The sequence below is a fragment of the Stenella coeruleoalba genome, assembly GCF_951394435.1.
Source record: "Stenella coeruleoalba genome assembly, chromosome: 9".
NCBI lineage: Eukaryota > Metazoa > Chordata > Mammalia > Artiodactyla > Delphinidae > Stenella > Stenella coeruleoalba.
In genome coordinates, this window is record NC_137155.1 from 36422790 (window position 1) to 36886393 (window position 463604).

Here is a 463604-nt window from a genome sequence, read left to right on the forward strand (position 1 = left end):
ATTATATATAAAACAATCAGAAGAAGGCAGATTGGCTAGGCCCTGCAGGATCCAGGCAATGACCCTTTGTTTTTTTCTCTGGGCTTTTTCTTTGCCTCATATATAGCAGATTTGAGGCGGAAGAAGCCAGCAACATGGAAACACCAACAACTACAGACAAAAATAAGCTCCAGCAGACAAATGCCTGCTCCGTGGATTTGGGACTCAAAACTGAAACATCACATCATACTTAAATTTCAAGTCTACACCAGCCTGCCCTACAAATTTTGGACTTGCCAGCCTCCACGATGCCATGAGGCAATTCCTTAAAATAACTTGCTCTCTCTATATATGCATGCACCCAATTGATTCTGTTCCTCTGAAGAACCCTAACAGACTAGGTGCCCTAGTTTGAGCTGCTAAAACAAATTACCATAGATTAGGGTGGTTGAAACAGGAAACATTTATTTCTCACAGTTCTGGAGGCTGGAAGTTCGAGATCTGGGTACCAGCACGGTCAAGTTCTTGGTGAGTGTCCTGTTCCTGGTTTACAGAGGGCCACCTTGCTGTGTCCTCATATGTCAGAAAAGGCAGGCTAGCTCTCTGGCCTCTTAGAAGCATGCTAATCCCATTCATGAGACTCCGCCCTTATGACCTGATTACCTCCCCAAGACCTTACCTCCAAGTACTACTACATTGGGAATTAGATTTCAATGTAAAAATTTTGAGGGGACACAAACATTCAGTCTATGATGGTAGGTATAGTTCCTAAGGGGCACAACTGCTCTTTAACAACACAGAGGTTAGGGGTGCCCACTCTCCTCGATATCCAAGTATAACTTCCCCATCAGTCCTCCATATTGTCAGTTTCACATCTGTGGATTCAACCAGCTGTGGAGCGTGTAGTACTGTGCTACATATTTATTTTTAAAAATCTGCATATGAGTGGACCCGAGTAGTTCAAACCCAAGTTGTTCAAGGGTCACCTCTAACAGCCGACATGTATTGAGCACTTTCTTTGAGAAAGCCACTCTACCTGTTACATACATGATCTAACTTAATCCTTGAGACTCTATGAAGTTAACTATTATTATTATTTTGAATAAGAGGAAATCAAAGCCTAGAGATTAACTAACTTGTCCAAGTAACATAACTGGTAAGTGGAAGAGCTAAGCTAGATGTGTCTGATTCCAGAGCCTCAGCTTGAAACCACAACCCTCCACAAATCTATGTATCAGTGTTTTCTGTTTCTTAGCTATAAGATCATCTGATGGATCCTGAAATAAATGTGCTTTCTCTTGAGCCCATTTGAATGGGTCTTTGTTGTTTAAAACTAAGAACTTAATTAAAAACACCCTCTCAATTGTGTGTTCAATTTTGGTAGAGTTTTAGATTACTTAAGTAAGGACCATGTCTTCTGTTTTGTGCTCTTCTGCAAATGGTATTTAATATAATGTTTTCCAATCATGACCACTAGTAGCCCTTCTTTCTTGAACAAAAAGTGCCTAGTATTGAGGAGCGCATTTTAAAGCAAATCTTTTTCTTTGTACAAATGAGATATATTTCCATTAGTTCTCTAAAAAGGAGATTAAGTAAAATTTGTTAGCCATATTTTTGTAATTGGAATAAATTGTTCATCCTTTTCAGTAATTGTGGGATTAAAAATAAAATATCAGGGCTTCCCTGGTGGCACAGTGGTTGAGAATCCGCCTGCCAATGCAGGGGACACGGTTTTGATCCTCGTTCAGGAAGATCCCACATGCCGCGGAGCAACCAAGCCCGTGAGCCACAACTACTGAGCCTGCGTGCCACAACTACTGAAGCCTGTGTGCCACAACTACTGAAGCCCGCGCGCCTAGAGCCCATCCTCCGCAACAAGAGAAGCCACTGCAATGAGAAGCCCGTGCACCGCAACAAAGAGTAGCCCCTGCTCACCACAACTAGAGGAAGCCCACACGCAGCAACGAAGACCCAACTCAGCCAAAAATAAATGAATAAAATAAATAAATTTATAAAATAAAATATAAGACTACACATTCTTTTTCTATTCTTTTAGTGGTTAACCTGGAGATTACAATATCGCATCCTCAATTTACTGCAATCTAATTAAAAATTAATACTGCTTATGCAGTTTATGAGCCACCTTAAATCTGAGCCAACATATACCATTTCCATCATGAAATGGATTGTTGCTTTACCTGCCCAACATTATTGCTTGGTGGGTCTAATGGTACTCAGTTCATGATGAGTTCAATTCAGGCTCCCAGTTCTATAATGCAGTAGCATGCCTAGAAACTACTATTTGACCAGTAACTAGCTCTCTGCTTCCGTAGGACCCTTGAAGACTTCACTGTGATACCTCTCAGCTTGACAGGGGCTTCACAAGGCATCCTTGCTTACAACAAACACTTCCAGCACCATGGATTAGGCTGGGTTATTGTATTACTAATCTATTACTACGTAGTAAATTACCCCAAAATTTATCAGCTTGAAGCATCAATAAGCATTATCTCATACAGCTTCTGCAGCCAGAAATAGAAGCAGCTTAATGGGGTGGTTCTGGCTTGGGGTTTCTCAGGAGGGTGCTGTGAAGCTTGCAGCCAGGGCTGCAATCATCTGTGGCTTAAACTGGATCTAGAAGATCTGCTTGAAAGGTAGTTAACTGGGTCTGGAGGATGGCTTGCAACTCACTTGGTTGTTGGCAGAAGACTTAGTTCCTTATTTGCTTCTGGAGGTAGGCCTCAGTTCCTCACCACATGGGTCTCTCCAGAGGACTGTGTAAGTGTCCTCATGACGTGGCAGCTGGCTTCCTGCAGAGTAAGTGATAAGGAGAGACAGGAAGAGAAGACTTTGATTCTTTCTATGACCTAATCTTGGAAGCAACACACCATCATTTTTCCTTAATATCAGCCACTCACCTACATCAATACCTAACTTTTTCTTCTCCTCAGCTGCAACCTTCTGCCAGGGACCATACCGGACTTTGCAGATTCTGGCTGTGCACAGAATCACAAGTGCCCACAGGGGGAAGGAGATCACTGATTCTCAGTGACCGTTCACTACTCCCTCTAGGGTTTTCATCTCTTGCTTCTTTTGATTTCAGCCCCACTTCTCCAGTGTGTCTGTGGTACAGTGTGATAGTGTCTAGGCACCAACAGATAAGGGGAAATGTCCCTCTGCTTTTTTTTTTTTTTTTTTGAGGTACACGGGCCTCTCACTGTTGTGGCCTCTCCCGTTGCGGAGCACAGGCTCTGGACGCACAGGCTCAGCGGCCATGGCTCACGGGCCCAGCCGCTCCACGGCATGTGGGATCTTCCCGGACTGGGGCACGAACCCGTGTCCCCTGCATCGGCAGGCGGACTCTCAACCACTGCGCGACCAGGGAAGCCCCCTTCTGCTTTTTATAAGCTTTAGATCTAGCGCTTTAGCTTAGCTGGTGAAGATCAGCAATGCGTTTTGGGTTACCTTACATGTCCGGTTTTGTGTCTCAGCACAAGGCAACTGCTGAAAGCTTTTCTGTTTTCCCTTCCCTCTAGCAGAGTGCTTTGGTGTAGGCCAACCACAGATCATAAACCCACACCCAGAACTGGCATGTGCCTCCAAAGGTGAGAGTGAAAGTCATACAATATGGTGTAGTCATACAATGGAATACTATATAGCAATGAGAACAACGGAATTATTGCTGTTGGCAACAACATGGTCAATTTTACAATTTTATAATGTTGAGTACAAGAAGCCAGAAAAAAATAATTCAACTTCTATGATTCCATTTATATGCCTTTCAAAAACAGACACAATAAATATATGGTTTAGAAATCAGGAGGATGGGTGGATAGTAATAGGTCATTGGACTGGTAACAGGAATGAGGAGGTTTTTTGAGTGCTGGTAAGGTTCCATTTCTTGATCTAGGGTGCCTGTTACATGAGCATGTTCATTTTTGGAAATTTTTTTGAGCAAAACACTTATGACTTGTATACATTTCTATATACATGTTTTACTTCAAAAGAAACAAAATGTAGGAATTATTTTTCCTTGGTGTTTCTGTTTACATTCAAATGTTTCAAATAATACCACAATAAATATATAATATGCTAATCACAGAAAAGTTTAATGTATAACTGAAAACTACTAGGATTTCTAGAAACCCCAAGGATTATCTCAGTGTAACTGTGAGCATTTGGACAGGTTCTGTGTCTTTCTCTTCAAGGTATTTTTCCTCTCGTGTTGGAACTGTGTCCCAGTTCAGAGAGGTAATAGCCATTGCCGATCGCTTCAAGGACCTTACAAAAACAGCATCTTCTGGGTCATCAAACATAGTTCTGAAAAAATGGCAATTATGTCAGAAAAAAAATCAGTTAGACCAATGTTTAATTTAAGTGAATCAGTGCCATATTTTTCGTTTATCTGTAGTGTAGTACCACTGACAAATAACTTTTGGGCCCTACTGACAAATGACTTTCAGGACAAGTAACACCATATTATATTGTATATATTGTTTATTTTAAAAATAGAGTGAATATATTTGGGATCAGCTATAATAGGTCTCACATATTCAAGCATTCATATTTCAAATCAGTGGTTAAATGAAATGATTAAAAAATATATATAGATATCATATGCATATTAGTATCTTATGTACATTTTATTGAAAAGTTATTATAACTTTTAATTATAATTATTATTAATAATAGTTAATTATTATATAACTCTATATTATACTATATTTTGTAAAAGTGCTTGGAGATACTGTTTTTCAAGACTGAATCCAAAGAAAAAATTCCTAAGTGCAATATTAAAACAGAATGATGATTTTAAAATTCATCAATATTCATAAATTTAATGTTTTTCATAGTTTATGAACTATTTCTTTTGAAAATGTAAATTCCAGTGAATATAAAATGTTAATAATTGCTCTCACTGAACATATTTAGGGGAACAGTAAACAAAGAAGTAAAGACCTTCATTTACAATATCAGGTAATTCTTAAGGTTTTTTTTCTATGCTTACTTTCAAGATTTTGTCTTTTTCTTTTTTAACTTTTTTGTCTAACTTCTCCCTCCACCTCACCCCACATTTTCATTTATTTTAGGTTATAATAATAATATTAAAAAATCTAAATATGTCAAATATGAATACATAGTTTGAACTCATATATCACAGGAAGACAGCAATTTTTCTGATCTATTGAAGAGTTAGTCATTTTTTTAACCCATTAAAATCCATTTTGGGAAATGGGAATAATCTAGGGAATCAACACGATTATGAAATAATCTGGTAAGAAAAGTAAAGTTTAAAAATCACTTACTTGTCTACATTATTCGCAAATGCAAAGTCTAAAAGAAAAATTCTAAATTAGTATTTTTCAAATGTTTAGTCAACATTTTAAAACAATGAAATAATGCTATAAAGGAAAAAGTCTAGAGCATAGCTCTCTGGTTTTTGAGCAATCATTTAGATAAATAGTTCAATCGGTCAAAATTGCCGTGATACCTAACCTCAAACTCAAATTTTCTTTCAGATATAGTGCCTTAGGTGTGTCTAAGGTTTTAAGGCAAATTCTTTAATACAATACACGTCTCAAAACTCTGAGAACAAAATGCTCAATCAATTTAGTTACCAACGGAATCCAAATGGAAATTTTTATAATTAAGATACTCAGTCTCATGTGCGGAAACGGATCCGTTTTCTTTTTTCAGATAGGCACATGCATCTGTAAATGGACTAATAGACCAAATGAGGAAAAAATATTTAGGGCAGTTTAAACCTCTTGGATTCTTGGCATTAACTTCAAAGACACAAAATAAACAAATCCTAGATCACAAGAATCTACATCTTACCTAGCTTTGGAGCTCAAAGGCTAGTCCTCAAAGCTTGGATTTCTTATGGTATCTTCTAGAGACTGTCATTACTTTGTTTATTCCTCTCCAGAAGGCCCAGTGCCAGGCTAGTGATGGAATGTACCAGCACCTGTTGGGCCAGCAAAGCCCACAGTCTGAGCTCTTGCCAACTCACAGGCAGCAGGGAGCACACAGCCTCTGCCTTAGGAGAGGGGTTCAAGGCATCGTTCCCTTCACAAGTGGCTAACCCAAGTCTCCCATGTCTTTTTTCATCTCCCCAGATTCTTTCTACATTTTTAATTACAAAAAGCTCACATTTTACTTTTGATGAATATAAACAAGAAAATAGTAAAAAGTGAAATCTCCCTTTGACCTGTCCAATTCCTTATATCAGAAGTATCACCATTAAGAGTTTTGTATGTATGCTTCCAGCCCCCTATGTGCGTATGCACGTGCACTCACGCACATACATATACACAAAGATTTGTTTGCTGACGAAATTCTAATTTTGTCATTATTCTGCATTATATTACTCCACAACATATTTTTTTGTGCTCAAAATATACCACGGAATGATTCTAAATCCAATTGTTCATATTGTATGGATGTGCCATAAGCTAACATTCTATGAGTGACCATTTAGATTTTCTGTTTTTCTATTACAAAAAGTTTCAATTAGCACTTTACACATATATTTTTGTTCATGTGTGCAAATACTTCTGTAGGAGACAGATTTCAAATTTAATTGCTGTGTTGAATGTGTTGCACATTTTATATACGGGTGGATACTGTCATATGCCATATGACCTTCCAAGAAAGTTGAACCAGTTTACCCTGGTTCAACTTTCTTGGAAGAGTATGAGTTGTGCTCTTTTCTCCCCTCAACTTCACCAACCTTTTCAGTGTTTGCCTACCTGCAGGATGAAAATGGTATCTCATTGTTTTAATTTGCACTTACTTGCTCACTAGTGAGGCTGATTGTTAGACATCACATTTTTTTCCTTCTATAAATGTCCGTATCTTTTGTGACTAGTTTTCAAATTGATTTATAGGAGTCCTTCGAGATAATGGGCATTAACTTTTCCTATTGTATGTATTGCAAATATTTCTTCCAATTGTGTCTTTTAATTTTGTTCCTGAAATTTGAAGAAACTTCAAGTTGTCCTTGCTTCTCAATCTATTTGGAATACAATTGATTTCTTTCTCATTTTAGGGTTAAGAATAATAAAATCAAAATGTGGTGTTACAATTGCTTTATAAACATTTTCAAGAATAGTTTATTTCCAATAAAAGAATTTAGAGTCCTAAATGTGCATGTCACAGTAAGAACAAATATAGAAACTATAAAAACTATAAGGCACAAGTTTTAAAAACTTACATAGTGAGTTTTATTAATTTTATTATATATGTTTGGTTTGTAGAAAATGAGGAGATTGATTACGGTCATGCTGCCAATTTGGGGGAGGCTTATAGTCAGCCTTTCTATGAATTAAGAATGTGAATTAAGAAGAAAAAATTTCAAATGCAATGAAATACTCTCCCTATCCTTTCTTCCCTAATTTTGTTTTTGGAGGTTTGATATGAAAGAAATGTAAAGCACTAAAGGTAGCAATCAGCTATCCTCCTCACACCTGAAAAACTCTCTAGCCCTGAAAAACAGATGGGAGTTACCATATATTGCTTGTTACTGGGTGTATTAGCTATTTTTAAGAGTGGAGATTTTCTATCCCGAGATTCCTTTCCTACCACAGCATGGCTTACCCCCACTAATCCAGTAAACATTCAGTTTGAGCATTAGCTTTTACATGAACTAAAAGAAAAAACAAGGAAGTGGCTGACCAAGAGAACAGTCCAACTTATCATGCAGTTGATATGTGTCAGATCAGGTGTTGCAATGGTTTGCATATTAAGCATCCTAACAGCCAAAGGAAGATATTACCCCCATTTTAAAAAACAGAAAGGTGAAGCAAATTCATGTCCAAAATAAAAATTGTAATTACTAGCAGAGCTGGTGTTCAAATCCAGGAGAATCTGATCTAAACCTTGCGTTCTTGCCTCTACATTGGTTGTTCTCTGGTGGGAGTACGCATCAGAATCACCTGAAAGGCTTGTTAAAACATAGCTTTCTGGGTCCACCCTGAGTTTCTAATTCAGTAGATGTTGTTTGGGGCAAGAATGTGCATCTGTAGCAAATTACTAACTGATGCTGCTGCTGCTGCTGATTTGGGGACCACACTTCGACAACCACTGCTCTACGCTATAGCCTTCTGCATCCAAAACGTGTCCTCCAGACATTACTTCTATTCTATAGGACATATAGGGGATAAAGGGACACGTTGAATTATACTTTGTGGAAACAATCATACAAATTGAGGCATTCCATAATGTAACTGGCCTGGTCCCTACAAAAAGTCATGGAAAAAATTTAAGACTATTTTATTTTTATTTATTTATTTTTTTGCGGTACGCGGGCCTCTCACCGCTGTGGCCTCTCCCATTGCGGAGCACAGGCTTCGAATGCGCAGGCTCAGCGGCCATGGCTCACGGGCCCAGCCGCTTCGCGGCATGTGGGATCTTCCCGGACCGGGGCACGAGCCCGCGTCCCCTGCATCGGCAGGCGGACTCTCAACCACTGCGCCACCAGGGAAGCCCAAGACTATTTTAAAAGAGAAATCTGCCAGAACAACCAAATGTAATCGTGAACCTTGACTGGATTCTTGTTTGAAAAAGCAGCTGAGAGACCTTCAAGATGGCGGAAGAGTAAGACGTGGAGATCACCTTCCTCCCCACAAATACAGCAGAAATACATCTACATGTGGAACAGCTCCTACAGAACACCTACTCATCGCTGGCAGAAGACCTTAGACCTCCCAAAAGGCAAGAAACTCCCCACATACCTGGGTAGGGCAAAAGAAAAAACAGAGACAAAAGAATAGGGACGGACCTGCACCAGTGGGAGGGAGCTGTGAAGGAGGAAAGGTGTCCACACACTAGGAAGCCCCTTCGTGGGCGGAGACGGCGGGTGGCGGAGTGGGGGGGCCCTTCGGAGCCGCGGAGGAGAGCGCAGCCACAGGGGTGCAGAGGGCAAAGCGAAGAGATTCCCGCACAGAGGATCGGTGGCGACCAGCACTCACCAGCCCGAGAGGCTTGTCTGCTCACCTGCTGGGGCGGGCGGGGATTGGGAGCTGAGGCTCGGGCTTCGGAGGGCGGATCCCAGGGAGAGGACTGGGTTTGGCTGCGTGAACACAGCCTGAAGGGGCTAGTTCGCCGCAGCTAGCCGGCAGGGGGTCCGGGAAGACTCTGGAGCTGCCGAAGAGGCGAGAGACTTTTTCTTGCCTCCTTGTTTCCTGGTGCGCGAGGGGAGGGGATTCAGAGAGCCGCTTAAAGGAGCCCAGACACCAGAGATGGGCATGAGACGGTAAGGCTGCTGCTGTAGCTACTAAGAAGCCTGTGTGCGAGCACAGGTCACTCTCCACACCCCCCTCCCGGGAGCCTATGCAGCCCGCCACCGCCAGGGTCCCGGGATCCAGGGACAACTTCCCCGGGAGAACGCACGGCGCACCTCAGGCTGGTGCAACGTCACACCGGCCTCTGCTGCTGCAGGCACACCCCCCATCCGTACCCCTCCTTCCCCTCGGCCTGAGTGACCCAGAGTCCCCGAAGCAGCTGCTCCTTTAACCCCGTCCTGTCTGGGGAGGGAAGAAACGCCTTAAGGCAACCTACACGCAGAGGCGGGGCCATATCGAAAGCTGAACCCCAGGTGCTGTGTGAACAAAGAAGAGAAAGGGAAATTTCTCCCAGCAGCCTCAGGAGCAGCGGATTAAATCTCCACAATCAACTTGATGTACCCTGCATCTGTGGAATACCTGAGTAGACAACAAATCGTCCCAAAATTGAGGTGGTGGACTTAGGGAGCAACAATATATATATTATTTTCTTTCTTTCTTTTTGTGAGTGTGTATGTGTATGCTTCCGTGTGTGATTTTGTCTGTATAGCTTTGCATTTACCATTTGTCCTAGGGTTCTGTCTGTCCGTTTTGGGATTTTTTTTTTTTTTTTAGTATAATTTTTAGCACTTGTTATCATTGGGGGATTTGTTTTTTGGTATGGTTGCTCTCTTCTTTCTTTTTTTTTTCTTTTTTTTAATAATTATTTTTTATTCAATAACTTTATTTTATTATTACTTTTTTTCTTCCTTTTTTTTTTTTCTCCCTTTCCTTCTGAGCCGTATGGCTGACAGGGTCTTGGTGCTCCAGTTGGGTGTCAGGCCTGTGCCTCTGAGGTGGGAGAGCCGAGTTCAGGACATTGGTCCACCAGAGACCTCCCAGCTCCACGAATATCAAATGGCAAAAGCTCTCCCAGAGATCTTCATCTCAACGCTAAGACCCAGCTCCACTCAACAACCAGCAAGCTACACTGCTGGACACCCTATGCCAAACAACCAGCAAGAAAGGAACGCAACCCCACCCATTAGCAAAGAGGCTGCCTAAAATCATAATAAGGTCACAGACACACCAAAACACACCACTGGACATGGTCCTGCCCACCAGAAAGACAAGATCCAGCCTCATCCACCAGAACACAGGCACTAGTCCCCTCCACCAGGAAGCCTACACAACCCACTGAACCAACCTTAGACACTGGGGGCAGACACCAAAAACAATGGGAACTACAAACCTGCAGGCTGCGAAAAGGAGACCCCAAACACAGTAAGTTAAGCAAAATGAGAAGACAGAAAAACACACAGCAGATGAAGGAGCAAGATAAAAACCCACCAGACCTAACAAATGAACAGGAAATAGGCAGTCTACCTGAAAAACAATTCAGAGTAATGATAGTAAAGATGACCCCAAATCTTGGAAATAGAATGGAGAAAATACAAGAAACGTTTAACAAGGACCTAGAAGAACTAAAGAACAAATAAACAATGATGAACAACAATAAATGAAATTTTAAATTCTCTAGAAGGAATCAATAGCAGAATAACTGAGGCAGAAGAACAGATAAGTGACCTGGAAAATAAAATAGTGGAAATAACTACTGCTGAGCAGAATAAAGAAAAAAGAATGAAAAGAATTGAGGACAGTCTCAGAGACCTCTGGGACAACATTAAGTGCACCAACATTTGAACTATCGGGGTCCGAGAAGAAGAAGAGAAAAAGAACGGGACTGAGAAAATATTTGAAGAGATTATACTTGGAAACTTCCCTAATATGGGAAAGGAAATAGTTAATTAAGTCCAGGAAGTGCAGAGAGTCCCATACAGGATAAATCTAAGGAGAAACACACCAAGACACATATTAATCAAACTATGAAAAAGTAAACACAAAGAAAAAATTATTAAAAGCTGCAGGGAAAAACAAATAACATACAAGGGAATCCCCATAACGTTAACAGCTGATCTTTCATCGAAAACTCTGCAAGCCAGAAGGGAGTGGCAGGACATATTTAAAGTGATGAAAGGGAAAAACCTACAACCAAAATGACCCTACCCAGCAAGCATCTCATTCAGATTTGACACAGAAATTAAAATGTTTACAGACAAGAGAAAGCTAAGAGAACTCAGTACCAGCAAACCAGCTTTACAACAAATTCTAAAGGAACTTCTCTAGGCAGGAAACACAAGAGAAGGAAAAGACCTACAATAATAAACCAAAACTATTAAGAAAACGGTAATACGAACATACATATCAATAAGAACCTTGAATATAAATGGATTAAATGCTCAAACCAAAAGACATAGACTGGCTAAATGGATAAAAACCAAGACCCGTATATATGCTGTCTACAAGAGACCCACTTCTGAGTTAGGGACACATACAGACTGAAAGTGAGGGGATGGAGAAAGATAATCCATGCAAATGGATATCAGAAGAAAGCTGGGGTAGCAATTCTCATATCAGACAAAATAGACTGTAAAATAAAGACTATTAAAAGAAACAAAGAAGGACACTACATAATGATCAAGGGATCAATCCAAGAAGAAGATACAACAATTGTAAATATTTAGGCACCCAACATAGGAGCACCTCAGTACATAAGGCAAATGGTAACAGCCATAAAAGGGGAAATTGACAGTAACAGAACAATCATAGCAGGGGACTTTAACACCCCACTTTCACCAATGGACAGATCATCCAAAATGAAAATAAATAAGGAAACACAAACGTTAAATGATACACTAAACAAGATGGACTTAACTGATATTTATAGGACATTCCATCCATAAACAACAGAATACATTTTCTTCTCAAGTGCTCATGGAACATTCTTCAGGATAGATCATGTCTTGGGTCACAAATCAAGCCTTGGTAAATTTAAGAAAATTGAAATCCTATCAAGTATCTTTTCCGACCACAACGTTATGAGACTAGATATCAATTACAGGAAAAAATCTGTAAAAAATACAAACACATGGAGGCTAACAATACACTACTTAATAACCAAGAGATCACTGTAGAAATCAAAGAGGAAATCAAAAAATACCTAGGAACAAATGACAATGAAAACACGACAACCCAAAACCTATGGGTTGCAACAAAAGCAGTTCTAAGAGAGAAGATTATAGCAATACAATCCTACCTCAAGAAACAAACAACTCAGATAAACAAACTAACCTTACACCTAAAGCAATTAGAGAAAGAAGAACAAAAAAACCCAAAGTTAGCAGAAAGAAATTATAAAGATCAGATCAGAAATAAATGAAAAAGAAATGAAGGAAACAATAGCAAAGATCAATAAAACCAAAAGCTGGTTCCCTGAGAAGATAAACAAAATTGATAAACCACTGGCCAGTCTCATCAAGAAAAAAAGGGAGAATACTCAATAGAATTAGAAATGAAAAAGGAGAAGTAACAACTGACACTGCAGATATACAAAGAATCATGAGAGATTACTACAGCAACTATATGCCAATAAAATGGACAACCTAGAAGGAATGGATAAATTCTTAGAAAAGCACAACCTTCTGAGACTTAATGAGGAAGAAATGGAAAATATAAACAGACCAATCACAAGCACTGAAATTGAGACTGTGATTAAAAATCTTCCAGCAAACAAAAGCCCAGGACCAGATGGCTTCACAGGCGAATTCTATCAAACATTTAGAGAAGAGCTAACACCTATCCTTCTCAAACTCTTCCAAAATATAGCAGAGGGAGGAACAGTCCCAAGCTCATTCTACGAGACCACCATCACCACGATATCAAAACCAGACAAAGATGTCACAAAGAAAGAAAACTACAGACCAATATCACTGATGAACATAGATGCAAAAATCCTCAACAGAATACTAGCGAACAGAATCCAACAGCACATTAAAAGGATCATACACCATGATCAAGTGGGGTTTATCCCAGCAATGCAAGGATTCTTCAATATATGCAAATCAATCAATGTGATACACCATATTAACAAACTGAAAGAATAAAACCATATGATCATCTCAGTAGATGCAGAAAAAGCTTTTGACAAAATTTAACACCCATTTATGATAAAAACCCTCCAGAAAGTAGGCACAGAGGGAACTTACCTCAACATAATAAAGGCCATATATGACAAACCCACAGCCAACATCATTCTCAATGCTGAAAAGCTGAAACCATTTCCACTAATATCAGGAACAAGACAAGGTTGCCCATTCTCACTACTATTATTCAACATAGTTTTGGAAGTTTTAGCCACAACAATCAGAAAAGAAAAAGAAATAAAAGGAATACAAATTGGAAAAGAAGTAAAGCTGTCACTGTTTGCAGATGACATGATACTATACATAGAGAATCCTAAAGATACTACCAGAAAACTATGAGAGCTAATCAATGAATTTGGTAAAGTAGCAGGATACAAAATTAATGCACAGAAATCTCTTGCATTCCTATACAATAATGATGAAAAATCTGAAAGAGAAATTAAGGAAACACTCCCATTTACCACTGCAACAAAAGGTACCTAAGGAGACAAAAGACGAGTATGCAGAAAACTGTAAGACACTGATGAAAGAAATTAAAGATGATACAAACAGATGGAGAGATATACCATGTTCTTGGATTGGAAGAATGAACATTATGAAAATGATTATACTACCTAAAGCAATCTACAGATTCAATGCAATCCCTATCAAACTACCACTGGCATTTTTCACAGAACTAGAACAAAAAATTTCACAATTTGTATGGAAACACAAAAGACCCCAAATAGCCAAAGCAATCTTGAGAAAGAAAAACAGAGCTGGAGGAATCTGCCTCCCTGACTTCAGACTATACTACAAAGTTATAGTCATCAAGACGGTATGGTACTGGCACAAGAACAGAAATATAGATCAATGGAACAAGATACAAAACCCAGAGACAAACCCACAAACATATGGTCACCTTGTGTTTGATAAAGGAGGCAAGAATATACAATGGAGAAAAGACAGCCTCTTCAATAAGTGGTGCCGGGAAAATTGGACAGCTACATGGAAAAGAATGAAATTAGAACACTCCCTAACACTATACACAAAAATAAATTCAAAATGGATTAAAGACATAAATGTAAGGCCAGACACTCTAAAACTCTTAGAGGAAAACATAGGCAGAATACTCTATGACATAAATCACAGCAAGATCCTTTTTGACCCACCTCCTAGAGAAATGGAAATAAAAACAAAAAGAAACAAATGGGACCTACTGAAACTTAAAAGCTTTTTCACAGCAAAGGAAACCATAAACAAGGCAAAAAGACAACCCTCACAATGGGAGAAAATATTTGCAAATGAAACAACTGACAAAGGATTAATCTCCAAAATTTATAAGCAGCTCATGCAGCTCAATATCAAAAAAACAAACAACCCAGTCCAAAAATGGGCAGAAGACCTAAATAGACATTTCTCCAAAGAAGATATACAGATCGCCAACAAACACATGAAAGGATGCTCAACATCATTAATCATTAGAGAAATGAAAATCAAAACTACAATGAGATATCATCTCACACTGGTCAGAATGGCCATCATCAAAAAATCTACAAACAATAAATGCTGGAGAGGGTGTGGAGAAAAGGGAACCCTCTTGCACTGTGGGTGGGAATGTAAATTGATACAGCCACTATGGAGAACAGTATGGAGGTTCCTTAAAAAACTAAAAATAGAACTACCATATGACCCAGCAATCCCACTACTGGGCATATACCCTGAGAAAACCGTAATTCAAAAAGAGTCATGTACCAAAATGTTCATTGCAGCTCTATTTACAATAGCCAGGACATGGAAGCAACTGAAGTGTCCATCAACAGATGATAAAGAAGATGTGGCACATATATACAATGGAATATTACTCAGCCATAAAAAGAAACGAAATTGAGTTATTTGTAGTGAGGTGGTTGGACCTAGAGTCTGTCAAACAGAGTGAAGTAAGTCAGAAAGAGAAAAACAAATACCGTATGCTAACATATGTATGGAATCTAAGAAAGGAAAAAGAAAAAAAAAAGGTCATGAAGAACCTAGGGGCAAGACGGGAATAAAGACACAGACTTACTAGAGAATGGACTTGAGCATATGGGGAGGGGGAAGGGTAAGCTGTGAGAAGGTGAGAGAGTGGCATGGACATATATACACTACCAAACGTAAAATCGATAGCTAGTGGGAAGCAGCCGCATAGCACAGGGAGTTCAGCTCGGTGCTTTGTGACCACCTAGAGGGGTGGGATAGGGAGGGTGGGAGGAAGGGAGACGCAAGAGGGAAGAGATATGGGAACATATGTATATGTATAACTGATTCACTTTGTTCTAAAGCAGAAACTAACACACCATTGTAAAGCAATTATACTCCAATAAGGATGTTAAAAAATAAATAAATAAAATAAAATTTATAGAATACAGGATCCTAAATGGGTCAAAAATCTAAATTCACTAGGGCATGTTACTAAACCTAATAGCAGGTTTAGCTGTTGTGACCAAATAAACATATTTCTTTAAAAAGAATTGCAGAACAAAAGATAGATGTATTCTCGAACACTGAAAATATCATTGAACCTTACACTAACCTTGGACACTGTATACTCTTTGTTGTGTGAGAAAAGTTAACCTCTTTTTACTTAAGTCACTGTAGTTGGATTTCTGTTACATACAAGAAATTAAATTCCATCTAATGAAACATTACTGAAGATATTCAGGTTATACTTGCATATGATCACCGTCTATGAGAGTACAACAAAATAATAGTGCTTATTTCTGAATGGAGGAATTGCAGATGATCTTTATTTCTTCTTTATATTTTTCTATATTATCAAAAACTTATAGCCTTAATTGTTGAAATTATCCAGTGTCAATCGTAATAATAGCAATTGCAGCTTATTCATTGAGCCCATTATGCTGTGCTAGATACTGGGGTAAGGACTTCAATGTATTATCTCGTTATAACATTACCTTATTTAATACACACAAATGAAGATGAAAGTTATATATTTAGGTAGGCTAACAAAATTGGAAAATATTTATTTCACTACATAACTTTAGCTTATTGTAAATTGAAGTTATTATTATAACTAAATTAACCAAAAGTTTCAGGAGTTTTCATTTCATTTTTTTCATTTTTTCTAAATACCTGAAGGTACTCTCTGGGCTGGTTTTTGCTTAAGTGGTGATCTTGGATTCCATGAGGCATCTACTTTTCCTCTGAATGCTATTGATTGAACAATATGAGACTTTTTATGGTTAAAAATCGTAATCATTGATCTTCTTTCTTTTTCTGTAACTTCTGATAAATGCAAAAAGTAATGTTATTATATAACATTATAAATAGATATGCAGAGTGATTCAAAATAGAATTACTTTTAAAAATGGATTTATCCCATGTTGTATGTGAACATCCTGTCAAAATTAATTTGTAAAAAGTTATTTCCATAGTCTTACAAGTGCTCAATATATGTCCCTCATGTCACAAGGCACAAATCAATCCTATCGCATCACATTCTAACACATCACCATGGATGATTGAAATTGCAGCTGTGCTACATCCCTTCTTTTCCTCATGGCTATGAGGAAGAAGAGGAATAAACATAAGGTTTTAATATATTCTCATTTAGAAGTTACTCAATTATAAGTTATTAAGAATGTTCAAAGCTGTAGAAAGGTAAGTAGATAGGTGATAAAGAACTTCTGGGTAAAATAGACCTCAAAAAATGTAAAATGTAATGCACTGAGGTTGATTTTTCTTTTTTGTGGCTTATATAAATCAGACATACTAGTTTATGTACAATGTCTAAAAATATATCACATAGAAGTTATTATATATGTTTTAGTATATATATACATACATATTTACAGAATTTCAAAGAATATGACTTTTAGAACTTAAATAGGCCTATGAGGCTTAGTCCAATTGTCTCATTTTTGAAATAAAAAATTAAGGGTGCCGGGGGGTCAGTGAATTGGCATTCAACACATTACTGTCAAAACTAGAATCAAAAGGAGACATTTCCTCATGCTCAGTTAGATGGCCTTTCCTATAAAGTGGTCAACAGACATGAATTCCTAAACTATAGCAAATTTCATACAGCAAAAATTTCAAAAATAAATAATTGAAAAACTTTACAAAGACAATTATTTCCAAAAAACATCAGCAGTTTAAACCACTGAGTTATAAGACTGACTCTCAAATATTTCTCTGCAAGAAGAGGTGTTCTTACGATTTCCGTCAAGCAACTCTACTCCTGGAAGGTGGTAGATTGTGTATAAACGGTACAAGTTATATTGGCATAAAGGGTTTTGGTAGAGAGCTGCAAAGAAAGAATCCAAATTAAGATGTCAGGTTTCGAAATCAGTTACATTTATCACTTGATAAAATATGAGAAATTGCAAGATTAATATAAAACATAACAGTATGTAAAGCTCTGCTTCACAGACCAATGGTTTCACCAAACCCTTACTTATTCATCGCAGGACTTACTTTTCCTATCTGTTAAATTCATTCATTCAACAAATATTTTCGGAGTGCTTACTATCTACTAGGAACTGTGCTAGGTGCTGAGGACATATCTTTGACCCAAATCTGTCACAAATGAGGAAACGTTTAACATGTCCGTAAATTAATCAGTAAAGAAAGAACTCAATATCAGCTCTAGAGGGTTCTTGATGCTGCTCTTTATTAAAGTATTTGTTCATTAGTTCTCTTCTTCCAGTCTCAAAGGTCACATGGGTACCTGCGTGGAGATGGGCAGAGTTGTGGCACACTGTTCTATTATAATTTTCTTCCTCGGCTTCACACCATTGCACCTAGTTCAGAACATATAAATGCCAGTAGCAGCTTCAGATCTCAACAGGAGTAGAGGTGAAGAGATGCGGGTTTTACATCTCATCTACCTCTGGCCAGGCACAGGGGACTCGGATTTCCTTGTGCGCAGGTGCTAGGATACTTAATGAACCAGGCTGGAGGTGGGAGGCATGCTGATGCGGAAGAGCTCCAGGCGCTTCTGACATGACATCCCTTAGGCATCAGCACGTAGGTATATTTTTTAAAATCTTCAGCTAGAAGTTGTATTTTATTTCCATGGAAAAGGTACTTTCCCTATTCTTCTTTAGATAATATTAAACAGGGTTATTGCAATACAATTTGAAATAAAACTCTTATAATTTCCACTTGGATATCTTTAGCTATTGTATTCCACCTACACGTAATTTCTAGAAAATACTCCTGGAAAAGAGGAGAACCACTAGATGGCAGTAGCAGAAAGAGCTCCAGCTTGTGTACAAAAACATCACTCAACAACATGAGGCTCATTTAACGTACATTTAAATCTAGGAGTACTGCTGTAGCATTTGACTAGTTATAAAATACAAAGAGGTTTGATAAAAGCATGAAAGTATTAAGCATTAGAAAGCCAGAAAAAACTGATGAATATTTATAAAGAAGAGCTTGCAACATAAAGAAGAGGGGGTCAAGGGGGATGCTTGAAAGACAACAAACTAGATAAAAACTGAAGAAGTTAATCACCTGAATGTTTTCTCTGCAGGCAATAAAATATTCTGATATTTGTTGTATAAGCACAAACTTTTCTGGCTAATAAAATCGTTATAGGTAGCTATTCGCTGTGGAAAACATGAGCTTTAGAGGGACTTAAAGCAGGCAATGGAAGACACCTGGTGCATAAGAAACAAAAGTTATAAGAGGAAAGGCAAAAAAGAAAATGTAGAGCCAGGGGCAACAAGAAAATTTAAAAGAAAGGAAATATGTATGTATTGGGGGAAATGAGAGGAAAAATGAAATGGATATTTTTCAAGATTTCTTAAGTGACAAAACTGGTTTGAATTTTAATCTCAAAAGAGAAGGAATTTAAAGTGGTAGCAAATAATTATAACTACAGGACAGGGAATAGAACGGATGTATACTAAACCAGTAATAAGGACAGATTTTAAAAGATCCACAGGGATCATACCTTGTAGTTTGAGCCAGACAAAGAAGAAAAAAGGTCACCCTTCAAGGGTATAAAAGCAAAACACGGCCTTCCCTGGTGGCGCAGTGGTTGAGAGTCCACCCGCCGATGCAGGGGACACGGGTTTGTGCCCCGGTCCGGGAGGATCCCACGTGCCGCGGAGCGGCTGGGCCCGTGAGCCACGGCCGCTGAGTCTGCGCGTCCGGAGCCTGTGATCCGCAACGGGAGAGGCCACAACAGAGAGAGGCCCGTGTACCGCAAAAAAAAAAGCCAAACGCAATTGTTTCTTGCAGTGGCTTTTCCCGCTGCAGAGCACAGGTTCTGGACGCGCAGGCTCAGCGGCCATGGCTCCCGGGCCCAGCTGCTCCGCGGCACGTGGGATCTTCCTGTACCTGGGCACGAACCCGCGTCCCCTGCATCGGCAGACGGACTCTCAACCACCACGCCACCAGGGAAGCCCATCAAAACACAATTCTTTTTAATGAGAGTTCAGGAGGGAGAAAAATTCACAGATGCTTTAGTGCAGAAGTCTGCTCTGTGGTTACTGTCTTGGAGAATAACATCTGACACCTCATAACACTATCCTACATTATAGCAGCTGGGAGTAGAGTCTGCCTTTGCATATGATGTTAATGGAAAATGTACCAACATCTTTCAATGATGTTTACTTTTAGGATACACTTCATATTCTCTTTTCCCTCTGAGAACACTACTATTTAATTTCTTTTCTTGGTTTTTCTTCCTAGTGCTTAGTTAAATAACTGCTTTACATAAATTTTAAAACTTCTGGCTTCAGCTAAACAAATCACCAAGTTTGGATTTACTACTATTACATTACTTATTAAAAAGTTGTCATAATACTAAAAACTTGATGCACTTATTGTGGTTCAACATTCATCTCATCATAAAATAAAATCTAAATGACAGCAAGTCAGAAAACTGGGCTATTAAGCCTAGTCTCTGACTAAATTAACTTAAAAACATAATTAGAATTAAATAATTTAAAAAGAATTTCATTTTTATTATTCTTCACTTTTTTTCTTACTCTTAAATGTTAGAAGGAAGCAATCTTATTTTTAATTATCTTTTTCCCCTCTATACTATTAAGCATTTAACATTTTGGATTTATGAGTTTTGGATTGATGCTACTAAAATTACCATAAATAAAGTTTCTAAGATATGATATTCGTTTCCTGTGTCTGAAAGTTCTGAAAACCTTCTATGATGTATGGGTACATTCCTTTAGAAACTATGAAGCGAAATTGTTTACACTTTCACTTTCAATAGGTTAATACTATTTAATCCACCTTCCCTCTAGGCTACTTATAGAGTACACCTTGGTGGCGCCAGCACTGTCTTGCTTATCTTAATTTGGGATTCTGAGTCTAAGCAATTTACATTTACCCAATAATATAGCAAAATGTTTCTACTACCTTACTGCACAAGCTTGAGTTACATGAGTCACATGTGTGAAGCTACTTCTTATTGAAAGAGAAGAGGGAAAAAAAGTCATCTAAATAATTGGCTCCAGTTAATTTTTTTTTAACTTTTAAGGCAAAATTTAAAAATCACCATTTAAATGAACCTGGATGTTTTTTAGACCACCTTTGAAGAAAGTTGATGTAATTAATAATGTACCAACATATCCATTTTAATAGATAGGAAAACGATGTAGAGAAGTTAAAAGCAGCTCCATCTGTGCCCACACAGAACAGCCTGTGGAAAGAAGCTCAACTGTCAATGATCAGACAGAGGTTCTGGCTCAAGGTTACTTAGTAAGGTCAGCATCTCCATTGTCACCATCTCATTTTAACTAAAATCTCTGGGCCACCGCATACCACATGATTGTACTGAATATGGAAATGATCCCTGATTTTTAAAAGGCAAACTTGGACTAAAGCAAGGGTTAGGAGAGTGAGGGATGCTGTTTCAAGACAAACAGCAGTGAAAGACCCAGTTGGCTCTTTTTATTGAGTGGACTGTTCTCTTGTGTTGTTTGGGAGGAGTGGTCCCACCTTGAGGGGCATTTCAGGGTAAAGAGTCTCAGATGAACAGACCACTGAGACCATAGTCCCACACTGACCTCTCAGCATCCCTCTTCACTCCCTGGCTATTTGCCATCAGCAGTGGACTGCGGCCAAATGAGGAAAGGCAGGACGTGCTTAAGAGCAGAATCTGTAAAAAATGGAGACCTTCTCTTTGAAAGGGGCACTTCCTGTTTCCAAGGGTGAATCCTCAAGTCTCTGCTAGGAAGCAAGTCTTAACAATTACGGAATGTAGGAGTTCAAGCATACTTTCCAATACTGGAGCTTAATGCAACATAGAGAAAATTTGAGAAAAATGAGGAGACTAAAGATTTAGGAACAGGAGAATGGGTTAAGTATTTTGTTGCTGTCGTCGGTGGTGTTTTTTCTCTCTGCGCTGGGAAAGAGGCAGGGAGACTGAAGGTTAGTGAAAGTCCGCAGCCACAAGCAAATCTTTGACACATGCAGATTTAGAAAGAGTTTGGAGGAGGGAAGGGAAGAGGAAAATGGAGCCAGAGGGGGAGGGTGTGGAAAGGTAGACTGCCTGGAGAGAAAAGGTGTGGCCCTCCTGACTCAGCCTGGAAGTCAGGAATTCCAGTTTGTAGGACCTCACACTCTGCAGCTGGTTTTAGGCCTCCCTGAAGCTCCCAGCCATGTGTATACTGGGTAATCTCTTGGCAGTTCTCCTCATTGCCAGTGGAGGGTGCAATGCTGAAATGGGTTAGAGGTTTACCCTCCAGGCTATTTTCTCACCCTACGAAGAACTGTAATTGAAGTGGAATAATAATAATAATATTTTAGCATTTTAAACAGTCTCATAACTTGAAAAGAAAAGTTTTAACACTTGAAAATACATGGGGGACTTCCCTGGTGGCGCAGTGGTTAAGAACCCGCCTGCCAATGCAGGGGACAGGGTTCGAGCCCTGGTCTGGGAAGATCCCATATGCCACGGAGCAACTAAGCCTGTGAGCCACAACTACTGAGCCCGCGTGCCACAACTACTGAAGCCTGCGCACCTACAGCCCGTGTTCCACAACAAGAGAAGCCACTGCAATGAATAGCCCACGTACCGTAACAAAGAGTAGCCCCCACTCTTCGCAACTAGAGAAAGCCCACGTGCAGCAACGAAGACCCAACACACCCAAAATTAAATAAATAAATAAATAAATTTATATATTTTTTAAATACATGGATTTCTTATTGTAGTTAATGAGCTGAATCTAATCTGTGATTGCAAAGGAGGTTCATAGGAACTCAATCAGGTGACATTACTGCACAATATAATTAGTAGCTAGTAAATGCCAACATTTTTTTCTTAATTTTTTTAAATTTATTTTTGGCTGTGTTGGGTCTTCGTTGCTGCGCACAGACTTTCTCTAGTTGCAGCGAGCAGGGGCTACTCTTTGTTGTGGTGCCCAGGCTTCTCACTGTGGTGGCTTCTCTTTGTGGAGCACGGGCTCTAGGCGTGCGGGCTTCAGTATTTGTGGCACATGGGCTCAGTAGTTGTGGCTCGTGGGCTTAGTTGCTCCGCAGCATGTGGGATCTTCCTGGACCAGGGCTCGAACCCGTGTCCCCTGCATTGGCAGGTGGATTCCCAACCACTGCACCACCAGGGAAGTCCACCAACATTTTTTTGTATAATATCTTTAACCAAAATAGGGCAAGCGTTCAAACTGTGCATATTTGTTACCAAAAATTTTCAGAAAATGCATTTTTGTGTAACCTGACGCAGCATTTTCTCCATTTCAAAAAATAATCCCTCTACAAGATTCTCAGTTGGAACAATTTATAGTCACTATGATTTTAAGTAGAGGTCATTTAAAATGTTGTGACAGGCAATGATATGGACCTTACACTACCAGGCTGACCTAACAGCCTTTCAGAGAACTAGAAAAGGCACTCCTGCACCCCACCTCAGGGCTGACACCATTCTGCGCCCACATACATGGCTGGTAAGGCAGGCAAGGGCTGAATTTCAGACTCCATTTACCCCCCTTGCCGCCAGGCACTTTTGTTTAAGGCATAACACTATTGACTATGATGGGGCAACCTTGATTGCTAACCGCCAAATCTTACATTGTAAAATAAACTTGCTTAAATTATTCAGTTCTTACATTTAGCAAATTGTCCAATCAGTTTTGCATCGAGCCCCCTCAGTTCTGTAAGAAATATTTAGGCTGAGAGTTACAAAACTATAAGCTCCATAAAGGTCTAGATAGGGTCTTTCTTGTTTACTTTTGTATCTCCATCTAATAGTGTCCTTAGTGAATGCATGATAAATATTTATTGAATGAATGAATGATAAACAAAAGAAACAAGGCATGAGTTTAAGTTTCAACATTCCTTAGTAGTCTGGTTAAAGCTCTGAGCCCTGCATTTCTACCATTAAAGAGGGAATAATTCTAATCACATCATTGGATTGCTATGAAGATTTAAATGAGAATATAATAAGAAAGCATTTTCTCAACATTCAAACATGTTATTATAATTATTATTCAAAATGTCAGTTTTTTAAAAATCTATTTACCAATCAGCAGAATTTCTAGACTGTGTGCATCTTAATTCATTATCTAATTTACATAAACCATAATAAAACAATTTTTTGTTGTTACTCCTTCAAACCAATTAATGCTTTACAGAGTTAGCTTAATATTTGAAGCAATCCTGAGAGGTAGTTATTAGCCCATTTTACAGAAAAATGAAGGTAAGAGAGAGTTCAAGATCTAGTATAACCAGTCTTTTAATCATTTAAAGACATTTTAAGCATTTGTTCAGCACAGAAAGGCCAGGTAATTCAAATATGCAGGCCAATCCTGATAAGTCTTTCACAGACCTTATCACGTCTCAAAAATGAGCATTGAATTCCTTAGAACTTGGGGTACTTTTAATAGTTGGGTTTAAAGAATCTTACCTATAAGAACTTAAATCATTTCTCCTTAATATAGTAGGTATAACTGATTAACACTCAAAATATTTGAAAATTTTAATAACTATGTATTGAGCTGATTAGAAGCTCCACCATCAACACCACTTTACACATATTCAAAACACTATCTTTGGCAATTCTGAGAAATGAATAGAAAATAAATAGGAAAAAACCATCTATTTTATGACCTTGTATAAAGAAGTCTACAAACTCTGAAGTTTGAAAACCCATTCACTGCTCTGAGTCTTTTCCCTTGGTCCACCTAGAACCATTTGTTCTGAATTGCAATCGTGTACCAGTTTATTTACCCTTTGACACTATAAGCTTAAAAACAAACAAACAAACCAAACAACTATAAGCTTATTGAGAGTAGGAACTGTGTATTATCTATTTTTCCAACCCACCTCACACCTTCTTCAAATACTGAGGTCAGTTCCTTGCTGGGTGCGATTCAATATATATGAATTGTTTGCTGTTCACCCAATAGGAAGATTACATTAAAACGTGCTCTTTTTTTTAGTGTGGGGGGAGGGAGTGTCAGTTTTGCTAATATAATTCACATATCACACGGTTCACTAATTTTAAGTATACAATTCATGGTTTTTAGTATATTCATAGAATTGTGCAACCGTCACCACGTTCAATTTTAGAACATTTTCATCACCCTGAAAAGAAACCCCAGACTGTCACTCCCCAGACCCTCATCCCCCCAGCACTGGGCAGCCACTATTTAAAAACAGTTACCTCTCAGTGTTGCTGTCTCGATAGATGTGCCCATTCTGGACATTTGTATAAATAAATGGAATCATATAATATGTGCTAAAACTGCCTTTAGAGGTAAAACCAAAAACACAGATTTAAACATGTGCCTCCTTCTCTTTTTGCTTTCATCATTTCCATTTGGCATGCCATATCATTTCACAAAAACTGTTTTTCTACCTGTTGTTCTTTCAAAAATGTATTTTTAAAAAGAAAAAGATCTAGTCTTGTTTTCAGGAAACTATCTAAGTGGTTTTGTTATAAACACTGATCTAATTTAAATTCAAAAAATGAAAAAATGTCCTGTGTTATCACTATTTTAAGTTATGGCTATATAAAAGTGCAAATTAATACTTAGGGTCTTCAGATTTAGCATTCCCTTTAATTCCTTTACTGTTGCCTCAATGTTTGTTAACTCATTGTGGTGCAGCCGGAGTATATGCAACGAATGCAAAGAGTGCAGGCCTAAAAGAAATTAAAATAGTTGTATAAGATTTTAAACATTTTTAATGCTAATTAAACATGCTACCTAAGCAAAAGCAAAGAATACATTACATCTGGTGAAGGGAGGAATTATTAATAATATGATGAATTATCATTAAGAATACAACAAAGCATAACAATTCAAATAAGTGACTGTAATTTGGGAATATAGAGCCAATTTCTTTCCACTGTTTTTTTTTTTTCTGTAGCAATGATTTTGTTTGATTCTGAAGGGGTTATTTTCGTTATCCTTATTTTGTTGGTTTTGTTTTGCCAATGTTGCTTAGTTTATGGTGCCAATCCAGGAAATGGTTATTCAAATCAGTATCTCCCCCAAACTGCTCAACTAAATATTTTCTTTACACAATGGGAAGCCAAATATTCCTATCATCTTATTGATTCTAAATTGCACATTTTCCCACATTTTTAACATAAGTGAAAGTGTGTTGTATCTTTGCGATAACGACATCGTAGTTGAATTGGCAAGGTTTCCTTTCTTCATGGAACAAGGAATCATACTGGATCTCAAAATTTATGATATTTCAATTCTGCAGCATGTAATACAGAAGAAAAATGTTTTGTACCATACTTCTTTGTATCTCATGATCCTAGTATATCATGTACTTTTATACCAGGCTTGAAATTGTCAGTTTAGAGATTGTTGCAGGTACAAAATTAACTCAGAGTGAAACAGAAATTTGGCTAGGAAAAATTACAGCCTGTAAAAATATTTAAAACTATTTATGAAGTCATTATTTTTTATTAATGCTCCCAAACATTAAAATTTGCTTCCATAATATCTAGTTTGTGTCCAACTGTGCAGTAGAATGGCAAAATTTCTATGCTAAAGAAAGATTCTTTTACGTCTTGAATAAGATACATGACAATATTGAGCTAAAACCATAATCAAACAGCACATCTTAAAATGAAATGTACACAAGAACATTAAAAAATAACAGCTTCCATCGTATATTTTCAACAGAAATGTTAAAACAGATTATTGCATGCCATGAGCAATACCATAGTTGAAAGTTATTATTTAATTGAAAATCAATTCAATCAAAAGACAAAATTTAAGACATACCTTGTATATCAAATATTGCATTGTTGTTTAGGTATAGTTCTGCCAGACAATAGTTTCTAGTTATAAATGTTATTCCATGGAGCTGAAAATGAGAGTTAGAGAACAATATTCTTTCTACAATAATTACATGTAATTACATACAGATATAAAAATTTAGTAAGAACCACAGAAGTTCAGCATTTGCTGTTTTTATTAATTATGTGCAACCTTTTGATCTGGGCCATGAGTTTATGTCTGGATTGCCTTTGAAGATACGTATGATAAAAAGGGTGCTTTTAGCTAACTTAATACTCAAACTTCTCTTACCACGTCTCCACCAAACTCCCTGAAAGGTTTTCAAAGCCTCTGGAATCTGGCCTATCCTTTTGCTCTCACAACCTTCCCTACATTTCTCTGCCCTATAGTCACATTGGATTTGGCTCCATATATCCACTAATTCACCATCACATATTATTAAGTGCCTATTATGTGCCAAGGGCTCTCTCCTCCGATAATGCTGAATCGTTTCTGCATCTGTGTATGAGTCACGATTTCTCTTTGCCTGCATGGCTTTTCCTCCTGGTACATTTCTGATTATTCTTAAGGAACTGCCCTAGGCTGGCAAGGCCTATCCAACCATGCCTGAGCAGGCTGCCACAAGAAGTTTCCACTGCTCCAGGGATTTGTTGAGACCGTTCTTTGATCTCTTTGCATCTCACTGTTGTCTTCTTGCTCTGTTTTGACCCACTTTTTGTTTCTCTAAACTTCCACCTGCTCCAGCATTTTAAGTCAGATCTCCTGAGAGATGGTCTAATTCTGCAGTCAATGCTCTACCTCCCCTCCCCAAGCTCTACCTCCGAGATTGTCTAATTCTGAATTCCCTTTCTTTATGCCCCAGTCTATGAACCATCTCCTCTTCTCAGGCTCACTGTCCTTTGGGTCAACAGATCTCAGCTTAGCCGAGGACTCTGTAATCTGACCACACAGGAGGTCAGTGCTAACAGCTCAACCGGCCACCATCCCCAAGGAGAAGACAAGGCACAGAATAATCCTGTTACTTTACAGCTCATCTTTTTTTAAATAAGGCCTTTCCTGACAACCCCCATGCCCATGAATCTTCCTTTTCTTGTCCACATCCAACACCTCCTATGACTTGTGCAATTACTTGATCACTAGTTTTGTGTCTTCCTTGAGGAAAGAAACGATGTTTCTTCAGTCTGTTATCCTTCCCACCTCTCCATTCTCCTAATGATATGGTGAAGCTGCATCTTACTTTTAAGATTAGATTAGAAATTCGGTGTACTGTAAGAATTGAAAATAGTCAAAACACTCTTGAAAATTCCTCAAATGCACCATTAAAGTACATGATAGGAGTATTTAAACTGAATTCAGAAATGTTTCTGTTACCCTGCAAGGAGAATCCCACTACTTTTTTAAAAATATTGACTTTATAACCTCAATAGAAATTGACAGATTTGTTTGAGTTATGAGGATGAGGCATGGTAGAGTCTTAACGTGGGGCTGGTATGTTCTAAAAGCAGCCCTTAAGTTAAATGTAACAAGGCTAAATTTACGGCTTAATACAGGATCTAGCAGGGAGAAGAATCATATGAAATAGTTATTGATCAAGTGCTTCCTAATTTATATATACAGAAATATATGCTTATGATTGTAAATTAGTTTTACATGTTTATTAAAGCCTATCACAGTAACTAGTGTCGTCAGTTAAACAGAACTGTTTTGACCTTTGATTGGTTGATTCAGATAGACAGATGCCAACCTGTCTGATTTAGTGAGGATTTATTGGAAATTTTACTCATGCCCTCTTGTATCTCAGAAAAGCTATTTTAGATTTGTAATCAAAGTTTGAAAATGGGTTTCTTTAATGAATTTTCTTTAATTTTTTCTTATATTTGTAACAGTCACAAATTATGAAGCTATAAAAGGCACATGTGCTGCTCATCTCATTGTCTCACAGTCTCATCTGTACCTAATTACGTGAGCACTCATGCAGGAGAACCACCAGTAACTGCACTTCAGCTTTGTTAAGTCACAAAAGGAGCCATGTTTCCCCCAGGTAGGAGAGACCCTTCAACACAGTGAGGGGTGGGTCCCAGTTGGCTTCATATCCCTTTCTACTCTTCCTGCTGGCCTCCTGACAGCAACTCACTACCTTCCATCCACTCCCTGATCTAACGAGAGCCACACCTAACATCAGCCTAGAAAGAGAACACCAGGGCAAACCACGACTTTTTCTTCTCTCTTTTTTCCCAGTTGCCTGCTCAACCGCACATTAACAGAACATTCTAATTAGTTGAGGTTTTAATTTCTCTTGCGTTACACATTAATTCAAGAATGCTAATAAACTCAACCATTTCATCTTGACTATAGAATAATAATTTTCCCAAGAGCATTAACATCTTTGGACCATGATTATTGGAATTTTAAGATTGTACCTTTTGTTGGGGCGAAATGAATGGGAGGAATGTAGTGAAAAGAGATAAGGCCAGATCATGAGAATCTTGGGGAACTAATAAAAGATTTTGTGCAGAGGAGTGTTATTGCCCAGTTTTATTTTGGAAAAAAAAAAATGACAGGGAAGAGTACTATTTAGAGGGGATAGTAAGTATAACAGCAAGAGATGAACAAAAATGGTGTTATGCTAATTCCAAAGAATATATGGGTCCCAGAGTAGAGTAATAACAGTGGGAGAAGAGCAAAGTAGAGGGAATTGAGAGATAATTCCAAGGCAGAATTCACAGGACTTAAATAGACATTGCAATGTACCACGTTGTTGAAGTCAAGATGTAGGAATGGGAGTTGGAAGACATGCTGATTGTTCTGACACTCAAACCATTGTTAAAGTAAAATGTTATTATAATTATCATTTAGGAAAATCTGTACTACTGAGTCTAAGGACTGCCATAGGATTTATGCTGAATGTGACATTCCACAAATCATGTATCTTACCTCAGGGCTTAGCACATAGCAAGGGCTCAATAAACGATAGCTTTTATTATTTACTATTTAACCATTATTATTTTTCATAGAGCTGAGAGCACTTACATTCAAGGTAAAGCTCTTACACGTAACTGCTGAGGTACTAGTGGGGAAAATTTTACACCAGCATGAATTTAAAATTAAGGAGGCATTCTTTTCGAGCAGGATTTCTCAACCTTTACAGCTATTGACATTTGGGGCCAGATAATTCTTTGTTGGGGGGCTGGGGAAGCCGCCCTGTGGATTGTAGTATGGTTGGCAGCATCCCTAGCCTCTACCCACTAGATGCTAGGAACACACACACCCCAGTTGTGAAAATCAAAAAGGTCTCCAGACATTGCCAAATGTTCTCCTTGTGTGTGGGAGGTGTGGCAGGGGTTGCAAAGTCGCTCCTAGTTGAGAACTGCTGGTTCAGAGTCAAGGGGACAAGCATATCTTTTTTTTCTTTTTTTTGCGGTACGCGGGCCTCTCACTGTTGTGGCCTCTCCTGTTGCGGAGCACAGGCTCCAGACGCGCAGGCTCAGCGGTCATGGCTCACGGGCCCAGCCGCTCCGCAGCATGTGGGATCTTCCCGGACCAGGGCACGATCCCGTGTCCCCTGCATCGGCAGGCAGACTCTCAACCAGTGCGCCACCAGGGAAGCCCTCTTTTAAGTGCTTATTATGACCCAAGCACTAAGCTAGATGTTTTCACCATTATCTAATATGATCCTTCCAATAGCCCATGTTGTTTCGTTCCCTTATTTACCTAGGAGGAAACTGAGGCTAAAAGAAGTTAAAAAACAACTTTCTCAAGACAACAGAGCAAGGGTTCAAACTCAAGGCTATATGACTTGGATCAAAAGTTGGTGTATAGGGCTTCCCTGGTGGTGCAGTGGTTGAGAGTCTACCTGCCGATTCAGGGGACACGGGTTCGTGCCCCGGTCTGGGAGGATCCCACATGCTGCAGAGCGGCTAGGCCCGTGAGCCATGGCCGCTGAGCCTGCGCGTCCGGAGCCTGTACTCCACAACGGGAGAGGCCTCAACAGTGAGAGGCCAGCGTACCGAAAAAAGAAAAAAAAAAAAGTTGGTGTATAGTACACCATACATTATTGTACATTATTTTAGTGTGGAAAATGTTATTATAAATAAGTATTTTGATTATGTTTTAGATGAAGACGTTTATAAACAATGACCTTGCCAGAATAGGTATTTTTATTTAAATTTAGTTTGTAAAAGTTGTCAACTGTTCAGTTTTTGCTACATGGTAGAAACTCAGATTCCATTTTGGACAGTTGCTTGGTGAGGCGTTATATACAGGTTTCTCATCAAATGCTTACTCTAATCTGTGACACATGAAATATACCCAAGTAACGCTAGGTCTTCCAGAAATAGAAGGATACCAGCATTGTGACAACAATATTATGAGCTCACTACTAAACGTCTGTAAAAGAAAAATTTTGAGGTAATGACCCAAAACACAAACAGATCAAATGTCTATATACCTTTGAAACTGTAGTATAAAATGCAAATCACTTAGATCACTCGTCTGAGCAGACCCAGCTTCTTTTCTTAGGAAAGCTGGAGAAGATGAACTGACCTAAAATTCCCTCAGTCAGCCTTGCTAAAAGATGAGACAAGGCAGGGAGTCTTCAGAAGGCCTCAGTTAATACGCACCTAAGAGCAGCTGCCTCCCACTAATTACATCAGCGGAGATTAGAAACAGATGACCCAGAAAGAGAGGAGCTGCAGGACTAGTACATATCTATGCAGTACAAGGAGAAAGCAAATCCTCGGAGAGCATAATGAAGGAAGCAGGGCAGCCTGAGCAAACCTAGGAAGGCTGGGGCATTGCACGTCCTCAGAAACAACTTGTACCTATCTAATTTGCTGGTTCCAGGTCAGACCAGAAGCTCCAGTTTTATCATCCACTACATAATAATGGGGAGAAGTGTGCACCCTTCAAGCATGTTAGGCTCCAAGCACACCAAACTACATTCATCCTTTGTCTCCCCAAACCACTGCTTTCTCTCATTCCATTCCAGGCAGTTTGCAACCACAGTTTCCTCACCAGGAGTACAGCCACACCTTCTGCCCTTCCTAATTCTATCACTAGAGCAGGCACCATCACATTTATTTTTATATTCTATCAGTAGCCTACAAGTACAGAATAAACCATATTACAGAGGATGCTTTGGGCTCCAAGTAACTCCTAAGCTCAACTCAAACTGGCACATAAATTAGAACACTTATTATCTCACATATCAAGGAGTCCAGAGGTTGTGAGAGCTTCAGTCTGAATATCTCAATGCTTCTCTGAGCTCTGCTTTTCTCACAATGTTGGACACATCCACAAGTTGACAGGATGGTTCCTGGCTTACTGGCCAGGCAAGAAAACATCCAGAGGGAACAAGGGACCTCTCTTCTAGTGCTCTTTTTCAGGAATAAGGAAACCTTTCACAGAAGCCTCCCAGTAGCTACCTCCAATATATCTATTACGACAGCCGGGTTATGAGCCAATTCATTGACTAGCCACTCACAAGGAAGATGGGATTATCCTGATTGGTTTAAACAGTTCAGGCTCCACCTCTTGGAACTGGGAATGGAGCCACCTACCTGACTAAAAAGAAGTATGTACCAATACCTTAACCCAGATTCTGCTGTATAGGTAAAAGAATAGAATGGATAATGAATGGACAACCAATAATGGTCAGTACATACATCTCAACAAAGTTGTTGATTGAATAAATGAATAAACAAAAAAAGGTGTGTTCATTTTATTTTACTATTTTGTGCCTTACTTGTTCCTAAATAAAGGGTAGCCTAATATAATGTAAGAACAATGCTGGTCACAAATTCAGATCATTGTTAACAAAACATTACAATTCTAAATATTTGTATTCCTTTGTCGATGTTGATGATTTTCACCATGATTCTTCATACCATTTCTATTCTGGCAAAGTAACTTCTTAGTGGTCCACCTAATATAATCTAGATATTAAAGAAAAGTAATAACCAAAATCTTCCATGTGAATTTTGATGAAGTACTATCATAGGTAATATGCCCATTAGAGTTTTGGATCCTGAATAAGATTTTAATTTTTCATAGTGTGAATACTCAGGTAACTTAGCAACCAGTCAATTATTGATCAATAGAAAAACTCACGTTAGCTTACTCACTCACCTCCTGACCACTTAAAACTTATTTCAAATATGATATCCTTTCAGGATTATATGGAATAAATGTCTATTTTTAAAAAACAAAGTTAAGTGATGGTTATTTTGGAAATAATATAGTATGTTGAGCATAAATAACCAAACACAAGAAGAGAATTTAGCCCTTTGTTGCACCTTTCCCCCCCCCACCCCTTCCAAAACAAAAGAAAGTAAAATAGTTGACAGTGTATGCAATCCCTTCCTATGTACGTAATGTATCTGTAATTCAACTGTGTGAAAATTCAATGACTGGCTGAAGGTGGGACGGTGTCCACTACAAGAAAGCCAAAAAATATTACAAAATCCCTAATTATACCTCTCCCTTTAGAAATATTGCCAACATTTGTACATTCTTTCCTTCAAAACTGAATACTGAACTCCACAAGGAACACACATGAAAAGCAAAGATTAGTCACTTTTGCCATGCTTGATGAGTTCCATCTTTTTCTAATCAGAGGTCACACACTGTGACCCAGGATAATTTTTGGCAGGGTATTTAAAAGAGTTTTGAACTTGTATGCCCTTAAGTAGTGTGTGCACTTTCCATTTCAGTTGTTAGCTGCCTGGGCCTTGAATGTATTTGTGTTTGTTCTCCTAGAAATTATTTTAAGCTTATGAAACTTATGCTTGCACTTAATACTAGAAAAACTTTCATTTTCCATTTTCCACTTGGTTAAAAGAACGGACTGAAAATGCAATGTAATATTGAAATACTTTCATAAACATGGATGCTTAAAGATTCAATGCTGTGAATCTGGACTATTGCTTGACAAGCAGACTACTACTGAAAACTCAAATCATTATTTTTTAATCAGCTGGTGTTTGAAAGTTTAAATTTAAAATGCTAAGATTGGGTCATCAATTTATAATGAACAAAATACAAGCTGTTGGAAAGTCCAACTTTAGAAATTTGAGAATGACTAACTGTAATGATTGTTTTGGCCTGAATTGTAGTTCAGTCCTGCTCTATGACTTGAAGAGAGCTTGGAGCCCCACTCAGGACCCCACTACAGAGGAGGCACTGCCAGCTAAACCCTAGCCTCGAAGAAAAGCTTCAAGGGCCACACTCAGTGCCCTTGAAAAGCATTCCCTGCAGTTGGGGACACGTTGGCTTAGTGCCTGGCACTTCCTGAAGAAGCTGGATCAGTCTGGGTGGCAACTGGGAGGTAATCAATCCTTCTGACAGCAGGACAAAGGTGTGTGAGTTCTGGGAAATACATGCAGGACCATTGGAGGAATGCTGATCTAGGGCACTTTACAAAGGATCCTGCCCAAATGGGCAGTTTGCCAAGGCCAGGAGATGCTCAGTTGTAAGTACCACTGGGATACAAGGTGAAAGGGAGGTCAGGAGTGGCCAGCGAAGAGGAATTAGAGTTGGAGGAACCTAGCAGGGGAGCTTCTGAATAACCCATCAAGAGAAGTAAACTCTGAACATGTTGACACCAGAGGGTGCAAATCAAATAGAAACTTTGTTTTTCCTTTGCCTTTCCTCTGCCTCCACTCCTCCCCATTCCATACCAACCCTGGAGAAGGCTAGGGTGGAGGTGAGAGGCAAGGGAAACAACCAACCACACCCCCCTTGCTAATGAAGCAGGCAGGTGGCCATCTGCAGTCAGCCCTAGCTGGATAAGGGAGGGGAGATAGAGGGATGTCTCATTTATGAATTAACATATTCACCTCCACATTCTCATTTCTGAACTGAGAGTATGACTATGTCTCAAAATGGACTGTAAGCTTTTGAACTACGTAAGAGAGATAAGAAAGGTCATGAGACTGCCCAAGTTTTCTTCCGGGAAACTGGGAAGCAATAGCTTCCACTGAGCAGTTTTGAAAGCACATGGGAGAAAAAAGTAAAGTTCCAGTCTGATAACATTTCACAAATCGTGCTATTCAATATACCTGTTTATATATATAAAGTTTCTTACCTAAATTAAAATTAGGAGTATAAAGTATTAATACTTTTCATGATCAGTTCTATTAAAAACATGAAATTAAGATAGCAATTTAATTATAGAACCATTTAAGATCAAATATCATATTACCTTGTTATGATGTAGCCATAAGTATTTTAATTTTTTAAACCTAGAAAGATCAATGACCTCTGTCAGTTCCCTGGAAACGAAAACAAAAAACGAACATTAGCAATGATTAATTCATTCATGGGTAAGGTGGCTTATGTAGTATGACTCTGGGGGAACTGGAAAGGCCTCTCTGTCCTTTCAAAATTACTGGCACTCTTATATGTGCTAACTTCCTAAATTCCGTCTTCAAAACTTCATGCACTTGGGTTAAGATTTTTGTCAGCTAGTAAAATGAATACTAAAAGAGAATTTTATGACATTAGTAGAAATTTATACCTCATTATGACTGAATTTTGGGGGACCTTAATTTTAAAAGATTTCACTGAGGAGAGAGCAGAGGAAGAAAAGTGCAGAAGACATGGGACTTAAGGTAAATATGGGAAACAGCCTTGACTCCTGCTTCAACAGTGCCTGCAGGGTCCTTACTTTGAGGTTGTCCAGATCTTGGCCAAACCGGATTTAAGACATGGAAATTGTAGGACACCAAGAGACAGAGACTGGGTTAAGTGTTTTATTCTCCCTTTGTTGTTTATTAAATATGGGGTCAAAAATGTTACCCATCTTTCTTGAACTGTGCAGGACTCCAGCTGCCCAAGTGGTCATGAGTCTTTTTGGTGATGCAGCTCACTCAGCGAAGGGGCAGACGTAGGGTGTGGTGGAGGAGCTGTCAGCAAAGAGAGCATAGCCTCTGCAGATAGTTGGCCCTTTGACTGCTGTGGGCTGGAGTATTCTGATCTCTTTTATTTCTTAGGACAGAAATCGTGAGCCCAGGCCAGGTATATACACATATATGTCTCTATACACTTATAGAGCACACTCTGTGTGCAAGGCACTTTTCTAAACACTTTAAAAAATACTAATGTTAATTAATATTACATTTATTAACTTGTTGTAGCAACATCCTTTCACAATTATATTTAACCTTGGGACACTGAGGGACTAATTTTTTTAAATGTTTATGAAAACATTTTTTGTCATGCAAACAACATTTTTAAACAAAAGAAACCCTTTTCGCCAACTTTTTATATTGGAAAATTCCAAACCTAAGAAAAGTTGAAGGAATAGTACAGTGCATGCCTTCATAGTTTTTAATATTTTGCCACATTTATGCTCACTCTCTTATCTATATATACAATATATCTATTTGTGCGTTGATAATTTTCTTGGTGAATCATTTGAAAATAAGTTGCAGACTCTGATTCGTAAATACTTCAGCACACACATCCCTCAAATAAGGACGCTGTCCTGCATAACCCCCATACCATTATCACACTTAGGAAAATTAAAATTGAATTCAGTGATATCATCTAATACACTACTATTAATATTCAGATTGTTCCTGTTGCTCCTACATTTCTTTTATAGATTTTTTCTTTGTTTAAACCCAGAATCCCATCAACATTCATGCCTTGCATTTTCAGTTGGTATAACCCCTTAGTCTTCTTAAATTTAGAATAGTCACCTTCTCTTCTTTGTTGACTTTAACATTTACTTTCTTTTTTTTTTTTTTTTTTGCGATACGCGGGCCTCTCACTGTTGTGGCCTCTCCCGTTGCGGAGCACAGGCTCTGCAGCCTCCACGGCATGTGGGATCTCCCCGGACCGGGGCACGAACCCGTGTCCCCTGCATCAGCAGGCGGACTCTCAACCACTGCGCCACCAGAGAAGCCCTTAACGTTTACTTCCTGAAGAGTCCGGGACAGTTGTCTGATAGATGTCTCACATTCCTGATTTGTCTGATTGCTTCCTCATGATTAAATTCAAGGTAGATCATTTTTCAGTTACAAAGGTGGTAGTTACTGCATCACACCGGGAGGCAAAATGATGCCACTTTGTCCCATTCTTGGTGAAGCTAAGTTCAGTCATTTGGTTAAGGCGGAATCTGCCAGTACTCTCCGTTGTGAAAGTACAAATTTTATCATTGAAAAGTAATATCTGGGGCAAAACTCTGAGTGATTTGACATTGTATATACTGCAAAATGATCACCAGAGGAAATCCAGTTACTGAAACCGTACAAAGTTAATATAATACTATTGACCGTATTCGTCATGCTGTACATTACATCCCCAAGACTTATTTTACAACTGGAAGTTTGTACCTCTTGATCCCGTTCACATATATCATGCCCCACCCCCAAATCCCTCTCCCCTCTGTAACCGCCAATCTGCAGAGAACAGATTAGTGGTCCCCAATAACTATTTATTTAATGGCTTTAGCTTTGATTAATAACCTTTACCTGAATCAGTAGATTTGGTATTATGAAATGGTAATTTTTCTAATGCTCTCATTCTTTTTACATTTATTAGCTGGTATTCTATAAAAAAGATCTTCCCCTCCCCTTTATTTCTCTCATTCCTTCTCATCTCCACCTTTCTTATTTGAATAGTTTTTTCTTAATCTTTTCTTACTTTTTTTTTTTTTTATTCTCAAATTATCCCAAACAAAAGACTTTTCAAGCAGCCCACCTTGTCCTTTTGACATGTACCGTTAGTCTTCGAGCACTTCCCTGGCACAACAAAATATTCTAGGCTTCTTCAAAGCAACTTCTAATAGATTTACACACAAAATGCATTCTCCTCTTTCACTGTAGATGTGTAGCTAATTTCTGGGAGGGGAATTTGGACCCTGACACATTTAAACTATTGCATTGGACAACAATGATATTATGTTAGCTTCATTATTTCCTACGAAAAATAAAGCAATCACTACATGGTAGCAGAGAAACTCAAGCCCCACTAAGAGTATCTCTCCAAGAATTCCCAGGAAAGTTATTTTAATATATTAATGCTTAAAAATATCAACTGTGCCAAATAAGTGTCATTAATTTTCTTGTATTAGTAGTACTGGTGCTGAACTTCCTGCTATTAGATAATGTAATAAAGTGGCTTACTGTTGAGGGGAATTTAACTCAAGTCAGAAGGGTTTATTCTGCATATAAACCCATCCTAAATCAATAATGCGCTGTTACATTTTAAGGTGAGGCCAATGGAAGAAAATGATAGGAAATTCTACTACTAATGCTGGCAATGACTCGTGCTGACAATAATACGTCAACTCTGTTGTTACAGTATATGTGCTGCATGATTTCTCAAGGAAACACTGACAGGATATTTTCCAAGGGCAACAAAGACTTAGGCAAATAACCCAGTTTACCCAGTTTATTGGCATCTGGACTGCGAAACATTTCTTGTACCCAAGTGGATTAAATGATGACTTAGTATTCTTAGGATTCAAAACGTATTGTCCTCTAATTGAGAAGACCACCAATTACCACTGTCAGAAGATCAATATTTCTATTTTTTCCTAGTGTTTTAAAGCTTTTCTTATTGTTATCTACTTATCTTAGTGATCAAGAGTGTACAGTTTTTAAAATCATGAAAGGCTTAGAGATGCAATCTTTTGAAGACAAGAAAAATATTTATTGTTATTATAAAACTAACTGATCTATAGGAAGGTTCAAAGCATGACCTTAAGTTTGTCAGAATTACCCACCATACGTGTTCCAATATACATTTAAGATGTATATTTTAAAAAATCTTATATTTGTCAGCTATATATTCCCTTACTACCAAGAGATTCAGGGCCATTACAGAAATAAATATTATTCTAAATATTATTCACCACACTAATAAACTAAAACATATTAATATAAAACAAAATAAATATGTTTATTAATAAAGGATTTCCTCAAATCACTAGAGATAAAGTGATTAACTTCATTGATAAAGTAGGACATTTTCTTTAAAAAGCAGCTAAGTTCCGAATATTACGTACATGTAGAAATATGTTAAGTCTATTTAAAAATAATACATGGAATTCACAGAGATCAGAAAGTATGAAGAAGGGAAAGAAGAGTAGGAATACAGTCATTACGATGAAAATGCTAACTGTGACTACACAGGTGTCACTTGTTGGCTAGTAAAACCTGTGCTGTCTGCATCTAACGGAACACATACTTCCTCTTCCACCTGGGCTCTATCTCAGGCACCGTGATTTCTCTGTAGAAGAAGAACCCAACTTTGCTGTCTGCCACCTTGGGGAGTTGGAGTGGAAACAAAGAAATCGATATAAAGAAGTTATATAAGGGAGAAGTTTCATACTTACCAGTAAAATTAGTATAAAGGTTGTTAGGTAGAGATTATAGTATAATAGGGGTTATTATTATAGTATAGTGGTATAATGAGTCATTATTCTCTAATAGTAGTAGTAACATTAACTGCACTAATGCTGATTGAGCACTTACTGTGTACCAGACCCTTCTCTACCTTCTACTAACTCACCTAATCTTCACAACAACCCTGTGAAGCAGATAGTACTGTTATATGCAGGCAGTAGGTTTGCCATATAAAACACAGGATACACAGTTATATGTGAATTTCAAAGAAACAACAAATGTCCCAATGCAGTGTGGGACATACTTATACTAAAAAAATTATATTCATTTGTTTCTCTGAAATTCACATGTAACTGGATGTTCTATATTTTTATTGGCTAAACCTGACAACCCTAACAGAGAGGCTTGTGACCCACCCACGGTCACCCAGCTGGAAGAGAGAGAACTGGGATTCAAACTCAGCCTGACTCCATAATCTTCGTTTTTATCCATTTCAGGATCCTGCATCTCCAATAGAGACTCTGGTTGCCAACGAGCGTGTGCTACTTGCCTATCCACAGAAGGGGAAAACAATGGAAGAGAACATTTGAATCTATGAAACATAACATGATGCTCTTCTATTTCACATATAAAGCACACTTACTTTTGAGAAAGAAACAGCTCAAAGACATCAGCATCCCTCTTGTGGCCACATATCTTTAGTTGATCTTCAACTGCCTGATAACATATAATTAATCTGTCAAGCCACATTCCACTGAGCAAAAATACTGAGACATTTACAGTCAATAACAATAATGTCTACAAGAAGATCAAAAGAAAGGTGAATATGGAGGCAACCACTCTAAACTGATAAATTCCAACGCTACAATTATACATTACTTAATCATTTTTGTGGTTGAATTTCATTATCCTTAATCTCGGGCACAGATGTGTAAATATCAGTCCTTCAAGCATGGAGGACTGATATTTGGTAGGTTTTCCATATTTGCAGAAGACACAGTATCCAGGTTGGAGGTGGAGGGAGTAGAGTATAATGTACATTATCATATAGGGGCTTGGCACCCTGTAAATTCTCAATACATGTCAGACAAATGAATGAATGAGTGAATAAATGTTTTCTTTTCTCTGCAAAGAAAGTGTCTTCATGTTTCAAGAGTTACTGACACACTTGCACAATGGGAATTTTTGGTGGAGAAGTAGCGATTTTTATTCCCATAGGTTATTTTTGGAAAACACACATCCAACAACAGCTATTTAACTGCTTTGCTCTTTCTTCTTAAGGTCCTTTACTAAACTACAGACTAACATGTATAGGCCACATGGCCTAAGATGATATGGAAAAATTAAAGCCCATCTATAATTTGTCAATGAGGAAGTAAAGCTAACAAGACACAACAAAAGTGGAAAGTATAATCATTGCACTTCTGGAAGCTGACAAACATTGTAATTACCAGAGTCAAAACAATCACCAAATTTCAGCTGGGATTCATTGTGGGTGGTGAGGTAGTAATGTCAGTAAGGGATTTATGAAATTTTGACAATGGTTTTATTATTTAGTAGAGGACATTAGAAGAGCTAGATTTAATGGGATGAACAAATATCTGAAGAAGTGAAAAAGACAGATACCCCAGGGATGGAGAGCAGCTGCTAATTTATATCCCAAACTTCCTTTGCGACCCTGCTACACAACCTGAATCTTGGGGCTTAGAGAATTTATTGGCTCAGGTGTAGGCATTTCCATCAGGGTATTTTTGTGACCATGATAAGTGAGCTGAATCTGGGGCTTAGAAAAACCCAATGGATCAGTCTTAGGCATCCACATCTGGGAATTTTAATTTAACATCCAAACCATCAGCTTCTACTGTACACAGTCAATCTCAATTTCACCAAAGTGTTTGGAATGTTAAAGCCTGGTCAAATTAGAATTAAAATTTTGCAGCTATCTATTAAAATTACAAACTTGCTTTTAACTTACTCCCACAATTTCACATCTAGCACTCAGAAATACACCAGTACATACACACACATGCAAAATGTGAATACCACTGCTCATCTCATACATACATTGTAGTTGTGAAATATGCCCCATTAATTGGAATATGGGTTAAATTAAAATGTAACTTCTTTCTGGGCTTCCCTGGTGGCGCAGTGGTTGAGAGTCCGCCTGCCGATGCAGGGGACACGGGTTCGTGCCCCGGTCCGGGAGGATCCCACATGCCGCGTGAGCGGCTGGGCCCCTGAGCCATGGCCGCTGAGCCTGTGCGTCCGAGCCTGGGCTCCGCAACGGGAGAAGCCACAGCAGAGGGAGGCCCGCGTGCCGAAAAAAAAAAAAATGTAACTTCTCAATAGAACGTTGTGCAGTAGCTTAAAAATGTAGACAGATGGATATCTAGACCTATAAAGATATCCAAAATATATTTTTAAGTTAAAATGTCATAGGCAGTTTTGTTACCAATGATATTTATATGCACACAAGATGCACACACTCCAAGTTACTAACAAGTTATCACTTGAGATCATGAGGGATTGTCATTTTTTAAGCAATCCACTTTTCAATAATGTTTGAATATTTTATGATAAACACATATTAACTTAGTAATCAGAAATTAATACACATTTTGAACATTTTAGCCATGGAATGAGTATTTTAGGATTTAAATCAAATTTTGAAAATAAAAACATGAAAAGGAAAATTGAAACTATCGTCATAATATGTGAATCACTGATGTAATTAATTATTTATTTACACAGCTCTTTATCATGGCATGTTTCCTTCCAACTGAAAACTTCATACGAATCTGGTAACAAGAAAGTGTCAGAATGCCAAAGAACTCAAAAATGTGCCAAGAAGTTTCAACTTTCAGTGAATCCGTGGTGGAGCAGTTCCAGTTCCCAAACAACAAACAACTGCACTAGTAGCATATTCCTTTCATCTAAAGAAGCACAAGAATTCTCTCCCTGGACTATTTTTTTCATTGTGGTAAAATATACATAATATAGAATTTACTGTTATAACTGTACAGTTTTGTAGCATTAAGTGCACTCACATTGCTGCTCAGCCATTACCACCATCCATTTTCAGAAGTTTTTCATCTTCCTCAAATGAAACTCCGTACCCATTATACACTAACTCCTCATTTCTTCCCCTGTTGCTGACACCCACCCTTCTACTTTCAATCTATAAATTTGACTACCCTAAGTACCTCAAATAAATGGAGTCAGGCAGTATTTGTCTTTTTGCGACTGGCTTATTTCCCTTAGCATAATGTCTCCAAGAATCATCTATGTTGTGATGTATGCCAGGATTTCCTTCCTTTTTAAGGCTGAATAATATTCCATTGTATGTATATACCACATTTTGTTTTTCCATTTAACTATCAATGGACACTTGGGTTGTTTCCACTTTTTGGCTTTTGTGAATAATGTTGCTATGAACATGGGTATACAAATATCTGAGTCCCTGCTTACACTTGGTTTGAGTATATATTCAGAAGTGGAATTGCTGGATCACATGGTAATTGTATATTTAGTCTTTTAAGGAATTGCGATACTATTTTTCACAACAGCTGCACACAACAGCACTCTTTAATATGAACATTTTTTAAGTCGTAGGTCCAAACAGATCATTCAGCCATTTATTGAACCACAAACTACTTTGTCTTAGTTCAGGCTATGACTAGTTTAGTCTGAGACTAGCTAGTAAATGTAGCAATGAATCAGGAAAGGTGCCTACTCTCTATGACTAAACTATTAGTAAGAGAAGGAAGTATACACAATGTTGCAAAAGAAGGTTGCAAATATTAAGGGCTAAGAGAAAAGGAAAATATGCTCTGGTGAATTCAGAGGAAGAAGAAAATACTGTCAACCCTGGGAACTTTGAGAGGATTTTAGGGCAGCACTGACAATTGGGCTGGGTCTGAAACGGTGAGGAGAAATGAGACACAGATATCGATGGATGGGCATTTTAGACACAGGGGAGTAAGTACACAAAGGAGAAAAAGCAGGGGAAGAACGTGTGAGGCGTTAGGGTTGTACAGCCTTTGGCTGCAGGGAAAGGCACAGGGAAGGCAATTGTGAGGAATCAATTTTAAAAGGTGGATTAGGGTCATATTATTTGTGCTAACTTTGAAATTTAGGCTCAGAAGTGTGCACCCACTGCTCAAACAAAACTTTTATAGGTCCTAAGAATGCTAACCTAAAATCACATATTTTATGTAATCTGAAATTTAAATTTAATTTAATTTTATACGAGATATATATACATATACATGAAATATATATACTAACTGCATGGTAAAATCAGTGTAAGGAATTCCAATAAAGTTCTGATTTTTCCCATGACAACTACATCAATGCTTTTAAGTAATATGCAATATCAAGTTATTTCAAAATCATTTTTCCTCCTTTTTTTGTGCCCTTGTTTTGTCGGGCTGTAAAAGAATGGGCTTAATAACTATTGGGTAATTCATCACTGCACTCAATTCTGGGGCAATAGAGAAGTCTTATAGGATTTTTAAACTGGAGAAAAGATGTGACAAAGCTAAATCTCAGGAAGATGACTGTAGCAGCACCATATATGATGGCCTGGGGTGAAGACAGAACTGCAGATAGGAAGCAAGGCTGCCTCTGGAAAATCAAGTCAAGAGCTGATGAGCCTGCCCCAGGACAGTAGCAACGGAGAATAAGCAGGGAACAGATATGACATGTGATGTACAAAGAGAACTGATGGGATCTGGCAAGTAACTAGAGGCCGAGAATAAGGGCAAGAGAAGTCACAGGTGATGACGATTGTGTGATGACATGATGATGAGACAGGTGACTGGGAGGGAAGATGCTTGCAGTTGAGAAATGCTGAAACTGAGGCACTGGTGGAACATACAAGTCAAGCCGTCCACCAGGAAGCTGCAAGTGGGAGAGCGGATCTCACCAGAGATGTCAGGGTGGGTGTGTACAGACTGGCCGGTCGGCCAGCACAGAGGAGAGTGGGACACAGGTAAGATCATCGTAAACTGTCTATATTTAGAAAGAGGAGGGGAGAACCAAGCTGGATAAGGAGAAAGACGGGGGATTTTTATAAAGCGAGGAAGAGAAACAAAAAGACAGTGGGAGCTGAGAGGGAGGATTTCAAGAAGGTAGAATTTGAATCTGCAGTGTTGCATAGGGTGGTAGAGGATACCACTCAGAAAAGGTATTCAGGGGTTTCCCTGGTGGCGCAGTGGTTGAGAGTCCGCCTGCCGATGCAGTGGACACGGGTTCGTGCCCCGGTCCGGGAGGATCCCACATGCCGCGGAGCGGCTGGGCCCGTGAGCCATGGCCCCTGAGCCTGCGCGTCCGGAGCCTGTGCTCCGCAACGGGAGAGGCCACAACAGTGAGAGGCCCGCGTACCGAAAAAAAAAAAAAAAAAATTTTTTCAGCAACCTGATGAGGAGGAAATGTTAGCTTTCAAATTAAGTGATTGACAAAACAGGAAAATAAAAACAATCCAACACAGAACTTGGGTGTAGACAGTTCTAGCATGGAAAGAATAAAAGCAACTTCTTCCACGGCAGATGCCTTGGAATCTGGATAAAGGAGAAAAATGTTTGAAAATTGTGGGATTATTAAATCCTAGAAGAATCAAGACTGTATTAAAAACTATAGAAGGAAATATCCTTGCTTTGACGATTTACATACTGTAATGATAGATAAATTCCTATACCTACATGCAATACACAGGCACCACAAGTTAGTTAAGATTTAGTGTGAAGTTTTCAGTTCATTACAGAACTTTCAGCCTTGATTAATCATCATAGCCCCCAGCCTTTCTAGACAAGTGTGAGAACTCAAGAACACCTTGCTAGGTCCTAAGTGGCATAACACAATTTTGACATTTTTTTTCCACTCAAATATTCTTTTAGCCATTATCTTAACTGCCCTCAATTCTGCTTGTATTGTCCTCAAAGAACTTTTCCTCCCCGGTGTGTCGATCTGCACTTTAGGGAAACATTTCAGTGTTATATATATGTGTATATATATATATCTCCTTTGGAGAGTCAAGACTCCAAATTTATGGCCTTATTACCTAATCTCTAAACTGCCATAATTATATATTCAGGAGATATTAAGTGGGAAAAAGTCAGTATATATCAGTTAGTGTGGATCGGGGCAGTCCCCAACCCCCACCCAGGTGATTACAGGCCTCTAGCCCCAGTGGAGGGTTTGGCTGAGGTCCGCCGTTGCTCCATCCCTCCACCCTGGATCCCAGGGGTGGCTTCCAGAAGACTAGGGCATCTGACAGGCCCCCTCCTCACCGCCCCCGCCCCTGCCCCCGCCCCGAAATGCTCCGTGATCTGGGGAAGGGGGAGATGCTTACTCTACGGCTGATTTCCAGGGCGGCATCTGCCGCCTTCGCTTGGCTTGTCGTGTGTTGGAAGGCACAGGGCAGATGTTCGAGGTACCCAGTCATCAGGACACAGGGGGACTCAGCAGCACCTATGATCAACCCAGCCTGGCCTGCGGCTGATTGTTCTGACGGTTACCAACAGTTACCGGAACCTTGTTGACTAACAGCCAATCCAAAGTAGGGAAGATCTGAAGCCAAATCCTGACTTCTGTGACGTTCCCGCGTGTGACCCTGCAAGACCCCACGTCGTACCTCAGATACACTAGTGTTTCCCCTGCGCCGGGTACTGCGTGCCATACATGCCGGAAAGACAGCATATGCCAGAGACCATGAGTGTGTCAGAGGACCCCAACTGCAGTCACCGAGTAATAATAATTTTATTGAGATCTAAATATCAGAAAATTTACGTTTCTGAAAATTAGATGGGTCTGGAAAACACTGGCCGTCCCGGAGGGTAGGGGTGAAGCAGTGCCTGACAGAGTCCTAGTGGAGCTTAAGGCAAAAGGAAAAAAAATCAATACTGCTGACCCTCTCTTTATTTGAAAATTTGACATTTTGTTCGTCATGTATGTCTTGCATTAATTTTGATTTTCTAAAAACATTGCATTAAGGTTTATTTTGCTAAGTTGAGTCACTATTTGGCCAGTCTCTTCCAATCTTGAAGACTTCAAGACTATCTTATGATCTTATTTATGAGTTTGGTTCTCCTCTAGCTTGGGAAACTTCAGAGGCAGGATTCTGTCTGTGCCATCACTGTTTTTTGCCAGGACCTAACACACTGCATTTAATAAATGTTGATTCAACTGAATGGGTTGGTTTCTTGGCTCCAAATTTGAACTTGAAATCTAGGAATTAAATGTAATTTTTTGAAATGCGTCAAGCTACTTGCATTAAAAAATGCTGGTATTGGAATAGAGCGTTTAAAAAAGTCTCAGTGAAGAAATCAAACACACTTTTTTTTTTGAGAAAAAGAAATATTTTACTTTGACATAATTTCAGGATTGCGGAAAAGCTGCAAGAATAATACAAGAATTCCTGAATACCCATCACCAAGATTCCAAATGTAAATATATTACTACATTTTTTTTCTTGCTCTCTCTCTCATTTAAAAGTAATTTGTGGATATATTGCCTTTCTACACCTAAATTCTTCAGTGTGTTTCCCCAAAAGCAAGGAATTCTCTTTTAAAAACACAGTCCCATTATTGAAATCAGAAATTAATATTGCTATAATAATATTATATAATCTACAGAACTTATTCATATCTCTCTGATTATTTCAATAATGTACTTGGTAGCAAAAAAAAAAAAAAAAAAAATCCAAGATCATGCATTGCATTTCATCTTGTCTCTCTTTAGTTTCCTTTAATCTGGAGCAGTTTCTGAGTCTGTCTTTATATTTCATGACCTTGACAATTTTTAGGAGTACAAGCCGGTTATTTTGTAGCACGGCTCTCAGTTTGGGTTTGATGTCTCCTCGTGACTAGATCCAGGTTATGGACTTTTTGCTGGGATACTGCAGAGGTGATGTTGAGTGCTTTTCAGTGCATCACTTCAGGAGGCAGTTGCTGTCAATTAATCCCGTTACTGGTAGTGTTACATTTGATTATTCAATTAAGGTCATACCTGCCACGTTTCTCCAGTCAAATAGTAAAGTTACTATTTTATCTTTGTAATGTATAGGTTTCTTGTGGGGAGATACTTTGAAACTATGTAATATCATTATTCCTCAAATCAAACACACTATTTTTAGTACTTCTAAAAATTATTTGAGCCTTTTGGGGTAGGTGGGTGGGTAAAAGTCTTCCCAGTTATCATTGAGAGAGTAATCATCTGAAAACTATTGTTTAAATAGCTTTTATCCCAGAAATAAAAATCAGATGAGAAGAATGGTCCACTGAGAAAAGGTATAAAATAATTTACTAGCCTCTTGTCTCCCACATTTGCTGTTAATATGCGTTACAACATTTCAGATATCATTCATGAATATTCTACATGGAAAAATGGAAATGCATACTACTTGGTCAATTTTGTACATTACACAAATGTCAGTTTTAGAACCATATGCAAGCAATCAGAGAAGAAAAGGAAATAAAAGGAATCCAAATCGGAAAAGAAGTAAAGCTGTCACTGTTTGCAGATGACATGATACTATACATAGAGAATCCTAAAGATGCTACCAAAAAACTCCTACAGCTAATCAATGAATTTGGTAAAGTAGCAGGATACAAAATTAATGCACAGAAATCTCTGGCATTCCTATACACTAATGATGAAAAATCTGAAAGTGAAATCAAGAAAACACTCCCATTTACCACTGCAACAAAAAGAATAAAATATCTAGGAATAAACCTACCTAAGGAGACAAAAGACCTGTATGCAGAAAATTATAAGATACTGATGAAAGAAATTAAAGATGATACAAATAGATGGAGAGATATACCATGTGCTTGGATTGGAAGAATCAACATTGTGAAAATGACTCTACTACCCAAAGCAATCTACAGATTCAATGCAATCCCTATCAAACTACCACTGGCATTTTTCACAGAACTAGAACAAAAAATTTCACAATTTGTATGGAAACACAAAAGACCCCGAATAACCAAAGCAATCTTGAGAAAGGAAATCGGAGCTGGAGGAATCGGGCTCCCTGACTTCAGACTATACTACAAAGTTACAGTAATCAAGACAGTATGGTACTGGCACAAAAACAGAAAGATAGATCAATGGAACAGGATAGAAAGCCCAGAGATAAACCCATGCACATATGGTCACCTTATCTTTGATAAAGGAGGCAGGAAAGGACAGCCTCTTCAATAAGTGGTGCTGGGAAAACTGGACAGCTACATGTAAAAGTATGAGATTAGATCACTCCCTAACACCATACACAAAAATAAGCTCAAAGTGGATTAAAGACCTAAATGTAAGGCCAGAAACGATCAAACTCTTAGAGGAAAACATAGGCAGAACACTCTATGACATAAATCACAGCAAGATCCTTTTTGACCCACCTCCTAGAGAAATGGAAATAAAAACAAAAAGAAACAAATGGGACCTAATGAAACTTCAAAGCTTTTGCACAGCAAAGGAAACCATAAACAAGACCAAAACACAACCCTCAGAATGGGAGAAAATATTTGCAAATGAAGCAATTGACAAAGGATTAATCTCCAAAATTGACAGGCAGCTCATGCAGGTCAATAACAAAAAAACAAACAACCCAATCCAAAAATGGGCAGAAGACCTAAATAGACATTTCTCCAAAGAAGATATACAGACTGCCAACAAATACATGAAAGAATGCTCAACATCATTAATCATTAGAGAAATGAAAATCAAAACTACAATGAGATATCATCTCACACCAGTCAGAATGGCCATCATCAAAAAATCTAGAAACAATAAATGTTGGAGAGGGCGTGGAGAAAAGGGAACACTCTTGCACTGCTGGTGGGAATGTGAATTGGTACAGTCACTATGCAAAACAGTATGGAGGTTCCTTAAAAAACTACAAATAGAATTACCATATGACCCAGCAATCCCACTACTGGGCATATACCCTGAGAAAACCATAATTCAAAAAGAGTCATGTACCAAAATATTCATTGCAGCTCTATTTACAATAGCCCGGAGATGGAAACAACCTAAGTGTTCATCATCGGATGAATGGATAAAGAAGATGTGGCACATATATACAATGGAATATTACTCAGCCATAAAAAAGAAACGAAATTGAGCTATCTGTAATGAGGTGGATAGACCTAGTGTCTGTCATACAGAGTGAAGTAAGTCAGAAAGAGAAAGACAAATACCGTATGCTAACACATATATATGGAATTTAAGAAAAAAAAATGTCATGAAGAACCTAGGGGTAAGACAGGAATAAAGACACAGACCTACTAGAGAATGGACTTGAGGATATGGGGAGGGGGAAGTGTAAGCTGTGACAAAGCCAGAGAGAGGCATGACATATATAAACTACCAAACGTAAGGTAAATAGCTAGTGGGAAGCAGCCGCATAGCACAGGGAGATCAGCTCGGTGCTTTGTGACCCCCTAGAGGGGTGGGATAGGGAAGGTGGGAGGGAGGGAGACACAAGAGGGAAGAAACATGGGAACATATGTATATGTATAACTGATTCACTTTGTTATAAAGCAGAAACTAACACACCATTGTAAAGCAATTATACCCCAATAAAGATGTTAAAAAAAACACACACACACCATTGTAAAGCAATTATACTCTAATAAAGATGTTAAAAAAAAAACAGTTCAATTAAAAACAAATACTTTCAGAGAGCATCTTACAGAAGTAAACTACTAACAAGTTAATTTCTATTAGAATCACATTTAAAGATTATATTGTTGATTAATTTTTTAATCTTTTTACCTTATACCGATTAAGAAGAGGAAAATAAATTTTAAAAAGAACAGCTCTGTTCTTAGGAAAGGAATTCAGAAACTCATTTATTATAAGGTCTTCACGTGTTCCCTCTTCAAGAAAAATTTACAATTTAAGTGATCACAAGGAATAAAATAATGGAAATTTAAAATGGAATGTGAAAGCTGGCGGTTAGTGAAGGCACTTCTTGGATAAAAGGTTCTCCCTAGACGTCCTCACATGGCTGATCTACAAAAGAAGTATCCCTAGCAGAGTGAGCAGAGAGAACTTTTACCTCCATTTGGTGGGATTATAGCTGAGCAATCCAGCCTGAAATTTTAAAAATTTGTGTAAAATGTACATTCTCCTTTATAATCAATCTTGTTTTAATATAAAAATAAAGTGGCTCCCCCCAACCCCTCTCAAATCTTTGAGTAATATTTACATTGAAGCAAGACATCCTGTGTTTACCCTGTGGCTTTACCTCCCTGGCATGCTGCCATTGCCTGCAGGCGTATGCATAACCCAGTTTGAAAGCTCTATCATACCACGTATGTGGATTTGGATAAGAAAAAAGAGGCTTGCACTCCAAGTCAGGGCATGTGGGATTTAGTCTCAGCTCTGACGTTAACTAGTTGTTGGCCACCTTCAAGGCACTTAATGGCTCTGAGCCTCAGTGTCTTCAACAGTAAAATGAAGGAGTTGGAAGTTTAGCTCAAAAAATCCATTATTTAATTACACTCTCCCAGACAGGTAGTATGTATTGTTCACAGAGTAAAAGATTCTTATGGAGTTGTTGACATGTAATTGTTTTTCAAGAACAATTTTCTAGTTAAAAAAAAAAAAAGTGTAAGAAAAAATTATGCATGTAATGGCTATCATTAAAGCTAAATAATTTTTTTTAAATTCTCTTCTTAATTTTGTCTTGAATAATTCCAGTCTGGATGTTATTTTTCTAAGTGAGTAAAAAATATTTATGAAATAAAATAATCATTATCACCCATTTCTACTGTGTAGAATAAGCATAGAATGAGTCATATATCAGTTACAATCAAATCACATTCTTATATGTATAAAAAGATATATCTTTTTATGATATATAATGACCAGAGCATCAACATTTTCACTGTTATACCTTTAGGTAAAATAACATATCATTTTAATTGACAGCTACAGTATTCTGTATGTTTCCAGATTTTCCAAAATGAAAAGTACAATAGAATGTTGGGAATTCTTGGAATTCTACATGAGTCTTTCATGTTACTGCACATCTTATGAAAACAGGCACTGACTGCCTCTGTTCAGGACCACATTGTAAAGCATTGTAAAGGATATTTGGCCTTGGGAGATAGAGACAGTGTCTACCTCCAGAGCAAAGGGTGGGTGTTTTGTTTGTTACTGTGCAGCATCATAAAGATCATGTCTCCCTTCTTTATAATAACGATAAGGTCAGGCGGGCTTACTACCCAATATAAAAGATTTGGGTTCCCTAAGCTCAGAGTTCCTCTCCTATAACACAAGCCACTGTATGTGACCACATCACCTGGACTAGGAATTGTGGCTAAGGGAATTAGTGCAAATATCCAAACTCTGGCTATGCTGTTACTGTGAGTAATAAACTGTCCTTAGTCTCTGACCCAAAAGTCTCTATTTTCTGCCAGCATCTGTCACACTGCGGCTGGCTAGCTTTTTCTTCTGCTTGTGCAGGTTTTTGGTTTTGTTCTTGTTTTTTTTTAATGGAATGCATCCATGTAATGTGTTTTTCAGCATTTATATTTCTCCTTACCGTCTCATGAACCTCTATCTTTTAAAGTCAGCTACTGGATTAAATTGTTGCATCATGTTCCACCGCAACGTATTTTATAGTTTATTTACTCATTACTCTATTGATGGACATTTACACTGTCCAGTTTTTTGCTATGATAAACAATGCTGTATTAAATGCTTTTGTGCTCTTGGGTTAGTATTCCATTAGCTGAAATCCCTTGATGATATTAATGAATCATACATGAGTGTCCTTTTCTTTGTAGGATGATATCAATCTTGTTGAAATTTGCCAATCTAATTAGAGTAAAATTTTATCTCAATGTTTTCATTTGTATTTATTTAGTGAAGTTGTGTCTTTTCAAATGTTTATTGGTCATTTTTATTTTTTCTGTGAATTGTTGTTTCATATTAATTGCTTAATTTTTACCGTGCAAATGCCAGTGACTGAAGCTTTACAAGCTAGATCTGTAAAGAATTTTCCAGATATTTCCTGAAGTCAACAGTGAGTTGCCTCAAGTCATCTTGTAGCATCCTGCAAAGCTGTCTTCCTTTGCTCTCTTCTCCCTGGCTAATGCCTGTTGCCCTTTGGACTGCTTAAATAAACTTCATCTATCTCCAAAAGTACCCCTTCACTGATCTCCAGGGTCCATGCCCAGGATGCTATCCTCCGATGCTCTAAGTGTTGCATTTTTTGAGTTATCAGAATGGTGGTGGATTGTGAGCTAATGGAGGAAGTATCAGTCTCTCCTCATCCTTATGGCATGCTTAGTTATTGGGGTTCTGAAGGAATATTGCCCACATGTAATATTTCTTAAACTCTCAGGAAAGCAGCCATTTCCACTTCATCCTTACATACCTGTTTTCTCTCAAAATTCACACACGATCCTCTAAATGCCTCCCTGTATAGGAACAGGAAGTGTTTCAGGTTTGGAAATATACTATACTGTCTGGGAAAGCTAGGAACCTCTAGACAGAACCCCAGCTTAACCAAATAATAAATTTTCAATTCCAAACCTGAGTTTGCTTCAGTGTGATTTCACATCTTCTCCCAAGAACTCCATGTCTAAGCTCTGTCTATCTCACCAAATAGCTATCCTTTGACTATTCCTTGCACCTAGGGAATCACATGTCCATCAAGGTCCTAGGTATACAGTGTGAAAAAGATGAGGGGGCAAGAACTCCAGGTGGGTTCATCCACTTTTCCCACAGTGGAGTGGGTGGGAGTGGTAGGGAAAGAGTCCAGTGGAAGAACTGAGCAGGGCCCTCTAAGTCGTGGAGCCTAGGTCAGAAGCCCCCTTGCCTGAAATTAGAGATGGTACTGGGTGGAAAAGTCATACAAGTCACAAATATTAATTTCCATATAGGACTTCATTGTGTGATGTCATTGAAAATACTAACCCTTCCCTCACTTTGCTCAGTTTAGGCTTGATGAGTTATTGATGGTTTATCTTGAGCTAGCAGAGAAGTCTTGTTAGTGCTGTTAAGAATGCTGAATTTTTTCACACATATGATGTAACAATCAGGCATTTCAAGCATAAATTCTCTCTATATATAAATGTGGGGTATGTATATGTTTGTACATATATGTGTATATATGTGTGCATACATGTATAAATACATGTGTGTGCATGTATGTATTCATATATATGTACACATGCACACACATATAGCAGGCACACTGTACAATGCCCCCTGTGATCCCCACTGGTTTTCACATCCTGTATGATTAGTCCTCTCTCCTTGCAAGTGGGCTGGACTTTGGTCTCACTTCTAATGAATGGAATACAGCAGAAGGATGGGCTATCAATCACTTCTGAGAGCAGCTTACAAAAAGACTGTGGCTTCTGTCTGGGGCACCCTCTTTTGTTCTCTGGCCCACTCTAAGGTAAACCAGCTGCTGTGTTGTGAGCTGACCTATGGGGAGGCCCATATGGCAAGGTACTGATGTCTCTGGCCAAAAGTCAGAGAGGACCTGAAGCCTGCAATGGTCATGTGAGCCAGCTTGGAAGTAGGTCCCCCCAAAGGAGGCTTGAGATGGCCACAGCCCTGCAGCCTTGTGGGAGACTCAGTCTGAGTCACCTAGCTGAGGCACACCCAGATTCCTGACACTCAGAAATGGAGATAATGTGGGTTTTTTTGTTTTAATACGAAAAAGATTTTCTTGACATATGTACATATATATATATATGTACATAAAGCTGGGAAAGAGAAGGGACCATTGAGGCAAATGCATAGGGAGAGAGGAAGCATCTGAAAACAGCTGTGGGCATCCTGACATTTCCAAGTCTAGGGAAAATTGGCCAGGAGCTTGGGTGGCCAAGTTAACAGTCAAGCCAGGGATGGCACAGTGGATGATACATGCAGCTCTCTTCCATTCTCCTAACTGGAACTTCTCAAGTCTGGTGTAATTTCTGAACTGGGCTCATATGCTCCTCACCCTCCAACACAAACACACACACACTCCTGCACACCCCTGAGGTGTGGTCCTCCGGCTTGCTGTAGGCAGAGAGGAGGTTAAGTTTCACTTAAAGGGGCCGAGCCACTTTCCAGTGACACAAAGTCCATTGCAAAGCTCACAGTTTGCAGAATAAGATCTGTTCTTCATTTGTTGAGTTTCTTCATAGAAGAAAGGAATTAGCTGGTGGCTCCCATGAAGCCCTGGGCAGGTTATGAGGCTGCCAGGCTCAGATGAGCACAGGCACAGCTGCCCTGACCAGGAGCCTCCAAACACAATGCTGCCTCCTCTAAGTCAGAGGGGTGTCCTGACTTGGGGGCCCCAGTGTTCTTACTGAGAGTAGAGGTTCCTCCCTAAATATGGATGGTGCTGTCCCCCATGGCACCACCTGGGTTTTGGCCAGGTGCTTTGTATGAATGCAGCACCCGAAGTGTATCCATCACAGCAGGTGTGGTGCTGTCCCCCATCGCCCCCCCGTTCTCTGTTTGTTCCTTTAATATTGAGCTGTTTATATATTTTGGAGATTAATCCTTTGTCCACTGATCCGTTTGCAAATATTTTCTCTCATTCTGAGGGTTGTCTTTTCATCTTGTTTGTAGTTCCCTTTGCTTTGCAAAAGTTTTTAAGTTTCATTAGGTCCCATTTTTTTATTTTTGTTTTTATTTCCATTACTCTAGGAGGTGGATCAAAAAAGATCTTGCTGTGATTTATGTCAAAGAGTGTTCTTCCTATGTTTTCCTCTAAGAATTTTATAGTGTCTGGTCTTACATTTAGGTCTCTAATCCATTTTGAGTTTATTTTTGTGTATGGTGTTAGGGAGTGTTCTAATTTCATTCTTTTCCATGTAGCTGTCCAGTTTTCCCAGCACCACTTATTGAAGAGACTGTCTTTTCTCCATTGTATATCCTTGCCTCCTTTGTCATAGATTAGTTGACCATAAGTACATGGGTTTATCTCTGGGCTTTCTATCCTGTTCCATTGATCTATATTTCTGTTTTTGTGCCAGTACCATATTGTCTTGATTACTGTAACTTTGTAGTATAGTCTGAAGTCAGGGAGTCTGATTCCTCAAGCTCCGTTTTCTTCCCTCAAGACTGCTTTGGCTAATCGGGGTCTTTTGTGTCTCCATACAAATTTTAAGATTTTTTCTTCTAGTTCTATAAAAAATGCCATTGGTAATTTGATAGGGATTGCATTTAATCTGTAGATTGCTTTGGGTAGTATAATCATTTTCACAATATTAATTCTACTAATCCCAGAACATGGTATATCTCTCCATCTGTTTATATCATCTTTGATTTCTTTCATCAGTGTCTTATAGTTTTCTGCATACTCGTCTTTTGTCTCCTTAGGTAGGTTTATTCCTAGGTATTTTATTCTTTTTGTTGCAATGGTGAACGGGATTGTTTCCTTAATTTCTCTTTCTGATATTTCATTGTTAGTGTATAGGAATGCAAGAGATTTCTGTGCATTAATTTTGTATCCTGCTACTTTACCAAATTCATTGATTAGCTCTAGTAGTTTTCTGGTGGCATCTTTAGGATTCTCTGTGTGTAGTATCATGTCATCTGCAAACAATGACAGTTTTACTTCTTCTTCTCTAATTTGTATTCCTTTTATTTCTTTTTCTTCTCTGACTGCTGTGGCTAGGACTTCCAAAACTATGTTGAATAATAGTGGCAAGAGTGGACATCCTTGTCTTGTTCCTGATCTTAGAGGAAATGCTTTCAGTTTTTCACCATTGAGAATGATGTTTGCTGTGGGTTTGTTGTATATGGCCTTTAATATGTTGAGGTAGGCTCCCTCTATGCCCACTTTCTGGAGAGTTTTTATCATAAATGGATGTTGAATTTTGTCAAAAGCTTTTTCTGCATCTATTGAGATGATCATATGGTTTTTTTCTGCCACAGTTTTTGGTCTAAAGGTGGGGATTTAAGCTTATCCAGACCTCACAACTCTAGCCACAATTATTGGTCAATCACACAAGCCAGGCCAATCAGAATCCTTCTCTCGAATCTTTTCACTATCTTTAAGCTCTTACTGTATGAGCCTAGAGACTGCCATCAGCCATGTTTCTTTCTATATAGAAACTGGAGCTACAGTAGAGAAAAATAAAACTAACACACAGAGCAAGAGAAGATCAAGTCTAATGGCATTTGAGTTCTTGGTTCTAGCTTGCTCCATGCGTGCTTCCACTGCAGTTTGGTTATGCAGGTCAACGTATACTTTCTTTTTGGTTTAAGCTGGTTTGCATTAGATTTCTCTACGTTAAATCAAGAGTGTGACCAAGGTAGTTGATGTGGTAATGTTATCTTGAGCGTGTACCGCATAATATCACGGCATTTTCACATATACATGTTGTTTCTTGGATCTACATCCTGCCGACACTGACTCAAATTTTTATTGCAACACTTGCCCAGAGTTTGCATCTATTGATCTCCCTGCCCCACCCGTCCCCCAAATTAGGAACTAATAAGAAAAATTTGAAATAATTCCTGTTCTCTCCCTCTCTATATATAAATTTACATTAAAACTATTGGACAGTTGCCAAGAGTTTGAAATACAGCTGCATTTTGTGAATTAGTTAAATATCATAACCCTGTTTGCAGTTTCTATCAGTAACTGGAATGAATGTTATAAAAAGAGCATTTACTAAAAAGAATGTGTTGTGTAATTTAATGTATGCTAAATGTAGGTGGTCTAAAAATATTTTACTGCATTCCTACCTTTACTAATCAACTTTTTAAATACTGTCACTAAAGTGTGAATACCATTCGACAAAGGAAGTCAACCAAGCCCTTTATATGACATTATTTTAAATAATCTTTTCTATATTTTCTAAGTCAGATTGTATAAGTAGTTAATCCATCTACCTATAGTAATGTTAGTTAGTGGAAAATGTCATGCATCCTGCCTTTGGTGTGATTACATACATTCCTTTTCAACTTCCTTTTGTTGACTTTTGTTATATTTTGTATCATAGCTTTAGCAACTAGGATGTCTTTGGGGTGAAGAAAACCCTTACTTCCGATTCTTGTCATTTACAAATTAATGACTCAAAGTATTACAAGTGCACTCCCATAACTGTTTATCTTGCTGTGGCCAATGCTGAAAGTGACATCTACTATCAAAATTATTCAGTTCTTTGATATGATCTCTTGCTATTTTTTGGTTCTGTTTTCTGTAAAAGTTCAGGAATTCCATCAGAAGTCCTTTGACAAGAGAAGTTACCAAGAATATTATTGGATTGGTAAACTTGACAGTTTCTTTGCTAAGAAAGTCTAGCTTCCATATCTTAACTTCTTACCCTACAGCTATTTTGTTCCCTCTTGACACATTTTTTCCTGTACGATTCTTGTTTGAATAAACTATTTTTTATTAACTTTATCTTGTAACTTAGATATGGCTCACACCTAAACTGTAGGTAGCTATGGTAACATAACAAGTTCACACTTTGTATTAATTAGGAACTTTTAAGAAGCTTCATTTAACTGGTGGAATGACCCCAAGGCTCTTGTCTGGAGATCCACATGAGACCCATTGGAAAATCATAAAGTCTGGCTGTGGCTTTTTCCCAGGGCAGCTTCTAAGCCCTGGATCTTATATTGTTTATCTATAAATGATCCTGGTTGTTGCTTCCAAGTCCTTCTGGTTTGTCATGCACAGAGCCACTAGCAGACTCGTTGGCAGTGATAGGTGCTAACCTTGGAGGAAAGGTGTAGTTATCAGTGAGGATGTCTTTCATTATAGTATCAGGACACTAGGCTCTACTTGTTTCAACAGTAAAGAAATGCCTTGCCTCCCTAACAAGAAGTCCAAAGGAAATCTGGGCTCCATACAGTCAGGAACGGGGCTCCAGAACTCTGCTAGTTTTAAAGGCTACACTCCTCTAAGGCAACTTTCTTTTCAGGTTGCCTCCCCCCAACACAGGTCAGCAGTAGCAGTTCCAGGTTTCACAGTTTGACATGGCACTATTGAGAGAAATAAGAGGGGCGACTTTCCATTTTCACCTTCCAAGAGTGAAAACCTTTTAGGGAGTCTTTCTTTCCCTGAATGCTTCCCTTCAGGTACCCTGGGCCAGAATGGCATCACATGCCCTCCTAAACATTGGCAAGGGGAGTGGTATTGCTATCATTGGTAGACAGTCAATCATTGGTGAACTCCTACATCACCCACTGGGCTCCTCCTTCCACAAGGACATGCTTCTCCCCTGGCCTGAACTCTGATATTGCACCCACCTACCACCCCGTGGGGCTTCTCCGACAATGAGCAGAGGCTCTGAATCCTCAGTATGGGCCCACTCCATGCATCGACGGGTTCTTCACCCAGCCCAGGCTCTGACACCCGTGTGCTCTGTCACACCACTGAGACTGCTTACCCAGCAACGGTCTGTTCCAACAAGAGTTAAAACCTTGCTCAGATGCAATTTTTATAGCAGTCTGTTTAAAGAAGCAAGTTGATATGGAAAACAGCAATGTAAAAAGTAAAAAAGAAAAAGCTATGAGATTTTTCCACTTGCAGGAAAAAATAAATGGGAGTGGTCAGACTAGAAAGCTTTGATGGTACATGCACACTGTTGCTATAGTACCTACAGTTAACAAATGTGGTTTTCATAAATTAAAAAATATATATAACTATTCCCCCATCTCATCAGCAGTATCTCAAGTTACAGAAACAGAGAATAGCAATTTCAAATGACATTTTAACTTTTAAAACTATGTAGTGGTATTTGTCAATTGGAAATATAAAAATAAGAATCTGACCCTGTTTTGCCAGAAATGAATTTAAAACAGAACAATTGATTTTTAAGAGTTAATGTGATGGTACTTATGATTGGTCCTGACCATAATTTCATCATTCTTGTCACTAGAAGGGAACTTAGAGTGGCAATAAACCTTTTATGTTGCTATATTACCTGCAAGATTTCCACAGCAGGCTCATTTTACAGATGTGAAGACTGAGGCACAGTGAGTTAAGTAACTGATCCAGGGTCACACAGCTGTAAGAGGGACAGGCAGGACCCACCCCATGCAGCCTGGCTCCCTTGCCCTTATAGTTCCTAGTGTGTGCTCATCTGAGGAAAAAATACATGGCTGTGGTACTATCTTTACTAGAAGAAAATTAAGAAATAACCAGAGAGGGGAAAGGATTTATGAATCATCTGTCCTGTGGAAATTAAACAGCTGTAAAAGAATGATACAATAGAGTTACATTTAACAGTGAGGAAAGATGTTTAGTTTATCACACAATGTTTGCTGTAAAAACTGAATCAGGACCATCTACAGATTATAAAGCGAGTGTTTGTATAAACCTATAAATGCCCCAAGCAGGACTGGAAGGATTCTAGGCAAAGTGTCCACAGTGTCATTCTGGGAGAGCAGACTTGGGATATGAATTTGGAGTACGAGAGGACAGCAGAATTTGGGTTATGAAATGAGGAATCTCAGGGGATAGAGGTGAGTCAACACAGCTCAGAAAGGAAAGGTCAAGCAGGCCACCTGAGAGACAGGAACACCTAGGAGGTCCATGCTACCCAATGAGTGGGGTGGATCCCACAGGCCAAAAACTGGGGGCTCCCCTGTCTCAGCTCCATGCCGGGAGGCCAGCTGCCCAGACCAACTCCAGAGTGATATCAGGCATACCTGGGCCAGGTGTGCTCTCCTGGGTCCCTCACCTTTTCAGGGTTAAAAGACACGCCGTGACCAGCAGCCAATGCCAGGTAGATAAATGCTGGACAGAGCTCAAGCCCATGGTTGGTCCCTCACTAGACAGAAAAGCTCAAAGGTGTGTAGGAGAAACAAAAGTCCCTTTCGGAACCTCTGTTGTGGTTAACCAGCCCTTTGTCATGACCGGTCTACTCAGAACATCCTGACCTGCTTTCTGTTTAACTCCTTTCAGGAGAAGTTCAGGAACCTCCACCATGTTTCAGGAAGGCAGCTGATACTGGGGGTGAACACAGGAATGAGACTCAGTTCTTGTCCTGATTTGGTGAGTGGCCAGGGTTAATCTGCCAGTCAGCTACCTTTGAACCTTGTGTCACTCCATTTGAGAGGCCACATTTTCTTTCTGACTGTGAGTAAAGACCACCATCCAGAATGCAGAGCCATCTGGGTAAGGCCAGGAGGCTTGAACCCCTCCTGTCGTGATGGCTTCTTCTACTTTCATACCAGTCACCATATGATGTTACTTGTCACCATATGAGTAACGTTGGGCTTCCCTGTTGGACTCAAACTGCAAAATGGTCAGATTCTGTCCCCACGCATCCGAGACCCCGGGCCCAGGATCAGAGGGAAGTCTCAGCCTGGCTTCTCTAGGCAGCTCCGTCTAACTGTTCATAAGGTCCAGAGCAAGGTTGGGAGAATCTGGGGTCTGGGAAAGGGGGAACGACCCCATGCTTAGTCTCCATTGCTACACTCTGCGGGTGGCCCCAGAGTGGGAGAGGACAGGGCCCCAGGGCTTCTCCCAAGATGACAGGATGGTTATCTTCATATGGTTTTATTTCTTAGCAAATTCACCAGAGAGTTTCAGTGGCCTTAAGCATTCTCCTAAACCAATCCAGCTGTTTTGCAAATGTCAAAGGCATTTTGGGTGAAATTTGGTGACTTATGGAAGTTAGGAACTTGATGAAATTAAAATGGAAATAATTTTATGGAGAAAAAAGCCTGACTAGAATTTTGAATGGTTTTCACTAAATTTATAGATTAATTTAGGGAAAATCCAGATCAATATAAATGATTGACTTCCCATGCAGGTGCAGGAGTATGGAATGTTATTCTATTTGTTGAGATCAGTATCTCAGAGGACAAGGCCATCTCTTTGCCCATCCTCTTTCAAAAAATTTTTTTAAAGACTGACTTGGCTATTTGTGGTTAAATATGTGGTGTTGGGCATAGTCTATGATGGGATTTGTACTTGATCTTAACTGGGGTAAGGCTTCTGAGCAATTTAATAAAGTGGTGACAGAATCATTTCAATACAGTTGGTGAATCATTTGACTATGGAAATTTCTTGGTGATTGTGAAATAATTAATAGCAAGTTAGTGATAGTCACTCTGAAAAATGATAACATTACTCTTAGCTCTCTCTGCCTATTCTTACTTCTCACAAGAGTTTTATTTATCCAAAAATATTTGTTTAAACTCTCTCATGTTACAGGAACTGTTTTAGGCCCTAGGGACACATCAGATAAAAACAAAATTTCTTTCCCTCATTACATTTTAGTGGGTACAACCGAGTTATATAACATAACATATCTTTATACATAGCTGTTTCCATGAGAAACAAGAAAAACAAGAAAAGGTTGACTGTTTCACCATGAAAATGGTGGTACCATTTGAACTGCTTGTCATATTTCTGGTCCTCTGCTCTTCTCAGCACATGGTTAGATTACACTTCCTTGATCCCTTCTCATTGCATGGGGCCAGGTGACTAGTTATAGCCAGTGAGTTATAAATAGAAATAATTTGGGTCACTTCTGAATGGGAGCATTTAAATGCCAGTGCAAGATTTTCCGTGACATTTCTTTTGGTCTGACATGAGGATGGCAACATCTGCGAAAGTGGCTGCTTCGTCCGTCTGGGCTCCTGAATGACTACTACCTCCTCCTAAGGGACATGGTGTGTGACTGAGACATTTAGTGGTATTGATCCTTTGAGATTTTGTAGGGGAGACATTATTTGTTACTGCAGCATAGCTCAGCTTATACAGACTAATACAATGTGTTTAAAGGAAAACAAAATGAAGCATTTTTGTTAGGACCTGTGAGCAATCAGGTGTCAGGTTATACTTGCACAGCACAATTTGGCAAATATTGACCAGGCTTTGTACAGTATTCCTTCCACTGCAACTAACTGGAATCAATTAGTAAATGTCTCTTGTTGCCTTTTCTGTTTTCCTTTTCCTAATCATTGGTCCCATGTCCCATGGCTGCAGCTCTGGTTCATTTTCTCTTAAGTGCTTGGCACCTTCTCCTCATACACTCCGTAAACCTCTTGAATTGTATCTGGCTTTGACTGTCTATTATGAATACCACATATTTCTGGTTTCATTCTTCCTATACTCCACATTGCACCAAGTGCAACATGAACATCTTCCTTGCATTTAGTCTAGATGACATGTTAATTTATTTTAGTGGGCTAAGGTAATGCTACAGCATTCCAATGCATATTGATACACTTGGATTGGCTCTATCATTTTCAGAATTATTACCTTATTAGTAAATGATACTTCAGTTATCATATATTCAGTCCCCTTTCCTCCCCAATTTAAATAAATAGGGATTGGTCAGATTGGAATCACTTAGGCAACCAGAACTCTGGGGTATGTTTCTAGGGCAGTGTTTTTTATCATTGGCTCTATGATAACATTACGTGAGGAGATCTGAAAGATCCCAGAGCCCAACCAGCACCCCACGCTGATTGCAATGAAATCACGGAGGCTAGGACCTTGGCATCAGTATTTGCTAAAGTCCCCTAGTTGACTCTAACATGCAGTTGAAGTTGACAATCACTCTTTTAGACATTAGTGCTAGATCAAGTGAAGGCGGGAAACCAAGGTAGCCAACAGCAGGAGGACAGAAAGGAGAATGAAGCCTAGTTTTGCAGGGCCTCCCAGCAAGGATTCACATGCTATAAATGCTATTCTTGGCATCCATCAAAGTTGTACTTAGACACACCTGAAGGCTGCCAGTACTCTATTACTTGTGCCAGCTTCTCCTTCTCTCTTCCACTCTAGCCAGAGCATGAAAAGCTACTCCTAGGCTAGCAAGTATTTAAAAGTCAAAGCCAGGTAATAGAATCATATTGTTGAGTCAAATAATGGAGGGGCAAAGGCTAAAGTATCAAAGACTAGGAAATAGTGGAATGGAATTGGGGAAGAGCAAAGGTGAGAGGGCAGGATGAAATGGCACACACATTGGTACAAGTAGGCTGGAGAGATCCATCTCCTTTGTTGGGGCAGCCACCTTCAAAGTGCATGGTGAGCCTGGGCAGGGAAGAAATAGGAGATGGCTTGTGACATACTTTGAAACAGAAACCAATACTTGAGCAAGTAATAAAAATAAACTTCTAGCAAAATTGCTTCTGTATTTATTCTTCTTGAACAGTAGATGAGAGCTACATTACAATTTATTTAGGCAAAGAATATGGTTTATTTATGAGAAAAAATCCAAACAGTTGAACGTCTAATAAATATGGCACATGTTAAGAAGACGGTAATCTGAGTTAACCATGATATTCTACCTCGATATTCTTCTTCCATGGTATGTTGGGGTAAATGTGTTATACCTTAAAGATGTATAAAGATTCTCTAGGCTGGTTCAGTATCCACTTTTTCTTTCTTTTTTTTTCTTTTAATTATTATTTTTGGCTGCGTTTGGGTGTTGGTTGCTGCATGCGGGCTTTCTCTAGCTGCAGCCAGGGGGGGCTACTCTTTGTTGTGGTGCGCAGGCTTCTCATTGTGGTGGCTTGTCTTGTTGCAGAGCACGGGCTCTAGGTGTGTGGGCTTCAGTAGCTGCAGCACGCAGTCTCAGTAGTTGTGGCACGTGGGCCCAAGAGCACACTGGCTTCAGTAGTTGTGGCATGTAGGCTCAGCAGTTGTGGCTCATGGGCTCTAGAGTACAGGCTCAGTAGTTGTGGTATACTGGCTTAGTTGCTACATGGCACGTGGGATTTTCCCAGACCAGGGATCGAACCTGTGTCCCCTGCATTGGCAGGTGGATTCTTAACCACTGCGCCACCAGGTAAGTCCCTCAGTATCCACTTTCATGCTTGCTTGCTTTTCCTTTCTCCCCCTAATTTCTTCCCCACCCCTACATTCTGTTTTCTTCTCATTCTTTTCTTGCTTTCTGCATTTTTTAGGTTCCCAACCTGTCATGGTGACTCTCACCACCAGATAAACACATTGGGCATGCTTGCCCTACCCCTATTCATTTCTTCCCTTTCATCAATACCACTCTTTCTTGCCACTTGTATCTGTTCTCTAATCTTGAATCCTTGCCTCTGTCAGGAGATTTTTCCTACACTGTGCGACCTCATTTCTCTGCTGCCTCTGCCAGCTCCCTATGAAGCCTAAAGCTGCTGCCAAATCTCTCCAGGACTCCTTGCAGTGACTTACCCAGAGAAGCTTTGTTTAGTGTTCCCACGAAAGGAGTCACTTGAGCCGTCCGTGTTTAGGGAAAACTCCTGCTTGCCTAAGGAGGTTGACAGAGTGGCTGAATGCTCCCTGAACTTGAAGTCTGCAAACCCTAATTGAGAGTTGCATTACTCCACTCCTTGATCTTCTTGCTTTGGATCCAATAGACCGTCTCCTTCTATCTGTTCCAGCTGAAGGCAAAGTCTTCCAGAAATCTGTCTGGGCATGATTTCCTTGGTGCTTCATTTCTATATCGTGTAGTGGGGGAAATGGCAAGGTTTCAGGTAGTAGAGGTTGGCGTCAGCTCCCACAATTCATTCTGCCTCTGTTTCTCACCCTTTGATGCCCTAGGACCTCTTGTTTCTCTGCCCTCTGTCTGCTACCTGCCCCACTGCACATACACATATTAAACGGAAATTCTCAACTTCACGATGGGGTGTGGGTGGGAAGGAGAGAATACAGAGCATCTCAGAATTTTAGGAGGTAGAAAATGGTTTAAAAACAACTTTTCACTATTATAAGATTATTGTATATTTTTTAAATGGATGAACAGAAAAGCTTTTTTAAAAATAAGTGATGCTCAAGTGATTTCATATTGGTTAAATGCAAAAAAATTTAAAGGTAACGTATTATTTTTTCAAAACAAGGTAATTACAGTTCAGTGTAAAGTTCCTTACTGGGTTTATATTTATTACAATATAGATAATTAAATTCTTAATGTGGTATTAAAGGACTACCACCCGCACACCCCCACATATACAACCTCAGCATAATTTTTCAACACATTCCTATTTATTGACTTAATTTTCTAAACATAACATATTTTAAAGCTAATGAACCATGGGTAACTCTATTCTTTCTCCCTCATGTGCCTTCCTGTATCATTACCACTCCTGATGACATTTTTTTTTCTATTCTTTCTTAACCTCTTTTAATAAAAGCATCCAAACATCATATGTGTAGAGAGAATATCTTGTTAATCTCGCTTTATCTATATTTCCATAATTTTTTAGAGTATTTTAAAGCAAATCCCCAAAATTACAGCATTTCACCTTTGGTACTTAACTGTAAGATCTAGGACATTTTAAATATAATCACAATGCTATTAAAGCAACTAAATAATTTTATAACTGCTTAATGTCATCTACTATTCATTTCATATCCAAATTTCCTCAACTATCTTAAAAATGTCTGTTTACACTCAATTTGTTTCAATTAGGATGTAAGCAAGGTCCTCAATTATTATTTGGTTAATGTGTTTCTTAAGTTTCTTTAATCTACTTCCACTTATTACCCTCCTTCATTTTAATATCCTTCAGCTGTTGAATAAAGCAGCTCATTGGTCCTGGATAATGTCCTGTTTTTCTGCATTTGTTTGCTGGCTTCCTCATGGTACTATTTACCTTGTGCTTCCAGTGCTTCCATTGCCTGTATTTTTTTTTTTTTTTTTTGTAACTGGGAGGTAGAGCTATTCAGAGTCTTGACTTAGGTTCCAGTGCAATTTTTTTTTTTTAAAGAAAGAAACACTTTATAGATGGTATTGTGTACTCTTTATTACATCATTCAGGAGACCCACAATGTCTTCTGTCCTTCAGTTAGTGATGCTAAGATTGATTGGTAGATTCAGGAGTTGTCAGCCAGATTACCCCATTATAATATTCCCTCTCCACCTTTTCCTAAAGGTTTTAGTAGCCTTTGATGTTTGTCTAGTTCCTTTATTTCATTAAGGGATGCAAAAGGTAACTTTTCTTCCAGTCTCTCTGCATTTATTAGCTGTAATTCTTCTATAAATAATTTTCTCTTGTTGAAGATTTAGTTACCCAGAAATACAGTTTGTACAGGGAAAACAGAACAAATGCTTTATCTTTTCAATTTATTAATTCATTTTCAGAGTGGTGAATTGGTACCAGAAACCTGCAAAGATGACCAATGAATTTTTGTTCAAGTTTTATTATGAACTCTTGAATTCTTTTCAATCCACTGTAGTCATTATTATTTTTTAAACTGCTATCATTATAATTCAAAACAAACAATATAAAGCTTAAAAAAATTTTTTTGTCTGGTGGGGATACACAGATGACAGCAGAAATTCTTAAGATAACCTGTGCATCAGACTGTGGGGAGTAGGGGATGACAGTTGTTTTATGTTTATCAAAAGTGTACCTGGGTATGGTAAAAGACGAGTAGTAAGGTATAGTAAAAAGTGATTCATATGTGGGTGTTCACTATAAAATTCTTTCAACTTTGCTGTAAGTTTGAAATTTTTCAAAATTAAAAACAGGGACTTGGATTTTAAAAGTTAAGACTGACTGAAATAAACAAGTGCGACTACATCAAAATAAAAATTCCTGCATAGCAAAGGAAACCACCAACAAAATGAAAAGGCAACCTATGGAATGGAAGAAAATGTTTGCAAATCATATATCTGATAAGGATTTAATATGCAAACATTTTAAAGAATTCACACAGCAAAAATCCCCCAAACAACTCTATTTTAAAAATGGGCAGAGGAACTGAATAGACACTTTTCCAAAGAGGACACAGAGATGGCCAAGAGGTACATGAGAAGGTGCTCAATATCACTAATCATCAGGGAAATGCAAATCCAAACCACAATGAGATTTCACCTCACACCTATTACAATGGCTATCATCAAACAGACAAGAGATAGCAAGTGTTGGCGAGGATGTGGAGAAAAGGGAACCCTTCTGCACTGTTGGCGAATGTAAACTGATGCAGCCACTGTGGAAAACAGTAGGGATTCTCCTCAAAAAGTTAAAAGTAGAGCTACCATATGATCCAGCAATCTCACTTCTAAGTATATATCCACAGGAAATGAAAACAGGATATCAAAGGGTATCGGCACCCCCATATCCATTGCAGCATTATTCACAGTAGCCAAGACTTGTATCTAAATATGTAATAGAATATTATTCAGCCACGAGAAAGAAGGAAATTCTGCCATTTGTGACAACTTGGATTGACCTTGAGGGCATTGTGTTAAGTGAAATAAGCCAGACAGAGAAAAACAAAGATTGCATGGTATCATTTATACGCAGAATTTTTTAAAAAGTCAAGTTCATAGGAACAAAGTAGAAAAGTAGGCTCCAGGGAATAGATGGTGGAGGAAATACGGAGAGGTTGGTAAAAAGGGTACAAACTTTCAGCTCTAAGATGAATGAAGTCTAAAGATACAAATGTATAACATGGTGTCTATAGTTGATAACACTGTATTGAATAATTGAATTTTGTTAAGGCAGTAGAACTTAAATGTTCTCTCTCTCTCTCTCTCTCTCTCTCACACACACACACACACATACACACACACACACACAAAGGTAAATATATGAGGGGATGGATATGTTAATTAACTTGATGGGGAGAATCCTTCCAAAATGTATATGTATATCAAATCATCATCAAATACACTTTAAATATCTTACAATTTTATTTGTCAATTATACCTCAATAAAGGTACAAAAAAAGTTCACTGAGTGAACACAGGGATAAAAAGAGTTAAGAAGTTTCTAAATTTTGAGCATAAAAGGTGATGTATATTATATCTTTTCAATCTTTTTAAGTGCAATGAAAATTTTAACAGTGGCACTCAGCTACAATTTCTGTTGACCTCTGATATGTGAAATTTCTGTCAAATTAAATCAAGACTATCTAGCTATATAGGGATAAAAGAATCTTGATTTGTTTGAGAAACACATTTGGAAAAGTTATGATGAACTTTAATGGGAAACACACTTGTATAGAAGCCTGGGCATAAGGTTGAAATTGATCATCACATTGTTTGTTTAGAAAAGAAAACATAACATTCAAAGAATACGTTGGAAGCATTGGATTTCTTCACATGAGAACACACACATTGAAAATTTTGGGGCTTGGGATAAAGCGTAAATTACAGACTACTTTGTTCTTTAGTTGAAAGTGTTGAGCTTTAAAGATATGCATATATTATTGGATATACTAAAAATCAGAATATTTTTGCATGGGGAATACTTTTAGGAAAAAAGGAAACAAAATAATAGAAACTTTTGAAATTAATAGTGCTAATGACCAGACTTTGAAAATAATTCTACAAATGGAAGAGTGAAATGACAGACAATTTGCGGCAAGCCAGATATGTAAATTTTAGGGGACAGCCTATCATTGTTCGCCTGGGTGGTCTCCCATTTCCTAGAAGAGGGAATTGCTGAGCTTCATGATACAGTCATGACGTACTCTGCACTTAAGGGGACTCTGTGTGTGGGGAGAGTGGAGGGAGAAGGAATAACTTTTTAAAAAATCATAGAAGGGGGTCAAAAAATCATAGAAGAAACTTTGTAAGTTATATAAACCAACCCATTTATCCCCAAGAAAAACCACACCTAAATTCTTCCAGACAGATTAGAATCTTTCCTCTTTCTAAAGACCTCCGGAGAAGGAGTTTCCATTTCCGTACTTTCGTATTGAACAGACTCCACTCTCAAGAGCACTGTTCTCTTGCCTATGTTAAATCGTTCATGATACTGCCAAGATATTCATTTGTTCTTATAATATCCTCTGCATGGAGGAGGACAGCTGAGTGAGCTTGCTCAGGAACTCTCTGTCTATTCCTCTTTCCCCCTTGGCCCTCTTTTCTCTACACTTAGAATTTCCACTTCTTTAAGGTAGGGATTGCTGGGACCTTTCAGGGGTCGAGCAGATAATATATAACTTGATTTAAGATTGTAGGGAGTGGTGGCAAAGTGGAGAACAAATGCTTCTCTAAAGGTATTTAATTGCATATTCATTATACACACTGGTTAGGCCAAGCCAAACACTGTATGACTTTGGGGTGAATTCTGCTTGAAAGCTGCCCACTTACATCCTTGCTTTAGGCCTTTCCTAAAAGGGTAGGATATGGTAGTCATGTTGCATTTGCCTATGTCTACAAATGAAACACCAAGGCTTAGTTTAGCTCTGGTGAAAAATGATTCTTTTCTATAGTCTCCAGTATTAGAAGCACTCTTATTAAAGGTAATTTTTCCTGGACACATATATTCTGCAGGAGATTTTAATAAACATATTAGCTCCAAGATGATTCCCAATAATCCTTGTGTTCAGTATTCATACCCTTGTGCGCTAGCCCTGTGTGAGCAGTTGTGTGGAGGGTATGGTGTGTGACTTGGTCATGTAAGCATCGCAGCTTTCACCTTTGTCTCTGGAGGAAGCCAGCGCCATGCTGTGAGGACGCTCAAACAACCCTGTGTAGAGGACCTGAGGCTTCCAACCAACAGCCAGCACCATCTTGCCAGTCTAATGAAAGTCATGTTGGAAATGGATCCTCCAAACCCAATCGTGCCTTCAGATGATTTCAGGACCAGCCAATATCTGACTACAACTAAATGAGAAACTCCAAATGAGAACTGCCCATAAGACCCCTTCCTGAATTCTTGACCAAGGGAAACTTGAGATGTAATAAATGCTTATGTATTGTTTCAAGCCACTAAGTTTTAGTGGTGATTTTTTAGGCAGCAGTAGATGACATGACAAATAAAGTTGGTAGATTTTGAGTTGTTCATCCACAATTGCAGGCATCTATCCCTAAAAACAAGTAAAAGAATCAATCTTCGTGACCCATTCCTCAGTTACTTTGTTTTTTAAATTTTCCAGCTTTATTTGGATATAGTTGACATAAAACATTGTGCACCATGAAGGCATACAATGTGATGATCTGATATATGTATATACTGTGAAATGATTCCCGCGATAAGGTTCGTTAACACATACATCACCTCGCATATCTTCTCAGTTTCTTTGGCAATGGGAGGAGAGATGTTGTGTTCTTCCTCAGGAATGTGGAGCTAGGAATAATATAAGAAGCAAGGCAATTTTACATGGATACATGTCACATTTTTTCCCATGCCACATTGGTTTTTAATAATTATTCACCAATAGCTAACATTAATTGAACTTTTACCATGTGGCAGTGATATGCTAAGGGTTCTATTAGAGTTGTCTTCATACTGTCCTTACAATAGCCTTAATAAGTAGCTACTATTACTATATTTCGCCAGTTTACTGCAAGACATCTCTAAGGAGCTGATGAAGTAAGCTGTTGTCTAAAAAGCTATGATGAGAAAAAATGCTACAAAATTTCACTGCCCTAAAATATCTCTACAAATGCAATATCACAGTTACTTCAGCTTCATGGATAGGAGTATTAACTTAAGTATTTTTCAAAACTATCTCTAAAGAGGGTACTCAGTCAATGAGTACCTTTAGCAGGTGTATTTTGTACCTCTTCCTATGAAACTGTGAAGCAACTGCACATGAAAGTGAGCAGTTGAGCCCAACTGACAAGGGCACCAGATACTGTGCTCTGACGTCCATTTGTGTCCACACCAAGGCCACGCTCCCCAGGAGTTGTTCCTGGTCGGTGACTGAGTGTGGCAGGGTCAACAAGGCAGCCCTGCTCCCGCAGGACACAGGACTCCTCTGAAGGATGACTGCCCAATGGCCCTGCCCAGATCTCTTAAAACTGTACTACAGTCTAAGACTCTTCTACCCATCCTTTTTCCTTGCCTCTCTCATTCACTGCGGTCAAACCTCGTCATAGTCCTCTCACAGGTGTTGTTGCCCCTCGTAAATCTCTCGCATGGCTGGTCCTGTCTTTCCATGTGCTTCTCAGAAGGCCCAGTCTAACATTTACTGGCATCATATGAAGCATCTATGATCACAATGTGACAAGAAACTGGCATGAGCAAGCCTAGGAGGACTTGAGAAGATTCAGGAGATAAGTAATCTGTTGTATAATTTTGGTTAAGCAAACTTGTGCTGTACAGAGTCAAGTAAAAGATTACTTATGAGGACGTTAAGTGGATATCTATTTGTAGCAAAAAAAAAAAAGTGTCAATCAGAAAAATGAAAACACATAGGATGAGTGTATGTGGTATTCTGTTTGGTGAAGTTAGGTAGATTTATTCTTTATCTAAGTTACACTTTTGGTGCCCTGCTTCACCTGCCCTCAGCCCACCTCTGACTTTAGCTGCAGCAGAGATAGACAGTTCTGGGCAAGTTCAGACTCAGGCCAACAGCAGCCCATCACAAGCACTTTGCCAGTGGTAGGGCTGCCAGATTTAGAAGAGAAAAAAAAGAATATAGGATGCCTAGTTACATTTAGATTTTAAATAAATAAGGAATATAAGGAATAATTTTTAACATAAGTCTATCTCACATACTATTTATAATTTAAAAAGTATTCACTGTTTGTCTGACATCCTAATTTAACTGGGCATCTTGTATTTTACTGCTCCTCTAGGCAGGAGGGTCTCCACTTTTCCATCACAGAGCTTTTTCTGAAGCCACTGGAGCATCCTCAGCCTGGGTATATGAGCCCAGCAGTGGGAGGGAGTTCATGTCCCCAGGAGTAACCCTCAACCAATGGAGGATGGTAGCTGGGGACCGGCACGTAGCACCTGTCCTTCCAGTGGAGGGAGGGCGAGTATTCTGTTTCTCACAGTTTCCTGCACTACTGAGTCCCTGTTCCCTCCAGCAGCAGGTCTCAGTAATGCACACCTGTAATGGCCTCTCCTTCCTTTCTCTTTCTTCCTGCCCCTTCACTCCTGCTTCCTATGTTGCCCTTCAAATAAATCTAATTCCATGTCTTGGAATTCACATTTGGGGGACTCTACATTAAGACAACATTCTTATGGATAGAAGTAAGTATAAGCAATTCCTTTCCCCTCAAATAATTTCAAGTAGCCATAAATTTGAAAAATGAGTTTGCAGTAATGAATGATCACCAAATTATATGAAGATATAATTTTAGATTCTAAGTAAATAAAAAATTATACCATTTACGTTTCAGAAAGGGACATTTTCCTTATCTGACTGTGAATAAAATAAATCACTTGCTCATATTCACTTATGGTAAAAAATTTTTCTCATGAAAGCAGTAACCCTCCGGTATGTATGAAGTGAGTAACTAAAGCTAATCAAATCTATTTTCTAGTATATGTACTTTAAAGGCAGTAAGAGTTTTTATTTAAAGAAGTAATAGAAACATAGTTTATATAAGCAAATCTGTAGTGGATTTGGGAAGTTTGTGATTTTTAGTCCTCAAGTACTTCTGGTCATCAGTATTAATACTGTGATACTATTGAAGAGTTACCTTCATTTTTGGCAGTGTTTCCCGTTTGGTGAACCACAGGTTGCAAGTACCTTTCGACTGTGCGAGGTTCTGCACGAAACAATCAATCATCCCCTTCTGGCTGTTTGGCTGAGGCAGCCAATGACTTGTTCTATCATGAACTGAATTCGTATATATTCATGAGGCACAGAGAAACACTTCATTGTTTCAGATTGTTTTGTTATTTCAGAATAAATCATTAAGACATTGTCCCACCCATAGCTGGTAAAGAAATACTTGTCCTATGATCCTCACCTTTGTGGTTTGTAGTGTTTCAACCTGCATAGTTTAGCCCACATTACATGGGGGTTTTTTGTTTTGGTTTGTTTTGGTTTTTGGTTTTTTTTTTTACAGTACACTGCAGACTTTTTTAAAAAGCACCGTGTTTCTGTTACCTTGTAACAGCAAAAATTGGAAACATCTAAAAACTGCAATGATGTGTGTCCTAAATTAGAGTGATTTAATTTTCACAGAGTGCGGGACTCATGGCAGAATGGTAAACTTTGTACAGGTAGGTGTGGTCCGAGCTTCCAAACTCCATCAATCTCAACCTTTTTTGTCCCTCGTTTATTTATACAGAACTTTCCAAGAATCTGTTGTAATTGCAAAATTTTGTATCCTGCCAAGTTATCTGTGTGAACTTCAGTAAGAAAAACAATAGCAGAAGCAGCATGAAAACAACTTGCTGAGAAAGCTATTTTAACACCTCTGATAAACAGAAAGAGAGGTATTTGTATGATGTTTAAAGCCATCCAAATTCCTCACTTTGTCTGCCTTTGCTAATCAGTGTAATCCTATGCTGGTAAAATCTTGTAAAATCTAGGGAAATAAAATCCAGAAACAATGAATCCCAGAGACATAAAAACCATTGAACATTCTTGATCACCACCAACGTGGTTCTCAGAAAAGACAGTTCATTGGGTCTTCCCTAAGAATTATGTTTTCAGCAACAAGCCGATTCAAACATTTATTGTCTCAGATTCTAACAATGGCTATTTGCTTAGGTGGCACAGTGCCTATTTAGAACTTAGTCAAATTCTTCCCATAGGGATCAACAAAGTTTAAAAGGACAAATGACAATAAATGTGGCTCCACACAGGACTGGAATCAGACACTTGGGTTTGAATCCTGGCCCTGGATGTATTAGCTAGTGAACTCAATTTATTTGATTTTTAACCCTATATTTTCTCATCTGGATAATACAGCTGATCGTATTTATCACACTATTATAAGAATATGTACTAGGCATAGAGTAAGAATCTATAAATTTTAGTTATTATTATCATTATCAGTCACTATGCTTGGCTGCAAAAGACAGAACCCACCCAGCTAGAGTAAGCAGAAAAGGAATTTGTTAAAGGACCCTGGGTGGCTCTTAGATTCTTGAGGTAGGAGTAGCAGAGAGTCAGACTTGGAAGTAACTTAAAAAGGACAATGCCTAAATCAGATGGTAGAGGCTGCTGAGGGATACACACACTGAGCTCACACAGGAGCGACATAAATTGCGGAGCCCAGTGCAAAGTGAAAATATGGGGCCACTTTTTCAAAAAATAGGAACATTTCCATTAAAGACACTAAAATGTAGAGCTCTTTCCTTTTTCCTGCAGTCTCTTAACCTGTCATGGTGTTTTTTATTTATTTCGTGTTGTTCTAAGTATGGAAAAAACTAAAATTAAAAATTTGTAGTATGAATTTCATCACTCATCCTGGTGTACAATGGCAGTCTTAAATGAAAATATAAGACCATTTCGTTTTTATGTAAAATTACTGAAATCACCACAATTCATGTGTCATAGCCTATACATGCATATGTATTTTGTCCTTACTAGAAGAATAGAAACTCTGCACAAAACTATCTCAACTGTTTTTTCTAACTTCTTGATACATAGGCATTCTACCAACACTCTCTACCTTTGGCATGCTAATGAGTAGGGAAGAACTGAAAAGAAAGGAGATATGAATTGTCCTAACTTCCCCTTCTCTTCTATGTCATCATTTTCAGTGTAAGAGATTGCTACTACAGAGTACTAACAGAAGTAGGAAGAGGATTCCTCGGTTGTTCAGGTTTCTTAGAACGACATTACCTTTCTTTGTGTTCTGGTTCAAATGGGAAAGTGTGGCCTCTCAGGGCTGTAGATTCCCCCCAATACCTCCCTCCCGCCACACACACACACACACACACACACACACACACACACACACAATACTCCATAGTAGACATTAATATGTTCACTTTGAGCTTCGCTGAACTTCCACACATAGTGGGGCTACTGCAGTGCTGTGCTCATGGGTCAGTAAATGCTACCTGCGAATTGGCAGTAAGGGACTGGAGCAGACATGTATAACTATGGACAAATGGTTATATTTAGTATAATCTGGTTAGGGTATTCCTTGGAAGATTTTATTTTTAACCTAAAAAGGCATATACTTTACTATCTGGATATTCTTTTCTAAGAAACTAAATGCTAGTGTCAGAAAATGAATCTACGTAAAGAAACACATGTATAGGCTGCAAGAGACTGAGCAAAAGATCGTGTATATAAATTCATCCCTGTCCTGTTAGGCGCCAGGATCTTAAGGGCAAAAGTCATCTGACATATTATGTTGCATTATCATGATCCAGAAGTAAAAAGTCCCTACTGGAAAAATTTTCTGGAGCTTAAAGCATCTGTGTTAAACTACAAAGTCAATTTGATAGAGAGATACAGTACTTTGTCACTCAGTTCCCAGGGACTTTTTCTAGTGACCTGTCATCAATATACACCCTCAAAATACAGATAAGCCGAACTAGTATCAAGAAATGCCTCTCTTCAGATAACTGGGTTGATAGACAGTTACCAGCTGGCTGTCCTGTATTCTTGAAGTTCATTTTCAAACTCAGTTTGAAAATGAGTTCTATTTTAACCTCATATTATTCTTTCAAGTAAAATTTCAAGTAAAAGACAGGTTAATTTTGATGAGTAACATATTTCACTTCATCAGATACATTACTCAAATAAATGTGAAGAATTTCTTGGCTATAAGATGGTTGGAACACTAATCTTCCTTTTTGTTTTATTTCACTATTGTAAAAGTAAAGACCTTACATTCTGAATCCTACAACAAAATGCTAAATTAAGTCAGAAATATACAATTCTTTTTTTTATGATAGAAATAACATGGGTAAACTGTCTTCTATTTCTTCACTAATATTTACCAATGCAGATGCTATGGATGGAATTATATGATACAGATAAACACACAATGGGGGCCATCTTTGTTACTTTATTTCTGGTATGTTTTTCAGGACTGATGTAAGAACTTATTGCTCAATAAACATTTGTTAGGATGAATGACTCTATAAGTAAGTTACTATGACCATTCTGATGACGATGTTGGCCCACTCATAATAGTTAATAGATTTAGGTAAAGAAACTTCACAAAACTAGATTTGCTGTTTTGAGTTACTAGCATTTTCAATTCAATTTTAACAAGTTTTTCAAAAGGGATTAGATCAAGCATTTAAAGAAAAAATAAAGTAAAGCTTCCCTGGAAAAGTGGTTGTTTGGGTACTTTTCTAAACTGATTCATGAAGTTATCGAGCACAGCCTGTAACAATCTACTAGTTCTCCCCTTCATGCTTAGCAAAAAAATATTCAGCTGGTGGCTCAGATTAAATTTCCCAGACACTTGAAGCTAGAGGTGGCCACGTGACTAGATTTGAAGACCAAGAGATATGAGTAGAAGTGATGCGTATAATTTAGATTGTGTTGTTAAGAGCAGGAGAATAAATATCCATCTTATACAAGTCACTGTGATTTTGGATTTATAGTACATACAGCCAAATCTTTATTCTAAATAATGCAATACCTGAGAAAATGTTATTGGTGACAAAAATATGGTAAGAACCTGTTAAGTTTTCAGTGAACTAAATTAACGTAAGAAGGGAATATTTGGCTTATACATACATATGTATATATGTATGTATGCATGTGTATGTATTTATGTATTAGTTATTTAAAGATCTGTCTTCAAAATAATTTCCCCCAATTCTCTACTTGGTTTTGGAGCTCCAATTTTCCTCAGGTATCAAGCCCTTGCCTAATCCGGCTTTGGACTTTTATGGGGCTTGAGTGATAGTCAGGTGGTCCTGAAGAGCTTAAAGAGAAAAAGTTGACTTTCCATACTGACATGGAAAGACTTAAGGACATTGTTAAGTAAGAAAAGCAAATTACAAGATAATGCATAAAGTATAAACCCAATAAATTAACAAACACAAAAATAAATTTATATATACTAGCTTGGTATGCACATATGCAAACTCATATGAGTGTACGTGTGTGCATGTGAATGCATAACTTAATAGAAAATGTAAAGATATATGGAAAATTGTTAATAGTAGTTTCCTCTGGAGAAGGGCAAGCATTTGGAAGGGAGTCAGGTGAAGGTGAAATTTAGCTTTTTAGTCTATATGCTTCTTTACATTTGAATGTTACATAAAGACTGCACTTAGAAATTACTCATGGGGTTTATATGTGTGTGTTATGAAGTTGAAATGTATATATTATCAAAATTGAAATATATATTATTTATACTTATTAAATATTTGTATGTGACAAAAATAAAAATGAACTTAGGAAGGCATGGTTTGGTTATGTTGCCTGGGAAAAAAGTCTTTATATTTTTTTACTTTAGAGTTAAATTTTCCAGGGTTTGACTCCTGGTTCAATAACTTGCAAGCAATAGCTAATGGGTGAGTTATATGTATTCTTTGAAAAGCATAGGTTATAATGTATCCTTGTAGGGTGGCTGCTCAAAATAACACCAAACCATTCCCGTACCAACACCTGATACGTTAAGGGCACTCAATAGATGCTATCACTATTGAGATTACTCTTAAAATGCAGAAAACTGAAATCTTTTTGATATATCAGGGTTATAATTCATTAAGCCAGGTAAAAATTATAATGAAGGAAGAGAGGAAGCTTGACAGGAAAAATGTAGACAATGTTTTAAATAAGCATACTCTGCAAGTGAACTCAGTAAAGTTACAATTAAAAAAATGTTTTATAACATCTATAGCATTATTTATAAATAAATTTATAACATTATAGGTCACATAAAAGATATAATGAAAGAGCTTTATTCAATACAGAAATCAATAATAGCCACAAATATAAGACAACCATGGAAAACCTTAAAAAGGAATCTGTAAACTCTATATGAAGAGAGGTTTGCTAAGAAATATATAAGAAGACTTGAATAAATTTAGAGACATCTCCTATTCCTAAATGAGAAAACTGAGTTAAAAGAAAGTCAGTTTTCCACAATTAATTGATAAGTTTGGCACTATTCCAATTAAATTTGCTGCAGGTTGAGCTCTCCAGAGAAAAAGATTGAGATGGAATTTAGAGTATAAGACATTTATTAGGAATTGACATGTGGGAAAAGGAGGGGGAAAGTAGCAGAATTGCTCAGCAAGTATTGTTAGGATGAGTCACTCTATGAGTAAGTTATTATGGCCATTCTCATAAAGATGTTGGCCCATCTCATAATAGCTAATAGAATTATTAATAGCAGGAGAAGTAGACTAAGATATAGATGCAAAAATCCTCAGCTAACCAACTGAGGGCTGGTTGCCCCATGGAGTCATCCCAGGCCAGCTGAAATGACTGATTTTATTACCACTTCTCCCAGGTACCTGATGGAAGTGGCCTCTGGAAGGGCAAGACCTTGAAGGAGCTGACAGCTGGAAGGTATCTACGTAGTCCTCACAGCTGGGCAACAAGCCCTTCCTTGAAGGAGTTCTGGGCTGTGCATCTTGGTGTCTGCCACATTTTGGGAAGAAGGTGACAAAGTGATTTTAAAGGTCAACTGGGAATTCCCTGGTGGTCCAGTGGTTAGGATTCCGAGCTTTCACTGCTGAGGGCGTGGGTTCAATCCCTGGTCAGGGAACTAACATCCCTCAAGCCCTGTGGCACGGCCAAAAAAGAAAAAGTTCAACTGGAAGAATAAGCACACAAGAAGAGCCAATAAATTTTTGAAAAAGGAAAATAAGAGAAAGGATTTGCTCTGTCAGTCATTAAAACATATTTGAAAAGCCTCAGAACTCCCTGGTAGTCCTGTAATAAGAATAGACTGAAAGTTCAATGACAAGGATCTGAAGGCCAAAAACAGTCTCCTGTACACATAAATATTTAGTGCATGATTGTGGGGGAACAGTTTGCTTTTTGTTTTGTTTTGTTTTTTGAGATACTCAGAAGATTAAGGCAATGATATCATTCATGAATACTAGAGTGCTGTTTCGTACAGCCCACCCTCATGTGGCTGTGGCCTTGTGGATAATTAGGTTTGTTTAAAAAAAAATCTGGATAATTTCATGTTCATAAAAGTGTACATAAATGGAAGTAATTAGGTTGTTGATGTAAGTTCTCCTGGAATGAGGATATAAGCCCTAAATATTTAAGGCTTAGGGCACAGTTAGTGTTCGGCTGTTTACTCTGCTGTGACAAGCCTCTATGCGGAGTGTCACCAGCAGCTGTGAGTCCAGCTAGGAAGTGGAGAAAAAGCGTCTTGATATAATGCATCTGCTCCTCCTCTGTGGATATTTATATGTATCTATCTTTGGCTAATTAAATCATAATTATGTGTGAAGAAGAGTAGGAATATGAGGATTAGTCTATTCTTGTTAATCTGTAATTCCCCTGAAACCCCGAAAAGTTAAGCATCAAAATCAGTGAGAAAAAGCTAGACGTTCAGTCAACTTTATTTAAAAATTAATTTTGTAAAAACTTATCTGGGACAAAAAAAATCACTACTTTGCACAAATAAACTTTTTTTTTGCCTTTGAATAATTTAATAGCTATGTTTAAAAAAAAAAGATCTCTTAACCCAAGATGTACTGTGGTACTCTATATATGCAGGCAACATTAGCCAAGCATCACTAAACATACAGGAAAATAAATTTAGAAAGAACACACTTTGAAATATTAAGCACTTTATATTTGAAAAACGTGGCCGATAATGTACGTTATAAAAGATAGAAGTAAATGATGTGTTTTTTACTTAGCAAATAGACTTTATGTAATAAAGAAAAATGAGAAAATGAATCATAAAGAACTAAAATGTACACAAATACCTTTATCTGACCCTGGTGATAGAGAAAGCCTTTATAAGCATGAAGAAATAGATAGAAACCATAAAATACATGAAGTATATACGTGGTCATACCTACCCACACCAACACACAGACATAGACAAAGCTTATATGTAAAAGCATATAGGACCTGGTCTGAAAGCAGAGTCTAAGACAAAGATCCATGTGTGGGTAGTTTATTTGGGAACATGATGCCAGAGAGCAGGAATGAGTGACAGAAGGAGGGAGACAGGTTAGCAGAAAGAGTCAATACAAAGATACATGATGCTGTTGGCCACCCTCTGTGTGCCGGTTTACCCTATCCCTAGGGATGTTCTGAGATAACTCAGAAGGTCCACTTGAAGGATTAAAGAAGCAGCTCCATTTCCCCCAGACCTCATTAGTTAGAGGTAGCAGTAACCAGAGATTCTTGATTCCTCTATATTTTTAGGATGCAAAAATGGGTACACGTGGGTGTATGCTACTGAGAGGTCAGGAAGCAAGAGGACTGGAACAAAGGATTCAAGTAAATGCTCTCAGCCTGCACCCAGGAGAAGTTAGGTGAAGCCAGCAGGGAAATGAACTCTGCAACAGTGGCTGGAATAAGACGTGAGGCTAGAGGACTTAAGATGGGGCAAAAGACACACTCAGTACAGCAAATAAATAAGAACCATCAGCACAATTAAATGGCAAATCAAATTAAAAAATACTTCCTATTTATAGAAATAACTTCATAGGTAAAGACCTCTCATAAATACGTAGAAAGAATAAAGTAAATACAATTTAAAGACAAGAACAAATAATGCAGGAAGAAAAAAATCTGATGAGAAACATGAAAAATGGTCCTATTTATTAACAGTCTTAGATATGAAAGTGAAATGTTTAAAATATGCAATTTTTGCCTATTGGCAATTTAGTTAAAAAAGTTATTCTTCTCGGGTTTGGGGTGGGTAGAAAGAAATGGGCACTTTCACATATGGCTGAAGATTATCCAAGAGAATATTTTTGAAAAGTAACTTGGCATTATTCACAAATGTGCTAAAATGAGCAATACAAAAATCAAGGAATCATTCTCTTTATTATATTTTCAGAACTCACAACTAAATAAAACTATGGAATAAATAATTTTCAGAATAAATACAAATGGCCAATTAAGAAATGAAAAAAGAACCAAATGCAATAATGAGCAAAGAAATTAAGACATATAGTATTTCTTACTTATTAGATTAAAAATATTCTTTATCAATTAAATTGCTGGGATTTTTAAATTGGCAATACTAAATGCTGATAAGAGTGGGACTTATATACTGCAGATAAGTTTGTACATGAAGCTCTGGAAACAATTTGGCATCATGAGATCCATTTTAGGAAATAATAAAAAAATACAAATATTTATGTACAAAGATATTTGCTTCAGTGTATTTAAATTATCAAGGCAAACTACCACTGGCATTTTTCACAGAACTAGAACAAAAAATTTCACAATTTGTATGGAAACACAAAAGACCCCGAATAGCCAAAGCAATCTTGAGAATGAAAAACGGAGCTGGAGGAATCAGGCTCCCTGACTTCAGACTATACTACAAAGCTACGGTAGTCAAGACAGTATGGTACTGGCACAAAAACAGAAATATAGATCAATGGAACAGGATAGAAGGCCCAGAGATAAACCCATGCACATATGGTCACCTTATCTTTGATAAAGGAGGCAGGAATGTACAGTGGAGAAAGGACAGCCTCTTCAATAAGTGGTGCTGGGAATACTGGACAGCTACATGTAAAAGTATGAGATTAGATCACTCCCTAACACCATACACAAAAATAAGCTCAAAATGGATTAAAGACCTAAATGTAAGACCGGACACTATAAAACTCTTAGAGGAAAACATAGGCAGAACACTCTATGACATAAATCACAGCAAGATCCTTTTTGACCCACCTCCTAGAGAAATGGAAATAAAAACAAAAAGAAACAAATGGGACCTAATGAAACTTCAAAGCTTTTGCACAGCAAAGGAAACCATAAACAAGACCAAAACACAACCCTCAGAATGGGAGAAAATATTTGCAAATGAAGCAACTGACAAAGGATTAATCTCCAAAATTTACAAGCAGTTCTTCCAGCTCAATATTAGAAAAACAAACAACTCAATCCAAAAATGGGCAGAAGACTTAAATAGACATTTCTCCAAAGAAGATATACAGACTGCCAACAAATACATGAAAGAATGCTCAACATCATTAATCATTAGAGAAATGAAAATCACAACTACAATGAGATATCATCTCACACCAGTCAGAATGGCCATCATCAGAAAATCTACAAACAATAAATGCTGGAGAGGGTGTGGAGAAAAAGGAACACTCTTGCACTGCTGGTGGGAATGTAAATTGGTACAGCCACTATGGAGAACAGTATGGAGGTTCCTTAAAAAACTACAAATAGAACTACCATATGACCCAGCAATCCCACTACTGGGCATATACCCTGAGAAAACCATAATTCAAAAAGAGTCGTGTACCACAATGCTCATTGCAGCTCTATTTACAATAGCCAGGACATGGAAGCAACCTAAGTGTCCATCAACAGATGAATGGATAAAGAAGATGTGGCACATATATACAATGGAATATTACTCAGCCATAAAATGAAACGAAATTGAGTTATTTGTAGTGAGGTGGATGGACCTAGAGTCTGTCCTACAGAGTGAAGTAAGTCAGAAAGAGAAAGACAAATACCGTATGCTAACACATATATATAGAATTTAAGAAAAAAAATGTCATGAAGAACCTAGGGGTAAGACAGCAATAAAGACACAGACCTACTAAAGAGTGGACTTGACGATATGGGGAGGGGGAATGGTAAGCTATGACTAAGTGAGAGAGAGGCATGGACATATATACACTACCAAACGTAAGGTAGATAGCTAGTGGGAAGCAGCTGCATAGCACAGGGAAATCAGCTCGGTGCTTTGTGACCACCTAAAGGGGTGGGATAGGGAGGGTGGGAGGGAGGAATATGCAAGAGGGAAGAGATATGGGAACATATGTATATGTATAACTGATTCACTTTGTAGTGAAGCAGAAGCTAACACACTATTGTAAAGCAATTATACTCCAATAAAGATGTAAAAAAAAAAAATTATCAAGGAATTAGAGACACCTAAAAAGTTTCTATTCAAAACACAACTATCAATACCCAAAGTTAAAGATGAAATATTAAATGCATTCCTAGTTAAGTCAGGAACAATACAAGATTGCCCATCATCGCTGACAGAAATTAAGATTAGTGGAAAGTTTTAACCAGAAGAATAAATAGCAATATATGATGGAAACAAAAATATAAAACACTGAAAAGGGAAGAATAAAGTTATCATTATTGATAGATGGTGTGATTACCAGGAAATACTGAGATCAACTAAAAAAGTATTAAACAGTATTAGTACTGAAGTCAGATATAAGATCAATTATCTAATTCTGTAGTTTTTCAATATATATTTAGAAAATGATGTAAGAAAATCCCATTCCAAAAGCAGTCTAAAATATAAAATACCTATGATTAAATTTAAGAAATGTATAGACAGATATAAATGAACTACAAAACTTGACTAAGGACAAAAATAAATGGAATATATAAACAAAAATATTGCATAGAGAGTAAATATTGTAAAGATTTCAGTTAAACACTCTTCCTAATTAATCCATCAATTCAATGCCATATCAATCAAATTATCAACGATGCACCTACGTGATATACTTCTGAGTTGCCCCATCACCAAGATGTTATTTCCTTTGAAACATTGCCATTTTGAGTGGAACAGAACTTTGGCCCATTCTCAGATTACTTGGAAATCCTGAAAAGATGTTAAATTCTGGTTCTAAAACCACTGCTGAGTAACTGGCATTTTCATTTCCATGCTAAAGTTGTTTACCCTCCAGGATTCTGGCAATGTTGTAATACCTATCTGTAGAGAAGGGACTGAGTTTTCTACCACAACTCTCTTATAAATAATAATGCTTACTGTGCGTCACATAAAGCAAAAAAAGTACTATTCAGGGGACAATTATATACTGATTGGTTTATCAATTTGGTCAAGAAATACTGAGCACCAACTTTGTTCCAGATATAAGCATATGGGACCCAACAGTGAACAAAATAAAGTCCTTCCTCTCCAGGAGTTTACATTCTGCTGGTGGCAGTGGGGAGAGAAAAACAAAGTAAACAACACAAAATGTGAATGGTAATGAGTGTGCTATTTTAACTTAAGGTGATGGTGAAAACCTTTCAATTACGGAGATATCCGAACAAAAGATATCTGGGGGAGAAATGTCCCAGGCAGAGGGGTACCACTAATGCAAATGCCCTGGGACAAATAGTGCATTTGAGACAAAAAGTCTCAGTGTAGCTGGATCAGAGACAGAAGATGGGAAAGCAGGAGGAGATGGGGACAAACAGGTAACAAGGGACCAGATCATTCACAGTCTCCGGATCATTATAAGGTGATGGAAAACCACTGGAGAGTTAGCAGCTTCTAGGATGTCAGTAGGTAGAGGAGGCTTAGTAATTGTCCAGGATAGAGGTTGGGTCAAGGTTGTCGTAGTTGAGATGGTGAGAAGTGGTTGGACTCTGGATATAATTTAAGGAAAGAGCGGGTATTATTTGTTGGTAGATTTGAAATACATGGGATAGAAAGAGAGCCATTAAAGAGTTTTTGACCAAATCAATTGGATATGATATTCAATTTATAATCATGAAAGGTTTATAGAAATTTCATGAATTTTTTTGTATTATTTTCAGAACAGGCCAGATTACCATGAATTACTGATGTTGGTTGCCCGGACATCAAGATGAAAAAGAAAATAATTTGTTAAAACCTTTAAAGAAAAAGAGGCAGGAGGAAACATTTGGAGGTGATGGATAAGTTTATGGCCCTGATTGTGCTGATGGTTTCATGGGTATATAGTTATCCTCAAACTTATCAAGTTGTATATATTACATATGTACAGCTTTTTATATGTGAATCACATCTCAATAAAGTGGTTTTTTTTAAAGAAAGAAAATAATTTGTGTCTTTTTTAAAGAAGTAGAATGCTATTGACACATATTTTGACTTTCTCCTCCCTGCTCCTTTTCAACCCTGACTGGAGAGCTAGGATTTAAGCAGCAAGTGTTGCTTCCAAATCACCTCCACTCCTTTCCCGTCTTTTCCCTCCAGCTTTCATTTCCCCTTATTTTTTTCTTCACTTTCCTTTTTAGTTTTTTCCTCTTTAGTTGTTCTTTCTTTATGATAGTCCTGACCCACAGGAGTGACGGTTCAGTCTTTTTTTGTCCAGCACTGTCCTCAGGACCAGATCCTCTCCTCAGTCCTCCAACAATTTGATTTGAGATATGCTCACTATATGCTAAATACTTCTGAATTGAACTTTCTTCTACAATCCCTCAGAGTCATCCATCCAAAACTCCAAACTGGTCAAGTCACCTTCTTGCTCACAATTCTTCTAAAAGTCCACACTGACTTTAGAGTAAAATTCAAACTCCTCAGGAGGGCAAAAAAATGGTTATTCAAATTCCTGGCATGCTTTTCTCCCACCTCTTTTCTAGCTACTCCATGGGAGGCATTCCAAGGCAAGCAAAACATTTTTAGCTTCTAAACTTTGCCATTTCTCTTGCTGCCAGACCTTGTACGCACACCATCTCTTCTCTCTAGAATCCTCCCACCCACTTGCTTTTATCATCTGCCTACTTTAATTTTTCTTCAATGCTCCACTCAGAATTACCTCCACTGGGACTCTTTTTGACCTCCACCAGTGGCTTTGAGCCCAAAGTCTGTCCTCCTACTCTACCCTGCCCTGACTTAGAGTGTTTTTTGGTAATTATCTGTTAACTGATTGCCGCTACCTTATGCAGTGAATTTAGGGGAGGTAGCTTAGTTCTAAACTACAGGATAAACCACAATCTCTGGTACATAAGCACTCAATAAATGTTAGCTAAAACGGTGACTAAATGAATGGGGACCAAGAAAGCATATTATAAATCCCACAAAGAAAAAACTTACTCCTTTGGCATTGATACGGAAAAAAATCAGTTTTTAGGTTCAACCTGGGGAGGTTGGCCGATGCAGATGAGGACTTAAGATGTGACTTCTTGAAAGGCTCTAGGCCTTGTTTTGAATCATATGATGATTTCACTGGATCAAAGAGCGGTTTGGCAAGCAGTTGTTAAGGAACCCTGAAACTGTGCCAACATTTCTGAGCTGATCTGCTTGAGAGTGCATAAATTTTAAGGAACTGTAATTATCATGTGCATTAGCCACCTTTATAATTGGAAAGGTAAAATAGTGCTGAAACAGTGCCGTAAATGACAACATTTATGTGCTTAAGGGTTGTCTTTAAAGGCTCAATCTGATGAAGATTTGATCTGCAGAGATACAAGCCTTTCAAGTGCTTCAGCCTTGGACTTGTATGGTATTTGGAGACAGTCACCCTAGGGCGTGGCTGTGCACAGTTGTATTTTGTTTTGCTCAACTTCTGAGACTAGCCAGATTCCCAGGACTACCAAGTATGGCAACAAAACTAGCAGAACATCTAGATGGTCACTAAACAGCTTGCAGTGTCCTGGCAGGAGTGGGCCTTCCCCGGTCTGTCTCAAGTTCTTCTTTGGCTGTTTTTCAGAGGAGCCTCTCCTCCCCAGGCACTGTCAGGTCAACAGCCCCCAACTGCTATATAAACACACTAGAGAATTAGGCCTGAAGACAATATAAACTGCTAGTTGACATAATAAAGTTCTAAGCCGTAAGGCATTTTCAGGATTTTTTTCCGTCTTTCCTTCTAAAAGCAACTTTAATCAGTGCTTCTTAATCAGAGAATAACTGTTAAATTGTTTCCATGAGATTTTTAATTGACTTAATCTTTGGCCAACCTTAAACCAGGCTAAAGCCTTCAATAAAGACTGCAAAAGTACCAATTAAAGGTAAAAGCAATGGCAAACAAAAATGCAATGGTCATAGTAAAAGCATGACTTTTCCATAAATAAATTTTTTTTTCTGCTCTTCAAAATAGACTATTAAGTTTTATCATTTCATATTATGTGTTCTAAACCATGCTTGATGTAAGTATGACATCCAAATGATATAATAAATCCTTAACAACTTGAGACTATAATAAAAGCATGGTTTATTTTTGTTGGAATTACGTTTTGAAAGAACAAATGGATATCACAAAATTCCACATGTAATGATGTCAAGATTAAAAAAAACATTATTTCAAATGGGAATTTTTTCTGTAATCAATGAAGAATTGTTCTCTATGGATAAAAAGCCTCCAAAATTAAAGTGCAACTTTAAATATATCAAGATATAGCTAAATGTTTACGAAGATGGTTATGAATTCTGGCCTAGAAGCTTAGATGTGCAAAAAATATATATATTGTATTTCTTTATATTTTAAAATCAATTTTAGAACTCTGACCCTCATTTTCCTTTCATCCCTGCCCCTCGCCCACCAGCCCCCTAACAAGAACTTTGCAAAGTTTCCTCCATATGGCCAAGGCACTGGTGAGGTTCCTCTAGGCTCTGTTCATTAGCAATCATTTCCCGTTGGTCACTACTGGGCTCTTCAAGTCCAGTCTACATGCTTCCTTCAGGTCCAGAGGCTCTGCAATTACATTTCCTGCTGGAATCTTTAACGAACGTGGTTACCCTGCCTTTCTGTAGGCTAGCCACCTGTCTGGCATGCTGTCAGGGAGTAAGGCTTGGCATCTGGTCTTCCATGGAGTACACATAACCAACCTTACACTTCCATTCCCAATTCTACCCCCTCCTCAACTATCTGAATGAAGGCAAAGGGGAAAACTTGGGGCTAAAAACAATAATTGTACACAACAAATATCCCGCCACAATTATAAAGGAGGTAATCTAAACATAATTTAAATAGCCATCAACAGAGAACGGGATGAATAGTTTGTGTCACATCCATACAACTCATTCAATGCAAGGCTTAAAAAGAATGAGGTAAATCTGTACATTCTGATATAAAAAATGTACAAGATAGGTCATTAAGTACAAAATGTAATTTGAGAAATCATATGAATATCATGATCCAGTCTATGTAAAACAATTTTAAACATACTTGTATGAACACACATATACATGTATAACTAAATGTTCTTGTAAGTGCAGAAAATGTTGGAAGACGTCACAAGAAACTCTTAACTGTGATTATCTCTGGAGAACAGCAATGGAGGAGGGATGGGAAGAGGTGAATTTTATCCTAGTTAATGAACTGTTGACATTTTTTACAACATGCATATGTTATAGTCACTATTTTATAACCCCAGTTTTTAAAAGAGTAGAAATCTGATGATGTGAATATTTTCCATAATACAATAATTTTTGTATTTGTTCAATACATTTTAAAATGAGTTTAAGTATTATTAAGTAATCATGTTAATTTTCTTGTTAATGGCATGAGAGCATTAAAAAGGATATGCATTCAGAAAATTTGAAAATTTAAAGCAGTATTCTTTCAACCTTCATGAATTAAGTAAATATTGCATACTGAAATCTACATGTACTCTTTTTTCTAATATTTTAATACTTCATACTATTATATTTTAAATTATTTTACTGATCTTAAATGTGTTCTGCAGTATTTTAGGGCTGGAAATGTAAAACACACAATTTTACTGAAATTAAAATAAATGTCCTTATATTATTTTAAATTGTAGTACATAATTCCAGAGATCCATCTCCTGAATGTTCAGAAAAGCTTCCTTTGCCTCAATTGTCCTTTTCCTTGTTTCTCATTGTTTGATTAAATTATATATTCAAGGAAGACTGTAAAGAGCAGAGTTTTGAATTATGAAAGTAACACTTACAGGAATGAACGGCCTAAAGTGTTAAATTGAATGATGAGCATGAGAAACTACTACCAAAGCATAAAAGATAAGTAAGAGGGTGGCATGAAATGAGGGCAGCTGGTTTATGAAGGTGTTTGTTCTGCAAGTAAAAGGAGCAAATGACACTTTTACATGAGATGTTTAGACTCCCCTTTTTTAAAGGTAATTCTGGATCTCACTGTGGAGAGTGCATTTTAGGGTGATGAGAAGACAAGAGATCTGTTAAAAAGTTATGGAAAGAGTAGTTCAGGAAAATAACGATGGAAACTTGAACTAGGCCAGTGGTTTTGTGGGGGAAACAAAAGAAGAAATCTTGAAAAATGTTTATTATTTATGGCTTCACATAAAACACAGGGCATTCATCTGATAAGCCTATACAAATGTCACTGGCAAAGGCCACTAACAATTCTCAGGAAATAAAAGTAGAATCTAGGTAATAAAATAAAGTCTAACCTTTTTTCTTTTCCTTTGTGCTCAGTCTAGTTTCACTCGCTTACAGGATACTGCGGGCAGAGGACTCTCACCCGGCACTTCAGGCCAGAGTTCGGAGCGTAAAACGCTGCAGCCAACACCTCAGGGAACCCGGTGCAGAGGCGCGGCGCACGACCCCGCAATTCAAGATGGTGGCCGCGGGCCGTGTGCAGAGTCGCTGCACCCGACACTGTGATCTGGAGCGAGCAGCACAGCTGCGACCGCCAAGCGATAACTCCGCCCCCTGCGCCTGACGGGACTCTATAAAGCAGCTCCGTCCAGGACCTATTGGGAGAATGTGTGCTCTAGAGCGGAAGCCTGAACGTCTCCATTCTCTGACCAAAGAATAATACTTTCCTTTGCTTCTGAATTGAGCTCAGTCTCATTCTGTTGCCTCAAAGGACACTGGCCAGGAGAACACCTGTTGGAGACCGACTTGGGAGGCGTGGTAACACGAATATATCTATACAATATTTCATCCTCCTTGGGAATTACAGAAAGTAGGGAGTTAGATTTTAAAAGCCTAGGGGCATGATTAGATGGCAGTAGATATATAAATGAAAGTCCTGGTGTTATTTGACAAAGTGTTTCTAAACCAAGTTCTATTATGCTAATATTACAGGAAAGCATCCTAGTGAAACTGATGTCAGCCGCTAGACAGATTTCTTGAGCTCTGATTCCAGTTGTCTCTTAGACACTTCCTTCTGGATTCCTTTTTTTTTTTAAATTTATTTATTTTTGGCTGCATTGGGTCTTTGTTGTTGTGCACAGGCTTTTCTCTAGTTGTGGTGAGCGGGGGCTACTCTTAGCTGTGGTGCGCGGGCTTCTCATTGTGGTGGCTTCTCTTGTTGCAGAGCACGGGCTCTAGGCGCGCGGGCTTCAGTAGTTGTGGCTCGCGGGCTGTAGAGCACAGGCTCAGCAGTTGTTGCGCACGGGCTTAGTTGATCCACGGCATGTGGAATCTTCCCGGACCTGGGCTCGAACTCCATGTCCCCTACATTGGCAGGCGGATTCTTAACTACTGCGCCAGCAGGGAAGTCCCTCTTATGAATTCCTATCAGCACCCTAACCTCGTTCTAACTCAGCCCAAACTCATTATTCAACTCTAAACTCTGCCAACCCTGGTTCTCCTGACACCTCAGTCTCTCCATGACCCAGCTTTTTTTTTTTTTTTTTTTGCAGTACGCGAGCCTCTTACTGTTGTGGCCTCTCCCGTTGCGGAGCGCAGGCTCCGGACGTGCAGGCCCAGTGGCCATGGCTCACGGGCCCAGCCACTCCAAGGCGTGTGGGACCTTTCCGGACCGGGGCACGAACACGTGTCCCCTGCATCGGCAGGCGGACTCTCAACCACTACGCCACCAGGGAAGCCCTTCCTTTTAGAGAGGAAGGAAGTGGTTACAAGGAAAGGACAGGAAGGGAACTTCTGGGTACTGGAAACGTTCTATCACTTTACCTAGGTATAAGTTACACAGCATTTTCACTTTGTGAAAATAAAAATAAACACACCCACACAAACACACCACACATCCTTCAATGGCTCTCCATTGTCCACCAGATAATGTCCAGACTTCTAAACCTACAAAACAGGGTTGTAGTCCATGATCTGCTCCAATCTACCTTTCCAATCAATGTGGTCAAACTTTTTTCCCATATTCCCTATCACATTCCCTTCACTCCAGCTACATTGTTGCTGTGGAATCCTCTACACCACAGCTTCCATCTGTACATAACTTAGAGGCAAATTACTTCATTAAAAATATCAGAGGGACTTCCCTGGCGGTCCAGTGGTTAAGACTGCGCACTTCCAATGCAGGGGGCATGGGTTCGATCGCTGGTCGTGGAACTAAGATCCCACATACCATGCAGCATGACCAAAAAGAAAAAAAAATCGGAATTGAAATTAGAAGTGTCTATAACAACTTTATTTCCCAGAAAAGACGGTGTCATTGTTGGGCCAAATGCTCTGCTGAATTCTTTTTGTTCTCCAATTTTCTGACATACCAGGGAACTACCAACTGTTAAGTCTCTATTGGTGATGTAAGTTATTACCATCTTTGGCTTGGTCGTGACACCCGCTGGTATTTGAGTAAGAGATCCCTCAGGAAACAGTGAAGCCAGACTGCATGTTGCCCAGTCTAGGAGCCTGTTGTGGCTATGGTATGTTCCGGGGGCTGGTGGAAAACAATCAAAATCACAGTGGTCGAAGTATTTTGCCTAAATCTGGGTTCACAGTGATATCTGAATCAGATATGACTGCCAAAATTTCTAGTGAGCAATGACATCACTGTAAGTAGTAACTGTTGTGACCAACTCTGTGGAACAAAGCATTAATCAGTCACTGGGGGACACTGAGAGCATCCAGTCTGTGGGGAGAAATAAATGCAGGAAGAGAAAAGGGGGTCGGGTTTTGGTCAGCAGGGCTGCGCTTTAGGGCAGGACTTCCATCTGACTGTGCAAACTGGAAGACTCTGAGGTAGAGGCCCAGTTAAAATAGATGAGGTGACTGTGATGGAGACCATGGGGACAGGCCACAGTTAGGAGGGCACATGTGATTTGAGAACAGTTTGTCTCAAATTTTAGCACGCATAAGAATGACTTGCAGAGCTTGTTAAAACACAGGTTCCTGGGTTCCACCCCTAGGGATTCTGATTCTGGCCTGAGATCAGGCCTAGAAGTTGCATATCTAGCAAACACCCAGGGAAAACGTGGCTTTAGAACAACTATTAGGCTTGTGGAACAAAACTAGTTCTAGCTCCCAGGCACCACTGTGGGCAGGATATTTAATATGAGAAAGACAAATATCGTATGATATTGCTTATATGCGGAATCTTAAAAAAATCGCACAAATGAACTTATTTACAAAACAGAAACAGACTCAGAGACTTAGAGAACGAACTTATGGTTACCAGGGGGAGGGATATATTGGCAGTGTGGGATTGACAGGTACATACCGCTATATTTAAAATAAAATGCCTTTCCATGAGAAAGAAAAAAAGGATATTTAATATGCTGCCAGCCTTGGTCAAATTGAGTTTAGGTACTTGTGTGAGCTAAGTGTACAGAATGAGGGCATCAATTCCTACGGAGCAAGGTAGCAAATGCCAATAAAAAGGACAACTTCCTACTCGCCCTAGTTTGTACCATCAGATGGAAACCCTAACCCTACTGTCCTAATTTGCTCCCTAGAGCTTGCATGTGAGGTTTTCCTTAAGAGCAGGGTGCTGCCATTTTTAGGAAATTTACTGGAGGATTTGCCTAGACCAGTAGTTTATAACCTGGGATGATTTTGCACACCAGAGGACTGTTTTTGATTGTCACAACTGGGTGAGGGAGGTGCTATTAACATCTAGTGGGTAGAGCCCAAGGATGCTGCTAAACGTCCTAGAACATAGGGGGTAGCTCCAACAACAATGATCCAGCCGAAAATGTCACTAGTACCAAGACTGAGAAGTTCTACCTAGAAATATATCCACCAGGTTTGGAATTTCCACTTGGGTTTTACATCAGGTTACACTGGATTATAAGCAGTATTATCTAAATTAATATTATCTCTGTTGAGACAGCTTATAGGAAAAGGAATATTTACATATTAAACCGAAAGCATTTAAACGAAATAAAAATAAAGAGACAACTGAGAAAGGTGGTGAAGAAGGAAGACAGTGATACAGGAAGATGAGGCCAAGGGAGCTCCTTTAGTGGAATTCTAAAGGGGAACTTTTGGGAGAGGGAAGAGGGCAGGCTCCACACCTCATTCAGCTCTGCAGTCCCTGGACTACAGCACCTATGATAAACACTGCTTTCAACACATGTTGATATGAAATAAATGCAAGATGTTAGCCCACCCTCTTTTTAAGGATTTTTATGAATGAAGAGTCTGTAAGTAGTTTTTATTTTCTTCTCAACTAATGATGGCTACTTTTCCAGTTTACAAGTTCTACCTTATTAATTGGAGCTCTCTGAAAATAGTTTAAATCCATAGAGGACCAGATGTAGCTCACCAGATATTGCATTCAATAAATATGTTTTGTGTATATTTATTCTGATTCTTCTCTTGTCAAAGATAAAAAGTCAGGCTAATTGTTTTCTTAATCAAATAATATTTACTCATTATTTCATATTTAGTCTTTTCTCATGACTTTTTGTTCCCCTCCTTAAACAGGATAATTGCATGTATTTGAGACTTTTCTATTTTTTCCAAGGTCATTTTTAAGTTCAAAGACTCTCATGAGAAACAGTAGGCTTAGACTCATATTCAGTGACTATTTTTTCCACATTTCTTCCCGGCCAGGTTTTGTTCTGGACATGTTCACATTTTCTTACCCCTCTGTGAGGTAGGTAAGCTTGGTCATGTTTTGCAGTTGAAGGAACTGACTTAGAGAGTTTCAGGAAATACGTCCAAGTTCATACACATTATAAATGGCAGAAATAAGATTCAAATTCAGATTTTCTGATTCCAGTGCCAAGAGTCACATAATAAACAATACTATTTTAGAGTACTAAAATTACTTTCAAGCTTTTGCATATCAGGCCAATAATAGTAATTCTGATATCATTATTTGATTATTAATAATGACATCAGGCTTCCCTGGTGGCGCAGTGTTGGGAGTCCACCTGCCGATGCAGGGGACACGGGTTCGTGCCCCGGTCAGGGAAGATCCCACATTCCGCGGAGTGGCTGGGCCCATGAGCCATGGCCGATGAGCCTGCGCGTCCGGAGCCTGTGCTCCGCAACGGGAGAGGCCACAACAGTGAGAGGCCCGTGTACCGCAAAAAACAAAATAATAATAATAATGGCATCACATTGATGACTCAGCTGAGACCTGGAAAATAAGTTTTAAAGCTTGCCCAAAGAATGAACGTTACTCAGTCACCATATTAAATGATTCCATGCTTTTGAGGTCCTAGCATTCTTCACAAAATGAATGGCTTAATTACTATTTCTTCATTTTTAAGCAGATAATATTGTGTTAATTATTTATGGCTATGTAACAAATTACCCCAACTTATTTAAAACTTTTATTATTTCATAGTTCCTGTGGGTGCTTCTGACTTAAAATCTCTTATAAGATTGCAGTTAGGGTGTAGGCCAGGGCTACAGTCTCATGTGAAGGGCTGGCTGTGGAGAGATTTGCTTTCAAACTCACTCATGTGGTTGTTGATAGAATTCAGTTCCTCATGGGTTGTTTGGCTCAGGGCCTCTGCTCCATGTTGGTGAGAGACATCAGTTCCGTGCCCCTTAGGCTTCTCCGTGTGAAAGCTTACATTATGGGAGCTGACTTCCATAGAAGCAAGTGAGATGGCTAGAGCAGGCAAGCAAGACTGAAAGTCACAGTATTTTGCTAACCTAATCATAGAAGTTAACCTAATCATAGAAGTCACTGTCTGAATGCTGAAGTTTCCCTGTCCACGTGTATCAAACCACATTACCTTCATTCCTAATTTTACTCCTGCCCGAGGGGATATCCTAAGGCTGCGCCTGCAGAATACTAGGTACAGAGCAGATTTAACAATTATGAGTTAATTTGATTAGCCCAACCTAATAATTAAACTGCAGATTAAATTATCTTGTCCTCCTCCAGTGGTTAGGACTCCACACCCAGCCTGGGTTCAATCCCTGGTTGGGGAACTAAGATCCTGCAAGCTGCGCAGTGCAGCCAGACAAACAAACAAACAAACAAACAAACAAATCTCCTCCTGATACAAAAAAGAGTAAGGGGGAAGAGATTAGATATCTCGATGCTCCTACTTCCTTTAGGCGTTGGGTCTACCAGTCAATGGTTAATATTAACACACTTCACGTATTTAATATGAAGTCCCCTGATAAGCAGGATAAGAAATCTTTCATAGTTACTATTTTAGAAGGATGTCTGATCTATAATCTCTATGTGCACAGAATAAACTGATATATTATTTTCCAGGAAGGATGTTAGAATAAATGACTACGTACAATCCTAAGATAGAGATCAGATTGGCAGTACCGTAAGTCCCCTACGTACGAACCTTCAAGTTGTGAACTTTCAAAGATTCGAACATGCGTTCCATCAACATCAGGCGTGAGTGAAATTGCAGCTTGCCCTCTGTCTCCTATTGCTGGCGATCCTTCAGCTCTACTACCTCCTACCTCCAGTAGGTAACTCTTCTTGCCTGTTCACTCGATGGCAGCCCCCGTATGCCAGCTGTTGTACTGTACTACTGTACTTTTCAAGGTACTGTACAGTAAGATTAAAAATGTTTTCTTTATTTTGTGTTTGTTTTTTATGTATTATTTGTGTGAAAACTATTATAAACCTACTACAGTACAGTACTGTATAGCCGATTGTGTTAGTTGGGTCCCTAGGCTAACTTTGTTGGACTTATGAACATGCTCTGGGAACGAACTCGTTCATATGTAGGGGACTTGTATGTATATATTGATTTTTTTGAATTTAGTTTTTTAAAAATTTTTGATTATGTAGAATTTTGCACATATACAAGAGTAAACAGAATAGAATATCCGGAAGCGTGCCCCAACAGCCATCAAATCATGCCCCATCCACACACCTAACTACCCCCCTCCCATGTTGTTTTGGAAGTTTATTCCAGGCATCATATTATTTCATCTAGGAATATTTCAGTATATACCTCTAAAAGAGAAGCTGTTGTTGTTTTTAAGTAAAACCACAGTACCATTTTTCTCCTAATTATTCCTTAGTATTATTAAATAATTAGTCTTTTGTTCTTAATTGTACTTTCTTTTGTAGTGAGATAGAGATAGATAACAAGTAGTTCTCAAGTGGAGTCATTTTAGCTCACAGGGGACGTTTGGCAATGTCTGGAGACATTTTTGGTTATAACTGGGGGTGCTACTGGCATCTAGTGGGTAGAAGCCAGGTATGCTACTAAACTCACAGAATGCCACCCCCCCATAACAAAGAAGTATCTATTCCAAAATGCCGATAGTGCCGCTGTGGAAAAACCCAGATAACTGATGATAGATAGATAGATAGACAGATAGATATGAACAGCAGTTACAATAGGAAAAAGTTTATAAAGAGATGTATCCATGCCATAGGGTGAGTTTAATAGCCACACGAAGCGCAAAAAAAATGGATTTAAAACTGAAAAGAGATTCAGAATTTTGATTCCAATCAAAATGTCCCACCAATCAGTTGGAATTTCATAATTGTTTTAAGGATAGAGATTAGTGGCCTAGTAGTAATTAATGGAACATCTGTGCCTTGTGTGGATAAACAGAAAACTACCATGTTTCTTATGTGAGCAGCAGAGCCAAAGGAAGTAATGAACAAAATGTTCAGTAAATGCAGGTAGGACATGTGTTCTGAAGCAAATGAAAAACCTTGTAAAAATTATCTTGAATTTAATTTGCTAAACAATAATCTGTCAGAAATGGCTTTCTTTCACGTAAAATGAGGCAATGAATGTTAACGCTTGTGTCACATTTTTAAGATGAAAATTGATATTAGTTACTTTAACGCAGACAGAGCTATGCTCATTATTCTCCACACAGAACCCCTGGCAATAATTTACCTAGGAGCGCAGCAGTTCATGCAGATCAAAGCTGCATTATTTAAGTGTGTCCAGGGGGGAGATTTTTAGCTCTGTGCCTATACATTTAAGAAAAAAATATGGTGGTTTGCGTCTTGAGAAACAAGATATGTTTAACTAATTAGGTGCTTCATGCAAGCCCTACAATATTTAACTCCTGAATTCCTCTTATTATCTGGGATGAACCCTCTCCCTATCGCAAATACAGAACAACTGTGGGAATGTAAATCTCTTCAAATGAACAGCAGCATATTTTCTTTTAAATTAAACCCGAATGTGAACTAGATTTAGGAAAGGAAATGGCAGAGAGACAGAGACAGAGAGACAGAGACAGAGAGAGAGAGAAAGAGGGGGGCTGTAGTTACTATAGAGTATGCTTGGCTGCTTCAGCTCACAGACAACTGATGAAGTCCAACTCTGAAATTTCAGGCAATTTGTATACCAAGCTCCTCCTTTTCTGTAGTCTTCTCTTCCATTGGTAAAATTCTTTTGCAGGGTCATGTAGGGATCCCACCCCTTCTCTGTGTTTTCACTCTGAAGCTTTACACAACTTTACACCTGAATGAACGCCAAACCTCAGTGGATATATAAAGGGAACCTTGAGGAGGAATTTCACAGTTACAGTGCAGAAGCAGAGGGAAAGGAATTAACCAGCTCTCCAGCCAAGCAAATCCTCTACTCACCATGCTTCCTCCTGCCATTCATTTCTATCTCATTCCCCTTGCATGCATCCTAATGAAAAGCTGTTTGGCTTTTAAAAATGATGCCACAGAAATCCTTTATTCACATGTGGTTAAACCTGTTCCAGCACAGCCCAGCAACAACAGCACGATGAATCAAGCCAGAAATGGAGGCAGGCATTTCAGTGACACTGGACTGGATCGGAACAGTAAGTGTGTTTTACTTCCATGGATTTGGTTTTTTCTTATTTGGTAGCATTAGCTCACATTCCTGTAGAACTGTTTCATTGCTAACTAACCTGAACCATATACGTTTTGCTAAACAATCTGGGAAAATCTGCTGCACGTGTATATTGGCATTCTTCCCTACAAAGTTAACATTACCAAAACAGTGATTTGATAATGTAGGCGCAGACTTAAGTTTCTAAACATTCCAAAAGAAAATGTTTCCAGGAATTAGACTGTTGCTTCTTTAAAATCATGCAAGATGAGAATTTTTACAAAGTGTTGTTCTAGTTAAATTCAGATTGTTTTCTGTTTATTTCAGGACATGTGCAATTCTAGTAAAGTGTATAAAGGTAATTAACCAAAGCATGTATGGGAAATCACAAGGGAAAAAAAAGAAGCTTTTTTGGGGAAAAAAAAATGGCTCACACTGATTTCTAAAACATGTCTAGTGAAAAAGTTGAAGTTTGGATGATGATATTTGAGAAAGAGGGATAAAACTAAAAACATTGGAGAATCATATTCTCCAAAATAATTCCTCATTAACCAGATCAAAATTTAGGTAACTGTATATTTCTGGGAGAGACTGGGGAAACTTTCATGACTTTAGAGATATAAAATAATGACAGTACAATAATACTTTGTATAGAAAATATTTTTCTTCTTTTCTGTTTGCTTAATTGACAGACTCATTGACCATTAGTTAGAGGGATTCAAATTTCTTCTTTTACTTCACTCCTTTCCTTTAGAAGAGTTCATATGCTAGTAATAGGGTTTTAAAAGAGACACAGAGAAACAGTGCACAAGAAATCTTACACAAATCTTTAGCTCGTCCTCAAGCACTCGTCGTTCAAGTGCTAAAAGGAGTTTCAACCTCTGAAAAGTCAAAGCAAATGTGACTGTTAGTGTCTTTCTAAGAAAACCAAGGTGTTTTAATTTTCATGAGGATGGTTGCTTTTAGGTACACAGGAACTACTTTATTATTATTAGATTACCGAGCAATGTGGTGGGTATTCATTGTCAATGAACTGTCACTGTAAAAATGCCAAATCTCTATATGAACAGGAACAAAAAGCTAGACAGGTCAAAATCATCTCCAGCTGTTTCCAGGTGCATTCCTAAGGCAGCTGCAGGAAGGTGAACTGGAATCAGAATCAGACAGGCAGAGCACCCAGACCAGCCAGCTAGTTTACACTTTAATTTCAGTCTCATGCTCTGTACCCGCATGGATGTATGTGCATGTACCTTAAATTTTTTCACAATTATCACATCCCTTTAGCCTATATCTCTCACCTTACTAGTACTGCGGTACAGAGCTGACGTAAAACTCCGAATTTAGTATCTACTTCATACTAGCTTTCAATATTCTATGCAAGACCACTTCAATGTCCCTTATAATTTATATTTTTTAAATTTCAGCAGTCTGTACTTTGAAATATATATATATTTCTGGTTAACAAGGCTCGATTTTTTCCCCCAAGCTTGTTACAGGCAATTCTCCTCAAGTTTAGATAACAAAGCAATGGAAAGGAAAACTCAAATATTTCAAGATTAATTTTTGCTTTAATTATGTAAGGCATGTAATGAGAAACAGTCAATTAGAGAACATGCTTATCAAATTCAAATGACTAAACAAAAAGTTTGCCATGACCAATACTCAGGAAACGAACACCGTAGTTCCTTTTGCAGTTGTAAATCAGACATGTTAGGCATTTTTCTGCCATAAAATTCATGGAAATGTAGCCAAGTTGTTATGGCAACCATACGTTCCTGATTTAGGGGGTTTTATATTCTTTAAATATTGAGTTGTAGTGACATTTTGCATTTAAACATTTTAATATTTGTGTTTTTAAAAGTCAGCTTGGGGATTTATGCTTAAAATGCAGTTATTAAGTTTGATATGCAAAATGTCAAACGTACACATATGTATATATGATTCTCTGCAGCTGAATTTTATAAGTGAAACAAAATATTATGGATTGCATTGTACACAATATTTAAATATTTTCTGCATTTTCTCAATAGATTTTTTTTAAAAAACCTAATTAAAAGCACTTGCAGACATTAACTAATATGACCCATGAGTAAAAGAACATTAAAGTATACTCCTTCTTACCTCATTAAAGAATGAATATTTACACAGAAATGTAAGACCTGCTTAATACTTATTGGGGAGTAAGACTAAGAAAATGGGATTTTCATATACTCCAGTAAGCTATTAGCTAATGTTATACATGAAAAAAAAATCAGGCCCAGTTTATTTTATTCCATAAATTGTAGCCATATAAGCTGATAATTTTCATGAAAGCTTTCTCTACAACCATCCAGGCAGTGTTTTGCATTGTGAAAATAAAATAGGTGTTCGCTTCCTATTTGGCCATTTGCTATCATTTGGACATTATTTTTGTCATTGCAGATTACTTTTTTAAAAAAACTGTCCGTTTGTTTTTTGCCTCTGATGCACATTTTTTTCCTGTTTTCTGCAGCTCGAGTTCAAGTAGGTTGCCGGGAACTGCGTTCCACCAAATACATCTCTGACGGCCAGTGCACTAGCATCAGCCCCCTGAAGGAGCTGGTGTGCGCTGGCGAATGCTTGCCCCTGCCTGTGCTCCCCAATTGGATCGGAGGAGGCTATGGAACAAAGTACTGGAGCAGAAGGAGCTCCCAGGAGTGGAGGTGTGTCAATGACAAAACGCGTACTCAGAGAATCCAGCTGCAGTGCCAAGATGGCAGCACGCGCACCTACAAAATCACGGTGGTCACCGCCTGCAAGTGCAAGAGGTACACGCGGCAGCACAATGAGTCCAGTCATAACTTCGAGAGCATGTCTCCTGCCAAGCCAGCCCAGCATCACAGAGAGCGGAAAAGAGCCAGCAAATCCAGCAAGCACAGCATGAGTTAGAATTCAGGCTCTCCAAACTGGACTGACTGGTAACCATCTGCTTTACAGATTTGATTGCTCAGAAGACTCAAGCCTGCCACTGCTCTTTTCTTACTTGAAAATATATGCTTTCTGCTTTGATCAAACCCAGCAAGCTGTCCTAAGTATCAGGAGCTTCTTTGGAAATAGCTTTTTCTTTTCAAGTTTTTCAAGACGTACGCACATCCATGAGTGGGATTTGCATTTAAATTCCACACATCCTGTAGTATTAATTCCACACATCCTGTAGTATTAGTTCTTGAAAGACTGGTGATACTATACACATCACTGAATCATTACATTTTAAAAAGGAAAAGGGCTTCTCAGTTACCCTTCATTTCCCAATCCATCTCCCCCACCCCCCAACAAAACCTCTTCAGAATTGAAAAGTTAAAAAAAAAAAAAATTGTTGCCACGAATCTTCAGGTTAACACTTCAGGAAGGTGCTTTTTTGGTAATCTTCATGGGAACAGTTTAGCAGCCAAGAGTGATCGCCCTTTGAAAGAGTGAAAGACTTCGTGACATTTCACTTCAAAAATAAGCCCTGTAGCTTTTTACAGTCTCATAGTATGAAATTATACCCTGCATGCTGACCCTCGCTTGGAATGGAATGCCAGAAATGCATGGCAGCAGCTAATAAGTAAAGCTGATTAACTATTTATTTGTCAATGTTATTATTTAATGAGCTTTCACAAGTGATTTTTTTCAAAATGTTAATTTTTTATGTTCTGAAGCTTTTTCATGTATCTAAATATTTTCTTGTGTAATTTGTGGTTGATCTAGAAATAGGACAATACATACTGTAGATATGTAAAATAAATATTTTAGTCTCCTTATTACTTATATGTTTCATCATGAACTTTATCAATAGTATGGATCTTTTTAAATCAATAAGATGCTTTGTAAAGATGAAATATGTAATACTTTCTTGTTTAATCTGTGCAATCGGAAGGTGATTTAACCTTCAATTCCATCAGTTTCTTTTAACAAAAATAAACACTGCTAAAAGTTATTGTCCTTGTCTCTAACATGTATAAAAAAGTACGTGTTTACAAAAACTACAGAATAAACGTATCAGAGTAATTGCTTTTTTTTTTTTAACTTATTTTATTTATTTATTTTTGCTGCGTTGGGTCTTCGTTGCTGTGCGCGGACCTTCTCTAATTGCGATAAGCAGGGGCTACTCTTCATTGCGGTGTGCAGGCTTCTCATTGCGGTGGCTTCTCTTGTTGCAGGGCACGGGAATCTAGGTGCCCGGGCTTCAGGAGATGTGGCTCGAGGGCTCTAGAGCACAGGCTCAGTAGTTGTAGCACACGGGCTTAGGTGCTCCGCGGCATGTGGGATCTTCCCGGACCGGGGCTTGAACCCGTGTCCCCTGTATAAGAAGGCGGATTCTTAACCACTGTGCCACCAGGGAAGTCCCTGTTTTTTTTGTTTTTAATTAATTAATTTATTTATTTATTTTGGGGTCTTTGCTTCTGTACGAGGGCTTTCTCTAGTTGCGGCGAGCGGGGGCCACTCTTCAACGCGGTGCGCGGGCCCCTCACTATCACAGGCTCTCTTCTTGAGGAGCACAAGCTCCAGACGCGCAGGCTCAGTAGTTGTGGCTCACAGGCCCAGTTGCTCCGCGGCATGTGGGATCTTCCCAGACCAGGGCTCGAACTCGTGTCCCCTGCATTGGCAGGCAGATTCTCAACCACAGCGCCACCAGGGAAGCCCCCCTGCTTTTTTTTAATATAAGGCACATTCAAGTTTTGATAGAAAATTCTATATTAAGAAAAAAGAGAGGGATAGGGAGACCATCGATTCAGTAAATAAGACATTTGAAAAAGTTGGGTGGCAATCCAGCAGTGAGTTGTGATAAGAATATGATATTTAAATATACCAAGTCTACTGCTCATTATAATCACCTGGGGGAGATACAAGACCCAATGCCCAGGCTGCCATCCAAATGACATCATAGTTTCTGAAGATGGAACTCAGATATCAGCAGTTTTTAAAGTTTTCCAGGTGATTCTAATATGCAGTTAAGTTTGAGAAAGGAATTGTGGAAAAATCACTACCATATGTTGGGAAACTTTGAATATTTGAATAATATTGCAGGGTCCCAAAACCAAAAACTAAAACAAAACAAAAACTAGTTTTTCACTGTTTTCAAGTTTGACATGCCATTTATTAACCAATGTAATGAGTCTTGAACAAGATTATACAGTTAAATAACTGTTTTGTCAATTCAATCAATGATTGATCCCATCACTCCAAGTGAAGAAAGCCAAAGAGGCTTCATTATGTATTGACAAGATCTTGGTTTTCAGTTTTTGGCTCCTGAGCATGAAGGAGTCCTTAGTGCTTTTTTGTGGTAGATTGTTCTTTTTGTAATTATGTCTAAAAGTCACATGTATACGACATAAATCATACTAAGCTAAATAAGGACATTAATGTTGTCCCTTCCCTATGAGAGGTAGGAGAGTCTCAACATACATAAAGACGAGAAAACATCTCTCGATTTTGTAATAATGCCAACTATTGTATCATTAAATAAAATAATGATTCATAGTCCACTATTGACTTATTTTCTAGTCTTACTAACTAGACCTTAAACTACTTCATATCATTATATCAATGCATGGAACATTCATAATAATTATATCATAGGTTGAATATACCAAAAATGTATTATTTCATATGTCTATTTTACTTGCTCATCATTGCCCAATATGGGATATTTAACATAACAGAAGACTTAAGACACTTTGGCCATTTCTTCCTTCTCAACATCAAAGCACCTTGTATAGAAGGCCTTGGAGATGGTCTTAAAATTAGTGTGTCCTAAGGCCTGAGGCATAAAAAGGAGTTGACTGGACAACGGCTTCACAATCAAGAAGGCTATGTGGTTGCCTTTTACTAATAAAACATTGAAACAAAGGTTTTGGTGATAAAATACTAAAATCATCACTAATTTGATTGTTAATAGTATTTAGTAAGTGAATGTACTAAGAAAAATGAAATGGAATAAAGCAAACTTATAAATAAGATTAGTCTCTGCTAAGTCAAGGATTGGATCCATTTCTTATGGTCACATTCAACTTACTGATCCATTTCAGGCCATGTTACATTGTGATGCATTCAATGCATGGTATTTAACATCAAATGACAGGAAAAGGTCAGCAATCAATAAGAAAAGCCTAGGATACAATCAGTCACTCAGTGAAGTAAAAATTTAAACAGAAAGAGTAGCTTTGTAGTTATTATTTTAAAATGCTAAAAAGCACTTGCATCTTAATTGCTGATTATATTTCAGCTTTTGTTTTTTTCCAGTTAATTCACACATTCCAGTCTGATTAAACTGCATAATTGTATTCTCGCCTTAGTGACTCTCATTTCAGAATGGTGACTGATCATTTTGGCAGAGTCTGACCTCTAGTTTACATCATAATATTTATCAATTAAAGATTTGTTTATCAAATTTATTTTGCCCAATATGGATAAAGAGCTTTTACTCAAGTGGCTTGATAGATAGAAGAGAGTTTGATAGATAGATAGGTAGATAGATAGATATTGATATTTATAGTTATATTAGATATATATAGATAGGTGTTTTTATCAATAACAAGAATAGAAGAAAAATTAATAGTACATATACAAATAAATAATACATATAGTGTGCTACACCTAAGCTAAATATGGACATGGAGCCTTCAGAAATATCTATTTGCAAAAAAATTAATATTTTAACTACAAATGGTTTATATTTATTCATTTATGCTAGTTACAAATAACCACTAATTGGCAGTACTCTGTTAGCCATGTTTATTTTACTGTATATTTTTTGAAAAACAATGAAAATTAGGGTGTGTTTTTTTTAATTTAAAAAAGACTGAATTTTAATCCATTCCTGGCTTGTATAAAATTAGTAAGTTTGTTGTTTTTTGTTTTTTTATGGTACGCGGGACTCTCACTGTTGTGGCCTCTCTCGTTGCAGAGCACAGGCTCCGGACGGCAGGCTCAGCAGCCACGGCTCACGCGCCCAGCCGCTCCGCGGCATATGGGATCTTCCAGGACCAGGGCACGTACCCGTGTCCCCTGCATCGGCAGGCGGACTCTCAACCACTGCGCCACCAGGGAAGCCCCAATTAGTAAGTTTTTCCCAGAAGATCATGCTGTATCATTCACCCTACGTTACTAGAATGATTTTTAAAAATTGTATAACCTGATCTATTTTGCATCATATTTAATAGATATTCAGTAGGTTATACTAGGCAGCTATGAATGGAAAGAATAGTATTTAGCCAAAGCAAAACCAGGAAAGTTCCAAATTGCTGAGTAAAATTGAAGCCTTTGAGAGTTTAAATTTAGTATGTTGGATTTTTTTTTTGCAACCATCATGAAATTTAAGTATCAAAATCTAATTCATTACATTTGAAATTAAAGTGTGGTTTGGATTAGACTTAACTCTTGAAAATGGTTTTTAGCACTAAAGTGGCAATTCACTGCATACCATAAATTCAGCATTTATACACTTTCTGTAGTCACATATTCTAATGAAAAATAAAATGCATGGCAAGCCTTTGATGAAATCCTGTAGACACTCAGGAGTTCACTGGGAAAATGACTTGGGATTCTCAGTGCTACAGTGTACTATCTTGTTAGAATGTTTCCTTCCCTCAAGGACAGATAGTGATGACTCGCATTTGGTTTAATTGGAACCTACTAAAATATAGCTCTATGTTGAATTAAAATGAGTTTAGATTTGTGAACTGAGTATACATTTGGCCACTAGAAATCTTTGTTACATCCACTAAGAGAGACTTACTAGAATAGATATTCCATTGTATTGGTCTGTCCATCATTTCTGATTCCATAGCTAACAACCCATTTGGTGCCTTTACCTGCATATTTTGCAAATTGTCTCAAAGAGCTACTGGGTAACAACCACTGCAAAAATCCCAGTGGGAAGATGTTTCAACTTCCAGTTTCAAGAACTGATTAAAATGATTTAATGCCAAGCTGACTGCATAATTATTTCCAGTGCAAATTAGACTGAGTGATAGTTTATCATCTGCATTGGCAGACCTGCTAAAGGATTTATTTTCTGTTACAAATGAAGAGTAAAACAGTTTGGGAGATTTAAGAAGGAACTTAAATATTTCCTTTTGAATTTTAGTAACTGCAAACCAAGGGTTACCTTGTATTCTTGATTTAATTTCTTAGTGGTGGGATTAGATGTATGAATTGAGACAGAATGTCTAAAGTGAATGACATTGTCAGTGACACAGACATATTCAGCTAAAGTTCATTGTTAGTAAAACCGATCAAGAGCCTGATAGGCAGGGCTTCCCTGGTGGCGCAGGGGTTGAGAGTCCGCCCCGATGCAGGGGAAACGGGTTCGTGCCCCGGTCCAGGAAGATCCCACATGCCGCGGAGCGGCTGGGCCCGTGAGCGGCTGGGCCCGTGAGCCATGGCCACTGAGCCTGCGCGTCCAGAGCCTGTGCTCCGCAACGGGAGAGGCCACAGCAGTGAGAGGCCCGCATAGCAGGAAAAAAAAAAATGGTACTTTCTAATCTGCTCCCATATAGAGTAATAAAACTCCACCAAAAATCTAAATATTTTATATGAATTTTCCTAATTTATAAACGCGAGCAGTAGATTTAAAAAATCTTGTATTTGAAAAAGTATGCATACTGGCCCTTTTGTTGTGTCAGTTTAAGCTGGTCTATGGGCCATATGGGGCACTTAAATGATATCTCAGTTTAGAGTTAGGAGAATTTAATTCTAATCCCCAATATGCCACTTCTGAATGGCCTTGGGAAATTCAGCTAAAGTGTAAACTTCCTGAGATCTGAGTTGGCATCTCTGTATTAGTTAGCATCCCAAAAGGAAACAGACAACATATTCAGAATAAGTTAAGGAGGATTTATTTACAAGGGGACTAATAATAAAAGTCTGGGGGGGAATAGGGAAAGTACAGGGCCTAGTGCAGGAGCCCAGGCCAGCAACAGCAAAGCTGTCACAAGACCAGGCCCTGAGAAAAGAGGGAAGGATGAGGCTATTGGAGACTGGAAGGTGAGGGGACACATGGAGAGGAGCAGTGGGCTATTGTCAAGCTGAGCAGTCAGTCAGAGGAAACTGCAAAGTCCAGGGGAATAATACCCTTGTCACTCTACTTTCCCCCCCATCCTTCTGATTAATCTTATGCCATGGCTCCCCACTAGCTGACCCCCTCAGAGGTCATGGGCTTGAGAGCTGGTGAACGTAATCCGTACAGGTCAGCCTTGGGGCAGAGGGCAGCATGAAGAGTAGAGGATGGATATGGAAAGTCAAACATATCTGCCTCACACAATCTCTTGGGCAGCCTTTTCTTTACAACTGGAAAACTGGAACAGTGTATTGCATTTAGTAGGCACTGAATTATTATAGAATCTCTCTCTCTTTTTTTTTTTTCATTTCTAAAATGTAGAAATTAAGTTGTAAGGATTAAGATCCAAGGTCTCTTCTAGCATTAATCTTCCTCTTTCATGCTTGAGATAAGAATCTAAAAGAGACATTTGGGAGAAATTCTGAGAGCTTTGGATGGCCTACCTTAAGGTTAGATATCATGTACCTCGAGAAACAAGTCAGCCTATTTAAAGCCAAAACCTATTTAAAACACGAAAACCGAGATAACATTTTTTTGACCAATATCTCATGCAGCACATGAAAAGCAGGGGCATGTTTACTATAGATTCCTATACCTTTGAGAAGTTTTCACTATTTACATTCTATGGATAGAGTGAGGGATAGGAACTGGGTGTTTATTTTTGCTATTATTGTTGTTATGTGTTTTTAATAACAACCATGTCATTAGAACATGCAGTCATAGGTGAATGATTAACTACAGATCAGTTTCTATTTTGGTTTTTTTCATGAAAGCCATTCAAATTTTGAAATAGTATATTAGTTGGAAAAAGAAACTATCTATTCCATAAATCCATTACACATTAACTAAGAACTACTCACGAAATATGATAATTTTCACCAAAAGGCATTATCTAGAAAATAAATATATGTCCTATGTTAAGCTTATTCCTCAACCTCAGAAAAGGAAGCATTTGAATGGCAGTGTTTAAGCTTGGCTGCCCTATTATGAAAATAAAACTTCAGAACTAAAACCCTAAGGCTGAAGGTCTATGGATTAAAAGGAAGATCGCTACATACTCCTACCTGATCTCAAAACATGTAACTCTTACCCATTCACATTGTACTCCTCAGCAGTCATCACTGTAATCCATGAACAACCCGAAGTTGCAGAAGGACATCATCATGGTTCCACATGCAGCTGGTCTCTTCACTTGGGACAGTGATAATCATATCACAGTTTCACAGAGTGGGACTGATCCAGGGAATGATGACCGTAGGATGCCAAGCCATTTTAAATACACATCAAAGCCAATTTAGAAACTTGGCTTAGGTGTGGAATGATGGGAAATGAAGCACTTGGCTTTCAGAATTTCAAGGACTCACATTAACGGGAAAGCACTGCATAGATAAAAGGCAATGAGAAAGAATGAACAGCTGTGCCAGGCTTTGCTTAGTTGTTACACTGCCGAGCACAGCCTTTAGATGTACAAAGGATAAGAAGCACTGCCAACTTTGCAATTTCTTTTTCACCTGTGTCCGAATGCATAGAAATAACATCTGTAACTGGAATAGTTCCCCTTTCCTCTTATTCCACTCTCTTATACTTGAACTGCTGGACGTTGGGCTTAATCCACTAATAGTAATATTACTTGATCTAAATAAAGGTTTTAGAATGTTGAGGTCCTAGAAATGAGAATACAAAGAAAAGATTATATGGGGAATCCATTCAAAATTAACTTATTTGGTATATTGTTAGATAGTATTGAAGCGTAGTCAAGAGTATAGATATTGGAGCCAAAAGTACATGGGTTTGAATCCTGACCTTGCCCTTACTAACGGACTACTTTGAGCATTATATGCCTCAATTTCCTCATCTGTAATATAGGGTAGTTATCTCTACCTTAGAAGAATTCCTGAATGTATGGGCTCATAATATTAGTTGTTACTGATATTACTGTTGTTGTTTTTTATTTCTTAAGCTGAGACCAGCTATTTGAGCAGAGGAGAATATAGGCTTGGGTAAGGACTTCATCTTCTCCAAGCCCTTGGTCAAGAAAGTAGACCATGAGTGGGTCAGAGAGAAGCAGAGGAAAGAAGCAAGTGTTAGCAAGGTAGGGGAATGCAAGGTGGAGGGCAGACACTTCTTTGGAAGATATTCTGGACAGATCTTAGTTAATTTTAAATAAAAATAAATAACTTTGGCATTTTGGTAGTTTTCAAAGAGGGAGTTTCTCTCTCTTTCTCTCTCTCTCTCTTTTACTATGTCAATGCCTTTATCCATTCCCATTTGAATCACCCCAGGTTTGCTTTCCTTGGCTATGTTGTCATTTCCCATTCATTTCATATATTTGTGTGACACAAAAACTGATGTAGGAAACATTTTCACACATTTATCCTCCTTTCGCCCCTACGCTCAGTCTTGACTGCTATTGTATTTGCTTACTTTACCAATATGTCACTTCAGGGCTCACCCTCTCATTCATTTCTTCAACAAAAGGAACAGAGCAGTTTTTCTTTTACTTCATTCCTGCTTTTTCATAATTCCAATACAATATGTCAATCTACTCCTAAATGTTCAGGCTACTGTTTTCTTCTGTTTTTTCTTTTTATAGTTTATATTAACTGATGGCTTAGAAGTAAGTCATCCTCTAAATTTTGGGACATGTTTCCACAGGAAAAATAGAATTTGGGGCACTTTTCTCCAAAACACATTTATTTACTTATAAATTATATATATATATATATAATCATATTAATGTATTGTGTACATTATGCAACACATTTAAAAACAGAAATAGAATAAAATGAGATAAAACTGAAAACAGATTTTCTTCCTGTAGTCCAATGGATCATTAAAACTTAAAAAATAATAATGCAAAAAAAGAAAAACAAGAGCAAGTAAACTTGACTGTATTCTCTGAAAATAATAAATGCCATATAATTTTGGAAAACTTGAGCAAATTTTATACTGTTTATTTAAAGTATACCTCTAAGCATTTCTTACACATTTCTCAACCCTATATTACTACCCTTTAAAATGTTCTGTTATCAATAATTGTGTATTACAAATTATAGTCTCCTTTGAGATCACAACTTGTTAATTGTTCCCTTATTTACTAATTTCTTTGTCATATATATCTTCTTGTATATGTCAAGAGGGTTTAATGAGGGGAAAGCCAGAAGACAGTAACATAAACGGAAATAAAATATTTAACACCATTCTAAAAAGCAATGGCAAAATTCCAGGGAAACATGCCTGCTGTATCTGGAAGTACATTTTATCCTTGGCTTCACAAGAAGATATTTAGAAGAATTATAAATAGAGGTTTTGTTGCTAAAGATTGTTTCAACATAGTTTACTGGCATAAAAAAAGTGATGAAACTTTCTTATATCAGGGTACCCTTAGTATGCTTGGCAAATTTGTTTTATATCCTTTAGAAACATTAAATTCCTAATTAATGCCTGCATTTAATATGAATATTAACTCTCCATTTGTGTATTTTTTTAATATTAGAAAAGGAAGGTTCACTAGAAACATTACAACTTTCATTTCTATAGATGAAAAAAACTTTGTTTTACTATTTTATGCTAGAAACGAGATATGATTTGGTAATTTTGAAAGAGTTAGCTATTAACCCCCCTTTTTCTCCCAAACCCCACATTTGTTTATTTATTTATTTTTGGCTGTGTTGGGTCTTCGTTTCAGTGCGAGGGCTTTCTCTAGTTGTGGCAGGCGGGGGGCCACTTTTCATCGCAGTGCGTGGGCCTCTCACTATCGCAGCCTCTCTTGTTGCAGAGCACAGGCTACAGACGCACAGGCTCAGTAGTTGTGGCTCACGGGCCTAGTTGCTCTGCGGCATGTGGGATCCTCCCAGACCAGGGCTCGAACCTGTGTCCCCTGCATTAGCAGGCAGATTCTCAACCACTGCGCCACTAGGGAAGCCCTCTCCCCCTGTTTTTTTGCTTGCTTTTCACAGGTGAAACTACTGTCACATACAAGTTAAAGCGGCTCTGATTAGTCAGCTGTTTCTATTACAACAGCAGCACATAAACCTTGGATTAACAATCAAACTCTTTTGGAATGAAAATAGATACTATTACCGAATGCTGATCTAATCTATTGCCTTTATAATCTGAAACCTAATTGACCACTTAATTGCTCTAGTTTTGTGTACATTTTTTTCTTCAATTAGAGTGAAATTTCTCGGAGAGGTAAACCATGTTTTGTACCATCTGTATAACTCTTGTATAATAGCTTGGTACCCTCTTAATGAGGAATTCATCTTGTTTTTCCAAACCAGAGAATTTCTTTGTGGGGGACGGAGTTGGGGTTGACCATTGCTATGAGACAGGCAGAGGCTGTTGAGACCCTTAGATATCAAGATGGCCAGAGTGCTGCCTCTTACTCTTCCCAAGCCATGGCAAAGAGGCATGGTTGCCACTCCACCGTCCTCCTGATGGTGGGTCTCACACAATCCCTGATTCCTGGCTGCTTAGGATCCTGTTGTAGCAGATGAGTGCTAATAGACAGTTGTAAAGTAATTAACAGAAAAACGAAAAGTATTGCTGAGGTTGGCTGAAAGAGGCATTTCAATACAAAGAGTGGATTCGGCATTCCTCAGGGATTTATAGTCTATTTCATGTAGATGGTGTTTTCCCTGATGATTCTTATTTTTTTCTGACTTTTTTTTCAGGCTCATTATTTCAACTCAATGTCTCACTCTCAGTTTTTTACTATATTTCTCGATTCTGTAATTCAGTCCTTGAGGGAGGTGAAATCAGCATGCCAACCAGTTTTTGAAGCTCAGAGAGATGACTAGTTGGTATATACGCTCTGCCCTTAAAACTAAGAATCGTTGTCTAATAAAATAGAAAAATCTCAAGAATGTGGATGAAACAAATTAGGTTTTTGTGCAAATCTAATTGATGCGTGCTCTCTTTGATACGGTGTTTTACGTCAAAATAGGGTTTGTTGAGTCAGGCTGTAATGATTGTTTTATTTCTTCTCGCTGGTCCTAAGCTCCTTTTAAAGATGTTCATAGTAAAAATTGTTTTCAAGCCATATCCAAAAAGGTGTTAATATTGACATATTCTTTTAACTTGATGAAACTTGAGAGAGCTGACAGCACTTCGTTTTAGCCTTACCTCCTACAATTTGTTATTTCTTGAAGTTGTCTTTTCCCACTATAGATGAGACTTGAAGTTTAATAAGCCTTAGCAATAGCCTACGGTGAGTAATAGTTTACTCTGATGCAAGATCTAGCATATTTCTGGAAAGACAAAACATGGCACATAAATATGTGTTAGTAATAACATTCAGTGGGTAGAGACGATTCCAAAGGTGGATTCCCAAGCCCACATCTGAACTATAAGACATTATAAAAGTTACTTTGGGGCCAGTGGTTTGTCCTTTGACCTCATTTCTCTGATAGGTGTAAGAAGAGTTGTTGATTTTTCAGTTTGTTTAGCTTTTCACTTGTTGTTAGGACAGAGTGTAACTTCTAAGCTCTTTATTTGCAGAACAGCAGTCCTTCTTTTAAGACTTTCTCTACTGGGCTTCCCTGGTGGCGCAGTAGTTAAGAATCTGCCTGCCAATGCAGGGGACACTGGTTCAATCCTTGGTCTGGGAAGATCCCACATGCCGCAGAACACCTAAGCCCGTGTGCCACAACTACTGAAGCCCATGCGCCTAGAGCCTGTGCTCCACAACAGGAGAAGCCACTGCAGTGAGAAGCCTGAGCACCTCAACAAAGAGTAGCCCCTACTCGCCACAACTAGAGAAAGCCCACACGCAGCAACGAAGACCCAACATAGCCAAAGATAAACAAATAAAATAAATACATTTATAAAAAAAAAGACTCTACCTGTAACTTGAATTCGCCTCTTAGCTATGGACAAGTTGCCCTTGCTGTGGCACCTGTTCCTTTTACCATCCTCTGGTAAACATGGTCATTATCCACCCGTGCTTATCTGATGATACCTGTAACCCTTAATTATGCCTTCAATACCACTGCATTACAACCACCACAAAATTTCAATGACATACAATAATAAGAAGGCACTTATTTAGATCACACATCTAAGGGTTTTCTGGGTGGGGGTCAGTTGATCTAGATAGGGTTTGGATGAGCCTGTTGATTTCAGCTGGACTCATTTATGTATCTGGAGGTCAACTGGAGTCAACCAATCTAGGCTCAGCTGGGGCAGATGGGTTTTGTTCTACATTACTCTCAGCTTCCTGCAGGAATTGGTCTACTAGCTAGGGTATCTCATTATCATAGGAGAGGCTCAAGAGAAAAAGCCTAAATGCATTGGTACTTTTCAAGCCTTTGTCACTCATGTCCCCTAACATTCCATTTACCAAAAAAGTCACATAACTAATTTAAAGTCAAAGAGTGGGGCAGTATACTCCATCTCTTTATTAGAACTGTGAAGTAACACATCAAAGGGTGTTGATACTCAAGAAGGGGTAAAGGTTTGAAGCCATTAGTAGAATCTAGTACATGTATCTTCATCCAAATCCAGTCTATGTCCCAGACCTTGGAACACTGCAGTGATTCAGCCTCCTCAGAGTATTTGTAATTATTGTGTAGAAACATATTAAATGTTGAATTTCTCTCCATTTTCATTGTATTCACAATAAAGTACTTATTCTTTGGATGAAAGACTTAAAGCTTTATTATTCTTCCACATGGTTTTATTTGTTAGATGCATTTGGTAAAAACACATGAACAAATAAAAGGTACATCCTAAAAAAACCACTGAACCTCAGGACTGACTGTGATCACACCATGCAAAAAATAGAGTAAATCTCATCCCAAAGACAAAATCTAAGCAATTTTGCATAATGACAAAGGTAATTTGTTCTGTTTAAGTAATGAAAAGAAAAAAGTGTTTTAAGGGATGGTCACAGTAAAAACATGAGTTTTACCAATGAAATAAAAATCCTAATCTGTTCTTGGCAAAACACATTATTGTATACAAATAAAATAATCTTTCACTACAAAGTTTTAAGAAGAAAACAAAGAATATGTCCACTTATGAATCCTTTCTTACCCTAAGGGCACCTAATTTGATTTCTTTAGGCCTCTGTGTCCTTAACTGTATAAAGAGCAGCTGGGAAAGTTGACACTAAAATGTCTTCTTCTGCTAACATATCTAAACTCATTATGTTGTCAGATTGATACTGTTTATTCCATTGAGTCAGCCATCTGTCCTAGAAAATAGCATTCAGTGAAGAGGTGTTTATTTCAGGGACCGATTACCTAGGGATGGCTCTTAGCAAAATTGTGAAGGGGCCAGAAACTCGTTTCGGTTTCTTATAAATTTGAAAAGATTGATGAAATGCTAATAGTCATTTAGACGTTTCTAACATATATCAATTTAATTTATTCAGCCAAGACTTCTTGAGTACTTACTTGGTGCTAAGTGCTGTGACACGTGCAGGAGATAAAATGGTGAACAAACCAGATATGATTCCTCACTCACACACTGATGGTAAAAGTGGAAACTGGTTTAAATGCTTTGGAAAACTGTCTGCCATGTCTACTGAAACTGAACATATGCATACCCTATGACCCCAAAATTATACTACTATGTATATATACCACAAAGATATGTACATATATTTACCAGAGATATATACTTTTTGTGAACATATATTTAGAGCAGCATTATTTGGAATAAAGTCCAAGAAAAGGCAAAAGAAATCACAGTTTTTAAGAGTTAGGAAATGTTTACCTTTGGAGTATAACAACCTAAACATAGTACCAGGAGTCTTCTGGGGTGCTGCTGGTCTTCTGCTTCTTTTTTTTTTTTTTTTTTGCGGTACGCGGGCCTCTCATTGCTGTGGCCTCTCCCGTTGCGGAGCAGAGGCTCCGGACGCGCAGGCTCAGCAGCCATGGCTCACGGGCCCAGCCGCTCCACGGCATGTGGGATCTTCCTGGACCGGGGCATGAACCCGCATCCGCTGCATCGGCAGGCGGACTATCAACCACTGAGTCACCAGGGAAGCCCCTGGTCTTCTGCTTCTTAATTTGGATACTTGCTATACAGTTGTGTTTAATTTGTGAAAATTCGTTGACCTCTACACTAAGGATATATGTACTTTACTGCATGAATATTATAGTTTGATAAAAAGTTACCTCCCTCCCTAAGAAAAATGACCATGGGTAGTTTACAGTTTAGAATGGGAGACAAATAAGCAAACAAGAAAACAGATAAATGGCAAAAGGTGCAATGAAAGAAAAGAAGAGAGTGTAGCAAATATTAACCAAGTATCTCCAATGGAGAAAGCACCCTGAAAAAGAGGATCCTTTGTTTGACAATCACAGTCAACATATGCAAAACAGTTGGCTATTCAGTACTGCCATTTGCCTTCGGGTATTGCAGGTACTTGTGGAAAAGGAGGTGCCCCTTTCTAGTGGAGGATGTTGCAGGATGTTGACACTGGTCAGGTGATCATTGTGATTTTTTGGTAATGCGTGATTATGCACTGCTCTTTGAATATGCTTGCTTTAACAGCTATAATTATTCTGACCAACATGCCTATGGTTGTACTCCTCCGTCCTGCTGGCATCTGTTCTCTTGTATAATTCCCCTATCCCAAAGGAGGTACTGTTGGCATTTGAGGAATTATAATGGGATCAGTGACATTAAGAACATCTGGGAAGCTGGTACTTTGGCTGCATTATGGACAGACATAATTTAGACCTATTAATTAATTAATTTTTGTTAGTTGAGATCCAGAGAGTGCATGAATCTTTTTTCAATCTTCAAAAGAATTTTTTCCCTTGGTTATATTCTGAGGCATCCTGGAAATTTACTGCATGTATTTAATAATGAGTTAGAGCTGTCACTTAAAAAAGAGCCCCACTGTATTATAGTAAATGAATATTTATAGATCAAACTCTAAGTTAAGTTCTCCTTGAGCCCAATTTAGTCACTATCCAAAGAAAGTTGAATTATGCCAATCTGCCTGTGAAATATCCTTGGCATTCTAGGATATGAACATGAGTCAATAACTACCCTTTCATCATCACTTTTTCCTGTAATTAATTTGTGAGCAGAAAAAATCCATTTTTTAAATTATAACAATTTTAAAAGCACAGAATGTGTCTAAAATATGCTGTTAATGTGTAACAGGCTAAACAACCTCTAAGAAACGTAATCCTTATTGATTAGAAAAAGATTCATCTCCACTTACTCTGTGCTACCAAATTTCTTGGCTTGGTTACCAGACCCCTACATGTTGCTAGCTGTCAGGTTACATCATCTGCACGAGAATCAACTCATCCTGACAAATTGGATTCTCCAGTCTGGTAAGGAGACAGCAATTTGAAGTCTCCTTTTAAAAGAGCTGTTTTAAGTCAACTCTTCACTATCCAGCGTTTAATTATCTAGTTCTCTTTATCCAGGACTTTGCCTCTCATCCCCCACTCCTTGCCTTTTGGCCAATTCATTCTTCATCAATTGACCCACCGGGAGGTGGGCAGAGTGAGAAAAGAGAAAGGAACTTAACTGGTCAATTGAGCAACTGGACACATCTCTGGGCCCTCAGTATTCTTACTCTATAAACCTTGTAGAGGTAATATACAACTGCTTCAGAAAAGTGCTATATAGGAGGGTGAGAAAAATTGCATTTAAATTTTGAGTCTTAGGGAAAGCACACTTAAATAGCACTGAAAATGTGATTATTTCCTAATCTTCAAATTCATGATGCTATTTCTGAAAGAAATAGAATGGTATCTTGAAGGGTTAAATTTAAAAATTCATTCTGTAACCTCTTTGGTTTGTGTGTAAAATAATTTCTTGGGTTATATATTTGGGAAAAAAAATGTGTCATTAGCCCAATGAAAGACATCTCCTTGAGAATGGTTGTATTTATGTTCAAACATGTTGGTTATTTTTGCTTCTCCTCAAACATGAAATTATGGTCCTCAGAAAAAATAGGAGCTACATAGGACTAGGTTTAAATCAAAAAGATGCCCATTATTTATATGTATTTAAAACAAATATGCATACACATAAGCACAGGAGAGAAATTGCAATGTAATTTGACTATCGGGGGAGCTTAACACTGAAAAAGAATTCAGCACAAACTCTAGTTTTTTCAGTCTTTTCTATAATGATGGAAATTGGGGAAAACTTTTACTGAATTAAATCAAATCAATGTTTGGGTAAATACTTCAAAACCTTGAGTATACATATTCTTCATTTCCATGAGTCATTTAGCTTATTCATCCAACAAGTATTTATTGAGCACCAGGATACACCAGGCACTCTTCTGGCACTGTTCTCCAGCACTGTTCTGGAGGTCCTGTGGAGATACAGACAAAGTCCTTATTCACAGAGATTTTATTATGGGACAAAATGACTAAGGAACACCGTTATGGAACAAACTCAAAGGATCATCAACGGAGAATAGAGCAAAAAAAATTGCCTTGCTGATTAACTGCCAAACTTCCAACATTTCTGTGGGTGGCAGGTTGATTGCCTAGACAGGTATAAATCAAGCATTCTCTCCAGTACATGCTTTGCCTTTCTACTGATAAAAAGTGCTTGGGGGGACACAAGTTGGTACTGGTTTGGAACCCCTCAAACACCACCAGCTTTTTGCTCAAAAGCATGGGCAGGTTTGAAAACAGAAGGTCACCATTGCTTAAAAAGCCTCCTTTATTTTTTTTTTAAATAAAGAATTTATTATGGGTAAAGCATTGTGTGAGGCACAGAAGGGAATGCAACAAAAGCATAAGGCAGGGAGGAAATTTTCCTGCTAGTCAAGTGCAATTTAGCAGGAGATGATCGAACCATAAGAAATCAACACCAATGTTAGCCTAGAATTTTCATAAGAGTTCATGACAAACTTTCACATATATAATTCACATAAATTTTATTCTAAAAACAGCTCTGTGAAGTAGGGTGGGATAATTATCTTATTATGCCTAATTTGTAGAGGAAAAAACTGAGCTCAGCAAAAATGAATGACTTGTTTTTTAAAAAAATCACACTGCTAAGGATAGAGCAAGATAATTTGATTTTTCTCATTTATGATCATTAATGTTTTCCACCACATCTTGCTCTCCTGGAAATACAAAAATGAACTATTGTCTGCTCTCAAGGTATTCATACACGTTTGAGTAGCACTTTATCTCTTATAAAACTGTTCTCATAAAAATGATACAATCAGAACTACATCCACTGCAACGTATCATTTTTATTTCTATTTTGCACATAGAGGAATTTAATAACTGAGCTAAGATCATAAAGACAGTAGGGGCCCAGGAAGATTCAGTCATTACTTAAGTGTTAAAATAAGTATAGAACAACAGAACATTAGCTTTCCAAACTTCAACGACAAAGACCATCAAAAATTGAGTTACTATGCCATTTGGGGAGAATACTTCATCACCAATAGGGGGCTCAATTTCAATTTATTTACTTACATTACTCTTCTATTCGAGAAGAATTGTGGTGGTCAGAATATTTTTGAAATGGAAAAATGTGTGGTCAGAAAATTTTTGACATGAAAAATTTAAAATAATAGAATATGCTGAAGTTGGGTAATAAAATGAGGAAGTAGGAATATTTAAGAAAAAATTTAATTTGTATTATAGGATGATGATATAAGAGCCATCATTCAAGATAAGAAGAAATTCTGGGGGGCTTCCCTGGTGGCGCAGTGGTTGAGAGTCCGCCTGCCGATGCAGGGGACACGGGTTCGTGCTCCGGTCCGGGAAGATCCCACATGCCGCAGAGCGGCTGGGCTCGTGAGCCATGGTCGCTGGGCCTGCGCGTCCGGAGCCTGTGCTCTGCAACGGGAGAGGCCACAACAGTGAGAGGCCCACGTATCGGAAAAAAAAAAGATAAGAAGAAATTTTAATTTCTATGGCATGTTATAGTTTTCAATGCCTTCTTCATTTCGTTCATCTCAGTTTCATCCAGGAAATTTTGCTGTAGGAGATAATGCTCACTGTTCACTGAATAATAATTTATTGTAATATTTTGTCAAGATGGGCATTAAAGAGCTGAACCTTACTCTAAAGAGTACTGAAAACAAATTGGAAACACTGTCCTCTCCTTCGGAGGATAGTATTGTTTAGACAGACCTGGCATCACAGCCCATTGCTTCCCTTGGCAAGTCACTAGTTTCAGGTTCCACATCAGTAAAAAGGGAGCAATGATAACCTTTGTCTCACAAAAGCAGTTGTGAGACCTGAAAGAATTATTGATATATGCATGTAATACTGAGCCTGACATGCAATAGAGTACTGTAATAGAGTGAAAGTGGCCCTACTCCTTGATTCAGTGACCCACCCCATCAGGCAATAACTCCTTTGTTCACCCTGGTCAATCACAAGTTGTTAAACTAGGCCAGGTTTCCATCTTTGTGTATGATCTAGTAAAGTGACTAGAAATGTAGGTGCTCATCAGAATAAGCACTTCCAAGGTCTCACCTCAGATTCTGACTCAGATTTTGCACCTGATGCAATCTGCACCCACAAATGATTGTGATGCGTAGCCTGGCTGAGAACTATTAATTTAGGTTATGTGCTGAGAGGGAGCTGGACATGCTTTTTACCTGCCACACCTCCAGTGTATCAGGACAAAGCTGCCTTTGCCTTTATTACTACGTGGGCTCTCTTTGCTTCTACTTGCAGTGGAATCAAGCTGGACTATGCTGGGCAATGGCAAAGGTCAAAGTCCCCTTCCCTTCCCCACTCTGTCTGATTTTCCCCACCTGTTGGTAGTTTTGTCCACTGTTTTCTGGCCTGACATTTACTTATGTTCGTCAGAGGATTTGAAAATGGAGCGCAGTTGCCCACAAGACAGGACTCTTAGTTCAGTTCCTGTCCCAAGATATGAAGAAGCAATTTATTGCTCAAATGTGGCACAGATGATTTCAAAAGAGAGGCCTAATTCACACCAACGAGGTTGTTGAAGCAGGACCCCACGTCCATATGAACAAAATCCGGCAAAATACGTCTCCACTAGTGTTACCACTCGGGGTGTGGTTTGTTTATTAAAAACTGACACCTAGGTAGTCATTTGGTTGAAACAAGTTTGTGCATCTCTAGTTGATATTGGGCCCTTTGGCTCCATTTCCAAGATAGTGGTAGGTTTAATGTTCAGAAATTCCCAGTTGACCAAGTCTATAGCCGTAGGTAGAGGAAAGAGCCCAAATCATTTTGTAGACATGGCTCTTTAATAGAATAAATGGCCATAACAAATATTAATACTTGGAGCTTCCAATTTTCAGTTTGGGGGTAATAGAAGACACCTTCCAAATCGTTCATAGACTTTCAAAGGAGTTGTGCTGGTCCTCTCCATTATTGCAAATACTGTATTTTCTCATATTTTTAGTTTTACTGAATTTTTTTTTTTTTAGTTTTACTGAATTTTAAATTAAGACTATCATGTGAAATAGTTTTAACTCTGATTAAAGTTAAATAAATTTAATGCTTATGATTACAATTAAAAAATTGAAAGAATATTCAGATAATGAAGACCCCCTCATCACCAACATTTTGCTCTCTAATAAAGTGCTAGTCCAAACAGTATGATTACAAGTGACACTAAAGGATTGTCACCTTTTGGAAATCAGTTCTTGGCCTATCACTTGGGGTATCTACAACAGTAGGGGCTTCAGTAACAGAAATAATTTCTTAGGTATATATTCACTTTGCTAATATTTCAGCCCTAGTTTTGGCTTTTATGATGGCAAAAAAGAGGGTCTGGATAGTTATTGATAACTTCTAGTGAATAACTTGTAGAAACAAATGATCTGAAAGAGCAAAGAGGGCTGTACAAATCACGCTGTATTTCTTCAGTCTCTTCCTCTTTTGGCAGGAAAGCAAGGGAATGACCCTTTGAATCCTTTGCCCTGACCTGGCCAGGAATCTATGAAATCTGTATTGTTTGAGTAGATGTTCTGATCCAAAGACATGCAAATCTCCACAAGTGGGTGATTGGTGGCTGCAGAAGACTCTGCAAAGATGGGCCATTAATAATTCCTCCATGCCCCATAAGTACACGCCACTTCTCGCATAAAAAGGTGTGGAGCCATTTTCCCTCCTCTTGAGCTGGACTTTGGGCTGGACTTGTGACTTCTTTTGGCCAATATAGTGAGACAGAAGTATTGCTGTGCCAATTCTGGGCATAGAACTTAAGAGGCCTGGTAGAATCTACTTTTGCTCTTTTGGAACCCATTCACTATATAAAGAAGGCCAGGCTATCTTGTTGGAGAAAGATCATGTGGAAGTTAACTGAGATACCTCAGCCAATAGCCAAGCACCAAGACCCTAGATGTATGAATGAGTCCATCTTGGATTCATTTCCAGGTCCAGTTGAACTACCCTGGTCAACCTCAAATGAAAGAGAGATGAGCGGTCTTCATTCAGTACTGCCCAAATTCCTGATCTATAGAATTGTGAGCAATAAAATGGTATTATTTTAAGACACTAAATTTTGGAATGGTTTGTTATACACAATAGACAACCGAGAAAAATTGTAAAACGATACAGTTCTTGTTCTTTAGAGCTTATTGTGGTTTAGCAATTACATAGCACACCTATCTTTGACCATCCATTCAAAAATAAAGAATAGTAAGTGGATTGTTTTTAAGGTTAGACTCGCGCTGGCCTCGTGTACGGTGACTTCTTGCTATTATCTCTGGCCTTAGGAATTTTTAAGGTTAGAATATCGTGCCTTTAAATCATGATTCTGATATTTACTTAAATGGAAATGCCTGAAACAACTGTTATTAGTTGTTATTTCCCAGGATAAATGAGACAGTTGTATTTTCATCACTTTGAGAGCCAGGTTTAATAGGGGCAGGAAGGCCTTAGTCATATAACTTGACCAAACCCAGACCTAGCAGGAGCAGCCAGTGGGCATGGGAAGTAATTCAAGGCCAGGTTATAGAACATCCTAGTGAGACCCAGGTATCATAATTCACAGGACTGACATTTAAAACCAGTTAAGTGGTGACATGGTTTTTTGTGATTAATCCTTTCAGAGAAGTTATCCAGCCAATTAATCAGAGAACAGCCCTCTGGTGATACAAGTCTAGCCAGTCAAACTGGGATCCTGTTCTACTTTACGCCAAAGACATGTGGAATTCCAAGCAGGAGACAATCGTAAGACCTGGGTCAATGGGAGTAGAGTTCAGGAGGAAGGTTGCCAGGAGGTGAGTACACCCCATGAATGGTAAAGCAGTTCTTCTAGGCAATGAGACAAATTCAAGGTGCAGCCCTCTCACAGGATGGAGCTACCTGTCCTGGTCAAGGCTGAAAGGGTTAAGCCCATCGGTGAAAGCCACAGATGAACTTGTGGTAAGCAGAGCTGAGAGTGAGATGCCCAACTCAGGAGATAGCAGGGAGAAAGGAAAAAGGACCAGAAGGCGAGAAGCCAGGAGAGCCAAAGAGAAACATAATGAAATTTGAAATTTTGCCCAGGACCAGTGTTGGTTAATTTTGTGCATATTTTTGCTATCGTACTATAGTAGTTAATAATCAGATTTTTTAAGAAGTTAAGAGAAAAAAATAACTACTAAGGAAAGATTTGACAAAAGGGAAAGTTTTTTTTCTTTTTTATCTTTTGTCAAGGTCTTGAGTTCTTTTAAGGAATAATGATAGGAGAAGAGGAAGAAAGAGGATAGTCTGTGCAACTTTAAATCAAAACAATTTTTTCTTTTGGGAATAGTTTTCAGCATTCTAATTTTTCTGAAGACTAAGTGTAAATTGGTCTTCATGCATTTAGGTTTATATTCATTGGCACATTGAACATGCTTAATTCATTCATTCTTTCACTTATGTCTTATGCTAGTTAGTGGTAGCCGTGGTCACAAATGGAATTAATTTCTAGTTAACTTATTTCTATTCACATACAGCATAAACAACACAGTGACCTTATTTCTTCCTCTCTGCAATCTACCACAATTTACTTCTCCATGAAACATGGTCTTTCTGTCACTACTAAGTGCTTCCTGTCCAAACCAGTTTAGCTTATTGTTCTCCTAACTAGATATTACAGCATCTGCCCAAACTGCTCTGTGTTTTCTTCTTCTTCTTTCTTTCTTTTTTTTTGTTTTTTTGGCTACTGAAGTAAGTGTCCCATGCTAAAAAGCAGTGAAGCACTTTTTTTTTTAAACAAAAATTAAAAGTTGTTTATATCTTCATATCCTTTGGATATCACTGAAGAGACTGTATCATCATTGTCTCAGTCTTCTCTCTCTGCTTCATCCATGTCAATTCTTTGCCTCTCTGTACCCTACCCCACCAGAGTCCCTTTTGATCTGCTTAAGATCAAGACTTGGTACCCTCTTAGGTGAGGCATTATAAGGCAATGATGTCCCACATTCAGACTCTATTGCACAGCTCATATCCTATATTTACTCCGTGCTTGGCAGGGAAGGGGGTGGTGGTTGTGGTAATAATGCCACATTCAAATGTCCACATTCTTCTTTTCTTATTCCTTAGTAAACAGATATGACTTTGAATTCTCAGGGAGCATTTTCTTCTTAAAGTCTAGGTGTTTTTTTTTTTCTTTTCTTTTCTTTAAATCTTGTTTAAAATATATAAATATATAGGAATAACTGCTGGCAAGATCTTTCCTGGCAGAAATGGCAAATCTTCCTTTTCTAGCTGTTGCTCTTCACTGATGATTCTGTATGCTCTTCTCTTCCACAGATTATGAAAACTGGCTACCACCAATTCTAGACTAGTCATTTGTTTCCTAAACAAACCCATCAAAGATATCACCTCTCCCACATTTCTTACGCACAGAGGGCATTCCCCTCTTTTAGTTTCTGGAGGTATGTGTCATCCCTCAGTTGAATCGCACCCTTGAGTTCCATGCTCAGGACAGAGTTCCAGGCAACAATTTCAATTCTGCTTAAGCTGTGGACAAGGACATGGCCTTTGGTGGCTGTCAGAGGTGATGTGTTTTTTAATGACAGGTCTGTAGAAAGATCTCGGGGATAATTCGGTTCTCCAGGTCTCTATCATCTTTTTTTTTTAATTCCTGGCATTTAAACATTTTCCCCTCCTGTTTTCTTCTTTATAAATTAACAAGGAAATAAAACAGACATTTTAATGGATTTCTTATGCAATTTTTATATGGCATGTTTAATATATTACATGCATTTTGCGTTAGGTCTTGAAATTAAATGCATTGGATATAAAGTGAATTGGGGTGTCATTCTTTTGTAATTCAGTGTTTAAGTCTGGTCCAAACTTACATTAGGATCACCTAAGGAAGCCTATTAAAAAATGCAGATTTCTGGGCCTACTCCAGATCTACTGAGGCAAACTTTCTGTCAGAAGGTGTTAGGGGACCATTGATTGAAACCATCCACCTTGGCCAGGAACGATGATGACCACCTGCCTGAGTTGTGTCACAACAGGAGGTCCCAATAGGAACATGGTGTGCCACTGAAAACTAACCAGGAGAATTCGGGAGGGGCCAAAAGAGGGAGGAGATGACCAACCTCCCAGAATTCTTCGCACTGGAATCCACCTTGGCTGAGAGATGCGTGCACCACCAGGAAGGACCCTGAGTCAGACTATGGGCTAAGCAAGATGATTGGCCAGAGACAACCTGGAAACTAACCCCATTACCATAAAATCTGAGACTGAGAGCCACTTGGCAGTGTGGCAGAGCAGTTCTCTTGGGTTCCCTTACTCTGCTGCTCTCCACCCGGCTGCCCCTTTCCAATAAAGTCTTTTGCTTTGGCAGCATGTCTGTCTCCTCGGACAATTCATTTCCAGGTGTTAGACAAAAGCCCACTCTTGGGCCCTGGAAGGGGTCTTCCTTCCTGAAACAAAGGTGCCAATAATATATCTTCTAAGATTAATATATATTATGTAAATGATTATATTATATAACTATATAAGAACTACTATGTATCTTAACAATGGTCCCCAAATGATTCTTATGAAAAGTTAAACTTTGGTAGCATTAATGAAGTCAAATTTATCATTCAGTCCTAAGGCTATTCACCACTATTTCCCTTTTTAGCTATACAGGAAAAACAAGGTGGACAGTTGAGATGGTTGATAATTAACTTTATAAGAAATACTGAGAGAAAAAAAGATAATATTCTCGTTGCCATGTGGTGTTTAGTTTGAATTATCCACAGAAAAACCTCAATTCGGAGCATTACCTTTCTTATGTATAAAAATGAGTTAAAGGTCAGAGGTTAATAGACTGTCTCACTTACAAAAGATACACAAGAGCAAAACAGGAATTAGAATTCATAGGCTGACAGAAATGCTGGGGCTGGCCCCTGTGGAACCATAATTTATTTTGTTTGGCTCTGAATTGAAGAGTTAAAGGGTAAACCATTAAGCTGTTCATTAGCATTTGAGAGCAACACCCCAACTAACCTCCAGAGATGCTATTAAAACAGTAAGTGTGGTTGGGGAGGAGGAGAGTGATTGACAGTGCTAATTATACTTGAATTAACCCTTGAAAAATGAACCCAATTTGATCTAAAATTCTCTAATAATGATAATAATAATAAAATCCCCAAGATAAATCTTCCACGGTACACTGACATGTAGAAACAAACCAAACACAGGAATTTTAGGCCTTTCAGATACAAAGACAAGAGCCACTTCCATTTAATGGGTATTTCTATATGCATTAAAAAGTAAAGACTTCCCTGGTGGCGCAGTGGTTAAGAATCCACCTGCCAATACAGGGGACATGGGTTCGAGTCCTGGTCTGGGAAGATCCCACATGCCGCATTGCAACTAAGCTCGTGCACCACAACTACTGAGCCCATCTGCCGCAACTACTGAAGTCCGAGCACCTAGAGCCCATGCTCCGCAACAAGAGAAGCCACCTTAATGAGAGGCTTGCACACCACAACGAAGAGTAGCCCCCGCTCGCTGCAAATAAAAAGAAAGCCTGCACACAGCAACTGAAGACCCAACGTAGCCATAAATTAAAAAAAAAAAGTAACATGGAAACTACATACTTTACCCAAAGTATGCATAATAAGGAATTACTTACGTCCATATAAAAAGGCTCAGAAAAAACCTTTGCTTCTCATATTATGATATCCAAATACTTTGCTTCTCATATTATGATATATAAATAAAGTCTGTCCTTTTTTTCAATACAAGTCTATATATTAAACATGTTTAACATACGCTATGTAAGATCTACGGGTTCATAGTGAACAAAGTTAATATATTTGTTCTAAGAACAAAACTAAATCAATATAATAAGATTCTGGCTAAATTTTCAAAGTTTAATTATATTAATGATTATATAGAAATTAATATAACAAGACCTTTATTACTATGCTATTTTTGCTCAAGAATAAGGAAATGAAGAATAACTTTAGCTCCACAAGCGAGGTTTAAAGATCAATATTAATAGAAACAATTATTTGACTGCTTTTCTGCCTCTGTAGGTAGACTCATTTATTCATTTATCCACCAATTAGTCAACATGTATTAATAGAATGCATACTATAGGTTAGATACGGGTGGTGGTGCTACAAAGTGAAATGTATTACAATGCCTACTTTTCAACTGAGTCAGTGATCTGACAAATTTCAAGTAGAATGGAGCTAAACGTTGATTATAATATAAAAGGAACAAAAATAAAACTGATAGTGATTTTAATAATAAGATCAAATCAAAAGACAATAAAAGTAGAAAATTTAAATCTTAATTTTGTATGCTTCATTCTAAACTGGGAAAATGGCTAAAAATACTAAATTGGAATATTATAATCTGATAATATTTTCAGTGCTTAAAGACTCCTATTTTATGAATCTTATATTTACTACTGATGGGTGAAGATTGATAAATTAGCAAATATTTAATTATATGTACTTCGATTGTCATTCATTCATTCAATCAGTAGCTTATTCAATGAATATTTATTAAACTTCCCTTATAGTCCAGGACCTGGGGACACAACCCAAACCAAAAAAGTAAGGACCCTGCTCTCAAGGAGTTTACATTCCAGGGGCCTAATACAATCTGCTCTGACACTCCAAATACTTTAGTACATTTTCATGGGAAGCACTCACAGCAAAGACAGTAGTAAACAAGGGCATGATACGCTTCAGGCCTGGAATTTTTCAACTTTGGCTGTACTTCTGTGCAAAGGCCATTAGGTGTGCAATCTTACACAAGTTACTTAAACATTTTAACCTTATTTCCGCCTCTGTAAAAGAGGAACAGTAATAGCTGGGTTCTCCTGGAGATCAAATGAGATAATGTGCGCCGACTATTCAGCAATTATTAGTATTATCGCTTTGGCTCCATGGTTCCAAAAAAAAGTGCCTGCTCATTAGAATCACCTGGGGATATCTTTAAACTCTCAGACCACACACCAGGCCAATTAAACCCAATCTCTGAGGGTGGGACATAGGCGTCAGCATTTTTTGAGCTCCCCAGGTGTTTCCAATTTGCAGAAATTTGGGAACGGCTGCAGTTTGGCTTACTGATATGTCATAATAACATTTGCCCATCCACCTATCTTTACCAGAGATGGAACCAGGATGCCTCATGAGCGAATGAAAGCCAGATAACTAAGGTGCACATTTTTCTGTCTCATCTCGTGGCTCGCATCCAAATCTCTTCAAATCTCTTCAAGGGGAGAGGGATGGGAGGGAGTCCTGACCCCTACTGCCTGCGCACAGCTGTTAAGGTTTAAGGAGACCCTTAGGTATATAGGGAGGGCTGACACTTCCACCTGCGGCGACTGCTGGGCCTGCCAGAGGAGAAGCCGAGAGTCGGGAAAACCAGCCCTTCCGGGGCGCTGGGCTCGGGACAGAGGCCGAAGACGCGCCGGGAGGAAGACCGGCAGCTGGATCGTCCCCTGGGGCCGTACAACGGCCTGGCCCGCGCGGCTCGGGTGGGCGCTGTCTGTGCGCCCTTGCCCGCCCTCCCCGCTGCGACCCCAGCCTAGGGCAGGAGCAGCGCTCAGGCGCAGTGGCCCGGGGCGAGGAGGGCCCGCCCCGCCGCTCGCCGCCATGGAGTCGTGGCCGCCTGGCGCCTCTGGGCCCACGGAGGCCGGGCGTCGCCTGCGCGGCTTGCGCGGCGCCGACTTGGCGGCCTCGGCCTCCTTGCTGAGCGGGGCCGGGGCCGAAGCCGGGTGCAGCGCGCCGGCCGTGGCGGCCGTTTTGCCGGCGGGGGGGAGCGGGGAGAGGATGGGCGTCCCCACCCCGAAGCAGTTCTGCCCCATCCTGGAGAGGCCGCTCATCAGCTACACCCTGCAGGCCCTGGAGAGGTAATGCGGCGCCAAGCGCGCTTTGCGGTCCCCGGCCCCCTGCTCCCCGCCCTCAAGCCCAGGGCAGCCCGCGCGCGGCACCTGCTCCAGTAGCTGTGCTCGCGCTGACACCCGCTCTCGGCGGACCGCGGGGCCGGACTCCACCCGCTCGGTCATTCCAGTTCGGGCTCCATTCCCGCTAGCCCTTCACGGAAGGGGAGCTCTGGCCCTTTAACAGACAGGCGCGGAGCCTGGGGCTGCCCCACGGAGCCCTTTACTGCTCCAGCCGCCGGCCTGTGGAGCTGCCCTCAAGACTGACTGGGTTAGCGCGGGGGACGTTTAGTCCTAACCCCGGGGCCTGTGGGGACTAATGTGAAGCTGGTTTAGGAGTCTCCCTGTCCCATATTCTCTCTCACGCTCATTCTTCACTCTCAGCGGCTATCTCCGCGCATGCGTGGGGATGAGTTGCAAATTAGATTAAAATCTAGTTGCAAACTAGATTTTACTTGCCAAGATAGTTTTATGGGCCTTTGGTCATTCTTTTTATCAACTGTTAACAAATATTAACTGAGTATCTGATATGAGACATACTGTGCTAATTACTAGGTACTGAAGGTGGACTGAGAAGCAGGATTTAATCCAAACCTTTCCATGGTGGAAACGGATTTAAGGGCGCTAACTACATGCTGTATCTTCGAAAACGGACTAGCTGGGGAAATGGAAAAGGAATGGGATAAGGAGGACCAGGGGAGTAGTAGTGAGGATCGAAGGAGGTGAAAAGGAAGGGTATGTTATTTTAGCTTGCTTTTAGCCGTGTGTAATGGCTGGAGGGATGGGAAGCGGGGGGAGTACAAAGGTCCACATAGGTGGTGTTATGGTGTTGAAACTTATAGAAGCCAATGTGGAGCTGTGGGAATATGTTTTAACGTGGATTGACATGAACCATTTGCTTTAGGAGGCTTTAATGAAGATGAAGCTAATGAGGTTCTAGTCAAAGGACAGTAGCATGTTATCCAGAAAACAGACCCCTACCTCCCACGCTTTCACACACCCCAGAAGCCAAAGGCCCCAGTTGCTTTGCATATGGTAATTTTTCCAAATGACACTATTCAGAAAGTAAGTGGAAGTGTAAAGACCCATAATCACCTTTGATTCGTGGCTGGTGGTTACATGTGAAACTCATACAAACATTGAAAGAGTTCCAGGTGCTTCTTTCGCTTCTGTAGGTTTCCATTTCTCTGAGTAGTTGATTCATGCTACTCCAATATTCCAGTGTCACAGATATTGTGACAACGTAGCTCATTTATGCAGGTAATATTAGGGGACACAATAGAGCTTGGCCAGCAGGATCTTTATTAAGCATTTAGATGTAAGGGAGTGCAGACGTTTCTACGTTGAGTTTTCCTTCGTATGGAAAAAAACGCCACAAAACTTATGTATTTGCAGTTTTGCCTCTTCTGAGGCAGTAGGAGATAGGTGGATATTAAAAAATATCAATTTTAAAGTACAAGAATGTTCTGGAAAGGCCTTGTTGATGTAAAATAAGATGGAACACTTCTGTTTTTACTTAATTTGATCACAGCTGTAATAAAATCCTAATAGCAGTAGTAACTAATCAAAACCTCCATTTCGAAATACTTCCGGGATCATTCTTTGTAAACTATTACAATGCCTGAAGAATTTATGGAATATGGTTATTTTGGAGGATGTCTCAGGAAATCCTTGGAAACCTTGTATCACAGGGATGTATATACGGGTGCTTCTTAGCCATTTGCCAAATGTAAGCCCTTCTATTGGTAAAAGATGAGCTCCGTAGACTGCTGATAGTTTTCCTAGAGTGTGGTGCTAAAAGGCCTAGGTCATTTCATCCCGAAAGATAAATTATGGAAGTTCCTGTCTTTTGGAACTGAGAGTCAATGTAAAGAACTAATGAGGATTTAGAAGGAGGTTACCCCTGAAGTTTGGCCCCCAAATGGGATAGGGAAATGCAAAAAAACATGACTAGTTTGGTTTTCAGTTAATGCCATGTGAACATTTATTTCTACTCATTGACTTACCTACGCAAAGCAAGTAAAAATGTATAGCCATACAAAGGAAACATGAAAGCAAAAGGAGGTGGGGCAGATAAGAGAACAATAAAGCTCTAGCAGAAAGGAGGTAGGGGAGTGGTAACCAGTCAGTTTTAACAGGCTCAAGGAAGCAGAAACGTGAGCCTTGAGGTAGAAGAGCTGTGATGGAAGCAAGTTGATTGCAGTCGTAGAACCTTGGAAAGGCTCAGGAGTTAAAAGTACTAATTAAGGTAGGGTAGACAGAGAACAACTGTCTACAGCTGTAAAGGCAACTAGTTGAAACCTTCAAAAAAAAAACAGGCTCCCAGATCCCTGTCAGAACACTGGAGGCTTAGCCTCAGGCTCAGAACCAGCACAGCCAATGGCCGAGTGAAGTGCTCCATGGCCATAGAGAAATGAAGAGGCACATTCTCATTTTCGAATGAGATGCTTAGCACTTCAGGTAGACTCAAGGAAGTACTTTACTTTTCAAATGTGCTATGCATTAAAGCACCTGTCTTTGCATAACTGAGAAGTTGGAGGAGACATTGAGAGGTTTGTCTTGTGAATTGTCTGGGACTTCATATTGTTTTTCTGCTTTAGTTGAAATTGGAAAAATACACGTTTTTCTAGTTTAGCCCCAGTTTACTTGTGTGCCCTTGAAAGTTCTTAAACTAATTATCAGATGAAATGAGATTTAAAAGAATCTCTGAACCCTCAAATCTTAAACATGTTGGCTAAAGGCTTTCGCTGGACCAATGGAGGCTCAAAGTCCATCTGAACTAGTTGTGTGTGGGTATATATTACAATTAGCTTTTATATGTGTAGAAAAATATATATGTTTATATGTTCACAAAGTATATTGAGAATATGCACTTTGTTCAGATCTGTGCATTACAGGCGTTATACTAAAAGGATCAAGTGTGACTAATTTGTAGGTTGTAGTAAGAACAGGTCTTCAGAAGATGACTAAAAACATTTCTAGGAGTTTTAAAGTTTCATTTTGGCCTTTTAGGGGGAATTAAAATATAAATTGAACCACAGATTATAACTTGAAGAGAACTTTGATTTTTCTTATTTTGTTAACAAGGAACTGAGGTCAAGGGTATTAATCCTTCTCATAACGATTTATGACCTGAGTTTGCAAAAGGAAGCGTTGCTCTAAGAAATCATGTGGCAGTGGTATTATTGGCAGGGGCCTAAAGCTCTGACAGTTCGGTTGTAAGATCTACTCGCAGTCGATCAACTGATATCTAAATTTTACTGGTTAAAAAAAAAAATGTATTCCCAGGTCTGAAATAGGAAGTAAAAATTCCTGCTGGCAGTCTAATTTCTGGCTTCAAATTTCTAGGGAAAGCAAGTGTTATTAAGGAGAGCTGGTTACCCTGGAATAGCTAAATAGACTCAAATGACAGCTACAATGAAAGCAAGTCACAGAGCCACACTTTGGCCATGCTTATTCAGACTCCTGGTGGCTGTGGACTAGGTGGGAATTTCCCTGACAATAGATTTGAACAAAGTCAGGCACAGCCCTCTCCATAGCTCTGGAGGCTTCTTGAGTTCTTGAGGACACTGCTTAAGATGTTTCTTGATAAGGTTCCATGCTCATCAAAACCTGTTATTATAAATTGGCTTCCCATAGAAATCTTTTATAGGAAGAAAATATGCTGTTGCATTGGTAAAGAACTTTGTGGACGTTGTGATAGTAATGTGTATCGTTGTATATTAATATGTTGGCATTCAAATTCATGTTTCGGAGCCTTTTTAGTTTGGTTAATGTGAGTTAGGCTCCTCGAGTCTGATAAATCCAGATGAAAAATTCATTTTGTCAATTTGTATGTTCTGGAAACCATGGATTTTGTGGTTGAGACTGGGTGGCTTTCTTATTATTTGGAAAAATCGATGAAAGTCCATTTTTAGTAACTGTTAAAGACTCCATGGTGTTTTTCAGTGGATTAACTTCCGGCTTATTTGATCTTCTGAAAGTTTTCTTTTAATATTTTTTGTGTACTTAAAATTGTTCTGTCCTACTGTGTTTCTGAAAACCACTGCAAATTCTGTTAGAACAAGAGAATAGAAAGCATAAATGTTAATCGAAATGAGCAATATTGATTGCTTGAATTAAGCTGAAAGTAGGAATAGAGTAGGGAAGACAGGAGAAATATTTAGAAGATAGGAATTGGCAGTTTTTAGTGATTAATTATACTAAGGATTCAGAAAAAGAGATGAATTTAGGATGCTTTTGAGTGATTGCTTAGATATATGAATTTGACTTAAACATTTTGTCTGGATGCTTCATTAATAAAAGGGTTAAGTCTGAGTCAAGGGAAGGAAGAGGCCTGTATTGTAGAAGAAATAGAGTGGGACTGTGTTTTGCACAGGTCAGATGATTGGAGATTTCAGTTCCCATTGGCACCCCTGTGGCTACTGTGAGACAAGAGAGAAGACCAGGACTGGTAGTCTGGGCTTGACCAGTGGAAGCCTTCATGGGCCATATTAAAGAGACTTGACATTGTCAAGGCAGTCAGGGGCCAGCCCCTTCACACCAATTCGGTATTTTCCTTCTAAAATATCAGGGTGTTTATGGAGAAGGAGGGATCTATAAATTATGGCCACAGTACAATCCCGAGGCCTAATTTCCATGACAACTGTCATGTAAGTGAGCCATAGCTGTCACTGTCTCTTGGGGCCAAACTTCTGCAGCCTGGGTGAGAGCAGTTAAGGAGTGTTAACAGCGCCTGATTTTTCCATCTGTTTTTATTTATTTATTTTAAATATTTATTTATTTGGCTGCGCCGGATCTGTAGTTGCGGCGTGCGGGATCTAGTTTCCTGACCAGGGATCGAACCCGGGCCCCCTGCATTGGGAGTGTGGAGTCTTAACCGCTGGACCACCAGGGAAGTCCCTGCATCTGTTTTTTAAAAGCATTTGTTTAAATCTACTTTCAACTGATCTTGTTAAACTGAGCACAATATACCTGTAAGTAATGTTTATTTTTTAAATATAATGCACATATTAATAGAAATATATTTAAACATAATCTTAAAATATTCTGGGAGAAGATTACATCTAAGATACTGTATTTTTTCCTCAAATTGTCGGTAGGTGTAATGGAGCTTGAGGTTAGGTTTGTATTTGCCTATGGAATGTGCTAGGAAGGAAATACTCAGAACTTGATAAAATCCAGCTACAGGGGGTTCAGTGTGGACTTGCCTTCAGCTAAGGAGGTCGACCAGATTCATTTATTCAGCAAATATTTGTTCACTAGGCACTGTGTGAGGTACTTAAGGCCTTTCTTAGTGCCATGATTCTACATATTAAATGTTAATACCGTAAAAGGCTTTTAATTCTATAACTAGAAAAGTATGTGACTAAATCCTTCGAAACACAAACAGTACTTAAAAAGGCTTGCAAGTGCTGAATGTATGCTTGGTTACTGAACAAAATAGCATAACAAGCCCATTATCTCTTAAGAGTTGTGTAAGACAGCTTTCCGAACTTTTTTATTGTGACCTGTTATGAGAATTAGATTTTGCTCATGACTCAGTGACACATACTTAACTACATCCGACATATTTGAAAGAGAATTTCATGAAAACAATCTGTCCTTACTATTTGCTATACATTAGAATTTTACTATTGTATTAATTTCTATTGACTCAACACTGTTAATCTTAACTTACAAAATTGATTTGATGATACTCTAATGGGTCCTGAAATCTGCAGTTTGAGAAACACTTGTTTAAATCATTTTTCTATTTAGAGCCTCATAAAATTGTTTGAGAAGTCTTAGGCCACGAGTATATCTGTCTAATCTATATCTACATTTTTGGACTGCTTTCTGTTTGATGGAACATAGGTAATCATTTTGTAGATATTTTAAGGCATTCCAGTAAAATTGGGATTGACCTTTGAGAGTTCATTAACTCAGATGTTTGAATGACTACTGTCAAGCAATGTCCTATCTTTCTCCCTCTTCATTATTCTATATTTTAACATTTAATTTCATGTAAGTTTTGGTCAAAAAAGCAACATGTCTTTAAAAGTTGCTTTTAGCTTATTTTTTCTGATAGAATAGACTGTGGAAAGTAAAAGGTGATAGGTTAGGGCACAGGTAAAGCTCTTGCCTTAGAAAAAAATCCTGTCCACTTCCACTGATATAGTTGAACATGTACTTGAAACTTCTCTATTTAAAAAAAAGCAAACTTAGTGTGATGTCCTATTAATAAAGTGTGATGTCCTATTAATAAACTAAATAGATTTGATTACTTTTACACTTTCCTATAAACTCAAGAGCACATTTTATTTCTAATTGTTTAAGCTTCCTCTTATCTATTCACTGATTTATTTAACAGATTCTTCTTTTTTTAAAATTTATTTTTATTTATTTATTTATTGGCTACGTTGGGTCTTCGTTGTTCTGCGCGGGCTTTCTCTAGTTGCGGTGAGCAGGGGCCACTCTTCATTGCCGTGTGCGGCCTTCTCATTGCAGTGGCTTCTTTTGTTGCGGATCATGAGCTCTAGGTGCACGGGCTTCAGTAGTTGTGGCACGTGGACTCAGTAGTTGTGGCTCACAAGCGCTAGAGCTTAGGCTTAGTAGTTGTGGCACACGGGCTTAGTTGCTCCGTGGCATGTGGGATCTTCCCGGACCAGGGCTCGAACCCGTGTCCCCTGCATTGGCAGGCGGATTCTTAACCACTGCGGCACCAGGAAAGTCCAACAGATACTTCTTGATACATAGTCTGCTGGTGTTTGTTATTGGATTACCAGTGACTAGTATAATGTCTGGCAAATGACAGATGCTTACTGGATGTTTTCTGAATGACTAAATGAACCCATGAATGAAGGAATACTTATGCTTAAATTGTAAGAAATAAACTTGACCATGTTTTGACCACAAATGCAGCATTATTGTTCAAAATAAATGGATTGCTGGGGACATGATGATCCAGACGTGATTTTTTTTTCTCATGGATTTTATGACCTCTCAGTGTTAGTGCTTTTACAGAGGTTTATAGTGTGAGCTCCAAAGTCAGAGTGGGGTATACCCAGGTCCTTTCGTTTCCTAGCTGTATAATCATGGGCAGGTCACTGCCTCTGTGCCATCTGTGAAATGGAGATAATAGTGATTTCTTTCAGGGCCGATATGACTATTAAGTGAAATATTACAGACACATGCTCCAAACAGTACATGGCACTTAGCCAACAATTAATACATCTTAGTTACTATTGCTACTATTAATATTACTGAAAGCTTAGTATATGCCAAGCCCTGGGATATAGTCTTTGCTTTTTGTGGGTTGGCATGCTAGTGATGGAGGTAAAAATGAAACAGTACAATGCTTGATAAGACTCTCTAGCGATAAGAGTGCTCTGGGAGCTGAGAGCAGAGATGCCTCACCCAGAATGTCAAGGAAAGCTTGCTGGAGGAAGCCACATCTGAACTGACAGCTGAAGAACAGTAGGACTCAGCCAGGAGTGGGTGGGGGTGGAGGAATTATGAGGATGGGGGATAATGTTGAGAGGCAGAGGAAGCAGCATAAGCGGAGACCTGGATGTGAGACAATGTGGCGATCACAGAAAGAGGGGCATGGCAGAGACCAAGTGGTGCAGGGAGAGGAAGGCCGAGATCAGGTCCTGCTCAAGAGGCAGCAGGGGATGGCCTAAGGTTTACACTTGAGGGAAGTCATCTAGAAGTGGTAGGGTGGATTGCGTTGATTAAGTGAGAAGGAGGAGACGAGCTGAGAGGCTATTGCAGAAATAATGGGAGAGATGGCTGCCTGGGTCACAGCTGTGCCAGTGGAGACAGAACCTTGGGAAACCTTACATCTAGGGGGCACTGAGGAACTGTCACTTGCTAAGGACTTGGTTAAGCACAGTATACGTTTTAAACCATGTAAATAGAGTAAGTTCTAGCAGTGTTAAATTTGCAATGATAGAAGTGGGGGATGGATGGATTTTACAAAGCAAAGAGCAACCTACACTTAGTCATCTTCCAGAATCCTTATTGCCTCTTCACATAACTACATATTTTCTGGTCTGGTATTCTGTGAGTGGTGTTGCTTTGCTTTGCTTACGATGAATATTCCCCCAAGATGTCAGACAAAACATAAGTAATCCCAGTCATCCTTGGAGGCTTAGAATCTAGAAATCAGAGTAAAGAGTCAAACTCATTGAAACAAAACAGTCAGCAAACAATATATTGCAGAGGGAAGGCATTTTCATTGATTTTCATTCTCTCTTCAGGTTGATGAGGAGAGCTTTCTGTTTTCATAATCCTTCAAACTTTGCTATGTTGTAAGATCCTGGTAGATGAGACAGACCAAAATCATTTATTGATAAAACAAATAATTATCGAGTACCTACTAGGCGTAAAGCAATGGGCAAAACTGATACTGTCCTTGCCATCATGGAGCCTACATTCTAGAAGATGGAATGTTGTATTTTGATGAAAAATGGTAAAAATATTTTTTTCAAGTATTTTTTGGCATCAGATGACAGTATAGGAAGATAAAGTACGATGTATTTGGGTATCATATCCTTCTGATGTTTCCCATATGAGATAGTATAGAGTGTGAGGATTACATGAGTTAGAATATGACTAATGCTTAAGACTTAGTAAGTTAATCGATGTTAGCTGTTTCATATTAAGTGATACATTATTTATTTTGCCAGTTTTTTCTTACTGACTCAGGAGGATTATTACCTCTGACTCAGGAAGATTACCATCTCTTAAATCTTATCCACAAGCACCATCTGATAGACAGGCTACCATCATTGTCTCGCTCGGACTTCAGCAGCAGCTTCCTACCTGGTCTGTCTGCGTGCTTTCTCTGCCCAATCTGTTCTCCATCTTGCACCAGAGTAAAGTTTATGCTCTAAAATTAGAAGCTGCAATCACTCCTGTAAACATTTCCATGGAACTAAGTAGCTTAAAGCAACATAAATACATTCTTAAGCTTTTTGATGTCAGAAGTCAAAAAATCATTTTCACTAGGCGAAAATAAAGGTGTTAGCAGTGCTGTGTTCCTTTTGGAGGCTCTTGGGACAATCCATTTACTTGCCAGATGGCAATCCATTTACTCTCTCAGGTTCTGGAGGTCACCTGCATTCTGGGACTTATGGTCCTGTGTCATAATGAGTGCTGCATTTGTTACCACTCTTCCCCCTCGACTCACTTGCTTTTCTTTCACTGTTAAGGGCTCTTGTGATTATATTGGACCGACCCAGATAGCCCAGGATGATCTCCAACTCAAGATCCTTAACTTAATTATATATAGAAAATTCTTTTGATAGGTAGGGTTACATACATATTCACAGGTTTTGGGAATTAGGTGATGGACATCATTTGGGGGTTATTATTCTGCCTACCACACTTCCCCTTATGTCATTGAACAGCGTAGAATACTGGGGGAGGTGAGTATTAATTTGAGTGTAAATGTCCTGCATAAAGCTTTTCTCTAGATTCCTTCTATTTATTTATTTATTTTGCGGTACGCGGGCCTCTCCGTGCTGTGGCCTCTCCCGTTGCGGAGCACAGGCTCCGGACGCGCACGCTCAGCGGCCATGGCTCACGGGCCCAGCTGTTCCACGGCATGTGGAATCTTCCCGGACCAGGGCATGAACCCGTGTCCCCTGCATCGGCAGGCGGACTCTCAACCACTGCGCCACCAGGGGAAGCCCTAGATTCCTATTTTTTCAGATTAAAGACTAGAACCCCTAATATGGCCTTGGAGGTCTCCATGGCCTAGCCCAGCCCATCACTTGTCTGGTCCTCCAGCCTCTTCCTGGGCTCTTCTCTGTGCTTAAAGAACTCCCCTCCATTTCCTCCTAGTTTCTCAGAACCTTGCTACGGCCTCTGCTTAAACCATCCCTTTCTCTCTCCCTCCAAAGCCTTTTGCCTATTTTCCTGCCTTCTGCCACTTGAAGAGAAAACTCTGCTTCCTTGGGGAACATTATCTTGGCCTTCTCTGTGCTGGTCAGATATTGTGCTGCATGCGATCCTGGAGCCTGGACCTCTCCTTCACAGCACTTTATTGCAGCTTGGAGTTGTTGGTGTTCTCTTTTTTATCTGTAAGCTCTGTGAAAGCAGTAACTATTTCCATTGTATACTCAATTCTGATCATTTATTCAGTGCTCAATAAATATTTGTTAGAGGAATGGACTTAAAATGAAAGGAGGGTGTGCCCTCAAGTTTTGGTTGTGTGCCTCAGTGTAGTGCTGTCGTAGCCACAGGCAGAATGGGGTTTTGGGTTATAGGAAGGGTTTGTTCAATAGCAGAAGGTAGGAGGTGGTTAATTATTGAGTGAAGCAACCCAGTGGTTTTCATTTATCGATAGTTAATTTCATTATACAGTAATTTTCGGACCCTTCTTTCATCTCTTTAAAAGTGAGTACAAGACTTAACTGTCTAGCATGAACATGTAGGATCTCAGAGGCTAAGAATGCCATTAAATTTTAAAGTGGCCTTTAATCAGAGTTTATATCATGGGCCAGAGGCTGTTTTCCTGGCTTGGGCCCATCAGCTGAGGAACTTTGAGTGTATAATCATGTTAGCCTCTGTTAACACTGGTCTTCAAGAGAATTCTCAACTTTACTGCAGCCACTGCCACTCAGCGCTGTGGACTGTTAGCATCTGTATGTCAGTAGGTCTAAGAGTGTTTCAGAACAGTGAAGAATTGCTTTGTTTTGTATCTGACTCAACAGATGAATTCCTTTAATTTTATATTTCATTAAAATATGAGTTTTCTCTTTTGTTTGAGCCTGATTTATACTTATACAAACTTAATTAGCATAATTTCCCTATTTAAGCTGAAACATTTCACCTTGATGTAGGCAAAGTTTAGTTCAGCTATCCAGCTTTGTTGCCAAATCAATGGATTTCTTGAAAGAGACAGAACTTGTGGAATTCATAAGTGCTTTGGGTTGTTCCTATTTAACGGAGAGAATTATTTGGGGAAAAAAAAGCAATTTAAAAGCATAATCTTAAATTTTTTCTCTCAGTCTACTGATGAATATACTGATTATTTAAATTTAAGAAATCTGTGATACATATCTATACCTAATCTATGCTTTGCAATATAGGTACTTTCACACTATGTATTGAAAAATACTACTTCTATTTATATTCATGTTTCTATAGTATGAGAAATTCAAATTCTTAATCAACCCCTTTACTAGACATGATTTAAAATGCATAACATTGACTTAGTTCGTAGCTTTCCATTTTTAATGTCCCTATGAAGATGTATTAGTAGTAATTAGTAACTCAGTTTTGTTACTAGATTAACTTTAGTTGTTTAAGAATCAATTGATACGAAATGTGTACATACTTTCCTTATAGAGTATCTTGGATAAAGGACATTGTTGTGGCAGTAACTGGAGAGAACATGGAAGCAATGAAGTGTATTATTCAGAGGTACCAGCATAAAGGCATCTCTCTGGTTGAATCTGGAGTGACCCGCCACAGGTCAATTTTCAATGGACTAAAAGCACTGGCAGAGGATCAGCCCAACTGTAGACTCTCAAAGCCGGAAGTAGTGATTATCCATGATGCTGTGAGACCATTTGTGGAGGAAGATGTCCTCCTTAAAGTTGTCACAGCTGCTAAGGAACATGGGGTAAGTATTGAAATACTTCTGAGAATGGATAAAAGGGGCAAACGCTATAGCACATATTCATTTGCTGGATTTTGATGGAATTGTATTCAGTATTTAAATGTCAAGTTAATTAAAAAGGGCAAGATGACAAAACGTTATGCTAATTTGTTTTAGGAAGTTTATATTATTATAGATTGTGAGACTGTTCTGGAATTTCTTTTGCTAGGTAGTCATTTATCATAATGTAATATGAGCTATTTGGAGAAGAATGCAGTAATGCCATTAGAGTATGGATATGAATGGATGGACCTTAGCTGCATATTTAATTTCATTCCTTTACCTAAAAATGCTGAAGAGGGACTTCCCTGACAGTCCAGTGGTTGGGACTCCGCGCTTCCAGTGCAGGGGGTGCAGGTTCGATCCCTGGTCGGGGAAGTAGGATCCCACATGCTGCGGCATGACAAAAAAAGAAAAAAAAGCCTAAGAATCTTGTAAGAGTCTAGGAGCTATGTGACTTAAAGCAAAAAAACCCAAACAAACCTGGCTCATTTCACCCAATTTTTGTTTTAATTTTTTAGAAGTGGTTTATTTTTTTAGCACAAACAGCCAGGCAAGATTTTCACACCCCTTAAAGTGAGTAATCTTAGGATGACAGAATTCTGTGTTCACTTCTCTTTCACCAAAATAAACACAGGATAGCAAAAGATCTGTTGTAATCTTTGGAACATATTTGTGTTTTTTTAAATTACTGAGTAAAATCCTGTAAATGACATAATAGATACTAAACTGAAGTTTGCAGTTTAAATTTGAGACTTAGTGAAAATTTATGGCCCAGACTTAGTATAGTATAATAGAAATAGGTTGTAGGGACTTCCCTGGTGGCGCAGTGGTTGAGAGTCCGCCTGCCGATGCAGGGGACACGTGTTCGTGCCCCGGTCCGGGAAGATCCCACATGCCGCGGAGCGGCTGGGCCCGTGAGCTATGGCCGCTGAGCCTGCGCATTCGGAGCCTGTGCTCTGCAACGGGAGAGGCCCCAACAGTGAGAGGCCCGCGTACCGCAAAAAAAAAAAAAAAAAAAAAAAAAAGAGGCTGTAGAGTTGGACAGACTGAGGCCCAATTCTGTTTTTCTAATTATTAGTAGTATAATATGTTCAACTTTCTCAACTTCTTTGAGCTTATTTTCCTTTTAAAAATATAGATGCTAACTTGTAAGGTTGTTTTTAGGATTGGAAATTGTATATATGTTAACTACATAGTAAAGTGCTAAGTATTTAAAGTGGTATTACTGTAAGAATAATTATAATACCTCAGATAATATTTTGTTTCAAAGATTGTAGACCAATGGAAGGAGTCATCTAAGCCTTCCTAGCCATCTGGGTTTCCAGGAAGTTATAAAATACTCAACTGGGAAAGATAGCCTGATTTCTATTTAGTTATCTGTATGTATTTGGAGTTTCACGTTCAGGAAATTGCTCCTAATTTCATCTCTCTACAACATGAATTTCTTTTACATTTAGACCTATGTAAGAATTCCACAGATAAAATGAAACATTCTTCTTACTTTTAATATAACTTCTAAGTGGTATTTTGATATAGTGAAAATTATGGCTCAGGAACACTAGTGACCACAAAACTTTCTCAAGGCTCCTGTGTTTTTTGTGACATCTTCCTCTTTTCTAGGCTCCTAGATTGTGGAAGAGACAATGTGGCCAGGTGCAAGGGTGATGAGGAGGAATAAAAGAAGAAAGGATTTATAACTTTTAAGAATTTGAGTAAAACGTTACAAGTTTGAAAGTTCTTAGGGAAGACTATATAATTTGGGCAGTTAGAAAGTCTAGGCACATACCATAGCACAAATAAATTATGGCTCTTTGCCTATGTTACCTTTTGGGAAAATAGCACTTAAAACTCATTGTGAAAATCAAACATTTGGGTTTTTTGAGTATTCAGAGAATTTCTAAGATTGTTTGTAAAGTGATTCTTTTGGTAGTATGTCTGAAAGGCAAAAGGTTAATTTGCACCAATTAATAGGCTGAGAATATCATTTAACAGGTGACTAATAAAACATAAACATGTATAGCAGTTCAGTGGTTTTTTGTTGCAGATTTGTCGGAATTGCTTTTAGACTCTAATTTTCTTAAGTTGTTAATCAGAATATAATTTGTAAGATTCAGTCTCATTATGCCTTCTAAATAAAACAAATTATGTTTTAATAAAATCTGAAACTTTCCAGATACATTGAAAAGCTGGTTTAAAGCAAAATCTTTACAACTAATTTAAGAAAACTTCAGAAATTTGGTGTCTAAGAAATACTGCCTTGTTTTTGATGGTGTTAAGGGATAATTTTCATAAGTGTAAAATCATTATTAGTTTCATGCAGTTATAAGGAGCATGCTAAGGAGTTTATTGCCCTCATTAATGAGGGAACCAGACAGATGTTACAACTGAGAGGAGAACAAATTTATATGGAATAAAGGAATGTTGAAATTAATTCCCAAATAGACAAAACTTTTTTTCCCCACGGGACGAGGGGTGCCAGTTGAACCTTCACTGGGCAGAATCTATTGGCACGTTTATAGGCAAGAATGATTTTTCCATTTACTATCAGTTATCTATAATTTTTGAGAGTTGTATAAAAGCTCAAGGGCAATGAAAAGCTGGTTTCCGCTAATCAGGAAGGGTTTGCTCTAAACAATACAGTTTTCAATTGGGGACACTTATTTTGCTTATTCTCATTTCCTTAGAATGTTGAGGATAGTGACCCAGTAGCCTCAGAAAATTCAGGCACTACTTGCTGCCACCTCTCCTACCCTGTTCTAAATTTTAATCCTAAAAACAAAAACACAACTAATTGAGATGTACTACTAGTAGTTGAAGTTCTTGAATTGGTGGGAAGTATTGGCATCGTTTTAACCTCAGGTCAAATTGCAGAAAACTGGTCTGAATTAAGTTCTATAAAGAAAGTAGTGAAGATTTTTGCTTAGAGCTACCAGGCAGTTAGTTGTTTGCCTGGGAGTCCTTTGAACTCATTCTCCTTTGTTATTTTAAATTGTGTTTTATAGACTCTCAACTGATTGTCCTGTTTTCTTACCTCTTTTCAAACCCTACCTAAAAAGGTCCCTTTCAGATAAATCATTTCCTGAATAAATGAGACACTGTGACAGCCCCCTGGTGGGTATGCAGGCTTAAGATAACGTTGATATTTTAACTTACATTACATTTTGGTTAAAAAATCCAAATTAATGATGATGTACTACTTCAAGAGACTAAGATGCCCCAAAATTAAGGCTGACATTAGGTTGTCTGCATATAGGGGCTCAAAAGTGTTGCCCGGACCCCAGTTCTTTTCTCTTCTCTGTGTATGCTCCATTCTTGGGTTTCACAGAGGCAAGATGACTTCAGTAGGGCAGTTTTTATCATTTCTTTTACTTTTCATTTATTTTCTTTTATTTCTTATTTCTTTTACTTTTGGTAGGGTTGGTCAGAGTATAAAATTCTAAGTGTACAGTTATTTTTTCCCCAGTACCTTGAAAATATATTATGCCATTGTCTCCTGACTTTAATATACCTTTGAGAAGTCTACTAACCAGTCTAATTGTATTCCTTGAAAGTAATCTGCCTTTTCTGTCTGGTTGCATGTAAGAATTTTTCAGGTTTTGGGCAGTGTCTCTGGTATTTCAATATATGAATCTTTCTTCCCTTGGATTTTTTGCCCTTTATGAATTTTATGGTCTTTAAAAATCAATTCTAAAAAATCCTAAGCTATTGTCTTATTGAATATTGACCTTGTCGCATTTCCCAACTGACAGCTTTTTTTCTTCTTTATCCATATGCATCTATATACGATAAACCTTATCCTGTCCTCATGTCTCAACTTTAATATTTTCTACTTGTTCTCGTGGACTGCGTCATGGGTAATTTCAGTTTTCTATTTCATTCTTTAGTTCTAATCTTTTGCTTAAGGAGTTTTACAGTTGTAATAATTCTCAATTTCTAGTTCTGTTTGGTCCATTTCAAATGTGACTGGTCTTTTTCTATTTTGCTTTTCTGTTTTGTCTTTCAATATTTAAACATTTTATACATTGTAGCTAATAGTAATTCTTGGTAGTTTAATTCTCCAGCTCTTCAATTCTGTTCACTTTTGCTCATGATGATTGGTGTCCTCCTTTGCAATTTGGATTGTAAGCCCATGTTTGGCAGGACTCGATCAGCAGGAATCCTCTGGGCATGGGACGAAGGTATGTTTCTGAAACATGAATTTGTGTTCCCTCTGCCAGGGATCCCAAGGGCTTTTCCAACCTGCAGCAACTTTTGTGAGTTCTTGGGTTGAAGTTTTGTAGATCCTATGGTGGTGTTAAAACAAATTTCTAACACACGTATAAAGTATAGATGATCATTACCACTTCTCAGAGAAGAGTACTCCCACCCCCAGCTCACCCTCCTGCTCACCCCGCCCCAAATCCCAAGCCAGGACAGACAATTTTGCTTTGTCTTTCCTCACTGAGGGCACTTTTTTCTACTCTACTCTTTAAATGAGTATATAGCTTCTCATGTATCTTTGAGGGCTACAGTTCTCACCAACCAAGTAGCACAGGCTCAAGATCTAATTCCTCATTCCTTCTCATTTGTTAAAACTAAAGCCTCTTGTTAACCCAAAGATCTCTGCCATCTTACTTCCTTGGTTTCTGGCTATCATGTTAGTTCTAGGGAGTTTTCTTGAGAGTCATACTTTTAAAGTTCTTTTTTAAAAAGGCACTTTTAAAAGTTACTTTTAGAAGCTGTTTATGAATTCTTCTGCATTTAAAAAAATTGTAATAGGTTTTTCCAAGGTATGTGGTCTGCCATATTGCAAAATAGGAGTCCTTTACGAGTATGAAGTACTTGTATATTTCCGCATAATTATAAGTCAAGAGATGTAGTTATAAGGACATTGTTATAAGGGATATGTTGGAGCACTGAAAAATAAAGATGTAGAGAGAATCCTTTTTAGAAGGATTAATAAGCTATTGCATATACTCTAAGAACTGCCAGTAGGGTCTCATTTTCAGTTCATGCTATCAGTAGAGCAGCCTCCTAAAGACTTGCTCCTGAGGGAAGACGTTTAGTTTAGTTACTTGCATATGTTTCTTTCCTGAGCTCTCTGTTTTTGCATCTCTAAGGATGTTTTATCGTCTTCTCCCTAATCAACTTCTTACAGTAACAGGTTATATTTATTGCTTCTGCTTCTTCATCTCCAATTTATTGCTCAATGCACTGCAATCAACCTGGCCTCTTTCCCCTCTGACTCTTCTGCCTGAAAATCACCTGTAACTTTCCAATTCCCAATCAAACACATTTTTAGTCTTTTGTATAACAAGGAGTTTGACTGGCTTTTGTCCCTGGTTCCTTGCAGGGAGAATAAGTCCTTGAAATTTGTCAAGGGTCTTCATTTTTCATGAGCCCATTGGATCTCATTTGAGCTTACGCTAGTAAGATGAGATGACTCAGGATAGGGGCTGGTTACCAGCAAGACCAATGGAGCTTTGAACCAGCTGGATTTTTGGGGTGAGAGGAATGGTGCTGGAGATCGAACTCAGTCACATGCTCAATGGTTTAATTAATCATGCTTAAGAAGTGAAATCCCAATAAACTCTGGACAATGAAGCACAGTGGGGAGCTACTTGGTTGGTGAACAAAGAGGTGCTGAAAACATGCTGCTCCCTGATTGCTTGGGGGGAGGCCACCATAGAAGCTGTGTGTTCTGGTCTCCCCTGAGATCTCACCCCATGTGTCTCTTCATTTATTTATCTAGTCTGATTTGTATCCTTTGTCATAAATAACGTAATGTAAGTAATCATAATCATATAATCATAATGTGATAAGCATTCTTCCTGAGCTCTGAGTCATACTAGTGAATTACTGAACTTGAATAGAGGTTGTGGGAACCTCTTGAATTTGGAGTCAGTTGGTCAGAAGTGTCGGTGGCCTGGGGAACCCCACTTCTCTCTGGTGTCTGAAGTAATGGCAGTCTGGTTATGAACCATGGGTTTATGCTAACTCTAGGTGGCTGACATCAGGATTGAGTTTTAGAGTACACCAGTGTGTATAGAATGCCTTAAGTTTGATAGTGTTAACCAGCTCTTCCTTGGAACTCTTGCCTCTACCTTGGCTTCTGTGACTTTATTCATTCCTCTAACTTTTTTGACCACTCACTTTTCAGATACTTCTTCCCATCCTTTAAATGAGGTTCCTTTAACTATTATCACCAAACAAAGTATTTCTGAGCAATCTAAATCATGCCCACAATACTTAATATTGTTTAAATCTACATACCATAAAACGCACTTTGGGGGAATGTACAATCTGAGTGTTTACACCTGTAAAGATTCTTGTAATCACCACCACAGGTAGGACACAGAACTGTTCTAACACTCTGAAGAATTTCCTCCTGTTGCCCTTAGTATTCAGACCCTCGTTCCTCTAACCCCTGTCAACCACTGATGTGTTCTCCGTTCCTGTATTTTTGTCTTTTCCAGAATCCATAAATTGAAGCATACAACATGTAACTTTTTAAGACTATTATTTCACTGGGCGCAACACGTTTGTGTGCACCTATTTTAACTCTCACTGACACACTGTCCCAAATCTCTCTCATTCTCAGGCTTCTCACTTCTGAATTCCAGGCCTACTGTGTTCAACTTCCGGCTAGATAGAACCACTTAAATTTGCCTTTTTCAGTGTCTATGGAATCATGTGCAGATTGGAAGTCATTAATCTTCCCTGATATCTTTCCTTGAATTTCATCCATAGGTAAGAGGGAACCACTGATTTTTGAGGAGGGAATAATAAGACTTGAACTCTACAAAGATGACTGTCTGCCTTGTTTGGTAGGTTGACTAAAGGAAGACTTTGAGGGAAGTGAAGTTAGTTGGGATCTGCAGTAATGATGCAGCTGAGTGATGACGAACCCTATATAAGCCAAATGAAATGGAGAGGGAAGTAGATAGTACTAAAATGTTCAGGGCACTGGACTGCCTGGACTTGAGTAACGGTGTGGTATGTGAGCCATAGGAAATAAGGGACATGTATTTTGTGTGCTTTTAATTTTTCTTTTCCCTGAGGTAGTCTCATCTCTTCTCTCTAAATCCCTGTGTTCCTGCCCTCCCCACCCTTGCCTCCAAGTTTCTGTGAAATTAGGGTTTAGGCACTGATTTTTTGCTTGCCACATCTTTGCAGACCTATTTACATTTGCCTAAGGGTTATGACTGCCTGGGACCTTTTCCGCACTGGTTCATGATTTATCTTATCTTTTCTCATAAAACAAGGTCTCCTATACTTCCTGTATTGGATTTTTGCAATGTGTAAAACAGGGACTTTTTGTATCTGAAAGCAGGCTCCAGGACTTTGTTTCTTCCTATATTTGAATATCAGCTTGGCACAAGGTTTCTCAACATTGGCACGATAGACCTTTTGGGTAAGGTAATTGTTTATTCTTGCGGGGGGTGCCTATCCCATGTGCTATAGCATAGTTAGCAGGATTAGTTTTTGTTGGAAAATTGTTAATCTGAAGAGAAACAGTGGAATTTATATAATGAGAAATTTTGACATGGGGTGTGTGTGGGATCTCTTAGGACTGTGCAGCATGACTAGCAATGATGAACAATGCTTTGGAAATTCTGCTGAAGTTAATGTGTGTGTATGCATCAAGAATATACTTTCACTACCCAGTTTTATAACTTTTTGCAATGTATTCTGGACTGTTTTTATAAATTTTTATTTCATATTGGAATATAGTTGATTTACAATGTTGTGTTAGTTTCAGGTGTATAGCAAAGTGACTCAGTTATACGTATACATATATCTATTTTTCAGATTCTTTTCCCATATAGGTTATTACAGAGTAGTGAGTAGAGTTCCCTGTGCTATACAGTAGGTCCTTGTTGATTATCTATTTTCTATACAATAGTGTGTATATTGTTAATCCCAACCTCATAATTTATCCCTCCCCCCCGCCGACTTTTCCCCTTTGGTAACCATAAGTTTGTTTTCGGTTTCTGTTTTGTAAATAAGCTCATTTGTATCATTTTTTTAGATTCCACATATAAGTGATATCATATATTTGTCTTTCTCTGTCTGACTTCACTTAGTATGATCATCTCTAGGTCCATCCATGTTGCTGCAAATGGCATTATTTCATTCTTTTGTATGGCTGAGTAATGGTCCATTGTATATATGTACCACATCTTCTTTATCCATTCATCTGTCAATGGACATTTAAGTTGCTTCCATGTCTTCGCTCTTCTAAATAGTGCTGCAAAGAACATTGGGGTGCGTGTATCTTTTTGAATTATGGTTTTCTCTGGATATATGCCCAGGAGTGGGATTGCTGGATCATATGGTAGCTCTGTTTTTGTTTTTTAAGGAACCTCTACACTGTTTTCCATAGTGGTACAACCATAGGTGTGTGGGTTTATTTTTGGGCTTTCTATCCTGTTCCATTGATCTATTATTTCTCTTTTTGTGCCGGTACCATACTGTTGTGATTATTGTAGCTTTGTAGTTTAGTCTGAAGTAGCCAATTCCTCCAGCTCCGTCCTTCTTTCTCATGATTGCTTTGGTTATTCAGAGTCTTTCGTGTTTCCATACAAATTTTAAGATTTTTTTGTTCTAGATCTGCAAAAAATCCCATTGGTAATTTGATAGGGATTGCATTGAATCTGTAGATTGCTTTGAGTAGCATAGTAATTTTGACAACATTGATTCTTCCAATCCAAGAACATGGCATATCTTTCCATCTCTTTGTGACATCTTTGATTTCTTTCATCAGTATCTTACAGTTTTCAGAGTGAGCTCATCAATGAATTCAGTAAAGTTGCAGGATACAAAATTAATACACAGAAATCTATTGCATTTCTATACACTAAAAACTAAAGATCAGAAAGAGAAATTAAGGAAACAATTACATTTACCATTGCATCAAAAAGAATAAAATACCTAGGAATGGATTGTTTTAAAATAGAGATGAAAAACTCACTTAACAGATATTTGACTCTGTATTTGGAAATTTGACATAAAGTAGAATTGACCATGGCTAGTAATTGCTTGATCTCTGGGTGGTTGTGGTCATGATGATCCATACTGAAGGTCAGAGTTCAGTCCTGGGTGGGGGTCAGGTAATAAGCTTTCCTGGGCCAAATGGATCCTTTATCTACTCAAGAGAAAGTTTGGTATTGATTTAAGTCCTATGTCTAAAGAATGAGTGAGTTCTGGAAGAAAACAGTGAGTTCTGATTATTTCTTGGGAAATGTTGACAAAGGTTTAAATTAAGTCCAGGGCAGGTGGTGAACTACTTATTCCCTGACTGCCATGGTCTGAGGTGAAACTTGATCTGTTTCTGATGCTAGAGAAGCTGCTATGTGGAAGGCTTTTGTTTTGCTTAATTACCTGAAACTATCTGCCCTTGCAAATCTGTTCAATTAATTACTTTAAAATGAAGTTTGAAAGGGTAGATTAAGGAAAGATGAGTATACCTAGGAATTAAAGTTTAGTACATATCCAAGTTTATCTCTGATCATATTAGGTTTCAGATAAATGGTATCACTCTAATTGTCCAGAATTAAAGTTTTGTGTAGAGCGGGGGCTCCTTATGCCTTAGTGCTGCATATTCAGGTTTAGGGATACTTTGTAGTGATAGCACAGTTTGGACAGGTTTTTCGAAAAGCTATATTTCTATACTGAATAAACCATAGATTCTTTCCTCATAAAAGGAGATGGGAAGTATTCTATAAAAATGTGAAATAGTCAAAATCTCATAATTGGCAATGATTAGCTTTGAAGACGTTATTCTGTAAACATTAAGTAGTCTCTGAATAAAGATAACTCAGCTAACTGAAATTGTAATTACCTAGTCAGAGGATTTCTGTTGTAGAGTGTCATAATTAGCTTGAATGCAGATGCCTGAGGAGGGATGCATGTTAGGACCTGCTGTGTTGATGGATGATAAGCATTGTTCAATTTTGCTTTTAAAAGTAAACAGTAGAGGTGGGGTTCTTTACTCGTATTGTATGATTTGTATCTATGATGTTTTCCATGCATTGATATGTGGAAATATTTGATACATTACCCTGAGGGGCACGTAATCACTGTGGTGTTGAGCTGTTAAGCTTCCATTCAGAGCTCATTATGCTAATTCCCATGGAAACAGTGTGTTTGATAACTTGGGAATTACATTTTCTAAAATAAACTTCTCAGGTAGCTGTACTTTAGAGGCAACTCACTTTGTCCATACTTGGACAGCAGAGGTATTTTCACTTGTGACTCTTTTCTTCGGCTTTTTGTGTAGTGAGACTTAGGAAGCTGGTAGCCACCTTGTGCTTTGAATTGTCTTTATGTTGTGTTACTTTCCAACTGATGTTTTAGCTTCCATAGGAAAGAACCTAGTAATTTCTGCAATATACTAATCCTATAATGACATCTCAAAAATGAATGATCTCTGCTCTTGAAGTTAGTTTTCAGTAATCAAAATGAGGGTCCATAAATACACATCTTAGAAATTCTGTTTTTAAAAATACCAAAAACAGTCAGAGAGAACTTCGGACGCTTGCAGATCTACCACATGGTATAATAAATAGAACATTACTGGTCACTGTGAAACTCTGTCCCTGCCTTGATCGTGTTTACTCCTCCCAGGTGGATAAACATTATTTTGAACTTTGTTTTCTTGCCCTTGTCTTCAGTTTTGTAGCGTGTATCCCTAAAGAACATACTTGTTAGATTTTATTTTTTTGTTGAGGTATAATTCACACGTTCATATGATTTTTAACTGTTTTGTATATATATTTTTTGCCCAGTGTATTGGGGGAAATGTATTCACATTAATCGGTGCATTATAATTCCTTCATGAGCACTACTTCATATGTCACAATTTATCTGTTTACAGTTAGTGGACATTTGTTTTTAATTTATGCTAATATGAACATTGCTAGCATGAACAGTGCTACTCATGTCTTCTGGTGCACATGTGCAAGGATTTCTCTAGTCAAGATGTGTGAGTGTTACCAGCCTTACCAGATGATGCTGACTTATTTTGTAAATTTGTATCAATTTACAGTCACCAATAGTGTATTAACAACAGCTTGTTGCCCCACATTCTCACCATCACTTGACGCTGTTAGACTTATTTTTTTCTAATCCAGATAGTGGAAAGCGCTTTCTCTTTGTGGTTTAAATTGGCATCTTATAAGTAGGTTGGGTATTCTTCATATATTTATTGGCTTTATGTGTTCTTATTGAATTGCACACGTACATCTTTTGCCCCTGTTTCTAGTTCTCAAACAACCACTGGTTTGTTGGGGTTATTCTGGAAACGAATACTTTGCAAAGTATATGCTTTGTAACTGTTATCTCCCTTTTAAAAATTTCTTTTTAAAATACTGTTTTGTGATGAGCAAGCATTTTTATTTCAATATAGCCAAAATTACTAATGTCTTTATGGCTCTTGATTTGTGTGGGATCTGAGAGAGTGAATATGGGTGCCTTGGGTTCAGATTGGGGCGGTAGAAACAAGGAAAAGTGGGCAGATTTGGGATGTTTTGAAGCTGATGTCTTGCTGATGGTTTGGATAGGAAATATGAGAGGAGGAGAAATCAATGACCTTCAATGTTTTTGGTAAGAACGACTAAAAGAATAGAATAGACGTTTCTGTAGATGGGAACATCTGTAGAGGAGCCAGTTAGGGGTGTGTGCTATAGGTGAAACCAGAACTTGGATATTTATAGTCTGGTTGTGTGTTTTGATCTGAATGGAGATGTTAAATAGGTATTTGGATGTACAGCTCCAGATTTAAGGAGAAATATCTGGGCTGGATTTATAGATTTGCGAAGTCTTGTATAAGATAGTATTTGAAACCCTGGGACTTGAAGAGGTCACCTATGGAATGAATGTAGGGAAGTCTGAGGTCCGAGTTCTGGAAATGCTTTCCACTTAGAAGGAGGATATAAGGATCTAGGATTTAAAGTGTGAGAAGATGAGAGAGTTTGCTTGGTGATAATGGTTTCTGAAAACCAAGTGAACAAATGTCCTCAAGAAGATAAAGAGCTATCCACTGGATTTAGCAATGTGAGGGTCATTGTGAGCTTGAAAAATTTATTTTGTGGAGTTGTGGAGATGAAATCGTAATAAAAGTAGACTACAGAGCACACGGGAGGAGAGAAAAATTACAGATAAGGAATAGTATAGTATGGACAATTGTTTGAAAGAGTCTTATTTTAAACTGATACTAACTGGCAGATGTATGATCAATGGAAGACTGACTTAATGATGGGAGATGTCACAAAATGCATGTACTCTAATGGAGACAGTTCAGTAAAAGAATACAAACTTGAGGCAGGACAGAAGACTATTGCTATAGAGACCTACATGAGAAGGAATGGATGCCAGTAAGTATGTGGAGATGTTGGATCTTAGAAAAGAGGTGGAAATTTTTTGTAGTTCTTAGAATGTTTTGCACTTACTGAGTATATTTAAATATATTGCACTTTTGTTAAATATATTCCTAAGGATTCTTTTTGAAGTTACTATAAAGGAATTACTTTTGGATTGTTCCTTGCAAATATATAGAAATACAGTTAACTTTTATATATTAATCTTGTCCTCTGCATTCTTACTAAACTAGTTTATTAGTTCTAATAGTATTTTTAGTGGATTCATTAGAATTATCTGTGTATAAGATTGTGTCATCTGCAAGTGAAGATAGTTTACTTTTCTTGGATGCCTTTATTAGATGTTCCTGCATAACTGCCCAGACGAGAACTTCCAGTACTTTTCTTAAAAGTGGCAACAGTGGACGTCCTTGTTCCTGATGTTGAAGGGAAAACATTAAGTCATCACATCATTAAGTATGATGTCAGCTGTGGATTTTTTTTTGTAGATGCCCTTGATCAGATTGAGCAAGTTCTCTTCTGTTAGTTTGTTGCATGCTTTTTTCATGAAGTGTTGGATATTGTCAGATAATTTTTCTGAGTCTATTGAGATGTTCATGTGTTTCTGTTATTTATTCTATTAATATGGTGTATTACATTGATTTTTTTCTGGAATGTTAAATTAATTTTGCTTTCTTGGGATAAATCCCACTTGGTCATGGTGCACAATACTACTTACGTGTTGCCAAATTTGGTTTGTTATCTTGAAGATTTTTGTGTTTATGTCTTTCAGAGTATTGATCTGTATTTTGGTTTTTTGTGATGTCTCTGGTTTTGGTAATATTGGTCTTAAAGAGTGAGTTGGGAAGTGTTCCCTCCTATGTTTTTTGAAATGGTGTGAGGAACTGGTATTGAAAAAAATACTTTCATTACAATTAAGCAGCGAAGCCATCTGGGCCTGGGCTTTTCTTCGTGGGAAATTAAAAAATGCCTTATTTTCTTAAAGGTCTATTCAGATTTTCTATCTTTGAATTAGTTTTGGTTGTGTCTTTCTAGAAAAATGTGATTTTATCTGTTACCTAATTTGTTAAAATACGCTTGCAGTTTTCTTTCTCCTTATTTCTATAAGGTTAGTGGAAATGTCACCACTTTCACTCCTGATATTACTTATTTGAGTCTTATAAACCTTTAGCTAAACCAGAAAAAAAACTGTTTAAACTTCTTCAAAGACCTAACTTTTGGTTTTGGTTTTTCTCTATTCTATTTTCTGCTCTTATGTTTATTATTATGCCTGCATTAGCTTAAGTCTTTCTCTTTTTTCAGTATCTTGAGGTGGAAGGTTAGGGTTTTGATTTTGAAAATGTCCTTTTATATATACACAATTACAGCTACAAATCTCTCTTAGGACTGCTTTAACTGCATTCTCCAGTTACTTTACATTGTGTATGTTACTGATCTCAAAGTATCATTTCCATAGTGATTTCTTCTTGGATTCATTTACTAGTGTGTTGTTCAATTGCTATGTTTTTTTTTGTTTGTTTGTTTTTTGCTTTTTAAAATTTATTTTGGGCTGCGTTTTGGGTCTTCATTGCTGTGCATGGGCTCTCTCTAGTTGAGGCAAGCGGGGGCTACTCTTAGCTGAGGTGTGCGGGCTTCTCATTGCGGTGGCCTCTCTTGTGGCGGAGCACGGGCTCTAGGCATGCGGGCTTCAGTAGTTGTGGCCTGTGGGCTCAGTAGTTGTGGCTCGCAGGCTGTAGAGCGCAGGCTCAGTAGTAGTAGTGCACGGGCCTAGTTGACCCGAGGCATGTGGGATCCTCCCGGACCAGGGCTGGAAACCGTGTCCCTTGCATTGGCAGGCGGTTTCTTTTTTTTTTTTTTTTTTTTTTTGTGGTACGCGGGCCTCTCACTGTTGTGGCCTCTCTCGTTGTGGAGCACAGGCTCCGGACGCACAGGCTCAGCGGCCACGGTTCACGGGCCCAGCTGCTCCGTGGCATGTGGGATCTTCCCGGAGCGGGGCACGAACCTGTGTCCCCTGCATCGTCAGGCGGACTCTCAACCACTGCGCCACCAGGGAAGCCCCTGGAAGGCGGTTTCTTAACCAGTGCACCACCAGGGAAGCCCGGCAGGCGGACTCTCAACCACTGCGCCACCAGGGAAGCCCCAATTGCTATGTTCTTAATTCTCACATTTCTTTTTGTTTCTCTAAAACATTTTTTGAGGTATAATTGACATACAACATACTGGATTCAGGTGTACAACATGTTTCAACATTTGTATACATTGAGAAATTACCACAATAAGTCTGTATCTGTCACCATACATAGTTACAGAATTTCTTCTGAAGAGACTTAAGATCTATTCTGTCAGCAACTTTCAAATATGCAATATAGTATTAACTATATTACATCCCCATGATGTATTTCATAACTGGAAATTTGTACCTTTTAACTTCCTTCACACATTTTACCCATGTCCCCCATCAAGCTGTTCTCTGTATCTATGAGCTATTTCTGTCTTTTGTTTAAGTTCCAGGTAAGTGGGATCATACAGTATTTGTCTTTCTGATTAATTTCACTTAGCATAATGCCAGTGAGGTCTTCACATGTCCTGAAGATGGCCATTTAGGTTTCCATGTTTTGGCTGTTGTAAATAATGCTGCAGTGAATATGGAGGTGGGTATCTTTGAGTTCGTGTTTTTGTTTGCTTCAGATAAATAACCGGAAGTAGAATCTCTGCGTCATTTTGTAGCTCTGTCTTTAACTTTCTGAGGAGCCTCCATACTGTGATCCATAGTGGCTGCACCACTGTTTTCTAATTTCACTCTTAAGATCAGAGAACATACTTAGTATGACTTTAATCCTTTAAAATTTATTGTGTCTTGTTTTATGGCCAAACATATGGTCTGATCTGGAGAACTCTCCATGTGTACTTGAGGAGAACATAGACTTTTGCTGGTGGAGTATTCAATAGATATGTTAGATATAGTTGGTTTATAGTGCTTTTCAAGTCTTATTTCCATGGTCATCTTCTGCCTAGTTGTTGTACTCATTATTGAAAGTGGGGTGTTGATATCTCCAACTGCTGGATTATTTATTTCTCCTTTAAATCCTACCAATTTCTGCTTCATGTATTTGGGGATCTGTTAGATAAATTTTTATATCTTGTTGAATTGACCTTTTTTAAATTTTAAGATGGGTTTATCTTTAACATTTTTGGATTTTTTCTGGTATAGCTACTCCAGCTTTCTTACAGGTTGCTGTTAGTTTGATATGTATCCTTTTTCATCCTTCTGTAGTCAGTATATTTGGATCTTTGAGTCTCAGATGTGTGTCTCCTGCAGACAGCATACAGTTGGGTTTTTAATCCAATTTGACAATGTGAGTTTGGATTGTTTAATCGACTGAAAATTAATGTTATTGATATACATTGACCACTTTATTTTCTGTTTCGTGTGTGTCTCTTTTCTCATTACTTCTTGCTTTTGTATCAAATGAATATTTTCTATGGAACATTAATTTGTTTATTTTCTCACTTTAACTTTTTATTTTCTTAGTGGCTACTCTAGGGCTTACAGTATACATCTTAACATAATTCAGATATATGCTAACTAAAATCTAGGGAGGTACAGAAATGTTACTCTTAAATAGGTCTATTCCCTTTTCTGCCTTTTTGTGCTATTAGTGTTAGGTGCATGTATGTTAGAAACCCAATAATCCATTGTTGTTATCACTTCATCTTATTTTACACCAGTTATAGAAGTTGAGAAGAAAGGTGAGCTGTATTTATACGGAATGTCATATTAAGTTTTTTGTTTTCCATTTTCAGTTTTCATTTGTTACTGTAGATTCAAGTTATCATCTGTTAGTTTTTTCCTGTGATACAGCTTTACTCATCTTTTCCTTGTCACAATATGCTGTTTTTGTCAAATATATATTTCAATATTATAGGTTGATCAATTAACTTATATATTTATTTTATACATTCCTTTTTAAACCTCTTAACATAAGAAAGGAGAAAAAGGCATTTATAACTTTTTAATTTTTTTTAAAATGATTTGTGCTCTTTTTGCATGTGGATTTGAATTATTGTCTAGGGTTGCTTTCTTTGAGCTTAAAGATTTTCAGTGTTCGTAGGGTGAATCAGCTAGCCACAAATTCTGCTTGTTTGCTCAGAATCTTTATTTTGATCTGATGTTTGTAAATGCTCATTTTACTGGACTTAACCTTTAACAGGTTTTTATTATGAGCAGTTACCATATCACCCACTTGCCTTCTGGCTTCCATTGTTTCTGATTAGATTCAGTTGTTAATCTTATTGGTGTTCCCTTGTTAATGATAAAACATTTTTCTTTGGCTGCTTTCAAGTTTTTTTCCTGTGATTTTAGCTTTCGCGTTTTTACTATGATGTGTCTGGATATGAATTTCTTTGTGTGTATTCTGCTTTGGGTATACTGAGCTCCCTGAGTGTGCAGATTGCTTTTCTTGGGAAATTTTCAGTCATAATTTTTTGAATATTTTTTCTGCTCCTTTCTTGCCTTCATTTTCCCTCTGGTACTCCTATTACAAAAATGTCTGTAATGATGTCCTACATTTCTCTGTGACTCTGTTCATTTTTCTTTGTGTAATCTGTTGATCTGACTTGAAGTTCAGTTATTCTCCTGTTCAAATCTACTGTTGAACCCCTCTAGTGAATTTTTCATTTTAGCTATTTTGCAATTCTAAAATTGCTACTCAGTTTTTAAAAATAGGTATTCCTAATATTGATAATACTAATGATCATCATACTTTATTTCTTTATGCATGATATCCTTTCTTTCTTTGAACATATTTATAATACCTAATTTGAAGGCTTACCTGATAAGTGTGACACTTGGGCCCTCTCACAGGCAGATTCTGTTGCCTGCCTTTTTTTTTTTTTTTCTTTGTATAGATCACACCTTCCTGTTTGGATGCATGTCTTTACATTTTTTGGTTGTTGTTGAAAAATGCATATTTTGGATAATGTATTTTGTCAGTTCCAGTTACCTCCTACCTACCTACCCTAGGCTTATTATTTTCTTGGCTACTAAAATAGACCAGCAAAGTCACAGTCTTATTCCTGTACAGGGCAAAACCTCTAAAGTCACTTCAGAGGGTGCAGTTCTAGACAAGTGTTGAGTCACCACGGAATGACAGTCGTTTTAGCAGGGTTCGCTTCATCTGTATTTCCCCGATCTCTGTTATACTGTCTGCCTTTGACGCCCAACTGATAAGCTCCATTCATTGCCTGCTGACTGCTCTTTTTTCGGAACAATGCCCAATACATAAAGTACCCTACAGTTTGATCCAAGTAAACTCTGGTCCGTTAGCCAGGGGTAGTTTGTAAAGCCGGTGTTGGAGGTTTGCTCTGATTCTGGGGGTGGGTGGGTGGGTGATTCTTGTTAGCTGTCTCTTGTTCTGGTTGTCTCTGGTAAACTAGCTTACCTATGGTTCAGCTTTTTGCTCTCATGAAGCTCTCACCTTCCTCTTAATTGCTTACCATGATCTCCGTTTCTTTTGAGAGCGTGCTTACCCTTAAACTTCCTCACACTTCCAATTAAGCAAGTTCCCTTGGGGAGAGCTTAGTAGCTGTCTCTTCTTAGAGCCTGTCTTTCTCCCTGTGAAAAATCTCCATGCCACTGCTTTGGAGCTACAGTTGGGCATGTTGTTTGAGTGACACCACTACTTCGTGAGCAGGGTGCTGCCTGGAGACATTAGACTCATCTTCTTTTTGCCTCTCCTGGCACAGAACCTCTGTCCTGTGTGTGACTGGGCCAAGTGTGATCAGGGCCCCAGTATTCCCTACCTACCATGCCTGGGGTGGGTCTTGGACTCTATTGGGTGGAGGCTATGTGGGTGAAGGGAGTCTACAACCTCTTGGCCATACTTGCTGGTAACTGAGCCTTTGTGACATGGAATTGAGTGGGATGGGAAATGCTGGCACTCTGCACCTCCCACTGGGAGCTGGTGGGAGAGGGAACCCTTTCTTTTTGGCCATACCTACTCTGAGCGGAACTTAAGTCACATTGAGCTGGGTGTTGTGGAATGAAGGAAAAAAAACAGATGACGGTTCCAGTACCACAGACTCTGTTCTTTCCAAGGTTTAAGAGAGATTCTTAAATGTTAATTTATTGAATGCCCGTAGTACAATTTTCAAAGGCTTTAAATGGTTGTTTTTTTAAAAATGCTTTTCTCTAGTTGCAGAGAGTCTGCACAGCTCTTCATGGAGACATTTTGTATGTCTCATGTTCTTCTAAATTTTTATGTCATTGTCTGGCATAGAATTAACCGTAAGTAGTTAGTTAATTATAAGTAATAGAACTATATTTTTTTCCTTAAAAAGCACTATGACGTATGTGCATGTGTGTTCCTTTTCTGTCTTCTAACCTCTGCTGATAGGTGCTAGGCTTGACAAGTCAGGCTTGCTCTTTTTTTTTTAATTGGAGTATAGTTGATTTACAATGTTGTGTTAGTTTCAGGTGTACACCAAAGTGAATCAGTTATACATATACATATATCCACTCTTTTTTAGATTCTTTTCCCATATCGGCCATTACAGAGTACTGAGTATTGAGTAGAGTTCCCTGTGCTCTACGGTAGGTCCTTACTAGTTATCTATTTTATATACAGTAGTGTGTATATGTTAATCCCAACCTCCCAATTTATCCCTCCCCCCTGGTAACCATAGGTTTGTTTTCTACATCTGTAACTCTATTTCTGTTTTGTAGATAAGTTCACTTGTACCCTTATTTTTAGATTCCACATATAAGTGATACTATCTGATATTTGTCTTTCTCTGTCTGACTTAACTTCACTCACTATGACAATCTCTAGGTCCATCCATGTTGCTGCAAATGGCATTATTTCATTCTTTGTTATGGCTGAGTAATATTCCATTGTATATATGTGCCACATCTTATTTATCCATTCCTCTGTTGATGGACATTTAGGTTGCTTCCATGTTCTGGCTATTGTAAATAGTGCTACAATGAACATTGGGGTGCATGTATCTTTTTGAATTATGGTTTTCTCTGGATATATGCCCAGGAGTGGGATTGCTGGATCCCCTAATCAATGACAAAGGAGGCAAGGAGATACAATGGAGAAAAGACAGCCTCTTCAATAAGTGGTGCTGGGAAAACTGGACAGCTACATGTAAAAGAATGAAATTTGAACACTCTTTAACACCATACACAAAAATAACCTCAAAATGGATTAAAGACCTAAATGTAAGGCCAGCAACTGTAAAACTTTTTGAGGAAAACATAGGCAGATCACTCTATGACCTAAATCACAGCAAAATCCTCTTTGACCCACCCCCTAGAGAAATGGAAATAAAAACAAAAAGAAACAAATGGGACCTAATGAAATTTAAAAGCTTTTGCACAGCAAAGGAAACCATAAATAAGACGAAAAGACAACCCTCAAAATGGGATAAAATATTTGCAAATGAAGCAACTGACAAAGGATTAATCTCCAAACTATACAACTCATGCAGCTCAATATCAAAAAATCAAATAGACATTTCTCCAAAAAAGACATACAGGTGGCCAAAAGGCACATGAAAAATGCTCAACATTACTAATCATTAGAGAAATGCAAATAAAAACTATAATGAGGTATCACCTCACACTGGTCAGAATGGCCATCATCAAAAAATCTACAAACAGGGCTTCCCTGGTGGTGCAGTCGTTAAGAATCTGCCTGCCAATGCAGGGGACACGGGTTTGTGCCCCGGTCCGGGAAGATCCCACATGCCGTGGAGTGGCTTTGCCTGTGAGCCATGGACGCTGAGCCTGCGCGTCTGGAGCCTCTGCTCCGCAACGGGAGAGGCCGCAACAGTGAGAGGCCCGCGTACCCCCCCCCCCAAAAAAAAGAAACAAACCTACAAACAATAATGCTGGAGTGGGTGCGGAGAAAAGGGAACCCTCCTGCACTGTTGGTGGGAATGTAAACTGGTATAGCCACTATGGAGAACAGTATGGGGGTTCCTTAAACAACTAAAACTAGAACTACCATAAGGGCTTGCTCTTTATCTACCTTTCACCTACTTGGACTTTACTCCTTCCCTATCACCCCTGGCTGTCTCTTCACTTTTGCTATTATGCCTAGGCTCCAAATCTCTGCTTGAGTCACTGGAAGTGGCCACACAATTTGTACAGCCTGCTTGGCTCTCACATTAGCTTTGATTTTCAGCCAGTCCCTTGGCTTTTGTAAACTAGTTTATGGACTGTCCTTCTCAGATGTTGGTCTCCTTGAGACCAAATTTGTTCTTAGGTATTAATGTTATATGCTGCAATTACATGCAAGATAGGACATATTATAGTCAATATAAGACAGCTGGGTTAAGGCCTACCCTAGGAAGTTTAAGGCTACTTCACCAAGGTAGCTGTCTGGTAATGACCTTCAAGACTATATTACAGTGAAACTTATTAAAGGTAAAGGGAAAAGCTGTCAGATAAGGTGTCTTTTTAAAGATTAGATGCATCTATTAATGAGACAGAGCTTTCATAGGAGCAATTGAAATCAATGGATATTAGCCTCAGGGAGCGTTGCATCGATGCTATATTTGAATGGAGCTGTTTTTTTGCAGGAGTTAGAGCAAGACATATATTCATTGTCACTTGGCTGGTGGCTGAGCTCATTTTGGGGATCTTAGGGAATATGTCTTGTTCCTTAATGATGTAATGTGTACATTAAATACTTGAAGGCACACTAACAAGTAAATATTCACGTATAATCCGTTTCAGTTCTTTGACAGTAGTCTCCGTCCCATCTTCAGGGAATACTCAATTGTATCTTAGCATCCTTTGTTCGTATTTGACTTCAGTGGCCTGTGATGAAGAGGATTTTGGATCCATAATGAAAAATTATTTCTGTCTCTAATATATGGAACTGTAGTGGTATGAGATTGGTTTTTGACTGGAAATGATTTGATTTATGAACGAAATTAAGACTTAAGTATGTTCTTGAGGTAGCTTGTTGAAGGTGTAAGATCTGTTTCAAAACAAAGATACCGAGTTCAGAATTTGACTTTCAGATATTTTCTGACTGAAATAACTGTGTCATTTGTCTCTCTGTTTATGCTTTAGGCTGCAGGAGCAATCCGACCTCTCGTATCTACTGTCATCAGTCCATCTGTAGATGGCTGCTTAGACCACTCACTGGAACGTGCGAGACACAGGGCAAGTGAAATGCCACAGGCCTTCCTATTTGATGTGATCTATGAAGCATATCAGCAGGTAAGAATCTTCGCTTTTTGACAGTCTACTGTGTTGAGGGTCTCTAAGAACCACCCCTATATTTGGCGATTAGCTAGAAGAAGTCAAGGAACTGAGTACATAGTTGGACTCAAGGCTAAAATTGATTAGAGTGAAGTTGGATGGTAAGAGAAAAAGACCCAGGCAGAGTCTGGAGGAATCCATGTGTAATCTTCCTCATGATCTCTTTCCTTCAGTGTCGCACAAAGTACACCTTCCGTCCAGCAGTGAGAAGGCAGCAGTTTGGGTGTGATGTTTCTTTTCAGGGAAGCCCATTAGAGATTTGATGTCTATGGTATTGTGTTGGTCACATAGATACCCTCTGCCTTGCACACAAACTTCAGACTCCCAGGAGAAAAGCCGGTGTTCAACATAAAGCATATTGTAAACCATATTGTTTATGTGAACATCAAGGCACAGTGAGCCACTCTTACCAGTTAACTGTTCACTGGAAACACTCCGAGAGCCAAGTTCCCAGACACTGGCTGAGGGCCCACCTGGTGAGCAGGTCTACTGCTCAGGCCTGCAATCTCAGGCCTAATGTAGTAAACATTTTGCACAGCTGTATAGATATTTTGTTAAAATTTTAAAGGTAAGTGATTTCAAAATATCAAATCATTCATGTTTAGATTATACTGGATTGTCTTTGTTTTCATGTTTTGGAAACATTTTTGTACCTGTAAATTTTACTACTATTCATTTCTGTGTTTATTTATTAAACAGTTATTAAATATCAGGTAAAGTGCTTGTCAGAAACTTCCCAATGAAATAAGATCACTTACAACAACTAAGGCAGTGCTTGGCTGATGTTAGACAATCAGTAAATAGAGAAAGATGGACTTTAAAGAATATGAGATAATGGTAACATAAATATTGACATTTTATAATAAAAGAATACCGCATTTTGGATAGAAAGTTAATCACAATGAATCAATCTTGACTATCAGTTACTGTTTTAAATATTGAGAATGTAAATCGTAATCAGTTTTCATGGTATGAATAGTCGTCAGTGGTTTGTTTTGTTTTCTTAAAACTCGTTATACAGAAATTTACCTGTATTTGATCATTAATCAAATATTACCCTATCGATAATCCTATAAAGCCTAAATCTTGCTAAATCTTTCTAATACTTTTTAAGATTAATGAAAGAATTTGTTCATCTTTATATAAGCATTTACATTAAGAAGAATAAATATGTTAGCTCTGTCTTAGAAAATTTAATATAACCTTATGATCCTCACACTAGAGTAGCATGTTTCAACGGTTTTTAGTAGAGAACTAAGCCCTAATACTCTGAGGCAATAGTTGTCAAATTATGGTTCCCAGACCAGCAGCATAAGCATGTTTTGGAACTTGTTAAAATGCAAATTCTGCGCCTCCACCTCAGACTTAGTTACTTAGAAACTCGGGGAATAAGACCCATCCATTTGTGTCTTAACAAGCAAGCTGGCCACGTGATCCTGACTGACACTGAATTTTGGGAGCCAACACCCTAAGGTATCCGTTGTATGTGATAAATTCTCTTCTGTTGTGTTCTTGGGAGAATGAGAACGTAGTCACACAAAAATAACTGTTCTGTGGCTCAGATGAGGAATTCTCAAGCCATTTTAGAGGTTTTGATACAAGTTCTTATGAGAATTATTTTTGATCATAAAGGCGTTCATAAGGAAATTTGTGTAAAAGATGTCTCTCATCTATATGATTTGTGTATATATATATGTTTGCTTTTAATGAATAGAGAAGAGTAAGATGTGACAGAGTTCCAAGGGTGGGAAGTTGTTTTCTATAGAGTGGTCAGAAGTACTCTGTGAAAATGTAAAGTTTAAACCAACATCGGGAAGTAATTGAGGCGATAAGTCATGCAGGTAACTGACAGAACATTATTTTACGCACAGGACGCAGAATCTAAGAAGGTGGAGCAAGGCTGGAAGAGAATGACATCATGGGGGGAAGTAGGAGGTGTACGTGGGTCCAGTATCTTGTTGAGCCTTAAAGGCAATGTTATGGGCTTTAGATTTTACCCTGAATGAGAAGGGAAGACTTTGGATGGTGCTATGTGAAACCTCGCTTCTGTGGGGTCACCTGTCAGTTGTGGGGATGGTACCTTACAGAAGGGAAAGAAGTAAGCTATAGTGATGATCAAGGCAAAGATGATGACAATTAGGGCAATTTGGATAGCAGAGTATTTGGTGTGAAGTGTTTGTTCTGAATATATTTAAAAATAAAATGAGGATAAGCCAATTGGTCTCGTATGGGATATCAGAATGGGAAGAATCATGGGTCCAAGAATTTGCTCTGAATAACTAGAATGTAGTTGCCCCTTTTTTTCTTTTTTATTTATTTTTTTTGGAGTATAGTTGCTTTAAAATGTTGTGTTTCTACTGTACAGCAAAATGAATCAGCTATAAGTATACATATATCCCCTCTTTTTTGGATTTTCTTCCCATTTAGGCCACCACAGAGCATTAAGTAGAGTTCCCTATGCTATACAGTAGGTACTTATTAGTTATCTATTTTATACATAGTATCAATAGTGTATGTATGTCAATTCCAATCTCCCAATTGCAGTTGCCCTTTATTGGGATGGAGAATGCGAGAGGAAGAGATGGTTTTGTGTGATCAGATCAAAAGTTTGGTTCCGAAAGACTAAGTTTGAGATTTCCTTTAGACATACTCAACTGTATCCCTTAACCTTTTTGACTATATGGAACTAGAATTCTGTGGAAAGATCCAGATAATGATAGGCACTTGAGAATTGCCATCATGCAAGGCATTTAATGCCTTGGAGTTAACTGACCTAACTAGAAAAACAGGTACAGAGAAAGTAAGAGCTACAAAGGCTGAACCCTGGGGCAAAGATTGAGTTTGTGAAGATGTATTAGTTTCCTATTACTGTTGAAACAAATTACCACAGACTTACAGAATTAAAAAAAAATACTTTAAAATTCTAGAGATCAGAAATCTAAAATCAAGGTGGTAGGGCTGTGTTTCTTGAGACTACAGGGGAGACTATCTCCTTGACTGTTCCAGTTTCTAGAGGCCACCTGCATTCCTTGGCTTCTGGCCTATCCCTCATACCATTACAAGCTCTTGATTTCAATGTCACATCTAATCCTAGTGATGACATCAGACACATCTAGATAGTCCCAGATAATCTCCCCATCTCAAAATCTCTAATCTTATCTTCAAAGTCCCTTTGCCATCTAAACGACTTATTCAGATTCTGGGCATTAGGACATGGATATCTTGGGAAGGGGCATTATTCAGAAGAGGAGTGGCCAAAGAGTAAGAGGGTAATGTCCCAGACGCCTAGTGAAGAAAGGGGCTCAGGAGTGATGAGCAGTTGTTAAATGCTGCATAGTGGTTTAAAAAAGGACCGAGAACTGACCATAATAAGCCTTAGCAGTGTGAGATCGCCAGTGTCGGGGTGGTGGTGGTGTTAGTTATGGAAACCTCGTTGCAATTGATTGACTAGAGAATAGGAGGGCCGCTTTTTATAGGAACTTCCATGCATATGGAGCAGAAAAATGGGGTGGCCGAAGGGGGTTCTAAACTGAGAAATTTTTTATTAAGGTGGATGGCATGACAACATATTGAAAAAATGATGGAGTGATTTAGTAGAAAGGAAAAGACTGATACTGTATTGAGAGGGGATGGACAGTTCATCCACAGGGATAGGAGGAAAGGCCATATTTGGGTACAGATGTAGATTAATAGATGTAGTGGGAAGATTTGTTGGAGTTTGTTGTCCGATTTTTATTAGTGATGCGGGGTGCAGATCATCAGCTGAGACACAGGGAGGGGGGAGGTATCTAGGCTTTAGGATAGAAAAGGATACCTCTAGTCCATAGTAAATACTGACTTGTATTCTTAAATTCTTACACTTAAGCTAAAAATACACAAAATCATCCCAAAGAAAAAATCTATCTATTTTCCAAGGCTATTTTCTGGACATTTAAATATTTGATCAAAAAAACTGCAAAACCATCAAATGGGTCAATCACTAATGTGGCCTTGAAATGTGGACTTGACATGTGAACTTTTTATATTTTATCAAGGGTGTAACTTTGCTTTGTGGTACTCACGTAGAAAATACATAATAGTGTTGATCATTTACTGAGTTGAGCAGAAATCGGGCAGTTGTAAGTAAGGTCATATGAGATTGTATTATACATAGAAGAAACACATCTTAATCTGATCCAAAGCCATATGGCCTGGCCAAAAAGGTGGGTTTTTCTTGTTTTCTTTTTGTTGTTGTTTTTCCCGAGTTTGAGGTTATGGATGACTTTTCCTCATCAAATTGGGTGCTGGGCAGTTATAGATGTCAAGCTGCAGTTCTGTCTATGAATCTGCTGGATTGTTTCCCCCACCATTTCTTGTCTCATGTCATTCATCCTCTTGTTCTGTGTGCTCTAGTTATGCTTACTTTATTTTCTCAAATATAAGTTTGGTCCTTTCTGGAACTTTACTTCCTATCTTGCTGTATATCCTTTAGATAGTAAGTAAATTATCATTTAGGGAAGCCTTTACTGTCCACCCCCACCCCCACTAGGTTAGTCTAACCCACTACACATTTTCCTAGTGTCCTGTTTTTTCTGCCCAGCATCAAAATTAGAATGGAATGATTACTTGGGAAATCACTTACGAAATGTCCAGCTCCCCTGCTAGACCATGAGCCCTGTGAAAGTAGGCACGGTACCTGTCTTAGCAACTTGCCTGATATTTTATTAGTACCGAGTGCGTATTTGTTCAATGGATGAGCATCGAAGTGTATGCATATAAATATGAAAAATATCCAATGTACTGCTTCTTTTGGGCCACTTTTTCAAGATATTAACACTGTTTCCACTCTGCATTTAGGTCCCTATGCAAATGTCACCTTCTCAGAGAAGCTTTCCACTGATAACTTATATATAAAAATGTTCTCTGTCATGTATTGCTTAATTCTGCTTTTAGTTTCATTAGATATCACTAATGTGTTTTTGGTAGATTTTTCTCTTTCCTGCATGACCGCTCCATTAGAGCAGGAATTTTATCTTATTTGTTGCACCTGGAAGAGTTCATGGCTTACATGATGTTCTTAACATTTTCAAATGTAAGAATTTTATCCATACGTGGGTATATGTAGATACATGTTTATGTGTTAACACTTAGGTCAGTTATTATGTAAAAAGCTTTGCATGGGGTAATATATATGTTATGTACATACTGCAATTTTTTTCTAAAACCTTCAAGAAATTCATCTGAGAAATTAGAAGTATAGGCAAACATTTGTGTATAAAGCTAGTGATTTGCAGCATTTTTGTAAATGTGAGAAATTCTATTCGGCCTCTATTTCTAGAGATTAGTTTTGAATGAATTTAAAGAGCCACTTAATGAATGGATAAAGAAGATGTGGCACATATATACAATGGAATGTTACTCAGCCATTAAAAGAAACGAAATTGAGTTATTTGTAGTGAGGTGGATGGACCTAGAGTCTGTCATACAGAGTGAAGTAAGTCAGAAAGAGAAAAACAAATACCGTATGCTAATATATATATATGGAATCTAAGAAATAAAAAAAAAGGTCATGAAGAACCTAGGGGTAAGACGGGAATAAAGACACAGACCTACTAGCGCATGGACTTGAGGATATGGGGAGGGGGAAGGGTAAGCTGTGACAAAGTGAGAGAGTGGCATGGACATATATACACTACCAAAGGTAAAATAGATAGCTAGTGGGAAGCAGCCGCATAGCACAGGGAGATCAGCTGGGTGGTTTGTGACCGCCTGGAGGGGTGGGATAAGGAGGGTGGGAGGGAGTGAGGGAAGAGATATGGGGACATATGTGTATGTGTAGCTGATTCACTTTGTTGTAGGGCGGAGGCTGGCGCACCATTGTAGAGCAGTTATACTCCGATAAAGATGTTAAAAAAAAAAAAAAGAGTCAAAGTTGTTTTGGGGGAATCTTTATGGAGCATGAAAATGCTCATGATATTAATATAACTCGTTATGTTAACTATATATAATATGTATTTATGCTTACATGTACACATGTGTGTGTATGAGTACACATACAAAACAGAAAAACTAGTTGGATGTGTGAATACTGACATGTGACTGGGTTGATAGTAATTGAAGTCATTAAAAATCTGCAGATGTGATACACATTTAAAATATATAAATACTTCAGGATTTGGTTTTGATTGGTTTTGGACTTTTGCACGTACTTGCTTTTGTTGCTTAAAAACGATTTGAAAAACTTTCATTCCTTGAATTTTTAATGACACATTAAGCAGCTGCTAAAGGAAAAGATGGCTAAATTTAAAGAGTAACAAATTCAGTAGTGAAATTACTCAGTCTATAGAAACATGAGGAAAACACCAGATTGGTCCAGAGGATTATTATTGAGTATTCAAATACATAATCATGTTCTGTACTGTTTTAGAAAAATTTTGTACAAAAGCTTTTTAAATTACATGAATCAATTTCTTGAGGAAAATTGGTATGATGGGCACAGATGGTATTCTAAACTTTATTGAGACCTGGCCTCATTTCTAACAAGTTTTTAAGTTCTCAATGAGAATTTCAGAAGATAACTTGTTAAATTTTCATGAAAATGCACATGCCTGGAAGACAGAGCAGGACTCAGCCAGTGACAGAATTGTTCTCTGCAGTGTTAATGATGTACCTTTTGGTTTGATATACTAGACTTCACTGCAGAGATTAATACGTAGGAGTTAAATTTTCTCAATCTCCATTAAGAGTATTTTAATGAAACTGGCTGTTTAACCTGAAAGGGGAAAAACACCTTTCAAAAACATGCCTAAAACAGCCCTTGGATTCTTAAAGATTCCTGTCACTGAAGTCTCTAGATCCAAGAATACAATTATAAAATTAAAGGAATATAATAGGAATTTCCTTTTGTCCTACGTACCCTGCTCACACCCCACATGCATTAGAATAAAATAGGACTTGTATCTTGTACTGAGTGCTAACACGTTGGGCTTTAAATGCCAAGTTAACAAGAAACCAGTCAAAAGCATTGAACTTTATGAAGAGTCTTTCCTTTATATCCACAAGCATTACAGTTCTCGGAGGTTTTATTGCTGTTTTTACAGAGTGTACTTGCCCATTCCTTCTGCCTCCTTCTCTGTTTAGTTAGGCCTGGATTGAATTTGGAGGTGATGAGGAAGAGCCTCAGGATAGAGTTTCAGAAGAAACCTCACATCACATGGGGTTTTGAAAAGGAGAAGTAGGAAAGAGAGGAGGGCAGTAATCATTTTTATAAATGAAGAATTGAGAAAGGGATAGAAATGAAAAGATATGTAGTGGGATGAATAAGTGAAAGATGGAAGAAACTGTGAAGAAAATGAGTGAAAACCAAATGAGGGCTCTTATGGTAAAGCTTTGAGTTGGAAATGAGCGACTTGTTGAATTAGTGGAAGTATCTGCAAAACACTATTTTTGCCCCTCAGATGTCAGGCACAAACTATGGTAGCAAGTTGCACATCTCATAAATAAAACCATGATCTATAGATTTATACTTTGAGAAAATAAATTCACAACTTGATAGTATGTTTGAATTTATTAAACACGTCCCAAAGTCATGCTTTTCTCTATTGGTCATATTTCTCAAGATGGTATCCTTCTCTCTTCTACCTTTATTTTTCTTCCAGTTACCCTACTTATATATATTCAGGTAACCAGATGAGTTCTGGTTCTATTTTGGAGAAATTCGAAAGTGCTATAGGAAAAAACGATTCTGTGACAGTGGCTGGGATCTCCTTTGAGAATATTTTTACCTTCAGAAGTTTCTTAACCATAGCCTAGAACAGTACTTTGTCTCTTATTTACTTCATGTATATGGAGAAAACCTTATAAATTATTGCTTCACAAACTTGCTTTTTTTCTGAATCTTCCCTTACATTGATAAGCTTTGATGGTACAGTTTAAAAACTAATCACTTGATTATCTTTTGATACAGCCCTCATCCTTCATGTGGACTTGGGTGGGGGGTGGGGGGAGGATCTCTCTTGATGATGTTCCTCCTGCCATCCTTGTCCATCTTTAATGTTCCACACCACTGATCCCTGCAAATGATCCTTTTAACATGCAAATCTGTCAGTGTTCATCCACAGCTTTAGGACTTTAGGTTGTCCTCTGTGGTTCATAGGATAAAGTACCAGCTCCTAAGCATGGCATACAGTTACTGTCCATTGCTCAAAACTCCAGTCTACAGACTTCATGACTTAGTTTCCTTACCACATCTTTTATCCGATTATGTCTACTTTGGGTATATACCGTTCCTTTCATGTTTCATTAAAAATAGGCAGACAACAAAAAAACAAATGGACCTAATTAAACTTAAAAGGTTTTGTACAGCAAAAGAAAGCATCGACAGAATGAAAAGACAGTCTACTGAATGGGAGGAAATAATTGCAGATGATATCACTGGTAAAGGGTAAATATCTAAAATATATGAACAGTTCATATAATGTCCAAAATAACCTGCAAAAATGGGCAGAAGACCTGAATACAAATTTTTCCAAAGAAGACATACAGGTGGCCAATGGGCGCGTCAAAAGATGTTCAACATCATTACATTGGAGAAATGTGAATGAAAGCTACAGTAAGATATCACCTCACACTAGTGAGAATGGCTATCATCAAAAATCCCACAAATAACAAGTGTTGGTGAGGATGAGAAGAAAGGGAGAACCTTTATACACTGATGGTGGCAATGTAAATTGGTACAACTATTATGGAAAAGAGCATGGAGGTTCCTCAATATACAAAGGATCTAGAGGTTCAACTCCTGGGTATATATCTGAAGAAAACAAAAACATTAATTTGAAGAGCGATATGCACTCCCATGTTCATAGTACCATTACTTAAAATAGTTATGATATAGAAGCAATTGAAGTGTCCAAAAAGTGAATGGATGAAGATGTGGTATATATACACAATGGGATAGTATTCAACCATAAAAAGAATGAAATTTTACCATTTGCAGCAACATGGATTGACTTGGAGGTATTATATTTAGTGAAATAAGTCAGACAACATATGGTATCACTTATTTGTGAAATCTAAGAAGCTAATGAAAACAGCAAACGAAGAGACTCAGAGATATAGAACAAACTAGTGGTTACCAGTGGGGAGGGGGAAGGTAAGAAGGGCAAGATAGGGTAGGGGATTAATAGGTACAACCTACTAGGTATAAAATAAGTTTAAAAAAGTAAAACATCTACTTCACTATCATTTATTGGTCACCTTAATTCCTGGTGATTTTTTCCCCTTTATTTAAACTTTTGAAATCTGTTGCCTTATACCCTAAAGCGTCTTACCATCAAAGTTTTTAACGTGTATATACAGATACATTACAGTGCAAACTTGTCAGTTCCCTTCCTGTTTTGTTTTGGATCTTACGTGTTTAGAACTGACTTGATGTTCTTTCTTGGTTTATCGTTGGTTACTGCAGTTTATCTGTGCTAGCCACCTCTTTTTTAAAAATTTTATTTTTTCTCTCCGTTTTCCAAGATCTTACTCTTCTGCTTCCTGAAGAACCTCTTCTGTTACATTTAATGCTTTTCTTAGTCAACTTTCATATGTATCTAAATACATGTCTTACTCAGGTGAAGTTTTTTTTTTTAACATCTTAATTGGAGTATAATTGCTTTACAGTGGTGTGTTAGTTTCTGCTTTTTAACAAAGTGAATCAGTTATACATATACATATGTTCCCATATCTCTTCCCTCTTGCCTCTCCCTCCCTCCCACCCTCCCTATACCACCCCTCTAGGTGGTCACAAAGCACCCAGCTGATTTCCCTGTGATATGCGGCTGCTTCCCACTAGCTATCTACTTTACCTTTGGTAGTGTATATATGTCCATGCCACTGTCTCACTTTGTCACAGCTTACCCTTCCCCCTCCCCATATCCTCAAGTCCATTCTCTGGTAGGTCTTGTGTCTTTATTCCTGTCTTACCCCTAGGGTTTTCATGACATTTTTTTTTTCTTAAATTCCATATATATGTGTTAGCATATGGTATTTGTCTTTCTCTTTCTGACTTACTTCACTCTGTATGACAGACTCTAGGTCCATCCACCTCATTACAAATAGCTCAATTTCGTTTCTTTTTATTGCTGAATAATATTCCATTGTATATATTGCCACATCTTCTTTATCCATTCATCCGATGATGGACACTTAGGTTGTTTCCATCTCCGGGCTATTGTAAATAGAGCTGCAATGAACATTTTGGTACATGACTCTTTTTGAATTACGGTTTTCTCAGGGTATGTGTCCAATAGTGGGATTGCCAGGTCATATGGTAGTTCTATTTGTAGTTTTTTAAGGAACCTCCATACTGTTCTCCATAGTGGCTGTACCAATTTACATTCCCACCAGCAGTGCAAGAGTGTTCCCTTTTCTCCACAGCCTCTCCAGCATTTATTGTTTCTAGATTTTTTGACGATGGCCATTCTGACTGGTGTGAGATGATATCTCATTGTAGTTTTGATTTGCATTTCTCTAATGATTAATGACGTTGAGCATTCTTTCATGTATTTGTTGGCAGTCTGTATATCTTCTTTGGAGAAATGTCTATTTAGGTCTTCTCCCCATTTTTGGATTGGGTTGTTTGTTTTTTTGTTATTGACCTGCATGAGCTGCTTGTAAATTTTGGAGATTAATCCTTTGTCAGTTGCTTCATTGAAAATATTTTCACCCATTCTGAGGGTTGTCTTTTGGTCTTGTTTATGGTTTCCTTTGCTGTGCAAAAGCTTTGAAGTTTCATTAGGTCCCATTTGTTTCTTTTTGTTTTTATTTCCATTTCTCTAGGAGGTGGGTCAAAAAGGATCTTGCTGTGATTTATGTCATAGAGCGTTCTGCCTATGTTTTCCTTTAAGTGTTTGATAGTTTCTGGCCTTACATTTAGGTCTTTAATCCATTTTGAGCTTATTTTTGTGTATGGTGTTAGGGAGTGATCTAATCTCATACTTTTACATGTAGCTGTCCAGTTTTCCCAGCACCACTTACTGAAGAGGCTGTCCTTTTTCCACTGTACATTCCTGCCTCCTTTATCAAAGATAAGATGACCATATGTGTGTGGGTTTATCTCTGGGCTTTCTCTCCTGTTCCATTGATCTATATTTCTGTTTTTGTGCCAGTACCATACTTTCTTGACGACTGTAGCTTTGTAGTATAGTCTGAAGTCAGGGAGCCTGATTCCTCCAGCGGTGTTTTTCTTTCTCAAGATTGCTTTGGCTATTCGGGTCTTTTGTGTTTCCATACAAATTGTGAAATTTTTTATTCTAGTTCTGTGAAAAATGCCAGTGGTAGTTTGATAGGGATTGCATTGAATCTGTAGATTGCTTTGGGTAGTAGAGTCATTTTCACAATGTTGATTCTTCCAATCCAAGAGCATCGTATATCTTTCCATCTATTTGTATCATCTTTAATTTCTTTCATCAGTGTCTTATAATTTTCTGCATACAGGTCTTTTGCCTCCTTAGGTAGGTTTATTCCTAGATATTTTATTCTTTTTGTTGCATTGGTAAATGGGAGCGTTTTCTTGATTTCACTTTCAGATTTTTCATCATTAGTGTATAGGAATGCCAGAGATTCCTGTGCATTAATTTTGTGTCCTGCTACTTTACCAAATTCATTGATTTAGCTCTAGTAGTTTTCTGGTGGCATGTTTAGGATTCTCTATGTATAGTATCATGTCATCTGCAAACAGCGACAGCTTTACTTCTTCTTCTCTGATTTGGATTCCTTTTATTTCCTTTTCTTCTCTGATTGCTGTGGCTAAAACTTCCAAAACTATGTTGAATGAGAGTGGTGAGAGTGGGCAACCTTGTGTTGTTCCTGATCTTAGTGGAATGGTTTCAGTTTTTCACCATTGAGGACGATGCTGGCTGTGGGTTTGTCATATATGGCCTTTATTACGTTGAGGTAGGTTCCCTCTATGCCTACTTTCTGGAGGGTTTTTATCATAAATGGGTGTTGAATTTTGTCAAAAGGTTTCTTTGCATCTATTGAGATGACCATATGGTTTTTCTCCTTCAGTTTGTTAATATGGTGTATCACGTTGATTGATTTGCGTACATTGAAGAATCCTTGCATTCCTGGAATCAACCCCACCTGATCATAGTGTATGATCCTTTTAATGTGCTGTTGGATTCTGTTCGCTAGTATTTTGTTGAGGATTTTTGCATCTATGTTCATCAGTGATATTGGCCTGTAGTTTTCTTTCTTTGTGACATCCTTGTCTGGTTTTGGTATCAGGGTGATGGTGGCCTCATAGAATGAGTTTGGGAGTGTTCCTCCTTCAGCTATATTTTGGAAGAGCTTGAGAAGGATAGGCGTTAGCTCTTCTCTAAATGTTTGATAGAATTTGCCTGTGAAGCCATCTGGTCCTGGGCTTTTGTTTGTTTGAAGATTTTAAATCACAGTTTCAATTTCAGTGCTTGTGATTGGTCTGTTCATATTTTCTATTTCTTCCTGATTCAGTCTTAGCAGGTTGTACATTTCTAAGACTTTGTCCATTTCTTCCAGGTTGTCCATTTTATTGACAAAGAGTTGCTTGTAGTAAGCTCTCATGATCTTTTGTATTTCTGCAGTGTTAGTTGTTACTTCTCCTTTTTCATTTCTAATTCTATTGATTTGAGTCTTCTCCCTTGTTTTCTTGATGAGTCTGGCTAATGGTTTATCAATGTTGTTTATCTTCTCAAAGAACCAGATTTTAGTTTTATTGATCTTTGCTATCGTTTCCTTCATTTCTTTTTCATTTATTTCTGATCTGATTTTTATGATTTCTTTCCTTCTGCTAACTTTGGGGTTTCTTTGTTCTTCTTTCTCCAGTTGCTCTAGGTGCAAGATTAGGTTGTTTATTTGAGATCTTTCCTGTTTCTTAAGGTAGGATTGTATTGCTATAAACTTCCCTCTTAGAACTGCTTTTGCTGCATCGCATAGGTTTTGGGTCTTCGTGTCTCCATTGTCATTTGTTCCTAGGTATTTATTTTTTTCGTGGTATGCGGGCCTCTGACTGCTGTGGCCTTTCCCGCTGTGGAGCACAGGCTCTGGACGCGCAGGCCCAGTGGCCATGGCTCATGGGCCCAGCCGCTCCGTGGCATGCGGGATCCTCCCAGACCGGGGCACAAACCCGTGTCCCCTGCATCGGCAGGGGGACTCTCAACCACTGCGCCACCAGGGAAGCCCTGTTTCTAGGTATTTTTTGATTTCCTCTTTTATTTCTTCAGTGATCACTTGGTTATTAAGTAGTGTATTGTTTAGCCTCCATGTGTTTGTATGTTTTACAGATCGTTTCCTGTAATTGATATCTAGTCTCATAGCATTGTGGTCAGATACTTGATACAATTTCAATTTTCTTAGATTTACCAAGGCTTGATTTGTGACCCAAGATATGAGCTATCCTGGAGAATGTTCCATGAGCACTTGAGAAAAATGTGTATTCTGTTGTTTTTGGATGGAATGTCCTACAAATGTCAATTAAGTCCGTCTTATTTAATGTAAAATTTAAAGCTTGTGTTTCCTTATTTATTTTCATTTTGGTTGAATTGTCCATTGATGAAAGTGGGATGTTAAAACTCCCCTACTATTATTGTGTTATTTTCAATTTCCTCTTTATGGCTGTTAGCATTTGCCTTGCCTTATGTATTGAGGTGCTCCTATGTTGGGTGCATAAATATGTACAATTGTTATATCTTCTTCTTGGATCGATCCCTTGATCATTATGTAGTGTCCTTCTTTGTCTCTTCTAATAGTCTTTATTTTAAAGTCTATTTTGTCTGATATGAGAATTGCTACTCCAGCTTTCTTTTGGTTTCCATTTGCATGGAATATCTTTTTCCATCCCCTTACTTTCAGTCTGTATGTGTCTCTAGGTCTGAAGTGGGTCTCTTGTAGACAGCATATATATGGGTCTTGTTTTTGTATCCATTCAGCCAATCTGTCTTTTGGTGGGAGCATTTAATCCATTTACATTTAAGGTAATTATCGATATGTATGTTCCTATTCCCATTTTCTTAATTGTTTTGGGTTTGTTATTATAGGTCTTTTCCTTCTCTTGTGTTTCTTGCCTAGAGAAGATCCTTTAGCATTTGTTGTAAAGCTGGTTTGGTGGTGCTGAACTCTCTCAGCTTTTGCTTTTCTGTAAAGGTTTTAATTTCTCTATCAAATCTGAATGAGATCCCTGCTGGGTAGAGTAATCTTGGTTGCAGGTTTTTCTCCTTCATCACTTTAAATATGTCCTGCCACTCCCTTCTGGCTTGCAGAGTTTCTGCTGAAAGATCAGCTGTTAACCTTACGAGGATTCCCTTGTGTGGTATTTGTTGTTTTTCCCTTGCTGCTTTTACTATGTTTTCTTTGCATTTAATTTTTGACAGTTTGATTAATATGTGTCTTGGCATGTTTCTCCTTTGATTTATCCTGTATGGGACACTCTGTGCTTCCTGGACTTGATTAACTATTTCCTTTCCCATATTAGGGAAGTTTTCAACTATAATCTCTTCAAATATTTTCTCAGTCCCTTTCTTTTTCTCTTCTTTTGGGACCCCTATAATTCCAATGTTGGTGTGTTTAATGTTGTCCCAGAGGTATCTGAGACTGTCCTCAGTTCTTTTCATTCTTTATTCTTCTCTGCAGTAGTTATTTCCAGTATTTTATCTTCCAGGTCACTTATCCGTTCTTCTGCCTCAGATATTCTGCTGTTGATCCCTTCTAGAGTAGTTTTAATTTCCTTTATTGTGTTCTTCATCGTTACTTGTTTCATCTTTAGTTCTTCTAGGTCCTTGTTAAATGTTTCTTGTATTTTGTCTGTTCTATTTCCAAGATTTTGGATCATCTTTATTATCATTATTCTGAATTCTTTTTCAGGTAGACTGCCTATTTCCTCTTCATTTGTTAGGTCTGGTGGGTTTTTACCTTGCTCCTTCATCTGCTATGTGTTTTTTTTGTTTTCTCATTTTGCTTAACTTACTGTGTTTGGGGTCTCCTTTTTGCAGGCTGCAGGTTCGTAGTTCCCATTGTGTTTGGTGTCTGTACCCAGTGGCTAATGTTGGTTCAGTGGGTTGTGTAGGCTTCCTGGAGGAGGGGACTAGTGCCTGTGTTCTGGTGGATGAGGCTGGATCTTGTCTTTTTGGTGGATAGGTCCACGTCTGGTGGTGTGTTTTGGGGTGTCTATGGTGTTATGATTTTACGCAGCCTCTCTGCTAATGGGTAGGGTTATGTTCCTGTCTTGCTAGTTGTTTGGCATAGGGTGTCCAGCACTGTAGCTTGCTGGTCGTTGAGTGAACCTGGGTGCTGGCGTTGAGATGGAGATCTCTGGGAGATTTTCGCTGTTTGATATTATGTGGAGCTGGGAGGTCTCTTGTGGACCCGTGTCCTGAAGTTGGCTCTCCCACCTCAGAGGCACAGCACTGACTCCTGGCTGCAGCACCAAGAGCCTTTCATCCACACGGCTCAGAATAAAAGGGAGAAAAAGTAGAAAGAAAGAAAGAGGATAAAATAAAATAAAATAAAGTAAGATAAAATAAAGTTATTAAAATAAAAAAATTATTAAGAAAGAAATTTTTTTAAGAAGTAAAAACAAAAAAAACGGATGGATAGAATTCTAGGACAAATGGTGAAAGCAAAGCTATACAGACAAAATCTCACACAGAAGCATACACATACACACTCACAAAAAGAGGAAAAGGGGAAAAAATAATAAATCTTGCTCTCAAAGTCCACCTCCTCAATTTGGGATGATTCGTTGTCTGTTCAGGTATTCCACAGATGCAGGGTACATCAAGTTGATTCTGGAGATTTAATCCGCTGCTCCTGATGCTGCTGGGAGAGATTTCCTTTTCTCTTCTTCGTTCGCACAGCTCCCGGGGTTCAGCTTTGGATTTGGCCCCGCCTCTGCGTGTAGGTCACCGGAGTGCGTTTGTTCTTCGCTCAGACAGGTTGGGGTTAAAGGAGACGCTGATTCAGGGGCTCTGGCTCACTCAGGCCGGGGGGAGGGAGGGGCATGGAGTGCAGGGTGAGCCTGCGGCGGCAGAGGCCGGCGGGACGTTGCATCAGCCTGAGGTGCGCCGTGCGTTCTCCCGGGGAAGTTATCCCTGGATCCCGGGAGCCTGGCAGTGGCGGGCTGCACAGGCTCCCCGGAAGGGAGGTGGCAGTAGTGACCTGTGCTCGCACACAGGCTTTTTGGTGGCGGCAGCAGCAGCCTTAGCGTCTCACGCCCGTCTCTGGAGCTCCTTTAAGCAGCGCTTTTAATCCCCCCTCCTCATGCACTAGGAAACAAAACCCAGGTTTTGCTTTTACCAGAGCTGAAAGTGTTCCTCTTTCTTTTTATTCCTCTTTTGGACTAAAAAAAAGAATCTGTTGCCTTGTTTAGTCTCTAGGCCACTAGTTGGATCAGGATCAACCCAACAGGGGCCAAATAGGCAGCTCGCACCAGCAGCTCACGAAATGGGAAAGTCCTGCTAGTGTTGGAGGGTCTCCTGCAGAGGTGGCGGTTTGCTGTGCCTCACTGTGAGGACAAGGACACTGGCAGCAGAAGTTCTGGGAAGTACTCCTTGGCGTGAGCCAAGAGCTCAGGTTAAGTTTTTAAAACTTAAACAGATATTGATTTTTATTCACTATGATGTCATCCATGTTGAAGAATCTAGAGCTCATTCCCTGTTGTGGATTAGATTACTTCATAGTTTTTAATTATGTGCCTAGACTACATTCTACTTGTCTGTCTCTTTGGAGACCTACATTGTTTGTTCCCCAAAATGCAGTAATGGTAGTCCCCATATTTGTCACTGTAAGCACAGTGCAACAGTTTTTCTGGAGTACATATCAAGGAGTGGAATGGCTAGGTCATGGAGTGCATGCATTCTTAATTTCATTCTTCTACTTGGTTGCTCTCCAAGTGGCTGCACCAGTTTGAGATTCCACTAGCAATGAAGTGGAGGGTGGGGAAGTTCTAGTTTCAGCCTCATCTATAGTTTTGAAGTGCTGTAGCTTTCTATTTTTTGTCAATGTAATAGGCATGTTATATATTGATTTCTGTTTTAATTTGAATTTTATTGCCACCATTCTACATATATTTTTACTTTTCTGTGTTGCTTATCTTATTAATGTGCATTAATATCGTTTGTCCATTTTCTTGACTTTCTTCTGTCTTTATTTGGTGGAGTTTCTTCTGTATCCTGGATGTATTCCTTTCTTAGTTGTACACATTACAAATATTTTCTCTTAGTCTCTAACTTCTCTGCTTATGTTATCTTTAATGTTCTTCATTTATATGCAGCCAAATTGTGTGCATTTAAGGTCTTAAATTTGTTCCTATGTTGTGATTATACTCTATTGGTGTTAGTTTTTTCAGTTCACACTTAAGACTTTAATATTTTTGGAGGGCATTAGAAAATACTCTGCAATATAATTCTAGTTTTTTAATCTTTATAAAGCTAGTTTTTCCAACATCATTTACTAAATCATCAATTTTTTTCTAATTTGTGAAACAGCCTGTTATATTGACAATTTTCAATATACATAGATTTATTTCTGAGTTTTTCACTGATGTACTTGTTTCCTGTGAAAACTACCCCATTGTTTTGAATTCATTAATTATTTCAAAAATTGCCTGTTTTTTGCACAGGTGCCCTAGCATATAGAGCCTTAGGGGCTTAAATACTGATGGGAGGTATGTGTACCAGTCTGGCCACTGCTTCACAAATGCAGCTGGTCACTTTATTACATAGGACATGTCCAGACGGGCTTATAAGAAACTATTTTTTCCTGCTAACAGACCATTCTAAGGGACAGAATTCATCGGCCATCTCTTCAACCGAAACTTCAACTTTTGGTTGAAGTTTCTCCCACAGGGAATGAACTCTGTAGCACTCTGAATGTACTTGTACCACTCAGTCCCAAGGGAAGCCATATCCCTTGACTTACAACATGGCAGCCGTAACTGTCCAGAGGTAGCTACAGGGAGAAACCAGAGACTGGTTTGTGGCCTGTAGGACCATGTGGGCCCACATGTGGTTAGTCACTTCAGTGGCATAGCGTGTATGAGACCAAGAGAGTCTGAGGCAGAGCATAACATGTGACTGATTAAACTATTGACCTTTATTACTTTGATAAAAAATTTGAAACCTGATAAATTCCCACCAGTTGGAAGCTTTTATTGGAATGTTTTGGAGTTATAAACTAAGGGATCAAGTGGATGTCTTTAGTAAGTTGTCCCATTTATGAACACAGTATGGCTCATTCATTCAGGTCTTCTAAATTTTTGAAGGATTTTTACTTTGTGTTACATATTCTTTATCAGTAATTTCTTAGATTATGCGTTAGCTGTTGTAATTTATTTTGTACTTTCTAACTTATGTTTGCTGTTATGTTCCCTCACATCCTCTTTGGCGGATTGAACTTGTAATAGGCAGATTCATTGAACTCTGGTTTTAAGCTTATTCTTGAATTCTCTTTTCCCATAAATGATTATACTGTATGCAGATAATGACAAATTTGTCTTTTTCCTTTGAATCCTTATTTATTCATTTTTGGTCTGGCCAGGACCTCTGGTATCATGTTGCAGAAGAGCAAAGTGGAGTATGTTCTTCTGGATTTTCTTTACAGGGACTGTATCTAACTTGAGTCTATTTGTTGTAGGTGTTATTTTGATAGAAAGTCTTCAACAAGTTGAACTAATCTTTAACTCATTTCCAAAAAAGTTGATCTCTTTTACAGAATCACAAGTATGCTTTTTGAAATTTTGATTTTCTATACCTAGCAAGATCATCATGTGACTTTTTCTCATTTTGTCGAATGGGATGAATTAACTTGAAACTCACTGATGTTGAACCATCTTTGACTCGTTGATAAACACTACTTGATGTAATTTTTTATACTATTGGATTTAGCTACCTGATATTTAGAATTTTTCCTCTGTGTTTATACGTGGAAAAGCTCCTTTTGATTTCTTGTGCTGTCCTTGTTTGAGTTCTATAGCAATGCTGTATTATTTTTATAAAATGAGGTGGGTAATTATTCTTGAACAATTTTTATGAGAAATATACTATTGCTGAAATTCTTTCCAGTAAAACTATGTAAGTTTGGAGATTTTTTCAAAGGAGAATGGGGTTAGAAGACAGTTTTTTCCTCTATTTTTAGCTTGTTCAGGACCCTCTATTCAGTTTTCCATAGTGGCTGTACCATTTTACATTCCCACCAACAGTGTAGAAGTGTTACAATTTCTCCAACATCCTTGCCAGCACTTCCCTTTCCCCAAACTAGTTGATAGCCATTCTAACTGTTGTGAGGTGATACCTCATTTTAGTTTCGATTTGTGATCCCCTGTTGACCAGTGATGTTGAGTATCTTTTCAGATACCTGCTGGCCATTATGTCTTTTTTGGAGAAATGAATGGATAAGTACTTTGCCCATTTTAAAATTGGGTTGTTTTGCTGTTGAGTTTTACGAGTTTCTCACAGATATTGAATATTAACCTCATGTTAAAAGTTCTCATCACAAGAAAAAAATTTATAACTATGTTAGGTGACAGATGTTAACTAGACTTAACATGGTAATCATTTTGCAATGTATACAAATACTGAATTGTTGTATACCTGAAACTAATATAGTATGAAGTCAGTTATACCTCTTACAGTATTAAAAAACCCCTTATCAGATACACGGTTTAGCAAATAATATCTCCTATTCCTTAGTTTAGCTGTTTCATTCTGTTGTTTCCTTTGGCTCTGCAGAAGATTTTTAGTTTCATGCAGTTCCATATGTCTATTTACTTTTGTTTCTCATGTTTTTGGTACCATATCCAAGAAATCATTGCCAAAAGCAATGTCAAGAAGCGTTTTCTCTGTTCTAGGAGTTTTACAGTTTTAGGTCTTAACGTTTAAGACTTCACTTTGAGTTTAACTTTGTGTATGATGTTAGATAGGGGTCCAGTTTTATTAATTTGTATCTGGACATCTAGTTTCCCCAACACTATTTGTTGAAGAGATGATCTTTTCCCCATTCTTACTTTCAGAACCCTTGGCAAAGGTCAGTGGAGTGTGTATATGTGGGTTTATCTCTAGGCTCTCTATTCTATTCTGTTGGTCTATGTCTCTCACTTTATTCCAGTACCATGCTATTCTGAGTACTTAATATTGTAATTTACTTTTAAATCAGGAAGTGTAGTATCTCCAACTTTGTTCTCATTTCTTAAAATTGTTTTAGCTATACTAGGTGTTTGGCGGTTCTTTGAATTTCAAGATTTTTTTCCTAAATCTATAAAAAAAAAAGTCACTAGGATTTTGGGGGAAGCATTGAAAGTGCACATTGCATTGGTAAGTATAGCTACTTGAACAATATGAAATCTTCCCATCTGTGAACACTGGGCGTCTTTGCATTTATTTGTGTATAAACTTTTTTCACTGTTTTATAAACAAGCTTTTGATTGTTACTGTTTTTTCTTTTTCATTGAAGTATAATTGACTTTACATTAGTTTCAGGTGTACAACATAGTGATTTGATATTTTAATATGTTATGAATGATCACCATATAAATCCAATTACTATCTGTCACCATGCTAAGTTATTACAGTATTATTACTATATGCCTTATGCTGTACATTACATTCCTGTGACTTATTTATTTTGTAACTGAAAATTTGTACGTCTTAATCTTCACCTCTTTTGCCCATCCCCCCACCTTCCTCCCCCTCTAGCAACCAGCACTTTGTTCTCCCTATGAATGTTGGTTTTATTTGTTTTGTTTTATAGATTCCACATGAGTGAAATCATAGAGTATTTGATTTTCTCTGTCTGACTTATTTCACTTGGTGTAAAGCACTCCAGGTCCATCCATGTTGTCACAAAGAGCAACGTTTTATTCTTTTTTATGGCTGAGAAATATTCTCTTATATACACACACACACACATATATAAACACGCACCGCATCTTTATCTATTCATCTATCAGTGGTCACTTAGGTTATTTCTACATCTTGTCTATTTTATTGATAATGCTTCTACATGGGGTGTGTATATCTTTTCAAATGAGTGTTTTTGTTTTCTTCAGGTAACTAGCCAGAAGTGGAATCACTAGGTCCTATGGTAGTTCTGTTTTTAGGTTTTTGAGGACCCTCCATACTGTTTACCATAGTGGCTGTATGAATTTGCTTTCCCATCAGCAGTGCACAAGGGTTCCCCTTCACATTCTCACCAACTCATGTTATTTGTCCTTTTTATGATAGCCATTCTGACAGGAGTGAGGTGACACCTCATTGAGGCTTTGATTTAAATTCCCCTGTTAGTAAATGAATTGAAGACATCAATGTAAGACTAGATACTATAAAACTCCTAGAGGAAAATGTAGGCAGAGCACTCTGACATAAGCTGGAGCAATGTCTTTTTGGATCCACCTCCTAGAGTAATGGAAAAAGAAACAAAAATAAGCAAATGGGACCTTATTAAACTTAAAAGCTTTTACACATCAAAGGAAACTATAAACAAAATGAAAAGACAACCCTCAGAATGGGAGAAAATATTTGCAAGCAGTGCGACTGACAAGGGATTAGTCTCTAAAATATACAAACAGCTCATACAGCTCAATATCAAAAAAACCCCCAAACAACCCAGTCAACAAATGGACAGAAGACCTAAATAGACATTTCTCCAAAGAAGACCTACAGATTGCCAAAAGGCACTTGAAAAAATACTCAACATCGGTAATTATTAGAGAAATACAAATGAAAACTATAATGAGATATCACCTCACACTGGTCAGAATGGCTATCATTAAAAAGTCTACACATAATAAATGCTACAGAGGGTGTGGAGAAAAAGCAACCCTCCTACACTGTTGATAGGAATGTAAATTGGTAAAGTCACTAAGGAGAACAGTAAGGAATTTTCTTAAAAGACTAGAAACAGAGCTACCGTAAGATCCAGCAATCCCACTCCTGGGCATATATCTGGAGAAAACCATAATTTGAAAAGATACATGCATCCCAATGTTTATCGCGGCACTATTTACAATAGCCGTGACATGGAAGCAGCCTAAGTGTCCATTGACAGATGAATGGATAAAGGAGATGTAGTGTGTGTGTACACACACACATACACACACACAGTGGAATATTATTCAGCCGCAAAAAAGAATGCAATAATGCCATTTGTAGCAACATGGATGGATCTAGAGATTATCATACTAAGTGAAATAAGCCAGACCGAGAAAGACAAATATCATATGATAACGCTTATATGTGGAATCTAAAAGAAAGAAACACAAATAAACTTATTTCCAAAACAGAAGGAGACCTAGACACAGAAAACAAACTTATGGTTACCATAAGGGGAATGGAGGGTGGAGGGAGCGATAAATTAGGAGGCTGGGATTAACATATACACACTACTATGTATAAAATAGATTACCAACAAGGACCTACTGTATAGCAAAGGGAACTATACTCAATATTATGGAAAGGAAAGGAATCTGAAAAAGAATATATACACACACACACACACACACACACACACACATATAACTGAATTGCTATGCTATACACCTGAAACTTACATGATATTTTAAACCAACTATAGTTCAATGAAAAAAAATTCCCTGATTAGTGATGTTGAGTGTGCCTTCATGTGTCTTTTGGCCATGCATATGTCATTTTTGGAAAGATGTCTATTCAGGTCTTCTGCCCATTTTTTTATTCCAGTTTTGAGATATAATTGACATAAGCACTGTATAAACTTAAGGTGTACAGCATAGTGATTTGATTTACATACATTATTAAATGATTATCACAGTAAGTTTAATCGACATCCATCATCATGTACAGATATAACATTAATGAAATAGAAGAAAATATTCTTCCTGTGATGAGAACTTAGGGTTTACTCTATTAACCTATATGTAACATACAGCAGTGTTAGTTATATTGATCGTATTGTACATTACAGCCCTAGTACTTATTTATCTTATAACCGGAAGTTTATACCTTTTGACTGCCTTCATTCAATTCCCCTTCCCACCCCCTCCTCTGGTGAACACAAATTTATTTTTCTAAGTTTTAGTGTTGTAGGTCAATTATACTGCAAAAACATTGTTTCTGTTATACAACATAGTGATTTGATGTTTTTGTGTGTTTCAAAATGATCACAAGTGAGGTTACGATATGTCACCACACAGATATTGCATAATTATTGACTATATTTCCCACAGTGTACATTTTATATCCATGATTCATTTGTCTTATAACTGGAAGTTTATACTTCTTAATCACCCTCACCTATTTCTTTCCTTCCCCCCTTCCCTCTGGCGACCACCTGTTTGTTATCTGTATCGGTAATTCTATTTGTTTTATGTTCGTTCATTTGTTTTTTAGATAGATATGTAAGTGAAATCACACAATATTTGTCTTTCTCTTTCTGAATTATTTTACTTAGAATAATACCCTCTAGCTCCATCCATACTTTTTATGGCTAATAGTTCATTTTATACATATCACATCTTCTTTATCCTTTCATCTACTGATGGACGTATTGCTTCCGTATCTTGCTATTGTAAATAATGCTGCAATGAACATAGGCGTGCCTATTTCTTTTTGGATTAGTGTTTCTGTTTTCTTTGAATAGATAACCAGGAGTGGAAATGCTGGATCTTATGGTATTTCTAGTTTTAATTTTTTGAGAAATTTCCATACTGTTTTCCACAGCGGTCACACCAGTTGACACTTCCACCAACACTGTGCGAAGGTTCCCTTTTCTCCATATCCTTGCTAACACTTGTTTTATGTTGTCTATTTGAATAGCAGCCATTCTGACAGGTGTGAGGTGGTATCTTGTTGTGTTTTTGATTTGCATTTCCCTGATGGCTAGTGATGTTGAGCATCGTTTTATGTGCCTGTTCGCCATTTGTGTGTCTTCCTTGGAAAAATGTCTATTCAGATCCTCTGTCCATTTTTAAACCAGGTTGTTTGTTTTTCTGAGTTTTATGAGCTGGTTATATATCTTGGATATTAGCCCTTTATTGGATACATCATTTGAAAATATCTTCTCCTTTTTGTTTTGTTGATAGTTTGCTTCACTGAGCAAAAGCTTTTTAGTTTGGTGCAGTTCCATTTGTTTGGTTTTGCTTTTGCTTTCATTGCCTGAGGAGACATATACAAAAAAATATTGTTAAAGCCAACCAATGTCAAAGAGCTTACTGCCTATGTATCCTTCTAGGAGTTTCATGGCTTCCAACTTACATTTGAATCTTTGATCGTTTTGAATTTATTTTTGTGCATTCTATGAGAGTAATCCATAGTCCAGTTGGATTATTTTGAATGTAGCTGTCCAGTTTCCCTAACACCATTTATTGAAGAAGTAGTCTTTTCCCCTTTGTATATTCTTGCCTCCTTTGTCATAAATGAATTGTCCCTACAAGTGTGGGTCTGTTTCTGGGCTCTTTATTCTGGTCACTTAATCCATGTGTCTGTTTTTGTGTCAGTACCATATTATTTTGATGAGTATAGCTTTCTAGTAGAGTTTGAAATCAGGCCGTGTGATACCTCCAGCTTTGTTCTTCTTTTTAAGGATTGTTTTGGCTATTCAAGATCTTTCACTTTTCTGGACGAATTTTAGGATTACTTGTTCTAGTTCTGTGAAAAATGTCAGGGATATTTTAATTGAGATTGCACTGAATCTGTAGATTGCCTTGGGTAGTATGGTCCTTTTAACCGTATTCTTCCAATCCATGAACGCAGTGTATCTTTCCATCTGTTTGTGTCATCTTTGATTTCTTTTATCAGTGTCTTAATAGTTTCCCTGAGTACGGGTAAACCTCCTTGGTTAGATTTATTTCTAGGTATTTTACTCTCTTTGATGGGATTGTTTTCTTAACTTCTCTTTTATAGCTTGTTATTAGTGTATAGAAATGTCTACAGATTTCTGTATATTAATTTTATATTCTGCAACTTTATCAAATTCATTGTTAGTAGTTTTTTTGGTGGAATCTTTAGGGTTTTCTATGTACAGTATCCCATTATCTGCAAACACTGATATTTTAACTTCTTCCTTTCCATTTTGGATTTCTTTTATTTCTATTTAATTTCTCTGTTGAATCTGAATGAGATCCTTGCTATGTAGAGTGATCTTGTTTGAAGGCTTTTCTCTTTCATCACTTTAAATATGTCCTGCCACTCCCTTCTGGCTTGCACAGTTTCTGCTGAAAGATCAGCTGTTAACCTTATGGGGATTCCCTTGTAATTTGTTGCTTTTCCCTTGCTGATTCTAATATTTTTTCTTTGTATTTATTTTTGATAGTTTGATTAATATGTGTCTTGGTGTGTTTCTCCTTGGATTTATCCTGTATGGGACTCTGTGCTACCTGGACTTGACTGTTTCCTTTCCCGTATTAGGGAAGTTTTCAACTATAATATCTTCAAATATTTCCTCAGTTCCTTTCTTTTTCTCTTCTTCTTCTGGGACCCGTATAATTCGAATGTTGGTGCGTTTAATTTTGTCCCAGGGGTCTCTGAGACTGTCCTCAATTCTTTTCATTCTTTTTTTTTTATTCTGCTCTGTGGTAGATATTTTCACTATTTTATCTTCCAGGTCATTTATGTGTTCTTCTGCCTCGGTTATTCTGCCTTTGATTTCTTCTAGAGAATTTTTCATTTCATTTATTGTGTTGTTCATCTTTTTTTTTTTTTTTTTTTGCGTTATGTGGGCCTCTCACTGTTGGGGTTTCTCCCGTTGCAGAGCACAGGCTCTGGACGCACAGGCTCAGCGGTCATGGCTCATGGGCCTAGCTGCTCTGCGGCATGTGGGATCTTCACGGACCAGGGCACGAACCCGTGTCCCCTGCATCGGCAGGTGGACTCTCAACCACTGTGCCACCAGGGAAGCCCTGTGTTGTTCATCATTGTTTGTTTGCTCTTTAGTTCTTCTAGGCCCTTGTGAAATATTTCTTGTATTTTCCCCATTCTATTTCCAAGATTTTGGATCATCTTTACTATCATTACTTTGAATTGTTTTTCAGGTAGACTGCCTATTTCCTCTTCATTTGTTAGGTCTGGTGGGTTTTTACCTTGCTCCTTCATCTGCTGCATATTTCTCTGTCTTCTCATTTTGCTTAACTTACTGTGTTTGGGGTCTCCTTTTCACAGCCTGCAGGTTTATAGTTCCCGTTGTTTTTGGTGTCTGCCCCCAGTGGCTAAGGTTGGTTCAGTGGGTTGTGTAGGCTTCCTGGTGGAGGGGACTAGTGCCTGTGTTCTTGTGGATGAGGCTGGATCTTGTCTTTCTGGTGGGCAGGACTGCATCTGGTGGTGTGTTTTGGTGTGTCTGTGAACTTATTATGATTTTAGGCAGCGTCTCTGCTAATGGATGGGGTTGTGTTCCTGTCTTGCTAGTCTTTTGACATAGGGTGTCCAGCACTGTAGCTTGCTGGTCGTTGAGTGGAGCTGGGTCTTAGTGTTGAGACGGAGATCTCTGAGAGAGCTTTTGCCGCTTGATGTTACGTGGTGCCGGAGGTCTCTGATGGACCGGTGTCCTGAACTCAGCTCTCCCACTTAAGAGGCTCAGGCCTGACACCCAGCTGGAGCACCAAGACTCTGTCAGCCACACGGCCCAGAAGAAAAGGGAGGAAAAAAAAGGAAAGAAAAAAAAAGTTATTAAAATATATTATTAAAAAATAAAAATAAAAAATAATAAAAAAGACAGCAACCAAACCGAAAAACAAATCCACCAATGATAACAAGTGCTAAAAACTATACAAAAAAACAAAAAGAAAAAGAAAAAAAAAGGACAGACAGAACCCTAGGACAAATGGTAAAAGCAAAGCTATACAGAAAAAAATCACACAAGAAGCGCATACACATACACACTCACAAAAACAGAAAAAGGAAAAAAATATATATATAAAAAGGAAGAGGACAACCAAATCAGTAAACAAATCCACCAATGATAATCTCTAAATACTAAACTAAGATAAACATAAAACCAGAAACAAATTAGATGTAGAAAGCAAACCCCAAGTCTACAGTTTCTCCCAAAGTCCACTGCCTCAATTTTGGCATGATTTGTTGTCTCTTCAGGTATTCCACAGATGCAGGGTATATCAAGTTGACTGTGGAGATTTAATCTGCTGCTCCTGAGGCTGCTGGGAGAGGTTTCCCTTTCTCTTCTTTGTTTGCACAGTTCCTGGGGTTCAGCATTGAATTTGGCCCCGCCTCTGCATGTAGGTCACCTGAGGGTGTCTGTTCTTTGCTCAGACAGGACGGGGTTAAAGGAGCAGCTGATTCAGGGCCTCTGGCTCACTCAGGCGGGGGGGGGGGGGGGTATGGAATGCAGGGCGAGCCTGTAGTGGCAGAGGCCAGCGTGACGTTGCAACAGCCTGCGTCATGCTGTGCGTTCTCCTGGGGAAGTTGTCCCTGGATCACGGGAGCCTGGCAATGGTGGGCTGCACAGGCTCCCGGGAGGGGTGGTGTGGAGAGTGACCTGTGCTCGCACACAGGCTTCTTGGTGGCTGCAGCAGCAGCCTTAGCGTCTCATGCCCGTCTCTGGGGTGCGCGCTGATAGCCGCGGCTCGCACTCATCTTTGGAGCTCGTTTAGGTGGTGCTCTGAATCCCCTCTCCTCATGTACCCGAAAACAATGGTCCCTTGCCTGTTAGTTCCAGACATTTTCCTCGATTCCCTCCCAGTTAGCTGTGGCGCACTAGCCCCTTTCAGGCTGTGTTCACACAGCCAACCCCAGTCCTCTCCCTGGGATCTGACCTCTGAAGCCCGAGTCTCAGCTCCCAGCCCCCGCCCGCCCCGGTGGGTGAGCGGACAAGCCTCTCGGGCTAGTGAGTGCTGGTCGGCACCGATCCTCTGTGCGGGAATCTCTCCGCTTTGCCCTCCGCACCCCTGTTGCTGCACTCTCCTCCGGGGCTCCGAAGCTTCCCCCTTCCGCCACCCGCAGTCTCCGCCCGTGAAGCGGCTTTCTAGTGTATGGAAACTTCCTCCTTCACAGTTCCCGCCCACTGGTGCAGGTCCCGTCCCTATTCTTTTGTCTCTGTTTATTCTTTTTTCTTTTGCCCTACGCAGGTACGTGGGGAGTTTCTTGCCTTTTGGGAGGTCTGAGGTCTTCTGCCAGCGTTCAGTAGGTGTTCTGTAGGAGTTGTTCCACATGTAGATGTATTTTTGATGTATTTGTAGAGAGGAAGGTGATCTCCACATCTTAACTCCTCCACCACCTTGAAGGTATCCCCTCCTCAAGGTATTTTAATTTCCTCTTTGGGTTCCTTGATCCATTGATTATTTAGTAGCATGTTGTCTAGTTTCCACATGTCTGTTTTTTCCAGTTTTCTACTTGGAATTAATCTCTAGTTTCATGTTTGGAAAAGAATGCTTCATTTGATTTCAGTCCTCTTAAATTTATTTAGACTTGTTTTGTGCCCTAACATGTCATCTATCCTAGAGAATGTTTCATGTGCACTTGAAAATAATGTGTATTCTGTAGAATACAGAATCTGACATGAGTCTCTTATAGGCAGCATATAGACAGGTGTCATTTTTTTTGTCCATTCAGCCGCTCTGTCTTTTGATGGGAGCATTTAGTTTATTTACATCAAAAATGATTGATAATATTGATAGGTATTGTTTGGGTGATTTCCACTATTTTGTCTTCCAGATTGCCGATATATTTTTCTGTATCATCTAATGTGCTATTGATTCCATCTAGTGTAGTTTTCATTTCAGTTATTGTATTCTTCAGTTCTGATTGGTTCTTTTTTACAGTTTCTCTTTGTCAATAGTCTTTTTCTCCATTTTTATCCTGAGTTGGGTGAGCATGTTTATGAGTGTTACTTTTAACTCTGTATCGGGTAAATTATCTCTATTTTAGTAGGTTTTGGGTGGGGGTTATCCTGTTCTTTCATTTGGAACATACCCTTGCCTTCTCATTCTGGTAGTCTTTCTGTGTTTCTGTGAATTAGGCAGAACACCTATGTCTCTTGGTCTTAAAGGCCTGGCCTTGTTTAGGAATATACCTTGTGTAGACTCTGTGGACCAGGTGACTGTGACAGGTGGGCTGGCGTGGGCTTGGGCCAGTGGGGGTCTTGGGGTGCACTGTGTTCGGGCCACCTTGGAAGGACTGCTGGAGTTTGAATGGGCACTAGCTGTGGGGTCCTGGTGTGCACTGTAGGAGAGCTAACTTGGCAAGATGCTTGGAGCTGGTGTGGTCCAGTGGGCTGGGGTACACCGTGGCAGCACTGGCAGGCCAGCTTGAGTGCCTGGACTGTGTTCTCACTTGTACTATCAAGATGGAGGGTGAATGCAAAAAATGGCACTCCGTGGTGCCTCTGATCCCAGAGTTTCAGCTATTTCCCACTATCCCTACCCCACCCATTTGGCAGATGCTCTATGGTTAGTAAATGGATTTCCTTCATGTAGTATAGATGCTCTTTAAACTACTGTTTATTTTCCATGATGCCCCAGGGCAGGCAAACCTGTGTACAGGCCCCTTGGTGATGTCCCTCCTTACTGTAGGTTGCCATGTTCTGGGGTGGGGTTCCCATTGGTACTATCTCTCCTACCCATCTCTTTGTGGTCCTTTTATTATTCGTTGTGCAGAAGCTGTTCAGTAAGCCCTCAGTTCTTCAGGAGAAGTTGCTCTGTGTGTAGGTGTAGATTCAGTGTGTCCATGAGAGGAGGTTAGTTCAGGGTCGTCTTATGCTGCCATATTGGACTGGAACCTGATATTGTTCATTAACATTTCAGTTTCTGTAATGCTTATTGAATTATCAAGGCTTTGTCATGTTCCCTGTGCCAATTTTGACACATTATATTTTTCTGGAAATTTATCTGTTTTATTTATATGTTCAAATTTATTGGCATATTATTTTTAATCAAGTTTTATCTGTAGGAAGAGTCTATTTGTGTAAAAATAGGCCATTTATATATCTTCTTTGAAGACATGTCTATTCAAGTCCTTTGTTCCTTTCAAAAATTGGGTTGTGTTTTTGTTGAGTTGTACAAGTTCTTTATATAGTCTGGATATTAATGCCTCATCAGATACGATATGCAGATATTTTCTCCCATTCTATGGATTGCCTTTTCACCCTGTTGATAGTGCCCTCTGAAACATAAGTCTTTTAATTTTGATATACTCTAATTTATCTATTAAATTTTGTCTATGTTTTTGGTGTCATATCCAAGAAATCATTGCAAAAGTCAGTGTTGTGAAGCTTTCTCCTATGTTTTCTTCTAAGAGTTTTATAATTTTAGTTTTTACACTTAAGTCTTTGTTTCATTTTGAGTTAGTTTTTGTGTATGGTGCTAGGTAAGAGCACCATAACTTCTTTTGCACATTGGTATCCATTTTTCCCAGCACTATTTGTTGAAAAGACTGTCCTTTTCCCATTGAATACTCTTTGCACCAAATAATTTGACCAAAAATGTAAGGGTTTATTTCTGGGCTCTCTATTCTATTCCACTGTTCTATATGTCTGTCTTTATTCTAGTAGCGCACTGATCTGATTACTGTAGTTTTATAATTTTTGAAATCAAGGATTGTTTTGGGTATTTGGGGTGATACTGTACTCTTTAGTATAATTGACGCTAACCATATTTTACTCTAAACCTTTCTTTTGTGTTGATTATCTGGAATAGTGTCTCAAATCTAGTAGATGTTTACTACATGTTATTGTCAGAATTCTGAAAATTGTGAGGACTTTTTGTAGTATAAAATATATAATGCTTTTATAGAAACTATGAGTTTATACTCTATATACCATGGAGTAGAAAACTGGACAACTGTAGAAACCTTAGAGAACATATATCAATTTTTTTCCTGCTCTTACCCTGGTTCACACTTGTTCTTTAGGAACTGTGTCTTAATAAGATATGAACATCTGTCTTTACCTGTGTTAGACAATTTTTTTAAAAAATGCACTGTGATGCAGTCCAATTGCAAGTGTCTGTAAGAACAACAAAAGACAGGCAAAAGATGAGGCAAACAGGACACAGAATCAGACTGGAGAGAGGATAACAAAAATAATAGGGTCGTTACTTTCTTCCTGTAGTTTGTCCTGCATTCATGGCATTGTAATGGAAAAATAAGATCCTGGGGAAAAAATTTCCATTCTGGGAGATTACTGGAAATCTTTGGTATGTTTGTGGTTTTCTGGTGAGAAAGTTAAAGGTGGGGAATGGAATGTATGGGAAGAAGCATCCAGTGGAAATACGTACTCTGTTTTAAGCAGTAGGCAGAAAGGCCTCTTGGAGCTGTCAAAGCCTTTTTGTTTTATCTCTAAAATCCTCATCTCTGGCTTACAGAATTTGGCAAGAGAAGCTGCTTTTTAAAATAAATAGAAATGAACTCAGAGATACAGTATTTTCTCTTGATATTTTACTGCAGCTCAAAGTAGGTGCGGACTTCTGGAGGACAGTTGGGAGAGGGCAGGATTTATAAGGAGGCTTGAGAAATTACATGGACGCTGAAGAATTACACATAACTGGCAGTCCAATTCCACACTTTGTATGTGACAAGAGCCGACAGACTCTAGCACACAGGCAGCCCTTCTAATTTATGCTCTTCCAAAAATGACAGAGCTCCAGACTACCAGGCAATTCCGTGATCATATCATGAACTGTACTGTGTACTAGCAAAGAGATGCTATTATTTAGGTGGAAGAAATAAGGTTCAAAATGAAAAACTTCTTGGTTCCCTTGGCTGTAAAAGGAAATCTTGTAAGGTTTGGGTTCATCCAGAATCAGATGATGAAATAAATTTTGATCTCATTTAGTTCTTGGGCTTCTTATATTAATTTGTGTAGTATATGTATTAACATCTGCATGGTAGCTTACCAGTTCCTGGCCAAAAAAAGTTTTGCAGGCAGATTTAAGAACTTAAACTCCCATGTGAGGTTCTTTTATTTTAGAAAAATTGGAGAGTGATGGAAAAAGTATGGTGAGGAGATACTTTATCATGAAGGCATATAAATTTTAAAATTCATAAAATTTTATTTAGACCTGTCAAACTGTTCTGTTAAGCGGGTGAATTAATGACAGTTCTGTGCATCTCTGAATTATGTCCTATGGTAGTGGATATCTGAATTACACCCATCTGTGGTAGGCATTGCTGTGTCAATTTGGCTATTTGGGAACTATTTTTCTTTGTTAGATTGGCCAAAAGAACAATATGAATGAGTTTTGGAAGGCTGAAGTGAAGCAGAAGCCATTTTTCTCTGAAGGTCTTTTTGTTGTTAGATGGTGTGACCGACAGGCACAAAGATGCGTGGTAGTTTCACCCTGTCCTCACTGCCTCACTCCGTCTGCCTTGTCTACCTGACTATTAGAGCCATTGACTGTTACCCCAGTTCACCACCAGACAGACACTGGTCTGGGGACCAATTGAGGCAGTAGCTGCACAGACCTCTCCATGACTTCCCCTCACCTTCTGCCTTTGGTGGTGGGATGTGCTTGTCTAGTGAGATTGACTAATCAGTGAAGCCTTCTCTGATCCTTGAACCTACCTTTCCAGTGCACAGCTTCCCTAGCAACACACATCCTGAAGTCTAATTCCTATAATCCCTTGTCATATATTACTCCCCAGACTGATACATCTAATTCAACTGTGGAGTTTTGTCCATACTGTGTCCACTTACAATGTCGTACAAGCAGCTCTTACTGTTTTTTGCCGTTGCTAAATTATTTTCTTAGCATTTTTAAAAGATACACATGTCTCTTATCAAGTAACAATTTTCCATGCTGTTTGATGCCAGAGTTGTTTGAGTTTGTAACATAGCTTTCTTCTTGGGTGTTTCACAAAGTGTTGCCAAAAGAACCAGAAAGAAAGTTTTGCTTTTAAGTGGTTCCGGCAGGGTTTTGTGTTATTGGGCTGTTGCCTAGAACATTGAAAAGTCATATATAGAGACATAAAAAAGATTATTAACTCTATACTATATTACATCTGGCATGTTTAGGAACCACCTTTGTTGTAGAGATTAGTCATATCTGAAATAGTTGTGTGTGGGCCAACCCTTCAAACTGTGTGCCCTTCAACACGTTCTGAGGTATTGTGGACTTACAACAAATAAAACTTTAATCTCTGCCCTGCACATGATTTCAAAGTTTGTCATTATTTTATGGACGTTGTTATATGTGGGCATTAATATCTTGAGAAAGAGTTTGATGTTTCAAAATACGAGCTTGAGATGTAGTTTAGCATTATCTGGACCATTAAAGGAGACATTTTCATAGGTTTTTGAATGAACTCAATTTCTTGTAGAGTGAGTGGAATCCTTTTTTTTTTTTTTTTTTTTACTGAGAATATTTTGGACAAGGGTTTATTTTTAGTGAAACTTAGGAGCACTGTGAATGCCAAGATGGCCGTATACCTCATAAACCTCACAGTGGGTAGTCTGAAACAAAATAGTGGTAGTTCTCTGCTTTTGGTATTCTCTAGGTTCTGTGTCAAATCATTTCCCAGGGCTTTTGGCTCCTTGTAAGGACAGAAGTGCTTGAGCAGCCAATTGTTCAGTGGATAAAAATGATAAACTCCAGAATCTCTCTCTCTTGAGAGAGACAGAGACATGAATACAGAAAGAGAGATGAGATATGTATGTATATATTTGTATTTGTATAACAGCAATGAGGACCAAAAGTGTGCAAAAGTTGGAAAGAATTCAACCCTTGAAAGAAGGGGATCACAGTAGGTAAGATCCACACATGTATGGTGTGCCACTCAGCTCTAAATCCACTCTTCACTGCGTTCCTGGATCCCGTGGACATCTCTCCTTTGCAACGGAGGGTGCGAAAGGAAGGGGATTTTCGTTCCAAGTCTGGTGTGCTTCCATTCCTGCTGGCTCCGCAGCTGCCAGCAGCGTGTGTGTGTGGCATTCAGTGCCACTCACTCTTGAATGAGTTTTTGATGCGAGTTCTGGCCTGCCATTCTCTGCCTGCCAGCTCCTGCCTGCTGACAGGCCGGTGGAGGATTTCCCGTTTGCAGTCCTGGACCACAGTTGTGTGTGTGCCAGCCTTGGTTTCGTGGCATTCCAGCAGGAGGCTTTGGGCTTGTCAGTCCCTGTCTGCAGTTCCTTGTTCATCCGTCTCAGGCTCCGGGCCATCCAGAGGGGCTCCCAGCTTACCAGTCTTCCTCACTCCTGTTTCCTGAAATGCCAGCCTTGGCTGGCTGACTGTGTACCATCCTGGCCCAGGTCAAGCTGCTAAACTCCTCCACCATCCAGTGGGCTACAGCCATACCTTCTCCAATGAGATTTGAATCTCAGCCTTGGATAGAGGCCCCACACCCTCTTCTTTCCAAGTTGTTCCTTCCTTGGGTGTTTTCCCTCAGAGTTGGTATGCTTTTTAGAGTTCTGTTTTATTAATTCTTAGTGTAGCTATTGTACATAGTTAATAATACTGTACATTAAATCTCTCCTGTTGAAATTTTTGTGTAGTTTACAACTCCTGACTGAACATAGAATGATGCATGGAGTGCTTTTCCCTGAGGTGACTTCTCAGTCCCTGTAGTGGCAAGGCAGAAAGATTTTTTTTTTTCTTTTTTTTAATCCTGAGAAACCAGAGGATGGAGTTTGGAGCTGCCAGGGAAGTTGGCCATTGAGGGAGCTCTTCCAGCACATAAGGAGCCACAGAGGAGGGAGACCTGATATATGCATATAAAATTTCCTCAAGCCTTTGCTGACTCCTGGGCTGTTCATGTGTGGGGCAATATTCCAAGAGCCCCAGGGAAAAACATCAACTGGAAGCCTGAAGAAGATGAGCAGAGACTTGAGCTGCTCACCCCAAAGGAAGACAGGGTTTGGAGTTGGAGTCTTGTTATGCAAAGGGCATTGGTAAACACCTTGGGCTTTTCATCAGTATTCTAAGAGGACCACATTTTAGGAGTACCACTTCCCAGGAAACACCATGGAAAACAGCAATCTATAGTTAGTAAAATATATCCTCTACAGTGTTTAGTATGTATTTAAAAACTATTAAACATTAAAAAGGTAAGAGTGACTCATGTTAAGAGGTAAATAGAAAAAGACCCCAAGGTTGGAAGCAGCAGTATAAGACTTTGAAATAACTATGACAAATAGGTTGAAGAAAAAATATGTTGAGACTTCCCTGGTGGGGCACTGGTTGAGAGTCCGCCTGCCATTTCAGGGACACGGGTTCGTGCCCCGGTCCAGGAAGATCCCACATGCTGCGGTGTGGCTGGACCCGTGAGCCATGGCCGCTGAGCCTGCGCGTCCGGAGCCTGTGCTCTGCAACAGGAGAGGCCACAACAGTGAGAGGCCCGCGTACTGCAAAAAAAAAAAAAAAAAAAAAAAGTTGAAGAATTTACAAGACATAAATTGATATACAAGGTTGATAGAATGGATGAGTGATGAGGAATTTCAAGACAAATATGGAAAGAGTGAGAAATCAAATGAAAATCTGAGAATGGAAATATATCCTGGATTAAAAAACCTATAGTGAATCTATTCACTGTAATCAACAGTGAATCGAAGAATGGGACAGTGAACTTGAAGATAGCCTGGGTTCCAAGAGATCAAGGTGGAAGTTGCCGGTTTTGTTACAGCTTGTGCCCAGAGCTGGAACTCCGCCAGTTCTGTCCTTCTCTATAGGTCAGAGCAGTTAGAGTCCAGCCCGTATATTTAAGGAGAGGGAAAACAAACACCCCCTCCCCACAAGGAATTTGTGGCTCTCTTTAATCTACCACATTCATCATGCTGTACAAGTAAGAAATGTGGAATCACACAGGTCTGGGTTTGTGTTTGGTTTCTGCTACTTTTTTTTTTTTTTTTTTTTTTTTTGCGGTACGCGGGCCTCTCACTGTTGTGGCCTCTCCCGTTGCGGAGCACAGGCTCCGGACGCGCAGGCTCAGCGGCCATAGCTCACGGGCCCAGCCGTTCCGCGGCACGTGGGATCTTCCCGGACCGGGGCACGAACCCGTGTCCCCTGCATCGGCAGGCGGACTCGCAACCACTGCGCCACCAGGGAAGCCCACTGCTACTTTTATGTTCAGTAATTTGCTATACTTTTCTGAGTCTTGGTATTTTTGACCAGGAAAGGGGTTAATATGTTTGCTGGGTTATTGAGAAGGAAATAACTGGAAATAGCAGCAATTAATGGAAGTTATTACACATTATTGTAAGTCCATTGTTGGCTTCAATTTGTTATGTCCCTAGTAAAGTGTTCACATGTAAAAACTTACAGCTAATGCTTTAAACTTAATTTCTTTAAGTTTCATAATGTTGAGAGTGGTAATTAACCTAAGATTTTTTTCCCTGAAATTTTGTTCTTGTTCAAATTATACTTTGTTATTGAGCATGGATGGGATATATAAGTTGTCAAGCCAGTGAGATGAGTAGAGATGGAAAGGACCATCCAGTGGTCATTTGGTTGGTTACATGAGCATAAATGGGCATGAGATATTAATGCAGCCCAAGCAAACTAAGCTGCTAGCAGGATGGAGTTAAACATATGAGGAGTTAGTGGTAAATGCATTTACCAGATGAATCACCACAGGGATATTTTACACTGTGTTAGAGAAGAAACAGTTGCTTTGAAAGAGATTTCAGGCTTAACTTAGTGGGGGAAAAAACCAGGTTTGTTTCAGTGGGGAAAAGTACTGGCCTTTGTATGCAGAACTCCAGTAATAATTGATTCTTTAGCAAACAGAACTAAACCAGGTTTAACCACATCACATTTTTAGTCAGTGATAATTTCTTCTTTTAAAATTTCTACGTAACAGATGTTAGAATGTATTCATTGAACAAGTGATGAATCCCCATTGGTTTAGAGCTACGTGCCCTTTGCTTTGACAGTTCTTATTTAGGTGCCTGTTGGTCTAAGCATCCACTTTGGGCAGGCGTTTACATCTGTTCCTGAGAGCTGTGTGAGTTTGAAGTGTGTTTATTTTTTTAATCATCTTTTTAAAGAATTAATTAACTTATTTATTTGGCCGCACCAGGTCTTAGTCGCGGCACGTGGGATTTTTAGTTGCCAGGATCTTTAATTGCGGCATGCCGGCTGTAGTTCACGGACCAGGGATTGAACCCAGGACCACTGCATTGGGAGAGCAGAGTCTTAACCGCTGTACCACCAGGAAAGTCACAGGAAGTGTGTTTAGAATGGGGATTGACCGGGCAGGAGTGTATGTGTCTTTAAGACTATTCGATTCTTCGAAACTGATTTAAAATGTCCTCTTTGGCCTCATCTAGGAGTTTTGTTAAATTAGCATCGAATTTTTGATTCACACAGAGCGAAAGGGAAACTAGTTCACTGAGTGGGATATCGAAGGAAGAATAACTGGTAGGTGATCTTCCCATTGGTAGTTAAGAAGTCAAGGTACTTATAAAGGTCAATATGTATTAAATGGCAGAAACAAGATAAAAATTACAGCCTGATTACCTGTTATGTTTCCTGTAACTGATTCTTAAAACAACAACATGCTTTATTTTAATACATTTTGATAATAATTGCCCATAAAAAGGTATAATTGCTTTTGCAAATACCTTTTTTTTTTTTTTTTTTTTTTTGCGGTACACGGGCCTCTCACTGTTGTGGCCTCTCCCGGACGCGCAGGCTCAGCGGCCATGGGCTACGGGCCCAGCCGCTCCGCGGCACGTGGGATCCTCCCGGACTGGGGCACGAACTCGTGTCCCCTGCATCGGCAGGCAGACTCCCAACAACTGCGCCACCAGGGAAGCCCGCAAATACCTTTTAATAAAGTTTGATAACATTGGATGAAAAGACTGGAGACTATGTCCTTAGCTGGTTAGTTGAAAAGACTGGAGACTTGTGTCCTTAGCTGGTTAGTTGTGAATATATTCAGCAGTGCATTTTTATTAGCATGTTGTCTGTCTTTACCTGTGTGGTTTTCATCTTTGTGGTTTCACTTTGAGATCTGGTTCTAATGTTGAATATTTTTTGATATACATGCCATAGGGGAATGAGTGTATTTGAAATAGTAGCAATAAATAGGATGACTGACTGTTAATTTCTGATGGCTGTAGTTCAGTGTGGAGGTTCAGGAAACATTCTATTAAACTTACGTGTTTAATGACACTAAATTCCTTTCTTGGAAACACCCTTTTCTTACCTATTATTGTCTTTAGGATAATAAGAAAACTGCAAGGAAAAATTTTGTATCCTCCATTTCTAAGAAAAACTAAAAATTCTAAGATGCTTTAGCCAGACTTTTTTTTTCTTTCCCTTAAAGATCTCAAGTTTATTTATAAGTTAGAAAAGAAAAAAAAAAAAAGGGTAAATGTCCGAAGCTTCCTTAGGCTGTTAACGATAGGTTATATCCTTTCGTGCAGTCTGTGTGTTTCCTACCACAAAATACTAAATGGAATTAGCATCAGGAAGTCACAGACTTCCTGTCATTAGAAGTAGGCTAGTCTACTTCATACCTGATTCTGATGGATTATGGAAAGCATAAATGCCCTTTGTTTTCAACCATAGTACAAATCATCATGTTATATCATGTCCTGGTGGTATATAAAGCAGTATAATATTACGTGAAAAAATGAACTGTACATTGAGTGCTGCATTTTAAATAAATTTCACTTTCTATGCTTACCCTGGCTTTCTTGATTCAGATGAAGGAATTTACTAATTTTAGTTTATTCCTAAAAGGAACATTCTTGCCATTATATATTTTTTTCCAGGAGAACGTTGTCACTATCAAATTGTATACTTACGATGTCATCTGGAAATAATATTATTTTCAGTAAGACATTTTTGTAAAAACTGAATTTAATTAAAAATTTTTTAATAATCTAATTTAAATGATAAATAGTAAAATTCATTTTGCCGGTGTAACTTCTTCTGTTTTCTGGAAGATAAAACAGTGTAATCATTTAAATGGTATCAAAGCTTGGTAGCACTGTCTAGTTTGCACCCAGGTAAAGGAGCTCATAAGGTGGCAAGAACAAGAAAAGTAAATCTGGAAGCACCAGTTTGAGGTTGTAGTATATTTTCTATAATCTACATCCATGAGTGCTAGAAAAGAAATAGGGTAAGGATGTCAGCAGACTGAAGTCAACTTAGGAGAAGGGGCACAATCAAAGTAATAAAGAGCCAGAGGACTTTAAAATTAGACCAGTTGGGTTTGATTCTTGGTTCTCACACTTATTGACAGTGTGACTGTAAGCAGGTTATTCAACCTGTCATTCTCAATTTCCTTATTGGTTAAATAGGGCTAAAAATATTATCTATCTCAAAGGATCAGTGAGAAGTTTGGATGAGGTAACACATGGAAAGCTCCTAGTACAGTGCCTGATGTTGCAAGTGCTGGTCAGCTGTCATTATGCACAAATATCCCCAAGGCTCCACAGCATGCAACAACTCTTCTCCCTTACTTGGTTTGCAGGTTGGCTGGGTGTTGGTTGATATAAGCTGGGCTTGACTGGGTGGCTGTCATTATGGTCAGTCTTGTTACTGATTGTAATCTGTAATTATCTATTTGGTCTGGTTTACATGTCTCTAATCTTTATTCCCCTATAAGTTATAAGTTGTAGTCCAAGAGGGTAGGGACTTTGTCTTGTTCACTACGTTACCCTCAGTGCTGAGCCCAATGCCTAGCATGTAATAGCCACTCAGTAAAAAAAAAAAAAAAAAAAAAAAAAATATATATATATATATATATACATATCCCTTATAAAAACTAAAAACTTGGAAGATACAGGTTTATATTTTTAGTTGAAATTGATTATGTTCTCTAGTGTATTTTATTTTGGTGTGGCAGTTCACTACAAGCATTTTTAAAATACCACATTAGGACACTTACCTATACAATAAAAGACTTTATGTGAGAATAAATAATAGTGTTATTATAGGGAAGTTAGCTTAGCAATGAGTAAACAAAACCTTTACACATTATGTATCTTAATTTATATATTAATGATGCAGAGGACTAAAGGAAATCATTTGGGTTCTGGTGAAAATAACCCGAGTAAATGTTTCAGCTTTAATGACAGCTTTGCTGTCATTAAAGTGTAAGCTTTGCTTACACTTGGGGAGTGAATTTCCTATATAAAAAGTGGGATAATTGTACATATTTCATAAGTTTTATAGTACTGAGAGTGACATTACAGCAGAGTCCCAAGACTGGTGAGTTGATGGTTGAGTACTGCCTACAGATATGTTTGTCTGTCCTTCATAATTTTTCTTAAAATAATTGTTTTTCATGAAATTAAAAAAAAATTATTTATTTATTTTTGGCTGCGTTGGGTCTTCGTTGCTGTGCGTGGGCTTTCTCTAATTGCGGCGAGTGGGGGCTGCTCTTTGTTGCAGTGCGTGGGCTTCTCATTGCTGTGGCTCTCTTGTTGTGGAGCATGGGCTGTAGGCGCGTAGGCTTCAGTAGTTGTGGCGTGCGGACTCAGTAGTTGTGGTGCACAGGCTTAGTTGCTCCGCGGCATGTGGGATCTTCCCAGACCAGGACTTGAACCTGTGTCCCCTGCATTGGCAGGCGGATTCTTAACCACTGTGCCACCAGGGAAGCCCCAGTCCTACAAAATTTTTTTAATTGAAATTTTTCTGGCATTAAAAGAATCAACATGATTTCCTCCTTAAACAATGTAAGAGTCAGCAATACTCTCCCATTCTGTACTTTGTATACACTAATTTGTGCTATAATGTCATATAAATTGCATTTTTATACATTGCATGCCCTTCAATACTCATAGTTATTGCTCTTTGCAATTGTCTTTTAAGAAGGAGAAAAAGTTAAACCAAAAATGTTTACCGTGTAATGTATACATGTAACAAAAATGTTTACATGTATATTATCATTTATGTTTACCTATGTATGTAGTTATTTTTACTGATACTCTTTATGTAGATTCGGGTTGCTATCTAGTGTCCTTTCATTTCAGCCTCAAGAACTCCCTTTGGTATTTCTTGTAGACCATTCTGTCTACAAATTCTATCACTTTTTGCTTACCTGGGAATGTCTTAATTTCTACATCATTTTTGAAAGATTGTTTCGTTGAATATAGAATTCTTGGTTGGCAATCTTTTTCTTTCAGCACTTTGAATATGTTTTCCCACTGCCTTCTGTCCTCCATGGTTTCTGTTAAGAAATTGTTAACTTTAATAGTGAATCTTATGCATAAGTTACTTGTTACTTTCAGAATTCTTCTTGGTTTTTTGACAATTTGACTGTCATGCATCCAGACATGTATCTCTTCCTGTCTGTTTTTTTGGAGTTCATTGAGCTTAAATTTAGTTAAATTTGTAAATCATTTTTCATCAAATTTAAGAAGTAGTCAGGCATTACTTCTTTGCAAATTCTTTTTGCCCCTTTTCCTCCTTTCCTTCTAGGTGAGACATCATCAAGCATACCAAAACAGGAGACCTATCTTCAGTGTGCCAGTTGTTTCTTCTGACTACTCAACCATATTGTGTCTGTCTAGTGAATTTTTCATTTCTTTTATAGTTTACAATTGCAGAATTTCGATCGGGTTCTTATTAGTAATTTCTACGTTACTAATATCTAATAGATGAGGCAACTTTCTCATACTTTGGTTCTTTAGATATGGTTTCCTTCAGTTCACTGAACTTATTTTTTAAAAACTTGTTTGAAGTCTTCATTTAGTGAATCCGAAGTCTAGGCTTCTTCAGGACAGTTTCTCTCCCATGATTATTCTCTACTTATGTTTCATTTTCTTTGCATATCTGAATTTTTTTTTGTTAAACTGGATATTTTTACTAATATGGCAACTATGAAAATCAGAACCCATCCCCTTAGCATTTACTGTTGTAAATATTGCTTGTTTCTACCGTTTAATAACTTTCCTGAACTCATTCTGGAATATCTATATCCTTAGTCATATGTAGCCATTGAAGTCTGCTAAGTTAGCTTGTAGCAGTTGGCTAATGGTTAGAGATTTCCTTAAATGTCTGGAACTAACAATTTTCCCAGCTTTGCCTAAGGGCTGTCTGTGTGTGTAGGGGCACACTTCCTATACTCAGAAAAGCAGTTACAACTCTGCCGTAGTTCTCGCTCCCAACTTGTGAAGATGCAAAATGTCAGCCAGAAATGAGAGCATAGGGCATTTTCAGGTCTTTCCTTGTTATGTGCACAGCCCTATGCATGTATGTGGCTTTTTCTAGATTCCTAGGAATAGTTGGAGCTTTTCAAAGTCCCCTGTGGACATCTCATTTTCCAGCTTTTCCTTTTAATTGTTTGGTCAGCTTATTTTCAATTGTTAAAACCACATTAGGCAGCTGCACTAATAAACAATTAGCATTGATAGTATGTAGCTAATGCTCCCAGGGAAACACTGCATTGGAAAGCTCTGACTCAAGTCAAATAAAGACAAACCTTTGGATTTGGACTTTTCAGGGAACTTCTGGACAGGTCAAGTTATGGCAGTTACCTGGGAATTGGGATTTGAGAAGCTCCAGCCTTGTTTTACCTTATCCAGGGGCTGCCAGGCTTCTGGTTTTCATTGTGGTTGTAGGCAATTGGTTTTCAGGGCTGTCATGCTCAGAAGAGAATGTGTGGCAGAAACAGGGTAAATTAAAATTCTACAACATTAACTATTTTTACCAAGATTTAGTGCTATATGTTTGAACAATTCCACAGATCGTCACATGCCTTTGTTTACTTTGCAGAGTTCTTAGAAAGCTGATTTTCATAATATCTGCCAATGTTCTTCTTGTTGTTATGGAAGAAAGCATTTTTGGAATACTTAGCTCTTTTTGCTTAGTCCACTCAACAAGTAACTTATTATTATTATTATTTTTTGGCTGTGTTGCGCAGCATGTGGGATCTTAGTTCCCGACCAGGGATCGAACCCATGACCCTTGCAGTGGAAGCACAGAGTCTTAACCACTGGACCGCCAGGGGAGTCCCAACAAGTAATTTGATTACTTGATTTTTCACATGATTTTTGTAAGTCAGTTACTCCTGAGTTTAGGAGTATTAATGTCAGATATGAAAGAACCAAATATGCAAAAGTTGATACTATGTATACTATTTATATACATGTTATATCCACCATGTTATTTTAAATTATATTTTAGTACTAAATAAATATCTTCTAAATGTCTTGTTCTTTAAATTGGAAATATCTTTCTCTAAAATGTGCTTGTGTCTGCTTTGATGTTTTAATTACAATTAAGTAGATATGCTAAATTAGCAGATCAGGCATATTTTCTCCTATTAGACTAGTGTCCTGTTAGACTACTAGTAGTAGACTAGTAGACTAGTAATTTCCACATTAGATAGAATTAGTGGCTTAATGCCCTTTGTGATTAAATAGGCAAAGTATTTAAGCTTTTACTTAAGAGATGTTTCTGGAAACAAGAATATCAGTGTCTAATACAAAGCACATGCCTACACTGAACTAGTGAGTTGAAACTCAATTCTTAGGGTATATAATCAAAATCTCACTTGTTAAATACAGGCTCATTATTAATATATAGATGCTATGGTTGGCATGAAACCAGTCGTTAGACTTTTCTGAAAGAGGTGCTGTGTGTGTGTGTGTGTGAGAGAGAGAGAGAGAGAGGAAAAGAGGGAGGAAGTGAGGGGACAGAGGGAGACTAAAAAGGATGAGAAAGAAATAGATACAGAGATGAGGGCGGGAGGAGAGGAGAAATAGAGAAAGAGAAAAAGAGAAAGACAAAAGAAAACAGAGGGAGAGACAATAGAAGAGGGACATAGACTGTGAGCATATTCTTGGAAAAGTTGAAGTAGGAAGGGTTAAATCATAATTTTTCAAGCTGTGTTCCATGGAACATTGTTCTTGAAGAGAGTAAGTTTTGGAAAAAGATCTCTTGGTGAAATATACTTGGGAAATGCTAGACATGATGTTCCCCATTCGAATATTCAAAATGCATATTAGTAAACTGAAGTCTCTGAAATGGAAGTTGCTGAACTATGTTGAAGTTAGCATTTCCTGAACTTATTTGCATAAGGAACATTTGCTGTGGATCACAGCTAATAACACTCAGAAAATAGTGTACTTCTGCACAAAACTGATGGACTTGGAGATAATTTTCATGTATTTTAACTTTTCAGTTACAGCTAAAGGGGAGATAAGGGCAAGTGAGGAGCAGTGGCAAGAAAAGGTGAAGGCAATCTTGTTTTACGTATTTTTCTGGGGAATAGAAATCTACTTATTTTTGCTAAGCTGTATCATAAAAATAGTGTGGGTAATAATGAGGCTTTTAAAAATTGACAAAATTTAAAAATTCCTATTTGTGCCATAGAACTTTAAGAATGCAATGAATTGGTTCTTATTGCTTTGCAGAATTCCTGACATATGGTAGTTGTTAGTTTGTGGGTATGTGTGTAATGGATGAGTGCATTTTATTGTGATCTTTAAGATGTTACAGTTTCATGGAATTTATTACTTAAAGAAAGCTAGAAGAAAATGAAAGTTATTTTCAGCTTCTGATCCTTGATGACTGAGCTTTACCTTTTCTAGATTGGTAAATTGAGGGAAAGCTATTGAAAACTGCTGAAACAAGCAGGTACATTTGCTGGTTTAACCTGATCTAAAAATCCCTCAGAGTTGAATGCAGTATTTCTTTTACTTGTGGCTAACTAATATCATGGTTTCTAGGAAGTTGTCCTTTTTATGTCCTTTGCAACCACAGGAGAATTAGATTTTATTTAGGCCTTTTGTTTTTTTTGACTAAAGAGATTCCTTATGAAAGTACATAATTTAGGGCTTAATCTGACTGTGAAATCTTTGGCTTTTTACGAATGCTGGCTTTTTGTGTGTGCATACATGTACTCGTGTGGGATTGTTTATACTATTACTATGAAGTTTACAGTTGAGAAAAAAAGGTTGGTCACAGGATAAGGCAGTATCTCTCAGGAGTTAATTTTTCACATGTATACTTTAATACTTTCAGATTGAAGTCCATGTTCCTTAATCGTTAATCAAATACTATTTGTACATAATCTAAGGACAGTGGAAGACCTGACTACACTCTAAAAGCAATCTTAGATTAAAAATTAGTACAGATGTACTGTTCTCAAGTAATCCAGATGACAGTAGTATATGGTTTCCAGAGCCATATGATTACCACTAAATTTTTGTAAGAATCTGTTTGATACCTCTGGAATATAGTTTTAAAATACACTACTTTTTGATTAAAAATTCCTTTGCATTTTTATCAGGCACAGGTAGAAATGCTAGCAATGAAGTAATGAATAAAATAATACATTCATTATCTCACAGGCTCCTAACTAGTGCCAGTGTTAACTCCATTTTGCATAGGGCCTTAAATAAGTCTCATGTACCTCTTGGACATAATCAGTGATTAAAACTGTATGAAGAAACATCTTCTTTTAAAAGTTGTGCCTTTGGTGAAGTTTCCCACAGTGGGGTTAAAATCTTTTAATTGTTTCAGTGACTTAACTCTAGCTGCCTAGACAGCCATTGCTAAAGGATCCACTTTTCCTGCTGAGGCCTGAGGTGTGTGCTGTGTTGTGTGGTGGTTAGCAGGCAATCATGTTAAAAACGACCCCAAATTACCACAAGTTCTCCCTCAAAACATAGTAGGAAGTATTCCATTATGAAAACTAGAGGTAGAGTTACTTATCTGTGGCTCTTACAAGCAAAGCAACAACTTAGGAATTGATTTGCAAGAGTTATTATGATTTAATCTAAATGTAGTGCCTTGTAGTGTTTTTAATTTATGGTAAAATTGAAGTAAAACTAGTCTTTTGAATGTGGTCTGCTGCTTAGATTGTTCTGTATTTAATCATCGCATTTGTACAGTGAAACATCCAGGATATTTAAGTTCCTCAGTTAAAAATTAAGTCAGGACTCTCAAATCTTTTAGGAAACTGAATATAATAATACCAAGGAATAAACAACAGGAGGAGAAACCATTAAAAAAGAAAAACCTCTAAAAGTTAAAAGAAATTAAAAGATGTTCTCTCACCAACGGTTCTACAGTGAGTGGACGTGTCAGTATCATCTTTCTCTACGGTGAAACACATATGGCTTTCAAAAATATTAGATAAAATGGAAGTTACAACAGGAAGCCTTTTTAATCTGATTTTTATGGAGAAACTGAGAAAAAAGGCGAATCATACAGTTTCTTAGCCTTTGGCAAAGACAATGTGTGGTGAATATGGCCTGGCATTTTGTTGCAAGTCCATGATGTGGAATATACCAAGGTCAGGTGTGGTGAATTTTCACTTCTGTGCAAGGCAAGGGGAGTGAGTGTTGCACTTTGCATCTTTATTGCTGAACCGAGGAGCTCCCCTTTTTTAGTGCCTCTGTTGATATATCATACGTAGATACTGATATGTGTGCATTGATATGAGTGTATATACTGATATAATTTCTTAATAAGCATACAGTTTTAGGGTAAAAATCACCACTTAAGAACATTTTTAGTGAATTGAATGTATGAAAGAAAAAATATTTCATCCTGGGGAGAGTATATACATCTCTCCAATGGCTATTCCCTTGGAGTTACCGTTTTTCTGTTTGCACAAGATGCACTTTGAAAAAAGTGTTAGGGTGCTTGTTACTTGATACCCTTGAGTGCTGGCCACCTTCCCTTGCTTTTCCCCAAGGCCGAGATATATTTGAATATAATCAGAGTTTGACCTGGAGTGAATTGGAGAACTCCGCATTCTTGGGAAAGGAGAAAGTAAAAGAACTGCTGTTTCTTTTAGGTGATGATTTGAAAGGACGCTACAAAATATTTTGATTCTTTTAGGAAAAACAGAAAAAAAAACCATGGTAAAAGTGAACTGGAATGTCTTATTCAAGGTGCTAATTTTCATTTTATTCTAACCTGGAAAGACATCAATTTTCAAACTTCTAATTTTTCTTGGACATTGCAGCAAGGCAACTAGAAATGGTCCCTGGTGGGGCAAATATGGCATGTTTGTGATTTGATAGTTTTTAGACACTGGATAAAATTGGTCCTAAATTGGTCCTATTGGGAATTGCACCAGGGAGGAAGCTTGTTCTATCTTGTTGCTGTGCATTTGAATGATCAAGAGATAGCTTCTTGTGTTCAGCATATTCTCCCTGAGATCTTTCACAAGCGTTGTACTTTCTGGGGAAAAAAATTACACAATTTAACAAACTAAAGATTTGGCAAGAATTATTTAGGTATGATTTGAATCTTTTTCTTAACCTTAACACATACATAACTGATTAACATAGATTTAACATAGATTAATTACTTTTTTCAGGATTACTGCTTCAGCTTTTTTGTGGTCCCAATGCGTACAAATTAAGGTAATTTTAACTCATAATGGACTTGATGGCTATTAAGTCTTCTAATGTGAGGATTCCCTAGAGAATAAGACCTCTGTGATAGGTTTTGTAGGACAGGTGATCTATCCTGATCCCAGGACATCCAGATTTTAAGAGGGATTTCCTTCTTTGATATCTACATGTCTTTCCTACTCTTGATATTTTCACGATGAAAACTAATCAGAGCTGTTTCTTTTCCTATAATTTTTTTTTGTTTTTGGTAGTTCATCTAGGCCTTTCTATGTTGGATGTCTGTTTAATATCACGATAATCCTTTTGGAAAGAGAATGTGCTTTTGCTTACATTGAATAGCAGGGAATCAATGTCAACACTCAGGAAATAATTATTAATTTGGGAGGGAATGCAGTTCTTTCAGAGGACTGAGAGCTGCGGTTGGGTATGAGTCCTACGTTTTGTCCTTTGTACTATCACCGAAATTTCTTTTTTCTTTGTTTTTCTTAAAACATATCCCAATCTTATGAAAAGGTGTTACTGCACTATGCTTTTTGAGTATAAAGACTAAATTTTTTCACAGTAGTTTATGGACAGACTATCACTTACCTATTATATTGCCAAGTTCATTATATGTTCCTAAAACATGGTTCAAAAAGGAGTGCCATTTCTTTCGACGTTGGTTGTATGGTCAATATATTCCATTGTACAAGTTTACTTTAAGGTTAAAAATGGAATTTTTTGAATGTTCAGTGCATGGGAGAAGAGTCTACCTGTGTTGATACTAATGAGCTAAGACTCTGGAGACTTCAAATATGCTGTGACAGGGGTACCCAGGTAGCATTCTTGCAGAGAATAATCAGTCTTATACTTGTCATTTTGGTTTGGAAAAGATTTTTGGATAATTCGCCATATTTATGAATAATCATCAGTGATGCTGGTAGTTATACAATCTTTCAGAAGGATTTTGAGATAATTGCCTCTATCAGGAACTTTTATTGGTACTGGAACTTTCCACTGTCTATGGAAGTTCCCTGATTAGCTTTTGAGTTTACAAGGAAGAGAGATTAAAAGTTTCCCAAGAAAGACATGTAAGTTATTGGAAAAAGAGAATTCATTGGTAACTGGCAAGCTGTTGAGAACTGAGTTACTTCTGGGGGTTTTGCTGCCTTATGATTAATCCATTTTTTTCACCTCATCTTCTAAATTTATGATTTCTGTTTTTCTGTAACTTCAGATTTAGTTTCCACAACCCTCGCGCTCCAAGAGGAGTGCATGCCATAGTAGATTTGACTTCCTTTCTCAACTGGCAAATTCTTTCCTCATGTCCTAGTGCAAACTTTGGGCATATAGAGCCTTCATCAGCCCGTTCACCCAGATCATAAGCTACTGATCATCTGTTGGACTGGCTGCTCTAGAGATAGGTCCCCACCGATAGACCAGTCAGCAGAACCTATGGAGTGGGGTTGGGAAGGAATGGTATGACAGGAAAATAAAACAAGGTTGATGCTTTCTTAGCAGGGATTGTAGATTGGGTATTTTCTTTCCCAAAAAGGGGTGGGGGGTGGGGAGGGCATGGCCAGCACCCAATATTGTTTAAAAGATTCAAGTACAATATCTCATCGATATCTTAATTATTGGAACAGGAGCAGATAAATTTGGGCAAAGTTGGAAAACCTCACATTGTTTCCGACACTTTGCCTGTTGTGATAAAAATGAGAAGGATGAAATTAAAATTCTGTCTTTTATAACTCAGTTGTTACATTATTGGATGGATTACATAAGGATAATGAGGATAGTGATTGTGTATAGAAGAGTGTTCATTTTCCCTAGGCCTTGTTAGTGGTGCACCATCTATTTGCCTCCATCTGTACTAGAGGTGGCAAGGGCCATTGTAATTCATTTTGAACACAGGATCTAAGTACATCAAAGGCTGGTGCACAGAGTGAGGTGTAATGGCACAGAGGAGTTGGGGTTTGCCAGTGGCATGCTCTGCTGGTCCATGCTGGAATCTATAGAATACGTAGAAAAGGAGCAGAAACGTGACCAACCGCTTGGGCTGTGTTTTCCCTCACATGGTCTATACTTGTTGATGACAAATGGAATGATCGCCATTCCGTGTTGCTAAGGAAATCTATTAAGTTTCTCAGAATAGAATGTTACCTATTACAGAAATATTTCAATCCAGGTGTTCCTGGCCGACTTCCCAGTGTCCCCAGACAGTCCTACTAAATAGGTGCTCACTGGTCTGTAACTGGTTTCATCCTGCCCAGAGACCACAGCCTAGCTCTCTGATGGTGAGGGAGGGACATGCAGGCCTTAGTTCAGGCTCTCATCAATAAGTGTGTGTGTGTGTGTGCACGCGCACGCGCATGTGTTGTGCTTTGGGGCAGCTCTGCTTTGTACTGTGGGTGTACATTGGCTGGACAGCTCTGCTCCATTCTTTCACCTTGGTTTGACCAGCAGTCTATCCAGGCATGTTCTCATGGAGATGGCAGGTATAAAAGGGTGGAAACACACAAAGTTTCTTAAAGCCTAGATCTGCCACTGGCACACTGTCATTGCTGCCTTCTATGGGGCCAAATTTGTAGTCTTTTGTGTCTGGCTTCTAAGGCTAAAGCATAATGATTGCGAGATTCATCCATGTTGTTGCACATGTCAGTCTGTTGTTCTGTTTTATTGCTGAATAGCTTGTCACTGTTAGTTTTAGCCTCAGTGGCCTAGTATTCAGGCACATTTAATTCCTGTTCTCTTAGCTCTGACTTTTCATGATTGAAGGATGTAGGCTAGGCTGTAAGAGAAGAGTTTTTAGGAGCCACAGAGTTTCATAGAAAACCTAGAAACAGAGTTTCACAGTGTTTAAGTCAACAGTTGATGCTCGGGGAACTAGATTGTAAAGTGAGACTCAGAAGAAACATTTGAAAATATCATGTGAAATATGAGAACCAGGGAGAAGGCTGAAGGTACTAAAATTAGTGTAAGGAATGGGCCAGCAGGAGGCTATTGGACAAGTTGTTGAGACGGCGGGATAATTTTAAAACCGTAGTTTTGGTCTTGAGATAATGAGATAATGTTTGGAGTTTAAAGCAGATTGTTACAGTTTTAAGTGTTGCACTGAACTCAGGTTAAATTTTGTGCAACTTGTATCATTGAAGAAAAAGTAGAACTGATGTCATGAAGTCATTGGTGCTTCTCTTCATTTCCCACAGCCTGTGAACATACAGATTTAACTTTGATCTCTTTGTGTTGTATTTGCTTGTATATCTTCCCCAGCCTCATTCATCCTTCTCGGTGCTTAGAGAAGGATGCCTGGCAACTTTTCCATAAATATTTGCTTGGTATCTGGATAGGTACTCCTCAAGTTTTTTGATCATTCTTTTTCATGTTTCTCTCATAAATGTTGGACATGTATTTACAGCTTCTTATGAGTATTCCTGCTAGATGTTCTATAGGGAACTTAAACTGATGCCATGAATCTAACCAATGGAACTGTTCCCTTTTTCTGTACCTTCCAACTGGGGTAATAATGTCACCAACCCTGCTGATGCTGAAATAGCTTCTGGCTCTGGGCCCTCCCTTCTCTGTTTCCTGGATTTATTTCAGATCCTCATGATCCCTTTTTTCTTTTTTCTTTTTTTTTTTTGCGGTATGCGGGCCTCTCACTGTTGTGGCCTCTCCCGTTGTGGAGCACAGGCTCCGGACGCGCAGGCTCAGCGGCCATGGCTCACGGGCCCAGCCGCTCCACAGCATGTGGGATCTTCCCGGACCGGGGCACGAACCCGCGTCCCCTGCATCGGCGGCGGACTCTCAACCACTGTGCCACCAGGGAAGCCCCCTCATAATCTCTTGATGAGATTACAATAGCAGTCTTCTAACACAGGGACCAGTTTCGTGGAAGACAACTTTTCCACGGTCGGGGTTTGGGGAGGGATGGTTCAGGCTGTAATGAGAGCGATGGGGAGCGGCAGATGAGGCTTTGTTGGCTCGCCCGCTGCTCACTTCCTGCTGTGCGGCTCGGTTCCTAACAGGCCTTGGACCGCTATCCTTCCGAGGCCTGGGGTTTGGGGACCCCTGTTCTAACAGTTTTCTCTGCATGAATTTAAAGTTACCTTATCTCTGCGGCTGGGTATTGATCCAGTTTTCCCCTTAGTTGTTGACCCTGGGGCTGGACAATGCATGTGTGATATGTCTGCTCAGTGGGTTTCTGGGCATTATCTCAATTCCTTAATTTTATTTGCAAACTTCGATCAGTTTACTTTTTCAAAGAAGATACATAAGAGTAAAATATTCAGTGAACCTCTTAGTTTTTAATAGTGCTTGACAGTATTTGATTGTGAAGCTGAAAAGAAATAGTTAAAAACAGTTATACAATTACCAGTGAAATTTACTTTTCCATGTTAGTTTTCCCTCTAATTATCTGGATGCAGAAAAGAAGTATCATCTTCTAGGTAATGTTTAACTGATGCATGTGGGTGGTGTTTGCCTATAAGTTCATAGTGGCTTTTGGTTGGGTAGAGCTGATAAAAATGTGAATAAACTGACAGTTTTTTGTTTTAACTGATAAGTGTTTGAAAGCCATTTGTCAATGTAATTCTGTATAAACTCTTCTAAAAATTGGTACTCGTAGAAATCTTGTCCTTAGCCAGGTCATTTGTAATTTGTTTCCTGAAGAGTGATGATTGCATTTATGTTATCAGCCTCATATGGACTTAGTCTGAGGTTGTTTATTTACTCATAAAATGATTGGATATATTGTAAGAACAAAACTTCTTGGACAACTGTCTCTCCTGCAATTCTCAAATACATTGCATAATTCAAACCATGTAAATGTATGCAAAATGCTTCAAGTTTGATTTTCAGATGATAAATTGAATGCAGGTGTTCATTGTTTACCTCATTGTAAGATAGCCTATTTTGTTTCTACTTGAAACGTTCTGAGTATGGTTCTGTAACTGCAGAGTGAGAAACCTGTGCATGCATGCCTTTGATTTAGTTTTTCTCTAATGTGTATATTCTTTGTTGGGCAAACTTCCCAGGCTGCTTTGCAGAACTAATACTGTGAGTGATGTTAAAGCTGGAAAAATAGATATGTAATCGGATTATTTGTCACCATGGACCATTATATGATTACCATAAAACAATAGTTCCTCACTTTTTTTGTGTTATAAAAGCTCTGACACTTGTAGAATCCCTTCCCAGAAAAATAACTGCATTATACACACAATACTATTTTCAGAGGTTTTTCCAGTCCCTCTGAGTCCTATTCACTCACCTCATGTTAAGAACTCTGCTACATTTTAATGTGTTGTTTATGGGAATATAAACTGAAGCCACCTTTGTGGATGACAATTTGGAATTACTTACCTGTTTCTGGGTAAAGATAACCAACTGAACATGTATCTAGTTTTGTTCACTACTCAAACCTCACTAAATCCACTTAGCAAGGGATTAAAACCAACATGAACCCACGGAAATAAGGAGAATGAGAGGTGGTGATGGCAAACAAATAAATAACCAGAAAACAGGTGAATAAGTAGTAACTGATGCAGTCGATCTGAGAAGGCTGAATTATAAGAGAGTTGTAGGGAAAGCTAAGAAGTAAAATTGACTACAATAGAATTCCCCAAAAGTTCAGGTAGCACCGGATACTCCTAGAACTGAGTGAAGGGGGACAAAATAAGGAGGCTTTGCCGGAACATATTTTAAAAATAGTCTGATCTCTAAATCACCTTCTCTACTCTATGATTTCCCACCCCCCCCACCACCACAGAGACAGGTGGGGGTGAAATGCTTCCTCCATCTGGGGAGAACACTGGGTGCAGTTGAGGGAAGGAGTGCCTTGCCCCGAACGGTGACTAACAGACCATGTGCACATTGCCTGCCCAATGTGAGAAGCCATGGTCTCTTCTCCCACTCAGCAGCCAACATCCTGGCGGCTTGGCTTCCTGTCTTGGGTGGAGATTGGAAGTGTTTTGAGTAATATGTCTAGTCGAAGAAGACAGACCTAAGAGTACTAACCTCAGAGGTTCCCCATCTCCGTATAGTGAAGCTCACCGTTCACAAACCCCACCCCTGCACTCATTGCTTAATAGCTTTTTAATCTTCCACTCTTAAATATAAGCTGACAAGTTTACCATCCCACGTGAAGAATGCACTTTACTGTGGAAGATAGAGACCAAAACAAACAGAAAAGCCTAATATGAGGAAGCAGTGAATATGTAGAGAAAGGAAAACTTTTTTTTTTTTTTTTTTTGCCATACGCAGGCCTCTCACTGTTGTGGCCTCTCCCGTTGCGGAGCACAGGCTCCGGACGCGCAGGCTCAGCGGCCACGGCTCACGGGTCCAGCCGCTCCGCGGCATGTGGGATCCTCCCGGACCGGGGCACGAAGCCGTGTCCCCTGCATCGGCAGGTGGACTCTCAACCACTGCGCCACCAGGGAAGCCCGAGAAAGGAAAACTTAAAAATATCATTACAGAGATAAAAGTTCATTGCCAACATGAATTAAGATCAGAATGCTCAAAAAAAAAAAAAAGTTCAGAGGATAAAAAAGATCTGGGGTTAAAAATAAATCTGAGGAACTTCCCCATAAAGGATAAAAAGATGGCATATAGGAAAGAAAAGAAAATTAGAAGTCCAATCAAATAAAATCAATATTCAATAACAAAACTTTCTGAAAGAGAAAATTGAGAGAAGGAAATATCAAAGAAATAATGCAGCAAAAAGTGTTTTTAAAGCTTACCTCTTATATTCCCTTTCTCAGAAAGCTATTAGAGGATGTGTTCCACAGAAAGGAGAGTGTCATTCAAAAAGATTACATGGGATATTGGAGATTCATGATAGGAGAAAGATGAAGAGTATCCCCAGGATCATGGCATAGGGCATTCTCAGGATGATAGCTGTGTGTCACTGTCAGAGGACAACAACCAGTCCATGTTGAAAAAGGTCAGAAGACTTCAAAAGTGACTTCTTCAGGGATATAAAGTTGGTGAAATGCCTTATGTGTGTGAATATCTTGAGAGTAGATCTAGACAAATAGCTGTTTGCTGTTGAATGAGTCATAGGTATGTAGAAAACCAAACACTTGAAACAAAAGAGAAGTTCTAATTCCAGGAAAAACAAAGACTTGTGCAGGAAAGGAATTATAGTATATAACCTAGCTATGAGTAATCTTTACATAGTCAGTAATGTAGACACACATTGATTTAACCAAAATTAGGATATTGAAGGCATGGGGAATGGGAATTGTTGGTGTGTATTGTGGTGATGTTGGGAGGAGAGAAGACAAAGTTCTTCCATATTATGATGGCCAACTCAGAAAATAAAGAGGCAGCATTACAAGTATGTTATTTAGAGAGACGGTGTGACGGTAAACTTTTTAATTGCAATTGCTCAGGCCTGACAGTGTTCTGCTTTTGTACCCTTACTATGGCCTCCTGGTAAGTGAAGTATATTTCTCTGCTCCTTGATTCTGGATTTGGTCTCTTAACTTGCTTTGGGATTTTAGCAGATGTGATATAGGCAGAGGCGTAAATGTGCTTGTGCTGTTGGGCTTGCCCTTTGGTGCATCTGTTGCCTTAAGGAAGGCATACTCTCGTGGCTGCCCCTCCATTGTGGCCTGCAGTGTGAGACCCACAGATCAGAACTGCCACAGCCAACCTACAGTCCTGCAGCTTTAGAGCACAGTCATCTCGGCTGTCCCACAGCTGTTCATGAGAAAGAAGTGTATTGCTATGTGCCACTGAGATCATATGTACATTTGTTACTCACTGATAGTTGACTGCTACACATGGAAATGAATGTTAGAAGAGTCAATTGAAAGAAGGAAAAATGATCGCCTCTGGAGAAGACAAAGTAGGGTGAAGGGGGTGAGGTTGACTTTTTCATAACAAATCTTATAGAGATATTTGGTTCTTTGAACTATGTAGTTTGATAACTGAAATGTATGAACTAAAAATTTAGAAAATAGAATAGATGCCATGATTTTGTAGTTGGAGTTTATAAAGGAAATCTAGCGGATGGACAAGAGATCAAAGCAGTTGGGGTGCTAGTAATGACATTTTTCATGCCTTCCGCCATAGTCTCTTGGTTGATGAAGGGCAGTCTAAGAAAGCGAACATTTCCTAATCAAGAGCAAATAGAGGTTCTATAGGATTGGATGCCTCTTTCAGGGAAAAGGGCAACTTCATTGTGAGAGGAGAGTAAGAGAAATGATGGTTAGATCTTCAAGTCAGACTGGATTATGGAATGAAAAGTTTCAGAGGAGTCACAGATAAAGGTAAACATCAAGTTCCCCAAAACAGAAATTAGTTGTTCAAGTGAAGATAAATGTCAAGGAAATGGCTAGAGTATTTAAAGTTTGTGCACATGGACCTTGAATTCAGCTAGTATAATGTCAGTAATTGGAGTAAAAAGGAAGACTGATCCCATGTGCCTGAAACTGCAGAGCCTATGAAGTAGTGAGAGATGATAGTGTTATGAAGGTTGGAACATTGTCCAGATGGCCCGCATTTTGGAAGGAAGGAGTGTTTTGCATGGAAGAAGAGCAGTAGGGATCTGGAATGTTAATCCTGCCTTCGTACCCTGCCTTTGAACCACTTACTAGTGATGGTTGGGAAAAGCAGTAGAAACCAGTTGAGGATGCTGGTGAGCAATAGGTATTCCTTCCAATCTAGGAGGTAAAGAGCCTATTAGGTAATGAGTTTGAGTGAACTGAAGCATAACAGAGGATGGTACAGGAGAAAGGGCTGGGCAGGAGGTTAACTATAGGGTGATGGTCCACGGAGACTGACCGAACAGTGTGAGAGGTGTATTATAAACTATTTATTTGATGTTAGTCACTTAACCGCTATGTAGAGAAGACAGGAAAACAATATACACATAACAAAAAAGCTTCAACTGGGCTTCCCTGGTGGCGCAGTGGTTGAGAGTCCGCCTGCCGATGCAGGGGACACAGGTTCGTGCCCCGGTCTGGGAAGGTCCCACATGTCGTGGAGCAGCTGGGCCCATGAGCCGTGGCCGCTGAGCCTGCGCGTTCGGAGCCTGTGCTCCACAATGGGAGAGGCCACAACAGTGAGAGGCCCGCGTACCAAAAAAAAAAAAAAAGAAAAAAATTAATTAAAAAAAAAATAACTTCAACTATGTGTGATTTACAGAACAAATCAAACGGGAAGAGAATATCTATGTTTGTAATTGTCAAGATTGAGAATAATATACTTTAAAACTTTGTTCATATTCTACCTTTATTCTTCCAATTTCACTGCTAATTTTTCTTCCATTTTTCTTAATGCAAACTAGGTGTAAGGGAAAGTAGAAGGAGAAGGTTGTACACATTTTCAGAGCTACCCACACTACAGAGAAAGTAGAACTCTACACAACCATGAGATATTACTGAATAGCTTCTGGCAGCTTTTTTTTTTTTGTGGTACGCGGGCCTCTCACTGTTGTGGCCTCTCCCGTTACGGAGCACAGGCTCCGGACGCGCAGGCTCAGCGGCCATGGCTCACGGGCCCAGCCGCTCCGCGGCATGTGGAATCTTCCCGGACCAGGGCACGAACCCGTGTCGTCTGCATCGGCAGGCGGACTCTCAACCACTGTGCCACCAGGGAAGCCCTGTTTGTCTGTTCTTTAATTCTAGGTCTTTGTTAAACATTTCTTGCATCTTCTTGATCTTTGACTCCATTATTTTTCCGAGGTCCTGGATCATCTTCACTATCATTCTGAATTTTTTTTCTGGAAGGTTGCCTATCTCCACTTTATTTAGTTGTTTTTTTGGGGGTTTTATTTTGTTCCTTCATCTGATACATAGCCATCTGCCTTTTCATCTTGTCTGTCTTCCTGTGAATGTGGTTTTTGTTCCACAGGCTGCAGGATTGTAGTTCTTCTTGCTTCTGCTGTCTGCCCTCTGGTGGATGAGGCTATCTAAGAGGCTTGTGTAAGTTTCCTTGGCAGGCGGTTTCTTAACCAATGTACCAGCAGGGAAGTCCCTGCTTTTTTTTTTTTTTTTTTTTTAAACATATTGGACTTTGTGATTGAGCCATCTATTATCTTTTTCTGTTTTCCACCCTTCTAAATATTATCCTCTTAAATATTATCCTTATTTTATGAGTATAGACACTGTTATTCTGGGGTTATTAAGTCTTTATTAACTGTATAGTTTCTAGCTCCTACGAAATACTTTATTTTTTGCCTTTTTCACCTTATCTTTCATTTTAGTTTTACCTTGGGTTTCAGTTAAATCTGGGTTTTTTGCTCCTGTGTGTATGTTGGAGACTGGTTGGATTTGTGGATTTTATAAGTGGGCCTGTTGATTGTGAGGTTCACTGTAAGGTGACTGGGGTTGGCAGTGTCTGTGGGGACCTCTGACAATAGTGTGCTGAGGGCTTCTGCCTGAGGAGAACATTGTTAACACTATTTTGGGCTCCAAATTTAGGGAGGCAGAGGGTTCTCCACACCTATGTATTTGTGTGTTTTTCATGTGATCAGTGATAGCACTATGGCCCCCATGCTGGATAATGTCGATACTTTATGTAGTTACACATTAATTAACTTACTTGATTAAAACCTACCATCTTGCTGGGTGATTTATTTTTGTTCCTTTTCTTTCTTTCTGCCTGCCTTTGTATGAATTTCTCATTTTATGATTCCCTCTTATCACTATTGACTTCTTACTCTAAAACATTTGTTTAGTGATTACCTTGAGTTTAAACTCACAGTAACTTTGAAATACTATTACACCTCCTCGTGAGCACCCAGTAACAGGTTGCTGAAGAAGACCCTGCGGGTGGGTATACACTCCTGTTGCGGCTGTGATTCCCAGAGGCTCTACATTCTCCTAGTTTCCTCCACTCAGTGTTTGACAGTTTGTTGGAATTTTTAGGTGATTGCTTCTTACCTGCCTGTGTGGCACTCGCTCCCTTTTGGGGGGAGGCATGCCTTTTCTTAGATTTAGGGGTACTTGGTCCTCCTGTGACCTCAGCTCTGATGTTTTGAGGAAAAGTTCTGCTTTTGGAGTTTGTCTGCTTTTTTCTTTTGTTCTGAAATGAGCATCATTGTCAGCTTTCTATATCCTAGGCAGAAGTGGAAGTCGTCATCCATGTTCTTAAGAAACACATTCAGAATTTAATTTGTCGTTAAGCATGCTTTTTTTTTTTTGAGGTAACTGTAGAAGCAAGGTTTAATGCAAAAAAATTACCAAAAACCCTGTAAATAGTTGTAATATTAATCTATACAGTGAATAACAGCTTCAGACTATTTCTGCCAGGATGGCTCAGTATCTGTTTCTAGTATATATTTCATAAGTACCTGATCCATCATTTTCCTTATTTCCTGTTGGCTCTGTTGATTGGAATCCTGAAGACTTCATGCAGTTTGTAAGCTGTTGCCATGTTGGCTGGTACATCACGTGAGTGGCAGGAGCACAGCATCAAGTAATTCTCATCCCTGAGATACAAAGGAAGTAGCTGTTCCTGTGGGTTCCTCTTAGTATGCACTTTGTGAGCGCTTTTAAGGCTGTCCATGCATGTGTTCAATATCTTGCATCTGGAAAGAGGCAGGAAAAGGGTTATTGCCAGTCATCTCTGGGATTTAACTGTGTGTTAGGAGAGAACTCTTTTTTTTACTGTAGGTTGGTCTCACTTGCATACTACTAGATGAGCCTGTGCAGACGTTGAAAGTAGAATGTAGAGGTTTACCAAAACTTAATGTATTTGAATGTAACAACTGCTGATAATACTATATTAGAGATGAAAATGTTTAATAAATGTCATGTTAGGTAGTATATCAGTATAGAAAGTTTAAGCTGAGACTGTTCTGATTAATTTGGGACTCTGGGTATACTTGATGGTTATATTTTCTTGCACATTAACTTCATAAATCATTAAAATTTGGCATTTCGTAAGCTCAAGTACAATAAAGATTGGCAAAGGGTGCTAAATGTCATATTCGTATTTGTTGTCTTCCTGCAGTCTGTCTTATACGGATATGCTCTTTGTAAAATGCAAATCCAGCAGATGTCTGCAACGTCTATATCTTTGTTTGGCACTTTTTGCCTGAAGGGTATCCCTATGCTTGAGTTTTATTCAGTCTTTGGAATGAGATCAGAGACCGTTTCCTCTGATGGGCCTTCCCTGATACCCTCATGTAGAATTAAGTATTTTATCTCCTGGTCTACTTATAAATATTCCTCTATTGTTCCATATCACATTCTGTTATAAAATATTTGGTGTAGATCAACCTCCCCTTCTAGACTTGAGTTCCTTGAGGCCACAAAACATGTTTCATTTGTCTTTTTATTCTGGTCCTTAATACAAACCTTGGACTTGATAGATACTTAGTGACTGTTACTCAGCTGAATTATATTGTGTTGGTCATTTTTGATGGTTCTGCTTAAAATGCTAAAAAATGTTACTTATATTTTGCTAAAATCTAATGGGCGTTTAAATTTTTTCTCATAATGAAAGACTGAAATATTGCCATGTTCAGAATCAAAATATATCCTCTAAAAAGGATATATTGATATTTAAAATACCAATTAATAAGAAAGCGGTATAAATATGAGATAAGGGGTTTGGAGTTTTATGGATACCTATATTTGTTAAATCAAGTCTGATACGGTAATCCTCGGTCATACCTTGAGGCATTTCACAAATGTGTTTGGAAATGTAGTTTTTGAGCAAAGGAAATGAAGTATTATATTTATTTGACACCTGAGACTATTCAGGAAGTTAAAAACTTCTGATTGCAACATTCCTGTTTTCTCTTTGTTTCATTTGGCTTTTAGGGCATGGGGAAGATTAATGTACCTGATTAATCAGTAGCTAATTAAAGAGTTTGCGAGTTTTCTGGGCTCTTTTCCATGTACAGTTGATTATGAAATTAAAAGATTAGTTTATTTAAAATTATATTTCAACTTGTTAATTCTTTTTTCTTCCTACACAGTGTAGTGACTATGACTTGGAATTTGGAACTGAGTGTTTGCATTTGGCTCTAAAATACTGTCACATCAAAGCCAAACTTATAGAAGGATCTCCTGACCTCTGGAAGGTAAGGGAGTTGGTACTTAGCTCTGTTTTGGTGTGTCATTCCTGAAGACGTATTGTCTACAAGTACAGACAATTTCCAGGTGCTTTAGAAGATAGAGAAGTATAAAAATATTTGGTTTCACATTGAAACAGTATTTCCAGGAATAAAGGTGTGTGTGTATACGCATACATAAAAGGTGTTGAGTCTCACTAGGTTTTCTGAACCATCAAATATGGTATCATTTCTATTGCTCGGTTGCAAGAAAACTCACGCTGGGATAATTTATTCAAACAAATTCCATTTTAGCCAATAAGATTCTTTTATTCACAATTTTTGTGTGTGTTCTTTACATATAATCTTTTACTCTGTAGCCTTACCTTCAACTGGATTGAGAGTGCAATTCTGCTTTCCAAAATAACAACGTTTCCTCACAGGCCTTGGGGTGGTAGCTCCAACTTAACTGGGTTGAAACACATATCTGCCAGTTTTGACCCAGTGGGGTTGGTGGCTAGAACCACTCACCTCCTCCTAAGAGGAACTGTGCTCCTTCCTGTGGTAAGGTTTGACTGCCTTTATGGCAAACTTCTTTCTTTAGGAGGAATGAAGTGGTTGTTGCACGATCATAGTTCAGCTTCCTGTTGCAGCAGGAGTGCTTTACAGCGTGACTCTCCTGTGTTTGATTGGGTAGAAATAGGTTGAATTGAGCAGTGTATTCTGAAATAGAATTGTAGGGTCATATCATAGTTTTGAATAAGTATTGCTGCTTTTGAAATGTTGGATGAAATCTCTATAAAGCATCCCTCTAAATCTGGTTAGAAAACATTCATCCTAATTCTGAGATTATATGAATCTAAAAGCATACTTCCTCATTGACATAAGAAAACAAAAAGCCCTATGTGTTGATTAGGTATTTTGTAAGTCACGTGGTGGGCCTTGCTGCATGCTAAGATTTTCTCTTACATACTTAAATTGTTCTAAGATTACAAAATATTGACATGCCTGAATTATTGCCTGATGGAGTAAATGAATGCAGTCTTATTGCTCTTTTAAGAGTATCCGAATATCATCAACCCAGAAGGCAAACCTTTTATTCATTGTGTTTCTCCTTTTCTATATATGGCTCAGATGGTGATATACATATCAATTGGGAGGATTTTGATAGTAACCAATTAGGTATTTTGTTAAAGATCCTGACCCATGTCACCATAGACCTGCTTGACTTAATTTGCAGACTATGTTGGAAAAAAAAAAAAAAAGTAAAAATTCAAGACATTTTATTGCTACTAACATGTCAGCACTCTTTGGCCTCATTGCTGATGTTTTAGGCTGTGTGAGTATCTACTTCTTGTGGGTATTCTGAGCCTTCTTTAAACTTGTAAAGTACCCTCAGGTCTGCAGGTGAAAGGAACGCAGCACACTGCTCTTCTTTGAATTTTACACTCTGTGTTACACAAATGTATTTCAGTATTTTTGAGTGAAATCTCACATTGCAGTGCTTCCACCCGCAATACAGTATCACGGTTTTAGTCCTTACATCTTGGCGCTCTACTTCCCTTTTATGTGCGACAAATGTCGGGGCACTGAACTGTGGTTGGCCTTTCCAAGTGCTTCTATTCATTCTCCTCCTGAGTCATTTCATAATGCTGTTGTGGGTTGAACTGCATCCCGCCACAGAAGATATGTTCAAGTCCTAGCCCCTGGCACTTGGGAATAAACACTCTTGTTTGAAAAGAGGGTTTGCAGATATAATCAAGTTAAGATGAGGTCAGGTTGGTAAAGAAGAGTCCCTAAATCGGATCTGTAAGAATAGGAGAAAAGATTCACATACAGATAGGTGGAGAATGCCAATGACAATAGAGATAGAAATTGGAGTGATGCATCGACAAGTAAAGGAAAGTGAGGGATCGCTGGCAACCCCAGGAAAGAAGAGGTGGGGAAGGATTCTTCTCTAAAGCCTTCGGAGTGGGCAGTGGCCCTGCTGATGCCTGGATTTCACACTTCTAGCCTCCAGTACTGTGAGAGGATATGTTCCTTTTTGAAGATGTCCAGTTTGTGGTACATTGTTATGTCAGCCCTAGGAAACTAATACACATGCCAAAGGGTGATATCCTGTTAGGCCCAGAGGGATCATTTTCATAGTATCACTTTCCGAACTGGGCCGGAGTGGGGAAGCCCTGCTCTTAGAATGTTTGAATAATGATGTGCCTTACCAGGGTCTTGGATTCTAAAAGGGCATGTAATGCAGTGAATTGGGCAAAAAGTCTTTCAAATTGCAGTTTTGAGGTCTTTTTAAGGTGTCAAATTTCTTCTGTGATTGAGGGGAAGTTATCTTGAGTGCAAATGATGTAGTTGTTTCAGGTTCCCTATTTCCCTCTTCTGCCTCCTGTCTCATCATCCTCTACCTTTAAAAAATATTTTTGATACTTACTGGCTGTTCGTTTAGCCCTATTTAGCTTTTTGATGATACTGTATGAGTTGTCTTTAGCATAAGCTTTTAACTTAATTTTACGGTTTTATTTTGCATGGATAAAGAGTATTACCATTGCTGTTTAAACCAAAGCAATGGAATCTGCGTATTGAAATAAGTGTTCTAATTCAATACTAATTCCAACAATGCTACAACTTTTTACAACTCAGAGTTGAAAGAAGATTTAGTACAATTATGCTAAAACTGGCATTGAACTTGGGTGGCAGGCCAAATACCTGGAACATGATTCAGAAATCTGACACAGTGAAGAGTGCACAGTGAAGAGAGTGCACATTTCAAGAGAATTTTCACTACCACAAAACAATAAGGCAAAGGAGGATTCTGAAATACAGAGCCAGGACACCTTCCCCTACCCCTCAGAAAGTGAGGGAGTTCACCCCTGGTGCTGGGAAGAATGACTAGAAATTTCTCATGACCACATGTAGGACTGTTATTTCATCTGCTGCCAGAAATCCCAGGAGGACTATTTTATATTTTACATACTTTAAAATTTTTATTTATTTATTTATTGTATTATTATTATTATTATTTTTTGCGGTACGCTGGCCTCTCACCCGTGTGGCCTCTCCCGTTGTGGAGCACAGGCTCCGGACGCGCAGGCTCAGCGGCCATGGCTCACGGGCTCAGCCGTTCCGTGGCATGTGGGATCCTCCCGGACCGGGGCATGAACCCGTGTCCCCTGCATCGGCAGACTGATTCTCAACCACTGCGCCACCAGGGAAGCACCATACTTTTTGAAAAAAATAGAAGTAAATGCAAAAAGTCAGCATTTACGGTTGAGGCCAGCCTTCCTGCAGTAGCTCCTCTGGGTTTAGAGGAAACATCAGTTTTTTCAGATCACCATGCAGGGTAGAGGACATCCTTGAGAATGAGCAAAACCCCCTTCTTCTCCCTCCTTTCCCCTCCCTAAGAGCGACCAACCACAGAAGAATACAGGACCGACTCCTGAGAATAGGGGTTGGCTCTGAAGCTCTGCCTGAGTGGTTGTGCCTAGCCAGCCCTTACTGAACATACTCTTATTTTAGTGAAATTTCATCTAGTCTATATAAGAGGAGACTACATTTAGTCTCCATTCCTTTAATTTATAGTTGTACCATATTTTTGTCCCAATATAAAGAGTTGGTCACTTACTATACTACACAGACCTAATTGAACAAACTTCTTGTTTCTAAGTGTTAAAACAGTCTTCAAGGCATAAAAGATTAATAATTTATTGAAGAAATTTAACTATTCCATTGTCTGAAAATGCTTCTTTAGAGGACGTTGATGTGTCATCACAACATTATTGGAATGACTGACTTTTGAGGATTTCTTTTGATGGGAATTACTTGTTTTAGATTCAAGTGTTCTAGCATCTTTGTTAAAAACAAAAGAAAATAGTCTCACTTTTTTCTTTTTAACCTCAAAAATACAATGTGGTGAAATTGTGTCTTTTCAGAGGTTTTCATCTAATAATCCAGTCTAGAGGAAAGAACATTTTCTAGATAGACATAATTGATGAACTGGAAATCAATATAATATCCCCATCCAAATCTAAATTTGTATCTGTCTTCGAAATGTAAGATTTTCTGGCTTTATTCTAATTATTGGAGTACATACTCATTTTCTTATGAGGTGAAAGATGGAAGAACATTAAGTGTAGTCTGATTTATGTAAGATGGTGGCCAAGTGGACTTGGCTCTGAGAAGTCTCTTTAATATACCATATTGTCAACACGGAGCAAGACAGAGCAGGTACCATAGTGTCCTGTGGAGCTCACCTTGAGGTAGCTGAGAGTGCTCTGGCCTAGGAGTTAAAGGCAACTATCTCTGTGGCTCTCAGTTTCAGGTTTGTCTTCCACTGAACATAAATATTTTTAAAGCTAAATATTTAGATGAAATATTGCACAGAAGCACAGTGAAACAAAACAGGCAAAAACTGAGCTAAACTAGGTGAGTAGCAGATGTGGGGCTCTGAGCGTCAGCTGTGCAGAGCTTCCACACTGGTCTTCCGGTGGCCCCTGAGCTCTGAGGAGCACAGTGTGAAAACCAGTGAATCAGAGGATTGAGGCTCTTCTATCACTAGGGCTAATGTTTTTTCTTTTTTTAAGTAACTGTTTTCCGTGCTGAGGTATTATGCAAGGTCAAAGAAAACCTGCAGATCATGCTTACAGAAGAAAATCAATCTCAAAACTGATTATTAAACTTTTCATAAACTTAAAAATAAGGAAAGGACACTCCATATTACTGTAAAAGCTTGATAGAAAGAGTCATCAATTCAGAATTAAAGCATTTTCAGTCCTCTTCCCTTTGAAATATGGCAGCTGTTTTATTTAGAAAAACAGAAGGCTGTTTTTCAACACAGTGCTTTATAAGTTTGTCAGAAATAGTTTGTAGTTTATTTTCCTTAAATCAGTGTTTGTTGAGAAGAATAGTTGAGGTTTTCGATAAGGCTTTATGAAGAAAATATTAAATAAACATCAAAAACTTTAATCTGTGTATAGTATGTATCCACAGCCAACAAGAGAATGTAGGCAAAACGATGAATTTTAGGGGAATTCCCTGGCGGTCCAGCGGTTGGGACTCTGCGCTTTCACTGCAGAGGGCACAATTCAAATTTTGATGTCTTTCTTGCTTATACAATTACTTATTTAATATTAGTGTAGAAAGGACCTTTAGGTAATAATTCATGTATTTTATTCATAAGACTGATTCCAATGCAAAAATGTTGTCTTGCAAATATGCTAGAAAAATCATTTTAGTATTTGAGACCAAGTTTTTTTCATTAAAAAAACCCATTGTTAAGATAGATTTATTTGGAAAAAAGAATAAGGTACTTTCACAATTATTCTATTTAAATTTGGAATGCGGTTTTATCTCTCAAAGAAAGCAGGAAGGAATAAAAAATCAGGTATGGTAATTAGGCATCTTCCTGTTAATTTCTGATTTGAGTTTACCTTACATAGCAGACAGTTATAGGAAAAAAAGGCTTTTCTCACTTAAATTGCAAATATTGAGTGATGATTTCAGATATCTAGTTAACTTTGGGTTTTCATGGAAACAAATGTGTTTTTTTAATATTTAATATTAATATTTAATACCACGAGAGGTAGCTGTGTCCCCATTGCCTGTCCGAACGCCGGGGGTTAGAAGGTGTTCAGAGGCATTTAAAAGAAAGAGTGGATGTAACTGACATGACTGGAGGCCTCTACCACAGGTGCGTGTGTGGGTTTGTGTTGTGGGAGCCCTGATTTTCCAGCCTTTTCTATTGCCCCCGAAGCCCCCATGTGGCTCTGCTCTAGGCCTTGAGGGTCTCTGCTTCCTGTCTGTCTTGAGCTCCGCAGCCTTGTCTCGTCTTTATTTGGTAAAATAAATATATATTTATTTATTTATGGCTGCGTTGGGTCTTCGTTGCTGTGCGTGGGCTTTCTCCAGTTGCCGAGAGCGGGGGCTACTCTTCCTTGCGGTGCTTGGGCTTCTCATTGCAGTGGCTTCTTTTTTTGCGGAGCACGGGCTTCAGTACTTGTGGCTTGCGGACTTAGTTGCCCCGTGGCATGTGGGAACTTCCCGGACCAGGGCTCAAAACCGTGTCCCCTGCATTGGCAGGTGGATTCCCATTGGCAGGCAGATTCCCAACCACTGTGCTACCAGGGAAACCCGAAACAAATGTGTTTTATTCAATTCTTATAAAAGAAATTTATCCTCTAAAATGTTGTTTCTGCAGGTTGAGTTTTGCTCACTGTTTTCATTGCTCTATTCCAGTCCTTAGAACAGGATGTACAACATGGTAGTTATTTGATAAATATTTATTGAATGAGTGAATGAGATCAATACATTCTTTAATTTGGTAAAATGCATAGTCTGAAGCTTTAAGTGTCTGTTTTCTATTTATTTCCCCAGATAAGAGAACTGCATTTTGGGTCAGTAACTATAGTACTAGTTTTGGTTCACATGTGCTTGTTTTAGACATAATTTAACAATGTCATATTTGATTTTAATAGATTGGTTGAGTGCTTGAGGAAATTTCCATCTGTCTTACAGGTTAGCTGCTACGTTAGTTCTGGATTGTAAGGTATAGTTTTGGACCAGGGTTACCTGCCAGGATATAGGCATAGCAGGGAAACCTATTTTGGGTAGAAGTGCCCTGAGCCACTTACCTGAACAAAGTTTCTGTACAAGTTTAGTTAGGATATAATCTGGAGGAAAATAGTCCAAATTATAGACATGGAAGGGTATTAATTAGTGAGTATTTCTCAAAGTGGGTTTTTAGACCATTTGCATCATAATCATCTGAACACGTGAATGATAAGCTCCTAAGACCTTATAGTACTTATTAACATATTTGATTATTTACTATGTTCTTCAGTTCTGTGATGTAGGAAAAGTGATTCTGCAGTGCCATGCACTTGACATGTTCTGTACCTGAGCTCACTGGATGTACTCTGGGAACTATCTGCTGTAGGACCATGCAGGGTATATTACAAGGAATAGGTTACTGCAAGGAGACTGTATGTTCTTAAGCAAAGATCATGATTGTTCTTATATACATGGTGGTACCCTCCAGGCTCTTTCAATCAGTTATGTATTAATAAAAATCTTAAAAAGGTGAACCTTATCTGGAAGTATACAGATAAACTCAATTCAGAATGAAGACCCTCAATGTGAATTGGTCTTTCAGAAGTATCTCATTTCAACTGAAAATGCAATTTGGTAATTTTTTTAATATATACTTTTCCTTCTTTCCTTCCAACATAAAACCTACTATTAAACAGTAATTCTAATACTTTTATTTAAATGCTACCACATTTTCTTTGATATAATACTTATATTAATAAGACTTTGGTAACCACTGCCACATAACGTCTCAATTTACTTAAAAATTTAAAAACAAATCTTCAACCATTTGTAGAAACAATATATATTTTTTCTGAATAAACTGATGTGTTGTAATTTAAAAATTGTCAGTATTATGTGTTTATAGTTTCTCCAAAATCAAGAATTTCCTTGGGGGCATAATTTTATTGCTTTCACATTCCTTCCTACTCTGTTAAGTCTAATGAAGTTTATCTGTCCTCTAGGTGACCTACAAACGAGATCTGTATGCAGCTGAATCGATTATTAAGGGTATGTTTGGCCTTATGACTGTCAGTTCCTATGTTTCAAAAATGTAAGCCAGTTGAGAATTTCTCATGACATTTTAAAGCCCAGAATTCTCAGAAGTATAAATGCTGTAGGCCACGGAGGTCTGTGAGTTGTTTGTTTGAGAAATAATTACATTTGTTTTGTTTCCTGCTTTGAAGTATCACTTATTATGATTTATGTAACATCGGTTTTAGCTTTTATAAAGGAAATACTTTATTAATTTGAGAAACGTAGGTGACATTGACACTATTAGGAGTGAAAACTGATATTTTAATTTATAAATATATTATATTTTGTTTTTATTTATTCAGAGGACTGTCTACCCCCTCCCAACACTGCCATATCAGTACATTAGACAGCATCTTTTGCATGAGAAAAAAAATTTTCTGAAATAGAGAAATTGGGCTGAATGATTTTTAATTCCTTTTAGTTCTGACAATGACTGCAATTTTGTTTTGTAATTTTAGATATTATATATGTAATAATCCCTTTCTCATTCTTTTCATCTCTGACTCTAAGATCTCAGCTACACAGAAGTACTTTATTTCATAATCAACAAATATTTATTACTGTGCTTGACACCGTGCTAGAAATGTAATGATGATGCACAAGGGACATTCATTCTGTACTTTTGCAACCTCCACAGTTCAAATCACAGTTTCTTAACCTTGGCACTATTGGCATCTTAGGCCAGGTAATTCTTTGCTCTGGGGACTGTTTTGTGCATCCTAAAAGTTGCCTGGCCTCTACTCACTAGATACCAGAAGCACTCTTCCCTCCCTCCCCTCCCCTGCTCTGACCATCAAATGTCTCCTGACATCACCACTGTTGTATGTATACATGGTCCTAGCCAAAATCAGAGGGGTCCACCCCCAATGCCTAAGCAAGTGTGGTGCTTTACAGTCTATTTGTAATTTACTCCTTCAAAAATATGTTACAGACAGAACGATGTACTCAGATAGCGACTGAGAAGTGACCTTGTAAATTCAGATGTTGATTGAAGTTGAAAGAAATACTGAATGGAATTGTGAGGGCAACAGTTTTTATTTTATTTTATATCTTATTTCATTTTATTTTATTTTATGGAAAGCCTATTTAACAATCAATTGGCTTCACGTTCAGAAAACTGAAATCTTTTCTCTGTTCATAACATTCTGTATTTGTAGTTTATCCTCATGTTTTTTGTCCTTCAAGAATATTGTGTTTCAAACCATTAACGTACTTTAATATGTGTATCTGTGTATGTAAACAGATCATCTATAGCTATAAATCAAAATGTTGACATATATTTACATATGAGCCAGGCTATGTATAAACATTACTCTGGAGAAGTTGCCTAAACCATGTTGTAGTTGGCTATATTCTCAGCACAAGGAAATTTAAAACTCAGTCTGGTTTCTTTATAAACGCATATCTCCACGACCTAGGTAAAACGGAAGTGAGCCGTTTTGTGAAAAGTTGGCAGGTAGTTCAAGTGAGGCTGCTACATATCTCAGTACTTCGCCTATGTATTATCAAGAACAGGCTTCTTATCATGTAAAAGCCTACATTTTAAGTATAATTGCAGGGGGCTTTAGTTTTGGAAATTGTTTGCAGAGAGAAATTGTTTTGTTTAGGTAACATGTTCTAGTATGCTACTTGTCAAGTATTTAAAAAGTATTCTACTTTGATTCTTAGGGAAAGTAATCGGTCTGGATGTAAACAGCTGATTTAGAGAAGAGTCTCCTTATGTTCTTTCAGATTTGCATTTCTATTAACTTCCCAAGAGATTCTGATGTTGCTCATACCCTTTGAGGACCACTGCTGTGGTGCCTTCCTACTCTGTTTGGGTTTCTAGACCAGTAGTGTGGTGATTACCAGAGAACTTGAACACAGAATGTCTGGCCCTGACACGTTAAGTCAGAATCTGCGTTTTAACAAAAACTCTGGCTCATTAGTTTGTACATTAATTTCCAGAAGCATTCTTCTAGGCTACTCTCCAGTCTTTAATAGTTGATGTTTTTTCCTAAATAATATCTTTTATTGTATTTAGAGCTTCAAGTCTTTCCATGCTGTCAGTTTCAAATGTTCGTTGGCTCAACTGGGATTGCTACCTGCCTTCATGACTTGAACTAATACTGTCTCTGAGGCCTCATAGTAGAAACAATTCTGGGCATAGGAAAAGGGAAACTCTTAGATTTTTAAAAATAAAATTCTAAAATAGAGTATGATATATAGCAGGCTACCTATCTGAGCTATCTACTCACCTGTTTGCGTTTTCCATGTAAATGTTCCATGTAAATGTCACTTGTATGACACAGCATTCACTGGGTACCTACTTTGTGCCAGGCATTGTTTAAAGCATTTTATATAGATTATCTCTTGCTTCTCCAAGAACTCAATGATGTAAGTAGTGTGGTTGTTTCTGTATTACAGGATATTGAAGGGTCCTAAGCAAATACTAATCTAAGAAGGATAGAAAATTAATTCTTAATTATAAATTTTTCTACCTTCGTCAGTTTACCTCTTTATATAGCTGTTCTCCCTTTTTTCCTTAAGCAGAGATTATTCAGATTCCCTTCTTTGAAATTCTTGGGCTACATGTGTTTAGGCATTTTGATTACTATGTATTTTCAGAAGCTACTGCTGTTTGTCATACATTATATCACATTACCAGTGGGATTTGGGACCTTACCACATAAAGAAACTTACAGTATATGAATATTTATGCTCAATATTTAGAATGACTATAAAGCCCCTAGCCAGTTCAAGCTTAGGACTCATTTTGCCATCAAATTTTTTTTTTAACATCTTTATTGAAGTATAATTGCTTTACAATGGTGTGTTAGTTTCTGCTTTATAACAAAGTGAATCAGCTATACATATACATATATCCCCATATCTCTTCCCTCTTGCGTCTCCCTGCCTCCCACCTTCCCTGTCCCACTCCTCTAGGTGGTCACAAAGCACCGAGCTGATCTCCCTGTGCTATGTGTTGGCCATCAAATTTATATATGAAAACAATTTTAAAAACGTTTAAGAACTTTTTGGATTTCAGCATTGACTGTAACTTGGTGTGACCCTCTTTTAGATTTGATTCAGTGAAGGTGGAAAGAATGTCTATTCTTTTTTCTATCCTCTGACATTGAGTTGAACCAAATTTATTGGTATTTTTTCTTTAGAATCTAAGGAACATAAATTATGGGAATAGATGGTCTTTCCCTCCCACCTACCTTACCTCTCTACCTGCTTCCAGCACATGCATATTGAGCTCCAGTGTATATATCTATCTTTTTTCTTTCTTAAAATAGAGATGATACAATATTTGAATGTATGCACTTTCGTCAAGGTTTAAAACCAGGACTTGGAGCACATGGCACTCATGCTAGGTACTTCATATGTTATTTCATTTGTTCTGTATAATGCTGTTAACATAGATATTACTGTTCTGAATTTTGCAAGTGGGAAAACTGAAACTTAGTGAGATTAGGTACTTTCCTCTAGGTCACATCGTAAGAACAGGATCCACAATTTAATCCCCTTCTCCCTTCACCTTAAGCCTGACTCTATTCTGGGACGTGGCCACTTTGCACTTCTGAGTCATGTCCCTGCTCACATTGACCACTGAAGTGGATACTGGATTCAATCTCTCTCTTTGGTGGGTATGGCAAATGGCTTATAAAATCCAGCCTGCCAGTTCAGGTTCTGTTGGGTTAAAACCGTGTCTTCAGCTGGGAAGAATGATCACACAATTGATGCTGAAGATGTTATCTCCTAGTGCTGTGCTAATAAGCACACAGTAGTATTCTAGAGAGTCTGGGAGTGTGGGAAAAGCAGATAATATTGAAACTGCAGATTTCTAGACAAGACTAGAGAAAGAATAAAAATTAAAATTCAAAATCAGAATAATAGTTTCAAAATGATGGTTTGGGTACTGTTTCTTTCATTTTTAAATTCTGCTAGTTTAACATTCATCACTGAGCCATAACAGTTTTTCCTCTTCTAGAATGGAACTTGTTTTCTCTGTGGTATGAGTGCTTAGTATTCTGTAAGTTGTCTTTCCTGTGCTGCTTTATTTACTTCAATACCAGTTATTGCTGGCCAACGTATTATATTCTGATGTAACTATTTTCTTGTTTACTAAGTGTTTTTCAAACTATAAAATATTTCTAGGATAAATGTCAAAACTTGTAAGAGCTTTTCATATTCCCAGATTGACTTGTCACTGGAACAGCATGTATATTTTGGTCCTTCTTAATTTATGTTCAAGTCCGTCTCTTCAGTAGGGGAATTTTCATGTAACTAACTTCAGGCAAGCTTTTGATGCTAAAATCCTCAAATTATGGTTTATAGCAAGTCTCAAAATCTGACTTTTATTTTATGTTGTTAGGTAAGTTTTATTTTTAAGCTTAATTTATTTTACTGTCAGTATATTTACGTGGATTTCCATTTATAGTGAACTGTTCAGTAAGAGGAAACATGTATATAAGTAGTACTCTCAGATTTCTTTTACAGTCTTTCACACACACAACTTTGAAAAATGTACAGTGAATCACAAATTTACTCTTATGTAAAGCAAAGCATTTTTAATACTTCTTTTTCTGAGGTAGAGAATTGGATTCGGTCATTGTTCTTTAATGTTTAACTCTTTCAGGCTTCGGTGTGTGAAATTTAAAACATAAGCTTTTCTAGGGAGTAGTGTGGTTAATTGGTGCAGCAAGACTCTGGGTTGACTGACAGGTTGGTGAAGAGCCACTTAACAAAGAGATACTGTACTTTTGTCACATAAGCTGGTTGAGCCCACCCAAGCCTGCTCTGTGGGCTCAGACCTACGCAAACTATTAAAATGGTTACAGCAGTAACATACTTTATCTAGATTTACATGTACCATGCAAACAGTCCCAAACACTTGATTTACTATGTTGACCATATCATGGCAAAAGGATCAATACTGTATGCTAAAATTTTCTAAGATGGAAATCCCCTAAGGGATTTCTAAATAAAACATTGCATTTATTTTCTACCATCATCCTTGATCACATATTTTAATATTTTTAATTTTCTGGCTGGAGTGTTTTAAAAATAATTGTATTTTGTTCTCTCCTGGTTATGATTGTACAAACCCAAGTAGGCTAGTACTGTAAAAAAGGCTCATCATAGTTATATAAAAATGGAAAAAACAGGTAACATTGATAATCATTTCATTTTTAACTGGCTTTAATTAATATTACTTAAAATAGTTAATATTAATGTTCATATAGAAATTCATGTCTTTCCCCAGTCATTATGTAACGTTTTCCATTTGCTAAGAACTTTATTTTAAAGGAAATTGATTTCTTGGAAATACCGTATTGCCTATTGGTTCAGAACTTTAGACTTTATTCTGAAAATAGATTTTTATTTTCAACATCATTGATACAGGTGATTTCTTTCAGTGTCAAGTATTTATGCACAGTTAAGCTATAAATCCCCATATGCCTGCTTTTTTATGTTTCATACAATTTTTTAAAGGAATTAAATCAGTAAGCAAGCAATTGAATTCTTTTCTGCTTATACATTGAAAGTAGCTGAATATGCTTTTCAGTTGTCTCTGACTGAAAGGAATAAAATCAAATCACATGTGGATAAAACTGATTCAGTGTTTCTGAGATTTAGGAAGATTCGTGGTGTTATAGTGTGTATTTTATGCATATGGAGAAACTAATGCCTTTGTTTTTTAGTGATCCTTTAATATCTTCACATAAAATCATGGCATTTTAAGTGCATAGCCTTTTCAAATCTTCTCAAATTGAAAAGGTGAGAAACTTTAAATCAGTTTTCTACATCTGTAGAACTCTAGGTTTTTCTTTTCTGATGAGAAAAACTCATCAGGTTTTTCTTGCTAAATAGCCAGTGATGATGCCATTTTATTTTCAACCATGCTTTTTGGACAATGCAAAGCTAAGATTTACATGGAAACTGTAATTTTTTGATGTGTCTGGGTATTGACGATGATACTTCATTTTCCAAATTTTCACGTTAATACCATAACTTGTTTGTAAATACTACACTTTTTGTTCTTCACTCTCTTGAATAGTCCTGCCATTGTATCTTACGTGACTCTGTATCGACATTTGCATCAAGCTTCAATTAGTGAGAACAGGAAGGCTGCAATATGATTTAATAGCAATTTGTTTTCCTTGGACTCTTACTGGAAAAAAAATGTAAATTAGAAAGTTAAATATTCGGGTCAAGATTAAAGAAAGTGGAGTTCACTTTTTTGTTTAACTTTATAATTTCCTTAATTTGTCATTAGTGAGATGCTAATTCAAGCATAAGCAAGTAAATCTGTCATGTTCAAAAACTTCTAAGGTCACAGTGAGGTATTAAGTAACTAGTTAAATAAGACTTAATAACAGACAAAAGCCAGCCAGTTAGGCTTAACTCTGATGTAGGTAGGAAAAAACAACAAAAATGCAAACATGACACTTATGCTTTAAGTAATAATACAATACATTTTATAAATATCCTGATGAGTCACTAGCCTTAGAAAATTGCGTTTCCTTCAAATTTACTTCTCTTAACTAAGAAAGAATATATACTTTGAAAAGAAAAAAAAAGTTTTGCATCGTTTTCTTGGAAAACAGTAATATCCTTACACGTAAAAACACGTGCAGGAGACAAGATGTCACATGTCTGATTCTTATTTTCAGTTGCAAGGTAGGAAACTTCATTTGGTATTCAGTGACTCATTTAAAAATGTGGTTAAGATCTGATATAAAACATCTTAAAAAAAAATCTGCCTTCCCGATGTCCTCCAGGTAAAATATGTACAGTTGAGAAGGAAGCCAATTTACAAAGACCACTTTGACCTTTTAATGTGGGTCTGTATTTCTTTCTCAAATCTCTATCCCTGTTGTCCACTTGTCCTGTAGTCATGGCTTGTTGACTGCTTCTCTTTGCTTGACGGCCTGCTGCCCTTACTGTTCTAAGAGCTTCCTTTAGATAGGTGTTCAGAGAAACCTTAGGCATCTTACTACAGATGAAACTGAGATGAGGATTTCAGTGCTCAACAGTGGTGATTCTGTTTGACTCCTTTAAAATTGTTCATGTGAGACAGAAAATAGACTCTAAGATTGGCTTTTGATTCAGTGAACTGAACAGGAGAATAGAAGATGACTGCCCCCACTTTGAATGGATTAGGACTTGACATCTTTTGGAAATGACTATTTCTGGATTTGATATAGTTGTTTCTTACTTACCTATGAACACAAAAATTTTGGCTCAAGAGGTCAGTATAGTGGATGAGGCCTGGTGGAATTCATCGTGTTAGATGTTTCTAAGAAAATGGAAAACTGACTTTTGGATTTTTTTGCCTACTTGCTTCTAGAACTAATCTAGTATTTAGGTTTACTTCTCTCTTCACCACTGAGTTTGAAAATTTTTTGTAAAATACAAATACCATCCTGAGCACTCATGTGTCCCTACTCATGATTAATTGATGGAAGCATATGTCTAGGTATTCCTTGCTCCTTGTTAATGTGTCAGTGGGTTTATCACACGGTAAAGAGGAAGCTGTGCATGTTAGAGATTTTACATATTACTGTTTTGTGAAGTTAAATGAAGATTCCAAATTGCATCTGTTTTCTAACCCTTCAAGTAAGACCAGATACTTTATGTATACCGAGAGTTCTAATATTCAAGGACAATTAGAGGAATTTCTAAAAGATGAGTATATTATAAATTAGATTTTGACCTCATTTGTTAACTTTGAGATTATACATTATGCCTCCTATATAGGACTTTTAGTTAGAATAACACTGAAATTAAACACTTAGGAAAACACATTATGTATGAATATATTTTGTTAAACTGTATATCCTAACCAAAGGTGGCTAAGTTGTAGGTTGCGAATCACGTTAAACCAGGGGATTGAAAGCTCTTAAAGAATTCCATTGTACTTACAACTAGATTGAAACTTGAGAAAATTTCAAAAGAGTTTGGCAGATGAAGCTGTGATACATTGAAAACTTGGGCATTCCGGATATCTATGCTAGGAGTCCTTTGATGCACCTCCGGGGTAGATGGTTGGAATTGTGCTAATGTTCTTCTCTGCTACTGTCAACTCCTGGGAGAGCAGAGAGATAAGCGGAGGCAGAGTAGTATCCTCTGTTGGAAGGTCCACCATGTCTTTTCTCCTTCTTCCACTTGGAGTTAATAGTATGTAGCTGTAGCATTGAAGGGACCTGCACAAGAGGACAGCTGACCTTCTGAGTTGTTGTCTCTATTTTATATCCTTATGGGCTTCAGTTAATGCTTAATTGGTTTTGGTATTGAGAGTGTTGTCTTCTCTGGTATATTGTGACCTAGTGAACCAGCTGAGACTTTTATGTTACTTTCTAAGTCTCTAAGCATCTGATTTAGGGTTCTGTTGAAGAGTATTCTTAACTCTTGCCTTATTAAGTATGCAAATGAGAGACAGTGTAATTTTGCTTTTGAAGTTTAAAGGTTTAGATGGTCTCTGCTCTTTTGGCATGAGGCGGGCAGCATTGTTAGATAAGCAGCTATCAACCACAACGTGGTCTTGTTATGTGACTAGGGAGTCATGGGAGGCATGTAACCAGGTACTTCATTTCTACCATGTTTCATGGACTCTAAGGTGCCATTGCTTGTAAGAAGCAATGTTATTTTTATACCATTGAGAAAAGAAAAATGCTGGCAATTAAACTACAATGTAATGTTTTATTTTCACTTAGAAACTTATAAACATATTTATTAAATGAGCTCTTTTATGTTTATTTAGGCATATATTTTTATCACACTTATTCATATGTAAAAAGACACAGGCAGAGTTCTGTTTCTGGGTAAGACGGAGCAAGCTCACTCCACTCTGTTTCTCCTAGCAAATGAATCTATATGGACAGAATACATAGAACAGCTGTTTGAGGCTTCAAAGTAAATAGTACAAGTGGATTAATGAGTAAGACCCAATTTTGAAGTACTACCTAACTGGCAGTGAATTATGTCAGGCTCTGTTATGTCCTGACCTGGCTCCAGTGCAGCCCTGGGTCCATTGTCCAGAAGTGGGCATTGGAGTTGACAGACCTCCAAGGAAAGCCCCTTAATTCTGATCAGAGAAGCAGGAAAGGAATTTCCTAATGTTCAGAAAGTGAAGATATCTCCCCTTTTTTCTTTTCTCTCAGTGCTTTAATTCCCAGGCAATCATGTGGCAATAGTGACACTGGCAATGGCATCAGTGGGGGCCCAGAGAAGCCTAAAATTCTGAGAGAAGTGAACATTCCTCTTAATCAGAGTTGCTATGATTCTAAGAGGTGGGATGAACACTGTTGCTGTTCTTAATTTCTCCTGTTGCTTACCTTTGGACGCAGGTGCAATCATGGGAAATGTGTGCAAAATGGGATAAATAGGATCCCAGCTTTCTGGTAGGAGTGATGAAAAGGGATGCACTAAAGAAGTGGAATGTACAGGGAGAGGTTGGAGGTGAGAGAGGATATTACTCAAATGTACAGGATATGATCTGAGGTCAGTTAACATGTAAAGAGTCAGGAAAATCTAAACTCACATGGGAAAGGACAATTAATAGATACCCATGCTGAGATGGCACAGATGTTGGAATTTTCTGAAAAATACTTTAAAGCACTGATTATAAAAATGCAACAAATAAGGGAAAATGCTCTTGAAAGATGAAAAGTCTCAGCGAAGGCATAGAGAAAATAAAGAAGAACCAAACAAAAATCTTAAAATGGAAAAAAAGAAGATAACCAAAATAAAAAACTTACTGGATGGGCTTAATAACAGAATGGAGATGGCAGAGTGCCACTGAAGTTAAAAATATATCATTGGAAGTTTTTTTTTCTGAACTACAGAATGAAAAGAAATGGGGAAAAAAATTAACAGTACTCAGCATCTGTGGGAATGCAGCAGGTCATCTGAATCCTGGAAGCAGAGGAAAAAGTGCAGTACAGAAAAAAAATTTTGAAGAAACTATGAATAAAAACTTCCCAAATTTGATAAAAGACATAAAGCTGCAGATTCAAGAAGCTCAGGTAACTGCACCATGATAACCCCAATGATGTCCATATCCAGATACTTACTTCATAAGCAAACTGCTGAAAACTAAGACAAAAATCTTGAGAGTAACCAGAGAGAAATGATGCATTGCTTATAAAGGAACGATAATTTGAATGAATATAAATTTCTTATTAGAAAACATGGGAACCAGAAGAAAGTAGAATATGATTTGTAAAGTGCTAAAAACGAATATTATTAACTCAGTATTCTATATCCAGCAAAAAAAAAAAAAGAAACAGAAAAATTACCCTTCAGGAATAAAGGTAAAATAAAAACAATTTCAGGTAATGGAAAAAAAAGATAATTTTGTTGCCAAAAGATGTACTCTAAAAGAATATCTCAACAGAGCCTTTCATGCAAAGGAGATGATACCGGAAGGAATCTAGGAACATCAGGAATTAAGGAAGAGCAACAGAATCAATAAATAGAATAGACTCACATAATTCTTTTTACATTTTTAAACTATGTATAGGTTGAAAGCAAAGGTAATATTTTCTGATGAGTTTTTCTATGTATGAGACAGCTGCAATATTGTAGATAACTAAGTGCAACATAAAAACAGTAAGGTAAAGGGACCTGTAATACCATGGTTAGGTTTCTACATTTTACTTGCTGTGGTAAAATATTTTATGTAGACTCTAAAAGGTTAAATATGAATATTGAAATCCCTAGAGCAACCACTTAAAAAAACTATACAAAGAGATTAGATCAGAAACACAAGAGATAAAACCGAATACTAAAAACAAGTTTAAACCAGAAGAGAAAGGAGAAATAGAGGAACACAAAACAAAGGGAGAAGACAAAAATATAAATAATAAAATAGATGACCTAAATCCAAATATATCAGTAATTTCATTAAATGTCGGTGGTTTCGGCACACCAACTAAAAGGTGAAGATTTTAGGATGGATATTAAGATTCGACCGAACTGTATGCTGCCTACAAGAGTTTACTTCCAACATAATGTTTTAAAGGTAGGTTATAAGTAAATAAAAGTAAAAGCACATACCATGTATTCACTAATCAAAAGAAAACTGGATGGCTATATTAATATCAAAGTAATAAAAAAGTACCTTACATAATAAAAGGATAAATTCACCAGAAAGACATAATTCTAAATGTATATCCATTTAACTGCAGAGCTTCAAAATATACTTAGTGTGAACTGACCAAAATGAAGGGAAAAATAGACAAATCAACAATTATAGCTGGAAACTGCAATATTTCTCTAAGTATTTGCTGGAATCAATAGAAGATCAACAAGGATATAGAAAGAGTAAAGAGTACCACCAACTAACTTGATCTAATTTACACAAAACTTTCCACCCAGCAGTAGAAGAATAAACATTCCTTTCAAGTGCACCGAGAACATTCTCCAAGACAGAATGTACCCTGGGTAATAAAACAAATATTAACAAATTTAGAGGAATTGAAAGCATGCAAAGTATGTTCTCTGACAATAATAGAAACAAACTAGAAATCGATAATAGGTAAAAGAAAAACTGTCAAGCTTGGAAAATAAACATTAAATCGACTGTGTCCAAGAGAAAGTCTCAAGATAAATTAGAGAATATTTTGAACTTCATTCAGTAAAATGACATCACACTTTGTAGAATGTTGCTAAAACAGTACCTAAATGCTTATATTAGAAATGAAGAAAGATCTTGAATCAATGATCTGAGTTGCTGTGTTAAGGAACTAGAAATAGAGGAGCAGTGCAAACCGAAAGCAAGCAGTGGCAAGGAAATTATAAAGAGCAGAAATTAATGAAGTTGAAAACAAAATGTCAGAGACAAAAAACCTAAAGCTGGTTACCTGAAAGGATTAATAACACTAATAAACCTATCATGAGACTGCAAAAAGAAAGGAAGACACAACTGGAAATGTTACACAATTGTTGGTGGCAATGAAAATGGCACAGCTACACTGAAATGCTGTTGACAGTTCTTAGAGCGAGAAAAACACATTTACTGTATGATCCAGCATCCCATTCCAATGCATTTACCCTAGAGAAAGGAAAACTTACTTTCACACAGGAAACTGTATGTAACTCTTTATAGCAGTTCTGTTCATAATCATCAGAAGCATGGAACAATCCACATATCCTTCAGCGGATGAGTTGGTGAACTGGTACCACCTGTACGATGGAATGCAACTCAAATGAATGTATATGAATTGTCCATATACAAAATAACTTAATCTCAGAGGAATCATACTGAATGATCTCAAAAGGTTTGAGATCTCAACTGATCTCAAAAGGTTATATTTTGAATGATTCCATTTATATGATTTAAAAAATTTTTAATTTTATTTTAGAGCATAGTTGAGTAACCATGTTGTGTTAGTTTCAGGTGTACAGCAGAGTGATTCAGTTATACATATACATGTATCTATTCTTTTTCAAATTATTTTCCCATTTAGGTTATTACGGAATATTGAGCAGAGTTCCATGTGCTATACAGTAGGTCCTTGTTGGTTATCTGTTTTATATTTTGTCTTTTTATATTTTTTATTATTTAAATTACAAAAATTTATTTTATGTTGCAGTATAGCTGACTAGCAATGATATTCTTGGAGAGACAGAAATGTAGTAACAAGGAATAGATCAGAGGTTGCTTAGGCCAGGGAGCTGGGGAGGGGGGTGAGTACAAAAAGATGGCATGAAGGATTGAACTGCTTTGTATTATGACGGTGGTGGTCGTTACACAAATCCGTAATGTTACAATCATGGAAATGACCACCGTATACACGAAAAGGTAATTTTACTGAATGCTAATAGAGGTTAAGTGTATCTTTATAAGGCCCTGATGGGCAGCAATTCTATGATGCCATCCCTATTTCAGAGAAGTTATACAGAGGAAAAATGGAAGTTTCAATCAATCAAATATTAAGTACTGAAAGTTTGCCAGTTATTTCATTAAAAGCTCCAGAAGAAGATTTCATTTTTGCCCCAGAGTGATGTCATTTGCTCTTACATTCTATTATGCCTTAACGTTTGGGAAAGGGGAATGCCAGAGCCTGTGGAGAATTCTCTTTACTCCATGAACCTGTGAGACTGTCGTTTGACGTTTATTACTCCAATAAAAAAAGGTGGGGAAACTCCTGGGTAAGATGCTGAATTGGGGAAGTATCTCATCTTCTTTACTGATTCTGTTAGCATGTGGAGTGCTTGAGGGCCTTCACATCAGACCAGGTTGCCCGGTTTGAATCCTGGCTCCTGAGTTTACTAGCTGTATAATCCCAGGTGAGTCATTTGTATCATCATCTCTAATGAGGCCATTATGATTTTGCTGGCTAGATTTTGGTTAGAATTTAATATATGCTTTTTATAACACAGAATAATAATAATAATTAATTGTCAGTCACTCAGTGAGCAATAATCCAGTGGTTTGGCCGAGTTACTCTGGGCCTCAATTGTTTTCTACTTTAAGGGAGGCTAATATCTTCTATTTATTAGTAATATTGCATTGATTCGTTAGAATTTAAAGGACTCCCTAAGATGTTTTGAGCTCTTGAAGCATAGAGCCTTATAAATAAAAATACCATTGCTCTTATTTTTTCATGTTATTGGTAGTTTTTGTCTAAGTTAAATTGTTAAAAGTTTACTGATCGCTTTAATAGCATGTTACAGACCTTTTTGTATCCTTATGTGCTATACTGAAGACCTAATTTTGTCCCTTGATCATATATAAAAGTACTTTCTGAATGAATAGAAGTACAGATGAAAAGACTAGTGTACTTTCAGGTAATTTTTTTTTTTTAATTTCGTAAAACTTTTTATTGTCAAATAACCCACAGATACTGAAATCTAAAACTAATTTGTAGCTTAAAGAATAATGCACATGTTTGCATAACATCACCCAGATCATGAAGAGAACTTTGCCACGCACCTCAGAAGCCCTTTCCTGTATTTTGTAGTGGCTAACCAGATTTTATAGCAATCTCCTCCTCATATTTCTTTTGAACTTTATCACTCAAATGTGCATCCCTCAACACTGCAGTTTGGTTGTGATAATTTTTTTAAACGACATTTAAAATCTCAACCTACAGGTTCCTTATCCCTTTATTTTGCTTGCACTTTGTCTTTTGCTGAATTTAGGCCATGTAATTTGTAGCTTTTCTTCTCTTTTGAATTTTGATGGGTACATATTTATGCATGGTACAGTTCTTTATGTTTTTCTTTCATCTACAAAGTCATAGCTGGATCTAGAAGCTTGGTCAGATTTAGTTTCATCTTTTTTCTCAAGACTAGAGATGGTGTGAATTTTTTGTTAGGAGACACCTAATGTCTGGTTACATAATTTTGTGATGATAGCAGCCATTGATACTCAATGCCTGTATTGTTAAGAGGTTGTGTAGGTAGTTCAGAATCATGATATATACATTTGAATTCTATTAATTAGCTTTTAGGTATTGAGGTATTTTCATAAATAAACTTTACTCATCTACTATTTACTTACCCAGTGGTACAGTTTATATGACAAAAATAAATGCTTGATTATTTTTCTTTATCAGTTTTCAAGCAAAAGAATCATCATTCTCTAAAGTTACCAATTATTTTGTGTGTGTGTTTCATAAAGATGAAATACTTCATAAGTTCATAATGGTACTTCCAATTCAATATTAAGTTGTATCTTACTTCCCGCACATTGAGAATCATGGTTATCAAAGCTACAGGGAATAATAGAATTAGAATATTTTGTAAATGTTCGTTCATTTTATTCAACAATGCACACCCTAGGTCTCAAAGTATCAATATTAATGCTATAAACCAATGTTATTTCCATAAAAGTTTAAACGATTTTTCCTACATATACTGTCCCCATTTACTCTCCTCCATTTTTTTGTTTACACTGTATGTTTTCAGGTCGTATAGCTGTTATACAGTGTCCTGTTTTAACTTAAGCTCTCAGTTAGTCGCAGTTCTGCTAGTAACTCTGTTTTATGCTATTCATCGACAATTTTGTTCACATCTCTCTAGACTTTGGTTATCCGAAGCTTGAGCTCTGGTACATTTCTTAGGAAAGTTTCCTGGGAAACTGTTTACTTAATTCATGTTGATAACTGCTTGTGCTTTATACTTGAAAGTTAGTTTTGCAGAATGTAAAATCCGTGGCTCATATATTTTCCCTGGCATAACTTAAATATGTTCCTCTATTTTTCTTACGTAAAGTCCTAAAGATTATCTCATTTTTATTCTGTTATCTGTTTCTGTTTTTTTTGTCTATGTGCCCAAAGGAATGATTTTTTTTTTCACTCTAGTAATTTTGCTAGAAAATGTCTTGGTATTGATTTTTATTGGTAAATATTTGCAGGTATTGATATGTGACGTACTTGTGTGTGTATGGGTGTTTGTGTATCATTTTTAGTAGTCTCTTTTTTCTTCATAGATTTCTATTATGTTTATGTTAGATCATTTTTACCTAACTTTAATGTTTATTACTTTATATTGAATGTTTATTTTAAAAAAATTATTTTTACCTTTTTCTTTTAAAGTATTATTTGTTAGTTTTATACGTGTGTCACTTCTAGTATAGTCTTCATTTCTTAAATGATCTTTTCTTCTATTTTGAGCTCTTTTCTGAGTTCTGCAACCTAATTTGAGTTTTTAAAATTCCAAATCAAATGGTTGTTTCATGTGTTGTTTCATTAGCTCACTGGTTTTTAGCTTGTTTTGAAATAGATTACAGTTTTGATTGGTTTGATGGGCACATCTTTCTGGCATGTTCTCATTATTTTTAAAGGTGTTATTCTGCTCCTTATTGTCTTTTTGCTTATAATGATTTTGTGTGGGGTTTGGCTTTGATATTTATCCATTATTCATTTGGATGTGAAGTTAATTTTCTTGAATTTGAAGAGGAAGACAGTTTTGACGATAGCTCAAAGATCTCCCTCTTTTGTTGCTTTCTTGTGGTGTCCACAAATGTGGAAGCACAATTCTAATATTTTTCTGGCTCTGTTCTCCTATCACACTTTCAGGTGGATCTCCTCTTTCTTTTGATTTTGGCTGCATTGGGTCTTCATTGCTGTGCGCAGGCTTTCTCTACTTGCGGCGAGCAGGAGCTACTCTTCATTGTGGTGTGTGGGCTTCTCATTGTGGTGGCTTCTCTTGTTGCAGAGCACGGGCTCTAGGTGCGCGGGCTTCAGTAGTTGTGGCGCAGGGGCTCAGTTGCTCCACGGCATGTGGGATCTTCCCCGACCAGGGCTCGAACCCGTGTTCCCTGCATTGGCAGGCGGATTCTTAACCACTGCACCACCAGGGAAGCCCGTCCTGTGTAATTTTGATTCCACTTCCAAGTTCTCTTTTAGTTGGACCCTGTGCTGAAGGTGGTGTGTCAATTTTCACAGTATGTACACTTTTCCTTCAGACCTAACCAAGTTCTCTTGTATTAACCCCACAAAAAGTTATTTTCGTGGGTAAAACTCCTCCAGTTAGGACTGCTCTTCTTAAATTTTCAGTGACTATCTGTTGGCAAACTTTAAGGTTCTTCTGTTAACCAATCTGTCAGACACCCTGTTTTACTGATCCCTCTACTTGTTCCCAGATAGAGTCCAGTATTTCAGGTCTTGCATCATTGTTGTTGGTTTGTTTTCATTTGGCTGCATCATGAGGGTTATGATGCAACCTTTGTATCTAAGTTTATTGAAAATGTTGTCCGTGAGTTTTTGATTTTGCTATTCAATTTTGTTTTTATATGGGGATTCTTAGAAATTAAAAACCGTTCCTTTGCTGTCAATGCCACTTTTCAAGAATTCCTTTTTTTTCTCTTTTAAATAAATAATTTTTAGTGTTGGTATTGAGCAGAATACTGCAAATGAATTGAGATGTTTCTTTCAAAATAATTCTCTTAATCATAGGTCACCTTCATGTGCATAATTAAATATTTTCTACTTCTTTCCATATGGAAAATAGTAAATGTATGTATATCTGTATATTCTCAAATGGAAGAGAAAATAATGTGTGTGTACCTAGTAAAGTGAATATGATTCTTAAATGTTAAGTCTACAAAACTTGGAGTTACATTGTTTTGAAGGCATTTTTTTAAGGCTGACCTTATTTTTTACTTTTTCTTCTAGAAAATAGAGATTTAAGATAAGTATTTTAGCCTGGCTATTTCAAAGTTAGGAAGATTTTTATATTTAAAGTTATTTGTTTTGAAGCAAAATTGTTGCATTTTTAAATTTCCTTTCTCTGAAGTTAGATTCTCCTGATATAATTTCCTGATCTCTTTCTAGATATCTAGTTACTTCCTTATATTCACAAATTTGTTTTGTATCCTTTCCTAGAAAATGAGATACGAGATATAGTCTTTTATTCAACAATGCTAATTTTTATTCAACAAATTTTAGATAAGAGAATTTGTATATTAGTTCATAACAGAGTACAAAAACTGGGTGGCCTAAACAACAGAAATTTATTTTCTCACAATTCTGGAGGCTGGAAGTCTAAGATCATGATTTTGTCAGGGTTGGATTTTTCTGACGCTTTTGTGCTTGACTTGTGGATGGCCGTCTTCTACCTGTGTCTTCACAGAGTCTTCCCTCTGTGCGTGTCTGTGTGTACATTTCTTCTTTTCATAAAGACATCTGTCATGTTGGATTAGAGTTCACCCTAATGTCTTCATTTTAACTTGATTAGCTCTTAAAGTGCCTATCTCCAAATACAGCCACATTCTCAGAGACTGGGGTTTAGAGCTCCAACATACACATTTTGAGGGGGACACAATTCACACCCTAACAGTGTTTTAGTTATGCTCGTAGCCCAGAGATGGAAACTAATCAATGTTCAATACCTTCTTGGAGCCCTATGCTAAAACCTGGGGGTAATGTTGGGAAATTATAAGTTACAGAGTTAGGAGTTTGTGGGAGAGAAAGACAAATAGATAATATAATCCAATGTAAAAACTATAATGAAAGTAAAATAAAAATGTAGAACAGGATGAGAGGGAAAAATATCGTTTAGGATGCTAACTTCACATGGACTCGAGTTAGAAAGCTTAAAGTTCACAATTCATGGCAGTATGACCTTGGGCAATTTACTGGCTTTATAGCCTCGCTTAACTCTCTGTAAAATGGGGAGAATAATTTCTCTCCTTGGTTGTTGTGATGATTAAATGAAATGATGTATAAAAGTATCTACCGCAGTAAAAAGCCAAAGCAATCTTAGCAATAATTATAGAATGTCATGAGTACTAAATAATCAGAATGAATGCACTGACAACCAGAATGATTGCTGGCTGTAAGGAACTGATGTGGCTCTGTTGGTGTGTACTGTCTGACCATTTCCTTTGCCAGTAGACTTACAAGGGTCACAGTACGTGTGGATTTCTTTCCACTTCTGAAACTACACCGAGGGGCCTTTTCCCATGAACGTTCAAATTCAGCAGTGCAGTGATTACCTGGATATAAGGAGAATCCTAGTTGTGTGGTTATACGTGTTTGAGAGAGAGATCGTTATGTATGAGAATTGGGGGGTTGGAGATGGGGGGTACTGTAGTTTCACAAAATTCTTCCTGCTGGTTCTGTTCCTCCCTCCTTTTTTCTTCTCCTCTCACCAAAATACATCTAAAGCATTTGCCTAGTGTTACTAATGCAGATGGTGCTTGATGTAGTCCTTACTGGAGAATTAGACAAGGAAATGTGATGGCACTGCAGGCGGGGGGATCATGAACATTATTGCAAAGATCATGATGTGTCCAGGGAATTGTAGGTGGTATTATTTGGTGGCTGAAGAATGAGGTGTAAAGCCCAACGTGTTGTGGGTGATTATATGTTGCCCTGTATAAAATATATGGAGGTGGGAATCCTCTGGTCAGGACTTTAGAATTATGAGTTATCTGTTGAAGAATGCTTAAAATTTTTTTTGCCAGTGAATTAGTTGAGTTCTCCAGAGAAACACAACAAATGAGATATATGCATACACAATAAGGAATTGGCATACATGATTACAGATTATTAAGACTGACAAGTCCAAACTCTACAAAGCCAATGTCCCAGTTCAAGTCCAAAGGCCAGCAGACTACTGTAGAATCAGGAAGAGCCATGTTTCAGTTTGAAGGCTGTTATACAGGAGAATCATCTCTTACTTGGGGGGAGGCTCAACGTTTTCTTTTATTCAGGTCTTAAAATGATTGGATGAGGCCCACCCACATAAGAGAGAGCAATCTGCTTTACTTAGTTTACAGATATAAATGTTAAACTCATCTAAAAACACCATGACAAATACCCAACTTATGTTTGGGCAAATATCTGGGCACCCTGTGTCCCAGGCAAGTTGACATACAAAATTAATCATTATAGCCAGTAAAGTAAAATCAAGTTGCACGTTATTTATTTTTGGCATTATTATTAATTATTGGCAATCATACATATTCTTTGACCATTTAGAAGTTGTCATGCATGGGGATGAGGTATTAACTGAAAATTCTGAGCTTATTAATTATTGCTTACAGCTTTTAATTCTGACTTGTCGATTTCCAAGTTATGTTCCAGTTTGAATTTTATGTTGTCACTATGAGAGCTGTGCAACACTAGATATGATATATAAATGAAGTTATTCAGTGTAAATCAGAGTACTTGTTAAAAATGATTTTGAGGGGAGGGATGTACCCTAGTGCTTTAGATATCAAAATATTTCACCATGTGACACAGGTGGCTTTTAGAAAGATTTTTTAAAAGCTGTTTAAAAGAGAGGGTAGTATGAAAACTAAAACTCAGAGAATAATATTAGTCATCAAGTTGACTGGTCAGGTATGATTTAAAGTTAATTTCAACGTTTTTCCAATTTTTCCTTAGGTCTTTTTTGGGGCGAGAACAAAGAGTAGATTCTTGTGTTAGAGTTTTTATGATTCCAGGAAGTGAAATGACTTTATGGTTTTTCCCCAGTGCGATTGTTTTTATTTTAAACTCTAAATGTTTCTAAGAAGTGCTTTATTAATAGTTAGAACAGCAGATCAAGAATTCTAAAGACTTCTTTTTTCTTTTGATTTCATCATTAACCTCAAGGAAGTTGATAAATACTTTGTTTGCATTGAGAAATAATAAGGATTAATCATATTAATGATTGGAAAGTGTTTTGTGGTTCATGAAAAAAGTGAATTTTAAATAATGTGCCTTTTTTCCCGTCTTCGTGAGTTGGGGTATACTAGAATAACTGTGGAAGAGAGGAGGTTCAATTTATTTGAGCCCTGTTCCTACAGCTTACATTCCTTCCCATTTTGGCCCTCCATCTGCATGGTACAAGTACAGTTATGGCAGATGCCTGTTTTTGATGAAGATCTTAAGTACATCAACGTTTTCAGTTAAGCCTGTCAGTGCATGTTTGTGGATTCATTAATAGAAATCATGTAAGATGTTTCAGCCTAGGTCTAATGGACAAACTAAGATATGAACGATTAGAGCTAGAAGGTATCCATTTTAGCTTCAGAGGATTTAAGTGATGAAAACAGGGGACTATTGATTACTCAGGATGTGTATTCCATTACTATATAAAACTACTGCATATTTGGTGAAACTTTGAAACTTGAAAAGCAGGGGGACGAAGTTGATAGGGATTGTTTATCAAACTCTGAAATGTTAAGACCACAAAGGCACCATTTGGAATTAGAGATGGGTTGTATTTTGGTAAGATAAAAGGAATCTTAACTTATTTCATAATGAATGTATATGACCATGATAGCATTTATTCTGTGAATATTTATTGGGGATATACTTGTACAAAGCATTCTGGATAACTTTACACATATTAATTCATACAATCTCATTAATTCTCATGTAGTATCTTTTATTATTCCCATGTCTCCTGTTTTTCTTTTAGATACTTATAAACTCCTTATAGAAAATTTGGCTTTACATAGTAATTGTTAGTCTCTCATCTCATTTCATACATGTAAAATGCTGTCAAAGTATGAATATACTATTTTCAGATACAGAATTTGTATAAGATTTTGAAAAATTGCATTTACCTCAATAATTTAACAAATATTGGCCACCCAAGAAGTGCCTCATACTTATAATTGAAATACAAACATTGCGTTTTTTCTTATAATATTGCCTTTAAAATATTGGGCACGAAATGTCTAAATTGTAAACTCCAGTGAGCCATGCAGATCAGAGAAGGAGTTGGGTGGGTTTGGGTTTCTTTAAAAATTTCACACTGAAATATCAAAGGGAAATGAGTAACCCAACACATTTTTTTTTCTCACTAAATTCGTCATCCTTCAGTTGCCACAATATGGAGATGAGAGAAAACTACAAACTTATCCCCAAATTATTATACTCAAAAAGACTTATACCATTTTGATGGGATTAATCAGCTATCGTAGGTAATTTTTATGTTTTTTTAAAGGTAGAGAAACCTTTTATAAACCTCACATTATAGAAAATCAGTGCAGTGAGTAAGCAGAGGTTTTCAACCTGGCTGAACATTAGAATCACTTTTGGAGCTTCAGAAAGTACAGGCGAGAATTTTGTTGGATGAGTTATAAGCATATGTATTTTAAAAATGTAAAGGCAAAACAAAAAGGTACTGAGAGTTGATTCTTAAGTGCAGCCATGTTTGAGAACCAGTTGAACCTAGTTTAGACTTTAAATGACCTTAGCCGGATAGAAAATTTATCATTGTTGGTGCTAAATGGTATTGATATGGACTGTAGACACTATTAGAAAGTGGCCAGTCTGGCACAGACTTCCATGTGGAATACAAGTAACTGGGAATTACAAGAAGTCAGCAGACAATACAGAAACCAACAAGATAAAAGATTGACTTTGTTCATTATTATGTTACGCTGTCTTGAATCTAGGTCCTTATTTATGTTTTGCTCAGTTGATCTTTAATAAACAGAATTAATTTTTTAATAAATTTATCCAGCTTTATTGAGATATAATTGATGTAAAACATTTTAAGTTGTACAATATGATGGTTTGTTACATGTACATATTGTGAAATGATTATCACAAATAAGGTTAGGTAACAGATCCATCACCTCACGTAATTAAAAATTTAGAGAGATGAATTTTAAAGTCCTCTACTATTTATATGTGTGTATGTGTGTGTATATAAATCTATTTTTAATTGTATCTTATTTGTTTCTTGGGTTAGAATATTTTTTTATTTTAATATACTTTCAAACTTCAAAGATGGCAAGAATAGTACATATAACTTCCATCTGTCTTTTACCCAGATCACCAGTTCACGGATTTTTTACATTTTGACCCATTTGCTCTATCATTTGTTCATATGTGAGCTCATTACCATTTCTTCTTGTGTATGTTCATGCTGTCTTTTGCTCTTTCTCTCTCTCTCTAGCTTTCTCCTTCTCTATCTCACAGAATTGTGAGATACTTAGTGGGTGTTTTAATCTGTTAAATTTATGGCAACTTCTTGCACAATAGCAGACTAATAAGGACAATAAAATTAATAATCCGTGAGTCAAATGAGAAATCACAGTGGAAACTAGAAGTGTACCAGGTTAGAAAAAAATGAATGAAATCTTTTAAATTGAAAATGAAATAATTTAAACTGAAAAATATCACAATGTTTGATGTATAAATAAAACTGTTATTAGAGGAAAATTTAGAGCCTTCAATGTTGATCCTTGAACAACATGGGGTTTGGAACCTGACCTTCCTCACAGTATAAAATTTGTGGATAGCTTTACAGTTGGCTTTCTGTGTCCACAGTTTTGGATCTGTAGATTTAACCAATCACACTCATGTAGTACTGTACTATGTACGTATTGAGAAAAACAGGTGTAAGTGGACTCTCGCAGTTCGAACCTGTATTGTTCAAGGGTTGACTGTATTAGAATAAAGGAAAAGCACAAAAGCCCACTATTTTTTTTCTTTTGTAAGAAATTAGAACAGTGAACTAAATCTATAGATAGTAAATGAAGAAGATATTGAAGAAAATACTGAACATTCATAAGTTAGAAGTCAAGCATAAGAGAGAATCAACACAACTTTTATTTGAAAATGTTAATAAAATTGGTAAAACCTTGGTAAAAATGATCATGAAAAATATTGAAGGCTCAAATAATTATTATCAGAAATGAAAAAAGAGCATCAGTGATGATCCTATAGACATTGCAATGAGATGTGAGCAACTTTGTTCGTCAGCTTGGGCTGCCATAATGAAATACCATAGACTGGATGGCTTAAACAACAGGAATTTATTTCTCACAGTTCTGGAAGTTGGGAATTCCAAGATCAAGGTGCTAGCTGATTCATTTTCCAGATAAGGGCTCTCCTCTGGGCTTGCAGACAGCTACCTGCTTGCTGAATCCTCACATGGATGTGAGAGGAAGGTTCTGGTGTTTTTTCCTCTTTTTATAAAGGCACTAATCCCATCATGTGGACTTCACCCTATGAGATGATCTTCACTTCATGATCTCATCTAAACCTAATCACCTCCCAAGGACCCTACTACCTAATACCATCACATTGGGGGGTTAAAACCTTCAACACGAATTTTGGGGGAACAGAAACATTCAGTCCATAGCTTTATGCTAATAGACTTAAATTTAGGTTAAATGAACACATTCATAGGCAAATACAACTAGGAAAAGTTGTTCATCCATTTAAGATATTGAATCTAATTAAAAACGCTACCGCAAAGACAGTTGGCTTTTACCAGTGAATTTTACAGAAACATTGAAAAGAAGAAATAACAACAGTCATACACATTTCTTCAGAAAATAGAAAAAGAGAGAACTTTCCAGCCCATTACATGAAGGCAGTATAAATGTTTAATAAACCTCTCACAAGGACCTTATAAGAATAAAATTACAGGCTAATTTTTATCATGAACATAGAAGCAAAATTCTAAAGGCTGCATTATCAGATTAAAAAATTATGATTTGGAAAAAAGGAAATAAAATTTTGTTCACAATTGACATGTTTGTATATATAAAAAATTTGAAATAACTTGTAAACCCTTAGAATTTATAAGTGAATTTAGCAGTTACTAAATGCAAAGACTGTATAGAAATCTTAAGATATTTTTATACGTCAACAAGTAGAAAATGCAACTAAAGATATTATTTACAATAGCATCAATAATGTTTTTTAGAAATTTAACAAAAGTTGCAAAAAGACTCTACACTGGAGACTGTAAAACACTGAGAAAAATTAAGAAAGATCTCAATAAATAGAGGAATATATTATGTTTATAATTGAAAGGCTTCTGATTTTAAAGATGTCATTTTTATCTAAAAAGCAGGTGAGGGACTTGCCCGGCTGTCCAGTGGTTAGGACTCCGCGCTTCCACTGCAGGGGGCCCCAGTTCCATCCCTTAATAGGGGAACTAAGATCCCTCAAGCTGCACACATGACCAAAATACTTAAAAGTAAATAAATAGGTGATTTTGTGCAAATTTATTGTAAAATGTATATGGTAATGCAAAGATTCCCGAACAAAAAGCTATTTAGAACAGCTGACACGTGGCAAAAAATTAATGCCAAATTGATTTTGAGTTACTTCATTTTGTTTATACAGTTGATCTTTGGACAACATGGGTGTTAGAGGCACTGACCCTCACAAAATTGAAAATCCACATATAATTGATAGTCAGCCCTCCCTATCTGTGGCTTTAACCAACTGAGGATCATATAGCACTGTACTATTTCCTATTGAAAAAAATCTGTGTATAAGTGGACACTTTGCAATTCAAACCCATGTTCAAGGGCTAACTGTATCTCAGTTTTGGAGGGGGATAATGTCCGTTTTAATTTGTTGTTGATTTACATTTGATAGAGCTTGGAATTCTATAAAGGATATATGATGAAACAAGGAAGGGAAATCTGCATATGTTGTGTTTTGTTTTAAAAAGTATTGTTAATGCATTATTTTATGAATTAGTCAGAATTGTTGTGGTACCATTATATATGTAGTAAATTACTTTGTACTTACACAGTAAATTTTTTATTATAATGTTTTTGGTGTATGTGAAAGAAGCATTTGGAAATGTAACTGGATTTTTGCTAGGACATTACAAAGTCCAAATTTCTCCAAATATTTAAGAGAATACAATACATACATTTGAATTAACTTGGTTTTCAAAAGCTACTGCTCGTACTATAGTTACATCTAAAGCTTTCAGGACACTCTAGGTATTCAGGAAAGCATGGGACCTTCATGTTCTGGCTTCACTGAGTATACCACTTCATAGCTCCCTGCTAAATCATCCAATGATTTTTTGAGTACTTATCTTGTCTCTTGTCACAATAAGTTTATGCTTGTACCCTTTCTACCCCAATACATTAAATTTTTAAAAAATCTTGTTTCTCTTAATCACTTTCAAAGCCTCTTGGCTCTACTAAGCAAAGTTTACCTTTCAAGAGTGAGCTCCTTGCTCATTTTAGCATAAAGATTTATTGAATCTTGTCAACCAATTTCCCTTTCTAATCACAGTGATGTTCCATAGCACTTAATATCTGTACCCTCCATTTGTGTTCTTAATTATATTTAATTTTATTAGGCTTGTGTAACTTAAAATTATGGACATTTTCAAGTTGGTAGGAACCTGAATCTGTCACATAGGTTCACAATAATATTGTTTGCAGGGGCATCATGAGACATAGTGTGAATATCGGGTGTGGCTCTTAGAACATATACTATTATTGTTAAGTGGGAGGTAGGTAGTAACAGGAATACCATTAACTGGTGACATTATTATTTTAAATGTTTTGGACTTCCCTGGTGGTCCAGTGGTTAAGACTCCACGCCTCCACACTTCCAATGCAGGGACATGGGTTTGATCCATGGTTGGGTAACTAAGATCCCACATGCCGTGCGGCGAGGCCAAACAAACCAAACCAAAACAAAACAAAAATCTCTCTTAGAATTAATAAAACAGCTATGACTTATTGAAAAAGAAAATAAAGTTTGGTTCTCTCCAGCTTTTTTTTGAAGAATCATTAACTATTGCTAGAATAGTGTTTCTAGAGAGCCTGTTATGTGGAGTTGCCAGTGTAAGAAGCAGCTAGGTCCTAAGTTAAACTCAAGTTTGGTTTGGGACTCCTATTTAAAACTAGACTTTAAAAAAAAATCCATGACATAATACCATGAAATGTGTTCTTAACTGGCAGCAGTATAACCATTTCTTGGTATTTTAGATCTGTTTACTGTAAAGGAGGACTGCATGTATTTGGGGAGAGTGCATCCAGGGTTTACAAAAGTGAATATCACTATGTCATACAGCTTATGATTTTAAATTATATCATCTCAAGCCTTCCAAATTCGAAGAAAACCTATTTTTGACTATTTTCACTTGTGGTAATAGTTAAACAGGCAGGAATTTAATTGAATTGACTGGAATGGCAAGGAAAATGCTGTGCGTAGCCAGGGCACCAGGTGGCACAGTGAGCTGTACGCAGGAGACATCTTACGGCCTAACCAGAGGATCTGCCTGGGAGATGGGATTCAATCAGATTCTGAGAGATTCCTTGTAAACGTGGAAGGATTGAATTCTTGAGCCAAGTAGCTGTCACCTGCAGTTACTCTCTTCAGATATATCCAAAGATCCTTATTTCTGTTGCTTACATGATGTCCTGTTTACCCACCCACAAAATGTTAAAGACATAGATTTACTGACTTGGATGGTCAGTTGAGTCCAGGACATCTCTGTGCAGTCCAAGTCACTTCACTTGGCCTAAAGCCCACACCTCCCTATTCTTGTTCAATAGTTATGAACAGCGGGTTAGTATAGGTTTCAGCATACTAGGGCTTTGTTCCATATTCTGTTTGAAACAATATTATTTTTCTTTTTTATCTCAGAAAGAATTTCACAACAAATTTGTGTAGTTATGGACACAAAAGAAGATGAAGAACATGTAGGTCATCGTCTTGAAGAAATGCTGAAAAATGAATTAAATGTAAGTATTCAAAGATCCAGTTTGATAAAATACATTTGATTGCCACAGATTTTTATCATACAAAGATGCTTTCCTTGAGAAGGCATAAAAGTACTTTCAAGCTAATTTTCGTATTTTGCTGTAATGAAATCCTGTGTTTTGCCATCACTTTTGACTTGAAATACAATTAGTTCCCCTTCTCCACCCCTCTTTTGGATTTCCTCCCCACCTTCATTCTCCGAGTTCTATTTCTCCTTTAAAATTCAGCGTCAGTGTGACTTCTTTAGAAAGCCCTCCACCCCCACCGCGCCCCGGTGCACATGAGCCCCTGCGTGAGGTTGACACTTGTCTTGAGAATCACGGTGCCCAGCACATGCTAGATGCTTACTAAAGTTTGTTGAATACATGAAGAAAAGAAAGAGATTAAGAAGAGAGAGAAAAAAAGAGAGAAACAGATATGCAAAAGATAGCATAATTATGACATTGAAGAAGTGAATGGATGTTTCTTGCCCCCCCCTCCCTTTTTGGAACTGATCAAGGTCCAGGTTAACCTCATATTTAATATTAGGGTGAAGGAAATGCAAGAAGTAGCCGTGAGTGTGAAGCGGTGTATAGGAATTATTTACTACTTTTACCCCTAAGGACATCCATTACTTTTGTGACAGTTTTGTGCTTTGAAATGTTTTGCTTGCCAAGGTGATTTTATTGTTTTCATCAGTTTCCTTGTTTTCATTAAAATGTGTAACTGCCTGGGTTTATGATCAACATGTCATGGCTTTTTAACAACATACATAATTCTAGTTGAAAGCAAAAGGAAAAAGTTTATTTTAGTAAGCTAGTTCTACCATGATAGCACAGTCAGTAAAGAGAACAGGCTCTGGTATCAGATTGCCAGTACTCAGATATCTGTTTTATTGCCTCATTTCCTTATCTTAAATTGAAAATGTTAATAACATCTGCACTGTAAAGTTGTTGGGACAACTGAACTTTAAAAATGTATTTTAATGTGCTTAGAAAAGCATCTGCCATACCGTAAGTTTTCAACGAATATGAACCATAAGAGACTTAACAATGGCGTCTATTAACATCTCAACTCGTCAGTTGAGATGAAGGTGTGATAGTATTAAGTAGTAGATACTACGAGCTCCCAAATTTCAGTCCTGTATTAAATACATGAACTGTTAAATACATAGATTCCTGGAATGTGTAAATATTTAGTGAATCATCTGGGATAAGTTCTGGAATTTCAGTTTTTAACAAGCTCCCCGTGGTCGTTTTGATGGCAGTCAGTGCTAAATCCTACCAGTAGCATTTGGAGCAACAATCTAAAACTGGAAAGAAATGGCAGCCGCCTCAGCTGTCTCTTGGGTGTAAACGTTATACTTCAATCTTCTTTTCCAAGTTGCCTTTATTCGTAGACTTTCTGAGTATTCCTCCTCTGTTGCTGGAAGTTTTAGCACCTTGTTCTTTGCTTTCTATCTCAAATTCACCTGTTAAGAATCTGTTCCTAAGTTCTGTGCCCTAATTTCTCTGCTGCACCCTGCAGGATATTTAAGTGTACATAACTTCCCATTGTCTGACCTCATGAGGCAACGTGTTGCCTGAAAAATAGTCTTCTACTCTTGGATAATTTCATTCATGCTTTATCCATTCAGTGCAGGAGCCAATAAGATTGAATCCTGAAAGAGTGTTACTGGGACTTGGGCTATCAACCCTAGGTTTAGAGAGCTGGGTTCTACACTCTTGTTGAGCATCCGACTGATGCATCCTGTGTCACTCATTCCTCGGTCTTCCCAGTGTTAGATTCTACAAAGAGTCCTTTTTGTTACAATTATTATGATAGTCTCTTTTTGTTGCTACTTTTCCTGTATATGTTTGGTAATTATTGATCTAAAACAAATAGACTGCCAGATATTTCTTCAGCAAAGATAGGTTTCTTCAGGATAAACAGACAATTGAAATTTGGGGTCTGCAACCATGACAAGCCACATGCAAGTCCCCCCATAGCAAGGGAAGGACACTTTTATAGAAGGAGCAAGGAAGTTGGGAGGGCTAGAGTAAATAGACAGCCTGTGGTTTCTATTTGCTGAGTCCTTGCCAGGAGAGAAGAGGACTGTTTCTTCTTGTTGGGCTCAGCTGTAGTCGCAGGGTGTGAGGGCTCCCCCTTCTGGTCTCGCAACTCTGTTTTAAGAGAGAAATTTGTTTATTCATTGCTTTGTGTGTTTTTTTCTAATTTTTATTAGAGTATAGTTGATTTACAATGTTGTGTTACTTTCTGCTGTACAGCAAAGCGAATCAGTTATACATATACATATATCCACTCTTTTTTAGATTCTTTTCCCATATAGGCCATTACAGAGTATTGAGTAGAGTTCCCCGTGCTATACAATAGGTCCTTATTAGTTATCCATTTTATATATAGTCGTGTGTATATGTCAGTCCCAATCTCCCAATTTATCCCTCCCCCTTTCTTCCTTGGTAACTATAAGTTCGTTTTCTGCATCTGTGACTCTATTTCTGTTTTGTAAATAAGTTCATTTGTACCATTTTTAAAGATTCCACATATAAGCGATATCATATGATATTTGTCTTTCTCTGTCTGACGTACTTCACTCAGTATGACAATCTTGAGGTCCATCCACGTCACTGCAAATGGCATTATTCCATTCTTTTTTATGGCTGAGTAGTATTCCATTATGTATGTGTATACGACATCTTTTTAATCCATTCATCTGTTGATGGACATTTAGGTTGCTTTCGTGTCCTGGCTGTTGTATGTAGTGCTGCAATGATACATTGGGTCCATGTATGTTTTCAAATCATTGTTTAAATAATGATACGGAATTTAGGGATACACAGAATGGTGTGTAACTGGCGCTGTGTGATTTTTTTTTTTTCAGGGCCTTCGCTTCTCAGGTCCTGTCCTTCTCATTTCCAGTGTCCGTTGTTTTCAGTGCACTTCATCTACCTACCTGTTGGGCCCAGTCTGGATATAGCCATTATCTTAACTGTGCTGAAAAATAAATACTAAAGCTATTTCTTAACTTCTGACCACAATATTTTACCTTTCCTTATCTTACACTAAATTACTCTAACTGCACATACTTAAATTTTATAGGAAACTCTAATCCCACTGTCTTCTCTCTTTCAGCTCCCTTTTGTTTCACCCTTTACTTCGATACCATGATCCATCACTTGAGTGGATCATGGATCTTTTACCAGCATCTTTAATGCCCTTGTCCTTCTATTAAACCCAGTTAGTAAAACCTCATTCATGTTATCCGTCTAACTTTTCACTTCTCTGAGCCTGTATTCAGTCTTAACACTGCTGGAGAAAAGTATACCACAGTGTAGATCATTGTACTTTAAAAATACTGGTCTTCGTTCTTCACTGGGCCCTGAATGTTGTAAAGCAAGCATACCGTGATTCCATTGTGAGCTCCCCATTCTCCTCAGTGGATATTTTAAACCTTTTCCTCTCTCCTTAAATGTCTAACCCAGGTTTCTTAACCTTGGCACTGTTGGCATTTTGGACTAGATATTGTGAGGGACTGTCCTGTGCCTTGGACACTGTTTAGCAGCATCCCAGTCTTCTACCCACTAGATGACAGTATTATACTCCCTAGTTGTAGCAAACAAAATGTCTCCAGACATTGCTAAATGTTGCCTGGAGCGGGGACAAAATCATCCTCCGGTTGAGAACCACTGGTCTAACCCCACCATCTTTACCTCCATTCTTAAATATGGTCTTATCTCTAACTTCAGAGTATAATTATATACTCCAATATGGGAACATTCCTATCTTCCAAGCTCCAACCTTTAAAGAATCTTGCATCTGTAGCCATCTTCTCATTGAGACTATTTCCTCTCCTGAGCTCTGGTTCTCTTCCCCCCTTCCCCCTCCCCCATGAACAGATACATGTTCCTTCCATTAAAACAAAAACAAAGAAACAGTTCTAAACCCAAGGTTACCCTGTAGCCAAACTTCTTTAAAATAATTTATCTTCTCATTCCTCAGTCCACTGCATTTTGACTTCTGCCGCAACCTTCCGTAGGAACTGCTCTCGGTGAAGTTCCTCGGTGACTTTCCTATGGGAAATCCACAAGACATTTATCAGTCTTACCTTATTTATTGCACCACTTGACTCTCTTGTCTGATACTATTTTTTCTAGAAGGAGTCTCATCCAGTAGATTCTGTAACATCTTGTTTTTCTTTTATCCTTTTTCATTTTTGGCTGCTGCTTCTAGGTTTCTTTTGCAGGATTCAAGATTCTATTGATGATATTTAGATTTTTGGACATAGGTAATTGGACGTCTTTAAAAAAAATGCTGATGGCTTCCAGTATCCTTCATTTGCTAGGGACACAAAGTATTCTCTAGCCCTGTGTTTAATTATTCATTTTCCTGCATTTCAGATCTGTATATTCAGTCGGAGGTCCCTTAAATGTCGATGATGTCGATGATATTTCACATTCACAAATTCTTTTTCCAGCCAGTCCTTCTCCATCTGCTAAGGTTTCAGTCTGTGAAAATGCATATCATTTCCTCATTCTCTAAACCTCGTATAAAGTTTGACTCATTCTCTATCTCACTCCGAAAGCAAATCAAGTTCCAAAACATTTGAATTCTACCTCTCATTATCATTCATATGTGTCCTTTTATCTTCACTGTCCTAGGCACCTCAGCTGTTGTCTGGATTATTGCAACAGCCTGTTAGCTGACCTCCAGCCTTCAATCTTACCCCTCTCAGATTTATTCTTTATGGGGCTGTTTGAATGATTGTTCTAAATTGTTTATCATGTTATTCCCTATTCAAATCTGTTTCTTGGTTTTCCATTGCTTCTAAATTAATATAAAAATGCTTTGCTATGTCTCATAAGATCTCTCACATGACTAATACTACTAATAAAAATAACAATAATAACAGCCAATGGTTTTCAGCACTTATTTTATGCTAGGTACCATAGCAAGTGCTCTTAACAACCTTTTGAAATGGGTACTGTTAACTTTTTTTTCCAGATGAAAGAACTGAGGCATAGAGGGGATGTTTTTTTTGTTCTTGTTGTTTTGGTTTTTTTTGCGGTACACGGGACTCTCACTGTTGTGGCCTCTCCTGCTGCGGAGCACAGGCTCCGGACGCACAGGCCCAGCGGCCATGGCTCACGGGCCCAGCCGCTCCGCGGCATGTGGGATCTTCCCAGACCAGGGCACGAACCCGTGTCCCCTGCAGTGGCAGGCGGACTCTCAACCACTGCGCCACCAGGGAAGCCCTAGAGGGGATGTTTAAATGGTTCTTGTTAACATTGTTGTGAAGGGGCAGAACAGGGACATGGAGATGAACTTGGATTCATGTAACACCAGAATCTGTCTTCTTAACCGGCACCCTTGCCAAACAGCCCTGCACTCTCTAACTGTGCACTCTTCAGGCCAGCTCTACTTTTTGCAGCTTCTCAAATGTGATAGTACTTTCTTCCCTCCAGGGCCTTCACCCACGATGTCATTTTCCACAGGGAGCTTTTCCTGAAAAGCTTTGTTTTTCCCCTGAAGTCTGGTTTATGTACCCTTCTATCGTGTTTTGTGAGAGGCTATACAGCCCCATGTGAGGTCTTCCCAAAGCATGATGCAGTCTTATTGAATGTTGAATAAATAAATGAATGGATAAATGATCACAGCTTCTTATTACTAAGTTGGACATTGTATTATATATTGTACTGTGCTTGCTGCATAACAAGTTACCCCCAAGTTTAGTGACCGTAAGTAACAAACATCTACTGTCTCAGTTTCTGTGAGTTAAGAATCTAGGCACAGCTTAGCCAGGTTCCTTTGACTCAAGGTCTTTCATTTGATTACAGTCAAGCTGTCTGTCCTCTATAGGCTGTCCTTTACAGTCTAATCTGAAGACTTGATGTGGAGGTAGATTCTGCTCTCAACATTACGTGGTTGCTGGCAGGTCTCAATCCCTTGCCATGTAGGCTTGTGCACAGGGTTGCCTCACCACATGGCACTCAGGATTGAAGGCCCAGTAGTTTTGTAGCCTAATCTTAGAAGTGACATTCCATCATTTCTTTCGTATTCGGTTCATTTGAAGCAAGTCTGTATGTCCAACGCACACTCAAGAGGAGGGAATTATACAAGGTTGTGAATACTGGGAAGTGTGGGTATCATTGGGGGGTGTGTTTTAGAGACTGATTATCACAAACTGTTACTATCTCAAAATAAATCTTCTAAGTTGTAAAAAGAAAACACCCACTAACATGGCCATCCTAGTTTCCGGTGGCATGTGAGGCAGTACTCTATATAGACCTAAGTCTTCTCTGAACATCAGAAATTTGCTTTATTGTACCTAAAATTTCCTCATCAAGATCATCATCCACCTCAACTATAATTCCCTAGTCAAATGAGTCACACAGTCTATTTTATATGGATTCTAGGCCTTAGTCATTGAATCTACCAGAAATTCTGTATAAAAAACTCCAGAGATGATCAGAAAATTCTGAATAGTTTTGGAATCAACAACGGACACGAGGCGCTGACTAGCCAAAACCAACAGCCTGAGGACATACTCTCACCAAGGAATGAATATAATCTCCTAAATTAAATGTCATTCTATCCAATACAAACCAACCAAGAAAAGGATTCATGACTAATTTGTTTAGATTTTTATGTTGATCAGTCCATAGTATAGCCGTAGGTAACCTGTTGTATAATCTGATGAAACATACTGACTATAACATGAATTTTAGAAGAAGTGAGTCTAATGAAGGTAGAAATTGTAAAACGGAACTTTGTCCTGTTAACTTACTCAGACAATCTTGGTTGACCTTCAGAGGAGATGTCATTCATTTCTGCTAAATCTGCCCTGGCTTCTAAATTTGCCTAAAAACTATTAAACCACACAAGGACTTGTCAGGATGTTTTCTCTCATAAACAGTCACAAGACTAACAATTATGGAGTGCCTTCCATTTGTCAGAGAGAATATTATGTATCTTAATCCTTTAAAATAAACCTATGACTTTCCCTCTCATTTTACAAATAGACATAGGGAAACCTTATGGCTTAATGCTTTGTCTAAGATTATATAACTAATTGAATGTAGGTGCTGCTTGATTCATTATGATTTCTACTACTGAATATTTTTCTAAGAAACGGTGAAATAAAGAAGGATTATATCTAAGATTATATCTAAGTTTGACAGAAGGATTATATCTAAGGTCAGAAAGAAGTCTCCTTGTAAAAGAAATTACCAGTTTTCTATAATTTTCTCTCCCTTTATAAGGGCACATTTATCTTATGGCATTTTTCAGCCTATAACTTATAGACAAATGCAAAATGCCACATATTCTAATATTTTTACCTCCAGAGCTTTTGTCTCATTTTGCAAAGGACATATAAAAAGCATGAAGTCACCACTATTAAAATCCACGCACCTGTAGGGCAGATCTGTGTAGGTGTGGAGCTGCTCAATGCACAACAGGAGGATTGTTTTATTGGCATGAAAAGAAAGGATGTTTCCTGATGAAACTGAAGGAAGAAATTGAGTATGCTTATTATAATTATCCATGCTAGATTTTGAGACATACCTTAGTGATGAACTGAATATCTCAACTCTAATGTAATGATACACACCAAATACATGGAGGAGGTTGCTAAAAAGTGAAATAAGGAATTAACTGAGTAGAGACTTACTGCTCCCACCCTCCATACACATGCAGATTTCACTCAGACTTAAATTTCAAGACTTCATTATCAGGCTTGTTAGATCCCTTCTTTGATTTCTTTAAGGAGGTCGAAGTATTTCACAGAACCTACCTACTTTGGAGATAGAGGTCTCTAGAAGATACGTCAGGGCAGTAGACAGTGATGGAAGAGACCTCGCCCCTTCTTCCCAACTCTCACTGAAAAATAATTTTTGCCATATACTGTGCTGAGAACAGTAAGGAATTTAGAAGTAGGAAGAGTGGTCTTTCATTAGTTACTTCATTCATGAATGTATTTACCAAATACTAAATGCCTATCAAGATTTAGTCACTGGATTTATGCAGTTGAACTAAGCAGGTATTGTTCCCTGTCCTCAAGGAGCATACTGTGCAGTTGGGAATAAAACAGTAAACAAACACACAAAAAATGTTTAATTACAAATTGTGATAATGATACTAAGGAAAAAGTAAACTGTCCTTATGTAAGAGAGCCCTGGACAGTGATTTAAATTGCGAGTAGAGGGCAGTAAGTGAGCATCTCTTGGCAGATGTGGCATTTACTTAAGGCTAAACTGGTATTCACGAGTTAGCTATTTAGAGAGAAATACAGAAGGAACAGTGTGTGAAAGGTCCTTGAAGAGCTTCGTTCAGGGGCACTGAAATAAGACTTGTATGACTGGAGTGGAGGTGGACTGGTGGGAGGTGAGGATAGAGACCGCGAGGGTCTAAATGCAGCCTCGTAGGCTTTGTTAAGCATACTGTGACTACCACCACCTACACTGCTACTGTAACCACTACCATTACTTACGTTTTGTCCTACAAGCAAAATGAAGTGGTAGAAGACTTCAGCTGAAAATGTCACGATGCAATTTACATGTATAAGAAGACTGTTGGCTGCTGCTTAAAAGTAAAATTCTATGGAAAAAGACAGGTAGTATTTAATGTTTTTATACATCACAGAACCCCTAAAATCACAAGTGTCTTCAACTCAATTTTTGTTCCTATAATAGAAGAAAAGAAGCTCCTGAAGAATGCTGATCTATAATCTGGACAAACAGGGACCATAGGGGCTTTTTGTGTGTTTTGCTTATCCACCCCTTCCTGTTTCCTGGAGCACATAATTTAATTATTGTTTTGCGTAACCACAAATGACAAGCAGGATATAACTGAAAATCATTTGCTTTCCTGGGTGAAAGGCATGCTTTGGTTTTGTCGAGGTTGTCTGTGGTACCTAGTTTATTTTTCCTAATGCCCTCAAGGTTTTGTCCAGGGTATGGATCTGTGCCTTTTTTTTTTTTAATAGACGTAACTAAATTCAGTGTATGACATATTCGTCAAGCAAAACATCCAAAATAGCAAATGAAGTAAGAAGAAAAGCAGAAATTAAAGAAATAGAACAAATCCAGTCATCTCAGCATTGTAAGACCTGTTCAAATTAGGGTTATTTCATGCTGATTTTGGCACATAACATTTTAAAATATGTTTAAAGTACCGATTTTTCATTTTTTTGAAGCTGAACACTGTACAGTGTAATAGTGAAATAACACTGTGAACAATGTTTCTCGGGCCTCTGAGTCTGAACAATGCCAACAGAATTAATTCATTTAGAGTATGCGGTTTTGGTGTATGTACAAGACTACATAAATTAGCTGAACACCATCCAATAAAATCCATTTAGTTTGTTTGGGATGTTAGCCAGATTTCCTGATCAGTTTTCCAGAGGTAAAAATGTCCAAAAATCACTGGACCACCTAGTTGCTTGGGATGGTATTAATTATGTTCATGCTCTATTTAATAAAATTAACAGTTTATAATTATAATTGGTTGTCAGAGTTTTAGAATTTGGTTATTAATGAGGGAGTAAGGATAATCCTCCCTAAATGCCACTTTCTTTACTTTTTCTTTGTATACTTAACATGTATTCACCTTTTGTATCTGTGTGTATTTTTGAAACATAGGGACATATTGAAATATTACTCTTTCTAAAGGAACCAGATGGTTAATTTGTAAAAATGATAATACTTGTCCGCTTAGGAATTAGGTCACTGCACACAAGTTCTAGTTACGTTATGCTAAGTTAAAAACAAATAAGCCAAAAGAATAGCCAACATCTAGATTTGGGGATATATTTGTAAAACTCAGGTCTCCTCTTGTAATTCAGGAAATTGATTTTACACACATGGTAAATGTGCTTAGAGGGAAAATTTTATAAGAAGCTGAAAAGAATTGCTCTTTGGCATGTAGATTATAGTTTCCAACCTTCAACAGTTGATTTTCATGAATATGTATACACTAATTTTCTTATGCTATTTAAATTGAGATAAAGTTTTAAAACTTATTCACTGATGTCATTTCATTTTATTGATTTCTTTTTGGTTCTGAATAGAGGGTATGTAATGTTTTTAAAATAATAATTTTATACTTATTAATGTTTCCCTAATAATTGAGTTTGGTGATACATTTCAACTATTTGCATGTGGTATGACTATAGTTAGTAACACCATAAAGTAGATTATTCTTTTGTTCTGGTGGCTTTAAGTAAATAATGGCTCCAAGGTTTTTGCTGTTTTAGGGAAACTAAACCAAATATACCCCTTTGAACTTGTGGTCAGAATAAATTATCCATGGTGTCTTGGTACCTGAGAACTTGTTTTCAAAGCTTTGTAGTACTTGTCTCCTTAGGTTAAATATCTCCTCTCTTTCTCCTCATATCTTCAATGACTGTTCGCTGCATGTGAGTCAGAGTCTATACATTTTGACCCATTATTTCAGACCTCTCACAGTCGATGCTGAACCTTTCACTCACAATGTCAGCTCTTTTGTGGCCCAGCGTATTGTCTTGCTCATGCTTTGAAATTTTCTAGTTTTCTCTCACTCTTTTTCACTCGGTGTTCTGCTTGATTGCATGCCATCCTTGTCAGTTCTGTTTAATACTTCATTTAATACTACTCTTTCCATGAAGTTGTTCCCATTTTTTCTGGTTCTTGGACTTTCTAAACTACTTACCAACAGAGGTGTCATTCTGAATATGCTACGTTTTATTGTTATTCTTTTGCCTATCGCTTTCACCATCTCTTTTATCGCTGATCTCTTGCACGGTGCTGTGTATATGGAGGAGCCAGATAAATAGCTGTGGTTAGTGGTGGTAGAATGATGAACAAGCAAGCTTCTGGAATACCCCTCCACCTGGACATCAGCCAAATGTGTTTCTGGAGATAAAGAGGTAGCTGCTGGGTGTCCATCAATCATGTGAACAGTTGAGAAGAGTTTAGAACACAGAGTACACCCAAGAAGTTATAATTGATTTCCCAACCAGAAGAAAACTGTTTTTACAAATGGAGGGAAAAGAATAGCAAATAAAAGATGTTGATGAGATGAACTGGAGTTAGCTATGGTGATAAAGTTGGTGGCCAGAAGCCTTCTGTCAGGAAAGGGGGAGGGAGGGAGAGAGAGTGATGGGGAACTGAGCTCTGCTGAGGGGGAATTGCAGTGGCGTGAAGAAACAGGTCCATAAGCAACATTTTAAGGTGTATTCTTTAGGATCTGTAATAAGATTCTATATCAGGATATGAATCTACCTTTCTGTATCACCTAGAAACATACTGCTTTAAAAATATCCTGAGGTAGATAATTGTTCACATACTTCTGAAATAAGTCACATGATCATGTTTTTGTTATTTTTGCTCAAAACGTAATTTATCCTTAATATTTAAAAAATGTTTTGGGCCTATGGGCTAAATGTATATTATGTAACTCATAATGGAAAGTTGTATGAGATGGAAATCTTATTTTATATATACAGTAATTATATTTTTTACTCAAGAGGAAAATACATTAATAAAAATCTCTTACTATGTAGGGTCTGAACAATTATATTGGCAGTATTTGGATTTTTACAAGTGTTAGGGTGGTATTAAATATTCCTTAAAGTTGGGAATTCGCTGCAGTCACATGGTTAGGACTCTGAGCTCTCACTACTGAGGGCCCGGGTTTGATCCCTGGTTGGGGAACTAAAATCCCGTAAGCCGCACAGCATGGCCAAAAAGAGAAAAAAGAAAAAAAAGTTAATCAGTGCATTGTTTTTTTGTGGTTACGTATGAAGGAACTCTTCGCTAAGCTACTCATGCATGTTTCTAGCTGATTTTAGTTTTCTTCTTTTTTTATTTCCTATCTAATTTAAAATTAGAGACAGTGTTGAAAACTTGGTAGCAGACAGAGTTCGAGCTGAGAAGATATTTTGTCCTATTTGTTTTTAATTTTTATTGGAGTATAGTTGATTTACAATGTTGTGTTAGTTTCAGGTGTACAGCAAAGTGACGCAGTTACACATATACATATATCCACTCTTTTTTAGATTCTTTTCCCATATACATCATTACAGAGTGCTGAGTAGAGTTCCCTGGCCTATACAGTAGGTCCTTATTAGTTATCTATTTTATATATAGTTGTGTGTATATGTCAATCCCAATCTCCCAATTTATCCCTCTCCCCTCTTTCCCCCAGTAACCATAAGTTTGTTTTCTATACCTGTAACTCTATTTCTGTTTTGTAAATAAGTTCATTTGTATTATTTTTTTAGATTCCACATATAAGCGATAGTATAGAGACCTCATCTAGCCATTTTGAACACACTTGTCATATTTATGGTATGTTATTTTAAAATTATATTAAAACACTTGTCTGATAAAGTACAATTTTAGTATTTCCCTTGTTAAAAAATGACTCTACTAAAACCTTTAAGTTGTTAGAATATTACTGCTTTTGATGTCAGCTACTGATTTCTGAATAAATGCTGAAGGCCAGAAACCACAGCTCTCCATTTAGCCCAGGATTTTGCAGTTGCTACGTTATTAACATTTTGGGACAGATAACTCTTTGTTCTGGAGGCTGGCCTGCGTGTGCATTATAGAATATTTAATAGCATCCCTGTCCTCTACCAACTCGGCACTGGTCGTACTTCCCTCTCACACTTCTGACAACCGAAAATGTCTCCTGATATGGCTGAATTTCCTCTTAGGACAAAGTTTCCCACAGTTAAGAACTGCTAATGTAAACTTTTGTTTCATGCACACTCAAATTTTACAATGGCTTGGGGATAGAGCTGTGTGTGTGTGTATATATACACACGTATATATACATATATATTTGTATATGTGTGTGTATATATAATTGTAATTTCTAATGAATGCATATCTAAATGAAATAGACTATTATCTTTAGACTATTTAAATCATTTATAACACTAATTGGAAACAGTAGTTGGTGTGCATTCTAATTAGTGATTTCAAATTAATGACACTTTGATTAGAACATAACTTGTACATACTTTATTAGTGCATATGTATATGGAAACTAGGCTCTCATGATACTTCCGTATATATCTGGCCAGTGTCTGTATTACTTAGAAAAGTTAAAATTTTGTCAATGTAAATTAGATTATGCTGTAAGTTTGGGAAGAATTTGAGGGAAAATACAGTTGAAGTAATAAATTCTTTAATTTTAGTCACTTAGCTTGCCATACTGATATATTTAATAAAAGATATAGGTAACTTATTTTAGATGATACAGAAAGGCAGTACCTTCAGTAGAATCAAGGTTCAAGTTACCTTCTGATTGTTAGTTGGAGGGACATTTCTCAGTAAATGTATCTACTGAAAATGAGAGAGGACTTTTATATTATCTAACTGCTTGCTGCTTCACAGTGTGATCCTTGGACCAACTATAGCAACATGACCTGGTTGCTTGTTAGAAATGCAGATTCTACTCATTGTGGCGTTTTACACTACCACCAACAGAGTCAATTTCACACCCAAACAGAATTTATTGTTGTCAGTTTTATAATTTTAGCCATTTTTGTGGATGTAGAACAGAACCATACTGTGTATTTGATTTGAAAAGGTATCTGTGATGACTTTTTCATGTGTTTAATGATTAAGTATCTGTTCCAATTTTTAAATAAAATTTTAAAGTGGAAAAAAAATGCAGATTCTTAGACCCCGCTCCACATCTAATGGAATCAAAATCTGTATTTTTAACGAGATTCCCAGAGATTCTTATGCATATTGAAATTGGAGAAACACAAGTCTTAACTTTATTTCATCTTGCCAGTATGATCTCCATGAGGACAGAAACTGTCTAGTCTATTGCTGTGGTCTCAATGTGCTATCTAGTGTCTGGCTCAGAGCCCTCAGTAGACAACTTATTGGTTGAATGAATGAAACTCTAACTTACGCTAATCCAGTGGATAGTAGGGTACCCTGCCCTATGTGATTTTTAAAAATTTTTGATTAAGACAGATAAGATTTGTTTACGTCAGCTTGCCAGTTCTCAGCTTGCAAGTGTCTTATGCATTACTAAGAAACGTAAAGTGGTCATATTACCATGCATGCTTTTTAAACATATCATCCTTTATCATTTACAAAATGGGTAATATTTACAAAATATGCCTGCCAAACATGATTTATGTGAGCTAATGCCAGTCACTTCTCATTTACTACAAAATCGCCCATTAGTTATATATAGTATAACGTTCTATAGTAAACCTCAGTGGAAAGATAAGCTTGAGCAGATTTGGTAGCTTTGCCTTTTGCCTAAACACTTCCTAGGGGCTTCCCTGGTGGCGCAGTGGTTGAGAGTCCACCTGCCGATGCAGGGGACGCGGGTTCGTGCCCCTGTCCGGGAAGATCCCACATGCCGTGGAGCGGCTGGGCCCGTGAGCCATGGCCGCTGAGCCTGCGCGTCCGGAGCCTGTGCTCCGCAACGGGAGAGGCCGCAACAGTGAGAGGCCCGCGTACAACAACAAAAAGAACACTTCCTAGCTTTGGATGTATAATCTGTATGATAAAATGGGAGGCTAGAATTCTTTGTAATAGTGTTCTGGTTTGTTAAGATTAGGACTTGTATTTTCCATTCCACAATTCTTGTGGTTTTGCATCAGAAAAGTAACTGGCCTTCAAAGGGAATTTTAACAGTGAGACAGAGGGACATATAAAGGAGAACTTTCATTAAGGTTGTATTATCACAATGATTACTTCTGTAACCATCACCTGCTTGGCGTATATTGAATGCAGTGGTTCAGAAGCCCTTGGCTCTTCCAGGATCAAATCTGAGGACCTGAATTGGATGACCTACCTTAGATACTCTCTTCCCTGTCTAGGACCCAGAGAAATGATCTGAGTTAGGGGATTGTCTGTGGTGGCAATTAAGGTTTTTTTGTTTGTTTGTTTTTGCGGTACGCGGGCCTCTCACTGTTGTGGCCTCTCCCGTTGCGGAGCCCAGGCTCCGGACGCGCAGGCTCAGCGGCCATGGCTCACGGGCCCAGCCGCTCCGCAGCATGTGGGATCTTCCCGGACCGGGGCACGAACCCGCGTCCCCTGCATCGGCAGGCGGACTCTCAACCACTGCGCCACCAGGGAAGCCCGCAATTAAGCTTTTTAGCACTCAGATGACTTCCTCCAGATGAGGTGTTTCTTCTGAGTTGACCTTGGGACCTGTAGTGTCACTGCCCTCTGAGTAAAGTCTTGTGACTTCCATGATGTAGTACTAGTTAACCTGGAGTAAACTGACACCCTGTGTACTTGAGAGGTTAACTGTTGAGAGTCCCACAGACCTTAGTCTGGGTATTACCCCTCACTGGCAGTACGGTCTCAGACAGATTCTTTAAACTTCTGTGCTTACCTTCCTTATCCATAACATGAGGATAATGATAATATATGCAGAGGTATGTTGTGTGGTTTCAGTAAGGTAATTGTTTAACGTATTTAGCACAGATTCTGACGAATAGTAAAACCTCAATAAATGTAAGATTTAAAATGTAAAGGGATAATGGAGATGTGGTGATGTGTGAAAGGGTCATTTAAAAGTGGAAGTTAAGTGAGAAGCGAGTGGAATAATAGCAAACATTTAAGGTACACTATATGGAAAGATGGTCATTAGTGTTTCACATAAATTCAAGAAAACAAAGATGAATGACATGACAGGACTCACACTAGAATAGGGACTTTCTAGAACAGTGTTTATTGGGGAAAGTCCGATCCATGGACTCAGGAACAGAGGCAGTGTTCACTGCATTATAAGACTCTAATCTTGGAGCAGTGTGGCTTTTAAGCTACATAATTAAGGGACAACCAGCCCTTTCCCTGGTGTGGTAAGGGCCCGTGATCTAACACTGCTGCAGCATGGCAGAACCTTGGTTCTCGTGCTGCTCTGCCTGCCTGAGAGGATTGAAACACTATCAAGACTTTGGTATGTCTGACAGGCTAGGATCTGAGTCTTGTGGTGGCAGCTTGGTCAGTAGAAGGCCACTGGTTTGATCCACCAGCTTAGTGTCCATGGTTGGAGGCCCATAGTTGATATAGCATGGCAGAATGGTAACCTGATTTACTTACCACCTCAAAGCTCTACCGACATTCATTGTTTTAAAGCTGTAGCTTTTTTCTCTGAAGCTTTCCAGAAGACCAGCCGATAGGGAAGAAGTTTTGGAAAATTTAATCCTTAACTCTTACATATTAATTTAACTAATCTATCAATTCTGATAAGTAAACTGAGCCATGGCGCTTAAGTAATTTGCCCAAAGTTGTACAGCAAATTTGTTGCAGAGCTAGATTCAAACACCGAGGGATCTTGGCTCCAGGTGCCATGTTCTTAACTGCAAGAAAGAGCTTTAGAGCTGTCTAAAAAAAAAATAGAGTAAATGTTCAATGCTAGATGGACAAAACCTCCACAGAAGTCTAAAAATAACCATGAAGTAAATGTTAATTGGCAACTCAGAATTTGGAAATAGTACTTCTTAAAGGAGTGTCTCAGGTAAAGACTGCTGAAAAGCAGGATGGAGAGGCTCTGGGCTATTACCCTGTGACTGAAGGTCCAGACACAGTACCCACAGGCCAGAGGTGACTCCATTGATAAAGACAGTGACTGATGAATTGATGGCCCAGACTCAGCATTCTGTTGGCATCAGTCATAGCTACGTAAGGTTCTCTGCATTTGCAGCATAGAAGTACTTTCCGCCCCAGCTTTATTGAGGTATAATTGATCAATAAAAGTTGCGTGTATTTAATGTATACAGTGTGATGTTTTGACATACACTTTGAAATGATCACCGTAATCAAGCTAATAGATCCATCACCTCACATAATTACCATTTTCTTTTTTGGGGGTGTGGGTGAGAACACTTAAGATTTACCCTCTTAAGTTTATTTCAGTTATACAATATACTATTGTTAATTACAGCCACCATGCTACGCATTAAATCCCTAAAAACGTATTCATTTTGCATAACTGAAACTTTGCCCCTGGACCAGCATCTCCCCGTTTCCCCTACCCTCTGGCAGCCACAAGACTTTTAACTGTTAACGTGTTGTCTACAGAGTGAAAAGTGTATCTCTCTCTGATTCCCTTGTATATACCCACATTAGTGCCCTTGTTTGAATGGGAGGGAGGTGGGAAATTGATGGATTCAGATTAAGAAATGATCCAGCCAACATGTTCTGTAAAAAGAGTGCTGGCTTTCAGCACTCATGGGAACCTCTGACTCATGGGACTGGAAACACGTTTTTGAACCTCTGACTCATGGGACTGGAAACCAATGCTTTTCAGCCTTAGTTAAGCCTTAACTCTTCTTGAAATGGAAAACAGTTTTTGGCAACGCAGCTTCCTTCCTAATATCCCTACTTTAAATAGTACTTAGAATATGCAGATGTTTGCATTTTGTTAGTAGTAAATATTTTGTAAATTCTTATTTTTTTATGATGTAAGGAAAGTATTTCATGGCGGGGGTTTTTCTTTTGGACATACTTTTTAAATTTTACTAAACACATTGGAAGGGTTGTTTTAAATTTTGTTTAAATGTTCTCCGAACCAGAATATTTGCAGGACAAGGAGTTCTAGCCAGCAGATTGTTTCATTTGTTGTGTTTGAGTGTGGAAACGTCAGGAATGATAGCTTAAGATGATGCCATAGAACTTTTTCATAAACAGCCTAATAGCATTGTCTAAGGTGGTCTTTGTTTATTAAAGGTGTCAAAGTCTCCTTTGCTATGTTTAGGTAGAATCTAAGTTTCTTTACTCAAGCATGGAAAATATTGTTTGTTTTCTGTTTGGGAGGAAAGCAGTATGACCAAATAAAAGAGTTAAATTTCACTGGAAACAATTATTAAAACAGTCTCAATTGCAAGATGGAAAAAAATGTAGTTTGGTTTTCATATGTTTTTCAAAGGGGGTAAAAAAATGAGGGTTGGGGAAAAGTCAGAAAATCCCTCAATTCTCAGTGGTATCTCAGCAGAGGCAGGGGAAACTATCAGTGCCTACCATTTTAAAACTCTTCATCTTGTAAAAATAATAATTAGTAAGCTCTACAGTGTATACTGAAAATCACAGAACACACAAATCTGATTTTAAAAATCTGGAGGAAACCTCAAGGCTCTCTCTGTCCCTCAAAATATTCTCACACCTTTTGGTTCTGTAGAATAACTCAGTAAAAATCAGAATTCAAGAAGGTTAAAAATTCAAAAGACAGCATTGCAAGAGATTAATAGAGCAACTGATAATTGTGGAAACAATTAGAGCCACACTGTTATAGAAATAATTAGTACATTAGACATAGAATATAGCAAAGGTCAGGTCAGGTTATTAACATAGACGGAAACTTGGGATAATCACAGTGTATTCCAAGTAAAAACTAAATGATCAATAAGAGAATAGGTGTGAATGATAATAAAGGCATCCAACATATGGATCATGTTTATATGTCAAGTAGACAAACCAAGATGTTATTCTGAAAGTTAGAAGAATACTTCCTTGAAATGACTAACTAGTTCTGTAAGATGTAGAGGGCATATTTTCAAGAAGAATTGGGGAACAGCAACTGACAATTAAATATGGTCTGATTCTAATTAAGATTTTGAACCTCCTCATAAAGAATTCTTCAGGTAGGTACCTAGGAGCAAAAAACAAAAACAAAACTCATAGAAAGGAGGACACTCTGCCTGACCTCTTGTACCTCCACAGTACTTATTATCCAAATACATACAGTGAAGCGTTGTCTATAAACTTTGGAGGGAATCAAAGGGGAATCCAGGAATACTACCGCCAGCCAAATTGTCATTTAGTTAGAAAGACAACAGGAAAAAAATTCGTATGTAACTTCTATGACTACTTCCTGGTAGAACTACTTGATGTTGAAATCTACCCCAAAAAAATGGTGAATAGAGAGTGAGTAGATGACACATGGACTTTAAAAAGCATCTGGACAATGCTTTGAAACACTGTTTGAAGACAGTGGTACAGAGACTGCAAATCTCTAAGGGAAAGTGTGAACTAAACTTTTATTCCCAGATAAGCTATTCTTCCAACTAATAGAATGAAGAACTCTAGGAATGTAAAAATGTTGAGGTTTTTATTAAAAAACAAACAAAACCTACTTGCAGCTGAAATTCATCAAATAAAGAAGTGAATTAAAATGAATTTATAAAAGGAGAGGTTTTTATTTAAAACAGTTGTCTTGAGCATAGATAAATTATGTCTAAATTGTGTGAATTATGGCTATAGAATAGTCTATGAATCTAATAAACCTTGTCAGGGTAGAAAAGTACAAGTGACCAGAACAGTGGGTAGAAGAGTTACAAAGTGCTATTTCTTTCTCTCTCATAGTAGGAAATCAATTAGTACTGACTTACAAATGAAGTGCTTTGCCATTGAAAAGTCCAGTGTCTTAATCCTGTTCACGATATTTTACGTAACATTTAGGAAAAGCTCCCTGGAGGTGAAGAACAATCTGAAGTATAGCAGCACCTTCAGTTTTATTATATTTAATGGTTTTTTTTTTTTTTTGCTAACATTAAATAATTTTTAAATGGCATGCATATGATTCCATTTTCATAAAATGTGCTAATGCTTTTGTTCCTTCATCCTTTTGTCCTACCAGTTTACTGCATATATTATTAATAGAGGATTGTTGAAACGATACTTACCTGATGTTTAGGGTAATTATTTCTAGGTAGTGTTACTTTTGGATGAGTTTTTTTTTTTTTTACCTTTTTAAAAAACTTCCACAAAGTTGATTTTAAGAACATACACTTTTCTTTTCTTCTTGAAACAAGACTGTGCTAAGTTTTAAAAACCTATTTGTCAAGCATTTGCTACTGGGTAAAAACATGTTTCTGTCCTCAGAGACCCCATACCCTAAGAGTATGGGGTCCTCAAGAATTTTATCAGTTTTAATACTTTAAAAGCTAAATTGGAATATCCCTCATGTTCTCATCCTAGACCTTATTTATGTACCTCCAAAGGAAAAATATTTAATTAATTAGTTTATTTATTTATTTTTGGCTGCATTGGGTCTTCGTTGCTGCATGGGGCTTTCTCTAGTTGTGGCAGCGGGGGCTGCTCTTCATTGCGGTGCACGGGCTTCTCATTGCGGTGGCTTCTCTTTGTTGTGGAGCACGGGCTCTAGGTGCATGGGCTTCAATAGTTGTGGCCCGCGGGCTCAGTAGTTGTGGCTCATGCGCTCTAGAGCACAGGCTCAGTAGTTGTGGTGCACGGGCTTAGTTGCTCCACAGCATGTGGGATCTTCCTGGACCAGGGCTTGAACCCGTGTCCCCTGCATTGGCAGGCGGATTCTTAACCACTGCCCAGGGAAGTCCCCAAAAAGAAGAATTTTAAAGTAAGTCATTTTCTTTTTTTTTTCGAGTTCAGAATTCACTCACACTTGTTAAAGTTGAGATACGTGGTTGCCTTATTTCATATCTGTCAAGTCAGAAACTAGGAGGATTTGAGGATTATACCCAATTTTTATGCGAACACTCATGCCAGTATTGTAAATATCGGTAAAAGACATGAAACTCCAGGGTCAGAGGAAAGAATTTGTTACAGCAGTAGCAGTAAGGAGGATAGCAGTGCAGCACTGATTTTCTGAATTGCAGTTCCTCCCGGGGGAAATACAATTAGGGCTGGGTGTTGCTAGGCAGTGGAATGTATTAAAGAAGAATCTAGATATCGGGAAGCACTGCCCTTATACAGGGACTGCTGGCAAACTAGCCCATCCTCCTCTTACAAGAGAGACATTGTCTTTATTACTCTAGAATGCCAAGCAGATTGCTCTATGGAGAGAGATGTCTCTATCTTTACTTTCTACAACGTAAGCAAATTTGCTCCAAGAAGAGAGATGCCTATTTTTGCAAGTCTGCCTGCTATGTGAACATCCTTGAAGAGCCAATTTGGAGTATACTAGCTATTCATGCCTTTTAAAATGTTTGGATACGTGAGAACCCCCTGAAAAATAATCTCCCTGTAATATCTAGAAGATGAGACTCCTTGAGCAAACTTACTGTTGCACAGTGGAAGCTGATTTTATTTCACTATTGATACATGGCTGATGACTATGGAAGTTTTTTTTGTTTTTTGTTTTTTTTGGAATAATCTTCCCTCTGAAATTTGTACTCAAAAACTTTAAACCAAAGTAAAATTCTTGAAATTCATGAACCAGGTGATTTCTATAGCGTAGCTAAGATCTCAAAACCTTTACCTCTCTTTCTCAAATATTTCGTCAAAATTAGGTAGAATTAAGCTGAATTCTTCTGAAGAGGCAGTGCTCTTAGAGATACAGAGTTTCACGTTTTACTATGGAACAAGCATTGTATTTTAGATACATAAGTAAAGCTTTCTAAATGTAATGCCAGTATTAACCACGAAAATGTGACTTCTTACAGAGTTATAGCAGAGATATCATTACAACAGAGCCCTTGTTTAGTAGTTTTTTGTTCATATTGCTATAATAGAAAAACTAGAGAATAATTAGAGCATTGAACTATATGGAAGAAAAATTTTATTAGGAAAGCTTTTATAGTGTATGTACTATTTTCTATCTAGTCTGGGACTACCTCTAGTAATAATCTTCTCTTATTATTGTTGCCCTAGTTTAAATCTTATTTCTCTATCATATATAATAATTTCTTTCTGTTTTTATTTTTTTTTATTGAGGTATAGTTGACATATTAGTTTTAGGTGTATGACATTGTGATTCAACATTTATATACCTTATGGATTGATCACCAAGATAAGTCTAGTAACCATCTGTCACCATACAAAATTACCGCAATATTATTGACTAGATTCCCTTTGTTGTACATTCCATTCCATGACTTACTTTGTAACTGCAAGTTTGTACTACTTTATGTTCTTCACCTGTTTTGCCCATACCCTTACTTCCCCCGTCCCCACCCCTCTGGCAACCACCAGCTTGTTCTCCCTTATCTATGAGTTTCTTTATGTTTTATTTTGTTCGTTCATTTGTTTTGTTTTTTAGATTCCATGTATAAGTGTATTTCTCTCTCTGACTTATTTCATTTAGCATAATACCCTCTGGAATATCATGGATGTTCCATCCATGTTGTCGCAAATGACAAGATTTTATTCTTTTTTATGGCTGAGTATATTCCACTGTGTATGCATACATACATATGTGTGTGTGTATTTTATATATATATATAAAATACACACACACCTCCACATCTTTAAGCATTCATCTATCAACAGGCACTTCTATATCTTGGCTGCTACATTGAACACAGTGGTGCTTATATCTTTTTGATTCGTGTTTTCATTTTCTTTGGGTAAATACCCAAGAGTGGAATTGCTGGTTAGTATAGTAGTTATAGTTTTAATTTTTGGGGGAACCTCGATACCGTTTTCCATAGTGGCTGCACCAGTTTACATTCTCACCAACAGTGCACTAGGGTTCCTTTTTTTCCACACCTTCTCTTGCTATTTGTGGTCTTTTTGATGATAGCCATTCTGACAAGTATGAGGTGATCTCTCATGGTGATTTTGATTTGCATTTCTCTGATGATTAGTGATGTTGAGCATCTTTCCATGTGCCTGCTGGCCTTCTATATGTCTTCTTTGGAGAAATGTCTGTTCAGGACTTCCGTCCATTTTTTGATTGGGTTGTGTGTTTGTTTTGATATTCAGTTGTATGAGCTGTTTATGTATTTTGCATATTAACCCTTTTTGGGTCATATCATTTGCAAATACTCCCATTCAGTAGGTTGTATCTTTGTTTTATCAATGATTTCCTTTGCTATTCAAAATCTTGTAAGTTTAATTAGGTCTCATTTGTTTATTTTTGCTTTTGTTTCTTTTGCCTTAGGGGACAGATCCAAAAAAATTTGCTATGATTTATGTCAAAGAGTGTTCTGCCTATGTTTTGTTCTAGGAGTTTTATGGTTTCCGGTCTTTCATTTAAGTCTTTAATCTATCTTGAGTATATTTTTGTATGTGGTATAAGAAAGTGGTCCAGTTTTATTCTTTTGAATGTAACTGTCCAGTGTTTTCAAAACTATTTGTTGAGGAGACTTTCTTTCCGCACTATGTATTATTGGCTTCTTTGTCATAAATTAATTAACCAGATATGGGTGGGTTTATTTCTGGGCCCTCTCCTCTGTTCCATTGATCTATATGTCTGCTTTTGTGCCAGTACCATACAGTTTTGATTACTATAGCTTTGTAGTATAGTTTGAAATCAGGGAGCATGTTACCTCCAGGTTTGGTGTTCTTTCCCAAGATTGCTTTGGCTATTTGGGGTCCTTTGTTATTCCATAGGTACTTTAGAATTATTTGTATTAGTTCTACGATAAATGCCATTGGTATTTTGATAGGGACTGTACTGAATCTGTAGATTGCTTTGGGTAGTATCATCATTTTAACAAAATTTTTTTTCCAGTCCATGAACACAGTATGTCTTTCCACTTAATCGTGTCATCTTTAATTTCTTTCATCAATGTTTTATAGTTTTCAGAGTATACATCTTTAATTTCCTTGGTTAAATTTATTCCTAGGTATTTTATTCTTTTTGATAAAATTATAAATAGAATTGCCTTCTTAATTTCACTTTCTGATAGTTTATTATTAGTGTACAGAACTGCAACATATTTTGTATTCTACAATTTTACTGAATTCATTTATTCTAATAGGTTTTTAGTGGAGTCGGGTTTTCTATACATAGTGTCATATCATCTGCAAATAGTGACAGTTTTATTTTTTCTCTTCCAGTTTGTATTGTTTTTGTGTCTTATTCTGGTGTGATTGCTGTGGCTGGGACTTCCCATACTATGTTGAATAGAAGTGGTGATGGTGGGCATCCTTGTCTTTTGCCTGATCTGAAAGGAAAATCTTTCAGCTCTTCACCATTGAGTATAATGTTAGCTGTGGGTTTGTCATATATGACCTTTTTTATGTTAAGGTATGTTCCCTCTATACCTGCCTTATTAAGAGTTTCCATCATAACTGGATGTTGAATTTTGTCAAAAGTTTCTTCTAGATCTATTGGGGTGATCATATGATTTTTATTCTTCATTTTGTGAATGTGCTGTATCATGTTCATTGATGTGTGAATATTGAATCAGACTTGTGTCCCTGGAATTAATCTCACTTGATTATGGTGTATGATCCTTTTAATGTATTGTTGAATTCAGTTTGCTAATATTTTGTTGAGGATTTTTGCATCTATGTTCATCATTGATATTGGCCTGATGAATATTAATTTTCTTTTTTTGTAGTGTTGTTATATGGTTTTGGTATCACAGTGATGCTGGCCTCCTAAAATGAGTTTGAAGGCATTTCTTCCTTTTCAATTCTTTGGAATAGTTAGAGAAGGGTAGGTATTAAGTCTTATTTAAATGTTTGATAGAATTCACATGTGAAGCCCTCACATCCTAGACTTTTGTTTGTTGGGAGTTTTTTCATTACTGATTTAATTTCATTACCAGTCATCAGTCTGTTCAGATTTTCTATTCTTTCCTGATTCAGTCTTAGAAGATTTTATGTTTCTAGGAATTTATCTGTTTCTTTTAGGTTGTCCAATTTGTTGGTGTATAATTATTAACAGTAATCTCTTGTCCATTGTATTTCTGTGGTATTAGTTGTAATTTCTTCTCTTTCTTTTTATTTATTTGGGCTCTCTTTCTTTTTTTCACGATGTGTCTCTCTAAAGGTTTGTGAATTTTTAAAATCTTTTTAAAACCCCAGCTCTTAGTTTCATTGATTTAAAAAGATTTTTTTAAAGTCTCTATTTCATTTATTTTTGCTCTGATTTTCATCATTTCCTTCCTTCAACTAACTGTGTTTCTTTTATTCATCTTTTCCAGGTTCCTTTAGGTGTGAAGTTATATTGTTTATTTGAGATTGTTCTTGTTTTTTGAGGTAGGCCTGCATTACTATAAGCATCCCTTCTAAAACTGCTTTCACTGCATCCCATAGATTTTGGAACAATTGTCTTTCCATTTTCATTTGTTTCAGAGTATTTTTTTTGATTTCTTCATTGACCCATTAATTGATTAGTAGCTTTTGGTTTAGGCTCCAAAATGTTTGTGGTTTTTTTTCCAGTTTTCTTCTTGTAATTGATTTATAGTTTTATACTGTTTGGGTCAGAAAAGATGCTTGGTGTGATTTCAGTCTTCTTAAATTTATTGAGACTTGTTTTGTGGCCTAACACATGAGATCTATCCTGGAGAATGTTCATGTGTATTTTTAAAGAATGTGTATTCTGCTATTTTGGGGGTGAAAGGTCTATATATATATCTATTTTTAGTGGTCTAGTGTGTCTTTAAGGCCAGTGTTTCCTTATTGATATTCTGTCTGATATGTCTATTGGTGTAAGTGGAGTGTTAAAGTCTACTATTATCATATTACTGTCAATACCTTCCTGTATGTGTGTTAATATTTGCTTTATATTTGCTCCTTTTTTGGGTGCATAGATATTTATAAGTGTTACAGTCTCTTGTTGAATTGATCCCTTTATCTTTATATAATGACATTCTTTGTCTCTTGTTACATTTTTTGTTTTAAAGTCTATTTTGTCTGATATGCATATTGCTACCCTAGCTTATATGGAAAATCTTTTCTATTCTTTCACTTTTAGTCTGTGTGTGTCTTTAGATATGAAGTGAGTTGCTTGAAGGTGACCTATAGATGGGTCTTATTTTTTTTATCCTTTCAGCCACCTGTGTCTTTTGATTATAGCATTTAGTTCATTTTGATTGAAGTGACTGTTGATTAGGTATGTACTTATTGTCATTTTGTTAGTTGTTTTCTGATTGGTTTTGTAGTTCTTTATCGCTTTCTTCTTCTCTGGTTCTTTTCCCTTCTCATTTGATGACTTTCTTTAGTGTTATGTTTGGATTCCTTTCTCTATTTTTTGTGTATCTGTTAGAGGTTTTTGACTTGTGGTTACCATAAGGTTTATATATAACAAACTATGTATATAGTAGCCTATTTTAAGTTGATGGCGTCTTGAGTTCAAACGCGTTCTAAAAGCACAACATTTTATTCTTACCCATGCTTTATATTTTTGATGTCATATTTTATATCTTTTTACTTTGGGTATCATTTAAATAAATATTTTAGATACAATTTTACTACTTCTGTCTTTTAATCTTCATACTAGCTATATAGGTGGTTGATCTACTACTACCTTTACTATATGTTTGCCTTTACCAGTGAGTTTTTCCTTCATAAATTTCTGGTTTCTAGCTATGGCCTTTTCCATTTAAAGAATTCCCTTTAACATTTCTTATAAGGCCAGTTTTGTGGTGATGAACTACTTTAGCTTTTGCTTCTGGGAAACTCTGTATCTTGCCAGGTAGAGTATTCTTGGTTGTAAGTTTTCTCCTTTCTGTACTTTGAATATATCATGCTAGTCTCTTCTGGGGCCTATAAAGTTTCTGCCGAAAAGTAGCTGATAGTCTTGTGGGGCTGTTCCCTTGTATGTAACTAGTTGCTTTTCTCTTGCTGATTTTAAAATTCCCTCTTTATATTTAAATTTTGACATTTTAATTATAATGTGTCTTGGTGTGGGTCTCTTTGGGTTCATCTTGTTTGGTACTGTCTGTGCTTCCTGGACATGGATGTCTGTTTCCTTCCCCAGATTTGGGAAGTTTTTAGCCATTGTTTTTTCAAATAGGTTTTGTGTCCTTGTCTCTCTTTGCCTTCTGGGGCCCCTGTGCTTCAAATGTTAGTATACTTGATGTTGTATCAGAGGTCCCTTTTTCTTTCGTTCTCATTTTTTAAAATTCTTTTTTTATTTTTGTTGTTTTGATTGGGTGATTACAAGTACCCTATCATGCAGATTGATGATTCATTCTTCTGCATCTTCTGATCTCTTGTTGATTCCCTCTAGTGTATTTTTCATTATAGTTATTGTATTCTTCAGCTCTGATTGGCTCATTTTTATATTTTCTTTTTAAGTTCTCACTGAGTTCACATACTTCTCTCCATTCAGTGAGGTTATTTATTACTGTTAATTTGAACTCTTTATCTGATAGAACTGTTCATTTTGTTGAGTTCTTTTTTTGAAGTTTTGCCAACTTTCGTTTGGAAGATAGTCTTTTGTTTCCTCATTTTACCTAACTCTGTTTCTGTGTATTAGGTATATCAGCTACATCTCCTGGTTTTGAAAGAGTGACCTTGTATAAATGGTGTCCTGTGGGGCCTGATGGTGCAGTCTCCCCTGGTCATTGTGCCCTCCTCTTGTGGTTGGGCCACAGTTGTTGCAGGCATGCTGAAACGGTGTGCTGGTTCTTGGCCTGGCTGGCTGAGAGGTCTGGCCACAACTGCTCCTGGCCTGCTGATGTGGGGGGCTGGCTTCTGAGAGCAGCAGCCACTTTGGAGAGGTGCTGGTGCTGACTGAGGCCAGCCACTGGGTGGGGTGGGGCAGCAGGTACTTTGGAGAAGCTAGCCGGGTTGGGTGGGTTGAGGAGGGCTGTTCCTCAGGGGAATACTGGGGTGGGGCACATGGGTTAACTAGGTTGATGAACAGTGGCAGAAATGGCAACGGCCTGGTAGGTAGAAGAGTTTGAAAAAAAAAAATGTTGCCTGCCACTGCTTCTGTCCCTGGAGAGAGTTCTACCAGATTTCTGCCCCTCCAGCACAAGCCCTGAAATTAGTCAGTAAATTTCCTTTGATAATACCTAGGCTCTTTTCAGGGCTCTGCCTCTGTGCTGGGACTCTGAGTGAGTTTGTGTGTGAGCCTTTCACGAGCAGTATCTTGATTTCTCACAGCCCTCTACCTCGCCCGGATGTGCGCCCCACTGGTTTTCAAAGGCAGATGTTATGGGGGCTCATCTTCCTGGTGCAGGCCCCTCGGGATGGGGAGTCCAATGTGGGGCTCCTAGCTCCTAGCTCCTAGCTCCTCAGGGGGAACCTTCATGGTTGCGATATCCCTCCTGCTTATGGACAGCTGCACTGGGGGTGGGGGTTCTGATTAGACTGCATGTCTGCCCCTCTGCCCGTCCTTCCTGTCTTGATGTGGCCTTTTCTTTATAGCATTGGTTGTAGAAAGTCTGTTCTGCTAATCTTCAAGTCATTCTCAGAGATAGTCATTCTATATGTAGTTGTAGTTTTGGTGTTTCATGGGAGGGGTGAGCTCAGGATCTTCCTACTCTGCTATCTTGATCTGGACCCTCAGAAGGCGGCCTATGATGGTAATCTCTTGTTGCTTTCCCTGTTTCTAGTCATTCCATATTTAGTTAAATGTATTCTTTGTAACTGTAGTATTTAACATGCTTCCAGAATTCTCTAAAAATTCTTGTCTAACCAATTTTTAAATTTTATTCAAATATTTTCTACTGTATATTTTTTGTATAAGAAAAACCAGACTATTTGCCTATTCCTGAATATATCTTGAGCCTTTTCAACATTTTTTTATCTAAAACAATTTCCGATATCCTTATTTGCTACAATAATGTTAATTATTTTGGGACTACTTCAAGTGGGTTTGTTTTGGTAGCCTCATAAACTTCAGTCTGAATTATTTTGCTCTTATGCATGGTCCTTGGCGTTATGTGCCTATAGAAATTTTGTGCTCATAAAGTTGTTTATGCTCATGTTTGGTCTTTCTATCTAGTTTGTAAACTCTTTTTTCCTCTAATTTTTTCTCCTAGCATGTAAAAGTCACATCTGGCAGAGATCTTCAGCAAATCATCTTAGAGCAATGCTACAATTTTGTTTGTGTGAATGTAAGTAGTTAATACAAATGATTGAAAGCACTTGAGGATTTGTATAAATGTAATGTTTGACAAGTAGTTAGTTTTCTTGTTTCTTAAGTATTTGAATTTAAGATTTTGATAGGTGAGTTGTGTTATTCAATATGTATTTAGAAATGTTATTTTTGTCTTTTGAAATAGGGAAATAACATTTTCTAACAACCTAGTTCACGTAATGAGAAGAGGGTGATATTTCTTTAAACGGTATTTTCAAATTTCTGGTAAAAAGTAGATAAGAAGATAGGTTTGAATTAATGAATTAAAAAAATTTTAATAGCTATAATCTTATGGGTATCCTTTAACATTGTTTGAAAATTTAAAATTAAGCTTGATAGATATTTTGAATGTTTAAATGTTTAAAAGCTCTCCATTTTTCTACTTGAATGAACTAAGTCACTTAAGAACTTCTTTTATTTTTCTGGTCTTTCAGGTTATGACCTCTGATTTTGAAGAAACCCAGAAATTACTGAATATGCTTGAAGAGAGTAATCTTTCCATTTTATATCCTGTTGTTGTTATTTCAGTAAGTGAATTAATGCAGATTTTTCAAACTTAGGCTTTGTTCCTTGAAATTCAACTTTTCTTTTTAACAAAATTTCATCCAACTGAAGAAATCCATCTAAACCCAAACGAAAAAACTCTTCTCGGTGGGTTCTTGAACACACTTTCTTGCTTTGAGTAATCTGACTGCAGGTCCTTATTATTTCAATTATTTGGTTGAACTGATAGGTTTTCACCCTAGTAAAAATTGCATGTCTTTTCCTTCATTAGAATTTCAGAGGTTATTGCTGAGTTGACTTGTTGTTTGGATAATGTGAAAGAGCTTTATTTTAGTGTACTACCAGAATGCCATTAGAGAAGAAATCCCAAAGTTAAAAAACTGAGGGGCACAAATCAGATGGAAGAAAATACTCTTAGGTTGTTTCATCTTCTCTGTTCCATGGACAGCAAAAGTAGAATGAGCGGACTTCCCTGGTGGCGCAGTGGTTGAGAGTCCGCCTGCTGATGCAGGGGACACAGGTTCGTGCCCCGGTCTGGGAGGATCCCCCATGCCGCGGAGTGGCTGGGCCCGTGAGCCATGGCTGCTGAGCCTGCGCGTCCGGAGCCTGTGCTCCGCAACGGGAGAGACCACAGCAGTGAGAGGCTCGCGCACCGCAAAAAAAAAAAAAAAAAAAAAAGTAGAATGAGCAACAGATAAAAGAGAAGTCCTAGAAAAATGGCCCATGAAAGTTTGGGAGAGATCTTTTCTGTGAAAGCCTAAAAATGTATGTTTAGTACAGAATTCACTTGATTGGCCTTTTTAACTGTGCAGCAGAGGGGTATTTCAGAGGGCAAGACCAGGAAGTAACAAAACCAGAGCCCAGGACTGACAAACTAGCTGAGAAGAATCTGTTGTCAGCAGCATTTTGCTGTGGGAAGGCGTTCCAAACATGAAATTTTCAAAACAATTGCTTAGCAATTGTTGAATTCATAAAGCTCAGGCCTGTGCCATAGTGTGGGAATTAAATTCTTGTTAGGTGAGATTGTTAATACAGAATAAAGAAAATTTGCACTAAAAATAAGTAGCTCTAGACTGAGCCATGCAAGTAGAAACAGATTAGCAGTTGGGGGAAGTTTGATGATTTCACCTGCCTATTGTATTTGATTTTATGCCCTAGAGATGAGTTCCATGAGTGCTGCTGGTCATGGAAACCCAGATTCCTCATGTGAATGATTTTAACAGAAATATAGATGTTTTCATTGATATTTTTAGGAACAGCATGAAATGCTCCGAATGCTGAAGGGCTCTAAGTCTTCATAGGTTGGAGATAAATTCAGAGTTCTGTTTGGCTCCCTATTCATCGCTCCACATTAACTTTCTTAGAAATCTCATTCACACCATGTCCCCAGATATTCTTCTGAAGAGGCAGAAGAGTGCTGTAAAGAGAGCAAAGGCTTTGAATTCAGAATACCTTGCTTCCTTGGTCAAGTTACTTAACTTTTCTGAGGCTTGCTTTCCTCCTTTTAGAAATGAGGCTAGTAGCCCTACTTCTTAAATCACTGTCAGGATTAAAATGATTGAATGTAAAATGTAGTTGATATTATAGTGCTGGGCCCTTGGCAGCCGTGCAATGTTAGTTTCATTTAATAGTCTAGCTCCTGCTCTTTCCAATTTGGATGAGACGAACCGAAGCTCACTGATGCTGCTCTAATCTGATTCCTGAGCTTCAGTCCTACATTGTTCAGCATTTTATCAGGTACTTCCATTTGAGTACTTGACTATCTTCTCACACCTAGCATGTCAGATCTCTCCCAGAAGCACATTCCCCATCAGTTGACTTCTCTTAGTGGCAGTATAGTTGTGGCAGGCATGCAGGTGGGAATCTGTGTCATCAATGAATTTTCCTTCTACCCCTTTCCTCTGCTTCTCTTCACCAAATACATACACACACACAGCATTTTTAAACTGTTAGTTCTTGTAGTTTATTGTTACTATTGTATCTCAAGTTCAGTCCTTTGCATTGCTTCCATAAATATTTGCATTTAGTTTTCTGTTGACTCCTGTAGAGTTCCATTTCACATATCCTAGTAAATGCCAGATTTTCATTCTTTTTTTTGGCTACCTAGTGTTCCGTATTAAACTAAGGGAAAAGATGGACAATCCTCTAGTTAGGAAGGAAGTGTCTACGAGAACTAGTTTTAGAATAGTATTATTATAAGTCAGTATACGCTAAGTCAATATGCTATAAAAACTGTAAAATGTTCACTTTAAACTGGAGAGTTGTCACTCTATAGTTAATACTTGTCTACCTGTTATTTTCCCATTACATAGGTAGAATCAGTGTGGTGATTATTAGGGTTATTATTAAACTTAATAGGAAAATGTCTCTAGAACATATCTGGAATCTGTATCCTTGGGGTGGAGCAAATCACTGGCAAGGTAAAGAATACTGCCTTGTTGGACTGAGAGTCAAGTAAATTGTCTCTGGATTTTTTAATTGTCCTGTAAATGATTGTGTAAAGCCTTCATCTTTTTTTTCCTTCTGATGCTACTTTACCCCCAAATTGCCAAAAGCCCATTTCAGTTTCCCCGTGACTTAAAATTTGACAGAATCATTCAAATATTCCCCAAATAAATAGTTGTGTGGAAAATCCAGTGTAGAATAAAAGACTTAAAGTTGAGTCTAGATATCTGGGGACACAATTTTTACATTAGTTAAGTGGGAACAATGCATACACATATAGTGTGTGGATATGAAAGTATGAATACATATGCAGACATGTATACATATATATGTAATTGAAAAGATATTATGTGGATCAGTTAGCTCTGAGGCTATGGTGTGTTTACTTTGCTTCTCTCTGAATTACTTCTCTAGAAGATTAAGCCAAGACAAGAAGGACCCTACCGTGGGGGATTTTTTTTTTTTTTTAAATAAGCCTTTTTCAAGCACTTTTAAATTCTGAGAAGCGTCTGTTCATTTGCTTCCCTCAACAGGTAGATGTTATTCATCAGAAAATAAATCCAAAGTGACATCCGAGTCATAGGAAAGTATCTCCATTTTTATTTGGGGATTATGTGATTCAGCAGTTATTGAACGCATGTATTGTAAATGTTCAGAGGCCTATTTTTTCTTGGCTGACATGCAGTACAGTGGTCCTTTTTCCTGTGCCATGGTTTATCAACTTTGATTTTCAGTCCATCTGAAGAGAGGAAGGCTTGGTAGGAATCAGTCAGATGAAAAGGAAAATTGTGGTTGAGTAGGTGTTTGTGAGGGTTTTTTCAACTCAGAGGGTATTTAGTTAAGGCCCTCATTTGCAGTGTCATCATGTTTTACTGTACAAGGACAAATATTCAGAAGAAATGGGACTGAAAGTCAGTTTAGCTGGGGCGTTTGTTTGACGAAAACATTAGATCATGTTCTCAGTGCTAAAAAATTAATGTCAGGACTGCAGTATTGATGAAGCCCACATATCTCTTCTATTATATTCTTATGTAGATACAGAAAAATATTTTGGAATACCCTGGTTAGCTGTCATTCAGTAGTCATTCAGAAGGTACGTGTGACTTTCAAGTTCATTCTGGAGTATTTACACCTTGGAGGGAGCTAACTACTAAAGGAATGGACGGTTAATGGTGCTGGGTTCTAGGTATTTAGGATACTTAGGTTTTAGTTCGGGTTCTGTAGGATTCTTCGTTGTTCAAAGATCAGAGATCAACTTCTCCCTGGATTTTATGAAAGCAAAATGGGTTAGGAAATACTTAATGCAGGAGGTTTTTGTTATCTAAGATAAACTGGCATAGGTAGAGGCTACTGCTCTAAGATCCATGTAGAGAAAGGAACAAAATTTTAGCATGAGCAGTAGGACAAATAATTGGGATTTTATTTTAGAAGAACTAAGATATTTATTAAAATAATTTTATCTTCTATTTTTAAAATTTAGGTTATGTTTGCAAAAATAAACTTTTTTGAGTGATCTTGTAGACATTTATATGATAATATGTTGTGACATGCTTCATTTCAACTGGTCATTTTTGCGAAAATATTTTTGGTTATTTTTAGTTTTGTAAGAAATATTCTTTATTACTATGTTCAAAATACCTTTTTGGACTATCTATTTGGTCATCATTCTTATATTCTTTTTATGTATTTTAAGTAGTCTCATTTTGCCTGCTTCTTAATTCTTGATGATGTTGAATATGATTTAAGGAATTTATCAATGTTAATTTGATCAACTTAAAAAATCTTCTGTTTTGGTAGGTATAACTTAATTGTAGTTATAATGAGTTATCAGAACTTTCCAAATTTCCGTAGTCAGCTGGAGACTGACGGATGATAAAATAGGTGCTAGCATTAAAGTGAGGAGAGATAGTTGGGTGGGGTCACTGTTTAAGTATTCTGTTTCTCAGTGCATCTGTGTGGCTTAGGATGACGTTTGTTATTGTATGCAATCTTTCAACTGTGAGCCTTTGGGAACACATATTTGGATAGCAATCACACCTTGTGCTAGACTAGTCTCTACTTGAAAGAAAAAAAAAGCCTTTTTAAAACTAGAAACTGGTTGGCATGAAGGAATTTTAAAAATTTAGATCACTTTCTGTGTTTTTTTAACAAGAAAAACCTTATAAACATTAAAGGCCAATGCTTTCCTTCATAAAGTTGTATAAGAATTATGCTTAAGAATCCTTTTCAGATGTGATTTTTGATGCTGCTTAGTCTATCATGTAAGTTATCAAGGAGCCAAGTTTTTATCCCGAGTTGACTGAAGTTTTTGTTAGCCTGTCGTTCTTGTGGTTACCAGGGAGTGTATAGTACTGCTAGCATCTTTTCCAGATTGCAGCAAGAGGGTCATCTGAAAGCTCTTTTGGAATCATCTGATACAATAACTATCAACATGGGACATGTTCAGTTTTCTATTTTCTACTATTTTCTATTATTTGTTTTTTTCACTACTTAAGTAATGATAAACAAATATTTAGAAAAGACAATATTTGAGATCTATTAGAATAGTAAAAGGTAAATTCATAAAGTTTCTGATATAAAAATCACTCCAAAAAACCCCCATAGGCTTCTATTTAAATTGTACAAGACACAAAAGTGTTAAGAGTCTGAATCGTAGGTTGTCTTTGCTTAGAAATTAATGATCAGAGAAGTGTTTTTTCCCTGGTAATGGAGGAGATTTTCAGAAGACAAAGCTAAGTGTAGCTGTTTTCCATCCAAGATTATCTAAAATCAAATGTAAAACTGTCAAAAAATACTTTCCAGGTCCAGAAAATAAAATAGAGATTCTACTTTTTTTGGATCTGGCAAGATTTCCACAAAATATTCTTTAGTACTACTATCAGATGAGATAATGGACAGTATATTCTTACTTATTCAGTGAGCATAGCTGATTCATATAATAGGCACCAAAAGTTTAATTTTTAAAAACAGAAAGAAATTGACCACAAATTTAAGTGGAGGTTAAAAACTGAGAAATGAAGCAGATTCTTTAATTTTACTTGATAAAATAGTTTATCACTTTCCACAGCAAAATAATTTTACAGTAATTATCTGGATAATTATCCAAGAGCTCTAATTTCCCCTGACAATGTAGACAATAATTTTATTGGTGCTTTAGGAGAGATAGGAATCTTTTCATGAATTTACTTAAGCAAAAAACAAATTCCCATATGGAATTTTAATGCTTTGAAAAACATAAATAAACCTTCAAAAGTGCCTAATTTAGTTCTAGTTACAGGAAAGTAGTTTATTGACATAATAGATCAGAATACATGATCTTTAAAATACTTCAAAATGTTTAATATTTGAACATGTCAGCAAATAAAAAAAATGGAAAACCACCATCAATTGACACTTGATACATTCACATCTGGGGAAACTGTCACAGAGATGTAAATTGTTTCCAGAAGGTTCCACACTCACCAGTGGCAGAGCCAGGAACAGAATCAATCCAATATGCAGTTTATCATATACACTTGTTACTCTAATGCTCTCATGAATGTGTTAAATAATAAGATGGAAAGAGATTAAAAATACACATATACATATATATATGTGTTTAAAATTTCTTCCTAATAAAGAACAAATGACAATTGGAAAAACACATTGATTCCTTCTTTTAAGTGCTAATGGTTTCTTTCTTTAGCTTCACAGGGTACTGAGCCTTTATTGAACTTAAGTTATAAAAATCTGTGGTCCTGTTAAATTTCTTAACAGAACCCAGCATGTGTATTTTTCCCTTTAACTTCTTGTTCTATACATTTCATTCTGTTAACCTTATTACTACTGGACTAAGAAAGTGTGTTTTTAAGGCAAAATTTCTTATAAGACCAAAAAAGAGAGCGCTTCCTATCATAATTCTTACTGCTTCCATATTGGGTTTACTCTTTATGCGGCACAGTTTACCTTAGAACAATATTGGTTTGAACTGCGCAGGTCCGCTTATAGGCAGATTCGTTTTAGTAGTAAATACTATAGTACTATAGGATCCTAGTTGGTTGAATCCACAGATGCTGAGGAACTGTGGGATGGAGGAGGAATCGTGTATTCGGAGGGCTGACCGTAAGTTATGCGTGGATTTTCAGCTGTGCAAAGGGTTGGTGCCCCTAACCCCCCATATTGTTCAAGGGTCAACTATGAATGTTTCAGGTCCTAGTTTATTTACATTTATTTTTGAATGGATATTGTGTGTGTGTGTGTGTGTGTGTGTGTGTGTGTGTGTGTATGTGAGTGTTTAATAGCCAATGAATGACCAAGGGATTAGGCCCCATTCCCTCTTCTATTCCTGTCTCAACCATGTTGCTATTGTAGCCTTATGGATACCTTGATTTTTCCCTTAGAAAATTATAACTTTATTATATGTTAAACGTCTGTGATGTCATCACTTAAGATACTTTAAATTTCTCTCTTTCATGTCTGTACACAGCTTCAGTGGCAGAAATGCAATCACTTCCACAAAATTCTACAAATGTTTTCATTTGTTTTCTTCTCATATAGTAAGTCTCAGGTATTTCCTGCCTAAATCAGTAATAAAATCTAAGTAAATATTGGTTTAAAATACCTTTGGAACCTTTTTGCCCTTTCAGTCACTAAGGGATTCATATCTAACACAAAGATGAGGAATGATGAAATCATTCTTGTAGGAGGTGTTGAGTAGAAAGAATTGACTGCTTTTTTAAGTTTTAGGTGATCTTTGCTTCCGGCTAAATGGTTACTAGAAAGTTTGTGTTGTGGGATATAGAAATTCCCTAAGATTAATTGTGATGGACATGTAACTGATGATGTGTAAAGAACTGATTCTCATAGGACATACCTTCTGGTAGTCTTTCTTTTAATGAATAAAGGTTATTTATTTTCAGATAGAATGATGTTCTAATGGGTGTACAAATAGAATGAATTCCAGAGAACTTTTTCTCTGTTTTCAGAATAATTTTTTTTTCTTGATTAAGCATGGAGTTTGGAATCACCAATTTTCTATTTTAAGTAGTTTACTAAACTTGGTCAGATGAACAAAGTTGTTTGTGAATTTATTTGCCAGTGCTGTCCTAGCAAATCAGTTTATAAAATTTAACATGAAATGAATAGGAGGCAAAATAAATGAAAATAGCCTCCTTTGTTAAGTGGCTTACATGAATTTTAGCCCTAGAAAAGGAAATAAACAATTGGTTTGGTCATTCCGTTTTTAAAAATTATGTCGGGATTTCCTTTATTAGATTTTTTTTGTGCACTGGATTCTGTTTTAAACAGTGGAAATGGCCCTTAGCTTAATTATGTCATGCTATTTCTTTACAAAGATGGGACTAAATATATTTTCAGTACCGTTTATTATTTTAAAATTACATGTTATACTTCTGTAATTGATTAGAAATATATATGTTAATATGAACATAGCTAAGCCTGACTTTGTTTATAATATCTAAAAGGATTTTACTTCATGGAGAAAACAAAATTCTATTTTTGTAAAGGAGGTGTTGAATAGAAAGAATTGGCTATTTAACGTTTTAGGAGATCTTTGGCAAGGTAAGGATGTGAACCTGGAGTGGGATTCAAGGTATAGGTACTTGGTGTGTTCAAGTAACACACCTGCTAACCTTGTCAAGTTATTTCCTGTCTCTGAACTTTAGGTCAGAATTTTTATCTATAAAAGAGCAGGATGTTCTTGATTGCATCTAAGTAGCTTCTCTTTCTAAAAATATTGTCTATACGACAAAATTTTGTGATGTCTTTTTACTTTTATATGATCCACGACGGATGTCTTTTACATAAAGATATAGTAGAGCAATTTAGATGATTACAGTCATGTTCAATATGAATCAGGTGGTAGGATATTCCTTTTTTGAGCAATTTTTGACACCTTTCTGTACTTTAATCCTTATCACAAGACTCATGGGATTTTTAAAATGGTTTCTCTTGTGTTTGCCTCTTTCTTATTTATCCTCCTATTTCATAGGCTGGGTTTTATTGCGTTAAGTCTAGCTCTTCCCTTTTTGCATTTATCCCTTTTTTTCTCTCTAACAACAGTTGCAAGATTAATTTTTCTCCCATCTCCCAAGAAATCTATCCTTCCATGTGTAGCCAGGTCCTGCCTTCTGAAAATGATTTATTAATCATTAAAACTCACACCAATGCTGTTTCTTACTAATTCATCTTAAACTTACTCTAGGTGCTGTCTAGTTAGCACTTTACAGGGAACTATCCTAGTCTCTTCATTATCTAATTAATTGCTTAATATAAATTCATATAGCATTTACTGAACATCTGTGTGTCAGGTATTTTGACATACATGTAGCCTATTTCATAATGTAATACATTTTTAAACTACATCTTACTTTAGAAGAATGAGGCATTTCCATATGTGCTAATTTTCCAGATTTTCATATCTTGATCTGAAGTAAGGAAATAATTTTATTTAGCTAATTTTGTTTTTGTAAATGAAGATTCTTAATAATATGAGCTTAATTAAAAGACGAGAAGTGACGCAGTGGTTGGGAGGTCACAGGACTCTGGTCACTATCTGTCCCTTCTTTCCACCACCCTAAGGTAAGAACTGTAATTAGGTCTGTTTGAGAAAGGGGCAATTTAGCCTGGAATAGAATATCAGGATAGATCTTCTTAAGTATAAGGGAGAAAGCTGAAATTTGGAAGGCTGAGTGGGGTCTGAGTCTATGAGGAGTAAGAGGAATAGCATTTCTATTTGGAAAGAGTAGCACATAGGATGGTTAGAACTGGAAAGAGCCAGCGTATCTGAAACAGAGAGAACGAATTACACATTGGGGAGAGTTAAGGTGAGAACACAGGTCTAGATCAAGGTGGGCCTTCGAAGTTTGAACTCTATAAAGGAGTACTGCACGGTAGAAATTGATGTGATCAGCTTTGCATTTTACACATCATTCTGGATGCAACACAGAGAATGGACTAAAGTGATCCAGAGGGATTCCTTGATGCATTTGATTTCATTTAGAGACTCTTGCAGTAGTCTAAGAAATAATGGTGGTGGCTAGGACTAGGGTAGTTTTATAGTGAATGTGCAGAAATGGCTAGAACCAAGATATATTTAAGAGATAGAAGTACCAAGATTTAGTGCTTCATTTAATAAGAGAGGAAGCATAATCTCTGATTTTATGTTTTGTGAAATTGGGTGCATAATAGCAAAATAGGCAACATTAGAGAACGATCTTTATGGTTTGTTTCTGAAAGCTGAATAGGCAGATGATTATCGTGAACTTGTTGGCAGAAATAATTAGAAAGATTTCACTCATATCCAAAAGCTTTCTAGGCGTTTGTGTGTTGGTGTTTTATGTGTGTGTGTGTTTGAACAGAAGTTTTTATCCTAAAACCTATACTTGGAAAGGCAAGTTACTTGCCTCCAAGGCCTCCTTAATAATTGAATTTTAATAGAATTCCAGGTATAAGCACAATTTAAAATACCTTTCATATAATGCTTTTGCCAAGTTATATAGTGTTTGTATGATGGATCATGTTTTTTACAAAATTTTCTCTGTACTAATGCTACACATTCTGAGAAAAAACAAAAACAGTAAAACAAATCTTGTCCATGGTTTGAGTCATTAGCAGACAGGAAGATGGTAAGAATATTCCAAGCCTAAGCACTATTCCCTTAGGATAAAAATTTATAGCTACCTAAAAATAGATTACTTAGGCAGTTTTCTGGAAACTCAACTTTCTTTTATTGAAAGAATGGAAAGGTGATGGAATTAGTGCAAAAAGCTTCTTGTTCCAAACATCCTTTGGCTTGAGCCCTACTTGCCATAAGTTTATACGTGACACTTTTGAAAAGTATAGCATGATTCAGTTTTCCAGGCACCACAGGTTTTATTTTATGGGATTTTGAAGTTTATACTTATTCCACTCAAATGCTGGGATACTTTATTCACTGGTACCTGCTAAGGTAGAATGCAACGGGTGTTGCCAAGATAATCCTAGTGTCAGTAGTGGAAAATTCTTATTTGGGAATGACAGGACTGTTAAGTCTGCCTGTCTCTTCTGAGTACTCTGAGTATTATACCCATTTCTAGATCATTTGAGAAAGAACTATAAATGTCTTCTGAAAAAGTTCACTGTGTTTATGGTAATAACTGAGTTCTAGGATTTTTGCTCAACCAATGAAAATATAACTGATCTTCTGTTTCTTGTTCTTCCCATTTGTAAGAAATACAGCTCTCATGACATTTATAATTCTCAACCCCACCCCAACCCCAAATGTAGCCTGCTAATGCATATTATTAGTATAATTATGTTAATGTTAGTAATAACAGACATTCATTGAATGTTTGACATAATGAGTCACTATCCTTTTCTTTTAAAGTAAATAATCCTATTTAATCCTCAGAGCAATCCTAAGAGTTGATTATCATAGATGCTGTTATCCTCAGTTCAAGAATAAGCGCTGTGCTCATTTCACTTTATCACATGACATTGATGAGGGATGTCAATACTTGCCCTTTTCAAGTAACAATAGATTGTTGAAGAAAAGAGTCTGAAAAATCGTTTAGTAGAATGCTCTCATTTTACAAGAGATAATTGAGGCCGTTTTCTCTCCCTGGATCTGAGATAAATTTTTTATATTAGGGGTGTCAAATCGTTCTTGTAGAGGGCCAGATAATGCATACTTTAGACTTCATCGACCATGGTCTTGGTCGCAACTATTCCGCTCTGCTATAGTGCAAAAGCAGCCGTAGACAAGATGTCAAAGAACGTGTGTGGCTGTGTTTCTATAAAACTTCATTCACAGAAAACAGGCAGGAGGCTGGATTGACTCATGGGCCACAGGTTCTCGAACTTTGGCTTAAATTGTCAATCCGAAATGATCTATTTGCCACAGTTACTTAGTACCTTTACTAAAATATCTGTTAGACATTCTTTAATAGACGTATACTCTCTGGGTCATCAGTCTCATGATTTAAAGTATTGCTTGTGTGCCAATTCCTACATTTTTACATCCGATTTTCATTATTCCTATGTTTTGACAGGAATGTTTAAGTGCATGAAGTTTAAAAAGTTTGTAATCATCTTCTTCCTTACAAGAACCGTCCCTCCCAAAAGTGTCTCTTTTGTTTTCAGTTTTGACCTCATCACAGCCACTATAACAGGTTTTGCTAATTGCAAATCTACTATGTTACTCTCATTGTCAGGAAGGGAAAAATTTTCCTCTACCCCTCTAAGTTCTTTTGGCTGGTCTAATAATTGATACAAGGCAGATTAACAGGAGAAAAAAAAATTAATTTTGTATGTGCAAAGGTACCCAAGAGTAATCAAAGCAGCCTGTTGATATACCCTTTTAGACAAAGAAACTTAGGCTTCAGTACTAATTAGTGAAGAAACTAAGCAGAGTGTGTTTACACAGACTTCTCGGCCCTGAATTCCCTGTCTCTGGCCGTAAGAATGTCTGTTTACCTCCTGGTACAGGGAGGGTGGCTTCCACATGGAAACTTATTTCCTGCTTTCGGTGGGACATAAAGGAGGCTCAGAGTGTCCTTGTACCCACTGTTTCTCAAGTAACTTTAATTCAAAACAATCAGTATGTCAAAGTGGTATATTTGGGGGTGGCCTGCCCTGAACCCTGTCATTATTTAAACCTTCTAGACACTCCTCATCCCCTCCTGGACAAAGCTCAGTCAGATCATAAAGCCTTGGGCTGTTCTGGCTCTTGCTTAATTTTATCATCCTTATTCTTCTTTCTTCACTGAGCAATTTGCCCTCTGGTAATACTGAACCACTATAGTTCTGCACATGTACTGTGTTACCTGACACATCTGTGTTTACTCTGGTGAGTTTTTCTACCTGAGACTCCATTCTTCTAGTGCTTGCTTGCTTGACTCCTATTATCCTTAAAGTATGAGTGACAATATTTTGTCTTGGAATCCTTCCTTTACATTCGTGTGCTCAGAGTCTTTTCCCCTTTTTCAAGACAGCTTGTGTAGGCATTCAGACATGTTTATTGACTTGAATTTGCCTTGACATTTTCACTTACAAGTGTAGGTACATTAAAACAGAATCAGTTATTCTTAGAAATTCAAAGTGTTATAATGGACTTTTGTAGTGGTTTGCCCCAATGCATAGAGTGTCTTTACTTGTGAACTCCAAAAATACCTGTTTTTTAAAAAAATCAGAAAATGCTGATCTAAATGGCCTGCAGACAACCTTAATAATAATAGCAGTAATACATTTTATCATGTAAGATGAAATTTTGACAAGTCACTAAAATCTGTAAAGATTATATACTAAACTCAGTGAAGAATCACACACCTGTGTTTTGTAACTTCTTCAGTGATTTGTTTTCTCGGACAGTTTTTCTCAGAGTTTTCTCAAACAGAAAAATAAGTAAATAAATAAATACAGAGTTAAATGTTTCAGATAATAGTAGCTAAACAAATCAGTGCTTCATATTGGGATTGCTTTTAACTTTTGGTTCTAAAATTTGTTACAGACGATACAGATGTTACTTAAGTTAATTGTAGTTGTACATAATGCTTCAGATAATTGTATTAATAGCAGAATACAGCAGTGGCAGAGTTATGTCCTTATAAGAGAGTCAATCTTGTGAAATAATCTGAAAAATGTTCATTTTATGATTTTTTTACATGATTTAAAGTAATACTCGGTTTTTCTATTGATTGTTTAAAATATGAAGTTCTCAAGTCCCTCCCATCAGGAAGCTTGCACAAGCCTCTTAGATAGCCTCATCCACCAGAGGGCAGACAGCAGAAGCAAGAAGAACTACAATTCGGCAGCCTGTGGAGCGAAATCCACATTCACAGGAAGATAGACAAATGAAAAGGCAGAGGACTATGTACCAGATGAAGGAACAAGATAAAACCCCAGAAAAACAACTAAATGAAGTGGAGATAGGCAACCTTCCAGAAAAAGAATTCAGAATAATGATAGTGAAGATGATCCAGGACCTCAGAAAAAGAATGGAGGCAAAGATGGAGAAGATGCAAGAAATGTTTAACAAAGACCTAGAAGAATTAAAGAACAAACAAACAGAGATGAACAATACAATAACTGAAATGAAAAATACACTAGAAGGAATCAAGAGCAGAATAAATGAGGCAGAAGAACGGATAAGTGACCTGGAAGACAGAATGGTGGAATTCACTGCTGCGGAACACAATAAAGAAAAAAGAATGAAAAGAAATGAAGACAGCCTCTCGGACAACATTAAATGCACCAACATTCACATTATAGGGGTCCCAGAAGGAGAAGAGAGAAAGGACCCGAGAAAATAGGTGAAGAGATTATAGTCGAAAACTTCCCTAACTTGGGAAAGGAAATAGCCACCCAAGTCCAGGAAGTGCAGAGAGTCCCAGGCAGGATAAACCCAAAGAGAAACACGCCGAGACACATATAATCAAATTGACAAAAATTAAAGACAAAGGAAAATTATTAAAACATGAAGTTCTCATTCCATTACTTTGATCTTTTAAATAAGGATCTGAAAAAAAAAAAGTATGTACAAATGTAACATTTTTACTGGTACTGTAAAACTCATTTACTTTTTAATTCTTTGAATCAATAGAAACATTTAAACATTTTCTATGGTTGATATTTTAATGCAAAGTACTATTTTATTTACTACCTTTTATTAAATGCCATTATTTCCCAACCTACTAGCTTTGCTGGTGTTTTATTTTGTTAAGATTTACAAATGAGTTGTTAGGCATTTGCTCTCAGTTTCCATGATAGCTTAAAACTTAGTTTCTATTCATCAGAATTATGAGTTGAATTTCATGATGGCATTGATTTAAACTTGTTCTAAAACGAAGGGATTTAATATTAAAAGCTTGTTCTTTTTTTCTTTTTAGAAGTACAATTTATTAATTTTCGTTAATAAAATCCATGTAATTCATAAGTAGTTGAAGTGAGATGAAAGTTTTTCTGAAGTTTTTGGGGCTTTTTTATCCTTAAGATAAACTCTTACTTTGATTTGCATAGTATTGGCCAGTTTCATCAATTTTTAGATTCCCCTGATATTTCTTTTGAAAAGTGATGTTTTGAAGATGTTAGGCCTCATTCATACAATTTACTTTTCTGTACACATATGTTGATAATTTTGCAGTATCTCTTGTGTGGATTCAAAGAACCTCTGGTCTATCTACCAATTCTTTCTAACTCAATTATTTGATAATTACCAGAACTTTCATTTTGACCATCCTTCCTTCTACTTTGGTGGGCATTAAGCAATGCATTACTTGGATATATACATAAGCTTCACAAATTGACTTCTTTCTTAGTCAAATAAACAAAGAGTTTGTTTTCCCTTCTACCGCAAATCCTGACTCCCTTCTCAGGCCTTCCTGTGAACATGGACTCTGGAATGAGACAGAAGTGTTAAATGTGGTGTTATGGAACATTCCTGATGTTTTAAAGAATGTTGTACATGATATTAACTATTGTCCTTTAATGTACCTGTCCTCAGTGACAAGTGAAAAATCACATTTTATAATATAAAAAAGTAATTGGAGTTCATTGGGGACCAGGGGGTATATTAAATGGTTACTAAGACAAATATAAAGCATGTGTAGAATTAATGTAGAAGACATGAGGCAGAGAGAAGCCTTTTCCAAACTCTGAGTGCCAGAAACCTCGCCCACCCACAAAGCCATGAAGTTATCCACATGTTAAATGTTTAAGCAGTTTACTATTGTATAGGAGTGAATTTGCTACCTTAGAAAAAGATGAAATTACATTCTTTTTTTGGGGGTGGGTGGGTAGGAAGAGATCCATATCTTTTTTGTGTATGTCTGAAAAAGAACATTTAGAAATGGCATCCTAACTGGGGAATATTGTTTTTCTTATAATTTACATGTAGTAAATTAGTGAATGGTGCAAAAAGAGACCAAAGAATATGTATTTGGTGTAGCTATAAGCAAATCTGCAGAACTCAACCTAGATGAAATGTTTTGCTACATTTCAACGGATACAAGTGCTTGTATCCTGTCCAAACTGTTTATTAAGGCAAAAACACTTACATTTCTTGAGTTATCATGACCATTTTGCAACCTTCTGCTACAGTTGTATAAATCTGTCCTGTTTTTAAAATGAAAGTTGATTGTATTGTACCAACTCAATATTTTCCTGGACCTCATAAGTAGCTGATGTATTTTAGAATTCAAAATTAGTAGCACAGTGTTATGTATATGCTTATATTTTACGTTATTGGTATTAGGAAGTACATCTGCTGGAGATTATCTTCCGGTTTTTATGATGTCATCAGGCTTTCTAACATGGTGAAAGAGAATTTTGAGATGCATCCTACTTCTTCATGCTCGAATTTTATCAACCTGATTATATACATTTCATAAGGTCAATATCCGTATCTGTTTCTTTAAAAGTGACATATGTCAGCTACAGTAATATTTAGCACATACTAAGTATTTAGAAAAGCTGTGCTATTCTCCTATGTTCTACTACTTTATGTCTTAAAGTTTCCCTATAATTTAAGTACTTGGTTTGGTGGTATGAAAAAATTAATAAACATAAACCTCTATTAAAAAGAATTAGGAGACCAGAAGGGGGAGCTCTCATGCCCTGAGATTATAGCAGAGCCCGACAGGAAGAAGAAACACTCCTCTTTCCTGGCGAAGACTCAGTGAATAGAAAGTCAGGGACTCTTTGTTTACTACAGCCCTCCAACTTCCTTTCCCCCTCAATAAAAGCTTTCTCCTTTTCTTGCTGTGTGAGAATTTGCACATGGCTCACCATGGTTACAGACACCGAATCACAATTCTCTGATGATCCCAAATGAATAAACCCGTCTTTGTTTTAGGTCAACAATGGGGTAAATAGGCAGTTTGAAGGTATATAAATAGTTCGCCCAGAGTTCACTTTTACGCATTATTTCCTTAATTTGTGGAATCTCCGGTGAACAGAATTGACCTACTGATTTTTTTGAGTACCGTTAACATTTTTTCCTTTCAAGGAGCTAGGATATGTTGAATCTTACAGACCTATAGCTGGAGTGAAAGCCTTCCATTCCTAGTTTAGAATCTCATGACTTGGTGAGAACTTTTAAAAACTATTGTACATGTAGCGTGTCCCTCAGTTCAACCTAGATGTTCTATGCTACAACATCTGTTTCTGTAAGAAAAATTAGCTTCTATGTCATTAGTAAATAAAGGAGTTAGGTCCGTTTAATGTGAAGTTGCATCAGCTCGTGTGCAGCTTTTCCTAGATAGAAACAGCCAGAAAAACAGGAATAGAATTATAACCTTGGGAGGAAAGAGAAACACCCTCAACTCAGCTGCTGCCCTGGAAGCAGAAGCCTTTGACGTTAAAAAAAAAAATTTGTCTGATGTATTAGTTTCTAAGAGAAGTGCAGTCAAACATTCCTCTGTGTTTATGGATTTGGATATTGTTTTCTCATAATTGTCTTTTTTTTTTTTTTGCTTTGTGTTTTAAAATCTGTGTTCTTAGTAATAAGGTTATGGTTGTTATAAGTTTTGTTTTCTATTATGTACTGTTTTTCTTTATCTGTATCAATGTTTGTTTTTTTGGTCTTAACCCTATTATATTGCTACAACCTTCATTTTTGGTAGTATTTGCATGGTATGCCTTTTCATACCAGTACATACATAAATGTCTAATGAAAACTGTCTTATCCTGTAAAGTACATACTTTCAGGATAGTTTTCATTAGACATTTATATTATAACTAGCATATAGTTAGATTTTTTTAAAAATCCAATCTGATAAATCTGTCAAGAAAGAGTTAAAAAGTGTTACATTTATCTTTATTATTTTTATATTGGGGATTCTTTCTACAAGCTTATTTTTTTTTTGGTTATTGCTGTTGGCCAATTGTTTTGTTTGCTACTTTACTTTCCTCCTATGCTTTGTTGCATTGATACAAATAATCCTTTAGCCCTTCTGCAAGTTTGGAAACTATACAATATAATTGTATATAGCTTTAATTAAATAGCATTACTTTTTTTTTTTTTTTTGCGGTATGCGGGCCTCTCACTGTTGTGGCCTCTCCCATTGCGGAGGATAGGCTCTGGACGCGCAGGCTCAGCGGCCATGGCTCACGGGCCCAGCCGCACTGCGGCATGTGGGATCTTCCCAGACTGGGGCCCGAACCCGCGTCCCCTGCATTGGCAGGCGGACTCTCAACCGCTGCACCACGAGGGAAGCCCCAGCATTACTTTTAATATACATAATTAGCTCTAATTTCTAATTAGGTCTCTAATTTCTGTCCTTCAAAAAAAAAAAAGATTCACACTTTATCTGTTGAATGTTCTCATTTCAATATAATCTTGCCTCGAGTTTCAGGTTTACCATTTTTTTAGACTCCCAGAGTTATAATTTATTTTTACAATTAATAGTTAATGTAATTAACTGGTATTTAAAAAATTAATTTTAGGCTCTGTTGTAGGACACTCTTTAAGGAAAATTAAAAATGAGTACCTGCTCCCAGCTCTGACTTCCCCGAGAGGTTCCCCAGCTCCTGGCAGCATGCATTTCCTCCTGGGCCAACCCTCCTGGCAGTTTCCTGGCGCAGAGCTCATTCCCAGTTGTATCATAGTCATCGTTCCTTCTCTAATTAATGCATTACCAGCATTTCCACTCTTTCATTTCTGTGCATTTTAAATTTCTGTACAGGCTATAATTGCCAGTTATAGTGGTCTTTTCTTTTCTGCTCCTTGTGCTAGTTTTACACAAACCGTCTCCCTACCACCCACCTCCCTTACTTTAGTGCAAGATTTTTCTGAACTCAGATTTTGTCAGGAAGACTTGTATTAAACAAGAAATGTCTGTCTGTCTAGCTATCTATCTAGGCTGGCAGTAAGGTTGCCCAGGTTGTGTATTGCAAAATTCTAGGGCATTCCATTCACCTAAAGTATGTTGGGCAAGGTGGCCGCTAGCATTTCATGGTATCTGAATAGTACAGGTAATTACACAGTTAGAAGAGTTAAACAGTCCTCTGAGGCTTTTAACTCCAAACAGTAGTATTGTTCCCCAGCCCAGCTGGTATGGGGCTATGTAGTGATCGGGCCATATGGGTTTCGGAGAGACTCTTACCCTCAGCCTGTCCCCTGGCTTCAGATACGTACCGTGACTGCAGTTTCCAAAATTGCCTCAGTGTTGGGGAATTAGCCTGCTTTTTGTAGCAAGCACACCACAGCAATTTTAGGTTCAAACTCCTAAGAGTAGAAGCCTTTGTAGCACTAGTTTGACCAACTTTGTGAAAGACTACAGGGCAGGGAAAAAGGCAGGGCAGAGGTGGGAGTGTCTTCTGCTTTAGCTCCTGCGCTCATCATGTCACATGAGTTTAGGGGCTGCTTTTTTCTCCCCACTTCTCCCTCTACCTTGGTTTCTCAGGGGTGAGGGAAGGAGATCACAGAAGGTGGTATGTGAGCCATCCTTTCAGAAGGCTTCAGCTGCAAATAGGGACTGATATCTTTTGCAACAGCTGATTCATTTCCATGTGAATGAGCAGAGAGGAAAGGATTAGTATAAGATTGGTATAAGGGATTAGTATTAGTATATAAGGTGGAGTATATTATAAAATGCTCCTAGTTAATAAATACACAAAATTGAACAAATAATTCTTAAGTTTTAAAATTTTGATATTGCAAAAGAATACACATTTTTTTATGCTCATTGTATATGTACATTTGCATTTTAAATAGGTTATTTTGAAGCTATTGTTGTGATTTAGGTTTTTATATCCCATGAAAGACAGACAGTATTGTATCATCTCAGTAGTAGTAGTTTGTAGAAAAGAGCACAGATCACCCTGAGACCTTAAATTTAAATGAAAAATAATGCTTAAAAAATAGTCACTTGAATAATTTCAAGAAAAACACTAACACTGCTAAAAGAATTCTATATAAAATTCTTCTGGATTTACTTTAAGGAGTAGATTATTATTAAATTCCAATTATTACTTTGAAAGGGATTCTTCTAAAAAAACTTTTATTTGGATAAGCAGTCCCTTATGTTTTATTGTTATTGTTAATTTCTTAACCTATTTATTTCTATCTAGCCTAGTTTCAAATTACAAATTGGGAAGTAAGTTGAAAGAATTGATGAAATCATATATTCTTTATACCAATATACTTGACTGTGACACAAATTGAAATAGAATATTAGCATTTTATACTTTTCAATTAGTGTTTACTATATCTGTATTTATAAAGGATGATTCATTTTATTAAGTATTTAGGGGTTGAAATGATTAGAAGTTAATAAAATGATAAAAATAATTTCAATATTATATGTGTTTTAAGCTTCTTTAATGTCATACTTTTCAAGGGAAACTGAATGGTACTCTGATTGTTACCTTTTATATTATTTTGCAGGTGCAATTTCTTGATTATGAATCAGTACCATTTGGTCAGAAAATGGAAAACCTAATGCAGATTAGAGAATTTGCCAAGGAAGTGAAAAAAAGAAATATTTTATTATATGGCCTTCTCGTATATTACCCACAGGTAGGTAAAATGTTGGTCTCTTCAGATTGTATGTTTTTTAGACTACAGTTTTATTGGTGGGAACCTGATTTCATTAAAAGCAAAGAAATATTAAAAAAAAATTGGGCTGGTAAATTACTTATCTATTCATGTTCTGCAGCAGGTAGAAACCCTTGACTCTAAGGGAAAATTAAAAATCAAAACAAGTGTTTTGATTAGGGGGAATAAAAAAGATGAAAATTGACAAAGATCTCACGCTAGGTAGCCCACATAAAATTGCCAGATATGCAAAGAAAAATACAGAATCCCCAGTTAAGTTTGAATTTCAAATAAATAATTTTATTTTTAATTCCAATTTTGGAATTTGAAATTTGAATTTCATATTTAACTGGACTCTTGTATTTAACTGGCAACTCTAAGGTCACAGTCTTAGCCGTTTGTATAATTTAAAGTTGTTTATTCCTTTAATGCTGTGCTAAAGATGTTGGTAATCAAGACTTTAATCATTTGAAAGCAGTGGCTGGCATTTGAGTTACATGAGGGCATGGTATTTAACTAGACAAAAACTCTTACTGTCGCTGTCTTTTAATAGCGAGTTACTTAAGCTGAAGGCAAAATGAATTAGCATTCTAGATTCTTTGTGCAGAGAAATGCTATTTAAATCAAACTGTTTGGAGAATCTGTTAGAGAAGATGGCTTTGCCCTTTGTGCATAGATACCTTTCATAGAACTTGCAGAAAGCTTCATGGTGTCTTAGAGCTGTACCACATAGGAGTCAAGGAAGTAAGATAGTCAACTGCTTTTGTTTCTAGTGGTCTGGAATAAAAGTGATTTGGTACTATATGGTTGATGAATAACAGCTATTGTTTATGAAATATTTAAGGTGCCTTTTTAGCCTGAAGGTAACAACATTTCTTTTGAAACAAATGGATTTTCGTTGAATATAAGGGGCATCCTTTAGCCAGTTCCTTGGTTTTCTTTAACTTTGAGGTTGTTTCCTCTGCTTCTGACAGAGACAAGCATGACCTCCAGTTGGTCCTAAGGACAAGGCAAAGTTTAGTTCACTTAGGGTCATGGAATTGTAAAATGTTAGTGCCGTATGGTTCCTGAAGTCAGCACAACCAAGGCCTAAAGAGAGACATATAGTTGCCCAAGGACTTAAAACTGGCAGAGTAAGAATAAGAACTCAGGTCTGTATCTTCCTTCAGGAATGTTTCCTCTTCAATATTGTCTTTGGTTGTACCCTAGATTAACGTGGTGGGAAAAAGAAATCAGTTATTTCTCTTGTGCCATGCAAAGGAGTCATGGACTAATGCTATGCTATACAGGTATAAAATAGTGTTCACTCAGGAAAGCCTCAGAAGCTGGGGAATGGTAGAGCACACACAGTTCTGGACCTCTCTTTGTCCTATGATTTAGACTAAGCACAAAGGGTCTGTAGCTGACTTTCTAGTGGAGGGTCTGGTTGCCAGTTGAAATGGAGCATGGAATTTCAGAGAAAAAGTATGTTTTAGCATAAGTATGTCCCAAATGTTACATGGACCATATTTGCACAAAAAATTCTTTATCGTTATTCTGAATTTCAAGTATAACTGGGCATCTTGTGTTTTATTTGCTAAACCTGGTAACACTTGTAGAGTTCATATTTACATAAAAGCATTCATTCTTTTCACACTTGACGTGTTCTACCCTTTTATGGAATGGAGTACGGTGAGTATCTATGTGACTCTGTACCTATGAAGGCTCCCTGATTGGAAAAGTAGCCTTGTTGAAAAGGAGGAGCCTTTGCAGCCCACTGCTTGGTATCTGACTGCTCTTTTTAAGCACACTTGGACCTGCTAAGCCAGCTGTCTACTAAGTTACCAAAAGTGGCAAAAGGTGGTCCTGCAAGCCCTTCAGGATATGTCTCATTACTTTAGGATGCAAAGATAGTTTACTTAGGTGTTGCTTGTCTCTTCTTAACATTTCAGTAATGATGTTTCAAGTATGTGAAAATGTTTAAAATGAAAGGTTTACTTTTGTCCTTAAAGACACAGATGTGAATTGACTTTTACTAGCCCAACACACTGTCCAATACATAATTCCACCGTAAAGAGCATTTACTAAGAGATCCTGGGATGTTTGTTAGATATGCCATTAAAAAAGAGCTGTGGTTAAAAATTTGGAGAGGCAGCAGTGAATAGAGTTAAACAGACTTCTTTAATGAGGGCTTCTCACAAATCCTTAATATACTGATGAGCATTTCATATCTCCAACCTGGGGACAAGGGCTATGCCATTTTCCATTTTCTCCTGTAATCCTTTAACCATAGATAAATCATGGGACTAATGTTCCCTAAAAGAAACTTTGAGAAATACTCCTCACAAGTATACCGTTAAGTAAAGAAAGCACTACCTCTGTACAGTCTTTTTCTACTTCAGTACTAATTTTTCCATTTAGTTAAAGCAGTACTTCTAAAATTGAGTGCCTCCTTGACACTGCAAACAGCAAGGATATGAAGATGTATAAGGTGGAGCTTTCATTCACTGTTTAGTGAAGAGTGTTGGTCTGTGCTTTCCACTGTGCTGTGAGATACAACTTTTTGTAGTGTTCATACACTGGACTTGTTCCCTAAATCTAATTCATCTCTGTAAGAGCCATTAGATGTTTTGTAGGTAGTTATTGTGTATGCTTCTAAGTCTCTGAACAGTGAAACCTTTCTAGATTTTTTTTTGAAACTATTTTTTGTAAGACACTAGCATCAGGTGCCTCATCTTTGGATAGCTTTTCAGTTTATTGATAGCCCCTCCTTGGAAGAGAGAATGTATTGAATTGACTTCTGTATCTGTGTTACACATATGTTCTTTCTGGCTTAATGAAAACCTCCCTTGTTATGTATGTGATATTTCTGTTAATGCAGATAGTCTTGATATTTGGCCGCACCTTCACAGTGTCGATGTATATGATGTTTATAGTTAAATAGAATTATGTAGGCTTTTTTCTTTTGAAACACATGATGTTATTAAACCTCTGTTTGTGTTTGTATAGAGTTCTTTTACACACATGTATGGGAGTTTTTGTGTTTGGCAATTTTAAGCTGATTAGTTTTATTCTATTATTTCAGTCTTTCATTGTCTTTTTTGATCTAGATTATAGCATATGATTAATTAGCTATAGTTTTCTTGCATCATATAATTTACAAATTAGATGTCATCTATATTTTGTATATACCTTTAAGGAAAAAATAGATTTGGATAAAGCTAAGGATTGATTCCTTCCTTAGTATCTATAAATGTTCTACAATGTTGTCTGTGATCAATTACTGATAATTTAATAATTCAGTCACTGACAAATGCATCTAATTTTATAATAGCTCAACTCAGTTTCTCCATATTTTCTTTACTGATATAAGAAACTTTAACAAATACTTTACTTAACTCTAGATAAGCTTTATGTGTGTGTTTTTTCTGCCTTTGAGAGAGATTATTTGCTAAATTATTGAATATGCTAGTTTCTTATCTATATCACCATAGTAAGGCACGATTAACTTTTTTTCCCAAAATTGACTTTAAAATATTCTAGTGGCCTCAAAAAATTAATAATTTAAAATGAGCTCTTCGTGGGTAGCTTAAACTTAGAGTTATAGATCAAGTGACAGGCTTCACTGTGTATATATATGTATCTATACATTTATATACACACACGTATATAACTATAAGTAAGAAATATTGGACCATAGTATAAAGTTTTCTAATGTTATCATCCAGTTTTCAGTTCCTCATGTTGTAAACAAAGCAGGAAAGATTTGAAATTTATGCTCTAGACTAGAAATGTAGCATAAAGCTTGCCTTTACAATTTGTTGAATGAATTTAAATCAGGTCCTATCCCTTTTTAAAAAATACCATACAAAAATAACTATGAATAATTAAAACCAGTTTTTATAGTTGAGTCTATATAAAGGATCTTAGTCCCTTTTTAAGTGTTACTTTAAATAATTCTATGCATAAAATATTATTCTTCATCCTGTTAATCCAGCTTTGTTATGCAAACCATCATTGAGGTCCATGATATAAAATTATGTGTTTGGGGAACATGTTTTAGTTATTTGAAAATCTGTATCTGATAATATGGCAGTGAACATATACAGACTTAGTATTTCTGTCATGAGCTGTTCAAGCCAGTAGCTTACAGTTTACAGTCTTAATTTTGTTGAAATCTAAAATATTTTTATGATAACTTTGTTTTTTAAGGCAAATATTTGTGAGTTTATATTTTAAAATAATATTCCTTAAAACTGTGATAGTAAGTAAACTGTTTCCCTGAGTTCTGTGAGCCATTCAAGAAGCGGATTGTAGGAACCCGTGACCTATATAGCTTGTTGGTCAAAAGTACAGATGGCATCCGAAGTAGAAGTCAGCCTGGTGGGACTGAGCCCTTAACCCTGGGGTGTGTGGTCAGTGCTAACTCCAGGCAGTGAGTGTCAGAACTGTTTAGTGAGGGAAAAATAAAACACACATTTGGTGGCAGAAGTGTTGAGAACAGAAAAACAATCTTTAGGCCAGTATAAAACTTGCTGTATCTATTATCTACCCAATCCCACCGGAGGTTTTCCAAATTGTGGACATTCTTTCAGCTTAGGTGCCTAGTGAAAATGTTGTGAATCAGCGTCCCCAGCAAACTAACAGTAAACATGTAGCATGAAAAAGAAATTAGACTCTGTTGTCACTGTAATACAACTTCAGCTATACTGACCATTTTACAGGTAAAACGTCTAGGTTACAACGATATTATTCCTTTGATTAGTAACTTTTTTGTACAGACATTACAACATTGAATAATCCACTCAACTGATTTTTGCACTCAGCTTTACTTATCCACCGTCTTCACAAAGATATCATGAGACATCTTATTAGGTATTTTCCTGAAGTCCAGATCTGAGATTTGTACAGCTGTCCCTTGCTTGAGTGATCTACTGGTATTCTCAAAGAAAGAAATAAGTTTAACTTGTTTAAATGAACATACATTCGACCCCACTAATAAATGATTGATTTTCTACGCCAGTAGCTTTTTAAACACTTTTAAAACATCTTAGAAAAATCCCCAGCTGACAATATTATAGTCACCTGAGGAATTAAATATACAGATTCCTAGTCTGTACCTCCCTGACTCTATTTCAAGAGATCAGGGATATCCCTGGGGCTCTATGTTTCACAAGCTCAAACTGTGATGAAAGTTCAGTATGAGCCAGATTTAAATGACTGATGCAGGTCAGTGGTCCTTCATTACACTGGCATGTTGGAATCACTGATTTCCCTTTGTAATCTGTGTAGGACTGTCACATCAGTGGAAGCTCTGATATACCAGGTGGTATAATAGAATGTTGATTAAGTTTGGTAAGGGAGTGAAGAATGGCCATTTGAAAAAGTTTCTCAGGTAACCGAAATCATGTCTTCGTGTTCATTAAGGACAACTGTTCTAAACACTCAAAAACTCTCAGTAAAATAGGGCAGTTATATTGATAAACATAATTAGTTGGAAACAAAAAAAGTGTATAATTGATTGTTTAAAAGATGGATTTTGAAAAGGTATTTTGTAGCTTTATAGAATTAAGAGTCATAGAACCAAGATTGGATACTAGCTAGCCAGGAACAGTACAGTTAACAGAAATGCTCAACCATCCTGTGGGACTGTGCTAAGAAAAATGCCTCCCATCCCTGATTCTGCTTATATAATATGCCAGGGAACCATGGGTAGGAACTCTACCATAGCTGATCCATAAAATGAAGAGTCTCTTCCCTAGATCTAGTCTCCTTGTTCCGGCACCACTTCCACCTTCTAAGTCTCCTCCATGTGCATGATAGAATCTATAGAATTATGCTACAGAATCGGGGGAAATACAGCTTGTTTTTTTCTCTGTAGTCTCTATAGCGCAGAAATGAAAGATGCGCTATGGTTAGAGAAGGCATTGCTTGCGCCACTTCGCAATATCAGCCCCATCTATGTTATAGAATCCTGTCTTAGGTTGGAATGAAATCAAACAGAGCACCTTTAACATGTGTTTACATTCAAGGGCTTGTTATTTGTCTATATCCAGGCTTTCCATATGGTGTCTGCCACAGATATACATTTTTAAATACAATTTTGCATATGAACTTTTATAATAATAAAATTTGCAAAGTCTATAAAGTTTATCTGTAGCAGTTTTGTATTTAATCTGTGCATTTTATGTACTCAGGGCTTTAGAGATGAGTCACACAGGTTCATGGTTAAAGAGTTTCCTAAAATGATTATAACTGATTATTTCTTACCTTGAATTAGTATCTTCCCCTTAACTGAAAAACAAGGTATATGACCCTAAACAAGGGATATAAGTTTTCTAGGCCTTGGATTCTCCATTTTAAAATGCAGAAGTCAGAACTTCTGTTTGAAAGCGTTTGTCGGATGAGAAAGAGGAGACACAAGAGGTGTGCAGGCTGTGTCATGTGGTACCATCAGCCATCTCTCACTCTGACACGGGAATTCTAGAACTGGGCCTGGGTTTTCTTTCCTCTCCCTATGTGACCATAAACTTCACCTATACTATTATTTCCTTTATTTTATTCAGAATTACTCATTGTTTGTGTATTTTGTTCTAGTTCACAGAGGGAACTGTTCTCCTTTTTTTGTCAGACACCTTAATAAAGTAGAAGACAAGGGTGGTGCCTTAGTCTGTTCTGCTGCTATAGCAGATAGCATAGGTTGGAGGCTGGAAGAGTGAGATCAGGGTGCCAGCGTGCTTGAGTTCTAGGGAGTTGTTGGTTGCAGAGCGCTGTTTTCTTATTGGATGCTCACAGAGCAGGGAGAGGGTGAGACCTCTAGAGACCTAATTCTATGGACGAGGACTCCACTCTGATGAGTTATCACCAACTGAAGGTCTCTCTTCCTAATAGCGTCACGTCACGTAGGAGTTAGGATTTCAACATATGAATTTGGAGGAGGGGCACAAAGATTCAGTCCATGACAGGGAAGGAATTAACATCCATTAGAGAAAGGTTAAGGGAAATATTAAATATGTTAGCATGTCAGGAGTATGTGCCGTTTATTATCTATTCCTTATCTTCTGTCTCCTTTCTTCTCCTTTGTACTGTCATTTTACTGGGTTTGATACAGTGGGAAACAGGACTTTTGAAAGCAATAGTTGGCTTAGTGTTTTTGTAAGATGGGGCCATTGGAAAGGACTACATCAGGCAGAGCTACAGAAAACAAGTCTTGAAGAGGTCAGGGGTAAAACAGGGGAGCCCCTTACCTTCTCCCTGCTCCTGAATGCCACTGTTGGCTCTCTTCCTACAACTACTGCAGCTCTGGGAGGCATATAGAAAAAGGAGGAAAGTTACCAAAGCAGTTCTGTAATTTTTTCTTTTTTAAAAAACAATTGTTTGTAAAAGACTTATGAGGATCTTTTTATAAACCTCCAAAACAGGATGTGAAATGGTGAAATGAAGTTGTTTGGCAAAACATTAAATTAGATAAAGATGTGTAAATTGTTCTTCTGTCCAAAGTGTAAGCAGGATCTCGCTACTTGATGAGTTAAGTACTATTGTCTTTCTCTGTTGTCTGGGTTTTGAAGGTTTTGTGTGTACTATAAAGGACATCCAGAAAACATTCTCAACGATGAATCTCTTTGTAATTACTTCAGGTAAATTCAAAATAAAACATTAAGAACTACATGAACAGGTCCAACTGCTCTCGGATACCTTTGTGCCAAAAGACCTGAATTTGTAGGATGCAATTTACACTAGTCTTTCCTCTCAAATGCACCCCATTTGCTCTGTGTTCTTAGCCTTCAAGTGTGTGCGATCACTTGGAGAACAAATAGGTGCATGCTATCAAGTAGCAGAACACAGATTTGTTTTTAATGAAAATCTTTGGGGAGATTAGACTTAAAACTCTACTCCCTGCAGTGAGCAATTACTTGGAATTTAGCTGAATTATTTACTAAACTCACATTACTTTGCATGCCATCATACGGCATGTACACCAAACACGCAGCACCAAATCTGTTTACGGAAACCCATAATACCCTGTTCAGAGTAATCAGGCTTTTCAACGTGGGAATGTTGATGAGACTAAATATTTTTCACTTTCAAATTGTTTTGGCTTTTATTATTTAGATTTAGTCATTCTTTGGGAAAATAGGAAGGTTATGAAAGATAATGTCTCTTCAAAACTGTGTGTTTGACGTAAAATAGCTAGCTAGTGGGAAGCAGCCGCGTAGCACAGGGAAATCAGCTCTCAGCTCAGTGCTTTGTGACCACCTAGAGGGGTGGGATAGGGAGGGTGGGAGGGAGATGCAAGAGGGAGGGGTTATGGGGACATATGTGTATGTATAACTGATTCACTTTGTTATAAAGCAGAAACTAACACACCGTTGTAAAGCAACTGTACTCCAATGAAGATGTTAAAACAAACAAAAAAACAATAGTGTGTTTGAAAAACTGAAACTATTTTCAGGGAGTTTGGTTAGTTTACTTGGCAGGCTCATCAGAGAGAGTAGCAATAAGCTATTATACTTAGACATATCTAAATGAAATGGATTATTACTTACAAACTTCTGCTACAGAACTCTCCTTCATTTTTTTGAATAAAAAAAGCAAAAGTATGAATGAAAAAGACCATGGAAAATTCTTAATGAACTAAATCCTTTGGACAATGTATTAGCTAACTATCACTGCGTAACAAATTACCCCAAAACTTAGTTGCTTAAAACTACATATATAATCTGACAGTCTCTGTGGGTCTCTGGCTCTGGGTCTTTCTCAAGGCTATAGTCATCTCAAGGCCACACTGAGAATGGTCTGCTTCCTAGCCACTTAGCTGGCTGTTGAAAGGATTCAGTTTCTCTGGGCTGAGTCTTCAGTTCTTCACAAGCTCATGGTTGGAGGCCAGCCTCTATTCTTTGTCATGGGGGTTTGTCCATAGAGCATCCCACAATATCAGAGCAAGCAAGAGAGAGAAAACGAAGACACAAGTCACAGTCTTCTGTAAACATAATCACCAAGTGACATCCTGTCACTTTTATTGTATTCTGTTCATTGGAAACAAATGACAAAGTTTTACCTACACACAGGGAAGGTGATTTACATAGGGCATGGCTACCAGTAGGTAGTGATCGCTGGGAGCCATATCAGACGCTGCCCACCACAATAATACCAGAATGCCAATATTACAGCCTAAAAATTATATTTCTTGCTACCCACTCCAAGCAAAGCAAGGGGTTTGTAACCTAAATAGGGCCAGAAATGTGTTAAGGTGAAAAACATGCACACAGATTTTACATATATATATATATATATATATATATGTACGTACATACAGACACACGTACATATGATTACACAAACTTTTTTCTTGACACTTGAATAGAGTAGTAACAGCTAGAGACAGTATAGCAGGGAAGTGGGGAGCCAACGAAATGGAAGCTTAGTTTTATGTTATCTGTACAATGTTAAAAAGCTTGATTTAGGTCAGATCCACATCAAATAAATTAGGGAGCATATATTCATAGATAGGCTCTATTATTTCAGTCCAGGTTAGTGAAGCTAGTATTACAAAATAATTGCTATAAAATGGTGGCTTTGCATTTGAGCGAGTTGAGACTCATTACAGTGGAGCATATAACCCAGAAGTGTTGTGTCTCAGAGGCCTGAAAAACAGTTTCCAAGAAACAGAGTTGCTGTAGTAAGTCAGGAGAACTAGAAATAAAAAGAAGCCAGTGAATCTCACAACTGGAATCGTTTTGGTAATCTTCAGGGAAGATGTGTTTGTGGACTTGTAGAAAGCATTGAGAAACTTCATTGGGTGTTATCTGATTTCCTATAAACTGTTTCTCCAGTAAAACTCCTGTCATATTACTAACATCAATGAAAAGTTGGAAATAGGATCTAACTTCATTCAATACCCAAATTCTGATATTTTAACTAATGAAATAGAAAAAAAAATAGGCATGGCAAATAGGTTGAAAGAACAAACTGAGTAATTATTCCGTGGGAAGTGGAGAGTTTTCTAATGCATGTGGCGTTATTTCAGCCCTTTGAAATAAAACATGTTGTGTGTATATATATATATATACTGTTCACAGCAGTTTTATGTAGAATTTCCTTAAATAACATTAGAGGGAGGGAGATATCTTTCTGTTTATTTTCATTTTATGTAACTCTGATTATCCAAACTGCAGAAGCAGCTGTACAAAGAACTCTAAAATTGCAGTGTTTAACTGAATCAAGTGGAGAGAACATGATGTGTATGCTAGAGGACTTGAAAACATCAAGCAGAGTGGGAAGTGAAACTAGATAGAAGCAATGTGAAGTCAAGATAATAAAGATTTAGCATTTAAAGCAAATGGCAATAAGTCTGAATACTTAGAAATATTTGGGACCTATTGACTTTTAGATATTGCGCGTCATTTAGATTAAGGGTAACATTTCCAAAATCTGGAACTGTCTGAGGACCATGTTCCAGGAATGAGAGTTGGTTGTATGTAAATTCCTTATTTTCTGCCCTAAACCATCAGGATTTAGAAAAGATAATAGTTTGTAAATTTAGAACATGTGTTTATTGTCTCTGAGAATCCTATCAACATTTCTGATTATGAACACAAAGGAAGTATAGAGGGACCTTCTCCATTGAGAGTCAGGAAGCTATGAGTAATGTTTGGCATAAAGATTTGTGTATAGAAAACAGTGAAGTTTATTAGTTTTCCATCCATCTCATTACTCATCTTTGACAACTGGTAAGGAAATATATTTTAATTAAGCTTCAACTTTCTGTTACTGAATGCATAATGGCAATTATATACTAATGCTATTAGGAAATGAGTTGGTTTAATAACAAACATATCTACAATCACTCTTTTAGAATCTGGATTTTAATGGGCAGAAAAAGCACAGATGTTTTACAAAGACGCCATTCATGATTATTATTATGCTTCGGTCAGTATTTATATTTTGTATGTTTCTAATCACTATATCATGCTGAAATCCTATATAACGAAGAATATAAGGAAAGAATGTTCAAGAGTACCACAGACAATTTACCATTTTTTCAGCTAAAATTATTTATTTTAATCTTTTGCATTTTTACTCTATTTCCTTTTTAAAAATACGATTCTCCATGTGTATTTATGGCCTGAAAGCTTCTGAATCGTAATAAATTTCATAACTAGACTACAGATCTTCTGCTATATGGACAGACTTTTTACAAGGGGATTCAGGAACACAAGAATTTAACGTTTATTATAGGACATGCTGTACTTTTTTTTATTGTTTACCACAAAGACTTTTTCATTAAAAGATTCAAAGAGAGGAAATTTAATTTTTGTTCATAGGCTTGCAAGCTGAAATTCGGGCAATGTGAAATGTATTAAAATAGAGACCATTAAAGTAATCTATATACCACTTACTGGTAGTATGTCCTTACATTTGGTTTGTAGGTTTGAGCCAATCTTATGCTCTATTCTTGATAGTGAAGTCAATTAAAAAAATTGATTCTCTAGTGAGGATATGCTGCTTTGAACAGATACCAACTACCAAATATCAAGTTACAGGCAAAATTATTAAATGTATAAATGTACAGATTTATGGTTTTCTAATGCATCTGTATTATACTGTATGTTTCTAGTTCCTTTCTAGTGAAAAGTCAGGCCATTTCTTATTTGTCTACTGGGTACATATCTTTGATTCTGACTTAATCTGTTTAGTTTTGAATTTTAAATAGGAATAATAAATTTTGCTCAATATATGTATATACGAGGATTTAAAATAATTGTGCTATATTCTTCATCATCTTAGTCCTTTTGTACCTTTATTAAATTTTTGACTTCATATTTAAGATGTTTTGATGCACTTAAGGATTTAGGCTCTTCAGGGAGGGTGGTCTCTTCTCCCTCTTTTAAGAAAGTCCAGCATTAACACAACATTATTAGTACTCTTTTGACCTTCAAGAGAAGAAATAGGCTAAAAACCTAGATAAGAAGTTGCTAAAAATCTAGTTACTCAATTCTCAGGTCCGGCCCATGATGAGAATAGGCATGACCCCTAAATCTAATTTTTTAGATGGAGATGTTACAAAATTAAAAAAAAAAATACATACTGATCATAGAGCAACAATTAAAACACTCAGTGGCAAACATTTCTGAACGTTGATAGCAATTTCTATAATGAAGGCATTGCATTTACCCTAAAAAATAACCAGTTGAACAACTATATAAATGACTGGGAAGCAGCTTAATAATTTTCAACGAATGACCTGGTCAGTATGATTTCAAAAAGCCTCAGTCATATTTTCCAAAGTCGTGCTGCTGCTTTTATAGTTACCGTTTTTTCTCATAACCTAAAAGAACACCAGGCTTTGCCAGCACCATCACAAGAACGTGAGTTTTCTTCACAAATATACTTTCTCAAGTCAAGTAGATCATAAGTGAATGCTTCCTACCTTTCCTCAAATTTTTACTGAGTGTTTTAAGGCCTTGGGAAGAAAGACAAGGTTTGTGGGTTGTTTTTTGTTTTTAAATATGTGCAAGGCCTTTTGTAAGGCATCTTGAGGAAGTCAAATGGTGGCTGAGACTTGACCTTCGCCCTCAGGGAGAGGTTATACTGAAGGAACTATATCAGGTTAATTAGATGTTATAAATGCGTAACTTCTGCTTTTTAGAGCTTAATTATTTCCACAGGTATGTGTTTCCCAGTGGTTAGCTAAGCAATAACAAACGTGGCCCTTGTGGTAAGTTCATGACAATAATGGCTTTGGCCAAAATGTTCATTTGTTTTTTTCCATAAGTTGGCTCTAGTAGCACTTACTTGTCTTTAACTTCATTGAAAACAATTTTATTAGCTTGTTTTGTGACAGCTGTCATATTAGCATGCATTTTCTAAGAAACTTATCAAAATTGATGAATTTTTGTATAGTCATTTTAATACTGAAGATGGGAGAAAACAACATTTTCGGCATATTATGCTTTATTATTTCAAGAAAGGTAAAAACGCAAGTGAAACACAAAAATCATTTGTGCAGTGTATGGAGAAGGTGCTGTGACTGATCGAACATGTCAGAAGTGGTTTGCGAAGTTTCGTGCTGGAGATTCTCACTGGATGATGCTCCATGGTCGGGTAGAACAGTTGAAGTTGATAGCGATCAAATCAAAACAATAAATTGAGAAGAATCAACGTTACACCACGCGGGAGACAGCCAACGTACTGAAAATAGTCCAAATCAAGCGTTGAAAATCATTTGCACCAGCTTGGTTATGTGAATCACTTTGACGTTTGGGTTCCACATAAGCTAAGCGAGAAAAACCTTCTTGACCATATTTCCACATGCTACTCTCTACTGAAACGTAACAAAAACGTTCTGTTTTTAAAACAAGTTGTGACGGGCAATGAAAAGTGGATACTGTACGATAATGTGGAATGGAAGAGATCGTTGGGCAAGCGAAATGAACCACCACCACCACACCAAAGGCCGGTCTCCATCCAAAGAAGGTGATATTGTGTATATGGTGGGATTGGGAGTACTCTATTATGATCTCCTTATGGAAAACCAAACAATTAATTCCACCAAGTACCGCTCCCAATTAGACTAAACGAAAGCGGCACTCGATGAAAAGCGTCCAGCGTTAGTCAATAGAAAATGCATAATCTTCCATCATGATAACGCAAGACCGCATGTTTCTTTGATGACCAGGCAAAAACTGTTACAGCTTGGCTGGGAAGTTTTGATTCATCCGCCGTATTCACCAGACATTGCACCTTTGGATTTCCATTTATTTGGGTCTTTACAAAATTCTCTTAATGGAAAAAATTTCAGTTCCATGGAAGAATGTAAAAGGCACCTGGAACAGTTCTTTGATCAAAAAGATAAAAAGTTTTGGGAAGATGGAATTATGAAGTTTCCTGAAAAATGGCAGAAGGTAGTGGAACAAAGCGGTGCATATGTCGTTCAATAAAGTTCTTGGTGAAAATGAAAAATGTGTCTTTTATTTTTACTTAAAAACCAAAGGAACTTTGTGGTCAACCCAATATTTTGCCTTTTGCCACCAGCATGGCTGGTTCTGTGGAAGTCTGTACCTTCTAAAGCCCTATATATTGCACTTGAGATTACAGATCTTTTCAGCTAGTGTATCTTTGGGACTTTATAAGAAAGCATATGTGCTAAGGTAAAATAGGAGAGAGCTGTCTTGTTTAAGCCGTTGAGAATAGTGAATTTCCTGGCCGACTAAAATGTACAGTAAAGAAAAATGATCAGTAAAATTCCGAAAACCTTACCAAGTTTTTATTTTTAAAAAATCTTAGAAAAGTTTGAGAAATTACTAAATTTGTTTGTACTGTTATAGCTTATGTAGCTTTAACGAGGTGTATGAAGAAGGGGAATTTTCCTCTCCAGGACATTTCGTATAACTCTAAGTGCTAAACTCAAGTGGAAATTTTAGAATTCTGTAATGGTTTCATCAGGTATCCAAAGTTTAGATACAGTGGCTAAATTACTGCTAGCTCCTAGCTTTCTCAGTCAGAGTTTAAGTTGGTTTATACTTTTTGGATATGAATTTGATTCAGATTTCCCTTTGTCTCAGTTCAAATGTCATGTATTATGTCTAATATGTTATCTTAGATGGGAAACATGAAAGTTTTTAGTCAAAATGCCAAATTCACTAAGATTTTTATTTTAAAAAAATGTAGACTATGCAATGTTTGCAAATTATAAAATTGTAACTTACGTAAATAGATTGATAATTTTTAATGAGCTGGAAAATAAACATACACTTGCCATAGTTTGTTATATAACATAGAACTGTGAATTAATTTCATCTTTAAATATTCAGTTACCTTGAAAATAGTGATATTTTGTCTCTGAAACATATTATGTAGTAATAAATGTGTGTAAATCTACTTTGTGTAGCTTTCTGTTAATGTATAAATTTCAGTATTTTGCTTCCTGAACAAATTTTATGATCATTTCAAAACTTAAAAAATGCAGCATTTATGTCAGTTTCAACTAAGTTTACTGGAGGCACGATGGATTTTTAAGCCAGTTGAATTAATTGGGGAACTAATTGGCCTATCAGTTGGGAAATTTTAATTGTAAATGTCAGAAACAAAACACAAATCGCTTTAACAATATAACTGAAAAATTCAAGTTCATGGCTTTATGCATTATAGGACCCCAGATGCTCAAAGGGGGGACTGCCTCTTTCTATTGTCTGTCTCTTCTCCACCCCTCTATATACCCAATAACTTGGGTCTTTATTTTCATGTGGTTTTCTGAATACTATCAAACATAAGCACCAGCTGCTGCAGGTCTATATTCTGTAAGTTTAGTAAACTCAGTGCAGAGAGAATATCTGTATCCTAGTATCTTCAACAAAAGTCTTGGCTCTCATTTTCATTAAGCTTATTTGTAAAACGTGTCTTTATTTTCTGATTCAATTACTTTGGCCCATGTAGATGTTCATTTTATTAACCAGGCCTACTTCATATGCCCACCTTTGGAGCCAGGTTAGCTCACCCAAACTACATGGATGAGTACAAGGGTTGGGTGCATTCCCAAAAGAAAATTGTGGTACGATTCCCCACAGCATGGGGGACAGGCTGGACAGGCCGAAATGATAGATTATTAACTATTCATGTTATGGACTACATGTTTGTGTCTTCTCCAAATGCATGTGTTGAAATCCCAGCCGCAATGTGACAGTATTAGGAGGTGAAGCCTTTAGGAGATAAGTGGGTCATGAGGGTAGAGACCTCATGAATGGGATTAGTGCCCTTATATTCTAGAACATGTGGGGATACAAGAAGAAGACAGCAATCTGCAAACCAGGAAGTAGGTTCTCAGCAAACACTGGATCTGCCTGCACCTTGATCTTGGACTTCCCAGCCTCCAGAACTGTGAGAAATAAATATTTGTTGTTTAAGCCACCCAGTCTATGGTAATTTATTATAGCAGCCTGAACTGATACAATTTTTAATTTGGGAAATTTTTCTATCTTAGTAAATGTGTAAGATAAAGACACAAAATATCTGTGTCCACATGATGTTAATTTGGGTGCTTGTTTACTAATTAACTGTGGAATTACAGAGTATCAGATTTTTAGGGGACCTTAAAATGCAGGTAGTCAGACTCTTCTCGAAATATTACCAACTGTAGTTATTTTTAGCCACTTGTGAAGTGCACTGTAACTTATATATTGCTAAAATATAGTTCCACTGTTTGGAAAACATTGACTCTGAATAATGAAAATAGCCACTATTTGCCTCATCTTCACTCCACCATGCTCCCTGAGAGAGGAAGGAGAGGATGGTCACTTTCTGAGCGTCATTCTTTGTTTTTGTGGCAATGGGAGGAAATGGGTTGAAAATGACTGTTCTATCGCATCTATCAGCCTTGCCATAATTGTCTTTTTCATAGAAAAAAAAATTAGAGCTTTCATGTATTTATACTGTTTATCTAAACGCTTAGTTTCAGTTTCCTTTATTGTAATTTTTTTTCCAGATGTGATTTGTATTGTATATATATTGACCTTCCCTTTTCCCACTCTGGTACTCACCATCACCTATCATGCTTGTTCTCCATAGCAATTTAACACAGTCTGCGCACAGTGCTTCTTATTTATATGTGCTTATTACTCACCTCACTCACCTAATATGTGAACCCTAAAAAGGCAGAGGTGTGTGTGTTCATGTGTATGTGTGTGTTTTAATCTGGTTTACCGATTTAATTCTAGTATATGGATTGGTGCCTAGTACAAGGTAGGCCCTTAATAACTATATGTTGATATACTAACGTGTACTGTGCAAAAATGAACGTATACTTGCACATATTGTCAAAACATAATAGATTTGAGTGGTATCCTTACCTTTCTGATTTAAAGTACCGTCATCCCTTGGTATCTGCAAGGGATTGCTTCCAGGACCGCCTGCAGATACCAAAATCTGTGGGTGCTCAAGTCCCTCATATAAATTGCCTGATACAGTTGGCCTTCTGCACCCATGGGTTCAGCATCTGTGCATACGGAGGACCAACTGTGCTATACTTCTCTGATGCTTTCTATTAATGCTGCATTCCTGAAAATGTATAAACTATTAACAAAAAAGGATTAAACCACATTTATGTTATCAGTTGAATTTATAGAGGTAAAAGTTATAATGAACTCCAAATTGTAAGTCAATATCATTCATAAACATGAGTGCCAATTGGCTTCTCCCAGGGATTCAGAGACAGTTTGTTATTAAAAAGCCTACTACAATAATTTGCCATGTATTCAAACTAAAGAAGAAAAATATTATCTCAAAGTTGGAATAAAAATATGTGATAAAATTGATCACTAGGTCATGATAAATTCTTAGCAAACTGAGGGTAGAAGTAAAATTTCTTAACTTGCTAAGTGATATACCAAAAATTTAAAGCAAACATCAAACTTAATATGTATTGGGAACATTGCCTTTAAAATAAAGAAGATGAAAGGAATGGCCACAATCACCATTTCTGTTCAACCTTGTTCTGGATGTCCTAACTAGCACAGTAAGACAAAAGAGAGAAATAAAAAGTTTAAAGGATTGGAAAGTAAGAAACAAACCTTATCAGTATTTGCAAATAATATTATCTTATTAGAAACTTTGAGAATCTGCAGACCAATTTTTAAATTTAAGAACTCAGGAGAGTTTTGCATATATAATCAACATACTAATAAATTTTTATTTCAACATAAGAACAAACAGAAACTTTAAATGCTATCTTTTATTAAATAGAATTATACTAAGTGGTGGGTATGTATTCCTTTGATCTCCTTTCAGCTTACAGGGTCTATAATTACTCTTAATTCATTTACCTTACAAAGAATTTGATTTCTTAGTGTATTTATATGTTGAAATTATTTATCTTCATTCTTAGACATAGCTCAAAAATATTGAGAGAAGAATGTTTAGAAAAATATAAAAGCAGAAAATTTTAAATTAATTTTTTATTGGAGTATAGTTGATTTACAATGTTTTGTTAGTTTTTGCTGTACAGCAAAGTGAATCAGTTATACATATACATACATACTCTTTTTTTTTGCGGTACGCAGGCCTCTCACTGTTGTGGCCTCTCCCGTTGTGGAGCACAGGCTCCGGACACGCAGGCTCAGCGGCCATGGCTCATGGGCCCAGCCGCTCCGCGGCATGTGGGATCCTCCTGGACCGTGGCACAAACTCGTGTCCCCTGCATCAGCAGGCGGACTCTCAACCACTGCGTCACCAGGGAAGCCCCATACATACTCTTTTTTAAGATTCTTTTCGCATATAGGTCATTAAAGAGTACTGAGTAGAGTTTCCGGTGCTTTACAGTAGGTCCTTATTAGTTATCTATTTTATATTTAGTAGTATATATATGTCAATCCCAATCTCCCAATTTATCCCTCCCCCCTCTTACCCCTTGGTAACCATAAGTTTGTTTTTTACCTCTGTGACTCTATTTCTGTTTGGTAAATAAGTTCATTTGTACCATTAAAAGCAGAAATTAAAAACCATGAAAAAAACTCTTTTTGAGTTGGAAGAGTTCAGCAATAACGTGAACTGCTAAGCAATAATGGGTTTTTATATCTATGTTCTAGATGTTTTTGTTTCAGGTTTCTGCAGGCTTTCTCACTGCATTATCATGTGAACAGTCATTGCCTGTTAGGTACCTGCTTTATTGCTTAAGGGAATTGCTGACATGCCAATTTATTAATCTTTCACAATATTAGGCATTTACATGTACGTGATATTTACATTTTGAAAAGCCGTGTGATTTTACTTTTAGCAAAATTTTTACAGAAAAATTTTAATGGACTTATAAGACATCTTAAGATAATGATAAAGTAGCTGCATCTTGATTAATTCAGTGGTGTGTAGAAATCAAATTAGGCATCAACTTACATTTCTAATTGAATCTTTAGGCCTCAGATTATTCTTTTTTTTTTTTTGGCTGCATTGGGTCTTCGTTGCTGCGCACAGGCTTTCTCTAGTTGCGGCGAGCGGGGGCTACTCTTCGCTGCGATGCGCAGGCTTCTCTTGTTGAGGAGCTCAAGCTGTAGGCGCATGGGCTTCAGTAGTTGTGGCATGCGGTCTCAGTAGTTGTGGCTCACGGGGTCTAGAGCACAGGCTCAGTAGTTGTGACGCATGGGCTTAGTTGATCCACGACATGTGGGATCTTCCCGGACCAGGGCTTGAACCCGCATCCCCTGCACTGGCAGGCGGATTCTCAACCACTGTGCCACCAGGGAAGCCCCCTCAGATTATTCTTGAACTCCATAAGTGTTTTGAATTCGTAGGAATATGAATGCCATGCAGAAAATATTTAATGCAGATCGTGTTCATAGTATTTCTAGATGTCTATTTTAAATGTAGCTATTCCTGTGATTAAATACTGTTCTTGAGGTAAGGAAAAAATATATATATTTTAATACTGTGTAGATTTGAGGTTTGTGCATTAACCCTTTCAATTTCTAGTGTGAGAGAATGCTTTTCAACATCCATAACATTTAACAGTTCATAGTTATGCTGAGGCATTCATCTGAATTACTGTAACGGTGAGAAATATACCACTTAGTATGTATTGAAGCATAACCAGTTTGCTTCTTGCACGAGAACTCATCTGAGGTGGTAGAAATTCATTTATTTGTAGAAAAATAGTAATGTCCATAGAAGGAAAGGCATTTCTTTTGGAAGTTGACAGATCTTAAGGTGATAGTTTTGGAATAAATTAGAGTGAAACGTATGGTTGCTTGGGTCCATGAAATTAACAAAATCTGGTTGTCAGAAACACCATGAATAGATCTACATTAATGAATTCTCTAGTCAATACAAAAATACTTCATCAAGTAAGAAAAAAATCTTTTCTGAAGTTAAAGAAAAAATTTATGCTTTGAATATATACTCAGGAAATATACAAATTCTACTTGGAAAAGTGATTCAAGAGGATTTTATTTTAATGGTAATATGAAAATAATTTTAGTGTGTGTTTACAGGATTAGCGTTTTCTTTGTTTTTCTTGGCTCATTCTGCAGAGTTGCAACTTAGATTCATACTAAATGGTGTGTGTGTATGTTTATAGAATTGGTAGACTTAAGGGCATCAATTAAATATTTTAGTTCTTTTATTCTAATCTAGTTTACTGGGACAGTTTTGTGCTATGATGTTAAACGAGATTTTAAAAATTAGGGTCTTTGGACATATTCTTTATACATATCAAAGGCACTACTGTCAAAGATTTAAAAAAAAAACAGACACTAGCTGAAGCTATGAAAACAGATTTTATTCAGTAGCTACTGACTGAATACTAGGAGGAGCCGTTGAGTTCCATTTGATTTGTGTTTAGGTGAGTGGGCCTTTTAAAGGGAGAATGAAGGAGTGGGGAAGAGCTGAGAGAGTGAGCATCAAGTGAGAAATAACAAAAGGTTGGTCAGTATAAATGTGATGAGGCCAGCTGTGTCTGTCAGCTGGCCATTACTAACCTTATGATTCTGTCCTCCCACAGAGTCTGGGAGACCAAAGCCCTATCCTTCCTGATGATTACATTTCAAAGGAATGACTGAGTTTCTTGAGAAAGATCCTCTTGACTTGTAGGAGATACATATACATCTCAAAGGGACCAAGAAAAGATTCACAATTTTTTAAGTCCTTTTTAGTAACTCCTCTGAAGGGGGGTCAGGGGCTTATCTGGGATTTGCTGGAACAAACAGTAAATTCTACTGGCAGTGGTTTTTTTCCCCTGGGGTTAGGGTTATCCTGGGGACAGGGCCGTAGCGCTGTTAGAAGTTGTGCTAGAGTTTTGTCATCTCTTAGTGCAGAGGTTTGGGCAGAGTCTTCATGTGCCAAGAGTTCTGCAGTTCTCATGACTTTATGTTATACAAAACTCAAAAGGAAAAAACCCCCTAATTTTCCAGTAGAAAATAGAAAATTTGACATCTAAAGGAATGAAGGAGATACTGTCCTGAATTGAAAGTTTAGGTTTTTTGCATGTGAGACGATGCTAAGGTTTACAGATGTGTGTTTTCTTTTAAAATGTTGTTTTTTGTTTTTTGAGAAAAAGTGAATTCACATGGTTTTAAACTTAAACCGTATACAGTAGTACCCAGCGGAAAGCCTTCTACCACAATATCCACACCAGCCTGGTTCCCATCTGCTACCCTAACAGTAGCATCTGCCCTTCTCGGGTGTGTGATTTGGTTTCATAACTAGTTTTCTCTTCTGTACCTGAAAGCTTTCTTCAGATTCACAGTGGTGTAGTCATGGTGTAGGTGTGTCACAGTTACCATGTTTACCTTATTCTGTTTGACCTGGCTTTAGGTAGGTTTTTGCTTTTTTTTTTAAAGTAATGACAGATTCCAGAAACCCAATCCAGAATATCAAACCAACTCTTAGGGATTGGGCCTGTATTTTTATTTATATTTATTTATTTTTAAACATCTTTATTGGAGTATAATTGCTTTACAATGATGTGTTAGTTTCTGCTTTATAACAAAGTGAATCAGGTATACATATACATATCTCCCCATATCTCTTCACTCTTGTGTCTCCCTCGCACCCCCTAGGTGGTCACAAAGCACCGAGCTGATCTCCCTGTGCTATGCAGCTGCTTCCCACTAGCTATCGATTTTACAATTAGTAGTGTATATATGTCCATGCCACTCTCTCACTTTGTCCCCGTTTACCCTTCCCCCTCCACATGTTCTGAAGTCCATTCTCTAGAAGGTCTTTGTCTTTATTCCTGTCCTGCCCCTAGGTTCTTCAGAACCGTTTTTTTAAGATTACATGTATATGTGTTAGCATACGGTATTTGTTTTCCTCTTTCTGACTTACTTCACTCTGTATGACAGAGTCTAGGTCCACCTACCTCACTACAAATAACTCAATTTCATTTCTTTTTATGGCTGAGTAATATTCCATTGTATATATGTGCCACATATTCTTTATCCATTCATCTGATGATGGACACTTAGGTTGCTTCCATGTCCTGGCTATTGTAAATAAGGCTGCAATGAACATTGTGGTACATGACTCTTTTTGAATTTCTCAGGGTATATGCCCAGTAGTGGGATTGCTGGGTCATATGGTACTTCTATTTTTAGTGTTTTAAGGAACCTCCATACTGTTCTCCATAGTGGCTCTATCAATTTACATTCCCAGCAACAGTGCAAGAGGGTTCCTTTTTCTCCACACCCTCCCCAGCACTTACTGTTTGTAGTTGTTTTGATGATGGTCATTCTGACCAGTGTGAGATGATACCTCATTGTAGTTTTGATTTGCATTTTTCTAATGATTAGTGATGTTGAGCATTCTTTCATGTGTTTGTTGGCAATCTGTATATCTTCTTTGGAGAAATGTCTGTTTAGGTCTTCTGCCCATTTTTGGGTTTGGGTTTTTGTTTTTTTGATATTGAGCTGCAGGAGCTGCTTATAAATTTCAGAGATTAATCCTTTATCAGTTGCTTCATTTGCAAATATTTTCTCCTATTCTGAGGATTGTCTTTTGGTCTTGTTTATGGTTTCCTTTGCTGTGCAAAAGCTTTTAAGTTTCATTAGGTCCCATTTGTTTATTTTTGTTTTTATTTCCATTTCTCTAGAAGGTGAGTCAAAAAGGATCTTGCTGTGATTTATGTCATAGAGTGTTCTGCCTATGTTTTCCTCTAAGAGTTTTATAGTGTCTGGCCTTACATTTAGGTCTTTAATCCATTTTGAGTTTTTTGTTTGTGTATGGTGTTAGGGAGTATTCTAATTTCATTCTTTTACTTGTAGCTGTCCAGTTTTCCCAGCACCACTTATTGAAGAGGCTATGTTTTCTCCACTGTATATTCTTGCCTCCTTTATCAAATATAAGGTGACCATATGTGTGTGGATTGATCTCTGGGCTTTCTATCCTGTTCCATTGATCTATATTTCTTTTTTTGTGCCAGTACCATACTGTCTTGATTACTGTAGCTTTGTAGTATAGTCTGAAGTTTGGGAGCCTGATTCCTCCAGGTCCATTTTTCTTTCTCAGGATTGCTGCTTTTTTTTTTTTAACGGGTTTTCCCAACTGTGTTGTCAGATGAACAAAGTGCTATTGTGTTTCACTAAAACATGATTATCGTCATTTGAGTAATTAACAAGATTGGCATATTTTGTGTATTAAAATAATATACATCATTAGGTTATGAGGAGACTTGTTACTATGAAAATAGCAGCAAAACTCTATGAGTAATCTAGGTGTTCACAGTCTTTGCTGTTCTGGAGAAATGAAACTAAGAGTGATGGCTGTTTTCCTGTGATCAGAAAGTTTGATGTGATAGTTACAGATCTTCTCCCTTGATCGGTGAAGATGGTTCTTTTGTTAACTATGAGTGAATTCTGGAATTCTTTTCAGATGCTCAGGCTTGAGACTCTGTATCTTTGAAATTCAGTCTGCCATGTTTGGAAAACAACACTGCTTTTCTCTTGACTCTATCTACAGCATTTCTTTTCTTAGCTTAAAATAACCCCTCAAACTCTCATTGTATACTCTGTTTTTTTTTTTTCTTCTGCCCGTGCCTAGGTGAGGGAAGCTGCTAAATGAAGGGTATTTGTTAAAATAAGCCATTCAGGGAGTATGGGAAGAAGTGTAACACTTTTTGAGCACTGCGTGTGCTAGGCACTTTCATATATACTCTCATTGAAACTTCAGAGTTCCACTGTACACTGGTGAGAAGTCCCAGGCCCAGAAACTTAAGTAACTCCCCATACCATAAGCTAATAAGTGGCTGAACTGGATTTGGACCTCATGTGCACCACAGTGTTCACCTTCCCAGTGAGGTTTTTGTAGAAGGGCTTTTTAAATTAAAAAAAAAATAATAAGATTACATACACACCCTCTAAAATGTTAAATTACTAATACTTAGTGGACTTCTGATTTAGCAGTTGATATTCTTATTCAGGTTACTTTATGATCCAAGCTTCTCTTCTTGGCTATTTAGGGATGGGATGCTGCTGGCCATGGAGGTTGGCAGGGTCTTTCCTTGACTATGGCATGTGAATCAAAGGAATCCTAGCCTGGGTGTTCTTGGAAACCCAGAACCAGTCTTTGTCTTTAGTTTTTACAGAGGAGTAAAGAGCAAGCAGTGCAGGTGAAGCAAATGGTCTGTTTCCATGGAGTGGTGAGAGTGGATGTGCAGAGGTGGGATATGGAGAGCAGAGCCTGAAGACACTGCCTGAGAAAAAGTCCTATCAAGGGGAAGAGGCTGTTTACAGTGGAGCCCTCACAGTATTGTTGCAGGGAAAAGAGTGGGGTAGGAGCGGATGGTCACATCCCAGGTTATGTCCAAGTCCCTAGGACGGCCGCCAAGTGTGGGTTCTTGGCTTCACACAGGAAAGAATTCAAGAGTGAGCCATAGTAAAGAGAAAGAAGGTTTATTCAGGGAGATAAATACTCCACAGACAGAGTGTGGGCCATCTCAGAAGGCAAGAGAGGCGCCAGGTACGAGGTGGTCCGTTTTTATAGGGGTGGGTAATTTCATAGCCTAATGATTAGGAGGATTATTCCAACTATTTTGGGGAAGGGGCGGGGATTTCCAGTAATTGGGCCAGTGCCCACGTTTTGGCCTTTTATGGTGGGCCTAGGGACTCTCATAGCACTGGTGGCTGTGTCATTTAGCATATGCTAATGTTTTACAGTGAGTTTAATGAGGCTCAAGGTGTAGTGGAAATCAGTCTCCACCATCTTGGGCCTAGTTGTTTCTAACCAGTTTATGTCATTTCCTCAACAGCTCTGTCATTCTTTTAAAGGTTGTGCCCTGCCCCCTTCCTTTCTCAATATCACTGCACTTTCTCAGACCTGCCTTGTGGCTGGAATGAAGTTAAGGACTTCCTAGGACTTGTTCTGCATCATTTTAAATGTGGGAGGCTGAGGCCATTCTCTGCTCTTCTGGGAAATGTTCCTCTCGGTGCAGTTGGATCTGATACTGGCTGTGGCAGCATCAAGACCTAGATAGATAATTTCCTGACCTGGGCCACCTTGATCAGCTGCAGGTGGGGCTGTATTAGAAAAACAGTTGTAAGTTTTCAGAGAAACAGAATAAAAGTTTAAGTTAGTTTAAAAATTAACCCTGTTAAAAAAATAAAGCAAAATCTCTATGAATATACTTGGTTCCAGAAGGAATTGTTCTTAGATGCTTGCTGTGTTTCACTGCCAGAATTGGCTTATTAGTGAGATACATTCCAGAGAACACTAGGGAGCCAGAGCACGGTTTTTCTAATAGCATTCACCTTAATTATCTGCTTATCTTATCTTTGCTTTCAGGGATCATTGTATAACTTACTTTGTTTGGGATTGGGCTCCTAATTGTGTATTATAAAGAAGGTTGTAAACAGTGTTTTTCGTGCCTTTTTTTTTTTTTTTTATAATTTGCCCCCATGAGTCTTTGTGGGGGTGAGGTAATAATAGTGGTGGTGCAGGAACGCATCAAGGTGATCTGGGGAGATGTCTCAAACTGCAAAATCTCTATTCCAGTCTCTCACCCCACTGATTCCCAGATGCCACCTCCCCAGAAACATTCCTGGAAAATATGCCATATTCTTTAAGCCCCCCCCCCAAAAAAAAAAAACACCAGAGAGAAAACAAACCAAAAGGTTTTAAACTCACGAGCATAATTTCCAAGTTTGCTTAAGTTTCTTAGTATTAAGGTGGATCAGACTACTGACTACTATTCAATCTGGTCATCTTGTCTGTGGTATCCTCTTTATCTTGACCTTAAGGGAAAGTATACCTTATAATCCTGCAACTCAGTTGATTAAAAAAAATAAAAACAGACACAGAGAAACAAAAACTTATTCATGAAAAGTGCAGCAAAATAAAACATGTAAGAAGTAAATCCAAAATTAGTTTTCTTTTTTGCCTAGTTTGTTCTGGGTGGAGAAAAATTTCCTATAGCTTTTTCTCTTTTCTGATAAAACAGTTGTATGTTTGTGTTGACAGATGGCTTGTAGCTCCATGTTGTGCTACTTTGTTAGAAGCCTTGTAATCAAATTTAGGGAAAGGTTAAGAGGCAAAAAGGATGTGGATAGACATTGGTAAGGGAACTTGAGACTTGAGAAATAAGCATCAACAAAAGTGTGTATGTATATGTATAAAATCTCCTTGAGGAGGGCTTCCTTGGTGGCACAGTGGTTAAGAAGCCGCCTGCCAATGCAGGGGACACGGGTTCGAGCCCTGGTCCAGGAAGATCCCACATGCCATGGAGCAGCTAAACCCGTGTGCCACAACTACTGAGCCTGTGCTCTAGAGCCCACGAGCCACAGCTACTGAGCCTGTGTGCCACAACTACTGAAGCCTGCGCGCCTAGAGCCCATGCTCTGCAACAAGAGATAACACTGCAATGAGAAGCCTGTGCACCGCAATGAAGAGTAGCCCCTGCTTGCCGCAACTAGAGAAAGCCTGCGTGCAGCAACAAAGACCCAATGCAGCCAAAAACAAATAAAGAGAAAAAAAATTAGTTCCTTTAAAAAAAAAAATCTCCTTGGGGGCAGAGTAGGAGTGGTCTATAAGAGTCCAGTGAGTCCTCCATATTCTACTTGGACAGAGTGGGCTCCATATTCTAGAAGCCAGAGATAAAAGTCGACTTTTAGAAGTCACTTGGAGAAGGTCCCTATGTTGTGTATCTCAGGACGATAGTGTTGTGTCTGGACAGTGAAGACCTGGGTTCACAGTCCTCGCTGCTTTACAGTATAGCTTAAAAGCCTAAATTAGATTTCCTCCAGGTAAAATCCCGATTTGATTTAAAGGCCAGTTTGTCCCTTTCTATCATCATAGTTCCCCATCTGCTTGCTAATGTTTTTTTTACATAGGTGAACAGGTGTTTAATTCTATTATTAAGGCTTAAATTGCCTGTTCCTGCTAAATTTTACCATAGATATATTTCAGTTTTATTGAAATCAATCAACAACAAAGTATGAAAACTCAGATTCACTGCTGTTTGGTTGAAGGAGAAGACAGTTGGTATTGGTGGTGAAGAGGTTGGGAGAGTTCTAAATTCCAGAAGAGAGAAGGGGAGAGAATCCTGCATAAATGAAGAAGAAAATGCTGAATGAATTGGCCCGGTTCACACCGAGGGGAGAAGCACATCGAGGAGTTGCACCTTGAGATCTCTGTGTCCTGCCTCTGCAAAAGCAGTGCTACTGCACTGATTTATAAAGACTGTTTTTAAAAAACGAGATTGACATTTGACATCTTTTATAATTATGGCCTTTATACTAGAGTGTTTATTCCACTTCTTCCTAAGCTTGTAAGAGCAGCAACGTAAGATATAAAATTATCATCATAAAGTTTATATTTTTTGATCTATGGGAGACTTTGTGGTTGAGAGCATTAGTGTATCACAAATTATAGAGTTGTTTACTGAAGCCAAATTTACCTTAGAAGTAAAGCAAGTTTTTCTACATTTTGCTATGTAGAATATTAATTTCATGAGTTTTTAATATGTATTTTATGAAAAAGTCCCATAGTTAACTAACTTTGGAGAAATATTGCTTTTTAAAATATAAGGTCAATACAGAAGAAATTTATTTTCATATTCTAGCAACAAAAACTTGGAAACTAAAGTTAAAAATTAAACTATTACAGTAGCATGATAAAACACAAAAGACTTAGGAATATTAATTTAGAAAAATTTTCAAGATCTCTACACCTAATACTACAAAATATTACTGAGAGAAATTAAATAATACCTAAATAAATGGAGATACATATCATGTTCCTGGATTGACAAGATGAGAGTTTTCTACCAATTGAGCTTTAATTCAGTGCAATACCAGTCAAAATAGCAACAGGCCTTTATTCTTGAAAATGACAAACTGATTCTCAAATTTATATGGAAATGCAACTTAGAATAGCTGTGATTATTTTTTAATATAATAAAATTGGATAACTCATACCAACTGACTTAAAGACTCGTAAGACTACAGAATTAAAACTCTATGGAATTGGTGTAAGAAAGAGGAATTGAACAACATAGTCTAAAAATAGACACACATGTATAGTGAATTGATTTTTGCAAAGACCTCAGGTGATTTGATAGGGGAGGGAAAATCTTTTCGACAAGTTGTTCTAGAGCAATTGGGAAGAGTTACCAGACAGCAGTGAACTTCAACCTCCACTTTTCACCTAATACAAAAATTCAAGGTGATGAGAAACCTAAGCATAAAAGTTAAAAACTAAATTTATAGATACACATGACAACATGGTTGAATCTGAAATACACTGTTAAGCAACAGAAACCATTTTCAAAAGGGTACCCACTGTGTGAATTCTTGTATATGAAGTTCTGTAACAGTCAGCTAATCTATAGTAATAGAAATCAGGACAGTGGAAAACGGCAAGAGGGGTGATGGAAATGTTCTGTGTATTGATGGGGATGGTGGATATACAGTTGGGTTTGTCAAAACTTACTAAACTTTACACTTAAAATCTGTGCATTAAGTACATTAAAGTAATTTCCATAAGCAGTAACAATGAAATTGTGCATGTTGCTTTTTAAGAAGGTATGTCACTAGCATTGTTTCTAAAACTTCAGTTTTAGAATTCTATTGTATTAGAATTCTCCAGAGAAACAGAACCAACAGAATATATGTGGGGGGCGGGGGGAGAGAGGGAGGGAGGGAGGGGGAGAGAGAGAGAGAGGAAGAGAGAGAGAGAGAGGAAGAGAGAGAAGAGAGAGGAAGAGAGAGAAGAGAGAGAAGAGAGTTTTAGGTCTTAGTCCTGAGGCAAAATTCCTTCTTTGTGAAACCTCAGTCATTGCTCTTAAGGCCTTAAACTGATTGGATGAGGCCCACCCATTATGGAGGATAATCTGCTTTGCATAACATCAACTGATTGTAAATGTTAATCACATCTGAAAAATACCTCACAGCTGCATCTAAACCAGTGTTTGCCAAACAACTGAGCACCTTAGCCTAGCCAAGCCTAACCATCATACCTGTGATTGTAGAGAATCATGCTCAACTCAGCTGGGAAACTAAAGGTATTTTAGGTAAAAAAAGTTCCAAGTTGAAGCAGGCTGGCTTATAATTTGTAATTAAAACATGTAGCCTATCTTTATAGTTACAGCTATCAGTTATGTCAATGAAATGAGTACAGTCATATTCATGAATTGAACTGTGTCTGGCTGAGGAGGTGAATTATCGTCCCCAACTGTAGGCCTTTAGGAGAGAGGGGAAGCCTCACTTCTCTCACACTCTTCACCTGCAGCATCCCATGTGAAAGAGTTACAAGTTTGATTACATAAATTTCAGAATAATGATTAGATCACATTCACTTGATCCTCAAACCAGTCTGTAAATTGAGTAGGAGAGGTTTTATCCCTTTTGTTTTTGTTGTTGTTTTTGTTTTACAGAGGAACAATCAGAATCAACAAAAAGACATGATTTATCTAAAGATTTAATCATTTAATCAAATGATTAAATGATTTAATCATTTAATCAAAAAAATGATTTAATCATTTTTTTAAAAGTCACTATGCCTGGCATTGTTTTAGAGTCTGAACAAATCACAGAAAATCTCTGCACTTGTGGAGCTTGCATTCTAGTGGGTGGGAGACAAAGAAAAAGTAATACAAAAAAAATTCTATAGTAATTTATAGAGTTAGTGCTAGAGATTAGAGATTAGTGCTAGAAGAAAGGAAATGCAGTGGACTAAGTTAGGAGGGCCTTGAGAATCCCGCATGGGGTTTGCCTCACTAAAAGGGTGGAATTGAAGCAGAGGCTTGAAGGAGCTGAGGGACAGAGCCTTGTGGATACCCAGGTGAGCCAGTCCACTAGAGGAAGCAACTAAAGCAAAGCCTCAAAGCTTGGTAACTGCAGCTGAAACTATGGTCTTAAGTAGTTCATGCTGTTAGCACATAAATATGAACACTCTTCCTGCAAGCATAGTGCTAGGCAATGGAGTGACAGCAGTGCCCAGGGAATTCCTAATTTCTTATTCATTTCACTTTAGAAGTGGTTCTTCAACCATGAGATATAAAGCCACTACAGAGGTGTTCAAACCTATTCTGCTCTCGGAATTTTGTGTAGATGATAATTATACATATTATTTTCAGATATATGTAGACATTATAATCGATAAAGACATTACTAAATTCATTATTATTATGCATGATTCAAGTGATAAACACTGAAAGTTCTGTAATCATGCTGGGTGGCATATAGTCTATGAGCAATTCTGAAGTTGAAAAGGGTCCTCCCCATTCTTGGAAATGTTGGAAAGACCTCTGTTCTACGCTGTAAGACTGCCAGATTGAAGCTGGCCCCGAAAGCCACACTGAAAACTGCTGTTTCTAAAGACAAGGGAGGGTTTTGAAAGTTTACAACTGGAGGAATAGCATGATCAGACCTGTTTTTTGGAAGATTTCTTTTTATTGTTGGCTATCCAGAGGAAGCCAAATAGAATAAATCTATTGAGGAATGCGTATGGTTTAATTACAGTTACTTGGTTCATTTTGTAACACTATGATCCAAACTGCACTGTACTTATTAATTCATTGTTTCTGATGCTTACAAGAGATTCAAATCCTAATTTCTCTGCATTATACGTTATTTGAAGCAGTATTTCCAAGTTAGAGATGTCCTCTGTTCAAAGTCAACAATTAAGAATAGGTATCTAGCTTAACCTTGCCTGGACACCTTGAAATGAAACAGTGGGAACAGTGAAAACAGAACCTTGTCAGGGTAAATGTATATGCTAGCAGGGAAACATCTGGTTTACGTGTCTGCAGGCTGATTTGACATTTATATGTTTGGATGAACTTTCATTTTAGCCTCATGTTTGAAAGTTTAGTTTTCTGTGTTTGAACTTTTAAATTTGGTATTGATATAGACTATGGTAAACCAAAGAATTATTGTTTGAGAGATCTGAAAATATGTATTTACTATCAGCAGAGTCCCTCTTCTGACACTTAATGTTGAATGGTTTTAGGGTAGCGATAAATACGTTTGAAGAGACTTGAGAAAGATGGAAATCAACATATTCAGATTCGAAAGGCTAAAGCAGTTTCATCTTTGTAAGGGATTTCCAAAGCCTGTTTACCTTGTCTACTTCTCTGCGTGATCTGTATTCTGTTCCTTTACAGTATTCTTTCCCACTCAGAAAGGCCCTTCCTCTGTAGATTACTGCTGGTCTCTGATTCATTTCCTCATGCTAACTGTATACATACTCTTGATGAATTATCCTATATCATGCTATGTTTTGATCTTTGATGTTGCTGTCAGGCAGAATATCAATGTGAAATTGTAACAGTTGTTTGCATTTGTGTTTAATTCAACCCGTATGGTATTGGCAACACTATGAATATTCATTCTTTGGCAGGACGTATGCTTCTGGCTTTGTTGCTGATTCAGATTTTCCATGCCTGTATGTGGTAGCTCTTGCTCAAACATCTAGCTGCTTGACTGCTAATGTTTCCCAGTTACCAGATGGTAAATATGTAGCCACAATTTTCCAGACAATATTATTGTCTGGGAGGGAATGAATGCACATTATGCATTTTTCTTGGGTACGTTTTGTCTCTGTGATTATTAAATGAGATCTGGTCACAGCAAACTGGCTCTCCCGTTCCTACTTGACTTCTGTGAGTCCTCAGGTTTCTATCAATACATTTGTGGTGCTTTTATTCACCATTAGGGGATATCTTCCCTTGTCACTCTACTGGCTGCTACTGAGATAGGCTCAGCCACACTCTTGCTGAGATTTACCCTAGTCCTGAAGACCTATATCCACCAAAGAGAAGAAACTGCAGCTATTGAAATGTACATAAGATTATTCATGTGTATCTATCCACCAGGGGCCGGGAGATGCTGAATGATATTGCAAAATACTAAATGTTTGCATGGGAGTCATTCAGTTGCATTTAATTTGCCCTTTTTTTCTGCTTTTTCTATTTTTCTTCTCTTTTTGATTATTATGGCTAGAAGAGCTGAAATAATGGTTCTTTGAACTTATTAAGGAACTTGTCAAGGAGCTGAAAGACCTGATGTATGTTAGTCAATTATTATTTATAAAATTCATTTGGACTGCAAAAAAGACACAATTGTAATAATCTTCAGATTGTCTTTATAAAATGAGATACTTCTTTTGAAATGTGCATAAAAGTAAATGCAATTTAATATATAGCTTATTCTGTTTTTGAGAGGTTGGGCAGATGATGACAAATATCATTATTATTTACTGAGGGACTACGCTGTTTTGACACTGAATTTAGGTCTCTAGGTTCATTATCTAATATGCTTACAGTGACCCTATCGGGGGTTATCACCGTGGATGAGGAAACTGAGGCTCAGAGTGTTTCTGTAAGTGGGCCATGGTCATGATGCTATCAGAGGCGTATGTAGAATAGACTCTCAAGCCAGTCTGATATCTAAGCCTGTAACATTAACAGCTATAATACCATATACATTTTTTGAATGTATTATATATACATAGATATATAATAACCATTTCAGTCACTGAGTATGGTTTTGAAACCATAAGAATATATGTGTCATTGAACATGTACTCTGATACTAATCTTTTTTTACAGTACTCCCCAGTCTTGTCTTATCTTTGTCTCATACCACACGTTTGTTCTTGTTTCCCTAGCTATAAAATAGCACAAAATAAAGATTACTTAAAGATGGAAATAATAACTTTGTCCAAAATTATGCATCTTCTCCTCACATTGATGCAGCTCCTCATTTATCTAAGATAACAAACTAGATCACATTGCAGCCTGAAGTGCTCATCCTGGGTATTTGCACTTCCCAGCTTTTACACACGCTTACTAATCTCTAATACAGGTGTCTGCTTCAGCCATATAAACCTCCAGGTTCTTCCTAATGCTTTTCCTGGTTTTTTTCTGTGGAAAAGATTCGGCTCTCCAGCCTCTCATCAATCCGTGTATCTTCATCTGTTAGACCTGCGCGGTCTCCTAGGAGTTTCGACTCGCCCAGGAAACAACAAGAGTCGGAAGTCGATGCAAAACGCAAGAGGTTTATTGAAGGCCGGTGCACCGGGGTTCCTTGGTCCTCACGCAGGAGGTCGAAGAAGGAACCTTTTTGGGCGCGAATATGTCAGTTTTATAGGTTCCCACTTCCCTGTATGTAAATTATAGATTTGGTTGTGTTCTCCTGCTGATTGGTCCCGGCTTAGGCTCGGACCAGAGAGGGAACTTATCCCCAGCTGTCTGATTGGTCTTTGACAGACACCTATTTTGTTTATCTCCCTCCTTCTCCCCAGCTGCCTGATTGGTCTTTGACAGACACCTATTTTGTTTATCTCCCTCCTTCTCCCCAGCTGCCTGATTGGTCTTTGACAGACACCTATTTTGTTTATCTCCCTCCTTCTCGGGAGGGGGCCGGACATCCTGGAAATTCACCCATTGTCTAAGAAGCCCCTATTGTCTGGAGAGTTCTTAATCATTAGCTGGAACAATGTCCCTCGAGTCCCACACATCATGCACTCCCCAGTTTTTAAGGAATTATTAAATTCCTCTCCATTCCACGTGCCCTCCACACTACCAGGTTGTGTATATGTATACCAAGTCGCCATCGTATTTCTCTTTATATGGAGCCTTAAGGGGCTTTTTGATGTTTTATGTATCTATATTTCCTTCATGATAGCTATAATTGAGCTGAATACTGTTGATACTTGCTCTTGGTTTAATGAGTTGCTTTAGATCTTCTAAGATTAACAGAAAAATGTAATAGAATAGTTAAAAAATTAATTAGCTGAAAATAGGCATGAAAAGGATTCAGGAAAATGCCCCATTTCATATGTTTTTATCTGTTGTAGCATGGATTATTAAAATGTTAATAAAATGTCTTTCTGTCTAAACAAAAGAATGTAAATGTGCTTATTGGGCCGTAATCCAGAAATATTATCATGAGGTTCAAGTTTCAGGAACAGAAAATCCCCTAGAAATTTGCTTAGTGACTGAGTGTGTGTTTTCAGTGTACCATGACTAATTAAACACATACGAATAAAACAGAAAGGAAATCATATGGTCCATATGCTCAGTGGGCCTAAAGTAATAAAGTAGGTAGCAAGAGGGTAATACCTGAGGAAAGTAAACCTTATCTTTGTCATTTAGTCTCTATATCATTGAACAATATTTGATGATACCAATTAAGGTTATCTGAAATTTTGTATTTAACTTTGCTATCATTATGAAATTGGAAAAAGAAAGGTTTTGGACTTCCCTGGTGGCACAGTGGTTGAGAATCCGCCTGCCAATGAAGACGACACAGGTTCGATCCCTGGTCCGGGAAGATCCCACATGCCGTGGAGCAGCTAAGCCCATGCACCACAACTATTGAGCCTGTGCTCTAGAGCCTGTGAGCCACAACTACTGAGCCCGCGGGCCACAACTACTGAAGCCCATGCGCCTAGAGCCCGTGCTCCACAACGAGAGAAACTACCGCAATGAGAAGCCCACACACTGCAACGAAGAGTAGCCCCCGCTCGCCGCAGCTAGAGAAAGCCCGCGTGCAGCAACGAAGACCCAACACAGCCAAAAATAAATAATTAAAATAAATAAATTTATTAAAAAAAAAAGGAAAAAGAAAGGTTTTCTTTTTATTGACTAATAACTATTGAAAGAAAGCTCTTCTTTCATAATTTCCACTTTTCAGAAAAGGTTTTACAGTCACAATTTGGAGGGGATGGCATAGTTCTTTCACTTAATTACTTCATTTCCAACTTTTTTGTACATGAGAAAAAATTATTAAATTATAGGCTAAAATTAGAATACTAAAAGTCTTTCTTAGAGCCTATCTGATAGACACATTCAGCAATGTGTCCATCGAGGAAAATGGGTGAGGGTAAGCCTTTCAGGAAGCAGAAATGTGGGCCCCCCAAGAACTTGTTCCTTTCCCACACCTGGAAATCTGCTCCTTCCCTGTCCAGGGAAAGGTTATGAGTATGCTTTGGACCCGTGATTACTTTTGATTGCTTTTTATTGACCTCTATCCGGCATTTTATAGTTGCTTTCTGGTCTTATTCCACCATTGATTGGTGTGTAAATATGAAGGAGTAGATACTTTATCATATAGAGTTCACTAAGCAATTTGGACCTACTGGGGATAATGGCTATTACCTGAAGATACTGGACTTGGAGCTTGATGCGGGGACCATACGAGACTTCTTTTCCTTTAGGAAAGGGATAGAAGCATGTAGGTAGGGCTGGATGTTTTGAAAATAAGGCAATAAAGCTGTGTATGGAAATTTGCAGCTAAGGAGTAATTAACATTGAGGGCTGACTACTTGGCAACCATGATCCCCTTCTTCTTTTCTAGCAGAACTGAAATGTTGTTCAGTATTCTGTTGTAAAAATTCATGTTTCATAGGGAAAAATCTCTGGTCCTTTGTCCCAGAGATGTACTAGTTGGTCTAAAGGTAATCTTCACTCCCTTGCTGATGATTCCTTTAGGGCATGACTGAATTCTGGCTGTTGGGATGCAAGGAGAAATTTTCTGGAGGCTTCTGGGAAATTTGTTTACACTCTTAAGAGAAGCCTGTGGGAGACCATTTTCACTCCCATTAGGTGTAAACAGGGAAATCTCCATTCCTTATATATCAACAAAAAACAAAACTAACCTCAAGTTGAAGTCCACACTGCTGGCAGCAAATCAAAATGATGGAGAAACCCTGCATTCTTGAGATGGGGAACTGGTGCCTTGACTGTAAAGCACTTGGAGATTGAGGCAATAATGTCCTCATTGTGTAAGACTTGAGCCAACTCATGTGATTTAGGATTTTCTTTATCAGTCTTTTTTTTTTTTTTTTGGCCGCTCAGCATGCGGGATCTTAGTTCCCCCACCAGGGATTGAACCTACACCCCCTGCAGTGGGAGCGCATTCTTAGGGACTTCCCTGGTGGTTCAGTGTTTATCAGTCTTGTCTGATAAAATCTTTCTTTAGACTTTTGCAGAAAGTGCTTAAATAAATCTCAAGGCAGTTTTTGTTACTTTGTCAACTCAGTGTCACTGGCACAGGATGGAAGTGTACTCTTAACAAGGGTGAGGATGGGTCATCGGACCCTTTTTCATCTTGAATTTTTTTTTTTTTTTTAAATAACTTTATTTATTTATTTATTTTTAACTTTGGCTGCGTTGGGTCTTCGTTGCTGCGTGCAGGCTTTCTCTAGTTGCAGAGAGTGGGGGCTCCTCTTGTTGCAGAGCACAGGCTCTAGGCGCACGCGGGCTTTAGTTGTGGCATGTGGGCTCAGTAGCTGTGAGCTTGTGGGCTGCAGAGCACAGGCTCCATAGCTGTGGCGCCTGGGCTTAGCTGCTCCACAGCATGTGGGATCTTCCCGGACCAGGGCTTGAACCCGTGTCCCCTGCATTGACAGGCGGATTCTTAACCACTGTGCCACCAGGGAAGTCCCCATCTTGAATTTTTTGACTTAAGGTAGAGCAGTGTGTTGAAAGTGGAGGGACATAGGGTTGGCTGAAGAAGTTCGAAAGGGTAAGGAGAAGAAAAACTTGGCACAAGTCACAGTTAAACTTTGGGTGAGTTCTAACTGATTAAAAATTGCTATGGGTGAGTAGGGTCTTGAGGTGGAAATCGGGGAGCCAGGACTGATGCTTCACTAGTAATGAAATTTGCTATGAAAATTATAAATATAAGTCTTTGAGTATCAATTTCCTCTCCTTAAAATGAGAAGAATGGAGTAGATGCTCTCTGAAGTCCTATCTACTTACGCATTACTTTGGTTAACACTGGAGTTTTCTGTTGGATAGTTTATGAAATACTTGATCTATTTAACACTTTGTTACACAGGGGTTTTGTCCCCAATGGGCTGATTTATTAAGATGTTATTAAAATGATGTTTATAAACCACAGTGACAATCTATACTTATTTCTTAAATCATTTTCTGTTGAAACAAGAAATTTTACTGTGGTTCATTTACCTCAACCCCCCACCTCCTAAGAAATTCCTAATAAACCTTTATATATTTCATAAACTTTTAAAAATTTTAAACTTTTTAATACTATTGAAAATGATTTCAGGCATATAATCATTGATGTAATTTGTCCAGGAGAAAGTATTTCTCCTGTTTTCCCTATTAAGGTTACCTAACACCAATTAGTTGGCCAATGATAGAAGAATCTGAAATAATGTATTTCAGCTAGATGTCAGAGATTTTATTAAACAAATGCAGAGTATGGATTATATATGTTTTTATTTATTCAGTGGTAAATGTTTACCATCCTTTCTAGCAATTGAACATTAGGTTTACAGATTGAGAAATAAATACTGATGATAATCAAAATTATCCTAGTTCTGTTGCTCATTAGAGATTAATTACATTGTTTCTGTATGGATTGTATATGGAATAGATTAGAAATCGGTGTAAGTTATTTACTGTAAACAGAATGGTCTGATTTAAAAAATAATTTATATTTGTTTGAAGGATATAATCACTGCTCTTTGGTTTGCTAATACTATTTAAAATGTTTCTTCGTATAAAAGTGCCATGACATCATTAGGTATGTAGAGGAAGAAAATTACACATAGGTTGTGGAATAGCAAGTATCACATACTTGCATTAATTTAATAATTTATGCTTGCTTTTTTTAGTTTGGGAAAAGTGTTCCCTTATTTTCAAAGGGAATGTCAGTTTGAAAAAAAAGTACCGTAATGAAAAAGGTTGGATTGTAGCATTGAAAACTGTCAATTTCATGCCACTAAGTTTGTGTTTTTGTTTTGGTGCACTTGATACCACATAATTTGTTTCGTTTACACCTTGAAGCTGGAGATTTGACAACACATAAAGGTTAACAAAATTCAACAATTTGACCTGTTTACCATTATGTGTACATTCTTACATCTATAAATTTGATTGGAGTGATAACAAAACAGATTCTAATTTTTTATTAGAACATTCTAATGGATGTTGTTTATGCATATTAGTATATTTTAATTTGGAAACTAAATATTTTTTTCAGGTCTATAGTTAGTATTCAGTTTTTTCTCTTTTAAGAAAGTCTTAAACTTAAATGTGATACTTTCCTTAAAATAATTCCTATATACCTCAACCAATGAATAACAATAGTTGCCACAGAAGCACCTAATGAGATTAGAAAAATTACGCAAACACATATGGCTAGATCAATAAATCTGCCATTATTGTTATATATGAAGCATAGCATCCTCCAGTATAATAGAGAGCATAACAGATACACTCCTCTATAATGTATTTGTTGCCTTCTTATATTGTTGTAACTATGAACATTTTACCTCTCTCAACAAAATTTTATTACTAATTACAGGTTATAGACTGGTATAAAAGATTATATTGCTAGTTCCCAGCCCTGCCTCACTGAATATTGAAATCACCTACAGGCCTTTGAAGACATACAAATGTCTGGGTCTTACCCCATACCCGTTAAATCAGAGTCTCTCAGGGTAGGGTCAGGAAATGGAGTTTAATCTCTAGAATTCCCCAGGTGATGCTAATGTGCAAAATAGTTTGAGGACTTGTAGTCTGTATAGTGCAATATACTTATGAAGTTATTATTGTAACATTTCATTTGACTAAAACTTTATATACTGCTGTGGCTTATATTTTTCTTCAAAAAACCTAAAAAATTTAACATTTCCTTTGGTTTATAACCTTATGATTTTATTACTGATGTTCACAAAGTATAGCTTTTTCATATAAATATGTTCAAAGAATGCAGTCTATCAAAATGTAATGGATATGGCTACTATTGGTCATTCTGTGGAGGATTCTCTGCTGATGTAAATTAACATAAAAATGTTGGGTTTTTTTTAACATCTTTATTGGATATAATTGCTTTACAATAGTGTGTTAGTTTCTGCTGTATAATAAAGTGAATCAACTATACATATACATATAACCCCATATCTCCTCTGTCTTGCGTCTCCCTCCCACCTTCCCTATCCCACCCCTCTAGCTGGACACACAGCACAGAGCTGATCTCCCTGCGCTATGCGGCTGCTTACCACTAGCTATTATTTTACATTTAGTAGTGTATATATGTCCATGCCATCCTCTCACTTCGTCCCAGCTTACCCTTCTCCCACCCCGTGTCCTCAAGTCCATTCTCTACGTCTGCATCTTTGTTCCTGTCCTGCCCCTAGGTTCTTTCAAACCTTTTTTTTTAGATTCCATATACATGTGTTAGCATATGGTATTTGTTTTTCTCTTTCTGACTTACTTTCCTCCATATGACAGTCTGTAGGTCCATCCACCTCAATACAAACAACTCAATTTTGTTTCTTTTCATGACTCAATAATATTCCATCGTATATATATGCAACATCTTCTTATCCATTCATCTGCCGATGGACACTTAGGTTGCTTCCATGTCCTGAATATTGTAAATAGAGCTGCAATGAACATTGTGGTACATGACTCTTTGTGAATTATGGTTTTCTCAGGGTATATGCCCAGTAGTGGGATTGCCGGGTTGTATGGTAGTTCTACTTTTAGTGTTTTAAGGAACCTCCATACTGTTCTCCATAGTGGCTGTATCAATTTACATTCCCACCAACAGTGCAACAGGGTTCCCTTTTCTCCACACCCTCTCCAGCATTTATTGTTTGTAGACCTCTTGATGATGGCCATTCCGACTGGTGTGAGGTGATACCTCATTGTAGTTTTGATTTGCATTTCTCTAATGATTAGTGATGTTGAGCATCTTTTCATGTGTTTGTTGGCCATCTGTATATCTTCTTTGGAGAAATGTCTATTTAGGTCTTCTGCCCATTTTTGGATTGAGTTGTTTGTTTTTTTTAATATTGAGCTGGAAGAGCTGCTTGTATATTTTGGAGATTAATCCTTTGCAGTTGCTTCATTTACAAATATTTTCTCCCATTCTGAGGGTTGTCTTTTCATCCTATTTATGCTTTCCTTTGCTGTGCAAAAGCTTTTAAGTTTCATTAGGTCCCATTTTTAAATTTTTGTTTTTATTTCCATTTCTGTAGGAGGTGGGTCAAAGAGGATCTTGCTGTGATTTATGTCATAGAGTGTTCTGCCTATGTTTTCCTCTAAGAGTTTTGTAGTATCTGGCCTTACATTTATGTCTTTAATCCATTTTGAGTTTATATTTGTGTATGGTGTTCGGGAGTATTCTAATTTCATTCTTTTATATGTAGCTGTCTGGTTTTCCCAGCACCACTTACTGAAGAGGCTGTCTTTTCTCCATTGTATATTCTTGCCTCTTTTATCAAAGATAAGGTGACCATATGTGCGTGGGTTTATCTCTGGGCTTTCTATCCTGTTCCATTGATCTATATTTCTGTTTTTGTGCCAGTACCAGACTGTCTTGATTACTGTAGCTTTGTACTATAGTCTGAAGTTCAGGAGCCTGATTCCTCCAGCTCCGTTTTTCTTTCTCAAGATTGCTTTAGCTATGCGGGGTCCTTTGTGTTTCCATACAAATTGTGAAAAATTTTTTCTAGTTCTGTGAAAAATGCCATTGGTAGTTTGATAGGGATTGCATTAATCTGTAGACTGCTTTGGGTAGTATACTCATTTTCACAATGTTGATTCTTTCAATTCAAGAGCATGGTATATCTCTCTATCTGTTTGTATCATCTTTAATTTTTTTCATCAGTGTGTTATAGTTTTCTGCAGGTCTTTTGTCTCCTTAGGTAGGTTTAATCCTACGTATTTTGTTCTTTTTGTTGCAGTGGTAAATGGGAATGTTTCCTTAATTTCTCGTTCAGATTTTTTCATCATTAGTGTATGGGAATGCAGATTTCTGTGCATTAATTTTGTATCCTGCTACTTTACCAAATTGATTGATTAGTTCTAGTAGTTTTCTGGTGGCATCTTTAGGATTCTCTATGTATAGTATCATATCATCTGAAAACAGTGACAGCTTTAATTCTTTTGTGATTTCTTTTATTTTTTTTCTTCTCTGACTGCTGTGTCTAAAACTTCCAAAAATTATGTTGAATAAGAGTGGTGAGAGTGGGCAACCTTATCTTGTTCCTGATCTTAGAGGAAATGGTTTCCTTTTTTCACTATTGAGAATGATGTTGGCTGTGGGTTTGTCTTATATGGCCTTTATTATGTTGAGGTAAGTTCCCTTTATGCCTAATCTCTGGAGAGTTTTTATCATAAATCGGTGTTGAATTTTATCAATAGCTTTTTCTACATCTATTGAGGTGATCATATTCTTTTTCTCCTTCACTTTGTTAATATGGTGTATCACATTGATTTGCATATATTGAAGAATCCTTGCATTCCTGGAATAAACCCCATGTGATCATGGTGTATGATCCTTTTAATGTGCTGTTGCATTCTGTTTGCTAGTATTTTGTTGAGGATTTTTGCATCTATGTTCATCAGTGATATTGGCCTGTAGTCTTCTTTCTTTGTGACATCTTTGTCTGGTTTTGGTATCAGGGTGATGGTGGCCTCGTAGAATGAGTTTGGGAGTGTTCCTCCCTCTGCTATATTTTGGAACAGTTTGAGAAGGATAGGTATTAGCTCTTCTTTAAACATTTGATAGAATTTGCCTATGAAGCTATCTGGTTCTGGGCTTTTGTTTGCTGGAAGATTTTTAATCACAGTTTCAATTTCAGTGCTTGTGATTGGTCTGTTTATATTTTCTATTTTTTCTTGGTTCAGTCTCGGAAGGTTGTGCTTTTCTAAGATTTTGCCCATTTTTTCCACGTTGTCCATTTTATTGGCATATAGTTGCTTGTAGTAATCTCTCATGATCCTTTGTATTTCTGCAGTGTCAGTTGTTATTTCTCCTTTTCCATTTCTAATTCTATTGATTTGAGTCTTCTCCCTTTTTTTCTTGATGAGTCTGGCTAATGGTTTATCAATTTTGTTTATCTTCTCAAAGAAGCAGCTTTTAGTTTTAGTGATCTTTGCTACCATTTCCTTCATTTCTTTTTCATTTATTTCTGATCTGATCTTTATGATTTCTTTCCTTCTGCTAACTTTTGCTTTTCTCTCTCTAATTGCTTTAGGTGTAATTTTAGGTTGTTTATTTGAAATTTTTCTTGTTTCGTGAGGAAAGGTTGTATTGCTATAAACTTCCCTCTTAGAACTGCTTTTGCTGCATCCCACAGGTTTTGGTTCGTCGTGTTTTCATTGTCATTTGTTTCTAGGTTTTTTTTTTGATTTCCTGTATGTTTTCTTCAGTGATCTCTTGGTTATTTAGTAGCGTATTTTTTAGCATCCATGTATTTTTATTTTTTAAAGTTTTTTTTTCTGGTAATTGATATCTAGTCTCATAGTGTTGTGGTTGGAAAAGATACTTGATATGATTTCAGTTTTCTTAAATTTACCAAGGCTTGATTTGTGACCCAAGATATGATCTATTCTGGTGAAAGTTCCATGAGCACTTGAGAAAAAGTGTATTCTGTTGTTTTTGGATGGCATGTCCTATAAAATGAATTAAGTCCATCTTGTTTAATATGTCATTTAAAGCTTGTGTTTCCTTATTTATTTTCATTTTGGATGATCTGTCCATTGGTGAAAGTGGGGTGTTAAAGTCCCCTACTATGATTGTGTTACTGTCAATTGCCCATTTTATGGCTGTTATTATTTGCCTAATGTATTGAGGTGCTCCTATGCTGGGTGCATAAATATTTACAATTGTTATATCGTCTTCTTGGATTGATCCCTTGATCATTATGTTGTGTCCTTCTTTTTCTCTTGTAATAGTCTTTGTTTTAAAGTCTGTTTTGTCCGATATGAGAATTGCTACTCCAGCTTTCCTTTGATTCCCATTAGCATGGAATATCTTTTTCCATCCCGTCACTTTCAGTCTATTTGTTTCCCTAGGTCTGAACTGGGTCTCTTGTAGATAGCATATACAGGTCTTGTTTTTGTATCCATTCAACCCGTTTGTGTCTTTTGGTTGGAGCATTTACTCCATTTACATTTAAGGTAATTATCGATAAGTATGTTCCTATTACCAGTTTCTTAATTGTTTTGGGTTTGTTATTGTAGGTCTTATCCTTTTCTTGTGTTTTCTGCGTAGAGAAGTTCCTTTTGCATTTGTTGTAAAGCTGGTTTGGTGGTGCTGAATTCTCATAACTTTTGCTTGTCTGTAAAGTTTTTAATTTCTGTGTCGAATCTGAATGAGATCCTTGCTGGGGAGAGTAATCTTAGTTGTACGTTTTTCCCTTTCATCACTTCAAATATTTCCTGCCACTTCCTTTTGGCTTGCAGAGTTTCTGCTGAAAGATCAGCTGTTAACCCTATGCAGATTCTCTAGTATGGTATTTGTTGCTTTTCCCTTGCTGCTTCTAATATTTTTCTTTGTATTTAATTTTTGATAGTTTGATTAATGTGTCTTGGCATGTTTCTCCTTGGATTTATTTTGTATGGGTCTCTCTGCACTTCCTGGACTTGAATGACTATTTCCTTTCCTATATTAGGAAAGTTTTCAACTACAATCTCTTCAAATATTTTCTCAGTCCCTTTTTTTTTCTCTTCTTCTTCTGTGACCTCTATAATTCGAATGTTGGTACATTTAATGTTGTCCCAGAGGTCTCTGAGACTGTCCTCAGTTCTTTTCATTCTTTTTTCTGCTCTGTGGTAGTTATTTCCACTATTTTATCTTCCAGGTCACTTATCCGTTCTTCTGCCTCAGTTATTCTGCTATTGATTCCTTCTAGAGATAATTTTTCAGTTCATTTACTGTGTTGTTCATCATTGTTTGTTTGCTCTTTAGTTCTTCTAGGTCCTTGTTAAATGTTTCTTGTATTTTCTCCATTCTGTTTCCAAGATTTTGTATCATGTTTACTATCATTACTCTGAATTCTTTTTCAGGGAGACTGCCTATTTCCTCTTCATTTGTTTGGTCTTGTGGGTTTTTACCTTGCTCCTTCATCTGCTGTGTATTTCTTTGTCTTCTCATTTTGCTTAGCTTACTGCATTTGGGGTCTTCTTTTCACAGGCCTCAGGTTCATAGTTCATCTTGTTTTTGGTGTCTGCCCCCAGTGGCTAAGTTTGGTTCTGTGGGTTGTGTGGGCTTCCTGGTGAAGGGGACAGGTGCTTCTGTTCTGGTGGATGAGGTTGGATCTTGTCTTTCTGGTGGGTAAGACCTCGTCTGGTGGTGTGTCTTAGGGTGTCTGTGAACTTATTATGATTTTAGGCAGCCTCTCTGCTAATGGGTGGGGTTGTGTTCCTGTCTTGCTAGTTGTTTGCCATAGGAAGTCCAGCACTGTAGCTTGCTGGTCGTTGAGTGGAGCTGGGTCTTGGCGTTGAGATGGAGATCTCTGGGAGAGGTTTAGCCATTTGATATTATATCATGCTGGTAGTTCTCTGGTGGAGCAATGTCCTGAATTTGGCTCTTCCACCTCAGGTTCAGGCCCGACACCTGGCCAGAGCACCAAGACCCTGTCAGCCACATGTCTTAGAGGAAAAGGGAGAAAAGAAAAATAAATAAATAAATGAAATGAAATAAAATAAAATAAAATGTTATTAAAATAAAAACATTATTAAAATTTTTAAAAAGTAATTAAAGAAAAGAAAGAAAGAAGAGAGCAACCAAACCAAAAAACAAATTCACCAATGATAACAAGAGCTAAAAACCATACTAAAAAAACCAAAAAACAACAGACAGGCAGAAAGTTAGGACAGATGGTAAAAGCAATTCTATACAGACAAAATGAGACAAAGATGCATACACATACACACTCACAAAAAGAGAAAAAGGAAAAAATATAGATAAAGGAAGAGAGCATCCAAACCAATAAATAAATATACCAATGATAATAAGCTCTAAATAATAAACTAAGATAAATATAAAACCAGAAACAAATTAGATGCAGAAAGCAAACTTTGCTCCCAAAGTCCAGCGCCTCAATTTTGGGATGCTTCGTTTTCTATTCAGGTATTCAACAGATGCAGGGTACATCAGGTTGATTGTGGAGATTTAATCCGCTGCTCCTGAGGCTGCTGGGAAAGATTTCCCTTTCTCTTCTGTGTTTGCACAGCTCCTGGGGTTCAGCTTTGGATTTGGCCCGCCTCTGCGTGTCCGTCACCTGAGGGCGTCTGTTCTTTGCTCAGACAGAACGGGGTTAAAGGAGCAGCTGATTCGGGGGCTCTGGCTCACTCAGACCGGGGGGAGGGAAAGGTATGGAATGTGGGGCAAGCCTACGGCGGCAGAGGCTAGCATGTCGTTGCACCAGCCTGAGGCGCGCCATGTGTTCTCCTCGGGAAATTGTCCCTGTATCACAGGACCCTGGCTGTGGCACGCTGCACAGGCTCCCGGGAGGGGAGGTGTGGATTGCACACAGGCTTCTTGGTGGCTGCAGCAGCAGCCTTAATGTGCTTGCACACAGGCTTCTTGGTGGCTGCAGCAGCAGCCTTAATGTTTCATGCCCATCTGTGGTGTCCACACTGATAGCCGTGGCTCACACACGTCTCTGGAGCTTGTTTAGGCAGTGCTCTGAATCCATTCTTGCACACCCTGAAACAGTGGTCTCTTGTATCTTAGGCAGGTGCAGACTTTTCCCCACATTCCCTCCCGGCTAGCTGTGGCGCACTAGCCCCTTCAGGCTGTGTTCACACAGCCAACCCCAGTCCTGTCCCTGGGATCTGACCTCTGGAGCCCCAGCCTCAATTCCCAGCCCTCACCTGCCCTGGTGGGTGAGCAGACAAGCCTCTCAGTCTGGTGAGTGCTGGTCAGCACTTATCTTCTGTGCGGGAATCTCTCAGCTTTGCCGTCTGCACACCTGTCGCTGCGCTCTCCTCCATGGTTCCAAAGCTTCCCCCCTGCCCACTCCCTGCCTCCACTAGTGAAAGGTCTTCCTAGTGTGTGGAAACTTTTCCTCCTTAACAGCACCCTCCCACTGGTGCAGGTCCCGTCCCTATTCTTTTGTCTCTGTTTTTCCTTTTTTCTTTTGCCCTACCCAGGTACGTGGGGGAGTTTCTTTCCTTTTAGGAAGTCTTAGGTCTTCTGTCAGCGTTCAGTTGGTGTTCTGTGGGAGTTGTTCCACAGGTAGATGTATTTTTGATGTATTTGTCGGAGGAAGGTGATCTCCACGTCTTACTTCTCCGCCATCTAGAAGGTCTATGCAAGAATGGTTTTTTAGAAAGAAACTTCTGCAGACAGCTATGGATGTTATTTACCACACGAATGTATGGCATAATGTAGTAGTTTCCTGTGCTAATGTAACTAATTACTAATGGCTTAAAACCTTGTGACTTAAAGCAGCGCTTTTAATTATCTTATAGTTCCTAAGGTCAGAAGTCCTAAGATCAAGGTGTCAGCATGGTTACATTCTTTTTCATGGCTTTAGGGGAGGATTGCTTTTCTTTCCTTTTCTAGCACATGGAGGCTGCCTGCTTTCCTTGGCTTGTGGCCCTTTCCTCCATCTTCAAGGAGCATCACTTCAGTCTGCTTCCATTGTCACATCTCTTTCTCATTCTGACCCTTCTACTACCCTCTTATAACTGCCCTTGTGATTACATTTCCTACAGCCAGATAAAGATAATCTAGGATAATCTTCCATTTTGAGATCCTTAACTTAAGTACAGCTGAAAAGCTCCTTTTGCCATGTAAAGAAGTAATTAGCAAATTCACAGGTTCTGGAATTTGGACAAATATACATCTTTAGGAAATACACTGTCTACCGCCAGCAACTTTGAGCTGATTATTTTTCCAAATGCAGCTTTTTGGTTTTTTTTTTGTTTGTTTAGCAAAGAACAGAGTGCTAAGAAAGAAACAAATAGAAACCCAGTAGTAGAGTTTCAATGGAGAGCAAGATAGAAATAAAAATAATTTAACAAAATGAAAAATTGTTCAAGGTGCTATATAATATGATTCTGAAAACTTCAAATCAAATAGAAGTTTTTTTTTGTTTTTTTTTTTGCAGTATGTGGGCCTCTCACTGTTGTGGCCTCTCCCGTTGCAGAGCACAGGCTCTGGACGCTCAGGCTCAATGGCCATAGCTCATGGGCCCAGCCGCTCCACGGCATGTGGGATCTTCCCGGACCGGGGCACGAACCTGTGTCCCCTGAATTGGCAGACGGACTCTCAACCACTGTGCCACTAGGGAAGCCCCAATAGAAGTATTTTAATTCATTATTTCATATCACTTCTCTCATTGTTTTATTGTGCAATTAGAGTATGATTTCCGAACATAATGTCAAAATTGAAATAAGGGGCTTCCCTGGTGGCACAGTGGTTGAGAGTCCGCCTGCCGATGCAGGGGACACGGGTTTGTGCCCCTGTCCGGGAAGATCCCACATGCCGCGGAGCAGCTGGGCCCGTGAGCCACAGCTACTGAGCCTGTGCGTCCGGAGCCTGTGCTCCACAACAAGAGAGGCCAAGATAGTGAGAGGCCTGCGCACTGCGATGAAGAGTGGCCCCCGCTCACCGCAACTAGAGAAAGCCCTTGCACAGAAACAAAGACCCAACACAGCCATAAATAAATAAATGAATGAATGAATGAATAAATAAATAAATTTATTAAAAAAATTGAAGTAAGACTTGAGACACTCCAAGATACTTAGTACGTTTATAATTGCTACTCCATGTCTTTGTATCCTTTGTCATAAATTGAGACTGAACCAAATTTATGGAGGGTTTGATGCCTAAGTCATGCAATGCAATTAATGCTCTTCACGCAGCTATAGCAACATAGTAAATGCACAATAAATATTAGATATCATTGGTAGCAGTATGTCAGCTTTATCTTAAATGCTTATGTAGACATTTTAGCAATAGCAAATTATTGTCTCGGTTAGATTGATGTATCTAATCAATACATATGTATATATGTTCACTGAATGCTTTTATGTGTTACATACTCTTAGTAATATCCTGAGGTAGATATTAATTATGTAAAAATGAGTCATTGGTATTCTACCTTCAACTGGATATATAATAGCATATTTAGGAAGGAAATTTGAAAGTACTCTGAGAGGTCCAAAAATAATTTCAGTTCAGAGAATAAAAGGTTTTTGATAATAGTATATACATGCTCCTTTTTTTCCTTAAGACCAAAGCAAAATGGTTTATCCCACTATTTCCCAGTGATTCATGTAGGATTGTGTATATATGCATGAGTGTTTTCATTAGTCTTCATATTCTGCCAATTCTTTATTTTAAATTTCTAAAGCATTGCAGACATAAGTATGAATCTTCAGATGTTCTGCTCAACAACTGTACTTCACATGGTTTTGGAATCACTAATAACCCATTTTAATAACTCCTCCATAAATATCCTTACCCATCCACAGATGCCAGCAGAAAAAAAAAAAATCATTGCAAGTGCTGTACTCTTCTTTGTGTATGTCACTTCCATCTGTTACTGTCCTACAGTACATCCTACTTTGTTTCCTGTGTCCCAAAATCTTCCAAGTAAGTACGCTGTTCCTAAATTAAGCAGCCAGACTGCTTTGTCAGCAGCCAAGGAGAAGATCTCAAAGCTGCCTTTAAAAACATTCAGATGTCTTAAACAAGTTCCAGTCAAAGTTGCCATTTCTCTCTTTTTTTCCCCTATCCTAGGCAACAGCCAAGAAAACTTTGTTAATCTCCTCTCTGTGGTTTACACTTTTAACACATCTTCTCTCTCTTGAATTGATGGAAGAAGTTATAATAGTACAGTAGGTGTACAGAAAGATACAACAAAATTTACTCAGTAGTTGCAGTGCTTGGAAATCCACAGTTGTTTTAGTAGGTCCACAAAAATTCCAAAGGAAAATAGCCCTTCATTTGATGATCCATTTAATAAGTTGCCTAGTTTTATAAAATTATCATGTATTAACTCTTGCTATTTAGCTCCAACTGTAGTTTTAGTTAAAAAGGAAAGATTATGTGAAGAAGAAATTTAATTGGAATGTTTTGTGTTTAGAGAGTGTTTTCACAATTAAGTGCTCTGAGTTTTTAAATCATTGGCCTTTGAACTTTTTAGTGTTGAATAATATTTGATAGAAATATATACATTTATTATTTTCTGAGTTATTATATTCATTTCTCTCATTTATAGGGAGTAAACTTTCAAGTGATTATTTCTAGACCTAACTGATCATCTGACCACAAACTTAATTGTAACTGCTTCATAGAATTATGATTCTGTGTGTTACACAGAGGCTTGGTGAACTTAAAGTACTCTATCACCACTTTTTTTAAAAAAAGTGAATTAATGAATTTGACCCAAATAGAACATATTACCTACTTGATCCCTTTTTGGATATTTATATTTAACACTATTTTTTTTTCATTTTGAAACACACTCAGTATCCATCCATCCATCCAAATTGTACATTTTTGTTAGCTTTAACAAATATGTCCGTTAACAACCAGTACAAAAAGAATACAAAGCGGTTTCCTTACCTTGAAAAAATTACCTCACTCTGTACCTTTTTAGTCATTTTCTCTTTCAACCTCTAACTCGTAGCAATAATTGATTTCTTCTATATCTGTATAGTTTTGGCTTTTCAACAATATCAATATCAATGGGATCAACAATGTGTATCCTTTTGAGTCTAGCTTCTTTCACTTAGCGTAATGCACTTGAGATCAACCCATGTTCCTGCATATATCAATAGTTTGTGCGTATGGTTAAGTAGTATTCTTTTTTGATCGATGTAACATACTTGAGTCTGAAGGAGTATATTTAGTTTGTTTCACAATTTAGGTGATTATAGGTAATGCTGGTATAAATTTTCATGCACAGGTATTTTTTTTAAGATTTGAAATGTTTAATGATAACAATTTTATTATCTTTCCTTTTAGGGAAAAACATAATGACAAACCACCGAAATTATATTGCAAACAACCAAAATAATATTTCTTTAGACTGTGCTACCATCCAGAGTTGGCCAATGATGAGCATATTAACTTTAGTCCTAATTTCTTTTAGAATATTTAATATCATTTTCAACTCAGAAGTAATATGTGATATAAAAAAAGAGCAAGCAGTTCTTCCACCATTAGTTCTGTTAAATATGGAATCTGTTCTTTCTCTAGATCTTATGTTGAATTTAAGATTCTCATTCATTCAGTTTCAAAAATATTGAATGCATACAGAACTCTATAGCAGGAATCATCAAACTATGGCCTGCCACTAGTGTTTGTAAATTACACTTTATTGGAACTCATTCACACCCATTCATTTACTTATTGTCTATGGCTATTTTCACATTAGAACATCAGAACTGAGTTGTGAGAGATCTTATGGTCTGCAAAGCCTAAAATATTTATCATGTGTCCCTATACAAAAAAATGTCTACTGACCTCTGCTCTAGAGGAATGTGGAAATTGATGAACAAAATAAGTACAGTTCCTGCCCTCATTAGAATAGAAGCAGATATTAAACAAATAATCACAGGAGTAAGCATGATTGCAATAAGAGCTATGTAGGAAATCACAAGTATATATTCTTATTTATGTAGGTTTTCAGACTATAAATTTGTGGACAAATGAGAAGTATCTTCATAATGTGAAATATATGAAAAAGTGTTTTGTAAAAATCATGTAGGATTTTCAGAAACATTAATATATTGAAGAAAAAATAATACCTTTTTCTAGTTTAAACGTTTATATCCTAGAGTATATGATAAAGAGAAGGAATGGATGGCTCTCTTAGATTTTCTTTTATTAATAATTTTTGTATTCATAATTTCTAAAATAGGTGCTTAAGAAATACATGGATGATTGAAACTTCATTTTTAATATCTATACAGATATATATAATTATAGATTTTTTTGTTATTTAAAGTTATTTATATTTTCCAATTCATTTTTATAAAGTTTTCTTAAATGGCTTATCATAAAAGATAAATACAAGTAATAATGCAATAAAAATAGAAAGTCAGAACAAAGGAAAATGACGATACAAATGCCAGCCATGATATTCAACATCATTTTAAATTTGACTCTGAACTTCTTCAAAATTATTACAAAAAGGGAAACCTAACTTGTTATAGAGTTCTCAATTTGGAAGAGAAAACAAACCAAATCCTTAAGGAAATATAAAACTTCCCTAGAATAAAATCATTTTAAACCTTATTTCCTTCCTGTTGAAAATTAAATAGTTTAAATTGTTCATTATCTTCCTTTAATATAGAAAAATAAAATATTTGGGGGACATATTTGTGTACATGATGTTTACAAAAATATTCTCCCCCATATTTCATATTATGATAGACTTCTCATTTGTCCATAAATTCATAGTCTGAAAAACCCATGTAAATAAAATTCTATTATTTTTATTTTATTTTTGAGTATACTTGATTAGCAATGTTGTGTCACTTTCAGGTGTACAGCAAAGTGATTCAGTTATACATATACACATATCTATTCTTTTTCAAATTCTTTTCCCATTTAGGATATTACAGAATATAGATTAGTTCCCTGTGGTATACAGTAGGTCTTTGTTGGTTATCTATTTTAAATATAGCAGTGTATACATGTCCATCCCAAACTCCCAGTCTGTCAGGTTTTTATGTGACCAGAAGTTTTCATTTTTCTAGAGTAAATACTTGGGAGTGTGATTGCTGGGTCCTATGGGAAGGGTACATTGAACTTTTATAAGAAAATTCCTAAACTCTTTTTCAGAGTAGCTGTCATTTTGCATTACCACCAGAAATGTATGATTTTCAGTTGCTTCACATCAATGCTAGCACTTGGTATTATGAGTTTTATTTTAGCCATTCCAATAGGTGTGTAATGGTATCTTATGTGGTTTTAATTTGTTTCCATAATTACTAATGATGTTGAACATCTTTTTATGTCCTTAGTTGCTGTCTATCTAGCTTTAAATTGTTCAGATCTTTTGCCCATTTTTTGATGACTTGTTTATTGTGTCTTCAGAGTTTTTTTTATATGTTCTTCAGACAGGTCCTTTATCTGATAAGTAATTTATGATTATTTTTATCCCAGTCTATAATGTGTCTTTTTATTTTCATAGTGATGTCTTTTACAGAATAAGCATACTGATTTTTGTGAAATCCAAATTCATCATTTTTTTTCTTTTATGGAGTGTCTTATATAAGAAAAGTTTGTTTTATCCAAGGCCACCAAGATTTTCTTTTATATTTTCTTTTAAACATTACATAGTTTTTGGTTTTCTGTTTAGAAGCATGATCAATTTTGAATAATTTTTATTCAAAGTATAAGGTATAGGTTTTAGTTCTTTTTTCTTTACATACAGACATTAAATTCTAGTACTTTCATTGAAAAGACTATTATTTGCCAATGGAATTGCCTTTGTACCTTTTTCAAATAACAACTGTGTTGATATAGGTATTTCTGGACTCCTTATTCTGTTCCATCAATCTATATTTCTGTTGTTTTGTCAGTAGTATGCTATCTTGATTACTGTAGCTTTATAATAAGTCTTCAAATCTGATTCTCAACTTTATCCCTCTTTTCCAAAATTATTTTGGCTGTTCCAGTTTCTTTGATTTTCCATATACATTTTAGAATGGGCTTTACAATATCTATAAAATTTCTTGCTTGGATTTTGCTTGCGATTGCCTTTGATATATAGATTAGTTTCAGGTGAATTGGCATCTTAACAATATTAATTTTTTCATTTTCAATCACTGAATATAGTATATATATACACTTATTTAGGACTACTTTAATTTCTTTCATTTTCGGTTTATAGTTTTCAGAATACAGATCCTTTGTACTTATACCTAAGAGTATCTTTTTTTGTGGGGGGCAGTGGTTAGGGAAGCTATATGAATGATAACTTTTAAAAAATTATTTTAATTGTTCATTGTTATTATATAGAAATACAGTTGATTATATATCTTGACCTTGTGTGTTGTGATAAACTTATTAGTTTTAGAATTATTTTTGTACATTCCTTGAGATTTTCACAAAGGCAATCAAATCATGTTGTCTGCAAATAGAATATTACTATTATTATTATTATTTTAATCTATCCATCTTTTCTTTTTCTTACCTTGCTGCACTGACCAGGAGCTGCATTACAGTGGTAAAGAAAAGTTGTCAGGATATCCCTTGGCTTCTTTCATATCTTAGGATGAAGGCACTCAGACTTTAATTATTGAGTATGATGTTAGCTTAGGTTTTTCATAAGTGATTTTTATCAAGTTGAGGTTTATCAATTTTATGATTCTTTTCAAAAAGCCAGCTTTTGATTTCATTCATCCTTTTTCTTTTGTGTTTGTTTCATCAATTAAGCACTTTACTATTTACTTTCTGCTTGCTTCAGGTTTAGTTCACTTTTCTCATTTTATTTTTTAAAGATTTTTTTTTGATGTGGACCTTTTTTTTTGTTAGTATTTTTTACATTTAATTAATTAATTAATTTAAATTATTTATTTTGTCTGTGTCAGGTCTTAGTTGCAGCACGTGGGCTCTTCATTGTGGTGTGTGGGTTTCTCTCTAGTTGTGGCATACAGGTTGTTTTTTCTCTCTCTAGTTGTGGTGCATGGGGTCCAGAGCGTGTGAGCTCTGTAGTTTGTGTCATGTGGGCTCTCTTGTTGAGGTGCACGAGCTCAGTAGTTGTGGCATGGGCTTAGTTGCCCATGGCATGTGGGATCTTAGTTCACCGACCAGGGATCAAACCCGTGTCCCCTGCATTGGAAGGTGGATTCTTTACCACTGGACCACCAGGGAAGTCCCTCTCATTGTTTTTTTAAAGTGGAAGTTTAGATTATTAAGACCATTATTCTTTTCTGATACAAGCATTTACTACTATAGATTTTACTCTAGTCACTATTTTAGCTATGGCTCAAAAATTTTGTTGCGTTGTATTTTCATTTTCTTTTGGTTCAGAATACTTTGTAATTTCTCTTGAGACTTCCTTTTTAACCCACTGGCTATAAATGTGTTAATTTCCAAATATTCGGGGATTTTCAAGATGTATGCTAGTTGTTGATTTTTTGTATAACTCTATTACAGCCAAAGAATATACTTAGTATGATTTCAGTTCTTTTAAATGTTTAAAGTTTGTTGGGGACATGGGATATGTCTGTATCTTCTTGGTGAATTGACTCCCTTATCTCTGTGGAATGCCCTCTTTATCCCTGAGAATTTTCCTTTACCTGAAGTCTTCTTTATTTGAAATTAATATTGTCATTATAGCTTTCTTTAGGTTGATGTATTTGTGGTTGAATTTTTTCTCCTATCATTTTACTTTTACTCTAACTATATCATTTTATTTAAAACTGTTTTCTTGTAGGCAATATTTTTATTTACTTATTTTTTTAAATCCAAATTGCTTTTTTTTCCCTTTATGTTTGTTTAGGCCATTTACATTTAATGTAATTACTGACATGGACAGGCTTAGGTCTACCATTTGTAATTGTTTTATGTTTGTACCCTGTTTTTTCATTTTTCTATTTTCTCTTTCCTGTGCTCATTTGGATTGTTTGAATATCTGTTAGCATTCCAATTTAATTTATATTTTATTAAAAAAAATTTATTGCAGTATAGTTGATTTACAATAATGTACTAGTTTCAGTTGTACAGCAAAGTGATTCAGTTATACATATGTTTTTTCAAATTATTTTCCATTATAGTTTATTACAAGATATTAAATATAGTTCCCCATCCTATATAGTAAATTCTTGTTGCCTGCAATTTAATTTTTTATAGGTTTTTAGTTATCTCTTTACGTATTTTTGATTCGTTGGTTTCTTATAATATACATACTTATCTTTTCATAGTCTACTTAAGTTTAATAGTCTTCCACTCCAAGTGACATGTAGAAACCCTCAACCATGTAGTTTCCTTTTACTCTTCCTCCTGTATGTTGTAGTTGTCAGGTGTATTCTGTCTGGACACTTTGAAATCTTTCCAACAATGTTATAATTTTTATTTCATACATTCATTCATACTTTAGCAAATTTATGAAGAGAAAAAACTTTATTAATATTTACCCAGATATTTACCAATTCTACTGATCTTCATTCCTGAATTCCACGTTTGCTTCTAGTATCATTTCTGTTCTAAAAAGTTTCCATTAGCATTTCTTTTAGAGCAGATCCAATGATCATGAAATCTTACTTTTCATTCATTTCAGAATGTGTTTATTTTGCCCTCATTTCTGGAGGAAAGTTTTACTCGTTGTAGAATTCTACTTTGACTTTAAAAATTTTTGTTTTCCTTCAGAACTTTAAGAATGATGTTGTACTGTCATCTGGCTTCTATGGTTTCTGTTAAGAAAAATGAAAGCATTTAATTTATTGTTCTCCTATATGTAATGTGTTATTTTCTTCTCTAGCTGCTTTTAAGATATTTTCTTAATCTTTAGTATTCACCTGTTAGATTAATGATGCATCTGGCCATGATTTTCCAGATTTTTCCTGTTTGCAGTTTGCAGGTTTTTTGAATCTCTAAATATATTTTTTCATCAAATTTGGAGAGTCATTATTTTCTAAAAGATATATTTTTGTGCATCAGTCTTTCTCTCTTCCTTCTGGAACTCTAAGAATATACATGTCAGATTTTATATTTATATTGTCTTACAGGTTTCTGAGACTCTGCTGAGTTGATTCAATTATTTTATTTCTTTTGTTCAGGTTTGAAAATTTTAGTGGTCTATCTTGACAGTAACTCTTTCCTCTTTTGACTTCAGTCTGTTATTGAGCTCATCCAGCCCAAATTTCAATTCTGTATTTTAAATTATAAAATTTCCCTTTCTTTTTTTATAATTATTTTCTTTTAAATTATTTTTTTGAATTGTGGTAAATATACATAGCACAAAATTTACCATTTTAACCATTTGGGCTAGATGAGCTCAATAACAGACTTAACGATTTTAAGTATGCAGCTCAGTGGCATTGAGTATATTCACATTATTACAGCCATCCCTGCAATCCATTCAGAGAACATTTTTCATCTTACAAAACTGAAACTCTTTAAACAGTAATCCCTCATTTTTCTTTCCCCCAACCCCTGGCAACACCCATTCTACTTTCTACTTCTATAAATGTGAGTGTTCTAAATTACCTTGTCTGAGTAGAATCATATAGTATTTACCTTTTTATGGTTGGCTTATTTCACTTAGCATAATGTCTCAAGGTTCATCTGTGTTTTAGTGTGTGTCAGAATGTCCTTCCTTTTTAAGGCTGAATACTATTTCATTGTATGAATATGTCAGATTTGGGTTACCCATTCATCTGTTTATGGACATTGGCTTGCTTCTACCTTTGACTATTGTTAATAATACTGCTATGAACATGGTTATATAAATGTCTCTTCAGGATTGTGCTTTCAATTATTTTGGGTGTACTATAACCAGAAGTAAAACTGCTGGATCGTATATGTTTAATTATATTTTTAATTGTTTGAGGAACTGCTGCACCACTTTCCCTAGCAGCTGCACTGATTTACATTCCCACCGACCGTGCACAAGGGTTCCAATTTCTCTATATTCTCACCTACAGTTGTTTTTTGTTTATTAATCTTTTGATAATAGGCATCCTAATGGATGTAAGTGGTATCTTACTGTGGTTCGATTTGCATTCTGTGATAGTTAGTGATGGTGAGCATCTTTTCAAAGTGCTTATTGACCATTTGTGTATATTTGGAGAAATGTCCAAGTTCTTTGCCCATTTTTTAGCTGAATTGTTTGTAATTTGTATTTTCTTTGCTGAGACATATATCATTCACTTCATTTTGAGAGTTTTTGTCCTCACTTTATGGGACATTGTTATTATACATGCTTAAAAGTGTTTTGATAATTCTACCATCTTGGTCATCTAGATGTTGGTGTCTGTTTATTCTCTTTTCCCATGAGAGTTGTTGAGATTTTTTCCTGCTTCTTTGAGTCCTAGTGAGTAAATTTTCTGTTGTATCCAGTACATTTTAAGTGCTACACTATGAACTTCTGTATTCTATTAAAATCCTGCCAATAATGTTGATTTGTTTTAACAGTCTATCCACCTACTTATATTCAGATTTCAAATCCTATCTTGCCTCCTGAGGGCTGTGGTTTCAATGTCAGTTTAGTTTTTCAAGCTTTTGCAGTGTTATCCAATCATCTCCCATGTATGCCACCAGGGAAAAATCTGGGACCTGAACAACGTTCTGCATCAAAGTTCAGTTTTCAGATGTTTGGCAGTATTTATTTGAGTCAGTCTACACATGTGCAGTTCAGAGTTTACCAGGACTTTATACACAGATTAAGGGGGGGTCTCCTTCTTCCCCTCTGTCATCTTTGTGGTTCCTTTGCACTCCTGGCTCTCAAGGTCTTCTGTGAATTTATAGCTCCAAATGCTAAAGACTTGGATTCCTTTTGCTGAGTTTTGGATAAAGGAAAGTCATTATAAGAAACATCCATATGAAATTTGTGTATATTGTAGAACAAATTCTAGATATATCTATTAAGCAAAGCCTACATATGAATTTTTTTAGGACAGTTTACTTTTAGGATAAAAACATCACTTTCACCTAATTGGTGAGTTCATTTTTCCAATAACGAGAATATGAAAAATGATACAACTGCCTATGTCAATGCAAAGTCTGGTTTTGTACTAAATCTTGGAATTGAGACGTAGCATTGCTTTGGATGAAGTCAAAGTTCAGAGGCTTTGGGACTGATAACAAAACATTCAACAACTTTAAGTCCAGAATGACTCATAGTAACAGGTAAAACAATTTTCTCCAGTATTTAAACTGTCATTCTGTCTCTTCTATTTAAACATTTTTATTATTCCAATGGTATTCTTTTTAGTTTCAGTAGAGGTGAAGAAGAAACTAGAATACTTTAGAGAGTACTGTGATTTGGGTTTCTATATTTAAAACTGATTAGTTTAAGATTCCTAAACATCGGGCTTTCAAATTCTTCCAGTTTTTCAACTTCCCTTTATGTATGTTTACAAATTCATTTTGTTAACTTTAGTATTAAAACTGTGCCTGTGAGAACCATTTTCACTGGTTTCCATGTACTGCCTAAAAATGCAGTACATTTCCACCAATCCATGTGAGCGTGTAACTATAAAGAATTCCCAGATGTTGTTCAAACAACGACAAAAATTACCTCCTATTCTCTCAGTTGGAGACCTGAAGTGTATCTTGTAATTGGTTTAAAAAATGTGTGGAAATGTTTAGAATTTAGTTATTTTATCCCTCAAAAAGTAGGATGAATATTATGTTATAGACTATTTTGATCCTAACTTCAACTTTTTGCTGAATAATATAGGAGTTACTTTGAAATCTTGTTTGGAATATATTAACTGAAAGATGTAAGTCTTCTAAATAATTAAAATTCATTGAATTTTTCTTTAAAGAATTCCACATAAATCTCCATGCTTTCCATTTTAAAAATTAAAATTATGCAGTTTAAGGACTTTGTAGTTGATTGTTAACATGTAGTTCATGTTAAAAATAGAATTAGTTGTAGTTGATTGTTGTAGTTGTAGTTGATTAGTTGTAGTCAATTGTAGTTGATTGTTAACATGTAGTTCATGTTAAAAATAGAATTAGAATTGGGTACTATTATCTTCCTGTAATTCTGTATCTCTTTAAACCGCAGTTTCTTTTTTTCATTTAATAATTTTTCCTTGTGAATATGCATGAAAGACTGGTGACTTCTGATTTGTAATTGATTTTAGTTGGAAGCAAATTTTTTAATAGGGATTGGCAAACTACTGCCCATGGGCTAGATCTGCAAATTGCTTGTTTTTAATTACAAAGTTTTATTGAAATGCAGCTAGGTTCATTCATTTGTGTTGTCTATGGCGACTTTCATGCTACAAAAGCAGAACTAAGTAGTTTTTGACAAAGACCATTTGGCTCACAAAGCTTGAAATACTATGATGTGCTTCTTTACAGAAAAGATTTGCTCACCCTTAGTTCAAGATGAAGGTTGCCAATCATGACAACTTTCATGTATTTTCCTTAACATTTGAGATTATTATATAATTCAGTTTTCTGAGTTACATTAGGATGTTGTTATCAAGCCATTACTTATTGTCACTGAAAGCATGTTTTCAATGTTTCACTGATTCTATGCCTAAGAATTTAAGCTATTGCCAGAGTTGTTGCCATTTCAGAAGCGTATATTCACTTTACCTGATTTTTTATTCTTGCCAGTGAAAGAATTTTTATCTCAGTGACCAGCCTATTATGTTTTCTTTTGTTGATTATGTTGGCTTTGTTCAAATTGGCAGCCTAGCATTTAATCTGCCTCAGTTATGTTCATCTTTGTAGTTTTTACGTTACATACAGGCAGTTTTTGTTTACTTGTTTTACATATTTTTGTACAATAAGGGAAGATGTAAAATTAATAGGGTATGATTAAATAGAGCTGTTGTGACTCATGAATTCTCTGTTACATATTCCAATGCACATATGCCCATTTTCTAAGTAGTTTTAGTAGAGAAAATAATCTTTTGATTTAGCTAAGAACACTGTATGGACTTTCAACCTAAAAACCTGTCAATATTGCTTAAGATGTAATGTAATGTCTATTTATTAATTTATTTAGAGATATATCTTGAATTCTTCAACATCATATTCACTGTTACAGACTTAGGAGGACAATAGTATACAAAACAGTCAAAAAAAACCCCACCAAAATTGGCAAAATAAAGAAAGTAAGACAAAACCTTTTAACTTCCCGGTAGCTTACATTGTATTGGGAGCAAACAGACAACAAAAAAGTATCAGAAGGTGAAGAGTGCTAAGAAAAAGGATATGGAATGAGTAAGAGAAGAAAACTGACATCTTAAAAAATAGGAAGTCAGTCTCCAAAATCTCTTCACTAATCTGCACTTCTGTCAATAGTGCATGAAAGGTTTTAAATGCCCACTTTGGACAGTATTCAACCGCCTAACTATGGGTCTGATGGGTGTAACTGATATCTTGCTTCAGTTTCCATCTTTTTTAAAAAAAAAAAAAATTTCCATCTTTGTTGTTACTAATGAATTGAGCCACTTTTTCCATATCCTTACTATCATTTTGAATTTCCTTCTTTTGTGATTGGTCTGATCCTATCCTTGGTTATAATTTTATTGAGGTGTCCGTCTTTTTCTTGTTGATTTGCAGGAATTCCTTATATATATGTATGTCCTTCATTTTTTTTTTAATATACTAAACAGCTTTGTTGAGGTATAATTGACACAATAAACATCATTGGTTTTTGACATTTGGAGAATAATGTCTTGTTCCAAATGCTAATGTTTTTCATGCTGTCCTTTGACTATAAATTCTGAGTATTTATGTAATAAGTTAATCAATTTTCAACCTTACAATTTATGGGTATTTTAGGGTTAGATTTATTGAGGTATAATTTACACAAAATAAAATTCTTTGTTTTAAAATGTACAGTTTATTGAGTTTTGATAAATGTGTATAGTTCTGCAACTACCATCAAAATCAAGATATGAAACATTTCTGTTGCCCCCAAAAGTTTTCATGTGCCGCTTTGCAGTCATTCCCCTGCTTCACACCCAAAACCTGGCAGTTATTGATCTGCTATCTTCTGCCCCTGTTGTTTTGTGTTTTCTAGACAGTCTTGTTAATTGAACCATACGTAGCCTTTTTTTTTTTTGAATTTTTAAAGAAGTCTTTCCTCACACACAGGTAACAAAGGTAATGTATTCTCCTATATTCTCTTCTATTAACTCATTGATTTATTTTCCACATTTAGGAACTTTAACAGGAATCCAATTTTTATATTGTTTTCTTTAAGAATTGAAATGTTTTCAAGTTTTTCAATATAGTGAGCTACTTGTTTCAATGCCACCTACTAACAAGTATTCCTAAAGAAATGCAACTGGAATTTTTATTGAGATTGCATTTACTATATAGTTTAACTTGGAGAGCATCGTTATGTTAATATTAAGTGATCCCATCCAGTAACATGGAATATCTCTTCATTTATTCAGTTCTTTATGCCTTTTAAAAGGCCTTTAACTTTTTTCTATAGGGATTCATGAATACTTTAATTCTTATGTACTGAATAGTTTTTCTTAGTGTGTTAATTCTCATTTTATCATATTCTTTATGTATTTATTGCTAAATTAGAGGAGTGCCATTTATTCTTATAATGTTTTATTTGGTCATTGTGCTGAACTTCCCGATTAGTTTTAGGAGTTTATTGTTGAATTTTGTAAGTAGATCATGTAGTCTGCAAATAGAAACCGTCTGAATCTTCCCTCAGGCTGTTTTGTATCTTCTTTCTTTTTTTTTCTGATAACATTGACCAGGACTTGCTCAACTGCATTAAATGGAGTGGTAAGAGTAGAAATACTCATCTTATTCTCTATCATTAAAAGAATGCTTCAGGCATCAATTAAGTATAGTGATTGTTCTAGGTTTAGGTCTCAAACATTTGACAATGGGAAACTTTTTCTTAAAATACCAATTAATACATTTCACAAAAGAGCTAGAAATGGGATTAGACCAGTGATTTTTACTGCCAGCCTCCATTAAAATCACCTGGGGCTCTAACCCTTGAGTTTTTAATTGAGTTGGTCTGAGATAGGACTCAGACCTCAGTAAGCTTCCCAGGTGATTCTTTTAGGCAACTAGGTTGAAAATCACTGGAGAAATCCATTTAACAAATGAACCTCTAAAGAATATGTATCTAAACTAGTTTAAAATTTAAAATATTGACTCCATAATTTAAAATATATTGACAAAACTATAGAGAATTGTGGATATCTCTAGCTAAAAACAAAACACATCGATGTTTTATTCATGGATATCATGAACTTTAATGTTAAAAGACAGTTTTAGTTTCTTAGGGAGAAAAACATTCCTACAGTATGTTGGGTATACTGATGACTGCTTAATACCTAAACTGATATGTGTTAAACGGTCTTTACTCAGCCCAGGAGCCCTTATGTTCTACTTAAATGTTCCTTAAATGAGTTGGGTTTGAGACTGACAGGTTAAATCTCCTTTATCCATCACCTGCACACCTATTCTAGACCTATATGAAGGTCACATGTGATAAATATGAGCGCCACAGGTCAAAATATGTATAATTGCACATGTGTAATTTAGAAAAGAAAAGCTATTAAGGGGTCTTCATTTGTCTACATTTATCAGAATGTGTTTATTGACCACTCAAATATTAGCAAACTCCTATTTTGAAAACCTGACATAGAAATGATTCATATATCCAAAAGTCATCTTTTCAGTGCTCATGTTCTTGAGCGACAAGGCTATCACTACAGGAAGAATTATCCTTTCCGATTCTCTGTGTTATGAGACATTCCTGTCCTCTGCTCTTTACCCCTTTTGTCCCTGAGCACCCAGTCCTCATGTCACATGCCATACTGCTTCTCACTGTTTCCACTCTCTGAGGATGGAGTCCACCTCTGCAGCTTCCTGGTAACCACACTTTCCCCTCTAGCTGCAGCCCCAGTTCCAGAGCAGTGACACAGGTCACCTTTATTATCTAAATAAACTACTTGAAAATATTTATACCAGGATTATCAACGGGTTTGGTACCAGGAGGATGCCAGAAGCAAGTGGACCTGTTAAGAATGTGTACTATGCCTTAAATCTCTTGGCAAGGGAAAAATATGCAGGACCACTGACAGCACCATTTCTAGGGGAAAATTCTCCTTTGTTCTATAGAGCTTTTCTTAGAAAGACTTTTTGATTAGACTTGTGAGTGGGGTGGGGGGGAAGTTTTGAAGTTAAATCAATGATATACTTTAAGCAAAATTATGCAGAGGAGACAAGTAATAAAAATACACAAAACATTTTAATTTCATTGTTTAAATTTTAATATGAATTAGATTTTTGGTCATAATCAGTTAGACAGTCAGTGCTGAGTTACATGAAAGGTGGGAGTAACATGTTAAATGTTTGCTGATGCTGTGCAGGTGCTTCTTGATATGCAATAGTGAGAGATTTAAAAATAGTGCCTTTCAGCTAAAAATCTATTCTAAAATAAAAATTTTTTAAAGTAAAGTAAAAATTTTCTAATGTTCCAATGTTTCTCCTCTGGCTGCCTGTTTCTTATTATTTGCAACTTAGTTATATACAGTTTTAGTTGTTTGCTTTCTGTCCTTGCAAAGGAAATGGGAGAATATAGGCAGGTAGCACTCTCAAAGAGGTAAGACAGGGAATCATTTCCATAAATTAACAGAAGTAATCACATCCTACATTATGGGATGCTTGTGATTTATACTTCCATATTTTATTTGGTTCTAATAGCATATTTTAATTTATTTAGGGTGTGAAAATTCCCTTTAATATGTGGACTACTTATAAATGCTAGCTGCTGGTCACAGAAATTTAGAGCTTCCTAAAACCAGTATATTATCATGTCTACCGGGAAAGTCTAAATTATTTGTTTATAATTTATTTTTAACATTTGTGTTTGTCTTTATTTTCCCTCAGTACAGCCCTTCTCGTTTTTCTGAATCTAAGGAGAATTGTTTTCCTTTATCTAAGTAGATGAAAGGACTATTGTTGAAAATAACCTCATTTTAACCAATTGCTAAGAAGAAGCATATGAATTTTATAGTTTCCTTTTCTGATGGAATCCTTTGTTTTTGGCTGCACTGGGTCTTCGTTGCTGCGCGTGGGCTTTCTCTAGTTGCAGCGAGCGGGGGCTACTCTTCATTGTGGTGTGTGGGCTTCTCACTGCTGTGGCTTCTCTTGTTGCGGAGCATGGGCTCTAGGCACGTGGGCTTAAGTAGTTGCAGCCCGCAGACTCAGTAGTAGTGGCACATGGGCCCTAGGGCACACAGGCTTCAGTAGTTGTGGTGCGCAGCCTCAGTAGTTGTAGCGCACAGGCTCAGTATTTGTGGCACACGGGCTTACTTGCTCCACTGCATGTGGGATCTTCTGGGACCAGGGATTGAACCCGTGTCCCCTGCATTGGCAGGTGGATTCTTAACCACTGTGCCACCAGGGAAGTCCCCCTGATATAATTCTTGAGAGAGGCACTGGTGAAATGGTGATACAACACGGGGCAGAAAGATCTCTGGCTCAGGACCAGTTATTCATAGGCAACTGAGTCACACTGTGAGTTAGCTGGACATTAAATATCATTAAGTTCATTTTTCTTTCTTGAATTTTAAAGCCTTAGTATTTCATCCTTAAACTGCCTACATTCTTGTTGTCCGAGTAAGATTGATCCCCTGCAAATGTTTACTATGTTGTAAAATGATAAAACAAGGCAATCACTTTACCAGTTTATGAGAAATCGTCCATTTAGGTATAATTCACCTTCCTGACTCTCAGTTTTAGATTACAATTAGCAATGTCTAATTGTGAAACTATTAGACAAAATGCCAAGTTAGACAAGTGTACAGCTAAAGATTGTTTTGTCTTTCAAAAAACTTTTATTTCCTCAAATGAGAATGGATTGAATTTTTTTTTTACCTTGTGATTTCCTATCCTTTATTTCTTTTTTGTTAATGTTGTACATATACCTTGTAATGTGCACAGTAGTATTTTTATCTATGTGAATGGCGTCTTTTATAAGTTAGGGAAGATGTGAGCCAGGTATTAAAGTGGAAATAATATATAATTTCCATGGTCTTTTCTTATTTGTGTAAGATAGAATGATGGTGTAATTCTGCCAGCTAAGGACTAAAGAAAGTCACGTTTCTGGGATTTGGATTTCAGTTTCTTAAATCCTGCATCCCCTGTATGTTGGCATTGGCTACCTGTGTTTAGCTGTGTGGGGTTATAATTTTCCTTGAGAAGCCCCCTCAGGGACCATTGCTCTGCCAGGTACTGTCAGCCAGATCGAATTGTAATTGCTTGAGTAGTTATCGTTACCTGTTTGCTGAGAACTTTACTTTCATTAATGTTGTGTAAATAAAACCACATGGTATACATTTTTATTTTTCCTTTAGGGTGTACTGGTTAGCATTAACCTTCACTCTGGATAAATTGAACATGAGCATTTATTTGTACAGCCTTTGAGGGTTTTGGGGTTTTTTTTAGAATTTTTTAGATAAATACCCTACTTTTTCTTACTAACTGGAGTTTAGACCTCTCTTGTTTTAATAACAAGTGTCTTCTCACTTCAAAGAGAATGGCATTGCCAGTTCTCATTTCAGCATTATGTCAATGATTTGTGTGTAGTGTGTTTTACTTCACTCTTAATAACTTGTATTGGTCTGGATTCTTATGCAGGTTTAATGAGACAGAAAATACTGATGCTAGGTATGAAAATCTTAATGCCTATTAATTAAAAATTTTTATCTTCTCCATCATAGAAATCTATTCCAGTATAGTACCTATTAGTGATAGTTTGTATACAAAGAAGAATTTCCAGATTAATGTTTTCATATTCCATCATGAGGTGCTTTCTTTTTGTACACTTAATTTTAAACAGTTTCACATTAATAGGTTAAAAAAATATTGTCTAAAGTGAATCAAGTTGTAAGAAGTATTTACTTGTATCCCAGTAAGCAGCTAGGTTGGAAATTACCATGAATCCTCTGTTTAGCCAGTTCACACAAAGGGGATGTGGACCCATGTTTGTGTTGTTTTGCTTGACCTTGTTGCTTTCTTTATGTAAATAACATAATTGTTGTGTTTTTCTAACTCACATTTTTGTATGGTGGTTGGTCAAATGCTAAGAGCACATCGAGGAATAAGAAAAGTCACGGGAACTTAAATACAAATAAATCATACATAATGAGAGGAAAGAGGAAAGGAAACAAATATTGGGTAATGTTTGCTTATTTATACAGTGCACTGGATATATAGTGTGAATTACACCAGTGCAATCCATGCTTTCTATCAGGGTACAGTTTACCAAGGAAGATAGTCATTGAATAAAGTGAGGTGAGAAATGAGTAAGGAAAGCTTCTGTAAGAATGTGATGTTTAAGGATAGTCATTCACTAGGTAAATAGAGGGGGAAGAAATATTTAAGCAGAAGAAAGAGACTTGAGGCAGGATATGCACAGCATATTCAAGGAAAGCAAAGAAGTCAGTGAGATGTAGGTATTCTCATTTTTTTACTTTATACAGAGGTGTCAGTGGCTCAGAGATTAACTTGCTTGCCTATGTAAGATAGCTAGTAAGTAGAAAGCTGGAATATCCACAAGCCCATTCCTTTTCCAACATGTACCACACGACCTCGGTGACCGAAAGGCCCTGATAAGCTATGGACCTGGCAATTTGGACCCCATGCCTTTATTCCAGACTGGATAACCCTTCTTGGAAAACCTGGGGCAGAAAATGTTTTAATCTCTTAGTACATTTGGATATATCGATCACCTTCTATATAGGCAGCATCTGTTAGGAAATGTCCAGAAAAGTATAAGACATATTTCCTGTGCTTACAGAGTTTATAAATTAGATGACAAGATTGAATTGACTCAACACAATCAGCTAGGAAGCAGCATATAAATAAATGCTAGTATGTGTTAAAGCCTAACAGATTTTCTACAAATATATAGAAGTTGGTAACGAAAGTAGGGTGGAAAAGATGGGGAAAGCTTTCTTTGAAGAGATGACAGACCATTTTAGGATTGTATTTTTATGTTAAAGATAAACAGAAGGGCATTGGCAAAGATGAAGAAACGGAAAAAAGCATGAAGCCTTTAGCAGAGGGGTGTTGGGTTCCTATCAAAGAACAGCGGAGACCCAGTAAGGCCGTGCTGTGAGAATCCTGAAAAGTAGTTGAAAGAGTTTAAACTTGGCACAGTAGATAGACGGAAACACTGGAGGCTCTTGAGAAGCTCGTGTGTTTTTAACTAATTGATAACTAACAGAAGTCGTATAATCTCCTTTCTTTATGGTTTGTTAAAAGTGTTTTAGGCTCAAGCAACTGTTTAGTGCTATTAAAAAGGACCATTTAATTAGAGAAATATTTGTCAGTTACATCTTTCTTCTAAGACTGTACAAATGAAAACAGGCAAAACTGGTGTAATGAACAAAGCTTGCTGAATGGAAACACAGGTTTAATTTTGTGTACAAACAAGGATATTATAACATTTAAGAGGTGATTGATGAAGGAGAGCCATAAAATGTTCATGTTTAGACAGAATGTAATCAGGGGAATTCTGTACTTTCTTTCAATTAAGGAAAATTTAATGTGGGATTTTGGAGGTTTTTATTTTTAACATCTTTATTGGAGTATAATTACTTTACAGTGGTGTGTTAGTTTCTGCTTTATAACAAAGTGAATCATCTATACATATACATATATCCCCATATCTCTTCCCTCTTGCATCTCCTTCCCACCCTCCCTATCCCACCCCTCTAGGTGGTCACAAAGCACTGAGCTGATCTCCCTGTGCCATGTGGCTGCTTCCCACTAGCTATCTGTTTTACATTTGGTCGTATATATAAGTTCATGCCACTCTCTCACTTCGTCCTAGCTTCCCCTTCCCTCTCCCCGTGTCCTCAAGTCCATTCTCTATGTCTGCGTCTTTATTCCTGTCCTGCCCCTAGGTTCTTCAGAACCTTTTTTTTTTTTTTTTTTTAGATTCCATATATATGTGTTAGCATACGGTATTTGTCTTTCTCTTTCTGACTTCCTTCACTCTGTATGACAGACTCTGGGTCCATCCACCTCACTACAAATAACTCAGTTTCGTTTCTTTTTATGACTCAGTAGTATTCCATTTTATATATGTGCCACATCTTCTTTATCCATTCATCTGTCGATGGACACTTAGTTCGCTTCCATGTCCCGTCTATTGTAAATAGAGCTGCAATGAACACTGCGGTACATGACTCTTTTTGAATTATGGTTTTCTCAGGGTATATGCCCAGTAGTGGGATTGCTGGGTCGTATGGTAGTTCTATTTTTACTTTTTTAAGGAACCTCCATACTGTTCTCCATAGTGGCTGTATCAATTTACGTCCCCACCAATAGTGCAAGAAGGTTCCCTTTTCTCCACACCCTCTCCAGCGTTTGTTTGTAGATTTTTTGGTGATGGCCATTCTGACTGGTGTGAAGTGATACCTCATTGTAGTTTTGATTTGCATTTCTCTAATAATTAGTGATGTTGAGCATCGTTTCATGTGTTTGTTGGCAATCTGTATATCTTCTTTGGAGAAATGTCTATTTAGGTCTTCTGCCCATTTTTGGATTGCGTTGTTTGTTTTTTTGATATTGAGTTGCAATCCCTATCAAACTACCAATGGCATTTTTCACAGAACTAGAGCAAAAATTTCACAATTTGTATGGAACTTTTTTTTTTTTTTTTTTTTGTGGTATGCGGGCCTCTCACTGTTGTGGCTTCTCCCGTTGCGGAGCACAGGCTCCAGATGCGCAGGCTCAGCGGCCATGGCATCTTCCCCGACCGGGGCACGAACCCGTGTCTCCTACATCGGCAGGCGGACTCTCAACCACTGCGCCACCAGGGAAGCTGTATGGAGCTTTTTAAATGAAGGAAATGAGTGAGGATAAATTATCTAGGACCTCATGTCTTTGTTCAACCTGAAGATTTTACAGTATCTTTATAGGCTAGGTCTGATCCCTCAGTCTAAAGGAGACTCTTCCAGGACACCTGGCAGGACCTCTATAGAAATGTACCTGACTTACCAACATGAGCTATACATTTTTTTTTTCATGTTTGGTCACTGATGATTTTTATAGTAGTCTAACTGGAGGAAGTGAGAGAGGAAGGAGAGAGCAGAGAGGTGAAAAAAAGCAATTAAGGCATTTTTAAAACCTCATTCTGAGTATTTTATAAGGAAAAGTGGTATTTTAAATTTTGTATTTATATATGGGTTCCATCTGGCAAAATGAACATAGGAAGCTAGTTAATTGATAATTTCTTCTTGTGTGTGGTGTTCCCATACATTTGATTGCGGCTATACCATAGTCTTATGTTGCTCTTCGATGGTAAGAATATGTTTATGCCATTGATCTAGTTCCTAGAACTAATGAAGGCTGAACATATTTTAGAAATGTGGCTCTTTTTCCCAGATGTCAAAAACCAGGGCTTCCCTGGTGGCACAGTGGTTGAGCGTCCGCCTGCCGATGCGGGGGACACGGGTTCGTGCCCCGGTCTGGGAAGATCCTGCACGCTGCGGAGCGGCTGGGCCTGTGGGCCATGGCCGCTGAGCCTGCACGTCTGGGGCCTGTTGCTCGGCGGCGGGAGAGGCCACAGCAGTGAGAGGCCCGCGTACCGGAAAACAAAAACAAAAACAAAAACCAAGTATCTGGGTTTAGTTTGCAAGACAAATTTAAATAAATTATGCTCCTAGTATAATACAACCTAGTGCTTTTGCTAGTCCATTTTTATAACTTAAACAGATCATTTAATTTCTCAGTCTTTTCTTATCATATGTAATGATGCATAAAACTTACAGGCTTTATTAATTAAAAATATCCAGAACATTTGGGTTTTTCTTGGAGAGGTTGAGGGAAGATGGATAGAGAAGAGTTATGTATCTTTATTTTAGATAAGAAAGAAAATGGCAAGAAAACAGACTTATAAAAGTCCTCTAAAGAAAAGTATCTTCCAGAGTCTGGTGTATGTTAGGTTTTCTTTGTGTTCTGCTATGTTTTCTATAAATAAAACTCCAGCACTGTTATAGAGAATTAGTTTTAATAAGGTTAACTTTGAAATGCATTATACATTTCTCAGTCACTGAAATATCATCTAAGTTTAATAGTCTTTGCAAAAGTAAAAGTGTATACAAATGTTTATCATTTTCAAGAAAAAGATCTAAAGTATAACAGTGGTTCTTACAACACTTTTAGCCCCAAATTAAGGCAAATGTCCCATCACTAGGATAGCTGGTCAGTTGAATGATCACCTACTGGGAAAATAAATTGGATTTAGATGCCTACTCTGTAATATCCTGAGGGCAGGAGTAATTAAGAGGAACTTTTAAGCCTGACTGGACTTGAGTTCAAATCCTGGCTCACTTCCTCTAGTGACTGAGTTAATCTCTCTTGTACTTAATTACCTTATTTGAGAAAAAAGAGCTTAATCAAGGAATGTTCTAATGATTAAATGAGATAATGTATGTAAACATATTAACTGAGGCACCACAAAATAAACATCTTAACTCTTATGTCTGTGCCTTTGGGGAAGTCAACCTCTTTGAATATAAATGTCTTCATTTATAAAATGAGGATAATACAGCCTCACAGGACTGCTATCATCAAAACATCATATGACATTATATTACAAAAGCATTTTGGAATTGTCAAGTGGGAGAAATCAAAGATGATGTCCATGTTTCTGGCTGGACCACTATTTCATGATGGGGTCCTTCACTGCAATCCTGACAGTGAAGGACCAGGTTCAAGGGAACACATGATGAGTTCCATTCTGGGTATAATGAATTCAAGACTAAAGGAACTATAGAGCATCAGAGCTCAGTTGAAGTTACATAAACTATCACTGCTCTTGTTTAACATAAAGTGATGAGAAAATTTCTGCCTTTATCATGTGTATACCTATTATAAACATTGTCGTTTTGCCAGCTACCATGACTAAGTTGCTTTTTCATATATCTGTGGTACCTAAAATGTACATCTTTATGACAACTCTTTCTTCCAGAGTTGGAGCAAATACATATCTCATCTTGTGAATTGCCTTTGGTCTGGGTATTGCTGTGTTCTGATAGGTTAGTATGTGGCCAGAATGGTCCAAACAGCTCTGAGTGAATCGCATTCTTAAACTGAAATGAATATTACACGTATTTTGCATTTTCATGTAATGTATTTCCTGTAAATAAATGGACAGATGTATAGCATCATGAATTTATGAAGTTTCCCAAAACACAATTTTTTCACTTGGAAAAGTTGGAATTTGTCTATATGTCTATATTATGTCTATATTTATGTCTATATGTAAGTTTTGTGTGAATGAAGTAGGAACATATTTTGCTCCAACTTGATCACCTTCATCTTTGTCATATTTGGCCAGGGGATGGTTTAGTTTGTCTCAGTTGAGGCTCCCTGTTGACCAAAGTCTTTACATATGCAGGTCTAGCCAGTCATATGGTTGGCATTACTGAAACGTTAGCTCCACTTAGGTGGCGATAGCCAGTAGTCATACATGAAGATCTAAAGTCCAGGAGGCAGCATGGGTAAGGCTCAGTGTACGGACTTGAGCTAGACTTACAGCTATGCAGTAGTGAAGGTTTGGCACGATAGTATTGGCAGCATCCCAAGGAAATTTGAAGGACAAATTATCTGGTCCCAATCTTGGCTGTGCCACCAACTAACATTGCTGCTATGGACAGGTTGCTTAAACCTTTCTGAACTTAACTTTCCACATCTTTGAAATTGGAATAAAGATAATATTTTCCTCATGGAATTGTTGTGATGATTAAATGTGTCAACACACATAAAATACGTGGCAAACTGTAAGAGTAACAGAAATAGTATCTCTTATCATTATTACTATTAGGATGTGGATATATAGGTGTTATCAATAATAGGCAGTTGAAACCATAGATTTAATAGCATGTCACAGGCAGGCAGTGAAGAGAGGAAGCCTAGAATAGAGTCCCAGTGAAGTCGACATCTAAGGGATGAGTAAAGGAATGAGGACCTGGTGGGAAGTAACCGTACAAGAAGTATGATATTATAGAAACTAAGGTAAAAGGATATTTCAAGGAAGAAAAGAATTGGCTAACATTACCAGACACAAAGAAAAAAGCAGGTTGCTGCATTTCACAGCACCAGGTGCCACCATTAGGTTGTAACTGTATAAATAGAACCCCTTGTCCCATGTTCATGTATTACAGAGTAGTATATGCAGAGTTGGTTAATGCAGGAGATTCTCAGACTCTAAAACAGTGTCAAGTAAGGTAAGGATTTTAAAGCATTTGTTTTAAAATGTAGGAAATTGCTAACCTTGACAAGGGCTGTTACAGTGTTAGTCATTAGGAGGAAATCAAATGGGAGTAAGTTCAAGTCTAATGAGAGCTGGGCAATTTGAGGACAGTAATAATACCTGTTAAGAGGGCAGGGAGGAAGGTCAGTGCCTGAAGAAGACTGGTAGGTAGAGGTTTCTTGTTTTACGATGGGAAACCACGCTGATGTAAAGGAGAAGTTAAGAAGGTGGCAATATGAGAGAGGGCTACTGCGCAGCATCTGTGCATCCAAAGTGGTGGGCCTGAAACAAGAGGAGGGACACCCTTGGCTTCTAGCAGAATGCTAGAAGAAAGGCTGGGTTCCTGCCACAGCTGCTTTGTAAGCTTGGTGGCAGTAAATCAAGGGAGCTCCTGTCTGATGTCTGGTACTCTGTCTTTGAAATAAAGAGGCGTACATTTTTCAGAGGAATGACAGAAAAAGCCAATCTCCAAGTAGGAAGCAGTGTACCTTTCAGTACTTTGGAGTAAAATCTATCAGATTTTACCAGTTCTATCAAAATAGAGCCAATCTTGGACCCATTTGATAGGGGTGACTTATTTAAGAAATTACAAGATTTCATGCTTTAGCACGTTAACGGAGCCCTGCCAATGCCAGGACCGTCGGCAGTGAAGCTTCGCCACGGTGGTATGGGAAGCAAACATCTACTTTACAAAAGGAGGCCAGATTATTTTAAGCCATGAAAATAGTGCCAGAAATGATACTATTGAGCTGTCAGTTATATCTTTTTATTGAATTTAAATGCTAGAAAAAAGTATTCAGAAAGTATCTCTTTACCCATTTATTTGTAGCACCACAGAACTCCCTCTTTGAATACTTTCCTACAGGAAATTAATATTTATTATAGACCTATATTTTTCATGAGTGCCCTTTGGCAATAAAAATCAAAGAGAAACTTTACTTACAGGGTTCATTTCTATAATGAATTATAAAATATGTATGATTGCAACAAACCATAACTTTTTATTCTGAAGTCAACTTGAAAATTAGCAGAAACTAAATTTTAAATAATAATTCTACCTCGTATTTATACTCACAGTTCTGTCTTACAAGGAGCTAGGATTCCATTAATAATTAAATATCTCATATGTAACAAAAGAAACTGGCAGTCTTCTTAGTTTTATTTAATGATTCAGGAGGTATACTCAAACTTCAGAAAATTTTAATGTAACCCAACCATTTTTTGGAAAACATCAACCTGTTGGGGTTTGCACCAAATGGTTCTCTTTTAGTACTTTTGCATTTCCCTTTCTGTAGGGCCTCATAACAGGAAATGTTATCATGTCACTTTTGCATAAAAGTTGGTTTACTTTTGTCAGCAAATCACTTCTAAATGTAGATACAAAGTTAACTTTTTTATATCAGACTTTATAAAATTTGCTATCCAAAAGTTTTATAGTTCAGAAGATGAATATCTCATTATAAATATTAACATTTGCTAGTTTTAAAAGACCTGCTTTGAGGATTTATTTCAATTGGATAAAAATGTATCATAGATGTAGAAACACACAAAGACTTGCAGTTTTCTAAACTGCTCTAACAGATCCCAAAATTCAGTGGCTGAACCAAGATGGAAGTTTATTTCTCTCTTGGGTAACCAGTCCAGATAGATCATCCATGTCTGTTAGCAGCTCTGTTTCATGCAGGCAGCACCTCTACCTTTTTTTAGTGCCCAGCTTCCAAAGTCACTGGTTGCCACTACTCTAAATAGAAGTGAAAAGAACAGAAGCCTTGCGTAAGCAAGTCAAATAGAAGTTGCTCACATCATTCTTGCTCACACTCCATTAGCAATGAGGGATTAGTCACATGGCCATACATGTAGCAAAAGGACCTAGGACATGCAGTCCCCAGCCAGCAGCTGTGTCTCAGTTACACTTTACTATAACTGAGGAGGGAGGAGAAAGTCTTCAGTGGACAGCTAGCAATATCTGACATAGATACAATTGAATGTATAGGGAGAAAGACACTGTTTCAAGAGCATCATCCCACTCCTTAAGAGATTTTGGAAACGTACAATTTTGGAATGTCACATTAATATTATGCCAGATTACTCTGCACCACTGTAGACTCAGTCACAATACCTGAAGTTCGTATAACATGTTTTGGATATCCTCTCCACCCCCCGCCCCCAAAACATACTTAAAGGAGAAAGTAACAATATAACATTACATAAAAAGCCATGTCGTGTTGAGAAAATTTTCACCTGTACCTGTTCTATTTTCCAGTTGCTTTAGTTATTTTCCTAAATTAACTTTTCATTTCATTGATGAATTTATTCGTAAATGTGTATTGCCCCATACTATGTTTGGTATTGCGTTTCCTACTACCTAGAGATTAAGAGTTCAGAAGGAAAAGGTATATGGTGACAATAATGTGTCATACGTGGAATAGAGGGATGGCAAAAGGAAAAAGTGTTTCAGAGAAGGCCTCAGGGAATGGATGATTCCTACTCTGGGGTGTAAAGAATGAATGGAAATGTCTACATTTACAAAAAGGGGAATCCAAGGGACCCTACAGGAAGAAAAAAATGGCATATTCAAGGGCGTGGAGTCTGGGGAACTCCAAATTAGTTGATGTAAATAGAGTGAAGGACCCAGAGATGGAGCAAAGTCTTCAGAAGAGCCTTGGATGTCATACTGGTAACTCAGCATGACCCATTTGGTAATTCTAAAACCCCTGGGGTAGGCAAACATGTCCCTGGGATTTATGTCACTATGGCGAAGCATTACAAGTGGTACTATAGAATATTTTCTCTTTTTTCTTAGCTTTTAAACATAAGACATATCATCATAAAAAATAAGCCAGCTGATTTATTAAGCTCAAATTATGAAAATCAAGTTTTAGAGCATAAAGTATTATCTTTTTTTCATTATGTAATAGAATAAGAGTACAGTCTGTATTTTAATTGCAGTATGTTCTAAATCTTTTTTTTTATATAAATATACAGCAATACAAATAGCATCCATCCTTTTTCAATGAGAGGAATAAGAACTTTTTTACATATAAAATGAGTTTAAAGACTTCATGGGATAACTCTCATATATAACTATATATTCTTTTATATATAACTTATACAACTTTTTATATAATCTCTGATAAAATAATCTAAATAAGCATTATTCTTTATCTTTAACCATGCAAAAGTAATTATATAACATTTGAAAATATTTCAGAAATCCAACAAAATTTTTAAAGGAAGCTTATAGGTAACTGGTAGCCACTGAAGCCAGGGTCAAGCCAGAGAATAATGTGATTAGATTTGCTTTATAGAAAGATCCCTTTCAGAGCAGTTTGGTAGATGAATTGGAAAGGAATGGAGGTAGAAAGAAATATGAGTAGAAAGAAAGAAAAGCCAGGCAAGAGGTGGCTAGAGCTTGAGATTTGCAGGAATGATGGAGAGGAAATCAGATGATGGACTTGAGAGACACCCACTTAGGGGAGGTACTGATGGGTCTTAGAGCATTAGAAGCCAGAGGAAGGGGAGGAGCCTATAGGGTGACTCAGGTTTCAGGCTGCTGTCAGTGTAGTTAGTTGGTGGTAGTGGTAACTAGGGTAGGCACTGGGGGAGAGGGGGCAGCTACAGGGGGAGCTGAAACATGTGTTTTGTTTTAGAAATTTAATTAATATTCTTTTCTTAATATAAGTACAATAATGTTTAGGTTGACTTGGTTTTATCCTAATGAATATAGACTTGGTGCAGAATCATGTTGTTTCCATTTGAGGACCTTCTCCCAACTCTTACATGTCCTTCTGGGTACTTTAGCTTGAGTTGCTTATTTTCCTCACTTCTGTCTCTTCAAATCAGAGTAATAAAGAGAAGCTTATGAATTTCACTTCTTGGCTCTTGAGGGGAAAAAAAGCAGGATTTGTGCTCTGAAAGGTTTCCCCATGTCTCAGAAAACACTATAAGCATTTCTCCTCTTTCTCAGAAGCTTCCTGTGATTTTAAAGAGTCTCTTCAGGGCATTAGATTTGGAGTGAAAAAACTTGTATGTCTTTGCTGCTAACTTGCTGTGTTGTGTTAGGCAAACAACATTACCTCCTTGGAGCTTTATTGAGCTATTTGTAAAATTAAAAGATTGGATTAGATCAGAGTTTCTTAAATTGGGATGGTTGACCTTATTTCAGGTGATCCATGAGCTGCCTAAAATTAAATGGAAAATTCTGTGTCTGTTGATGCAAGCATTATCCTACAACAGGGTCCACAGATTCCATCAGATTCTTAGGGTTCTGGGACTCCAAGAAAGTTTTTTAAAAATGCACTTATTTGAAATCAGGACTGGATTTTTTTTGCCATACAGCTTCCGTCTTTCAATGGCAGTGAAAATATTCCACATGACATAGTATAGAATTTTCTTAGTTGTAGACCTGTCATTTTCTGCATTCATTCCTAAGTTATGCTGTGTCTTCTCATTTCCTCTGCGATCTTCTAAGATGCCATTAATAAAATCCCAGCATCTGGTAGGAGGGGATGGAGTGGGGAGAACCAAGGGAAGTTACAGAGATCACTCGAGGGAGTGTGGGGTCCAGACTTGACTCTCAAGACTGGGAGCATGTTTAGGTGTTCTTCCCTTCACCCGTGCAAACCGTGAGAAGGGATGTTAAACCCTTAGCACAGCCCTTTGAAAAAGCTGCCAGTGTCTGTACTAGACACACAAATTGGCTGCAAAGTACAAGTGTGGGCAAAACTGGCCAAAAGCTTGTCTAACTCAGAGCAGTGACAGTTACTGAGATAAAGCAAGTGAGATAAAATGAGAATGAGTGTTGACCCTAGAGATATTTGTGAGTCTGAACCTCGGCCAAAACTCCAATAAACTAACCCAAACACACTTCTTAAATTCCAGATAGCATAATTATGTAGTGATTACTTTTTTGCTTCTCAATACCTCAGAATAGAGTTTAGCTTCATTTGTGTTTGCTTCGTTAATAACTAAACAATGGTTTAGTCTTTAAGAAATTTATACAGTATCTATATTGACCTTAATCATACTTATTTATGTTGCCACTTCTCCTTGATTTCCACTTATATCCCCATCATATCCTGGAGAGTAGTGCTTCTCAAACTAACTGAGGTTAAAGAACCCATTTCTGTTTGTTTTTTTGTTTGATTAAATTATAATTTCTCTGAATCTGTCATTGTGTTTCTATTGTACGTGCCTAGCCAGCAGCTTGTCACGTGACTCATGACCTTAAATTCAGCAATATCTGAACTGGTCTGTAGTTTTTTCAGTGAGATAAGTCCACTCATCACATGCTTGGATATTGAAGGAATATGATTTGCAGGAATCTTTGTACCATTACAATGAGAGGGCAATTGATATATGTAGAATATGTATGATACCGATCGATAGCTGGCCCATGGTTTGGTGAAAGAGATAAATAGAACAGTGGACACAAAGCAGCAGTGCATTAGTATTCAAGTCCAGTAACATTATTTTTAAAAACTTTAAAATAAGTATCACTAGTAAAATATTAATGTTAATTAATCAAAGAGAACCGCATTAAAAACACTTTCATGTTTTCTTATAAAGTCTCAAAAACCAGAAAGTTTTAAATGTAATCTCTAGTTCTAATCTGGTTAGGGAGTCTAAGAAAAAATTAATGTATCAGTGATTATTTATATATTTTATACTCAGGCATGTGTTTTTACTCTTACAGTGTATGACAGAAGTTTAATCTTGTCACTCTAAGTATTTAGACCTGATACACTCTGTATAAGCATTCCTTCACGTTCACTATATAACTCATGTGGGGAATCAAGCCTATAATATTTAACCAGTGCTCAATAAATTTGTTTATATTAAACTCCTGGAAATAAAAAGCTTGAGTTCTGTTTTTATTTGGTTTTGGCACACCCCATTACAAGTAGTGGGAGGCAGGCCTCTACCCCCGTGAAGTTATTTATTGCCGCTTGTTGTTGGACTGCTAGAACGTAATAAATCACTTGAGAGCCACGTAGCATTAAATTTTAAACAATTTACTCAATGAAAGACTTTCCAGATGCAATTGTCTCAAATGCAAGTCTATAATTATAATTTTGGGTTGAGTGGTTAAATGTCTGCCTTCTGCTACATAAAACACAAATCTGCTTGGCATTATTTTAATAAAAAAATTAAAATACAACACTGGGAGAAATTGGTTATGCTTGATATTTAATTCCAGCATTTGCTTCTCACCTCTGCCTAGAGTTTATCACATGAGGGAAGTTGGAAAGTTCAAAATTAGGAGGTGGTAATGTTATTTAAGGTAAAAATGTTAATTAGTACATTTTAAACACAATTTATCTTTCTAGAGAAAAATCACTTAATCTTCCAGAGGTTCAGGTTCCTACTCTGTAAAATGTTCAGCATAATTTCAGTGACGTGAGACCATTTTAGAGACAACTAAGTAAATGTGAGGTATCTTGTATGATACCTGCCTGCTCTCTGTGATATGTGGAATGAATTAGGTTCCTTTGTGTGAGAAAAGTTTAAGAAATATGACTTGGTGTAGATATTTATATCTATACCTTTTATTTACCTGTAGTTTTCTTTGCTTTATGCAGTAAATAAATTCTGAAGGTTGACTGTCAGTTTTTTTAATTTAAAAAAATTATAGGAAGTTATACTAGTAGTCAGCAAAGTTATTCTGTAAAGGAACAGACTGTAAACGGTTTAGATTTCTCTGCCTCCTTTCTTTTTCCATTATCTAAAACCCTTTAAAAATATGCAAATCATTCTCAGCTTATGGATTGAACAAAAATAGGCCACAGAGCCAGATTCGACTCTAATTATAGTTCTCTGGCTACTGACTTATATTGATATTATAAATAATAGTTTAAATACCTTATGAGTAGTTTATATATAAAGAAATTATGAAAAGAAATTGGCAGCAAATCTTTCTGATAGGCTAATAGGTCTTTAATTTTTACTCTATCGGATAAACGTAAATTTGTATTGTTAGTTTTACTTAAAGCTAAGATTAAATAAAAGACACGCTACCAGCAAAGTGCTCCTTTGCCCTAAAAGCTGGATTTCTAAATATATAAAATCAAAAACATTAATTATTTTGATAATTTAGGCAATCAGAAGCACACCATAATACACAGAGTAGAATTTATGCTGAAGAACATACAACATTGGTTTTGTTTCTTTCTGAAAAATACATATCAAACTTCCTAGGAAGGATACATTAGTTAGAAACTAAAAAATCATTTAAGATATAATAAACCCAATCAATATTTCTGCAGATATTTTGAAGAAAGCTTTATATATAGAAAGATTTTTATTGAGTTAGTAATATTAGTGCTCTACAAATAAAAATCAAACTCTGGAGATCAAGATAGTGATTATTTTTCCTGTGCATCCACTATAGTGTGTATTATGTGTATGTGTGTATATATATATATATAAAATGTAAGAAATCGTATAGTTTAAAATATGATTTTTTACCTATTCAAAATCTACAAGAAATATGTCTAGAGTGTTAAGCAAAGAAAAAGGAAATTGAGCCCTCCCAAGTTAGGTTTTGGCAAGTTGATGGTTTCAGGCAGTGATTTCTAAGTTTTTGAAGCTCTTTTGTCTTATATTTGTTATGAATCAAAATATTCTCTGCCTTGGAAGGGACAACGTAAATAAACAAATAAACATGCGATTTACTATATCTGGCTCATTTAGGCATTAAGAGACACAACACCCACCTCGTTTACATTGTTTTGTACCATTCTGTGAATCTTGCAGGGTGTCTTTAACAGAATTCTAAGAAAGCAACTATTTGATAATTTTTTTTATTAGTGATTGGAAGATGCGACTCTTGGTATTTTCTTACAGCATATGGTGCTCACTCAGGAAATGTTGCTGACTGACAGTCTTAACTCTCACTCACAGGTTTGTTTTCTTTTGTGGTGTTACTGTTCTTTTAATTCTAAAAAATGACAAACTAGAATGCACTTCCTTATTTATACCAGATTTTCAACATGAGATGAAAAGTCATTAAAAAGCCATGGTTCAAGCTTTCGAAATGTGTCAAGGGATTCGTGCAGGTTTAGTCCTGACATTTAGCATCCTCAACAATGCTAAATGTGGTTTGTCACCAGAATCATTTCAACATCCTACACTGAATAGCCATTCTATTAATCTTAACAGTATCCTTAATAAGACTGAGAGGTTTTGTTTTAATAGTTTAAATAAATTTTAAAAATTCTAAAGTAAAAAGGAAGTTGCTGATTATCCATAAACTGAGGGGAAATAAAACGATTAATCCGAGTTCCCTAAATATCCCATTGAAATTGTGTAGTGCAGGGTTTTTGATAAATTTTCTGTCATTAAAAAATCATTTTGTGGGGACTTTCCTGATGGTGCGGTGGTTAAGAATCTGCCTGCCAATGCAGGGGACACGGGTTCAAGCCCTGGTCCTGGAAGATCCCACACGCCACGGAGCACTGAAGCCCGTGCACCACAACTACTGAGCCTGCGCTCTGGAGCCCGCGCGCCGCAACTCCCGAGCCCGCGTGCCAAAACTACGGAAGCCCGCGCGCCTAGAGCCTATGCTCCGCAACAAGAGAAGCCACCGCAATGAGAAGCCCAAGCACCACAGCTAAGAGCAGCCTCAGCTCTCCACAACTAGAGAAAGCCTGCGCGCAGCAACAAAGACCCCACACAGCCAAAATATAAATAAATTTATATTTAAAAAATCATTTTGCTTACGTCATTAAAATATTCAGGTATAAAAGATCTTACATGATTATGGCACAAAACACTCTGACTGTACCAAATAGAGAGCACCAGTTTTATTGTATGTAGAATTAACCAATGAGATAAAATGAGCTTCTATTAATATTTGATTTTTTCTGTTTAGGAAGCTAAATGATTATATATAGATGTAGTTAAGACCTTAACTGTAATTTTTATGGATGAATCTGGTAACCTAAGGAACTATTTTAGCGTATAGGTACACCACATATTATCTTTTTAAATAAAAACATTGTTACGCTTGAATGCTAAATTTTGAAAAAATGGAGAATACAAGATAAGGGCCTTGATTTCCTCCATACTGACACAGTACCTGTACATATAGTGACATAATGTTTATTGATGAGTGATCACTGGTGGTGGCATGAAGAGACATACGCATGTTTCCTGTACATTCCCAGCAGAATGCTTCTAGATCTTGCACTCTGTCTTTCTGTGCTGTGACAGGATAGAATGCGAATGTTTCTACTTCTCCAGCATTTAAATCCTTTACATTCTGCGTGACCTGGACTGGGAAGAGCCAAACCTGGCTTCTCACGGCTTCTCTGGAACGCATTTAAAAAGAGAGATTCCTGGGATCCATCCCAGGTGAGTGTGAGTCAACTCAGTTCCTTCCACATCACCAGTGACTTGATTCTTGGTGACTTGGTAAAACAATCCATATGTAGACCTAACTTTTTTTTTTTTTTTGCGGTACGCGGGCCTCTCACTGTTGTGGCCTCTCCGGTTGCGGAGCACAGGCTCCGGACGCGCAGACTCAGCGGCCATGGCTCACGAGCCCATTCGCTCCGCGGCATGTAGGATCCTCCCTGACCGGGGCACGAACCTGCATCCCCTGCATCGGCAGGCAGACTCTCAACTACTGCGCCACCAGGGAAGCCCAGACCTAACTATTTTTAATTCCATCTTTGTTCTTCTAAAATCTGCTTTCATTGTAAATACGTGAAACTGTGGCTTGAGTCTGCTATTGATTTTCCTTTGCGTACAGTAATGATATCACGATTACAATGATTCTTAACAAAACCTGGTCGCGGAATAGAGAGGCTGCTTAGAGGTTAAAGAGTTTTCTTCCTTTCTGAAGATTAACTATAAATGAAATAAAATGGAAGAAATTTTCAAACTTGGCAATAGTTAACTTTAAAAGTAAATTAGAGGCTTCACTGATCCTTACCACACAGTATTCATTTTTCTGGATACAAATTGTTTCAAGCCTAAAGGGTACCTTAGATGTTTCAAAAACTTAGAGAGCATTTTATTTTTGTTTACCATTGAAATTGTTTCCTCCCATGCATGAAGTGAAATGTTTTGCATGTAGTTTATTGCTTATCCGCTTGTTTCACTGTAGCATATCAACTAGTTTTTATTGTATTTGGCAGACTTGTTTATTTAAGAAGGTTTTGAAGAGCATTTTTAAAATATTAGTTGGCAGGAAAAGTTTTTAAAGAAATGACCCTACTCCACAGGTCTGCATTAGTACGCTTTCCTGAGGCGATGGTGTTACTTATTAGAAAGGGTTAGAAACGAGAGCTGACAATTATTTCCAGATCAAGTCTTAGTTCACTTGCCAACTAGCCACATTGTCTGGGGCACAATCTACCTAATCTGGGCCACACATCTATTGTCATCTAATTTAAGGTTTTGGTTTTTTTTTTTGTGGTACGCGGGCCTCTCACTGTTGTGGCCTCTCCCGTTGTGGAGCACAGGCTCCAGACGCACAGGCTCAGCGGCCAGGGCTCACGGGCCCAGCCGCTCCGCGGCATGTGGGATCTTCCCGGACCGGGGCGCGAACCCGTGTCCCCTGCATTGGCAGGTGGACTCTCAACCACTGCGCCACCAGGGAAGCCCCCTAATTTAAGTTTTTAGACTCAAACATACTGTATGAAGGGCCACTCCTCCCTATCACGCATGTGCAGAATTTATGTGCTGTTGTTGTATTAATACCACAAAATATAAAAAACATCTCTACATACTTTACAGAAAAACTTGTAAATTTGCATATAAAATATATATCTTGAAGTTTATTTTGAATTTTGTCTTTAACTGTGTATCTTGCACTGCCTTTGTCTCACTTCCCTTGTGATGGAAGGTGTAATGTGATGAATCTGCTTGTAGTATCACGATTGCCCCAAATGTCAGACATTACAAAGACATCATTAGGAAGGACAGATTGTAATGGTCGGCCCTTAGAGGAGAACTTTGTGTATTGTAACTGCTTTAGGATACTAGGATAATTGAACTGAGTATTATCTATCTGCAAATTAATAATTACTGTATATTTACCCACAGTACTGTAGTTTTTCTTTATAACCACACACTCTATTTCCTATTGGCCAAGATTCATAAATATTTCCCTGTTGATAAAAAGAAAAGAATTACATAAATGAAAATGAGAATTACAGTTTCAGAGTAGAAAACATCCTTCTTAAGTTTTTGCAGAGGTTATATTTTTAAGGGGAAAACATGTTATGTCCATCTATTGTGTGTGTGTAAGATAACTTACAAGGGGCTATATAAGAAATTGCATTAAGGGAGATGAGATGTGCATATAAATAATTGCTATATGAGGCAGTGTAAATGGTGAGTGGAAGAGACAATATTGAGGACTAGAAGAGACAGATCATTTCTGCTTGAGGTGATTAAGAAACCCTTCATGGAACAGATATCAACATCAAATGCATCAAATGCAAAAGACTGAAAAATCTGAAAGACCACAAATCATAAGAATGAAGGCAGGAACTAAATTACCACTGTATTAATAAAGAATCTGACGAGGCTGACACATAGTTGGCACTCAATAAATATTTGTAAATTATGACTGAATGTTGGATTTTAACTAAAGCAAAATTTATATAATGAGAGTAATAGATTCTGTTAGGCAAGTAAGGACAAAAATGGTAGAAGGCTTAAGACACATGTTTAATATGCCTTCATTTATTCTTTGAACAATGATTTTTTGGATCTGTATTATGTGCTTGGATCTGTGAAATGCACTAAAATAAGACAAACATGTTCCGACCATGAAAGAGCTTAGAGTATAACTAATTTAGGTAGAAAAAACTCATATTTTATTTTTCTCAAAAGGGAAGTTCTGTTACTTGATTAATTCTTGAATACAGATAATTAAGCAACTACTGCATAAATGGCATCAGTCCTAAAAACTATGCTTGGTAGGGTCATGCACAAAAGGATGTGGGCGTGTGTGATTAGGAAGTTAAAGTAGGTGTTGTTGTAACCACATACATTTATATCAGGCTACTGATAGAAGCTTTAATTTAAAACATGAATCCTTGGGAGTTTATAAAGGAAGTAGACGAGAGGCATGTGGCATGCATCAGGCAGGTGCTTTTATGGAAGCCAGGGAATTGCTTCTTTATGAGAGAGGGTGGGAATGACACTTGTGAGATCATCCTAGTTTCATGATTTCAAGTTTGTTTGTTGGGTTCTGTTAAGATTTCTGAAATGGTACCTTATGCTCAAGATCTTAATTGAGTTGCTTAAGGCTTTTGTCCCCAGTTTTCTATAACCAAGCCGTTTACTGTTTTGCTCTTATTTAAGACTTTATGTAGTAAACATTATTTAAATAGAAATACCTATAATGATAAACACAGATACTGATTGAAAACATATAAAGTATGAGCTTGTGGCCAACTCTAGTAAGCAGAGTAGTGGTTCCCCCCAAAAATGTCCTGGTCCTAAGTCCTGGAACCTGTAAATATGTTACCTGACATGGCAAAGGTGAATTAAGGTTGCACATGCAAATAAGGTTGCTAATCAGCTGACCTTAAAATAGGGACATTATCCTGCGTAATCTGCGTGGACCCAGCCCAATGTGTTTTTAAAAGTGGAAGAGGATGGCTGAAGTGTCAGAATGAAGGAAGTGAGAAAAAAGACTGATCAGCTATTGCTGGTTTTGAGGATGGAAGGGGGCCACAAGCCAAAGAATGTGGGCAACCTCTTGAAGCTGTAAGTGGCACAGAAATGGATTCTCCTCTAGAGCTGTAAGCCCAGTGACACCTGTGTCGGTCTTCTCACCCACAGAACTGTAAGAGAATAAATTCGTATTGTTTTAAGTCACTAAATCTGTGGTAATTTATTATGGCAGCAAATAGACAACTAATATGTAAACATTTAATAGTGGTAAGGATCATTTACAGGCTATTGTTAGAAGACGTTTGAAAGAAAATATTGCATATTAATGACATGAGGAGTTACAGAATAGACTGTCAAAATTAATAGAATTTAATCTCATAATTTTAAATCATGATCTTGTTCAGAACAGATGCAAGTATAATTTAAAATAAAAGCCTTAGGGCAGTAGAAAGTTTTTTAATCCTTGCAGATTAAGTAACAATTTTAATCAAACCAAAATGAAGTAAGTTTAGCAATGTAATTTAAGGAGTATAAAAGGGGATATATATATTTTTAAATATGATAACAAGATTATAAATATGCCAGCACCTAGATTAATTACATATCAACAGTATAATAAAGTACTTTGAATCTGGAGGATCGTGTTCTATAGGTCATGATCTTGGTGAAGAGATATCCCAAATCCTTTGTATATTGTTGAAGTTCCTAAAATTCATAGTGAAGTCTGTGTATCTGTGCATGCATGTCTGTGTGTGTAGGGTTTGTGCTTTAACAAAATATAAATTATTTTCTCTGGGTTGCAACTAACACTATAATGAGATTTTTCAGGAGGATTTTTTTGGTGTTGGGTCCCAGTCTCTCACATAAGATAATGAATGACTATATGTATATTTTACAATTTAAACTGAGGCATGTGCAAAATGTATTTTTGACTCTTAAAGCAAATGTGCAGTTAATAATTTCTCAAGAATTTTAACTTCATGAGTCTCTCGTGAAGTTTGTCATTGAAGAACTAGAAGCAGATTGTCCTTTCGGAAATGTTACTTATCTTTGAAAGGCTTTATTTTGCCTTCGTCTGTCTTCTAGCCCCCGACTGAGTGATTTTTCTCGTAACTTGAATCTAGGTATCACAGAAAGTTCTTGGGAGAGCGAAAACTTTACATGGCACACGCTTTAGTAACTGAGTGCCTCCACATTTAGGCTTAACTTAACAAAGCATGCTTCCAAATAGCTTAAGTGTTTCAAAGTGAGACAGCAAGTCAGCTGTACCGTGGCTGCTTTATAGAGTAGAAGAGAATGGCATGTTTGGAAGAGATACTAGTTTCTCCAGCGTGTGGATGATATTCTCCTTGAGATCAGAAATTGTCTCAATTAATAAAACCGTATTGCTAGAATGACGTGGCAAACATCTAAAGGTAAATCTCACTATTTGCTGCTTTCATTATCTTTTTGAATTTAAATTTCCTTATCACTAATTGGATCCTTATCTGCTCTGCTTTCTTCCCTGGTTGTTGTGAAGCTCCAATGATATACTGGATTGGAAACTCATGTGAAATAACCTAAAGCATAGGTTCCTAAGTATTGTTTTCTCCACTCCACCCCCAAGAAGTGAGTTACTGTGTGATCAGATTTATTTGCCAAATGATATTTTATTCTACTCACACTCATGGAGACTCACAATTTATGTTGACTTATAGAAGACTCTGGGTAGTCAGGCAGGAAAGAAGTTAGTTTAACCCATTATTTCCCACACTTAGTTGACCATGACACCCCTTTATTACAGTATATACTATATATATCATGTAATGTTATTTGGAAAAATGCCTTCACACAGACATTTACACATGTGGAAACCGAGGCCTCAGGAGCTTATGGCTTAGACATGGGGAAGGAGGTCCTATGCCTTTACGCTCAATAAAATTTCCAATTCGTTCCTTTATATTCTTCTTCTTTACATTTTGCAGGTAGCAGAGAACCACAGAGGTTTAGGAAGGTTTTATGGTATTTCTGAGGGATTTTACAGAGAATTCTTAGTATCTTTAATTTCATACGTTTCTTTTATATTTAATTATTATTGTTATTATTGTAGCTATTATGTACCACTATTATTACTAATAATCATTACGTTCCATTTGATTCTAACTAGCCTGTTTTCAAAGTGTTTGTGGTAATTCTAGTAAAAATTGTGCATGCCATCATTTATTTTGAATATATACTAATAATATTTTGACAGAACCATATTTGAGTCCAAAATCATACTTATAATAGTTTTGTGGAAAATTTAGATGAGGATCAAAAGCTCTACCCACTACACAATTATGTATATTACATGGCAATTTAATCCTGCGACATTTATCTATTGAACAAATTGTATGTAAAGTTTATATACTATATGAGGCTACAAATCAGCTACATGAATCAGTTTTCCCTTGACTGCAAAGATTACCGTAGTTACCTTTCTCAAAGGCCATCAGTTCCATTTAGATAATATTGGCTAGTGGGCTGAAAGCCTGATCTTGTATGCCACAGTGCTTAGTCTTCATGCTTTAGCTCTTTAATTGTCATGTTATTTCCACAAAGTATTCATTCCAATTTTATTGATAAGGAACCTGAACCGTTGTGTTCTCCTGACACTCCTGTTTGTTAGGGGAGCCACTGTTCTTCCAGTTACCCGAATTCAAGAATCACTTCTGATTATTCTCCATGTCCTAGATAGAGCCAATAACTAAATGCTCTGAATTCTAATTATTCTATATTTCTGGCATTTCCCACTCCTTTCTTCATTCCTGCTGTGACCACTGTAATAGTCAGGTGCTGCTTGCCTTTTGGCAGAAGCTAGGGTAGTTTCCTAGGTGGTCCCTCTACTATGTCTCTTCTAAAAACTGTCTACATCCCACCGCTAAAATATCTGACCACATCTGATTCCATTGCCCATACCGTTGGCACAGTGCTACTACCATTAAGGGAGAGCAATGATAGATACATTAGTGCTTTGCTTGTGACTATGCAAACCATAATTAGTCATCCCCCATCAGAGAGAAGTAGACTCTATTAATATTACTTCAATCAGAATTAAATGTTCAGTGTTCAATGTTGCATATCCAGTCACCTTATATGTAGTTGTCTTCAGGTAGCCATGAACTTGTTTCTATTGCCAAATACTTACCATCCTACTTACCCCTGTCTTAAATGGATCTCATACATGCCCTTAGATTTCTCTGCTACACTTTTGTTTTTTAACGTCTTTATTGGAGTATAATTGCTTTACAATGGTGTGTTAGTTTCTGCTTTATAACAAAGTGAATCAGTTATACATATACATATGTTCCCATATCTCTTCCCTCTTGCATCTCCCTCCCTCCCACCCTGCCTATCCCACCCCTCTAGGTGGTCACAGAACACCGAGCTGATCTCCCTGTGCTATGTGGCTGCTTCCCACTAGCTATCGATTTTACATTTGGTAGTGTATATATGTCCATGCCACTCTCTCACTTTGTCCCAGCTTCCCCTTCCCCCTCCTCATGTCCTCAAGTCCATTATCTAGTAGGTCTGTGTCTTTATTCCCATCCTGCCCCTAGGTTTTCATGACCATTTTTTTTTATAGATTCCATATATATATGTTAGCATATGGTGTTTGTTGTTCTCTTTCTGACTTACTTCACTCTGTATGACAGACTCTGGGTTTATCCACCTCACTAAAAATAACTCAATTTCATTTCTTTTTATGGCGAGTAATATTCCATTGTATATATGTGCCACAACTTCTTTATCCATCTGTCGATGGACCCTTAGGTTGCTTCCATGTCTGGGCTATTGTAAATACAGCTGCAAAGAACACTGTGGTACATGACTCTTTTTGAATTATGGTTGTCTCAGGGTATATGCCCAGTAGTGGGATTGCTGGGTTGTATGGTAGTTCTATTTTCAGTTTTTTAAGGAACCTCCATACTGTTCTCCATAGTGGCTGTATCAATTTACATTCCTACCAACAGTGCAAGAGGGTTCCCTTTTCTCCACACCTGCTCCAGCACTTATTGTTTGTAGATTTTTTGATGATGGCCATTCTGACTGGTGTGAAGTGATATCTCATTGTAGTTTTGATTTGCATTTCTCTAATGATTAGTGATGTTGAGCATCCTTTCATGTGTTTGTTGGCAATCTGTATATCTTCTTTGGGAAATGTCTATTTAGGTCTTCTGCCCATTTTTGCACTGCGTTGTTTGTTTTCTTGATATTAAGCTGCATGAGCTGCTTGTAAATTTTGGAGATTAATCCTTTGTCAGTTGCTTCGTTTGCAAGTATTTTCTCCCATTCTGAGGGTTGTCTTTTCACAAAGATAGAAAACTACAGGCCAGTATCACTGATGATGATTGACGCAAAAATCCTCAACAAAATAGTAGCAAACAGAATCCAACAGCACATTAAAAGGATCGTACACCACGATCAAGTGGGGTTTATCCCAGGAATGCAAGGATTCTTTAATATACGCAAATCAATCAATGTAATAAACCATATTAACAAACTGAAGGAGAAAAACCATATGGTCATCTAAATAGATGCAGAAAAAGCTTTTGACAAAATTCAACAGTCATTTATGATAAAAACCCTCTAGAAAGAAGGCATAGAGGGAACTTATCTCAACATAATAAAGGCAATATATGACATACACCAGCCAACATCGTTCTCAATGGTGAAAAACTGAAACCACTTCCACTAAGATCAGGAACAAGACAAGGTTGCCCACTCTCACCACTATTATTCAACATTGTTTTATACACAGCAATCAGAGAAGAAAAATAAATAAAAGGAATCCAAATCAGAAAAAAAGTAGTAAAGCTGTCACTGTTTGCAGGTAACATAATACTATACATAGAGAATCTTAAAGATGCTACCAGAAAACTACTAGGGCTAATCAATGAATTTGGTGGTAAAGTAGCAGGGTACAAAATTAATGCACAGAAATCTCTTGCATTCCTATACACTAATGATGAACAATCTGAAATAGAAATTAAGGAAACACTCCCATTCACCATTGCAACAAAAAGAATAAAATACCTAGGAATAAACCTACTTAAGGAGACAAAAGACCTGCATGCAGAAAACTATAAGACACTGATGAAAGAAATTAAAGATGATACAAACAGATGGAGAGATATACCATGCTCTTGGATTGGAAGAATCAACATTGTGGAAATGACTATACTGCCTGTAGCAATCTACAGATTCTCTGCAATCCCTATGAAGCTGCCAATGGCATTTTTCACAGAACTAGAACAAAAAATTTCATAAGTTGTATGGAAACACAAAAGACCCTGAGTAGCCAAAGCAATCTGGAGAAAGAAAACGGAGCTGGAGGAATCAGGCTCCCTGACTTCAGACTATACTACAGAGGTACAGTAATCACAACAGTATGGTACTGGCACAAAAACACAAATATGGATCAATGGAACAGGATAGAGAGCCCAGAGATAAACCCATGCATATGTGGTCACCTTATTTTTGATCAAGGAGGCAAGAATATACAGTGGAGAAAGACAGCCTCTTCAGTAAGTGGTGCTGGGAAAACTGGACAGCTACATAGAAAAGAATGAAATTAGAACACTTCTTAACACCATACACAAAAATAAACTCAACATGGATTAAAGACGTAAATGTAAGGCCAGACACTCTAAAACTCTTAGAGGAAGACATAGGCAGAACACTCTATGACATAAATCACAGCAAGATCCTTTTTGACCCACCTCCTAGAGAAATGGAAGTAGAACCAAAAATAAACAAATGGGACCTAATGAAATCTAATAGCTTCTGCTATACTTTTTGTCCTTGTATTTCTACAGATTTTAGTCTCAAAATTGTTGTCTAAGATAAGTTTTTAATTCCCTGATGTCTTATGATAAAATCTTTCCTGAATAGTGGCAGTTTTCACCTTTCTAATACCTAGAAGCATGCATTTCAACCACTTTTACTTTCAAGTGCTTCACTCCTAGAGAGGAGAGTTGTCTCTCCGTTAGTTTGCTTTGTTTGTGTTGTTTTATTTCTGAGATGAGGTGATAGTGATGGTAGTGATAGTCATTTTCATGATTTACACTTTGTATCCTGCTTACCATATGCTGCATACTACTCTCAGTGCTTTGTACTCCTTAACTCAGCTAATTACAAGATAAAGAGTTTTTTTCCTCCAGCATTGTTTTTTTAATTATGAGCTTTAAATAGAGTATAAAACTGCCAAGCCTAACTGGATACAGATATTTACTACAGTTTTTTCTTGATGTGTTTCAGGCATTTATTATTCATCTTTAAATCATCTTGGTGAAATCTTATTACAAACTTTGTTTGAGCATGAAGAAACTAAGTTATGGGTGAACTAGGGTTGAGATTCATTATTCTTTGCTCTGGTGATTTTATTAGGCATTAATGTGCTAAAATCTAAAAGTCCTTAAAACCTCATTAGAATTTAATAGAGGATAGAATTTTGAATTATGCATTATCCTCAAGAGGAGATTTATTACATATTTATATCTATAACATAGATGTTGCATTTTGAGTAGGCTAGGAAGGTAGCCAAAGAAATTTTAAAATATTAGTGTGTGTATACAAATCTAGGAAAACTCTTCTCACAGATTTTACTTTTCTTTAAGAAATGGGGATTATTTTGGAACAGTTGTTTATCCAAGACTAGCTCAAAATCCAGGTTTTATCAGCATTTATATTTAAATTTGTACATCTCAATGTGTAAAGTCTTTCTCTTCCTGTACAGTCTCTTTAATACAATATAGAACATTATTGTTGACATTAGAAGCCTTTTCACCTTAAGTGTGTTCTTGTATTTAAATTAATGTAGAACTTGGTTGATACTTGGTGCATGCATACTTTTTACTCAGTGGAGTATCCAGGTTTGCTTTATTTTATTCGTACAAATGCTTCACTGGGGCTTTTCTTATCAAACATTTTCAAATGCAGTTAAATAATCTTCCTAACACTCTGATAATTACTAGCCTGTGAAGGATAAGAATTATAGTGAAAAGCAGAATATATACGATGCCTTTTGTTTTGCCCTTTAAAGTGAAATGTTTTAATATTCATATTTACATAGCTCACTTAAATCTCTTGTGTTTTTATATATATATATATATATATATATATTTTTTTTTTTTTTTTTTTTTTTTTTTTGGTACACGGGCCTCTCACGGTTGTGGCCTCTCCTGTTGCGGAGCACAGGCTCCGGACGCGCAGGCTCAGCGGCCATGGCTCACGGGCCCCAGCCGCTCCGCGGCATGCGGGATCTTCCCAGACCGGGGCACGAACCCGTGTCCCCTGCATGGGCAGGTGGACTCTCAACCACTGCGCCACCAGGGAAGTACTAATATTTTAGATTTATTAGTCTTTGTAGAAAACTAAATCAGAAGTTCCGTACAGCTGTTAGCTCATTTAGGGTCTATTTTCTTAATTTATTTACATAAATTTGTGTAGAAAATATAGAAAAGTTGGTCATTAGTATTTCATATAAAATTCAGATGTGAAGTCTTGATTAAATATTTAAGAAATTGTATAATTAAAGCCTAGGTATCAAAATATTTTATTTTTTATAAATTGTTATAAAATAGTTTTCTTTTTCTTATAAAAGATGAAATAAGGTATGGGGTTTTGTGGGTACTTAATGCTGCCATTGTAGGACAAAAACAGCCATAGACAAACAGCAAATGAATGAATGGCCATGTTCTAATGGCACATTAATTGCAGAACAAGAGGTAGCTTTGATTTGTTCTGAGGGCCGTAGTTTGCTGACCCCTGGTGTAAGATCCCAGCTGACATGGAAGGAGGAAGATGCAGGATGCTAATTGACCAAGTGGGGAGGACCAGCTAAGGAAAGGTTCTGAACGTTAGATCCATTGACCAGTTTTAGGCGTTAATGTCCAAAATGTTGTGCTTTGGTTCCGTTTTCTTGTGAAATATTTCACACCTGTCTTTAGTGCTTAAGGCATACTAGGTACTCAAAAACTAGTTGTTTAAAAAAATAAATGAATGAACAGTTCTCAGCAGCTAGTGACCTCCAAATGTTAAAAAAAAAATTCTTTTTGTTAAAAATGGCAGAATTTTATAATAAATGTGTCCTGGATTATTGAAACATATATACAGGAAATGCTGGGAAATATTCAAATCTTATGAATGTTACCCTATGAATTAGAAAAGGGTATTCTTACAAGATTGAGATAAAAAGTCTTGTATAAGGTTGTGGTTTTTAAACTATGCTCTACGGAACGACTTGACAGATCCCCTCTGGGGCTTTTGTGGGTAGAGAGTGGGCCAGAGAAGAGAAGTTTCACTGTTGTCCGTCTACTCTGGTTCTTCAACTGAGGCAATTCAACTTGATAGTTTATTTCTTTATGTCTCCGCCAAATCATTCATATGAATAAAGGAAACATAATTCTTCTTAAAAAGCAGTCATATAATAGTAACTCAGTAAATAACATAAATATGGTACATACATTTTTGTTCTTTTACCCTAGGCTGTGTAGTGTTCCTTTGGGTACACTTTATTAAGAGCAATAACTCTACTTGACTTTTTTTATCAAAGAATTTTAATGATGGCAAAATAGTAGTAATCTTAAAGTTAATTATGTCTGTGAGAAGTATGGCTGACCAGCCAAAGAGTCTGTTAACCATGGCATTTCTCTGTATTTTGTAGCAGGTTTTCTGCTCTGGAAAAATGAAGCAACTATACATGGTTAGTCTTGAATTCCAAAATAGAAAATTATGCCAGTATCTAAGTTGGCAATATTTAAATTATATCAACTCTTAAACTACATAGCAAGTTTCAGTCTGGGTAACACAAGACATACAATTTGCATTCCTTCCTTCTTTTATGGATCAGTTTTTGTTAAGTGCCTACTATATGCCAGGCACCGTGGATCTTAAGGCAAGTATAGTCTAATTGCAAGAATAAGCATTTGATTTTGGTGTCACATTTATATTTTAAATTACTTTAGAGCAATATTAATTTGCTGAGGAAAAAAAACTCATGTTATAAAGCAGTATTTTTATTTAACTTTTTTCCCCCAGTAGTATAAAGAGAACAGTGATAAAATATATATGAGAGTTAACTTCATAACATGTTGTATTTGATCACGATTTTCTTAGAACTCCCATTTACAATTTAGAAAAATTCTAGTGTGGATAGGGCAGGTTCAGGGTGGACATGTTAGGTTTTGTTGTCTCTCTTTTGCAGATGAAACTTTCTTATATTCTTTCCAATACTCCACCCTGACTCTTCTTCAGTTAATGGCCTTATGACTTTCTCATGTGAATGAGCTGCTCAGAAAGAGAGTGAATAGGTCCCTTTAAATGTTTAGTAGATACTTTAATGATTCTTAGTCTCTACCATTCAATTACAATATAACTTTAAGGAAGACTCTATTTTTTAAAATGATTTCACAATATGTAGGCACTTTTATAACTAGAAAAGTATAGTAGGATCATCAAATTACATTTTTTCCTTGTGTTTATGTTTCGGAGCTTGTGTAAGATTGCAGTTATAATGAGCTTACGTACCTCACTGATGTAAGATAAACCTGAAACACAGGTTAATACAGGTAAATGTGGACTTGCAGTATAATTTGAATACCTTCTGATGATCTCTTAAAAGCTCTTGAATGATTCTAAAATATTCTTGGTTAATAGTTTTTAAGATACTTCAAATTTATTTATTTTTTAAATATTTCTCAGGCTATACTCAAGGATAGTTTTAACTTTTTCCACTCACCCCAACATATAGTACCTTTACCAGTTCTACCCTTGCATAGCCAAATCCTTTTCTTGAGAAATTATAGATATTTTAGCTGCAGGTGATTTGTCTTATCTGAAAGATTCTTGTAGGGGGTAAGTAAACAGCAGATATTCTCTAGAAATGATGATCTTATTTTCACATAAATATCTTCAGCTATAAGCGGTTCATTTAGAGAAATATGTCAGATATATATGAATAGTTGACAGTTTATGTTCTATTAATTTTGCTTATTTTTCAGCATTTTGGCTTTATTGTTGTTTTAAATTTACATTTTTTTTGGTCACTTCAAAAATGAATAAAGCTTATTTTGTGAAACATTGTTTCCTACAGGATATTTTCCTAAAGTTTAATAAAGCATTACTAGTTTAATTAGCACTCAGTGCTCATACTTTATGCAAGATTATAATTGCAAGCATGCAATTTACAATTCATCATATGTTGTTTGTATACTGCATACAATATGGTAATGAAAAAGCAGATGTCATAGCTGTCTTTAAATGTGGCTTAGAGTTATTCATTAAGTTTATTCTCAAGTTGTTTTTCTGTATGCAATACTTATAGAAAGTAATAGAATCATCAAAACAGTCGATATTCTAGTGAAAAACCAAGTAAAGTGTCGGTTGAAGTTAAAGGGAAGATTTAACCTTGTTGGAATAAGATGACTGAAAATTTAAATGTTATATAGTATTCTTAATCATATGCTAATAAAAAAGATTGTGTTTAGCTGTTTCTAAATTTCAACTCTCCTTTGGGTATTTCATTTTAAATGCTACGTATCTTTGGTGGTGTTATCATTAAATAGAGCTAATACATGAGCCCAGGCTTTTTATAAAACAATTTAAAAATAGAGAATTATATTTAATAAAGAACAAAAGTCCCTTTTCATCCATCCATTCCACTCCTTTCCAATGGTTAACCGCATAAAAAAGGTGCAGTACATGTCACTAGAGTTGCATCTTAGTTCTCCTTTGTAAAGTACGATCTTAATCTTGTTCTCTGTAATATAGTGTTTCAAGAAATTATCTTAGTGAATTGAGACTTGGCCCAAATTATAGAGCTCGGAGCTCTCAGACATAGGGAATACTTTTATAGATTGTGATTTTAAAATAAAATGTATACATACATATATACTAAGGTATATATAATGTGTAGCTATGTCATATATGATATATACATATTTGTGTAATATGTATGTGTGTTTACCAAATATATGGAACATCAGCACGTCACAGAGAATATTTTGTGGAAGAAAGGAGGTATCCATTGTTGACTGAGGTGGAGTGAGGGGAGGGTAGTGGCAAGATATATCATGTATAAAGATTTACATATATGTTTATATAATATATTATACATTAACATTACAATTAACGATGAATATATTATTTTGTATACAATATTAATATAATTATAATATTTTATATGCAATAATAATACAATATTATCAGTTATTATATGTCTATATATCCCACCACTCTCCTCTCACTCCACTTTAATAAGCAACAGATAGCTGTTTTCTTCTGCGAAACCTTCTGTGTGCAGTGCTGACGTTCCATGTATTTGATGCAACAGAGAGAGCTCTCAAAGACACCATAGAAATGGTGTTCCAGTGCTAGACTATGAGTGCCTTAAGAATAAAGACCATGTGTTGCTTAGCAATTGTTTGCATTAACTGGTAACTCTATTTCAGGTTGTCCATATTTGAAGTCAATCGCATTGGTAATTGAATCCTTGTTGAACTTCAGAAAGGATAGAGCATAGAATCATAGAAAAAAATGTTATTCTTGAAATTCAGATAGAACTGGATTTAATACTCAGGACCATCACTTATTTGCTCTGTAAACTTAGATGAGATACTTAATTTTTCTTATCTGTAAAGATAAAATAATATTCATATACGGTTACTAAGTGACTAAACAAGTTAATTTGAAACACTTGATAAAAGGCATTCAAGAAATCTTAGTTAAGATCTATAATTATCTTGAAAGGATTCTTATCCATTTTAATATCAATTTCTAATTTATAGTAAAATATTTAAAGCTTAATTTTATACGTATGTGGTCAAGGTGAATTATGAATTTCATTTGCCATGTAATCTACTCTTCCATATTAATTGGCTTCAAGTATCACACAATTGCATTTTTTGTCTAAGAAGGTAAAATTGAAAAGCTGTTGAGAAGTAGACCCAGTAGTGTGAGAATCTGGGAGACAAAAAGTGAGCCAGTTGAAAAGAAAGTAGTGTGCTTCTCAACTTTTGTTCTGGGAGGAAGATGTGAATACTTCCATCTGTCAAGGACATGGAAAGGAAAATGGTACACAAATACATTCTAAAGGGCACTGTAAGAGTGTCCATGCTTCAGAGATAAACAGGTAATTATTACCATATACAAGTTTAAAATAGTATGGAAATAGTTTTTCATTGGAGATAAACAACTGAAGCCAGAAATGTTTGTGGTTGCTCAAATGGAAGATGCTTTGTTAGTTGAATGTATTGCCTGGGCAGAAAGTAGTCACTAATTTGTGTGAACTCTTAGTTTCAAAGTTCAAAATCCTGTGGAGGGTGGCTCTGATTTCAGATGGAGTTCCATATGTTGGTAGAATTATCATTTCTCTTCTGGTTTTTGAATTATTTATGAGCAGGATTTTTTTCCAGTGGAAAAGAATAACCTTCCCTCTGGCCTTGTTTATTACCGAAGTATAATGTTGCTGTACAGTTGCTTAAGTGTTCATAACAAGCTTGTGGATCTCAAAAGGGGCTGAAGAATTATTTCCGGTGGTCTTTGAATCTGTAATTGCTGCCAGCTGAGGAAGCAAAATTCCAAATAAGTTGCAGGAACTTTCACAAATAACACTTAATATAATTACAAGGCATAAAACTCAAAATATAGTTTATATAATAAGGTCTTACCTAACCACAAAATAGTCAAGGACCAGTCAAACAGGGGTCTTCATAGAGGTATATATTAACCTTGTGCTCGACACTGTACTTGTTTAGATTTGGTAAAACCTTCTAGCTGCGCATTTGAAATCATGCCTGTTTAAAACATACACTTACAGATTTTCTGTTTTGTTGTGAGCGTTTCCAAGAGTACCTAACAGTGGTGATTAAAACATGATCATCAAAAGCCAGAAAATTCCTCATCTTTGCTTAGGTGTAATATTCTGGAATAAAGTGGTTTTGAGATCTAGGCCAAGGACACCTAGTGGAGTTTATTTACTCTTTTTAATAATGTGTTCCACTTTTAGAGAAATACAGTATAAAAATCCAGACTTCAAAACAGGTATATGAATAAGTAATGATACTACAAACTCATTCTTTACTTTTCGGAAAAGTTTGATACAGTATCCACTTAAATATGGAACGTCTCATGAAACCTTTGCTTTACAGTTAGATTTAATTTTGTGCAGCTTTTTAGCAACATTTCTGATATTTTGACAAGAGATAAATTTGTGTGTGATCTAGCTGCAATTCGATCATAATTTACTAAACCAAGTTTAGGAATGACCGGATTGCCTGTATTTTCAGACCATTTCTGTATCATTTATATTTTTATTTTTTATTTATAAAAAATATATTTTTATATATTTTTTGTCTAAGACATTTATATTTTATATTTATTTTTATATAATATAATTTATTTTTAATAAATTAAATTTAATAATATAATTTATTTTTATATAATATAATATTTATATTTATCATTTATAATTTATATTTTTATTTTATAAAAATATATTTATATATATTTTTTTGTCTATTTTTTGTCTTATATTTTTATTTTTATCTTTCTGTTAAAAGTTCAGAATGGGATTCTATAGTTTTTATTCTCTGTAGACTTAGGTTTCATATGAAGAGATCATCCACCGAATATCTCTTTTCCATACCTTCCCTCACCTCATTAAAACATAGGCTTCCTTCGCTAATTTCCATTTTTTTGAGTATTATTTTTCCATTACAAAGACTAGAAACTTGAATCAGTAAGGGAATTCTGTATATACTTTCTTCATTATGTATGTAAGACCTGTATAGATCTTGGCTTCATCACTTGAGTCATGGTCCCTCTCACTTTATATCTAAAATTAATTGCTCTCCCTATCTGTAATCCAGTGGTTTTCAGCCAGAGAATTTTGTCCCCCAGAGGACATTTGGCAATATCTGGAGACATGTGGAGTTGCTACAACCGAGGGTATGGTCCTATGGGCACGTAGTGAGTAGAGGCCATTGATAATGATAAACATCGAACAAAGCGCGGGACAGCCCCCCATAACAATTATTCAACCCAAAGTGACAATAATGCTTAGACTGAGAAACACTGCTCTAATCCCTCTTTAATCGTTCCTCCTCCAGATGATTCTTTTAGGAAGATCAGCTCGGTGCTTTGTGACCACCTAGAAGGGTGGGATATGGAGGGGGGGAGGGAGACGCAAGAGGGAGGAGATATGGGGAGATATATATATATATATAGTTGATTCAATTTGTTATACAGCAGAAACTAACACACCGTTGTAAAGCAGTTATGCGCCAATGAAGATGTTAAAAAAAAATAGTACTCTCATTGCATAATCACCTGATGAGGCATCTTCATGGGTATTATCTTGAGTATATGATCTAGATTTTCGACCTTGGTTTCAGACTTGTGCAACTAGTATGTTCCAGCCCTGTGCTATGCGATCTTCTGTTGCCTTTGTTAGTCAGGGTGGTGTCTTCCACAGAACATGGCATGGATTTTAGGCCCCAAAGTGTCTTTACAGCATTCTCCTTTCTGTGGTTCCAGGGAATTGTACTCTCTGTATTTCTAAACTCACAGCTCAAGTCCTAGAAGGCTTAGTTGACTGTTGTAAGAGACAGTTACTCCAATGAGTTGATGTCATTATCTGTATGTTAGTTATAACCATTTATTTCATCCTATCCACTATTATCTTTGTTTTAAAAAGATTGTTTCTATCACTGAAATCCATTTTGCAAAAATAATTTAATATGGAGTGTATTCCCTTTTTTTTTTTTTAATAAATTTATTTATTTATTTTTGGTTGCATCGGGTCTTCGTTGCTGCATGCAGGCTTTCTCTAGTTGCAGTGAGCGAGGCTACTCTTCATTGCAGTGTGCAGGCTTCTCATTGCAGTGGCTTCTCTTGTTGTGGAGCACGGGCTCCAGGCGTGTGGGCCTAAGTAGTTGTGGCTCACGGGCTCTAGAGTGCAGGCTCAGTAGTTGTGACGCACGGGCTTAGCTACTCCGCGGCATGTGGGATCTTCCAGGACCAGGGATTGAACCCGTGTCCCCTGCATTGGCAGGCGGACTCCCAACCACTGCGCCAACAGGGAAGCCCGAGTGTATTCCCTTGTATATAAAACAGATGAAACCAAAGTCTTATCTACTTGAGGAGCAGAATGAGACACTTAAATTTCCTTGATTTTCTGCTGTTTTCAAGCAGGCTTTGAGGCCATATCCGAGAATATTGAGATGTTAACCTTTGTATTATTCTTTAAATTTTTGGTATATATTTCACTATAAAAATTTTTAGAGAATATCATTTTTTATAGTAGGAACTACCTGTTAATACATTTCTGTATACCTCATGGTTTTCTATGCAGCACTTTGTATATATACACAATAGATATTTAGTAACTGTGTAAAGGGCCATGTCATAAAAAATAGTACTAGAAACAAAGTAAACAGAAGGCATAATCTTAGCCTGGGAAGAAGATTTGTAGAGTATAAGGGCTAAATATGGAAATACATATGGCTTTTTGCTGAAAATTAACTAAAATGAACTAAAAGAACCAAAAACAGGAAGTATGGTCCATTCTGAAAATAGGGAACCTCCTCACCTTTAAATCCCAAACTCCTAGGAATATCTTCCTGGTGTTATTCAGTTTGGACCTAATTTTTAACAAATAGGATACAGAGATTTGTTACTTCACTCCCATAAATTAATGTGCTCCTCGGCAGTATACAAAAGGAAGAAAGAAGTTTCCAGGGAACTTCCCAGTTATTACAGCTTGGTAGCATAAGGGTTGGGTTCAGTGTTAGGAAGTTGACACGTGCCCTTTGGAAATCCATTTCTCAATTTAGAAATGGGCTGCGTAGAACACAAGGAAGAACTTACAGTCATGGATTTTTTCTTTTTATTCACTTGTTTAATTCTGTTGTGAGGATTTAATAAAACATGCAAGACAGAGTCTGCTAGGTGCCCAGCTACTCCTCATTTCAGAAAGCCGGTTTTATTCGGGATAATGACATCATTTCCTAGCTAGCCATACACTTTAGGATGGTCTCTGAGATGTAAGTGAAGATTTTCTGGAGGCTTTATTTAAAGGGACCCTTTTTTTCTCTCTCTTTCTTGCTTCCTCTTGACTGGAAAATATCCAGTATGCACCATTAAAGAAAAATAATGAATTCTTTTGTTTTCAAAACAGCTTATCTATTTCCAATGACCAAAAATATTATATGTAATATTTTTAACATTATAATGACTTTGCTGTTGTATTTTTATCGCACATAACTCCTATCAAGAATTTGATCAGGACAGCTGATTTTCTGAGGGGTGTTATAGCCATGCTATGGATAGAATCTGAGATGATCTGAGGTAGAATGTGAAAAACTATTTTTTTTTAAGTTCAGTAGTTATTTATTTGATTGCATTCACATTCTTGTCCCGGGTCTTCCATGAAGCTAGGGCATCTACCAGGAAAGAATGGTTCCTGAGTGTTGGAATAGTGATATATCGGAGCATTAGAATGGTTGGAATGCTCAGACAGAAACATCCTTCCTGGTCATTAGAATTGCATTTTAAGGAGGAAGGGGAAATGATGGTAGGGAGATGAAATATAAACTTAAAATAGGAAAAAAGAAAAAGTTACTTTCTGAAAGAATTGCAGAAATTCATTAACAAATAGTGCAAAAAAACTGAATTTCATCTTTTACATATTTATTAAAAATATGTACTTCTCTGAACAAGTATGTATTGGCATTTTCTCTCTTGGGCATAATGACAGGCACTCAGGATGCAAATGCTGAGCACAAACAGACAAGGATATATGGTATTTGATATCATAACATGGAACTTTTGGCCAGGAGAGGATCACATTAACAAATACAAAACTGGAACAGAGACAAGAGCTAAAAAGGAGAGAGAAACTGAGAGCCTACTAAGATGGATGGATTTGACCTAGGCAGGGGTGCCAAGAAAGACTTTCTTGAAGAAGAGGAATGAAAATGAAAGTCAACTTTTCTACCCAAGCAGACAGCTGAAGGAAAGTAAAGATGAGAGGGAGAGTATTCTAGAGAGACGAAGCAATATGTAAGAAGGACTTGCCACAGAAGAGAACAAATTCAAAGGGCTGAAAATAGGCTAATGGTGTTAGATTAAAGAGATAAAGGAGGAACATAATTATAGGGAAGCATGATGTGTGATGTGGCAAGAGGGATCAATGTCATTTTTTTCCCTAAAAAATAATGGGTTTGGTAGTACTAATTAAAATTAGAGAGATTGCTAAAACTTTGAATCTTCTCCTTTTATGCTTTAACTCTTATGGCTTAGCTATAATAATTAAAGCAATATATACTAGTGTCTCTTGTTTATAAGTATACTATAAGACTGAAAATAATTTGTATATTATACATTTAATCATGAAGTAAAAATAATTATTTTCTGATGTCTTTGGATTGCTCACTAGTCTCCTTATACTTTTTTCATCTCTTTCACTCATCATATTCCTAGCCATAATAACTTCCTATGACCAACTTACTGACCAACTTGAAGAATAAAAGTTAGATGCCATTAGAAGCCAAATAATATAAAGATAGTTTCAGCTATTCAGCTGTGGGTTCATTTATTCGATTGTTGCTTAAAAGATGTTATCCTCATCTGTTACAAAGCCGCTCTAATATGTCTGAGCTACTAGTTTTACTCAATCATTCATTATTGTTCTGTAAAATCAAAGAAAACAGGGTCAGAAGATATAGAATAGTGTCTATTAATTCATTTTTACACAGTTTTGTCACACGATAATTTAATAGGTTATGATATTCTATATTGAGAAGGTACTTGAAGTACTCAGATGAGTGACTGATAAACCTTAACCATCCTGTAGAAAGTACACTTTACATTCTAATATACTTAGTTGTTAAAAAGATGGGACTAAATTAAATTTATTAATTGACGGCTGGGCATGACTTTAAGATCTTTTTTTTTGAATTTATTTAAAAGTAATTTAATTAAAAATTCATGCATCTTATAGTGACAAATTGTGTTGATTTCGATTGGTTAACTTAGTTTATATAACTTTAAAAAATTTCTATGGCTATCATACTCTGTTATAGATGTAACATATTTGGCTTTTTCTTAATTCTGTTCATTACCAAATCCTACTAAGGTGGTATGTTACTTAGGTCTAGTTTTTCCTTGTGCCTTACAAATTGGAACCTGGTATGGATTCTTCTTTTACTGTCTACTTTTTTCTTTCCATCACTAAAAACTCCCTTGTTTTATGTTCTAGCCAAAATCTGGCTTTCTTGCCAAGTTATTCTTTTGGCTTTATTTGTCTTTTGGTTTCTCTTTACATAAAAAACCTTTTTTTTCCCCCCCGATTATCACCTATGTGAAAGTCACATATTAGCTCTAACCCAGATTCAGACTTCTCATTTAAACACACTTTTGATTCCCCTAACCACAGATTTGCTGTCTTAAAGTTCTGTATATCAGTTTGAGAAAATAAAAGGAAATGGCATTCTTAGTCACTGGTATTGTTCAGGGGAGGTTGAGATGAATTTTTACAAACATAATATTTCTCTATTATTTTCCCATATAACATCTAAGAGTAGCAAAACAGATTTAGTTGTAGTTGAAGAATAGGGTAGCCTCAAAAATTGCGTAAATTTATTATTTCTGTAACTGAAAACTCAACCAAAACTAACATACTTGATTGTTTTATCAGTCAATAAAAATAAATCCAAATTCAGACAATTAATAATATTAGCTATAGGGCTTCCCTGGTGGCACAGTGGTTGAGAGTCCGCCTGCCGATGCAGGGGACACGGGTTCGTGCCCCGGTCCGGGAAGATCCCACATGCCGCCGAGCGGCTGGGCCCGTGAGCCATGGCTGCTGGGCCTGCGCATCCAGAGTCTGTGCTCCACAACGGGAGAGGCCACAACAGTGAGAGGCCCGCGTACCACACACACACAAAAAAATTAGCTATAAAACTACTGGATGAAGAATATTTAACATTATAGTAGTTTTTTGTGATTTATTCTTTTTGAACATCCTACACATGTAGAGTCAAGTTACTTATTTTCAGTTGCAATTACTAATTTTTATTGTTGATTATTTTAATTTGGAAATACCAGTGCTTTACCTGACAGTTTTCAAGAGTTAATTATGACCACTTTATGGATTTTCATCTTTATTATTGTGATTGTTTAATTTTATTACATTTCATAATCAGTTATTGCCAGTGTTTTGAGAAATATCAAATTTTATAGAGTGGAAATTTTAAAATATTAAATTTTATAATTGATTATTGCTATTATGTAGGAAAACTCACATTATTTTATGGATTGATCTTGTACTTGGCTACTTGCTAAACACTATTAGTGGTTCTTTTATATTTTCAAATGATTACCTTTTATATTTAAAAGGTAAGATGGATTATGTCTTACTTTCCAGTATTTAACCATCTTATTTATGTTCTTTTCTTGTTACATTGGCTAAGAAACCCAATGCAATGATACATTATAGTAGTGATGCCATTTATCCTTCTGCTTTCTGTAACTTTAAGGGAAGTTCTTAACATAATGAAACAGTGAGTGTTCGTTCCACTTCTTTTTATCCCTTTTTGTATTCTTACTCAGGGATAGTTGTTGAATAGTACTGAATGCTTTTTGGCCTCTAATTAAAAATTCCTGTTGTGTTTTTTCTTTAATTTCATAATGTGTTAAATCAAAATAGATTTCGTATATGGTGAAAGCAAACTTGAAAACCTAGTATAAACTTTTTTCCACAATGTATTATGATGAGAGAACATTGCATCCATATTACCACAACTTTTAGTTAACACAGCATTGTGTCCACATTATTATTACTATGTAAATGTCATTTACTTCTGATAGCTTGTTTTCATTATAGAGGACCCCTTTTCTTTTTGGAATTTCCTGCCAACCTAAAGCATGGTTATTTCTCTGGACCAGGTGCCCACATGATCTGCTTTAGGCTCTGAATAACTATCTTTACTGCCAGTTCTTTAATGCAGGTGGGGAGTGAGGGGATGGGCCATCCTGTTGACTCCTTAGAATATAGCTAATGAATACTTACCCTGAAGATTGGCCCAAGATCTTTTTCTGCTCCTGGAATTTGTTCATCCTCAGCTTAAGTCAATCCAGAATTGTCTTTCACAGAGTCCTAACTTGTATGTGTTTTGGTCTATGGTTTTTGTTTCCGGTCTGATTCCATCTTTTTCTGTTTCTCAGAAATTCTCCAAAATTTCTAGTCATATCATAGCATTCTTCTTTATTTTCCAGTATCATCATATATGCATTTATGTGTGCATGTGTGTATTTCCAGAGTGCATTTAATTCCACCATCATTACCAATACACATTTGAAGAGTTTTAAAATGAGGGGAGCATGTGTCATCAGGCTACCATCTGATCCAGCCTCTCAATGATTTATTAAAATGAGAAATCCTTATAAAAATAGTCTTGTTCTTTAAGTCAACATCCATTAGACAACCTACTTCACAAAATTAAAAAATCAGTTGATGTCTTAATTAAAGTTGTACTTAGAATTTATAACTATTTGCGGAGGGGGGCTGGGGAAGATGGTCCAAAGAGTCCACAATGTTAATTCTCATTACTCATAATTCCATTTTTGAAAGCTCGTCCATTCCTGGCTGTTTTCTTTCTCACATTATCTTCAAATTTGTGGTGATTACTCTTTCGCTGATTCATGAGTTTATTTTTAATGAGCTTCTGAATTATTCTGTTGGGTTACATGAAACAAATCAGTCATTTTCAGATGAAATGTACATTACATAGATGGCCGAGAGTAAATGGTGAAGACTATGCTTGTTACTGTTTTATTACTGGCCAAAAAAAAAAAAAAATTAATAGTTACTATATTTAAAGTAACAAAAACTCTGTTCTATATTTATTTACACTTCTAAAAGATCATGTTTTAGTTTTAGTTTGGAACTAAATGGAACTCCTCTTTCTTTTGTGGCTTCCTCTCCTTGTTCCACAATGAGCACTTTGTTATACAGCAGAAACTAACACAACATTGTAAAGCAATTATACTCCAATAAAGACGCTAAAAATAAAGTTGCTAAAAAAAAAGAGAGATTGTAATTTAAATGCCATTTCAGGTATTCATTTTCTGAGTGGCTCTTAAAAAGAGATTATTAGCAGTTTAAAATCAGGATGTTTCTTGTTTAAGTCAAATTTATTCACAATTTTTGCTTTGTTTTATTTATTTAATAAAAATGTTATTTTGTCAGTTTTTTGGTGCTTGAGTAAACCTTTACATATTTTGTCCCTCAATTTGTCAAGTTGTTTTTCTAAAATGTAGAGGGTTGTAAGTAAAGTAGTTAAAACCCCACAAATTCGATATTCCTTTTAAATCCCCAGTCCATGGATATTCATAGTTTAATGTGGCATGGTGACTTCTTCCCATGTCTCTTAAGCACCATACAGCTTGGCATACAACCCATATTTTAGAGTTCATCATTATCATCACATGATATCCATTGGGTGGCCTAGCATGTTGGGCAATCCTCTGCTAAGACCTATAAAACAGTTATTTCTAAAATATATTCTTGGCCTCTTGTGGTTGATGTGAAAGTGGATGTTGCTGGACACAGCTCTAAGTTACTGAGGATTCTGAGTCTTGTTTCTCAACAAACAAGTAGGTCCTCATGAGTCTAACATAGTTTGCCTTTGGACTTATCTGAAATTTGAGTCCCTTACGGCTCATCTATATTCAGTATTCCTCTTCTATAACTTAAACTGGTTTTTTGCTGTTTTATATACCCTAGGAATTAGCAACATATCACATGGCAGGAAATGACTACTAATTAATTTTATAGAAGGGCAGACGCATAAATCCTGAGAAGCTTAGTGTCATTTCTTAGAGAGTTTAAATGTTAAGTATATTAAAATATAGTATTAATCAATCATATTTACAATCTTCCCATAACTCCCTTTTTTTGGATTAATAAGCCTATTATAAGCAAACAGACTAATGTTATGAGATATTAAAAACTCCACACTATCTTGTGTTCTCTGAAAACTGTGCCTAGTTAGGGGGAAGAGGGAAATTAGGAGTTTGGGATTAACATATACACACTACTGTATATAAAATAGATAAACAACAAGGACCTACTGTGTGCAGAGTGGAACTATACTCAATACCTTGTAATAACCTATAATGGAAAAGAATCTGAAAAGGAATATATATATATATATGTATGACTAATCACTTTGCTGTATACCTGAAACTAACACAACATTGTAAATTAACTATACGTCAATTTTTTTAATGGTTAAAAAATGTTTTTAAATAGGAAATAAAAAATAAAATGTGCCTAGTCAAAACCAAGGAATTGTTTACTCTTTGATTAAACATTTGTATTTTGTTTCCCTCACAAAACATCCACTTTATTCCTTCTAAACAGCACGTAACTAGTTGAAAGCAAAAAGATAACATGCTGTAAACAGATGTACAAGAAATTTTTACCTCAGAAGGAACGTAATGATTGTAAATCACGATGTCCCTTCAGTGTTGATTATTGAGACCATGAAGAACAAAACCCAAGGTTTCTTCCATAATAATTAGAAAAACCTCCCCAAGCTTTCATTCCCTGAAATTCACAATGCTTATTTTTATAAATGAGACATACAATATCCAGAAGAATGTCACTGTAAGCTACAGTCTTCTTAGGTAAATCTCTGTGTGCTTTTATTTTTGTTTTGTTTTTGTCCTGCAGTGACGTGAACTTATTTCCAAGTAAAATGCTTGAATCCAAACAAAAAAAATCTGAGCAGCCTAGATTTTTTAGTGTAAGTTTTCCTTTCATTTATCAAGTCACAGAAATAAATAGTTCATTCTGTGAGAGGATTATATTTCCTATAAGAATGATGTACATAATTACTTATAAGAACTTCCTATCATTGAACTTGAGTTTACTTTTAAATGTCTTTTAATATATTCCTATAAAGATTATCAATCATTTTTGCTTATATGATTTAGTGTTCACCATATAGCAGTGTCTCTTGCTGTTTTCATTGGACATGTATATAATTCAGACAGACATTTTCTTTCTTGTAATTATTACTCCTCTCTGCTAGTATTTTAATTATTTATAGCCATCAGGCATTTATTTGTCTTTTAAAGGCCTTCCAATCCCAATCAGAATGAATAAACAATTAAAAGGAAGAAAGATTTTGTAGGTTTTCTTTTGCTTTTGATCGTGTGTGTTCTATATAACACTTAAATTATTCTTTATGAAATTAGTATATCCAGGAAACTGGAGAATTATGCCTTAGGCTGGGTGAATGGAAAACATGTTAGTGCTTCCTTTGTAAGGTTTCCAGAGTGCCACAGGAGATTTCTAATGTGCTGCTTATTTGTGTTCTCCCCAGATCTTTTTCAGTGTATTATAATGCTGGAGAAATAATTAAAATGTTGCCTACCCTTTTCTATGTTCTACACCTCACTGAAAACATGTCAGCACAGAAAGCAAACGTTCATCATGTCTCAATATAAAACAGATCCTGCCAGGGATCATGCCAAACCCAACCAACCATGACGGTCAAATCAATGTATGTTTTGGTTTAAACTTTAATTTTTGCCTTTGCTTTAGCAATTTGACTCTGGTATATGTTGTTCCCTATGGCTTATCATTTTATGGCGTGATAGTTACTGAAATTGACAAGGCTTCCTGCTTACCTTTGCAATGTATACGTGTGACAACATAAACTATAAGAGAAAGTGACATTTGACTCAATAAATATTTGTGTTATGTCCCCTACATCTGTTTTACAGAACTCCTTTTTTATTCCTCCATCAATATTCACTGAAAAATGCTGGCTTCTACCTTTTGTCTGGATGTCACAAACTCCGGAATCAGTGTTTCAATTTCCAAGTTAGACTTTTTATTGTTATTGACCCAAGAGATTTAATTCTCTCATCAGTTTATATTCACATCGTAAAACATAAATTAATTTGGTTGTTTTTATTTATTTACTTATTTTGCTGTTTTGGGGGCTGGGCATGCATACCATGCTGTGTGTTACACCACACGTCCAACTTATTGCTGCTGAATCATTAAAAAACTGCAGGAGGGATTATATTTTTAAGTTGATATTAAACTGAGCAAAAAAATTAATGGGTCTAAACTTTAGTCATTCAGAAGCATGTTTTCTTGGATAAGATTATCCCTAAAGTTGTTAAGTGCTTGGACTCTCTATATTCTGATCCTGATTTCAAGTCTGTATTTTTCAGTCATTATCTGTGTGACTTTGGACAAGTCACTCAAGCTGCCTTGGTTTTAAATTTCTAGTGAATGGAATTTACCTCATAGGATGTGTGATATTTTCTTTGCTTTTTTTTCCCCCTAGTGGTTTTGTAAGGTGATATCCTGTTTCATACTACTACTGATTGTTTTTTTGTGTTTTATATGCATATCTACTTTTTCTCTTGCTTGTTAACTTAAAATCATTGATGATTTAATATATATTGGCTTGACTGTGTAAAATAAGAAATTCAGTATGACTTTCAGCCCTCTTCATATTCCAACATTTTGTGATGTAGTTTACATATTTTTAAAAAATCCTTGTCTTTGAAGAATAATTATTAATTATTAAAGCATTGCTTTGCTTTATAATCCATTAAAATAATTATCCTTCTCTCTCTATAACTGATTTTTTTTCTATAACAATCTGTAAATATTGATGGACAAATAGGTATCGTTTTCTTCTTTATGACCCTTTTATCTCAGGTTCTGTAAATATCACACTCCTGATTTCTTCCTACAAAGTATGTCTGCTCCTTCTCAGACTCTCTGCCAGCTTCTTTACGTCCCTCAGATGCCTAAATGCCGCAGATTCTTAGAGCACTGTCCTGTGTGATCCCCCAGAATTCTCACCCACTCATATGGTTTTAAATACCCTTCACTTGAAAATGACTATTTGCTGTGTTCTATACTCATAACTGCCTATTTGATATTTTGTCTTAGATGTCTCCCTCAAATCTCAGATTTATCCAAAATGCAGTTTGTAATTTCCCCCAATATCCAAAAGTGCTTCTGGTAAAGGAAACTTTTTATAACTTTTGTAGTGACCCTCTATCTGTAATACTGCTTTTTGTCTTAAAGTCTGTATTTTTATAGTGAATATACTGAATACAGTGAACCGAGCTTTCTTTGGGTTAGTGCCTCTCTGATCTACCCTTCTCAGTCACTTGACTCTCAGCCTTTTGTGTCCTTGTATTTTATGTGTAGCTGTTTAGTTTTTAATCCAACATGACAATCTTTGTGTTTTTACCCATGGGCTTAGTTAGTCATTTACATTTATTCAAATTAAAAAAAGTATTTGGAGTGGTTACTCTCACCTTATTTTTTGCTTTCTGTGTGTTCTACTTTTCTCATGTTTTTTCTTAACTGTTTAATTAAGATTTTTGTTTTCATTAGTTTTTTTCTCTGTTATTAATCTTGAAATTTTTGAAACAATTTCAGGCTTACAAAATATTTCAAAAATAGTACGTTACCTTTTTTTCTTAAGACACTTCTTGTTTTAGATTTGTATACTCATTTTAAAGCTACTTCTTTATATTCCATGCCTTCCTGACTTATTAGATTGTCTTTCTGAAATTATCTTTCTTCCACCTGAGGTACATCCCTTAGTGCCAGAGTATTTTTAGGAATAAAATTTTACGTTTTGTTTATCTGAGGGAGCCCATCTTCTGTTTTCATTTTTGATAAATAATGTTTGTGGGTAGGAGGTATAAGCATTTTAGGTTGATAGGGTTTTTTTTGGAGGGAGTTAGGGTTTTTTTTGGTTTTTTGTTTTTTTTTGTTTTTTGGGCTTTTTTTCTTAGCAGTTTGCAGATATGCCAGTGTGTTCTTGCCACCATTATTGCTGTGAGAAAAAGTGTTGTCAAGGTAACTGTTGGTCCTCTGTTGGTTTGTTCTCTCTAGTTGCTTTAGGATCATGTCTTTATGTTTAGTGTTCCATGGTTTCCCTGAAATTTGTCTACTTGTTGAGTTTCCTTTTTATCCACTTCAGAATTCATTGGGTTTACTTTATGAATGAATTCCTGTGTGCTATAAATTCTGGACTTTTTTAAGCAATATTATTTTTCCCCATTGTCTCTATCCTCCCTTTCTGGGATTCTTTTTTTTTTTTTTTTTTTTTTTTTTTTGCGGTACACGGGCCTCTCACTGTTGCGGCGTCTCCCGTTGCGGAGCACAAGCTCCGGACGCGCAGGCTCAGCGGCCATGGCTCACGGGACCAGCCGCTCCGCGGCATGTGGGATCCTCCCGGACCGGGTCACGAACCCGTGTCCTCTGCATCGGCAGGCAGACTCTCAACCACTGCGCCACCAGGGAAGCCCCCTTTCTGGGATTCTGATTAAATATATATTAAACATTCTTATCATGTCTGCCAAATCTCTTAACCTCTTTATATTTCCCATATCTTGTCTTCTCTAATGTGAATTCTGAGTGATTTCTTCAATTCAGTTTCAGTAATTTTCTTTTCAGCTGTGTCTAATCTGTTGTTTGATCCATCCTTTGAGGCTTTTTTTGGTTTAAATTTGTAATGTTTTTTATTTGTAAAAGTTGTATTTCTTATTTTTCAAGTCTGTTCTTGTTTAAGAGACTGCTCATTTCTGTGGATCCATGTTTGTTTATTTAGAATTTTTTTACATAGGTTCAAATTATTTTGTGCCTAGAAATTCTAATGCTGGTTTCATTTTGATACTAAACTGGTTTGTTGTTTTCTTCATAACTTGTTATTGTGCATGCATATATGTGTTTATGTGTTTGTCTGACTTGCCCACCTATGTATTCCATTAAGGGAAAAAAACATCTCTCTATTCATATCTTAATATATAACTTACATCCTGCTATCAGGTAAGTTCCTGAAATACAGTCATTGAAAGGAGTCTTGTTCTTATTTTTTTCCTCATTTATTTCGTTATTGAATAAGTTAACTTTTTTTTTTTTTTAAAAAAAAGAAAGACTCTGCTAATGGGTATGCTTTCAGAGCCCTTGCATATCCCACAATGTCTGCTTTTTTGTCCTTCTTACAGTCAGCCAGGATTCCTAGGTAACAATCTTCTCCTTAGATCCCATTTTCTTGGGGTATTTAATATTTCAGAGAAGTTACACATCAACCATTCTTACCTATTGAAAATAATCTGTATTGCCTGATGGAGCCTGTTGAATTTTTATCTTTAAATTTGAAAGTATCATCAGAATATGGCTTCTTTTGGGGGGGGTTTCTTTCACTAATTTTGCAAGGGTCTAAATGATACCTGTGTCTCTGCAGACACTGGTCTTTCTTCAACTCAGGGAATTTTCTTCTACATATTTATAATGACTTCTGTATTATCTGTGTTTTCTCCCCAAGTTTCCCTTATACAGTTTGGTTCTTTAATTAATGTCTTGACTCTCTTCTCATTATTTTAAGTCTTTTATTCTTCTGAGTTCTAGAGATTTTCAAGTCTGTCTTCCATTTATCTAAGTCAAATTTATATAGAATAGGTAGGTTGTATACCACTTCCAATGAGATATTTAATTAAAATACATTTACTTAATATCTACATGAATCTCTAGAGACATAAAATTATTCCTACTTTGTTCCCACTTGTATGTTCAAAGTATCTTCTTGAATCTTGTTTTCACTTAGCAACATCATTTCAGAGAAATATAGTTAATTCTAATGATTCCAGAAGGTTCTTTCCACCTAGAAAATTGTTTCACATATCTGCTGATTTTTATCTACCTTCTTATTAGGAAGAAACCCTATAGGTAATCTTCTACCATCTGTCCTTCTCCATGAAAAAGAACTCTGCTCTTCATTGTGGGAGGGAGCTTTGTCAGGCTAATTTTTCTGCTAGTTAAGACACTTAAAAATTGGCACCATTCTGGTCAGGATAGAACTCTTCTTGTAAGTTGCAATTGAAAGTCTTCTTCTTGGAAGGAAATAGATTTTTTAATACAATGGTAAATATTTTTCTGTGGAAATGTGAGATGAAAGTTTTGGATACTAACTATTTACCGATCGAACCACTATTTAACAGTCTAATGGTCATTAACCAGACATCTTTTTCTTTTTTAACTGCTCAAAACTATTTCAATAGTAATTCCCCCCTTTCCACACACACACATGCTGCTACCAAGAAGTTATGTTTGAATTTGGCCTACTTTAGTTATCTTTCCTTGATTTAAGTTTGTAAGTTTGAATCTAAATTTTATGGGAAAAATTCAACCAATCTTTATGCTCTAAGAGAAATTATCAGTACATTTTTCTACTAACGCCTGGGCCATCCACTCAAGAAGATACTCTTCTGAATAATCTTTCTGTCCACCCTATCTTTTCTCACCCATTGTGGAAACAGGAGTCATTGCCTACCAACACCTGGTATACAGATTTTCTGCTTATGCAACCACCTCAAATAAGAGAATGCCTGCCTCATTGTCTGCCTTTATCCTTCTGACTTGGGTATATTAGTGTAAATTTATCAGTGTCCCTACACTTATCTCTGAGACCAGGCTTTCTTTCATAGGAGAGGAATCATGTAGCACAAATTTCTAGTTTTTCACACCTTTTCAGTTTCCAAGTATAGATACAAGTTTTTCTCTTATTTTTGTTTTTAGGGGGTTATTTCTATAATGATATATCCTTTATCTAAAAACATCGATGCTTCAAAGCTGTCTTAATAGTTATATATAAAGCCAGATCTTTATAGAAGTAACTAGCAGATTAATCTGGTTAGTTTACTGAGTACCTACTATAGGTATAGTACTTTATTTGATTTTAGAATTTAATTTGGGAGAGTTGCCTTTTACTGTCTACAATTTAGCTAAGAAAATAGGATCTATACGTATGCAAACCTAGCAAGACTGTAAGAGATTGTGAGGCAAACTCTGATAATGCAAATTACTGATGTGTACTAAAGTAAATGATTTCATAAGAGGAAGTCATCACAGCCAGGTATTTGAAAATTGATGTGAATTAGAAAGACAATTATTGGGAAGCCATTTTACTGGAGAAGAGAAAACAGTGATTATATCAGTATGGCCACAGAAGTGGATTCTGTATAGTAAAGGAGTGGAAACTGGCCAGAAGGATTGATTAGGTTGACTGTGCATAGTCCTGAATGCTAAGATGAAGCTTGTGCTGCAAGTAATGTGGGTTTGTCACAGTGAAAATGGTTGTTCTAGTGAGATTAGAACAGTAGCCATGGGCAGAGAGAAGTAGCCAGTTAAGACATCCTTGAGGAATCTAGGTACAGGATGGTAAGGATGTAGACTGAGAGTGGTCAGAGTATAGCTGGTGAGGGATGTCACAGTAGAAAACTAACAGGACTTGGTAACTGCTGGATAAGTTGTATAGGATCAAAACATTTTTGCTAATTAAAAGAGACATTGTGTATGAGACAGATTTTTCAACTTTATTAAGTGGGAGAATTGATATTATGAATGATGTAAGAAAATAAAGTATGACAGTGTGACAAGTCCCAGATCTAGAAATAACTGACATGATAATGACATGCGCGTTCTCAACCAGATGTCTGGTGTTTTTGGCTGCCCAGGTTTTACCCCACTGCACTCTGACTCTGAGAGCTGCATAGTTTGGGTCTTTCCTAATCTTTAGTCTCTGTTCTTATTCAGCAGAGTGACAGTGCTGCCCCCTCAGGGTTTCTTGACCAATTCTTTCTTCTTAATTATCTTGTTTCACAAATATTTACTGAGAACCTTCAGTACGTGCAAGACCTTGTGCTAGGCACGGAGAATAAAGGAGACGAAAAGTGCTGTGTGGTACTTCCGTTAGTAAGTAAAGTCAAGTGTATTTTAACTAGCATTTTGTTGTCGAGGTTTTCAGGAGACATTTGTTTCGCTCAAATGATCAAGAGGTAAATACTTTTCATTTGGAGAGGACTCTTGTTTTTCGCAAACTATTAGTAAGTGACTGCTTTTTTCCTGCAGTTTTGGAAATTTACAAATAACGAACTTTTTTTTTCATCTCCACTAGGGGACAGTGTGTTACCATTAGATTTTTTTTTTGCTTCCATATCAGCAAAATGTATACAGAAAGGAAATTTAGCCTCTAATTATTTTGATACGATATTAATTACCTTACAAATGTAACAAGACTTAAAATGTTTCTAAAGTATACAGCTTAGGATTTTTGTATATTGTATGTGTTATGGATGGATAGATATATGGCCATATATAGATACAGGTTTTATTTGTTTAGAGTGATTGAAATTTTGTGGCATTTAGATAATTTTTGCATGAGTCCACCAAAACAAGGATGGGTGGCAGAAAGATATTAATACCAAAATATAAGGAAATTGAATTTCAGGACAGTTTTGTAATTCATGGAACTTGAATTAGGCTTTCTGTATGGAATTTGCTGAGACAATGTAATGTTTACCCTTCCAAAAGATCTGTGTAGTCTCTTGAGACATCTAAAGCCTAAATAATACATTTATACATATATTTTAAATTTATAGAGTTTCTTTTAAGAGAGTACATTGTGTTCTTTAGGAATGATGTGTATGGAAGATGAAAATCTCAAAAGATTTCCGTTTAGGTTGTCTATAAAGATTTGGAGAACAGTGATGTCATAGCTTTTCCTGCCATTCTTTGAGACAAGATCCTACAAACTCCACATAAATTTGATTCTAACAGCATACCATAAATTTGTTTATACCTCTTTAATTCTAGTACTGATATCTGTGTAGTACAATGATAGGGTTTAATGTTTTGAAATATACCTTTTAAAAAGTTCTTCAAGTTTTGCCAAAACTGGGTTTTTGCCAAAAGTTGTCCTTTGAGAAAACTGAAAGCGACAGTGGATCCGTAAGGAATTCTGAGGATATGACATTACAGAAAATTGACCACTTGTACACTTGCAAGGTGCTACTTCTTCGTCATTTACTTCTGAAACTGCAGGCGTTACTTGTTCAAATTGTGAGGTTGATGGTGGGGAGCAGGGAAAAAAGCTGCTATGAATAATGGAGGTGCCATTTCATTCCCAATCTTCTGTGAAAGTAAAGAATCCATTTTCCCTGATTTCCAAAGAACTTGCCAAAGGCTTAGAGGTCCCATGAGAATTTTTGCATCGAAACTTCACTACTCTATGGAAGATGATTGATAGAACCACGGGAAAGAAACCTACCATCAACCAAAAAAAAATAATAATAATTATATATATACATATATATATATATATCTCATACAAAAAACCTGAAGTACAGGATTCCATTGACAAGACTTAATTACTCTAGAGTAGTTTTAAAATTATGTTTTTAAAAGATAATGGTAATAGAACTTTTGTGCATCTTTTTTTTTTTTTAAATTTATTTATTTATTTATTGGCTGTGTTGGGTCTTCCTTGCTGTGCGGGAGCTACTCTTCTTTGCCGTGCACGGGCTTCTCATTGCGGTGGCTTCTCCTGTTGCATAGCACGGGCTCTAGGCACACGGGCTTCAGTAGTTGTGGCTCACAGGCTCAGTAGTTGTGGCACACCGGCTTCATTGCTCCGTGGCCTGTGGGATCTTCCCGGACCAGGGATGGAACCCGTGTCCCCTGCATTGGCAGGCAGATTCTTAACCACTGCGTCACCAGGGAAGCCCCGATCTAAGCATAGCATATTTCATCCTAATCTTGAAATTACAAAGTGATAGAGAAATAGCTAAATATGATAAGTTTAAAACCCATGGTGAATTCTAATCCTAAATAATTCAGTTCAAGGATATAAAAAATTTTAAATAGCAATTTTATATTGATTTTTTTTTTTAATATTCTTCCTGATATTTAAAAAAATCCAACTGTAAGAAACCCTTCAGGGCTTCCCTGGTGGCGCAGTGGTTGAGAGTCCACCTGCCGATGCAGGGGACACAGGTTCGTGCCTCGGTCCGGAAGATCCCACATGCCACCGCCAAAAAAAAAAAAAAAAAAAAGAAAGAAACCCTTCAAAATCTCAATGAGCAACTGTTAACATGCTAAATAAAATTAAGTACACATTTTTTGTTGTTACTTTTAGCTTAACTTCCATGATATCTTTCTTAACCTCTAAATCAGCAAAAAGCTATAACTTTGTGAATTATTAATAAGATTCTTTTGGAAATGTTTTATTGAAAATTGCAATATTCAAAGAAAAATGTTTTCTTTGTACAGATTTTGAAGTTTTTGGTGGGGATAGATATTCTCTGGAAATCTAGACAATTATGAAGTACTGATTTTATGAGATAACAAATCAAATTTAGTCCCTGAATTTAAAGTCTTGAAACTAAGTTTTAAAATAACTTACTTTTCTTATTAGAATAAAGTGTGTTTATTATGAAAATTTTGAAAATATAGCAAAACATAAAGATGAAATAAAAATAGCCATAAATCTGTCACCCACAAATAACTCTTGTTAACATTTTGATATTTTCCTTCCCAGTAATTTAAGAAACCTGATTACTACATCCTTTTTTTTTTTTACCTTTAGGACCAGTTTCTAGTTTATAATACAGCTGTAACCAAGAAAAAGAGTGAATGTTGTATTTTAAAGCTAGAAGTTATATTTTTTTTATGAGGAGATAGAGTGCAATTCTTATTGTTTTTCAAAAATTTCACATTGTTCTAAAGTGAACAGAACAATAAGATAACAAGTAATTACTGTCTGAAGCCTAGCCATGGATGTTGCTGGAGTTACAGATAGTAAGTAAACTGCTGATAAATTTAATTTGGGTGCTTTTTCTTAATTTTTTATTGTGAAAATTTGGGTACCCACTCTTCCTACAATAGCTTTATCACATTGATATGTCCCTCTAAGGGTCAGCCATTTCTTGTCCCAAAATATTTCTTGTTCATCCTGGACTCTACAGTATTTTCTTCCTCTTTCTCTCATCATTTGGTTCTGTCTCCCTGAGGATAATTCCTGTCTCATGTGATCTTACCATGCTCTGAATTCCCTTGTTCTCTCACGTGCAGCTGTAGCAATATTACCTACAGTCTAGTCCTGTACATATATTTGTACATTACATCACATTGGTTTTCTAGGGATGGGGTTAACATTTTTCAAATTTTTTGTTTGTTTTATGGAGTAAATATTCCCAGATGACATAGCTGCTGACATAACCCATATGTAGTTTTCTAAATGTTCCAAGCAGGTTTCTTGGTGATGGTGGTAGGGTGTGTCAGTAGATAAGGAATAGGGAAATGGAATAGTAATGTGATTACAAGGTATGAGATGATTATGGTAGTAATTCACCATTTTTCTCTCTTGCTTCAGTTTGGATATTTTTTTACTTCATTTCAGGGTCACTGATATTGTCTCTGGCTCTTCCCATCTCATATTAAATCAATTAATTCTTAATTTCAAGTACTATATTGTAAAATTGTAAAAATTTTTTTTTTTTTTTTTTTGTGGTACGCGGGCCTCTCACTGTCCTGGCCTCTCCCGTTGCGGAGCACAGGCTCCGGACGCGCAGGCTCAGCGGCCATGGCTTACGGGCCCAGCCGCTCCGCGGTATGTGGGATCTTCCCGGACCAGGGCCCGAACCCATGTCCCCTGCATCGGTAGGCGGACTCTCAACCACTGCGCCACCAGGGAAGCCTAAAAATTGTTTTTTTATTTGAGATTCCAATTCTATGTTAAAATTTTCCAGTTTTCATCAACGTTTCCTTCTCTTCCTCTATTTTTTAAATATATTAATCTTAGTTTCTTTGAAATCCTTGCAGGGTAATTCCAATATATGGATCATTTCTGGGTCTGTTTAAATTGATTTTTTTTTGCTCTTGTTTATGGGTAGTCTATTTATTTATTTATTTATTTATTTTTGCTGCTTTGTGTTCTTTACTTGTCAAGTAATATTTTATTGTATGCCATCTGTTACTTACAAAGCATTATAAAAGCTCTAGTTTATTTTAGCTTCCTCCAAAGAATATTAAAATTTGTTCTGGCAAGCATGTGTGTTACTGGGAAATCAACTTGCTCTTCTGGAGATTGTAAAGCTTTGTTAGGGCAGTTCTAGTTCAGTTTTGTCTTTATGCCTAGGTTATAGGCATGGTCTTCACCAAGGTCTCCTTGTTCTAGCCTACCTCACATCTAATCTTCTAAGTGCAGTGCAGCTTCTGAAATCTCTGCTCATTGCTCCAGCTTCCCGGAAATTATTCTCTGCTAGGCCCCATGGAGTCTACCTGTGCAAGTGCCGATTAGGAATTGGCCACATAAGGGGAATTTTCAGCAGAATTTTAGGACTTCTTTGCAACTCTCCCATCGCAGGGATGTTTTTCGCGCAATCTGAGCCACTTTGTCAACTTTAAATTGTAATCTCTGTCTTTTATATCCAGAGAGACCATCATTCACTTGGACTCTATTTCTCTTCTTTATAGTTTCGAAAAATTCTCTCAACAAGACATCTGAGATGAATGGTCTCTGCTTTCAAGGACTGTAGATATGCATTGGTTACTGTCTTAGATCCGCAAACAACATTTTTACATAGTTTACCAGCTTTAATGGTTATGTATGGTGAGTAGGTGTTATCAGCTACTCTGTTGTGGCTGAAACAGTACCCTCCGTGAAAATAATAATTCTAACAGCTGTTATTATAGAATATTTGTTAGGTGTCTGTGATTTACATGTCTTACCTGGTTTAGTCCCTACAGAAAAATCTGTAAAGTAGATACTATTGTTACCCCAGTTTTAGATGAAAAACGCAGAACTATAAAACTTTGATAATTTGCTCAAAGATATCTGACAGTTGTGAAGGCCAGTATTTGAATACCAGCAATCTGACTCTAGAGCTTGATTAAACACATCTTTTCTTGAAAAATAATACACTTTGTGTTTTAGATTCACAGAAGAATTGAGAGGATTGTACAGAGTTCCCTTGTGCCCTTTGTGCAGTTTCCCCTATTATTAACAGCTAAGCCATAGTTTATGCAGATTGCCTTGGTTTTACCAAAATTTTTTTTTTATCCCAGGATACCACATTACCTTTAGTTGTCATGTCTCCTTAGGAGACAACTGTCATGTCTCCAACAGTTGGCTGTGACAGCTTCTCAGACTAGCCTTGTTTTTTATGAACTTGATAATTTTGAGGAGTGCTGGTCAGATATATTGTAGTATGTCCCTGTATTGGAGTTTGTCTGATGTTTTTTCTCATGATTAGACTGGCGTTATGGGTTTTGAGGAGGGAGACCACAGAGGTAAATACCATTTCATGATAGCATATCAAGAGTGCATACCATCAACATGATTTTTCAGTGTTCATGTTGACCTTGCTCACGTAGTTTTAACACTAAACATTTTTATTATATAATATTTGGAGCACACAAAGGAATGTATGCATATACATGTGCATAAATATGGATGATTGATAATAAAACGACCACCTGGAGTGCCCCTCCACTCCCTATCTCCATCAAGGATTGAAAACACTGTTTTGCAAATCCACTTTCAGCAGGAAATGCTTTTTAAAGATTTATTTCCTTGCATTTTTTACTTACGTTATCAATACTTTTATAGAGGTATGGAATTTTGAAATGAGTTTGAAATCCATAAATTATTTGTCTATCTAATTTTTGTACATACTAGAATTTTCTTAGTATATGTATGTCTCACCATCTTGTTTAAATCGGCTCTTAAAATTCCGTATTTTTCAAAGATGGAATGATTGAGGTCAGGCAGAGAGGGAAAACAAATATTTAGTGGAATAACATAGGTTCTTCTCACTGAATTCGAGTCTTTCCAAATGATGCCTATAAAAAATTGCCAAAGTAATCTTTAAAAGAACAATCTTACTTAAATTTGTTAGTAGCTAAAGATATGTTAAGTTGTGGAGTAATCAAAATGAGCATGGAAGATTTATTCCAAGATAGAGAAAAGTGATTTTTCTAGCCCTAGGATCTTAAACAGGTTTTCCCCCTTCATTTCTTTGTTACCATGCTGCTTTCATTATAAGTGTAAACTGGTTTCAAAGAGGCTATACAGATAGCCTTTTTCTGTTTATTTTTGAATGGGAAACCTTAATTATCATCATCTGTTGTATATCTCATTTTAATGAGACTTGGGAGTAGATGTGTATCATACCCTGCAACATTGTAATTAATTAATTATTGAGTGACAAATACATACCTATAGTTGGTTTGTGTTTTATTCAGTTTTAGAATACTATTTCTGTATTTATAAATGGTGTGTCATGAATGATATCTGCTCCTATATAAGTGAATCACATTTTAAGCTCAAACATATTTGGCTTTTAAATGATTTGTTAATGTGATTTGATATTCTGGAAACCGGTACAGCATTTGAAATCCATTATTGAAATGTCATTAAAACTCACTCACGAGAGGCAAAGTAGCCACCATACAGCCCCTGTGCATCTTCCCCAGTTCCACCTCTTAGAACACAATCAGGGAAACTGACGGGAAAGAATAGTTTAAGCAGAGGTGATCTCTTACTACCATCATCATAGATGAGAAACCCAAGCCTGGGCTAGTGGAGGCGTGGTGGTAGTGGGAAGGCTTTGATAAGATAATATTCTTCTTTGTACTGTTGCCAGACTTCTGGCTAAATATGTAAATAGGAGTAAACAAAGTAACCAAATAGTGGTCATTGTTAACAAATGCGTCAGACTGAAAGGGTGAACATATGTCTATCATTGTCAACCCTCCTTTGCTTTGAATTTGTTATAATGTATGGAGGGCAACCATATGTTAGGCATTGAACTAAGTTTTTTATATTCAAAGGTAAAATATTCTCTACATCAAGAAACTGATCATCTGGTGGAATAGATGGCCAGCTAAAAAGACTATAAGAATTCAGTGTGCTAGAGGAATTCATAGCTATGGAAGTGTATAGATTCACCTCACTCAGATTGGGTTGAAGACCAGCAGTCAAGGGAGATTTCAGGAGTCACTGATACCTGAGTTGAACCTCAGAGTAACTAGGGTAAGCTAGGCCAGGAGAGGGAGTGAGACAGCTTTTCTGGCAAAGGGATGAGCTGGTGCAAAGGGAACCTTGAAAAATGGCTTGATTGGGCAATCTTTTTTTTTGTTTTTTGGGCAGTACGCGGGCCTCTCACTGCTGTGGCCTCTCCCGTCACGGAGCACAGGCTCCAGACGTGCAGGCTCAGCAGCCATGGCTCACGGGCTCAGCCGCTCCACGGCATACGGGATCCTCCCGGACCGGGGCACGAACCCGTGTCCCCTGCATCGGCAGGCGGACTCTCAACCAGTGCGCCACTAGGGAAGCCCAGATTGGGCAATCTTAAAACAGTTTTACATGGCTTGGAGAACTGAGTGATTTTAAGGGAATGGTAAGAAGAGTCTGGAAGGATAAAAGACCTTCCAGGTAAAGGGTTAATACTTGATCCTGAAGTTTAAAGATAGCCTTCAAAAGATTCTGTGTGGGATAATGATGTGATCAGATTTTTATTATTTAAAATCAGTATTTTCATTGCTGTGTGGGAAATAGGATAGAAGAGGACAGACTTCAGAGAGACTATGAGATTGTCTTGGTAATTCAGGGCCAGAGGTATTATGCTGGCAGTGGCAGTTTGAGTGGAGTATATGGATTCAAGAAACGTTAAGGAGGTAGAAACAGTGGGTCCCAGTGATGTACTGAATGTTGGGATATGGCATTACGGACGATGCCAAAGTGTAGAAATTGGTTACCAGATCCCTCTTTTTGAGCCTAGCACAATTCATAACCCAAGGATTTAACATATTAACTCTGTTTCCTATTTCATTTTCCCTTCATATTATCATCCCCTCATACCTTCAAGAAGCCTAAATAATTAGAAAAAACAGAATTTCATAGGGAAATATGATTTCAAAGGGAAAATCACATTTTAGCAACTTGTGAAATAACTCTTTTCACAAATCTGCCTGATCTTTACTTCAAAAACAAGCAGGTTTTTTGTTTTGTTTTCTTCCTCCACACCAGTACTCACAGTTTATAACAAAGTCTGTTGTTGAAGAACCCTCAGGAAAAAAAAAAAAAAGGTGAGGAGAAGGCTTGTATCATCAAAGAAATATTCACACTTAAGTGAAGAGCCAAAGTTGGTGTTCAATATTGGATTAAGGGAAAATAATCTTTTGTTTCATATTATTAGCTTTTGAAATTGTGTCATTGCTTCTTTTGGTACTTCCAGCAGATATTTTTTCTATACTGAAAGTGCTTATAAAAGCGTTTCTCCTTTATTTGGGACAATGGCTGTGGTCTGAGTTCTATGCAGTGCTGAGCCCAAAGAATAGCAAGCCTTGCAAAGTGTCTCCTTGAACACATAGAAACAGAGTCTGTGATTGTGGTTGCCAGGGACTAAGGAGTGGAGGAAATGGGGAGATGTTGGTCAAAGGATACAAACTTCCATTTATAAGATGGGTAAGTTCTGAGAATTTAATGTACAGATGGTGACTATAGTTAACAGTACTGTATTGTATACTTCAAAGTTCCTGAGAGAGTAGATCTTAAATGTTCTCACCCCCCTTCCAAAAAATAGTAACTATATGAGATGATGGGTGTGATAACTAACCCTACTTTAGTAATAATTTTGCTGTATATATGTATATCACATCGTCACATTGTACACCTTAAACTTATACAATGTATTTATGTTTATAAAGTTTTTCAAAAGTAAATTTTTTTAAAAAAGAAAAGTAGGTCCTTATTAAATTTAATGTGTTGATACCTTTTCTTTCTAAAATAATTATTGTTTTATCTTTTCTTTCAGGATGAACAGAAGCTACAGGAAAGTTTAAGGCAAGGTGCCACCATTATTGCTGCCTTAATCAAAGAAAGAAATTCTGGACTCATTGGTCAACTACTGGTAGCATAAAGAACATGAAGAAAATTACCTACTGTGTTCTTAGAAATATTTACCTAAGTATCTCTTTTGTGCTTCTCTCCGAATTGTATATGGTAGAATGTTTAAGTTGTATTTTATGTCTTTTATAATTTGGAGGATGTGATGCTTAGGTGAACTTGAAAACTTTTTATGCATGTCAAATATAAATTGCTTAAACCGGAAAAGAACAGATAAGTGGAAAATAATAGCCTTCACATAAAGAATGTGTGCCTTTTCACAAAGGCATGAAAGGTAAAATAGAAATAATGATGAGTCAGCTAATTCTCCAAGGAATGAGAATTTAGGAAATGTCAACTATTATCTCTCTGTTAATTAGTAAATCACACTATAATGAAACTAATAAATAAGATTAATGAGTATTGTTAATTCTAACATTATCCTCTCTCCATGGGTTATTTTGAATTGCATTGCAATTTTTCACACCTTAAAAAAAAAAAGAGGAGATAGCAGTGAACTCTGGTTTGAGTATCTGTACCATTAGCCTCACATTACCCTAGATCTCTAAAGGAGATGTAATCTCCTGCTTTTCTAATGTTTTAAAATTGTATGTTTTCCTTGGTTTATGAAATATAGTTTTGACTTACATTATTTTTAAAGGCTTCTGATTTTTCTGAATAACTTTAAAAGAAGACTGGAAAGCTTCATGAAAGTGACGTTATTTTGGTCAATCTTAAGTTAGTCTTCTAAAAGGAAGAGAGTCCATTGCACATAAAATAATTTTCTTTTGATACGGATAACTGCTGCCTTTTTAAATCGAGTTCTTATTCTTTCAAATTTCCACTGGTATATACATCTTAAATATTGATGATTTTTCCCTTACCTTATATTTTACAGTTTTGTCAATCCAGTCATTAGAGATGCCTTTTATTCTATATACACACTTCATAAAAACACATAGATCAGATTATGCCAGGGCTTAGGCTGCACGTGGGAACTATAAAAATTGCATGAAATGTTTTCAGTTAAAGATAGACTATGAGGGCTTCCCTGGTGGCACAGCGGTTGAGAGTCCGCCTGCCGATGCAGGGGACACGGGTTCGTGCCCCGATGTGGGAAGATCCCACATGCCGCGGAGCGGCTGGGCCCGTCAGCCATGGCTGCTGAGCCTGCGCGTCCAGAGCCTGTGCTCCACAACGGGAGAGGCCACAACGGTGCGAGGCCCGCGTATGGCAAAAAAAAAAAAAAAAGATAGACTACAAAATATCTACCTTGTGCAGTCTCTTCTTAACATGTTGGGTGATTTTGCCTTCATTTCTCAAGTATCCATAATAGTAGGAGAGTTTATATTTTACATTTAAATAATAGTGAGTAGAATATAGAGGAAATGAAGTAATTATTGCAATTCATTTTCCTAAATGAAATGTGTTGTTTGAATGAATGTAGGCTTAGATCTCAATTCCTGTGCTTGCCACTTTTTCTCTCTTTCTCTAGGGATGTTAAGAAATATAAAATAAATCATTTAATTAAAAATCTTGAGGGTGGAAATATATGGGCAGTGTGTGGATTTTGGTTAGAATGTCTGTTGTCGTTAAGGCAGGTTGGCTACATTGTAAAAGGTCATAGGTGTGTGTTTTGACATCTTCAGGTGGAAATGTTTTAAGAATTTGAAATGTGCTCATAAAGGCAAAAGGGGAAAAGTTACGAAGATTTTAAGGAGAAAATCAGTGCCTTTAGGTACGTGGTGGGAAACTAGGCAGTCTCTGGCACAAGCATCACTGTATCTGTTGAGTGCTGACTGAGTTACCTTAGATTTCAACAGAAGGGAATATTATACCAGACAAGAATTTATCTTGGGACAGTTAGTATGCCTTTACCCTAGGCAATTGTAAACATTTAGTGTTATGAGATTTAGTTAATAAAATACTAAGATGACGATGTCTGAAATCATCATCATCATCATCATCATTATGGCATTTTAATTTTTTTCTTTATAGTTTACAAAGTGATTCACAGCATTGAAAATAATTTAAAGAAATATCCTCACATCCTTTACAATTTAGATGGAAATTGAGGCTCAGGGATCCTCACTACCTTCTCCAAAGACACATGTTAAACTCAGGACCACGGAGAATAAGTTTTAAGCTCATTTCCTCTATAACAATGATTGCAGGCAAAGGATATCCAGCAGAGAGGCCTTCGGAAATGAGCCAGGGGCTCCGAATGAGAGTTGGAGGAATGGACGAGGAGGGACAGATCAGTCCAGTGACCTGAGGAAAGTCCTGAAGCTTTTGGCTTTCCAGCCATCTTTCCAACATACAGAAATTGTAGCTAAGGATAAAGGGAATGAAGAGAATTATTGGCCAGGAAGGAAAGATAAATTAATTGATTTTTTTATTTGTTAAGAGATCTAGAGGCAACTTTACAGTTATATATTCATCTCCACTTTGGGAAACTTAATTACTTTCATGAAAACTGTCCATTTTCACTTTACTTTTCAAAATCCCTTTAAAAATTATACTAAGTATGCCTGAGGGTTGCTGAAATTGCTTTCTACCTGTGCAAATTTTGTGGAAAGGCTGTTTTCTTTTTAAATGTATGCTACTTAATTACATGCAATTTAAAGTTAACCTTTTTAGGAAGTTAACTCAGCGCGATCGGTAGTTTGATTAATGACGTATTGGTAAGAGGTAGTATTTTTTTTTTTCACGAGAGTGCTCAATTTGAGAGATGACTTCTTGCAAATAGACTCATCTACAGATGAAAGTCAGACCCCTGTATTCTACCAAGACCTCAGACCCCTATAGTCTACCGAGAGCCATTCTTATTGTGGTCACTTTAAGCATTTTGCATTGGTTTACCAGGAAAACGCTCTTTTCCTATGCTAGTTTACTGTACATTTGACCCTTGAACAGCACAGGTTTGAATTGCACTGGTCCAATACGTGTTTTTTTTTCAGCAGTAGCTAGGAAGGAACCATGGATACAGAAGACTTACTATAAATTATGCACAGATTTTTGACTGCTGGGAGGGTCAACGGCTTTAATCCCTGTGTTGTTCGAGGGTCATCTGTAATTATACCTATCAAATTTTATGTTTTATATATATATAAATACAATATTGATTTTATAAAAATCAAGTTGTAGTACTACATTTTCTTATGTTAAATATGTAAATATTACTTCATTTTAATGTTGAAACTATATCAAGAAAACAAATGATAATAGTTTAATTAAAATGTGAAGAAAGCCATTTGAGATAAGAAAGATTGAAATTGTTTTAAAAGTTTAATTCAAAAATAAACAGAATAAATGAAAAATACATATTGTTTTAGGGTTTATTAATATGGTTTAAAATACGTGGACAAGAAGTGGCTGTGTAGCTGGTGTTTGGCATTGTAACATTAATAGATGTTCTTGTATGGTTTTAGTTTCAAAACTGTGAAAAGGTATGGATCTTTTTCAATGAAAAGTAAGAAACTACCATTAAATATTTTAAATGTTCTCTTTACACAACAAAATGTAGGTAAGTGATAACTAAATTATTGATATTTTAAAATCTAATGACAATTTTCATTGATATTTAGTGTATATGTACATATTTTTCAAACTGACTCAGTCTCAACTGAATAACTGAATAGAACATTCTCAAAATATAAGTGTGATCTTTTACATTAGAGGAAAATAGAATTTGAGATTCAGATATATTATTCTGTAAAATATATTAAAAATTTGCAAAACCAGAAGTCTCAGATTTTTTCTCTTTCCCTCATATTTAGCAGGTTTACCAGCAATTACTGTGGCAGCTAAGGATATAAAAGCTATACTTAGGCACAGTGGAAAAGAATATTGTGACCACTTAATAATGTCTGCATGGGTGTGGTGGGTTGAATTACTTTTTAGCAATATTCTTTCCCTCCATTTAGTTTCCATATGAGGAATATATGTCCACTTCATGACTTTGGGATTCATCCTGTGACCTGCTTTGACCAACAGAGTGAGTCACAAGTGGCAGTGCACCGCTGAGACTAGGCTTAAGAGACCCTGCATGTTGCTGCTTGCTCTCTCCCACTTCTGCCACCACCATGATGTACACACTCCGCCTGGCCTGCTGCCTCCCAAAGGAAAATGAGAGCTGGGATCACCTGACCTCCAGCTAATTAACAAATGGATGCAGAAGCCCAGCTGAGATCAACAGGGTCTCCAGCAGACAGGTGAGCTCAATAAATGCTCATTGGCTTTTTTTTTTTTTTTTTGCTAGTACTGAATTTTGAATCATTTTATCGAACACCAGTTGGTAAGCAAGGAAAGAAGATCTGTGGCAGTGTGTGGTACATTTGCTCTCACAAGTCTAGGATATATCTGGAGACACACATTTTGCTAAAGCAGAACATTTACCAGGAGAACTGTTGGTTAGGGCAATGATCCCAAAGTATTAGAATGTTCTCTGGATGCCTCCTTCCCTAGTTAGTAGTTACTGAAGGAGGAAAATAGACCTGAATGTTATAGAAAAGTTTTCAAAAGAAGTTAAACTTTTTTGGGCCTGAAACGACATTGAGTTAAAATACGGGCTACTAAAATAATAGATAGTAGAAATAGCTAACATTTGTTGAATGATTACTGTGTTCCAGAAACTGTTCTTAGTACTTTTGCATGTACATAACTTTTTTTTCCATAATAACTTCATGTACTAGGTAGTATACCAGTCTCCATTTAAAAGATGAAGAAACTAAGGCACATACCTTTTGAATAACTTTGAGTAACAGAGTCATTCCAGCACCAAGTGGGCAAAATGTGATTCAAATTTGGTTATCTAACTTTGGAGCTTATATTCCTAAGCATGATTCTTTATAATATTATAAAACATACTATTTTTTTCCCCATGGAACAGCATTTTATTTTAAATATAGTAGTGTGTACACATCAATTCCAAACTCCCAATATATCCCTCCCCCATCCTTCCTCCCTGGTAACCATAAGTCCGTTCTCTAAGTCTGTGAGTCTGTAAAACATACTATTTTAAGATCCCTTAAAGAATGACTCTCAAAGATGGGAATCTCAATTTTATTTTCGTTAATAGCAAGAGAAAGAAAATGGGTAAAGCCCATTACCTTTTAGTGTTGCTATACTCTTCCTTTCCTTTGTGCATTGCTACCCCCAACACACAAACATATTTTAGAACATCCTTGGATCTGCATGTGCCAGTAAAACATACAAAGACTAATACTCACATACAGTTATTATCACTCACAGAGATGGTGATCTCTGCGAGCTCTGAAGTTGTTGGGATTTCCTCAGGCAATGCATGATCGGCATATTTGGATAACAAAAGTGGAAGATGAAAAAGTAGAAGGAAATACTTCCTTGATGAACCACAGTTGCATACAGACATTTGCACCTCAGCAACACAAGACCTGAAAAGAGAAGTTGAAATCCATTCACTGTCTTTACAAGAGAAAGGAAGGTCTAGAGAAATGCCCAGGCAGGAGGAAGTGTGAAGTCTTCCCTTGTCATGAGACTTCCCTAAGCATGAATGTTCACAGTGTTTGCTCAGTGGGAAAATTTGGGGTGAACGGTGTCAGTGTGATGAGCTTGACCTGAGCAGAGCCAGGAATTTTTTCTCTTCATATCTGGAATATTAGAACCTGCGATTTTTAAAAATGTCTTCATATTTGAAAGTTGCTAAGAGAGTAAATCTTGAAAGTAATTACGACAAGACAAAGAATTTGTAATATTGTATAGTTACAGATGGTAGTTACAGATGGTACCTAGACATAGCGTGGCATCATTTTGCAGTGTCTACAAATATTGAATCATTATGTTGTACACCTGAAACTAATATAATGTTGTATGTCAATAATACTTCAATCAAAAAAGATAAATTTTTTAAAACTTCAAATAATATTATTCAAAGGAGAAGTCCCACTTTGAGTCACCAGCAAAGAGTGGGCTGAACCCTGTGTTGGAAATTACAGCCTTTACAAACACCTTCCACATTTCTTTGCTGTGATTTACTCTTTCCTGGTGTTATTGTAAATTGAAAAACTCATTATGCAATTTTGATTTTTCCTATGCTGTCATTGGTGTCCAAAAACAAATATAGTGTCTCCTCAGTCAGAAGTTTTGTCCTCTTAAATATTCGAATAACCAGCTCTTTTTCTTTCAATTTGCTCATCAGTCTAATAATTAGTTCCTTAAAAAGAATTTCCTTTACTACTCACATCTCTAAGTTTTGCCTCTTCATTAGAATTTAAATTATATAAAAGCAAGAACTTTGAATCTTCATATGATACCTTCTAGTGACTGTCTAGAATAATATCTGGCACAAAATATGTGCCCGACATTGAGTCCGTGAATGGATAAATAATCTGAACTCTTTTTTAACACACGGAGCTGAAACCTGAATTTTGCAGTTGGTGAAATAACATTGATCAGTTTGGCTTTCTCAATAAATATTGATTAGGTAAATGAAATATTACAAATGGTATTTTCTGTGAAGATTGAGAAAGGACTCTGATGACTACATGTGATGATGTTGGATTGCCAGGACTTAAAAAGTAACCTAGGGGCTTCCCTGGTGGCACAGTGGTTGAGAATCTGCCTGCTAATGCAGGGGACACGGGTTCGAGCCCTGGTCTGGGAAGATCCTACATGCCACGGAGCAACTAGGCCCGTGAGCCACAACTACTGAGCCTGCGTGTCTGGAGCCTGTGCTCCGCAACAAGAGAGGCCACGATAGCGAGAGGCCCGCGCACCACGATGAAGAGTGGCCCCCACTTGCCACAACTAGAGAAAGCCCTCGCACAGAAACCAAGACCCAACACACCCCCCCCCAAAAAAAAGTAACCTAAAAAAAATCGTGCAGGGTTTTATGATGAGTCCTTAAATAACTTTTATATAAGGTTTTTTATTTTTTTAATTTTAAGGCTTTATTAAAATATACATTAACACCAGCAGATAAAAGATTCACATCTGGGCTTACCTGGTGGCGCAGTGGTTGAGAGTCCGCCCGCCGATGCAGGGGACACGGGTTCGTGCCCCGGTCCGGGAAGATCCCACATGCTGCGGAGCGGCTGGGCCCGTGAGCCACGGCCGCTGAGCCTGCGCGTCCAGAGCCTGTGCTCCACAACGGGAGAGGCCACAACAGTAAGAGGCCCGCGTACTGCAAAAAAAAAAAAAAAGATTCACGTCTAAATTTGTGCAACACAAAACACAAAATCTGACTTTAACATGTTAGTGTGTATTGAGGAAAAAAATCAGGTTTTCTGTTGCTAATGAAAGTACTATAGAATAAAAATAAAAGTAATTGGATATTTTTTAGAAGTCTTTACAGCTGAAATGCATTATGCAAATTACTCTACTTTGTGACGATGCTACCAAATAATCTGAACAGGTGTTAAAACATCTGGGTCTATTTAGCAGCATAGACGAAGCCTGGATTATCTAATGCACTTTTCTCTTCTTGTTTAACCTTAATTAATCCTTGCAGGGTCTCTGTGAGGTAGGTCTGTATCAACCTTGTGGTATGACAATTACAAAAGGGCAGATGCAGAGATTAAGGGCTCATGATCACCCAGCATACTGGAAGCCAAACTGAGTCTAGAAATCCAGAATTTCTGATTTTACCTTGGATACTGTTTCAGGGAATTGGATTACAACTAGGAGGGACTGTTCTTTACTTGAGGTTTTAAAAAATCTGATTAAAATCTGCATCCAGAATTTTACCTGGATGCATTCCCTCATTTTCCATTTTGCAAAGTTGCAGTTAAGCCAGAGGCAAAAGCTTCCACAAGGCAATCCTAGTGATCTTTTTGACCTGAGTGGAAACATGATTTGAGATTTCACATGGAGGCCAATTTTGTAAGAATTTCCACTAGTATGTGGACTGTAATAATTGGGTTATTTGGATGAGGTTTGGGAAAGCATCTAGTAGATTAAATGAGGTTCCTGGAGCTTTCCCATTTTGGAGCTATCCATTTTGTTCTTTGTTCTGCCTCATTATTAAATGGGCTATTGAAATTGGTTGGTTGGTTGGTATGTCAGCTTTTTCTTTTTATTTTTTTTAACATCTTTATTGGAGTATAACTGCGTTACAAGCGTGTGTTAGTTTCTGCTTTATAACAAAGGGAATCAGTTGTACATAAACATATGTTCCCATATCACTTCCCTCCCGCCCACCCTCCCTATCCCACCCCTCTAGGTGGTCACAAAGCACCAAGCTGACCTCCCTGTGCTATGCGGCTACTTCCCACTAGCTATCTGTTTTACGTTTGGTAGTGTATATATGTCCATGCCACTCTCTCACTTTGTCACAGCTTACCCTTCCCCCTCCCCATATCCACAAGTCCATGCTCAAGTAGGTCTGTGTCTTTATTCCTGTCTTATCCCTAGGTTCTTCATGACATTTTTTTCCCCTTAGATTCCATATATATGTGTTAGCATACGGTATTTGTCTTTCTCTTGCTGACTTACATCACTCTGTTTGACAGACTCTAGGTCCATCCACCTCACTACAAATAACTCAATTTCATTTCTTTTTATGGCTGAGTAATATTCCATTGTATATATGTGCCACAACTTCTTTTTTTTTTTTTATTTTTAAATTGGGTTTATTATTTGTTAGTGAAGTTTTTACATTTTCAGTGGTTAGAAAAGAAGATTTTGTGACGTGAAAATTATGTGCAATTCCAATTTTTTAAAAAATTCTTTATTGGAGTATAATTGCTTTACAATGGTGTGTTAGTTTCTGCTTTATAACAAAGTGAATCAGTGATACATATACATATATCCCCATATCTCCTTCCTCTTGCGTCTCCCTCCCTCCCACCCTCCCTATCCCACCCCTCTAGGTGGTCACAAAGCACCGAGCTGATCTCCCTGTGCTATGCGGCTGCTTCCCACTAGCTATCTATTTTACGTTTGGTAGCGTATATATGTCCATGCCACTCTCTCACTTTGTCACAGCTTACCCTTCCCCCTCCCCATATCCTCAAGTCCATTCTCTAGTAGGTCTGTGTCTTTATTCCTGTCTTACCCCTAGGTTCTTCATGACATTTTTTTTTCTTAAATTCCATATATATGTGTTAGCATACAGTATTTGTCTTTCTCTTTGTGACTATGACAGACTCTAGGTCCATCCACCTCATTACAAATAGCTCAATTTCATTTCTTTTTATGGCTGAGTAATATTCCATTGTATATATGTGCCACATCTTCTTTATCCATTCATCTGATGATGGATACTTAGGTTGTTTCCATCTCCAGGCTATTTTAAATAGAGCTGCAGTGAATATTTTGGTACATGACTCTTTTTGAATTATGGTTTTCTCAGGGTATATGCCCAGTAGTGGGATTGCTGGGTCATATGGTAGTTCTATTTGTAGTTTTTTAAGGAACCTCCATACTGTTCTCCATAGTGGCTGAACCAATTCACATTCCCACCAGCAGTGCAAGAGTGTTCCCTTTTCTCCACACCCTCTCCAGCATTTATTGTTTCTAGATTTTTTGATGATGGCCATTCTGACTGGTGTGAGATGATATCTCATTGTAGTTTTGATTTGCATTTCTCTAATGATTAATGACATTGAGCATTCTTTTATGTGTTTGTTGGCAGTCTGTATATCTTCTTTGGAGAAATGTCTATTTAGGTCTTCTCCCCATTTTTGGATTGGGTTGTTTGGTTTTTTGTTATTGAGCTGCATGAGCTGCTTATAAATTTTGGAGATTAATCCTTTGTCAGTTGCTTCATTTGCAAATATTTTCTCCCATTCTGAGGGTTGTGTTTTGGTCTTGTTTATGGTTTCCTTTGCTGTGCAAAAACTGTGATTAAAAATCTTCCAACAAACAAAAGCCCAGGGCCAGAGGCTTCACAGGCAAATTCTATCAAACATTTAGAGAAGAGCTAACATCTATCCTTCTCAAACTCTTCCAAAATATAGCAGAGGGAGGAACACTCCCAAACTCATTCTATGAGGCCGCCATCACCCTGATATTAAAACCAGACAAAGATGTCACTAAGAAAGAAAACTACAGGCCAATATCACTGATGAACATAGATGCAAAAATCCTCAACAAAATACTAGCAAACAGAGTCCAACAGCACAGTAAAATGATCATACACCCTGATCAAGTGGGGTTTATTCCAGGAATGCAAGGGTTCTTCAGTATAGGCAAATCAATCAACGTGATACACCGTATTAACAAATTGAAGGAGAAAAACCATATGATCATCTCAATAGATGCAGAGAAAGCTTCCAACAAAATTCAACACCCATTTATGATAAAAACCCTGCAGAAAGTAGGCATAGAGGGAACTTTCCTCAACGTAATAAAGGCCAAATATGACAAACCCACAGCCAACATCCTCCTCAATGGTGAAAAACTGAAACCATTTCCACTAAGATCAGGAACAAGACAAGGTTGCCCACTCTCACCACTATTATTCAACATAGTTTTGGAAGTTTTAGCCACCGCAATCAGAGAAGAAAAGGAAATAAAAGGAATCCAAATTGGAAAAGAAGAAGTAAAGCTGTCACTGTTTGCAGATGACATGATACTCTACATAGAGAATCCTAAAGATGCTACCAGAAAACTACTAGAGCTAATCAATGAATTTGTAAAGTAGCAGGGTACAAAATTAATGCACAGAAATCTCTGGCATTCCTATACACTAATGATGAAAAATCTGAAAGTGAAATTAAGAAAACACTCCCATTTACCACTGCAACAAAAAGAATAAAATATCTAGGAATAAACCTACCTAAGGAGACAAAAGACCTGTATGCAGAAAATTATAAGAAACTGATGAAAGAAATTAAAGATGATACAAATAGATTGAGAGATATATCATGTTCTTGGATTGGAAGAATTAACATTGTGAAAATGACTCTACTACCCAAAGCAATCTACAGATTCAATGCAATCCCTATCAAACTACCACTATTTTTCATGGAACTAGAATAAAAAATTTCACAATTTGTATGGAAACACAAAAGACCCCGAATAGCCAAAGCAATCTTGAGAATGAAAAACGGAGCTGGAGGAATCAGGCTTCCTGACTTCAGACTATACTATGAAGCTACAGTAATCAAGACAGTCTGGTACTGGCACAAAAACAGAAATATAGATAAGTGGAACAGGATAGAAAGCCCAGAGATAAACCATGCACATATGGTCACCTTATCTTTGATAAAGGAGGTAAGAATATACAGTGGAGAAAAGACAGCCTCTTCAATAAGTGGTGCTGGGCAAACTGGACAGGTACATGTAAAAGTATGAAATTAGAACACTCCCTAACACGATACACAAAAATAAGCTCAAAATGGATTAAATACGTAAATATAAGGAGAGACACTCTAAAACTCTTAGAGGAAAACATAGACAGAACACTCTATGGTGTCAATCACAGCAAGATCCTTTTTGACTCACCTCCTAGAGAAATGGAAATAAAAACAAAAATAAACAAATGGGACCTAATGAAACTGGAAAGCTTTTTCTTTTCTTTTTTTTTTTTTCCTTTTCTATTCTTTACATCTGAGCACTTAATTTAATTGAAAGCAAGCTCTTCAGTCTAAGTGGATAACAAAACATCCCTTTGAGGAGGAGGAAATAGATGATAAAATCTGTGTTACTAATTTTTTTCAGTAGTTTGGAGGAATTCCTTTTCCATCCTGTGTATGTGTTTTTAAGACCCTGTTAAGTTCATAGTTCCTTTTTCTTTTCTTGTTTGAATAGAAAATCATTCTCTTTCATCCCACCTGAGTTTTAAAAATGTATTATTGAACTGCCGAGTTCAGGAATTCAGTGGCCTGTTTTACTCAATGGAGATGTGTATGACCTGATAGTAAAAGAATGCTATTCAAAGACATTTCCGCCTGTTTGTTTCTTGGATCAGTTACTGGTCACATAAATCTGGAAAAAAGCCAAAATATGTAAACAAATTAAGAGCTTTAGTATCCCAGTGGGAATATCCATAAATTCTACCATAAATCAGGAATTTAAGATTACGTGCAATATGCTATAAAAAGATAGCAGAGAGAATCAACTATAGACCAAATATTCTTGGCTCTGGTTTGAGAATCTTAAAGGATATTAAAAGATTTGGATTAATCATGGAGTTATGCGTAATATTACTCCTTCCCAAAGCTATATGTGTTGCCTAGATAGAATTTTATTTTACTAACTTCTAAGTATGGCTTAATATCAAACAAACCTTCAATTCTGAAGCCATTCTTTTATATTCTTTTAGTACGCAAAATATATATAATGTCAATTATCTATCTTTACAGTTAATAAAGAGTGAATGAACCTCTTTACACATCTGCATAAATCTGTGAATACAGTGAAGGACAGTTTGATAGGTTGGGGATTTTTCCAGTAGAGCCTTTTTGATACACACTGTTCGCTTCTTGCAACTCTCTGGTGTATGAATTGAAAATTGTGGTCTTTTCAATTTTTTTTTCTTTTGAACCAGAGTTAAAACTTAAATGTAGGGCTTTACTGGTGGCGCAGTTGTTAAGAATCTGCCTGCCAACTCAGGAGACCCGGGTTCGGGCCCTGGTCCGGGAAGATCCTACATGCCGCAGAGCAACTAGGCCCGTGTGCCACAACTACTGGGCCTGAGCTCCTAGAGCCCACGAGCCACAACTACGGAGCCCAAGTGCCACAAATACTGAAGCCTGCACGCCTAGAGTCCGTGCTCTGCAACAAGAGAAGCCACGACAATGAGAAGCCTGCGCACAGAGACAAAGAGTGGCCCCCGGTCATCACAACTAGAGAAAGCCTGCGCACAGCAACGAAGACTTAACAGAGCCATAAATAAATAAATACATTCATTAAAAAAAAAAAAATTAAATGTAAACCTTTCTCTTAAGAAAGACCCCAAAATTTAATTCCCCCATTATGATGTCTTGTGAATTTCTTCTTGATTGTGTATGTGTAGAGGAAGAATGAGAATGTAGAGAAAGAGAAAAGCAATATACACATATACACATATTTTTATGTCAACATTTTCTTGAAAGAGTTGTTCTAAAACAGTTGCATTGTAAGCTTATGTTTTGTATGCACATACAAGAAGAACTTGTAGAGGTTAGGTATTACTGATTTAGCCAGGTTTATCTCAAATTGGGAAAAATAGAGAAAATATGTTGTACATATTTATACATAATAAATACATAGTCATAATTATACACAATTAACAATACTCATTGGCAATGCAGATTCAACACAATTTTTGTGATTGTACAACTTTAATATTGGTGACTTCACTAGCCTGTGATGTGAAAATGATTTTACATGCTTTTTTTCTAAACCCAAATTAAAACATGAACCCTTATGGTTTCTGTCAGAAACTAACCTGAATCACAGTATCCTCCCCAGCAATTTCATGCATGCTGTAGACTAAGTACCTTAGTTTCTTTTACCCTTTATTTTTCATCTTGTCACCACGCTATTATTACCTTCATGAGAAAACCACTTTCCTGGGCACGGCCGTCTGCAGTCTGAAGCATCCCTGTGTGTCCCACAGCAGCCCCCTAGGAGGGACTGTACTGGCGTTCAGAGTATTGGTCTTAAATGCTCTTCCAGCTCACTCAGAGAGCTTGATCACAGATGCATGCAGTTCCAGGAGGTAGAGGCTGGACTCTCCCTGAAACTGCGATCATGTTTTTGTTGCTACAGGGACATGTACCACTAAAGAGAAGCAGAGAGAGGGAGGCCTGTCTCCGCTTGGCTCCCTACCAGAAGTACTGTAGATTCCTGGGTGTTTGGACCCAACTACTCCTGGACCATACGGCAAGCAGTGTCTACTCTCTAGTATATCCCCATCCAAAGGACTTAGCTTATTCCTTGTATTACAATTAGACACTCCCCAGAATGGGTGATAGCGCTGTCATCCATTCTCTTCAAGAGAAATGCTTGTGTTTAACTTGCTGTTAAACACAGAATAGTGTGAATATTGATACATTTCCCAAGGTCTGAATTTTTTAGTCTCATCCATGGTCCACTTGTAACACTGTCAAAAAGATTTTTTTTCCTCGAAAATAGTTCATATCTATCTGGGAGAAATATATTTTTTTAATTAATTTATTTTTATTAATTTATTTTTTGGCTGCATTGGGTCTTCGTTGCTGCACGTGGGCTTTCTCTAGTTGCGGCGAGCAGGGGCTACTCTTCGTTGTGGTGCACGGGCTTCTCATTGCAGTGGCTTCTCTTGTTGCGGAGTGCAGGCTCTAGATGCGCAGGCCGCAGTAGTTGTGGCTCGTGGGCTCTAGAGCGCAGGCTCAGTAGTTGTGGCTCACGGGCTTAGTTGCTCCGCGGCATGTGGAATCTTCCCAGACCAGGGATCGAGCCTGTGTCCCTTGCATTGGCAGGCGGATTTTTAACCACTGTGTCACCAGGGGACGCCCCCGGGAGAAATATGTTAAGAGCCTTGAATAAATTAAAGAAGACAATTATACAAAGTAACACAGGAGTGGACAAAGTATGTAAAAGACTGCTTTTTTCCTTTGTGATCTTTATTGTGGTAAAAGAGTATTTTGGAGACCACCTAGTTATTCAGTAGTAATTACCATTAAGTGTGTTTTACTCTTTGCCATATAAATTTTGCATATCTCATGTACCTTTCTTGAGAACACAGTTCCATACTTTATAAAAGAGCCTGAGGCTCCTAGAGGCCAAGTGAAGATCCTACGATCACATAGCTTGTAAGTGGCACAGGCAGGACCACAATCCTGTAGTTTTTAATTCCCCCCTACACGGCTTTTCATCAATAGGATCTAAATGTTATCTAAATTACAATAAAAAAATGACTAATAATAGATACGTTGATAAAAATTTTAGAATCTATTTATTCAGTTGTGTATTTTTGTTTTGATTCTCATTCTTCTATGGGCTTCAGGCCAACTGTCAGAGTTAGTCATTAGCAGTAGATGTGTATCTCCTGGTATTAACATGAGAACTACATACCAGACCACATCCTGGTCCCTAATTATTAAACATCTCTTATGTTCAGGATCTCTGGGTCCCATGGAAATTCTACAGGGAGATCAAGGCATTCTACAAAGAGATAAGGCAGGATGCCTATTCTCTTTGACACTTTTTCTGGAAAGGTGAGAAACAAATGAAAATCATGGCAATGGAAAGTGATATGGTAAAAGTGAAATTAGTGGTATCATTATCTTTAGCATGTTCATTACCAATTATATTTTATATTGAAATGTTTTCTTTATACACCTCTGTTCACTTTTAAGATGAAATCTTCTTGAGGCTAAGTGTTAAATTTTAGTCCTCTCGTTAACTCCAGCTTATATTAAATATAATGGTAATCTGCTAAGGTCCCTTTCAGGTATAAAATTTAATTTCTGTCTAGCAGCAGTATCAACAATCCTTTAGTTAAGCCTTTATCTGTTGGGATATAAATTGTCAAGTTTAGTTTACAGCCTGGCTGAGCAAGAGAGAATATATAAATCAAATGATATCTAAGAATCCACTGAAGCCTATGTAATATGTTAGAATCTCAATTTATTAATTCATATGTCAAAAAATATCTATTTTTTAAAAAATCAACTCATCCCTGATTTCAGGCCCCAGTCCTGTGTGGTTGGAATAAAAGTCAACCTCTGGCATTATTCAGGTTCCTCTTGCATCAGGGGTGTACAAAGAACCTGGGTCACAAGAAGCACCAGAGCATCAGAACTGCCCCTCTAATCTTCAGCCATCAGTCCCCACTGTCCCTAAAAGGCCAGCAATCAAGACTAGCAAAATGACCCAGGTCCCTGTATCCTTTCTTTAAATGTTGATTTGATTGGGGAATATAGTGGTTCATTCCTATTTTATTTTGTTTTTACATATATATGCATTCTTTTCAAAGTATTCTTTTCCATTATGGTTTACTATAGGATATTGAATATAGTTCCCTGTGCTATAGAGTAGGACCTTGTTTTATCCATTCTATCAATACATACAGTAGCTTACATCTGCTAACTCCGGCCTCCCACTCCATCCCTCCCCCAGTACCCTCCCCCTTGGCAAACACAAGTCTGTTCTCTATGTCTGTGACTTTGTTTCTATCTTGTAGATAGGTTCATTTGTGTCATATTTTAGATTCTACATATAAGTGATATCATATGGTGTTTGTCTTTCTCTTTCTGACCTCACTTAGTATGATAATTTCTAATTGCATCTATGTTGCTGCAAATGGCATTATTTTGTTCTTTTTTATGGCTAAGTAATATTCCATTGTATATATGTACCACATTTTCTTTATCCATTCATATGTTGATGGACATTTAGATTGTTTCCATGTCTTGGCTATTGTGAATAGGGGTTCTATGAACATTGGGGTGCATATATCTTTTTGAATTACAGTTTTGTCTGGGTATATGCCCAGGAGTGGGATTGCTGGATCATATGGTAATTCTATTTTTAGTTTTCTGAGGAACTTCAATACTGTTTTCCATAGTGGCTGCATCAACTTACGTTCCCACCAGCAGTGTAGGAGGGTTCCCTTCTTTCTACACCCTCTCCAGCATTTGTCATTTGTAGATTTTTAATGTTGGCCATTCTGACCAGTGTGTGATAGTACCTCATTGTAGTTTTGATTTGCGTTTCTCTAATGGTTAGTGATGTTGAGCATCCTTTCATGTGTTTGTTGGCAATCTGTATATCTTCTTTGGAGAAATGTCTATTTAGGTCTTCTGCCCATTTTTGTATTGGATTGTTTGTTTTTTTGATATTGAGCTGCATAAGCTGCTTGTACATTTTGGAGATTAATCCTTTGTCAGTTGTTTCGTTTGCAAATATTTTCTCCCATTCTGAGGGTTGTCTTTTTGTCTTGTTTATGGTTTCCTTTGCTGTGCAAGAGTTTTTAAGCTTCATTAGGTCCCATTTACTTATTTTTGTTTTTACTTCCATTTCTTTAGGAGGTGGGTCAAAAAGGATCTTGCTGTGATTTATGTCATAGAGTGTTCTGCCTATATTTTCCTCTAAGAGTTTTATAGTGTCTGACTTTACATTTAGGTCTTCATTCCATTTTGAGTTTATTTTTGTGTATGGTGTTACAGAGTGTTCTAATTTCATTCTTTTACATGTAGCTGTACAGTTTTCTCAGAACCACTTATTGAAGAGGCTGTCTTTTCTCCATTGTATATTCTTGCCTCCTTTATCAAAAAAATAAGGTGACCGGGTGGAAGGGAGGGGGATGCAAGAGGGAAGATATATATATATATATATATATATATATATATATATATATATATATATATATCTGATTCACTTTGTTATAAAGCAGAAACTAAGACACCATTGTAAAGCAATTAGACTCCAATAAGTTGTTAAAAAATAAAAAATAAGGTGACCATATGTGCGTGGGTTTATTTCTGGGCTTTCTATCCTGTTCCATTGATCTGTATTTCTGTTTTTGTGCCAGTACCATACTGTCTCGATTACTGTAACTTTGTAGTATAGTCTGAAGTCAGGGAGCCTGATTCCTCCAGCTCCGTTTTTCTTTCTCAAGATTGCTATGGCTATTCAGGATCTTTTGTGTTTCCATACAAATTGTGAAATTTTTTGTTCTAGTTCTGTGAAAAATGCCATTGGTAGTTTGATAGGGATTACATTGAATCTGTAGATTGCTTTGGGTAGTATAGTCATTTTCACAATGTTGATTCTTCCAATCCAAGAACATGCTATATCTCTCCATCTGTTGGTATCATCTTTAATTTCTTTCATCAGTGTTTTATAGTTTTCTGCATACAGGTCTTTTGTCTACTTAGGTAGGTATATTACTAGGTATTTAATTCTTTTTGTTGCAGTGGTAAATGGGAGTGTTTCATTAATTATTCTTTCAGATTTTTCATCATTAGTGTATAGGAATGCAAGAGATTTTTGTGCATTAATTTTGTATCCTGCTACTTTACCAAAGTCATTGATTAGCTCCAGTAGTTTTCTGGTAGCATCTTTAGGATTCTCTATGTATAGTATCATGCCATCTGCAAACAGTGACAGTTGTACTTCTTTTCTCATTTGGATTCCTTTTATTTCTTTTTCTTCTCTGATTGCTGTGGCTAAAACTTCCAAAACTATGTTGAATAATAGTGGTGAGAGTGGGCAACCTTGTCTTGTTCCTGATCTTAGTGGAAATGGTTTCAGTTTTTCACACTGAGAATAATATTGGCTGTGGGTTTGTCGTATATGGCCTTTATTATGTTGAGGTAAGTTCCCTCTATGCCTACTTTCTGCAGGGTTTTTATCATAAATGGGTGTTGAATTTTGTCGAAAGCTTTTTCTGCATATATTGAGATGATCATGTGGTTTTTCTCCTTCAGTTTGTTAATATGGTGTATCACATTAATTGATTTATGTATTTTGAAGAACCCTCGCATTCGTGGGATAAACCCCACTTGATCTTGGCATATGATCCTTTTCATGTGCTTCTGGATTCTGTTTGCTAGTATTTTGTTGAGGACTTTTGCATCTATGTTCATCAGTGATATTGGCCTGTAGTTTTCTTTTTTTGTGACTTCTTTGTCTGGTTTTGGTAACAGGGTGATGGTGGCCTCGTAGAATGAGTTTGGGAGTGTTCCTCCCTCTGCTATATTTTGGAAGAGTTTGAGAAGGGTCGGTGTTAGCTCTTCTCTAAACGTTTGATAGAATTCGCCTGTGAAGCCATGTGTCCTGGGCTTTTGTTTGTTGGAAGATTTTAAATCACAGTTTCAATTTCAGTGCTTGTGATTGGTCTGTTTATATTTTCTATTTCTTCCTGTTTCAGTCTCGGAAGTTGTGCTTGTCTAAGATTTTGCCCATTTCTTCCAGGTTGTCCATTTTATTGGCATAGAGTTGCTTGTTGTAATCTCTCATTATCCTTTGTATTTCTGCAGTGTCAGTTGCTACTTGTCCTCTTTCATTTCTAATTCTATTGATTTGAGTCTTCTCACTCTTTTTCTTCATGAGTCTGGCTAATGGTTTATCAATTTTGTTTATCTTCTCAAAGAACCAGCTTTTAGTTTTAGTGATCTTTGCTGTCGTTTCCTTCATTTCTTTCTGATCTGATCTTTATGATTTCTTTCCTCTGCTAACTTTGGGTTCTTTTTGCTCTTCTGTTTCTAATTGCTTTAGGTGTAAGGTTAGGTTTTTTATTTGAGATGTTTCTTGTTTCTTGAGGTAGGATTGTACTGCTATAAACTTCCCTCTTAGAACTGCTTTTGCTGCATCCCATAGGTTTGGAGTCATCGTGTTTTCATTGTCATTTGTTTTAGGTATTTTTTGATTTCCTCAGTGACGTCTTGGTTATTTAGTCGCATATTGTTTAGCCTCCATGTGTTTGTATTTTTTACAGTTTTTTTTTCCTGTAATTGATATCTAGTCTCATAGCGTAGTGGTCGGAAAAGATACTTGATATGATTTCAATTTTCTTAAATTTACCAAGGCTTCATTTGTGACCCAAGATATCTATACAAATATATATCTAGCCCAGTGAATTTTCCATGAGCACTTGAGAAGAAAGCGTATTCTGTTTTTCGATGGAATGTCCTATAAATATCAATTAAGTCCATCTTGTTTAATGTATCATTTAAAGCTTGTGTCTCCTTATTTATTTTCATTTTGGTTGAATTGTCCATTGATGAAAGTGGGATGTTAAAAGTCCCCTACTATTATTGTGTTACTTTCAATTTCCTCTTTATGGCTGTTAGCATTTGCCTTATGTATTGAGGTGCTCCTATGTTGGGTGCATAAATATTTACAATTGTTATATCTTCTTCTTGGATTGATCCCTTGATTATCATGTAGTGTCCTTCTTTGTCTCTTGTAATAGTCTTTATTTTAAAGTCTATTTTGTCTGATATGAGAATTGCTACTCAGCTTTCTTTTGATTTCCATTTGCATGGAATATCTTTTTCCATCCCTTCACTTTCAGTCTGTATGTGTCCCTGGGTCTGAGCTCGGTCTCTTGTAGACAGCCTATATATGGGTCTTGTTTTTGTATACTTTCAGCCAGTCTGTGTCTTTTGGTTGGAGCATTTTATCCATTTACCTTTAAGGTAGTTATCGATATGTATTTTCCTATTCCCATTTTCTTAATTGTTTTGGGTTTGTTATTGTAGGTCTTTTCCTTCTCTTGTGTATCCTGCCTAGAGAAGTCCTTTAGCATTTGTTGTAAAGCTGGTTTGGTGGTGCTGAATTCTCTTAGCTTTTGCTTGTCTGTAAAGGTTTTAACTTCTCCGTCGAATCTGAATGAGATCCTTGCTGGGTAGAGTAATCTTGCTTGTAGGTTTTTCCCTTTCATCTCTTTAAAGATGTCCTGCCACTCCCTTCTGGCTTGCAGTTTCTGCTGAAAGATCAGTGGTTAACCTTATGGGGATTCCCTTGTATGTTATTTGCTGCTTTTCTCTTGCTGCTTTTAATATTTTTTCTTTGTATTTAATTTTTGATAGTTTGATTAATATGTGTCTTGGCATGTTTCTCCTTGGATTTATCTTGTATGAGACTCTCTGCACTTCCTGAACTTGATTGACTATTTCCTTTCCCATATGAGGGAAATTTTCAAGTATAATCTCTTGAAATATTTTCTCAGTCCGTTTTTTTTTCTCTTCTTCTGGGACCCCTATAAATTTGAATGTTTGTGTGTTTATTGTTGTCCCAGAGGTCTCTGAGACTGTCCTCAATTCTTTTAATTCTTTTTTCTTTATTCTGCTCTGTGATAAGTTATTTTCACTATTTTATCTTCCAGGTCACTTATCTGTTCTTCTGCCTCAGTTATTCTGCTATTGATTCCTTCTAGAGAGTTTTTAATTTCATTTATTGTGGTGTTTATCATTGTTTGCTCTTTAGTTCTTCTAGGTCCTTGTTAAAACGTTTCTTGCATTTTGTCTATTCTAGTTCCAAGATTTTGGATCATCTTTACTATCATTACTCTGAATTCTTTTTCAGGTAGACTGCCTATTTCCTCTTCATTTGTTTGGTCTGGTGGGTTTTTACCTTGCTCCTTCATCTGCTGTGTATTTCTCTGTCTTCTCATTTTGCTTAACTTCCTGTGTTTGGGGTCTCCTTTTCGCAGGCTGCGGGTTCATAGTTCCTGTTGTGTTTGGTGTCTGCCCCCACTGGGTAAGGTTGGTTTAGTGGGTTGTGTAGGCTTCCTGGTGGAGGGGACTGGTGCCTGTGTTCTGGTGGATGAGGCTGGATCTTGTCCTTCTGGTGGGCAGGATCGCGTCCGGTGGTGTGTCTTGTGGTGTCTTTGAACTTAGTACGAGGTTAGGCAGCCTCTCTGCTAATGGGTGGGTTTGTGTTCCTGTCTTGCTTGTTGTTTGGCGTGGGGTGTCCAGCACTGGAGCTTTCTGGTCATTGAGTGGAGCTGGGTCTTAGCGTTGAGATGGAGATCTCTGGGAGAGCTCTTGCTGATTGATATTACGTGGGGCCAGGAGGATTCTGGTGGACCAATGTCCTGAACTCGGCTCGCCCACCCCCGATGCTCAGGCCTGACACCCGGCCGGAGCACCAAGACCCTGTCAGCCCCACGGCAGTGAATGTGGCAGTCTCCATTATGAAGTCAGATTATGAGGGTCTACAATTGCTGTTCAGCTAGAACAGGCTGATTTGGTTGCAATTTGTCTACGAGGCTGCCTCTAGCAGCTGGTGGCTAAAAGAGTAGGTCTCTGCATATGCTGCCAGAATCTTAAACGTTTATATAGAGGTCTTCACTGGGTTCAGTCATGGATTCGGTACAGAGAGTCTGAAGAACACCTTACTCTCTCAAAGTTGTGTGTTTGAAACAGCTCCTAAGCCTGAGGGTCTGCAAGCTGCAGGAAGACGAGACCGCCCGGGGCAGCCTGCAAGCCGTGATTCTTGCCACGAACCCTGCTGCTGCTGTTGTGGAATCCGGCTTCCCCCACCGTCCTGCAGTGAGTTTTCAGTGAAGCTTTCTCTCTGTGCTGATGAGATTCATGCTACCTGAGTTGCCCAAAGCCATAGAGCGCATAAATGTTGGGGTGGGGGTACAAACCCAGCAAATCTGGCTCCAAGGTCTGTGTTGTCAGCCAGCGAGAGTGGGGAGGCCATGCACCTAAACGTCTCACCCCCACGAGCCACCCCCTCAAACCCACACCGCCGCAGGATAAGTCACCCGTGCCGGCACTCCTGCGCAGCCGCACAAAACCTAAACAACATTTTTACACTTGGATATCTTACTATTTCTATTTAGTTAAACTTAATCAAAAACTGAGATTATACTTTCTCCCCTAGTTTGACTTGTTCTCCAAGTTCATGTTACCAGGGCTTGCTGCTCTTCCTCTTTTAGAGTTTTGGACCCTTTTTCTTAACCTTGTTCCCTATGCAACTGCCTATCTTTGAACTATCCATCACATCGAGACTTCCTTATTTCTCCTGCCATCACTTTAGTTTATGACCTCATCCGTATACGCCAGTCACGCCTCATATGCCACATATGCCAGCAAACCACTTACCATTTCCTGACCCTGCTGTGCTCTTTTGCCTTATGCCTGTGAACATGCTGTTGCTGCCTGATGTGCTCTATTATTATATTTTTACACACATTTATTTCTTCTTCATCTATGCTTATGTCATACTTTCACGCTATTATAGAACTTACAGTGCCTTACCACTAGGCACGTTAAGAGTCGATAGCATGTTTTACACATCTCTATTTCCTTTGAATCTAGACTATTAAATGTTGGTAACAGGTGTCAAAGAATTTAGGCAAGCTTAACACTGAACGGGCCTCCCAAATCTTCTTTTCCTTCATAAGCCGCATAAATAGTGTTCTCATTCTGCATTCCTGACCCACACTCTTCAGTAACTCCGTACCTACTTCTCCCGCAAGTAAATCCACCATTTGTCTGTGGTTATGGCCCATCATGTTAGTCCAGCCCACTATTTGCAGTCAGGTTCTACTCTAGTTTACCTTTGACTTCAGTGTTTTCCTAAGGTATACAAAGAATTCAAACAAGCTCTTGAAATCTTTTTCACTTATCTGCTGCTTTAATGGAAGCTAAGCTCCACCTGGTGGTAGAATTTGCTTCTCTTGTTTAGACTTGAGCACATGCAGTGAGATCAATTCAGCAGGGAAACAAATTTGTGCACATCTCTCTGTATGCAAACATGTATATATATGTATTACATATGTGTGTGAGTGTGTGTTTTGCAGGCTTTCCTCTGTCACAAAAGTAGTGAAATATGCTTGTTAATTTATTTTACCGACTTTGACGTTTAAAACATGGCATTCAGCATTTGATTATTATAAACGTCTCGTGCTATTCAGGCTCTCAGCAATGACCAGAATGATCTTAGTGTGATAATCAGAAACCAAATATTTCCTACCACCCGTGTCCCACATCAAAATTGGTTTTCGAAAGGACTTAATTTATGCTTTGGTACTAAAGGAAGTTTATTTAAAGGCCTTTATGATTCATATAAAATTATAAAAATAAAATGGAAAAATGTTTGAAAATATTAACTCAAGTCATATTTTAAAGCAGGATAGTCCAACCCTGTACTCAGTACACGAGTAAGTTCTTTCCCTCTCGCAAGCAAGCAAGCGCAGTATTATGTTTATGGTGAGCGACATTTTGTAGCATATAGCTTTATGAAGACTAGAAAATTAGCCAGAGTTTACACACTGGGAGCTCTGCAGCTGGATTTAACCCACAGATATGTTTTTTCGTGTTTCTACTAAAATATGAAACAATTGCCTCTGTTTGAAAATTGGAAAATCTCATTATAAAAATGCAGCTAGCTAGCAATGAGGGGTCTTTTTCTCGCAAATCAAGTGATCTCAACCTGAGGAGTAAGTACCCTTTTCAGATGTGATGCACACTCTAACTTTCCATAAGCCCCACTACTCCTTAACATATCACACGCTGCCTCCTTTTCTTTATTGCCTGGCTTCTGTAGGCATGGACATTTAGGACCACTGGCATTCATCTGTGATGCCTGAGAAATTCATATTCTGGTCGAAGGAGAAAATGAAGAAAGATGGGTCCATAAGCATCAGAAAAGTGAAAGAAACAACCCAAACAAAAGGTATAAAATTGCTTTCTCTGTAATTTTGCACAATGCCCCACTGGTGGCATAGGTGTACTTCCAATAGTATCATATTTAAGGGAAAGGACTATCTTTCCTAACTGCTGGCTGACAAATTTTAGAGGTTTCATTTTCCTTCAAATACCAACTCCTGGACTGAGAAATATCTGAAGTTATTTATTTTCACTTTGAGAGTATTTTAGTTGTTAGGCTAAAATCTAGGCAGCGACATAAATGTGTTTGCCTTCTCCACCCAATCAGACCACCTCCTGAGCAGTGAATATTACTACTAAGCCAGTGTTGCCCAGCCTTCCTAACCCGGTCCACATCTAATGAACTTCTATATTTCGTGCTCCAACACGTTTTTGATTTGCATTTTGTATCTCCCTTTAAAGGGGCGCCTCTTCTATGGTTAATTAGTGACCATGTTTTGTCTATCCCCACCAGCTGTAGTTGGGCAGAATAATGGCCCCCCAAAGATGTTCATATCCTAATCTCCATAACCTGTAAACATTACATTACATGGCAGAGGGGGATTAGGATTGAAGATGAAACTAAGACTGCTTATCAACTGACCTTAAATAGATTACCCTGGATTAAATGGGTGGGTCCAACAGTGACAGTGGTCCTTAAAAGTGGAGACAGAGGCCAGGAGGAGCCTTGGAGGTGTGACTATGGAAGAGTGATCAGAGTCATGCAACATTGCTGGCTTTGAACAGAAGAAGGGGCCACAAACCAAGGCATGTGGGTATCCTTTAGAAGCTGGAAAAGACAAGGAAACAGATCTGCCTCTAGAAATGCAGCCCTGCTGACACCTTGATTTTAGACCAGGGAGCTCTGTGTTAGAATTATATCCTATAAAACTGCAAGATAATAAGTTTGTGTTGTTTTAAGCCACCAGGTGTGTGGTAATTTATTACAACAACAATGAAAAACTAGTATACTGGCAAAGAAGTTTCCTTTGAAGTTTGTTCTCTGACATTTTTGTTATGAAAAAGCATATGTTTTCAAGATAAAAAATTGTAGTAAAACATAATTTTTGGAACAATGCAAGTTTCTTCCTTTCTTCTCCTCCTTTTCTTTCCCCTGTCTTGAGACTCATTGTTTTAACCCACTCCTACCCCTCCATAGCAGAGAGAGAAGGTCATGGTTGAAGAACTGTGCTCCTACAGTGTGGAGCTGCAAATAGGAAACCTATGGTTGAAAGAGCTAACAAAAGGGAGAAGGCAGCAAAAAACAAACAAAAAACCTTACTTTTATTTTTCCCAAGATTCCTATAATCTCTGCCCCATAGAAGATTTTTTTCTTTTTCCTGTTGCTTTTGGACCACAAAACTGCCGAACTATTTCGCAGCCCACTGAGAGTGATGCTGCATAAACTTCTCCATGAGATTATGGCACAGTAAGAACCTGTTGTGGTCTGTAGGGTATCATCGACAGGCACTTATACATACACTTAACTAGAATTCTTACTACATTATAAAGGATCAACCTGAAAATAAAGTATCTACTGAAAACGTTTTCACATTAAGTTTATAAATTTTCATGATGCTATTTTCTGGAAGTTTAACAAACTCTCATTAGTTAGAGTCAGACTAATTTCACTCATCATCTTGGTATTCATGTCATTAAACGTAACACATTATATATAGTACCTGCTCAATATATGGGTGAGTGAATAAATCCAGCTTTTCAATTTATTGGCACTTTCTCTGGTTTAGCCAAAAGTAGGCTATAAAGCTGTGGTTTCCTTGTCTCAGTTTTGCTCTGGGATTCTCAGAGTATAATTTCTCCAAGCTCAAGGTGGTCCTAGAATTTAAAGACAGATATTTTTCAATATGGCTTCTAAATGTTAGACAACTATGTAATTTAGTGCTTATTCAAAGAAACCAAATACCTTTCCCAGAAGGGAAATTGAATCAGGAGATGTCACGTTGCCCTTCAAAAGGCAATTTCTAAGGGACTTAAAAGGGTTGAATTTTAGAGCCTACCTTCCCCCACCCCACTCCTTTATAAGGACCTGTGAAGTTTTTTTAGTCCCTGATGCTGATTCTTACACTTTCATATTTATACTGAAAATCATGTGGAGATATTGTTAATTATGTTGCGTATCACGCAGCATCCCTAGACATTCAGATTGGGTAGGCCTTGGGTTGCGTCGTGGAAATTGTGTTTTGTAAAAATTGTACACATGTGCTGCAGGTGACATTGAAGGGCAGGCTGTGAGAAATGTTGCCTTAGGTTGCTTGATGTGCCTATATTGTTGTTCACTTGTACAAACATCATTGTTTGTACATCACCATTACTCTAATCTACAAAGAAATCCACTGCTCTCCAGTTGTCCATATCCCCATACCTCTCCTCTGCCTCCCACCTGCCCCCTCACCCAATTGTGTATTGATTTTACAAAGCCATGCTTCCCCCCACCCCAAGACCTAAGGTGGTAGATACAATTAAAATTATTATAGTAGAAAAAGTCCTGTAATTCTCCTCTGGGGTAGGTGGCGCTTTGCTTCTGAAAAGGGCTGCACTTCCTTTTCTGTGGGTTAATGGATCTGGACTAGATAAGTATGTGTCTTGCATGTTCCTGTCTCTTTCTTTAAATATGTCTCTTCCATCCTACATCGATAGTGCCCTGTCTCCAAGGTTTCCCTCACCATGACACAGTTTAAGGCCTGTCCTAAGTCTCATTGATCTCCACACCTTTCCTCACTCCTTCTTACCACCAAAACACCTCTATCAGCAGCAGATAATCAGAAAGGCAAGTTAATCTGTCAAATGGTATAAATGAGAATTTGTAAGTATTGGTGAACCCAAGCATTAAACCTGGGGCTTCATCAGTAGTGAGCATGGCTTAAGCATCTACTGAGTTGTACGTTCTGTGCTAGCGCAAAGGAGCAAAGGGCAGGAGGATTTTCTGCTCAAGGGGCGTTAACGCAATGGTGGGAATTTCAGTATGAAGCCTTCTAAATCGGGGAGATGAATTTGAGGGTATGTAAGGTAGGTATACCTTGTGCCTTTACTGAGACTAAGTGTTCAGATGTTTTTGCTTCACCCTTTGGGCAGTAAGACCCTTGATGTCTTTTAGGCTTCACACAGGGCTCCTCTACTAGTGTAGACTGGCAAAAAATAATCAGTTGCACTAGTTCTTCCACCTCATAGAAATTAATTAAGTAGTTTCATACAAAGTGAAAGGATCATTTTTTTTAAATTAAAATTAACAAACATTGGGCATATTTGTCTCCATAAACTCTTTGTTATTTGGTACAACACTCAGTTTTGTGTATGATGGGCAATGGTAGGTATTATATAATGGCAAATAAAGCAGTGTTGTATATTTGTAATTTCATGGATTATTAATAGGGCATTCTTATTTTGTTACCCCCGCCTGAGACAATATATTTTTAAAATAGCTTCTTAATGCTACTGTTTTTCACTTTTTCAGTGGCTACTCTTAGGATGAGATATTTTATAAATTTACTTTAGGGTGGGCAAAATGGAAAAGGGAATAAACTTTTCCCAGTTTCTTCAAGAGGTCCAAAAGTGCATGATACAAAGAATGGAATTTGCTTTGATATAAACATAACTTGCTAACAATAGTTATCCCAAGATAGAAACAGTAGCTTTCTTGAGGGAGTGAAACTTAGATCAAACATGATCTGGCTGCCTTTGAGGTTCCTGTATCACAGGGACGCTTGACTAAGTACTCTGCAAAGACCCTTCCCTCTGGGGATCAGAATCCTAAAACTCAGAATGCCCTGGTGTGCGTAGGGAGGTTGCTGAACTGTCCCTTTTAAAAAACTGCCCACTAGAGGGAGTATAACATCATAAATATTTCCTTTCAGTTGTTGCCTTACTTCTGGTAAGCCAGCAAGAAAGCAAGATTCAAGTGCAAATACCTAGAATTTATTTCATACTTTTAAAAATGTTTTTCTCGTTAAAATCTTATGGAATATTTTGATAAGCGAAGAAAATTTTCTTCTAAAAAATTAGTGTAGCATATGGTATGTAACATTAATATTATTTGTATATGTAAAGAACTCAGAATTTTAAATGACTGGTGGAAATAGAATCCAGATCACTTATTCGTGGTTATCAGTGTAAAACATCTTGGTTCTACATGGAGTATGTTTCACCCAGTTTTTTTAGGTCTGTTGTTACTATTGTTTTATTTGCTGTGGATATAATTCCATAATTTCCCTGTATGTTATAGCTTTCCCAGACATTTAAGATAAACTATTCCACCGGACAACTGGTTTGATTACATAGTATCAAAATCAAATGTTTCATTCATAAATTTTTAAAAGAACCTGCCAGTCTGTCTTAGGAAGATTAAAAATGGGTATTTTTCAGAGATAAAAGCACATTCATTCTCTTTCTATTGTGGGTGGTTCTGCATTTAACTCTATTTTTTCCATTAAAATTTTCTTATTTTTTTCCCATAATTTTGACATTAAGTCTCCAAGTTCTGTTTTGGATTGGACTTTTTATATTTGAACATTTGGAGAAAAAAAGTTTTAAAATATTACAATTTATTTTGAAGCACTGACCATTAAAACATCAAAAGTTCAAAAGCAAAATATTTATGAAAAATTGAGGTATTAGCCTTTTATTGGTAAAATGTGTTTTAAGCTAGAATTTACATAATCTTCATCAAGCAGAAAGAAGCACATATATATTACTTCAAATATATTTTAACTTCTTAGCATCTTAACTATTTGAAGTACATTTCTAAGAGATCTTTTTTTTCCTTACCTTACTGTCAGCATCACTGGCCACAAAATAAACTTCCCTAACTTCTCTAGTTCACTGAAAATTGTTGCTTCCATTTAAATTGAGAATTTTCTTTTTTCTTTTCCATTGCAATTTAAACAAACCCCAAAACCTACAGCTTGGCAAGTGATGTGTCAATGTGGAAACAGTAAGTTACTTTGATTGTGCATTGCCTTCTAATAAGTGATTTGGGGTAGGGGTAACTTCTTGCTATGCTCATTGGTTTCTTTCTTCCATCTGCTTCTGCTTGCCTGAAGGATGCTGTCACCGGCTCAGCTCCTCCATTACTCCCTATGTGAATAAAACCAGTATCCAACCTTCCTCAAAAGCCAGGCTTATTTGTTATATTTTTGTTTTATCTATATTTAGAAAAATTTAGTATGAAATTAATACATACTTGTAAACAACCAAAAAATATGTAAATACTGATACTGAAGGACAGAAATTAAAAGGTAAATTTTTTTTCCTTTTCAGGTTTCGCTATCCCTGTGGTGCAGTTTGAGTCTTTCCAGATACTTTGTAGCACATGCAATCCTGTATGTATGTATGTGTGTATATATATATATATATATATGTATATATATATATACACACACACACACACACACACACACACACATTTTTATACATGGATATTTCTTTTGCCTTTTTTTAAACAAAAATGGAATCGTGTGAAAAAATACTCTTCTGTGGACTGCTTTTTTCACTAACAATGTATTTTTAAGATGTTCCTGTTTCAGTACTTACAGAATTACTTCATTTTATTTATAGTTGTATAAAATCCCATAGTTTATTTAGACTCTAGTTTCCTATTGATAGACATTTAAATTGTTTCCCCTATTGCATTATATCGAATAGTGCTGCAGTGCAGGAATTTGAATATCATCTTTGGGATCTTGTGCATTTCCTACGTTTTTGTGGTTAAAACGCAATAGATGCTGAAAGCGTGGCTGGCTAACTATTTACTTTTTATTCATGGCATATTTCCACAAGGCTTTTAAGATGTCTGTGTTTTATATTACTCTGTGTCTGTGAAAGATATTTACTTTTATCAACAAAACATGTTGGTTGCCAACAATCAGATTTCAAAAGAAAAAAATGCTAGTTTCTCTGACTGTATCTTTACTAGAAAGTGAAAGAGAGATCATTTGTCTCTAATTCAGGTGGAAAACTCTTAAGATTGGAGGGAAAAAAATGAATTAGCAGAATCACTGTGACTTTAGATCATGTTGATCAAATGTGAGATTAAGTATTGGATGTTAATATTTTTGTTGTTAATTAATGGCAAGAATTGAATGGTTAGGTAAAAATGACTTGGGCACACACTCTAGAGTACTCTGCAGTAATTAAAAGCAATAAACTAGATGTACACAAAATAACATGAAGATACTGTAAGAACAGTGGGTTGAATGATTAAAAGTAATAAACAGAATGAATCAAAATTTTTACAAATCAATAACCTTTATAGATGATTAGGTTATAAATCAATGCACTTTATATTAGAACATGCACAAAACATTATTACACAAGAATTCCTAGGAGTTCAAGGTTGTCAAATATGTTAGCATGGTTCTAGAAGGAAAAGTGAAATGGGATTGGGGAATAGAAGTAAAAGACAATCATCAGAAAACAAAACTCAAAGAAAGAATAAGTATTTGGACAGTGCTTTCATGATTTTTCAGACACTGAAGAGCCTTTTTGTAGAAATGAGTGGTTTATTTCCCATGAACATTTCCTAAATTGACTTGTTCTCTGAATGTTGTTTTTCTTTCAAGTTGACAGTTCCTAGAATGGGCAGAAAAGATGCAATACTAATATTCCTCAAATGTAGTGATGGGAATTAGTGGTATCTAGGTACCCCTCTGTGGCTGGGAATGATGGTGTATTTTGGAAATAACTATAATTAGGGGTCACTGTTCAAGGTGGTTAAATTGCTAGGAAGATGAGAGAGATATGATTGTATCAAAGCTTTCTTACAACATGACTCCTAAGTAAGGACACCAAAACAGCCCAGGTAACTAGCTGTTTGAACCCTCCATCCAGACTATCTGAGGAGATGTTCCAGGAGCTGGGCCTGAGAGTGGGTAGAACTGCCCAACGGGCCAGGTCCAGAGCCAAAGAAAAGTCAAGACTGCATCCGGAGTGAATTATAAAAACAAAAGGCTAAAACCTACATAGCCCTTGCTGTGTGCCAGGCCGGTTCTAAGCACTTTACACAAAATAACCAGTCAGTCATCACAACAAAGCTGCTGGGGAAGGTGAAATGATCAAGACCACCTGTTCAGTGTGGTAGGTGCCAGTGGGCTTGCAGAAGCGGTGAGGACATGAAATCCAAAGGTCTGTGGGGAAGGCCTGGCAAGATGGGCATAGAGGGATCAGGAAGAAGGGGCTGGAAAATCCCCAGGGGTGGAGGCCCGGAAGGTTGTATGTATTCTGTGCCCTGGCCTTGCTGGGTGGAAGCAGGAGCTCTGAGGGCTGCCCAGGCCATTCGTATCACACAGGGATTTCAATCCTCTTCATCCCTGGGGCCTCAGAGAAGAGTTCAGAAGAGTAAGGTTGGCAGTGTGGAGACAGCCAAGTCAGGATTCTTGACACGTGATCTTCTTTGTTTTGGTGAGGTTGGCAGCCCTCTCTTTATCTCCTTTCTGGATGATTAAGAACCCCAAACAGCGTGAGCCGGATGTTTGAATGTTTTTAAACCTTGTAATTTTGTAAATTGTCTGTTCCTGGCCCCCTTCCCCACACTTTTGCCCCAGCTGATATCATGATGCTTTCGCCTTCAATTTCTTAGTTTCTGTTGACTTTCGAATGAAGAAAGTGTGATCTGAGTTTGTTTTCTCAGCAAGGTGATGGCAAAAGGATATATTATGGTGTTGAGGAATTTTTATTTTCTCTCAGACATCTAGGATGAGTAGTATATTTTAGGCCCTACTCTCCAGGATATCTCTCTTCTGCTGAGATAATAAAATTGATCAGATGTTTTGAGGTTAAGTAAACTGTTGTAATAATCTGGCAGCTGCCTGCTGGTTGTGGTTTTCAAAAGCAATTACTCACTCTGGAGTCAACTTTGAACTCTACATTTTAATTGAAAAGGCTAATTGTAGGCTATTGCTCCTGATTTAGCATTTGATTTGGCAGATTAGGAAGTAAAAGGACATTGGGAAGGGAGGGGAGAGGAAGAGAAAGTAAGTAGAAGTGTTGCCGAGCTCCAATTCCTGTTTATATATGAGTGTTTTCATACACAGCACATTGTATGCTATCTGGAGAAACAGCAGTTGGACTTCTCTGAGCCACCTGTCTGAGGTTAGTCTGCAAAATCCTTATTTTGGGCTTCTTTGCTTCTCTCTCTCTCTCTCTCTCTTTCTCTCTCCCTCTCCCCCTCTCCCTCCCTCCCTCCCTCCCTCCCTCTCCCTTTTTCTCTCCCTCTTCCTCCCTCTCTCTTCCTTCCTCCCCCCCACCCCAGTTAATTTCTTAATTTTATTTCAAATGTGAAATTTCAGGAATAATTTTCAAGAATATTATCAGACCACGCTTATATATCTGATTAGGAGCTTATTTCTCAAATTCTTGGTTATGCTAATAGGTGGAGACTGCTATTTGTTTTCACTAAAACCTAGCTAACAATTTTACTTAAAATCAGCAAGAGATAGAGATTATTGGTGTGTGTCCACAAGAACCAATTATTGATGTGTGTCCACAAGAACCAATTACTTCCCTGTGGGAATCGTCATAAATTGGATTACAAGAAAGATACCAAACATCCAAAAAGAAATATAGCTGCACCCAAATTTACATCCAGGACAATTAGTAGCATTATTATTTTAATAATGAAAGTTATTGCTTTTAGAAAGTTATTGCTTTAGAAAGTTGCTTTTAGAATTGAGCTGAGAAGTGTGAGAACTTGTATTTCTGCAGTCTTGTCCCCACCTAAAAGCAAATGTAGTACTTTTACATTTACTGGGCACAGATGATACTATGCATTTTATAGAAATACATCCTCTAAACTAAAAAAAAATATATATATATATATATATATATATATGTATATGACTCCTTTGGACTTTATGCTTTTAGATCAATTGGCAAACTGTGCTGGGAATTTCCTGTGAATCTAATAAAATGTTGATAGCCTAAATTAAGGCTGAAATGAAAGGCACGAACATATGAATTGTTTAATTTTATAATATGTTTCAAAATGCTAGTTGCATTTGACTCGAAAATCTACTTTATTTTTAGACTTTTGTGGAATGCAGGTTGGGCTCATTACAGTTCTGTTGATATTTTCATTGACCTCGTAAATATAATTTAATCTCTATGCATCAGCTTTCTGATCTGTAAAAACAAGATAAATATTCTTCCCACACACTTTGCACTCAGAACTCCTCTGTTGAAACAATAAACAGGGTTGTAATATATGAATGTGAGTACTGCTTCAGAATCCAATGTCTTTATCAACAACAAAGAAGAGCTGACATTTATTTGGTGTTTCAGTATTAAATTGGAAGATACTACAGTTAATGAAAAAAAGAAACATCTGTGTTGCCATTAGGAGGATTATTCTGAAATATGGATATCACTGGAAACGTCAGCTGCCTGCTGCACAATTTCCAAGAGCCATTTTTTGTGATCCCGGTATTCATAGAGGTCCTCAAGTAGAATTGACACAAGGAGAGGAAAACCTTATAGACAGGAGGACTTCAATTAAACACACTTAGTTCTTTCAAAATATCTTAAAATCAAATCTATTTGTGTATTTTTACTTTCTACTTTTGGCAAAGTACCTTGCTTTAGAAAGTAGGGGAAAAAGATGACTTTTGTGGTCATTAAAGAAACGTGGTTTTTTTCTACGAAAGAAAAGATTGAAGAGAAAGTTAAGCTTTTCAGATAATGTTATTAGAGGCAGAATTTAGACACAATGGATTAATACTTTAGTCATGGAAAAGATTCACATTTGAGGGAGGAAAAATAGTTACATGATGGTTTCTAAAAATACCATGAGATTATGGAGGTAAATGGAATTTTCCCCTTTGATGATCTTAGAACGTAGAGAAGACATGTCTGAAATGCCAGTTCTAGAGTCTGAATTTCGAAAACAAAACCAAAACGCCTTCTAACATGATGGTATAATAGTCATTTCAGAACGCTGCTCTGGAAACACAAGATAGGGCTACACCTCAGCCAAATCAAATTGTCAGCTTTTACCTGAAGGCATGTTACAGAATCCTGACAAGCCTCAGTTTCCTCATCTGTAAAATACAGGGAGAATAATAATACCTATCTTGCTGGATTCTGTTTAAGATTAAATGAGTGACTATTAACTAATTTCCTACTAACTTATTTAAGATAAAACTGCCCAATATGTTCTAGCTAGTATTATCCCATTACTCAATATCTGTGTTTTTTTTGGTTTTTTTTTTTTTGCTGTATGTGGGCCTCTCACTGTTGTGGCCTCTCCCGCTGCGGAGCACAGGCTCCGGACGCGCAGGCTCAGTGGCCATGGCTCACGGGCCCAGCCGCTCCGCGGCATGTGGGATCTTCCCGGACTGGGGCCAAACCCGTGTCCCCTGCATCGGCAGGTGGACTCCCAACCACTGCGCCACCAGGGAAGCCCTCAATATCTGTGTTTTATAATTAATCATAACTGAGCTTCCTCAAAATTATCACAAGGGAATTGTAGAAATCAAAACACAAAGTCACATTTGACATGAAAAATAAAAAACAAATTTTCAGGAAAGTTAAGAACAAGTATAATGAATCCATTATTTAAATTTGGGTATATGGATGGACTTTAGTTGTCAAAGCTTCTGGAAAAAGAAAAAGTGATGATTGAAAAGAAACTAAAGTTTTAGGAATTCTTTCACCCCATTAGCAGACATACACCAGTATGATCAAATTATTAGAATAGAAAAAAATTCAGGCAGGAATAACTTCATGTCTTGAGGTAATTTCCTGTATTATTTCTAGAAACATATTTGATTAGGGACTAAATTAGTGGAAAATTTGTTTTCAAGAAAAATGAAAGGCCAGAATTGAACTGATGACATAGCTGAAAATTTTACAACTACCAATGGCTATTGGGGTTTTATTCTGGTTAAACCCTGTACTTGAATTTCTATAGCAGTACCCTATTGCTATAGAGGATAAAATAGGCTATTCTTTTCTATTGTCTGGCATACAGACATATCAGTACCTCACCACCAGAGTTACCTGAATTTCTCCCCCCTAAAAAGGACTGGTGTTGTGGGGGGGGCTCCCTTGAGAGGATTCACAGAATGGCGTGTAGGTAACCAGCCACTACCCGCTGTAGGATCATGTTCACTGAGAGTGCTAGGCAGAGTAGAGGCAGGACTCTCAGCGCCTCTGATTACTTGATCCATCTGCTCTTAGCTCTGGTGGAGGTTTGATTATGAAGACGGCCTTTTGCTTTGCAGACATACGCTTGAGTCTTACTGAGATAATTTGTTGCAAAGCAACTCTGGCTACTGCTCAGGTGAAACAGCTTTCTTTCCATACGGTTTCACTTTACTGGAGGTGAGATCCAAGAACTGCTTTTTAGTGGGAGAAGGATTTCTCCAGGACAGCTTGCTAGGATTTCTTTGTTCAATCTCCTTTCTTTCAAGTTGGTTGAGGGACATCAGATAGGATTCTTGTTTCACCCCGCATGCTTCTTGTCAACTATCTTGCCTTTCCCAGTCTGACTACGCAGGGACGTTTACAGCCTTCCACTGGAGTCTGCCAGACCTAGGTGTTATGTGCCATACCTCCAGGGATCATTACCATATGGTATTTTAGGAGAGGACACAGTTCATTTCAATGCAATTCAAATGAGCAGATTTCTTTTCTTTATTACACCATTGCATTTGGAGGCAATCCACCAGAGGCAGAATCTAGCTCTCAAAGGAACGCTCTGCCCACTCTGTCCATTTAACAGGACATTTGGCTCAAAAATCTAGTCGGTTGATCACACATGTGCAACAGATGTGTGAGCATGCGTAGCGAAAATAAAAAATAAAAAATCCCAGAGTGTACTGTGGGAAATGTAGCAGAACTACTGGAAAACAGGACACAAAGAAGTCTGGTATTAAAACTTTGATTTTTGTTGTTGGAGGGCAATGTTTTTGAATTAATCTTTCCCTCCTTTCGTGGGAGGAAAAGGTATTGGTTTCCACTATTATTTTGCAGTGATCATTCGTGTAACACTGGTGAGGAAACT

The 463604-nt window shown here is 37.2% G+C and overlaps 3 protein-coding genes and 1 long non-coding RNA gene across 6 annotated transcripts; 3 read left to right on the forward strand and 1 right to left on the reverse strand.

Moving 5' to 3' along the window:
* Window positions 1-4052: 4052 nt before the first annotated feature.
* Window positions 4053-39798, reverse strand: LRRC72 (leucine rich repeat containing 72). The gene is made up of 8 exons (XM_079931756.1): window positions 39511-39798; window positions 34715-34784; window positions 26500-26581; window positions 25287-25397; window positions 17481-17570; window positions 16397-16549; window positions 5286-5313; window positions 4053-4299 (listed from the first exon to the last, which is right to left on the reverse strand). The coding sequence occupies exons 1-8, from the start codon at window positions 39615-39617 to the stop codon at window positions 4134-4136; spliced, it is 807 nt and encodes a 268-aa protein (XP_079787882.1). The 5' UTR covers window positions 39618-39798; the 3' UTR covers window positions 4053-4133.
* Window positions 39799-96446: 56648 nt separating this feature from the next.
* SOSTDC1 (sclerostin domain containing 1) lies at window positions 96447-101192 on the forward strand. The gene is made up of 2 exons (XM_079931341.1): window positions 96447-97060; window positions 99563-101192. Exons 1-2 carry the CDS (start codon window positions 96856-96858, stop codon window positions 99976-99978), a joined length of 621 nt encoding a protein of 206 aa, XP_079787467.1. The 5' UTR covers window positions 96447-96855; the 3' UTR covers window positions 99979-101192.
* Window positions 101193-125818: 24626 nt separating this feature from the next.
* On the forward strand, window positions 125819-431027 carry CRPPA (CDP-L-ribitol pyrophosphorylase A). Of its 3 annotated transcripts, XM_079931750.1 has the most exons (10): window positions 125823-127369; window positions 138740-139016; window positions 160503-160652; window positions 220783-220887; window positions 228411-228456; window positions 255297-255394; window positions 284005-284079; window positions 284537-284629; window positions 304414-304545; window positions 427519-431027. In XM_079931750.1, exons 1-10 carry the CDS (start codon window positions 127113-127115, stop codon window positions 427621-427623), a joined length of 1338 nt encoding a protein of 445 aa, XP_079787876.1. In that variant the 5' UTR covers window positions 125823-127112; the 3' UTR covers window positions 427624-431027. The 3 variants fall into 3 exon arrangements, with proteins under 3 accessions (XP_079787875.1, XP_079787876.1, XP_079787877.1); XM_079931749.1 differs by lacking the exon at window positions 427519-431027 and having other exon boundaries at window positions 125819-127369; window positions 304414-307491; XM_079931751.1 differs by lacking the exons at window positions 125823-127369; window positions 427519-431027 and adding an exon at window positions 132278-132375 and having other exon boundaries at window positions 304414-307491.
* Window positions 431028-431249: 222 nt separating this feature from the next.
* LOC307191686 lies at window positions 431250-459819 on the forward strand. Its single transcript, XR_013829819.1, has 5 exons — window positions 431250-431803; window positions 442600-442696; window positions 449357-449482; window positions 451491-451619; window positions 459637-459819. It is a non-coding gene; the product is annotated as an uncharacterized lncRNA (long non-coding RNA).
* Window positions 459820-463604: the final 3785 nt, after the last annotated feature.

Coding starts and splice junctions, on each gene's coding strand:
- LRRC72 (XM_079931756.1), bottom strand. CDS start 39,617: ATGTGGCTTGACAGATTAATTATATGTTATCAGGCAGTTGAAGATCAA. Junction 34,785..39,510: donor GAGCTGTTTCTTTCTCAAAA/GTAAGTGTGCTT, acceptor TTTCGTTTCCAG/GGAACTGACAGAGGTCATTG. Junction 16,550..17,480: donor AGAGTTGCTTGACGGAAATC/GTAAGAACACCT, acceptor TGCATTTATCAG/AAGTTACAGAAAAAGAAAGA.
- SOSTDC1 (XM_079931341.1), top strand. CDS start 96,856: ATGCTTCCTCCTGCCATTCATTTCTATCTCATTCCCCTTGCATGCATC. Junction 97,061..99,562: donor CACTGGACTGGATCGGAACA/GTAAGTGTGTTT, acceptor TGTTTTCTGCAG/CTCGAGTTCAAGTAGGTTGC.
- CRPPA (XM_079931749.1), top strand. CDS start 127,113: ATGGAGTCGTGGCCGCCTGGCGCCTCTGGGCCCACGGAGGCCGGGCGT. Junction 160,653..220,782: donor TCTATGAAGCATATCAGCAG/GTAAGAATCTTC, acceptor CTTCCTACACAG/TGTAGTGACTATGACTTGGA. Junction 228,457..255,296: donor AGCTGAATCGATTATTAAGG/GTATGTTTGGCC, acceptor TTTTTATCTCAG/AAAGAATTTCACAACAAATT.